At 38.5% G+C, this 576,716-nt stretch overlaps 1 protein-coding gene, 1 long non-coding RNA gene and 1 pseudogene across 23 annotated transcripts; 2 read left to right on the top strand and 1 right to left on the bottom strand.

The window, feature by feature from the left end:
• Positions 1-113,806: 113,806 nt before the first annotated feature.
• On the top strand, positions 113,807-126,986 carry LOC140844772 (uncharacterized). Of its 2 annotated transcripts, XR_012123263.1 has the most exons (5): positions 113,807-114,083; positions 115,018-115,115; positions 123,324-123,480; positions 125,828-125,941; positions 126,357-126,986. It is a non-coding gene; the product is annotated as an uncharacterized lncRNA (long non-coding RNA). The 2 variants fall into 2 exon arrangements; XR_012123262.1 differs by lacking the exons at positions 125,828-125,941; positions 126,357-126,986 and having other exon boundaries at positions 123,324-123,653.
• A 121,229-nt stretch (positions 126,987-248,215) lies between these two features.
• LOC140845109 (bifunctional 3'-5' exonuclease/ATP-dependent helicase WRN-like) lies at positions 248,216-538,278 on the bottom strand. 21 transcript variants are annotated; one of them, XR_012123806.1, is made up of 10 exons: positions 357,438-359,402; positions 357,025-357,104; positions 312,199-312,352; positions 277,969-278,097; positions 275,590-275,752; positions 270,084-270,158; positions 267,547-267,650; positions 258,830-262,618; positions 257,858-258,041; positions 248,216-252,407 (listed from the first exon to the last, which is right to left on the bottom strand). XR_012123806.1 is itself a non-coding variant. In XM_073218859.1 (7 exons), coding segments are annotated over exons 3-7 (552 nt in total). In that variant the 5' UTR covers positions 357,027-357,104; positions 490,757-490,860; positions 538,151-538,278; the 3' UTR covers positions 270,167-274,766. The 21 variants fall into 21 exon arrangements, 7 of the variants coding, with proteins under 7 accessions (XP_073074964.1, XP_073074965.1, XP_073074960.1 ...); XR_012123805.1 differs by having other exon boundaries at positions 270,088-270,158; positions 357,438-359,400; XR_012123811.1 differs by lacking the exon at positions 275,590-275,752 and having other exon boundaries at positions 357,438-361,808.
• On the top strand, positions 434,381-437,345 carry LOC140845288 (cytochrome c oxidase subunit 2-like; annotated as a pseudogene).
• Positions 538,279-576,716: the final 38,438 nt, after the last annotated feature.

Below are 576,716 nucleotides of genomic sequence, written 5' to 3'. Positions count from 1 at the left end.
TGTGAACAGTTATAAAGCCTCACAAATACAGGGGCAACTTCCAGTTTCAAATAATCAGCATTGTTAACAAATCTTAGTTGTTCCTTTTCTCAGGATGCATGAGGTAAATTCAGTGTCCTTGGCTGAGAATTTTAAAAGAAAAAGAGCTGCACAAATAGTACAACTATGTATAAATATTTAAATGTAATTTGATGTTATTAGCACATTTTAATTAATTTTCTTCTTAGAATACCAGTGTCATCTGCACTGAGAGATGGGAAAACACACAGCTAATCTGTCAGGTACCCATGAAGACATCACTAATAGATCACAGAAGTCTTTTCTTCAGAATTGATACAATGCTATATCACCCTTCTCTACAAAGTGCTCCAAGAAGCTGTTCAGGGGTTGTCATCAAGGATGGATTTATATGCTCAAAAAGATTTGCCCAGAATTGAGTGTATAGCCTCTAAAGCCTCCAAGATCATATAGTTCTAAAATACTAGGACAAGTTTAAAAGTGACCAAGTATAAACTCTTCTTGGGCCCCATTCTACTTGTGACAGTATTTTCTGATATGTATTATATTCTACCTTACCAAATATCCCTTGTCTTTTTTTTGTAAAATTATTAAGAAACAGAAGGAGCTGAGAGACAAAGTGATATAGATATAGATACATACATAGATAGATAGACAGATAGATAGAGAGATAGATGATACAAAGATCTGACATGTTTGAACACTACATTATGTGAGATACTTTGCATTCATCTAATATTAACAATGAAAAATAATTTTAATTCATGGAGCTGATTAGATAGTTTTATCTTAAAATGGTTCCACTTAGTTTAAATTTTAGAGAACATTTCCTAAGCAAATACTTCAGATTGTTACCAAAGCTTTTAAGGTCATTGACCACTGGTCATCCATTGAAGACTGACCATAGAGGGAGAATCTGTTATTTTTACTATCAAATCATCTTTCTGTTTGCATTGTTGTATACAGATGCACATTAATAAATATCAATTGAATATATAAATAGATCTATATCAGTATGTAAAATACAAAAAGTTTTGATATGTAAGTCTTTAAGTTAAAAATTACAATTATTTGGATTATTTCCCAGTATTTTATATAACAAACACATTTATATTGCTTACTATGTTCTAAGCACAGATTTTTTTTGTCTATTTTGCAGATATGTAGAAGTTGGTGATATCCACTCTACTTTCATAGACCCATCATGTATGAAAATAAATTGGCCATATGTCTTGTCAAATGCAGAACTCAGATGCAATAAAGAGCACAGTTTATATTTTGGGGTATCATTACTTTTGTCTCATATAGATAGATATTTTTATAGTATGTGTTCATTCTATTCAGCACTTTTAGCTTTAAGTCACCTTAATTCTTCTCCATATTATAGAAATAATAAATGTTCTAAAAACAAATGTACAATTGTATATGTATCATAATTATAGCAGTTATGATTGCAGCTCATCTGTGCTCTATATTTCCAGAACAGCTGTCAAGTTAGTGACTTCAAGTGAAGCTCAGTAAAAATGTGCTAGTAGCCCTTTGTGATTTAAGTATCCAGACTTGTCCTAAACACCAGGACAAAATTTCAACTTTTAAATTATACCAGCAACATGGAACATTACAAATTCTATACAACAGTTATGCCTGAAGTCAGATTCAGAACAATGTTACCAAACTGAGGGTAATAGGTCCAGGGGCTATGCATTCCCCTTTAAAAGTATTTAATTTTAATTTAGCTTTCCCATTTCAGTGATAATTTTATATTATAATGATTATACCTAATACTGTCCCTCAATTTGAGCACCATTTTACAATTTTGTGTTGTGGGTTATATTTGTAGTTATTATATTGGCATTAATCTATACTGATAAGAAATTATTTTTAGCTTGATTTCATATCTCACTGCCAGAAAGTTTGCATATTCTGATGTTAAAATGACAAAGAAATATCCATCTCCTCTATGGAAAGCAGTATGGAGTTTTCTCAAAAAAATAAAAATAGAAATAATGTATGACCCAGTAATTACACTTCTGGGAATTTACCCAAAGAAAACAAAACCACTAATTAAAAAGATTTATGCCCTTCTATGTTTATTGCAGCATTCTATACAACAGCCAATATATGGAAGCAACCTAAAGATCCATCCATAGATGACAAAAGATGCAGTATATATATATATATACACACACACAACATGCACACACACACTAGAATATTACTCAGTCATAAAAAGGAATGAAATCTTGCCATTTGTGATAAAACAGATGGACCAAATGGTATTATGCTAAGGGAAATCTGTCAGACAAAGACAAATACAATCTGATTTCCCCTACATGTGGAATCTAAAAAGCAAAACAAATGAGAAACCAAATTGAAATAGACTCAAACACAGAGAACAGACTGGTGGTTACTATAAGGGAGGTGGGTAGGGAAATGGGTAAAATAGTTGAAGAGACAAAATCAGTGAGAATGTGTTGGATATCTTGATCTGGGCAATAGCTGATTGAGAGTATATACATGTCAAAATTCATCAAGTTATATGCTAAGATTTATGCACTTTATTGCATGTACCTCAATAAAAATATCCATCTTCTCCAGAACAATTTGAATTCTTTTATAAAGGCAAATATATATATTTTTAGTAGAAATTTGAAATTGAAATTCTTTTTTTTTATTGAATATGACTTTAGTCATTTAGTAAATTGAAACTTTGATTTGGCTTCATGAAAACATCTTTATATGGTACATTCAGGATGTATTTACAAGGGAGCTGATATTTAAGCTGAAGTTTCAGGGTCCCTAAACTGCAAGGATCACTTCCAAGATCCTACCACTGGATATACGGTTTCATGTATTGCAATAAAATTTATATATACAAGGTGTGTTAACTCATTTCTTAATACCACTGTCTTTTCCTAGTGCTACTTTCTTCCTGTAACACCTCATTTCATGTTAGGTAGCAAACGGAGTGGCAGTGGGCCTTGTTAGGGTATAAATGTTGTGTGTTGCTAGGGCTGCAATAACATGCGATAACAAATAGCACAGATGGGGTGGCTTAAGCAAAGGAATTTATTTCTGCACAGTTCTGGGGGCTAGATTCAAGATCAAGATGTGGGCAGGTCTGAGTTCTTCTGAAGCCTCATTCCTTGTCCACCTTGTGGCATTCTCAAACAGTCCTTCCTCTATGTACATCCATGTCCCATGTTTCCATGTATCATAAGCTCTGTTCTTAGAATACCAGTTAGATTGGACTAGAACCCATCTGAAGGACCCATTTTAACATACTGTCCTCCTTAAAGACCCTGTCTCCAAATATAGTCAATTTCTGAGATACTGAAAGTTAAGGCTTAAGCATATGAATTTTGGGGGGATGGAATCAAACCAATCAATACATATATACATACGTACACATGTTTATAAGTATGACCAGCATAATAGAGTTATTGCTAGGCATCTTGTTGAAAGATTAGGACCATTTATCACCTTTCTCTACCTCTATTTGTAAGGCTTTATCTTAATACAAATATTATCTATACTGCTGAACATCAGAAGGATATTAGTAGTCAAAAAAACACAAGGTTTAAAAAACACAGAGCAAGAATCTAGTCTATAATAAATCTTGTCAATTTTCAGGTAATGAAAGTTACAAACTCAGTCCTTATTAACATCCTGTCAAAAGAAAATCTCTCTGCCAACAGGAATAATAATGCAATGTCTATAATTATCAATGTAAAAATACAAATTTTTCTTTTTTATGGCAATCAGTTAAAATTCATTATCATTATAGCTCCTTTTTAATTGGGCACCTACCTGACACACTGCTAAAAACAGAATCTGTGTGAAATCACATATGTCATGCATTTCAACATATCCGATCCCATCGCCAACAACCAACTCATTGCACTGCTACTATCTGGTAGCTCCAGACGAAAAGGCATGAAAAATCTCCAGCAATGCTGCAAATTGACCTGAAGGAACAGGAGTTCCTGTGACAAAAGCTCTCACACATGGCCATCAATATGCCAATAAGTGTAGTATCAGATTAATTCTATTACAAAATTATGTACCTTAAAACAATGCAGTGGCATTTTAAGCACATTTGAATTTCTATTTTGCATGCTTTGATGTTGAATTAATTTTATATATTCTTTAATCATCAAGAACTTAATGGTAAACATGTTGCATTATTTTCTCAACTTTTATATTAGAGGTATTTGTCAGCATTTTTTGAATATCTTGATATTTTGAATGGTTGTGACTTGTCATTGTAAGAGTAAATCCCTTTGTATGTAATTTTGTAATTAAGCTTTCCAATCTTTTAATTTGCTTAAATTGTGTAATCTTCAGGCCCCACAAAATGTGATCCTGTGCCAAATTTTGTGGTGTAATAGACTACTTAGTTATTGCAGGCAAATGGAAATGAATTTAGGGACACTGAATATATAAATGATTTCTTTGTACCAACTGAAGCCCATGTATGCCAATGCAAGTTTCATGAATAAAGCTGTTAATGTAGTTTGTATAGACCAAAGTAGAAATAGAATTGAGTTAATCTGGTACATCACATTAAAGAAAAGCAAAATGCCAATTGAATGTAGTAGTACATTCAATTGATGAGGGCTGATCTGTCAGAAAAAAAAAATTATGGTAAACTAATACTCTTATCTGAAATTTCAGTATTGTTTGTATTTAATTAATACATGTGGCTTTTATAATCATATTAGAACCATAAAATAAGGGTTAAGCCTAATTTTATCAAATATATGATTAAGCATTATTATTATAAACCTATTGTAAATGCAGTTTTAGGCCTAATTTGGGGTATTTGCTAGGATTTTGTTCTTTATGCAAGTGGAAGTATGGAAACAAAATCTATGCACTCAGATTATAGGTGTTAAACTGAAGGAGTTGGAAGGCTTGTGTGGTTTTGGTCCTGCAAGTAGCTAACACTGAGACATTAGATAATTTTGTTGTGACATAATTGCCTCATCATTTGTGAAGTTAAAATTGGGTGTTCTCTAAAGATCTTTCTTTTAGTTATGAACTTCTTTGTGTCAATAATCAATACATTGCAGATCTAATGATGTGAACTGGTCTATCAGGCGCAGAGATTCTGTGGCTTGGCTTCTTTTCCTATGTCCATCTTGATGAATATTTAAGGGGTGTAAGTTCTGGGATGTGCTTTATAAATTCAGGAAGAAAATACAGAAAATGCAAAAACATCTATTTTCAAAGCATACTGTGTTCTGATATTCGTTCATAGGTCACAGAAAATTCATGTAAATGTAAGTCCCATTAAAGATGTTCTGTTTAAAGTTGAACATGTATTTTGCATAAGTCTGTTCACTCTCTTCTTAACAATTAAAGGACTAAATATATGTATGATTTTATTTCATTCAATCTAATAATGTAGAATTACCCCTGTATTTTATATAACAAATGATTAGAAATAATTTCCACTTTCTTATTTAATATAAATAAATTATATAAGTATCTATCAGAATTCTCTAGTTTAACTAAATATACCTTAGTACATTATTTTGTTATAGTTAATAAATAATATATGCATATATATATGTTAATATAGTCTTTTGCTGCCCAGTCTGCTAAATTCCATGAATTATCAAACTAGGTAACACTTAAAGAGTCTAAAGTCTGAATATGACTACATACAACACAGTAAAACTTTCTTCAGGGACTGTCCTCCAATGTCATTTCCAAGGAAAATCTCCTAAATACATGAACCTCTGAAATAAATTCAGAGAAGGAAGTCCTGAAAATCTTATATTTCTATCTTTATTAAAAGACAAGACTGATTTTTAAAAAATCTGAATACAACTTTAAACTGTTCTGTGATTTGTTCATTGCAGTCTGATATTTGAATATTGGAGAAGACAGACTAAGGATTATTTCAAGTGATGGTAATGTAAAATCTTGTGTGTTTTTAAACTGGCATCACAAAATGAAACACGATATTAAGGGAGAGGAAGGGGTATAACCTATCATGATGCTGCTATCCTCGTTAAAATCAACAATATTTAAAATAACGTAACACAAAATGTAAACACACATCAATGGAAAGCCATCAATAGATCCAATGACATATAAAAGCTCAATATGTATGAAAAGTATGCTTTAAAATCAAAGGAATAAGAAAAGATTGTGTGATAAGTGATGTTAATATAACTGAATAGCAATTTTCACTAAAAATTATAAAGGACAAAATTTAATCCATTCACTGCACCATTTCTAAGTAAATTTAAAATGGATTGAAGAGTTTTACACTATAAAAGTATTCGGGAGAACAAAACTAGCTAAAACAGGGTAGGATATGTTCAAATTGGGGAGAAATGAAATGTTCTCTGCTCTGTAGTAATGGAGATATCGCCAAAGAAAATGTGGAGAGATTTAATATATGCGAATTCAAATTTCTTATTCTTAAAACTTTAAAATGCTAAACAGTTTCTATCAATTCAGTATAAGAACTTTACTCAATCTATAACATCAGTCTACTAAAAACGCATGGGTACAGTACATGAAGGGACAAGTCACACCTGATTTTATAACTCGTAAGATAGAAGCAACCAAAAAAACCCTTTAGATTTATTAAGTAAACATATTACTGAAAATTAAAAGGCTTTGCTGTGAGTAGGTGAAGCTGATATGTTCCATTCTTCCTGGCATAGTGACTTTAAGGAAAACTTTAAATAATAATATTCAGGGCAATACGAGCGTCCTAATGATGGGCATGTCTTATGATTAAGGAATTCTACTCCTGGACTTTATCCTGAGCAGACCAAATGTAAAATATTAAGAAGTTTATTGCAGAATTATGTAATATGGCTTCAAATTGGATGCAGCAGTTTCCATAGGATATATAAATCAAGTTACATGAATGCAATTAAAACTGATTCAGTAATTTTAAAAAAACCAGAAAAAAAGGTATAACAATTAAAATAATTATTATATACTGAATGTTCTATTATGTAAACAAGCATTCATGTTTTAGATAATATGCAATAATAAAAATAGCTTTGTTATTATGGTGATTAGATCATGGATAATTATGGTTATATTTTTAAATTAATGCTACTGCTTTGAAAAGACTCCCTTTACAATTAGTTTTCATTTCCATGCCCCACTGACTACAGATCAAATTGAAATGAATTCAGATATTATTACCTTGTTAAGGTAGAACGTTTAAATTTATTTTTAGTCTTATTGCAGAGGACTTTCAATCTCTTTTTCTGTCTTTGCTCACTGTGTGTGTGTGTGTGTGTGTGTGTGTGTGCGTGTGTGTGTGTGTGCGCGCATTTATTTTCCATGCAGCCCACTCATCTTCAGAGAAACGTGCATTGTTTCTGGCCGTGGGAGAGCCTCAAGGAAGCAATGTGAACTGTGCACTTTCAACCCTCCTGCTTCCTGCTGCTCCGTTCTCACTGTGAATGATGTAAGTGGCATTATCTTCTTCCTATCTGGACAGATACCAGGTTGAAAGAGCACTATTTGGCCGCTAGGCAATCGATCATACCCTTTGTTCTATTTCACCTACATCACCAAATGACAGCCTCAAGTGGCTGGAATGGGCTCAGCTCAGAGCCTCCCTGGGGAAACTGCCTCTGCCAAAATTCACGTACCAAGCATTTAGTCATGATTGTTGGTGATGTATTTTTGTTTTGTTGTGCTTGGTTTATGCCTTTAATGACACAACACTATGTTTTAGCTTTTTAAAAGAGGTATTTAAAGAACTTACCAGAATGTGTTTGAATCTAATATTTAGATAGCAGCACTTCCACCCCCACTCCAAATGTATACATTCTAGAAACACTGAAATTCCATCAAAGGAGGCTGACAAGGAGACCCCATGGGCTCAAGTGCCAAGGATCCTTCATTTCATTTCACTTCATGTATTTCCCTTTCCCGATATGTGTTCTGCCAAACTCTGAGACAGGCTTTGGCGGTGCTTCCACGATCAGAGAGAAAATCCTGCTCTCACGTTGCTCCTGCCTGGGTGCCACAAAACAGTGGAGTGAGTGCCCCCTGTTTGGTGCCTGCAGGGTCCTGGAGCATGGCGAGAAGCCATCCTAACGGGTTCTGAGGCCTTCAGGGGCTGCAGACTGTAGGGGGGGGACACTCAGAAAGACTTGTGAAGGCCATTTGACTTCTTTGGGAAATACAAAGAAAAAGAAGCAACATCAGGAATGTCTAAAGCTTAGCATGGGTGGTAGCTGCAAATCATCTTGAAAGCACAGCCAGGGTACAGGGTGGCCAGAGGTGGGGGCTGTTGTCTGGACTTGACTGTGAGACTCTTGGGTCCAGTTGCTGGTATTTTCAGGATCAAACATAAGGCCTGGCAGGCAGGCCCTCTTAGCAGACCCTGGATGATTGGCTGATTGAAGAAATGAATGAAAGCCCCTTCCTAAATACATATGTTTATAAAAATAAAATATCCACAAATTATAATTATGTTGAAAGGAATTTAATTTCTTAAAGTACTAATATTTTTCCCAAAGAGTCAAGCTTCATAACAGTTGCTTAGTCATAGTCTAGCCATAATTTAAATTATGAAATGATAAAAAATCAGTATGCTTGATTTCTAATATCTAGAGTATGTGTTGTATAAGGAGATTAACACACACATGCACATATATATAAAATAAATATTTTTAATAAAATATTACATAAAAAATATAAAATTACCTAAACTTCAGGGCTACAATGATTATATACACTTTAGGAAAAATGGTTTGTCTTCATACAAATGGTTGAAATTAATCTTAGTAAATATAACCTGCATATATCTCTTAAATATCATGTCAAACCAATATCTTTTATAACCTTCTTTATAAAATCAATATACTAGAATCATAATGTCACAGTCATTATAACTAATAGCACTTCTATATTGTAACTTTGCTAATCAGACTCTATAAAATAATATAATTTAATAGAATTACCAACACTTCACAGATGATTATTTGGGTGATTGATTTGCATTAAGGAACTCAAACAAGGCTTAAAAAATCACCTATTTTACTAATGTAAATTACAATAGTTTAGTCCGGGGTTTTGGGAACCTGGTATCAAGGAGTAAAAATGGCCTCAAACTAACATTTTCCCTTTTCTATTATTAGCCTCCATTGTACAAATTCAGCTGTCTGGACCACTATCAAGCTTTAAGAAGTAATCTAATTATTGTGCTTTTTGTCGCTTTAAAACAAAGTCTTGGAGAGAGAGATAAAACAGAATGGGAGAATAACTTTTTTCTTTTTGTCAAGTTTGAAGCTCAGAGAATCTCACAGAAACAGAAATCACAAGCTTATTTAAGTTTATAAGTAGGAAATAAACCATTAACCAAGACCAATTCTAATACTTGGCATTTTTGTGTAAATGTTCACATATGTATTAAATTTCATCAAAGGCAACTGGACTTTCAGAATCTTAATTTATCCACAATTCAGGAAGAAGTGGTGTGTTGAAATAAATATCTCTCCTGCTTCACCAAATATTATCTGTCAGACTGTGTGCCTATTCCTTACTTCTGGTGTGTAAAGATGTGACTACATCTAATCTGCGTAAATATCTGTGAAGGTGAGAAAAGAAATTCCAAGAAACCATGAATATTTACAATTACTAAGAAATAAAAAGATTTACTCTATTTAAAGTTTATTTCTGAATCTGTATTTATTTTAGGAACATTAAGTGCATTAATGATAAGCCAGAGGGAACAAGGGGAATCAACATACACTCAGAGACTCACTGTGTTGAGCAAGGGGAGGAGATATAAAATGGGGCTACTCTTTATTTGCACAGCTATCCTTACAGGACTCAAATGGCAGTGTTTGTTAAAACCACTGTTTCGTTTGTTTTAAAACCAATTCAGTGCGGGAACCAGATGTTTATCTTGAAAGAATCACGAATCACAGTGATATCATTGATCTTGACCATTTTGCTGGAGTGAGAACTTCATTTCACATTTCAAATAAGAATTCTTCTAGTGTGATTAAAAAAATATTCCAGAAAACTGGACAGTTTTGCACTTGAAAACAAAGAAAATAAGCAAGCAAAGGCTACTTTTATTGGACATCTCACAATAAAAGCACTCAAGTAGAAATAGTCTCTCTTTTCTTCCCAAATGTGAATGGATTGCTCAGAAGAGGAGTGCTCAGGGTAACCATATTTCTGCTACAATCAACAGCCCACTGAAATCTGACAAGGAAAAATTCACACCATAATTATCATGTGTCACGTTCATAGTTGTGGTAACCCATCTTGGGAAAGAACGTGTTTTCTTAACGTCAGAGAGAGGCAGGAAAAGGATGAATCGATCTAAGGGATTTGGCACTTTTTACACTAAGTATATTATATGCTTTTTTTTCCTCTTAGTTTCACATTGTTTGAGACAAGCTAATTAAGGCTGGTTTAGAAGACTCGAGATTCTGAAAGATGGAAAGATATTACTGAAAAGGTTAAGAGAAATCAGATATGAAGGGATTCACATCTTTGGAATCACTTTTAGAAAAGCTATAAATTCCTGTTAGATCATCTATCCAGGTGGAACAAACCCTTCCTTTCATCATCCCAGTGAAACGTTCTGTTCACCTGCTGAAAGGGTCATTATTGGGTCTTACATTTTAAGCTTTGGCAAGATGCCAACAGAGAAAAGAAAGAAAGACAAACAAAACGTCAACATCTACTCTCTTTTTGCTATCTAAAACAAGTAACCACGTGCTCCAATACTGTATCTATCTGCTATCGCTCCAATACAAATTTAAAAGTCTTTTCTCTTCAGAGCTTAATCATTGAACTTCTGCCCAGAATGCTTTCCAGTATACATGTATGTATATTATTAAAAATACACAGTAGAACTAAATGAAGTTCACAAAACTAATCTTTGACTGAAAACAAAATGATTTCTAATTTATTAGTTTTATTCCGTTGTAAGTAACTGAGATCGTTTTGCATTCCCTTTCCTTTCCTAGGGAGACTACCCCACAGCTGGTATTAAGTTCTCTTGGTTTATAATTTCCTATCTTCAGTCTAACTGTTCTTTTTTTAGGCTTCTTTGTAGTGCAGTGTTAAACTTTAACAAACCTATCAATTTCTCTTTCTCTGTGATGTAATTCACTATCTTGCACTTAGTGGCAACAGTTATCTTTCTTAACAGTTTCCCTTCAGGATTACAATTTCTTTATCCCTAAAATATGTGCTCTGTAATTGTGTTAATCTGACCTCGTAAATCAAGTCTGTCAGGCCTTTACACGTTTTTTGCTCTTTTCAAATTGCCTTAAATTCCCCTTAAATCTGTATCTGAGAGTCCCAAAAAGGGACTGAATGATTTCAGGCTAATTTGATTTCACAAATAGTCCAATATTCAGTGGCCTATTAGAAGTGAAAATAACCGAATTCACTTACTATTTGCTTTCATAAGAGAATTGAGAGTCAAAATGTATACATAAAATTGATGAAACATGTAACAACAACAATAACAGTAATAATAAAAAAAGCATTCTGGGCAGAAGCTCAATGATTATTAAGGTGTGAAGAGAAAAGGTATTTAAATTTGTATTTGAGTGATAGTAGATAGATTCAATATTGCAGCATGTGGTTGATTCTTCTAGATAGCAAAGAGACAGTAGATGCCAACTTTCTGTTTTTCTTTTCCCTGTTGGCATCTTGCCAAAGCTTAAAATATAAGACCCAATAATGATCCTTTCAGCAGGTGAGCAGAACGTTTCACTGGGACGATGAAAGGAAGGTTTTGCTTGACCTGGATAGATGATCTAACAGGAATTTATAGCTTTACTAAAAGTGATTCTAAAGATGTGAATAATAAAAAATAAATAAATACATAAATAAATAAAAATAAATGATAATAAAATAATAAATATTGTCCATAACAGTAATAATAATAGTAAAAATAAAAATAGGAGGATCAAGCAAATGATGGTTTTAAACTTTATGAGACCTGATTTTTGTCTCATAGGTTAAATGACATTTTGTCATTCCAAAAATTAAATTCAACAAACATCTCTGAAGGCCCTACTATGTATAAGTTCTTTCCTCAAGGAGGAATGGTGAGTTAAGAGAGAGGAGGTGAGGATTAATAATCATGAATTACATATTCTAAACCACATAGTGTTCTGTGTTCGGAGTTTTATCTGAATCTGCATACAGTCCTGGAAGGCAGCGATCTTAGATGATGACAAGTTGGGTAAACCGGCTTCAGGAATAGTTCATTGTTTCTCATCTAAGTTACCATCAGAGAGAAGATTTTGTTTGAAGATAAACTGATGCACATTTAAACTTTAAGTTTATTGAGCAAAATTTGGTTTGAATTAGACAGCATTCAATCAAGCTTACAAGAGCTCTGAAGAGCTGTACAGAATGAAGACTTTTTAGGCATTGGGAAGTGGAAACGAAGAGTTTGTTCTGCCAGGAAAGCCGTTTGGTTACTGCAAGATCACTTTCCTTTGAGGGATGACAGGTGTCTGTCAGGCAGATTAGCTAACTGAGTGCTGAGCAGATGATTCCTGATTGGTTTGAGATTCCATCTCTGGAAGAGCCAAAATGTATTTAAGTCTCAGTCTGGTAAGGTAGAGTTTAAGATAAGTGAACTCCATTTTAGGCCTTTTGTCTTTTTGAACACAAAGAAATTTCAATAAGAGAGATGCACATATTTTTTAACAATTATGTAACAAATAACATGTACCATTGTACATTTTTGAAGAGAAAAATTATATTTTTCTAGAAAGTTAATTCCTCTAATGGCCAAAGTAATACACAATTATCATTTTTCTAATAATGATTTTTATTTAACTTTGTTTAGAACCAAAATAAATTGGTATAAATAACAAAAACATTGTGACTTCTACTAAACACTGTTCCTATTCATTCCTTTCAAATTTCCAATCAATTATCGTTGCACATTTGAAAGCCAATGAAGCAACATTGACCATGATATACAATTACCTGTATGCAAACAAAAATTCCATATGATTGTCCATTGAGTCATGACTTGAGCATGGATACCTGATGAGGCTATTGAAGCACTATAATCTCTCGAACTAATAGTCATTCAATAGGGTAAGGCTAAGCAAAATATTTTTAAGAAAATACAGAACTGTTCAGGTAGTACTTCTGGCTTAGAAATGACCTGGGTTCTGAGAGAAAGATAGACTTTTTCATAAAAGAAATTACCATTTCACAGTGAGAAAAGGAAAGCTGTTATTTTGGTTTTGAAAATAAATTCCAGAATAGTCTTTTTATTTATTGATCAAGACATAGTTATTAATGCAATGAGTACTTATGGAGTTATTACTATTTGTCAAGTGGTATATATTAAGGGTGATTTAGCACATTTCTGTAGTTTTATCTGTAAGTATATTATTTTTACCTATTCCATATTTATCTATTATTTTTGAATATTTAAAATGCCTTGCTTTTCATTTTATCTTGTGTTTTTTTTTTTTTTTTTTTTTTTTTTACATTTTCTCCTTTTATTCAATTTTCCTCATTGGCATAGTATATAACGAAATAGTGGGAATAGTAATATATGGTTTATATGTGGTAATTGTTTAACAGCAAATTTTATTTAGTCTCTTTTCATCAAATAGAATATACTTATCAACTGCTAGCTGTAGTTCACTAGGTTACAAATAAATTTGCAACATAGAAATTTAATAAGAAAGCATGGAACAGTGAGACTATATTGTTTTTGTATTTTTCCTCCTTCTCGGCCCCCTCTTGGTCCTTTACTCTCTTATATGGACTGCTCTGGTTCATTGTGTATTATTGTAGCTTGGGGTTTGGGGCTGAAGGGGCTTCCCTGCTCTGGGCAGGTTCATTTTGTATTTGTTGAGACAACAGAATGTTCTGACAACAGAATGTTGGGGCTTAAAAGGGCTAATACCAAGCTTCATTCTCACTGTGGTAGGTCAAGTGGTAGGACTCCATCTGCCTCACTCTCTGCCTCTGGCTCAACCTCTGCTTAGTTCAGCCTCTGCTGCAGCTTTCCTCTCACTTTCAGCCTCTGCTTTGCTCCTCCCTTAGTACCAGGCGGAGCTCTTATTATAGCAACACAGGCAGTAATGGCTTATCACCAATGGGTATGCAAGCATGCGCCTGTGCAGTAGGCTAAGTATTACATCACCACAACTACGCAGTGGGCAAGTAGATTAGGATCAGTTGAGGATCCTGGCCATGGAAATTCCATTTTCCCTACAATTATGAATTCAAAAGTGGAGGTAAATTGGTGGTTTGTGAATCCTAAAAATCCCAGAGAAAACACTTAAGCCTAATTTATATAGGGTATGAAGTAATACAGTGTGGCTCTGTGCTGTTATTAATATTAATACAAAGTAATGTAGAGCAGAGTTGAAATTCTTAATGAAGTGCAAAGGCCTTTTATCAGTCTTCTGCTGATACACAAAAATCTCAGAAAATTTTTAGTGAAGTCTTTTGGTACAGGAAACAATTTATAAAATCTACGATGGCAGAAATAATATTTTGAGATGTTAAACTATTTCTCTTCCTTACTTTCTTCCTATATTTTTTCTTGCCATTATGCCCTTCAAACAGCAAGTAGACATAGTGTTCATTTTGAGCCTGTGTTTTAATGCTACTTTGTATATTCTGCATCTATTTCATTGTTATTACATCATTATGTAAACTGTGAATGAATTAGAATAAATGAATAGAGTCCCAAAGTGATTTTTTTAAACATGCACCCTCATTTAGATATAAGTAATGGTATTACACAAGGTACCTGCCATCTTATTTTACAGGCCCACTAAAACACATTGCATATTTATTCATCCTCTCTCCTTATTCATCAGGCCTGCTGCTGATGTCAGCCAGCTTACGCCACAGATCACCAACTTGCCTCTGTTGGTGCTATTCGGGAAAATATGCCATAAAGTCAGAAATGCCACAGCTCTGAGAGGGGATTACAAAATGCTTTGAATCGTGGGAGCATTATTTGAATACCCATTGGCCCTTCCTTATAGCTACTTTACAGAGTTTCTGGTGATTTGAAAACATTACTATCTTTCCTTTAACCTTACGCAAAGCAAAAAAATAAAATTTTAATATTTGGACCACATGTGCCCCTTGGAATTCTATACCCATTAATGTGCAGTTTTGTTCCATTTGTGCACTGTTAGAAGATACAATGGTTACAGTTATCTCTGGGTGGTTCATGATATGTATTTTCATTTATTGGTTAATTTATTTGTACACATATCCATTCATCCCACACACATATATTGGGCACCACTATGTTTCAGGCACCACTCTAGGCACTGAGGACATATCATGCGAGTGAAATAGACTTTCTGTTGTTACATAACTTTTTTGGAGAGGATAAGATAAAAGACTGGCTATAAACTTACTAAATAAGTGTATGACTTAGTATGAAAGAAAGTCATAAGTATTATGAAAATAATAGAAACCTGACAAAGGGAATCATCGGTGTTAGGGATGGCAATTGCAATTCAAATAGAGTTATCAGGATAGGATTCAGCAAGGTGACATTTGAAAAAATGATTTGAAGAAGGTGAGAAATTTCATGATGCTGATATCAAAAAGGCAAGAATTCCCAGCAAAGCAAGTAGTGAGTTTGGAGCATGACTGGTCCAGTCAAGGAAAGAGGAGGATGCTTTAAGGGCTAGAGCAGGATAAACAGACATGAGTTAGTGTCTTGACTTTTACTCTAAGGGCAAGGTTTCTCCACCTTGGCACTATTAACATTTTAGTCCTGGTAATTCTTTGTTTCGGGTGTGGTTCTGCATACTGTAGGATATTTAACAGCACCTCAGGCCCTTAGTAATCTATAGGTGCCCACAGCAACTCCAGTTGTTAACACCAAAAATGTCTCTCAGTATTCACAGATATTCTCTAAGCAACAACATTGCCCCAATAAAGTACCACTGCTCTAAGTGGAATGGAAGTGTGGATGGACTAAATAGGATCTCCCCAAAGCTCATGTCTACCTAGAACCTATAAAGGACCACATGTGTCCTTATGTGGAAATAGGGTCTTCATAGAATAATCAAGTTAAGATGGGGTTTTCCTGGATTAGGGTGGGCCCTAAATCCAATGGTTACTGTGTTTATAAAAGAAATGAGAACTTCTGTATGCAAGATCTTGGAGGAGTCATGGGGATGGACGAAGGCCAGTGAAGATGGAGACAGAGAATGGAGTGATGCAGTTACAAGCCAGTGAGTGCTATGGATGACTAGCAACCCCTAAGCAAGGAGAGAGGCAATGAAGGGTTGTTTTCTGGAGTATTCAGAGAGAATACAGCCCTGCTGACAACTTATTTCTGTTTTTAGTTCCACAGATGGGAGACAATAAGTTTCTGTTGTTTTAAGCCCCCTGCTTTGGGGTACCTTGTGTAGGCAGCCCTAGGAAGTGAATACTGAGGGCTGTCTTTGGATACTTTTAAACACAGGGACAGCATCTGATCTCAGTTTTAGCTCTGCCACTCTGGATGCAGTTCAGATAACAGACAGTGTTGGAGTGGGGTGGGGGGATGCAGAAGCAGGAAACCAGTGAGAAGCCCAGTGCTACACTTCAAGAGAGAGGTGATGGCAGGTTGGACCAATGGAGATAACGAAGGAAATGGTGAGGAGTTTTAATGTAAATTAATAGGATTTGTGGATGGATTGGATGTAGGGTATGAAGGAGAGCAGTTAAGAATAACTCCAACTTTAGACTGAGTATTTCAAGCCTGGAGTAGACTGTGAGGGGGATATTTGATGCTCTGATGATCAGCAGTTTGGCTTGGGAAGTGTTTGTTTACAGTGATATGTTTATGATTATCCAAGGGGGGTTACTAAGTAGGTAGTTTGATATGTAAGTGAGCAGTTCAGGCAGATTCATGCTGGAGATAAACTGAAGAGTCATTGGCATATAAAAGCTATTTAAATTAATAAGTCTGGGTCAGAAAACTAAGGGAGTGTGTATAGATGGATAAAGAAGGTTGCCTCAAAGTAAGAGGCCAATAATAAGAGGAGTCAGCAAATGATGAAAAAAAGCAACCAGTGAGAAACTAGCAAAATTAAGAGAGGTGACTTTGGAAACTAGGCATTTATGCTTATTTCTATTATAAATGTATTTTAATAAAAGCTATAGAAATTTTTTTATAAGTTGTACACTATAAAGATCAATAGTTATTTTTTAACTTCATATGCAGCATGTCAAAATATATCTGATGATTACTCATAAAATAATTGGAAGTGCAAGAAACTTGAGTATATCTTGTTGGATTAGGAGTAGAAGGCTTCCTCTCAATTCAATTAGTTTAGAAAGGGGTCTTCTATCTTTGACATCCTAGAAAGGATGTCTCTGAATGAGAATAATAATATAGATGATGACACAGAAACTTCCTATGGCTGGATTTTCCCATCTTTAGTAGTAAGCACAGACTTTTGCTATGGGATGCCCCCAAAAATCCATCAAAAAAGAAAAAAGAAAAACAGTGAACTATTTTGATGGATATTCTGGGTCTTTGTCTCTAGATCTAGATAAGGTTTTCACTCTACGTAGAGACTGCAGAGAAAAAGCTGGTCTCCATTTGATCCCTATGGGATCAGTCAGATCCCAACAGGAAACAGATGAACTACCAGAAATAGAATAAAACAATCTGATTTATAAAGATGTGGTTATAGGGAAACCAGAAGGAATAGCGCAGTAATCCAGAATTTAGTGTAACCAGTGTGTTAACACTCCCAGGGCTAAAGGGATGGAGAAGAGGGATTGGCTAGCTGCACCCAAAAGGAGATAACTATATAATCAACTCTTTTGAGGGGCATAGTCACCATTGGTAGAGGAACATGGCCATATTTGAGGCAATCTCCAAAGGGAAGTGGGGATCAGGGATTAAATAGTCTGTCCTCATGTGCCTACCTCCCCGTTATGCTTTTTGGAAGGTGCTCAACCCATGTTAGAGGCCATAGAAACTTTTAATATAATCCCTGCAGGTCAGCCTTTCTGAGGAAGAGAGCATGGTGGAGAAGGAAGGTAAGTGACTAGAAAGAGGCAAAAAGGAGCTGACACACTCTACTTCACTTGATTTGGCCCACTTTCAGTTAGCTTCACATCTCTGCTGAAGAAATCATTCATATTAGGTGAACAGGCATTTTTCTGCCCATGAAAGGCCACTATTAAATCAATAAACTCTTCTTTGACCATTCAAAAATTGTCCCAATTGAGACAATTTTTAAAATTAATATGACATAAGACCTATTTTCTCTATCAGTCTATGGCATAAATAACATGACTAGTATCTTACATGTGAATGAGAGGAAACCACCAATATTAAGTAATGAAGCAATCTTATTAATACTTATGCTAATTCAACTTCAAGGTGAAGTGCCTCTAGTATTTTTCTTTTCAAGGGGCAAATGTATCTTCTTTACAAATGCAGCAAACACAAAGATGATAGAATTCTGGGAGGACACAAATAATTGTATGGAAGCGGCAGCTACACAAGTGATGGGCAGAGTTGACATTTCTAAGAAGCATTAGTTACACTGACATTCCACTGTTGCATCTCCAGCTCAAGGTCCAATATCCTAAGAGCAGCCAGTACTGGAGCTGCCATTTTTATAGGATTCTCACACTATCAACAACCTCCATCGATTTTGGTTTTCCTTTTAGAAAAATGGAAAAGTCAACTTCCAAGGACCATGAAGTTTATTGATATATTCCTGTAATAAGTTTGTCATCCTTAGAGTGTTCAAAATCACTGTCATGGCTTATCAAACTAGTTCTCTTCAGTGCTTTGGATGTCCAGGACATTCCATTCAAAAATGCCTGTGTGAACAAGGATGACCATGTCAGAAACCCTTCTTTCTGAGGTTCATCTACACCAGTGTGGTAATGCATTATTCAGGCTGATGGCATTCCAATAACACGCTGCATGATTCTATACTGAGTGAGCAATCCAGAATCCTGGGCTAAGGGAGAGAAAGGAATTACATATAAAGGTTAATGTTACTTTTAATAGTAGGTTGGTTCTTTTAAAGCAGATGTACAAAATGGTGGCCTCTAAGGTCTAGTATATTTATTAGGCATGGAGACATAAAAAATGCACCATGTCAATGTGGTGTCATTCCTCTCAGGAAAAGAAGTTACATAGGGTCTCCTTGGCAGCTGACCTTTCTCATCTAAGTTGTCAGCCTGCATGATTCTAATGACTTGTACTTTAACTGCAATTTCATCTTAGCTATGAAGTCAAATATCAAAACTGTGATCAAAATATCACAGTAAAATAAAAATATAGTTCCGTTGGTGAACAATGCACATTCCTAGTCAAATATATGGTCAGTCACCTATTTGAAAACTCCCCAAACTGGTTTTAAGGAAAAATGTGAACTTCTATTATTGTTGTAAGAACAAAAACAATTTATCACCCCTCATTAATAACCTGGTGACATAAAACAGTAATTACTGCCTTTTCACAAGCTGTTCTTGTATAAACCTGGAATTGATTTCTGTACTGGTCCACCAAGTTGCTGGCTTTCTTCTGATAGTAAAATACCTATACTCTATACTCTAGGGTTAAAAAGGAGTTTGCCTACCTACCAAACTAGTGATGGAGCCATTAGATCTTGTAAAACTCAGTGTACAATTTTGGCCCAATAAAGGGTAGAAACCCTAAATTGTAATGTTGATTCCCAAATTTAATGCTATTTGGGGAAAAGTCAGCATTAATATATGTAAGAGTCTGACAAAATTAGATTGCCACAAGTAGGAAAAAAATAGTTGCATGCAAAAATTTTATTGAACTGTAAGTTTAATATATTGGTTGGGTGCACCTTCCATTGATTTGTTTGAGCTTTGTATTTTTTCTGGGATAATGAATGGTTTCCATATGAAATGAAAAACTCTGGGTAAAACATATTGGTTTGCTAGTGAATCAATACTTAGAAAAATATGTTGGCCATGGCTATACTTCTATATTGGTTTAATACATTAGCTTGGGGAGAAGATTAAAGATGGCAGCATGAAAGCTGAGACAGAGGCTTCCTCCTAAAACCACATATAATAAGAAAATATACTAAAACAACTAATCCTGAAAGAGCAACAGGAGAGAGGACTGCACCAGACTGCATACACCTGGAGAAAAGAGCAGAGCTCACAGAACAGGGCACCAGCACCACTCCCCTGCAACCCCAGACATTGCTTCAGGGGCTGAGCAGCTCCAGAGAGTACAGCTTCAGGACACTAGAGGGCGCCATATGCAAATACGAAATGCCAAAGGAACCTGGTTCAGAGTAAAATTAATATAACTCCTGAGAAAGATGACATGGACCTCATGAGTATTCTTGAAAGGGAGTTCAAAATAAAAATCATTAACATGCTAATAAAGGTACAGAAAGATATTCAAGACATCAGGAATGAATTCCGGTCAGAGATCCAATCAATGAAGAGCACAATGGAGGGTTTTAAAAGCAGATTGGATATGGAGGAGACGATAAATGAAATAGAAACTACAGAAGAGGAATACAAAGAAGCTGAGGCACAGAGAGAAAAAAGGATCTCTAAGAATGAAAGAATACTGAGAGAACTGTATGACCAATCCAAACGGAACAATATTCACATTATAGGGGTACCAGAAGAAGAAGAAGAAGAGAGAGAAAGGGATAAAAAGTGTTTTTGAGGAGGTAATTGCTGAGAAATTCTCCAATCTGGGGAAGGACATAGTCTCTCAGGCCATGGAGATGCACAGATCTCCCAACACAAGGGAACCAAAGAAGACAACACCAAGACATACAGTAATTAAAATGGCAAAGATCAAGGATAAGGACAAACTGTTTAAAGCAGCCAGAGAGAGAAATAAGATCACATACAAAGGAAAGCCCATCAGGCTAATATCAGACTTCTCAGCACAAACCTTACAGGACAGAAGGAAGTGGTATGATGTATTTAATGCAATGAAGTAGAAGGGCCTGGAACCAAGACTACTTTATCCAGCAAGATTATCATTTAAATTTGAAAGAGGGATTAAACAATTTCCAGATAAGCAAAAACAGAGAATTTACTTCCCACAAACCATCTCTACAGTCTATTTTGGAGGCACTGCTATAAATGAAGGGTTCCTGTTTTAATAGCTGTCACCAGAGATAATAAAACCACAGTAAACAAAGTAGAACAGCTAATTACTAAGCAAATGCAAAATTAAATTAACTATGCCCAAAGTCTATCAAGGGATAGACAAAGAGTACAGAATATGATACCCAATATATAAAGAATGGAGGAGGAAGAAAAAGGAGGAGAAAAAGAACCTTTACACTGTGTTTGTGATAGCATATTAAGTGAGTTAAGTTGGACTCTTAGATACTAAGGAAGTTAACCATGAACCTTTGGTAACCAAGAATCTAAAGTCTGCAATGGCAATAAGTACATACCTATCGATAATCACCCTAAATGTACATAGACTGAATGCATCAATCAAAAGACATAGAGTCACTGAATAGATAAAAAAACAAGACACATCTGTATGCTGCCTAAAAGAGACTCAATTTAAACCCTAAGACATACACAGACTAAAAGTGAAGGGATGGAAAAGATATTTCATGCAACTAATAGAGAGAAAAAAAGAGGAGTTGCAGTACTTCTATGACAAAATAGCCTTCAAAACAAAGAAGAGACAAAGAAGAGACAAGAGACAAAGAAGGACATTACATAATGATAAAGGAGTCAATCCAACAAGAAGATAACCATTATACATATCTATGCTCCCAACACAGGAGTGCCTACATATGTGAAAGAAATACTAAATGAATTAAAAGGGGAAATAGGATGCAATGCATTCATTCTAGGAGAATTCAACACTCCACTCACTCTGAAGGACAGATCCACGTGACAGAAAATAAGTAAGGACACAGAGGCACTGAACCACACATTAGAACAGATGGACCTGACAGACATCTACAGAACTCTACACCCAAAAGCAGCAGAATACACATTCTTCTCAAGTGCACATGGAACATTTTCAAGAATAGATCATATACTAGGCCACAAAAAGAGCCTCAGTAAATTCAAAAAGAATGAAATTGTACCAACCAGTTTCTCAGACCACAAAGGTATGAAACTAGAAATAAATTCACAAAGAAAATGAAAAATCCCACAAACACATGGAGGCTTCACAACATGCTCCTAAATAACCAATGGCTCAATGACCAAATAAAAACAGAGATCAAGCAATATATGGAGACAAATGACAACAATAATTCAACACTGCAAAATCTGTGGGACACAGCCAAGGCTGTGCTGAGAGGAAAATATACTGCAATACAGGCCTACCTAAGGAAGGAAGAACTATCCCATATAATCAGTCTAAACTCACAATTAATGAAATTAGAAAAAGAAAAACAAATGAGGCCCAAAGTCAGTAGGAAGAGGGACATAATAAAGATTAGAACAAAAATAAATAAAATTGAGAAGAATAAAACAATAGAAAGAATCAATGAAAGCAAGAGCTGGTTCTTCAAGAAAATAAACAAAATAGATAAACCCCTAGCCAGACTTATCAAGAAAAAAGAGAGTCTACACACATAAACAGAATCAGAAATGATAAAGGAAAAATCACTATGGATACCCCATAAATACAAAAAATTATTAGAGAATACTATGAAAAATTATATGCTAACAAACTGGATAACCTAGAAGAAATGGGCAACTTTCTAGAAAAATACAACCTTCTAAGGTTGACCAAGGAAGAAACAGAAAATCTGAACAGACCAATTACCAGCAATGGAATTGAACTGGTAATCAAAAAACTACCTAAGAAAAAAATGCCTGAACCAGATGATTTCACCACTGAATTTTATCAAACATTTAGTGAAGACCTAATACCCATTCTCCTTAAAGTTTTCCAAAAAATAGAAGAGGGGAGAATACTTCCAAAATCTTCTATGAGGCCAGCATCACTCTAATACCAAAACCAGGTAAAGACACCACAAAAAAAGAAAATTACAGATGAATATCCCTGATGAACATAGATGCAAAAATACTCAACAAAATATTAGCAAACCAAATTAAAAAATACATCAAAAACATCATCCATCATGATCAAGTAGGATTTAATCCAGGGATGCAAGGATGGTACAACATTCGAAAATCCATCAACATCATCCACCACATCAACAAAAAGAAGGACAGAAACCACATGATCATCTCCATAGATACTGAAAAAGCATTTGACAAAATTCAACATCCATTCATGATAAAAACTCTCAACAAAATGGGTATAGAGGGCAAGTACCTCAGAATAATAAAGGCCATATTTGACAAACCCACAGACAACATTACACTTAACAGTGAGAAGCTGAAAGCTTTTCCTTTAAAATCGGGAAGAAGACAAGGATGCCCACTATCCCTACTTCTATTCAACATAGTACTGGAGGTCCTAACCATGGCAATCAGACAACACAAAGAAATAAAAGGCATCCAGATTGGCAAGGAAGAAGTTAAACTGTCCCTGTTTGCAGATGACATGATATTGTACATAAAAAAACCCTAAAGAAACCACTCCAAAACTACTAGATCTAATATCTGAATTCAGCAATACAGATATAAATATTCAGGATACAAAATTAATACACAGAAATCTGTTGCATTCCTATACACTAACAATGAACTAGCAGAGAGAGAAATCAGGAAAACAATTCCATTCACAATTGTATCAGAAAGAATAAAATACCTAGGAATAAACCAAACCAAGTATGTGAAAGACTTATACTCTGAAACTACAAGATACTCACAAAAGAAATGGATAGGAAGAATTAATATTGTCAAAATGGCCATCCTGCCTAAAGCAATCTATAGATTCAATGCAATTCCTATCAAAATATGAACAGCATTCTTCAATGAACTAGAGAAAATAATCCTAATATTCATATGAAACCACAGAAGACCTCGAAGAGCCAAAGCAATCCTGAGAAGGAAGATTAAAGCAGGGGAAATTACACTCCCCAACCTCAAGCTCTACTACAAAGCCACAGTAATCAAGACAATTTGGTACTGGCACAAGAACAGAACTGTAGGCCAATGGAACAGACTAGAGAGCCCTGATACAAACCCAACCATATATGGTCAATGAATATATGATAAAGGTGCCATGGACATACAATGGGGAAATGATTGCCCCTTCAACAGCTGGTGTTGGCAAAACTGGACAGTTACATGCAAGACAATGAAACTGGATTATTGTTTTACCCCATACACAAAAGTAAACTTGAAATGGATTAAAGACTTGAATGTAAGTCATGAAATCATAAAACACTTAGAAGACAACATTGGCAAACATCTCCTGAATATAGGCATGAGCAACTTCTTCCTGAATGCATCTCCTCGAGCAAGGGAAACAAAAGTAAAAATGAACTCATGGGACTACATCAAACTAAAAAGTTTCTGTACGGAAAAGGACACCATCAACAGAACAAAAAGGCATCCTATTGTATGGGAGAATATATTTGTAAATGACATATCTGACAAGGGGTTAACATCCAAAATATATAAATAACTTAACACATCTCAACACCCAAAAAGCAAATAACCCGAATAACAAATGGGCAGAGGATATGAAGAGACAGTTCTCCAAAGAAGAAATTCAGATGGCCAGCAGGCACATAAAAAGATGCTCCACATCACTAATCATCAGGGAAATGCAAATTAAAACTACAATGATATATCACCTCACACCAGTTAGCATGGTCAGCATCGAAAAGACTAAGAACAACAAATGCTGGCAAGGATGCAGAGAAAAGGTTACCCTCCTACACTGCTGGTGGGAATGTAAGCTAGTTCAATCATTGTGGAAAGCAATATGGAGGTTTCTCAAAAAACTAAAAATAGAAATTCCTTTTGACCCAGGAACCCCACTCCTTGGAATTTACCCAAAGAATACAACTTCTCAGATTTAAAAAGACATATGCACCCCTATGTTTATTGCAGCACTTTTTACAATAGCCAAGATATGGAAGCAACCTGTGTCTCCATCAGTAGATGAATGGATAAAGAAGAAGTGGTGCATATACACAATGGAATACTATTCAGCCATAAGAAAGAAACAAATCCTACCATTTGCAACAACATGGATGGAGCTGAAGGACATTTTGCTCCATGAAATAAGCCAGGCAGAGAAAGACAAATGCCAAATGATTTCCCTCATTTGTGGAGTATAACAATGAAACAAAACTGAAGGAACAAAATGGCAGCAGACTCAAAGACTCCAAGAATGAACTAGTGGTTACCAAAGGGGAGGGGTGTGAGGAGGGGGTGGGGAGGGAGGGAGAAGGGGATTGAGGGGGTATTATGTTTAGTACACATGGTGTAGGGGATCACGGGGAGAACAGTGTAGCACAGAGTAGGCACATAGTGGATCTGTGGCATCTTGCTGCACTGATGGACAGTGACTGCATTGGGTATGGGTGGGGACTTGATAATATGGGTAAATGTAGTAACCACATTGTTTTTCATGTGTAACCTCCATAAGAGTATATATGAATCATACTTTGATAAAAGTAAAAAAAATACATTAGCTTGTGACATACTTTGTGTGTGCAGGCAACATGCTTATATTTTTATTAACCCCATGTTTCTTAATTGTTAGAAACCTTCTTTTTCAAAGGACTGAGACTTGAACTTGAGTTGAGTTAGGAGGTTAAATTGCTGTCATCATCAGAACATCTGTAAGTTTTATTTCAATGCTCAGAATTTACGTAGATTTTAAAAGGCAAAAGAAAATTCATCATTTATTGAAACAAATGCCAGGAAGAAAGATTATTAACATATGAAGAAAAACGACTATTGAAGGTATAATCAGTACTAAGTCTACTTGATAGCAGAATGATGTAGTGAGATGAAGAAACCATCTCAGACCTAGAAAACAAACACTTGGTTTGCAGTCCTATCACCAACACATGCATGAGTTCTGTTGTCTTTATTGTTATTTCCTTAAAGCTATTTCACATCATCCTCAGTATCAAGATAGTCACTGATATCTGGCTACCCAGGGAGTCACTGAAAGAATCAAAACGTACAGAGAAAGTCTGTAAAACTAACATTCCATATGAAGAGTAAAGATTGGTTGGTGTACGCAGTTCTGAGACCAGCTTGCATGGTGCCATTGTTCAGATTTGTAACTTCCTAGGTGTTTCATTATTTTAGTTTTATGCAGCTTTATTAAGATACAATTCACATACCATCAGAGTCATCTTTTACAATGTGCAACTTAGTTTTTTCTTTTACTATATTCATAGAGTTTGCAACCATCATTATCATCTAATTTCAGAATATTCTATAATCTAAAAAGAAACCCTGTACCCATTAGCAGTCATTCTCCATTCCTCCCTGCTCTAAGACCCTGTAAAAAATGAATCTGCTTTTAATGTCTATGGATTTGCCTATTTTGGATATTTCTTGCAAATGGAACCTTTTGCGACTGGCTTTTATCACTTAGCATGATGTTTACAAAATTCATCTATGTTGTAGCATATAACAATAACTCATTCCTTTTTTATTTCTGAGTAGTACCCCATTACATGGATATATCACATTCTGGTTATCCATTTACAGTTGATAGATATTTGAATTGTTTGCACTTTTTGGCTAATTTTAGAATAATACTGCTATAAACATTCATGTACACATTTTTCATGCTTCATTTCTGTAAGCTATATACATAGGAATGGAGTTTCTTGGTCACATGGAAATTCTATGCATTACATTACAAGGTATTGCAAATTGTTCCAAGTTGCTGGGCCATTTTGACATCTTACTATCAATGTCTGTGCATTCAAATTTCTTCACAGCCTTTCAACACCTGTTATTGTCTTCCTTTTCGGTTTTAGCCATTCTAATGGGTATGAAGTGATTTTGATTTGCATTTCCATAGTGACTGATGGTACTGAGTGTATTCTTGAAGGCCTTTGCAAAAATGGCTGTTCAAATCATTTGTCCAATTTTTAATTGGGTCATCTTTTCATTATTTAGTTGTAAGAGCACTTCACATATTTTGTAGACAAATTCCTTATCAGATATATGATTTGAAAACATGTTCTCCTATTCTCTAGGTTGAATTTTCAGTTTCTTGAGGGTGTGCTTTGAAGCACAAAATAATTTAATTTTGAGAAATCTGATTTCTTTATTTTTTCTTATTTCACTGTGCTTTTGGTTTAATATTCAAGAAACCACTGCTTAATCTATGGGCATGAAAAATGATCCAATTTTTTTTTCTGAGAGTTTTGTGATTTTAGCTCTTACATTAGGTCATTTTGAGCTGATTTTTGTATATGGTGTGAGGTAAGGGTCCAACTTAACCTTTACATCCCCCATTTGTTGAAAAGACTATTCTTACCCCATTCTAATACCATGGCACATTTGTCCAAAATCAATTAACTATAAGGCCATGATTTATTTCTAGACTCTCAGTTCTTTCTATTCCATTGATCTATATATCTGTCCTTATAACTATATTAGATTATCTTATTATCTGTAGCATTGAATAAGTTATGAAATTGGGAAGTGTGAACGCTCTCACTTTGCTCTTCTTTTTCAACATTGTGTTGGCGAATCTGAGACTTTTCATTTCTATGCAAATTTTTGGATCAACTTATCAGAAAAGAAGGCTGGGATTTTGGAATGTTTTCTCATTTTTATATAGTCAATGCCTTTCATTGGTGTGTGGCTGATACTAAGCATTCTCAATTTAATAACTAAATTAATTAATGTACAAGTACACCAAACTCTGATATAATATAAACCCAAATGATAAGTAATATTCTTAAAAACAATATCACAGTTTTTGAGAATAAAATTCATCCTCCCTACGAATCGTTTCTTTGGTTTTATGAATTATGCCAGTTTGCCAGCACAACATGGACTTCTGTGTCCACAAAGAAAGTATGATGATATATGAGATTCCAAAAGTATGTGATTTATTTTGATTGCAAAAAAAAAAGAATTGTACTAAAATCACTTAGACAAAGAGTATTTATTGGACATGTTCACAGATCTCTTACGGAGGTGAGGAACACAGGTGCAGTGGCACCCATGTTCTTACTCTCTCCATCTGTCTGAATCTATGGTTTCTTTTCTCTGCTTCTCCTAAACCAAATATCCTTTAGTGTTGTCTCTCTCTCTGAAGAACAGTTTTCTCTATTTTGATGGGGGCATGGCCACTTGACTTTTCATGACTTTTCAGCTCAAACTTTTAAAGGTTAATGAGAACCCCAGTGTCCAAATTCCAAATTTTTGTGTATAAAATAAAAGTGGCCCACCTTTGGGTAGCTACTTCAGTCAATCTCCTCTTGCCCATTCAACTGTGCCCCCAGGTCGTCTGGGGTTATGTAACATAAACCTAGTTGAAATGTTCAGAGAATGAGATCTATGTGACTTGAATTGCACCCTAGAATAAATTGCAGCGTTGAGACCTGGGACTTTATCAAGGGGAAGGCAAAAGACAAACATCTAAGAAACGGTAAAAGAAGGGCTATTTTAGAAAGATGGTTTTTTGATGATTGAGGTAGTAGATTCATAGGCAGGAAAAAGATGTGTATATAGGCTAAATTGTGGGTGGGGGTCATCATTTGTTCTCCCAAACTTGCAGATAAATATTTCTACTTGATGAGTTTAAGTTGAAGGTCATGGGTTTTAGAATTTTAGAATTCAATTTTGAATTCTTGTACTTATTCATTGTGTGCCATGTTTGATGTTAATTTCTATGAGTATCAGTTTCATTATTTGTAAAGTTGGCACAACATTGATATCAAGTGCTAGTTGATAAAGATGAAATGAGAATATGTAAATAATACCTAAATAAGTTTATGACAAATAGTAATATATCAAGGTACTATTGAAGTAATCATAATGGTTTTAGGATTAGTGCTTCTCTGAGTTCTTGGATGTTTGGATATTTAGATAACCAGTGATGAATTGAGATAATCTAATGGTTGGAGCCTCAGGATTTATGTTGCATTTCTTAAAATAAGTAGCTCTGTTGTTTTGACAAGTCATACCATCTTCCCTTAAGTTGACCCATCTGGCAAGATAGCTTGATTTCAATTTCTTGAACAAGCTACAGTTTGAATTCATCTTTTTTGGCATAAACCCTTGAGTTCTTGATGATGGGAATGATAACAGCAAAAAAACAGTTGGTCTGACTATGACACCAGCAAATAGAAACTTTGCTTCTTTAACACAGAGATGATACGGGGAATTTACGGGAGAAAGACCATCATTTAACAGAACATATACTTTAAGCAAATAAAATCATTCCTGTAGCACAAAGGCAGCTCTCAAGCAACTACAGACAGGAGAACTGAGCGCTGCATTTGCAAATGGCATCATGTCCACCCAGTTCCACTGTCACCTGAAGTGATTTTCAGTGCATGTAACCAAAGTGTGCAGCTTACTTATTACAAAGCTAAAATCCATAAAAGTCTTTCAAATGTCTCAATAAATTTATGAAAAAGTATTTCTCAAAAGGAAAGCCAGCTAGCAATTTATTTTTCTCATGGTTTAAAATATGTTTATATCACAAATTTGATGCCATGATCTTCTTAGACTCTACAGATACTGTAGGTTCTCCTTGACACTTTGATTACTTTAGGGAAATATATTCACTTGCCTGGATACATAACTAGCGTTTGGGAGAAGTAATTCTAATTTAAAAAAGAATATAAATTTAGAGGTATCACCCCACTCTCCCTAAATTCAAATCAAGTTAATTTAACGCACATGTCTTCTGTCATGTTCAGAAGTTATATTATAATTAGTAAAATGTGCATTCTCCTGGGAAGCCAGTTTCGTTACTCAAAGGACAGGCCTTTGGGTTTATCTAAAGTAACAGAAATGCTCAGAGTTAATTAAGTTTGTCTTATGCTAACAAGAAATTGTGTCATGTTATAGAAAGATTTTAGAATACTAAAAGGTCAATCCATAGTAAAAAAAATTTCACATAAATGTTTTATGAGGGATTGGCATAGAAAAACATATGAACAAAACCATAATCTGTACTGAGTCTTCTAATTGGATTTTTTTTAAGTTCTGTATTTTAATTAGGCTAATTTCAGCTGCAGGTAACCAAAAACCAGATACAAGCCTTACAAGCACAGGATAATTTAGTGATGCATATATAGGAAGCTCTGAGGTGGCTCAAGCCTGGTGTTTGGCTTAACCTAGTGGCTTTTGATCTTCTATGTAATTGCAAAAGGCCTCTGACTTATTAATTACATGCTTGGTTATTCAGAAAAAGAGAGCTTCATTTTATGATGTTTTTGTCTTAAAGGCAAGTCAATGTCTCTCCCCATATTCCATAAAACTAATTTCTTCTCCATCCTTGCTTGAATTATGTCACATTATATTTTTAACCAATCTCTGCCATCAAGTAAAAAAATAATAATAATAAAGAGGAGGTTACAGTAGCCCTTAATTCCTAAAAAAAAAATCATTATTACATAAGGTTAGGTGAGTGAGGTACCTTCAAGGTATTCTGGACCCCTGCAGACATTGGGGTCAATATCCCCTAAGCAAACAGTCTGTGTGTGTGTGTGTGTGTGTGTGTGTGTGTGTGTGTGTAGAAGGTAAAAAGGATAACTTATGTGCCTGAATAAAATTAGGAAAAGTTTAGGAAGGGGAAAAAGTAGGAATTGTATTGGATAGGAGACCAACAATATTGACCATACTCTATAAACAAATGGTGCTCACATACTTGATAAGGTAAAGGAATACATTAAAGATTTGCTTTGTTTTGCAGAACACCAAGAAGATAAATATCTATCCTGTTAAAAAGTTCCAAATACTAAATTCCATATTTTCTGTATACCACTTAATCACCATCTGCCAAGAGTCCATTTCACTGCACTGAAACTACTGATCTTTTCAGAGTCAAGCCAAATCTAGCCCCTGCCCCATGTGACCTTATATGGCCCTGTATAGGGTCTGCAAACTAAATTTACCCTTCTAGTCAAGCCCTTGCACACCCTTCCCGTCACACATATCATGGTTATTATACTCTTACATCTTTGTTCATGTCATTCGATATTGTCCATAAATCTCTCTACTTATGTACCAATTCTAACCGTGTGTCAAACTGATCTTTGTGGTGAAGACTCTCCTATCATTAGTGCACACTGACAGGTGTATTTTCTGATCTTCAAAGGCAATTACAGTCTAAACTGTTTTATTTTTCATTTATTAAAACATATTTTTGGTAACATATTAACTGGTAAGACACTATTCTAGGTGCTCAGGATAGAGTTAGAATATGAGATTCTGATAATTATGTGTATGTGTCTTTGTATGCATACATCCCCCTCCTATTTGTCAAGTAAGTTTCAATTTTCTCAAGTGTTAGAGCTATTTCATAGATTTGTTTCCATTCCCACAATCTACTATTGATTTTGCCTTAAGAGAAAAGAGATTAAGTAAGAAGGTAGGAAACACTAAAAATTGTTGTGGTTGATTTTCATGTTTCCATGTACTGGTAGGCCAAAAGAAAATATTCTATTGAATTTTTATGGCCAACGTGGGACAGCTTCAAGTAATTCTGAGATTTTAGTATGCATTCTAGGAAGCTGAAAGCCCTGGTCTTTGGAAAATGTTGTCTTTAATTTACCAATTGTAGCTAAATTATAAAATATCTTTTGCTTGATATTCTTTTGTCATCACAATAGATTTGAGTTTCATTTCATACTTTTATTTGTTAAAGTTGCATTTTGCCCTTGACCTAACCCTGTCTAATTAACTTCCCTCTTTCCCTATTACACTGAGGTTACCTGTATCAGGAAATTCTGAATGTTGCATATAAATAATGACAATATGCCTATCTGCCACCCAAATATGTGCATATATGTGCACACACACACAGCCTCTGGACAAAATGTAGATTGCCTACCAACCTGCATGGGATATCCCAATTCTTCAGAGTCTCAAGATGTGAAAATTATGACTTTTTTCCTTAGTCCTGGAAACACATGTTTACTGACTTCAGTGTTGATCCCATATTTAATTGACATACCAATTCAAAGACAATCTGTTAAATCACGCTTTTCTACTACTTAATTACTATCCATGAAGAAATAAATATTTCCTCTCATATATACTCCCTAAGAGAGAGGCTTTCTAAATACACTCAAGATTTACATTCCTGCATATTCTATGTCAAACCTATCCTTACTTTCACCATCTACATCTTATTCCATGTGATCTCAGGCAGGAATAAAGGGGTAAGATTAGGGACATCCTCCTTTGCATGCTGGTGACATGCATGGTTTATAGGATGTGGGCCTGAGGGATGAGTTCACCATTAATTAATCTGATTGACTAAGTAATGTGGGCACCTTTTCCCTTGATTCTGACAATTATAAAATGTCATTTCTGGATGAGGGGGAAATCGAGTTCCATTCATCACTCCTGTACACCTAGTGTTGAACCAGGAACACTAAGATCTTTGTAGGATATATGGGGAGGGAAGAAAAAGTGCAGGGTACGAAGGAGGAGAAAAAGTAACTGAGTATTTTTATCTTGGTGATTTGAATATATTGGCTTTTAAATTAATAAAATATGACTCTTTTGTGCTCTCATTCCTTGATCGAAGCAAAGGGTTATGCCATTTTCTGTTGTTGTTCATATGTCTTTGTTCTTATCGCCTTAGTGTACAAGTAGGCTTGAGCATATTTTGTGGTTGAATATAGGAGCTTTGGGACACTGAAATGGCACTTTGGGTACCCGAGTGATATAATATTTATATATATCTGTGCCTCTTATTGAAAAATGATTTGGAGTATTATAATTGAAACTTTTTCAGATGCACCTTGAAGCTGAAATATTTAGGAAAAATGGTTTCACTATAAGGGAAGTTCGACATTTTTAATCATTTCCAAAATATGTGGTGAGCTGGTGTTATATTGGAAATGAATTTAATATAAACATAGTATGGTTTATGAACACTGTCAAAGCCAAACACGACATAATGAAACTTCATTTTCATGTGCTCCCATTTAATATTTTCTAACATTTACTGTTTGTTTATTACATTTATATGGCACCTATTATCCAAAGAGCTCAAGACATTGTTCAAAGAATATTAAATCAAGGCCCTTCACATAAAATCTCCTGAAAGAATTGGTACAATGAGAAAGAACTCAAGAAATCATGTGCACAGAAATTAAATCTCAGAAATTAAACCCATGAGGCAATTTGTCCCTATAAAATGGTTTTGGGTACTATATTCATGGGCAATGATATTTCACTCTAACTAGATTATAAACTCAAAATTTAAGTAGTTCTGATCCACTTTAGGTTTTCAGATAAATTCCATTAATCTCATGTGCATTTGTTAAAAAAAAAATCAAGTTTGTGACATTAAAAATGAAATGTGATGTTTAAAATCTGGAAATTCCTATTGTTTCTAAAAATAATCCTACATTAAAATCACTTTGTTTATTGCAATTATAGATGAGTTTTTATATTTGGAACCAGTTCGTAAGCTAGAATATTGTATACTAGTTATCTTAAATTTATGTGGGAAATGTTTTAATTCTTTGAAGATACAAAGCTTCCAAACAGCAGCTAGGTATTCCTAATGGCATTCAACCCACTTTCCTGTATTCTCCCCTATATTGGCATTCTCCTATTGATGTAAGATCAAGTAATTTTAGAATTGGAAAGACTTTAGAGTTTATCTACTGTAACTTCTTCATTTTGAAAATGAAGATATTTGAGATCCAGAGATAAAGGTAACTTACCCAAGATTGCTGTCTGTTTCACACAGAACTGAAGTTATAGATGGATTCCTACTTGGTCATCTTTCTTCTGTAGAACAGTGCTTTTCATAAACTGCTCTGAGTTTTATAACATTTTCAAGCAACTGGATGTACAAATATTTCTTGGGCTCACATTGTCTATAGAACCTTGAGCATTTTGTGTTTCAGGGTTTTGCTCATTGTGATAAACTTTCATTCCAGTTTGGGGCATGATGTGACCAACCTTATTTGTCATTCTTTACTGATGCTACTAGGCAGAGGGCTGGATGAGGGATTGAAGTTTCATGTGGGTTATAGTCTTGTCACTGAACACAAATTCACTTAACACATCTTAGAGCAAAAACAGCATATGTCAATGCCTGTTGCTCACTTGTAGAAGATATCTTTCACATTTTTGTGCTCTCATGGACCTTGCCAATTAAATATCCAATCCAACCATTTCATTTTTACTTTTATTTTATGACATAGGATCAAAGATGTTTTAAGTGTGCTACTAGAAGTCCTTGTTAGCAAACACTTTAACTCTGTAATGTTTGTTGCATTTTACACCTGGGCAATAATTTTGAGGTTAGATATGAAAATGGACTTGAAATCTGGTTTAACACCACAGTTTATCTTTATGGCTTACTCATTGTTTGATCTTGGTCTGGTTAATTAAGTACATTAAGGTCAGTTAACATTTGCAAAATTAGGATTATAGTAGTGCTAATCTCATTGAGTATGGTGAGGATTTATTGATAGTATTTTTATTAGGCTAACTTTTATAATTCTGCAGCAGTTACATCAATTCAAATACACACACACACACACACACACACACACACACACACACACACTATTTTAATTAACACCATTATATCGTTCTTCACCATCCTAGCCATGGGAATATGTTCAGGGAGTTATTACTAAAACTTTGGGTAAATCGTTTGTAAGAATAAATTCTAGTGTTATTGATGAGTCCTGCCCAAATTTTTCAAATCCATTATCTTTAATTCTTTTTGGGTTTATGTTTTCAAATTCTTCTCATCCAGCCACATTATCACCTTAAAGACAAAATTGATCTAGGTAGGAAACACCTTGAGATATCAAGTGCAATTACTAATTTTGCAGGATTGAAATTAAAATAGAACTGCTGTACCTGCTTTGGTAAAAGAGTAACACATGGAGAACACCAGGTATAATGAATCTCAAATGAAGAGTGATAGTCTCAAAGCCTCTCCTAGTCTTTATGATGCAGTATAAAATAATTCCACATGATTGAGACTATATTTTCTTTGGTTCATTTCTCTTGGGCATACATTATAAATTGGCTTTCCTGATGTTGTTTTATCTTTATCTTGAGATGGGACATTTTGTTGTTATTTCAGCCCTCAGTTCTTAAACATTTAACCCTGAACAACCAAAGTGTTTAGGCTAATTAAGTTCCTCCCGGACCCCAGTGTATTTTCAGAAAATACGTAATGGCCGTTATTACTAAATTGGTACAGGAATCCAAAGAGACTGTAGGTATTCCCCTGCACATGCTTGTTTTACACTTCATCTAGATCTTAGTGAAGTGTTAAAAAGGATCCTTCGACCTGAGTCTATGAAGTCTATGATACCAAGCCCTACCAAGGTAGGAGTAGCATGCCCTTAATTGATGGTGCTTTGATTTCACTTGCTTAGCAGCTTGAATTTTGACTTGCCTTTTGGTTCCCAGAATCTCATAATCATTTGCTCCTCTACTCAGACATCAGCTTTTTGAATATGGAATAGACAGCCTCTGTATACCTGATATGATGTTATATGATGATGTGGACCAGTGTCTCCTCTGACTCTTAGGAATCAGGTCTTATGATTATATTCCTCCTGGAACCTTGCCCTTTTCCCTTTACAGTAAATTAAAATTTTTACCATTTTATGTAACCAAGACTGTTTATCTCTGAGTAAAGTGACATGTTTAAACTGTCTACTCTTCATGGCAGTCTTGCCATAATTTTACTAATGAGCAAGTGACAGAAAAGAAAATGGTTTATGCTCCACCCTGGCTGTGGGGACATTGAGCAGCTACCTTTTCTCTCTTCATCCTTCTGTTGCTCCAACTAGCATCCACGAAGTGCCTCTGCTCGGTACATCAACAGTGTTACACCATTTTTAAATGCCCACTTAAAGACTAGGGTGGCCAGCAGTAGGCACTGAGGCAAACACAAAAGTAGGGTAATCAATCCTCAAATTACCAGTTTCATGCCAATCAAATTAAACATTCCAACGTGGCATGCCCCATGACTTCACTAATGAAGTATAGGCATATATAAGTGTGGTTTGAACTGATGACTAAAATTTTGAAGTGAAACAGACCAGCCATCTTGCAATTGTGTAAAAAGGCAACTGATTTATTTCCTATTTCCTTTTCCTTCACTCTTTGAAAGGACTACTGTCCTTTCCTTCCTGTCTCACCCACTGACCCTCTTGCTTCCTCTGTACTTTGCTATCAAAGTATGGATGACTCCAATATTAGTCATTTCTGACATTTGTTGGAACATTCCCAGTATTAATCATTATTAATTGGTTAACTGATGGTCATTTTGGTATTAATTATATGCAGCCCATATTTCATATTCCAGTTGAATCATTAGAACTGCCTTGGAACTGTTTTGTTATTTTTTCCTCCAAGATGGCTGCGTAGAACAATCATTAATTTATCACCAAGCTCTGCAAGAAGCTTTTGAGAGCACTCTAGCCTCTTCCCCTATACCCTTGCCCAGATCCCTTTGCTGAAACAATGAAACTAAAAGCCCCAAAGAAAGGGTTCAGTGACAGCAACAAGGAGCATTGTAATTACATAGGTGAAGCATGAGAGTTGGAAAATCATTATCATTATTTGCAAACTAAATACAGGGTTAATTATTATAAATGCCAGTCACATACCACTAATACTTAGTTATTATGCAGATGAATTGCTGTCAGAATTGTAACATATTTTAAATATGTGTGTGTGTGTGTGTGTGTGTGTGTGTGTGTGTGTGTGTGTGTGTGTGTAAATGTGGAGTGTCTGACAGATTGGGAAAGAGAATGAAGAGAGAGAGTTTGCTTATACTGTTAAGCTTGGGTTATGGAGAGTGGACTTTTGTAGTTTTGTTGATTTTGAGTTTTACAGAATAATTAGGAACTCACATTAAAAAAACAGAGAAAATAGTTGTATTACTCTCCTGATATATGGACAATGTGTAAGGATTAAAAGTTTACTCAAGAGTGTTAAATAGAAGTTCTGATATGATAAATCCAAAAAATATGTAGATTTCTTAATTTATAATCATCATATTAAATACAAACATTCTGTTTTCAATAATGGTGTAGTGTGTGTTTTTAAATGTTACATAAGGAAGAAATTTAAAATAACCTCATCTTGAAGGAGAATCAACAAAAATATGCCTTACAGTATCTGGAAAATAATTCACTCAGTAAATTCAGAAAGAAAATAGGTTCCCGAATTCTAATATCTAGAATGAATCTCTCAGTGTGTCCTGTCCCTAAAAACTGAACATTATATTCATTTGTTTTAAATAAACCTTTTAAAATACATATATTTTAAAACTCTGTGAAAGAACAATTCACACTATTTGCCATAATTTCAATACTCCATTATACAATTAAGTACTACACATGACAGATTACAATATATAATTATTTGAGAAGTTAAAAATATTTTAAAGATTCAAACTCCACAATTTTAATGATTTATTTTTGGTTTGCTTTGATCCCTTGTAAATTGCAAAATCCTCTAAGGTCATGGAAAATAAGGATTGCATTTATGAACTACTTTCTCTATGGTGAACTTTTGGCATCTAACACAAGCCCAAACCCTACATGATTCCTTTCAATGCTACTCTCATTACCCAAAGACGTAACTAAACTCATCATTTTTAGGCAAGCACAAATTCTCCATAGTCATAAATTAGCTCTCACCCCTTATTCTTTACACAGAAATCTCAGAACACGTACTGTAGCCTGTTATTGTATTATGAGTTGTGTGTTGACTTCAGTAAATGCTTTCCCCACTAAACTCGAAGCTTTATGAAGGCAGATTCTGAACCACACTCTTAGCACAGGGCCTGACTCATAGAGGGTCCTCAGTATTTGCTGGGAGAATGACTGGGTGGGGGAGGAGCTCTAAATGAGAGTGCTGTAAGGTCTGAGGTCCTTGGAGCACTAAGACTTGGTGAGTGAGGTGTTTGGTGAGGACTTCTGAGAGGCTGTTTAGGGTAGAGATGTGTCTGAGGGGCCCTTTGGAGCAGACAGCTTTTCTTCTTAGCAACAAGAGTGCTCAGGCTAAGGGCCAGAGGATTTAAAGATCTAACCATCCAATGATTTTCCCAGACTCAAGACACACAAGGACTTAAGAGCAAGATATTTAAACGTCTTTCTCGTTTATACAATCCCGTTCACAGTATCCAAAAAGAGAAAAGGATTCAAGACAGAGGTTCAAGCTGGGAATAAAGAAAGTGTATTTGGTTGGAACATTCCTTGTATATTTTAAGATTCTGCCTTTTGAGCATGGAATATAGGAGACTTGACAATCCAAATAAATGTAAAGTTTCTTGAGGGCAAGAGCTCTGCTATTCTATATGGCCTTCCTTAAATCATGTATTTGCAAACTATTTATTTTGCCCATAAATATATATATACATATATGTATGTGTATATATATAAATATATATAAAACATCTGCAATATATATCATGTGTGCTTTGATTTTATATACACACACATTTCAATATAACTTAAGAATTTCAACTACTTATCTCTCAAGGTATCTCTGCAGGCCCAGAAGCCACTGTGACAAGTGGCCAAAGATACCGGAGGAGGAACTTGGACTTCACTCAGCCAGGAGCTCCCCCAGATTATTAGAAGTGGCTGACAACTCACGGGCTGCTGGCCACTGCCGTTCCCATGGAAACATCCAGAATGTGAGAGCTTAAACTAATCATTGTGGCAAAAAATAAAAAGTAACAGCCTATTTTCTTCTCACAGCATGAAAATGGTGGTTAGGTTAACGGACCCTGATCCCTTTTCCTTGGGGTATATTTTTATAGCAATAGGGCTAGAAGTCCACCCTCCTAAAACTTTCTCTGCACCTGTTCATTCCAAGCTGCAGCAAGACCATTTCCCCACCAATACTTCAAAACTCAATAGAACTCTAACCAAGAGTTATGTAGGAATTAGAATATTAAATGACATAGTCTGGATATGTATCTATTTTTATATTTTATCACTTTAAGCATTGCTCAAAGAGAAGTCTAGTATTTAATAAGCCTGCATCTTTATGTTGTTTGTGTTCATCGAATCAGAACTCTCTTGGATCATTTTATAAAGCACATATAATTTCTCAATATCTGTATGTGCCCCAACCGAGCCTTCAAGATCCTGATCCATTTATCAGGCTAAAAATTGAGACCTCCCAGTATTTAATGTATATGAAGAGTTTAACTGCATTTAGTAGTTTCTTACTCTGTGGTTCTAAATAAAATACACAGGAGTCTATGAATAAAATATGATTTACAGGCAATACTGCATAAAACAAAAGGCTAGGCACTTATTTCCATTAATGCCACATGTTTAAGGAGTAAAATGAGTCATGATGACCAGCGGATGACCCTAATTTCGTACACTGAACAAGGGGGAAATCATAAATGTGTGTCTCAATCAAGGGAACAGAATTCTCTGGAATAAGGATACTGCAGATATAAGGCTGAGGTTGCAGGCATTCTTCTTCAATTATTTGTGGAAAACAGACCAATGTCTGGTGTCTTACACACAACAAGAGGAGACTGAACACAAAGTTTCTTGCATTTAGATGAGAAGAAAATTCATATATTGACTGTTTCATTTACCCCATCTCCAGGTCACCCACCAACAGCCACCTGCTCACTCTCCAGCATCAACAGGGACTGTGGCCTTCACTGTCTCCCACTCAGCCTCATCCGGGCAGCTAGCTATTCAACTGACAATTAAACATCTTCTTAAAAAATTGTTTTTTCTTGTTGCTTTATTTCCTTGTATTGAATGTTATTTGCATTCCTATGCATCCTAAACATATTTGTTTGATTTGCAGTCCATGTTCTTTGTAATGTAGGAAAAATAAGTAATTTCTATCCAACACTTTAGAGCATTGTTTCACAACACATACAAATATTCCCACTTATGATTCTATCAAATGTTAAATAAATAGTGGGGACTTTAAAGACCTTAAAATTCTGGACTATTTCTCCATTGGTGTTTAAGAATATTTTAGTAATATTTAAGGAATTGTTTGGAGTTTTTGTATAGGCTGGAAATATATTTTATTAATTTTCCATTTAAAATAATGGGATATCAAAAATATACTACCTAAGCCATTTTGAAGAATGACAAATATTCCAAAATGTTCATATTGATAATATACAGGTAGTTGTATTATAATTAATTTGTTGTTCTTTGTGATTTTTCTATTTTTAACTCTTCCTTGTTAAACAAGCATTTCCTTTAGAATTAGAAACACATTATTTTTTAAATGTTTAGGGCCAAAACTTTTAAATAACTTCACATCTCTATTGATTCCAGCCATCCTAATGCATGTGAAGTGGCCTCTGATCGTGGTGTTGGTTTGTATTTCCCTGATGACAGATGATGTTGATCATCTTTTTATATGTTTACTGGCCATTTGTATATTTTCTTTGGAGAAATATCTATTTAGATCTTTGGCCTATTTTTCAATTGAGCTATTTTTTCATTTTATTATCAAGTTGTAAAAGTTCTTTATATACTACAGATACAAGTCCCTTATCAGATATATGATTTTCAGATACTGTCTCTTCTTTCGTGCGTTGTCTTTTTACTTTCTTGATGGTGTCTTCTGAAGTACAAAAGTTTTGATGAGGTCCAGTGCATCTAATTTTCTTTTTTGCTCATGATTTTTGGTCATTTTCAAGAATCCTTTGCTAAATCCAAGGTTATGAATATTTAATTCTATGTTTTCTTCTAAGTTTTATAGCTTCAGCACTTACATTTAGATGTTTGATCCAATTTGAGTTAATTCTTGTATATGAGGTGAAGTAAGGGCCTAACTTCATCCACTTTGGATATGTGGATATCCAGTTGCTCCGGCACCATTTGCTGAAAAGACTCTTCTTTCCCCCACTGAATAATCTTGGCACCCTTGTCCTAAATGAGATGACCACAGATATGTGGGTTTATTTGGGGACTTTAAATTGAATTCCATTGATCTATATATCTATTCTTGTGCCAATACCAATTCTATTCCTATGATCTGTATTTCTGTCCTTAACTCAGTACCACACTGTATTGATTACCATTGCTTTGTACTAAGTTTGAAATTGGGAAGTGTGAATCCTCCTACTTTTTCACAATTGTTTCAGCTTTTCTGAATCCCTTGCAATTCATATGAATTTTAGAATCAGCTTGTCAATTTTCTACAAAAATGCCAGCGAGGATTCTGATAGGGATTGTGTGGAATCTGTACATCAGTTTGGAGAGTATTCCCATCTAACTATTGTTAAGTCCTCTGACCCAAGAACATGAGATGTTTTCCATTAACTTAGATCCACTTTAACTTCTTCCAACAATGTTTTGTAATTTTCAGAGTATAAATTTTGCATTTTTTGTTAAATTTACTTGCAAGTATTTTATTATTTTTGATGCTGTTGGGAATCAAAATTCTTTTATTTTCAGTTTGTTCATTCCAAGTGTATAAAAATACAATTTTTTATATTAATCCTCTATCCTACAACCTTGCTGAATTTGCTTGTAGTTTAAGTGGTTTTTTAGTGGATGCCTTAGGATATATGTCACATCATGTCATCTGTATATTGGGAAAAAAGCAGTTCATGACACACACACCTATATCATGAGAACCCTAACTCACAGGTCCCAGTGTCTAGCCATTATAGCATTTAACCAGGCTAAAATCAGCATGCAGACTAATGCTTAAGAGCAAGGCTTAACAATTGCAACTGTTGTTCTGGGAGATGATTGTTACACAGAACTTTTCATTGCTGGGGTGAATGTAACAGGAACTCATTGGAAATGAAGCAATATATTAATGTGTTTTGTTTTCAGAAAGGGGTCAGGGTTCCCTATTATTGACACACAGGTCTCTTCTCCTCAGGCCTCTTTCTGTAGGCTTAATGCTGACAAGCCTTTTTTTCTATTGATTAAATAATATTGCCAGACTCTTCATATAGAGATTGTTTAAGTGATAAACCATTATTGCAATTTGCCATTTGCACCAGCGGGCTTGACTCTGAGTCTCTCCTGTACTGATGGGTAAGTGGATTTCTGCATTCTATATCCAGAGAACTCCTCTTTGGGTTGCAGTTGAAGTCTCGGAGGGAGGTGGCACCAATAAACAGCATGCTCTTCCCAAACAAGGTTCTGAACAATTTGAAAAATAGTGACTAAAACTGGAGGTTCAAGTACCAACCATTATAGAGAGCCAGCTGGGTAGTCAGACATGCTCCCCGAATCCCAGCATCAGGCACATATCTGACCTGGTCCAAGGCGGTGGTAGACAACAGGGTAGCCGGAGCCTTGTGGATAGAAAGAGCAGAAGGGAACATTTACTCCTTCCAGGACAGCCTCCCTCCCAAGAGGAAGATGAACTAAAAAGAATACACACAATTAATCTAATTACTAACTACAATTCATCTAAATTTCTGAGAAGAGGTTGTTCTATCTATCACCGGGACAGTTGGAGTAAGGGGCACAGTTAACCTAACTGAACTCTTTTTACATGAAAAAAAAAAATCAGAAAAGCGGCATTGGCCTCTCCCAGTTACTACTAAAGAACAAGAAAAAAACCCTGCTATAACAGCTCCAAGAAAACAGAAAAAGCTTGAATTTTCTCTGCCTATTAGCAAACATGATTGAATATCCCTAATGAGATGAGACCAAACTTAGGGTAACAAGCATAAATATGTTTTCTGTCTTATTAGTTGCCACTTGTTCTGACCCAAAATTGGGAGAGCCAGTCTTGCTGCTATCTACGGCCTCCTCCCTACACCTGCAGAGAACCTCCAGTCTGTTTTTTTCCATTTTTTTCTCATCAGTTTTAAATGCTCAGTAATAAAAAGGAGGCACTCTCCTAACCGCATTCAGCACACATCTGAAGGCTGGGGGTTTGGGCAATCTCTACACAGCTAAATGAAGCACTGAAGGGATTGCCATACATTTTCAAAAACAGTCACAAAGCGAATGTCCTACTTGCAGTTGAATTGTGACAAATAAATCCTTTCCTAAAAATCACAAGCCTAGATTTAATGGGGTGAAACATGTGCAAAATGGGTAGAGAAAACCACCAATTCTACTGCCCTCTGAACCAAAACTTTCTCTTCCACAGTTGAAACAAACATTTAGAAAATTGTGGTATAAATAAATGCTTTGCAAAGATTACTTAGAAAGCTCAAATGCAGACACATAAACTGTGGCTTGTCACGCAAAGTGCTTTGGGCTAACTTTCTGCCGGGCCACACAATGCAGCCAGCAGTTATTGCAGGGTTGAATGGTCAGTGATTCATCACCAAAAGACAGACCAAAAATTGCCCAGCCATGTAATATTCTAAATTTAACTCTTGAGGGAGCTGTCCAATTGCAAGTGTAGGAAGGTACTGAACAGACCTAAGGACACACTGAATCGACAGCTATGTGTCAAGGACACACTGAATCGACAGCCCTGTGTGGAACAGTTCCCTGTGGAGGAGACTGGAAACCAGCTGAACAGCTCCTCCCCAACAAAAGGTCAAAGGGCCACATAGAGATGGAAAGAAGAGACAAAGATGTGGGCTTGCCAAGACCCCCAACCCCCAGTGAGGCAACCCACAACTGGGAGGGAAGGAGCCCGTCCCTGAGGAGTGAGAGGTCCATGCCCCACAGCAGGCACCCCAACCCTTGGGGCCTGCACAGAGAGATGAACCCCAGAACATGCAGCTTGGCCAAACAATGGGGCTTACTTCCAGGGAATGCAAAGGGCTGTGGGGAACTCTTAAAGGGCAGGCACACAGACTCACCAACTGGTGTGTGTGTGTGTGTGTGTGTGTGTGTGTGTGTGTGTGTGTGTGTGTAAAGAACTCAATAGCAAGAAAACAGTCGTGTGTGTGTGTGTGTGTGTGTGTGTGTGTGTGTGTGTGTGTAAAGAACTCAATAGCAAGAAAACAGTCCAATAGACATTTTTCCAAAGAAGACATGCAGATGGCCAGTACACACATGAACAGATGCTCCATATCACTAACCATCAGGGAAATGCAAATCAAAACCACAGTGAGATATCACTTCATACCTGTTAGAAAGGCTATTATAAAAAAGACAAGAAGTAACGATTATTAGCAGAGATGTAAAGAAAAGGTAACCCTTGTGCACAGTTGGTGGGGATGTAAATTGGTACAGCCACTATAATGAACAGTATGGAGGTTCTTCAAAACATTAAAAATAGAACTACCATATGACCCAGCAATTCCAATACTAGGTATTTATCCAAAGAAAATGAAAACATTAATTTACAAAGAGGTAGGCACCCCTAATAGCCAAGATAGGGAAACAACCTAAGTGTCCATCAATAGAGGAATGGATAAAGAAGATGTGATATATATACACACACAATGGAAGCATATTCAGCCATAAAAAAAAGTACCTGAAATCTTGCCGTTTGTAACAACATGATGGACCTCGAGGGAATTATTCTAAGTGAAGTAAGTCAGAGAAAGACAAATACCATGATTTAATTTATACATGGAATATAAAAACAAAAAATAAACAAACAAAGCAAAACTCATGGAGAACAGGAGTGTTTGCTAGAGGGCAGTGAGCTGGGCCGGTGGGTGAAATGGCTGAAGGAAGTCAGTAGGTACAAACTTCCAGTTATGAAAGGAGTAAGTCATGGGGATGTCAATACAGAGCATGGTGACTACAGTCAGTATTATTGTAAAGCATACTTCAAATTTGCTGAGGGAATAAATTTTAACAGCCCTCATCACAAAACAGATACAGAGATAATAAATAAATAAAGTTAAACTCTCAAATAGGAAACAAAAGATCATAGCTTTTCAAGAAGATGGAAGGAAAGAAATAATGAAATGAGCTGTTTTCTCATCCCTACATGAGCCTGAGTGTACCCACCATTTTCAAAGTGAACAAGGTGTTGTTTATGTTTTTGTGACCAAGTAGTGTTTCATAGAAGCAGATTCAGCAAAAGATCCAATGATCAAGACCCACTCCTGTCTTGTCCATCTTGTATTCCCAGAACTAAGTACACCTGTGGTACAAAACAGTTGTTCAATAAATACCTTTCCCCATCTTTTCATTTTTAATGTAAAGCCCTGCATGGTTGGTCCCCTGCCACCGTCCCCCACATCTTGTCCTGTGCCTTCTCTGCCTCACCACACTTACCAGGCTGCTGTTCCTCCAGCAGGCCAGGCAGTCCCACCTCACTGACTCGGCCTACAGAAACCCACGTGGCTCATTTGTTCAGTCCATTCAGATCTCTTCTTCTCAGGGAGGCTTCCCTGAACGGCCCGCCTACACCAAACTGCTCTATAACCATTTACCTGGCTTCATCCTTAGGAGCACTTACCACTCTCTAACACATTATATGGCTTCTTTGTTGTTTATCAACACCCCCCACTATAATGAGAGCTTCATGAACACAGGACTTCGGTTTGCTCAATGAAAGTCTTTAGAAAGTATCTGGTACAAACATTAGTCGAATAGTTGAGTGAGTCGGTGGATAAACCTTTCTCTATAGCCCTAGTTCAAGGGTGGTTGTTAAACTGCCCATAGTTGGACTTTTTTTTTTTTAATCCAACCTAAGAATCTCTTCCTACTGATAGTAGGCTAAGTAATAAACATTTGTGGTGCTGCTGACAAATTTGGGGTTATTTCACCATCTTATTTTAGTTTTTAACCATTTAATTTATTGTTTCTCTTTCTTTTCCTAACTTTTTGGATGTACTGAACTTTAAAATTATCTTTTCTTTCCTCCACTTTTTTGGAAGTTTAAAGTCTCTGGTTATTTTTTCTGCTTTCTAAGTTTTATACAAAGTTTTTCTTCAGATTACAAAAGGAATACATGATTATTTTATGAAATAACATAATGCAATACGAAGATGTGGTAGGAAGCAGAATTCTAAGATGATCCCTGGATTTCCAACCCCTGATGTCATCCCCTCCTCTTGGGTGTGGGCAAGACCTGTCAGCATGAGGAAAGAGTCACTCCTTTGATTAGGTTGCATTAAATGATGAAAGTAATGGGATAGTCACACTAGAGATTATATGACAATTTATAAAAGTCCGTCTTAACAGACTGGAAAGAATCATCGAGATGGGCCAGAGAAGTAAGCAAACATGTTGTTAGCAGGCCACAGAAAAGCCTCTACGAGCTAAACGCAAACTCTGGGACTCTTAAGAATAAACAGCAAGAAAATAGGACTTCAGTTCTACAACCACCGCTAACTAAATTCTATTGATGACCTGAATGACATCAGAAGAACGACATTCCCTTTGCCCTTGGCTACTAGGGAAGCAAATTCTAAGCCTTGGAATGTCCTGTCTGATCAGAATACCTCTGTTTACCTGGGAGCTTGGGCTATGCTAGACAGTCCAGCACCGTGACTTAGGGTGGTGACTTTGTATCATAGGGCACCCATTCTATCTCCACAGATGCTGGAGACTGAGGCTGGCCAGGCTCAGTAAGAACCCTGGACACCAAGTCTCAATGTTACATAGCAACATCTAACAACATACACATAGTTGGAAACACTATGTGTATATTGTTACACATAATCCCAGGTGGAGTTAACGCCATTTATCGGGCAAGGACAACTAGAAGCTCCAGGTTATGAACTTCTCCGTCTTCTTCCCCATGCATCTTTTCCCTTGGCTGATTTTACCATGTTTCCATTTGCTGTAATAAATGGTAACCGTGAGTATGACAGCTTTCAGTAAGTTCTGTGAATCTTTCTACCAAATTATCAAACCAGAGGCTGGTGTTGGGGGTCTCTCAAACTTATAGTTGAAATCAGAATTAAAGGTAGTCTTTGGGCTACTTCCCTAATTTTGCAGGTATGAAAATTAAACCAGAAATTAGAAGCAGAGAAAACTTTTAGTCTTTTTAAAGAACCATAAATGAATAACATTATTACCTGTAAATATTCCCTTGTTTGGAGTGGTGGGGGCTTTTCCAAAACAGAACTCTTGCTTTTTTAACAGGGAACTAGTCTTGTAAAGATATCAGGCTTTGTCTAATTCTGAATCAATGTTTACAAGGAAAATGCTTATAACATTTTTTTGTTTCTATAAACAAAAAATATATACAACAAATATTTGAATTAACTGGGATGTAAACAACACATTCTGAAGCTAGATATTGTACTAGAGTGTCTCAATTTTTCAAGTCTATCAATTGAGGATACAGAGACCTATGTTTTAATGAGCTTACTTTTCACCCTTGAGGAGTAAATAACCAGAGAGACGAACTTATGGTTCAAAAAGACCATGTGACCAGATCTTTCTACTATTCATTTCCATTTCCCTATTATGATCAACATTCTTAGGCTTTATATACCCAGAAAAGTGTGTTTATTCAGAATGCTTTCAAGAAGGAGAATAAAATACCCTCAGAAAAAATGCTTTCTGCGATTTTCTGACTCCAAAGATGAATATAAGTCACTCAATAACCATCATCTACAATTCAAGCAGCTACGAAATGTTATGATCAGTACAGACAAATGAAAGGTATCACTGAACTAAACTCACAAGGCGGATACGATGCTGATCCCCTCAAAATTGCCAGTGTATTTCAAAATTCACATGTTGCAAGTCTTTGATGTTCCGTTTCATGTTTCAAAACAGCGAGAGGCCTAGAGCAAGAAGGATGGATGCCTTGCATAAACAGGGTGAAGAGACATGAGAAATCTAAAAGACAAGGAGAAGAAAAAGGCAAAATCAATATCAACTTTGTAGTTCCCTTCATTTATGTTGACTGTACTACACCCTAAAACTTGCTTGCTTTCTAACAGCTAATGATAAAAATGAAAATATCATTTAAGTAATCCATAAATAGTTTGTAGGAAAGATTGTTAGTATAAGAACCAATACTGTGGTCGCACGTATTTGTTTTTAAAACTGTTAACTGAGCCACTTTGTTCATGGTGTGAAAGAGAAATATTTACATGGCAATCTATCTGCGAAAACAAGGTATGTTAGTGAAAATCACTTAACTTAAAAAATCTCTTAAAATCTTAACTTAATAGCATATGATTATCCCTAATCATAATATAAACTATATTTGATTTGTTAAATTGCTTTTCTTTAGGAACATGAGCTTAAATGTCACTGTGATATCTTGGCCCAAGAAAAATAAGAAAGACAAAAATAACCAGGAAACTAGTTAATGAGATCCAAGTACATTTTCAAATTAAATTATTCCAGCCCAAAAACTTTTCTTTACTTTCTAATAGCATTTTCATCCACAATAAGTACCTCACTCATTAAAAGTTCTGTCAAGTGAAAAATCTTAGTGTGGCCTCAAGGTCTCAGAAAAAAAATAACAGCCCTAAACCCATGGCCAGTTCATCCTTTGAAACACAAAATACCTTGCAAAATAAAGTGATTAGAGACAGGAAAATCTGTACTAAAAATTAACTAAAGGAATAGTTTAAATGGTAATGTTTCCCAAATTCTGTACTAAAATACCAAGGAAGATACACTCCTGGGAGAAGTATAAATTAATCTTTTGGAGGGCAACTTTGTAACTTTCAACTTAATCTTAAAACATACCAGCCATTGGTTCCAGATTCTCTTTTTCTAACAATTTTTCTAGAGAAATAATTAGGGAGATTTTCTAAAAATAATGTGTAAGGGTATGATTGATATCATGATGACATGAACAATTCAGTACATGTACAGTGGTTAGAGAGCACCTGATACATATAAAGGTCTCAGTAAATTTTAGCTATCATTCTTACCAAACTAGTCAGATGCTGAAAAACCCTTTAAAAAAAGGAGCCAGGCAAGAATTTGATTAGAAGAGGAATGGGGAATTGGCAGCAGTGAACTGCAACATGATTGTGTATGATCTTGTATGTCAGGATGCCTTTGTTTCCAAGTGTCCAAGTTATTTGTGAATGAAAAAATTAAAAACAAATAAATGCCCAAAAGTGGGATGTTGATTAAATGCAGTATTATATTCAAATGACTGCATGTGTTGGAGCAATTGGTAATACTCCTGTTAAGAGAATATTTCAATGCACAAAAATACATCCACAATATAGTAAATGAATAAAAACCAGTGTTGAGTAGAACAATCCTGTATTTAAGAGCTCAGCCATTGGAACCGGACAGCCTACATTCAAATCCTGACTCCACAGTTATTAACGATATGTTTTTGGGAAAGTTCAGTTTCCTAATCTGTGAAAAGGGCATAATACTAGTGCTTATGTCACTGGATTGTTTTGAGTTCTGATCAATTCAGTGCATGGACAGTGGTTAGAGAACACCTGATACATATTAACGTCTCAGTAAATTTTAGCTGTCTTTCTTATCAAACTAGTCAGATGCTGAATAATCCTTTTTAAAAAAATTAACCAGGTAAGAATTTGATTAGAAGAGGAATGGGGAGCTGGCAGTGGTAAACTGCAACATGACTGTAACCCAACTAAATATTCTGTATGTCAGGATACCTTTGTTTCCAAGCGTCCAGTAGAACACCATGTGCTGGTCACCAAACCCAGGGGAGGACTCCAAACACTGTGCCCCTGCATCGGATCCAAGTTGCCAAGGAAAACGCCATGCAGCCAAGCGCTGGGAGGAACACTTCACTCTCATAGAGGGACAGAGCAACCACAGCTCTCATACAGGTCTCCCCCAGCACCTGCTGCGGGGCGATTCACCTGCATGCACCCCACTCCCTCTGTAGTGGAAGGACTCTACCATTCCCCATGGAATCAGAAATACAAAAAGCTGGGAGAAATTGCCGGAGCGCCGTTGAGATACTATGAGGCCGCTGTGAGCAAAAAGAAAGGAGTATGCATTGAACTTGAAACAGGGAAAGACAGTCCCACCCAAGGCAATAAACCCAACGGTCTGTGTGGGCTCTTTCTCTCTTGGTAAGGAAATGTCCCAGACCCAAGGCCCATTCTTATGTGGCCAAGTAGGAGTCAAAGACTGCACACAGGAGACTGCCTTTCCCAACAGCAAGTAACAGAAAACTTAACTCGAGTTGTTTAAACAATAAAGATAGAAAAAAATCTAAAGACAGCATGTATTTCAGGGTCAGTTTGATTCAGCACTGCGATGGTTTGCTTTAGTGGAATACAGGCTCATGGTATTTTTTTAAATCTCTAGCTCCTAAAAGAGTGCCTGATATATAATAGGTGCTAAATAAATATTTTCATATATATCAAACAAGGATCCCATTTCCTACTATCAATACCATCCTTCTACCTACTATCATGGTGCCAAATTTGTTAGGTCTGATACTGCAGCAGTATCAGACATAATGTCTGCAGACGACACTATCCAAAGAGAGAAAGGGAGGGCCTTACCTTCTTACTCCTTTCTCAGAGTTCTGGAGACTGAGAAGTCCAAGACCGAACACGAGCATGGCCAACTCCTTGGTGAGGGCCCTCTTCCCAACTCACAGACGGCCACCACCTTGCTGTGTCATCACAGTGGAGAGGGAGGGCTCTGATCCCTCCCTCTTCCTACAAGCCTACAAATACCATCACAGAGCCTCACCCATCTAAATCTAATTATCTCCCCAAAGGCTCCACCTCCTAGTACCACTATATTGAGGGTTAGAGCTTCAACATATGATTTTTGAGGGCAGGGGGCACAGAAACACAGTCCATAACAAGAATATATAAACATACTGTATCACTTTCATACAGTGGAACACTAAGTGATTAAAAAAGAACTACTAGTATGTTTAATAATATGAATTTTTTAAATGTTAGTCTGAGTGAAAGAGACTAGGAAGAAAAGTACATACTATATTATTCAATTTTCGTGAAATTCTTGAACAGGTAAAACTAATCTATAGTGATAGAAATCAGTGGTTGCATGAGACAAATGTTTACAGTATTGACAACAAAAGTGGATGGACCTTTTTTAGGGAAGTGGAAATATTCCATTTCTTGATTGTGGTGGTAGATAAAAGAATAGACACAAAAGACAAAATTCACTCAAGTGTTCATTCACAATTTCAATAAGTGTAAATAATACCTAAATAGAGCTTATGTTTAAAATATTGCAGTGAAAGTAAAGATCACCCTAAAAAAGTACAGGGATAACAAATCTCTGAAAGTGATTTGCTAAAGGAAAAAGAAGAAAATTCTCATTATCAGTTTGTTCATACATATTCGAATGCATGACTTCTACCAAACAGCAGCAGAAAGACAAAATCATGGAAAAAACTGAAAAGACTAATATAAGTGTAAAAGAGAGAATGAGACCCAAAGTAGGATAATTTTAAGGAGGATAAAAAGTCACAATATTATGATTTAAATGCAAATTCATTCAATGATATGTAAGATTAAACTTGGAAAAATCTAGCCAAACAAAAATAAAATAACTTAGTAAATTTAAATTTTTCAAAATACAGTGCAAACATCTAAAGTGACCAAAAAAAAAAAAAAGGTTGATGGAGAAGATAAGAATAAATGAAATAAGGGTCGAACGTAAGAGTTTCAGGAATTCTAAAGACACCAGCACAACTAGAGAGGAAGAAAAATCTAAAGCTTAACTGAAAAGCACCTTTCTAAACTATGAAGGGAGCTTAGTGTGATAGCTTAGGACTCACCACGAACTGTTCAAAATCACTGGAAAGAGACCTACATCCAGAGACATCCTAGAAAAGCGTATATTATTTTCATTAAGACAGATAAATAATGACCTTTCAGAAAACAGAGCTTTTTAAAAATAGATTTACCCCAAAAGGAATAAAAATCGGACTCTCATCAAACTCTAAATGCCAAAAAGGCAATGAAATGACATTATATTTATAGTTTCAAGAAAAAAAGAGTATGTCCTCCAAATTCTGAAATCAGCTGAGTTACAAATCATGAATGAATAAAGAGAAAGGTATTCTAAAATATGTGTATGCAAAGCCTCTTTCATTTCCAGGTAGGCTGTCATATTTGTCCAAAGACCAGTGGTCTCATCTAGAACTGGAAAAGCCAGATGGAATACAAAAATGATCTCTTTGAAAGCAGAAGAGAGGTGCTGAGGCAGCAAGAGTTAAATGAACCAAAACTACAGCAGGAAGGGAACAGGAGGTGAGCTGGCCTCTGCAGCTGCTTTTATGTTGGAGTCACTGATGAATCTGAATATGGGCAAGAAGAGGACAATCTAGGGCAAAGCCCAGCACAACACCTGGAGGAGGGCTGCTGCAGGGGAAGAAGAAATAAGAGATTTCGGGGGAGACTTGGAAAGTTTGAAGCACTTGCAGGTTTTTGCTCTGAAAGATTTATTGAATACTAAAGCAGTAGGCGGCAGGAGAGAAAACGTAAGTGGAGAGCCTCTGAAAAGCACAAGAGAACTCTGTCAGTCTCACAACACAAAGATTAGAATATAAGAACCACACACACACACACAAAAAAAAAACAAACAAACAGTGCAGCACCCCCAAAATAAAATTCTAGATGAATACATAGAAGCCCAGGCTTGAGTCAGAAGCAATCTGACCTTTCCACAGCCATGGTTCATCACAGCTCCTTATTGAATTAAGGCAACTGACCGCCGCTCGGACCAGAGGAGGGGAGATCGAGCCTCTCCAGGAAGGTGAAGTCTCCACACTTCTTTATAAACAGTGTCTGGCATTCATTCAAATATTCCTTCACATGCCAAAGAGTAAGAAGAGAAAAAGTGACCAATAGGAACAGACCCACAGATGATCCTGATTTGAAAGTGAGAGAAGAAGGATTTTAAAAGAATGATGATTACTATGTTCAAGGGATGCTTGGGAGGGAGCGAGCCCCAAGGGCTTGGCTAAGGCAGTCCTGGGGGGGCCGCTCCACCTCACGGAGCAGCGGGCTGGGAGCAAGGGACAGACCTTGGTTCAAATACTATAGATGCTCGCCTTTCTTACTGAATGTTTATATTTTTACTGAATAGATGTTTCTTCACTTGCTTTATGCCTGTGGACGATTTCTAAAAACTTTAAATGGCTGTTTGATCTCTTAATAATTTTCACGAGTTTTACTGGGAAGTAGGTCCACAGAGCTTTTCATGGTATTTGCCAGAAGGTGGTCTCCCTGATGAAACACTTTTTAACTGACATCTAAATCTATCAAACCACAAACAGAATAACGTCCAAGAGTTCAGAAAATACCCATCCAATGTGATTACTTTACGGTTGTGAAGGAGGATTTCTTTTCTTGGGAGATGCATGCTGATGTGTTTAGGAATGAACTAACATGATGACCCAAATTTACTTTCAAATGGTTCAGAAAAAATAAATGTGTGTATATGTACATTCCTGCATGGAAGGAAATAATGCAACTATGGGAATTTGGTGAATCTATATGAAATTTATTTAAGTATTCACTTGGAGTACTCTTCCAGCATTTCTGTAGGCCTGAAATTTTTGTTAAAAATAAATAGAAATTGGAAAGCTACCATTCTTGAAAATAATTGCCTGAAATTCTATTTGTATTAATGAAAGATTCATTAAATTTCTTTGGAAAAGAGAAGTTGTGTAGTGAAACGATTACTACATGCTTTAAAACTACTTAAACATCAGAAACTCTGAAATTTGTTTTTAAAACTAATGAAAATATTCAAGTATATCCTTTAAAAAGATTAATATTTTTCAAAAATAAATAATACTAGCAGTTTTTATTTTAAACCCAGATGTAGGAAAAGAAGAGACAAAGCAAAGAACAATAGTAATTCATTTTCTTCGTGCTTTACAGAGATTCCAGAAATACTATTTTGTCTCTAACATGAACAAATAAAAGTAGTTGAATATTTAGGGTTTCCTGGGTTCTGAGCCATTTTTCTATGCTTAAGAAATCCATAGGTTGGAAGAAGAGGGTCTGTGTTCCATTGTAGCAGATATTAAGGTGATATGGCTGCTCTCCCTAACATGGCGAAGGGGCCCAAAATGAGTCAATCATTTGCTCCTACTCAGAACCTTGTATCTGCAGTAACTCATGCAAAGAAGGGACCATTTAAAATGGCTTCTAAGGGCACCTAATGGGCTCAAGAAAGAAATGACCATCTTAACTTCTTGCATCATGACATTTATGAAACTTAGGGATATTTTGTGACTGTGTGTTAAAAGCATCTCTTATCTCCTATGGCTGTAAGATTGAGGTAGTAAAACACAAAACACAGTTTGTTCCCCAAATTTGTAAATACAGTTATCAGTTGAATTTTCAGTTTCATGAGTTCATTTATGTAAACATTAAAGCCTAGATCAAGAAATAGTACCATCGCAAGAACTGGAATGACGGTACATGAAACTGATCAGGGAGCTCTCAACTCCAGGAAGCCTTCTTTGCCGGTCAGAAGAGTCCAACTCTCTGGTATGAGACAGCTCTCTACATATTATTTGAAAACTGGCATCAATCCCTGGCCTCAGTTTCTCCAAACCTTTAATAAGAATCACATCTAAATATGCCCCAGAGATCCAATTACGAAGTCAAAACCAAGCCCAGGAGGAACCTGCTGTGCGCACACACACATATTCCACAGGACTTTGCCTATTTAAATTGATACTCTTAATGTGGGAATGGATGAGAGAGAATCTGGACAAGAGGAGAAAAGGCATTGGGTAAGGCTGTGTTTTTTAATATGGATATCATTACTGGCATTCTGTGTTCTTTGTCATCACTGAGGATCTGAAATGCTTCTGTAATTATTTGCCTAGTGTTGTCAACTGAAATCTAGACTTACAGGTGGGTGGCCCTCACCCAATGAATTTGAGAGTCCAAAAATTCTTTGGTATGATGAAGAAGGAATCCCAGGACCCTGAAGAGAGGGATCAGTGCCCTTTATATGGGCAAACGGCCCATCCACCGTGTCATTACATCTCCCAGAAGACAGGCTCCCTGCTGATACCCCACGCGAATCAGGAGCTGAGAGAATGGAGCGTCTCTGAGAAGCACGTTCGAGGCAGTTCTTGATGGGGCAGGAAGACTGGTAGGAGATGCTGCGGTAGAGGTTAGTTTCTTAGTTTTAAAGAAAACTGAATCTATGGTTGACAGAGGCCACCATCGGCACTCTGATGAGGCCTGAGAGTAATATTAGGAAGCAAGATCAGAGGTGAAGCTGTCTCGGACTCAGAGAATTAAGCAGGTTTGAACTCTAATTTCAGCTGCTATTCTAGAGCGCTCTCAGAAAAGGCCCAGAAAGAGAGAATATTTGTAGCCAAAATGAATGCCCACAGTCACGCATACTTTTAAATGATCAGGTAGACAGCCAGCCTCCTCCTCCCCGGCTAACACGTCTTAGTTTATGGTGGCATGTAGGGAACTATGTGTGGGTTTATCAACATGGACTTCCCATTACAAACGCTGACCAGCCTACCGCCATTCCTATTTGCTCACCTTTCCCACTAAAAGACGAAGCCTGAGCCCCAGTTAACACTATACCCATGGGCCAGCCAACGGCCTAGCAGAAGGTTAACTATATTGGAACCTGCCTTCCTGGTTAAGGTGGCAGTTTATGTGGATGTGGGTTTGTTTCCCCTCCTTCTCACACTTCTACAAGTGCCACCGTTGCTGAATGCCTTGTACACAGGCATGGTATCCCCCATGACATGAATAGATTCAATTTTATTTTCCAAAAACCGTAAGACAAAAATTTTAAGAGGGATGTTTATCTTCCAGAACACTGGAAAAGATAAAAACAAACAAAGCATCATGTATAAAACAGAAGTCATAAACCCAGAGAAAAACAAGGAGGCATAAAATCTAAAAACATGAAACAAGACAGTAGAGGGCAGGTCAAGTGCGCAAGTCATGACAATGAATTTAAATCATTTCAACTCCCATCAACAAAGATTTTAAAAATCTACTCATATGCTGTTTAAACTTAAAGAGACACACTATGTTGACAAGAAACATATTTAAAGGATAAGCAAAAGAGTTTACAGGTAAATGAAATAAAAAAGGAAGTAGGTACCTATTTGTTTCAAACAAAATTTAATATAAGGCAAAAAGGTTTCCATGGAAAAGAGGGTCATATTCTATTCATAAAAGGCAAAATCTGCATATAATTTCTAATAGCCATGAACCTTTATGCTTCTTACAAAAGCACTGAAGTATATATAAAACAAAAATGGAATCACTGGGAGGGATTGTAAAACATCCCTTTCCACATTTTATAGATCTATGAGGGTGGAGAGACAAATGGAGGACCGAAGTGGGGGATGGAATAAATTTGACAGAATGAGCACAGATCTGTCCCTCCAATCCTCTTCAAATCCGCTGACATAACAAGGAAATGAATAAATAATTAAAAGTAAATTTAGAACAGTGCTGAAAAACAAGTCGGAGTGTTCCTCAGTGGACCGGATATTTTGAGTGATCTTGGACTCCTTGGATTGCAGAGGGATGGAGAAAGGATGGGAAGAGAAACTTCAACACAAATCAACTAAGAACAAATAAAAACAACTACGAAGGTAAAAGCAATTGTGAATACTTCAAATTATGTTAAAGTCAACAGATACAAAGAAGAGGCTGAAGAGAATACAGTAAGATGATAATTAAAGAACTGCGTCAAAGTGCTGGTTACACAGCCTCCTTCCTATCTGCTTCTCAGCGGCAGGTAAAAATGGTTTCTGCCCCCGAGAACTTGTGCATTTATGTGGAAGAGGCGCCCGAGGCCATTTCCTATCGCCGTGGCTAGCAAGCTTGGCTGCAATTTAGAATCAGCTGGGGAACTTTAAAAAAATCCCGGTGCCCAGGCTACTCCCTAGGCCAAATAAATCAGGATCTCTGGGCGTAGGACAAAGGCTTCAGTAGTTTATAAAGTCACCGGGTGATTCTAATGTGCAAACAAGGTTGAGAACCACGGACTAAGTAGAAATGTTGGAGCTAAAAGGAGAAGCGCAGAGACCAAGGTGATGCTGAACTTCCACACGGGCAATTGGAAGAAAACATTGGAAGAAAGCAGACGTCTCTGGCGTTGGTCCCCAAGTAAAAGCAGTGAGCACCGCACTCTGAACTGGGAGACCCAACCCTCAGGATCCAGGATTGGATCAGTCGGTGAGTACGACCCCATTTCCTCCTCCGTGACCCACAACCCCTGAGGAACAGCACCCAGAAGATCACGGACTCACGCTGCCTACCTGGTCACACAGCCCGGCTTCCCCTGACTCGCCTGAGAGTCTCAAATAAAAACAGAAGCAGCCAAACAAGAATCACGGAACACTGAGGAAAATCAACACCATGAAAGGAGCCAGATGCAACCAACAGCCTGAGACACAAAGGGAAAGAGAGTTTTAAAATAAGGACAGTTTTAATATCCTCGGAGAAATGAGAAAAGCCTTCTATGAAAGGGTAACACATGGAGATCCTGGATATTTAAAATAATGATCATGTTTCAGAACTCAACAGATAGGTAGAAATGTGTAGTAGACTAAAACCTTTCATATTGAACTGAATAATTCTTCCACAAAACACTTAAAAAATCAACACAATCCAAAAAAGGTGGAAAACACGAAATAACCTTTAAGTTTCACAGAAAATAGATCAATACATTCTACAAGAACAGGGAGAAAATAAATAAATATATGTAATACACAATTTAGGCACATGTGGGTGGGTATATATTTTATTTACATATACACACACAAAATAGTATATTTGTGTGTATTATTATATGTATGTGTTATGTATTATATTTACAAAGAGTGAAATTGTATCTACGTATATATATTACATTATTACATGTGTGTATACATATGAAAAAACTTACAAAACTGAAAAAAGAACCAAATCTTCAGAATGAAATGCTTACAGAGGACCAATCAGGAGGAAAGAACAAGACTTCCATCTATTTAAAAAAAAGCCATGCAGTTCAAAACTCCATAGATAAAGACAACAGCCTAAGAGCTCCCAAGGAGAAAAGCCAGGCTACCTACAAAGGAATGAGAATCATCTTGACTTGTCAACAGCAATTCTGCAAGAGAAAAGACAATAAAGCAGTATCTTCAAGCTCAGAAGAAATAATATCCTAACAGAGGGTGACATCCAATAAACAATAAACCTAAATGAGTAAAGTGTATAATATGTTAAAAACTGATAAGGACTAGAGAAGAATAATAGAGCAAAATAAGGGAGATTTGGAAATGTGAGAAGGCGAGGCTGGGGGGCGTGTTGCAACAGCAGAAAGGTCATGGACGCACTCAGTGAGAAGGCAAGATTTGGACAGACACTTGAAGGAAGTGGGAGAGGAGGTATCCAGCATGCATACAAAAAAGAGAATTCCAAAGAATGCACTTTTAAAATTGAACACTCAAATAAAAATAATAGCAGAGAAATGTGGTGAGTTTGAGGATTTCAGGCTGAGGAAGGCAAACATAGGACCTCAAGATGGCAATTTCATACAACAAGGTTGTGTTTTATTCATTGGTTGGTGTTTGGACGGGATTGCCGGAGAGCGCGACAGTCTCCCACAGCAGGAGGCCTTCCAAAGAGTGTGGAGGCCACTTCCCAGTATGGAAGAAGGCAAGGGAAATCCCAAGAGCGAAGGGAACCCTTGAGAGGCACATGTGATGATGTGACCCCTCAGCAGCAGGGGGCAGGGCTCTGGGTCAGAGAGCTCACGAGGGCAACAGCGCTTGGGTCTCTTGTAACTACACGGTCTGTCTCATATACAGCTAGTAGATATTGTGCATAGTTTTGCAGGGTATGCAGAAATAGGCAATCTGTAAATGGCTGAAAATACGCTTACCTGAGCTACATTTAAAGCAGCTAGACATATAAGAATGGAGTTTGGTGCCAGCAGGCTTTAAGTTAACAGTCCAAATCTGCTGTGAAGCAAAGACTAGAGGGGCCAGTTTTCAGGAGCTGTCTTGGGCCCATTTCTATAACAAGAACAAATATTTCTTTCAAGGTCTTTACATTATGAAAATGAAGCGAATTATACTAACCAATAGCCTAGAACTGAAAGAAATCTATTACACTCATATAAAAATAGGTCATCATAGAATAGGAAAAATAAATAATTTATCATAAATTAGAAAAAATATACCTCAAAAGTAGTTTTTCCTCTTATATTCCTAAATTTTATATATATCCATATATTAGTTTATAGCACTCCGCATTTTGACCACAGAGTTTGTTTATGTCTACATCCCCTACGGTACTATAAACCATTGAAAGCAGCAACTGCTTCTGGCTCATCTTAGTATTCCAAGTATCCAGAACAAGTTTCTGGTGCATAATGTGTATCCTACTAATATTTTTGAATGGTGAATAAAGGAACATAAGGAACAGAATTATAATACATCCCCAAGTCCACAAAAGAACCACAAATAATTCTATTGCAACCCATATTTCCTTGAAGCTGTGCATTTGTTTTTCAGGCCGACAGTTCTAAAATACCAAAATATCAATCCTTTCCCATGCGTCAAATCTTTTAACCAGCGAATAAATAAGCTATCAACTCACATGCATTTTTTAAATACAACTTAAAGATTATTGAGGGATATTCATCCATTCCATCACAGTTATTTTTGTGGATGGCTGAATCCCTAAATTAGAAAATGGAATTATCTAGTTTATCATTTAGAATGTCTTGGACAGCAATTTTTAAAATAACTCACTGAAAATTGTTCCACATTAGCAATTTGTGATCTCACCTAAGTAAAAATGTAAAGGGAGATGGTTTCAGGGTCAGCTAATTCACCCCTAAACAAGGTCTCCATTCCAATTTAGCTTCTGCAGAATTTTTTATCTTTTCTTTCAGGGATGTTAAGTCAGAGGCCACAGTTGCAAATGTCATGTCCTTATACAACAGCATTCAACAGCCGGAAAGTAGAAGGGCATTTCTCCATTGAACTCTATTAGGGAAAAATATCTCTCCCAGAAGCCTCAGACAGATGCCCAAACAATCTCATTTACTAGAACTTGGTGCTGTTCCCACTTCAAACCAATCACCAGCAAAAGGAAATTGACTTCTTAGGTCAAAAAAAAAAAAAAAGTAAGTGGCTCCAGTTCCACTGAGATGGAATGAGCATGCTCTCTCCTCTCTTACCAAATTACAATAAAAATCCCTTGGGCAGGATGCATAAAGCAAGCAACTGGGGACTCTGACAAGTAAACCACAGCAAGCAAATTTGGGAGGGAAATCAAATCCTGAGGAATAACCCAGATGGCAGTGAATTTCCTGAATTTTTCCAGTCATATCTCCCAGCTCAGACTCTAGCGCAGCCTGAATCCAGGAATTGCAAAGCAAGTGTGCACAGGATAAGCTCTCGGAGAAACCCTCTCTTTCTAACCAGAAGGCTGGCAAGAGAAGCCCCTGTGGGATGGAGAACGTCAGAGGGAAACCCTGTTTTTTCCCCTTTATATTCTTCCTGCTGTGCACAAAGCAAGCCTGTTGGGAAATACAATTTCAGGTTAACCTGGCCATGGCAGCAATGGTGTCTGAATGAAAATACTTCCCTCTGACAAAGAGAACGTGACAAGGGGACTCTGTTTTCTTCTAAAAGTTTTACAGTTTAACATTTTACATTTACATTTATGATCCGGTTGGATTAATTTCTGGGTAAGGTGCAAAGTTGAGGTTGAGTTTCGTTGGCATGTGAATGAAAAATTGTTCCAGCACCATCTGGTGAAAAGACCATCCTTTCTGCCTTGAATTACCTTTACACTTTTGCCAAAAGTCAAACGGCCATATTTGTGTAGATCCATGTCTGAGGTCTCTCTTTTGTTCCATTGATCTACATGTCTATCCCTTACCTGTACCACATCGTCTTAATTAGTGTTGCTTTATAGGCAATATAAAATCTGATCAAGAGTTTTCTCTACCTTTATTCTTCTTTTCCAAAAGTGTTTCAGCTATTCTAGTTCCATTGCCTTTGCGTATAAACTTTAGAATCAGTTGTCTATATCTACAAAATATCTTGCTGGCATTCGATTGGTATTGCATTAAATCTAAAGATCATTTGGACAACTGACATCTTTACTAAGTCAAGCCTTCCAATCAGGGACACAGTATATCTCTCCATTTATTTAGGTTTTCCTTTATTTCTTTCATCAGTGCTTTGTAAGCTTCAACATATATTTTTTTTATATATATTTTTTGGATTTATACCTAAGTATTTCTTTTTTTTTTTTTGGAACTATAGTAAATGACATTTTTAAGTTATGGTTCCTGATTGTTGCTTGTGTACAGAAATAATTTTTGTGTATTGACTTTATACGCTGTAATCCTGATAAACTTATTAGTTCTAGGAGCTTTTTGTAAATTACTTGAGATTTTATAAACGATCATGTTATCTGTAAATAGCGACAGGTTTCTTTCCTCCTTCAATCTATGTGCCTTTTATTTCTTTGCACTGCTGTATTGCACTGGCTCCGACACCTAGTACTATGAGTCACAGGAATGACGAGAGGGACCCTCTTGCTTTGTTCTTGCTTTTACAGTTCAAGAATCCAGTCTTTTCCCATGAATAATAATGTCAGTATAGAGTTTTTACACATGCTTTTATCAGTCTAAGGAAATTCCTCCTAGTACTAGGTTGCTGAGTCTTTATCAGGAATATTTTTTCTGTACCTACTGATACAATCATGTGGTTTTTCTTCTTTAAGCCATTAATATGAATGACATAGATTGATTTTTTTAGTACAGAACCAACATCACAGTTGATTGTGCAGAATTATTTTTTTAATATTGCTAGATTCAATCTGATCATATTTTCTTGCAGGTAATGGTGTCCATATTTATGAGGGATATTGGCATAAAGTTTTCCTTTTACTGCAATATCTCTGCTCCTTTTTTTCATTTCAAGTATTTGTGCTATTCCTGTTGTAACCTCTACTTTAACATATGTTATAAACACACGATACGTCGTTGCTGGTTTGCTTTCCACAGTTCTCTTTCAGAACAGGATTTCTCAACCTCAGCAGTATCCACGTTTTGGGCTGGATGACTCCCTGTTGTGTGGCACTGTCCTATGTATGCAGGATGTTTAGCAGCATCCCAAACCTGTTCCCACCACACCCCAGTTTGATCACCAAAAATGTCTCCAGACATTCTCAGGGTTCCTGGGGAGGGGGATAAGAGGGGAAAGGGATTGAGCCCAGTTGGAAACCATTCTTTAAATAGAAATACCACTCAATCCAGTAATTCCAGTTCTAGGAATTTACTGAAAGAGAACAAAATACCTGATTTGAAATGAGAAATAAATGCACCCCTATGTTTATCACCACACTATTGGCAATGTCAAGATATGGAAGCAACCTAAGTGTCCATCAGTAGATGAATGAACAAAGAAGAGGTGGTACATGTACAGGATGGAATACTGGTCAGGCATAAAAAGAAAAGAAGTCCTGCCATTTGCAACAACATGGTTGGATCTAGAAGGTATTATGCTCAGTGAGATAAGCCAGGCAGAGAAAGACAAATACCATATGATTTCACTTATTTTCAGAGTATAAAAACAAAGCAGAACAGAAGGAACGAAAAAGCAGCAGACTCTCAGACATGAAGAAGGGACAAGTGGTAACCAAGAGGGAAGGTCTGGGGCAGGAAGGTGGGGAGGGAAAGGAGGATAAATGGGCACAATAATTCACAAGCACAATGTAAGTTGGTCACGGGGATGGTAGTACAGCATGGAGAATACAGTCAGTGATTCCGGAACATCTTTCCATGTTAATAGATAGTAACCGCACTAGAGGGGGTGAGGATTTAGTAATATGGGTAACTGTTGAACCACTGTTTCGTACATTTGAAACCAACATAAGACTGTATATCAACAATACTTTAATTTTAAAAAAGAAAGAAAACCATTGCTTTATAGCAATTAAAAATTTTAAGTAATAAATTTAACTTTACCTCCATTGCTTCCATTTTCAGTATTCTTTCTTTCCTTGTGTAGTCCAAGGTTCAGTCTGGTATCATATTCTCTTTTCATGAAGAATATCTTTCAAGAATTCTTATAGAGTGTGTCTTTTAGAAATGAATTCCCTCTTGACTGAGAAGAGGTTAATTTTTCCTTCACTTTTTGAAAGGCATTGTCAGGGAATAGAACTCTTGGTTAATAGATATTTTTCATTCAACACTTTAAAGATGTTTTTCCATTATCTTCTGGCTTACATAGTTTTTTACAGGAAGCTTCCTGCAATCCTTTGTTCCTCTGTGTGTAATGTTTCTTTTTCTCTGGCTAACTTGAAGATTTTCTTTGTCTTTTGTTTTCAATAGTTTCACTATGATATGCCTCGCTGTGTATATTTGGAGAGAGGTGTAGTATTGTATGTTTTTGGTGTGCGTGTGTGCAATTCTCTTAGACTCTTGGATCTGTGGTTTGTTTTCTGTCATTCATTTTGCAAGATTCTCAACTATTATTTCTTCAACTAGTTTTTCTGGACTAAATCCCTCTTTTCTCCTTTTTGGGTTCCAATTACTCATAAGTTAGAACATTTGATACTGTCCAACACTCTTAGGTACACACAAAAGAAGTTATGATGTTCGGGATATAATTTATATATCACACACACACATTTCTGTAGGCAAATTCTTCCATACTGTAACAAATATTAATTATTTAGAGATTCAGAGTAAGAGAAGCAAAAAAAGAATAACATGAGGAACTGAGAGCATGGTCTTTCAGGAAGGACTCCTTTCTTTATGTCACTGGATCAGAACCACAAAATATAACAAGGGAAGAGTTCAGGTTAGGAGCTCTGGAGGAGTAAGCTTTGGGGCAGTCAATATCTTAATCCTAATCCTTTAGAAAACAGAGCCTGAAAAAATAATTGAAAGTCTGACCCTTTCATTGGAAAATGAAAAATCACAACAGTGAAAATGAGAGGATAAAAAGTAGCCTACTGGCCAGGCAGCAGTCATGTTCGCCCAGCACATATGACTTCTCAAGAAAATATGCAGAGAAATCTCATCTCGGAACATTCCTTGGAGGGAAGAAGGCAGGGAGGACTCCTGTCTCCCATTTCCCTTTGGTCAAGGTTTGCATGCAGGGAGCTGACCACTCTCTTTACACACACTTCTGGTTTGTGTCCTTCAACCTCCAGGGGCCACTTAAAAACCAGGTCCCAAACTCCAGAATGTATCCTTCCATCCACATCTGAACTATTAAGGCTGCTCAGTACTTGGTGTGACACTAACCCGTAAAGAGAAAGAAGGACAGGAGGCAAACTGAAAGATGGACAACGTTTGTGTCTAACACAGCCTATCTGCTTGACATTTGCTTTGGCTCCAGCCAGGATGACCCCTGGCATGGCTGACCAGTTTGGTTACTATTGCATTCTCTTAACCCACCATCAGTTCAAGCTGACCCTCCCAAATAATAATATCAGCCCCCAGCACTACAATGAGGTTGTTTTGTGCCAGCCTCCAGTTTTAAGCAACATATCACCAGTTACTTTTTTCCTCAGGACACTAAAATTTTGTTCCTCTAGCCAAAGAAATTTTCCAGGAGTAAAGATCCTGTGTTCAAGCAAAACAGAAGTATCCAAATTCTTATTCGGAATATTCAGGTTATATATTTATTTTGACAAATGTTTATTAGGCATCTACTCTTAAGGAACTCAGAGCAACTACTCTGCATTTTTTAAAAAATGCAAAAGAAACAGATTTGTTTTGTCTCCTAATCCACTTCTTTCTCTTTTCTGATGTTTATATTTGGTCTATTTTTCTGCTCCTTAGCAGATTCAAAAGGGGAAATGGAAGAAAGATTTGCTTTAAAGCAACAGACAGCTTTTAAGATGGTTCTGAAAGGGGTTGCAACTTTTGGTTAACATGGGCATGTAAATTATTGCTGTTTCATCGACCCTACCTCCCTTTATGAATGGATAACTGAAAGTAGACTGCTGTACTTTCATGAGAAATTACTCATGCTAATGATCTGAATAGACTTCATCTTCACTTTAGTGTAGAAATTATTTCAGATCCAGGACTGAAGGAGAGTGTAGTCTCTGGAGTTATCTTCAAAGAAAGTAGGATTTAATGTGCAGCTGATTATGATTTGTTCATTCTCATTACTTGCCCTAATGGACTAGTTATCACACTACCTAGAAGAGAGAGTTATACAGTAATTTTCTAGATTTCCTAGCTTTGGAAAACACAATCTGGTGCTGAAAATATTTGTTCCATTTGATTTTGGACCAAGTCACGTGTATTAAGGATGTCTTGGTTGTTTAAAACCTGTTTGTCTCAATGCCTTTCAGTCAAAGACCCTCTTAACACCCGTGATTCCCTTGTAAGAGTGCTTTGAAGTGGAGGCACTAGGAAGCCATTGGACCAGATAACAGATTAAGATGGCAAGTGGCTCATAGTTCCTGACTTTCCTGCTCACAAGTTGCCTAAGTAAAAAAAAAACAATTAAAGACACTAAATCACAACAGCAATAGAAACAATGAATATCAAACAATAATTTTCCATACCCTGAGAAAGATTATGTGCAGACTTTTCAGTGAGCAAAGAGACCAGCAAAACAACTAGTTCCATATAATTATACATTCATAATGTAAAGAGTTAAGAATAAAGAGACCACAAATCTTGCACTGGATGAAATATGATTACTTTTACTCCCCGCAAACCAAAATTCTGTGCAGACTCATTAGGGCCAAGGAAGTCTCAGTTGATATTCAAAAATTACAGAATCAAAGAAGATTTTTTTTTTTTTACTAGGTTTCTTACCAATGGAAATAATTGAGAAGCATGATCTATAGATTACCTGTCCCATGCCAGCAAAAGCCAAGGAAGCCAGTTACAGGGCCTGTGGGCAACCTCTTTGTGGGATCGGTAGTGGGAACTGGTCTTAGAGAACTAGTTAGCTTGTATATCTGGGCCCAGAGTTCTGGTGGACAAGCTTTTTACCTGACAGCATCTGGCATTGATTGGTGGTGGATATTCTAGATCCTCTCCTCTTTAACCATATGTTTCTCTGATGGAGCTAAGAGAAAGGCATGTTATTCAAAGGTAACAAGAACTAGAACCTTCTGTGAATAGGAAGGGGATGGTTCTGCTCCATCAAAGCAGATTAGCAACCTCATGCAGGGTCTGTGGCTTTAGGGGGAAAGGCAAGGTTTTGGAAATGATGGCAGAAGATAGAGTATCTCCTACAGTCCTCTGGGGCATACTCTCTGAGACACGTGGAGAGCAAGACCAGTAATAAGACCTTGAAAGGTTACTAGTCTGGAGACATACAGAAATATGAAGAAAGTTTGCAGCTAGGAAATGCAAGATCTTGAAAAATGTGGGGGCACTTTGCCACTCATGAGGGGGTGAAATTGGTCCCTGGGAAGAGTCCCCAGTTACTTGAAGCATGCACTGTTCCCACATGCTTCAATACTCTGTAAATTTCTTACATAACCCTCTTTACAGCCAGTACCACACTGTCAGAAGGCAAAGTCTTCACTGGTCCCATTAAATGCCTGTTTTTCTTTTGGGCACCCACATGACAAAGTGTTACCATTCATGCCCCTAACTTCCAGCATGGAGCCCTGCTCGGAAGCCTATTATATGACCTGCTTAGCTCAGGGACTCACCCAAGGGACAGCAGCCTTTCGAGATGTATCTACACTTGTAGCAAAAATAAATCAAAGGTTCATAATGCAACAATGTCAGGCAACACTTGGTTTGAGAATCTCTCTTATAAATTCATGTGTCGTGGTCAGATAGAAACAAGCATATGGCCAAGCAGAAAAGAAAGAGGCTTGAGATCGTTGGCAGAGAACAAGAATCCTAGGCTTTAGGGAGGAGTGTTCTTCTTTGACGTCCTTCCCAGAGGACTCATCTTTTCTATGTTGTTGGCCTGGAGACAGAACCAAGTAGGCTGGCTGTTCCAGACATGGTCGTGGGGCAGAGGACAAAATAGGGACCAAGCTCTGTGTGCGCTAGCCCAGGGCCAAGGTTCTCCACAGGTACTGGCATCTGAGGCTTTAGAGTAATAGCAGGAAGAGCTCCCTTGGGAACTTTCAGGAACATTAGGGGCTGATTGAGGATGCTGGGATCCAGGATCCAAGCCAATCCTCTGTATTTTCCACCTTGTGGAAATAATTAGCATAATGTCAAAAAATCGACAACTTAAATCTTTTGTGACAAAATGCATGGTGTACATGCATAATAATTTCCTATGTCCATATGTCTACTTTTTAAAAAATAACAATAATCACAGCATCTAAAACCCCTCAAAACCAAGGCTTTGTCATGAGGACAGCTTAATGAAGGAAAGATGTACTAAATTCACCTAACATATGTAGACTGAAACACAGTATTTCTTCCAAAAATAGTTTTTAAAATGCATGTGAAAAATTAGAAGTTAAAAACTGAGAAGAATAAAAGCAAATACGTATCATCCAAATAATACAACATATAAAGGCAGAATACACATGATCCATATAGCCAAAAACACTTTAAAGTGAGGAAGTAAAAAATATTATTTTAAATAGAAAGGGAAAATCTCACTATTTAAAGAGGAAAAGTAGGATTTTTTTTTAACCCCTGTAGTATGAATCACATTTTGCTTTGAAAAGGTTATTTATGGATGTGTACCTGTGTATAATTATACATACATATGCATTCAGAAGAAAATAAGTTTTAGTCTCTAGTTGGTGGGGTTGTGGGTAAGTTTTATTTTCTTTTTTCCATGTTGTCTACTATAAGTATGTATTGCATTTACAATTCAAAAAAATACTGTGGAACTTTTAAAATTATTAAGTCTCTGGTTAGAAGTTAGTTCTAATTCAAAGGACACTGGGCGGTGAGGGTGTGTTCAGCTATGAGGGAGACTAGAATAAAGACTGACTTAGTGTTATCGATTGAATGTATTCCCAGCCCCAAAATACTCTTACGTCGAAGCCGAAACCCCTGGGGTGATCATATATCAAGGTGGGGCCTTTGGGAGGTAATGGGGTTTAGATGAGGTCTGAGGAAGGAGCCCCCATGAGGGGACTGGTGCCCTTACAGGAAGAGGACAAGACCAGAGCCCTCTCCCTCCCATGTGAGGGCCCAGCGAGAAAGCAGGTGGCTGTCTGCAAACCAGGGACTGGGCCCTCAGCAGGTCCCAGCTGTGCTGGCATCCTAACCTCAGGCTCCCCAGCCCCCAGACCTGTGAGAAATAAATGTCTCTCGTTTAAGCCACCCTATCTGCCTAAGACACCTGGCATTGGACAGTCTGATACAGAAATCAAATTGCCACCGATGAGCTGGGTGGCCATCGGGTTTCACTTACTTCATTGGGAAGATGCTGTGGTAGACCCAGGGGTCTGAACAGCGCCATCTGAACTTTAAGTCATTCTGAGGCAGACACAGCAAACACTGGCCCAGGGCTGTGCTGAGAAGCAGGTGCAACAGGCCTACCAGGTTGGCGTTTGCCAGGACAGCGGTTGGACGGCCCACCCATCGCTGGAGGGGCTGCTCTCTCTCCTCTTTGCTGCTTTGCCTGCCATCCAGCCAGGCTACTGGCCGGCAGCACTTGGGGGGCACCAGCTACGGTCCAGAAGTAGCTTAAGGGGGTTGGTATGTTTCCCTCAGAGGAAGACATGGCACCGTTGTCACAGGAATAAAGCTGTGTATCCGAAAACTAACTTTAGACAGAGTTTACCAGAAAAAAACCATAAGTGGAACAAAATGTCCTGCAGTGTGATTACAAAGTAATGAGACTGTTTTTGAGTAATTCAGCCTTGGACCTGAAGAGGGCTGAGGAGGCCCCTCCCCAAGGCCTCTGCTTCAGAGAGCGGCGCATAACGGAAACTCCCAAACCCCAGGTCAGCTTATATGCTCGGGAAGGTTTGGTTTGGTTTGGTTTTCTAAGCAAATGTTTTCAAAGTTCAGTAATGTACTGAGCAAAATAGCTTACGGAAGAGGGACCTGGGACAAGCTGAACTGGGTCCCTCAGGGTGGAGGCTTAGGGGGCAACACAGGAAAGGCAGCCCCTGCCCGGGGAAGCCTGAGAAGGAGTGGCCGCTGCAAGTCACTCTGCAGTGGGTGTCCAGGCCAGTCTGCTTCCAACATCACCAAGTTTCCTCCCATTTACGCCAGAGCTGTGTTGTCTGAAAGCTGCTTAGAATTCTGTGGAAGGCCTTAATCAGAAAAGTGACACGTGGAGGTAGACACTGCACCCTGGCTCCTTGAGGTGACTGAATGGGTCCATCTAAGACTGGAAAGTGTCCGGCCACCACCCAGGACCCTGGGCTCAGGCCCAGCTCCCACAGGCCCAGACCCAGCAGATCTGTGGACCACTGGGACTCCCAGGCAGTGGGGCTGCTGGTGGAAGGGCAGGCCGCTTTCACTGCAGGCCTCTGCAGAGCTCTCAGGAGCCCCCACCGGCCCCCCCTCTGGGATCATGCTTCAGGTCACAGCCTATCACAGCCTACCTTGATTTGTACCTTTGAGACCTTTCAACCAATGGGGAATGAGACTCCACTTACAGTCTTGCTCTAGGTCCCACAAATCAGTGGGCCTGATTCTGTATAGCTTATAGAAACAAGTCTAATGTCCCTGTAATTGGATTAAAAGTCTCTGCAGTGTGGTGATAAGAGCTTGGGCTTTATAAGCCTCTAGACTCCACGAGAAATCACACCCCTGGGAAACGGACCGCTCCTAACACTCACAGGACCCGAGTCTCAGGGGGACATACCTTCGTGCACACTCTGGGACAGCATATTTCCAAGATCCATGTCACTTTGGAAGAGCAGTGGGAGTGCCTTTCTTTCCCCCCATTTTTTCTCTAGTTTGTGGTAAAATATTTCCCGTCAATCCAGCCTCTTATGTATGTCAAGGGCATGCAGTTCCCTTTGGCAAAGGAGTCTGTAAAACACCCCAAAAAGGCAACTTGCTGGAGGTGCATGGGTATTTCCTTGATGGGGAGATTTAAAAGGACTCAAATCGCAACCCCAAAATGGCTGTTCCTGTGTGGTAATAGCCTGAGAAGCAGCTTTTACATTAAATCATGCATTATCTGGGTTTCTAAGTTAGGACTGGTTTGAGGGACCCTGAGCTGGGAGGCAGGAAGCCCCAGTCCTGGTACGGCTGTGTGGCCTCATCCTGGCTGGATGACCTCATCCTGGCTGTGTGACCTTGTCCTGGCTGGGTGATCTGTATTGCCAGCTGCTCAACATTCTTGACCTCAGTTACCTCAGTGATAAAATGGAAATAATAATATACTATGTCTACATCACCAAGCAGTAATGGGAGTTAAATAATGTAATGAAAGCAAGAGCTTGTTAAAAAGTATATAAAGTACTTGGGCAATTAAAGATTTATGCAGATCAGCAGCATTGTCCAAAAGGGACTTTCTGTGGCAATAGGAATGTGCTCTCCACGTGCTGTCCAATGCAGAAGCCGCTAGCCACACGTGGCTGCTGAACATTTCAAATGCATCTAGGACAACTGAGGAAATGAATTTATTTCATTTTATTGTACTTAATTTTAATTCTAATGTAGGTAGCCCCAGGTGGCTAGCGGCTGCGGCGTGAGATAATGAGGACACAGCACGTAGAGGTGTCTGTCGTTTGGGCCTGCCCCGTGTCTGTTTCATTCTCCTCCCGCAGCCGAGCTGTGCCGGCTCAGTTTCTGTGTCCATCTCACTGCACTCAGCGATGTCCACACAGCTGATGAGATGTTATTGCTCTGCGTGTCTCTGGAGGATGTTTCCAGACAAGAGCAGCATTTGAACTGGGGAGCTGAGTAAAGCAGATGGCCCCCGCCAATGTAGGTGGGCATCATCCAGTCTGCTGGGGGCCTAACTGGAACAAAAAGGTGGAGGAAAGGGGAATTTGGTCTCTGCTTGTGCTGAGACATCCGTCTTCGGCCCTCAGACACGGTCACTCGTGGTTCTCCAGCTTCCAGACCAAGGCCAGGACTCACACCTTCACCCCTCTGATCCTCAGGCCTTCAGACCTGGGCTGAAGTTCAGGGCCAGTTTTCCTGGTTCTTCTGGCAGACAGCAGACAGCCGGCCTTCTCGGCCTCTTAACCAATGACCAGTTCCCACACTAAATCTCCTATCTGTGTATTTCCCTCTCACTATCAGTGTCTATGTCTACCTGTCCTGTTAGTTCTGTTTTCCTCTTTTCTCTATGCTTTTCTGTTTCTTCTCTTCAACAACTTCTGCCCAACCAGTCTGACCACCTAGTTTTAAATTGCTTTAATCTATATTATAATAAAATATTTTATATTGTTTAATTTACTCAGTGTTTCTTATCTGTTATTTAGGGAATAGTACTGGGCCCTATTCTAGGTGCAAGGGTGTAGCAGCCATGGTGAATGCCTCAACCCAAACCCTTTGACTCAGGTGAGTTCCACTGCTTATGAGTAGATAATTCCTGACCTCCTGACAGTGTCCCACCTCTATCAGGCACTGGGTCAGACCAAGGACTTTCTCTTCAACCTAGAGGACTTGCCCTGCTCTGCTCATGTATAACTAGAAGTGTGGGGTTAACACCACTAAACCCAATGGGAGGCAGAAGTTAGGGAACCAATGCCCCAGCCTCCAGTTCCTGGGGCACACAATTTTCAGGGGGCCCTGGGGGGCTGAATGCCAACTGCATGCAGTAGTAACCCACCTGCTGATATGCCCTTATTGGACCGCCGCAAATCGCCCTTTCCTCGCTTGTGTTTCCTGGGTTCATCGCCCAGCTCAGCCACCTGTCCCCAATTCCTGGTCCCAGGCACTCACTCAGGAGGAGGGAGGTGGGACCTGGTAGTTTGCTGGCACAACCTAAGGAGTGCCCGGGGTCCTGCTGCACGTGGACATCACACCTTTCCTGCCCTGGCAGCAGCTGTGACCTGGGGAGATGAAGGCCAGCATGTCGGGACCTTCCTGGGTAACACTGCACCAGCTCTGCCAGATACTCCCCGCAGCTCGACTGGGAGCCGAGCAGGAGAGCCTGCACCACAACGGGGATCTTAAATCCATACTGGCAGCCATGCTTCCCAGGTGTGGGGCTTCAGAGACATGTGCCATCTCCCCAGAGCCTCGTGCCCCGGCGTCACATGCTCAACCTCTCCTCCCCTCTTCCACCCCCTCACTTCCACTCTTCTTCTGGAGAAGTGCGATCAGGAGGGATGCAGAGCCTGAGACCGTCTCCTTAACCTGTTGGGGCAGCAGAGGGTGAGGATTCCAGAATGGGCCAGAAACTGGATCCTGAGGTGGAGAGCACGCCAGCTCAGCAGCGAGAACAGCCCCCTTACGCAGAGCGCCTCCGAGTGGAGCCCGCCAGCAACGACCTCGTGGCCGGGCGCTGTCAAGGCTGCACACCTGCGGCGGCTGCTATCGCCCGCATGCAGGTAGGCCGGGCAGCCGCGCGGCACACACCGTGAGCCCCGCCTGCAGGCAGCACGCTCAAGAAAAGCAGCTGTCTTCCTTGTAACCCCAAAGCTGCTTTTACTGAGGGTCTATTCTTCTATCTCCCTTGTTGCACTGCCATTCTGAATGATGAGAATGCAGATTTGAGTTTTATATTTTTGTTTGTTTGGGGTTTTTTGACATTTGCTTTTTTCTCTTCATTGTTTAGTTTCATCCAACACAACTGAGGTCAAGAGGGGGAGAGTTAAAAGGCTCAATCAGTCAGAAATCCAAGACCCGATTCAAAACAGCCATCCTGATGAGTAGTTTTCAAACAACGGTTGAGGAGTCCTGGAGGAAGGAAAGAATTCTGGACCCCAATACCTTCCTCACTAAGTCCATGTGATGCATCAGAGTTCTGTAAAGGATTTTGTTTGAGGGGGGAAAAACCCCACTGCTAATGTTAAATTTGGAAAACAGCTTTCTAGCATGTTAATACACCTTTGCATACTCCTTGGGTGATACTACGTTAAGGAGGAATTGTTCCTCCATTTGCTCTGCTACAAAGTCTGTGCTTTTCCCTTGTATTCTGGTTTGCTAAGAAAAGTGGGCATTTGTTGGCAGTTCGTTTGTTAGCAGGTTAGTTAGCTTTCCTTGAAGGCATCACCTTCTCCCATTTTCAGGAAATTCTCCCACTCCGTCATGCACAGAACTAGTAGGACACGGTGTCCTCTTTCCCTCTCTGAAATATCAAGGAAGGAATTTCCTCCTTTTCCCGCCCCTGGTGGCCACATGACACGGGTTCATCCAATTGCAGAGAGAGTTCCTGTTGCTCACAGTCAAGAATTAAGATGGAAGCACTATGAATATGAAAAACTAACATACCCACGTTTCATTCTCCCTACTATAAAAAGCTTAACTTAGATAACAATGCTTTATAGCATTTATAATGCATAACAATGTACAAGCTTTTGTTTTATACTCGCTACATCTTGTATGTGTATGTTTCATATTTGTTAAATTTAATTAAATTACAAATAATAAATCTCTAAGTCATGCTTCATGACCAGTCAGCCTTGTTTCTGAAATGCAAGGGAGAGATGAGGTATTTCTTATATAGAATTTATAGGAAAAACCTTTGGATGAGAGCTGGGCAGCTGTTTCATTTTTTTCACTGCAACAACCTTCCATTTGGAATTTAGGATTTGTGTGATTCTCCTGAGGCTTCTAACAGTTACTTTATGACTGCAAGTGTAAAGAAGTGTACATCAAAAGCTGGATCAATAAACAAAATTTCATCAGGCCCCTGAAAAAAAACAATTACTCCAAACACACCTATCTTCACAAAAGCACAATGAATGACAAATGTTTTTGGCTAGAGTTAACTTGGCCATGGCAATCCAAGTACTTAGCTTATGAGCAAAATTCACAGCAGAGATGTGAATGCTATATATTAGTCAGGATAGGTTATATCACACTAATGTAACAAACAAAACCCAAAATCTTCAAGGAATACCCTGCTCATTGCCACTTGTCAAATCCCTGTGGCCAAGTGACAGCACGTCATCCAAAATTCTTTCAAGTGTCCTTAGAAATGTGTTAAATTATTTAAATAAGAGTCTGAGCAGCATGAATACTAGCTGCTGCAATGCTCTTGTTTTGTATTATTTATGATTGCTACTATTATTATCAACATTTACAGCGATCCTTAGCCAGCAGCCACTGTGACACTCCATAGGCAGCAATCTGAGGGATAGAGTTCACAAGAGTTACTTTCTATGTTCAAGATTCAAATACTGAGTCTAAAACAGGTCAGGGGGGATGCATAGGGGACAGGATGTTTCCTGCCTGGAGGCGTTTCCCCTTTTCTCTATCTCTGTCTGTCTTTGCTGTCACCTCTACTGAGCATCTTTATGGTGGCCCTTCAGTGTTCTTTCATCCGTTTTTGTCTTTAATTGCTTGATAGATCCCTGTTTGAGCAGGATGAGGTTAGGGACGAGGGTTTGGGAGCAGCAGCATAGGCGCTCAGCAAGGAAATAACCATCCGAGGGCATCTGCACATCAAAGGCACAGTACAGACCACGGGTCGGTGTGAGGTCAGCGGGCTGAGGTGGCTAAGGAGCTCTTCATGGGCTATGACGTTTCTTCTTCATCAGCGTCATGCTCTGAGCCAGGTCTGCCAGACCGGAGCCTTCTAGCTGCACTCCTTCCTTCTCACGTGGAGGGCAAATACGGTGCGGAGGGTGGCCTGGCTGCAGGTCACCAGGAGCTCATCTGACGATCACTGGCAGGTGCGTGGCGCTGTAACACCCTCCATCACATTGCACCGTGGTAGGTCAGTGCGTGTGCTGCCTGAGAGAATGAGCTCAGCCTGGGAAATAGCCAGGGCTTCTTCACTTGTCCAGACTGATGAACAGTTCATGCTGGGTGCTAGGAATTAATTTTGACTTCATTCACTTTATTGCTTGTGAAATCATGGCAGTGACTGTGGACTTTTTGTTTAAACATTGATAGGTATTTTTATGTTTTCCCAAAGCTGCATTAAACAAACAGGCACACTTCAAATACTAACATACAGTTGTTAATGAATTAATAATTCTATATCTCTAAAAGCCATATTTCTGTTAGAATTAGCTATGAAAGGCACATAACTACTGATTCCGTGTATTTAATATTATAGCTTGGGAAACTGGCATTTTCCCCAGGCTGGGGATTAGAGTCGGGAACAAGTTTTCCTTTCTCCCTTCTACACATTTATTTATTCAGTGTCATGTGCTCTACTATGTGCCAGGACTCCTGAAGGACTTTGAGGTATCCTGGCATATAATATTACACATATAATTATTTATCTGTCTACCTATCTACAATATATAACCATATAACATATATTAGAAATAATGTTATATATAGAGATCCATATTGTATATGGATTGATCAGTCTCTCTATCCATCTATCTATTCAGAGACACCAGTGCTAACCAGCTCATAGGCAACAGGAATTCGGTGTGGGGGGTGTCATGCACTGTGGGACACACAAAGGCAGGCCCCCCTGAGAATGTGACATTGAAGCTGAGTGCGAAGGAGTAGTTGTTAGCCAGTGAGCTCTGTGTAAGAGGAGGTGGGAAAGGGGAAGCAGAGGTATTTTGGGTGGAGGGAGATTAATACCAAGTTTCAAAGGCAAAGGAAAGTATATCTTCTTCTTTAACAGTTTATCTGGGTTTAGTTAGGAAACAGGCTATATGGAGTATTTTAAACAGAGGGTACTTAGTTTCACAGGTGTTGGAGCTCGAAAAGAGCAAAAAAGGTGACAGTGAGACATTGTACCCAGTTAGCCACTGCAGCCACCACGGTGGGTATGAAAGAGTGTAGACTGCAGCCGGAGAGGGGCATGTGCTCCTGATGTTATCGTCCATTTTATATATTGGATTCACTTTGCTAGTAATTTATAGAGGATTTTTCATTGATATTCATGAGGGGTATTAGCTTGTAATTTTCATTTCTTGTCAGATTTTTTTCTTTAAATCATGGTAAGAGCTGGCTTCATAAAATGAGTTGGAAACTGTTTCCTCCTCTGTTTTTGGAAAGAGTGTGTAGGAATTGTATTATTCCTTAAAGGGTGATGGAATCCATCAGTGAAGTCATCTGGGCCTGGAGTTTTCTTTGTGGGAATGCTTTCAATTATTAACTCAATTTTGTTAATAGATATTGAACTAATATATTTCCTGTTACTCCTTGGGTAAGTTTTGGTAAATACTGTTTTTCAAAGAATGTGGCTACTTAATCTATATTGTCAAATTTATTAGCTTGAGTTTACTCCCAATATTCCCTTTTATACTTATTATCTAAGATTTGTAGGGAAGTTCTTTATTTTATTCCTAATATTGGTCTTTTGTTATCTTTCTTTTTCTATTTTTTCCCAAATTGCTCTTGTATTTATCACTTTCATTCATCTTTTCAAAGAAACAGCTTTGGCTCTGTTGATTTTTCTCTATTTTATGTCTACTTTCTATTTATTGATTTTTCTCTTATTTTTACTGTTTGCTTCTCTTTACTTACTTTAGATCTAAAATTGTTACTCTTTAGCTAGATCCTTGAGTTAGAAGCTTGGGTGGCTCATTCTCAATCCTTGTTCCCTAAAATTTCCATTGAAAGATAAAAATTTTCCCCTAAGCACTGCATTAGCTGCGTGGCATACACTATTATTACTCTTACTTCATTTTAATTCAGTTTAATTCCTATGTGATCAGAGAATGTATTTTGTTTGATTTCAGTTCTTTGAAATTTGTTGAGACTTACTTTATGATTTAGTATCTACTTTAGTAAATGCTCATGTGCATTTGAAAAGTATCCATTCTTTTTCAGTTTTACTGAGATGTAATTCACAAAATGTATTATGTAAATTTAAGGTATACATCTTGTTGATTTGATACCCTTATATTGCAAAAATGATTACCACCATAGTGTTAGCTAACACCTCCATCTGGTTGTACAATTACTGTTTCCTTTTGTTGGTGAGAACATTCAAGATCTAGACCCTTAGCAACTTTCAAGTATGTAATACAATATTAGATTCCCAGAATTTACTCATCGCATCATTTAAAGTTTCTATCCTTTTACCAGTCTTTTGATCTCCCCACTTCCACCAGCCTGCAGCTCCTGGTAACTATCATTCTACTGCCTGTTTCTATGAATTCAGCCTTTTGATATCCACATATAACTTATATCATACAGAATTTGTCTTTCTTTGTCTAGCTTATTTCACTTAGGAAAATGCTTTCAAGGTTCATGCATGTTGTCACAAATTGAAGGATTTCCTAATTTCTCATGGCTGAATAATAGTTTTACTGTGTGTATACCACATCTTCTTTATCCATTCAACTGTTGGCAGACACAGGTTGTTTCCGCATCTTGGCTATTGTGAATGATGCTACAATGACATGGAGTGCAGGTATCTCTCTGAAATTTTGTTTTCATTTCCTTTGGATATATTCCCAGAATTGGGATTGCCAGATCTTAAGGTAGTTCTATTTTTAATTTTTGAGGAACCTCCCCATTGTTTTCCACAGTGGCTGGGCTGCACCAGTTTACATTCCCACCAACAGTGCACAAGGGTTCCCTTTTCTCCATATTCCACCAGCACTTGTTATTTCTTACTTTTTGATGTTAACCATCCTAACAGGTGTGAGGTGATAGCTCATTGTGGATTTTGATTCGCATTTCCCTGATGATTAAGGATGTCAAATCCATTTTCAGTCTGGGGAAGTTCTCAAGCCATTATTTCTTTAAATACACTTTCTGTCCCCTTCTCTCTGTTCTTCTCAAAGTCCAATAATTTGTGCATGGTTCTTTTGCTGGTATCCTATGGATCATATAGGTGCCTTCACTCTATTTCACTCTTTTCTTTTTGTTCTTCTGATTAGATAATTTCAGTTATCTGTCTTTGAGCCCACTTGTTCTTTCCTTCTGCTTGGCCAAGTCTGTTGTTGAATTCTTCTGTTCAGTCCTTATATTCTTTAGCTCTAACATTTCTCAGTTTAAAAAAACAAGCGTTTTCAAGATCCTTGTTGGACTTCTCTTTTTGCTCTTGCATTGCTTTCCTGATCTCTTTAAGTTGTTTATCTGTGTTCTTGTAGCTCTCTGAGCATCTTTGGAATAGTTAGTTGGAATTCTTTGTTGGGCAATTCATTGATTTCCATTTCTTTGGGGTCAGCTACTGGAAGTTAACTGTATTCCTTTGGTAGAGTCAAGCTTCCCTAATTGCACGTGATCCCTGTAACCCCGCATAGGCATTTTGCACATTTGAAGAAGCAGTCCCCTCATCCAGAGTTTACGGACTTACTCTGGCAAGGGAAGATTTCACCTGTGGGTGGGGTGCACTGGGTCATGCTGTGATCCTGGGTCTGGTGGTATAGGGCACCCAGTGAGGGGGAAGTGGAGGCACTGGGAGGCATGAAGTCTCTTTAGCTCAGGCCACTGGGGTCCACAGCCCTGACAACTGTGTGGTCCTCTGTGGGTGCTCTGTGGTGTCCGCCATAGCTGCAGATGCCAGGGTTCCTCAGGGGTGCCTTCAGTGCTTAGGGACCAGGACAGACCCTGTTGTGAGCACATCCTCAGCTGTGCATCAACCATACATCTTAACATCAACCATACATTTCTTCATCTTGACAACATGAGGAGCATGAAAAACTCTGTCATACAGAAAATTGAGGCTGAGCTGCTAGCTACCAATTAAAAGGTTTCAAACAACTTTTATAAATCTGGCGTGGTTCTAAATAGTAAAATGAGAACAAGTGTCCAAAGATTCAGAAACCCTAATGCTGTTTATATGGAGAGATTTAAGTACAAACACATTTCTGTTGGAAAGGGGAATGAAGAGCAAGTGCAGGGGGAGGAAGGCATAGAGGAGGTGTTAGGGGGCTTCTGAGGAGAGCCCTGGCCAGGCGGGGTCAGTGTGGGGACCCCTGTGAGGGGCGGGAAAGGGTGAAGGGGTCATTATAGAAGGAATCGCAGATGGAAGGCAGGGGGCCCAATCTGGTGGCTTTACACTTTTGTTTGGAGTAATCTGGCAATAACTAGCCCCGAAAATCCAACCACCCACACAAGAATGCTGGAGGTGTGGCTTAATGACAAATGAAGCCTGTGCTACTTTACTTTGTTCAGTAGGATTGAACTCGCCTCAGTGTCCAAACAGTGACTTGGTCCTTTTCCTCCGCATCCTGCAGAGCACAGAGGGGCTCCCACACTGTCCCCTCATGCAGCCGGTGGCATGAATGGATTCCCAGCATGCCAGGCGCCAAGGTTCTAATTAGAATCCTTCTCCTAGCAGTTAGTGAGCGGCCATCATTCACTTCCTAGTTTCCTTGGAGAAGAACGTTCCATATTCTGGAAGAAATCGCCCTCTTTTGTATGTAGGAAATGTTACTGTAATTTGAAGCAAGTGGTGTTGAGAGCTCACGATAAGTATATCTCGTCCTATCAGGGCCTCATGGGCTCTTAAAAAATGCTGTCTAAAATGAAACTTTGCCTTAAGTAACAATGCTAGAGAAAGTAGTTTAAGAATTTAAAGCAGAATTGAAAAACTGAAATTTAGATGTTTTCCCAGTTTATATATTATATACATTTTTATGATCAAGGAGGACTGGAGGAGTTGGTAGGAGAGAAAGTGAAGGGGTTCCTCAGAGGTGCAGGGGAGCTGAGACGGACGGAAGGCGGCGGCGTGGGAGAAGGCTCCTTTGTTCTCGGACATGGACAGAGGTCTTTTTCCCTTTAAAGAAAATTGAAAGCTTCTGTTGATTAGCCTGTACTGCCTTCTCCTGGTTGGTCTTGGATTGGCAGCTAAGATATGACAAAAGTAAACCTTGCATGAATGACTCGGAGTGTAACACTGATGTTTTGTGCCGGATCATGCTGTGTTTTGTGCCAGATCATGCTGCGTGCCCACTGCCTTTCACCGCAATGCTGAGAGTTATCCAGGTACTGAGGGGCTGGCCTAGAACGGTGACGGTCCTGTTTGGTGACCCTTGCTGTTATGATCCTATGCATATATTGATACAATGTCTGAGCAGAACGCTTGAGCTATTCCCAAACTGGGGAAGGCACGTGTGTGCAGACTGAGATGTCCGTGAGTTGCTTGCTTCTCAGTGAGGGAGGTGATATGAAACCTTAGCTCTAGTGATATTGTTAAGGTTGTGAGGGGATATTTCTTGCAGGCCTCTGGAGTTGACTTTAACCTTTCTTCTGGGACCTGGCAGGACTGTAGCAGTGAGATTACAACTGTAGCCTCCAGAATCACACACAAACCTCAGTTCAGAGAAAAGGTAATTGGTTCTCACTCAGAGAGTTTTCCTGTTTAAAAGTCAAACAGATTTTGATATCCTGAGAATTATACCTATAAAGTGAAAGAAAAAGAACAGAGTAAGAAAAAGGAAGCAGAAATACAAAATTAGAGACATTTTTATTAAAGTATCATTGATATACATATAATCTTATGATGGTTTCACATAAACAACACGTGGTCTCAACACTCACCCATATTATCAAGTCCCCCAGTCATTGTCCATCAGTGCAGTAAGATGCTAGAGAGTCATTACTTGTCTTCTCTGTTTGGTACTGCCTTCCCTGTGACCTACTTATGTTATGTGTGCTGATCATAATGTCCCTTAATCCCCTTGTCCCTCCTTCCCCATCTGCCCTCCCCCACTTCTTCCCTTTGGTAACGGCTAGTGCCTTCTAGGAGTCTGTGAGTCTGCTGCTATTTTGTTCCTTCAGTTTTGCTTTGCTGTTATACTCCACAAGTGAGTGAAATCATTTGGTACTTGTCCTTCTCTGCCTGGCTTATTTCACTGAGCATAATACCCTCTAGCTCTATCCATGTTGTTGCAAATGGTAGGATTTGTTTTCTTCTTATGGCTGAATAATATTCCATTGTGTATATGTACCACATCTTCTCTGTTCTACTGATGGACACTTAGGTTGCTTCCATGTCTTGGCTATTGTAAATAGTGCTGTGATAAACATAGGGGTGCATATGTCTTTTTGAAATTGGGCTCCTGCATTCTTAGGGTAAATTCTTAGTGGTAGAATTCCTGGGTCAAATGGTATTTCTAATTTTAGTTTTTTGAGGAACCTCCAACAAAATTAGAGACTTTTAAGAAGGTAAAACCAAAGCTTTATACACACACACACACACACACACACAGGCTACATGTGTATGTGTAGTCATGAACATGTATATGTATGCATATCATATTATGCCTGGAAATTGTTCAATGTAGGGAATTTGTCAGCAAGAAGCTAAAGTGATGGAAAAGGATCAGGAAATGCTGATACAAAAAACATTGAGGATGAGGAGCAGGACTGAGGTTCTGTCTCTAGCCTTCTGTTAGAGGATTCATGCGTTAGAAGGTTCTGGAGAGGAAAGAGATTCATGGATGTGGCTAGTTCATAAATAAAAGTCTTCATCCAAATGGTGGAAGTTTGGGAGGTTAAATCAAGCCAAGAATTAAAATCAGACTGTGGCCAACTACACAAAATGAGACAAAATCAGAGCTAACTTAAAAGTAGGAAAAACAGACGTGAGGTCAGAAAGGCAACATGCTGTCATCTAGTGCTGTCTGTACGGTGGAAGAGCAGAGAAATCGATATGGGTTAGACCCCAAGGAACACAAAAAGTCACAATGGTAGAAAAAAGTGCATACACTGGGCTGAGACAGAATCTAGCTTCATAGTTTCTTTTGTATTGTCAAATGACTTAATTCTTGGTCCTTCCATGCACACAGGTTCTATTCCCAGAGAGGTTCTATTCTAAGGCAGCAAATAACTTCTAAGGAATGTTGCCGGAAAGGCGTTAGCTATCCTACTGAAGATACCTTAAGGACACATGTCAATTAGATTAATGTGTATATTGTGTGTATGTAAAATTATTATATCCAAGTAAAAGACATTGGATCACCATTGTTTATTTTGGTTCCTCTTAACTAATTATTTTGTCTTTAAAGTCTCAGAAAGTAACTCCATTCATGTACTTTTAAACCAGAAATAAAGGTTGACTGAGGTAAACTTGGAGTGAACAATACAGGCATAATCAAATGGACCCCAGCATCAAGCCTGCTGGTCCACCAATTAGGTATCTTTGCTAATGGACTGATTTAGGATGGGGGACTGTTTCCACTGGTAAATGATATGGACAAAGGATTATAAAGACACTATAGAAGAATTTGATTATCTATTGTTCTTTAGAATATAAAGATAAGGAAGACTCTTATCTGTTGTTTGCTCTAGCAGAGTGTAGAATTGAATAGATATTAACTGACAATAACATGAAAATATTGGTCACTCCAGAGAAAAACCAAACCTTTCCCAGAAACCCAATGAAAGCTAAAATAACTAATTAAGAAAATGAATGAAAGCCAAGCTAAACCATGAGCAGATGATCCAACTTAAAGTACATGACCAGGCAGGTGGCTTCAGTTCTAGAAGGAATTTTGATAGCTAGAAGTAAAATGAAAATGAAACATTAGTAATTGCTATTTTCCTTCATAGTTAAGATATCAGAAACCAATGAGATACTCCATAGCCTGAGAAAGTACAGCCTCTAATTCTAAGGGACAGTTTATTTTACTCTAATTGGAGCGGCTGGAAAGACTTGAGATTGTTATTTTAAATGCCTTTTGCTATTAAACTGTGGTTAGGAAATCTGCCCAGCCAAAATGATCCTAAAAGAGCATTATGTTTATGAGTCACAAAAGCCAGAGTGATGCCAGTTAGTTTCCTGTACTTTAGCACAATAGAAGTCTTTAATATGCAGTAGGACACTGCTTTCAAATCGATGCAAAACAGGAGATCAGAATCTCGGCTTCTCTCTCTATTTTGATTATTGACTAAGTAAAGTTTAGGTGAGCTATTGTGTTGATTCATTTGAAAGATTCCTCTTCTGTAGAATAGGTTAATGACAGGCACATTTGGGTGTTGGGCGCAGCATAGGTTGTTGTGTCTCTTCGGAGTGATGTCTTTTATACACATGTAAGCCAGAGTGCAAGGCACTACAGTCCTGATTTCCCCACAGAGCTTAGATTCAACTTTATCTCTTCTCTTCCTCTCCCCTTTTCTTGACTATCTTTCAGTCAGTGAGAGGTTGCAGAATTTATGAGGGCTTCAATTTTTTTCTGTGAATTTAATGATGAGCTGAAAGAGACCAATTTGGACACTGCTACTGAGACACCATTTTAGATGGTCTCTCTACTGATTCAGGATGCCATTTCTATGTTATCAATCTTAAAATTTTACTTCTTATTCTTTTATTGTTCTGGAATATATCTTCAAGGAGTTCATTTAGGAATGATACACAGTGTAGGAATCGTCTTAGTGTTCTTGCATTTTTAAGAACACCTTTTTTCTGCTTTTGTGTATGAATGACCACTGAAATAGGTATAGAATTTTTAGATTACTATGTTTTTTTTCCTATAGGAATCTATAAATGTTACTCCCGCATCTATTGGTGTTTGAAGAAAATGAATGTGTAGCCAACCTGATTTTTATTCCTTTGTTAACTATCTAATATTTTTCAGCATGCCCGTGGGAGCCTTTCATCTCTGAAACTTGACATTTCTACATGATTAAGTTGGTTTCAGTGTAGTTTATTTAGTCTCTGTTCATGAAATTTCCTGAGCAGCAAGAAACACTTGTATCAGTATAAATTTCAGATGGGGAACAACATTTATATTTCTCTATTGATTCTGTTTATATTTATTTTGTTTTTCTGATGCTTTCTTTTATAGAAGGTAGCATATTCTAGAATTATTTATGACCCTCATCATTTACCTTCTTGTATTTATCTCTTCATCTTCTTCCTATACTTCTAGGGGAATTTCTTGATTTATCTTCTCCATCACTAATTGATTTTCTGTAGAATTCCATATTGTATTTACTGCCATTGTCCAGTTTTTAGTTTGTCACTATGTTTCTCGGTTCCATTCAGTGCTTCCAGATTTCAGTCTATTCTTTCTTTGTGATTGTTTCCCCAACTATGTGGAGATTATGGCTCTTGAATTTTATTGAGAAGAGAACCAGATATTTTCTAAAATGTCTTCAGACTTTTGGGGTAACTCTCTTTCACATGTAGTACAATGGTACAAGGTTTTTATAGTGATTCACTTATTTTGAACACTAGTGTTTTATTCATGGACATTGAATTAGCTTTTCCTTAGAGAAGGAAGTTCAGTCCTGGCTATTAATCAAGTAGGAATTGAGTTGGGCTAATGTTTGCATGTGTCCCTGCCTCAAATATTTATAGAAGGCTCCAGAGTTGCCAGTAAAGTACAAAGTGGGAATTCAAAAGGTTCTAAGATCCTAAATAGCCATCACATAAGGTTTTAACAATATGCCACAGTTACGGATCCATTACTTAGGAAGCTCTTACCCCTCTGTATACCATCTCTTAGGCCTCTATTCTATGTTCTCCTCTACTTATCTTGACCTCTATTCCAGGGGACAATCTCAAGCAAAGTTTCTGATTTTTAAATTTCTCTTTGCCTTGGAGCCGTCAATATCAAGAAGTGTTCCCAGAACCTTTCAATGTTGCTAGTAGAATGAAAACCTCAAAGGACACTGCCTGGCTCTCTCCCCAGTGGCCTAAGCCTAGTCCCGATGCTGTTCCTTACTCTTCTGAATTCTCTCTTCGGTTGAAAGCCTCCCCTCCCACAGACTTCCATGATAAGCTGCTCTGTTTAATGCTAAGAAATGAACACATATACCCTTCCTCCAATCTCATCCCACCTGTACTATATCCAGCAGAAATTCCTGAAATCTGGTTTATTGATGGCACCCATCTCTGGTTTCATCCAATAATGTGGGTTTTACTAATTTTTAAATTTAATTGTTCATTATAAAGAATTTGAAGGAGAATACAGAGGAACAGGTATTTGTAATAAATAAAAGCATGGATTTTAGATATATTACAACTACACAGAAACAATGGAAGGATAGAGATGATTCTTAAGTGAGTCAAATCCTCTCACTGTGTCCCATTTCCTTATTTTGAAGTGAGGGTCTTCTGTTCAATGTCTACAGTAGGTCCCAAATATAAGATTTGACGATGAGGGTGATGAAAACCATGGTAATGACGATAAGCACAGAGATGATGGCAAGAGTAAGGATGGCGGTGAGCATACTCTCCGAGTGCTTAATCTATGATAACGATAATTGCCAACATTTGTTCGGCCTTGGTGTGTATCAGGCAACACCATGCTAACTGCTCCCAGTACATCCTTATAACAGGCGTATGAGAAAGATATATAAATTATTCTCATCCTATAGATGAGGAAACTAGGAAGCAGACTAGTTAAGTGAAATGCCCTAAGTCACTCAGACAGTAGCTGAGCTGGATGCGAATTCAGAGCAGTCTGACTACAGAGCCCTTGTCTCATCCACTGTGTGACTTTACTTCTGTTGTTAAAAATATTATGACTTGTGTTAAGGTACATGAAGATTCCTCTTATGTGTGAATGTGTGGTTCTTTGAAGATAGAAGGGGGTAAAGGCAGGTCTATTAAAGATTTTAAGTTTTGAACATAATATGATCAAATGTATAATGTGTCCAGAGCAGAAAGGTGCAAGTTGACAGAATATTCAAGATAGGAAAATGCCAGAGTAAAGACTCAGAAGTCTTTGAAGCAAAACTTTTAGCTTTAATTTGCCTGGTGGGTCTCTGTTTTTTTACATACAAGATTTTTATGTCTCTCTAGCCCAAGAGATAGGGTAGAGAATTCAGCCCAAGGCTGGGTATGGGAGGGTCCCATATGATGCTTCAGGAAGAACTAGTCTATCTAGAGAGACTATTAAGACTTTGGCTACTGTATGAATGAAAACAGACTTGAGTAAAAATATATGCCTAGTGTATTTCATTTGTACTTCAAGATTCCAGTGCTCTCTGGTAAAAATAATATGTCTGTACTGAAGGGGCAGGTCGGCCGGAGAAGTCAAATGACAAAAAAGTCATGAATGCCTCTGGAGTGTGTGTGTGTGTGTGTGTGTGTGTGTGTGTGTGTGTGTGTGTGTGTGTGTTGCTATGAAGCAGTGGTGGGAACCCAGGAAAAATGCTTTACGTTTGTGAAAAGTGTCTTATTTCATCCTATTCTATGTAATACAAAATTCAGAGCAGACTGCAGGTGTATTTTATCCTGTAGGTAATAACTGTAATGCCTGTAGAGTGATTTTGGTGTGATGAGCACTTTTTTACATAAATAGACATTGTCAATCTCTTTGAACCTGTAATCTGATTGGGACTCACTATACGATCCATGTAAATATTTAATCATGCTCCATGCTGATGCAGTGATTTCTGTTAGATCTGACTTCCAGCTCTAGGACTATTTTGCCAAATCCAGAGACAGAAATTAGTGTCAATTCCAGGCAAGTCGGTAGCTTTTATTTTGGGGGGGCCCTGGGTAAATTCACCAGTACAATTTCTCCTTGAACTGGGGACTATGGACTTGACCTTTCTCTGCTATGTATTTTATACCATCCCACTCAAAACTTGGACAATTGCACACTCAAATTAAGTCATTCATGGCTAATCACTGAAGGGAAATGACAATAAAAAATAAAGGTATTGATTTGGGGTTTTTTGTTAGTATGGAAATTATATTTTTCTTTAAAATCTTCATAAGGGCTGACTAAAAGAAACCCTTTGCAGACCGCAACAATTCCCTTCACCATTTCACTAAGATAAAACACAGGGTCAAGATATTCCTTAGGAATCACACACAAAAATAAGAGAGGCACCGAATATCCTGATAACTTGCTGGCAAGCTCCTTGTTGCCGTGCTGCCCTCTTCCAGACCTCTTTCGTCTCACTTGCCTTCAGTGGTTTATTTCCTAAAAGAAAGTCTTACAAAGCAGGTCCCCCCACATCTTACTTGGGAGACCGGATGTATAGAATCATTTATTCCTCAGCAAATGAATTGTCCAATAGTGCAAGAAGCAATGGGAAGAGCTCATTTCTATGTCTTTGGGAAAGTTGAAGGCTAGCAGCCAATGCTTGTAGAGAGAAAACAAATAATGTGTAGGAAGTCCACTTTGGAAGACTACTTTCCCCCATCTTCCTGGTCTACTTATTTTAGTGCTTCCACACTGACCAAAATGAGCCTTTGTAGGAGCCAGGCTGGTCAAGACATTCTTTGTTCCCAGGTTTGAGGTTTGATAGGTTCAAAGAAGACTCCCCACGAATCTCCCGTAACAAGACCAATTTGGACGACATCCAGGATGGACGTGTATCCTGAATTCCGATTTATAACAGGTAATGCTATAGCAAAACTCCAGAGTATTTCTTTGTCCTAGAACATTAGATATTTTTGTCTGGCAGGCATGTAGACAAGACCCTGTCTCATTCCAGTCTGATAAAGCTATTTTTGCAGTTGATTAGCATGCCAAATGTTTCCATTTATACACGCTCAGTTCCCTGTCTTTTCCACTGTTTGTAAATTGCTGGGGAGGTGTGTTAACATTTGCTGTCAGTGTCACAGGGAGTGGAAGTTGTGATGGTGGGTGGCAGGATTGGGGGATGTTGCTTTCTGGATACACTTTCTAAACTCTGCTTTTTTCCTTTTTAAGAATTCTTTTTAAAGACATGGGTAAGTGGATGAGTATTAGCTCTAATTTAAATATAGGTCTAATTATTCACAATTCTAGGATTGTGTTTTATCAGGTAAATGGTCAATTAGTTTCCTTGGGTGGCTGTAATGTGGTACTATCTGCTAGGTGACTTAAAACAACAGGCTTATTCTCTCATAGTTCTAGAGGTCAGGAGTCTGCTGTCAAGGTCGGCAGGGCCACGCTCTGCCTGAGATTCTGGCAGCATCCCTCCTTGCCGCTTTCTAGATTCTGGTGGTTGCCTGGCATTCCTTGACTTGTAGCCGCACCACTCAGTTTCAGCCTCCATCTTCACATGACCAAACTCCCAGTGTCTCTGTGCCCAAATTTTCTTTTTATAAGCACACAAGTCATTAGATTGGGGCCCACCTTAATCCAGTATGACCCTATCTTAACTTGATGACATCTGCAGGGAGCCTGTTTCCAAATAAGGTCACGTACTGGGATGGTGAGGGTCAGGCCTCCAACATACCTTTTTTAGGGGATACAGTTCAACCTGTAACAAATGGCAAAAGGAAATGCAAAATTTTTGTGTTGGTTCAGAGAAGGATCTCTCAGTGCTGTGGGATAGTTGCCCCACAAAATTTAGCGATTTTCCCTGGAAGCCTCATAAGAGAGGTCAGGATGAATGGGCCTGTTTACATAGAAGGTAGTGTAACTCTGGAGTGAGGGGGTGGGGTAAAGGAATATTTTCCTGGCCTGGAGCAAAATACCTTTGAAACCGAAATCAGTCTAAAGGAGAAATAAAGTGGGAGAAACTCATTTATTGCCGACAAGCAGTCGTCCACTTCTGCTCGCCCAGCAGTGTCCCTTGTGACCTGGCTGCAAAAAGGGGCCCCACCCAACCTCTTGGGGCCAGATATGCCCTCACTCTATTGATATGGAGATGGACTACTTCTCTCCACCCACTGGAAACACCTGTTGATATGGAGAAGCACTAAGGCTGGGCTAGAGATTCTGGAAATACTGCAGTTTTACCCACAGTAGGCAGCCATCCTCCACGATTGTCAGATCCAACACTTTTGGTTGAACAAATGTGTTAGCCCAGAGCCTAACTAAGTTGCGCAATTCACACAGCCCGTGATGAAGGGCCGAGAGCGTCACCTACTGTTGCTTGACCCCCTAGGGCTCCTCTCCTGAAGCCCAGCAGTGCGCATTGTGCAGACCAAGGATCCGTGGTTCCCGCGAGCAGTGGCAGACTCTCAGGATGCTCCTCATCACGCGGAAGCATTAGGTTTCCCTTAGTCTGGTGAGTAAGCACCTCAAATGCTTCTCTCCAAGAGGAGAGGTATAAACAAATCAAAAGCTTAAGCTGTCATCTCTCCTTTGGAACATTTGCATTTTAATAGAGCAGCTGAGGCCCACCCCAGACCCACGGAATCATGATCTCTGAGGGAAAGTCCTGGGAGAATCTGTATCTTCCAGAGCAAGGCAGGTGACTTGCACAATAGGGTGAGTTTAGGAAACCCCGAAAGAGAGGAATCCTGATTTCTGAAACAGTGAGGAATATTTAATGGAGGTATTTTAGGTAAGAACCAAGAGGGGACAGTGGGGGGAAAATGAAAATTAACTACCCAGTGCCCTCTGAGGGACACCAGAATCAGATGCATAATTCTTTACTTTCTTTGCCACATTTGAGGATGGTGTCTGGCCCAGGAGGGATCCAAAGGAAGCAGTCTTCCTGGGCTCAGCAGGCCCCTCTCAGAGAAACACAGTAGATTTAGGACTGCTTATTAAGTGCAGAGCCTGGGACTTCAGGGAGGTTGGAGGTCCAGTTCCACAGTGAGCGAGGCTATAAGAGAAAATCCCAGCCTGATTCTCCTGCTTCCTTTTCAGTTTGAATGCAGTCAGTGGCTATGCACAAAAAGTTATAAGTTATAAGTTATAATCTAGTGCCTGTGACAGCACATTTTTTTTTTAATGAAGGTGATAGGAAAGGCAAAGAAATGACCAGGGAAAAAATCTCCCTGGAGAACAGATGACAAGATAACAGTGTTTTTGATTCTCTCAAAATAAACATGGTATTGAAAAATGATCCAAAATTGTTTCCTTGAAAAGCACACTTCCAAGTTAGATTTTTGTGAGAGAATTTACAATTCATTTTTCTTTGAAGGCTGGTGCTCTGAAATTGAACTTGAAGGTTGCTTAATACCAAAGTATGACATGTTTCCTTTTGCCAGGCTCTCCTGTCTTCTCCATTTAGTTTTTACTAATTTAATTTTCATTATTTCTGCATCTTAAGGATGGAAATTCCCTGTGGTTTCTATCTGAATGGGATCCCTAGTAAATGGTGACACCTTATATTTTATTATTTCCTATTTCTTTATATCTGCTGCCTTTCTTTAGTTTCAATTTACTTTATAACATTTACGGAAGGTCCCCCAGGTGCTACCACTGTGCTGGGTTGAGGCACTGGGGGCTCTGTCTAGGAGCACCAGGTCATGAGTAAGAAGGACCTGGGGAGGGATCATTTCAGTATGTCATGAAAAGTGACATAGCACTTTGTCAGAGGGTTGGGGACACAGAGAAGGTCAGTTGGGCATGCATAAGGTTGGTGGGGGGGGGGTGTCCAGGCATACTTACTGGATGAAATTACATTTGAGCTGAAACTTAATATGTGGGTGTAGGTTAGGTAGACAAGAGGGGCATTTCACTTGTATCCACTGTTGGGGAAAAAACTTCTTCCACCTTCTTAGGTTCAGTGACTGGGTCTGAGAAATAAACTAATGAAAGATTAACAAGAGGAAAGTGGAGTCATTAATAACAACTGCATTGTGTATACATGTGGGAGAACCAATGATGAGTAACTCAAAGGCATGCTTAGAACTCAGGCTTATTGTGGGTGAAATTGCAATGCTTCCAGAATCTCTCATCTAGCAGTAGTGCATCTCAGTAGGTGTTTCCAAGGGGAGGAGAGAAGTAACCCATCTCCATATTAATAGGTGATTACAAGAGGTAGAGAGCGAACGTGCACCAGGAGAGGTTTGGTGGGGTCTCTTTTGCAGCCAGGTCACAAGAGACAAGGGCGAGCAGAAGTAGACTACTGCTTGTAGGCAGTAAATGGGTTTCTCCCACTTTATTTCTCCCTTTTACTGATTTCAGCTTCAAAGGTTATTTGCCCCAGGCTGGGAACATATTTTCCCCCAGAGTTATACTTACATAGAATCTTGACAACAATAAATTTGTGAAGTGATCAGGCAAAGGAAAAGGTTACTGTGGGGCAAACTGTGGGAAGGTTACTCTAAGGGAAAACAAAGTGAGATTTGTTTGTGTCTGTCTGTCTTTCTGTCTTCTGTGAAGCCCACGATGCCATGGAACTTCCCTTGGAGAGGGGAGTTACACCAGTCCTCATTTCTCATGTTTCTGTTTTTAGTCAGGTAAGGGAAACCCCACGACAACTTCTTTCTGCATCTATTCTCATTTACCCCTAGTTCAAAATAATTCTTATGCCAAAGTAGCATATTTTGGGGTGGCATATTCTTATTTCCTATATCATATAATCCACCTTGTAATGGATGGTCTATTTCTGCCCCTGTATAAGCCAAAACCTCCACTTATTGCACTCAGTCTCATCCTCCAACTTTTTCAAGGACCTTGCCCCTGCTGTTGGCGCTTCTCAATCCTGAAGTAGCAGTTTCTGCTACCTGGGTGGTTTTTTGCCTAAGTGTGCAAATATGGTGCATTATCTCCTTTCTTTGAGAAGAGAGCCTCCTTGACCTACATCTGCCTCTAGCTGCTGGCAGTATACTTAATCTCTCCACCTTTTTTGCATTTCATACTTCCTGCAAGTTACTGCAATTAGGTTTTCATCTTCACAGTTTCACTGAATCTCAGTGGTCAAAGTCATCAACCACCTCCCTCAAGGCCAAAGTGAGTGAACCATTCTCAGTATCAACTTTATTCTAAGCTTTATTTCGCTTTGTGTACATGCACAGGAAATGACCTAAGGATTCATATATCCTGTTATTTTACTCAGAATTAGAAAATCAGGTTTTGAGGTCACTAATAGTACACATTTCAATCTCTCTTTCAGTTTTTATTATGATTTTTTAATTAAGAGCTTTAATTCATCCTACTTATATTTTATTAGCTTTGGTTTTAATTTCTATAGAAATATATTATTGTGTAATATTTTTCAAATGCTAGTTGTATTACGTATGTTTGTTAGCAGATTTACTGCATTACTCCAGAGAAACCTGGCAGCAAATTCCTCAATGTAAATTTGCCTGAGCAAAAACAATAATTGTTTACCTGATCTTAAGTCCTGGCCCCAATTATAAGATATCTGTAGTCCAACCAGCTCAGATCTGTTCAAGTATAGGCAAGAGGCCAACTTACGAAGACATTGCAATAATGAATAAGAAAGAAAAAGTAGTCTGAAAAACAGGACACTCTAAGAGAACGGTGTATGATATATTCATGGTGGTGGAGTGGGGAGAGCAATAGTAGCTTTTGGACATATCACAAAGCATTGATTGTATGTGAAACAGTGTATCATTTAGCATAGGGAAGTACGGATATTGTAAATAGCATGTTACTAGCTTGAATTTATTCGAGGGATTTAATGGAAGAATTTAACTAGGTAGTTAGTATGTATCAAATACAATTTATGACATCATGCTGCTCAAGTATTTCACATAATCTTTATCAAATCATTATATAATCACATAATTATCAAAATGTAATTCATTATCAAGGACTGGAAATAATCAGTAGTTGAAGAACTTAGTTTAATGAATTAATAATTCATCGATAGTTTAATGAAAAGGCTAGAAGGACTCAGACAAATTCCATATATTGTACAATTTTCAGGTATAATGTGACTCAAATTCACTACATTGTACAATTTCCAGGTATAACAAATTCCTCAGACAAATTTCCTTTTTGTACAAATTCCCTACATTGTACAATTTCTAGGAATAACATGATATATATAATACATAGAAAATCCCCAATAACATACACATTATTAGAATTAATAAGCAGGTTTAGCAACAGTATTGCAACATTGGATATAAGAATCATATCTAAGCCCAATGCACATCTATACACAAGAACAAAGAGTTAGAAGATATGTATGAAAAAAGAAACCATTTACAAGAGCAATTAAAATGATTAAAGGCCTAGTAATACATTAAATAAAGATATGCAAGACCTCAATGAAGAAAATCTAGAGAACTTAATTAGAAGATTTTAAAGAAGACCTAACTAAATGAAGAGATAGATCATGTTTTTAGGTAGGAAGACCAAATAACATAAAGGTCTCAATTCTTTCCAAATATAAACATAAATCAATGCAATTCCAAATAATCCCAAACAGTAATTATCATACAGCTAGATAAGCTGATTCTAAAATTTACAAGGAAGAATAAAGGATTAAGAGTAGTCAAAACACACCTAAGAAACAAAATACAAAGGCCTACTATAACATTCTAATAATTAAGAAAGCATGGGAATATCGATCAGTGGAACAAAAAAGAAAGTGTAGAAACTGATGCATTAGTTTAGGGAAATGCAACGTTTGGGGGAGGTGGCATTACAGATGAGTGAGAAAAAAACTTTTATTAAGTCACCAGGGACAATTAATTATTTATTTGGAATATATATAATTGGATCTCCACCCCTTGCCATGTGTGAAATTCAATTCTAGGCATAGTTAGGACTTAAATGTGAAAAACAAAACTTTTAACATTTTAGGGGAGAATTTCTTCAGCAGTCACATGTAAGATTATCTCAAAATGAAAACATTGATTAGACTCAATAAAATCATGAGCTTCTGTTCATCAAAATAGACATTAAATAATGTAAATAATATGAGCACCAAATCACAACAAGACATTTGCAACACTTAATTAACAAATGGTTAATATCCAGAATATGTAAATAACTCCTACATTTCAAAAGAAAAAGACAAAGGACATACAGAGGGCATGGCAGAAATGTTAGGTTTCTGAAACTAGATGTGTGGACCATATGTACATTCTTTTTTATTCTTTTTTTAAAAAAGCATTCATTGAGATATAATTCACATACCATTCAATTCACCCATTTGAAATAGACAATTCAATGGTTTTTAGTATATTTACAGCTGTGTAACTATCTCCACAATATAGTTAGAGCATTTTTATCACCTCCAAAAAGAAACCAGATATTTATTAACAACTAGTCCCATTTTCCTTCACTCCCAATGCTCCCAAGCCCTGTACAACCACTATTCTACTTGCTGTCTCTATAAACTTGCCTATTCAGGACATTTCCTATAAATGGAATATTTGTCTTTGTGTCTGGTTCCCCTAATTTAGCATAATGTTTTCAAGGTTTATCCATGTTCTGGTATATATCAGTATGTTATATTTTTGAATTTTTTATTAAGGGATTATTGATATACACTCTTATGAAGGTTTCACATGAAAAAACAATGTGGTTACTACATTTACGCATATTATTGAGTCCCCACCCATACCCCAATGCAGTCACTGTCCATCAGTGTAGTAAGATGCCACAGATTCATTATTTGCCTTCTCTGTGCTACACTGTTCTCCCCGTGATCCCCCAACACCATGTGTACTAAACATATTACCCTTCAATCCCCTTCTCTCTCCATCCCCACCCACCCTCCCACACCCCTCCCCTTTGGTAACCACTAGTCCCTTCTTGGAGTCTCTGAGCCTGCTGCTATTTTTTTCCATTAGTTTTACTTCGTTGTTATACTCCACAAATGAGGGAAATCATTTGGCACTTGTCTTTCTCTGCCTGGCTTATTTCACTGAGCATAATATCCTCCAGCTCCATCCATGTTGTTGCAAATGGTAGGATTTGTTTATTTCTTATGGCTGTATTTCATTGTGTATACTTACCACTTCTTCTTTATCCAGTCATCTACTGATGGACTTAGGTTGCTTCCATATCTTGGCTATTGTAAATAGTGCTGCGATAAACATAGGAGTGCATACGTCTTTTTGAATCTGAGAAGTTGTATTCTCTGGGTAAATTCCAAGGAGTGGGATTCCCAGGTCAAATGGTATTTCTATTTTTAGTTTTTTTAGGAACCTGCATATTGCTTTCCACAATGGTTGAACTAGCTTACATTTCCACCAGCAGTGTAGGAGGGTTCCCCTTTCTCTGCATCCTCGCCAGCATTTGTTGTTCTTAGTCTTTTCGATGCTGGCCATCCTTAGTGGTGTGAAGTGGTATCTCATTGTGGTTTTAATTTGCATTTCCCTGATAATTAGTAACGTGGAGTATCTTTACATATGTCTGTTGCCAATCTGGATTTCTTCTTTGGAGAACTGTCTCTTCATATCCTCTGCCCATTTGTTAATTGGGTTATTTGCTTTTTGGGTGTTGAAGCATCCAAGTTCTTTATATATTTTGGATGTTACCCCCTTATCAGATATGTCATTTACAAATATATTCTACCATACTGTAGGATGTCTTTTTGTTCTGTTGATGGTATCCTTTGCCGTACAGAAACTTTTTAGTTTGATGTAGTCCCATGAGTTCATTTTGCTTCTGCTTCCCTTTCTCGAGGAGATAGGTTCAGGAAGAAGTTGCTCATGCTTATATTCAGGAGATTTTTGCCTATGTTGTCTTCTAAGAGTTTTATGGTTTCATGACTTCCATTCAGGTTGTTGATCCATTTTGAGTTAACTTTTGTGTATGGGGTTAAACAATAATCCAATCTCGTTCTCTTATGTAGCTGTCCAGTTTTGCCAACACCAGCTGTTGAAGAGGCTGTCATTTCCCCATTGTATATCCATGGCTCCTTTATCATATATTAATTGACCATATATGGTTGGGTTTATATCAAGGCTCTCTAGTCTGTTCCACTGGTCTGTGGGTCTGTTCTTGTGCCAGTACCAAATTGTCTTGATTACTGTGGCTTTGTAGTAGAGCTTGAAATTGGGGAGCATAATCCCCCCAGCTTTGTTCTCCCTTCTCAGGATTGCTTTGGCTTTTTGGGGTCTTTTGTGGTTCCATATGAATTTTAGAATGATTTTCTCTAGTTTGTTGAAGAATGCTGTTGGTATTTTGATAGGGATTGCATTAAATATGTAGATTGCTTTAGGCAGGACAGCCATTTGACAATATTAATTCTTCCTATCCATGAGCATGGGATGTGTTTCCATTTATTGGTATCTTCTTTAATGTTTCTTACGAGTGTCTTGTAGTTTTCAGAGTATAGGTCTTTCACTTCCTTGGTTAGGTTTATTCCTAGGTATTTTATTCTTTTTGATGCAACTGTGAATGGAATTGTTTTCCTGATTTCTCTTTCTGCTAGTTCCTTGTTAGTGTATAGGAATGCCACATATTTCTGTGTATTTATTTTGTATCCTGGAACTTTGCTGAATTCAGATATTAGATCTGGTAGTTTTGGAGTGGATTATTTAGAGTTTTTTATGTACAATATCATATCATCTGCAAACAGTGACAGTTTAACTTCTTCTTTACCAATCTGGATGCCTTTTATTTCTTTGTGTTGTCTGATTGCCATGGCGAGGACCTCCAGTACTATGTTGAATAGCAGTGGGGACAGTGGGCATCCTTGTCTTCTTCCTGATCTTAAAGGAAAAGCTTTTAGCTTCTCGCTGTTAAGTATAATGCTGGCTGTGGGTTTGTCATATATGGCCTTTATTATGTTGAGGTACTTGCCCTCTACACCCATTTTGTTGAGAGTTTTTATCATGAATGGATGTTGAATTTTGTCAAATGCTTTTTCAGCATCTATAGAGATGATCATGTGGTTTTTGTCTTTCTTTTTGTTGATGTGGTGGATGATGTTGATGGATTTTTGAATGTTGTACCATCCTTGCATCCCTGGGATGTATTCCACTTGATCATGATGGATGATCTTTTGGATGTATTTTTTAATTTGGTTTGCTGATATTTTGTTGAGTAGTTTTGCATCTATGTTCATCAGGGATATTTGTCTATAATTTTCTTTTTTTCTGGTGTCTTTGCCTGGTTTTGGTATTAGAGTGATGCTGACCTCATAGAATGATTTTGGAATTATTCCCTCTTCTTCTACTCTTTGGAAAACTTTAAGGAAAATGGTGTTAGGTCTTCACTAAATATTTGATAAAATTCAGCGGTGAAGCTATCTGGTCCAGGAGTTTTGTTCTTAGGGAGTTTTTTGATTACCAGTTCAATTTTGTTGCTGGTAATTGGCCAATTCAGATTTTCTGTTTCTTTCTTTGTCAGCCTTGGAAGGTTGTATTTTCTAAAAAGTTGTTCATTTCTTCTAGGTTATCCAGTTTGTTTGCATATAATTTTTCATAGTATTTTCTAATATTTCTTTGTATTTCTGTGGTGTCTGTAGTGATTTTTCCTTTCTCATTTCTGATTCTGTTTGTGTGAGTAGACTCTTTCTTTATAAGTTTGGCTAGGGGTTTTTTCTATTTTGTTTATTTTCTCGAAGAACTAGCTCTTGCTTTCATTGATTCTATTGTTTTATTCTTTTCAATTTTATTTATTTCTGCTCTAATCTTTATTATGTCTCTTCTTCTACTGACTTTGGGCCTCATTTGTTCTTTTTTTTCTAGTTTCATTAATTGTGAGTTTAGACTGCTCATATAGGATTCTTCTTCTTTCCTGAGGTAGGCCTGTATTGCAATATGCTTTCCTCTTAGCACAGCCTTTGGTGCATCCCACAGATTTTGCATTGTTGGGGGGTGAATTATTATTGTTATTTGTTTCCATATATTGCTTGATCTTTCTTTTTATTTGGTCAGTGATCTATTGGTTATTTAGGAGCATGTTGTGAAGCATCCATGTGTTTGTGAGATTTTTCATTTACTTTGTGTAATTTATTTCTAGTTTCATACCTTTTTAGTTTGAGAACTGGTTGGTACAATTTCAATCTTTTTTAATTCTCCAAGGCTCTTTTTGTGGCCTAGTATATGATCTATTCTTGAAAATGTTCCATGTACACTCAAGAAGAATGTGTATTCTGCTGCTTTTGGGTGTAGAGTTCTGTAGGTGACTGTTGGGTCCATCTGTTCTATTATGTTGTTCAGTGCCTCTGTCTCCTTACTTATTTTCTGTCTGGTTGATCTGTCCTTTGGACTGAGTGGAGTGTTGAAGTCTCCTAGAATGAATGCATTGCATTCTATTTCCCCTTTTAATTCTGTTAGTATTTGTTTCACATGTGTAGGTGCTCCTGTATTGTTATAATGGTTATATCTTCTTGTTGGATTGATCCTTTTATCATCATGTAATGTCCTTCTTTGTCTCTTGTGACTTCCTTTGTTTTGAAATCAATTTTTTCTGATACAAGTACTGCCACTCCTGCTTTTTTCTCCGTATTAGTTGCATTAAATATCTTTTTCCATCCCTTCATTTTTAGTCTGTCGTTATTCTTTTTTACTGCTGAAAAATATTCCATTGAATGGATGTACCATGTTTGATTTTTCCATTCATCACTTGGTGAACATTTGATTGCTTCCACTTTTTGGCTACTATATACATTCATTTACAGGTTGTTTCATGGACATATATTTCATTTCTGTTGTGTCCATACCTAGGAGTAGAATTGCTGTATAGTATGGTAACTCTACAATTAATCTGAGGAACTGCTAGATTATTTTCCAAAGTAGCTGTACCACCTTATGTTCCCACTAGCAAGATTCCAGTTTCTCCACATCCTCATGGGCACTTGTTATCATGTTTTGTTTTGTTTTGTTGTGTTGTTATGCCCATCCTAGCAGACGTACAGTGGCATTTCCCAGTGGTCTCGATTTGCATTTCCCTGGTGGCTAAGGATGTCGCGCATCATTTTCATGACTTTATTGGCCATTTGTATATCTTCTTTGGTGAAATACACATTCTTTTCAAATACAAACTGTTTCATAATCATACAGATGTCAAGGTAAAATAGATATAAGAAAAATCAAAAGAAGTTCATGCAGACAATTTTGTAAATAAACTTTGCTATGAGTAGCAGCAGAGAAAGGTAGTAACTCAGAGGAGGTGACAGCTGAAGAAAGACTACAAATGGTTTTGCTCAATGTTTCTGTTTTTTTTTTTAAGTGTCACAGGGTTAATTGTAGTGTATGGTCACAGTGTTGGTGGGCATAGAGTGAGAGGGCAATGTGAGCAACAGGAATGGGCAGTATGAACATGGGATGGGATACAGTTTTTTACAAAATGGAGAAGAATTATCAAATGATAGATGGCTGATTGTCTGGCCCAGTGTATGTTGGAACTGGATCCTGGTCGGTGCAGTAGGAAAGCACATAGACCATTGGATAAGCAGACTTATTGCTTGTGAATCCATGACTCCAGTGAATCAATGCTTTTTCCCAACCCAGAGACCTGCTCCCAAGGAACTAGGTAAAGAGAAAAAAAAAAAAGCACCCCAGCTAGTTAAACATCCAATGCACTAAAAGCCCATCAGGAGTATGTTAATTGAAACTACAGTTTGTACTAAACCACTTGCCTTATTTAAACACACAAAAAAAACCTTATTAAAAAACAAGTTTTACTTCAAGAAACCCATCTGTGAATTATTTGAATAACTGAACCAATGAAGGGTGAAATTAAAATAAGTGTATTCAAATAAAGATAAGCAGTATAAGTGAAGAGAAATATGGTTCAGATTCGGAGTTTTACAAAAATTCTCTTTATGTATAATGCAACTATCAAAATTATCTCCACCGGGCTATTTTCGTTTCTTCATGTTTTCATGTGCAATGATGAAGAGCAATAAAACAAATAAAAACTCCTTGATTTGCATGTATAGAGGAAATCCAAGCTCTGGCAAGTACAGTGTGGCCTCAGTTTATGCACATGTACATATGCTGGTATTCAGCCAGTACTGAATTTCATGCCCACTCTTGTGCCCTCTGTCAGATATGCTGGGTCTGGGACTCTGTAAATCACGTTTCTTCTGCCAGCTGGCTTCCTGGTACGCTCTGCCAATTAAGGGACACTGGAGGCCACCTGAAAGGCAGGAGGAGGAAGAAAGGACCCAGTTCCTTTTTGCGTCTTGTTTCTTTCAGGGACAACCCAGCAGTGATAGTTTTTTACACTAGCAGCAGTTGGTTCCTATTTGTAGTTCCTGCAACATTCCTGGAACTGGTGGGACTGTGCTCCTTGAGACCCACCAGCACCAGGCAGCGAGCACCCTGTCTTGGACAATCTCAGCTCCAGCTGAGAAGTCCTCAGCTTTTGTACTGTAACAATTCTAACCTCTACCCTTTGCTCTTCACACCCTATGGGTGGCAGCTGCTTTCTACAGCTGCCTTGTCCATGATATTTTAGTGTTCCCTTCTGCCTGTTTGCTTCTTCAATATCTGCCTAGTTAACAATTCTCTATATTAAATTATCTCTAAAAATCACCTTGTGATTTCTGTTTTGTATCTTATGAGGACCCTTATGAATGACTATATATATTCATTTTCCCAGAACATAGTGAGACACCCTCCCCAGTAAGTCTATTATTTTAATGTGCTTCAGTATTGCATTAGCTAAGTTAGAAATTTCTTTATGTTTATCTGTAAAAATGACCCATAATTGCCTTTCCTAGTACTCACTTTTTCTGGTTTTGCTGGTAGTGTTATGTCAGCTTTCAACAATGGGATAGGAAGCTTATTACATTTTTTAAAAAAAATTAATTAATATTAAGACATTACTTTTTTAGAGCAGCTTAAGGTTCACAGCAAAATTAAGTGGCATGTACAGAGATTTCTCTTATACCCCTATTTGCACTACCCCCACTTCCAACATCCCTACCACAGTGGTACGTTGTTACAGTTGATGAACCTCCATTGACACATCATTATCATGCAAAATCCGTAGTCTACGTTACAGTTCACTCTTGGTGTTCTGCATTCCATGGGTGGACCAATGTGTACTGACACGTATCCATCATTATGGCATCATACACACTATTTTCACTGCCTGAAAAATTTTCTGTGCTCCTCATCCTTTTCTTCGCCATCCAAATGCTGGCAATCCTGATTGTTTCAGCCTTCATCATTTTGCCTTTTCCATTTATGCCATATAGTTGGAATCATGCAATATGTAGCCTTTTGAAATTGGCTTCTTTGGTTTATTAATTGTTTTGAAATAATTTGTGTAAATTAGAATCATTTGTTCCTGAAAGGTTTACGGCATTCATCTGTAAATCCATCCTGATACTGCACAATTTCTAAGTTAGTTCATTGAAATTTCAATTTCTTCTATATCTATTTACATCTTCTATTTTTTCATGAGCCAGTTTTGAGAATTATTTTCATCAAAGTATCTATTTTCATCTGATTTATAAGTAACATAGTATTTTTAAATAGAATTTTGAACTCATTCTCTTTATTTCCAGTTTTCATTCACAACGTGGTTAGTTTACATTTTATCTCTTTGTTGAAATTATACTTTCCAAAGTTTCAAAAATGGCTGATCTTTTTAAAAAAAATCAAGTTTTGGTTTTACTGAGAAACTTTTCTTGTTACCTAATTTCATTAACTTGCTTTTTTTCCTCTAATAATTCTGCTCTAATTTTATGAGCATTTTCTTAGCTAATTGAAAGCTTAGTTCAGCATTTTTCAGTCTGCTTTGGTCTAATTGGCTGTATCCTCATTTTCTCATTCTCTCACTCTCAATAGTTCCAGAGAGTTTGTGTTTTCATTTTGTTTCCCCTTTGACCAAAGAGTAGTTCGAATGTGATTAACGATTTTCAGTTACATACTTCTTTTTGTTTTGGCATGACGGCTGGACTCACTTTTCTGTTGTGACCACTAATTTCTAACTTTTTTGCACTGTCCTTGGTAGTTGCTATGATTTTTACTTTTGAAGATTTGTTGACATTTCCTTTATGGTTTAATAGTGTATGGTTAATTTTTTATCAATGTGTGTTGTTAGAAAAAAACATACTTTGTTGTGTATAATCTTTTAAGTGTTCTAATTTTTTGAATTCTTGTTTTGTCAGTTTTTGTGAGAGCTTTTTGTTAGCATCTTTCTTTAAGATTTCTTACTATTTACTTCTCTTTTTATTTATAGTTTTTCTCTATATAAACTTCAAAGCTATTTTATTAGATACTTACAGATTTATTACTGTGTGTCCTTACTGTAGACCTCCTTTTATTAAGGAAGCATTTAAGATGTTCACATTAAATTTTCCCATCTTATATTCTTGTTATAGTGCATAATGTATATTTTTCCATATTGTTATTTTAAGTTATCCCTATGCTTTCATTTTAAGGATGTTGATGATAAACCATTCATAGAGAGTTTTTTTTTGTTAACCTAATCTGTGAATTGCTGTCTTTTAATAGATGAGTTTAACCCTGGCATATATAACTAATGATTCATTTAACTTTTTCCTGAAATTTTATTTGGTTCCTATTTTCCTCACTTGCTGTATATTTCTCTTTACCTCCTTTACAACCTTTTGTTAGACTGTTTTTTTTCTGTGTCCCTCTAATGATTTGGGAGATAATTCTGAATAATTATACCTAAATTGCTATCATACAAACTTACATAGTTTTCAGCTAAAGTTTAATTATTCAGAATCTCAGTGTTCCCCACTAGGAAAGCAGGTACCTCTGTGCATTTCTCATTTTCATATAGTTTGGAATTTTAGTTTGACTCTTGTGGTTTTGTGCTCTATCCTATCAACATGTTTCGAAAACTCTAAATTGTCATTCATCGTTACTCTTGAATCCCACTGTTTCTTCTGATATTTGTAAATATTTTTCTTTTTTCCTTTTCTTTCTGTCCCCTCCCTTCCCATCCCCCATCACCGCATCGTCTAGAAATTTTTTCATACAGCATGTATGAGTACTAAATTAGATCAGTCTTTCTCCTACTATAACTTCTGTGAATTGCAAATTATGTATTTATTCATCTGGTTGGTTTTTATTTCTATAGTCAAAATTTCAGTCTCCTCCACTCTTGTTGATATTATTTGAGAATGAAATATTCTCTTGTATCTTTTGGGGAATATTATATACAATGATCAAAAGTCCTGTCCTACTCAGACTATATATTTTCTTTCCTGGTGTACATTTTTTTCTCTCTGTTAAATTTCATATTGCTCTCTCATGGTGTTGGCTTTCTTTAAATATTTGATGATCCTTTGCCCATCTTTGTAACTGAAATTCTCTATTAAACTCAGACAAGCCTGCTTCTGTTATTGCAGCCTGCTTGAGGGGACGAAAGGACCACTTTTTGAGTGAGATAAGACGTAGAAAGAATTCTGTGCCCCGAGCTCCCCAGTCCCCTGGCTGTTGACCATTGCCTGAGACACCACCCTGTCTCCCCACCCAGTGTCTGCCCCTCCCATTGACCTGATGGAGGATTTCCTTGTTTCTGTTGCCTGGCCCGTAGGCAGGTTGGGGACAGCAGGGTGGCACAGGTGGATGTGAATGTTCTGGACCCTTCTCTGCTTCTGGTATCTGCCACCTTCCGACATGGGGGCACCATTCCTTCTCCTGTTATTTTCAGCTTCCTTCCCTTTCTTAGTTGCATCTTGGGTTGTGGCTTCCTTGTTCAGCCCGGTTTTCCATCGAGTCCTCTTGGTGTCTCCCTTCTTTATTTTCTGTTTTCGAGATGGATTCATTTCTCTCTTTTGCTGTGTTTTCTGTTTGGTAAAGGAATTTTGGTTGGAAAGGGAGGCAGCACTGTACACTCAGCCAACTATCCTGAGCTGGGACCACCTTTCACTTCTTAAGATAGTTTTCCTCCTGAAAAAATAGCAAATGCAGTCATCTTACATGTATTGGTATTGTATTTGGCCTGTGTAACTCTGGGGAAAGGAAATTCCTGGGACAAAATACCCCCAAAACCGAAATCAGTCAAAAGGAGAAATAAAGTTTAAAACCCGTTTATTGCTTACAAACTGCGGTCTGGAGCCGTTTCTCTTTCCTGCTCCGGCAGAAGCAAGCCATCCCTACCCCTGAGCTCTCAGGTTCAGAATAAGCCCTGGTTACCCAGGTAATTACCCATTGATATGGAGATGAACTACTTTTCTCCATCCCTGAGGAACATCTGTTGATATGCAGATGCACTAAAGCCAGGCTAGATAGTCTGGAAATATTACAATTTTACCCACACTTCGCTCTTGTTTTTTAACTACAACTCACAAAGCATAAGGGTCATAGCCAGAATTAACATTAATCATCTAGCAGCTACTTGGGGCTATAGTGTTTAGTTCTGTTTAGACATTATGTATTTTCATCCTCTGGTCTCACATTCTAGAACATTTAAGATAAATCTAGGGCTATACTATGTATTTTTAGTCTGAGAGAATGTTGAAATGGAGAATAGGTGTTGGACAGTTGTCTCGTTTGTTTGCCAACTGGAATGTTTTTTCTTTTCTGCCACTTATCCCAATGAAGATGTAAACCAACAAAGTATTTTTGCAGATAAGGTAGACATATCTAAGAATTGTTTTTAAAATATGAGATCTAATTTGTGTGCATTTTATTCTCTTCTGAATATACTCCCGGAGGTAAATTTGAAATATTTCCAGAATCTCTTGCTTGGCTTTAGTGCATCTCTGTATCAACAGGTGTTTCCAAGGGGTGGAGAGAAGTAGGCCATCTCCATATCAGCAGGTGATTACAAGGGTGAGGGAGGGCTTATCTGGACCAGAGAGGCTGGGTTTCTTCTGCAGCTGAGTTGCGAGAGACATGGGAGAGCAGAAGTGGATGACTGCCTGTAAGAAATAAATGGGTTTCTCCCACTTTATTTCTCCTTTTGACTGATTTCAGTTTCAAATGTATTTTGCCCCAGGATTTTCCCCTGGAGTTACAACCCCTAAGTTATATTGAAATTCACGAGAGTCATTTACTAATGACCCCAAAGGCACTTTGCTGTTTAGGCTCAAATACAAAGGCTCTGTGTGATGATTCGGAAGGCTGGTTGAAGAGAGCTGCAATAGTGGCTGTTTTGTTGGTGTGGACTTTACAAAAAGCATCCCTGGATTTGATGTGACTTTTAATATATTCAATGGTCTAGGAAGAAAAATCCACAAAACTTTTTCTGGGCTGATCTCTGACATATCAACATTGAGATAATCTATGAAATGTCAGTAGGTGTGTGCTTTTATTCTAGGAACCTTAATAGATTGTTAAGTGGGTGTTTGCCTCCACACCCACCCACTGCAGGTCCTCATTGTTACATGTGACTCCTTTCTTTTCAGTTTTAAAAATCCTTCAGAAAAAGAAATTAGATATATTCATTTCAAAGCCTCATATTCCATGTGACTGGCATTATTTTCCAATGCCTCCTATTGATATTTTATTTTACAAGGTAAACATAGTTCTCCTATTCTGTCCTTTGTGTCCATAATAATAATTACTACTACTTTTGGGGTATAACTTCTCTACTTGTAAATATGATAATGCACATAAAAGTTATTTGTAAACCATAAAGCACTATTAAAAAATATTAGTAGGAGGCGGAGCCAGGATGGCGGCGTGAGTAGAGCAGTGGAAATCTCCTCCCAAAAACACATAGAGCTATGAAAATATACCAAAGAAAAATCTTCCTAAAATAGAGACCACAGGACACAGGACAACATCCAGACCACATCCACACCTGCAAGAACCCAGCGCCTTGCGAAGGGGGGCTCCACCATTTTGGAGGAACAGCCCCAGCCAGGCCAAGCCCACAGCAACAGCGGAGATAAACCCCAAAGCAACTGGGCAGGAAGCAGAAGCCCTGTCTGCACACAGCTGCCCAGCACAAGCCACTAGAGGTCGCTATTCTCCCAGGAGAGGAAGGCCACAAACCAACAAGAAGGGAAGCTCTTCCAGGGGTCACTTGTACCAGATCTGCAAACTATCTCTATCACCATGAAAAGGCAAAACTACAGGCAGACAAAGATCACAGAGACAACACCTGAGAGGGAGACAGGCCTAACCAGTCCTCCTGAAAAAGAATTCAAAATAAAAGTCATGAACATGCTGACGGAGATGCAGAGAAAAATGCAAGAGCAGTGGGATGAAGTCGGGAAGGAGATCACAGATGTCAGGAAAGAGATCACAGAAGTGAAACAATCCCTGGAAGGATTTATAAGCAGAATGGATAAGATGCAAGAGGCCATTGAAGGAATAGAAGCCAGAGAACAGGAACGTATAGAAGCTGACATAGAGAGAGATAAAAGGATCTCCAGGAATGAAACAACACTAAGAGAAATATGTGACCAATACAAAAGGAATAATATTCGTATTATAGGGATACCAGAAGAGGAAGAAAGAGGAAAAGGGATAGAAAGTCTCTTTGAAGAAATAATTGCTGAAAACTTCCCCAAACTGGGGGAGGAAATAATCGAACAGACCATGGAATTACACAGAACTCCCAACAGAAAGGATCCAAGGAGGACAACACCAAGACACATAGTAATTAAAATGGCAAGGATCAAGGACAAGGAAAGAGTTTTAAAGGCAGCTAGAGAGAAAAAGGTCACCTATAAAGGAAAACCCATCAGGCTAACATCAGACTTCTCGACAGAAACCCTACAGGCCAGAAGAGAATGGCATGATATACTTAATGCAATGAAACAGAAGGGCCTTGAACCAAGGATACTGTATCCACCACGACTATCATTTAAATATGATGGCGGGATTAAAAAATTCCCAGACAAGCAAAAGCTGAGGGAATTTGCTTCCCACAAACCACCTCTACAGGGCATCCTACAGGGACTGCTCTAGATGGGAGCACCCCTAAAAAGAGCACAGAACAAAACACACAACATATGAAGAATGGAGGAGGAGGAATAAGAAGGGAGAGAAGAAAAGAATCTCCAGACAGTGTATATAACAGCTCAATAAGCGAGCTAAGTTAGGCAGTAAGATACTAAAGAAGCTAACCTTGAACCTTTGGTAACCACGAATCTAAAGCCTGCAATGGCAATAAGTACATATCTCTCAATAGTCACCCTAAATGTAAATGGACTTAATGCACCAATCGAAAGACATAGAGTAATAGAATGGATAAAAAAGCAAGACCCATCTATATGCTGCTTACAAGAAACTCACCTTAAACCCAAAGATAAGCATAGACTAAAAGTCAAGGGATGGAAAAACATATTTCAGGCAAACAACAGTGAGAAGAAAGCAGGGGTTGCAGTACTAATATCAGACAAAACAGACTTCAAAACAAGGAAAGTAACAAGAGATAAAGAAGGATACTACATAATGATAAAGGGCTCAGTCCAACAAGAGGATATAACCATTCTAAATATATATGCACCCAATACAGGAGCACCAGCATATGTGAAGCAAATACTAACAGAACTAAAGACGGAAATAGACTGCAATGCATTCATTGTAGGAGACTTCAACACACCACTCACCCCAAAGGATAGATCCACCGGGCAGAAAATAAGTAAAGACACACAGGCACTGAACAACACACTAGAACAGATGGACCTAATAGACATCTATAGAACTCTACATCCAAAAGCAACAGGATATACATTCTTCTCAAGTGCACATGGAACATTCTCCAGAATAGACCACATACTAGCTCACAAAAAGAGCCTCAGTAAATTCCAAAATATTGAAATTCTACCAACCAATTTTTCAGACCACAAAGGTATGAAAGTAGAAATAAATTCTACAAAGAAAACAAAAAGGCTCACAAACACATGGAGGCTTAACAACATGCTACTAAATAATCAATGGATCAATGAACAAATCAAAATAGAGATCAAGGAATATATAGAAACAAATGAAAACAACAATACTAAGCCCCAACTTCTGTGGGATGCAGCGAAAGCAGTCTTAAGAGGAAAGTATATAGCAATCCAGGCACACTTGAAGAGGGAAGAACAATCCCAAATGAATAGTCTAACATCACAATTATCAAAACTGGAAAAAGAAGAACAAATGAGGCCTAAAGTCAGCAGAAGGAGGGACATAATAAAGATCAGAGAAGAAATAAACAAAATTGAGAAGAATAAAACAATAGCAAAAATCAATGAAACCAAGAGCTGGTTCTTCGAGAAAATAAATAAAATAGATAAGCCTCTAGCCCAACTTATTAAGAGAAAAAGAGAGTCAACACAAATCAACATAATCAGAAATGAGAATGGAAAAATCATGACAGACTCCACAGAAATACAAAGAATTATTAAAGACTACTATGAAAACCTATATGCCAACACGCTGGAAAACCTAGAAGAAATGGACAACTTCCTAGAAAAATACAACCTCCCAAGACTGACCAAGGAAGAAACACAGAAGTTAAACAAACCAATTACGAGCAAAGAAATTGAAACAGTAATCAAAAAACTACCCAAGAACAAAACCCCGGGGCCGGACGGATTTACCTCGGAATTTTATCAGACACACAGAGAAGACATAATACCCATTCTCCTTAAAGTGTTCCACAAAATAGAAGAAGAGGGAATACTCCCAAACTCATTCTATGAGGCCAACATCACCCTAATACCAAAACCAGGCAAAGACCCCACCAAAAAAGAAAACTACAGACCAATATCCCTGATGAATGTAGATGCAAAAATACTCAATAAAATATTAGCAAACAGAATTCAACAGTATATCAAAAGGATCATACACCATGACCAAGTGGGTTTCATCCCAGGGATGCAAGGATGGTACAACATTCGAAAATCCATCAACATCATCCACCACATCAACAAAAAGAAAGACAAAAACCACATGATCATCTCCATAGATGCTGAAAAAGCATTTGACAAAATTCAACATCCATTCATGATAAAAACTCTCAGCAAAATGGGAATAGAGGGCAAGTACCTCAACATAATAAAGGCCATATATGATAAACCCACAGCCAGCATTATACTGAACAGCGAGAAGCTGAAAGCATTTCCTCTGAGATCGGGAACCAGACAGGGATGCCCACTCTCCCCACTGTTATTTAACATAGTACTGGAGGTCCTGGCCACGGCAATCAGACAAAACAAAGAAATACAAGGAATCCAGATTGGTAAAGAAGAAGTTAAACTGTCACTATTTGCAGATGATATGATACTGTACATAAAAAACCCTAAAGACTCCACTCCAAAACTACTAGAACTGATATCGGAATACAGCAAAGTTGCAGGATACAAAATTAACACACAGAAATCTGTAGCTTTCCTATACACTAACAACAAATCAATAGAAAGAGAAATCAGGAAAACAATTCCATTCACCATTACATCAAAAAGAATAAAATACCTAGGAATAAACCTAACCAAAGAAGTGAAAGACTTATACTCTGAAAACTACAAGTCACTCTTAAGAGAAATTAAAGGGGACACTAATAAATGGAAACTCATCCCATGCTCATGGCTAGGAAGAATTAATATCGTCAAAATGGCCATCCTGCCCAAAGCAATATACAGATTTGATGCAATCCCTCTCAAATTACCAGCAACATTCTTCAATGAATTGGAACAAATAATTCAAAAATTCATATGGAAACACCAAAGACCCCGAATAGCCAAAGCAATCCTGAAAAAGATGAATAAAGTAGGGGGGATCTCACTCCCCAACTTCAAGCTCTACTACAAAGCCATAGTAATCAAGACAATTTGGTACTGGCACAAGAACAGAGCCACAGACCAGTGGAACAGATTAGAGACTCCAGAAATTAACCCAAACATATATGGTCAATTAATATTTGATAAAGGAGCCATGGACATACAATGGCAAAATGACAGTCTCTTCAACAGATGGTGCTGGCAAAACTGGACAGCTACATGTAGGAGAATGAAACTGGACCATTGTCTAACCCCATATACAAAGGTAAACTCAAAATGGATCAAAGACCTGAATGTAAGTCATGAAACCTTTAAACTCTTGGAAAAAAACATAGGCAAAAACCTCTTAGACATAAACATGAGTGATCTCTTCTTGAACATATCTCCCCGGGCAAGGAAAACAACAGCAAAAATGAGCAAGTGGGACTCCATTAAGCTGAAAAGCTTCTGTACAGTGAAAGACACCATCAATAGAACAAAAAGGAACCCTACAGTATGGGAGAATATATTTGAAAATGACAGATCCGATAAAGGCTTGACGTCCAGAATATATAAAGAGCTCACATGCCTCAACAAACAAAAAACAAATAACCCAATTAAAAAATGGGCAGAGGAACTGAACAGACAGTTCTCTAAAAAAGAAATACAGATGGCCAAGAGACACATGAAAAGATGCTCCACATCACTAATTATCAGAGAAATGCAAATTAAAACTACAATGAGGTATCACCTCACACCAGTAAGGATAGTTGCCATCCAAAATACAAACAACAACAAATGTTGGCGAGGCTGTGGAGAAAGGGGAACCCTCCTACACTGCTGGTGGGAATGTAAATTAGTTCAACCATTGTGGAAAGCAGTATGGAGGTGCGTCAAAATGCTCAAAACAGACCTACCATTTGACCCAGGAATTCCACTCCTAGGAATTTACCCTAAGAACGCAGCAATCAAGTTTGAGAAAGACAGATGCACTCCTATGTTTATCGCAGCACTATTTACAATAGCCAAGAATTGGAAGCAACCTAAATGTCCATCGGTAGATGAATGGATAAAGAAGATGTGGTACATATACACAATGGAACACTACTCAGCCATAAGAAGTGGAAAAATCCAACCATTTGCAGCAACATGGATGGAGCTGGAGAGTATTATGCTCAGTGAAATAAGCCAAGCGGAGAAAGAGAAATACCAAATGATTTCACTCATCTGAGGAGTATAGGAACAAAGGAAAAACTGAAGGAACAAAACAGCAGCAGAATTACAGAACCCAAAAATGGACTAACAGGTACCAAAGGGAAAGGAACTGGAGAGGATGGGTGGGCAGGGAGGGATAAGAGGGGGGAAGAAGAAGAGGGGTATTAAGATTGGCATTCATGGAGGGGAGGGAGAAAGGGGAGGGTGGGCTGCACAACACAGAGAGGACAAGTAGTGACTCTACAACATTTTGCTAAGCTGATGGACAGTAACCGTAATGTGGTTGTTAGGGGGGACCTGATATAGGGGAGAGCATAGTAAACATAGTATTCTTCATGTAAGTGTAGATTAAAAATTAAAAAAAAAAAAAAAAAGAAAGAAAGAAAGAAAAGGGGGATTACTCCTTAACAGGATAAAACTATTGGTAAATCAAAGATCAACGCATGCTTTAAATATCCTTAATGTTGATCACTTAAAGGGTGTCAGATGATCAGCTATGGAGGTACTTTTTTCTGATAATATTCCTTTCTCTTAATTAAAAAAAAAAAAAAAAAGCAGTTATTGTGTGCTGACCTCCAATGAGTTCTGCACAGTGGTATAGAGGGCATGTCAAAGTGTGGGCAAAGGGTCTGTTCGTTTCTATGCAGAAGATCAAGGCCTCGCTTGGATACCCAGAAAATGAACTAAGATACGATATGAGGAGGAGCTTCTGGCATCAGCACTCTCTGGGGGACTTGTGCCGGGGGATGATCATCAAAAAGCCTCCACAGGGATCCGGACGATGCTGCAGTTGTGGCTGCACCCAGCCCACCGTCTCCTGGACTTGCCATAGGAATGAGGAGGGAGATGTCTAGGCTGGCATGTGCATACAGTGAGACAACGAATTTGACCGGATCTGTACTGTTGGAACTCAACCAGGAGTTGGGAGGGGTGCAAGTTGTAGCACTCCAAAATCTCATGACTATAGACTATCTATGGTTAAAAGAACATATGGGATGTGAACAGATCCCAGAAATGGGCTGCTTTAATTTGTCTGATGGTTCAAGTACAGTTGGACAATATCCATCATATCATAGATAAATTTTCACAAATGCCTAGGGTGCCTAAATGGTTTTCTTGGCTTCACTGGAGATGGCTGGTAATTATAGATTTGCTTTGTTTATGTCACCGTATTCCTATTATGTTAATATGTGTGTGCAAATTAGTTAGTAGTTTAAAACCTATACATACTTAAGGTACTATACAAGAACATATGTCAAAGAAATAATCAATCCTCCCATGTTTCCTTCATATGCTACATCTATAGCTTTTCTTCTTCCTTCCTAATTACAACCCTTAAATAGAATTCGTGCCTCATATCGAATTTACCGAGTATCATAATTCCTCCAGGTGGTAAAGATACCTCGAGACAAGTGCTGGGCATAGAAGCCACAGGGCATAAATCTGCAAAGAAGTAAAAAGCTAACCTTTGCAAACAATATGGCTTCTCTCTCACTTACCAACTTTACATTTCCCTGTATGGCCCCGGAAGATGACTGGTTAGCCAGAGACGGGTAAGATTCCTCAAGGGAGGAACAACCTAAGACAGGCACAGTCGCAGGGGGGCCATCAGGTGAGAATTTGGGGATCAACAGAGGTGAGGCTCAGAACCTCATCCCCCCTGCTTTGAGAGAAATCTTCTGCATCCGTGGATGTCTTGCTGCCCTTGTCTAGCCTGGATTAATACTTGGTCCATAGGCACACACCTGATCATCTGATCATCTACATTTGCCCTCTTACAGCACTAAACAATGTTTTCTACCTTTATCTTGCATCTACCTACCACTTCAGCATTTTATTAAAAATATAAATAATAATAATAATAGGAGAAATGTGGGATCAACATATATGTCAAGTACAAAAATCAAACGAATATTCATATTTGACCTGATTGTTTATAGTTCATAATGCATGATCAAAACCGAAAGTTTCTGTGATGAATGCCCTTGTACTGTTCACCATGTAAGAATTTATTCACTGTGCAAGAATTCGTTCACCATGTAAGAACTTGTTTGTTATGCTTCAGAAGATTGGAGACTGACGAGAATTAGGCTTGAGATGGATTAATGATTGTACATTGAGCATTGACCCCCCTATACTGAATTTTATTGTTGTTAACAACCATTTGATCAATAAGTATGAGAGATGCCCTCTCAAAAAAAAAAAAATATAACATTCCTGTAAAAGCTGAGTGAGATGGCGCAAATGAATGTAGCAGCCTCTACTGTTATTCATGTGGAGCAACTGTGAGATCAACTCCCCACCTGCCTTTTGGGAATAAAGCCAACTCTGGGACCAAGCACAGCAGGTCATAACCCAACAGATGGAGCAGGACTTCCACCCTCTTATGGCACCGGACACAGACTTCATCTCCTGAAACTGTGTGGAACCGCAGCCATGTGTGAAGAACAGTATTAAAGGAGCAAAACAGAAATGGTCATCAAATGCCTTCTAGGCAGTCTTCCAGGGGCCTGCCTGGTAGAGACATAGAGCAAACTGAACACTTTCCTTTTTTTTTTGGTTTCATTAAAGTACCTGCCTCTTCTATTATACTATGAGTAGCTCAATCGAATAATATGTGCTAAGCAAACTGGGTGTATGATGTCACATGTAGATGAGGTTTGCTTTCCTGTGTTAACTACTACTTGGGAGGAAATTAAGTGGCTTGAGCACAGGAGAATACAAATAACATGTGCAGTGAAGTAAATCTAAAATAGACACATACGCACCCACAACAGAAAAACTAAGTCCAAGTGACTGTATTTCACTCTCAAGCCAGAACGCCCAGTTATTCTTTTTTTCCTGCTCAGACATTGATTCTCAGAATGGCCTACAGCATGTAGTAACCTTTCTACTTTGTATCCTTATTCAGGAAATTAGAATCATATATTTTATTACCTTCAGTACATCACTAGAGAGGGGAGATAAATTTATTCACACATATTAAATATATTTTGTGAAAGTCCTTTTGAAATTCTCCCTGAGAACCAGTCTTCTCATCTTTGATAATCAGTTGTTGTTTTTCAAATGGTTGTAACATATTTTTTTTAATTTCTTTTATTTTTTCCATTGGTAAACTTCTGTAGAAAGATTTTCAATGCAGCTTGATGAAATCAGTGCTAATTTCTGCAAACAACAACAACAAAAAAATATTAGTATTGTCTAATACTAATAGTATCATTATATAATACCATGTTATCAGTATCATAGACTTAAGGACTTTAGAGAGAAAGTGTGTGTGTGTTTCCCTTTCTCTTTTGTTAAGTATATGGATCTTTTAGATATCAGGAACTAAAATAAAATACTTCTCATGAAGTTCCTGTTGAGCGCCAGAAAACTTTTCAGCAAGCAAGTTGATGGTTGCATGTACCAGCTGGCATGGCATTTTAAGGAAAACACATTGTGGGCAAGTTCGATGACTATCAGGAAGTCACTAAATGAGAATGAATTGTAATAGGCTGGTGACTGGCAAACACAAGTTTTAGAGGAGTTTGGATTTCCCCTAGGAAATCAGCAGTTTAGCAGAAAGTGGTCTGTATTCCCTTCTTGCTATAATAGCCATAGTCTAAATCTTTCAAATCCTCTTCATTGCCTGTGAAACTGGATTACACTGGCCCTGCCTTTGTAAGAAACTTGTTGCAACTATATATTTTAGACTGTAAAGCCATGGGACTTCAGTGTTCATCTAATACTCTTCTTTTCCTAAATAGGAAACAGACTCAAGTGAAGAAAGGATTTGTCCCAAGTCAAAAAATGAGTTGAGATATAACAAACAGTAGGCTTTTGGAATTGGAAGATACTCTTCAGTTACATATTTAAATCTTTTGTTAAATCAGGAATCTTCTGCAACATGTCTGGCAATCATTTCGAGATCTTTCCTTGCAAGAAATTGACCGCTTTTCAGAGCAGAGCATCCTGTTTTTGGACCACCCTAATTGTTTAGGCAGTCGTCCCTGGCAATGAACCCTGGGTTCCTGTGGCTCATATACCTTGACTCTATAACAGGTGAGTCCCCCGGGAAGCAGACTCTAAGATAGAAATGAGCACACAGAAAGTTTATTAGGGAATGCTGTGGGGCTAAACACTCGTAAAGGAAGCGAGAGAAACAGGATTTGTCAGAGAGATGTCACCTGCCATGCAGTTTCAAGAGTACCTCAACTGATGTGGCAAGGGATTTAGGAGATGGGTCACTTTTAAGCTGTCTGGAGTTGGACTGAGAGGCCAGGCCTCTAAGGCTTATGTCTCTCAAATACTGCATGCAGGCAGCCCTGGGAAGGGACATGACCTTGGGGAAGCAGTTTCTCCCCCTGAGGCAATCCCACATGGGACTGACATCTGAGGACTTTTTGGAGGTGACGCTACCAGTCTCTAAAGAATAGAATTTCTTTATTTCTAAAAGGAGGTCTGGGTGGTACATCACACGCACAAACGATAGCATTTTAGTTATTATCCTGTAAATGTCTACTAAAAATCCCTGCTGCCTTTGATTGGGATTCTGTGTATCTGTAGATCAGTATAGGGAGAATGGATATATCAACAATCTTGAATCCTCTAGTCCGTTAACATGTTACATATACCTCTATTTAGGACTCCTTTAATTTCAGGTAGCAATGTTTTGTAGCTTCAGTGTAGAAGCCTTAAGTACATTCCACATTCTTGTCTTAAGTACTTGACCTGTTTTGATGCTGTTTTAAGTGCTATATTTAAATTTTCATTTAAAATTATCTATTGCTAGGATATAGAAATACAATTACTGATTTTTGTATATTGGTCTTATAGTCTGACATTTTGCTAAACTCTCTTCCTTGTCATAGAGGATTTTTCAGTAAACTCCTTAGATTTTCTATGTTTACAATCATATTGTCTATGAATAAGGATACTATTACTTTTTAATTTCTAATTCACATGCCTTTTGTTCCCTTGTGTTGCCACATTGCAGTGGCTCAGAGCTGCAGTACCGTGGGGGAAGGAAGTGCTGAGGGCGGACGTGTTTCCTTCCATCCCAGGCTGGTTGAACAGTATTCAGTCTTTCGTTAGGTAAGATGCAAGTAAATTATAGCAGGCAGATTAAAGTTCTAGAATAGCAACATGGTAAATAAGCATTGGGTCGGTTGTTTAGTTGAAGACCTGTGCTAATTGCATCAATACCAGATACAACAGTAGTCGGAACAAGTTGTAAATAATTATCTACGTCCTAGCTTTGAAAAGGAGAATGTTTCACATCCTTATGGAGACTTTTTTCCAAAGTGATGATGGAATAAGTGATTCCTCAGTGCACAGAAGCAGCAAAACGTCCCACAAAACTAATTGTATAGAGGAAAGTTAAGTAGCTCTATCAGATATTCATCACTCATGATCACTGCTGTGCATGCTGAGAGGTTCATGCTTTGACTAGTCTTCAAACACACTTGTCTGTGATAAATCTTTTCGCCTGGCTCCCTTTGGAGGGGATATTGACATGTTAACATTAAGTTCATGAACACATCTCATATTTATGTAATATCCAGAAGCCAGCCACTGCTGCGAAAAGAGAGTGTGAGCATGCTCACGGACTGATTTCCTCCACCCCCTCCTCCCAGCCACCCCGTGCTCAGGTAGGAAGTCAACTTCCTCTTAAAAGCTCCCCCAGTTAACCCTGGAATTTTTGAGGATGGTTTTTCAGTTGTGCCCAGGAATAAAGCTGCTCACATTGCAGGCATACCTCACTTTTATTGCGCTTCGGTTTATTGTGCTTTGCAGACATTGTGTTTTTTACACATTGAAGGTTTGTTGCAACCCTTCCTCGAGCAAGTCTACCAACGCCGTTTTTCCATTTTGCTCACTTTGTGTCTCTGTGTCACATTTTAGTAATTCTCATAATATTTCAAACTTTTCCATTATCTTTGTATTTAGTCTGGTGATCTGTGAGAAGTGATCTTTGGTGTAACTATTCTAATTGTTTTGGGGAGCACAAACCATACCCCTGTACGGCAAGCAAAGTTCATCAAGGTTGTGTGTGTTCTGTCTGATCAATCATTCCCTCTCTCTCTCCCTCTCCTTGAGTCTCCCTTTCCCGGAGACACGATATTGAAATTAGGTCAGTTAAGGACCCTACAATGGCCTCTAAGTGTTCAAGTGAAAGGAGTTGCATTCCTTTCATTTTAAATCAAAAGCTAGAAATGATTAAGCTTGGTGAGGAAGGCATGTGGAAAGCCAGGACAGGCCAGAAGTGCAGCCTCTTGGACCAAACATTCCCTTTGTGAATGCAAAGGCAAGTTCTTGAAGGAAATTAAAAGTGCTTCTCCAGGGAGCAGACAAATGATAAGAAAGCAAAACAGCCTTGTAGCTGACATGGAGAAAGTTTTATTCTTCTGGATAGAAAATCAAACTAACTACAATATTTCCTTAAACTGAAACCTAATCCAGAGCAAGTCCCTTAATCTCTTTAATTTTATGAAGGCTGAGAGAGGCGAGGAAGCTGCACAAGAAAAGTCAGAAGCTAGCAGAGGTTGGGTCATGAGGTTTGAGGAAAGAGGCCGTCTCCATAACGTAAAGTGCAGGTAAAGCAAGTGGTGATGGAGAAGCTGCAGCAAGTTATCCAGAAGATCCACCTCAGATCATGGATGGAAGTGGCTCCAATAAGCAACAGATTTTCGGTGTAGAAGAAACAGCCTTCTAATGGAAGACAATGCCATCTAAGGCTTCTGTAGCTAGAGAGGAGAAGTCAGTGCCTGGCTTCAAAGGACAGGCTGCCTGTCTTGTTAGGGGCTGATGCAGCTGGTGACTTTAAGTTGAAGCCAATGCTCATTGACTATTCTGAAAACCCTAGGGCCCTTAAGAATTATGCTAAATCTATTCTGTGCTCTTATCAGTGGAACAACAAAGCCTGGATGACAGCTTATTTGTTTATAATGTGGTTTACGGAATATTTTAAGCTCACTTTTGAGACCTACTGCTGAGATAAAAGGATTGCTTTAAAAATATGACTGTTCTTTGACGACGCATCTGGTCACCCAAGAGCTCTCGTGAAGATGTACAACGAGATTAATGTTGTTTTCATGCCTGCTAACACAGCATCCATTATGCAGCCCGTGCATTAAGGAGTCATTTTGACTTTCAAGTCTTATCATTTCAGAAATACATTTTGTAGGCTATAATTGCCATAGGCAGTGATTCCTCTGGTAGATCTGGGCAAAATCAATTGAAAATCTTCTGGAAAGGTTTCACATTCTGGATGCCATTCAGAACATTCACGATTCATGGAAAGAGGTCAAAATATCCACATGAACAGAGTTTGGAAGAAGTGGATTTCAGCCGTCGTGGATGACTCTGAGGGGTTCAAGACTTCAGTGGAAGAAGTCACTGCGGACATGGTGAGAACAGCAGGAGAACTACAACTAGAAGGGGAGCCTGAGGCTGTGATTGAATTGCTGCATCTCAGGATAAAACTTGACCTAAGAAAGTAGTTTTTGAAATGCAATCTGGTCTCAGTGAAGATGTTGTGAGTCATTGAAATGACAGCAAAGGATTTAGAATTATTGTATGAACTTAGTTGATAAAGCAGTGGCAGGGTTTGAGAGGACTGTCTCCAGTTCTGGAAGAAGTTCTACTGTGGATAAAGGCTATCAAACAGCCCCCACATGCTGCAGAGAAATCAGCTGTGAAAGGAAGAGTCGATCAGTGTGGCAAACTTCATTTTTGTCTCATTTTAAGACATTGCCACAGCCACCCCCACTTCAGTAGCCACCACCTGGATCAGCCAGCAGCCCTCAACATCGAGGTGAGTCCCTCCACCAGCAAAAAGTTAACAAGTTGCTGAAGGCTCTAGTGATGGTGAGCAGTTTCTAACGATAAAGTATTTTTAATTATGTACATTGATTTTTTTAGACATAATGCTATGGCACACTTAATGGAGTATCATGTAACATAACTTATATGTACTGGGAAACCAAAAAATTCACTTGACTCACTTTATTGTGATATTTACTGTATTGTGGGGTCTTGGAACTTAACCTGCAATATCTGCCAGGTATGCCTGTATCTAGTCCTGCCTTCTCATTTGGATCTCACTTGCTTTTGCTAGCAGTACCCTCCCTGAAAATGTCAGTGTTTCTGCTGTGGATGCACTGCACAGTGTCCCTGAAACACAGTTCTTCCGGTGCCGCACCCCATGACGGGCTTTGTTGTTTAGGCCTTGTGGCATCAGTAGTTGGGGTCAGGGTCTGACTTGGCCTTCGTGAAGTCAGGCTCTTCAGCATGTCACCATCATCCTTCCCTCCACACAGGCCACACAAAGAGGAGAGTGGGAAGTTCCTTACTCTCCTCTGTCAGCTATGCTATTTCTCTGATCTTCTCCAACCAGTCATACCACAAACAAGCAGACAAAAGAAACAAACATGTTCTTACTTTTGTCAAAACATTAAAACATCTATGCATGTGATTCTACCCAAACAGATACCTGCAAGCGTCTCCTGTAAACCTGTGACAGAGAAACAAATCTGGCCATGGTTGGAAACCTGGCTACACAGCAATGCCTTGATTGACAAGAGTCATCCAGTTTAGTGTTTCCATTGCAAAAACAATCCAACAGTCACTTACTAAAGCCTCATGGTGTTCTGTGGAAGACATTGACATGAATATGGATTCAAAGCAAAAACACAATCTTTTCAATGCCATATATTTAGAACAACTTCTACTCCACATGGCCTTTCTGTTCTGTCTTTTTTTCCCCCAAAATGAACTAAAATCCAGCCCATTATTTTCCAGGCACAAAATTTGTTCACTGTGTTTAAACACATAAGTATTCGATACCTGGCAAATAACAGTGGACGTTTGACTGTAAATGGAGGAGAGCTTATTGTGACATTATATGCAGGTGATGATTGCTGAATCTAACTAATCATGCACTGAGATTCCCAGATAGTCAAAAATCACACCCTCTTTAAAAACCCAAAGCTGTACATTCAAAGGTCTGTACAACACTGAAGGTAGTGCTGGGTGTTCTTACATGTGGTCATTAACTTAATCACCAACACGGAGAATGGGATTGAGAGGATGATTGAGAACATAAGCATCTTGTAAATATCAAACAGGATCATTCCCTGCATTGTTTCTGAATTCTTTGCTCTCAAGTTTAGTCAGATATTTTCCTGTGCCTCATTTTCACTAAACTGGGAAAACGAAAACTGAAACAAAGATACCACCTCATTATTTAATCATCATTTCTTAAATAAATACAGTAGTTATTACTCTTATGTATAATAACCAGGAGTATAATAATGCCTCCCTCCAAAGAGAGAGAGTTTCATTTATAAGACAATATTCTGAAATCCTCTGTTCATTTATCAAAGTGGGGGTTTTGATGAATTAATCAGTTAAAATTTTTTAAAAAATGGTCTTTTAGTTTGCTTCAACTCCCTGAAAATCTAATGAGCTGATCTGGCTCATAACATATATAAATACAACTACCTGCATTTCATTCTTCCATAAAATTGGAAGCAATACAGATACAAAAGGATTAATTCACTATTTTTTTGCTGCCTCAATTAGAGGTTTCGAGCCTATTCAAGCTGCCACCGCATGAGTCATATCAGGAAATATGAGAAATCAACATCCTGAAATAACTTGAATTGGGGTTTGTGTAATGGTAGGATGGGGCGGCATCCCACAAAAATGAAAGCCGTTTATTAACTCTGAAGAAAATAAAACCATCGTGGGGTGGGAAGTCCTTCACGGAGCCTGAGAAGGATAAACTCCCCACTTTGGGGATAGGTGTTCCCCGTGCTAAGAAAAGCTGGCTCTGCCCGGATCAGATAGCAGTGACTTGCTCATTTCCTGTGTTTGCCGTCACTAACATTTCAGTCCCGATTTCATATCTGCTGATTGGTTTCATATCCTCCTCCCTTCCTGTTAAAATTGGAGCCATTTTTCAAGGTCTAGCCTAGGTCTTCCTCTGAAGCATTTTCTAATCCTCCCAAACTTGATTGAATCTGTTCTTCCTTTTACTTTCCTAACAGCATTTCTAATCTGTACTAGTCATTTGACCCCTAATCATATGCCTACTTTATATAGCTTATTGCATTTTCAAATCTCTTGGTTTGATACCTTAGCTAGATTTAAAAGTCTTGAGGGCAAGGCTCTTTGTTTTATGCTTCAATGGCCCATTGGCTTGTAAGGGGGGGGGCGACTATTACATGGTGATGATCTGGAACCACAGGCCGTAATCCTTTCGCTCCAAGAGGCCTGGTTTTCGTGGAAGATAAATGCATCCATGTGGTCTGTTCTGCTTCATGGTATCATAGGTGTGGCCCCGGAGTGAGAGAAACCTAAATTCAAACCCTGGACCCACCACTTATTAAATGTGAATATAGGCAAGTTTCTTAATTTCTTTTTAGCATCAATTTGCTCATTTGGAAATGAAAGGGATAACAAAACAGTTGGGAGAATGAAATCAGATAATGTCTATGAAGCACTTAGCATGGTTTCTGGCATCTAATTAGCACTACATCATGATACTCTTGTTACTGTAAGTGGTTCCGAGGCATGGGGCGGCTCTGTGGCCAGTGAGGACCGAGGGCTGCATGGGCAAGGGGGCGTCATGGAGCTCCTCAGCTAGTTGGACTCACGGGCTCAGCTGTGGTGGGATGAGCTCCCAGCTGGTGTCGGTGGGAGGTGGGCAGCGTGTAAATGAGACCCGCACAGAAAGGAGTTGCTCACAGTGACAAGACTAGAAGTTGGGCATCTGACCAGTACTAGCTTTGGGTGGTCTTTTTGGTTTGGTGAGGACACTGGACAGCATCTGGAATTTCTGAAAACAAGACCTGTTTTTCTGAAAAGTAGGTTAGGGAGAGGGTAGGCAAGGATTCAGGTGCCTAGGCAAGCAGATGAGGGTTTAAGGTTCTGTTTAAGGTTAATGGTTTTCTTCCAGCAGCTGCCCCAGGTCCTTCAGCGTCTTCTCCTTCCTGCTGGTCGAGTCATCCATGTTCCTTGTGGCCATATTCTCTTCTCCATTCTCTCACCAGCCTAGTGCAAAGGACTTCCTTTCCCACACATCCACCAAATCCCTCTCACCAAGATCACTAATGACCTTCTCTGACCCCGTGGACTCGTCATCCCCCTGCAGACGTCAATCACCTACACTCTTTCCTAAATTTTACTCCACTTTGGCTGCTGTCAGGCCGGTCGTCCTCCGCTGGTATCCCTTTTCTCTTTCTGACTCCTCCCACTCCCACTCTTTCTTTTTTCAGGTTCCCCTTTCATCCTTGAAATGTTGTTATCCCTCCACATTCTGCCGTAGCCTCTCTCTTCGGACTCTGCCCGCTCTCCTTGCTCTTGCCCGCCTCTCAAGTACCCAGGCTCCCGAGCCACCCTCGTGCGGAAGGTTCTTAAGCTCTGGTGTCCTTAAGCTCTGGTGTCCGTCACGCTCTTTCTCCTGAGCTCTGACCCTAACTCCGCTTAGCCACCGACACCTCAGACCGTGTTCAAAAGAGGACTTTCCGCTTCCCCTCAAACTTGTTCTTTCTCCCCTGTTCCTTCTCTCAGGGAAGGACATCACCACCCTCTCTGTTGTTATTCAGGTAAAACAAAAGCGTTCCTCCTTGACGTCGCATTTCCTATATCCAATTAATCACCAGATTCCAATTCAAACTTCCTGAACCCATGCTCTTCTTCTGAGTATATATATCTTGTTTTGTATCCCATCTGAAAACATATGCACAAAGAGTGCTTATTTAAAAACTGTCTTGTGTTTTACTTTTTACCCACCTGTTACCAGCTAAATCAGTTTTGCCACGTTCTTTTATGGATGGATTTGGAAAATGTGCCCACAAAAAAGCTTTAATGTGTTGAAACTGCATAATCAGAAATCCTGCTTTTCTCCATTGTAAGCCAAATACGTTGTTGGTTAACAATGGTAAACAAACTGGGCATCATTTGCGTTATGGAAACTAATGTGCATGCTGATTGTAATTTCAACATCAGAAGAGTTTATACCAGTACTATTTAGAGTGCTACTACTTGAAATAATACAATCAATTTTTATGTGTATTAAAATAGTAATTGTATTTAATTTAGAAAGTCAAACTTATAATACAAATGCTGTGTGGAGCCCTGTGTGATGGTCACCAGTCCTAAAGCAGTGGAGTCCTGGGGTGCAGTTACTGATCCCAGGACCCCAAACACCTCTGCCCACGTGTTATCAGCTGTCAAGGAAAGCAGGGTACAGTCAAGCACTGGGTGGAACAATGCTTCACTCACACAGAGAAGAGTCAGAGCAACGTCAGCCACAGTAGGGGGCTGTGTGGGCTCTGTACCTCTTGGTGAGGAAGTGCCCCAGACCCAAGGCCCTTTTTAACTAGGCTGATTGGGGGTCAGAAGATGGCACACAGGAGATGCTGGCCTTTCCCAGCGACAGCCAGCATCCCCTCAGCCCACCCTCCCAAACGCAGTTTTTCACCTCTGAGAGGCAGGCAGCCACTTCCAACTTGTTAGTCGTTTCTTCTAGTGGTGCCTCTACATATCCAAGTAAGATACTTATACTGTGAATTCTTGATTTTCAACTTTAGGTATTATTCGTTGAGTTCTTATGCTGATTTTGTTTTCTAATGTCATCTGTGCCCTCCTTCCTCCCTGCCCTCCTCCCTCCCCCACATTATCATTCTCTCCATCCTCCTAGTACATTTATGTCATCATTTCTATTTCAATTAATGTTTAGGATTTTTATTATCATGACTGTTGGTTATAGCAGAGCCCTGTACTGTGGTATATTACATTTCCTTTTTACCACAAGTATTTTTGTTTTTTCCTGGAGTTAAATGTTCTTATTTTAATGAGTTTTCATATGTTTCTTTTTACCTATGACTACATCAGCCACATGCTTTGCAGAAGAACTATAAAAGTCTTCTCCACATGGTCAGGTTCATATAAAATGCCTCCTAGAACCCTGCATCCAGCTGCACTAATCTTAACTGGTTACAGTCTAAGCCTGCTGCACACCCGTTGTCCTGGACACCTCCCTTCATTGTTCCTGGGAATTCTGTCCTTCTCCTTGTTTCTTTTAGGATTACTGAATTTCTTGATTACTCTTTCTTAGATTACGTGGCGTTTTGGTGAAGCATTTTGCCCAATAGCTCCCTGAGAAAGGAGTCAAAAGAAATTATATTTTGGGGGAAACTGAATGTCTGAAATTACGTATTGTCACATTTGATTAACAGTTTTGCACGATACTGAATTTTGAATTGAAAATCATTTTCTCTCTGAAATTCACAGGTACTTGTCCACGGTCTTCTGTTTCCAGTGGTGCTGCTGAGAAGTCTCATCATTCTTGGATCCTAATTTTCATATGTGATTCTTCTTTTTCTCTGAAGCTCCTGGGATCTGCTCTTTCTCTGTGATACTCTGAGGTTTCGCAGTGATGCACTGTGGCGTGAGTCCTTCACATTTATTTTTGTGGGCCCTAAGTGGGTCATTTAAATCTGGGAATGTACATCCTCATTCTGAAAAACACTCTTGTATTATGTCTTCCATATTTTTTCTCCTTTTTTTTTTTTTTTTTTTTTTTACTACTCTTGGTCAGTGTATTCTATTTTCTGGGTAAATTCCTCAATTTTATTTTTCAACCTATTCAATCTTTATATTTGCCATTATATTTTTATTTTCAAAGGGCTTTTTCCTCATTCACTCATTCTCTCACCAACACTTACTGAGTTACTATGCTATGCCAGGGATTGTTTTAGGTGCTGGAATATGGCACAAATCCCTTCTCTTGAGGACTGTATTATCTAATGGCTGAAGGCAGATGGGGATTGTAAGTACCAAGAGAGGTAGGTAGCACTACATTCAAAAACAAAACAAACCTCAGGGCAGGCCTCACTGAGAATGTTACATTTGAAGAGAAATTTGAAGGAGATAGATATTTTTATTTTCTGAAAAAAATTTTTACTATAGCAATCTCTTCTAATTCATGGGTGTGAATTTTTTCCTCCTTGCTTTCAGGTTACTTACTGTAAACTTTTTGAAGTTTTCCTTTGACCTCTATATATACTCATCTCTCTTTCCTCAGATTTCCCTCTGCCCTGCCATTTTTTTTCTCTTTTAATTTTGTCCTTCATTTTAAAGCCTTACCACCATGTTTGATGATCCTTGCTGGTCTTTCTATTTATGAATGAAATTTGAAAAAGCAAACTGGAAGCACCACACGTGTCTGTGTGTGTCAGCTGTTGAGCCTCCCCGGGTGATTATGTGGACATTTAGCGATTCCTGGGTTCCTTTCCCTTGGAATGGCTGGTTGCTCCAAAAGCAGCTTGCTTGTGCTGTCTGAGACGTAGGTGCCTGACTGCCAACACCCCGGGGCCACGTCAGTATGTAGGTTATAGCTCGGTCACCCTGCGTGCAGTCGAGACTCTGCCCAACCTCAGCGTCCCTGTGTCCCTGAGCCCAGAGCCTCTTTGATTCTGTTTCTTCTGAGGTGAATCTCCTGTTTTCTGCCTGTGCACAGGAGGGACAGCTAGCTTGCCATGTGGGCTTGGGAAGAAGATAACACATGTGGGACTGATTGTTAACTTCCCCTGTCCTCTGTTGTCAGCCCACCCCACAGCCCTGTTCTGAGAAGTACTTGGTGGCCCCGCTTCCTGAACTGCCCCAGTCCTCTAAACCAAGACAGGCCTTGCTCCCCTTTAGCAGCCACCTCTGCCCCTCGAGCTGGTCGAAGGATGCAGCGTCCCTTCTCTGCTAAGTTAATCACCACTCATCCATCCATACTTCATCTTCCAAAATCACGTCACTATCATTCATCTACTCTTATCTCAGGACCAATGTCATTTGTATTCATATGTTGATCCTTTACTTTTATTTTATTGGACTTTGTGTAGGGAGAAGAGATAAATCTGCCTGGTTGAACAAGTCTATAATAAATGATTCAATCCAAATTACTTGTGAATCTGCTTGAATATGTGAAATAAAGTTTTCTCTTTTGGAATGATAAGAGTGTTTCATTCTCTATAAATCCTCCAAAGTAATTTAGAGACTAAGAAAATAGACATATTTCCTTAACGTATTTCACAAACCTTTTGCTTAGATGACAAAGTTACATATTAATAGTTTTCTTGGATAATCATTTAAATTCGTTCATTAGGTTTTATTTTTAAATTTAATTTGAATATTCTGAGTAATCTGGTTTCCTCTTGTTAGAAAGCCTTTTGAATTTTAAGATGTAGAAGTATTTTTAAGATATATCTCCTAGATCTAACATTTAAAAAAAAAACCAAACATACTGTCTTAATAAATATTACCGAAATTAGTCAAATGCCAAAAATTTATAAGCATCTACTCTGAGCCTTAGCAACATGCTCGGTTCCTTGGACCATAAAATGTTGGACAGATCCCTGGATATGCGTCAACTTGGAATTTGATCCCAGTTTTACCACTGGCTATATGACCTTGGACAAAATAAAGAAGCTTCCTGATCTCAAGCTCTTAATCTGTAAAATAGGGCTTACACTAGTTGTCCTAACACTGTAAACTGAGTGATTCTTTGATAGTTATCAATATGTAGAAGTAGACTAGATAGAGATTTGAATGGCGGAGTCCTTATTCACAAAGACCTGGGAAACTCCAAAGGCAGCATGAATATCAGACAAAAAGAAGTAATTCTCTTAGGTTGTCTCCTGCTCTTTAATATCTCTTTTCTCCCAATTTCTCCTTTTTGATAATCTTACTAAAGTGAGGCTGGGTCATGTCATATTCTAGCTCAGAAATCTCTCCCCGGGCTGCAGGATGAAGACCAGCGCTCCTGTTCTTATTGTCTTCCACTCATGCCATGTGCACCAGCCACTGGAATAGGAAAGAGACCAAGATGGCATGACTGTCTTTTCATGTCCATCACTCACGTTAGTACTGAAACCTTATTCTCCTACTCTACTTTTATCTTCAGTGCCAGCAGTAATATCGCTTGGATTTCGAAGAAAACATTTTTTTCTGGTCCAAGAAGATGCCTTTTGGTGGGCCAGGGTATGGATATCAGTGGGAGGGAAGATTTTACTCATAAAGTGACTCTTAAATAGTTGAAATCTGAGGTTGTCTACAGCTAAACACTAAGTCTTTCCAAATCCTAAAAGGAAAAAGGTCAATAATAGATTTTGCTGAATTCAAAATGTTTCTCTCATATATTTTTATATCCTTTCCATGTTTGCTTGTCTATACCAGGATTAAAGTAAGGGATGATTCCTAACTTACTACAAAGTCACGTTTTCATTATGTTAAATTTGTCATTATTTCATGCTGTTCTCCTTGGGATTATTCTAGGAAGAAACGAGGACTAGAAACAAGGGAGATGTGGAAGGAAAAGCATCCTGGCAGAAAAATGAAGAAGGGTCTGAGCAGAGGAGAGAGGAAACAAAACCGAGAATTGTGGCCATCCAAGAAGGACAGGGATGGACGCGAAAGGGGCTCCTCAACTGGAAAAGACGGGTTACCGCATGAGGAGATCTGGCTCCAGAGAACAATTTCTTTTAATATGCTTCCTTTTCCTCTTTCATTAACTCAGGAGTACTTGGCTTTTCACTGTTACTATAGAGACATAATATGAAATTGAAACTTCCTGGTACAAAACCAGAAATAGCTTATTTAAATGGCAGAAAGACTACAAAAACCACCTTCATTTTGTTCTTACTATAAGCCCTGATTCTCCATGATACTTCCTTGAGCACAGACTATGTATTAAGAAAAAACTTTGGTGATGATATGGCAGTTGTCCCATCAACCTTTGAAATTAAATGATCAATGGGTAGTATAAAAAAGGCCAGTACAGAGTAAATTTTGTAATATTTTAAGTCATATTGATGAGACACTTGATAGGAATACAATTTGCTTTTTATTCTGGCATCACTGTTTGTTTTGAGTAAGGCGAGAAAACAAATAACATAATTTGCATAATGAAACCATTGAGAGTAAATAGCCGTCTTTCTTCAGAGGTATCTGTGCCGTTTTGACTTACAGTTTAGATTTGTTCAAGTTTATTTACCTCCCTCCCCCAACTGAACAATGCTTCTGATTTATTCCTGCCATTTAGTGTCATATAAATTCAAGTGTTCCACTAGGAAGAGAAACAGTTCATCAAGTTGCAACTATATTAAGTGAAACATTCTCTCTGATACGTTTTTAATTTGTTTTATTCCCATTTTGCTATTGTAATTTTCCCACCTACCAGTGGAGATAAGGGACTGTTTCATTCTTATTCCTGTGGCTTGCTGAGACCACATGCTCATTCTGTTAAGGAGAGTCCGCTGATCTGCAGGAGGAAAAAGGGAAATCCACTAGGCAGGGAGGCCCTGAGACGGGACTGACCATCCATGAGTCAGTCAACAGGCGCTCCTGACATCTGACTGCTATTTATTGTTGCTCTAGGAGCTGTGGGGATCTAGAAAACATGCACAAAACAGTGTTATTATCTGGGCTGATGAACCCACTGCTAATTCAGGCTACTCTGAGTATTTGATGTACATCCTTAATGTTCCTATCCTTTCCTTCCTCCACTGGCGGGAGGTTTAAATGTAGGGTCCATGGGCCATAAAAAGCCCTTGGATGGAATTCAGATGGTCCATAAAAATTCCATCTTTTTAATAATTAATCACTAACTGAAATTTAACAGTTCCTTCAATTATATATGTAACACAGTGGTATTTAAGAGTGTCTGTGACCTTATCAACAACAGAAATCACAGATATTTTCATAACACATTATAGCTGTTGGAGATCTCTGGAAATTCCATTTATGCTTTATCACTATTTTTTTTTTTGAGAGGGCATCTCTCATATTTATTGATCAAATGGTTGTTAACAACAATAAAATTCAGTATAGGGGGGTCAATGCTCAATGTACAATCATTAATCCATCTCAAGCCTAATTCTCATCAGTCTCCAATCTTCTGAAGCATAACGAACAAGTTCTTACATGGTGAACTAATTCTTACATAGTGAATAAATTCTTACATGGTGAACAGCACAAGGGCATTCATCACAGAAACTTTCGGTTTTGATCACGCATTATGAACTATAAACAATCAGATCAAATATGAATATTCGTTTGATTTTTATACTTGATTTATATGTTGATCCCACATTTCTCCCTTTATTATTATTATTATTTTTATTTTTAATAAAATGCTGAAGTGGTAGGTAGATGCAAGATAAAGGTAGAAAACATAGTTTAGTGCTGTAAGAGGGCAAATGTAGATGATTAAGTGTGTGCCTGTGGACTAAGTATTAATCCAAGCTAGACAAGGGCAGCAAAACATCCATGGATGCAGATTTCTCTCAAAGCAGGGGGGATGAGGTTCTGAGCCTCACCTCTGTTGATCCCCAATTTCTCACCTGATGGCCCCCCTGCGACTGTGCCTGTCTTAGGTTGTTCCTCCCTTGAGGAATCTTACCCGTCTCTGGCTAACCAGTCATCTTCCGGGCCATACAGGGAAATGTAAAGATGGTGAGAGAGATGCCATATTGTTTGAAAAGGTTAGCTTTTTACTTCTTTGCAGATTTATGCCCTGTGGCTTCTATGCCCAGCACTTGTCTCGAGGTATCTTTACCACCTGGAGGAATTATGATACTCGGTAAATTCTATATGAGGCACGAATTCTATTTAAGCGTTGTAATTAGGAAGGAAGAAGAAAAGCTATAGAGGTAGCATATGGAAGAAAACATGGGAGGATTGATTATTTCTTTGACATATCTTCTTGTAGAGTACCTTAAGTATGTATAGGTTTTAAACTACTAACTAATTTGCACACACATATTAACATAATAGGAATACGGTGACATAAACAAAGCAAATCTATAATTACCATCCATCTCCAGTGAAGCCAAGAAAACCATTTAGGCACCCTAGGCATTTGTGAAAATTTGTCTATGATATGATGGATATTGTCCAACTGTACTTGAACAGTCTGAGAAAAATCAGACAAATTAAGGTAGCCCATTTCTGGGATCTGTTCACATCCCATATGTTCTTTTAACCGTAGATAGTCTATAGTCATAAGATTTTGGAGTGCTACAACTTGCACCCCTCCCAACTCCTGGTTGAGTTCCAACAGTACAGATCCGGTCAAATTCGTTGTCTCACTGTATGCACATGCCAGCCTAGACATCTCCCTCCTCATTCCAATGGCAAGTCCAGGAAACGGTGGGGTGGACGCAGCCACAACCGCAGCATCACCCAGATCCCTGTGGAGGCTTTTTGATGTTTATCACTATTTTTAAATTAGAATAGTTATTAGACATGCAGCTAGTGTCTCTTAATGCATTACATAAGTACTATCCTTAAATTGCAGTTGTTTTGATAGTTTTATAATTGTATTTCAACTTGATTATTATCTTTTGAATCCTACATATTTTATTTTATTCATTGAAAACAGTAGTCTAAGATGGAATTCTTTGACTTCACTAGCTCATCAAAGAGGTCAGTGATGCAAAAAAGGGTAAGAATTCCTGTTGATGATAACCAGATTTGGTGATATCTTTATTCATTCACACACTTCCGACAGAAAAAGGAGGAGGAAAAACAGAAAGAAGTTAAATTTAGAGGTTTAATTTCAATGTTAAATTTGAAGCAGTTAAGTGCATAGAAGCTTCTGAGTTATCAGAGGCTTTACCTTTTTCCTTTACATATTCATTGTGCTGGTAATTGAGAGTAATCTGGTAACAGACCTTTACTACCTTGGCAAATCGTTCTGTCTGTATTGCTTGCCAACCTTTTCTCTAAACTGCCATGTTGTGACCTTGGGATATTACTTTACATCCCCGCCTTCCATTTCTTCTTTGCTGGATGGAGCTAATAATACCTAATTTGCTGTTGTATGTTTATGTGTGAGGGTTATTTTCCTGGCTTATTGTAAGGTCTTAAACAATATTGAATGAATTTAATCAAGAATATATCTGCAGGCAGTTTGAAAACTGTATTTGTATTATACAAATATGCAAATGCCATGAAATGCTGTTATGGATGATAGAGAGTGTTGGGTGGTTGACAGATTCTTAAAACTCTAAAAAGTGTTACATCATTGCTGGGTAAGGCTCATGCCTAACTAGTAGCAGAAAGTGGCACCCTGTGGTGATTCCTTACGGTGCTTGGCCACATTACAGCTCGTGATTTTTCAGGATATAATGTGCTGCTGTCAGTGTCCTGTTAGACATGGCTCTCTCATGGCGAAAAGCACAGGGCATTTCCCCAGGGAGGGGGGATGGCAGAGTGAGGGGGTTATGGTATCATCTGCTCTGCCCAGGATGGTACTCCCATGACCACAGTTTCTTGTCAGTAGTTAAAGGAATTGCTGTCATTTCCCTTCACTGTCACATGAGAGCATGTGAGCCTGGTAGGGTGAAGGAACACACTCGGTCCATTCATCATCTTTGTTCTTGCAGACATTATATTCTCCATAGGACTGAGAGACCCAATTTTTCAGTTAGCACCAAATGTAAACCTTTCTAACACCTGCATCCTGGGGCCACAATCCATGGAAGAAGTTGGGTGTGAATTTCAAAGAGATGGTTGGAACGCAACACCTCTCTGGTCTCTCAAATCGACATTGCAGCCAGTATATTTTAAACTGTAGGTTGATGGTGATTAACCCAGCATCCTCTGTGTGTAAGGCATTGTGTACTGGTTTTTATTAGTTGCTGCTCTCTCTGTCCCTTGGTGGCACTGCTGTCCCATTTTGTGCTGTTTTGAGAGCTTTGGAGACATTCCCAACCTTCTTCCCCTCACTGTGCAAGGTTGACAGGAGGGGAGCGGCAGTTCGAGACACAAGGCTTTGAGGCACACAGGTGCACATTTTCTCATCCTCAAGGAATTTCATAGCCAGCATTCCTATTTGTTTGCTGGCACATACTATGGCATGAATGTTACCTTCCCACCTTCATGTCTGTGTTCAGTGCTCTGACAACAGAGTAGGTGAACCCGTTGTGATGTGACGTGTCAATAAGCAAAGAAGGTAAACAATTCTGTATTAGTAAATTGACCTTCTGAGAGGAAAAGGAGAGGAAAATGCTTTCATCTTAAAACTAAGAACCAGGCATTGAGAACATTTGGCAGTTAACAAGGTTAGGAAAAAGAATACTCCAAATCATGGTATTTTGGTTTAAAGGAGTTGGGGTTTATTCTCTTACAGATTCAGTATGATTTAATGGGAGGATCTGAAAAACAACCCCAAAACTATCTTTGACATTCATTCATTGACTGACAAGGAATAAACACATTTCCAGAAGCAGACAAGCAACCAGGAGCATGTGGGAGACACTAATGTAGGAACCTACCAACTCTCACTTTCTCCCTCTGCCACGATGTCTCTGTTTCACATAGCTTGGAGTCCACCATACATGGCAATACGTATTTATTGTTAACATCCCTCATTTAAAAGTACATTACTGGTTTGGAGGGATGGCCTGAGAAGAGGAGATATACATGTATTGTACAGTGTGGAAGGTTGTCACTGTAGCTTTGATGCAGGTGAGCCGTATGCTCTTCCTTTCAGCGGCTCTGTGGCCTGGCAGTCAGGACATGAGTCAAGATCTCCTTTAGAGAGTAACCCCTTTCTGACATTAACTGTGTCTTGATGGAGAGCACAGCACATGAGTTATGAGTTCTGGCCTGGGAGCTGTGACAGATGACTCTGAAAATACAGCCTGGGAGAACTAACTGAGGGAACTCCTCTGGCAGAGTGAGCCCTGAACACACTCAGCTCATGTCTATTTGGGGCTCCTCTTCAGACGTCCAGAATGGCTCATTCCTAATTGCTCCTGTGCAATGTGTGGGCATGTCTTTTCTTCTTCATGCAAATGTGTGGGCCTGTTGGATGCTAGCAGGGAGGGATAGGAAAGGGAACAGGGGTCGTTTTAGGCAACCTCTACAAGAATGCTGAGAAAGGCATGCCGGCTGAATGGAATGGGGCAGGAAGGTGGTAGAGCATGCGCGTTAGGGAAGGAAAAGCATTTGGTGAGAACATGCATGTATTTCTGAGGAGCTCTAGTCATAAACTGAATTATGAATACTGAATAAGGAGAACAAGACAGAAAGTCTGTCTGATGCAACAGAGATCGCAAAGAAGCGGAACAGGGAGGAGAAACATGAAATGTTTGAAATCATTCATTACAAGAGTCGTGTGTCGGTGCTGAGTACCGTCATTTGTTCAAAGCCTCCTAGGGGCGGGAGAAAAAGGTACATGCCAGAAAAGGATTTTTAAAAAACGGTGAAATAGGTGAAGGGGGAAAAATTAGTGAGAATGTTTGATATCTTGATCTGGGTGATGGTTATATAACTGTATACACACACAAAAAAAATTTTTAAAGGTCAATAAGGAAGGAACAAAGAGGCGAGAAACAATGAACTAATAGGACTTAAAAAACATTTTTGGGGGGGCAAGGACCTGAGATTTTTTTCATACGGACTTAACATTTTTTTTTCTTGGTAACAAAATTAACAATAAAACAGAGATGTCCCTCTTAAATGCCATGTCACAGAAATAATGATTTTGGGATTTATATATTTAGATGTCAGGCTTTTAGAGCTCTAAAGGACATTAAAGATCATTTAGTCTACCTCATTTTAGAGATGGGACCAGAGACTCCGAGTGATATTCCCAAGGCCATAAAATCAATTAACCTCCACTCTGGAAGTCAACCTCTGCTTAGTGCAGGACTAAGGACCAGAGCCGTTCCCCGTGTGCCCCGCCAGTCTCGGCGGCCTGACCCTGCGCACCCTGAGCCTCCCTTGCCCTCCTCCATTTGCCATCAAGCTCAGGCAAGTGGATCACATCTTGTGTCCCCATTGTGTAGAAAAAAGAAGGCCTACCTTCTCCCAATGATCAGGGTTCATTACCATGGCCAAGATGCGGCTCTTTCTTTTATAAGCTTCTCTCTTGGCTCAAAGAGCCTAAAATGACTAAGATGTCAGCCAAAGCTTATACTACAACTAGAATCTTTTTGCTTCCATAGTGAAACCATTTTTCCTTTGGAAAACAGGGCCTCAAGTATAATGCAGGTCCCAGAGATGCAGGAATGGGAAGCATGAAGCATCCACACTGACCACTGGGAGTGGTGAGCGGCGGCTCCACTCTTGCTTCTGTATATCTGGTCCTGAGCCCATGTACTCGAACAGCAGAAACGTAGCACAACCTAAGTATCATTGAATTGGAGTGCGCAATATCTTTTTGAGGCTGGAACCCCACATTGACAGTATCACATTTAAGCTGCCCCTTCAGCTGTGCCTTCAACAGGCCACCCCATTACTCCGTGGGGCCTGCAGCTTTTTATTGGTGTGCTAGGTCATATGACAAATGGTCTCATGCTCAGGTCCAGGTGCCCGTTCTTGCACCTGCTGTCTTTGACATGGTCCCCTTGGTCTGACGCTGTGTCATGTAGGATGACACTGATAAATCGAATGCTTTAAGTGCTCAGACTGATGACTGGTGTGCTCCAGGCAGAAAACCCAAACCCAGAACATGTGTCCGTTCCTGTCAAATGCATTACAGCTTCTTCTCAGGTGAAAGGGCCCATATATTCAACAAGCAGCCAGGTGGCTGTTTGGCTCCTGCAGGGACGGTGCTTTTCTGGGCAGTTAACATTGGTTTCGGCTTCTAGCAGATTGAACGTTCAGTCAGATCACTAGCTTGATCAGCCTTGGTAAATGGAGATAAAGTGTTGAGCCCGTGCATAGCTTCTATCCCTGCCAATATAGCTATTTCTTTCCAGTGTCCATTGTGCTAGTGCCAGGGAGGTTGATTACAGAAATTGGCTGACATCAACGGGCTTGATTGCATTGTCTACCTGATTATTTCGTGTATCTTCCATGATGGATGCTCTTTTACAGGTATTAACATTTGACACAAAGATCTTCACACTTCATGTCCATCCAAATCCTGCTAAACCAGGGCTCCTTTTCCTGCCCTCCCAGCTTTTATTCTTCTTGACTACTGAGCTTCTAAGTCAAGCCATTTGCTACTGCTCAGCGGTCCCTGCACATTGGGATACTTCTCTTTTCAAACAAAGAACATGACCAAACGCATTGCCTTAAGCTCTGCTTATTGGAAGGATTTTCCTCTGTCACTCTTAAGAGCCTCATCTAAGTCAGGCTATAATATAACCTCCCTCTGTTTTCAGCTTTCATCCACACATAGGGCAAACCCATTTATAACCAAATGTGGATATTTTTCCAAGAAAAAGCCGAATCCAAACCCAGAACATGTGTCTGTTGTCTTCCTTTGCATCAACCCTGTGATGGATCCCCAGTATGGTGATGGGTATGATAGGCCAAATGCTACAACGGTAGATTACTTCAGGATTTAAGCTACCTGCTCATGTAGCTGTCTTGTGTCTCCTGGTCCTGTTAATGCTTGGTCTTGGGTCTGCTGTGTCCATCTCATGATGTGTGAGTCCTAGAACTATCTGACCTGATGACTTTGTAGTCTGACAGTACCCAGCTTATGAGAAGTTCAGGCCTCCTGGCTACTTGGTGTCCATGGTCAGGCACTGCATTTCACCCTGGACCCAATAAAATAACAGGATCTACTTCTTGAAAGATGTATAAATATCTGCTGTAGATGGCATGGCCTTACTCCAAAACCCTGAACATCTATCTGTGTTGTGACTCTTCATTTGGGCTTGCTATAAATACCATACGGCACCTTTCCCATTGCAGATAACCCTAATGCGATGCATACTGGTGGGTTATGTTACTCAAGTGACAGGGGTACTTGTACCAGTCTGCATTGTATACATTCTTTTCCTGCTTTGGTTTTTACTCAAAGCTGGAAATCTTTAATGCTGCCTGGCACACGATTTGGTGCAGTATTCCTGGCTATGGAAATTCCCAGACATGGAAACACCTTCTGTGTGTACTTCTTTCTTCCTTCTTTGTGGTAGGATGTTCAAGTTGCAACAATCTGTCCTTTCTTTGGAATGAATGTCCCAACATGCTTACGACCATGAAACTCCTAAAAATGTTACTGATATGGCTGGACCTGAATGCTCATAGGGTTTATCTCCCACCCTCTGGCATCCATGTATTTCACCTAGGCCTGCAGTGTGTTTGTCACTTTTTTTTTCATCTGATCCAGTCTGCATGCTCTCTCAGGGATAATGGACCAGTAAGATTTTCTGTGATGTGCCTAGTCAGTCAATGTCTCTTAAAACTATATTATGGCATGGAAGAAGAATTAATGTAACTCCTGGGCAGGACTGCATATGTCTTCTCTTATCTATTTCCAGAACTCTTTCTGATCTTCTTTTCTTTTATGGCTAGAAAGTAATGTATTTTTTATTGAACTACAGTTGACATGCAATATTATATTGGTTTCAGGTGTACAGCATAGTGATTTGACAATTATATACATTACTAAATGCTCACCATGTTAAGTATCGTTACCGTCTGTCAACATTCAAAGATACTGCAATATTATCGACTATATTCTCTATGCTGTAATTTTATCCCTGTGGTTAATGTGTTTTATAATTGGAAGTTTGTACCTCTTTATCCCCTTCACCTATTTCATCCATCCCCCACACCCCCACCCCTTTGGCAACCACCAGTCTGTTCTCTGTGTTTATGAGGCTAAGAAAAAAATGTGTTTGACAAGTCATGTGCCTGAGTTGTCATAATTTGTATGAGCAAAGATGATGTATTTGGTAGGCAGCTGCAATTGGGCTACTACTGCCTAGTTGAGTTTGAGGTAATCCATTGTTATTCTTCACAGTCCATCTAAGGTGAGTGACTGGTGAATTATGGAGATATGATGGGGATCAACACCTTTGCATCCCTTAGGTCTTTAATGGAAGCATTGAATTTATGCTAGTCTCCCTGGAATGTGATAGCGCATTAGAGAGTGCTCTGGAGGAAGGATCCATGGAAGATAAGAGAAAGAAGTGAGACTGGGCAGCAGGAATGGTTGGGCTGGGATGTGAGCTCAGTGAATGCCACAGTGGCCCACGGGGAGATCTTGGTGTGGACAGGCCTTGTAGAGTGGTCCTGAGTTGAGGAGAGGGGACTGGGCCTTTATATGCCTATGTCTGACCAGTCATTAGATGCAGGATGTCCAGGGAAGTAACCTTGGGCAACATAGCTCTCTTCAACCAAGGCTCTTCCAGAATAGGGCTGAGGGCGAGACTAGGTCCTTCATTCTTAAAGGTGAGTCTGGGCAGCGTATCACAGAATCATTGACCACATGAAATGGAGGGGATTCCTTATAGAATATGATGTGACCCTCAAAAATAGAATAATTGATATTATGTATTTTTGGAAAAAGGTAGAGACTTTTAATGATTTGCAGTATACTTGAAGTGAGGGTTAACCAAGAAAGGTGGGGTGGGGAAGAAAAAGAAATGTCACAGCCACACTCTAATCACAGAAGAGAACCACTAACCATTAGCATCCTGAACAGACACAGAACTCAGAATACAATGGTTTTTGTAGACTGATAAATGAGTCTGGAGTAAACTATGTCCCATAAATTGCCTAAATGTAGCTCAGGCTAGCATAAACTAGTCACCCGAAGCTGACATCTCTGTTTCACTGGGAGCTAAGTGGTGCTTCCCAGGCTAGAACTAATTGAAGTTGGTGTGTGTGCTCAACAGCTGCAGGTATGCTATGGATGGGAATTAATCCATAACTAGCCAAGAATGTTCCTCTGTTTAAAAATCTGGACACAGTGATCTTGGGCAAGATTTTACACAATGAAGGATATGAGTTTGTTGTATATTGGCAGACTTAATATCTATATTATTCAAAACATAAGAAGATGAAATTAATCAGGAATTTCCAAAGTGATAACTCCTGGGGGAGGCCTTCTCTGACTTACCAATTTAAGTAGCACCTTCCTCATTATTCTCTGTCTCTTTCTGACCCTTTTGGCCTTTGCATTTATCACTATGTGATGTATAACATACAGAATTTATTTTTGCATTGAATGACTGTATGTTCCACCTCTGGAATGTGAGTTTCATGGAAGCACGGAATTTGTCTACTCTGTTTATTGCAATGTCACCAAGACTCAGAAGAGTACCTGATAGATGGTAGATGCCCCATGAATGCCAGCTAAAGAATGGACCCATGAATATATGAGTCATACTTTTATTTGGTTAATAGATTTCTCTGCTTTTGGAACATATTATTGTGAAAGTTAATGTCATTAATTAGGTTAAGAATTAAGGGTTGCTTTTTGTGAACTCAGGACTAAAATTACTGTGACTTTCCCTCTATGAGACTCTCTGAAACTTTGGTCATAAGAGTTAACTATGGTACATACCTCATTAAACACACCTTAATGTCAGCGACTAGAAACATTTACATTTCATTAGTTCTGATTTTCTGTCTCTGGACAGCTGCTGATTGCGCTGCTGTAGCATTGATGGTGATGACAGCAGGTAACATTCATTTTACATTTTTTTGCTAGTCAGGGTGCTAAGAGTTTGACATTTGTTAACTTATGTGATGCTGACTACAACTATGTGAAGGACAGTTTACAGTTTTACTGATGAGAAGACTGAGAGGTAGAGCCGTAAACATCCACAGCCACCCACCTGGCTGGTGGGAGCACCGGGTCTGAACTGGGGTGAGATGCCGCAGCCGGTTGTCTTGTCTGGATATTCTGAGGCAGTGGTGAGGTGAGAGAAGTCAGCAGGGAGGAGATATAATCTGAAGGAAAATAAATCCCCTACTCCTGTTTCCAAATTATGGGTCGGGAAAAGGAATGTTGGATGGTAGTTCAGAAACACCATCACAGATAGGCACATGTAGGCAGAAGGAGAAACAGCAGTGTCAGAATATTATTTGAAGGTTCGTGGGAGCACACGAAGTCTTTTGGAGGAGACAGGGTAGGATCGCAGAGGAGCTTCTATTTCAGCTAAAACTGAAAATGGAGGAAGAACATACCACAAAGAAGTGCCAACAGTGCTGACATATTGTCAGGAGAAAAGTCTGTAAAGTAACGTATCCAATCAATGTAGCAAAAAGTGATGCTTAATTAAACTTCGTTCTCTAAGTGGGATATTGCAACATATCCTATATACAGTATATAGTATGTATATAGTATGACATGATACTATATGTCATGTGTGTATATATATAAATACAGTATATATATATTGTACATACATATGTATATGTGTATATGTTACTGTATAGTACTATATATTACTCTCTAAGTAGTATACTGCAGTAAATTGGAAAAATGAGTAAAACACATGAATCCAAAGAGAAATGTATTTCAGGTGTTTTGTCAAATTAAAAGTGGTGGACAATACTAGCCCTTTATTCTTCCAAGAACTCACATTCCTCATTCCTATACACCCTTTACCTATATTCACCAGGTGTTTACAATTTCCACATTAGTTTTCCTTCTCTCATATATAAGTGTTCCTATAAAATCATTAATATTATTATCTAAATCATGAAATCATTTTAGATTAAATTTCAGGCTTAATGACCCTACCACAAAGTATTTCAGCATGTGTTTTCTAAGAACAGGGACATTATTTTACCTTTTTACCTAATCACAAATATCACATTCATAAATCTTAGCATTACTACATTATTAGTATCTAATGTATATGGTCTATAATAAAATATTTCCAAATAATAGGAATAACATTCTTAATAACCTTTTGTTTCCAATTGAGGATCTGATGCCAGTATCACACATTGCATTTAATTGTCAAATCTCTTTGTCTTCTTTATTTAGGAGATTTCCTCACTTCACTTCTGCTTTCATAGCATCACCATTTTTGAAGTGGGTCCTCATGTAGATTCAGGCTGTGCATTTTTGGCAGGAGTTGTGTATGTGATGTTGCGCTCTGCTCCGTGCATCATCTGGGCCATGTCAGTTTCTACTGCTGTTAGTGCTGTTGACTTTGATCCCTTGGTTAAGGGGTTATCTGTCAGCCTTCTTCATTGTAAATACCATTTTCCCTTTGGAATTGAACAAATACTTGGAAAGATATTTCACTAGGGAGACACTTTGAAAGTGTGTGAATATCCCAACAAATTTTCTCATGATAATCACCCATTAATGATTCTTGTATGAATCAATTATTACTATATGGTTGAAAAATTTTCTAATTCCCCTTTCATTCCTTTCACACTTATTAGTTGCCATATTGCCCACTGCATTTTGAGCATCTTACTTTCTGGCACACTAAGCTCTTCCAGCTCATCTTACACTTTCTCTCTCCAGTACCTTGAATCAGTTATTTCTCCAAGTAGCACTTGTGCTTTTCTTAGTGGTAGCTTGAAACCAAAATTTGGTACTAGTTGTGCTCATTGTTATAGGAGTGTAATTGCACATATATAAATTTAGTGCTGCTATAATGGGGATGGTTATTGAATGCCATCCAAGTACCTTAAGGATTCATCATATGAGGAGTAACTTCCAGTTACAAAGAACCAACATTTTGTTGAACCTCATGGTTAGAAAAATTCGTATTGGTTTAATAAATAGTTATAACTATAAGGGACTATATAATCTTTAAAACATCATCTTTTTTAAAAAAATTAAAGTATTATTCATATACAATCTTATGGATGTTTCACATGAGCAACATTGTGATTTCAACATTCACCCTATTATCGAGTCCTCACCAGCCCCCACCCATTGCAATGACTGTCCATGCTATAGAGTCACTACTTGTCTTTGAATGCTATGCCGCCTTCCCCGTTACCTACCTGTATTGTGTGTGCTAATCATAATGCTCCTTAATCCCTTTCTCCTTCCCTCCCCACCCACCCTCCCCAACTCCTTCCCTTTGGTAACAGTTAGTCCCTTCTTGGAGTCTGCCACTGTTTTGTTCCTTCAGTTTTGCTTTGTTATTTTACTCCACCAATGTGTGAAATCATTTGGTACCTGTCTTTCCCATCTGGCTTATTTCACTGAGCTTAATACCTTCTAGATCTATCCATGTTGTTGCAAATGGTAGGATTTGTTTTCTTCTCATGGCCGAATAACACTACATTGTGTATATGTACCATGTCTTTATCCATTCATCTACTGTTGGACACTTAAGTTGCTTCCATGTCTTGGCTATTGTGAATAGTGCTGCTATAAACACAGGGGTGCGTATGTCTTTTAGAATCAGGGATCTTGTTGTCTTCAGGTAAATCCCTAGGAGTGGAGTTCCTGGGTCAAATGGCATTTCTATTTTTAGGTTTATGAGGAACCTCCATACTGCTTTCCACAATGGTTGAACCAATTCACATTCCCATCAACAGTGTAGAGGGTTCCCCTTTCTCTGCGTCCTCACCACCATTTGTTGTTCCTTGTCTTTTGGATATTGGGCATCCTAACTGGTGTAAGGAGATACCTCATTGTGGTTTTAATTTGCATTTCCCTGTTGATTAGCGATGTGGAGCATCTTTTCATGTGCCTGTTTGGCCATGTGAATTTCTTATTAGGAGAAGTGTCTGTGCAGATCCTCTGCCCATTTTTTATTTAAAAAAATTTTTTTATTAAGGTATGATTGATATACACTCTTATGGAGGTTTCACATGAAAAAACAATGTGGTTACTACATTTACCCATATTATCAAGTCCCCACCCATACCCCAATGCAGTCACTGTCCATCAGTGTAGTAAGATGCCACAGATCCACTATGTGCCTTCTCTGTCCTACACTGTTCTCCCCGTGATCCCCCGTAACATGTGTACTAAACATAATACCCCTCAGTCCCCTTCTCCCTCCCTCCCCACCCACCCTCCTGCACCTCTTCCCTTTGGTAACCACTAGTCCCTTCTTGGAGTCTCTGAGTCTGCTGCCATTTTGTTCCTTTAGTTTTGCTTCATTGTTATACTCCACAAATGACGGAAATCATTTGGCATTTGTCTTTCTCTACCTCCTCTGCCCATTTTTTAATAGGGTTATTTGTTTTGGGGTTGTTGAGGCACTCTGTCCTCCCTAACAGTTTGGTAATGAGCTCTTTATATATTTTGGATGTGAACCCCTTATTAGACAAGTCGTTTACAAATATATTCTCCCATAATGTAGGATGCCTTCTTGTTCTGCTGATGGTGTCCTTTGCTGTACAGAATCTTTTTAGTTGATATAGTCCCACTTGTTCACTTTTGATTTTGTTTCCCTTGCCTGAGGAGATGTGTTCAGGAAAAAGTTGCTCATGTTTATATTCAAGAGATTTTTTCCTATGTTTTCTCTTTTGTGAGTTTTATGCTGTCATGATGTATGTTCAGGCCTTTGTTCCATTTCCAGTTTACTTCTGTGTAGGAGTTAGACAGTGATCCAGTTTCATTCTCTTGCATGTAGCTGTCCACTTTTGCCAATACCAGTTGTTGAAGAGGCTGTCATTTCCCCATTGTATGTCCATGGCTCCTTTATCATATATTAATTGGCCATATATGTGTTTATTTATTATCTGGGCTCTCTGTTCTGTTCCATTGATCTATGGGTCTGTTCTTGTGCCAGTACCAAATTCTTTTGATTACTGTGGCTTTGTAGTAGAGCTTGAAGTTGGGAAGCAAGATCCCCCCTGTTTTATTCTTCCTTCTCAGGATATCTTTGGCTATTTGGGATCTTTTGTGGTTTCATATGAATTTTAGAACTATTTGTTCCAGGCAAATAGAGAAATAAAAAAGAAATAGATCAAGCCCATGTTGATGTTCTAAATGTGATTAAGTCTAAATTAGTACTACATTTGGAAACACTGTATTTCAGGTTGGTTTGTCTACTGATTGAGGTGTTTGTAGGTTCAAAAGAATCCACCAGGCTAAATTGTTAAATCTATTGTAAATCATTTAAGAAGATTTAATTTCATTTATAATAAAGGGGGAAATATTTAAGGAAAATCAATTTATAAATTTTATTGGCAATGATTTAATACATTGAACATTCAAAACATGTAAAAGGATTGTTTATTATCTAAGGACACAACCTGCTTGATATTAAAAAGTTAGGGAGGATCATTGGGCTCTGACGTGGTTGAGCTTCACAGTGTCCACTACAGTTGATATTTTGGTTTTCCATTGTAGGGTCAAAAAAAGTTGAGGATGCATACAGATTCAGAGACTATGATTCCTGAGAGGGAGTTTGAATGTACAGTTTGTAATTTGGACCCTTAGTGCAAACAAAGAAATTCAATCCAAATGTCTCTTCATCAAAATACTAACAAATTCAGTTAAGATGCTTTCCTATACTTCAGGTCCTCACACTCTGTCCTCCCTAACAGTTTGGTAGTGATGATTAAGGGGGTATGCCCTGGGTAGTCCATGTCTCACCAAATTCCATATCAGATATTGCCTCTGAGAAGCTCTAGGTGAAACAATGGATTATAAATAGATGCTGGTTCTATTGTTTCCTTCTGCCAAGGTAAAAAAATGAATTAGGTTAATTGGCAAAAATAAAGTTGCACAGAAACCAGGAAATATGGGTGGGAACATCACAGTTACTATCCAGGATAGTTGAAATCAAGTATATCCTTGAGGCAGGGAATTGAAGCAAGTGACCCAGCAAGATCCCAGCAGCCCTTTAGCTGTGGAACTGAATTGAGAAAATATTGTTTTTAATTGATTCCTGTTCAACCTTATTAAAAGTTTAAATGAGCTTTTACTCTAACCTTTTATTCTCCTGACATTTATTTCCTTGCATTTTATAGGTCCCTTTGTCTTCCTTCATCATAATTTTCCCTTTATATTGTGCTTTGTTTCTTTCTGGAAAAAAAGTGGCCTGCCTCCTTGCCATTTGTTAAAGGCAAAATATTCCTGAGGATGGAAATTTCCTTTATTAGGGGAGTTGCAGAAAGAATTATATGAGGCAATTATTTCCCACTTCTTTGAGACCTCAGCCGTGTATTTCAACGATAATTGCTTATAAATATGTTTGCCTTTATATTGCCATCTGTTTAAGAACAACAATGTTTCTTTTCATTCTTGTTTTCTCAACAGCCTGACACAGATTAAGTTATCAATAAATGTTTGCTGAATGAATTAATAATTAGATATGTATTATAATTTTCATTTAAGTAGCCATCTCTTTTGCTAGACTAAATTTAAAGATGGCGATCAAATCTTATTCATTTCTGTGCTACTAGTTTCTGTATATACTGTTCATATAGTAGGTGAATGAAGGCTTGAAAAAAGGAATGAGGTGGCGAGGAGGGACTCTGTGCCACTTCCTAAGGGAAGGTAGGAGGGACTCAGCACTGCTACCTACCGGTTATGGAGCTCCCTCCAAAGTTGCCTTTCTTCCATGCCTGTCAATGATGTGGGCAATTCCACCATATGTTTATGCACTGTCTACTGCTAAGAGGGCCTCTTGATGAAATAAGTCTAGAATTTAGTAAGAACTCAAGGTCATTTTTAGAAATGCAATTACTTTTTCACAGGAGGAGAGCACTGGCTACCTGAAGGGAAAGAAAATGATTAAGGTAGTCAAAGGACACTGAAGGAGGAAAGCTTTGCTACTTTGTTATGTTGCCCCAGGTCAGCGCAGGGATAAAATGGAAAGACACTGAAACAGACTAGTGCGTAAATATTAAAACCAGAAATGGAATTCGTATGCAGCAGCATCTCACAGTACTAAAAAGGGGAGGAGGTAAAACAAGAGCTTCATTTATTCACCAAAGAAACAAACAAAAATATTTTTGGGTGCCTACTGTGTCCTAGGAGCTGTCCTAGGGGCTGTGGATATAGCAATAAACAGCAAACATTTCATTATGCTGAAGAGATTGCGAACTTGTAGGGGAGATAGATATTGAGTAAATATCATCAAAAAACTATATATTTACAGTTGAAAAGGCCATATAAGGGAAAAATGGCTGGTGTTGTGATGTATAGAACAATAGGACTAACCTGATGTGAAAGGTAAAGGACAAGCTTTCTGAGAAGGGTCTCATGAGATAATACTTGAGAGAACAAAATTGGCATTAGCAATGCAGAGAGGGAAGGAAAGGTGTTCTAGATAAAAGCGAGAGCATGTGAAAAGACCTCAAGGCAGGAAGAATTTAAGCATTCCTGGGACTAAAATTTTATTTTGGTTGGAGCTTAGTGAGAAGTGGAAAGAATAGAGCAAATTATAGTTGGACAGGAAAGGCTTTGGACAAATTATGCAATGCCTGAAGGCCAAGGAGTTTGAATTTTATTTTAATAGGAAGACATTGAATAACTTAATCTAATTTATGGTAGTGATACCACCAATTTAGGTTTTAAAAAAAGATGACTGTAAAAAATGGCAAACTAGGAAACTCCTTCATTTATCCACAGAAACATCAAGTAAATAATGACATAGTAATCAAAGTAATTTTGTGGGAACTCTAAAAACCAGGTATCTACAGCAGCCTAATGAATTCCAAACCAAGGAAAAGTCACACTCAGAATAATAGGACAGTTTGTGGTGTTTTTGCTCACCTTTGCCCCACTCCTTATTTGGCTGGATGAAGCTGAACAATACTGTTCCTCATTTAGAGTGGAAAAGATGTAGAACTTATTTGCAACATTCTGGCTTTTAGGGAGGCTGCCTGACTGGTTTCTGTCTCACCTGACTTGGAGCATTGATGGGAATATGGTATACTTTGGCTATCAGATTGGAGGTTGCTAAAACACTGACAGGCAACATGTTGCGAGTGAGCTTCAGGTGGACTGCAGACCCATGGATAACTTGGGGCAAAAGATGACAGGCAGGTGAATACAATAAAATTGGTAAGTCCCTGGGAGAGAATAGAGGTGAGACACTCAGGCATTTAAGACATTTAAAAGAAGCCACACACGGGTCCAGGGAAGATTATGCCCAGAAAAGGCCTGAGAAAATCTTAAACCTTCATACTAGGCTTTTTAGTGAGGGTCTTCCCCTGTACAGAACAGTCTCCAAAGAGTGGGTGAGGTGGATGTTTTTTCAAATACCCACTTTCAACAGAAGATCATAAAGGCATACAAAGAAATAGCGAAACACAATCTATTTGATAAGACAAAATAAGTGTCCAGAAGCTGACCCTAAAGAAACACAAGCTTCAGACATACTCAACAAAGAGTTTAAAACAAATTTTGTAAGTATAAAGATAAAAGGAGAACACAAGAATTAGAGGAAGTCAGGAAAATGATATATGAACAAAATGAGACCATCAGCAGAGAGAAATTATAAAAAAGAGCCAAACAGAAATTCTTGAGCTGAAAAAAACAACCAAATTAAAGAAATCTCTAGAGGGTTTCAACAGCAGACTTAACAGGCAGAAGAAAGAATTGGCAATTTGAAGATAGGTCATTTGGAATTATTAAATCTGAGGGCCAAAAAGAGAAAAGAATGAAGAAAAGTGAACAGAGCTTAAGGACTTCTGTGACATTAAGTAGATCGATATATTCATTGTGGGAGTCCCCAAAGGATAACACAGAGAGAAAGAGATACAAAGCTTATTTGAAGAAATAAAGGTGGCTGAAAACTACTCAAATTTGAGGAAAGACATGCACGTATAAGAACCTCAATGAAATCCCAGTAAAATAAAACCATGAGGGACCCACACTGAGACACAATATAACCAAATGGTGAAAAGTCAAAAACAAAGAGACTATCTTGAATGCAGCAGAGAAAAGGAATTCGTCACATACAGGGATCCTCACTCAGATTCTCAGTATATTTCTCAGCAGAAACTCTGCAGGCCAGAAAGTCATGGGATGATACATGTAAAGAGGTAAAAAAAAAAAAAAGCTAAACCCTGTCAACTGAAAATTCTGGTTCTGGAAAAACTGTCTTTCAAAATGAGGGAAAATGTATGATATTCCCAGAAAAACAAAAGCTGGGGGAGTTAATTACCACTAGACTTGTCCTGCAAGAAATGCTAGAGGGGTTCCTTCAAGTTGAAACAAAAGAATGCCAAATAACAATTGAAAACCATTAAAAATATAAAATTCTCAAGTTAAGGTGAATACATGGGCAAATATAAAAATCTGCATTAGTTTGGTTTTGGTTCAAACTCTACCTTTATTGCTTTATTGGATTTATAAAACAGAAACCTAAAATAATTATAAATCTATGATAAAGTATGCACAATGTATAAACATGTGATTTGTGACATCAATAACATAGCAGGGGGAAAACAGTGAAGGAGTAGTTTTTGGTTGCAATTGAAGTCAGTTGTTACCAGTTTAAAATAGATTGTTATAACTTTAGGATATTGTATGCAATTCCCATGGTAACCACAAAGGAAATACCTGTAGAATATACAGAACAGGAAATGAGGAGGGAATCAAAATATGTCATCACGCATCATCAACTAAATACAAAAGAAGATAGTGAGGTAGAAAAAGAGGGACAAAATAGTTATAAGGTATACAGAAAACAACCAGATGGCAACAGTAACTACTTCCCTATCAGTCATTATGTTGAAGGGATTAAACTACTCAACCAAAAGACACAGACTGGTAGATTGACAGATGGGCTTTTTAAGAGAGGATCTAATAATCTGTTGTGTACAAGAGAATCATTTTAAGGAGACATAGATTGAAAGTGAAAAGATGGAAAGAGGTATTCTAAGAAACTAGTAACCAAAAGAGAGCAGGGATGGCTATAGTAATATCAAACAGACTTTAAATCAAAAGCTCTTAAAAGACACAAAGGATGATATTATCTATTGATAAAATTCACAAAGAAGATACAACAGTTCTAAACATATGCACCAAACATTAGAGGTCCTAAATATATGTAGGAAAAATAGACAAAATTGGGGGGAGAAATAGACTGTTCTATAATTATAGCAGCAGACTTCAATGCCCCACTTTCAACAATGGATAGAATAATCAGACAGAAAATCAGTAAGGAAGCAGATGACTTGAACAGCAGTATAGACCAATTGGACCTAACAGACATGTACAGAACTCCCCACCCAACCACAAGAGAATGCACTTTCTTAACTATAGGTGGAACATTCTCTAGAATAGACCTATGTTATGCCACAAAACAAGTCTTAATAGGGTTTAAAAGATTAAAATTATTGAAAGTATCTTTTCTGATCACAACGGAATGAAACGAAGTAAACAGCAGGAAGGAAACTAGAAAATCCACAAATATGTGGAAAGCAAATAATACACTCTCAAGCAACCAATAGGTCAAAGAAATTCCAGGAGAAATTAGAAATACTTGAGACAACTGAAAATGAAAACATATCAAAACTAATAAAGGTGATGTTAAGAGGGAATTTTATAGATCTACATGCTTAGATTTAGAAATGATCTCAAATCAGTAACCTAAATTTATATCTTAAGAAAATAAAAAATAAAACTAAACACAGGTTAGCAGAAGAAGGGAAATAAAGTTTAGAGCAGAGATGAATAAAATCAAGAATAAGAAAACAATAGAGAAAAATCAATGAAACCAGGAGTTGTTTGTTCCAAAAGATCAACAAAACTGACAAAACTTTAGCTGAATTTACTTAGAATAAAAGACAAAAGATTCAACTAAAATCATAAATGAAAGAAGGAACATTGCAACCAATTTTACAAAAATAAAAAAAGTACTATGAGTAATTGTACATCAACAAATTGAATATCTTAGATGAAATGGATGAATTCCTAGAAACATATGATCTACCGAGATTGAACTGTGAAGAAAGAAAAAACTTAAACAGTTCTGCAACTAGTAAGATAATTTAATCAGTAATCAGAAACATTCCAACAGGGAAAAGTCCAGAGCCTATGGTTTCACTGGTAAATTCTATCAAACATTTAAAGAAGAATTAATACCAATCCTCCTCAAACTCATCCAAACACTAGAGAGGAGAGGACACTTCCAAACTCATTTATGAAATCAACATTATCCTGATACCAAAACCAGACAAAGACTTACAACAAAGGAAAACTATAGACCAATATTCTTGATGAATATTGATGCAAAAAACCTTAAAAAAATACAAGCAAACAGTATTGAACAGCACATTAAAGGGATTATACACCATGATGTAATGGGATTTATTCCTGGAATGCAAGGATATGTGAAACATATGTGAAATAAAAATCCATCAGTGTAATACACTACATTAACAAAAAGAAGGGGAAAAAGCCACACAATCATCTCAATTGATGCAGAAAATACATTTGACAAAATTCTTCATACTTTTTCACATTAAAACAGTAAAATGATGAGGAATAGAAGGAAATTACCTCAGTATAATAAAAGCCATATTTGAAAAGCCCACAACTAACATCATACTAAATGCTGAAAGACTGAAACTATCACCGTTACAATTAATAAATAGTACTAGAAGTCCTAGACAAAGTACTAGGTAAGAAAAAGAAATAAAAGGCATCCAAATTGGAAAGGAAGAAGTAAACATATCTCTCTTTATAGATAACGTGATCTTATATGTAGAAAAACCTAAAGATTCCACAAAAAAATGTTGGTACTAATAAATTCAGCAAACTTGCAGGATATAAAATAAGCAAAAGTTACTTGGGTTTCTATACAGTTACAATGAACAATCTGAAAGGGAAATTAAGAAAAACCATTCCATATAGAATAGCATCAAGAAGAATAAAATACTAATTAATTATCCCATAAAATAGGATCAAATATCTGTAAATTATGCATCTGATAAAGGGTTAATATCTAGAATATATAAAGAAGTTCTACAACTCAACAAGAAAGAAACCCAATATGATTACAAAATGGTCGAAGGACTTGAACAGACATTTCTTCAAAAAAGATATATGAAGGGACAAAAAGCACATGAAAAGATGCTCAAGATGACTTATCAATCATTAGTGAAATGCAAATCAAGACCACAGTGAGATACCATCCATACTCATTACGATGACTATTAGTAAAAAACCAGAGCATAAGCATTGGGAAGAATATGGAGAGACTGGAACAGTTTCACAGTTGGCAGGCATGTAAAATAGTGCAGCCCCTATGGAAATTAAAAATACAATTATTGTATGATTCATCAATTTTACTTCTGGCTATATATCCAAAAGAATTGAAAGTAGTGTCTTGAAGACGCAATGGAATATTATTCACCTTTAGAAATGAAGGAAATTCTGACACATGCTACACCATGGATGAACCTTGAGGACATTACGCTCAGTGAAATAAGCCAGTCACAAAAGCACTAAATGAGTCTGCTTATTCTGGAGTTCCACTTAAACAGTATTATGCTGTTTGTATATACAGTATAATAGAGTCATATACTGTATGATTCCAATTTGAGTAATCAGATTCATAGATACAGAAATCAGAATGGTGATAGGTAGCGGTTGTGGGGGCTGGAGTTTGTGGAGGGAAGGAAGTTAGTATTTAGTGGTTATGGGGTTTCAGTTTTGCAAGACGAAGAGCGCTCTGGAGATGGATGGCAGTGATGACTGCACCACAATGTAAATACACTTAAGTATCACTGAACTGTACACTTAAAAATGGTTAAGATGGTAAATTATATGTGCATTTTACCAGAATTAAAAATAATAATAAAAATAGCTTCCAGTTCACTTTACGTTCTTCCCTCCCCAAATTCATACTTTTATTGTAAAAAAAAGTACAAAAAACATTTCAAGTGCCAAGAACTAGGGTGAAGTGTAGATACACTGGTCCATGTAATTGATGCACACCTTGCAAAAGTAACATCGTTCAGAGTTTCAAAGAGCAGTTGAGGGGAAGAGGTGGATGATGGTTAGTGTCATGCAGCTGATTATTTTGTCTTTTATAGAAGTATGTTCATAGATTTCGCTTAAAATTAATAAAACTAGGACTAATGGTATATGTTTGAGATTTATTAAGGTAATCCTGAAAGAACTACAATGTAGTTGATCAAAGTGATACTTTTGGTAAATGGGCCTGGGATGGTAGAGACACACATTAGGAAGCTCTAAATTTTCTTATTGTACCCCTTTATTCTATAAAGGGTTTTATATCATGTGTTTGCATTGTTTTAATTATAGTAATTTAAATCATCATTATGTAATACAGCAAAGCATAGGTAGTAGTATAATAAACATCTTTGGTCCTAATACATAGGTTTGTCAAACCTGAATATTTTAACATCTGTGCTTCAGTTATTTGTTAAGAAACAATATATTACAGATACATTTGAAGCCTCTCTAGTTCTATTCCTGTCGCTCCCCAGAGGAGATTGTATATCTTGCTTGTTTAATATGTATCTACACACACACACACATATATATGTATGTTTACATATTATTACATTTTATAAATGTACATGTTTAAATACATATTGTATAAAAATATATTTATATTATATAAATATACAATATGTATTTATATCTATTATACATTATATATGCATATATTATATATATAATACGAAAGGTAACACAGTAGTATCTTTTTATATTTTAAACATTTATGTAAATGGCATTCTATTCTCTATATCATTTGATAATTTGCTTTTTCTGCTGAGCATTCTATTTTTGAGAGGAAGGGTTTTGAGTCCCTGACGTAAAAATAATTGCCATCAGTATTTATTCATACAACATATATCATTCTATACAAATATAAATATAATACTTGGAATCCCTACTGTGTACCTTGTATGAATAACTCTTTATGACCAAGCGTTTTTAAACTCTACCAGAAGGATCACTGAGGTCCTGTTCAGAGCACAGTCTAAGCGACCCCTTTGACAGAAATGAGGAACCTCTCCCTTTAAAGATGAATTGTTTTTCTGCTTTCATTTGAATAAGATTTTCTGAATCGCATCCAATGTGAATTTTCGTAACAATATACTCGTTGCATAACCCATTTGCCAGTTGTCTTTGCTGGAGAAGCTCCTGAACTTGAATCAAACTGTTAAGTTTTTTCATTGCTCAGGAGCAGCTTCTGAACCACTGGGAGAAAAGGCTCCCAAGGGACCCTAAGGATTCGGCCCTGGTGACCCTGCACAGTGTCATAGTGGCTGAGTTTTCATTAGAAATAAAATTTGTCCCAGAATGTTTTATTTATCACTTACCTTTGTCTCTTCTACAGTCCTGGGAAAAGACATTATTTCCTTGTTATTCAAATGAGGTAATTAGAGTCCAGAAGCTCGTGAATCACCCAAGGTCACGCAGGAACATGCGAGCTGGGACTCCAGGCCATGTCTGTGTTCCTCAGGAGCCTGCGTGCTCTCGGTCCTCTGCCCATGCAGTTCACGCTCTGAACTAATGTAGAAGTCTGAATTGGGGAAAATAAATGTAGCCCATTTTCTTTTCCTGTTTCTCCATCCGATTTTCACAGAGAGGGTTTGTTGTTAGTGAAGAGGCTTCCACACAGTTTTGATGGCTGTGGTTCCTGGACTCTCTTCAAGGTTTAAAATACTGAATGTGTTTTCAAACTGATATTGGTAACATCTGAGATTATCCACTTGGTCAGAATATGTCCTTCATCTTCTCTCTGTCATCCACGTGCGTGTTTATTTTCCTTCCACGGCTATTGCTTTTCTTCTCCCCCACCCCCCACCCCACCTGCCTTGTGTCCCCATTCAGCATAGCCCATGGCATTAATAATGTCTGCCATGCCTCGTTATGATGTAAGTATTTGTACCAAATAAGAAAACAAGTCTGAAAAGTCTTTGTAAACTATGATAAACTACGCATGTCAAAGAGAACTAGAAATACATACTTCAGACTGAAGGGTAAGTTCACTCTCACGTTACAAGAGGATTACCGGTGATGTCAACAAACAGGGAAAAGGGCTGCATTTCCCCCCAGTTTTGTTGATGCCTTGAAAACTTACGGCCATTATTTTGTTCTTTGTAAATAAAGGGGAAAGAATGTGTGTATATACAATGCTTTCATTTATGTATGGAATAGTAGAAATCCAGGAACTGTTACAACCCAATGCACTTTTTCTTATGATTTAAAATTGGTAGTTTTGATTGTATGTAAATTATACCTCGGTAAAGCTGACTTCAAAACGTTTTAAAGTTAAAATAATACAAATAATGCTGCACTGTGCAACCTTTAAGATCTAGGTATTGAGCATCCAAAGCTGCTAACATCTCCAAAAGAGAGACAACTAGACCCGATGTGCTTTCTGGTGGAAGGAGGCTTCACTACCTAGAGTCGTATTAAGAGCAGGATCCTACATCTGAGCAAGTATCTGGATCCCAGCATTCAATTTACAGCTAATCCAGCAGCCAGAAGATATGTTGAACTACTCTGCAAATTTTAGTATGGAATAAATAAGATGGGAGGGAAACCTGTAAGTTAAGGCACATAACAGATTGCAAGGAAATGATAATGTCTTTCTTTTTTGTATTCGTGTCACCAACCTTTCCACTGTAGGGAGGGTTACCCATACCACCCTTTGACACTGAGCTCAGACAGACTTAGTTTTCCCCATTCTTAACATCTTATGTTAGGATGGTACATTTGTTGTGAATAATTAGCCAGTATTTATACATTATTACTAACTCCATAACTGACTTAGATTTCCTTAGTTTTTACCTACTGTAGTTGTTCTCTTCTAGGATTCCATTCTGGAAACCACATTACATGTAGTGTTATGTCTCTTAGGCTCCTCTTGATTATGGCAGTTTCTCAGGTTTTCTTTGTTTTTGATAAGCTTGATAGTTTTGAGGAGTACTGGTCAGGTCTGTTGTAGAAGGTGACTCCATTGGGATTTGTCTCTTTTTCTCATGATTGGATTGGGATTTGGGGTTCTGGAAGGATGACCACATGGGCCAAGGGTGCCTATTATCAAGATGACTTCTCAGTATTGATGTTGACCTGGATCACCCAGCAGAGTGGCTGATCAGGCTTCCCCACTACTGAATTACTCCCCTTTCATACTATACTTTTTGGAAGGAGTCACATAGGAAGCCAATACTAGAGGACTGGGAAGTGATGCTTCCCCCTATATGGGCAGAATGTCTATCTAAATGATTTGGAGTTCTTCTACGTGGGAGACTTGTCTTTTCTTCCCTACTTATTTATTCAGTCATTTATTTGTATCATTACAGATTCATAAGTGTACTTGGGGTTATAATTCAGCACTGCTTCATTTTGCCACTCAGATTATTCTGGATCTAGCCATGGGTGCTCTTTCAGTTGGCTGCTGTGTCCGTTGACCTGTCTCCATCATTGTTTGTGGGCCCTCGTGTGTTTGTTTTAGCACCTCCTTACTTTCTGGCCCTATAAGGTACTCTTGGCTCATCTTATGTATTTCCTGTACTAGCCCTAGATCCAAGAAACCCTGGTTCCTTTTATTGGAGAACGACATGAACAAAAACCAAGATCTTGGTGCTAAATATTGTCATTGTCACTGGGATAGTTTGCTTCTAAGCCTTCTGAGCCTACAGATCAAGGAAATGTGTGTGTATATAATAACTTTCTACATGGACACATCTACAAATATTTCTAAATGTAACTCTGTATCTAATGTAAGCTAAAACACAAGTTTTGTCTACAACTCCAGTCCATCACTCCAGGGATTATAGCCTTTTTCTCTTGCTTGTCTGTAACCTCCTACTCATATCAGTGAGAAACCTGGCTCCTACCATTTGCCGTCCATTCACTAACTTGCTCAGTTCTAGTACACATGAACAGTGGTTTCAGACTGCTAACCCATACTCCCATGGGAAATAACTTTATCAACTAGAATACAGTTTATGCACATTCTGTGGACTGCCTTCTTGCACTGGCAATATGCATTTAAGGTTCATTCATGTCTTTGTGGCTTTACAGAGCTTTTCTTTTTATCCCTGAATAGTATTCCATTGTATGGGTGTTCCATGGTTTATTTATCCATCTATCTGCTGAAGAATATTGAAGTATGTCTTGGTTGCTTCCAGTTTTGGGAAATTACAAACAACCTTCTACACACATTTGTGTGGACATAAGTTTTCAGATCAGTTGAGATAGTAATATAGTTGCTGGATTATATGGTTAGACTAGGTTCAGCTTTGTAAGAATGTCAAAATGTCTTCCAAAGTGCCTGTACCACTTTGCATTCCCACCAACAAAGAATAAGAGCTCCCATTCGCATTCTCTTCTAGCAATTGATACTGTCATTTTTTAAAATTTTAGCCACACAGTCTAATAGGTTTGTTGTGGTATCTAGTTGTTTTAATTTGCATTTCCTTGATGACACATGATGCTGGACATCTTTTTATAGTCTTCTGGTGTATCGTCTTTGGTGAGGTATATATTCATACTTCTGCCCATTTTTAAATTGGGTTCTATAGTTTTTTTATTTTTGAATTTTCAGCATTCTTATATATTTTAGGTACAACTCTTTAATAGATATGTGTTTTACAAATATTTTCTCCCAATCTTTTCATTCTTTTAACCATGCCTTTCATGGAGTAGAAGTTTTAAATTTTAATAGGTTAAACCTATTGGCTTTTTCTCTCAAGGATCTTCTTTTGGTGTCGTACTTAAAAACTCATCACTGGACTCAAGGTCACACAGATTTTCTCCTATGTACTATTCTAAAAGTTTTGTAATTGTGTATTTTAAATTTGGGTCTATGATTAATTTTGAGTTCATTTTTGTTGAAAAATTGATGGTAGAAATTCTGTCATTTCAATTTGTATTTTCCCTTTCACAAGAGTGTTTTCCATACACCTGTTGTGCATTTTTATGTCTCCTTTGGAGGAAAGTCTATTCAGGTCTTTTACCCATTTTTTAATTAGGTTATTTGTCTTTTGCTTTTGAATTGTAGGAATTTGATATGTATTTTAGATACTAAACTTTCATCAGATACATGTTTTGTAAATATTGTCTCCCATTTTGTAGGTTGCCTTTCATTTTGTTGATTGTTTATTCTGCTGTGCAGAAGCTTTTATTTTGATAAAATCACATTTGTCTATTTTTGCTTTTGTTGTCTATGTACTTGGTGTCATAGTCAAGAAATCATTGCCAAGGCCAATGTCAAGAAGATTTTTCTCCATGTTTTCTTCTAGGATATCTATAGTTTAAGGCCTCACATTTAAGTCATTAATCCATCTTGAGTTGCTTATTGTATACGACAGAAGACTAGGGTCCAGTTTCATTCTTTTGCATGTGGATATCTAGTTTCCCAAGTAGCATATATGCTCAATATCAGTAATCATCAGGGAAATGCAAATCAAAGCCACAAAGAGATATCACTTCAGACCTGTTAGTATGGCTAGCATCAAAAAAACAAACGACAAGGGTGGTGGGGATGTGAAGAAAAGGGAACCCTTGTATACTACTGACAGGAATGTAAATTGTTGCAACTACTATGGAAAACAAACAAATTACAAATAGAACTGTCCTATGATCCAATAATCCAACTTCTGGGTATATATCCAAAGGAACTGAAATCAGGATATGAAAAGATAACTAAATGGCCATGTTCAACATTATTCACAACAGCTGGGTCATAGAATCAACTTAAATGTCCACCAGTGGATGACTGGATAAAGACAATGGAGTACTTACATACAATTCAGCCTTTAAAAAGAAGGAAGTCCTGCCATTTGCAACAACATAGATGAACCTAGAGAACATTGTGCTAAGTGAATTTAGCTAGACACAGAAGAACAAACACTCCATGCTCTGTTATATGAGGAACCTAAACTAATCAAACTCATAGAGACAGAACAGTGATGGTCACCAGAGGTTGTCAGGGTGGGAAAATGGGAGAGCTGGTCAAGGGTATGAAGTTTCACTTAGGCATGATTTAGTCATACTAGAGGCTAATGTACAAACATAATGCCTGTAGTTACCAATATTGCACTGTGTACTTAATATTTTGTAAAGAATGTAGATCTCAGGTTAAGTGCTTTTAATCACTAAATAAATAAATAAATAAACAGGGTGGAAGAAGACTTCTGGAGTCGATGGATATGTATATGGCATTACTGTGCGCCAATTACACCTCAGTAAAGTGTTTTTTAAGAGCTCTTCAATGGAAGCTTTTTTAAATTTGCAATTGGAAGGGAGTTTTTGGTTTTTGATCTTATTAACAATTTCCAGTTTTCATTTCATTGTGATCATTATTTTTTTAATTGCTATACAATATTATAGTAGTTTCAAGTATACAACAAAATAGTTCAACAGTCACCCATATTATTAAATCCTCACCCTCACCAGTGCAGTTACTGTCTATCTGTCAACATAGAAATCTGCAGCAGGATCAGTGGCTGTATTCTCCACATTGTACTACTGTCCTCATGACTAACCTACATTATAATGGAGAGTTTTTGTGCCTCTTTATCCCCCTCACCCTCCTCACATACCCACCCTAACTCCTCCACACGGTAACCATCAGTTCCTTCTCAGTGTCTGTGAGTCTACTGCTGTTTTATTCACTCTGTTTTGCTTTGTATTTCTATTCCACCAATAAGTGAAATCGTATGTATTTGTCTTTCTCTGCCTGAATTATTTCACTTAACATAATACCCTCCAGGTCTACCCATGTTATTGCAAATGGCACGATTTCTTTCTTTTTTTATGGCCAAATAATATTCCATTGTGTATATGTACTACATCTTCTTTATCCATCATTATTTGTTATAGTATTTCTATTATACTAAATTTACTGATATTTTCTTTGTGACTTAGTGTATTTTTTATTAAGGTATCATTGATATACAGTCTTATGAAGGTTTCCATGAGCAACATTGTGTGACTTACTATTTGAATAAGTTTTGTAAATGTTCTATTGCACTTAAGAAGAAAGTATATTATTTATTATCAGGCTGTAAAGTTTGCTATACATCCATAGAATCTGCCTTATCACTTATCTAGGTCTCATTCCTCTTTAGTAATTTTATATTCATTTTACCTGTCTTGTACTGAAAATGATGTGTTAGACATCTCCTCTTGTTACTGTGTTTTGATCTGTTTCCTTGCATCTGAGATAGGTTTTGCATCTTGAAAGTGTTTGCTATCCTTGCATCTGAGATAGGTTTTGCATCTTGAAAGTGTTTGCTATGTTATTTTGTGCATAAATATTCACAAATATTGAATCTTCTATGTTAATTGTGGCTTTTAGTATTTTTGTCACATGCAGTGCTTTCAAGCTTGAATCTTAGTTTGCTGATAGCACATCACCTCTCCTGTTTTTTACTGTTTCCAGTGCCTTTTTTGTTTGTCCCTTAATTTTAGACTTTCTTATTCATCTTTTTTATGTCTCTCCCTTATATATGCCATATAGTTGTGTCTTGCTCTAGATGCCAAATTGGAAATCTTTCCTTTTAATGGATGAGTTTAGCCCATTCATATTCCTTGATATGACTGTGATTTTGTTTTCATCTCTGTTGTAATACCTTATAATTATGTATATTATATTTTTTTGCTCTATTCCCTCTCTACATGATGTGTCATCTTTGCCCTTTAATTTTTAAAGTTTTTCTAGGCCTGCCTTTGCTTGCCACAAAATTGACCATTGGGTTAGGACTGTGAAAGTTCCCACATGGAGACTTTTTTCTTACAGTTTTAATGACGTGTCGGCATTCTGTATGTTCAGGTTATGTGGAGGGCATAATTTTTGTGTGGTTTTGTTTTTCTGCTTGTGTGAAGGAAAAGGAAGAATTCAAAAAATGTGGAGCCAAGCATTGTGGAAAAGAATTGATGGAGGAGCCATTCTTAGGGAGCAAAACTGGGGCCTAATAAAAACAAATAGGATCCATCCTAAAAATAGGGGGATTTCTTGGCCCCGCAGGATTACAGAATTGCCAGGGACTAGTGAGTACAGCGTCTCTCATCCTGTCTCTTCATGAATGACAGTGTTTGTTTATGGCTGTTTTGTCTGTATTTCACTACTGAATGATAAATTGTCATTTTAGTTTATAGGTCTCTGAACAAGATGAGCCACATCTATATCTGGGGTGGATACAGTGATAGTCTTAAAAGATATTGTTTAGAGAATGAAGCACTTATTGTCTCTGCCACTGGGAGTGCTGGTGGAAGGCAGTCGTCAGTCACCGCCTTGCTTTGGGCATTTCTAATGGCTGCAGAAAACTTCGTTGTCTGAGGTTAGCCTTGTAGGGGCAACTCTGAATAGGGTGGGGTGTTGGGTCCCAGTCCCTTTGCCCTAACTTGGGACAATGTGAAGGGCCACCCCAAACTCTACAGTTTCTTTTAGGGTTAGCTGGGGCTCTTCTTGGAGTTCAGTCACAGCTCACTTTCTCCTTTTTCTCAGTCCTTTTTTCTGTTTCTTTCTACACATGTTCATCCTAAGAACACTTCCTGATCTATTCATGTCATATGCTAATTTCCTTCTCAGAATCCAACTTAGAGAGAATCCAGTCTGCCTTAGGCCCTGATATATACGGCAAGATCCTGAATTTCAGGCCTGATGTTATGATAGGATGAGACCTTTTCGGGAGTTTTGGGAGGGGCAAGTATATTTTAACACGTGGAGGGAATGTGAGTAACAGTGGCTGTGAGTCCAGGCTCTGGTAGATTGCAAAGTGGCCCCAGTTCTTCCCTGCTCTCCATGTTCACATCCTCTGCCCTGTTAGTGTTCAGTGTTCATCCATGATGGCTCTGTGCTGGGCCATGTGACCTGCTTTGTCCTAAAATGAGACAGAAGTGACAGTGTGCCAACATGCATTTAGGTCTCAGGATGTTTTGTGTATTTCCTTTTGTGCTCTTCTGTCTGTACTTTACCCTTTCTGGGAGCTGAGAAACGTGTGGAGCAAAGCCAGGTCATTGGAACCATCCGAGCTGAGGCTAACATGAATCAGGTGGAAGCTGGTGAATGCAGAAATGTCAGCAAACCCCACCAAGATCACAGCCACCTAGCTGACCACTCCAGATACCATGAGTACTTACTGTTGCATGCCACTGTAGTTCGGTTTGTGCTTGTTGATTATGCAGTAAATAATAGATAGCTGATACAAGGAAGATAAAACTATGATGTGTGTAGATGCACACCTGGATTTGCAAAGCTGTGAAGATACACAGGTGAGTACTATAAAGACCAGAGATGGATGAAATCTGAAGAGTAGAGAGGGTTGGGGCACAGGGAGAGCTGCTCTAGTGGCTGGAATGTTCTGTTTTTGGACCTACATGGTGGTTACAAAAGGGGAGATTTTACAATAATTCCCTATACTACACATCTTCTGATGTGGATTTTTCTCTACTCCTTTTACTTTACAATGAAAAAGGTTAAAAATGATTGTAAAATTATATAATCCAAAGCCCTAACTTTATATGGAGAAAAACATGTAGTTTAGAGAGGTTAAGAGGTTTGCAGAGGAGCATGTCTAGTTAGCAACAGAACCAGGAATAGCAGCCAAACCAAACATTGTCTTAATAAATGAGAAAAAGAATCTCAGTAAGAGGAAATGATAGTCTCAAAGGGAAGGACACAGAAATAGTGACTTGTGGAGAATTTCACCGTAAAGGTGCTAAAGAAGCTCTGTTAGGGGAGGACATGGACCATATTTCTGAAATATATCCCTGCCAAGAGGTAAGGGTTTACATTAGGAAGTACATTTAAGCCTCAAAATTCCATATATTTTTATACTTTGTAGGTATAAGGGTTGAATGATACCAGTCGGGAGTATTCACTGAAATTATTAGTCTTCCTGGGTGTTACTTCATATATTAATTCATAGAGCTCAGCTGTTATTTTCACAGTTTGCCATCATCTGAGGTTAAACTTGTGAAAATGAGTAAAGAACACGTTGAAAACTCACTTAAAATGGAGTTGGGATGCCCTCAAAGGGGTTCTCTCACGCAGGTGCCACTCTCTGCAGCCTGCATACCCAGCAGGAGGAAAGAAGAAAAATGCTTCCCTTCACCCGGGAGGTCACTTTCCACACTGCAGTTTTACCTCCTGCTTTTAAGAAAAGGCAGGAACAACAGACACATGGAAAGAGGCTCCACATCACTGATCATCAGGGAAATGCAAATTAAAGCCACAATGGGGTACCACCTCACACCAGTCAGGATGGCCAGCATCGAAAAGACTAAGAACAACAAATGCTGGCGAGGACGCAGAGAAAAGGGAACCTTCCTACACTGCTGGTGGGAATGTAAGCTAGTTCAACCATTGTGGAAAGCAATATGGAGGTTCCTCAAAAAACTAAAAATAGAAATACCATTTGACCCGGGAACCCCACTCCTTGGAATTTACCCAAAGAATACAATTTCTCAGATTCAAAAAGACATATGCACCCCTATGTTTACTGCAGCACTATTTACAACAGCCAAGATATAGAAGCAACCTAAGTGTCCATCAGTAGATGAATGGATAAGGAAGATGTGGTACATGTACAGAATGGAATACTATTCAGCCATAAGGAAGAAACAGATCCCACCATTTGCAACAACATGGATGGAGCTGGAGGACATTATGCTCAGTGAAATAAGCCAGGCAGAGAAAGACAAATGCCAAATGATTTCCCTCATTTGTGGAGTATAACAATGAAGTAAAACTGAAGGAACAAAATGGCAGCAGACTCAGAGACTCCAGGAATGAACTAGTGGCTACCAAAGGGGAGGGGTGTGGGAGGGCAGGTGGGGAGGGAGGGAGAAGGGGACTGAGGGGTACTATGTTTAGTACACATAGTGTGGGGGATCCCGGGGAGAACAGTGTAGCACAGAGAAGGCAGACAGTGAATCTGTGGCATCTTGCTGCACTGATGGACAGTGACCTCATTGGGGTATGGGTGGGGACTTGATAATATGGGTAAATGTAGTAATCACATTGTGTTTTCATGTGAAACCTTTATAAGAGTGTATATCAATCACACTGTAATAAAAAATTTATAAACAAACAAATAAATAAAAGTAAAGGCAGGAAGATCTCTCACTGTTCCTCAACAAGCACTAACCCCTGCCTGCCCCCAGGGAGAAACGGCCATGACCTCAACTTCTCCTCCTTCTCCAATGAACTTTTGTTCAAAACAGCCCTCCTCAATTTTCCTCCTGAAACCTGGAAAGCTGAGCTTGCCTGTGTCTCTTCAGACTTGCCTGTGCTTTGCTGTAGTTTGCTTGTCCCAACTTGCAATTCCTCTCCTATTTCTGAATAAATTCATTTTGCTAGTAAAAGAACTATTTTGTTTTTCAGGTTGACAAAACATTGGTGGGTATGGACTTAGAGCCTACCTACCCATTCTAACTAACCTCCCTTAAAATGAGGGCACAGCTAATAACCCAAACAACCGTCCCAAGCTTGCTAGGGGCCCAGCCACCCTGGAAGGAAACCTCCTTCCGGCAGGCTGGTCTTTTCGATTTACTAGACTGGCTTTCCTGTACTTTGAAAGAGAACATGAGCTGGTTTTAGATTTTCAATTCCTATGGGGGTCCTCCTAAAAACGGTGATGTTGCTCTTAGGGGTGGCTTGAGAGAGGCAGTATGTCTGGGGAATGTGACAGGGAGGTGGCTTAGGGTCTTTTGTGAAGGTGCTTTTGCATAGCAGGAATATGATTTTTTACTTAGATTTGGGGAGAGGGGAGAAGTAGCAAAAAACGTCTATGAAACAGCTATTGGCCTCCCTATTCACTGAGCCTCCAGGTATTGTTGCAACCTGTTTTAGAATATTTCAGCATTCTTATTTAATATTTAGAATCATTCTACAGAGTCTAGGTAAAGAATAAAAGTTTTTTTAAAAGTCTTATTTTTAACCAGTTTGCATTCAAGTACTTTAGAAATAGCCGTTTCTTCAGAGATAATGTTAGGTATGTTTACCTTACTATATCCATGGCTGTATGTGTTGTCTACTCTTTCCTAGTAACACAGAATGAGAGCGTGGCTCTTAAGTAGGCAGTTTGGAGAAAGAAAAAAATCCTAGTGCTACTTTTTAGGGATAAACTGATAATCATACCTAAGTATTAAAGAAACCCAAACAATCTACTTAGACACCTGTTTTAGATCAATGTCTTCCTTTAAGCTATGGGTAGAAAGTCAGTGTGTATTCTCTGTGAGGCTCATAAAAGAACAATTCTACTATTTAAAGGACCTAATGGCCTTAAAGCCCCCTGAGGAATCCAGATTAATGGACGTCACTCAGAGAATTGCAGAACATAGGAAATCCAGCTAGAGCAGGTGTAACCCTTGAATCTAAAACGAAAATGCTGTCTCACGAGGCAAAAGCAAACAGAGAAATGTCCGCAGATGTAATAAAATACTGATGATGTAAGTTTTCCTGTTGTGTTTTCGGCTTTTCAGATCTAGTGTGGGTTGATACGTAAATACATCGATTATCTTAGTTTTAAGCATAGATTATGGAGAAACCTATGTTAATTGTCATGGTTCAATTGTTTCCCTGTTCCCTTAGAATCCTGCTACCTATAATCTCCAAAATACTAAGCTGGCTTCCACCCATGGAAAATCATCACAGAGTATTTTCCTTTTTAGCATTTAAGTTGCACGCACTGACCTAAAACTTGGAATTGAAATAGTATCAAAACAATCGCTGCAATTTTATAAGAGAAACCTCAGTCCACAACCTCTTAGGAGGGTCAGGCTTATTCATGCAGTCTCCATTTAAAGGAGGAGGAAGTGGAGGTGCAGGTAGGTGATGCCCAGTGTCACCCATTAAAAGTCAAAGGACTGCCACAGGGACAGTGATTCCTGGAGTAGACAGAGGCCGCTGCCTGGACCAAGCTTGGCCAGCCCGAAGGAGCTCCTTTCTCCTAACTCCGCTGCTACATAATGGCTTAGGAGTACCAGAGGTAAAATTTATGTTTGCGGTATGCTTGTAATATTTATTATTTAAAGCTTGATGCGTAGAGACCAATAGTAAACACAAGATTTTGGAGAAAGCAATTATGGGGGATTATTTTGAGCTACTTGAGCAAAGTTTGAAGGGAGGAAAACTAATTGGCATGAAATACTGAATTGAGTGTTGTCAATTCAAGCGATTCCTCCCTGCAGTCTGATGTGGAAGCTTCCCTACGTGTCCGCAGCGGGCAGCTGACACCACTTAATTGGTGCTCCGCTACCGACATCCCAGAGAGTCAAGGGACTGCTTGTTTTAGGTTAGTTCAGATTTTTAAATTTGCTGTAGCAGCAGAAGTTCACAGAACTTGAAAATTTATATAGCATTTTTATGGTGCCAAGTAAGGCCCTTAAAAACAATGACTATTTACAATCACCTTCATTTCAAGAACTAGAGAGAATTTTAACCGTAAGAAAATTGAAAGACGTGCTCTCAGAATCTAGGACAGGTCTTTCCGTGGGTTAGTTCATCGTTTCCATCATTATAAAAACCTGTGTTTCCCCAGCTTGTTTCTAGTTTTTTGTTTTCCAGTTTGCAAAAAAGCAGAGTCAGTTTTTTTATGGGCTGGCGTTGGCGTGAGCACCGGGACGTGGGGCTGAAGTCTGTGACAGACTTTTAAGCGTTATGATCAGGGTATTTGTGTGTAGCTTCCATGAAGTGTCATCAGCGTCACGTATATCGTTTCTTAAAGATAACCTAGAGGGAGCGGAAGAGCTTCTCTAATTGGCCAACATCAGAACACATGGAGAAACAAATATATTTATGGGGAGAAACTGGCTGAGAATAAAATTCCAGCGCTTTGTGAACACAGTTATGGAGGTGAGCACATTTCAACTTTAAATGAGACCAAAAAATAAATAAAAATGTAAAGATAGCAAGCACATCAGTTGTTTAATTAGGAATGACACTTCTCAGTGAGAAGGCAAGGGGTTAATTTTTAAAAACAAATGGTTCAATGTGTGATCGGCCCTACGGAGTTTATGCTAACAGCGAATTATTTTTGAAAAGGCACCTGTTTGGAAGGACAGTTTACTTCATAGTCGCCTCTGCGTGGGCTGTTTCGCTCATGAGAGCTCTACTTGCGGCCTAGTTGTAGCTGCTTGAAATAAGGTTTTGTTGTCAGTTGTAGGAACACTAATATAAAAAGAAGAATTCGTGTGATTTGTTGGTGCACACACCATAGCTGAGGGCCTGGAGAAATGTGCGGCTGGTCCTCTGTTGCACCCCGAAAGCTGTGTTGCAAGTCTGTATGCTTACACCTCCCTAACCTGCTCCATTCAGAATAATTTCCCCAGAGTCAAATTCCAGCCAAGTACAGCCTTTAGGTACCTAGATGGGCATAAATGCTAGCTCAAGGCTTTTTCTGAAGTTGTAAAAGGTTGACAGGTACTTTATTGGTTGGCTCAAGTGTGAAATTGGGGAGGTTTTCGTATCCAAACAGCTGCATTTACATTTTCCATCCAAAACACCTCCCCATTTAGGCAGAATCAGGGGATAATTGCAAAAACAGTTTTATAAGATTCTGGCTTTTTAAAAGAAAATAAAGTTGTTTAAAAACATGCACAGATATTGTTTATTACTGCCTTTTCTTTCCTTCATAGTGTAGCTGTGCATTCTTCACGCTCCACTCCGCTTGGCTGTTTATGCTTGGAATCTGCATCTGTTTTGTTTCAGTTCTAAGATAGTCCCTTACTCCGGGAAGAATAAATTCTTCCCTTATTTATTGTACTGGAGGTGACATGGGGAACCCTCATTGTTTATGCAGTTGGGTGAAATCACAGCAAAAGAAAATGGATTTTCATGGGTAAAATTTACATAGTTGAAAACAGCACATTTTATCTCTAAGATAAATGTTATCATCTCTTGCTGATTGTTGCTGGGCAAATCTTACGAAAAACAAAATCAAAATGGATCAAAGAGAAAAATCAATGCTCTCTCCTTCCAAAATGGTAAATATATATGTCAAACTCCTCAAGGACTGTAAATGGATTTTATTAGTATTTTTTTACCCTAGATGTAATTATATTAAGTAATTTGAATTTCCAGAGGAGTTTGAATAATTAAAAAGCACCTGCTGATTTTCTCCACCAGAGTAAAAAAGTATGTTAATAATACACAGCAGAAACTGAAAAAGGAAAGATTGAAGTAGAAGAATCGATTTAACTAACCCATTTATTAATTTTCAATTTGCGAGTTTATTATCGCATTTATACCAAGACATGCTACTCATTAGCTATAGATGGATGACATTAGCAAGAAACAGCTATATTGTTGTTTTTTATGTATCTTAATGGCAAATGCTCCCTCTGCCCCCTTGATCTGGCTGTTCACTATCCATATGGGAGATATGAACTCCACTGACTCTCTCGATTACCTATGGAACTGGGGTGAGGGCTAGCATGGACAAATGAGATGCACAGATAATCTCAGGACATTTTAGCTTTCATCTCTCCAATCTCCCCTACTTCCAAATTATTTCAGAGTCACTGAGATGCAGCAAAATATGCTGGGTGGGGTTTGTTCCACTTCCTACTCTGGTTGATTACCTTACCAGAAGTCTAGGGAAAATGGATTGGTCAATGTGTGGGCATGAGGAAAGAGGTATTGAATTTAGCTTCTCATCAATTAAGTAAGCGTGGCTGAATTTGCATGTTCTTTTCCTTGCCAATCATTTTTTAAGCCTTAACAAATTATAACCTTCCTCCTGGCAAACTGGTCCTGACCCTTCTCCATGCCTAATGACTGCTCAGAACCTGGCTGAGATCAAGGGTCCTGCTGCTGCAGGAGCCAGCTTGCATGGCACATGCAGGGTGAGCATCTACTGTCACTGGCTGATTATCTAAGCATGGGCACAGCTGTCCCATCCATCATCCTAACCTCTTTTGGACCCAAGGGTTATTGTCACTCCATTCTGTGGTAGAGCTAAGGCTATAGGAGGCTCAAATGGTGTTTCATCAAAAACAGCACAACTGAAAACTTGTTACCTGGCTACAAAATGACTAATGAAACAGGTCCTCATCTCTGTTTGGTGCTGTAGTGATGACAAGACCATATTTGTTAGTTTTCAATGCAATGCTCAATTCTTTCAATGAAAAGCATTTTATGTGGAGTTAGGAGTGGCTGGATGGCTAAAGTACTCTGTTGAAAAACAGTTTCAATGTATATCCTGCTGTTTTTGAAGTCAGGACTATTCTGTAAGGAGGCATTATTTTGATTTCTTTTGAAAAACAAGTGGCAGATTCAAACCAAAAACCCCTAAGTTTATTTCTTTATAAATAAATTTGTTAATTTATGGATTCATTTATTGCATATTATTTTCATAACAGAGAATCATTCTAATTTTTCCAGTCTTAATGAAAAAGAAAGACTTGGCCATCCAAGATTTTAAACCTTCAGTATCTAAACACCAGGAGGTGCTATAAGATAACATTAGGAAGACATGCCCCCCACTCCCCATTCGCAGCCCTGCTCCTAGATTTACAGATTTGAAATAGTAATTACACAGAGTTCATTAACAAAACTGTTTCCTCTGAGAGGTCCTCCATGTCCATATTCTAATGGATGCAGGAAGCAGACCATGCCTTGGATCTGAAGGCCCTTTTAAGGGAGAACAGTAGCTTTGTGAAGACTTCAGGGACATTAGTAAAGATTTGCAGATTCATTTTCTACATGCCTGTATCCAGGAACTATTTGTGGAAGGATACTAATAAAAAGATATTGACACTTTGTGCGTGTGACACAGTTTAAAATGCAACCAGAAAACCAGGTGAGACTGCCAAATGAAATTCTGGTGCCGGTGTATTACTTTTTGTCCGGATGAGTATTTGCTGTTTTCCAACCAGGTATCAGGTAAGGCTATAAAGACAAACTTTTCAGGTACATAGTTAAAGAGAACTTTACTGTATTTTTTCTAGTGAATCAATAGCATCATCTCTTGGGGAAGGCATTCTAAGAAGCAATTAAAAAAAATTATCAGCTTCATTAAGATATAATTGACAGAGAATGAAACTAGCGAATTTGAAATGCACAGTATTATGAATTTCAATGAACCTGGATAGTCATCTAGCCACCAACGAAATCATATTATAGAACTTTTCCATCAAAGAAAACTTCCTTCATGCCCCCTTTAGATTAATATCGTTGTACCATGCATGTCCTGGGACCTGGTAATCAGTAACTTGTTTTCTGTCACTATACTTACTTTTGGCTTCTCTAGAATTTTTATATTAGTCTTTTGTAGCCAACTTCTTTTACTTCTCATGATGCTTTTGAGATTCATCCGTGTTGCATGTATTAGTAGTTTATTCCTTTTTATTACAGACTGGTATTCTATTATATGGAGACATCTCAATTTGGTTTATATTCACAACTTAATGAACATTTCCAGTTTGGGAATATGGTGAATAAAGCCCTAGTGGAGAATCACGGGCAGGTCTTGTATGGACATATGTTTTTCCTTTGCTCTTGAGTAAATACCTGGGAATGGAATGGCTAGAATACATAGCAGGTATATGTTTAGTTTTTACAGAAACTGCTGCAGTATTTTTCAAAGTGGTCATGCCATTTTGCATTACCACCAACAGGGTATGGAAGTTCCAAGTCCTCCACATTTCACAACAGTTGGTATAGTCAGTCTTTTTAGTTATAGCCATGCATAGTAATTCTGATTTGCATTTCCCTATGCAATGACTAATGATACCCTATACCTTTTCATGTGTTTACTTGATATCCATACAGCTTATTTGGAGTTTTCATTCAAATATTTTGCCAATTTTTAATTGCATTGTGTTTTCTTAATACTGAATTTTGGGAATTCAATTATATGCATGTTAGGCCACTGGGGGTTGTCCCACAGCTCACTGCTACCTTTTCATTTGAAAAATTTATTTTCTTTGTGCCTTTGATTTTGGATAATTTCTACTGTAATGTATTTAAGTTCACTAATCTTTTCTTCTGCAATGTCTAATTTCTAATATATCCCATCTACTGTTTATTTCATATTAGATACTTCATTTTCATCTAGAAGATTAATTTGTATTATTTTTTCTATCTTTTGTGTCTCTACTTGGCTTTTTGTATGTGTCAAAAACAGCTATAATGCCATTTTCAAAAGTTCTTGTCTGCTAATTCTAATATCTGGGCCAGTTCTGGGTTGCCTTGGAATGAGATTTTTATCATCATAATTCATATTTTCTTCTTTCTTTGCCTAGCTGATTATCTTTGCTTGGATGTTAGACATTGTGATTTTATATTGTTGTGTGCTGGATACTCTTGAGCTTTGTTGTGAGATGCAGTTAAATTCCTTGGAAACAGTCTGATCTTTTTGTATCCTGCTTTTAAGATTTGTAATGCAGGACCAGCATAGCACTTCACCGAGGGCTATTTATTTCACCCCAGTGAGGCAAAATCCCGTGAACTCTATGCTCCATGAATTAGGAGTTTTCAAGTCTGGCTGGTGGTGATGACACTGTTCCCAGCATTGTGTACATCCTGGGCCCCATTTCCTCTAATGCTTTTGGACGGCTCTTTCTCTGAGCTCAGGTAGTGTCCTCCTATGCAAGTGCTGATCAGTACAAGGAGGACCCTCTGCAGGCCTCCAGGCTTCACTCTCTGTTCACACTTTCTTCTCTAGTACTCCCCTGCAAACTCTAGCCGCCTTAATATCCCTGCATCCTCAGCTCCATCTCCACCAGGCTCTGCTTGGGTTCCTCCTCTCTCTTCTGTGCCGTGGAAATTCTCTCAAGGAAATAAATATACCTGGAACAATCATATGGATTATCTAGTTTGTTTTTGTCTCTCTGGGATCACTGTCCTTCACTGTCTGATGTCCAGCATCTGGAAAAACTGTTGTTACATATATTTTGTCTGTATTTTGTTGTTGTTGTTTCAAATTGGAGGTTGGAAGATAAGTATGATCCCTTCTTGACTATAAGTAGATGCAATTCACTTACATTTTTAATTTTTTTGTTTTCTTAATTGAGATGTTATTATTGACATAAAACATATTAGTGTTAGGTATACAGCATAATGATTTAATATTTGTATATATTGTGTTCTATTTAAATTTTTTGATATCACTTCTCAGTCTTTGGCTTTAGTTTAGATATATGTTTATTTTCTCTCTTACTGGAAGTGGGATATTCTATTTTGCCCACTTTTTTTTTTTGAGAGGGCATCTCTCATATTTATTGATCAAATGGTTGTTAACAACAATAAAATTCTGTATAGGGGACTCAATGCACAATCATTAATCAACCCCAAGCCTAGTTCTCAACAGTCTCCAATCTTCTGAAGCATAATGAACAAGTTCTTACATGGTGAACAAATTCTTACATAGTAAATAAGTTCTTACATGGTGAACAGTGCAAGGGCAGTCATCACAGAAACTTTCAGTTTTGATCACACATTATGAACTATAAACAATCAGGTTAAATATGAATTTTGGTTTGATTTTTATACTTGATTTATATGTGAATCCCACATTTCTCCCTTATTATTATTGTTATTATTATTATTATTTTTTTTAATAAAATGCTGAAGTGGTAGGTAGATGCAAGATAAAGGTAGAAAACATAGTTTAGTGCTGTAAGAGGTATTTTGCCCACTTTTTATTGAATGTGAGTGAATGAATAAATAAAAGAAGGGTATGATCTAAAGGAGGTGATGACAGTGAACATGCAAATCTTGAAACTTTCTATAATCAACTATTATCTTGATTTATAATTGCTCCATGTTAATCATCAGTAGCTCTTTTCTCAAGATCTTGAAGAGTTTTTTTTACCAATAATTGTCCACTGTTTCTAGTGGTACAGGAAGGGTCCTTCCTCCTCGGTGTGCAGAAAAGAAAATATTATTATCAGCTACACTTATTTTCTGATTGCTATTAAATGTCTATGAACCCTTTAGAGTTTGCTGAAAATTTTGTTTACTGAATTTTGTGGGATTTTTAGATAGACCCTTCCATTTGGCACATCGGATTGTAATGTTGGTCAAGGTGAAGTGTGAAGGCTTTACAAAGTCCACAAAAGCAGCCTCTACAGCAGCTTCTCTTGGCAAAGAACAGGCCAGAACGAAACCAACAGGTCTTTTTAGCTTCACTGCTCTGCCTGAGAGGCCGAGATGATAGCATCCTTTCTGTAAATGTTTTGAAAGAATGCCTCAATTCAGATTGTTGGTGGGATATAGTAGTGTGACATAAATGCATGTAACAAATTGGTTCTAGTTTCTTGACCATACTTTAAAAACATTTTTTGGGTTCATATTTCTCTGTATTTGTGAAATTCAGGTGTTTAGAAATTGATATCCATCCTGTGAAATGAGGCATAATATTTTCTAAAGCAAGGTTTGGGATTACTAAGAAATTTCTGGTACTGTTTTGCAATGGGCTTGATTAAAGAAAGTTTTTGAAAAAAAATAAGAAAGGAATATCACCTTGGAAATGATACAGATGTGCCACACACTTAACACCTTTTCTCCTAAAAACTGAAGGTGATTCCCTAGATATAATCAGATTAAATGTCACTACTGCTATGGAAGAAAGATTAGTGAAGGAATCACAGGCATTTTCCTCCCGGAGAAAAGGAGGGACAGCTAATATTTATTGCTCAAATCTCTTAGGAAAATCATTTATTTTCCTCAAGAAAAAATTCTCAAGACAACAGGGGAGGGAAATGTTATTAGTGTGAAATTCAATGGTATTAGGAAAACAAGGGCTTATTGCCAGTAAGTAATGAAGTCAGGGTTTGAATCCAGATCCATCTTTTCCCAAATCCTGTGCATTTTTCCTCCAGAAGGAAGATTTTTTCCACTATAGAAAAATGTATGTGTGTGAATATGGAAAGTTATTCCACATTCTCAAACATAAAGAAAGATCTCCCACCTAACCTGCATTTGTTTTTGAAAGGAAAGAAAATACATTTTAACGTGAGTGTGAGCCCCTACTTTATACTCTCCACTGTTGTACTTGCAAACGTTGATGAGGGATGGAGGCCTCAGGAAGAATTTGACCTTTGACAATTTAGAGAAAACCACATTTAAAGAATGTGAGGTCTTTCTTTGGTTGTCACTGGAAGTGGAAAAAGGAGAGCAAGGTTCTATTGAGAGGAGGGTTCTTCATGGAACGGAAGCAAAGTCTAAGGATGGGTTTGTTAGGAAGAGATTTTCTGGGGTCAGGCCTGGAGGAAAATTTTTTTGGCACAGTGAAGTCTGCCATAAAATTCAGAGTTGTCTCCTATGTTATAATTCATTCTTTTTTATCATTCCATCTGCTGCTAATCTTTGTGCACATAATATCCTTGCGTTGGTTTCAGTTCAGATAATGAGGGAGGAGATTATGTCCAAGGTGGGACAAAAATAGTGAGGAAAACTCATGGCAGCTCAGAAGGCTAGACAGTGAGAGGCAACCACAAGCTAAGCAGGGGCAGTAATTTAAAGGGAGAGGAGGGGAGATTGTACTTCTCCAGATTCCCATTCTGCTCTGCTCTGCTCTGCTCTCAGCAATATTAGGACCCTGGACTTACCACAGTGGGTGGCATGGGGACTAGAACCTACGGAATTAGGGATTCTAGAAGGAGGCTGGAAGACTTAGGGGCATGTGATTTGAATGACTTTCATACTCTGTTGGTTTTTTGTTTCACCATTTGGGGTAGTTAGAAGATGCCTCACAAAAATGTTACCTGCAGAATCTCTGAAGTGACAGCATTACCTTGTCAAGTTGACAGTTGGTCCCCTTATGAGAAATAGAAATTGTTGGATTGCTTTCCTTATTTCTTCCTTTCTTTCTTGTTTTATACCTTTTTTATTTCATATTTGAGGGGGTCACGTGTGCAGATGGTAGAATTCTTTATACATAGCAAGTGGCCTTCTTAGAAGGTGTTAAAATTCATATTGGGCATGTTGTGGGTTTTCGAAACAATCTCATTGATATAGGAAGACTGAGATATTGAGTGGAAGGAGAATAACTCACTGTAGCAGAACACGGATACAGCCACAACAGCATAAGGTAAGTGACCTGTGGTATTTGTTAGATTCTAGAAGCCATCGCCATGGCCTCCATGTAATCTTGTGTTTGTCTTTCTGTTAAAGTTATTGATGGAAAATCAACATAAAAAGAATAGAGAAAATTTCCATTGTACTCTAAGTTAATATTAAGTAATAAAACCCCATTTTAAGAAATGTAATTTAAAATGTCTGCTTTTTAAATGTAATGCTTTAGTTATCTATTTCTTTGAACCTCCCTAAATTAAGTCTTGGTATCAAAAATTCTTAGCTAGATAATTTTCTTTCTATTTGCATGGTAGGATTGTCTCCTCTTCCCAAGAGCAAACTTGTCTTAGTCATTATTTTTTCCTTAATGAAGTTTCCTCTAAGAACTGCCTCTGGGACGCTCAATTTAAGCAACCTTTCCTCAGTGCCTGCAATTGAAGTGCACAATACTTTATATTGTTTTTCTGGCTTATCTAAGTAAATACTGCAGTTGTTCCCTGGTCCACCCATTCATTAAAAACTGAATTGATAACACGAAACTATTTGACTATTTAAAGCACTATTTATCTTCTAACATAAATCAAAGACTAATAAATCTCAGCACAACCCCCACTAAGAGAGAGAGACATGCCATGGTCAAGAGCATGGACTTTTAAATGAGATGCCTGGGTTTAGGTCTAGTTCTACCACTTACTAGCTGTGTGAAACTGAGCAGCTTCATTAATTTTTCTGTATATGGTTACCTGATTAGGAAAATGGCAATTAAAGAGCATGTCCCTTATCTAATTGTTATGAGGATTAAATGAGCTGATACATGTAAAGCAACTAGAAAAGTGCCTGGGATACAGTTATTATTTTAGGTGGGCAAATAACGTTTAAAACCAATTCAAGCAAAATTTTTGCCTTAGTATTTAATGTTTTTAACACTAAAAAGGATACTAAGAGAGCAATTTAGTTTAATAGTTAACAGCAAAATACCATGCTAAAGTTCTCTCTATTTAATGCAGTGGTGTGTAGATTTAAATCATCCTTGATGTTATCTGCATATCTCAATTGTTATAGGAAGTTGTTTAATTAAACCATTTTTCCTCAGGCTGCACTGCAAGACATGAATAATAAAATACTGAAAGTACAAATGCACATGCACCATTATAGCATCTATTTTGCTATTTTTATTTTACTAATACTACACATATTTTTTAAAACACAGTGATAATCACATAAAATATCTTTATGCTTACTGTCAATCTTACGTATTTTTCTCTCCAGTTAAATTAATCTTAAAGTAAGGCAAACCAATAGGACATTTTTACCTACCGATGTCCTTAGCACATTTTTTTATACCTTCTTCATTCTGGTGAGTTTCTTCCCATTTTGGGGGGGGTATATGTGTGGGGGCTCAAATCTCTGAAAAATATTCAGATTTTTTTTGCAATTTTTAATTTCCAAAATAGCCTGGCATTTTTCTACTCCTTTTAGCACCCTCTTTGATGTATCTGTGAGGTAAAAGTGGGGAGAAGAGTTACTTCACAAACCCGGAAACTGATCTGCGGGACCTTAAATACCACGCTAAGCCCCTAGCATGAGGGTTGACCAGCAGTGGAGAGCAGATTCTGGGTAAGGTCCCATCGATTCATACAGAGCAACCTTGTTCTGGGAGGTGGAGGGGAGACTCTAGGTCATCCCAAGGTCCCCAGCTCCTGATACCCACCAAGAATACCAAGTCTGCTCCTGAGGGTGGGCACGAACTGTGACTTGTTTGGAAGTCATCGAATATGGCAAAGGGGTCTATGGGCTCTGGGCCTGTACTTGCCCTATAGGATTGCAGTGCCTGCCTTGCAAAAATGCTCTGTCTTGTTAACTTGGAAAAGCAAGCTGCTGTGCCGCAAGAAGCCCGCACAGTGAGAAACTTAGGCCCTCAGTCTGGCTCCCTCTAAGCTGCTGGATCCCATTAATAATAGCCTTGTGGGTAAGAAAGTGGATCTTTCCCTATTCAGACTTCAGATGAGACTCTAAGGCTGATGCCTTGGTTGTAGCCTTGTAGAAGACCCAGCTAAGCTGGGCTCAGACTCCTGGCTCACAGAAATGGTGAGCTAATAAATGTGTTTTTTTCAGGTCCTAAGTTTGTGGTAATAGGTGGGTAGGCAATTAATACTGAGTTTGGTACCAGGAGTGGGGCAATGCCGTAACAAATACCTGAAAATACAGCAGTAGCTTTGGAACTGGGCAGTGGGTGGAGGCTGAAGAAATGTTGGGAAGCATGGTATAGAATGCCTGAATTGCCTGCATCAGATCGTTCATAGAAATGTAGACTTAGACGGTGCTGCTAATAAGGGTTCAAAAGTAAGTGAGGAATATATTATAGCAACTGAAGAAAGAGGAATCCTTGTTATGCAATGGCAGAAATCTTAGCAAAACTGTCTTTTGCAATTATGTGGAAGAAAGAAATAGTAAGTGCAAGGTGCAGTGATATGCAGCCAAGGAGATTTTCAAGGGATGTGTTGACTCTACTACCTGGTTTCTTCTTGCTGCTTATAGGACAAGGCAAGAGGAGGGAGCTACTGACTGCAGAACTGCTGAACAAAAAGGAAGCAGGCTGGATGACTCGGGGAATGCTCAGCCTCTTCAGGAGCAAAAGTCCCCAAAGCCCTGTCAGCAGTGCAGAGGTCTAGAGGAAAAGACGAGGGTGTGACAGTACAACCTTTCATCAAAATCTCAGGAAGACCAAAGGACTAGAGTAGTAGTCACTTACATAAAGAGCCTTTCCAAGAGATTAAGGTTGTGCTTCATGGAACCTTTAATCAAGTTGTGGGCCTCCTGGAAGCTCACCTGCATTGTTCCTTTGTCTAATGGAGTGAACTTCAGTGCAATTCACAGAATACCCACAGAATATTTGGGAAGATTATTTTAGCCAAAACAATGCTAACTTGGCCTGAGAGGGCAAAGAGGGTGAAAAAAGAAAGAGGTTGATGGACCCTTAAATTCTACAGGCAGGAAGCAAGCTGTTTAAATATTTAGCGGTAAGTATGCCACTTTTCACACACACACACACACACACACACACACAAACACACACAAGATTATTTTTGCTTGATTTGTTCATTTGAAGAAAAAAATGAAGAAGATGGACTGCTTACTTGGTTTTGTATAGGAAGGAATATCACAAATAGAAAAAAACACACTTTTAAACCTCAGGCATATTAGTACCACCTCTAGTCCATTCCTGACATTAAGTGCAACTGTAGGTACTGAACACTTAATATCAACCAACATTATTTACTTACAAGAATATTTGAACCTATGTCAAACCTAATTTTTAAAAATTTATACTTGTGGATCTAATTATTATATACCTTAAGAAAACAAAAATAAGCCATTTTATATAGTTACCTAACATTTCTCAAGTGAAGAAATGTAAAGCTAATTAGTGTATTGATGTACAAATGGAGAATTTAGAGCCAATAAAGTAAGAAATTATGCTCAGGCAAGATCCACTGCTTCTGTTATACTGAACTGCAACTGTCTTAACATTCTCATTGGCCAAGTGAAGAGTTCATCAATTCAATAAGGAGAATCATGACTGTAAATGGGTTTTTAGAAACAAGCATTCCTATGAGTTTTATCAGATTAATAAAGTTCTCTAGGAATTAAGTTCAAAATATCCAGAATGTCTTTCAGTTCATATGCTATGTATATGACTCTTGTCACTTTAATGTTAATTTCCTCACTTGTGGAATTCTAGAACAAAAAGTCACTTAGTGAAGATTGAAAATGTAGTTTACAGAATAAAGAGGAAAAGAAAGTGTACGTATATTTAGCTTGTTATCCTCACAGAATGGAATAGATTAAAAATGGAACATGATTTAAGAAGATTGGCATAAATTAATGAATAGTGGGAGCTTGATATGTCCAAGGGAGGGTGGACAAGGTTGTTGGTACATATTCCTGAATGTTTTAGTTTGGTTATGTGGAGGGCAGCCATGTTGCATGTGGAGCCGCCTTCTCCGTACAATTGTCAAAGAGAGACTGATGAGCTACAGATGCCACGGGGTGCAACTCGGTGTGGTATTTCTTGTGTTTTAAACTTCAGGTAGGAAAGGCAGGGCTATTCACAGAGCAAAAGCTATGGTCATGGTTCTTTACAATACCAAACTTTCAAAAACCTTATCTGATTTTTTTTGATGTCCAGATGTTATATACACATTTTTCAATCGTAGGAAGCTTAAAAAAAATTACACATACACATAATAGATTACATGACTATCTAAACAAGGACACACAATTTGGGGAGTTTATAAATCAGCTTCGGCATGGAAAGAAAAATTAACTGACAAAACTGGGTAGCTAATGCTTTTTGAGTAATTACCATCTGCTAAGCACCAGTCTAATTACTTTAGAAGTATTAATACATTTAATTTTTATAACAGTCCTGTGAGGTAGGTCTTATTATAATAATCTAAATTTATTAGATGATAAATCTGTGACAAGGGAGTTCAGTGAATGACCCAAAGCCATGTGGCGAGGAAGTGGTGAAGTCAACATTTGAATTTCATTATGAACCAATATGCCCTTACCATTCTCTTTAATAATTAACTCTCATAGGAAGTAAAATATACCTATCTGATTGTTGCTATATTCTCTAAATTATATAGTGCAATAAAGTCTTTAGATTTGCCCTTTTGAAAATTTATGATAGGATCACGTCTGATCCTCATTACGTATGAGGAATTATTAGTCCCTTTTTTTTTGATGAAGAAAATGACTTGTCAGAAGTCATTTATTCCAAAATATAGGACTTTCAACGCCCAATTTGATGCCTTTCATGCAACACCACATTTCTATGCCAAAGTAATACAAATGAAATTTTGTAATTTTAAGAAAATTAGGTATGTCATATTATATTAGGCCTATGGCTGATCTATAAGAAGTCCTTTATGTTTTGAAAGAAATCCGGACAGTGATATATTTATTTTTCAGAGTTTATTTCCTTTTCAAGTTTCTAATTCTGACTACAATATGCAATATTTTGTTTCCTGGTAAAAGAATTACAGCCGTCGGACTGTAGGTGGGTAAGGCTTGTGGCGGAAGCCAGAGTGGGGGGAGTTGCTAAACATGGCAACATTCACTGTCATTAAATTCATGCTCTTCTCAAAGCTGACTTGAGTAAAGAGTTTTTGAGGTCCCAAAAAGGACTCTGCCCACACAGGGAGCAAAAGGCCCGCGAGTATTTCCATCTGATTTTAGCTTGATCTCAGTTATTGGATGCTTTTTCTCTTTTTTCCTTAATTTTTTTTCTTTCCCTTAATTCCATGCCAGCTTACTTTACCAAGATTTTCTTTCCCAGAGGCCACTGTTACTATGTTCTCTCTTTCTTCCTCTGTTTTACCACCTGGGTGGCTTAGACCATTTTGTATAGGACAGTGGTTCTCCCTTTGAGCATCAACATCAGCTTGTTACAAATAAAAATTTGGGACCCACGAAATCCACTTAATCAGAAAGTGGGGATTGGGCCCTGCACTCTGTGTTTGACACACCTTCCAGGGAATTCTCATACATGCTCGAATTTGAGACCCATGGGTGCAGTAGTTGAAAGGATTCCAGGATCAGCTGCCAAATTTTTACTCTATTGATTAGTCGCTATGCTTCTGCCACCTACTTACCTAAATGATCCCTGGGAAGTTACTTTCTTCTCTAAGCTTTAATTGTCTAGTCTGCAAACCTGTGGAATAAAATGGGAATTACTTCTGTAGGAAGTTGTGGAGTGAAACGCAGTAACACAGAATACATACAAAGTGCCTTATGTGGTGTCTGGCCCGTGGAAAGCATCCCTGAGTGGGGGCTGGCTTGGTGGGTACCGGCTCTGACCCTTGTCATCACTGGGGCTGTGCTACATCACCTTCCATTGCTTATCCCTGGCAGCTTGACATTTCACTGCTCATTTCTAATCCTGGACGTTTGCTCCATTCTCTGTACTAGGACAATGAAACTCGTTTCCACACTCTTATCCCTAGATGAATCATATTTGAAATTTTGCTTATGCCTTTTTTTTGTTTTCTGCCACCAACCCAGTTTCCTATTTGGAGCAGAATGTCTCTTTTGATACTAATTTAACATTTAAACCCTTTGTTTTAGAACACTGCCCAAGACATGTTGAAAATCTAAGTAAACATGATTTCCTACTTTATTTGCCATTTGAAAAAATTTCAGGTGTTTTTATCTATACCTATAGATATAGAATCTACCTATAGGTATGGCATCTATCAGTATAGACGTAGATTCTCTATCTATAGTTATGGATTTTCTTCTATTATTCTTACTCAATGTCATCATTGGTCAGAGTTTCCATCAATTTGACCTGTACTTCAAGCAAATCTGTGCTGAATTTCAGTTCACTGGATCTTGTCAGAGCCTTTATTGGGGCTAGTTTCTGAGCTATTTGTGACTCTTACCTAATTTGCCTACAAATTCGTAGTTGTGTTCAAGATAATCTGGAGCTCTGGTTGGTTACCCATCCGTCCTGATGACTTATTTTACTTTCATTTGTCAGTGGGCCTAGGACGTCCCTTGCATGTATCTTTCTTGGATTTAGCATATTTGGACTGCTTAGTTCAGAAGTGATTTTTGTGTCCAAATATCCTCTTTAGGAATATATATCAGAATTTTGATTTATTCTCTTTCATATCTTTTATTCATCCATGCACTCACGTTTGTAAGTCCAACTGATTGTTTGACTGGCTTTCTTTCAATAATAAATTAAAAGGAAAAAAAAAAGCAACCAACAACCAGAAACATCTTTTTAACCTTTTTTAAAAAAAGCATTCCTTAAACTCTTGAAGGTATTTTATATGAATTTCATCTGACCTGCCTCCCTCTAGGGCAGCATTTGGCTAACAGAGCTTTTGTTTGTCCCCACAAGAAAGGTTCCATGGTCAGGCTGGCATGGAAATGGATACACACATGTGTATACTTAGGCTGTGCCCCCACACCCTGACCCTGGAGTGGTTTGCAGTGGCATTTAAAAAGACTCTGAGATGTCCCGTGTATAGAAACCAGATGAACTCTGACCTATTTGCTCCGCCCGACCCCCCATCACATAAGCACCAATTAACATCCCATGAACTCATGTTCCGCTGAACACCTTGGTGACGTTGGAATTTAGGAGTTCCCTTATCTTACCCTCTTTTGGCCAACCTTGTTTTTAGATGTTCTCCTTGCTTCTACCTCACCTATTTCTTTTTAGTTGGGTCTTCTTTCTTCTGCATGCTTAACATTAATTAGAACATTCTGAGCTCATATTTAGCTTGAACTTCCTGTAACACGTATTTGAAACTATGCCCTTTTTTTTCCTGTAACATGGTCATTGTGTGATTGCCTTTTTGTTTTCGTGTTTCTTTAGAGTTAGTCCTGGATTGGGAAGAAAACCGAGAAGGGATGAGTTAGGTCTTAGAGTTAGGAATATCTTTTATGAGTTCTGAATCTTTTTCCATGTATCCTTTTCCCATATGCACTTCTTTGACAGGTTTGTGTGACCAAGTTGAACTTTCTAATGACATTTACTTTGAACAGAAGCACAATTTTGTTAATTATCTTTCTATGTTCTATATGGAAATAGTTATTTTAACACTTTTTAACAAGAATATTACTTTCATAATAGTGGTGGTTAGAATGATTTTCCCTGTTTTTGTTATTTACCTAATAGTTCATGTGAGATTTTAAAGGCTCATTACCTGTGGCAGGGACTAGATAACCAAAATAATATATTAACATTTATATTTCCCAATGAACCTACTTAGACATTAACTTTTCCTTTTTAAAATTTGTACCAGAACTTTATATTGCCTCACCATACTGACTTCTTACTATCTTTTGTACTTGTTCGTTCTTCTGCTTGTAGGCTCTTGTCAAATGTCATATTCTCAGTGAGACTCACTCTTTGTAGTAGATTTAAAATTGCAGTCTCCTTCCCCAAGACCACTTACTCCCCTTCTGTGCTTCGTTTGTGTCTTTTGTACCGATCAATAGGTAACATACTACTAAGTATTTACTCATTGTATTTGCTCTCCCAGATAGAAGGGAAACTCCCTGAGGGCAACTGTTTCATGTTTGTTACAGTTTTATCTCCACAGTGTGGCACATTAGAAATGCTTAATAAATTTTTGATGAAATAAATATTATCTCAGTAGATGTAGAGAATGTATTCCATAAAGTTCTATCTATTCAGGATACAAAATCAACACACTCTGATTAGAAAGTATACACATTCAGCAAACATGATATTTAATAGTGAAACATTGAAAGCATTCCTCCTAAATATTGGGAACAAGCTAGGACGCCCTTAGTCAACAAGGCAAGACTATATTTCTATGCCTCGTTACACAGGGAATTCGACTAAAATACAGGATGAAAAAGTAAGAATTCTTAGCTTTGGAGAGGAAGAAACAAAGCTATTACTAGTCATTGAGAATATTTTGTCCATGTAGAATAACCAAAAGAATCTACAGATAAAGTATTAGAATGAATAACAAAGGTTAGTAAGTATGTTGCAAACAAAATCAATATAAAAATCAATTGCATTTCTTTACTCTGCTATAACTGTCTAGGAAAAGGCAATGAAATGCCATTTATAGTATTATAAATATAAAATATGAATAACTAACAAAAATGGGCCACACCTATATGGAGAAAGTCATAAAACAAAGGTGCAAATAAATAAATAAATAAATGAGGAATAAATCAAATTTGCGAGCAGAAAATTTCAATCTGATTCTCTCCAAATCATTTTAGAAATTTTACAAAACTAAAATCAAAATCCCTCCACTTCTGTCCCCACTGGAACGTGCAAAGCTGGTTTTTAATTGCAAATAGGAGAGTGTATGGGGAGTCTTGAACAACCAGATATTAAAAGTTACTATTATAGAATTATAACAAGATAGCATGATACTGAGCAGAAATAGAAAAATGGGTGATTGAAGAAGAATAGAGAACTCAGGAGCACACCCATACATTTATGGAAACTTTAAAAAGACCTGTTCCTGAGATAAGTGGAAAAAAGAAAGAATTGTTAATAAATGGTACTATGACAATTGTTTCTGTGGGGAGAAAAGGATACCATCTCATATCATGGATAAAAAAGTCAATTCATGTTGAGTTGGGCAAAACTAAAATTGTTAAGAAAAATATATAGGAAGATACTGTTTGTGACATACAGGTAAAGAAAAAATTTTAAAACAAAATGCAATAAGCATAAAGCCATAGGGGGAAAGAGTTAATTTTGCTTGATAAACATATTATTCATCAAAGGACTCAAGTGAAAAAGAGTACCACCACCTGGGAGGGGATGTATTTGTAACATACATTACTGAAAAAACATAAGTATTCAGAATAAATAAGAAGTTCATGTTAAAAAGACCAACAATCCTCAACACAATGGGCGAAAGACCTGAGCCAGCGCCTCACAGAAGTGAGAACATAAATGGTCAGGAAACATGAGAAGATGCACAGCTTCATTAGTAATCAAGAAAACTTAAATTTAGACTGCTATGACATACAATTTCTCAGTCAGCATATTGGAAAAACCAATGTCGGCAAAGACAAAAGCTGCAGAGACCAGAATCTCATAGATTTCTGGAGGGAAAGTAACTTGTTGAAACCAGTTTGGAAAACAGTGTGGCCTTATCTTGTCATGACTCATTCTTTGGTTCACCAGTTTCATTCCTACGTACATGCTCTGAAGAAACTTGGGTCACCAGATGACCATAATATTCACAGAATAATTGTTTAAAAAATTTCCAATAGACTTTATTGATCATTAACCTTTTATTTGTTTCAGCTTTATTTAGGTGTAACTGATAAATAGAACTAAGAAGTTTAAAATGTACATGGTGGTGACTATATATAAATTGTGAAAGGATTCCTCCCATCTAGCTAATTAACACAGCCATTGAAGTGGTTCAAAATGATGGTGCAGGAAGATCCTGAACTTACCTCCTCCCATGGACACAGCAAATCTATAGCTTATGAAAGAATTTCCTCTGTAAAAGTCATAAAGCTACACAAACAGCACCTCCATGACAAAGGATAAAAAGGTTGCATCGAGAGGGTAGGAGAGGCAGAGACACACTCTAGCCAACAATCCTACCCAGCAGCACACAATTGGGAAGAACCTCAAAAATTTGGAACTCTTCTCTGAAAAGTGAGGGGTTTGTGCCCCACATCGGGTACCAACCATTGGATTCTGACCAGAGAAATGAACCCCCAAAATGTAAAACTGGCAGGGATTACCTTCAAGAGAACTGTAGAACTGTGGAAAATCAAGAACATGCCCTTAAAGGGCTTGTCTGCAGTTTGACTTACCCTGGGACCCAGTGCGAACACAGCAGTTTGAAAAGCACCTAGACCATGTGGAAACAGACACACTCACTTATCTTAAAGTGGCGGCTGGAGAGGCAGAGACCTGCTGGGACTTTCTCCAGGGGTGGGAGCACAGTCAGGTGCCATATCTGCAATCTCACCCTACCTTACTAATACTGGTGCTGGTTGGCACCACTGTGGCGATCGCCCTCTAACCTGCAAGTGTCTGCAAGCATTCTCTGCTCTGGCCCTTCCATAGCCATGCCTCAGCTACTGGGTGAGCATGCCACCCCACATCCCCAGTGCTGCAGCCACACCAAGTCAGCAGGGTGGGTGCCCGACCCCACCCAAACCACCACCAGTGTCTGCCCTCCCTGTGCTACAGCTGTAGTCCTGCCACAGCTGGCAGGCGTGTGCAGCCCACATAGGGGACACCTTTGGAGCACCGGGCTCTGATGGCAGGGGGATTGTGCTTCTGGGCCCCATGGTTCATATCCTACTCAGCACCACTCCTTCAAGATGGGAGTAGTAGCGGTTTTGCCTAATGCACAGAAACAAAGAGAATCAGGCAAAATGAGGATGTAGAGGAAAGTGTTCTAAACAAAAGAATAAGACAAAACCTAAAAAGGAGACTTTAGTGAAATGGAGATAAGTAATCTACCTGACAAAGAGTTCAAAGTAATGGTCATAAAGATGCTCCTGGAGGAAGGAAGTTCCCTGAACTAGGAAGAAGAATGGACAAATACAGTGAGAAACTCCACAGAAAGATGGACAATAGATGACAGTTTCAAACAGATGTCATAGAACTGCAGAATATAATAACTGATCTGAAAAGTATGGTAGAGGGGTTTCAGTAGATTGGATGAAACATAAGAATGGATCAGTAAGCTGGAAGACAGAGCAATGGAATTCACACAGAGAAGCAGAAAGTAAAAGGAAAGTGAAGATACCAAGGGACTAATAGGACAACATCAAGCGGAATAATATCCACATCACAGGAGGCCCAGAAGGAGAGGAAAGAGAAAGGGGCGGAAAGTTTATTTGAAGGAAGGAATAATGTCTGAATACTTCCCTAGTCTGTGGGAAGAAACAGACATCCAGGCCCAGGAAACACAGAGAATTCCAAAGAAGAGGAACTCAAAGACATCTATACCAAGAAACATTATATTTAAGATGTCAAAACTTAAAGAGAGGATCTTCAAAGCAGTGAGAGAAAAACAGCTTATTATGTACAAGGGAACCCCATACATGCAGATTTTTCAGCAGAAATCTTGTAGGCCACATGGGAATGGCATGCCATATTCAAAGTACTGACAGGATAAAACTTCCAACCAAGATCTTTGAGAAAATAAACAAAATAGATAAGCCTCTAGCCCAACTTATTAAGAGAAAAAGAGAGTCAACACAAATCAACATAATCAGAAATGAGAATGGAAAAATCACGACAGACTCCACAGAAATACAAAGAATTATTAAAGACTACTATGAAAACCTATATGCCAACAAGCTGGAAAACCTAGAAGAAATGGACAACTTCCTAGAAAAATACAACCTCCCAAGACTGACCAAGGAAGAAACACAAAAGTTAAACAAACCAATTACAAGCAAAGAAATTGAAATAGTAATCAAAAAACTACCCAAGAACAAAACCCCGGGGCCGGACGGATTTACCTCGGAATTTTATCAGACACACAGAGAAGACATAATACCCATTCTCCTTAAAGTGTTCCACAAAATAGAAGAAGAGGGAATACTCCCAAACTCATTCTATGAGGCCAACATCACCCTAATACCAAAACCAGGCAAAGACCCCACCAAAAAAGAAAATTACAGACCAATATCCCTGATGAATGTAGATGCAAAAATACTCAATAAAATATTAGCAAACAGAATTCAACAGTATATCAAAAGGATCATACACCATGACCAAGTGGGTTTCATCCCAGGGATGCAAGGATGGTACAACATTCGAAAATCCACAACATCATCCACCACATCAACAAAAAGAAAGACAAAAACCACATGATCATCTCCATAGATGCTGAAAAAGCATTTGACAAAATTCAACATCCATTCATGATAAAAACTCTCAGCAAAATGGGAATAGAGGGCAAGTACCTCAACATAATAAAGGCCATATATGATAAACCCACAGCCAGCATTATACTGAACAGCGAGAAGCTGAAAGCATTTCCACTGAGATCGGGAACCAGACAGGGATGCCCACTCTCCCCACTGTTATTTAACATAGTACTGGAGGTCCTAGCCACGGCAATCAGACAAAACAAAGAAATACAAGGAATCCAGATTGGTAAAGAAGAAGTTAAACTGTCACTATTTGCATATGATATGATACTGTACATAAAAAACCCTAAAGACTCCACTCCAAAACTACTAGAACTGATATCGGAATACAGCAAAGTTGCAGGATACAAAATTAACACACAGAAATCTGTAGCTTTCCTATACACTAACAACGAATCAATAGAAAGAGAAATCAGGAAAACAATTCCATTCACCATTGCATCAAAAAGAATAAAATACCTAGGAATAAACCTAACCAAAGAAGTGAAAGACTTATACTCTGAAAACTACAAGTCACTCTTAAGAGAAATTAAAGGGGACACTAATAAATGGAAACTCATCCCATGCTCATGGCTAGGAAGAATTAATATCGTCAAAATGGCCATCCTGCCCAAAGCAATATACAGATTTGATGCAATCCCTCTCAAATTACCAGCAACATTCTTCAATGAATTGGAACAAATAATTCAAAAATTCATATGGAAACACCAAAGACCCCAAATAGCCAAAGCAATCCTGAAAAAGAAGAATAAAGTAGGGGGGATCTCACTCCCCAACTTCAAGCTCTACTACAAAGCCATAGTAATCAAGACAATTTGGTACTGGCACAAGAACAGAGCCACAGACCAGTGGAACAGATTAGAGACCCCAGAAATTAACCCAAACATATATGGTCAATTAATATTTGATAAAGGAGCCATGGACATACAATGGCAAAATGACAGTCTCTTCAACAGATGGTGCTGGCAAAACTGGACAGCTACATGTAGGAGAATGAAACTGGACCATTGTCTAACCCCATATACAAAGGTAAACTCAAAATGGATCAAAGACCTGAATGTAAGTCATGAAACCATTAAACTCTTGGAAAAAAACATAGGCAAAAACCTCTTAGACATAAACATGAGTGATCTCTTCTTGAACATATCTCCCTGGGCAAGGAAAACAACAGCAAAAATGAGCAAGTGGGACTACATTAAGCTGAAAAGCTTCTGTACAGTGAAAGATACCATCAATAGAACAAAAAGAAACCCTACAGTATGGGAGAATATATTTGAAAATGACACATCCGATAAATGCTTGACGTCCAGAATATATAAAGAGCTCACACGCCTCAACAAACAAAAATCAAATAACCCAATTAAAAAATGGGCAGAGGAACTGAACAGACAGTTCTCCAAAAAAGAAATACAGATGGCCAAGAGACACATGAAAAGATGCTCCACATCGCTAATTATCAGAGAAATGCAAATTAAAACTACAATGAGGTATCACCTCACACCAGTAAGGATAGCTGCCATCCAAAAGACAAACAACAACAAATGTTGGCGAGGCTGTGGAGAAAGGGGAACCCTCCTACACTGCTGGTGGGAATGTAAATTAGTTCAACCATTGTGGAAAGCAGTATGGAGGTGCATCAAAATGCTCAAAACAGACCTACCATTTGACCCAGGAATTCCACTCCTAGGAATTTACCCTAAGAACGCAGCAATCAAGTTTGAGAAAGACAGATGCACTCCTATGTTTATCGCAGCACTATTTACAATAGCCAAGAATTGGAAGCAACCTAAATGTCCATCGGTAGATGAATGGATAAAGAAGATGTGGTACATATACACAATGGAATACTACTCAGCCATAAGAAGTGGAAAAATCCAACCATTTGCAGCAACATGGATGGAGCTGGAGAGTATTATGCTCAGTGAAATAAGCCAAGCGGAGAAAGAGAAATACCAAATGATTTCACTCATCTGAGGAGTATAGGAACAAAGGAAAAACTGAAGGAACAAAACAGCAGCAGAATTACAGAACCCAAAAATGGACTAACAGGTACCAAAGGGAAAGGAACTGGGGAGGATGGGTGGGCAGGGAGGGATAAGGGGGGGGAAGAATAAGGGGGGTATTAAGATTAGCATGCATGGGGGGAGGGAGAAAGGGGAGGGTGGGCTGCACAACACAGAGAGGACAAGTAATGACTCTACAACATTTTGCTAAGCTGATGGACAGTAACCGTAATGTGGTTGTTAGGGGGGACCTGATATAGGGGAGAGCAGAGTAAACATAGTATTCTTCATGTAAGTGTAGATTAAAAATTAAAAATTAAGAAAAAAAAAAAGAAAGAAAGAAAGAAAAGGGGGATTACTCCTTAACAGGATAAAACTATTGGTAAATCAAAGATCAACGCATGCTTTAAATATCCTTAATGTTGATCACTTAAAGGGTGTCAGATGATCAGCTATGGAGGTACTCTTTTCTGATAATATTCCTTTCTCTTAATTAAAAAAAAAAAAAAAAAAGCAGTTACTGTGTGCTGACCTCCAATGAGTTCTGCACAGTGGTATAGAGGGCATGTCAAAGTGTGGGCAAAGGGTCTGTTCGTTTCTATGCAGAAGATCAAGGCCTAGCTTGGATACCCAGAAAATGAACTAAGATACGATATGAGGAGGAGCTTCCGGCATCAGCACTCTCTGGAGGACTTGTGCCGGGGGATGATCATCAAAAAGCCTCTACAGGGATCCGGACGATGCTGCGGTTGTGGCTGCATCCAGCCCACCGTCTCCTGGACTTGCGATAGGAATGAGGAGGGAGATGTCTAGGCTGGCATGTGCATACAGTGAGACAACGAATTTGACCGGATCTGTACTGTTGGAACTCAACCAGGAGTTGGGAGGGGTGCAAGTTGTAGCACTCCAAAATCTCATGACTATAGACTATCTATGGTTAAAAGAACATATGGGATGTGAACAGATCCCAGAAATGGGCTGCTTTAATTTGTCTGATGGTTCAAGTACAGTTGGACAATATCCATCATATCATAGACAAATTTTCACAAATGCCTAGGGTGCCTAAATGGTTTTCTTGGCTTCACTGGAGATGGATGGTAATTATAGATTTGCTTTGTTTATGTCACCGTATTCCTATTATGTTAATATGTGTGTGCAAATTAGTTAGTAGTTTAAAACCTATACATACTTAAGGTACTATACAAGAAGATATGTCAAAGAAATAATCAATCCTCCCATGTTTCCTTCATATGCTACATCTATAGCTTTTCTTCTTCCTTCCTAATTACAACCCTTAAATAGAATTCGTGCCTCATATCGAATTTACCGAGTATCATAATTCCTCCAGGTGGTAAAGATACCTCAAGACAAGTGCTGGGCATAGAAGCCACAAGGCATAAATCTGCAAAGAAGTAAAAAAGCTAACCTTTTCAAACAATATGGCTTCTCTCTCACTTACCAACTTTACATTTCCCTGTATGGCCCCGGAAGATGACTGGTTAGCCAGAGACGGGTAAGATTCCTCAAGGGAGGAACAACCTAAGACAGGCACAGTCGCAGGGGGGCCATCGGGTGAGAATTTGGGGATCAACAGAGGTGAGGCTCAGAACCTCACCCCCCCTGCTTTGAGAGAAATCTTCTGCATCCGTGGATGTCTTGCTGCCCTTGTCTAGCCTGGATTAATACTTGGTCCATAGGCACACACCTGATCATCTGATCATCTACATTTGCCTTCTTACAGCACTAAACTATGTTTTCTACCTTTATCTTGCATCTACCTACCACTTCAGCATTTTATTAAAAATAAAAATAATAATAACAATAGGAGAAATGTGGGATCAACATATTAATCAAGTACAAAAATCAAACGAATATTCATATTTGACCTGATTGTTTATAGGTCATATTGCATGATCAAAACCGAAAGTTTCTGGGATGAATGCCCTTGTACTGTTCACCATGTAAGAATTTATTCACTATGTAAGAATTCGTTCACCATGTAAGAACTTGTTCGTTATGCTTCAGAAGATTGGAGACTGACAAGAATTAGGCTTGAGATGGATTAATGATTGTACATTGAGCGTTGACCCCCCTATACTGAATTTTATTGTTGTTAACAACCATTTGATCAATAAATATGAGAGATGCCCTCTTAAAAAAAAAAAAAAACTTCCAACCAAGAATGTCCTACCCAGCAAGGTTATCCTTCAGAATAAAAGGAGAGAATTTTCCAGTAAGCAGAAAGCTAAAGGAGTTCAATTGTTACCAAACTGGCCTTACAAGAAATGTTGTTTAAGCTGAAAAGAAATGGCACTAATTCATGACAGCAGAACCCGTGAGAGTAAAAATCTCACTGTAAAAAATAAACATGTAATAAAGGTGATATATTTATCACAAGGCTATTATGAAAGTCAAAAGTCGTAAGTAGTAAAATTAATGAAAAGTATAATAATTAAAGGATACATAAAAGATGTAAAATGGGACATCATGTATGCAAAAGAAGGAAAGTAGAGATCACTATTTTGTACCATATACAAAAATAAACGTGAAAAGTATTAATGACCTAAATATAAGACCTGACACTGTAAAACTCCTGGAAGAAAGCATAGGCAGTAAAATCTTGGACATCAGCCTTAGTGATTTCTGTGTTATTTTTGGACATATCTCTCAACCTCAAGAAATAAAAGCAACAGTAAACAAGTGGGACTACATCAAATTAAAAAGCTTCTGCACAATGAAGGAAATTATCAACAAAATGAAAAGACAATACAATGAATGGTAAAAGATACTTACAAATGATACATCTAATAAGGGGTTAATATCTATATGAAGAACTTTCACAGTTCAACACCAAAAAACAAATATTCTGATTAAAAAATAGGCAGAACACCTGAATAGACATTTTTTCCAAAGAAGACATATGTATATGGCCAACACATGGAAAAATGTTCAACATCACTAATCATCAGGTAAATGCAAATCAAAACCACAATGAGATATTACCTTACACCAGTCATAATAGTATCACAAAGACAACTGTTGGCAAGGATGTGGAGAAAAGGGAACCCTCCCACACTGCTGGTCGGAATGTAAAATGGCGTAGCCACTATGGAAAACAGCATGGAGGTTCCTCAAAAAATTAAAAATAGAGATATCATACAACACAGTAATATCTCTTTCAGATATTTACCCAGAGGAAGCAAAACACTAATTCAAAAAGATATATGGACCTCTGTTTATTACAGCATTATTTCTAGTAGCCAAAATGCAGAAGTAACCTAAGTTCTATTGATGGGTGAATAAAGATACACACACATGCAATGGGATATTACTCAGCCACAAAAAGTAATGAAATCTTGCCACTTGTGATAACATGCATGGACCTAGATGATATTATGCCAAGTGAAATAAGTCAGATAAAGACAAAGTACCATATGATTTCACTTATATGTGGAAGCCATAAAACAACAAAAAACAACAAAAATTTGTAAATACAGAGAACAAAGTGGTGGTTGCAATAGGGGAGGGAGGTTAAACAGGTTAAGGGCAAAACAGGTTAAGGGATAAAGAGCTGCGAACTTTCAACTAGAAAATGTTATGGGGATGAAAGAAAATATGACATAAAAACACAAAATGGGGGGAAGTAAAAATGTAGAGTCTTTGAATATGTTTGTATTTAAATCATCAACCTAAAATAGATTTATATACATAGGATGAGATACGTGATTGTCACAGTAACCACAAGCAAAAACTTAAATAAACAAAAGATGATGGAAACTAATTGCAGCCTAACACTGAAAGTCATCATACCACAAGGGAAGAGAGAAAGAAAAGAAAGGCACAGTGAAGAACTACAAAAACCACCAGAAAACAGTTAATGAAATAGCAACAGGTAAGTCCTGTGAATAATTACTTGAAATGTAAATGAACTGATTCTTCAGTCAAAAGACATTGAGTGGCTGAATGGACAAAAAAGGACCCATTATATGTTGCCTACCAGATACTCATTTCAGAAGTAAAGGTACATACAGACAGAGCAAAAAGATGGAAAAAGGTATTTCATGCAAATGACAACACAAAGGCTGGTGTAGCTGTATCACACAAAATATACTTTCAAACAAAGCCTGTAATAAAAGACAAAGAAGAGAATTATGTAATGATAAGGGGTCAATCCAAGAAGACAATATAACATTTGTAAATATTTATGCACCCAACATAGCAACAAAATATATAAAGCAAATATTAACAGACTTAAAGGGAGAATTTGACAGCAATACAATAATAGCAGCAGGCTTTAACACCCCATTTGCATCAATGGATATATCATCCAGACAGAAAATCAATAAGGAAACATTGGCTTTAAATGACAGATTAGAACAGATAGACTTAATAGGTATATACAGAATGTTCCATCAAAAGCATTAGAATATTCTCTCAAGTGCACATGTCATATTCAGTATAAATTGCATGTTATGCTGCAAAACAAGTCTCAATACATTCAAGTACATTGAAATCATATCAAGGATCTTTTCTGACCGCATGGTATGAAACTAGAGGTCAATTACAAGAAGAAAACTGGAAAAAATACAAAATGTTGAGCTTAAACAACATGCTGTGAAACAACTAATGGGTCATCAAAGAAAAGAGATCAAAAGATACCTACAGAAAAAAGAGAACAGAAATAAAACATACCAAAATCTATGGTGTACAGCAAAAGTGCTTATGAGAGGGAAATTCATAGCACTATAGTCCTACCTTGTGAAAAAAAAGTCTTAAACAATCTAATTCTATACCAAAGGAACTAGAAAAAGAACAAACAGAACCCAAAGTTAGCAGAGGGAAGGAAATAATAAAAATCAGAGAAGAAATAAATGAAACAGAGATTAAAAGGACAATAGAAAAGATCAGTGAAATTAAAGGTAGGTTCTTTTAAAAGAAACAGAATGGACAAACCTTTAGATTCACAAAGAAAAAGGAACAGACTCAAATACATTAGAAATGAAAGAGAAGTTTATAACTGATACCACATAAATACAAACACAGAATCAGAGTAACAAAAGATTCCCTCATGCAAAGATTTAATATCTTCTCAAGCTCCTCCAGAAAGTTTAAAAGGAGGAAAGACTTCTAAACTCACTGTACAAGGCTGGAGTTAATCTAATAACAGAACCAGACAAGGATGCCACAAGAAAAATAAAATTGAATGCCAATATCCCTGATGAACATAGATGCAAAAATCCTGAACAAAATGTTAGCAAACCAATTTCAATAATACATTTAAAGGATCATGCACCATGATCACATGGGGTTTATTCCAGGGATGCAAGGATGGTTCAGTATTTGCAAATCAATGTGATGCAACATATTAACAAAATGAGAGATTGAAAGCATGATCATCTCAATATATGCAAAAGAAGCATTTGACAATATTCAACATCCATTCATGTTAGAAACTCCAACAAAGTGTGTATAGTAGGAACATGCCTCAACATAATAAAGGCCATATATGACAAACCCACATCAAACATATTCAGCAGTGAAAAGTTGAAAGCTTTTCCTCTAAGAACAGGAACAAGGCATGGATGCCCACCCTCTCCACTTTTATTCAACATAGTATTGGAAGTCCCAGCCAAAGCAAGTAGGCAAGAAAAAGAGAGAAAAAATCTCTATTTGCAAATAACATGATATAATAGAAAACCCAAAAGAATTGACCCTCAAAAGCTGTTTTAGCTAATAACTGAGTTGTAAAATTTGAGGACACAAAATTAATATAGAGTAATCTGTTTCATTTCTATACCATAATAACAAACTATCAGAAGGTGAAATCAAGAAAACAATCCCAGTTATATCTGTATCAAAAAGAATAAAATACCCCAGAATAAACTTAAGACGTAAAAGACTTATATACCAATATAAGACCCTGATGAGAGAAAATAAAGATGCAAACAAGTGGTCAGATATTTCATGTTCATAGATTGGAAGAATTAATATTGTTAAAATGTCCATACTACCCAAAGCCATCTATAGCTTCAATACAATCCCTGTCAAAATTCCAATGGCAAATTTCATTGAAATAGAAAAACACATACTAGAGTTTGTATGGAAATAGAAAACACCCTGAAGAGCCAAAGGACTTTAGAGAAGAACAGAGCTAGAGGTATCACGCTTCCTGATTTTAAACTATACAGCAAAGCTGTAGTAATCAAAACAGTATGATATTGGCATAAAAACCAGCACATAGATCAGTGAAACAAAAAAGAGATCCCTGAAATAAAAACCTTTGCATATATGGTTAATTAATTCATAACAAAGGAGGCAAAGAATATACAATGGGTAAAGGACAGTCATTTCAATGTGTTGGGAAAAGCTACATACTAAAGAGTGAAACTGGACTACTATTTTACACCATATACAGATTAACTCAAATGGATTGAGGACTTGAATGTAAGATCTGAAACAGTAAAACTTCGAAAGAAAACATAGGTGCCAAGCTCTTTGATATCAATTTCAGCATTTTTTTTCTTTATGGATTAGATTTCAAAACCAAGGGTAGCAAAAATAAAAGAGGAACCAATGAGAATACATTGAACTAAAAATCTCTGTACAGTGAAGGACAATATCAATGAAATGTAAAGGTATCCTACTGAATGGGAGAAGATATTTGCAAATCCAAAATATAAAGAACTCATACAAATTAATAACAATAACAAAAAAAAACTAAAAATAGGGCAAAGGATTTGAATAGACATTTCTCCAAAGAGGGCATGCAGATAGCCAGCAGGCACATGAAAAGATGCTCCACATTGTTAATCATCAGTGAAATACAGATCAAAACCATGATGAGATATCACCTTATATATGTTCAAATGGCAGTTTTCAAAAAGGCAAGAAGTGGCATGTTGGTGAGAATGTGCAGAAAAGGGAACCCTCATACACATTAGGGGGAATGGAAATTGGTGCAGTGACTATAGAGAAAGTATGGAGGTTCCTCAAGAAAATTAAAATAGAACTCCCAAATGATCCAGCAATTCCACTTCTGGGTGTCTGTCTGAGGAAATGAAAACACTAATTTGAAAATATATATGCATCCCTCTATTCATTGCAGTATTATTTACATTAGCCAAGATATGGAACAATTCAAGTGTCCATAGATGAATGGGTAAAGAAGATGTGGTGTACAAATGTAATATTACTGGACCATAAAAAGAATGAAATTATGCCACTTGTGATGACATGGATGGACTTTGAGGGTGTTTTGCTAAGTGAAATAAGTCAGAGAAATCCAAGTACCACAGAATTTCAATTGTAAGTGAAATCTAAACAAAACAAACAAAACAAAATCAAGGCTCACAGATACAGTTGCCGGGTGGAGGGGTGTTGTATGTGGGCAGGGAATGGGTGAAGGATCAAGATGTACAAACTTCCAGTTATGAAATAACTAAGTCATGGTGATGTAGTGTACGGTGTGGGATGTACAGACAATAATATTAACTTTCGTGACAGATAGTAATGACATGGTGATTGGTTCACAGTATATACAAATATCAAATCACTGTGATGTACACATGAAAAACAATATGTTGATTATATTTTAGTTACATCCATCACCACACATATTATATATATATATATTTATATAAATATAAATATGTTTTGGTGGCAATGTTTATATTCTGTTCTTAGTAACACTGTGTATTTGAAATATGCTAATGATAGTCATATTATACATTGTAGCCTCAGACCTATTCATCTTATAACTGAAAGTTCACCAACTTTATTTCTTAGAGTAGTTTTAGGTTCACAACAAAACTGATAACCATATATCCCCTGTCCCCACAAATGTATAGCCTCTCCCACTGCCAATATACCTCACCAGAGTAGTGTATTTGTTACAATTGATGAACCTGCATGGACACATTGTTATCACCCCAAGTCTATAGTTTACATAAGGGTTCACTCTTGGTTTTCTACATTCAATGGATTTGAACTAATGTATAATAATATGATCCACCATTAGAGTATCACACGGAAAAGTTTCACTGCCCTTAAAATTCAATATGCTCTGCCTGTTCATCTCGTTCTCCCTTGGCAACCACTGATCTTCTTATTTTCTCCATAGTTTTGCCTTTTCTAGATGGTCGCACAGTTGGGATCAACAACATGTAGCCTTTTCAGATTGGCTGCTTTTACGTAGTAATATGCATTTCAGGTCCCATTGTGGCTTGTTTCTTTTCATTGCTGCATAGTATGTCCTTGTCTGGGTGTACCACAGTTTATCCACTCACCTGCTGAAGGACATATCGGTTGTTTCCAAGTTTGGGCAATAATGAATAAAGCTTCTATTAGCCCCCATGTGCAGGTTTGTATGTGGACACAATTTTTCAGCTTCTTTAGGTAAATACCAAGGAGAGTGATTGTTGGATCACACAGTGAAAGTACGTGTAGTGTGTGAGAAACTGCCAGACTGTCTTCCAGAATGGCTGTACCATTTTGCATTCCCACCAGCAGTGAAGTTCTTGTTACTTCACATTCTTAGCAGCATTTGGTGTTATGAGTGTTAGGATTTTCATTTTTCTAGCAGATAGAATTGTTGTTTCTAATTTGAAGGAAAAAACAAACTAAAAAAAAAACCCCTCAGATGTTAACTAATAGATGACTTTAAAAATGAGAATTGCCATATAATAAAATGGCATAAAGCTATACACACACATTGTACCAAAGCCAGTTTGCTGGTTTTGATATTGGACTGTAATTAGGTAAGATGTAACCACTGGAGGAATAAAAAATGCAGGACCTCTCTGTACTCTTTCTGCAACTTCCTGTATACCTATAAAATAAAATAATTTTTTTACTTATCACAAAATAAAAAGTTAAGCAGTCTGAATAGTTTTCTTGTAGATGAAATACCCTCCAGCCACAAAAGCAACAAACTTTTGATAAAAACCAAAGGGCCACACCTCAAAAATGACATATTGAATAAAAAAGCAATTTGCCTGAAAAGATGTAGTGTAAAGAAGTTTAAAACACAAAACCTAAACAATGAATTAGTTTATCACAGTTGCATCTCAAAATATCAGAAAAAGCAAATGAATGATGATAAACAAATTTGAAGATGTTGATCTCAGAGGGGTAAGTGAGCAGGGAAAGGGTCTCAGGGGTCCTCAGAGGTGACTGTAATGTTACTTTCCTTAAATGTTTATTAATCACTATTTTATAACAACCATTAAGTCTTAAAAATGTATTAATCTGAGCTTTAACACTTAATAATCATCTTTATTAAGGAGAATAAAATTAACTGAAAGTTAAACTCAAAATTAAACATTTTTGAATGAGCATATAGTTAAAGAACATCTAAGAAGATCAGGTTCTCGTTGAAGTTCTGTTCTGACTCCAATTTTGGGTAAGTTGGCTTCGATAAGAGGTTCTTGGAGGGTGGTCCCTGGGCTCATGGCATCAGCATCACTTGGGTATTTCTTAGAAATGTAAGTTTACAGACCTCACCCCAGACTTATCCTCTGGGAGAGGGGTCCAGTAATCTGTATTTCAACACAAGCCATGCAGGTGATTCTGATGTGCACAGAGTTTGAGAGCCACTAGTAAGTTTATCATCTGCAAAATTAGAAGATAAAACTAGATCAGTTTTTCCCAAAGTGTGGTATATATATCACTGATCATGTGCAAGATGTTTTTAGGTGGTATATGTATCAGCATTTTAAATTTCACTGTGTATTAATTTTAACTTTTGTTAGAATAAAAGCAATAGCTTACCGAAACAAAAGTTCACTGATATTATTACTTCATATGTGGCTAAGGAAAACAACATGAAGAAAGGAAAGGAATCAGCTTAAAATTAAAGGGAAATAGTAACCACAATACTAAGATGATAGGAGAATGTCATATCTAATTCGAGTCAGTTTTCAAACGTTGAAGTTTTAGCGATCCTTAGATGGATGAATCTTTAAAATACTCTCCATTCTCAAATTGAAACTTCATATGCTTGTTTTTCTTATAGATTTGCCTCCTTAATATTACTTTTTTAAATGCAAGCTAATATACTGAAAATTTAGTCCCATGTGCTGGGAGAGGAACGGTCTCTTAACGTGCTTTTGAATTGGGGATGCTTGTCTGAGATACAGAATTTAACTGTGGCTAATGGACAGTGTGGATAATTCACATGCAAATTATCAAAAATAAGTAGATGAGGAGAAATCTATTTTGAAAATACCATTCAATTCTAGAAGCACTTTCTTCCTTTCTCTAATTCTAATTACATTGAGATAGATGTTTTTAGAAGGAAATAAAACTTCCTTCTAAATTTCAGGACAGTAAAACGTGTTGATAATTGAGGATTTATGCTTCCTATAAGTTTATACAAGTTATTAATAGCTACTAGTAACTGGCCTTTTTAGCTGGTATTTTTTAAAAGCTTCGTTGAGCTCTAATTCACATATCATGTAGTTCACCCATTTAAAGTATACAGTTTAGTGGTAATTTTATAATCACAGAGTTGTGCAACTATCACCAATGCAATCTTAGTACATTTTCATCATTCCCCACAGAAACCCCATGCATGAGCAGTTAACTGCCAATGTTTCGAAACTCCCAACCTAGACAACCATTTACTTACTTTTTGTCTTCATGGATTTGCTTCTCTTAGACATTTCATATGAATGGAATCATACAGTATGTGGTCTTTTGTGACTGGCTTCCTTGCCATAATATTTTCAAGGTTCATCCACGGGTGTAGCATGTTTCAATACTTTATTCCTTTTTATTTCTGAATATTACTCCATGATATTGATATGCTGTGTTTTGGATATCCATTTATCAGTTGATGGACATGTGAGTTGTTTCTCCTTTTTGGCTATTATGAATAATGCTGCTATGAACATTCATGTGTAAGTTAAGTTTCTGTGTGAATGCATGTTTTTATTTCTCTTGGGTTTATACCTGAGAGTGGAATTGCTTAGATGATAACTATATTTAACATTTTAAGGAACTGACTGGATCTAAAGAGCATTGTCTTTTAAAGTATAATTCTGATTTTATTTAAAACTAAATACATGCCTTTTAATTAGGTACCAATTTTGTCTGTCAATAGTTTTACAATAAAAACCTCTCCAAAATGATGTTTGGCAAAAATCATCATTAAAATTCATATTTCCAAAAACAGCAGCTTACAAACTGCTATTCTACATCATAATTTATCATCATTTATCAAAATTGTCACATCCTTCTGTGATGTGTTTTTTTCGTCTGTATATTTTATTGCTGCTTGTGTCTAGCATTTAGGGGTAAAAATGGCATAGAATCTTCTTCCTGAGCTGATGAAGAAATTCTTGTTTTTTGGGGGGCTCTGGGGGTTGTTTTCCAAATAAATTAAAGATGGTTAAGAAACCTTTTCTTTTAAAATTCTCATTTCAATAATAATTAAAAAAAACACATCTCTAAAAAAACATTTCAGGGTCAAGCTGTGTGTGACCTATTTTATTGTACTGTCCTGTTAGGCTCATTAAATTGTTAACTTCTGACTTTGTTTTACTTTGTCACAATGCGTTCTAAAAGACTCTTGTGTCAAATTAGCTGCCCTCAGGTGCCTTTATAGGAAAGGTTTTCAGCATGTTTTCTTTTTTATGTACTTATGAAATTAGATTTTACTACTTGTAAGAAAGGAGGATTTCTGGAAAAACATACAACTAAGTGCAGTGAGTAGCTGGAGTAATAGAGCAGTGACAGCGTGGAGAGAAGGTATTCCTCAGGAAAGAGAAAGAAGGAAGTTCCCATTAGCCTTGAATGGATAAGGTTTGTTGATGGACAAAGCAAAGCCTTTCATTTCTGCACCAAAGGAAAACAAAAAGAAGAATAAGGCAGCAAGAGGCATTCAGTGTCCTTGCAAACAAGGCAAGACATACCCTCAAGCTCGGAATATAGATCTGTGTGATTCTGCACATGCGCTGACTCTAACCATCCTTGATTGTATTTCTGCTGGGGATAACCTATCCTGTGCATAACACAGTAGAGTAAAATCTTACAATGAAGACTTGAAGCTTCAAAGTTTGGGTCGCCTAGGAAGTGAACTCTGAGGCAGGGTCGAGTGTGTAGGATAGTAGTGGGTGCCTTCGGGAACACCACAGTGGAAGGGAGGCGGAGGTGTTAGGATTGCAGAGGGAAAATCAAGGTGCCCCCTTAGCCTACCACATAGGGAGCTGTAATAGTTTATTAGTCTGTTGTGCCAAAATGGCCTAATCTTTGTACCCTACCTCGCATCAGCCAGTGGATGAGGATGTCCTCCGTGTGACCTTGGGTAAAGCACTCTCGGAAGCTCAGGCAATCCCACCTGATCTACTGAATTTCAGAAGATGGACCCAGGAACCGTTGTAGCAGGCTCACCAAGTGACTGTCACCTATCTGAAGTTGACAATTACTGCTAGAGAGGATATTCTTTAGGGATTTCCCCTGGACTCTGGGATTGGCTATTCCCTGATTGGGCCTAGTTGATTTTTAGCAACTGAAACATGTGGGCAGAGATGTTACTTTTGGCCTGACTGGCTGTGAATGTCCAGCATGTTAACTGGCACTATTAAAGAATATATATATGGTCCTTCACCACTCTCTCTCTCTCATGGAATCATGAACATCAGCAGCACAGTTAGACGTTATTATACGGCAATTCTGTAATCTAGAAAAGAGAGACTGTAGAGGAAACTAAATTATAACAATTCACAAGAAAACATTCTTGCAGATTTTTAGTAGATTACAATTACCTGGGCTTCTCATCTTTATATCAGCTGAGTCCCAATTCATAGATATATTCGGTTGTATTAATAGCCATTGTTGCCTAGATTCTACAATTACATGGTTCCGATGGACACAAACATGCCTAGCACTGCCATGACTATTGCGGAAAGAAAAAAATTTTATACTGGGGATCAGATTTTCTCAGAATTTGATTTTCCTACGGCATTTGCAAAAGATGAATGTTACCTCTTATCATGTATGAACGGGTATAACTTTTAATCTCTGAAAGTTTTGTTGACTTTCTCCAAATGATATAGCTAAGAAATGCACATTGTACATTGCTGTTATTTGTCAAGTTGTGTACAAGGCCTCTAATTCAGATTTTCCACTGTGAGGTTTTCATCTTGTAGAAAGGATCCATTTGTTTTGTGAATCTCTATAAAGCGCCGAGGAGAGTTCAAATTTATAAGCACATTCAGCACATGCTCCAAAGAGGGATATTTGGGTATGATTTAGATGTGAATACATTATGTTTTTTCCAGCAAACATACGTTAAATATAAATAAAAACTCCAGTTAAAATGTAAGGATAATGCATATCATACAGAATTCACATAAAATGCTGCAATTTCATAACCTTTCCAGAAGCAATGCAGTGTGCCTTCAACTCTTATTTACTTTTTAAATTTTGGAAATTTACCCATTTTATGCAGAAAATTGGAAAGAAACAGATGTTTATTTCTAAGCTAGAATTTTGGAGGCCAACAATTAAAATATGTCTCTGCCAAATCTTGAACTAAATTAAAAAATTTGGCATGTTAATTAAAGTGTACTTAAAACTAAATTTGTCAAGGAAATACATTTGCTTTGCATTACTGGTTTTAATTACTCTGAAAAGGCTTTTATTTTAATGGAACACTGAAGATTTTTGAAAGTTTCAAACAATTCATTGGAGAATTGCAGCATTTAGAATGAGTTATGAATGCCTTGCTTAAATGTATAGACTATTAGCACACAGTTGATGAGCTTATAGGGAGATGTTAAAGCAACCATTATCTTACAGTTTAAAGCAACCATTATCTTATAGTTTAACGTCCATATTCCCAGGGGTCTACAAGAAATTGGTCTGTGGACTTAAAATAGATAAACCTTCATGAGGATATATGTAGCATTGTCTTCTTTCCTGTTCATTTGTTCTCTTTTTTAGGCATCTGTGTTTTGAGGCATCTTCAATGAATTATTCTCAAATGTTTGTCTTCTTGCCTTATTGCCGCAGAAGAAAAGACAAAGATTAACTCCTTGTTTTAGTAGCTCTATGCTCTTGTTCTGTTTCTCCATTGTTGCCTAATTAATACGTTTAAACACCTCTCCGATAATTCTTTTTTTACATTTAATGTTTCTTTTTTCTTCAGCTTTCTTGAGGTCTAATTGACAAAATTGTATGTATTTAAAGTGATGATTTGATAGAGATATATGTTGTGAAACAGCTACCACAATCAATTTAAATAACACAAGCATCACCTCACAGTTTCCTTTTTTTCTTTTATTGCGGTGAGAACGCTTAAGACCTGTCAGCATGTTTCAAGCATATAATACAATTTATTAACTGATATCACCATGCTATACATGAGATCCTTAGAACTTAATCACATTCCTCTCATCACTGAAAGTTGGTACCCTGACCAACGTTTCCCCATTTCTGCCAACCCCAGACCCTGCAACCACCAGTCTACTGTTTCTACAAGTTCAGCCTTTTTTTCTCTTCTAAGATTCCACATACAAGTGATAGCATACAGTATTTTTCTTTAACTTTCTGGCTTATTTCATGTAGCATTAAGCCCTTCAGGTTCATCCATGTTGTTACAAATGGCAAGTTTTCCTTCTTTTTTATGGGTGAGTAATGTTCCATTGTGCCTGCATATGTATGTACACATGCACACACACACACACACACACACACACACACACACACACACACACACGCACGTGTGCTCTTTAGTCATTCACCTGGACACTTAGGTTGTTTCCATGGCTGGGCTATTGTGAATAATGTTGCATTGAACATGGGGGTACAGCTACCTCTTCAAGATGCTTATTTCTTTTCTTTTGGATATACATCCAAAAGTTGGATTTCTGGATCACATGGCAATTTTTATTTTTAATTTTTTGAGGAACCTCCATGCATTTTTCCATAGGGGCTGCAATAATTTTTATTCCCACCAACAGTGCACACAGGTTCCCTTTACTCCACATCCTCACCAACATTTGTTCCTTAGCTCTTTGATAAGAAACATCCTAATAAGCATGAGATGATATCTCATTGTGGTTTTTATTTACATTTTGCTTGATGACCAGTGATGTTGAGCACCTGCTCATGTATTGTTGGCTATGTGTATGTCATCTTTGGAAAAATACCTATCCACTTCATCTGTTCATTTTTTAATCTGGTGGTTTTTCTGACACTGAGTTGTATGAGTTGCTAGTATATTTTGGATATACCCCCTTATCTGATGAGTGGTTTGCAAATATTTTCTCCCATTCTGTAGGTTGCTGTTTCATTTTTTTTTTAAATTTTATTTTGGTATCATTAATCTACAATTACATGAAGGACATTATGTTCACTAGGCTCCCCACCTCACCAAGTCTCCCCCACATACCCGTTCACAGTCACTGTCCATCAACATAGTAAGATGCTGTAAAATCACTACTTGTCTTCTCTGTGTTGCACAGCCCTCCCCATGCCCCCCCCAACTATACATGTTAATTGTAATGCCCCCTTTCTTTTTTCCCGCCCTTATCCCTCCCTTCCCACCTGTCCTCCCCAGTCCCTTTCCCTTTGGTCATAACTGTTAGTCCATTCTTGGGTTCTGTGCTTCTGCTGCTGTTTTGTTCCTTCAGTTTTCTTTTGTTCTTATACTCTACATATGAGTGAAATCATTTGGTACTTGTCTTTCTCTGCCTGGCTTATTTCACTAAGCATAATACCCTCTAGCTCCATCCATGTTGTTGCAAATGGTAGGATCTGTTTTTTTCTTACAGATGAGTCATATTCCATCGTGTATATGTACCACATCTTCTTTATCCATTCATCTATTGATGGATGTTTAGGTTGCTTCCATATCTTGGCTATTGTAAATAGTGCAGCGATAGACATAGGGGTACATCTGTCTTTTTCAAACTGGAGTGCTGCATTCTTAGGATAAATTCCTAGAAGTGGAATTCCTGGGTCAAATGGTATTTCTATTTTGAGCATTTTGAGGAACCTCCATACTGCTTTCCACAATGGTTGAACTAATTTACATTCCCACCAGCAGTGTAGGAGGGTTCCCCTTTCTCCACAGCCTTGCCAACATTTGTTGTTGTTTGTCTTTTGGATGGTAGCCATCCTTACTGGTGTGAGATGATATCTCATTGTGGTTTTAATTTGCATTTCTCTGATGACAAGCGATGTGGAGCATCTTTTCATGTGTCTGTTGGCCATCTGAATTTCTTCTTTAGAGAACTGTCTGTTCAGCTCCTCTGCCCATTTTTTAATTGGATTATTTGCTTTTTGTTTGTTGAGGTGTGTGAGCTCTTTATATATTTTGGATGTCAACCCTTTGTCGGATCTGTCATTTATGAATATATTCTCCCATACTGTAGGATACCTTTTTTGTTCTATTGATGGTGTCCCTTTGCTGTACAGAAGCTTTTCAGCTTGATATAGTCCCATTTGTTCATTTTTGCTTTTGTTTCCCTTGCCTGGGGAGATATGTTCAAGAAGCAGTCACTCATGTTTATGGCTAAGAGATTTTTGCCTATGTTTTTTTTCTAAGAGTTTTATGGTTTCATGACTTACATTCAAGTCTGTGATCCATTTCGAATTTACTTTTGTGTATGGGGGTTAGACAGTGATCCAGTTTCCTTTCCCTTACATTTAGCTGTCCAGGTTTTGCCAGCACCATCTGTTGAGGAGACTGTCATTTCCCCATTGTATGTCCATGGCCCCCTTTATTGAATATTAATTGACCATATATGTTTGGGTTAATGTTTGGAGTCTCTATTCTGTTCCATTGGTCTGTGGCTCTGTTCTTGTGCTTAGTACCAAATTGTCTTGATTACTATGGCTTTATAGTAGAGCTTGAAGTTGGGGAGTGAGGTCCCCCCTACTTTATTCTTCTTTCTCAGGATTGCTTTGGTTATTCAGGGGTCTTTGGTGTTTCCATATGAATTTTTGAACTATTTGTTCCAGTTCATTGAAGAATGCTGTTGGTAATTTGATAGGGATTACATCGAATCTGTATATTGCTTTGGGCAGGATGGCCATTTTGATGATATTAATTCTTCCTAGGCAGGAGCATGGGATGAGTTTCCATTTGTTAGTGACCTCTTTAATTTCTCTTAAGAGTGTCTTATAGTTTTCAGAGTATAGGTCTTTCACTTCCTTGGTTAGGTTTATTCCTAGGTATTTTATTCTTTTTGATGCTGTTGTGAATGGAATTGTCTTCCTGATTTCTCTTTCTATTAGTTTATTGTTAGTGTATAGGAAAGCCACAGATTTCTGTGTGTTAATTTGGTATCCTGCAACTTTGCTGAATTCCAATATTAGCTCTAGTAGTTTTGGAGTGGAGTCTTTAGGGTTTTTTATGTACAGTATCATGTCATCTGCAAATAGTGACAGTTTAACTTCTTCTTTACCAGTTTGGATTGGTTGTATTTCTTTGTTTTGTCTAATTGCCGTGGCTAGGACCTCCAGTACTATGTTGAATAACAGTGGGGAGAGTGAGCATCCCTGTAGTGTTCCCGATCTCAGAGGAAAAGCTTTCAGCTTCTCGCTGTTTAGTATGATGTTGGCTGTGGGTTTATCATATATGGCCTTTATTATATTGAGGTACTTGCTCTCTATACCCATTTTGTTGAGAGTTTTTATCATGAATGGATGTTGAATTTTGTGGAATGCTTTTTCAGCATCTATGGAGATGATCATGTGGTTTTTGTCTTTCTTTTTGTTGATGTGGTGGATGATGCTGATGGATTTTTGAATGTTGTGCCATCCTTGCATCCCTGGGATGAATCCTACTTGGTCATGGTGTATGATCCTTTTGATGTATTTTTGAATTCGATTTGCTAATATTTTGTTGAGTATTTTTGCATCTACGTTCATCAGGGATATTAGTCTGTAGTTTTCTTTTTTGGTGGGGTCTTTGCCTGGTTTTGGTATTAGGGTGATGTTGGCTTCATAGAATGAGTTTGGGAGTATCCCTTCCTCTTCTATTTTTTGGAAAACTTTAAGGAGAATGGGTATTATGTCTTCTCTGTATGTCTGATAAAATTCCCAGGTAAATCCATCTGGTCCGGGGGTTTTGTTCTTTGGTAGTTTTTTGATTACTGCTTCAATTTCGTTGCTGGTAATTGGTCTGTTTAGATTTTCTGTTTCTTTCTGGGTCAGTCTTGGAAGGTTGTATTTTTCTAGGAAGTTGTCCATTTCTCCTAGGTTTCCCAGCTTGTTAGCATATAGGTTTTCTTAGTACTCTCTAATAATTCTTTGTATTTCTTTGGGGTCCGTCGTGATTTTTCCTTTCTCGTTTCTGATTCTGTTGATGTGTGTTGATTCTCTTTTCGTCTTAATAAGTCTGGCTAGAGGCTTATCTATGTGTCCCGGCCCGCGGGACGAACTTGGAGTGTGCCGGAGACGCCTGCAGAAATGAGACAAGCAAGAGACACAAAGAATGACCAGCAAGACAGGATGTCTGATCAAGCTGGCGAAGTTTATTGTTTACAGGCTCAATTTATACAAGTAGCAAGTAAGGGGTGGGTCAGGAGATAATTGGACCTTAGGTGGCGCTGGCGGGGAGGTGTTTTCACACATCCTCAAGGTCTCCCTATTTTCAGAGTGAGGAGTCTTGGCCCATCTTCAAGGACAAGATATGTTTTTGTGAGCAGATAACTTCCAAGGACTGCACCGGTTGCTCTCAAGCTTGTGCTTTCCATGCTGTGTTCAGACGTGGGGGAAGGGACATAGCCCCGGCTCCCAACATCTATGTTGTTGATTTTCTTAAGAACCGGTTGCTGTTTCACTTTATGATTGTTACCTTTGCTGTGCAATTGAGTTTTAGTTTGATATAGTGTATTTGTCTCTTTTTGCTTTTGTTGCCTATGCTTTTGATGTCAAATCCAAGAAGTCATTGCCAAGACTGATGTCAACGAGCTTTTTCCCTTATGTTTTCTTCTAGGAGTTTTATGGTTTCAGGTTTTACATTGAAGCCCCTAATACATCAAGTTAATTTTTGTGTATGGTGTAAGATAGGGATTCAGTTTCATACTATTGCATGCGGATATCGATTTTCCCAGCACCAGTTACATAATAGACTGTCCTTTTCCCTTGTGTTTCCTTAGGACCTCAGTTGAAGATTTGATGACACTATATATATCCCACAGTATTCTTTTATTTACACTTTCATTGATCCATACTTGCTCTGCTGGGATTCAAGGGCCTCGGTTTACTATGTCCACCTTACTTTAATGAATCTGCAACTCTTCCTAATTATCATTCTTCTGCTTCAACCAGTCTGATGACGACTTTCTTTCCAACAACACATGTTAGGTTCCTGCAAAGTAGCTTCTGGGATTAGTTGACCTTTCTTCCTAGAGGGGAGGTCACCAAATATGACTGTTGCTACATAGAGAGGAAAGCAACCCTATCTGAAAGCTGTTTTAGGAATTCTACCATGTAAATGTTTTAACTAGAAAACTTTTCAATTTAACCAATTTATTGGATTTTCTTCCAGTAATATTATGTCCTTTTTAAACAAAAATTGCTAAACACAATTCTGTCCTTTCCTGATAATTTAGGGTGGTGACATTTTACACAAAATATATAATTTGTCATATAGTGATTTCTACTAGACAGGTAACGTATTAAGGACTGTATTAAATGGATGTGGACGGTGTCTTTTTTTAAATATATTCTGTTTTAATTTTTAAAAATTATTTTCTCTGTTATTCTCAGTTATGTCCTTATTGCTGAGTCTGTCTCTAACTAGAAATACTTTCATTTCTAATATAATTTTTCAGTTTTTGGTAAGGTGATAAAATTTCCAAAGATTTTTAAATCTACAACTCAGAGTTTGAATAAGGTCCAGGGAACTAGCTTATGAATAAAGTACAAGAGTTGATGGTGCTATTTATTTTGTCTACCTGCATGCCTTTATTATTTACTTGCTTCTGAATTCTTGTCTCTGGTGTGGATAATACAGAATAGTATTAAATAACTTCCAAGTAAGTGGAACATTTTTGTTATTTGAATGGCAAGGGTATGGTGGTGTAAGCTGTGTGCATAACTGACATTTTCAGGTGAAACCTCAAATGTTGATTTATTTATTGGCCTTGTAATCGAAATTCCCATCACATTTGAAAGCTCACTATTGACATTCATGACTCTTTTGACTGATTAGAAAAACTAATATGATTCCTTCTCTCAACTAAGGTTCTGATTACTTTTCACTGTATCCTAAGTAGATACATATTTCTGATTCACTGTTTTATGATAAAGCCTTAAGGTATTTTAAACCAAAATTGCGCATGTATTTCACAGAACACAAAGCTAGCTACCTGAGGAGGGCAGTTTTCAAAAGAATGTGTCGACTCTGAAAATGTCTCTTTGCTCTTTCTGGCTTTGTCTTCTCCCTGCCCCTCGCCCCCCTCTTTTCCCCATCTTGCCACTGTAGGACAAGAAGTGTGAGGAAAGTTGGAAAATAGTAATTTATGGAGAAAGCCTGTGTTCCATGCTTTATGAAAGTAAATTGTAGAAAATTAATGTTGTGACAAGATGATTTTATTTTGATGAATAAAATCATTGAAAAGCTACACAGCCCCACTGTTTCTCGGCTGAGAGAATTTTTTTTCTCTCTATTCTGCATTTGTATTCTTGGCTTCCTGCCCAATTAGTCTTTACCAAAGAGGGATAATTAGGGAGATAGGATTTAGACCTACCTCTTGAACAATACAAATACCACCCATTTTTCCACTTGTTAATTCTATGTATACTAATATTCTGTGCTTTCGGAAAGAAAACCACATGCTTTTGTGATTCCTACTTAATAAGGGGGATAACCAAATGCTAAAAGAAAACTGTATTTAAACAGCTTATGGGCTCCAAATAACAACGTCCAGAAGAAGAGCAATTGGTTGCTCCATGTTTGATGATTGAGTTCATGTACCTCTTCTGGGCTAAATTAGGTTTACAAACTTTTATGTCTTTTCAAATTAGCACGAAAACAGTAAATTAAAATAAAAAATTCACCTTTAAATATAGTGAGCATCTTATATGGGGCATATTGTCACATGGTTATGGATATTTAGTAAAAGATCTCCTTCCTCATTTTCCAGTTTCCTTTACTCCCTCCGCACAAAAACAGAGAAAGACAAATGCAATATGGTCTCACTTCTATGTGAAATCTAAGCCCCCACCTCAACCACAAAAAAATCCCACAGAAAAGCCTGAATCATAGATAGAAGAGACTGGTGGTTGCAAGAGGTGGGGAATGTGGGGTGGGTGAAATGGGTGAAGGTGGTCAAAAGGTACAAACTTCCAGTTAGAAGATGTAAGGTCCAGGGATGTAATGCACAGTGCAGTGACTTTGGTTAATAATACTGTATTGCATATTTGAAAGTTGCTAAGAGAGATCTTAAAAGTTTTCATCAGAAGAAAGAAAAATTTACTATGCAAAGTGATAGATATTACCTGGACTTTGGTGATCATCTTGCAGTATTTGCAAATACCCAGTCATGATGTTGTACATCTGACTCTAATATAATGTTATGTAGCCATTATATCTCAACAATAAAAAATCGATTGTTACAAGTTTCTTAGGTGTGCTTCCACAGTTTCTTTATGCATGTACAAGTTCAAACATAGACTCTTACTTTGTTCTTTTTTAAAAAGTGTAGCACATTTTACAAATATTTTCCCCCTTGACACAGTATACCATGAAGTTATTTCTACATACATACAGAGAAGATCATCATGTTTTATAGCTGTATGATGTTCTGTTGCCCTGAAGTGTACTGTAATATATACTGAATAATTAATTACCTTATTTATGGATATTTGATTGTTCATAATCTTTTGCTATTTTAAACTATATTGCAAAGAATAATGTTATACATATACAATTTTATAATGTAGGATAAATTCCCCAAATCAGAATTATTTGATCAGACTATATAACTTTTCATGAGTATTGCCAAATTGCTGTCTGTAGGGTTTGAGCTAAGTTTGTTTTATCAGGCGTATATGAGATTGTACGTCCTCTCTCAGCCTTGCCAACAGTGTGCGCTATTAACCTTTGAAATTTTGCCAACATTATAAATTAATAAATAATATACTGGTGAACTTTTAGTTTAAATTATGAGTGATGAACATATTTACACATATTTAAGCAGTAAATTTCCAGTAAACTTTCTATTTTCCCTTGTATTTTTTTCTCAGTCTTTTTATTATTGATTTCCATAAGTTTTCTATACATGATACCTTCTTCTGTGATGTAAAGTGAAAATGTGTTGAATTATATCACTTCTGTTTTGACTTTAATAGTAACCTTTTCTTTGTTATTTCTATGAATAAGTGGTTGATCTTTAATATATCTGTCCTTTATGGCTTCTGGAGTTTTAGTCATAGTTACAAAGGGCTTCCTCACTCCTTGATTGTAAAGGAATTCTATTTTGGGGGTACTTTTATTTTTAATATTTAAATCTGTGAATCATTTGGGGTTCTGTCATAATGCAGTTTTTTCCTTTAAATGGCTTCTTACTCATTGAGCAATCTAAACTTTTCTCACTGAAGTAAGATGCTACTTTCCTTACGCACTGAATTCCTCTGTACGTGCTGTCTTAATTTTGGGTTTTCCATTCTACGTCATTGGTTAGTCTGTTAATTTATATGCCAGTACTCACTCATACTTGGGCTTTGTGATATGTTTAAGACCTAGAATTCCTAAACTGCCTTTAATACGTGAAATTGCTAAACTGTCTGCTTTTCTACTTAAGAGTTTTTCTGGATATTTTTTATTTCTTTATTTTTTCCTTTGTAAATTTCCAGACGGACTTGTTTCATTCCAACTGTTGGTATTTTTATTAGGATTGTGTTATATTTTCAAAATAAAGAAAATTGCCATATTTGTGCTGAAATGTTTTCTCATGATCATGATATTACTTTGCCATTTATCCAAGTTTTTAAGCTATCCTCTGATAGTGCTTTGAATGATCGTATAAGTCTCCCACATTTCTTATCCACTTTATCCCTTGGTATTTTATCTTTTTTTGGTATCTGTGTTACTGATTTTATATGTTGCTTTCTAATCTTACTATCTTACTTGGGATTTTCATTGTTTGTAGTGGTTTTTCAGTGAACTATTGAGTATTATCCAGGAATATTACCATGGCTTCTCCAAAAATGATTCTTTTATTTTTCCTTTCCAATTTGTATAGCTCTAATTTGGCTATCGCTCGCTTATCTAATTGCTTTGGGTTGTACCTAGATATCAGCTTTAAATAATATCAGTGACGATGGGCATCTTTGTCTTATTTCTGACTTATGGGGACGTTTCTAGTATTTGCCCTAAAACACAATGATGGCTTTTAGTCTGTGTTGGATATATGGTTCATTTTGTTAAGGATGTACCCTCTGTGGAGTAAGAGAGGTGTAGCTGGACATGTGAGTACCTCCTTAAGACATGCATTTCTCAGCCCAGCTTGCACGTACGTGTGGTCATGTGATAATTAGTGGCTACGTTCTTGCCAATGTAATGTAAGTGAAAGTGATACGTGCCGTCTCTTCCACGCCCATTCTTTCCCCTTGTTGCTGGGAGGAAACCAGAAATGGTAGCAAACCTGGACTCCATCAGGCTACTTTTCTACTTCTCTGCTTCAAACTGTACCCAGGGGGGTTTCTGCACCATCCCTGAGCACTGCCATATTCCCTCTCACTTTCATACACGGTGAGGTGTTGGGGTGGTGATATCTTCTACTTTTACTGTGGGTTCCTTTCTCTCCATGATCCTGTATTTTTGCTGGTATTTTCCAAGAATTGTCACTCTATTTATTGAACTGCATTCTTCAGTTTATTTTCTCTTTATGTGTTTCTTCTCACTTGTGCTGAACCTCTATGCTATTGGCAATGAAGTTTAGCATAAACATAGTTTTAGCACTTCAGGATACCACATGAGTGAGAAAATATTGTCACCACTATCTTTGGAACTTTGCCATGGAAGGGCCAACTTACTATTCTGTGAATTTCTTACAACTATTCTATATAAAATGTCCAATCTCAGGTGCTTTGGCAGCTTATACAAGTTTGTGAGATATGTACGTTTATCTTTCCAAGTTTGCTGAAAACATATGGTTAAAATATTTTTTCTTTTTATCTTGTTGATTTTGTGTAATATCCAGGAAGTGGAGAATTTTCTTCTGATGCCATATTCATGCTAGAAGATGAAGATTCATACTTGATTTTGTTCATTACATTCGTTTTTTTATTGCACTGATGACCCTGTGTGTAGTTAAAAATGAGACAGGCATCATTAACAGGTGTTAAATTAGCCACGGTTTAGAATGGTAGGGGGAGAAGCATATTCAAACTTTTCTCCTCTTGTGATCTTGAATCCTGCTGACTATTGTCTTTCTCATTTTTGGTAAGTTTTCTGCATTCACGGACTGTTTTGTTATTGTGTGACCATATAATGCTTGAATGCAGGGTTCTGTGTGAGAAAAGTGCTCCTTGGTCTGTCTTCATTATGACTAAGCATTTCATGTATCCTGGTTAGGAAATAACGTATCTCAGGATGCAAAGTGCTTTTTATCTGTATCTCTGGGTGGACCCGTCACTCTCTTTCTCTAATCACTTTGCCTAGAGCTAGTCCCCCAAATTAAGGAAGTCTTGAGCTCTTTCTTGTCAGTTGCTAACTTTCCAATAGAGCTAAGAGATTCAAGTTTGCAAAAGTAGTAACTGCAGATATGTGATGTTAATTGCAGATATGATAATCCAGAGACGAAACTGCTGGTTCCACCATGAACAGAATAATTGTGACCTTGGTCTCTGTGTGTGTGTGTGTGTGTGTGTGTGTGTGTGTGTGTGTGTGTGTGTGTTTCCCTCTAAATATGTGTCAGGTCCTTTTGTTAAGGATCCTTGTAAATGTTTAAATTCTGTAAATAAAAGTATTTTATTTGGGCATGTTTTTGTCTCTGCATTTTCCTTTTACATGTTACATGTCATTTATGATGATAAAAAAACAAAGTGTTCCTACTAAGTTTATGTAAGGATGAATATATGCAAATTAATTAAGGAGTCATTTAATATAAAATTTAAGATTTAAGACCATGGTAAAGTCTGGAATTGTAAATAGTTGTATTATTAAGTATGATAAAGTTACAGAATAAAGACCTATAAAATATGTAATAATAGATATAGAAACAAGGTGATACAAAGGTGCATGCACACAGATCTAGGCCAGAGATTGACTAGTGCTAATTAAAAAAAAAAGTGACAAATATAATTGAGATAAAACATCCATGATTGGAAAAAGAGAAGGTCTACCTATTCAATTCAGAGTTCACTTAGTTACTTGGACTACTGTCAAATTGTTTGTAAAAGTACAGAGCAGCCTTCTAACAGGTGTGGGAATGATAATCTTACATAAATCTCTGAAACAATTTTAATACACTTGAATCAAGAAAATAATAAGTGCACGATAGCCTTCTATTTGAATTCATTTTTAACAGTGCAATTTCTTGTTAACTTTTGTGTTCTGAATTTAATTGTTTTTGGTAAGATTTAAAAAATTCATTATTGAACCAAATGGCACCATAATTACCTTTAGGGAAGGAGCTGTATTTGGAGGGAAAATACTGGATAAGCCATTTGGGATGAGATGAGAGAGATTTTTAAAATAGCCTCTGCAAAAGATGAAGTTGTTCAGTATGACAAGATGGGAAGTGTTTATTTTGAACTACTATCAGGCATGAGATTAGAGGTTCAAGGTAACACTTGAATCCTTGCTGGATTCCTAAGGATAGGGATATTTTAGCTGACATCTGAGTTACCATTTTATGTAAATAATGTCTCAAAGCTATAGATATTTAGAATTTTACTTTTTAAAAATATAGAGGAATAATTGACAAATACATATAGACGGTGATTTTGATTTTCTTAGTAAATACGTAAAATTAATTGTTCTCAAAACCAGGGGAAATTGTGATCTGGTGACAGCGGTGTGGCTGAAATCTGCATGAATACCCCCAGGCGGATGTTTGAATGTTCAGATGCTTGGAACCTGACAGATAATTTTGTAAATCCCCAATGCCCAGTAATAGAGGGGAAGTTTGAGTCGAGTTTGCGCTCTCAGGAGATTCTCTTCAAGTGTGTCTACCAATGGTTGCTACTATTGAACACCATTCACTAATCCCCTTGGGCCGCCGTTTGGATTTTGTATTTTAGTTTTTAGTGAACTTTTATTTTCTTGCTTTTTTGCTTCATTTTTAGTTGCAGAATGCTAGCCAAGTCATAGTCACACATCACACATGTTAATTTCTAGTTTACTCTCATTTCTTTCCCAATTGAATAGAGACACAATGTGGTCAGTTACCCTCGGATGTGCAACTGGATTTTATGTTAGCTAGGTCTTAGCAATATGTGCTTACTCACAGTTACCTTATTTCTAAGGATCTCAAAGTTGTTTTTTCATGTTGTTTCAGTATCCAAACATTCCTTTTCAGAGAAGAGTGTGTGAACAATAATTTTTACACTGTAGAATTTGCCTCTACTTACAAATTCTTTACCAAGTAGTCCTTAGTAACATATATTACCCTTTGTTAAAATACAGTGTCCCTTATGTCTAGGTTTTCCTCTAAGTTTAGAGAGTTTCACTGAAATACTTAGGAGACTTTTGTGTAACCATGTACAGTACAAAAAATGTGTAGTCTTTAGGGGGGAGTCTTAAAAGTAGCAACCTTTATCAAAGAGTAGTGCTATAAGCTGAAGATCATACATCAAGGCACTATCAAGTCTATCATTTAAGGTGTGTCCTACTTAATGTATTTAGAAAGTGGTAGAGCTGGAACAAAATAAAGAGTCTTTTCATTTTGTGGATCAAAGTAAATAAAGCTCTGAGCAGCAAAATTACTTGCTCAAGGTAATACTGATAGTTGGTGGCTGAACTAGTAATAGAAATCGCAACGTTGCTTTCTCTATTTTCTTTCTGTTCTGTCATTATGAGGTTCTTAAAGGAAAGGTGTGGATAAAAAAAAGTAAGTGTTGATGGTATAAAACATATGGGATTGGGTTAACATTGGGTGACCGGGAGGGGAGAAAAAGGTTAACGGAGGACACGTAGGGAGGGCAGCGATGGTGAGGGTCTGTCACTTCAAATGTCCCTGCTCTAATCTTACAAAGTGGTAACACCCACTGAGTGGCTTGGGGCACACACAATTTCCATGAAAACAAACTACATCCTCCAGTGCTATTCGAAAAGGATCTACAGCTTCATATTTATTACCCTAAAAGATGGGATTTATTTTTAGAGAGTAAAGAAAATTCAAAACAAGTAATTCGATTTTTTACTGATAACTGTCATTTTTATGCCCCAAAGTGACACAACACAGCATAAGGGAAATACAACGATGTCTTTGTTGTTACTGTTCATGATAATATTTTTATAACAATCCCTGAGATACCCAAGAATATCCTAAATTGGTGAAAAACTGTAGTTGGGAATTAGTGCTTTGGAAACAGACTGCCATGGTTACCATACTTAATACTTCTTTAAGTCATGAGTGTGTATGTGTAGAGTTAGACATCTTTTTATATTCTGGTTTGGTTAACATGTTAGATTTCTTTTCTGTCACTCAGAGAAATAAAAATTTCTCCAGTGTCCTAAAAACAAGATTGTTTACATTTCTTTCATCTAGTGGATATTTGCTGCAAGGAATCATTTTTTGTTAAGGAGTGAGAGTCAGAAAACAATGTATGTATTATGAATGAGAGTCTACATCCTGTCTTTTCCTTAGCATATGCTTCAAATCATGTGCAACCAGACTAGGGGACGATATATGGTGTGTGGAATGTGGTTTCCTCTGTGTCAGGCATGCTTCTTACAGTAATCCTTTAATGCACTCATAGCCACCCAGGGCAGTTAAAGACCTAAGCTTCTGCATGCTTTACAGCGGAAAACATTCATTCCCACAAATACCGCGCACTCTGGGTAAACCCTGAATGTTTGCAGCAGGATTTTTGTGCTGTCCCCAACTCGCCTTTTTCTGTGATAAAGTCTTTGTGCACAATGGCTTTTTTTTTTTCTCTTGACACTCACAAATAATTACAGTGGAGAAACAAACTTAAGAAATATCCAGCTGGAATTGTTTATTAGAGAGCCATAGAAGTTTAAGAATTGAAACCTTTCCTATTGAGGTAACATTCATTCAGAATATTCCAGAATGGTTAGTCTAAATCAAGAAAAAAACGAGTCAGTGAAGTGACAAGTAACAAAAGTGAAACCATCTCTAACATGGAAAAATATTTGTATAGTGAGATTTTTTCATGTATTTATATGTAAGGGTTGAGAGTATTTGTTTTTAATGTAGATTCTCGTTACATCTATTGGGTCATTTAGAAAGCTCTGGTTGTGAATATCACTTGGATATTCCTACCAGTGGTCCCTAAAGCCCTTGGTTAATGTACAGTTGTCATTTATGTGAATGTGATCTGGGTAAAACATTCATCACACCAGTGGATGACCTGATTTGATACATTGTCCCTGACTGGTAGGGGGTTCTTTTTCCCATGGCCCTATATTCCCTTCTAAACCTGAAACTTGGGCAAACTTATGTCTACTGTGACCTGTCCTTCAGATCATTTCAGAAAAATATCCTTCTTTTAATATCACATTAATATGCCAGGTTTTTTCCTATCAGAGAAATAATAATGTCTCTAGTATCTTAAAATCATATTATTTACATTCTTTAATTTTACTGTCATTTGCTGTGAAGGATCATTTTAAGCGATGAGAGAAATACTCAGAAAATTAAACCAGGTACAGAAGGTAATTTCTAGTTCTACATTTCTTGTCTGCAACTGTGTTTCTATTCATTTTATTTTATCATTTGGAAGCTACATGATCTTCACAGAAGATTTCAAGATTGAGATCTGGAAAAGAAAGAGTTAAGTCCTGAATTGAGAAGGAAGAGAGGGGTGTTTTGTTGGTCAACCCTATTATCTTAGAATTCCTAAATATAGATTTTTGAAAGCACAAAATTGCCTCAGTTACTTTTCAGGAAGGTCCTCTTTATAGTACTTTCACTACTTTTTTCCTTTTTGAAATTGCATTCAAGTGTCTTGTAAGTAAGTAGTGACATAAAGGAGGACGTGCCCTCTTCCAGGGCATTAACACTGGAAGATGAACCACAGTCCTGCATAATGCGTGTCCAAAAAGAAGAAAAGGAAATTTATCTGAAGAGGTGACCATATGGTGAGTGTATGTGTGAATGTCCAGTCTCTGGGCTGTGATTTTTAAGTGAATACAATTTTTTTTTTGTTAGTTAGGTTTAGGTCCTGATTTTTGGCATGATATAGGAAGAGAATGAGGGTCTTAGCATACGCTTGGCTTTCTTCAATCCTGTGCAATGTTATAACTTGTGGGGAGCATAGACATTGTGTTCTGTGGGGGCCCAAGGTTCTGTGTGAGTGTGATGGCAGAAAGGGCTTTCAAAAATGCATGCTTAATCAAAGACCAACATTTCTACCTTCTCCCTTCTGGATTTTCCTTCAATGTTTTGTCTACATGTCTATTGAGGCATCTATCAAATTAAATTTTCTACATATAACTGTCTTTCCATATCAGATGCTCCTCCTAGCTTTAAAACTTGTTTATTTTCCTACTGCTAGTGATGGCGGAGCGCCTGACACATAGTAGGGACATGGTATAAATGTTTGAGTGGGTATGTGAATAATTAATTGATGACCTCGTTAAACCTTTAGTTTTTCTCTCATTGAAGAGAAAGTCAATGCTATGAAAATGGCCATTCAGGACATGAAAGAAGGTGGAGATAAAGGAAGGAAGGAAAGATGTAGTGCTTACAGAAGTTAGACGCAGGCCTGATGCATTGGAATACTTTTCTCATCACCCTTATTTAGCTTATGGCTTGCTTGACAATTTGTCAATTAAATTTATTCCTTTAACCTCACAGAGGAGAGGGGTGCCTCATGGGTAAATAGAGGCAGTGCCCGTGGCTCATCTTTACGGGCAGATTTCCTTATTTTGATGGATGGAGCTATGGATGCAGAATTGATGAAGGAAAGCCAGGGGTTCTGTCTGCTCCACCAATCACATACGACTAGAAATGGCACCCAGACAGCAATCTGTGAAGCAAGCAACAAGAGTGCCGCCGTCTGTGCCTGCTGCGGACGTCTGGCACCCAGGGGTACCAGGTTTGGTGTAAGTGGGGCTTCTGTTCAGGAAACCTCACCAGTTTTTTTTTTTTCCTGAAAAGTAGATTCTGGCTTTGTTTCTGCATACTTGTGCGGGAATGAAAATGTCTCATGATTGCAAATTTGTTTATTGTACCAGAAGTTGTAATGCTGTGTGTGAACACTGGCTCCCGCTTTTGACAAAGTCATGTGAGCCTTTTTCTTTTTGACAGTTTTTAGGTCTAAATATAGGAGTAACTCCTAAATCATCTTCCCTCCTTTAACATGCATGCATTTAAGTAGTCAAGTATTGGTAGTGTCTATAAAATAAATATTAAACATGACCATCTTCTCTTTTATTCTTTGTGGTATTCTCCTGTGTGAGAGTACCACCTCTTATCAAATCACCCTGTTCCCTTGTCTCTCTCCTTCTGACAAATGTCATATTTTTCTTTCCAGGAAGAAATATATACTCATATATATATATTTATATGAATATATATTTAATACAACTATATTTATACCTTTCTTCTCTCCTCTTCATTTTCATTTTAATATTGAAACTCAAGCAGTGAATTTCCCTTCCAATTTTTTCTCACTTTTCCCACTACCTGTGATGTTCTTTATTCTGCCTGGGCATATGTGGACATTTGTATTTTGCCCTTTATTCCTTCTAAACCAGGGAGTCAGTCCTCTTGTTTCTCTGCCAACACATCTAATATTTCTATTATTGCTTTTCAAGTTATAGTGGAAAAGTGACTTAGAACAAATCCCTTAAAATCATTTTAAAAAACTGTTAATTTTGAAATAATTTTAGATTTATGGAAATGTTATAGTGCAACATTCCTGTATACCTTTTGCCCAAAATCCCCTAAAACTAGTATCTTATAAATCTTATAAAATCACAGTACATCTATCAAAACTAAGAAATCAACATTGGAACAAAGCTACTAAACTACAGACTTACCCATAGTTCATCAGGTTACCCTCTAATCTTAGTATCAGTGTTTACATCCTTAAAATGGGTGTAATATCATCTACCTTGTAAAGTGTATGTGTGGAGCAGAGAGAACGTAGGTGAAATTCCTGTAGCATGCGCGCGCAGACCCGTAACTCCGGCGGGTGCGCAGTAGCGGCAGGCACCGCCCCCGCCGTATTCAGGAGTCAGTAGCGTCGCGAGCGCCGTCGGGAGGAGCTGCTCCCGCGGCTGTGTCCGTGCTGAGGTCTGCGGTCCCTGTCCGGGCGCATCCTGCCCGCCGTCCCGTCCAGTTCCGCCACCTCCAGCCTGGCGCCGTCGGGCGGCGCGACCTGGACCCCCGCCGCCGTCGCCGCGGGGCAGAGGCGCAGGAGCAGCTCGTCCGCCGCCGCGCGTGGGGCCGCCTGTCCCCTGCCGACCGTCTCGCCAAGGGCGTGGAGAGCTGGCCGGGAGGCGGTTTTTGCCGCCACGGACCTGCAGCGGAGCGTCCAGAGCGGGCCCCGCTTCAGGGGTGAAGACGACAGCGACAACTCTACGGGCCAGAAGGTACGTGGCTGCGGGGTGCAGCACGGCCCGGACGGGGCGCGGGGACCCCTGCCTCCCCCTGCGAGCGCGGCGGACCCGTGAGGGAGTCGGCTGTGCGAGTGGCTCGGCGGGCGGCTGACGCGGGTGGGGTCCTCGCGGGGCCCGGCCGAGGCCGCAGGCGGAGGGGCCTGGCCGGGCCGCGCACACGGGGAGGCCGGCGGGCGTCTTGTCGCGTGTGCAGTGTTTCGGCGGCGGCCTCGAGGGCGAGGGCCGTGCGAGCTGACGGGCGGGTGGGACCCGTGGCGCGGCGGCGGGGGAGAGGCCGGCGGAGGCAGCAGCTTCAGAATGAACAATTTATTTCATGAGCCACCTGTCGTACTTTTGATTTGGGGTTACCGTTTCAATTTCCTTGCTGGTCATTGGTCCGTTCAGATTTTCTGTTTCTTCCTGGGTCAGCCTTGGAAGGTTGTATTTTTCTAAAAAGTTGAGCATTTCTTCTAGGTTGTCCAGTTTGTTACCATATAATTTTTCATAGTATTCTCCAATAAATCTTCATATTTCTGTGGTATCAGTAGTGATTTTTCCTTTCTCATTTCTGATTCTGTTTATGTGTGTAGACTCTCTGGATAGGGGTTTATCTATTTTGTTTATTTTCTTGAAGAACCAGCTCCTGCTTTCATTGATTCTCTCTATTGTTTTATTCTTCTCGATTTTATTTATTTCTGCTCTAATCTTTATTATGTCCCTCTTTCTGCTGACTTTGAGCCTCATTTGTTCTTCTTTTTGTAGTTTAGATAATTGTGAGGTTAGACTGTTCATACGGGATTGTTGTTCTTTCCTGAGGTAGGGCCCGTATTGCAATATACTTCCCTCTTAGCACCGCCTTTGCTGCGTCCCACAGATTTTGCGTTGTCGAATTATTGTTGTCATTTGTTTGCATATATTACTTGATCTCTTTTTATTTGGTCATTGATCTATTGGTTATTTAGGAGAATGTTGTTAAGCCTCCATGTGATTGTAGACTTTTTCGTCATCTTTGTGTAATGTATTTCTAGTTCCATAGCCTTGTGGTCTGAGAAGCTGGTTGGTACAATTTCAATGTTTTTGAATTTACTGAGGCTCTTTTTGTGGCCTAGTATATGATCTGTTCTTGAAAATGTTCCATGTGCACTTGAGAAGAATGTGTATCCTGCTGCTTTTGAGTGGAGAGTTCTGTAGATGTCTGTAAGGTCCATCTGTTCTAACGTGTTGTTCAATGCCTCTGTCTCCTTACTTATTTTCTGTCTGGTTCATCTGTTCTTTGCAGTCAGTGGAGTGTTGAAGTTTCCTAAAAGAATGCATTGCAGTCTATTTCACCTTTTAATTCTCTTAGTATTTGTTTCACATATGTAGGTACTCCTGTGTTTGGTGCATAGATATTTATAATGGTTATATCCTGTTGTCAGGTTGACCCCTTTATCATTATATCATGTCCGTCTTTGTCTCTTGTGACTTTCTTTGCTTTAAAGTCTATTTTGTCCAAGACAAGTACTGCAACACCTGCTTTTTTCTCCCTATTAGTTGCGTGAAATATCTTTTTCCATCCCTTCAGTTTTAGTCTGTGTATGTGTTTGGGTTTGAAGTGAGTCTCTTGTAGGCAGCATACAGATGGGTCTTGTTCTTTTATCCATTCAGTGACTCTATTTCTATTCATTGGTGCATTCAGACCATTTACATTTAGGGTGATTATCGATAGGTATGTACTTATTGCCATTGCAGGCTTTAGATGCGTGGTTACGAAAGGTTCAGGGGTACCTTCCTTACTAAGAATCTAACTTAACTCACTTATGTGTGCTATTACAAACACAATCTAAAGGTTGTTCTTTTCCTCCTCATTCTTTATATATTAAGTATGATATTCTCTACTCTTTGTCTATCCCTTTTTGTTACCTCTGGTGACAGCTGTTTAACCTTAGAAACACTTCCATCTATAGCAGTCCCTCCAAAATACACTGTAGAGATGGTTGGTGGGAGCTAAATTCTCTCAGCTTTTGCTTATCTGGAAATTGTTTAATCCCTCCTTCAAATTTAAATGATAATCTTTTTCTTTAAAGGTTTTATTAAGTTATTACAATTATTATTTTTTTGTATGATTAATCTACAATTACATGAGCGACATTATGTTTACTAGACTCCCCCATCAACAAGTCCCCCCCCACATACCCTATTACAGTCAGTGTCCATCAGCGTAATAAATGCTATAGAGTCACTACTTGTCTTGTGTTGTACAGCCTTCCCCATATTCCCCCTACATTATGTCTGTTAATAGTAATGCCCCCTTTTTTCCCCTTATCCCTCCCTTGCCACCAATCCTCCCCAGTCCCTATCCCTTTGGTAACTGTTAGCCCATTCTTGGGTTCTGTGAGTGTGCTGCTGTTTTGCTCCTTCAGTTTTCTTTTTCTTTGTTCTTATACTCCACAGATGAGTGAAATCATTTGGTACTTGTTTTTGTCTGCCTGGCTCATTTCACTGAGCATAATACCCTCTAATTCCATCTATGTTGTTACAAATGGTAGGATTTGTTTTCTTCTTATGGCTGAAAAATATTGCATTGTGTCTATGTACCACATCTTCTTTGTCCATTCATCTACGGATGAACACTTAGGTTGCTTCCATTTCTTGGCTATTGTAAATAGTGCTGCAATAAACAATGGGGTGCATATGTCTTTTTCAAACTCGGCTGCTGCATTCCTAGGGTAAATTCCTAGGAGTGGAATTCCTGGTTCAAATGGTATTTCTATTTTGAGCTTTTTGAGGAACCTCCATACTGCTTTCCACAATGGTTGAACTAGTTTACATTCTCGCCAGGCTCACTTGTTCATTTTTCCTTTTGTTTCCCTTGCTTGGGGAGATATGTTCATGAAGAAGTTGCTCTTGTTTATGTCCAAGAGAGTTTTTCCTATGTTTTGTTCTAAGAGTTTTATGGTTTCATGACTTACATTCAGGTCTTTCTTTAATCCATTTTGAGTTTACTTTTGTATATGGGTTAGACAATAATCCAGTTTCATTCTCTTACATGTAGGTGTCCAGTTTGCCAACAACAGCTGTTGAAGAGGCTGTCATTTCCCCATTGTGTATCCATGGCTCCTTTCTCATATATAGATTGACTGTATATGCTTCAGTTAATATCTGGAATCTCAATTCTGTTCCTCTGGTCTATGGGTCTGTTCCTGGGCCAGTACAAAATTGTCTTGATTACTGTGGTTTGTAGTAGAGCTTGAAGTTGGGAAGGGAGATCCCCCCTGCTTTATTCTTCCTTCTCAGGATTGCTTTGGCTAGTCTGGGTCTTTTGGTGGTTCCATATGAATTTTTGAACTATTTGTTCCAGTTTGTTGAGTAATGGTGTTGGTATTTTGAAAGTGATTTCATTGAATCTGTAGATTATTTTAGGCAGGATGGCCATTATGACAATATTAATTCTTCCTACCCAAGAGTATGGGATGAGTTTCCATTTATTAGGGTCCTCGTTAATTTCTTGTAAGAGTGTCTTGTAGTTTTCAGGGTACAGGTCTTTCACTTCCTTGGTTAGGTTTATTCCTATGTAGTTTATTATTTGTCATGCAATTGTGTATGGAATTGTTTTCCTGATTTCTCTTTCTCCTAGTTCATCGTTAGTGTACAGGAATGCAACAGATTTCTGTGTATTAATATTGTTTCCTGCAACTTTGCTGAATTCAGATATTAGTTCTAGTAGTTTTGGAGTGGATCCTTTTGGGTTTTTTATGTACAATATCATGTCATCTGTAAACAGGGAGAGTTTGACTTCTTCCTTGCCCATCTGGATGCCTTTTATTTCTTTGTGTTCTCTGATTGCTGTGGCTAGGACCTCCCGAACTATGTTGAATAAAAGTGGGGAGAGTGGCCATCCTTGTCTTGTTACTGATCTTGGAGGAAATGCTTTCAGCTTCTCACTGTCAAGTATGATGTTGGCTGTGGGTTTGTCATAAATGGTCTGTATTATGTTGAGGTACTTGCCCTCTATACCCATTTTGTTGAGAGTTTTTATCATGAATGAATGTTGAATTTTGTTGAATGTTTTTTCAGCATTTGTGGAGATGATCATGTGGTTTTTGTCCTCCTTTTTGTTGTAGTGGTGGGTGATATTTATGGATTTTCTAATACTGTACCATCCTTGCATCCCTTGAATAAATCCTAGTTGTTCATGATGAATGACCTTTTTGATGTATTTTTGAATTCTGTTTGCTAATATTTTGTTGAGTATTTTTGCATGTATGTTCGTCAGGGATATTGGTCGTTAATTTTCTTTTTTTGTGGTATATTAGGGTGATGCCAGCATTATCGAATGAGTTTGGAAGTATTCCTTCCTCTTCTACTTTTTGGAAAAGTTTAAGGGGGATGGGAATTAGATCTTCACTAAATGTTTGATAAAATTCAGCGGTGAAGCCATCTGGTTCAGGGATTTTGTTCTTAGGTAGTTTTTTGATTACCAGTTCAATTTGGTTTCTAGTAATTGGTCTGTTCAGATTTTCTGTTCTTTCTGGGATAGCCTTGGATGGTTGTATTTTTCTAGAAAGTTGTTCATTTCTTCTAGGTTATCCAGTTTGTTAGCATATAATTTTTCAAAGTATTCTCTAATAATTCTTTGTATTTCTGTGATGTCCATAGTGATTTTTTCTTTTCATTTCTGCTTCTGTTTTCTGTGTGCAGACTCTCTTTTTTTCTTGATTAGTTTGGCTAGGGGTTTATCTACTTTGTTTATTTTCTCAAAGAACCAGCTCCTGCTTTCATTGATTCTTTGTATTGTTTTATTCTTCTCGATTGTATTTATTCCTGCTCTCATCTTTCTTATGTTCCTCCTTCTGCTGACTTTGGGCCTCATTTGTTCTTCTTTTTCTAGATTTGTTAACTGTGAGTTTAGACTGCTCATATGGGATTGTTGTTCTTTCCTCAGGTAGGCCTGTATTGCGATATACCTCCCTCTTAGCACCGGCTTGTCTGTGTCCCACAGATTTTGCGTTGTTGAATTATTGTTGTTATTTGTCTCCATATATTGCTTGATCTCTGTTTTTATTTGCACATTGATCCATTGGTTATTAGGAGCATGTTGTTAAGCCTCCATGTGATGGTAGGCTTTTTCATGTTATTTGCATAATGTATTTCTAGTTTCATACCCTTGTGGTGTGAGAAGCTGCATCATTTTTGGGAGCTCGTCCGGGATAACTTTGGAGGTGAGTATCACCATCCAAGCGTACCTTTTCTTTCACTGTCCTTATAGAAGGAAGCCGTCTAAGGCACACAACATCGGGCACTCGTCAGCCACTTAAATGGGACTAGCCCGGCTGCCGATCTCAAAGTCTCGAGTGACAGGTTCCCCTGCGTCTCCCTCAGTGGATCCCCCATCTCCCTTGGGAGCCGGGAAAGTCACCTGAGTTGAGGCCAGGATTCCCCTTCAGAGGCATCTCCTTGGATGCGAGGGACTGAGGAAGGCTGTGGGCAAATGAGAGAGCCTAGGCTCAGGCTACACTTCAGCGGCTTCACAAAGGTCCGCGTGCCTGGAATCAGACCCCGACAGCCCGACTGGGTATCCATGAGGAGTGTCTTTCTTTCTGTCTCTCTCTGACTTCCAGCCTGCTATTTCAGGGTGCCCTGCCTCTGAGTGAGGCAGGGGGCATTCCTGACTCTCTTCTAACTTCATCAATTTTACAGAACCCGATGCCGACCACCACAAGGTAGGAGATGTATTCTTCACTTTTATTCTTGTCTAAATGCTGTTCTTTTTCTCTCAGAAAAATGTATCTGGGCACCCGTTAGCCACCTAAAAGACAATTATTGTCGGCTACCAGTCTTAAGTCTCATGTGAAAGGTTTCCTGGTGTCTGCTGCTCCTTGATCCCCCGCCTCTGGATGGATGGGAATGTTGGGGAGTGGCTGAGCTGATCTCCTACTTTCCTGTCCTAATCTGCAGACTGCGAGGGCAGACTGCACTGGTAGATAGTGGTCCTTGGATCTTGGCTCTGACTCATCGATCCAGTGAGCTAGGCTAGGCTGCTGTCTATGTGAGAGTCGCAGATGACTCCTGAAGTCTTTTTTCACAGATCAGATTTCTTACAGTGGTTGACTAGCATGATGATTCCCAGGCAGTGGCAGAAACTGGTGTTTGAAGAGGATAGACCCCCCCCCCCCCATAAATGTCTGTGGCAGCCTGTGAATTTTATCTCTGGCTTTGGAGAAAGTTTCCCTGCCCCTCATTCAAAGCAGTCCTCTTAGGACTAAGCCACTTTCTCCTGTATAATGTAAATGAAGTTTGTGAAATAGTCAAGCTGAAGTCTGAGTCCAACTAGTAAATGGCTCTATTCTATTGATCTCCCTTCCTTAGAGACAGCCATCCTAGGGCTATGGCATTTCCTTACCTGCAGCCCCAGGGAAGCGAAACAGGCTTGTGACTCCGACCAAGGCTCTGGCAGCGAGAGGTCACAGGATCCCTGCACTTTTCGGACCGGCAGGGGGCTCTCAAGGAATGATCCCGAGTGTACTTGCTAAAGCTTGTGCAGAGAAAACTAGAGTCTAGGTTAAAACTCCCAAAAGGCGTAAAGTAGGAGCACACTGGTAAGGTCCCACTAAAAGTCCAGAGCTCTGTGGCGACTCTTACTTAGTGGGAAGGCAAGAGGGAAATCAAGGCAAGGTGCAGGCCACGGTGGTAAGGAGTGGTGAAATCCATTAGGCCTGGCAGAGGAGGTGATTGACTACTGTTACCCAGGCTCCAAGGTGAGGGGACCCCCTTCACAGAGAGAGAGGCTGACCAGGTGCTAGATGTGGGGCCCCACACAGGGAGCACCCTGGCTGGCCTGAGGGGGCCGAGGCAGGTGCAGGCCCAATAGGTCTTTGTGCCTGTGCGCTGATGTCACCCCCGTGGCCCTGCCTGGTTGCCCATCTCCCATGGGTAGTCACAGGTAAGGGAGCCACCTTTTGGGGACACCAGTTGCTGGTGTCGTTTAGTGGCCCTTGGACTTGCTGAGGTGGCAGCCAGTTAGCTTGCTGGGAAACTGCTCCCCTCTCTGCTGTCAAGGTGGAGGTGGTGCTTCACTGAATTTAGGCATTTAGAGGTGAGTGAGGTGTATTTGAAATGGAATAGTAGCTTTTAGTGCTCTGTTTATTTCTGTTCGTATGAAAAAGGTGCTGAGCCTAAAGACTTGAGTGAAGATGGCAGGAATTCTAAGAATATTTATATCCTTCCATTTATGTTCAGGGAAGTGATTCTGAAGTAATTTTTTACTCATGTATGAAGTTGTTGAGTAAGTCACATCAGTCATGTCGAGATGAAGTGATGTAGTAGAAATAAAGACCCTGCACCTTGGCCTGATACATAGGAGACACACCATTGGTGCTCTTTGCTCTCCTGTCCTAGTTTATTACCTTAACTACCTCTGTGGTTCAGAGTGGTCCCAACCACATTTCAAGCAAAATCTTTCTAAAACTGCATAGAAACACTTGGCAGGATATCCCCAGAGGCTAGTGGAAAAATTATTCTTTCTGATCACTGCTTGCCAGTTGTCTTCTCTATGCCATGTTCCTTTCCTATTTTTGCATTGCCTGTGATTGTAGACCGAGAGGGGTGATGGTGTGCGTCTCTGCTAGACGAGCCTCTGGGGCTGTTCGGGGGCTGTGCTGCTGTGGTGATGGCAGTGTTTTTACCTTAGACATAGCTTGTCCTCTGACGTATTCACATGGGGTTACTTCTCTTACGCAGTCAAAATTGTAGGAAACCCCTTAGGGTTTTATGTTCTCGGTTTTACTTGAGATCTAACCCTATTTCTTAGGCATGTTATATATTCCTTTTGCATTGTAAGCATAAAGCGGCAGATCGCTTTTCATGTTGACCTACATCATTAGCTATAAAGAATTACATCACCATGTAAGTTTTATCAAATTGTGGAGCATACCAGTGTTGTAGCTTTGAATGATTCTGTGTAATCGCTTAAGAATCACTTACGTCTGGCACACAGTGTACCAACACCTACCATCATTTGCAGGAATGTTTGTCAGTTCTAATTTGATTTTTTTTTCACTGTTTGCTCACTTTCACCTACGAGCTGATGTTTGAATATATTTTAGACACTTTGTGATTAGAAAATATCGAGATGAAACATAGAATCTCTTCATGGTCACACATTCTGTTCTCGTTATTGTAATCTGAGTATTTGAGTTACAGACACTCGATTTTGTTTCAATACTGCTGAAATATAGAAGTATTCTTGGAGTTTGTGAGCCTTCACACTAGACCATTTTATTTTATGTTCTTATAAGCAGTCTTTTGAATATGTTCAGCCATGAAGTGAAATACACACCATAGTACCTGAATCTCTACATATATTTATGAAGACATTTTTTCAGAGGGACCCCAGGGCACAGCCATACCAGTGAAACAATGACTTAAAAAAGACCCTGCCAAATAAAATTATGTATAATAAGTAAATATGTACATGCATTCTCCATTAAACGTGAAAACTGTAACATAGTTTGGAAATTATGTATCTTCCGGGGTTAAATATTTCTCTGTGACATAAAAAGTATCTTTAAAAAACAAAGCAGTAGAACTAGTTGACAATCAAAATTAATAGTAATTTCTAGCAGATAGTTTGATGATAATAAGTGTTAAGCTATAAAAAGTGTTTTAGTACGTTTTTATTTTAAGATAGTTTTAGATTTACAGAAAATTTGAGTTACACAGTTGGGTTTTGCAGTTTGCTCAGATCACTTCCCCTCTTACTACCGTCATTATAGTTCGTTGTTACAGTTACAAGCAGTGATGGTGTACTGTCACCATCCACCATCCATTCTCTCCCTCAGATTTCCATAGTTGGACCCTTTCTCGAAGATCCAGTTCAGGATACCTCATTATATCCAGTGATCTCGTCTCCTTAGCGTTTTGTTGTTGTTTGTTTCTGAGACATTCTTTGCTTTGGATGATCTTTTCCATTTTCAAGATTCTTTGCCATTAATATTGTAGAGTTTTCCCCAGTCGCATTTAACGTGACATTTTCTTGTAATTACTTGGAGTTGTGTTTTATGGGGAGGAAGATCACAGAGCGCAAGAACAGTGCACAGCACCTCATGTCAAGGGCAAGTGCTCTGAAGGAGACTTGATATTGTTGATGTTGTCCCAGATGGCAGGATTTTTTTTTCGTTCTTAAAGCTGAGTGATGTGCCACTGTGTGTGTGTGTATTTGTGTGTGTGTGTGTTTCACTGTTTATCCATTCATGTATCTACGGACATTTAGGCTGCTTCTGTATCTTGTCTGTTGTAAATAATGCTGCAGTGAACATAGAGATGCATATGTCTTTTCAAATTAGTGTTTTCACTTTCTTGGGATAGATACATAAAGCCAAATTGCTGGGATATATGGGAGTTTTATTTTGAATTGTTTGAGGAGCCTCCATAGTGTTCTTCACATTGGATATGCCATTCCCCATTCCCAACACTGAGGGGCTTCTTTTTCTCCACATCCCTGTCTAGTTACTTTTTGTCTCCAATTTGAGCTTCCATTCTAACAGATTTGAATTGAGATCTCATTGTGGTTTTGATTTGCAATTCAAACGGTTAGTGATACTGAGATTTTTTCCATGTGTCAGTTGGCCATCTATATTTCTTCCTTGGAAAAATGCCTATTTACGTCCTCTGCCCATTTTTTTAATTGGATTGTCTTTTCAATAGTAGTTGGAGGAGTACTTTATATGTTTTGTATGTTAACCCCAAATTGAATATTTCATGGGCGAACATCTTCTACCATCCAGTACATTATTCTTCTGTATGGTTGATGGTGTCCTTCACAGTACAGAGCATTTTAGTTGGATGTAGTCCCATTTGTTTATTTTAGCTTTTATTGTCATCGACTCGGGAGAGAGATTAAAAAAAAATGTTGCTGAGAGCAGAGTCAAAGAGTTTGCTTCCCCTATATTCTTCTTGGAGTTTTGTGGGATCAGGTGTTACATTTAAGTCTTAAATTCATTTTGAGTTTCTTTTTGGATGTGTTTTAGGAAAGTGGTCCTCCTTTTATGTAGCTGTCCAACATAACCACACCATTTATTGAAGAGACTTTTTCAAAACCATTATATATTCTTACCTCCTTTGTCGTAGACTAACTGACCATGTAAGTGTGAATTTAATTCTGTGCTCTATATTTTGTTCCATTGATGTAAGGATCTGTTTTTGTGCCAGTACCATAATGTTTAGGGATTTTTTTTCTTCAGGATTATTACCTTCTTTATATTCTCTTTTTGTTGGTGAAGGGGATAACTTGGTACATTCTTCAAATTATAAAATAATTTAGTCACAAGAATGGAAATATAGCATAGGTAATGTAGCTCATAGCATTGTAATATCTTCTTGTGCTATGAGTACTTTGACAGAGATTGCATTGAATCTGTAGTTTGTTTTCTATAGTGTGGACGTTTTCACAATACTAATTCTTCCAATCCATGAGCATGGTTTATCTTTCCACTTATTTTTGTACTTCTGTTTCTTTCATCGGTGCTTTATGGTTTTGAGCATATAGTTATTTTACTTCTGTGGTTAAATAGATTCCTAGGTATTTTATTCTTTCTGCTGCATTTGTAAGTAGGAATGATTTTATAATTTCTTTTTCTTGCATTCATTCTTAGTGTATAGAAACACAACAGACTTTTGAATATTGATTTTGTATCCTGCACCTTGATTGAATTCATCTATTACTTCTAATAGATTTTTGATGAATGCTTTGGAGTTTTCTACATATAGCATGAAGCCATCTGCAGACAGTGACAGATTTACTACTTCCTTTCCAATTTGGATATCTTTTATTTTTCTTGGCTAATTGCTATGGGTAGGACTTTGAGTATAATGCTGAACAAAAGTGGCAAGAGAGGGCATCCTTGACTTGTTCCTGTTCTCAGAGAAAAGCCTTCAATTTTGCACTGTCGAGTATGATAGCTCTGGGTTTGTCATATATGTCTGTTTTTATGTTTAGGTGTGTTCTCTTTATACCCACTTTGTTTCAAATTTTTATCATAAATGGATGTTGAATTTTGTCAAAAGTTTTTCTGCATCTGTTGAGGTGATCATATTTTCATCCTTCATTTTGTTACTGTGATGTGTCAAATTCATTAGTTGTGGATATTGAACTATCCTTGCATCCCCAGAGTAAATCCTACTTGATCATGATGCATGACCTTTTTATTGTATTGTTGAAATTCCCCTTTCTGGTCCCAGCCTATATGTGACCTCCTGGAAATGACTTCCTTTTGCCTGGTCCTCCTTCCCATCAGGAACTGCTACCTCAGTGCCCTGTTTAGTGACTTAATGAAACTGGTTACAATTGGATCTTTTCTTGTTTGTTTATCTTTTTTCTCACTTTGTTAACTTTGGTCTTCCTTGCATGCTGAAGACTGGTCTTGCGTGATTGTACTCCCAGGGCCTGGCACAGCAGTGAGCATAGCACAAGTAATGAACATTATTTTGAATTTTGTGATATAGTGAACTATACAACATACATACTTGGACATTCAGTAACCCAAATATATAATTGCTGGGTATATTTCTTCCTCTTACACAATTCCTGAAAACACTGCAGAGCCTTAAAGGAGAAGTGGGTGTCTTGTCATGTTAATGAGAGAGTTTTGGACCCCATCTGATGGCAGAGGCCGGAGGTTGAATCAGCCAATGATAGAGTCAAACATGACTATACAGTGAAGTCCTCAGCAACATCAGGGAGATGAGTATGTCTCTCTGTCGGAGAGAGCTTCCACTCTGTGGAGCCAACAGGATTCTATGTGTAACAGAGCTCGTCCCGAAGCCACACCCCAGCCTGTCCCTGAGACCATTCGGGTATGTGTGAGAAAAGTGGCCAGGGGGAGGAGTAAAATGGCCCTGGGAGTCCTTGGTTCAGTAGCCCAATGTACTGTAAATCCAAAACCTCTTGGTGAAGTCTTAGCAGGGGCTAAGGTTAGATTGGGAGTATATAGAGATGCAGTGGCTGATGGTATTGAGGTGGAAGTTTGGATGAAAATTGGGTGTTTGAGCAGGTGTTGCTTGAGGTGGCTGCATCCCCTTTACGTGAAAATATTATTGGGGTGGATATTATGTGTGACTGGGGTTGGCTTCCCCTGCCAAATACAGTAAAACAGAAGGTATGTAAGCCCGTCCTCAGGCCTGTTTAGTTGGACATTCTAAATGGGGAATGGCTGGAACTGTGCGAACCCACAGAGGCAGATAACTTGACAAACATATCACTGTTCTTAGGAGTGACATGCTGGAAGCTGGAGTGCTGGTGTCCACAGATTTGCTGTACAGTAGTCCTGTGTGGCCTGTGCAAAGGTGGATGGGACATAGAGACTCTTCAAGCTTAGGTAATGTGGGTACTACCCATAGTCCCAGCAGTTCCAGGCATGATATCAGCCATATAGAACGTATAGCAGGTTGAAGGAGGCTGGTACTCCTGGATGGACCTTGCAAATGCTCTCTTCTCTGTCTCAATTCCTGAAAAGAGCCAAGCCCAGTTTGCCTTCAGGTGGGAAGGACCCCACTTTGCATCTGCTGGGCTAGGCGGGGATCTGAGCTCCCCGGCTTATTGTCACTATGTGGTCAGGAAGGATTTGGACTCGGTGCAATGCTCGAGTGTAATAATACACGATGTTGGTGACATTATTAATACCAGAAACAGAGGAGCTGGCCAGGAATGATTTGAATGCAACAAGGACATATGTGACCAACCAGGGCTGGTTAATAAATCTAGTGAAGGTCCAAGGTCCTGTTCAGTGAAATTTGTAGGAATAATGCGGGCAGAAACCACCCGGGGTATTCCACAAGTGTGACTATCAGTAAACTGCTGTCACTCTCCCACCAGGTCCAAACAAGAAGCCCAGCACTTTTTTGGTTTATTTGGATTTTGGAGGACTCATATTCCACACCAGGAACCATTTGTAGCTCCTGTCTGTAAGACTGCATGAAAGAAAGCTGCATCTGAGTGGGGTCCTGAACAGAAGCGGGCCACATCAGAATTACACACGGCAGCTGTGCGCTTGACAGCATCTGGCCATTGTGACCCCCACTCAGACATGATTTTGGAAGTGTCTGTCCCCCACACCCATGCAGACTGGAGCTTGTGGCAAAAAAAAGAAAATGAGCACCTCCCAGCTGTGACCCTTGGGATTTTGGACCAGAAAATTCCCCCATGCTGCTGCCTGGTACACACCACTTGAAAGACAATTATTAACATACTGTTGGGAATTAATCAAGACTGCCTCAGTGACCGAAGTACATAAAATAATTTTGAAACCTGAGATACCCATAATGTGTTGGGTGATGTCAGAGAAACACCGTAATAGGGAAGGCAGAACCCCGAAGAGTCCCCTAATCAAATGGATATGGTTCATACAGGGGCAGGCTGCCGGGGGGATGCAAGGAGGCCTACACGAATCCGTGAGCAGGCAGCCTCATTTCCTCTGGGACCGATGCTGGAGCCCCTGGGGAGCTGCATGGACAGTGTCCTAGGAACAGCTCTCAGCTAACGACAAAGAGCTGCTTGGTTACAGTTGGCAGTTCCAGGAGGCATGGACAGTATCCTGGTTGGGGAGCTGCTGCAGTAATACCAGAGGATGGCAAGACTGGCCTGGAGGAAGGAGAAACAAATGATTTCAGTGGGCTGAATTCCATGCCCTTTTCTGGGCAGTGACGGCAGAATGGAGCAGTGAGGAAAGCCCCTCGTGCTGGGGTTCTTATGACCTGGGACTGCGGCCACTGGCCTGGCTGTGTGGTCAGGAAGATGGGAAATGGGAAACTGGACTATGAAAAGAATGCCCGTGTGGGCGACGGCCTTATGGATTTTGATTGCCCTGGGAATTTGAGGGGCACGTTAATGCAGGCCATGTTGGTTTGCATCAGAAGAAGCCTGTCGAGGAATGGGAGGTGATTCAAGCCACCAGGTGGGCCTGCTGGTGCTGCCCTTGGAGATGGCTTCCGGGGTCCATGGGAAACTGCAGCAGCGCACACACAGGCTGAGTCTACACATGCTCCTCTTGCACCCTGTGAGGCACAGAATGCCAGCAAAACCTGTTCTGTCAGCTAAAGAACAGAGACTGCATTTGGCTGTGGGGAAAGTTCTCCAGTGGCCACGCCCTCCACATAGCTGGCCAGTGGGTTACATTGGATCAACACTAGTACCTCTTGGAGGCTGTACGTGGGTCGTTAGCAGAATAGACACTTCTTCTGGACTCCGCTTCGCATACCCAGTGGTACATGCAAATGCTGAAGATACCATTTAAGGTTTGGAACTGAAGACTCTGTACCAGTTAGGACAACCAAGTTACATCTCTGACCAGCGGACACCCTTTACAGACCATGGTGTTCCACGGAAGGCCAAGAAACATCCCATCAGACGGATGTACACGGTTACATGTCACTCTCAGAGCAATGGTTTAATAGAAAATTGGAGTGGGCTGTGGAAACATTGGCTGCCTAAAATGGGAGGTAAAGGTGCGAGGGGCTGGCTTACATGCCTTCGAGAGTGGGTGCTCACACTCAACATGAGGCGGGCAAGGGAGGGTAGATTCCTCTGCTTCTCCAGGGGATCTGGGAAAGGGGGTTTGGGAGAGGTTGCTAGGGCACTATTCCTTTCTTCCCCACATTATCACAACTGTGTTTTTTCCTAACCGATTCACTGGTTCCAGGAACACAGCTGCTTCTGAGGGTGCCAGAAGCAGTGAACTTTACCAAGCAAGAGAATGTAACCACACCCTTAAATCTTTATGCCATAATTCCTAAGCGCCTGCTGAGGTGAATGGTGCCTTGACCCCAGGTATCGAGGTCAGAGCTGACAGCACAGCTGTGCTTCCCAGTGGCCGGAAAAGCCCCCCAGCTCTGCTTGTGGGTAACCCTAACTTCCGTGGGTGGGTGGGGCTGAGGGGAGGCACTTGTGAGACTGGTATTGCTGCCAGCCATCTGGACCAGCACAGAAGCCAGACCTGATGTCCCCTCCACAGGCGGAAAAATCTGGGTAAAGATAAACGGCAAATGAAGAGAGGAAGAAATTACAGTTGTGGGTACAGGGATGAATAAGTCTGTTATGCCTTGAGAGAAATCCAACATTTTACTAATACCTCAATAGAACATCAGACCAAGAAAACTGTACCTGTCAGTCAAAACACACCAGATGTCCCGAAGGGTGAAGCTCTGTGTTTGCCAAGGCCACCACTGTGTTTGCAGCCTGGCAAGGTTGAATGGCAGCCTGCACACGGAGTTGCATCACTCTGGGAGAAACTCTTGTCATGAGATAACATTGACAAACTGAACCAATATAAAATGCTTATAAGGAGTTTATAGGTCATGTGAGTTATCACTGTAAATCTGCCCCAAACCCACACTGGCGTCTCCAAATGTCTGGCCTATTTGCACTGGTACTATTGTTCTATCTGTTGTATGAATGCTGTGCCACATGTAAGGGTTGCGACAGGCATGATGGCTTTGCTGTGAGGAATCCGTGTTTGAGACCAAGGAGCGCGCTGCACAAAAATGCCCTCCTATTACTCTGCTGTGTTCTGCACGTACTGCCATCTGCCCTGAATTCTTGCTTCCCTGGAATCATCCTCACCACTGCAACAACAGCGCAGAAGGTGTTTAGCTCCATCCTGCACCTGAGCTGAGAAGCAGGCGAGGAGGCAGAGGGAGCTGGCATTGCTGTGGGGCTGGGTAGCTGAGGACTGGTCCGGGGAGGGGGTGGCTCATCCTCTGAGGCCAGAAGGTGGGTCAGATTGAAAAGGAACAGCAGGGGCAGGGCCAGAGCCTGGAGGAGTCCCGTGTGACTGCTGCAGAGGGGGCTCGGGCAGTGACCACCTTCACCTGCACCTGTGCCTGCCAGCACACCTCTGGGCCCCATCATGTGGCCTGTCTGACAAGTTGTTTTCAGAGGCTTTAAAAGAAGGAAAGAAAATGCTGTTGTAATTCTCTTCCTGGTTTACTAAATAACCTGCATGTAAACCACAGAGCGTAATAACAAAGCAAACCCATTTCTCCCTCTCCCTGAATTGGGTGGGGACTTGGCCCAGCCCCACTGCTGTGTAGTTACTGCTTGTCTTACGGCTCCCCCGATGCTCCGTGGGAGAGATGGACTTCAGTCTAGGCTGTTCCCTCTCTCCTGCCTGGCTTCTGGGAGGGTGTGTGGCTGCCCTCCTGATCACAGCTGGGTTGGGCTGGGGCTTCTGGATACAGGGACAGGGATGTCTGTCCCCAGTCCTGGCCAGGACCCAGGCACAGCTCTCTTAACTTCACCTGCCAGGCCTGCACAGCCCTGAGGTGACCCAGCTTCCAGTTCCACTGACCAGCTTGAGGTTTCCGTATCATATATTCTTTTGCCCTCTACTTGCCTCCTGGAATAGCTCCACTTAAAACTTGAGGGTATCTGAAAATGCAGCGTTTAATCCATCCAGGTTATAGCAAAGGATCACTGGTATTTTGTGATTTTGTGTGTGTGTGTGTGTGTGTGTGTGTGTGTGAGAGAGAGAGAGAGAGAGAGAGAGAGAGAGAGGCGGGGGTGGCAGGGAGAGGGAGAGGAGAGCATAAGCTAGCAGGAGAGCTCTTTAACGGGTTTATCCAGTTTTCCAGGCATAATTTGTCAAAGATCCTATCCTTTCCCCATTCCTATTTACACTTGGTTCCTTAGTAGTTGATTGTATATGTTTATTTCTGGGCTCTCTCTCTTCTGTTCCGTTGAGTTACATGTACATCATTATGCCAGTACCATACTGATTTAATTACTGTAACTTGTAATATAGTTTGCAGTCAGGAAGTGTGATTCCCACCATTTTGTTCTTTCTCAAGATTGGTTAGCTTTTTGTTGTTCCATATGAATCTAAGGTTTGTAAAAAATATTTTTGTAAAATAATCATTGTGGTATTTATGGGGACAACATTACATCTGCTGATCACTGTAGGTCAGATGCCCCAAAGCACAAGTCACAAACATAATCAAACAAGAGGGGCTGCATAAAACTTAAAAGCTCTGTACTGCAAAAGAATTAATCAAATGGAAAGGCAACCTACAGATTGGGGGAAATTCTTGAAAATCGTGTATCTGATAAGGGGTTAATATTCAGAATATGTAGGTAATTTCTACAACTCAGGAGGGAAAAGAATTGGAACTTACGTAGATACTTCTTTAAAGACAGAGAAATAGGAAAGATTCACATGAAGAGGTGTTCAACATTACTAATAGAGAAATGTAAATCAAAATCAAAATATAATTACTCCTCATTTAGAATGGCTATTATAAAAAGAAGTGTTGGCAAGGATGTAGAAAAATCGGAATCCTTATACATCCTTGGGCTATGTCTGCATCTGTCTGTGTCTCAACAATTGATGTGGGAGATTCTTCCTCTGTCAGTAATTATTTGTAAATCCTGATTGCTGTGTGGGGTTCCATGGGGTGCAGAGAGCACTGTGTATAACCATTCCCTGTGCATGAGCATTTGGTTAGTTTCTCGAACAGTGATTTTGACTCAGGTTGTTGGGACCAAACAGGTGCACAATATTGGGGATATTTGTATGCAGGGACCACCGTAGGTGTGTATACAGCCTTAGTAGATCCTGGCTGTTTTCCAAAGAGGTTCTACCAATTTAAATTCTCACTAGCCCTACATGAATGATCTGATTGTTCTAGAACCTGGGGAGAATGTATTCCTGGTATTTTTTAATTCATCTCATCTGATATCTGTCCTAAAACAGCTGATTGCAACTTTTATTAGCGTTTCCCTGAAATTAAACAGGGTAAAGCTTTTAAAAAAAAATTTAGTTATTTGCTTATCCTCTTTTATCTAATGTCTTTTCTACCTTTGGCCGTATTTTTCTAGTGGGCTTTCAGTACTTTGTTTTATTGGATGGTATATTTACATAATTTGGCTTGATGTCCTTTACCAGATGCAGGTAATCTGAGTCTCTCCCACCCAGGCTTTCCACTGCTCTATCTCACTGGTGAATTTTGATAAAAGCCAGCTCATAATATATCTTAATATGATCCAGGTTGTCATTTTCTTCTCTCTGTGTTTCTCTGAATGAGAAGGAAAATTTTTTTCTCCTCATTGTGAAATGAAAGAGCTCTGCTGTGTTCCAAATTAAGGCTATGGTTTGTGTTTATGTTAGAACTTAAGTTAAGAAATTAAATTAAGAAGTGATTGATTCCAGCAAAGGCTGGATTCCTGAATGGCAAGACAGTTGAAGAACAAGTATCTCAACAAAAGTGCAGTGTGAACAATATTGGAGATGTCAGGACAGAGTGGAAGGAGAAGTGGGATATGATTGAAAGAGGAGCAGAGGGAATGAGGGGTAAGGAATTGATACCACAGGTGAAAATACACAGCACACTCCCCACTGATGAAGGACAGCAATCCACAGATGCAGTTTACATTCAATAAGCACAATATTTACACTCTAAACCATAGGGGGTTACAGTATGATCGAAAAACCAGAAATACATACAGACTGTAGGGAAATCAGAGTTGAAATAAGCAAGAAAAAGGCTGATAGGTGATGTCTAAACATATATACACACGCCAAATAGATATTAACACAGCACCATTTTTAAAATGCTAAAAGAAATTTTCATGTCAAACCAGAATTCTACACCCATCAGCAGTATCAACCACAAAGATGTTCTAAGAAAAAGTTAAAGTGAGACACTTCATAGTTGGCAGCCTTGAATTAGAAGAACTACTAGAGGGAGTTCTCAAGTTCAAAGGAAAGTAATCCCAAGTTGAAAACCGACAATGCAGGGATAAATGAAGAAGAAAGGACCAGGCAATTTATGAACAGAGGTGAATTTTCATCTATGAGTTCTAGAATGAACTCTTGTGGAGATTAAACTATGTAGAATTAAAATGCATGATAACAGTAATAAAATTCAGGAAGGTTAGGAGAATTGAAAGTGTTCTAAGGTATTAGTTAGCATTTGGGAAAATGGTAAAGTAATTTTATTAGACTGTCTTCATTTTTTTAAGTTTATTATTTTTATTTTGGTATCATTAATGTACAATATTTGAACAACAACATGGTTACTAGACTCCCCCTGTCACCAAGTCCCCACCACATACCCCATGACAGTCACTGTCAATCCGCGTAGTAAGATGCCATAGAATCATTACTTGTCTTCTCTGTGTTATACTGCCTTTCCCATGTACCCACCTTCCAACCCGCTACATTATCTGTGCTAATCATAATGCCCTTTTCCCCCTTATCTCTTCCCACCCATCCTCCCCTCCCACCCATCCTCCCCACTCCCTTTCCCTTTGGTAACTGTTAGTCCATTCTTGGGTTCTGTGAGTCTGCTGCTGTTTTGGTCCTTCAGTTTTAGCTTTGTTCTTATATTCCACAGATGAGTGAAATCATTTCACACTGTCTTTCTCCGCCTGGCTTATTTCACTGCCCATAATACCCTCTAGCTCCATCCATGTGGTTGCAAATGTTTGGATTTGTATGATATAATTTTTCATAGTATTTTATAAGAATTATTTGTATCTCTGTGTTGTCTGTAGTGATTTTTCCGTTCTTATTTTTGATTCTATTTATGTGTGTGTACTCCTTTTCCTGATAAGTCTGACTAGGGGCTTATCTATTTTGTTCATTTTCTCAAAGAACCAGCTCCTGCTTTCACTGATTCTATTATTTTATTCTTGTCCGTTTCATTTACTTCTGCTCCAATTTTTATTATGTCCCTCCTTCTGCTGACTTTGGGCCTCACTTGTTTTTCTTTTTCTCTTTTTTTAGTTTCATTAATATGGGTTTAGACTGTTCATATGGGATTGTTGTTCTTTCCTAAGGTAGGCCTGTATTGCAATATACTTCCCTGTTAGCATCGCCTTCGCTGCGTCCCACAAATATTGCAGTGTTGAATTATTGTTGTCATTTGTCTCCCTATATTGCTTGATCTCTCTTTTTATTTTGTGTTTGATCCCTTGGTTATTTAGGAGCATGTTATTAAGTCTCCATGTGATGATAGGCTTTTTCATTTTCTTTGTGTATTTTATTTCTAGTTTCATAGCTTTGTGGTCTGAGAAGCTGGTTGGTACAATTTCCATCTTTTTAAATTTACTGAGGCTCTTTTTGTGGCCTAGTGTATGATCTATTCTTGAAAATGTTCCATGTGCAGTTGAGAAGAATGTGTGTCCTGCTGCTTTAGGGTAGAGAGCTCTGTAGGTGTCTGTAGGCCCATCTGTTCTAATGTGTTGTTCAGTGCCTCTGTGTCCTTATTTTCTGTCTGGTTGATCTGTCCTTTTCGAGTGGGTGGAGTGTTGACATCTACTAGGATGAATGCATTGCATTCTATTTCCCCTTTTAATTCTGTTAGTATTTGTTTCACATATATGTAGGTGCTCCTGTGTTGGGTGCATAGATATTCATAATGGTTATATCCTCTTGTTGGATTGACCCCTTTATCATTATGTAATGTCCGTCTTTGTCTCTTGTGACTTTCTTTGCTTTAAAATCTATATTGTTTGATACAAGTACTGCAACACCTCCTTTTTTTCTCCCTATTAGTTGCGTGAAATATCTTTTTCCATCCCTTAACTTTTAGTCTGTGTATGTCTTTGGGTTTGAAGTGAATCTCTTGTAGGCAGCATATAATTGGGTCTTGTTTTTTTATCCATTCAGTGACTCCCATGTCTTTTGATTGTGCATTCAGACCATTTACATTAAGGTTGATTTATTGGTATGTATGTACTTATTGCCATTGCAGTCTTTAGATGTGTGGTTACCAAAGGTTCAAGGGTAATAACTTCCTTATTAACTAAGAGTCTAACTTAACTCACTTAGTATGCTATTCCCAACAGAATCTAAAGGGTTTTTTTTCCTCTTCTCCATTCTTTATATATTAGGTATTATATTCTGAACTCTTTGTCTGTCTCTTTTTATTACCTCTGGTGACAGTTATTTAATCTTGGGAACACTTCCATCTATAGCAATCCCTCCATAATATACTGTACAGATGTTTTGTGAGAGGTAAATTCTCTCAGCTTTTGCTTATCTGGAAAGTGTTTAATCCTGCCTTCAAATTTAAATGATAATCTTGGCAGTTAACGTATTCTTGGTTCGAGGCCCTTCTGCTGAGAAGTCTGATGGTAGCCTTTGGTTTTTCCTTTGTATGTGATCCAATTTCTCTCTCTGGCTGCTTTTAATATTCTGTCTTTATCCTTAGTCTTTGCCATTTTAATTATTATATGTCTTGGTGTTGTCCTCTTTGGGTCCCTTGTGTTGGGAGATCTGTGAACTACCATTGCCTGAGAAACCATCCTCTCCATATTGAGGATGTTTTCAGCAATTACTTCTTCAAAGACACTTTCTGTCCCTTATTCTCTCTCCTTCCTCTTCTGGTACCCCTATAACACGAATATTGTTGTGTTTGGATTGGTCCCATATTTCTCTCAGTATTCTTTCATTCCTAGAGATCCATTTTCCTCTCTGTTCCTCACCTTCTTTGTATTCCTCTTCCCTAACTCCTATTTCATTTATCATCTCTTCCACTGTAGGTAACCTGATTTTAATACCTTCTGATGTTATGTTCAGCAATTGGATCTCTGTCCTAAATTTGTTCCTGAGTTCTTGAATATTTTTCTGTACCTACATGAGCATGTTTATGATTTTTATTTTGTAATCTCTTTCAGGAAGACTTATTAATTCAGTGTCACTTGATCCTTTCTCTGGCATTGACATTTGGCTTTGTTCCAGGTTCCTTTGACATTTCATATTAGTATGTGGCGTCCTCTAATGGCCTGCAGCTGCTCATCTGCTGGAGTGATGTCGAGCATCAAAGGGGAGTGGTGCTGGTGCCTGGGGGGAGGAAAGGGCAGGTTCCACTTTCCTGGCTGCTGTGCCTTGCTCAACTACCAGAATCAGTGGCCGAACACACAGGTGTGAAGCCTCTATGCTTTGTGTTTGTAGATACTGTAGGTGGGGCTTCCCTCTGACTGGCCTGCTGGTTTGCAAGACAGGTGCAGGCTAGCTGGGAGGAAGACACAGCAGGCTGCATGTCACAGTGGGGGGCCTTGGAGCTGCATCCAGTAGGATGTAGCAGTGAAGATCGTTTAAGTTCCCAACCTGCTGGGCAGAGTGCACCTGCACAATTTTGTCTACCTGTCCTTTGTCCTGAGCAGGAAGCTCTGTGCAATCCTTGCCGCTTTAGCAGCCCTCTCGCTTTTAGGAAATCTTTCAGACTGCCCATCCAGATCAGCCGGATATGAATCCCTGTTTTCCACAAGCAGCTGGACTCTCCATCTCTCCATATATTCCACCTGTCTTAGCTTTCCAACCCCGCTAATCACCAGAGCACCATGCAATGTAGGTTCGTGCTCCCAGACCAGATCTCCAGGGTGATCTCCAGCAGTCCCAGGCCTCCACTCCATCCCTGGTCTGTGTCTCTTCCTCCTGCTGATGGGCTGGGGTGGGGGAAGGGTTGCGTCCCGCCGCATCATAGCTTTGGTACATTACTCTGTTCCGTGAGGGCTGCTCTTATTCTCCAGATGTATTCAGTCTGGTGTGGCCATCTTTCCTGGTACTCTTTCATAATGAGTTATATTAATTATATTTTTGTATCAGATGTGGTTTTAGGAGGAGGTCTCTGTCTTGCCTGTCACACCGCCATGTTTAATCCCTAGCTAGGCAATTTTTCAGGGATGAGGGGAGGAAGTTGCCCAGGGGGCTCCCCTGGGAGCATGCACTGGAAACCTGCAGTGGCCAGCCACCCCTGCATCCTCAGATGCCTCCGCTGGGCACCTAGGTGGCGGTGGTTCCATGCAGCACTGTACTGTGTCCGTATCCGTCCCCGTCCCGAGAAAGGCTGGGCCCGGTGAGGATAGCCCCGCCTCTTCCTGGAACCCTGTGGCTACAACTCTGTGGCCGACAACACCCAGGCAGCAGGTGGCATCAACAGAGCGGGAGGCCACCTGCAGAAAGGGGAACATCCTCCACATGGAGGGGCAGCTTGCCTCTGTCCAGCAGGCCCCAAGCAGAGGGGTTGACACATTACGAAGGTGGCCACATTGGCTGCAGCTACGTACTGGTCCTTGAGGATGCAGCGCAGCGTGGGGAGCTGCCCATGTCTGCCGACAGATTAGGTGCCACAGCACCTATCCCAACAGAGGCTCAGGATGAGCAGGGGAGGAAGGGGAGCAGGAAGCACACTAGGGTCCTGGGGCGCAGGGTGCCGCCTGCCCGAAGGGGAAGGTCTTGTCCACATGCAGCCAGGATACCAGCAGGGCCACGGGCCCGATGACAGCAGCTACAGGGCCACACAGGTGAACAGAAGAGGCAGGTTATCCCGGGTTCCCCCCATTATCCTGCTTCCACCCCGTCCGCATTGTCCTCTGTCCTCTGGTCCCTGTGCGGAGGGTCCTGTCAGTCACCGGTACCTGGGGTGTCCCTGTCATGGGAAAGCTCATGGGCATCACCTACTCACAAAGGAGGTGGCTGGGTCCCAGAGGGGGAGGGGAACCACCCTTCAGTCTGACACAACTTGTGGGCAGTGAACCTGGGGTCCCATTCCCACCCATCTTTAGTACACCCCCACACCCAACACAGCCCGCAGCTTCCCTGAGGCTGAGCAGCTGCCCACCCCTTGGTGATCATGCCAGCCCAGAAACTCACCTGGCCCTGGTCAGTAAGTTTAAACGTGCGACCTGAAGAACTACAGTCCCTTTCCCCCGGGCTCCTGGCCTGGGGGCTCCAGCTGGCAGGACAGGGCGTAGCTGCAGGACAGAGGGCCACCTGTGAGCCCCTGGAGCCACACGTCAGGGGGCCCTTCTCCCAGAGCCTGCTGGCAGCTGCAGCCCACACCTGACTCCTGCCGGCCTCACCTCTGCTCCTCATGCAGGGGCTCCCCAGCGTGGAGAAAGGATATGAAGCTCTCCTCAGGCTCCAGGTCATACAGCACAGCCAGCTCCCTCTGCATCATGATCTCACTTTGGATGATAGCGACCTGGGGCAGAGCAAGGACAGGGTACAGAGAAGGAGGGGTGTGAGGAGTGGGGCCCTAGGATGGTCCCTGATCTTTGCTCACGGGAACCCGCCTTCCTTCCGATATCATCCAGCCCTGCCAGTTCCCACTGTTGTGTCTCCAGCTCCTCCTCCAGGAAGGGGGCCTTGATGCCACACCCCATCCCCCACCTGACAAAGCCTTGAGTGTCCTCAGCTCTGCATGTCTTAACTCTCTCAAGACACGTTTGACGCAGGGGATGGGCTGGACAGAGTCCTGCCCAGGGGGTCTTGACGGTAGGAAGAAACCTACTTTTCAGAAAAGTGCATCAAAACAGCCCCCTGATCCCAGAACAAGGCCAGAACATCCCCACCCTTTCTTAAGTTGAAGGACCGCCAGGGCCCTCCAAGGGGCAGGCCAGCCCAGAAACACCACCCGGATGTGGCTCACGCTCAGGCTTACCAAGAATCGGGGACTGGACTGGGGAGCTGAGGCCTCAGGTGGAAAGGCACTGCCAGCACCCTGATGTGCTTTCTGCCCTGAAGGAGTAACATCCCTCCCCCTGGGCAGGTCCTGAGGGGGAGGCCAGTCCTGCTCAGAAGCTGGCCCCTGTAGCCCTCAGCCCCACCTGCCCTGGGACCAGGACCGGGGCTTAAGTGGGTCCTTCTGGCACTCCTCTCCAAGAAGCGCAGCTACTGGGGTGGAGGGGAGACTCTCAGGAATTGGGGGCCAGCCTGGTGCTGGAAGGTCCGGGCTCACTGGGGGCTCTCTCCTCTGTAAAGCTCACCATCCTGCCCCCCTGTGCCCCTCTGGGCTCACTCACGTCCTCATGGTGTTCCAGGAGTTTGTCTACAGGCACATCGTCCGGAAACATTCCGAGGAAGGGGACCATGTCCTGTGCCACCAGGGTGGGGAAGTGATGAGTCCCCGCCTGCCTCAGGATCGCCCACAGCACCTCCCCTGAACCCCACACCTGCTGCCCCCAGCTCCCTTGGACCACCCTGTGCTGTGTTCCTCTCCTCCCTTCGCTCTGCGCTCCTCTTTCCAGGGCTTGCTTTTGGCCAGTCTCAGGACCTGTGGTCCCTGCACCTGTCCTCCAACTTCTCCCTGTACCCAGCTGCTCTCGCCCTCCTCCTGGTCACCCCAGTGCTGGCAGCTCAGGGCTGGTGGCACCAGGAGCAGGTGGAGCGTCACCCCCACTGCCCCGACCCTATCCGCGCCACTCTCAACTTCCTCTTCCTCTCCTGGGGTCCCATCCCACGTGGCCTCCCACAACCAGACCTTGGTTGATGGATGCCTTGCTTGAGTCCCCTGGCCCCTGTGCTGTCCCCACCTCCACCAGGTTCTCAGCCTAGAGTGACCCCAGCTCCAGCACACACAAACCCATTGGTGTCCTTGGGCCGTGGCCCACCGCCCTGAGAGGGTCAGGGGAGATCCCTCTACCTCCCAGGGTGCCGTGAGGTCTCACTGTCATCTGGCTATCAACACGGCTCCCCTCACATGACCAGGTGGGGTGGGCAGAAAGTTGAAGCCCATCTTGTGCTGCCTTGACCCTGCTCACCAGGGAGGCCCACACCCCAGGGTGAGAACAACCCTCCACGTCCAGATGAGGAGCCCGAGGCCACAGAGGGGACAGTGACAGGCTGAGGGTATCCAGGGGAGAGGCTGAGCTTGCTCAGTGACAGGCCCCACCCCTGCTGCCGACCCCATGCCAGCGCCAGTCCCGTCTGGGGTCTGTCCTCTGGGTCCTCACTAGATGCCAGGCCCCCAGTCAAGTGGAGCCAGGGAGGGAGACAGAAAAGGCCCTCGGGGGCCTGGGCAAATCTACTTCCCCCATCAGCTTCCCCCTCTCACCCCGCAAACCTCGAGTCTGCCCCAAGGCTGGGCCACAGCGCGTCAGAGGTCTTGCCCCATGGACTGCCTCCCTTGCAGACCTCTAGCCTCCACTTACCTCGAAGAGCTGCTTCCTATGAACCCACTTGTCCTCCGTTTGCAGGTTTTCATATAAAATCAAGCTGGTGCTAAGGGGAGGGGACAGGAGGAGGGAGACATGTGGCCAGCAGGTGGAGAGTTTGGAGGCAGACCCCTTTTCCTGGAGATCCTAGAAGGTCCACTAGCCTGCATGAGGCTTTCCACCACGGCCCTGAGCCCTTGGGAATCTGTAGCCTGTGGAGGGCACTCCCATGTTTCCGCCCTGGGCCTCCATTTCCCAGTTCTCCCAGGGCCAAATCTGCTTTGGGCCAGGTCGCTGTCCCTGGGGCAGAGACCACCTGCTGCAGAGCACATGCTCAAAATCTCCAATTAGCTTCAACCCACACCTGACATTGTAGGGAACTGATTCCTGCATGGGAACCCGTGGCCTAACCCACAGGGGCTCAAGAGCCCCCCATCCCTGTCCTTAGGCTCTGCAGCCTCCCAGGGAAATCCCAGCGGACTGAAGGGACACTGCCAGATGTAGGTGTGTCCCTGTCCACTCAGGTGCCCTGGTCCCAAGGACAGGACTACCCACCAGGCAATATGTCCCCAGGTGCTTTCCAGGCAACATACAGCAGGACTCTGCAGGGCCGAGAGAATGGCATGGAGGGCAGCATAGTTCTTGAGGGGCCGACACTCCTGGGAGGGAAGACAGAGCTGAGAGTGTGGCCTGCTTCTCTGCTGTGTCCCCTCATGAACTCCTGTTCTTGACACAGAAACCCAGAGAGCCCAGCACACCTGGTACCTGGTGAGCATCCCTCCTGCGTAGAGGACTGTAGCTCAACACAAGGAAGGTGCCGGGGGTGGCTGCCTACCCCTGGGGCCTGCGAGTCCAGGTGCGCACTCCCCTGGCAGGAGGGGCCCAGGGACCGTGCAGGGCAGACCGCAGCACCCATCCTGAGAGCTGGCCAAGGAGAGGAGCAGGTCCCAAGATGGCAGGATGGACCCAGGGGGCCGTCCCATGACATACCATGGCCACCTGGATCCAGAACTCCATGACTCGGGCCCTGTCCTGGGCCATCATGCTCGGAGTCCCGAGGCAGGTGGTGGTGACCAACTTAAGCAAGGTGTCAAATTCCCCGAGGAACCCATGCATGGTGGGAGCCAGGCGCTCAGTGTCCATCCTGACATACAGCCCCTGGGGATTACAAGGGAGGGTCATGCAGCCTTGCCCCTGGTGCCTCTTTGCCCAGGCAGAGTCACCGGTCAGAGCTGGAGCCCAGGCAGCTGAGGATGTGCTGTGAGCCTTGTGGCCATCCAGGATTCAGACCCCGTCCACTGAGGTGCCCAGGACCGAATGCACAGGACCCCACACTGGTGGGGAACAGAGGGGCTCTGCTCATAGGTAACCTCACCTCCTCCCTGCCACACAAGGCAGCTCACTCTACCCATCCTGGGGCATCTGCCTCCCATTCTGCTACCACGTGGATCCCACTACCCACTCAATCACAGTTTCCCCTGAAACAAGTCCACCCAGGGCCTTTGTTGGTGTCTGTGTCTCCCACACCGTCAGGTACATGGCAGGGGCTTCTGACGTGTGGAGGCTGTGGAGGCCTGTCGGGCCAATGATGGCCCAAGAACCTAAGGCTCTGGCATCATCTCCCTGAGGACCTCTCCCCTCCTCCCCTTCCCCTCCAAGCCAGGCCAGGCCCTGCCCACTTTCCCTCCGCTCCACCTCATTGATCTGCAAGGATCCCTAAGTGCCAGCCCTACTGTCCTGTGCGTCAGTGAAGGTTTCGGGTGAGGAGAATCTCTCAGGGCACATGGTGAGTCCATGGGGAAGCTGGGACGTGGGCCCAGATCACAGGAGTCCACGTCAGGGATGGCAGATCTGGGGCAGCCCATGACACAGGGAAGGCCCACCCCTGACCCCCAGAGCCCGCTCTGCTCACCGCAAAGACAAGGGTCAGCTGCTCGGCCACCAGGCAGGGGCAAAATGCCAGGATGGCTGGCTCCTCCTTGCTCGTCACATTCTGTGTGCTCACAACACAAGGGTGGGCAGGCTCCAGTCCTGGCTCTGGCTCTGCTAGGCCTGGTGCCATTCCTGCAGGTGTCACAGGCCTTGGGCCCAAGGGCTCATGGGGCTTCAGCTCAGGGCCTGGCACCAGGGCTGAGGCCACTGCTGGGACATCCCCTGGGTCTGCAGGGACTGAAGCAGGTGACGCTGGCTGTAGCTCCAACACAGGGGGCTCAGGGAGCTCCTGAATTGGCTCTAGATGTAGCTGGTATGAGAGATACCGGTTGTGCCATTTCTGCTTCTTGCGACCTAGTGCTGGAGGGGGACACAGAGACAGGGTCACCCCGGGGCTGATTCCCCATGCCTTACCAAGGACAGAAAAGACCTCACGTCCTTGAAGTGAACCCCAGTCCAGGAAGCCTACCCTAGACGGTCCCCTGGCTGCAGCCCCTCACCTTCCAGCTTTGCCTCCAATTGCCTCAGATTCTCCTTCTGGGCCAAGTGGTGGAGGATTTGGCCCCTCAGGGTGGATGAAGTCTGGCTTCCATAGAGAACACTGGGCACACGCTCGGGCTCCCAGGCGTGGTGCCTAGCCCGTTCCATCCTTGGGCTGGGGGATGACCTTGGGGTGGCAGAGTGAGAAGCCTGTTCTTTCCAGCCACACTGCCCTCCCCGCACACCCTTGTGTGGGCCTGGCCGCTCTGCATTCCCTCCTGTCCAGGTGTCTGCCCCTCGCCCTTCCTGACCCTGTTTGTCTGTCCTGGGACCCCATCCTCTCCCTTACTCCCAGATAGGATGTCACCAGTCGTCAGCCCTCCCATTGGACCCCATCCACCACCAAACATGGGTTACCTGCTGGGTTCTGCTGTGCGCTCCCTGCCCCAAGCCCCAAACTCCGCCTCCCCCCATTCTGTGAGATAAGCAGCACACCCTCTGGGCCCAGTGAGAACTCATATTATCTGATCCTCCTCAGGCCCCTCGTCATGACCCCTGTTCCTTGAAGAGGCCGTGAGGGCATACCCCGTGATGCTCCCTGGCCGTGTCCTGCGGATGACGCCTGAAGTGACTGCCCGACTCCACCCGGACGGGGTCTTAGTATTGTGTCTCCTTCCTTCACTCACTTATGCTTAGTGTCCCCAAAATGCCTGCACAAATTCTCTGTTGCCCCCAGAGGTCCACCATGTGACCTCAGTGAGTAAAAGGACCGGGCCCAGCCCCAGGAATCGCATGCCTCCGTTGCAAAGGCTGCTTTCCATGTGCTTTTCCAAATTGAGGCCCCTGACACATTTTTCATTGGGTACAGAGAAGTAATATCCCCAAAGTGACCCAGCATGGACGGCAGGCCTTTCTCTAGCACCCAGTGCCAGGGGAGCCCCTGTAAGCCTCCTCCCGTATTCCCCATGGGCACCCTAACGGGCTGATCCCCAGCCACCCTGCGTATCAGAGGAGCACACTATGGCTCCCACACATGTGGGGACACTCAAGACACACAGCGGGCTGTGGGCAGAGACCCGACTGTGTCAAGGTGGGGGTGGATGCTCACCTGGGGAGCCGCTGGCTCTTGGCCGGCTGGTCAGCGTCCGTTGCAGGGAGTAGGGACGAAGAAGCGTTCAGGCTGAGAGATGCACCTGAAGACGACCTTCTTGCCCTGAACCGTCCCTGCTTCTCCTTCGCACCTGCCAACTGGTGAGCATCCTCAGGAGGGAGTGTGGACTCAGGAGTGCTCCGGCTGATGTTTCTAGCTGCCTCCACTCGTGAGGTGCACTTTCTCCCCTTCCTCATCACGCCTGTCCTGGGAGCCCTGCGCTGGGGGACCTTAGTCCCATGGGTAGTTGATTCATGTTCAGGCTGAGGGGGCAGCGAGGATATAGTCAGTGGGAAAACCAGGAACCACCAGGACGAGGGAGGTTTGCAACTCCCCCGAGCACCTCCAGCCCCCTGGGGTACGAGCAAGGAGATGGACAAGGTGCCCCCAGGGAATGAGGATCCAGGCCCCCTGGAGTGGGACTGTCGGCCACTCTCGTGGGGAAGCCCTGGGAAGGCCCTGGCAGGTTGCCAGGTTTGGAATGGGTGAGTCCTGGGTGTAGACAACCTGTCCCAGGTCCAGGAGCTGATGAATCTATCCACCAGGTCCTGCACGCTCTCCAGAGTGGAGCTGTGCAAAGCCAGATCCTAGTAGCTGGGTAGGAGGCACCCAAGGCTTCCTGGACCTCCCCGCAGGGGGCAATGTGGACCCCAAACCCTGCCCCTGAGATCAGGCACACAGGGCCATCTGCATAGACGTCCAGTCCCTCGGGGAAGGAGAGGACACCCCCCGGGCTCAGGATCACCATGTGGGTGGAAGTACCTGGTCCCAATACTCACCTCCACATCCTGAATGATGAGACCAGAGCTGTAACACTCATCGTGCCAGGGGACCACCACCTCACAACATGCTACCACACAGGAACGGACCCCCTCCTCCCCAGCCTTCAGTCCCACCCATGACCCACACCCACCGCGCACACACAGCAGGGTCCAGCGGGAAGGTCAGCCCGAGATGGGTCACCCTTGTGGTCTGGCCCTGCTGTGGCCCGCTCTGGGCCACCGTGTGTTACCTCGGGCCTCCTCAGGCAACACAGACAGAGGCGTTGGAGGTGGTCTCTGAGCCAACGCCCACATCGAGCAGGAAGACTGTCCCTCTCCGCTTCCATGACTCTCACGCCCTCAGAAGGCTCCACACAACAAGACCACATGTTGCTCTGTCGAGCGTCTCTGGTCAAGTGAGCAGGACTGGGGTCTGTGACCAGAAACTGGGCGCCGGGTCACAATTCAGGTTCTACTGGGCGTGTCGTCAGTGACATCACTTCCTGAAGGGTCCATTTCTTGGGCCCCTCCCTGCATTCAGACACACTCCCAGGCCCCTCTGGGCTGCTGACTGCCCACCCTCCTGTCCCTTCCCATGCGTCACTACACACATCCCGCAAGAGCCCTCCCCTCCACTCTTAGCCATGTCACCAAAGTCCCAGCTCTGAGGAGACAAGAGCTAAGCTCAGGCATCTTTTTCTCACCAGTTCCCTGTCCTGCTGAGGCCATGGCACCTCCCAGGAGCTGCCCAACGTCCCAACCTGCACAGGCAGGGTCATGTTATACATTCCTCCCTAGGGACGTCCTCAGGGATATATGGATGACACCTCCAGCTTCTGGGGGCTGGTGTCATGTGTGTCTGATGCAGAGACTCAGAGATGGAAGAGTGCCAACCAGGCTTGGCACGGAGCATGGAAGAGCACGCAACTCAGGCCCAGGTTTGGGCCTTGTGATCTTGGGCAAGTCACACCCCCTCTAGGCCATTTTCAGGTGTGCAGCTTGAAGGAGCAGCAATGAGATTCGATCCAGGTGGTGTCATCTACTGGCATCCACCTTCCAAAGGTCCAGGCTGCTCTCAGACTAGGTGCTTTTCAGACCAGTCAGTGAATGGATCAGAGTAGCACACTAGAAATGAAGTCTATGCTGCCTCTGAAATCCGAGGTGGTCCACCAGGCTGCTGAACTCTTGTGTGTGTGTGAGGAGGGGTCAGATACAGTGCCTATTCTTCACCTTGGAAGGTAGAGCTTGGCGTGGCCACACGATAGACTTGTAGAAACTTCTCTAAGGCGAAAGGCCCCTGAATTTTTGTTGGGTTTATTTCCCGCCTCTGACATGTGTCTGTGCTATCAGTATGCCTACATGAGTTGTACTTCTCGATCACTGGGTCCAATCAGCATAATACCATCAATGGGATGGGCCAGTGTGACGTCTTCTGGAAGAAAAAGGAGATGAAGGTACCTTCTGACTAAACGACAACCTGAGTCTGGAGATTTGATATACCTCTGAGATAGTTTTCTCTCCTTTCCGGCTGAAAGCTCACTGCTCTGCTGGTCTTTACTCACAGGAAGAGAACAAAGAGCATTTTCCTGATGAGTAGTTACACACTGGGTGCTTGGGGATCAAGTGATGAAGCCCCATGTGCAGCAGTAACTGCAATTTGAGACACTGATTACATTGACAATCATGCCACTGTCATCTCCAAGATTCAAGCGTTTTCTGAATAGGCCAAATGAGTGACTTCAATAAGGGTATATGGAAATGACCACCCCTACATCTTTCAAATCCTTGGTGGTGACACCGGTTTCTGTAACCTCTCTTGGAAGGCATTAGTGCTTTCAATGTATACTTTAGAGGGAGTTCTAGAGGCTTGTACTTGACCTGCCACACAGCATGACTTCCTTGCCGGTACAGGTACAGCCCCCTGTGGCTACCAAGGAGGAAGCCGGGAGCTCTGTGTCCCTGACAGCTTAGCCCTGTGGGCTGTGACACTAGACACCGCGGGAACTTTCTCGGGTTGGGGGCATGCTGCTTCTGATACCAAACCAGGTCCTGTCCTTGAGGTCAAATCACAAAACACAATGACAAGGTTTTGGGGGAAGGAAAGAATAGTTTATTGACTTGCTAGCAAATGAGGGAGTGAAAGGCTCCTGCCTTAAAGAACCACCATCCTCCTGACACGAGCGGTCAGGGCTTTTCGAGGGGAAATGGTGGGAGAGAGGCTTGGGTGTAGACATGATTTAAAATGGCAGTGACAGTTAAAACCACTACTTCATTTAAAATGTGATAATCCACTTCTATTTTCCAAGACGTCTTTCAAAACAGGCATGTTTTAAGTGCACATTACATACATAGGCGTGTTCGTCACTCCACCCAGAAAATAAATGCCACATTTTTTGAAACTTGAAGCCCTTTTATTCTGTTACACATTTCCATATTTATTAGAAGCTTAGACATGGAAAAGTATTTCTTCATTGCAAAGAAAATCCATTACATTTTAGCAAACGTCCGGACTGAATGATGGAAATGCAGGTGACCTCGAAATACAAGGACATCTCAAGGGGACAGAAGCTCCTTAGTGCCAGCTGATGCTGGCCATGAGAAATACCCTCCCACAATCCCCAGATTTAATTCTATCATGTGAAATCTCCCAGTTTTTAAATACATCTCAATTTTCAGAAAGTATTGAATCAAATCATTTACTTCTTCTGGCTAGGTAGGCAAAGGCTGACAATTTGCATTTTCTGATTTGTAAAATCAAGTTATGCCCATTCCATTCAGTGAAGGCATGGCATTGACCCTGAAGCACAGGGTGGTTGAGTTATAGTAGAAGCAGCAGGTTCCAGGAGACATCCTGCTCTCCCAGCTTTTATTTTCCAGGAGCTGCAGCTCTTTGAGAAGGCTATGCCAAGGGGAAGGTGGGGGTATTAGGAGAGGCATGTGGCCTTTGATGATCAGAAGGGATTTCTAAACTCTCAAAGAGGAAGAGAGGTCTGGCATTCCATGAATAGTAAGGACCAGCAGCCTATGAACCCACGGCATCCTGGCAAAGTGGCCAGCATCTCACTGGGAGGGAGGATGGGTGCAGTAGACTTTGCATAGGGCTTTTTGTGAGGCTGGACATTAGGTTTATGGTTCCAACTCCAAAATACAGAACTTAGTACTTTAAGGGGCTCTGTATGCATAGAAAACAGAACCCTGTGATTCTCAGGTGAACTGAACACTGGCAAAGATCTTATACAGTCTGCACAACAGTTCTAGGCCTTTTCATGACCCATTGCAGGAAAGCATTTTCCACGACCTTTCATGAGTCAGCCCTTCATATCCAAAAGGAGTCCTGGGCACACAGTTTCACAGAAGTAAAAACAGATATGGATTTGATTTCATTTAATGAACACAAAGAAATGCACCCGCATTTGCAGAATAAATTTTATACAAATTCTAATGCATGCATAAAGTAAAATTGAGTTTCTGAGCACTGAGGTTTGGGCATCCAGCAGATCTATATTTAAATCCAAATTAAATCCAAATGATTACATGTACCTTCATCTCTCTGAGCTTCATTTATAAAAGATGGATGAAAATGGTACCTACCTCATAAATAGTATTGAGAATTAAATGAGATAACATATTAACACACTTAGTGTGGTGTCTGGAACACAGTGATTATTAAATAAATACCAGATGGATGAAAATGGTACCTACCTCATCAATAATATTGAGAATTAAATGAGATAACATATTAACACACTTAATGTGGTGTCTGGAACACAGTGATTATTAAATAAATACCAATCATAATTAGGATTCCAGATACCTTCGCAGATATCTTTGCAACAGAGCCAGGCGAGCCTCTGGTCTGGGGCAAGGTAGGCATTTGAGCAGGCCTTGAACGGAGCAGGATGTAGACAGAGGAGGTAGGAAGAGAGATGCGCTTCAAAGGAACCATGGGTTGTTTTGCTGGGGCTGCTGAGCGCTCTGGCTCTCACATGGCGCTGAGGACACCCACACCCCGAACTATGGTTCATAAGACACTTGGAGCCCTAATTTGTATTCTAGTCATATAATTTAAGACTGGGAAGACCACAAATGTTTTAGGGCATGAGCTGAACGCCTATAGTGGGTACCTGGGAAGGATGGGGGCCGTTTAAGCAGCAGAAAACTGGAATTTAGGAAAGGGAACTGCAAGGGAATCTAAGAGTGTAGTCTTTGAATAGTGGTGAATTTTTACCAGTTGTTTTATAAGGAAGATGCTTTCCTCTTGAAAATTCTGAAACATGTTTGCTGTACTTGGTAATGCTGGAGTCACTGGCTAGCTTTGCTGATAAACCTCCTGGAAGCTCTAACTCAATAACATTCATGATTCAGTCCTTCATACTCCAGAAGAGTCCCATGCGCACAAACCTAGAGAAGTGAAAAACAGGTAGCAGTGTAGCTGGGCAGCAGGACTGGGAACTGAGGTACAGTATTTATGACAACAATTCCTGGCAAACCATAATAAATCCATGTAGTTTTCTCCCCCGGACCCCAGTCTCGCCACCTTCCTTTTATGACAACAATTCCTGGCAAACCATAATAAATCCATGTAGTTTTCTCCCCCGGACCCCAGTCTCGCCACCTTCCTTTTCTGTGCTAGCAACTCATGCTCTGCAACAATGTTAATAAATTAATATTTCGGTGCTAATGACTTGAGGAAATTACATAACATACTGTGCTCTGATTTCTCTATCTTTACAGAAAAGATAAAAGATATGGCATGACATAGGTCTTTATGAGGATTAAATGTAAAAATGCATACAAATGCCTAGTATAAAGTTGGCTTATAATAGTAGACCAATTTTATTCTGTTAGCATTCTATTTTACTCCAAAAGTGTCTGATTATTTTTTTCTAGGACCAAGACTGAAGCATTTCCTTTGGAAAGCTCTGCTCATTCCAAAGATAATGTTTTCTTCAGCTACACGTAATCTGACTGGCCGTAGGACTACTATTCATGCAACAGCCTGTGCTTCGTTTATTTGTGCATTTTCCAGTCCAGATTTTAGGACAGTGTGATGACCATTTCTGGATCCCTTTGAGTTTGCATTTATTAAATTTCTAGAAAGGGGCAGATGCAGGGTTTAAGACTTGGTTGCTGCATTATACAAAGTTATCAAAAAGTAATCTTAATCTCTCACAGTGTTTCTGTTCTGTTTGGTAGCAAGAATGGGATTTCAAATCATGTTGGCAAGGATGTGGAAATCACATGAAAATTTGATATCCCCAAATGTGCGCATTTTCCTTAATAATACTCAACTTAATCCTCAGCGATCCATTTATTCATTCATTCATTCATTCCCTCTGTGTTTATTTTCTAAGAAATATTTATTCAGCATCTACTCTGTGCTATGCAGGGGCTAGGCAGGGGTGCAGGTGTGCAAGGTAAATATGGTCAGCTGCACCCTGTACTTTCAGAGCACCTAGTCTAGCAAGGAAGACAGGGACAAAAATACAGATTCTTATAAATGTTATGGAGGGAAAATACTTGATTCATTTTCTGGCTAAAAGGAAGGCATATCAGGCAAGTTTCCTAAAGAAAGTGGTATTTAATTTGAGACTAGCATGACACACTGGAGCTCGACAAGGAAGAGGGGATTGAGTGTTCCCTGCAGCTCACTTATTGAGGTGTGGATGAAAAAAGATTTATTTTTGTTGGTGTTAAATGTTTTAATATGCTACATGATTCCTGACTTATTTCCTCTTCTCTTTCCTCCATTTCTTCATGTGGCCTGGCAGTTTTGGGATCCTATGTGGCAGTAACTGTCCCAGTTAGTGCCCTCTCCCCATACTCACCCCCTTTGCAATGTGCTTTTTGTAGCTCGTTATCAAGAGAAAGGCCTATTTCCTGCCCCTTGAACCTAGGTTGGCTTTGTGTCTTGCACTGACCAATAGAATGAGATGCAAGTGACTTTGGGCCAATTCTGAGCCCCAGACTCAAGAGGCCGTGAGGGCTGGCTCTTTTCCAACCCTTGGGAGGCTGTGCATCATGTAAACTAACTTGAGCTAGCCAGTTGGCGAATGAGATGTGGAAGAAAGCCAACAGCCCTCAGCCAGCCAACCCCCAAACATATAAGAAAGCTAGTTAGCCCACAGCTGACTACAGATAGACGAGTGAGCTCAGCCCAAGACCAGAAGCACCACCAGCTGATCAATAGATTCGTGAACAAAACTAAAATGAGCGTCATTTTAAGTCACTGAGTTGGGGTGTCGTGTGAAATAAGTAACTGAGAAGTACCCTGGTCTGTTTGAATTTTGCTGGCTTTCCCTCAAATAGAAATGCCTTGTTATTATGACCTTATGAGTAGAGCATGCTCAGTCAGAAACGAACAGTCAAAACAAAACCGGAACATCCACCCTCCCATCTTTTGCCTCACCATCTCACTTTTCAAAGCATCGCTTCAACTGTCATGGTTGCGTCATTTAGGGCCTGTGTATTGCTAAGCACCTCGAGGTCTCTTATATTTATTTTTACTATGCAACAGGAGCAAGAAGTCACTCTGGAAGAGTTCAGGCCTCTACTGTAGTTGGGGCTTCGCTGTAGAAGACTGACTAACTTCCTGCTCGGCTCCACATCAGCCCCAGGCAGCTGGGGGCTTCAGTGTCTGTGACCCTCCAGGCTGTCATTCTGTACCGTCAGCTCAGGCAGCAGAAGAGTTTTCCACATCTGCTCTCCTTCCCAGTCATAATTGGGTGCTTGCTTATTTCCTCAGGGAACACTGGCCAGATCCCAGATGCTAGGTTCTGCTTAGCATTTTGCACACTAGAGTTTGACTCTCCCTTTCTGAATTCTAGTAGTGAACACATAACTTGCATAGAGTGATGCAAGCCATATCCCCAGTAGCCCCACTTTTATGTCTCTGTGGAAAACTAACTTGTGCCTGCTAGAATTTGCATTCATCAGAGAAATAGTTTTTTTTTGTATTCCTCCTGATACTGGTGATACAGCTTTGAGAAACAACCAGAAAAGGAGAACTTGGAATGAGTTAACCATTTTAAATAACCAAAGTGTATCTTTATAGGGTTTGAATGTAAATAAATAGGGTATAAAATGTGGAAGGCTAATTTAAAAAATGATAGTAGGCCATGACTGTCACGTTCCAAGGCAAAAAACTGGACTATGGAAGCAGAATTTGCAAAAAGGAAGTGATCAAAATGAATTTCTCAGTCCTTAACTGAACTCTCATCTCTAGTCTCAGAAAATGGTTACAAGCTAAGAGGTTAGACACCAGGTATTAGACTTTGTGATAGAGTTTGTACATGTGTGTGTGTGTACATGTTTGTTTGATGAACCTCCATCTATGACAGAGGAGGGATGAGAAGTGAGAAGCGTCTCCCCCAGTGGAAAATAGAGTGAGAGACGTTAGTAGGACCTGGAAATCTTATTATTTTAATCATCGGAGGCATATAGTAAAAAAACGTATCAGCAGTTAAGTAAATGACCTATGACCACAGAGCAGAAAGTTGCTTGGCAAGTTACTCCAGCCACTGATGATGGGTTAAAGAAGTGGGCCAAGTGTGCCTCCTATGGGCCCAATTAGGCCATGGAGAGCAACCCTGGAGGCGGCTACGTCATGTGACTGTCCAGAGTGACAAAGACTCATGGTGCAAGGTCAGGGTGCACTACGGGATGCCCAGTAGACAAACAGTAAGGAGATCTGCAGGTGGAGATCACGGGAGGCCTTCAGGGTCACGTGAAAGCAGCCCCAGAGTGAGAGGTGTTCACCTCTCTTTCTGTCTCTGCTAAATACCTGCTATAGCCAGAGAGCGAGATGCGAGTACATGCTAGTGCCAGTCAAGACCTTTCCCATTCCCTCTCCCCTGCCCTTCATCCTACCTCTGCCCCGTGGGGGCAAACACAGGAGGGACCTAACGGGCAGCCATCTCCTCTGTGTGCTAATTAGTAGGGCTAAATAGGCCAGGAGAGAAGTCTTTTCTTGAAATAAAGTTCCAATTGCAGTTAATGCAAGGAGCCAGGCATTTAAATTACTTCCAAAAGACATTCTGGGACTTCAAGAAACTGAAGGATTTTTAATTATCAAAATGCAAAGGAAAAGCTCTGGGGCATGGCATAGGGTTCATCCAAAGGGCAAGAAAGAACTGCCCACCCCACCACCAGGTAGTTGAAACTGTTTGTGGGGAGCAAAGAATGACTGTTTTCTGGTTGTTTCTAAGGTGTTCCATGTTCAGACTGTGTAAGGTCTTCCATGTTCAAATTAACAGCTAAATGAACAAGTTTAAGGAAAATAGGACCTTATATAATTACAATATTTGCTGTAATATTATTGCAAATTATATTTACCCTGAATTATGAAATTTAAGTTTATCCCCTTTGTGGATCATCTTTGAGCCATTGAAAATTATGTGACCAAATTGAAGCTCATGAGAAATCAAATATATTACATAGACTTTTGATAAATAGCAGATTCTAGTGGATTTCATGTTCCTGATCCATACTGCTGCATTTTCCCCATGATTTCATTAGGTTGGGGTTCCCTATTCCCACCTCCATGATCATGAATTCATTCATTTATTCAGCCATTCATTTATCCACTTCTTTTATTTTTTTCAATATAAAGTACTAAACATTGAGCACGTGTCAATGGGGGTGGCAGCTACTAATCACAAAGGTTAAAAATGTATTTACAATCTGTGACAAAAGCTCTGAACTAAGAAAAGTGACACCATACTATAGTCCCTGTGGACTCTGTTACATGACTTCCTGACAGCATGGGAACTGAGATGCCACGTGAATTAGGAGAAAGAGCGATTAAAGGAGAGGAGCAGGAGGTGCAGTGACCCTGTGACGCTAGGATGTGTGTGGAAGAGGGGCTGGGAAGAGGAGAGCAGGGTAGCATGGCTAGTGGGGAATGCTAGTGCCTGGCAAGGGCTGGCCGAGCTGGCCACATTGGTGATGCAGATCTGACCTAAAAAATGACAGGAAACCATTTATGGATTTTAAACTCAGGGTTTGTGTGAAGTGATTTACAAAGTCAAGTAATGTATTGTCATCTTAAACCAAGGGAAGCAGAATTACAAAGATAAATATGTGGCCCCAAATAACCCACCTCATAAATCCAACGTAGAAATGTTTTCTCTGTTCTCCATCCCATGAAATGTCTGTTTCTGTAACTAATGGAGATATACTTATAACTGATCGTTTTGATATAGCTAAAAATTAATTCTAGGGAATCTGAGTGCTCATTTGTCTTTTCCCCTAAAAAATAGCACTGATGGTGTCTGCCTTCAAGGAGCTTCTGTACCTCTGATGGGGATGGTTTTTTACACCAAGAAGGCATTTTTGCCCCCTGATTCAGTAAGACAGAACACTAGACTGTGTTTCCGTAGTACATGGGACTTTTTTTGAAACCGCTTATTTTTTTCTTCCTATTTTGTTTTTCCTAGCAAGATTGTTAAAGTTACAGGAGCAGTTGAGAATCAAGGGATTTGGTGACATTAACTGATATATATGTGTGTTTAAAGCCATGTATGGGTTTTAAGTTTGGGTCTTATTTGGTTTAGTTTGCAAAGTCTGATAACTTATTTCATATGCTATATATAACTATATGTGTGACACATGTACACTCACACACACACACACAGTCCCTTAAACTTAATTTCTTCTAAACATGGGCATAGCACCTGAGATTATATCCTATACTACACCATAAAACTGTTGGAAAGAATACAACTGGTTAGTAATTTCATTCTTGTTGAAGAAATTCTAAATATCCAACTACTCTCTGAGTCTCTTGGGGAAAAATTATTAACCAGGAATAAGCAGTTCTGAAATGTAGAAGGTGACTTCATCTTACTTACCCCTCAGTAGATTAATCCTGGTTAAGAACCATGATCAGAATGCGCAGGCTCAAAATCTGACAGTAGTGTCAGCTCCTTGTGTCTTTCACGGCAGGGAACCTGGCCCCACCATGTGCCCTCTGTGCCAGGAGTCCTCCCTGACATTGGTCCTAGTTGGCAGCTGTTGGCTTTCTTTGGAAAGGCCCTGCAGGTACGATGCACCAACAGTATTCACAAAGAATGCCTGTCTCGGTGAAAAGCCATAAAAGACATTATAAAGAAGAACGATCAGACTTCATGCTGGATATTTACAGGGACACGTTCTGGAATCTTTGTAAACCGACGAGGATCTATGTCAAATAATATTTGCACTGCCATCTACTGTCCCAGACAGGCACTGCAATTTCCTCTTTTTTTAAACATTAAAATCAACAGAAGTCTTCTGTATTTTGGAAACTTGGGAGGAAATTTTTTTTTTAAGAGAAATGTGTAAATACCTCATCTTACGCTGGCTTCATTCTTTAAAATATGGTTTAAAACAATTCATTCAATAAGCACTTCGTGAATCCTTGCCAGGGATCAATTAATTATGTTACTCAGGAGAAATACAGTGTGGAATGAGATAGACAGGAAGCTTGTCCTCACCGAGCATACAGGTTAGTATAGGAGGAAAGGGAAGGAAGGGGGAAGGAATAAGTACACCAGAGAGAGTGGAGTGGCATGATTAAGCTCCTAGAATGAAAGAAGAGGTGTGGAACTTTCAGAGAACTCAATGCGCTATGGTGGGGGCAAGACTGGAGATGACCTGATTATGTCAGCTGAGCCATGTGTCCCACTGTGAGGAAGCAGTTTAGATTCTATGATATTATAAGAAGAGGAGATGAAAGATCAGATTCACCTTTTAATAGTAAAACCAACTAACATTTCTTGAGCTCTTATTACATGCACATCACTGAGGTGAAATCTACATTTATTATCTTATTTTATTCTTACAATAATTTTATGAGTGAGGTCAAAGGGTTAGAATGATGGACTGGATGGACCTGAGTCACATGGCCACTTCTGCAGCTGGAGTTCAGGCAGCCCCTGCATCAGAACCATAAAAACTGAGATTATTGATGATATTATCTCAAAAGAAAATTCAAACTACTCTGTCAGAAAAAAAAAAAGAGTCAATGGATTCTGGACAGGTGAAAATGACAGATGACCATTATCCCCCGGCCCAATAAATTTAATTTTTTAAAATATAGTTTTGCTGTGTTTAACCATTTATTACCAAAACTTTTGCCAGCAATTTCATAAAATTGTAGCAAATAGCAAACTTGAGTTGTGCATAATCCTACCAACATTGTTACAGAAAATGCACACAAAGCAGGCCAGAAAGGAGTTTTAAAAGTAGTGTGACCTTTTTCAACTAGTTCATGATCAATCAAAAATATTTTTGAATTCATGGCAATTATCCCAACAGATTTCATTTGTGAATATTAAAAAATCAATGAATGAATCCTGGCGTTTGCTTCTAATTATAAGTGTTGAAAAAATGGCCTTAGAATGTGGATGTCTTCTCTCAGGTCTCATGGACAGGCAATAGCTTTTCTTGAACATCGCTATGGAGATTTTTCTAGGGCAGCAATTTAAAATTGGTGGTTCCCAAATTTCCTGGCGTTTCAAAGTTTTTCCCACATTTCGTGGTATTTTCTTTGGTTTCAAGTTTTGTGTTTTAAATCACACTGGCAAATCGTGGCAACATAGTCTGGCAAACATAGTCTGAAAGAACTAATATATACAAATTCTTAGATCAGAAATATGCTGTGAAACAGCTAGTTAAAAATGGACAATTTTACTGGGAACATCAATCCACCATTATCAAAATCTAGAAAACGTTTTCAAATGTCATTCAAGAAGATCCAGGCAAATCTATTACTTTAACATGTTTGCAAACACCAGTATTAAACCACTCATCCACATGGAAAGATTTTTCTCTCCAAAGGGTGGGACTGCCAATATTTTTAAAAGTTATTTCTATTTTTAAACATACCCCAAGTGAAGTTGTGTCAGTTAGTGATGTTATAACTGTTATCACTTAGGCACTTAAAAACAAAATAATTTCTATGGCTGATATCAGGTAAGATTTTCAGATAACAATGGCTTAGACTCTACAATTTTAAATTCACCATCATGGAGATTGCAGGGTTTTTGTTTCGCCCAAAATGAAAACAATTAATTGAAATATAAGCAACCATATTTTATTAAGCCCATGGCATTTTTGTATGTAAAATGGTTCAGTACCAACATCCCAGGTGACAGCACATGAGCAACATGCAGATACATACCAAGGTTCTTGGCTGTTCACTCTAGTAATAAATGTTTGCTTCAGGTGACAGTATGAAACCACAGTAAGTTTGTATATTAACAATATTTTAATTTAAATATATATAAAACCTTTTGCAAAATCTGAGTGCCCATTACTATTGTTGGTCTAAAGTCATAGAGTTTATTTTGCATTTAACTTTATTTCTGTATCTTGTGTAGAAGGAGGAGTGAAAGAGAAACCAGGCCTGCTTTTAAAAACATTGTATTGTTGAAAATATCAAATACATACAAAAGTAAAGAAAAAAGTGTTATGATCTTTTAGGGACTCCATCAACCAAGTCCAAAAGTTTTCAAGTCATAGCTACCTACCCCTGCACTAGGATGTTTTAAAGCAAACTATACATTATATAACTGCATCCATAAGTTTTAAACATATATCTGTATATATATATATGTATGTATATGTATATATGTAAATATAAACTACAATGCTATTATTACATCTGAAATTTAATAGTAATTTCTTAATATCATTAAATACATAGTCTCAACTTAAATTTTCTTGATAATGTTACAGATGCTTTCTGTGGTTCATTGTTTGATTTAGGATCTAAATAAAGTTCACCCATTACATTTCTTTGAATTCCCTCTTAAATACATTTTATTCTGTAGTTTATCCCCTTGATTTTTTTTCAGTTTATTTGCTGAAAATACTAATTTTTCCTAAAAATCTTACCTGGAGTTTGCTTTTCTGCATTCATGTAGTGTCATTTAACATTCTTTTTGCCATTTCTATGTTTTATAACCTGACACTTAAATGATAAAGTATTGATAAGACTCAGATTCAATTGTTCTTAACTAAGATTTTTATGGAATATTCACTGCTGCTAGTTTGAACATGGTTTCTTCAACATTTCATTGGATAGAATTTAAACATGAATTTTTAAGAAAAAACATATCACATATTCATATTGATATTTCCAGTTCAAATTTAGGATAGCGGAGTTTGTAACTTAGTATCTTTGACTTTATATTTGTATCCAATGATGCTAAAAAGCTAGGTTTCTTATGACTTTAGCATATTTATCTCCATTATCTGAACCAAAAAGAGTTAAAGATTTTTCAGTAGCTCTTTTATCCTTAGTATATATCACTCTAAATCTGTACAATCCAAGCATTGCCTTTCAAGGCATCCTGAAAGAATTCCTCTGTGTGATTATGCCACCAGCGTGGTATGTAGTAGGTTCATTTGTTTCATTTCATTTTGAGGTTTTAGGGAATGTTTTTGCTTTTACATAAATATGTAAAATGTTGACAATTTTCCTGTTACGGGTTGAATTTTGTCCCCTCCAAAAGAAGAACTAACCCCTAGTGCCTTAGAATGTGACCTTACTTGGAAACAGAGTTGTTGCAGACGTAATTAGTTAAGTAGGATGATGTTATACTGGGGCAGGATGGGCCCTTAATCCAAAAGGACTCCTGTCCTTAGAAGGAGAGGAGAGAGACACACAGGGAAATGATGGCCAGGTGACATCAGAGGCTGAAATTGCTGGTGAGCACCAGAAGCTAGAAGAGGCAGAGGATTCTCCCCTAGTTTTCAGAGAAGTCTGGTTTCTATCGCTATGCCCTTCTTCCTTTCATCTTCCTCTACTTAAAAGTTACTATTCTAAAAATACCTTTAAGTTTATTCTTGATTTTTACTATGGAAGGTAATACTTTTATACCTCTTCCTCTATTGGATAAATGGTCATACACTATATATAATTTCTCCCTCTTCCTTTTTGTTAACAACATATCCTTGAGATCATTTCACACAGTCTATTAATATATGGCTTCAGTTTTCTTTACACACAGTACTCCATTGTCTGTATGTACCACAGTTTCAGTCAGCTATGGATGGGCATTAGGGTTGTTTCCAGTTTTTGTTATTACAAATAGTGCTGCAAGAAAACCTCGTGTATATATTGATTTTTGTTTTTTGTTTGTGCCAACACATATTTTTAGCCCAGGACATACTGGGGTAACATCTGAGATGGCAGATTGCTGTGGCATGTGAGAAATAAATACATAATTTTTCTAGGTTGCTAAATTGCCTCCAAAGAATAACAACATTTTTCATTCCCCCAAAAATGTGTGAGAGAGACTATTTCCTACAGTCATTCCACCAGCATATGTGGTCAAAATTTTATCCTTGACTCAATTTGTTTGAGAAAAAATGGCCTCACTGTATAGTTTTAATTTATAAACTTATAAGTGTAAGCAATATTAGGCATCTTTTTATATCTTTAATCACTCCTGCAACTTTGACTTCATGAAAGCTACACTTATTAGAAATACATGCACTTACCTTACTACCCTGATGGACAGTGACTGCATTGGGGTATGGGTGGGGACTTGATAATATGGTTAATGTAGTAACCACGTCATTTTTTCATGTGAAACCTTCATAAGAGTGTATATCAATAATACCTTAATAAAAAATAAAAAAGAAATACATGCAATTAGAAAATGGGAATTTCAAAAAAATGTAAATTTAATATTGTATTATAGTGATTTAAGTAATTTTCACAAATTACTTACTTATTTTTTTGGTTTGGGAAAAGAGCTGGTTCTACCTACTGTGCGTTATTACATTGGGCTTATGGAAATAACTTTCTACTTGATAAAGTACAAGCATGACTTTATTTTCCTCTGATTCTTTTTGTATTTGTTGTAAGCCTACAAACTTGTAACTACAATGCAGAAAACAGGTTAAAACAACATAAGATGACCTTACCAGAGATGTTTAAAGCAGCCAGCCCCATTTGTGCTTAGTAAATAAAAATTAATTTATGGAAACCTTAATAAAAATGTAGAAAATCAATTTTAAAAAGATGACTTTTTCACAATAATCATGAAATGATTGTTTTCCTGAAAATGGATGCAATCAGTAACAAATGAATCACAGATGTGCTGTAAAAGAAGATACTACAATTTTAAAATTTATCTTTGCTTATAAAATAGAATTTGTGTCAAGGTTTGTGTTTCACTGTCTAAATATCCATGGAGAATGACTAGCCAGCAGACGTCAGTGTACTAAAGTTCATGTAACTTATATACTTCATAAACTTGAAATATCTAAATTAGTATGCATTCTTTAAGAAGCTTCATTAAAGTTTTAAATTAATTTTCTTTTTGCTTACTTCCTTCAAACTTTTGGCTTTTATGAAATTGGTGTTAAAGTCAGTGTTTTAAGAATGCCCAGAAAGTTTAAAATAAGATATTATTTTCCTTAACACAAAGTAGAACTCATTAAAATTATCCCAGAGGACATACCCTTAAAATAATCTATCAAAACATCTAAATAATTAAAAACATAACTAGGTAGTTTAATTCTAAGTGTATGTGGAGCATACAGGCAAATTATTTATTGCCTTTCTCTTCCCCACTCCTCAACTATATGAGCTGGTTTTAGGGAAAAGTTTTGAGACAACCATATTCCTTTCCGTAAGTGCTGGGGTGGGTCTTCACTGCATGATTTTAGCCCACATAATGTCGGATGATCTTATCTGGCATCCCTCTGCTTCTCCCACTCTTTCTGGTTCTCTTCTCCAACCTGCAAATGTAAAATCCTGCTCCTGAAATTATCACCAAGGTGTTAAAATCATAAGGGGTGAAGCATTAGGCATCATTTTACATTGTTAAAAGGACAGAGAAGTGAAAAATAATCCCTTAATGTTTTTTAATTACTTGGGTTTTTTTTTTCATTTAGGGAATAAAAATCTCACTTATTATATATTATACGTAATCTGATTTCACTTATATTTGGAGTCTAAGAAAACAAACAGAGATAGACCCACAAATATGGCCAACAGATTACTGGTTACCATAGGGAAATGTGTGACATAGATGAAGGGGAGAAAGAGGTACAAACTGCGAATTGTAAAGTCAGTCAGTCATAGGAATGCAAGTACGACACAGAGAATATAACCAGTAATATTGTAGTATCTTGGTAGGGTAATAGAGTAATTACACTTACTGTGGCAAGCATCTAGTAATGTATATAATTATCAAGTCACTATGTTGCATATCTGAAACAATATGATATTGTATGTCATCTTTATTCCAGTACAAATATTATAAATACTCAAATAAACCCAAGCCACCTGCTTTAAACTGTAGTATTAGTTCACCATAGGTTAAATAAAAGAAACATAGTCTGCTATTCCATATTGAATGTCTAACCAATTCATTGTAGCCCAAATTCTATTGATAATGGGAACATTTTTAGCAGTTGATTTTGACAGACTTGATAATGTAAAAGTTTTTTCTAAAATACACATTACAAAATGTTTAAATGGGTTAAAGAGGAAAGGTATGCAAAAATAAGGGTTCTATCTTACCCAAATATTCCTAAAAAATTATTCTTCTGGAAGCCAAAAAAGCTGTAGAGACCCCCAAGGCATATTCAGCATGGAGTTAATGAAACTGAAGAAGTGTCCATGTGGTCATACATTTCTGTAAGAATTTTTCACAGTTTTTTTGTGTGTGTGCAATTAGTTAGAACCTTATGTTAAGGGGATGAAGTTGTCATGCCTGCTAAAGGGAAAGAAGTCATGTGATTACATTTGATTTGGATTAGGCGGAATATTGTGTGTTTGTTCCTTTCATATATTAGTGGAGTTAATGCTGGCAGTCCACAAACAGAAAAGGCTTCTGGGAAAATCCCTACAGCATCTGTGCTAGCTCATCTGGGGACATGAAGGTGAGAGCCACACATCATCTTACAACACGAGTATGTCCTATGGTACCCAGCCCTGGAAGTATGTGAGTGATGGAGAAGAAGCAAGGTTGGTCGGGAATGAGTGAGTCAGAGCCGCTACATTAAAGGTACAAGTCTCTTCCTCCTTCTCCACTGGAAAACAATAATGTGAAATCATTGGCATATTAAGAAACTAGTTCATCTTGTATCTGATTCTGTACTTGTGATTTTAGATTCTTTATCTTAAAGAAGTTTCCCCAAAAGTGGATAATCTTCTAAACCCACAAAACCTGGATCTATCCCTCAACAGAGTGCATGAACTTTCCCTTTTAGGGAACTACATGGCCAGCTGACACGGGAGAGGATGTGTGAGTCAGAGAACAAATCCACTGTTTCCTGACACCACATATTAGAGTACTGCTAGAGTCTGGACACATCACCACCTTCCCACAGACCTCTTGGTGTTGCTAAGGCATTTCATTAGCAGAATTCCCTCTTTCCAGGTGGTAGATTTCTAACCTGTGCAGGATCTCTGTCGCAGTGGAAATTTGCTGTGGGCAAACAATACGTTCTCATTCAAACGTGAGAGAATGATAACTTGGGGAATTTTCCAGAACGTACTGAACTACTAAGAACTAAAATCTATTCACAATATACTAGTGAAGTGCTTTCCTGTCTTTAGATCAGTCTTTTGGGATAATGCTGCCTTTTCTTTGCTAGAAGGCAAAGTTCTGACATAACTAAGAATATGCTCTTTCTTAAGCTAGAAAGCCCTCTGAATCCTGAGGTCAGAACTCTGGTACCTAAACAGATGGTCTGCCATTTTCCTTATTCATTTCAAAATGTTAACATCTCAGGAGAGCAAATATAGTAGCTGGTCTTGGTTGAAGAATTAAAGGAGTATGCATGCTTAGCATATCTTTACATGGTTGTTAGACATATTTTCATAGACACTAGTCAGAGTAAATTAACATGGATTGACTTTATAAGAGATCATTTCTGACTGGCATTCTGGAACTGGGAAGAGTTTGTTCATCTCAAATGGATTATTATTTCCTCATAGAAGAAAAAATAAATTTATCGATATTTGGTCTGACCCTTTGGGTGACTAATTTCTTGCTTGTACACTAAGGGCAGTAGCAAACATTTTCTGAAATCAAGTTTGTTAAGAGTTTATTTAGACTGTTGTATAATAAAATGAGTATCTATCTGATTTTCCTTTAAAAAAAAAAGGCAGTAACCAATTAGCAAGAAAAAATAGCTTGTGCCTCCATCACCATACTGAATGCAGACAGCATCTGATCATGTCACCATTTCCGTATACGGTTATCTTTCCAGCTGATGGGAGGTCTCACTTCCCTAATAAGCCGTCTCCCACAACAGAGGCCATTAGTCTAGCCATAAGCAAAGTGAAAAAAAGAAACAAGGAAATCCTTTCTGAGTTCAGCTGAACATTGCCATTTTCTATTTTGTTTTTGCTACTCTTTGAATGCCCTCTTCAAGTTTGAATATCCTCTTGTCATTATTGGAAATTCAGATATTGCCTGAGTCCTTTCTTGCCGACACCAGGCAAGCAGTGGATCTGATGAAGGCAAGGCTCTAGGTTGCAGAGAAAACAAGAACAAATAAGCCTGCCTTGGCTTAGTGTGAGTGAGTGAAACCTACAACCCTCTGTGTTAGCACTATGTCAGAGATCAGAGTACCACCCAGGAAACGTCATGTGTGGCACTAATGGAGTTATTTAGAAATTTGGAGTCTTTTCTTTGCCATAGCATTGCACGTAGGGGCATAGCACTCATGGTTCCAAAGAAATAAGAGTGTCTGATTTCTTGAATCCATAAGAGACTGCCTAGCAGTCTGTACATTTTCCATGAAATGTGTTAGGCCTGAGAGTGTTACAGCCTAATCTCAATCCAGCTCTGGATTCCTTACTAACGTGGCATCTGAACTAAAATATCAAATATAAAAATAGCATTTGCTAAAAATACCACAGAATGTGATATATTTGAGAAGAATTTGACTTTTGTGACTTGTTATACTTTATGTAACAGATAAGTGTACACTTTTCAGATCCATCACAGGTAATTTAGTTCAGGCTGAAATAGACAAGTCTCTTCTTGCAGTTTGAATATGAACTGCTATTGAAACTGAGACTACCAAAAAAAATGTTGAATTCCTAAAACAAATTGAATAGCCATTTTAAGTACTGTACAACCCGGAAGGTTGTTTCTAAAAATAAGGTCTCACTGAATTCCCTGGAATACTGATTATCAAAGATCCCACTCTTAAGAAACTGCGAAGCTGTTACCCAAAAGCTGCACGATTTTATATTCCCACCGACAGTGCACAAGAGTTTCGATTACTCTATATCTTCATCAACACTTATTATTTTGTTTTGTTGATATAGCCATCTTCATGGGTGTGATGTCGTATGTCACTGTAGTTTTGATTTCTGTTTTCCTAATGACCAGTGATGTAGAGCATCTTTTTAGGTGTTTATTGGTCATTTGCATATCTTCTTTGGAGAAACATCTATGCACGTCCTTTGCCCATTTTTTACTGCTTGTTTTGACTGAGAAACTTAAGTTTCTAAAATCCATTTAAAGTGGGGGCAAATCCACCTGAATGGAAGTTGGGTGTTTTATCCTTGCCTCACCTTGAATAAGTTACTTAACTTCTGTCATCATCTTCTTCTCTTTTCTCAGAAGCTTGGTTTTCCAATGTGCAATTAGTAGGCAGTTACACCAAACTTTATGAAATCTAAAACAACATGCATGAAAGGCTTAATTTTTTTGTATATGGCTTCAAAATTTAGACCTTATAACAGGAAGAAAGTATTTAAAAGCCTATGCCTCATTTTCAGCGAATGTAGTTGTGACTTTCACTCTATTTGAGCATTGGTTCCCAAAGTAGTTTTTTGCTTAGACGAACCTTTCTTCTCCAGGGCAGAGTCATTTAATAACTTTTTTTAGCATCTGCCTCCTCATTTCCAACAGTGACTCCACACTTTTATTATTTTATCCCATTTATTATGGATAGTAATTTTCTGAAGTGTGCCCTTTCCCCGTGTTCAGTTTGAAATTGTGCAAACCTGCCACATCTATGTCCCATTGTTAATATTACAAAACAAAGCCCTAAAATTAACAACAGAATACTTTGTATATGGGATTGAAATCACTTTCTGTATGTCACTTTCTGCTTAAAACTGACACAAATAAAAGTATTCACAAATGAAATGAAAGATTTTAGCGGCTTTATGATGGCTCATGAATATGAATTCTGCCCTTTCATTGTTATCACAGATACTGGTGTTTTGGGTCAAATAGACAACTTGTTCTTGCATAATCATCCCATATTTGAAGCTTATGTTTTGCATAAAGGAGTTGATTAAGTTTTACGGAATTTTGTAAAGTTTAGTTCTGCATCAGCTGAGCATGACTTAAAGAGGCAAATCTGTCAACAGCACTAAAGGAGGTTAAAACACTGCAATTTACATTAAAAAGCCACAAAGGGAACTTATGTGTCAAAGGGTCTATAATGGGTGGCAAAAAGAAATAAAGATAATCTAATATATACATTTCTGTGCCTCATTTCCCTCAGCAGTAAACGGGAATAAAAATGTTAACTAACCATTGCTAGTGCTTTCTTTACACCAGGCATGACTCTCAGTGTTTTACATGCATTACTCCATATAACCCTCCCCGAAGCCAGTGACTATTTTATAATTTACCCAAGTTCACAGCCTTGTCTCTCTCTACTGCCTCTTCTTAAATGTACAACATCCTGTCTGCTCCTGGAGTTTAGTTCACACAGGCCACATCCTGGGGACTGTTTCTGTCAAAAGGCCTGTTTGGATCAAGTTATTCTCATTGCTACATCTAGGCACATGGAATCATATACCCTCTGGCCTGAGACCTTGAAACGTAGTGAGGGTGTCTCAGTCCCATGTGCTACTAAGGACAATAAGGACGGTTAAGAGGATAGTCCTGAAAGCAGTGCCATGGACTTTAACTTATTTGAGAAGGAGAATGGATTGCAGGAGAATATCAGAGGGGCCAAAGTAGGGAGCCCAGCATAGCTGAATTATTTCAGATATAAAGAGATTATTGTGAGATTAAGGGAAAAAAAGGTTAAGTCTGTATTATTACCAACAAAGAATCATGACATACCAACAAACCTGAAGCAAAAGAAAGGGTTCAAGAAAAAGAAAAATCAAAGTTAAGTACAAGTTCTTGAGTCTAGGGTCCCAGAAAAGCAGTTTTGGAGAAGGGAGACAGTTTGGAAGAGCCAAGTGTGCTATTGGCAGATATGGTATACATACACCATAAATGAAATGAAAGTGGTCACTTCATATAAACCACAATATTTGATTAATCAAAATATCACATTCCCCAATATACTGAATAGCAAGCCAAAACAAAACAAACATGATTCTGTTTTCAGGGACAAATTCTTGATACTGCCAGTTTTCTGATAAAATATATATACTGCTTCCAAGATAAGAAATTATTTTAACTTTGTAAAATGTAAATACACCACGGCGGTGTATTTTTAAACTAGTTTGAATTAGTTTCTATTAAATTCCACCATACCATTTCCAACATGATACAAAATATGGGGTTTCTGAGATTGGAGCCTCTGAATTGCCATTTTCTTAATACCTTCCCCAGCAAAGATATTTCACAACAAGGCACTCAAAAAATGCTTTTGAATTGTATCATCCTTTTATGTTTTGTTTCAAATTCTTAAACCACTTCACCGTGTCCAATTTTTACTACCTATTCCATTACAATTGTCTTTTCGTATTTTCAAGCGCTTTTATTATTTCTCGCCTGTATCTCATTTCTCATTTCCTCCCAAACTTTGTTCCCTTGTGGATAAAGTATCTTTTTATTCCTTTGGCTCTTACTCCAGGCATTTCACTTTCTACTTCTAAAAGAAGTTTTTGTGCTTTTTTCAACTGGATTATAGAATCTAACTGCCAACACCCTTCTATATTGAGTTACAACACAAAAGCAGCTGATGTAAAACAACCAAACTAATAAGCCATTCATTCATCATTCTATTGCAGCTTGGTAATCCCTACTTTCTTCAATTATAAATTATCTCATTACACTATTATGTCATTACAATATGTCTAGCTTGATCTTCATCAATCAGTATTTTAGAAGAAAAAAGCAATCTTGGACTCACCTACCTGAAATGAAGCTTCACAATCATACCATTAGAAAAATTAGAATGACAGGTTTCAGGGCAAGTCAAAAATATCTGTTGAAACAAAAAAGTTTCATATCCATTGATTGAGATATTTATTTTATCAAATTGAAATGCCTGCATTATTTATAATAGCAAAAACATGAAAAAATATTACTGACATGTCTTTCAAAAGGACAATGGCGTAACATATTATATGAAACACTGAATATATAAATGAACAATGGCCAGACCGTATGTGATGATAGAACTCTGACCCAACAACCAGTCCAGGAAGCCAAGCAGAAATCTCTGAAGCGGGCAGCCCAGAATGAGCAGGACTTTGTGACTGCCAGCTTCCCTATTTTTTTGTGCCAGCTTCCAACTCAGGATCAACCAGAGAAAGCCAAATAAGCTCCCAAACCAAACACATAATGCTTCCAGTTAGCCTGCTTCCAGCTTCTCACTGTCCCCAGTCTCTAACCAGTACACCCCAGGTCTTTCTTTCTTTTCACTATAAAGCTTTTGCACTCTGTGCCTGTCTTTGAGCATCTACCAAATGCAAGCGATGGTAGTTAACTCCCTTGTCCTAGCAAGCTCAGAGTAAATAAATTGTTCTCATTTGGGTGGTCTTTGTTTGGTCCCACATATGGGCGATCTCCATTTAACAGAATAGCCTACATCTTTTAAAAAGAATCAGAAGACATATTTTTAGAGGACAAAGCAAGATGCACTCAATAGGAACTCTGATACACTTTAGAACACAAGTTAGATCAGTATCTAGTAAAACTGAAGATGCACCTACTTACTCTATGACTAGATTAGTTCAGTCTTAGGCAAAATACTAGAGATTTTTCTTGCACATAAACACTAGGTATAAAAATATCAATAGCCTATTTCTTTGTAATGCAAAGAAAGAAACAATTCAAATGATCATAATTGGATGATTAGATCAATAAACTGTATTACAGTCACACAAAGGGAGCCTATGGAGCTTCAAAAATTGATAAACAAGAGCTGTATGCATTAACATCAGTGAATCTTGAGGAAACAAGGTAACTTAGAATACATGTAGAATTATACCATTTATATGCACATCAAGCCAGACAAAATTTTAAAACCTATGGTTTTAGTATACTATAAAAATAGTAAAAATATAAGGAAATATAAAGAAAAGCAAAGAAATACTTGAATTTAAGACAGTGAGGAAAGAGAAGTATAATTTGGAAGAACATACATACAGCTTCAAGAATATTGATGATGTTCTATTTCTTAAGATTTTTTTTACCACTCTTTAAAATGGACATTTATGCATTACCTATATTTTTGTATGCATGCTTTCTATCCTGCTAAAATATTTTTATTAAAAGCAAGTTACATATTCTGAAATTCCTAAGAAAAGGCACAGAACTTAGAATAGCTAAAATAATTTTGAAAAACAACAAAGTAGGAGAAATCACTCCCCAGATGTTAACATTTACTTAAGTATGTAATAAGGAGAGTGGGGTATTGGACATCTGTAGGCCAAAGAAAATGAGCCTTAGTCTAAATTCCACATCATACAAAATATTAACTCAAAATGAATCATGCACTTCAATGTAAAACATAAAATATAAAACTTAAAAAAAGCATAGGAGAAAATATTCCTTATCTAATTGCTAGACAGAATCCTATGACACCAAAAACATGTATGACCCATAAAAACAAGAACTGAAAAACTGTATTTCATCAAAATTTAAAACTTTTGCTCTGTAAGAGTCCCTGTAAAAAGGATAAAAAGACAAATTTCAGACTGGGAATCATTTTGCAGTTCACATATCCAACACCAACAAGGGACTTGTATCTAGAATATATGAAGAACTCGCAAAACTCAACAGTTAAAACAAAAAAATCTAATTAGAAAATGGGTAAGACATAAAGAGACATTCCCACTGCATTAGTACCACTGCATCAGTACCACTGCCATAAAGAAATATTGCAGATGGGGTATGACTTGAACAACAGAAAGTTATTTCCTCAGAGCTCCGGGGCCGAGCAGTCCCAGATCACAAAGTTAGCAGGCTTGGTTTCTTCTGAAGCCTCTCTCTTTGGCTCGCAGATGGCGGCTTTCTCACTGTCCTCACGTGATCTTTCCATTGTGTGCTCGCATCTCTGTGCGTGCCCAAATTTCCCTTCTTATAAGGACACCAGTCTGAGTGGATTAGGGCCCACCCTAGAGGCTTTGTTTTCCCTTAATCATGTCTGTAAAGGCCCTATACAACAGTCACATTCTGAGGTGCTGGGGGCTAGGACTCAATATGTGAATTAGGAGGGGACATACTTCAGTCCATAAATAACGTATACAGATGGCAAATAAGCACATGAACAGAATTTCAACATCATTAGTTATTGGGTAAGTGCAAATGGAAATCATGATATACCACTGCACACGTATCAGAATGGCTAAAGTGAAAAGTAATAACACTAAATGATGGACAGTATCCAGAGAAACTGAGTCTCTCATACATTGTTGATGGGTTTGTAAAATAACATGGCAGCTCCTGAAAACAGTATATTAGTCACTTACAAAGTTAAACACAAACTTGCCAAGTGACATGTCAAAACCACACCTAGTTGCTTATTCAGGAGAAATGAAATCTTAGTCAATGCAAAGATTTGTACGTGAAAGTTCACTGCAGTCTTATTCACAATAGCCAAAACCTTGAAGCAATCCAAATGCCCATTTATTGGTGAATGGATAAATAAATAATGGTATAACTATAATAGAGAATACAAATTATCAATGGAAAAGAATATTAACAGCAATGTAAGGACATGGATGATCCTCAAAAACTGTGCAAAGTGAAAGTCAAACACAAAAGACTATATAATATATAATTGCATTCATATGAAGTTTTAAAAAGACAAAACTATAGGGACAGAAAGACCAGTGATTGCCTGGGCCAGTAATCAGGGAGGAAGGGCACAAAAAAGATTCTAGGGTATTAGAACTGTTTAATGATGGTAGTGGTAATTTTTACGTGACTGAATATATTCTAGGCTGAATTGCGTCCCCCTACAAGTGCATTGGTTGAAGTCCTAACCTTCAGTTATCTCCAAATATGACCACATTTGGACCCTGCATCTTCAAAAGAGGTAACAATTTACATGAGGCCATTGGGATCTGCCGTAAATCCAATATAACTGGTGTCCTTAGAAGAGGAAATTTGGACCTAGACACAACAGAGCAAAGACAACATGAAGACACAATGGGAAGATGGCCATGTACAAACCAAGGAGATGAACAGAATCTTCCCTTGGGGCCTTAGAAGGACCCAGCTCTGCCAACACCCGGGTCTTGGGCTTCCAGCCTCCAGAGCTGCGAGACAATAAGTTTCTGTTGTTTAAGTCACCCAGTCTGTGGTGCTTTGTATGACAGCCCTAAAAAACTAACAAGCATACAATTACTAAAATTCATTAAACTGCAACTTTAAAGTGGGTAGTCTATTATATGTAAAGTATACCAAATAAAGCTCGGGGTCGGGGGGAAAGTCCCACAAACATTAAAAATTATAATAAGCAAATTGTATTTCTGAAGGCTTTGGTTTTATTTGTTCCTTCATGCATATATGACTCAACTCCTCACACTGAACTACCCTGAAAGCAGTGACCACTGTTTTCTATCTGTCTCAAGGAGGAAATAAATAATGTGAAGAAATAATGCTGAAGAACAAGGTGAGAGCCAGATTTGGCTGGGAATCACTCAGCAAGGCCTTCTGTTCTGTAGGCTCCAAGTACTGTCAATTTCATGACCCAAATCAATGTAAGGGAACTGATAAACATTGACTTCATTGTGATAAGTGAGGTAGTTTGTTTGCTAAAACTGAAAAAACAGGAGATATAATGAGCAAGCTCTTTATGATAAGCCTTTCCATAGCCTGGAACTTTAAAATGAACCAATTTCTAATACATGTTAGGCAATGTCATTTTAAATTAAATTGTTAGTCTTTGTGCCTACTTTTCAGTGAAAAAAGACACTGACTCCTAATGCATAGTTTTTATGAGAGAAGCAAAGCAATTCCAAGAAAGTCCTCGGGAGCTTTCTCCAAACAACACACTAAATGCACAAAACAAAACACTAATCAAGCAACTTCTATAAGGATTTGCTATTTTATTTGCTCTTCTTAGAGATTTACTGGTAATTGCACTCTTTCTTTTAGGAAAAAAAAGTTCATGTCATTTTTATTTCATGGTGGATAGAGAGTTGAAAAACAGATCATTGATTTTGTACAATATATCCTAGCAATGCCCTACATTTAAACAATGAGATGGCCCAACAGCACATGACCTTTGTAGCTGGAAGTTCAGATGAGGGTAAATGTAGGCAATTCTCCTTCTAGACTTATAAAGATGCAATGAGCAGCACTGCAGGCAGGATGGGGGATCACAATAACTGGGTTGCATTCCTTTCTTTTATTATTTTACTCTTTTTAAAACAACAAAAGACCTTTCGGGGATTCTAACCCATCTAGCATCCATCAAACCAATGGGGACAAATCACCCCAGTAAACGGAAGAAGGATAACATTTTGTGTAAATCACAATGAGAAATTTCTTAAGTGCCTACAGCATTACATAGATATTGATGAGAAATAACCAAGAAACTGGGAGAAACCTAGAAAACCTCGCTCCGAAAATCACAGAATCAGAAGCCTGGGAAGTTTATCTTGGCCTCGAAGTTCAGTGGATCAGAGAGAGACTGGACTGCCCATATCCTCTTGGCACCATTGGAATCAACAGGTCCTCGACCTATGGTTACAGGGAACCTTCATTGATTTCCAACCTGAAGAAGTCCACATCTACTCGTCCTTACTGTGGGGAGTCCTATCAACCCTTTCCTCCCAGTCCTCAAGCCCTCACTCCCTTCTCAGCCCCCGTTCAGCAGGAAGCAGACAGAGAGAAAGCAACGTCCACAACCCCATAGAGGAGAAAGGGGGGAATGAAGGGCCCCCGCCAGTAAGATGGCGAACTTCCGGCTTCTCTTCGGGTTCCTCGGCACCACCTGAAGCCCAAACACCTCTTGCCCCCCTCCCAATCCCAGCACCTAGCCAACAGCCACCAGCCCCGTAGAAGTGACACCTCAATCACCCCATGCCCCTTCCTATATAACCCAGCACCTTTTCCTAATAAAGCAGAATTCTCCGGTGAATTGCTGCTGTGTGTCGCTCCTTTCCTTTCAATGAGGTTGAAGTTAGAAAAGGACGAAAGTGCATTATTTGGGGATGAGTGTGAAATTTGTAATTGGAATCTAAAAAGGAATATAATAGTTTCTCAGACTCAGAATTTCCTGAGTGATAGTGGGAGGACTGTTTTCTAAAACAATAAAAGCATTACAAAAGCAAAGTTTTCATAATAGCATAAAGGGTTAATGCTGTTAAAGTAAAAAATATTTGTGCCCTGCTTGTTTACTCCCTCTGGGTTCAATCACTCCAGCCATTAAGGCTGCAGACGAGGGTCCTGGTCATCACCTGAGTTGATGGGAGGGTTTCGGATAACATCAGCAATAATCTTCTGAACCTCTGCAGTCAGGCCTGCTCGCTCGGTATCAAGTGGGTAGCCAGCTTTCACCGCCTGGGATAAGTGCATGCCAACCGCTGAGATGGGCAAAACCCTGTTCTCAGCCACACTCCTCTAGAGAAACAGCAGCAAAACAAACTGAGTGAGTTTTTTTTAAGTGCCCACTGAGTTGCAGGGAAACAAAATGTCCAAACCCTTCCAGGAGTAAATGGTCACTAAGAAATAAACAATGGATTAAACCTTCACTTAAAATTTTCACTTTAACTATTTCTTTAAAATACCCACATTAAGAACTCCACAGGTTCTACTTTTCACTTACTGTACTGAACAAAACAAAATCTAGCTTTAGCTAAAACATCAATCCTTGCCCCTCTAATTATTCACTTTAAAAATCTATCATTGGCAAAGAATAGTCATTCAGTTAATTGTATGTTTAATACTGCCACAACCTTTTGAAAATACAGTAAACTGTAATCCAATATTCTACTTGAAATAACACATGGTACTTTAGTTACACGAATTTCCAAGAAGGCAAATCTGAAAATGCTTAGTGATAACATAAGGCCCCATAAGCACTCTATAAACTATTTTTGAGATCTTAATAGGTGTTTTATATTGACTCTGTTCATAAAATAATAACAACCCCAATTTAACAAGGGCTGTCATCATTTACCTAGTATTGAACTTAACAAGAATTGTATTAAATTTAGGTCAATACTATATATTCATGCAGCTTTTTAAACAAACATAGCTCCAAACCCATTAAGATGCTTATTAGGTAAAATAGTCATCTAAACATTCAGGAAGTTAAAACACTCAGCTTTAAATTATTTAATGATACTCCCTTTTAATACATCTCGAAAGTCTGAATTTGGACAGTATTTGCATGAATGTTGATACTTTCATAGAATAGATCGTTTCAAACTATTATTTTCATCCTTCAAAGGTAGGTTTTAAGTTACTTTCATTAACTGTCTACCCTTTTCTATTACACAGTGTGCACCATGTGTGTATAATATCAGCGTTATTTGATATGAGGCATCAAATTACCTAACACTAATTGTATTATTGCTCCTGATTAATTAGTCTTAGGCATGTTTAATTTTGTGGTTAACTGGCAAGACCCTCAGACTCCTGGGAGGAACAGATAATTACACCATGATATTACACAATAGTTAACAATCAAATAAGAGCAAAAGATATAAATGAAGATATACCACTCTTCACATTTTTAACCACATGTATGTGTAATGTTATACAAGAAACCTCATATCATGGCTAAGTAGTAGAATGCACTACATTCAGAAAATTTAGAGGCTATCCCAAATTTCCTTAGTAACTGTATCTAGTTATACCATACACATAGGGATAAAGGGAAGTTACTGTATAAGTAAGAGACTGAACTTAACATTCCTGTTTATCATGTAATTTGTTTCAAAATTAGTACAGTGGAATTATTCGGCTTCTTCTGTAATGGCTTTTGTATTTTTGATTAAGCAATTTGATTTTCTAATTAGGATATCGATTAAGTGATTAAGACAAGCTAAGGACTGTTTATCCTTATTTATACTGGAACGTAACCTGAATAAAAACCTGTAATGTCGCCTAGCAGATAGAGACAAAGAGAACAGGAAAAGCAGGCATTAGACCACATCGCCTTGTCCAAATCAATTTAATGTCAGAGAGGACCGGAATTCAAATTAGTTAAACTGAGCTGGAAGCCTTATTCTGTCCCATTTTATATATTAAAAAATCCTCAACAGCCTTAAGGATTCATGCCAGAACAATGAAATATTAAGTGTGGTCACTTTTCACAGTAATTACATGTTTTTCAAAGAGCATCCAGCATGGCTGAAAAACAGAGCAGTACTAGAGATGCAGAGTGAAAAGCAAGTTTACTGCTGTTTCTAACTGATTTCTATCTTCTTGGACATCCTTCCAGAGATATGCTAAGCAGGAATTAAAAAAAAAAACCAGTCTTAAAATATGGCTGCTCTATTCAAACAGTTAGTGTTTGAATATCACATGATATTGTACATAAAAATCCCTAAAGAATCTCTAAACAATAAATGTATGTTTCACTACCTCTGCTGCACTCTCTGCATAGAATCATGGCCAAACTACACTTGCTGTTTTTACTTGACAGAGAGAGTCCCAACAGAGAAAGAAAATGGCATTCCGTCCTAAAATTAAATAGAAAATGGAACAATATCAAATATTGTAGGACTAGAAGAAATTTATCCCAATTCACAACATTAATACTAAAAAGTTGTTAAGACACATATTTAGAAAACCTTTTTAATTCCCTCTAACTTGAAAATAACGCTTACCAAAGACATCTTCTTTTCTTGGAACAACGAATATGTGACGGCCACAGACTGTGAAAGTGTGCAGAGTTCATTTTTTGCCACCAAACTTTTCTTCTGTTCTTGAAGTTTTGTACTTGAAAAGAAGTTTGTCTACAAAATATAAAATGCAGCATAAGTGATCAGTAGTAATATCAATATAACAATAGATATCAATATGATCATTAGGCATTAGGGAAAAAGAACACAAATAAAACCTCTAAGTAACAGTCAAAAGTTCTCTTTTTATGAGGAGCACAAAAAGCAGCTTAATTTTGTTTTGTTTCTACATACTGATTTTAAAAAGTAAAGTAAGGCTAAAGGGAAAAAGTTTTTAATAAAATATTTATAATAACAAACATAGTTGTAGAACAAGAAATTTCTCATCTTCCCTTAGCCAATGAGGGAATAAAAAATAAACAATACTGTAGACCATTCTGCCTGTAAATGAGTCCCCTATCTCCTCTAGGTGAATACTGGACAAATGAATAAACAATTAATATTCAAATTTTGGTACTATAGCCACAAATTCTGCTACTATATCATATTATCATAACTATATATATATATATATATATATATATATATATATATAAAATTTTAAAACATACATACAAACTATTGCTGTAAACTTGAACGATCGTGTAAAATCTTAAATATAGGTTCCTTAAGAACATTTAAAAGAAGAAAGGGAGGAAAGGATTGAAAAATAAGATTAACAAAGAAATACCGGAATTTTTTTACAGCCTGCAAGAAAGGTAAAGACCAAGTGATAGTTATGAAAAAATTATATGATAACAATTCACAGAGATGCATGTTCCCTCCAAAGTGCCAACTTTACCTTCCAAAACATAACAGCAATACTAAATTAAAAGAATTAAATCCCACTGAACTTGACTTATTATAAGCACACTAGTGCATTCCTACCCTGAACAAAAAGTGAGCCTATAGATTAAGTCAGACACTAGGGATAACCGCAGGCTGGCACAAAGACAAGCCAGACAACACCACAAAGACTTAAGGCCTTCAGATGGTTTCTAGCCCCCCTCGATTTTCAAGGAAGAACATTTTTTATTAAATGAAAATGAAGTGTTTCCCTCTGAGGCCTTAACACTGTCAATTTTGGCCTTAAATTTCTAGTAATGCCAAAAATGAAACTCCATCGGCCAGATTCCTCACAATTACTGAGCAGTCATTCCTGGAGGCTACGACAGGACACCCCTATTCCAAGGTCTTAGAAATGTGACCACTGTTATTCTGGCAAATCCATGAAGATTTTAGGATAGATACATGGGACAAAATCATGTTATCATCTGTAAGTGTGTGACTAAACATTCAAGGACACCCAAAACTCTGAGCAATGTAATATGAGAGTAATAATCTCAAGAAGGTCAGGCCAGAATGTGATTCTAATAAGTAAAAACCTAATCAAATCATGCTCTGTGTAGATAAAAGACTGAGTGAACAGAGTGTCATCAATTATGGAAATACACAGATAGGGCAGACAGGAGGCGAAAAGCAGGCAGAGCCTATGTAAGCATTGTTCAGATGGGAAGACATCCTAGTAACTAGGTTTGAATATTAGAGCTGCCTGGGCGAACGGTGTATGAGAATGCCGCCCCCAGCCTTTGTGGCTGGCAGACTGCTGAAAACTACCAGAATTTGCCTTTTTACATTCCAGGCTTTGCCAACACTCAAATAAGCTAGCTCCGCATACATCTTCTTCTACAGGAGAGAACACACTGGTTGGGTCAAGTGAACCTTTCCAGTCGTATTTCTCACTATAAATTAATGAATATGCATTCCAATATATACACTTATATTTATATAGACACACATATATACATAAAGCCAAGTTCACAGAGAAGGATCATGCAAATCTACTTCCCCAAAACACAACAATTCTGAGACAAAACATTAGAATTTTAAGATTTACAAGGATGTGGACTGAGCCCCTCGCCTAGACCATGGCAAATGCCACGTGAGAGTAACCAGCTAAGTATCCCCAGAAAATATGCAATACCCAGCTATTCTGAAGCTTTAAAATAGAAACAGAAATAACACCTGGCTCTGTTTTATTTAGGTGTATAACATGCTCAGAACACCAAATTCCCTTCCCTAGAGTTATGTGATTACAATTATCTTCGTCTTAATGTGAGAGTACAGCTCTGACAGTCTTCCATTGGCGAAGTGAAATGCCAGAAAGGTGTGGAAAAAAACACTTCATTGCCTTGGCTCAGATAACTTGAATTCTAAAATCTGACATCATACATGTGACATAGAAGAAGACAAACAGAAACATTTATATCAAGGAACTACACTCTTCTTTAACTTTTTAAGTTATTTGTTAGAGGTTACATTATCACCACAGAATGCTGTTTTAAGCTACCTCTATGTGTATTTAAAAAAAAATAGTTGTCCGTCTCTTTTTATAAGTAGCTGCCAACTATGAGTTCATCTATGGTGGGGGCTGGGTATTTTAAAAACATTGTATATTCCATGTAAATTTATTTTTAATTTTTAACTTTTTTTCCTAAATGGTCATCTTAATGGATTTAAGACCTATATCCTCATATTTATAACCTTTGATTTATATGAGTGCTCGCTTTGTTTGCCTCATAGTTGTCCATCTATCTATTCAACGGAGCTGCTGATTTGGTTGTTCAAGTCTCCTATATTCTTATAAATACATAATCTTTTGTCTTAAGAATTATCAAAAAAAACTGTTTAGCTCTCTCACACCAATGTTGGATTTAGTAATTTCTACATTCTAAAATTTTGTTTGTGTATTTGAGGTTATTTCATGGGTTAATTTAAGTGTGTATTTATTATAACTTCTCACTGACTTGAAATTTTTTACTTCCAGTTGTTGTCGGGAAGTCCTGTCTGGGGAGGTCCTTCCCTGAGAACTAGGGGAAACCTCAAGCGGGATGGGGGAGGGAGGACTCTTGAGTCTGATCCGAAAGAATCTGAGAACAGATGGCCCAAGTGCAAGCAAAAAAGGAATTCATTAAAGCAGAAGTCATAGCGAGTGCCAGAATTGCATAGTGCCAGGACAGTGATCCTTTTATTTGTGCAAACATGCAGCCGTGCAGGTGGTGGAGAACAAGGAAGGAAAAAGGGAGAAAAGCAGAGAGACACTCAGTCAGGCTCCTAAAGAACGGGATCGTAGAGCTGTGTTTGCGACTCGAAAGCTGAATGAAATAGCAAAGTGACAGAGACACTTACCACCAGCGGTGGATGTCCAGGAATTCTTTATTTTGTTGAAGAAAAGAATTCAGAGACAAAGCACCACAGGCTTAAGCAGCAAGAAAGTTTTACTTAGAAGCAAAGTATGCACTCATAGGGGGAAGTGTGGGCAGCCTCAGAGAAGAGGTGCCTCTAAGCAAGTTTTATTTAAAGGAACAGTACGCAGCAGGAGGGCGGATGACCTCAGAGAGGAGGCACCCTTAAGGACTTAGGGTTTGGGTTTTATAAGGTCTTTTGGATAGGGATCCATGTAAGGCATGATGTGTACAGGTGATTAATAATTCCTTTGAAGTTTTTTCTAAAGAATAGAGTTATTTAGGGAACTCTGTGTCCTGATCTTGGCATTTTTTATCCATGTAGGTTCATTTACACTCCTGAGGTCTGTCTTCTGTCCGGGTTACATGTTACATAATTGATTAAAGTGACTGGAAGAAGGGAGGAACAGCATAAAGATTAAGTCAAACAATAAGCTAGGCCTTTGTGGGCTCTGTAGACTTTATAGTGGCATTACTCTTGTCCCATGTCTCTGCTCTATATCACAATAATGTATCTATCTTAAAGTTCTTTTCATTTGACTTTAGCACAGTACATCAGCTTTCTTTCCATAGCATGTGGCTGGTTTATCTTTTGCCATCTTTTGTTGTTGCTATTGGTCACATTAGATTTTGTTCCTTAATTGATGAAAGTAAATTTCACATCTGTGTGCCAGTCCCCAAACTGAATGGCATACTCTTGATTGTGAAGGACATGTAGTAAAAAAATGGAAAATGAAAGAGGCAAAAGCTATTGACTATACCCTTCAGCCCTGCACCAGCGATTTAATCCCATCCTCACCCCCGTTAACAATCTGATTCTCTTTCCGTGGTAACTTCAGGCTCTTACCCAGCAGGACTTCCCAGAGCTCACTTGATCAAATAATTTTCTCTTTGCCCAAGAACAAATTTAGCCTTAACTCTGGCAAACAGGCGGATATTGAAATGCTTGTGCTCTGTGTCCCAGGGCACTCCACTGCATTATATAAGCCCATCCACATTAACAGCCATCTGCTCAGTAAATGAAACTCTGTATAAAAGTTGTGGCATCAAATTGGTGAGCCCTATGATGCCACATTGTTCTGAGTTTTGAAGGCTACAGGATTGTTTTCAAGGTGCTGTGGTTCTGCAGATGAGACCAAACAGCAGACTCTCTCTTGAAATTCAGAAAATAGGCTATGCTTGAGCTTTATTATTTGGCAGAAGAGAGAAGATGAACTGTACAAAAATGGATGAAGCTAAACAACTCTGGGGATATACAGATGACCCTTGAACAATGTGGAGAAGAGGGGCCTCACGCAGTCCAAAATCGGCATAACTTTTGTCTCCCTAAAAACTTTACTAATAGCCTACTACTCTTGACTGGAAGCTTTACCAATAACACAGTCAATTAACATTTCTATATATGTTATATATATATAATATACGCAGTATTCTTACAGTAAAGTAAGCTCAAGAAAATAAACTCTTAAGGAAGAGAAAATACATTTATAGTTCTGTGCCACATTTATTGAATAAAACCTATGTAATAATAGACCTGTGCAGTTTAAACCCATATTGTTCAAGGGTCAACTGTATTTGGAAATACTGAAAAAGTCATTGCCTACTCTTCCTAAATGATGTATATGGATTTGTCAGTAGAAGCAGTTTCAGAGTAGGAGATACTGTGGCAGGCTGGTCATGGCAAGACGCATATGGGTGCCACATTGCAGGATGTGCTAATCACATAGCAGATTTCTTTATTACTTTGGAAATTATTTCTGTTGTTTTATGATTTTGCTAAAGCCAGAGATGGATAATTTTCATATTTATTATAAAAATATTCTGAAAGATGTGTTTATTCTAATGAATCAGTACAGATTCTTTTTGGCAGAAGAAAATAAAATGCCCTGTTCTATTGGGCTAGTATGTTTAGTTTTGCTTCTATTTACAAAAGAGGAATAAGTTGGGTAATATAAATACCTTGCAAATCTACTGTATTTTAAAAAAATATTTAAAATAGTTTAAAATTTAAAACCATTCTCTGACTGCAGTGGTTATTGATGAATATCTAAAACTTTAAGTTTTAGTACTACTTTTGTTATATATGATGTTTCAAATTTTAGTCCTATGGTCTACTATTTGTTTAATGTGCTAGAATGATATTTATTAAGCTCCTAACTTAAAAGTAGAATTACCTTTTTTGTAATAGGAATTGGTAAGTAGTAACTAATTTTCATTTATAGCTAATAAGTTACAAAGTAGAGTGTAGTAATAAATTAGAAATAACTGCATAATGATTCACTAGTTAAATTATAACAAGTATTTATTTGATCAAATAGAAATTTCATGAGTACAGATATAATTCCGATAACAAATTTTTAGTGAGGTACATAATATTTTAGGTTTTACAAATTACATGTTACAGTACTAAGCTATTATATCATTTCTCCATTGTTTAGAGAAATACATTCTCAAAGAATTATCACGAAAAAATAGAAAGCTATTAAAGGTGAAAATAAAGTACAGTTATCTGAGTAACTGAATAAAGTTTTTGAGAAAATAGAAAAAAATGCCAGAAAATTAAAAAAGGTTTCCAGCTACTAATTTGACCATTATGTAGCAGAAGATCCCTCACCAATAGAGCTGGATGTAAATGCACTCTACCTTTATGTCAGTCATAACAGATACACTCCAGGATAAACATAAGAGAGACTATCTCAAAGATTCCATTAAAACAAATACGTTTTTTCTGATTCAGATAAAATAACATAATATCTGAAATTTGGATATTAAATTATTGGTCACTTTTATTGAAAATTATCTGCATCAATTACAGTCAAATTGTCTAAAAGATGGTATATATAGGAACTTTTTAGAAATATTAACCCATCTTTCTTGCATATGTTGAAAAAAATGATGATATACTAATTACTTTGTTCTGCCTGAAATGACTATTACTAAATTTTGTTAAATTGCAAAGTTTTAGGAATGGAAAATAGTTAATTAAAGAATTAGAGTACATACAAAGATAAGCAGTTTTATCACATATTCATTTTAATAGTAATATAGAACACACACATCACCAATAGATTTAAGTGTTCTAAATTGATATATGATTTTTAAAAATATTAACAACTGCCTTTCTGTATAACTAAACTTATATCAGAAGTGAGACAAAAATGCTGTTTTTGAAGGCATAATCTACATGATTCTATTCTTGGCAAGGCCGTGTCTAGAGTTGACATTATCATTCTAGAAGTAATGTGAACACAGAAATTTTCATTTGGCAGAAATCACAACTGACTTTGATAACGTTCTGGCAGAACTTTATCCAGAATGCAAATATTGATACAAGACAATATTTTATATTATTATAAATAAACAAAATCAAATGATCAGAATAAAAATAGATGTAATGAAATAAATCATATTGAATTAAATGCTATATTTCACTCAGTTCTTACAATCTCTGATGTAAGTCACACAGAAGAGATAATTATTTTGCACATTATAATATAAATATATTGGGGGGAGTTTTGTGCATTACCTATTTGGAGTGAACACATAGAAATTGTTAGTATGCTCATTTGGACAAATTAATACAATATAAAAAAAACAAATTTAAATGAGGGAATGGTCCCCATCTCACAAGGCTCACAAAATCTTGTCTGAACACTCCATGAGAGCAGGTAAGGGGTAGGCCAACACATTCATGAGAACACAGATATCCTAAACAAAATATTGGCAAAACAAATCCAGAAGCATATGTATGATATAATGTATTGCAAACAAGTTAGTTTTGTGGTTTTTCTCCATTGTACTTATGAGTAACATGTTACTTATATACATTTAAAATATTTATTTGTAGTCTTTTCCTCTAATTATGTGAGCTCCCTTAAGGTTTGTCTGTTTTGTTCATAGGTAAACTCCCATACTAGACCAGGACATTATATAGTAAGGTGTCAGTAAATTCATATTGACTCCATTAATCCCAGAAATGATTGTAAATTAACTTCAAAAAAATTATAATTTACCAAATTAAATGATTAAAAGAGAAAACCATGTAAGAGTCTCAATAGATGCAAATACACCAATCATAAAATTCTACACTAGTGTTTTAAAAAAAATGGGGAGCTTTCTTAACCAGATTAAGGCTATCTGCCAAAACTCAAAACATTATACATGGTGGTGAAATAATAGTCTTTTCTCTTAAAATTAGAAATAAGAGAAGCATGCTTGCCATTCCTATTCAAAAACTTTACATTCTAAATATTGCAGAAAGTATAACTGCCTACACAAAAAACAAGGACGTAAATATAATTTTATTCAGAATGAATAACAAACTTTAAATTTGGCAACAGCCAGGGAACATAATTTCAGAAATTACCTTTAGCTAATTAAATAATTAAAACCATGAAAAGATCCTTCTGAGAAAATATACAAAAAATATTGAAAGTTATAGAAAATACATGTGTATATATATATATGTGTTTATGAATATATGTGTATACACATATATATGCAACATTTAGGTAAGTAAATAGAAAACAACGTCATGCTTATATATGGCAAGAATGAAAATGCAAAAGACAGCAGTTTTATCAAATTGATTTCTAGAGTCTATGAATTTTCAATACATATTTTAATGGGATTCTTCACAGAATCTAACACAAGTAGATTCTAACATATATGTGAAGAAAGTAACCAAGCCCACAAGAGCCAATACACTCTTTAGAACAAACAAAATAAGAGGACTTGGAAAATTAGCTTTCAAAGTATCTTATAAAACCATTATAACATGGTATTAATGACACAGGCACAAAGACGGGTTGACCAGTTAAATAGAAAAGAGAATTCAGAAGCAGACCATTCATATGTACGGAGTTTCATAATGAATCGGTAGCACTGTAAAGTAGTGGTGATAAACACTTCAATTTATAGAAGATGGCTAATGGGTGCTTAATGAGAGGAAATTGCTCTATATGCTATTCCTACAAAAAAAAAATCACACAGAAAGCGATCATAGCAAAGCTTCACAGAGCATTTGCCACAGGCCAGGAGTTGTGCTGGGCCTCTTATCTCCTTTCATTTCCAGACTTACTCTGACTGAGCTTCAGTTTTAGCTCCCCTCTCAAAAATAAGAACAGTACCCACAATTGGAAAGCTCAGGACTGTCAAAGCCAGGATCTAAATATTGCTCTCCTCTCTCCAATCCATCCACTAAACCTCCTGCCAGGCTTCATAGTTTTCTCTTTAGGGAATATTAATGATAAAGAATAAAACCAACCAAACAAACAATAATGTGAAGCCATTTCAACAAGCTATAATGTGAATATGTTCAGAATTTTGATTAAATACAAACACTAAAGAATCATATTGTAAGTTGAAGTAATATGGGAAACCAATGAGATAAAGGATATTTCATAAAAATGTTAATTTTTAAAAGAAACTTGTAAACAGTTAACTTGCATTAAAAGGAAATTTAATAATATCTCATTAAAAGCCCTCAGTTTATTGCTGCCTGCAGGGTCTCTTTTAAACAAAGGCCTAATACCCAAAAGTACATATTGTAATAATGTAAAACTTGCAAAGAGAAATTAACAATATGAAAACGACCAAAAAGGAATCATATTTTATTGCAATGGAAAATTGGCTGAATTTTGATTTTTTTTGTCTTATAAGTAAACTTTTCTTGGAGAAACTTTATAAAGCTTGTTTGTCATGAGGGACCTTTAATAGCCAAACCTGGAAAACGTTACCTATTATTAGTTCAAACTATTGTATTTACCTGTTATCCTTACAAACACTGCCAGTATAAAGAGTCTGTCAGTGTTTCCATTTAATTTAGGGATCAGCCACGACACTTTGCTCTGGGCTAAAACCTGGCATGGGCGTCTAAAGTCAGTTTTATTTTTCCTTAAATTTTGAAATACTTTTCAGCCAAGCCATTTTAGTCAGAATAGAACATAAATACATGTAACTGGCTCCAGATGCCTTTGGTGCCCACTGTAAAACAACAGAAAAGATAGATTTTTTTTAAAAAAGTAAAAAATAAATTTGAAAGAAGCAATGGCCAATAAGCACCCTTACTCCATATGAACTGTGTGTCTTTTTAAACTTGTGCTTTCTTTCCAATTATTGTAAGACTGCATAAAGTTCAGTTGCCTCAATTCATTCATTTTTTATAGTAACTCACAAACTTCAGATTTTGTTATTTTGTTACATTTATTTCATTCTAGATTTGTAAACAAAATGCATACATCAATAATTTTTGAATTAGACGCAGGATTATATGCATAATAATGGAAGACTCTAACGCTATCCTTGCCTAATAAATCGGGTGAAGATCACTCCATTCTCCATTCTTTCAAATGTGTTATATAACCATTGCTGTGTGTTGACTCAGCCTTAGAGAAAGGCTCGCAGCATGTTGTCAGGATAAAAGCTTTCCTGTTTGTTCAACAGTGTGCCTCCCTGGGGTACACAGTGTCAGTCAGGCTGGCAGACCTCACGTGGTGCATATATTTCATTTTACAAAGCCATCAAACATGCTTGGCAAAATGGAAAAAGCAAGATGGACCACCAGCAGACCTCAGATTCACCTTGAATGGTGATATAACTACATCATCACTACACATAACTAGACGGCCTGCTTAGGTGTCACCCAGCAACCCTTCTTTGTACATTTTGCTGGCTCTACTGCAGCCCACATTACTCTGCTTCCCATGTAAGCATTGGCATGTGTCACAGCATTTAGCAGTTGGATATGCAGGGATGAGCTCCCTCACAGTTCATCAGTTCTGGGGTCCAGGGTTGGCAGAAGGTCCAAGCTTGCTAGACACAGCTATCGTTAATCCCCTGCCCAGAATTTCACAGGAGTCACAGACTTAACCAACACTGGTTCCTCAGAGCATTGTCCCAGCTTCCTAAACAGATTATTTTCAGGTGCAGAAAGAGAGCTTCACTGGGAAAAGAGGAAAAGGAGACAAAATAGAGTTCATGGCAGAACTCGGCCTATAGAGGCACTGAATTAGAGGTTATTTGACATAAACATGTTCTCCCTCCTTTCCTTTCTTGAGCAGGTCTGTCATCTTCTAAACTCAACTTGTGAAGCTGTAAAATGTGGATAACACAAATTATCCTATTTCCATTAGACTTGTGAACTTCAAGTATGCTATTGTAGCTAAAATAGACTATATAATTGTAAGACCTGCACAAGTAAAGATTGCTTTTTTTAACAGCAAAAACACTTGTTAGCTAAGAGATATTGAGGAAACCTTTAATATTAATGATATTGAATTGATATGGTGGTAGAGTGGAGCAAATTAAGTGCAAATTCTGTGCATACCAGGGAGTGCCTGTGTGTGATCCTAGGACAGACACATCCGTGAATCTCCAAGTTGCCAACATTCCTTATCTGTATCTGAAAAAGTAGACACTGCCACTTATTCCAATAGGGGCTGTTGTAAGAAATAAATGAGATGAGATAGTGCTCAGAGAACTTGAAGTATTTGTTAGGAGCAGTGACATGCATGACTCACATGTTAACTCTAGTAACATATCCATCAGTTAGGATTGGATTCAGCTGCCTGAAGTTTACCCGAATAGTTGTATTTCCTCTCACTGTAAGTCCAAGGGTAGGCACAGCATAGCTGTGATGGTGGTTCCATCATACCACCGGCATAGCAGATTTCTTATGTTTTTGCCATGCTTCTCTCTGGACCTGTGGCTTTTGTTCTTCTTGTCACAGGATGGTTATTCCATTTGCAGGTATGGAATCCACAATTCAGGCAAGAAGAAGATAAAAAGCAAATGGCAAAAACTGCCGCCAACTGAATCTATTCATTTTCATCATTGAAACAATGACTTTCTTGGATGCTCATCCAGGTGCTTTTGTTTACATCCCAATAGCTAGAAATGGGCCAAGTGGGGACTCCCAGTTTCTAGATAGTCTGAGAAGGCAGATATTTCATCAGGGCACATGACTGCCCAGAATAAAATTTTATTTTATTTTCTTAAAAAGGAATTAGGAGAGGTTGGTTATGGAGTAAACATCCGCTAGTCATCCACATGCTCAGAAGTTAGGGAAACGTCTGTGTTATTTAAATTTTTCAGCTTTATGTATTCCAGGCTCCCTAAATAAGTCATAGACTCTCTGAAAAGAGGCTTCAGTTTTATTGCCTCTCTCCAAAGTTGCCAACATAGGTTGGTGTATGCTGTAGAAATAAAGTATGGCATTTAATGGTCTCAGTTAAAATGACAGAGTATGCGTAAATGCAACACTTGGCGAGTCATCCAAATTGACCACTTTATTTTTCTTTCTGTCTCCTCAACTCCATGAATATCTTCCCTAGGTTTTTAAACTATTCTCAGGGATATCTCTCAAAGATAAGACATGGCACTCGTGTCTTATCAGGGACTTCTATGTGGAAAGATTTTGTGACCGAATAATTCTCCAAACAGGAAATGGTATTTCAGTGGCACTTCAATAACTATAGACCTTATATGCACCAAAGTGTTTTTTACAGCTCCCCAAAGTATAATTATTGTGGATTTATTCTTGGCCTTTATGAATGTCTAAGAGAACATAGTGCTATTAAACTTCTTTCCTTCCCTCCAAACTTCAGCCCAGTGGACTAGAAAAATACATGACCTAGAGTATTATTTATTAGGTATGCCCTCGCTTCTAGGTTGCTCTTATGACTTGTGACATTTATGTGATAAACAGGTAAGAGGATCATAACAGTGTCTATAATGGACCTTCCAATAATTAAGAGCCTGGTAAATAAGAAGTTATTGGAGCAAGACTTTTTAATTGGATTGTTTACCAATGAGATTCTTAAGTAGTAATTTGCGTAGTGTATGTAGGACAAGCTCATATAGTTTATGTCTAATTAATGAATATTTTATGTCTGATAATTTTTCCTTCCTTTGTCAAGTGACTCTCATATAAACTTAGCTTTTTAGAAAGGGTTTAAGGATTTAGTCTCTCCTCTTGAAGATTTTTAAAAAATAATCTACTTTAGGATTTTACATTTTCAGGCTTTTGCAATAAAAGAAAATTATTAGAGCTAGCATTTTCAGCATGTTGTTTTTTGGATGAAGCAGAGAATAGCCTCTGTTATTGTTCGCACATGCATACATGCGCGCGCGCACACACACACACACACACATACACAGAGATAGAGGAGGGATTCTGTAATTCAGGCCCTGGTGGTTTTACCTCAGCTAAGGCCAATTTTAAATCTTTAACACAATTCTTTTAATTTAGGGATTAGCTGCCACTCCTCCCATTACCAGTTCAGGTTTCAAACTCATTTAGCACTGATTTTCACCCTTAGTAAAATGTATTTACAGGGCATATGTAACATGGTGGCTTATTATACACCCAGACTGATTAAATAGGTTCACAGAAGGAGATGATTGAAGAAAACAGCCATTGTAATTACAGATCATCATGCTTTTAAACCCAACTCCAAGATTGTTTGCAGATTAATTCATTTCATCTCCTATCAACCCCCAAAATAGCATGTGTTTGCTTTCTCACAATAATTTAGCAATGTAATACCACGCAAATTTTATATAATCACATCCAGCTCAGGTCTGTTTCATTTGTGTGTCAGGCAGCTCCAAAGTTTACATATCCGCCTGTGACATCACATTTGAATTACATTCATGAATGCCCTGAACTATGCTCTCAGACTCTCCAAATGGTCTCCATCTCTTCCTTGTAAAGCCTAGCTTGAAGCCATCCTCATCTCCATCTCACTGCTACTCTTTGAACCAGGCCTCCATCATCAGCTCTTAGACCAGGGTGATAATCTCCAAACTAGGCTCTTGACTCTGTTCTTATTCTCCTCTAATCCATTCCCTACACAAAAGTCAGAGTCATCTTTTAAAAACATCAATCATAAATCTCAGAAATCTCTAACTCTCAATTGATTTTTTTGATACAGAGTGATAAGCTGATTCCAAAATCAATATGAAATATTCAAAGCTATCTTCAAAAAGAAGAGAGTTAGATGATTTATAGACCTGAATTGAAGACTTATTAGGAAGCAAAAATAATCAAGATTAACAGGTAGATTAATGGAATAGAAAAATGGCCCAGAGGTAAATTCACTCTTACATAGTCATTAAAGTTTTTTGACATTTTTCAAGATAATTTTATTCTCCTCTAGCTGTATTTAAAAATCTTTACTTATTCTCAAGGGGTTTAGTTTCCCTTTGCATTTAAGTGTGGCTTCTGTCTTATTTATTTATCTTCTTTAGAGGTTGACTTTCAGCTTTTCTGTCCTCATTTATGTTAACTAATATCTTTGTGGGTTTAGTGATCTTCAGTTATGAGCTCTTATTTGTAGGATCTCAATCTTTGACACTCCTGATGGTCCAAATTGTGGATAAAATATTTTCTTCATGTGACCCTCATTGCAGCCAAAATGCTGCATTCATTTCTTCTAATTTTCACACAACAATTCTTAACTGACTCTACTTACCTGACTCATAAGTAGAAATGGAAAATATCAGTTAGATTAGGGGATATTACTTCCTTCACAGATTGAATTCAAAGTCAATTTGGCATCCACATTATAAATACTGATGAAATGCACAGAGATTACTACATAACCTCAATTGAAAACATCACACTATATAAATACAATTTATTTACAGTAATACAAAAAACAACATAATAATTCTAACATAACTACTAACTAAGTAGGAAAGTCTAATTCAACAAACATTTATTGAGTACCCATTCTGTGCCAAGTGGTACACTAAGCTATGGGAACCCAGGTATTGAACAAGAACAGTTCTGCCATGGCAGAGGTCATAATATGTTTACTAAAAACTCTGTTACATTTCATATCCAATATTGGGTATTGACTAAAATAGAAGGCTTAATGAATAGGGTGTTAAAAAAACAACTCAAAGAGAATCAATCCATTTTTTGAAGAGGATGGGATGTCATGATTCTTTATTCCCACAAATCTTATTTCAAATTTTCTGATTTCCTTCTTTCAGGGGTCAGTAGCAAAACTCTTATGTTGGTGAAGCTTACTTATGTCAAACACATATGGGCAGGTTTGCATTGGAGAATTGAATCTTGGGTTTCAGTATTTGTGTCTTTATCATACTAACTTCATTCATATTTGAAATAGTCTCCCCTAATTCCTTTAAACTCTTTGGCAGAAAAATTTATCAGTCCTGATAAATCTTATATGATTGTGGTCTACATTATTATGATAAATGTAGATATAACCACACACATACAGACACCAACATACTCATATTAAGCAGTAGTATCTTTGCATATCTTCCTACTTCACTTCATTAATCATTTCCAAGTAATATCACTTTTTCAAAAGTGTTAGTATGTTCTGAATGTCTAAAGAACATTCTAGATGGTTTCTTATGGCTGATATAAATTGAGAAATGAGAGTACATACAAACTGAATATAATTTTTATATTGACCAAAGTCAGGAGAATCTTGGACTTCTATACCATAGTTAAAATATCTGTGTGTTGTGAACTTGTCTAGGTCCATATGTCAGTACATTAGATATTAGTGGGATTTTGTTTCTTTTTTGTCTTTGGGTTTTTCTTTTGTTACCTTCTTTCTTCTTCCCTATCTTCCTCCTTTCTTTTTTCCTTCCTATTTTTCTTTCTTCAGAACAGTTACTGACAGTAGCTAGTTTCTGTTAGCCCTTTCTACAACTTCAGTACAGAGGATTGTGGCCAAATTCTCCATCACATGCCATCTGTTATTAGGAAACAGACATTGACACAATCATGCAAGTTTTCTGGAAGTTTAAGTGATCTCTCGGTCTATACTATTTGAGTTGTTCCTTCCACCTTGCTCGAAAGGTTCTTCTGATATGAACCAACTATTTCTAAAGAGAAGACATGGTCAACTTTATAATCTGTATTAGAATCCCTTAAATTCTTCACTGAATACATGACTCTTTAAGAGATCCCCTCTCAGGCACCACTCTGAAAGGTGAAGAGGGAGGACTCAGTAGATTCCAATTTCTTGCTTCTGAAGATTTTTCCTAAAACACAGGCCAAACCTATTTTGTAAACTCCAGTATCTCAAGTAAATAAGTCAGAAAAATACAGGGATTCTTAAATATACTATCAAGCACCAAGATTTTCATAACAGTTAATGTATATAATAGAAAACTTTAGTGCTGATTAGCTACCTTTAGAAACACACTGAAAATTTAATCTGTTCAAGGAAAAGCATTTGAGAGAATATGCAAATGATATGATAAAAAATTAGACATCCGAGAAAGGGTGTATTAGAGTATAGCAAACAGAAACTACTTGAGTATTTAACAAAGGCTTAGAGCACAAGGAATTGTTTAACTAGGTGATAAAAGAGCCTTCAAGCCTGCAGAGATGATAAGGTAACAGCAGGAAGTTACCACCATCCCTCCACTGGAGAGACGGAGGGAGGAAAAAGAATCGCCAGAACTGAAAGTTGAGGCCGCATCCTGTCCTGTCCACTGGGAGCTAGAACCTGGGAAGAGACATAGCCATTGCCAGAGGAGGACCAGAAGGAGAGAGATGTTCCAGTGCATCCTCCCCTCACTCACCTGCCATCACTACCCATCTAGTCTCCTGCCTCTGCCTTCCCTTGGTTGTTGTGGAACAGCGGCCTTCAGGAAAGGATGAGAGAACTTGGTCCAGAAATTCTGATTCCCTCACAGTGCATTTATGTTGCAGTAGATGGCCTCCTTCATGACCTTTCCCCTCCTACTCTGAAAAAGGAATGAAGAGCTATTTTTGCTGGAGATGAGTTTTAGGATTCAGAGTGGTTTTTATCCTGTTCTTGTTTCTTTTTTTGTTGTTGTCCTGAAAAGAGTAGGAATTATAACATGCAATAATTTGGAAACTTCTTTAGTCTCTAATCTGCATTCTGATTTGTTCTCCTATCAGTTTTAGCACTAATGTGATAAACACAGATTCTAGACCTTTCTGGTTGGTGAGATATAGTACAACTTGTTCACCTTCACCGAAAAATTTTAACAATAACAGAACAGACTTGATCATTCTTTGAAAAATGTGAAATCTCCTTTAAAACATTCATCTTTGTATTACATTTTCCCTAAGACGAAATTCACATTGGTTAAGTTGAGAGTCTGAGATGATTTAACTCTCTCCTAATTAAAAAAAAAAAGAGTATTTCAGTTGATAAAAATGTGAAGTTTTCTAAATTGGAATTTGCTTATGTTAATTAGGGTGTTCAAGAGCAACATTTGGTACTTAAGAAATGCTTAACTCTGAAAAAAACTTGGAATAACACCTAAATACATTAAAGACATATTTTTAAGACTCTCAAATCACTTTATTAACATTGAAATCATGTATCTGCCATCACATGGAAATCAGTGGAAATGCATAAATAAACTGAGTCTCAAATTAAGCTTTAAAGGTTGTCTTTCTCTCAAATGGCATAGCTTTGGCTTAAAAAATCAGACATTTAGTATAGTAAAATAATTGAAAATAGGAGAAAATTATTGGCTGGTTTTATCTACAGTTACAGTAATCCTGACAAGCATTATTAAATACTTTCAATGAGTCTCTTTGAATGGATTTTCCATATCAAAACAAGAGGAATTTATAACTAAGGACACAAACAATCCTTAGACACTGCAAAAGTTTCATCTGCTGATATATGTGATAAATTAAGATAGATTCAAACTCTTTATACTGGAGTCCTAAAGTACCTATAGAAACAATATAACTGGGCTAATTGGAAGTTTTAAATTAAGGAACTCTTATGTCTTAGTGATACTTTTATTGCTAAACAATTCACTAGATTTTGGACAGTAAATGACTCAGTCTAGAAAATATCTTGGCAATTTTGCCACTCATGATAATTGCCAAACATTTTTACTTTGTGTTTAGGAAGTTAAGAAAGTGTATTATCCTTAATTAATTTACCTCTGAAATGACCAATGTGTCCCTTTCAATGGTGGCCAAATTGATCTTACCATTGGTTGTTATAATTATTTAAACTGCTTGAAAGCTTTTATGCAAGAGATAAAATAAATCTTGCACCACTTATGTGTAGATGATACTGCATGGCTTGCTCTATAATCATTTATGTAATACGTGTAAAGTTTGATTCTTGTAGAATTAGCTTTATTGTGTACACCTCTGCTATATTATTCAAGAAGTCCCAATTTCTGAGGATGTTTAAAATTCATAAGGAGCCCAGATTTAAAAAAAAGCAGAAAAAATAATGGAGAAAAAGTAAACATTATTATGGAAGCAGGCAAGAAAGTAAGAATTAGAACTCTGGGTGGTCTCTTAAAATACATCAAATATTTTTAATACAGAGGATGAGAAAAACAATTTTATTATATTGTTAACAATCCTTTTCAACAGAATTTTTCCAGTTGTTAAAATATAATTGCCTTTTGTGTGTGTATATATCTTAGAACTTCTGTGTCAGGAAGTTACTGGAATACTTATCAAAAGAAAATGTAAAACCATAAAAAAAAGGTATACTTTTTTGGGAAATTTAAGGTTAAAAGTGATGATCTCATCTATAATAAATGTTCTTCCCAGTTTTCTAGGTTTTTTTAGGTACTCTGGTTTAGGCAAAAAGCTAATTTTACCCTTTGGTCTCCCTCTACATTGCGACACTGTACTCTGGGGCTGTCTTCTTTACAATTTCTGTTCCACTTACCTTTTCCTTTCCACTTCTGTGCCTTCCTTCCTAAATCAGTTCACGGCTACTTGAAATTGAATTCAATAAAGTCTATTTTGCTAATGATCACTAGTTTATTTCCCTTTAACACGATTCAAAAATCATCAGAGATTGATATTCAAGGCTTTCAATAATATCCATAATATGAGCTGAATGTACATTTCTAAATATTTTTCCACTCTTTTCTTGGTCATCTCACGTTTGTGAACACAACTGGTTTCCATTTACTGCTCTGCTTTCCCACTGGGGAATTTCTTTCTCTGAAATAACCAATATGGTTTTGTACTTGTACAACTGAACAACATTTTACAACCTAAAGTATGATTTTTCACATAAATTAGCTAATTTAATTCAGTGAGTCTGTATACATTAATAATAATAATAATAATACGGTTGTAATTATTTTCCATTTTGAACATGAATGAAACTTGGATTCAGTAAGAACGAGTAGGTTGCCAAACGTTTATCTATTGATAGCAAAATAGATATTTGAAATTTTCCTTAGGAACCTGGAAACTTTGTGATCCGAGTCAGATGCATGCACATGCCAGAGCAAACAGTATACAACACATACCTTCTACTTACAGAAGAGCTCAAAGGTCATAAATGTCCTTTCATTACTGCCTCTCCCCAAATGTTTAATATAAGTATTTATATTTTATAGGCAACTTAATAAGTGATTATGAATTAAAAAAGAAACCACAAAAACTCTTAACTAGAATGGTTCAGTCTATTGATACCTAAAAACAAATAAACAAAAAGTCAAGCATTTTGTTAGTGTACTAACTCATTATATACTATATTATATTCTAGTTTTATCTCCTCACATACACTATAGAAGTCAGAAAACTGTGATTGAGGGTTTTTTTTTCTTTTTCTTTCTGACCACCTGTTTTGGTCTTCATTGCATTATATGACATAAATGTTTTTCCTTAAGTATTACCCTGTGATCAGAAAGGTTGCTAATGAAATACGGCAGAAGCAGCCTAGGGCCTGCTTCTCATCTGGAACATGCTGGATTGCAGACTCATTTATCCTGATGAATTGACAGTGGAACTCTAGAGATTTAGTTTAATTTCCTGCCCTAGACAGACACTGGGTACATTAACCCCCATGAAATTATTTCCCTGAAAGATGGTACACATCATGGCTTTAACAAGGAAAACACAGTGATTGTTCCTCTTTTTCAGATGGTTTTATTTTATTTTATTTTGGATTCTACAATGAGGAAAATGATATTTTAATCTTTCTCTTTGCACTCACAAACAGGCCATGCTTTAAGAATGAAGGGCTATTCCAAGAAGTAGTTCTTGTCATCAGACATGATTCCAGTTCACACAGAATTGCAGGATGTCCTAAGTTGCAGACTGACTATGGCCATCTGTTATCATAGGCTTTGTAAATTATGAGCAGGGAAAATTCCTTGACAAAATAGCTGCAATTACAGTTTTAATGTGCTGCTTGAAGGTCTCCCAATGACCCCAAAGCACATGATGACTCCATGTTGATAGCAAATGAAGACACTAACTCAAGCCAGGGGAGGGCCACAGTCAGCACTCCCGGATGATGCACCCCGAGCAGCCATTGGATGAAATTGATTCCCAGCACATAGTTTGTACAGTAGAAACATTATGCATTGCAGAGAAGATTATAACAAAGCAATACGTGCAGACTGTATTTTCTTTACAGGTCCCCAGACTTTAATCTTGTTGAGTTAGAATGCCATCATAGAAAAGGACACAGACCTAAATAGATGAAAAGGATAAGCTGATTGCTCATGAGAAGTTATCCAGAAGCCAGGATCCTGTGTTATCCAGCCCTTTCAGAACATTCATTGTTCCTGTACTGTGTTCCTTTATAGAGGAAGAAAAAAAAAATGCAAGCTTTCCTGCCCCCAAATTCATGGTAATCTGGGGTAACCTGAGATAAGGACACACTGAGCAAGTTCATCATTTGTGCTATGGAAAAGCTAAAAATGTATCCATGTATCAAAATTATATTAACTATTTGGTTAACATTTGTCTGTAAGACCACATGAGTGTTGTGTGGGGAAATTTACTCAAGGTAATGTGGCAGAATTTACTATATTTTGTCAGGGTCAGTTCTGAAACTCAAATTATCTGTCCATGACCCAGATCTATCCTCCCTGGCCCTTCTCTGGAATAAACTTTGGGAATCTTGTCTCCCTTTCAAGTGATTTATCAGTGTTTTCTTCTCACATGCATGTAATTCTCTCTATAGGACTTCTAAGAAATAGAGTTTTCTCATTCTTATGTATCATTTTTTTTCAATGATCTTTTGTACTAAAATATTAGTTTCCTTACATAGAGGGATCTGGAGAGTGAGATGATAGCACCACCACCTCCTCCAAAGCCACTATTATTTCCAGCATTTCCACTAGGATAATACCACTCTCACTACCATCACAGTCACCTCACTGCCATCCTAGTACCATATGTATCTAATAAAACTCACAAAAATTGTTTTGACCAGGGCAGTGCTTCTCAAACTTAAATGATCATATGATCAATGTTACTGATGTTATTAACATACTAATTCTAATTTATTGGGTCTCGGGGTGAGCTGAGATTTTGCATTTCTAACAAGCTTCCAGGAAATGCTAATGCTGCTGCCTTTATGGATCAGTCATCAAGAGACAAGGCTTGTGCTGACTCCGTACAAGGTAATTACATGAAGCTGGAACCCTACCTATGAAAAACCTACAACCACATTAGAAATCTTTCTTAAACAAACCCAGTCTGTGTAACTCTGAACTTACATACAAGATAAATTTGAAGTAACTAATGCTATGAAAGGATTTACTGCAGTATCCCATTAAAAAATAACTCAATGTTTTAAATATGAGCCTCATAAAAATGTGATTAGCATAAAACCATTCATTTGCAAAGCTTTTAATTTAAGGTGGTATACTTAAATAAAACAAGCAAAGATCCCAATAAAGATAGCCATGTCTAAGGAATACTGGCATAAGAATAGTATTAAAAATATTATAGATGTAGGAATCCATCATAAAACAAATACATTAAAGAAATAGGTAGAAAGAAAGCATACATGGTTCAGAAAGACCTTAGGAAGAATAGCTTGAGATTTCCTCTGGCTGATTGGTAGTTCTATTGCCTATGAATTTCAGATTCCTAATCAGTGTGTATTATCTTATCCTTAAAGCAGATAGTTTTTTACCTAGAAATTAGTTTAGGAGAGAGCCTAGACTGTACAATTGAGGTTTGTCCTTCTGTATCTCTAAAATGCAGCGTTATTCAACCCCATGTTTTTCCTCCTACCCCTCTGACATGCAGAACTCAGGAATATTTGTCACTGAGTGTAGGAGTTAGAAGTCAAGGGCTCTGTATATCCTATTGATAGAACTGCGTTGTAGACAAGGGCAGACAAATGTGTGTAACTCTCCCCACATAGAGCAGGACATCTTATTTGGCCTCTATTCATTGTCCTCCCCATGTCATGGCTGTCTGGAATTTCCTTTTACCTCATTTTTTCCTTTGCTGCACTTACTTTGAAAGGCCATTTATGTAAATATGGCAATACATAATCCATCCTGTTTCTACCTACTGTTTCTTAATGGACATCTCTCAGATTTAGTGACTAAGCCTTAGAATTCTGTGCTTTGCACATTCCTTTGTATCTGCAACATGAACTTGAATCCCAATTCTGAATGGTGTGTAGCCTTCACTCCCTAGCTGCAGATAGAACAAATCTGCCAGTTTCCCAAAGGGGTAATCAGAAGTTCTCCTTCTCTTGGGACAAAAGAAAATCAAGCAAGCTTATTCAGTTCTGTTTTAAGTGCCAGTGAGCTGGTTTAGACAAGAGAAGAATGCTGTAAGGACCATCTAACTCTTCTAACAGATGTATTCAATCCAAGCACATTTCAGCACATTGAGATATAAAAATAGGAACTGTTTTTTTAAATAAACAATGCCTTGTATTCCATGAATAACCATTTGAATACAATTGTACATTTCAAGTGTATTGTGTGTTTTTAATAAAGAAAGAACACACAGATTGCATCATTCAAATGGAAATTATTTTTTTGTCTAATCTTATCTATGTGTTAGTGACAATCCTAACAGCAGAAGAATACTTGTCAAAGCTAATAAGCAAGGTTGTGATCATTTTTGTATCTTCCCCAGCATCTTTGTAAATATGACAGCTGCCTCAATTATTAAATGAGGGAATACTAAGGCATCAGTAATTACAGCCATGTCTCAGGTGGAAGAATAATAAAAGTGAGTTTATCATAATTGCACAGCAATAATAAGATACTCCTTTTATATTCTGTTGATATACACTATTATCTTATTATCAGGGTTGACCCCTTATATGTTAGTTATATAAGTGAAAAAATTTGATTCCTGATATTACAGTATTATTTTGATTAAACTGTTTTGCTGTGTTTTCAAGTAGATTGCACTGTATTTGTATTTCTGTAGTTTGGAAATTCTCCATCCCCTTGAATACTTTAAGTCTGATGTAATTTCGATGTAATTGTTATCACTTTGCTGATTAATTGTAAAAAAGCACTGAGTTTCTTGTGCTCCTTAAGGAGCAAGAAGAAAAATGTGAACACATAGGGCAAATTCTAAAACAAAAAAGCAAACAATAAAACCGTTATTTCAGCTCTGTTCTGAACTGTGCATTTATCCATGCTACTGCAACCAGACGTTTCATGGTATTTCAGTGGCAAAGATTATGTCGTGATTGGGAATGGAAAAGTCGTACATCCAAGATACAAATCCAAACTAATATCCCACTTGTCATTTATTCACTTACTTAGTTTTTGCTGTAATTGAAGCCAAGCATGTTGCCTCTCCACTGATTTGACGGCTCTCCTCTCTCTAGTTATGCTTAGGCCTAATTGATAAGATGTCCAAATCTAAGTGTTAATCCCTTTTTGCTACTTACTACCCATTAGTGACTTGGAATTTTTTTTTTCTACTCTTTCACACAGTAGCAGAATCAGGTTGTGCAGCCCAGACTAAACACCTTGGACCTTCTACTTCTTTTTCCTTGGTACTACTCATATTTTTAAGAGTATCAGTCTAGTCTCTAATTGCAACTAATCTCTGTAGTACCCACACTTTTCACCATCTCCAAAGTGTGCCAAGTATATGTAAGTTTTTTAAGTAAGAGAAGAAGAAACATACATTTTTCAAATTCAACTGAACCCCTATATGTACTTAGGGCAGTATGGAATGCAAAAGTGGACAACAGTTAGTACTCAATATCTGATTGGAGTATACTCATATAAAACCATGCATTTTATTAGTACAGTGGGGAATTGTTAAAATATGTGGTGCTGTATTCTTCAGAGCTAGGTGAGTTTAACAGAAGCGTTTAGAATGAAACACTGTTCTGCAGGTGTCTATAAAATGATTAGCGCCACAGCAATCAGACAACACAAAGAAATGAAAGGCATCCAGACTGGCAAGGAAGAAGTCAAACTGCCCCTGATTATAGATGACATAATATTGTACATAAAAAAACCTAAAGAATCCACTCCAAAACTACTAGATCTAATATCTGAATACAGCAAAGTTGCAGGATACAAAATTAATACACAGAAATCTGTTGCATTCCTATACACTAACGATGAACTAGCAGAAAGAGAAATCAGGAAAACAATTCCATTGACAATTGCGTCAAAAAAGAATAAAATACCCAGGAATAAACCTAACCAAGGAAGTGAAAGATCTATAACCTGAAAACTACGGGACACACTCTTAAAAGAAATTAAAGAGGACACCAATAAAGGGAAATTCATCCCATGCTCTTGGCTAGAAAGAATTAATATTGTCAAAATGGCCATCCTGCCTAAAGCAATCTACAGATTCAATGCAATCCCTATCAAAATACCTACAGCATTCTTCAATGAACTAGAGCAAATAGTTCTAAAATTCATATGGAACCACAAAAGACCCCAAATAGCCAAAGCAATCCTAAGAAGGAAGAATAAAACAGGAGAAATTATGCTCCCTGACTTTAAGCTCTATTACAAAGCCAGAGTAATCAAGACAATTTGGTACTGGCACAAGAGCAGACCCATAGACCAGTGGAACAGAATAGAGAGTCCAGATATTAACCCAAGTATATATGGTCAATTAATATGCAATAAAGAAGCCATGGATATACAATGTGGAAATGACAGCCTCTTCAACAGCTGGTGTTGGCAATACTGGACACCTACATATCAGAGAATGAAACTGGATTACTATCTAACTCCATACACAAAAGTAAACTCAAAATGGATCAAAGACCTGAATATAAGTCATGAAACAATAAAACCTTTAGAAGAAAATTCTCTTGCATATAAACATGAACAACTTCTTCATGAACATATCTCCACAGGCAAGGGAAACAAAAGCAAAAATGAACAAGTGGGACTATATCAAACTAAAAAGCTTCTGTACAGCAAATGATACCATCAGTAGAACAAAAAGGTACCCTACAGTATGGGAGAATATATTCATAAATGACAGATCCGATAAAGGGTTGACATCCAAAATATATAAAGAGCTCACACACCTCAACAAACAAAAACAAATAATCCAATAAAAAAAATGGGCACAGGATCTGAACAGTTCTCCAAAGAATAAATTCAGATGGCCAACAGACACATGAAAAGATGCTCCACATCTATAATTATCAGAGAAATGCAAATTAAAACCACAATGAGATATCACCTCACACCAGTTAGGATGGCCAACATCCAAAAAACAAACAACAACAAATGTTGATGAGGTTCTGGAGAAAGGGGAACCCTCCTACACTGTTGGTGGGAATGTAAACTGGTTCAACCATTGTGGAAAGCAGTATGGAAGTTCCTCAAAAAACTCAAAATAGACATACCATTTGACCCAGGAATTCCACTCTTAAGAATTTACCCTAAGAATGCAGCAGCCCAGTTTTAAAAAGACAGATGCACCCCTATGTTTATTGCTGCACTATTTACAGTAGCCAAGAAATGGAAGCAACCTAAGTGTCCATCAGTTGATGAATTGAAAAGGAAGATGTGGTACATATACACAATGGAATATTATTCAGCCATAAGAAGGAAACAAATCCGACCATTTACAACAACATAGATGGAGCTAGAGGGTATTATGCTCAGTGAAATAAGCCAGGCAGAGAAAGACAAATACCAAATGATTTCACTCATATGTGGAGCATAAGAACAAAGAAAAAATTAAAGGAACAAAACAACAGCAGGAACACAGAACCCAAGAATGGAGTAACAGTTACCAAGGGGAAAGGGACTGGGGAGGATGGGAGGGAAGGGAGGGATAAAAGGGAAAACAGGGCATTACGATTAGCACACATAATGTAGGGGGTGGGGACATGGGGAAGACAGTATATACAGAGAAGACAAGTAATGATTCTATAGCATCTTACTACGCTGATGGACAGTGACTGCCATGGGGTATGTTGGGGGGGCTTGATAATAAAAGGAGTCTAGTAACCATAATGTTGTTAAAGTAATTGTGCATTAAAGATATCAAAAATAAAATGATTAGCCTGTGATTACCAATTGGGAATGGTGAACATTCCAAGTAGCTGCAAATTATAGCAGTTAAGGTCTCTAATATACTTAAGTTTCTATAATAGAACCTTGATTTCCTTGAATTGATATTAAATCATTATATAATTTCAACATTTACTTGAAAGTCTTAATTGATATCTACACTGTTTCTGTATGAATATTTATATCTATGTCCATCCATATATTCTAAGTGTTGCTTATCTTCTCTCCTTCAGGATCACAGATAGTCCCTAAGTAATATAAACAAAACACTACTGTTGGCCACTGTATTGACAGACAAAAATCTGGTAACTTTAGTATCTTTAATAAGAGCAAAGTCTTTGACATTTCTGAATAAGAAAATGTAAAATGTATGTAGTTGAAATTTTAAAAAAGATTGCTTTGAAGTTTACAACAATGATTTTTATACTACACTGTTCTAAATTCTAAGCCAGGAAACACAGAAAATATTCCTTGTTCACGTATCAACTGGAGGTGGATGTTCTTGACTGAGAGGCAGATTTTAATTCCCCAATGACTTGGAGGCCCAGGTCCTTTCTGTACTGTGTTTCCATGGTCCTACAACACCTCAGTATAGTGTGCATCCAGCCAACAGAAGCAGAAAGACTGAAAGAGACACTCTCACCCCTATTTATATTCCATGAACAAGACATAGTGACACAGCCACCTCCAGCTATAGGAGAGGCTAGAAAATTAGCCTAACAGTATGTCCAAGATGAAGAGGGAATGCATTTTGGGGATCAGATAGCATGTTTTTATTCCCTTGAAATTAACCCACTTTATTCATTTTTAACATCATACTCCTTTTGTTCCTCTGATCAAATACATGGCTTCTCTTGACTTGAAATTTGCCTGTTTTACTGTTTTATTTTGTATTTTCCTGTTTTTTTTCTTTTTTATCCATAACTCTATTCTCTATAAACCAGAACCTGCTCACCTCTTAATATTACATTCTCTCTTATAGACCATTTTTTTTCTTGTAAGCATTTACAAACAGTTCTCACAATATTAACATTTGTTTGTGAACGTGTTTTTTTCTCTTCCATCTGGATGTAAGTTCCACAAATTTCAGTCTTTGCCCATCATGTTCATTACTTTTTAACTAGTACACATATAGGCACTCATTCTAAAAGAATACATGTCTACATGGTTTAATTTGTTCTTTGAGCAAATAATTTTAAGGAATTCCTATCCAACAGATAATGCCTTTGACATAACACATAAAGAGGTATATAAAAAAAGAAAAGATCGCCAATGCGAATCCTCCTTCAAGTCTAATGGGTGGAGCAGATGAGAACACAGGCAGTTTGGAATGCAGTGTGGTTCATGGTATACTGAAGGAAGAGCAGAGAATGCTTTTGAAATTCATGGGGGGGACACCTTACTTATTAAAGGGAGGTCAATATGGAATCTCTGGTGGAAGCTTAATCTAACAAGACCTGAAGAATGAGGAGGCAGGATGGTCTTAGAAATGGGGTGTTTCAGACAGAGGAAACAGCATTTCTAGATATATGGAGATGAGATAAAAACTAGCTCACCTAGGACACTGGAAGAAATTCAGTAGAGCCCGGACATAGATAGTGAGGGGGGGATATGGAGAGATGACTCTGTGAGCTATGAAGTGCCTCATCAGCCATGTAAGAAATCTGGACTTTGTATTAGGGCAAAATGGAAACAGTAGAAGGTGTAAATGAGAGAGGGGCTTGATACTGATATAAGCAAGTGCCCAGTGCACTGGGGGAGGGGCATCTTTCCAGACGGACAGGTCCACCATGCTGTGTGGCTCTGCAGGGATGCTCAGTGCTCTTCCCAAGAGCTGAATGGATGTAGTGAACAGCCTCTAGTGTTCCCTATGCAGATGGTTTCCAGATCATGGGAACAGGATGACTTTAGATGTAATGAAAGGCCACTAAGTGTACAACAAACAGTAAGAAAGATTGTTTCAGATCAAGTTTAACCTACCTCTTCAAATTTCCGGCATTAGAAGGTCACAGAATCAAATCTGATGCCTGGATAATTTAAAGGACTGAGTAGTTTATTCCATTAATCACTAATAATGTTTGTGCATTTGTCCTAAGTTAAGGATAATCATTTATCATATTCCAGTGGAATAAACTAATTGCAACTAAAACTAGGAAAGAATGTCCTCCCTTCAATCCATGAGGCCATTGTTGTTAAAGGGAAGCAAATAACTGAGGCAATGTTCTAGTCCATAGAAAAATCTACTCACCTCCAGCTCCCACTCTCAATTAAAAGTAATATTCTGGTAAAAGTATGTTTCTGTTTTGAATTTTATTCTGAGAAAATCAATCTTCTTTCCCTGCTCCAGTTTTGGGTTGCAAAAATAGGACATTTCCTAACTGTGCTGTTTGCTTGTCTGAGTGCCTTTTCTGTCTTTCTCCCTGGATTTCATTCCCTTAATTCAAATTACAGTGACTGAGGACCTACTAGATGCCAGACAAAGAATGAAGCGGTGGGGGTTGGCCAAATTAATCATTCCACCAGAAAAATTTTAAAAACCATTGCATACTGTTTGCCCTTTCCAAAGGTTCATAATGCACATTATTTTATTAATATTTCTGAGAAGGTTTAAAGCAATGTGTTTACCTTTGTTGAACCCTGCATCCCACATATTTTCCTCAATCACAGAGTTGTTTTCAATGTGACACCTATTTAACACCTGTGTAATGCCAGTATTTGGAAACACAGTTTGTGAAAAACTGGTCTGCTGGGATAGTAAGTACACCAGTCTTCGTCTATTCTGAGAGAATTTACTAGTATCTTGAGGATGGTGACCAGAGACCCCTATACATTGTTCTTTCCAATTTGAAGAGGAGGAAAACATTTTGAAACACTAATTCTTCACATTATCTTGATATTATTCCCAGTTGTATATGACTTGTGTACAATTGGGAAACATTAAAAAAATGTTTATTTAAATCCATTTAAATGAGTGTAGTATGACTAAAATGATTGTTATCTTGTTTTCACAGCAGTATTACTGTAGTTCCTTAGAATCATGTAACCTCTGAATGTCTGTGGAATGACCTTGTTCATAGGCAGCTCATTTCCTAGTAAGTAAGCTACAGTAGGTATGACGACTCCTTAATGAAACTCCTATTACTGCCCCATCGAAAGCTGGTTGCTTCAGGGCTTGGTGGTCACATGGCTCATCATTCATAACTTAGCAAGACCATTCAGATTTCAGTATTTTTATTTTTGTCTCTCTGTATGTCATATTTTGGGGGAAAACATGAATTCAACAACAAAAGTCAAACAAGCTGATCATTAAACGAGCAAATTACTTGAATCAACATTTCTCTAAAGAAAATATACAAATGGCCAAAAAGTATTTGATATGATGCTCAACATCACTATTAGGAAAATGAACCTCAAAACTATAATGAGATACCACTTCACACCCATTAAGATGACTATTATTTAAAAAATACAGAAAGTAGCCCTTACTGGAGAGGCTGGGGAAGCCTCTTTGCATTACTGGTGGGAATGCCAAATAGTGCGGTGTATAAGTGTTGTAGAATGTAAAATGGGAAACAATATGGTGATTCCTCAAAAAATTAACACAGACTTACCATACAACCCAGCAATTCTACTTGTGGGTATGTATACCCAAAAGAATTAGAAACAGGAACTTGAGCAGATATTTGTGTATCAGTGTTAATAGCAGCTTATTCATAGTAGCCAAAAGGTGGAAGCAATCAAGTGTTGATCACTGGATGAATGGATAAACAAATGGATAAACATAATGTGGCATATACATGTAGTGGAGTGTATTCAGCCTTAAAAAGGAAGGCAATTCTGTTATATGTTGCAACATAGATAAGCCTTAAAGACCTTATGATGTGAAATAAGCTGGTCACAAGGGGACAGGTGGTGTATGATTGACTTACCTGTGTTATCTAAAGGTGTCAAATTCATACAGACAGAAAGCAGAATGATTGTGACTAAGGGCTGAGAGGCAGGGAAAATAATCATTGCTTAATGGACATGGAGTTTTAATTTGGGAACATGGAAAAAGCTCAGGAGATGGAGGATGGTGAAGGGTGCACAACCATGTGACTATACTTAATCCCCTGAACTATACTCTTAAAGGTGGTGAAGGTGATACATTTGTAGGTACTTTCTACCACAATACAAAAGCGGAATGAATGAATGAATTTGGCATTATGCTGCCCATTCTACTTTTAAGAGATATAAAATTGAACTCAAAAAAGAAGTGAAGAAATACTCTACCATAATCTTGTTACCAGGCAGCAGGAAAAAGAGCAGCATAAAATGGACTCTCAGAAGTTATTAAGTGATGATGTACAATCTAAAAAATAATGGAAATCATGAAAATAATTGCAATAAATTAAAAAGTATTATTCAATCATATTTAGATACTTTTCTCTAATATGACTCTGGACTTGAGTCTACTCAGAAATTTGCTTTCCCTTTCAGAATATCCAATATCTGCCTGAGACATTTTGTGAGTCATTATCAAAATATTAAGGAAATGCCCCTAACATTTTGTGATCCAGAATTTTTATGGGACTCCATGCATATCCATGTACCATGTACACTTATCACTCTTATTCCAGTGATAATCTACATAGCAAAAAAATGTCTGTCCAGTTCTCCTCTTTTAAAATACATGTTGTATAAATTAAGAAATCAGGAAATTGAGGCCAAGAGACTTCAGTAAATAATGAAAGGTTGGCCACTAAGTGGCAAAACTGGGTGTTTTAAACTTGTTTTTCCAAATTCTAATACAGTTTTTCTTCAACAGCACCAGACTGAGGCCCAAGGTAAGCCACTGTTCTTGGCTATAGAAATGTCATATTGTGGAATCACATAAATACTTGCCCTGTAGTTTCTGTGATTCCAAGTACACACTGGAGGAATATTAACTAATTGCACTTTAGGGAGATAGCATGTGTTTCAACTGCTTGCTTTTAAAATAGTTAATATGTTCAGATGACAGATGCAATTGGAACATTTTTTAGTGTTAAAAGCAAATTGGTTTCCATAGGCTTGCATATTGGGAGACAATACTGCCAACACATTGTCTTTTTGTTCCTACTAGATTTCACAATGGGTCTATTCCGCTAGTTACAACGACTCATATGTGGTTCAGAGTAACTACAAATGAAGACACCAAAAGACATTTAGGAGGCATTTATTAAATCTATTGAAAACATTGTCACTTTTCATGACAAAATTGAGATCACAATATCTGAAGTACAATACCAGACTTTTACCATTGGAAATATCAAGTGAGTCATGAAGGAAGGCACTGATGTATCTCAGGAGATGAGTGTGTGATATCTGAAGCCGGTTCAGCAGAATAATGCTTTTGAGATATCCTCTCAGATTGGGCTACCCTCTCTTCTTCTGCCCCCACTCTTTTTTTGTTTTTTTGTTTTTCACTAGATTGCATTTCCTTTTTTTTTCAGGTTTTACCCAGAATTTTAATCTAATCAATAGACCATAAACTGCTCTTCCTGTCAGTTTAGAATAGAGCACCATGCCTCGCTCACCATAAGCATTGGCTTCCTGTTTCTTGAAAAGTTAAGTCATTACCTTCCAGAGCAATATAGGGGCTAACTTCTCAAGTTCAATGGTTATTGTCAAAGAGTAAGAACAGTGGTATTCTGGTATTTAACAAGAATTTCAGGATCAGAAAAAAAGTTGTAATTTGTAGTGTTTGTCATTTTCCTTGAGTAACTACAATTCACCTTGGTAGATTTCAGGGAATTACAGTTTTTCAGCCAGCTCATTAAACTCCTGGAAATTTAGTAATTGGCAACCTGATATGTACCAGCCCCATAAAAGCTGGCTCCGGTGCACCATAGACAAAAGTGATGATATTAAAGAAACCCCAAAATCTAGAGAAGTGAGATGTAAAAGCATTTGTCTGTGATGGTGAGGCTCCAAATTATGGCCATTTATCACCATTACTGGAAATCTGATATTCCTTGAATTCAAACAGCTTTAACTTAATCTTTCTTTCTATCTATTATCTATCTATCTATCTATCTATCTATCTATCTATCTATCTATCATCTATTTATCTATCTATCATCTCCTTTTGTTAGAACAATCTCTGAAAAATGGCCACATGTAGAAATTAGTACACTTCAATCTTCTCTTACTGCTTTTCTCTAAATTTTTATACCACCCATTTGCATGCCTTACAAAGGCAGGATGTACAAAAAATAATCACATTCATTGAATGCTTATCACGTACAATGCCTTGTGATATGAGCTAGGCATATATTATCTCATTCAGGTCTCACAACAATCTCATAAGGTAGGCACCTGTGTCCCTGCTTTCCAAGTAGGCCCCAGACTCAGTGGCATTGAAGAGATAAAGATTCAAACTGAATAAGACTTTCAAGGCCACACACTTTAACTCCTAATTCTACCTTGTGGCAGTTTGTGTCATGGAGAGTAGATCTACCATCACGATTCATAAAGTGTGACTGGCCCATCAAGTGCTTCCATATGTTGCATTTTCACAGAAACTACCTGAGGTAGGGCAGATACAATATCCTTTTTGCAGGTGAGTAAGTTAAGCTGAGAAACTAGACCACACTAGGTTGAAGAATGGTGCCCCTAACTCCAAAAGAAACATCAACAAAATCAACAGAACGCCTAACAATCATCATAGATCTCAAAAACCTGGACAGAAATTCAAAAATCATCTAGTCCAGTGCTCCTATTTCATAGAGACGTTCTTGGAAAAAGCAACTATGTTTCCATACTTGGCTTCCACAGAACCTTTATTTCTTTTAACTATATCATTTTATCTAGTTAGCAGTCTCTGACATACAAATTCATAAAGCAAACATTTCATAATCTGAAGGTTGTTATTTTGGAAGTTGTGTATGTAGATAAGAAAATATTGACATGGCACAAGACAGTGACACTGATATTTATTGATCTTTATTGACTGTACAATCAGTCACATTTTGCCTCTATCTTTTACACTTAGCTTTAGAATTTGATAACAAAATGAATGTGTTTTAGGATTATCAAATCAATCTTTTGTGGGTGCTTTTTGGATGAAGAACTGTGAAAAGAATATGTTTAAAATGTTTATAAGTGCTAAGAAATTTAGAAATAACTAAAGAATAATTTGTACTACAGTTACTAGAATGAACAGGAAGAAAGACTTCAAATTGTCCTTGGGCTTAGATAATCAAAATGTCTTTGGATGACAAGACCAGTGGCCTCATGAGTATTATTGGCTGCTGAAGTTTAAAAAGCTCAATCTGAATGGCTTTTAAAAAGTCTATCCCGATTAGCCAGAGACGAGTACGATTCCTCAAGGGAAGAACAACCTAAGACAGGCACAGTCGCAGGGGGGACATCAGGTGAGAAACTGGGGATCAACAGAGGTGAGGCTTAGAACCTCACCCCCCCTGTTTTGAGAGAAATCTCATCTGTGGATGCTTTGTTGCCCTTGTCTAGCTTGGATTAATACTTAGTCTATAGGCACACACCTGATCATCTACATTTGCCCTCTTACAGCACTAAACTATGTTTTCTACCTTTATCTTGCATCTACCTACCACTTCAGCATTTTATTAAAAATAATAATAATAATAATAATAATAATAAGGGAGAAATGTGGGATTCACATATAAATCAAGTATAAAAATCAAACGAAAATCATATTTGACCTGATTGTTTATAGTTCATGATGCGTGATCAAAACTGAAAGTTTCTGTGATGACTGCCCTTGCACTGTTCACCATGTAAGAACTTATTCACTACGTAAGAACTTGTTCACCATGTAAGAACTTGTTCGTTATGCTTTAGAACATTGGAGACTGTTGAGAATTAGGCTTGCCCTTGATTAATGGTTGTGCATTGAGTCCCCTATACAGAATTTTATTGTTATTAACAACCATCTGATCAATAAATATGAGAGATGCCCTCTCACAAAAAAAAAAAAAAGTCTACCCAGTCCTGAGTTTGTCCAGACAGATACAGCAGGATGTGAAAACTCAATTTTTAAAATGTTGTTAAAAGCCAGTTAGCTTTTGGTCATTTGCTTGCTTCTCTGCTGCATTAGGGGTCATCTGTTTGCGCTTACAGGGAGGACAATTTTGCTCAGAATGAAATGTGAATGAACATCTCTGTTCTTGGAAGAAACACCAGAACAAGTTATTCTAAAGTCTGAGACCCCTTGTTCTGTGGAAAGAATAATTTATATTGCTATTGTCCTTGTATGGTTTTGTTGTGTTGTTATGAGTGAACAGGCTCTTCCTACTATGCCATTTATGTGTATAGTGGTAGGAAAAATTATAATAGTTCAGTAGAGAGAAATAAAGGGATGTGAGACATTCATTGAGTGAGACGGGAAGCCAGAGAAGCACGGGGGGGTCTGAGCTGAGAGAACCGTGCAGGCGTGCAAATGCCGGGTTTGAGCTGATCGCAGAACGAGGGCGATGTCTGAGTGCCCAGAGTACCGACCAGCTTTCTTTCTGGTTTTCTTGACCATGATGCTTTTCCTGCTTGTGCCATTCCCCATTCAGGCTTCCTGTTCGAATGCGAACCTGATGAAGCCAACAACGTGCCAGCACCTTACCCAGTTATCTCCTAACCGTTTCGCAGAACTCTTCCTGCCATGCCTTCCAACCCAGGATACCTGTGAAACCGGGGAGAAGCCTGCACATCCAGCAACGTGATGGGCGGGTTCCAGTGGTGAGGGATGATGATGAGTGCAGAGGGGACCCCTCGATTCTACTGCTAAGCATGTCCGTTCCCTTTGAGACCAGTATGATCTATTTTCATTCTTCATCCTTGGAGAAAGAGAAAGTGTGTTTGGTTGAAAATAAAATGGCACAGCTGTCAAAATTACAGGTGCTTCCTCCCTTTGTACAGGATTATGGAAGATGCTGGGGGCCTAAGGGGAGACAAGAGCAGAGAGGGCAGGATGGGTCAGTTTTACTTCAAGAAGTGTTGCTGCCTGGCTGGAGGTGCTGTGCCCTGAAGGGCTTGCAGAGGGCTTTGGGGCCCTCCTACGGAAGAAAATGCCTGGGACTCTTGCTGCTGAAGGCAGAGCGAGGATCTCCCCAGACGGAGTGTAGAAGATGGATAACTTCAGCCTTTAAACACTGACTTTATGGCTGATCGCTGATTCCTAAAACAAATGGATAAGAAATTCTCTAGAAACTTCCCTAATATTCTTTAATCATAGTTTAAATGGAAGTTCCATCTATTGCGATTTTACAGTTCATTATAGTTAGAAGATTCTGAAATTTCCTGTTGCTAATTACTTACCTCACCTCTCTTGGGTTTATTTGTTCTTTGCTTTTAAAATAAATTTACATTCTTGTAAGTCTTTACTATAGTTTTCCTAAGACTAATCTCTAGATACTTGAAAGTTAATTTCCCTCCTATTTGGAATTTAGAGATTTCAAGGTATGGACATACAATTCACTCAAAGGAGATGTGTTATGAACGTTTCTTTATTAATCAAAAGTGATCAGTAATACTGTTGATAGTGTGTGTTATTTTGGCAGGCTGTTTGTGGAGAACTAAGAGTTTATTGAGAAAGGTAATATATTTCAGTGTTATGATACTGTCAGCATAAAATATAGACCATTTCACAAACTAAAGAAAGAATATTCTGTATCAACTGCTAAGCACATCTTTTATACGTATCTTACTTTTGACATGATCAAAGGACAATTGCTATCATATGCTAGAGACTGCTTCTTTTCTCTCTTTCTGTAAGCACAAACTATAATCTTAATCTTCACATGAGACTTCATCTGTATAACTTCAAAAAGTATATTGATCAGGTAATTAAATGAAATCTGATGTTTGACATCATGTACAAGAATCATTTCTTGACAGAGTATTCTGTTTTCAGCTCATTGCATCTCTATTTGTCTTATCTCATATAATTCATTTACTTTAAAAGAACCTGGGCCAGGTAGTGGACAAATGGGAAGAAAAGACTATATAGGCAATAATACTTTTTTGTAAAAAAAAAAAAAAAAGCACAAAACTTCCTATAAAAGTGTTAAATAAGCATTAGGCCAAATCTGCACATTTCTAGGTCTTCCATTCAGACTGCAACAGCAGAAGACAGAGTAAGATGAGAAAAGGACAAGCAGATCTTATATTGGTAATTAGCTTTGATCCTTTCTGAGCAGACAGACTAGGAGAAAGACCCTTAGAGTGGTTCCAAAGGGACAGAGACATATGGCAGAAACTGTTGACAGGAGCTGGGACTTCCTGGAACAGGAGCAAATGTTTAGAAAGTGTCACAGGGTGAAGACATGGAGCAGTCAGTTGCCTGGCCTGTTCCAGCAGTATCTTTAAAAGGGTAAGCCTGGGGATGCCACAGTGGTGCCGGCAGGAGCTGTGAAAGCTATCGTGTAACCAGAGCGTGCCCAAAGCAGAAGATAGACAAGAGTATCTTCAGGGAGCGACATGGTCAGGAGGCCTGCAAGTAGCACCATGAGAATCTCCACGCATTGGAGAATGGAAGAGGCACATGGAAGTTACAGAAGTGGCCACCATGGTAACCTGAAACCGGAGCCCTGCAGAAAGGGGAGATGGCACTTCTTGAAAGGCAGGGTCCTCGTTACCTTTGAGCTGTAGTTTTCAAACTTCTGGCGTGAAGTGAGGCAATGCAATACTGTCTTAGTGCCTTTCTGTGTGTCCCTGTTATAATGCAGACTGATGATGTATATATTCTAATTGTATATTAGAATTTGTGGGTTTTTCATTAAGTGGGTGTTGTTAATGAACTGTCTTATTTTTGCATTCCATTCTTTCAACAGATATTTATTGAGAAACTATTACATACTGAATACTGACATAGGCCTTGGAGGAAATGAAAAGACAGACAGGACTTCCTGCTCTCATGAAGCTTACATTTTAGTGAGGGGTGATGGACAGTGTGCAAAGGATTGCACAAAGAATTGTAATCGGCTGTTGTAGTAGAGAGAGACCAGTTAACTTCTTAAGATTAGGATATAAGTGGTGAAAATAAATGGCCAAGTGAATATGGAGGAAATAACATTTCAGTCAGAAAATCTAAAGCCCATTGCAAAGGCTGTAAGGTAAGAGTAAGCTTGATTTATTTGAAAATCTAAAGTCGAGTTAGTGTGTTAGAACATAATGAGCAATGGAGAAAGTGTTAGGGAATGGATCCTAGACACAGGCTTCATGAGATGAGGTAAGACTTTGGAGTTTTATTTCAAATGCAGTTGTTATGGAATGGATGTGTGTGTCCCTTCAAAATTCATATGTTGAAATCTAACACTAATGTGATGGCATTTGGAGGTGAGGACTTTGGGTGTTAATTAAGTAGTGAAGGCAGAGCCCTCCTGAATGGGATTCGTACCCTTATAAGAAGAGATCAAAACTAATTTATTTTCTTTCCACCATGTGAGGAGTCAGCAAGACAGCTGTCTGAAACCAAGAAGTAGACTCTTACCAGACACTGAATTGGCTAACACCTTGTTTTTGAACTTCCCAACCTCCAAAACTGTAACAAGTAAATTTATGTTGATAAGCCACCTGGTTTATGGAATTTTGTTATGACAGTGTAAGCTGACTAAGATGGCAGTGGTAAGATACTAGAGTATTTATAGGTAGAAGACCAACTTTTACCAAAGAATGATTTTTTTCCTTTTATAAAAGAATACTCTGGGAAATGAATGCAGAATAAATTATAGGGATTAGGGATAAGAGTAGGTACATGGAAACTAGTTAAGAGATCACTGTAGTAGGCATGAAAGTGGGTGATTGTGGTCACAAGGGAGATTAATGAATGAGTATAGGATGTGATTTTAGGTAGGGACAAGAAACTTTTTGAAATGGGTTGGACATGGAGAGTAACGAAAGAGAAAAAAAGATTTCTGGTTTGTACAGTTTGTCTAGCAAGGGGCAATTTAGAGAGTAGAAATGTGACATCCCAAAATACACCTGGAGTGAATGCATCAAGAGCTTTGTCCCAGCCATTTTGAGACTGAGGCACTGCTTTGAATTACAGGTAGAAAAGTCAGATATGCTTTTGGATATTCAATCCGGAAATCAGGAATTCCTGAGTTCAGAGAAAGCTTACATTTAGATATATGAAAATAAAACATCAATAAATTCAGCCTTTAAAATCATTACAATGACATCTCCAAGCCACTAGTATAACACCTTGCACATAGTAGGAATTCAGTAAGCATTTCTTAAATGTATTTCCATATGGAAGGTATAATGCTAAAGATAGAGCATATAAAAAAAGAATAAGTGGTTTGAGTGGTATGAGAGATGGCATGTTAGTTTTCTATGGCCACTGTAATAATACACCATAAACTGCATGGCTTTCAACAACGGAAACTTAGTCTCTTGTAGTTTCAGAGGCCAGAAGTCTGAAAGCAGTGTCACTGGGCTGAAATCTAAGTATCAGCAGAGACAAGCTCCCCCACAGACTCTCGGGGAGAATCCTCTGCTTGCCTCTTCAAGTTTCTGATGGCTGCTGTCATGCCTTGGCTTGTGGCTCCTTCATTCCAATCTTCAAGATCAGCATCTACAAATACCTGCTCTATGTATCACCTACTACTTTTCGTCTGTTTCATCGCCTCCCAGAAGCCCTGTTCTGAGGTTAGATGTGACTGCCGTTAGAACTCACCCGGGTAATCTTGTCCTCTCAAGATCCTTAATCACATCACATCTGCAAAGACACTTGCTTTTTTTTTTTTAATTTTTTAATTTTTTAATTTTTTGCCATATAAGGTAACATTCAGAGCTTACAGGGTTTAGGAGGTGATATCTTTTGAATGCCATTTTCCCCATTCCACTACAGATGGAGTTTATATACTGATAAACATTAAAATTATAAGGATATATAATTATAGCTAAAACGCAGTGCTGTGTGAAGTATCATAGGAGCATGAAAGTGAAACAAATTAATTCTGGGGATGACCCAGGAGGAGTACTGCAATACCCTGGGTCTTAAAGGAAAAGTAGGAATTTGTAAGGTTGATGGCATAGGAAAGGAACCCCAGGCATGAAGAGCTATATGAATAAAGGCAGGGGGCTGTGAACATATGGTGTAAGCAAAGGAACAATGAATGAATACACTGTAATCTCAGCTCCTAAGCAAGAAGTATTATTGAGTCCCTGCCATTGTTTAGCTCAGGTGGATACAAAATAATTGAAGACATGATACTTGTACAAGTCTGTAAACTTAGATCAGCTTTGGGGAAATAAGATGTGCATACATGGAACAAATAAAGAATAATAAAAATCAATATGTAATTATATGCTAACCTTTGTAATATTTACTAGGACTTCAGGAATAAAAGGTATCACCAGGAAACAGTTATTTTGGGGGATGGGGAATGCCATCATACTAGATGAGCATAATGTGAATATGTGGAGAAGGTAGAGTGAGTGCACAAAGTAGTTTAAGCAAAAGAAAGCATGAAATAAAGCAGGATAGAAACTGAGAGGAAATGAGGCTAATAGCATGGTTAGAGTCCCTAGAAGAGCAAAGAATGAGATTAGATAAACCAAGATGTGGTCCTGCTATTGAAGAATTTAAGAGCCCAGGGAAGCTGGCTCCCTGAAGCCTTTCTCAAATAGTATGGACCATGTCGGCACGTGCATGCCTGCAATAGAGTTTGGACTGTGTTATTTACTACCATGTATAAGCATTTACGATTAAAATAGAGAAAAAATTTTGCATCCATCAAATTGTGAATTCTCTGAGAGAAGAACACATGTCCATGCTTTTTCACTTTCCCTGTAATTTGAAACAGGAAGTGTTACAGAAAGCCATTACTGAGAAAGAGAGAAATTGACACAGAGATTGTAAGGGAGAGAGAGAGAGTTATGTTGTTGACTAGTTCCCTAGCATTATACAGAATGAACACTGTGTAAAACCTGGTAGGAGAGTCATTTAAATGATTGCCCCAGATCACTGCCCGATCATCTGGTTAATGGTGATCTTCATTTAGACTAGCAATGAGCTGAGAGAGACAGACTGTAAAGGAGTTAGCATAGGAAGGACTGATTTTTACCCACACACACACACACACACACAGGCATGCACTCCCCTGGACTCTCTCATCTGGGGCATAAGTATAATGTTTTCAGCCTGTCTGCCTTAGTAGAATTGATAAGATAAGATAATATTTACAAATTATGCTGGGAACCACAAAAGTTGTTCTACTAATAAAAAATATTTTGCTAACATGGCATTTGATTTGAAAGTTTTAAAAAGTCCCTACATACTTGTAGAGTTATTATAAGCAAGGGAGACAATTTCAGTGGTCAGGACCTAAGAGGTAGAGCTGTCTGTCTTCTTTAAGTATTCTTTTTGTTGATCTTACAAATATTTCAGCACTGATTAAGGAACAAGCAATGTCCAAGGATATGACATTTAATTTTTGTTCTGTTTTTAATTATGGATGGAAGCAGATTATGACCTGGGTGCATTCATTCATTTCATTTATTAAAATATACACAATTTTTCCTGCCTGATGTTCCAAATACATTTTTCCAACTGCTCACTATGCTTCAGACACTATATTAGACTCTGGGAATACACAATTTGAAAGGCAGGATCTTTTCTCCTGAGAGCACAGTATAATGTAAAAATAGATGCAAAAACACATAAATATGTAATCACAAAAATATAGGGTAAGAAAATAGTTAATGGAAGTCTTTACTGGGAATTTCAAGTTAGTCCTCAGGAAGTGAGGGAAGACCTCACCAAGAAAATAGGAGCAATTGAATGAAAAAGAGACTCATCTGAGAGAATGGAATCATATGTAGATTTCAGATGGGAGAAAGTGTGGTAAAGCGCTCAGATGCATGGAGGAATAAGGCATCCTTCTTTGATACTGTAGGTGAGTAGGATCCACGGTGGAAGGGCTGTGGTAACTGAAGGGACTTGTAGGAAATTGTACTCTGAGTACACTGTTTAGGGGGGATCTGTCAAAGCACGATAAACACTGGAGAATGATACTGTCAGACGTGCATTTAAAGGTAATTTAACAGAGATGAACAAGCACCAATGAGATAAGCCTCTATAAATATTAATTAAGGACTAATAGTTAATATCATAATTAATAGTTAATGACTATTAGTTACTATTTCTGGCAGGCATATTATAGCCGTGGTGTGGTTATTATTTTTTCTTAAATGCCTGTATTGTTCTAATGCTGATCACTGCAGTGTCCAAGAATAATGACTTTGAGATCCTTCTTTTCTGTTTCCTGAGTTTGGAGGTTTGGTGTCTCCGGGTCTCTATTCATTGCCATTTTGTGTGGCTGCGCTATTACTGCTAATAGGGAACTCAGGAACCAGCAGTCTTAGGTGGGCAGGTCAGAACTCACTGGGGTCTGAGAACAGTACGTAAAGGAGGATAAACCAAGAGAAAGTAATTACTATAATAATAACATGTCCAGAGAGGGATCTTGACCTTTCACAATCCTGAGCCATCGAGGATGCTCCACTGGCTGTCTGGAATAGTGAGGAGATACATCTCCCCTACCAGGCTAAATATCCTTTTTGAGAGAACCTCACTGAGGAAGAAAGTGACGTCTGCTGAGTTAATGCACGGGGCATAGTTGTTTGGAAGTCCAGGATTAGATGTCAAGGAGGAGAAAAAAAATGTGCACACCTAAGAGGATCTAACATGTATTCAGAAGTACAAGACTGGTTAACACACAAGCTGTTCAAACTGAAATGTAGTGGGAAAGAAGAAATAATGGTTGTGTGTGGGGGGGGTCTCTGAACAAGGTAAGGACAGTCATACAGCTTCTGTGACACCCCTGTCCACGTGCATTTCTTTGTGATCATAAAGCTTCTTTCAGTGCCATCAGGGCATTCATCTTAATGTACAAGTAGGTTTTCATTTATAAGATTTAAGTCTGTTTCTCCTACTCTGGAAGCAAAGGCCGCTGCTAGTTTCTGATTTCTGTGTATCCACCAAGCCTACCTCAGCACTGGGGAAATAGTAAGTGCTTAATCAATAAAATTACCATTTATAAAAGATTTAATTAGTGTATGGTATTCCTTGTGACTGTCAAATTTTAACATGCACACAATCAGAATTTTGTTGTAAGGCAGGTTTTGATTCAGTGGTTTTGGGGTGTCACTACCGCTGGCCACACTTTGAGAAGCAAGGAATTAGACATTTAAGGATGAACATAACATCTAAGATCCAGGAAGCTTAGTAACTCGTCCAGTTCACCCAGCAGATAGAGGAGTTTTGGATTCCAACCCTGCCATGCTGACCTCTGTTCTCAAGCATGCTCTTTGCTTTCCTAAACTCCAGCCCTTCTTAAATGTGACCACACAACTCCCCTGTCTCCCTTCCAAAACTGTGCCTGCCTTTCTAGGGTCCTGAAAATCCTGCATGAGTAGTGGAGGGTTGCTGCCTTTTTACATGGTACACTACCAGAAAGCTTTCATTTCTCTAGACCCAAACTAAATAGCTTCACCAGTCAAAAATTATGTCCTCACACAGTGACTAAAGGTGGATTCTCTTCCTCTGCCTGTCTTAGCTGAAGTTACCTCAGTTACAGCACCCAGAGGTGGGATCAAAGAGAAACGGTGAGACCAGAGGTAAAAGTTCAGAAATGAGGGTGAAATAATGCCCATGGCTGATTACCTTCAAATACCTAGCTTTTAACAGATGCCAATTATGTGCTGATCTCTGAGAGATTAGTAAAGAACACTAGAAGAAAATACGGCAGTCTGACCTCATCAGAAGTATGTCTACTCTTCCTGAAGAAGTCTGTGTGACTGGACGTGCATGTGTCTGAGTGTGCCCCATCTTAGAACATGGCTATGGAAATGCACCATATGGCTTTTGGCTTCTACCGGGTGGGGTTTTACAAGAAAGAACGGGCAGGGTTTCATTTCTCCCAGCTGCAAAGATGCAGAAATGTTAAATTAAAAATAACCTTTCAGCTGATTCCTTGTATAATTGCTATCTTGTTTTGCTAATACTGTGGCTGAATTATAACTTGCTGAAGCCTTGGGGATTTGCATGCTGGTTTATCCTCTGAATTTGCATTGACATGGTTTTCAGTCAAGTGAGTAACTAAATCCTGTGGCCATGAGTGAGGCTGGAAGCATTTGCATTGAAAATCAGTAGGAGATTGGAGGAAAAATGACGCTGTGCAGTCTCCCTAAATAGGTTCGATGATGAAAATTTGGGGTGTCTAAAAATGCTGTTCACTTCCATTAAGTGGCTGTGGCTGCTGAACCCTTACTTGTACTTCCATCAAAAGACCAAAGCAACATCAGTATAAATGGAAAATAAACAGACAGCTGGCACAGCGTGACACATTTGAGAAAGAACTATTTGCCAGAATCCTTCTAAATGCATTTTGGAAAGTTTGGGGACATTCTTGCTGAAAATGAATTTTCTGATTAAAAAAAAACAAAAACCCAAAACAAAATCCAAAACATTTGTTTTCTCCTCAGGGGCAAAATGTGTAAAGCCAGTGATGGGCTTAGAGTATCTCTTGATGTTATCAAACTGGCTTATGAATATTTTAATGGCAGTCAGTAAGATGTTGCATAAATTAAAACTTGAGTGAATGCCTGTATAGCCTGTGATTTTTTCCTTTCTATCCATAGTTTATAAAATGAGATTTGCATCTAGCACAGTTAGGAGTATAGTACAAGGAAGACAAAAAACTTTGATCTCAAACCACGTTATCTGTTAGACTCTGATTGTGACTATAATTGCTTTAATTTGGTACAACAGACTCTTCCCATTTAAAGCTGTTAATCATTTGAGAGTATACTCAGACCCACCCACTGAAGAAAATGAAGTCCCTGAGATGTTAAGGGACATTCCCAGAGCTACCCATTAGCCACTAGTGAGTGTATATAAATCAACTTTTTGCCAAACAAAGGGGAGGTGGATATGGAAGAGATGATAGTTTTTTAATAAAGGGTTGATATAAAAATACCACAACATTGATGAGATTCACATCTCCTTGTGTTTAGTGTCCTGGTGAGTTTCCACATTGTGAGAAATGGGATAGTAGCTCAGGATTCTAGAATATCACCCTATTGTTGTAATGAGGCTTTAGAATATTCCAGAATCATCTGAAGGGCTTTATAGAAAATTGATGCAGATATAGAAATTTGGATGCAGTTTGAGAGTAAACACAAAGGAAGTGGTAGTTCTTGCTTTCTTTTGGAGGAAGAGGCTTAAATTGGTTCCTGGACTAGGTATGAAAGCACATCCTTATTATCCAAACATGATGCCTGGCTTTGATGTTCCCGGTAATGAAACAGCAACAATGGCTAAGCCAACAGGGGAAAGCCTGTTGTGGGCTATTCCAGGATATCCCAGCTGTGAAGAGGAAAAGCCACAACCCTTGAGGTCCATGTGAATTTGTAATAAAAATAGTTTAGAGAGCTAGGAATAGCCCACCAAGTCTCAACAAATAAGGTTTGCATGAATAAAGAAAGCAGAGCTTTTGCAAGAGGTTATATCATCATCATGTCAGACTTGTTCTGTTATGGAGTGATGACACAAAAGATAAAAGATTATCAAGGATAAAACCAGGTTAACTGTATAAAATTACCATAACACCTTAGTAAGCTGTAGAAAAGGAAAAGGATGCCTCATGACGTCAGAAGGATTTGGAAAACTGTTCTACAGTAAGGTCAAACTGCTATGACTTATGATGTAACTCAATGGCCTATTCATGTTGCTTCCTCTTATTTCCTGGTTCTTGTTTGGTTTTCTGGGCAAGCAAAAAGAAGAGAGAGAAACCAAAAAAAGTTGCTATTTCTACAAACAGAAGAACATTGGCCTTCTTTGTGGTTAACTTACCTCTTTATTTCATATTTCATTCTTTTTCCCACTGTGGGTTTGCATGTAGTGATTAAACTGGTACTATAAACTGGAGGTTCTCCAAGTGTAGACCTCAGATGAGCCACAGCTGCATCACCTGGGCACTTATAAAAAAGGCATATGATTGGCCAGACCAACCAAATAAGAAACTCTGGGGGTGGAGCGCAGCAATGTTCTATAAAGCCCTTCAGATGATTCTGGAATATTCTAAAGTTTACAAACCATTGGTATACACATGAAGGTCTCTAAAGGTTTTATAACATGTTCCCACTAAGCCTGCCTTAGTATAGACATTCTCTGTTTAATTAAGCAAGTTATATGCATTAAAGTAGATGAGAGTTCATGTTCTAAAACTGATGCTATGAGTTGTTTCTTCATAAAATAGAATAAACATGACATTTAATAGTTAAAAATATTGTCCCTTGCTGTGAATTAAATAAATACTAGGGTAGCTTCCTAGTTGTTCTTCATAGATTTGAAAAATGCCCTGATTTTGGAAGAACTAGACAATTGAAACACTTTCATCTTATGAAGAATGTCTTCAATAAAAATAAATTTAATGAAATTGAAATTATTTTAAGGGCTAGTTCCCCAAATTTCAATTCACTTACAATATATCAGCCCATTATATTTTTCTCTACTAATATTAGTTTCCTGGTAACATGATACATTGTTTTTAAGTATTTAAGAAATGTTATTGAAGGGAAAGTTTGAGTTCCTATGGCCAGAATCCTCACCTAAAACTGAACTTCTTGATGATGTAACTGGCCTGCTGCTAGGCTACTGCTTCCACACCCGTAGGCAATAAGCTATTATTGACTGAGTCACTATATAAAGAGCTTAGCCCAGTGCTCTGGGCGGAGGCAGAGACGAGGATTACAGACCTGCAGACGTAATTCTAGTGCTCAACCTATTGCCGGGAGAACAAGCCGGGTAATAAACCCTTTCAACCCAAGAATGATCCATCCTCATTCCTCAGTCTTCCTGAATAGATAGTGAACTTGCTTGGGGCTGAAACCCATTTCCAAGACAGTTGTAAAGTATCAAAATTTCAATATAAAAATATTCAACAGAGTTAATGCTTTATTCTTTTTTTAATTTCACCCGTATTTCTGTGCATGTTTTATTCTTTCTTTAGCAGACACTTATGCAAGATATATATTTATTCATATTTTTCAATGTACTAAATATTGGACATGTGTGAAAATGAACTGAATTTTGATATAAACCTGATTGAAACAAAAATATATATCATATGGAATGAGAGAGTGTCTAAATAAGTGTAGAATAAAATCTCTTTGGAGTATCATCTATTATTTGTGAAGCAAATAGGTTGAAATAACCATTTCACCCCTTCTTTTTTAGTGCTCAGCTGCTTCAGTGAGTCCTGTGTGTGGCGGGTGATAGAGGGAATAGTCAGTGTGATTTCAAGACTTCATGTAGTCAGTACATTCAGGTATTTTCAACAAACTATCTTTCACTATAAAATTCCCTATGCTATTTAGCAAACCTAACAGGTTAAAATGGTTTGGATTTACACTGGTTCAGTTTCCTCTATGTTCAATCAACATAACCATCTAGTGATATCAAAGCTGGGTAGTCAGGGGCCCATGTTGATGTGGATTCATCAATGTTTACCTGTTCCTCTGGGAATGCAGGCAAGGAAGGTTTTATCCTTGGAATAAATAAATCAATGTTTTGCTATGTGTGCATGTGTATGGGATTGTGTGTATAAAGATATATACATATATATAATTTTTAAAACTCAATTCACTTTGTTTTTAAGAGCTTCTGAAGAACTTTTCCATTAACAGCTAAAGCAGATGGGTTTCATTAAACTGCCCAGACCATTTTTTCCCTAATCATCTGCCTTGCCCAATCTGGGGGGGAAAGGGCAGACACGTGAGGAATCTATTCTTCTCTAACCCTCTCTGCAAGGCATCTGCTAAGACCTCATTCATCACTGGGAAAGCTGTGAATGGATAGCTCACAATACCCCAAGGTCTCATTGCGAGTGGTGGTATAACGCCTAACCTCTCCTCTGGTAAAGAAAAGCAACATGTACTTTTGTCAAACTGTCAGCAAACACTTCCCTCTTGATACAGTTTGCTGAACCCAACCTTCTGCAATGTCAGCTGGCCACAAATGTTTCATTTTTGAAGAAAACCCCCAACCGTTGCCTTGATGTGGTTCTCACTAATGAGTACTTTTGCCTCTGTGGTGGCTGAAAGTGTGTGGGGCTTTGTTTGCCTCCAGAGGGTTCCAAACTATTTAGGAAACAAAATGGCTTTCAAATTTGATTGTTAAATTATACTATTAGGCTATGTGGGCTACATAACTATGTAATAAAGTCAGCCCAAAATATCTCCTTTATCAACTATGTTCAGAATGATAGGAGAGCGTTCAATCATTCATACTATCATAGAACTGCCCTCCTGGCCGACTTGAAGAGTAATGGATGATTGCAATATAAGCAGCAGACGCCTGTCTCACTCCACCCCAGGCATCAACTGGACTGAATGCCAATGTAGTGTTCACTATGTGGCCCACACTTACTTTCAATCGTGAATGCCATACCTTTTCAATCAAATGAGATTAAGGCTGGAGTCATCATCTACTTGTTAATTATAGTGTAAAATAACTCAATCACTTTGTGTTTTGAGGTGGCATGAAAGTTAGGACAGAGATGATGGCATTCATTATGCAAGATGTGAAGTGGTCCGTTCAGCCATGGAAACTTCTTCCATGTAATAATATTTACCCTGATTCCCCTCATAATTTCAGTTCCTGGTTGTCTAGAGGCTAAGACATGTTGAAAATTCAACCTTTCCTTACTTTCCATGGAGTGTCTTCTGTCACATGGTAGCTTTTTATTTATTTTTTGTTTTAGTACAACTACCTCTCCTGTCTGAATAGTTGCATTATTGCTAAGTAACACAAAAGTATTTCAATTTATAGTGAATTCATCTATTTAATGTCAAAGTGAGTTTTTATGTCCTCAGAGATGATTTTCTGTTCACAAATACTTTGATTTAACATTCACTATTAAATATATTGAAATTACATTCCTTAAATTGTAGGAGTTTTTTTGTTCTTTTTACTTTAATATTTATTGGTAAGCCTAGCAAATGCTAATCACTCTTAAGAGGCTTTTGTAAGTAAGTGCTTTTTCCATTTATAAACTTATTTAAATACACTTCCCAACCATTTTAAACTATTTGAGGAATGATTATATCTTCTTTTATGCTTACATAATTAAATTATCCAGTTGACAATAAACTATCCAAAGTACTTAAGTGAATCTTATGAACCAAGTAAGTAAAATATGTGTGGCATTCTCATAAATCATTCCTTAGTATGTATAAGCTTTACCAGACCTCAATATAAAAGTGTAAGACTAGATTAATTACTCAGTACATTTAAAAGCCTAATTATATCAACCCTGATTGGCTAAATTCTCAATTTTTTATTGAGAAATTGAAATATTGATATTCTGGGTTAAATTCTTTTAGATATTTCTCTACTTAATTTTAATGTCCTTATGGTTACTATATGTAAGTCAATTAGATATTATAATACATCGTAAAATCCTTGACTCTTCCTGTTCTGATGGCTATCGTTGTGTAATGACCAGAAACATAAATTGGGATTCCAGTGATACACCCTGAACTCTTTTTCATCTGTAAACAAAACTTTGTAGCTTAAATAATGGGGTAGTCAGGTAGAATTATCCATGCCACATCATTGCTTACTCCTGACAACTTGTAGAAGTCTGCACATTTCACCAATATGCCATGTCATTTAATGAGACTTTGTGTTATTTTGTCTTCTTATACATTTAGGTGGATTCTCATGCTAAGTTTACAGTTCTTTAAGACAATCAAATGAAATAGGGCTGAATTTTTAATTTTTCTAGTTGTTTGAGAGTTCTGCCAATATCACGTATCTTTGAAGTCATGAAAAACCTTGAAGTGTGGTAAATAGGGAACAAAATTTCATGTATGTTAAGCCTATTTTGAGGACTCATCAGCTTCATGCCTTTGATTTACCTGTTTTTAGCCACTATCATTTCTTACAAAATAGTCTATAAGGCATGACATCACAGTCAAACATTTCGTAAGCTTACACCATCTTTGTTGCCATCACCTCTCAATGTAAATTCACTGATTCTGTTAAATAGCTTTACTTCCACCCCCACCGAATAAAATGACTTCCTAAGTACAATCAGTGAAACCTTACATATGCCTTGAGGCCAACATCAAATCCCACTGTACCAGGAGGGATCTTCATTATTTCACTTAGATGTGACCATAGATACCAAGGCCCTCAAATTTGCACTAATGGTTCTCCAGCCATGCCGGTCAGAATTCTAGGTGGGCTCTTGCCCTGGGCGATAAGAGGAATGGGGTGTCAAGTAGCTGGAGTTCTAAATCTTGCTCACCTGCTTCAACCAGAGTGGAAACACTCTATTATTTTTCCTTGTTCAAATGCAGTTTACATCTCTATAAGAATACCGCAGCTTGAAAAGTAATAAAGGGATCCAAAATAAAACAAAACAAATCTTTCCTCTCCCAGCTTGATTATAAATGCCAAGAAAGTGATCATTTCCAAAATTCCTTTGATTTCTCCCATACCTCTTTGTCTATCATAATGAATAAAATGCTACTATACAGGCTAACATTATGCTAGGTAGGTATAAGAAAAGTAAACTATTATTTTAGAGATACTGTGGTATAATGGAAAAATTAGGCTGACGGTTAGGAAAGCTAGTTCAAGCCTGTAGCACTTGCTGTGTTAGCTCTAAGAGTGAGATGATTGGCCCCCAATTAAATTGAGTAATAATTGCCCTAATGCCAAATCAAGCACTACTGCTGAGGCAGGTAATAATTCTGGTTAAGAACTTGAGCTCTGAACCTAGACTGCTCAAGTTCAAATCCTGGCTATACCTTACACTTTTGACCTCTGATAAGTTACTCAACCTTCCTAGGCCTCAATGTTTTGATCTGTAGGATGAAGAGTACCATACCTCTATGTCCTACAAGGTTTTGCATTAAATAAAATAAGGCCAAAATCGTGACTATCATCAGTATTAACAAAATTACTATAACAGCATCTTTTCTGGCCAATTACCCAGAAATAATATGTACCTATTTGTATTGGTGGGCCATCTTATGAAAGGTGATATGATGGCATCTATTCTTTATTCATTAACCTCTTCTCCTTGAGGTAAGCTTCCTAAGAACAGGACATCAGGGTGAAAAACCTGTCCTGGTTTGCCTGGGACTTTTCCAGTTTTAACACTCAAAGTTAAAACCCAGGTACCCCTTGTTTCTGGGCAGATAGTTTTACTCTCCAGCCTCTTTCTCTGTCCCCTAAAATATTCAACATAGTTTCTTACATGTAAACAGCATTCAATTAACACCTATGAAGTAAAATAAATTCAGTTGATCACTGTCAAAATCCATCTATTGGTTCACTATACACCAGACACATTTCTTAACTGCAAAACCAAGGAAAATGTCTGTACCTTATGTGATTGAAAAGTTGCCAGGTGAATTGCACAGGTCCAGGAAAGTCAAAGAAGATTAAAAGAGAAAATCTAATAGTGCAATAAAAATAAACTACCCTGAAAATTTTAATATACAGTAATTAAATATTTTATTCATCCATTGGCAAGTAGAGGAGAGGTTGATATTAACTAGCTAAAGTAGTAATCTATTAAAATAAATGGGTCCAATAGGCATTAACTTTTAATAAGATAGCAATTGTATGTTTAATAAATACCAATAGTTACGAAATGTAATGATGGGGCATTATGGTAAGGGTTTATAAAATATATTTCCTTTAAGGATTCAAAAATGTTTTAATAAATGATATTTGTTAAAAATCATATACAGTGAAATAAGAACATCTCTGCTTTAAGGAAAGCATGGGTAATGCTCTCTACTAATTATTAGTGCTAATGCACGCTGAAGGAGGCTGCTTGGTTATCCATCTTTTGAAATCCCCATCAACGAGTCCTTGATCTTGGCCGTCCCTTGAGAGCTAATGCAAGCCTGATACGTTCATGCTTTGCACGCCCAGCTTCAGTGATAGTGCATCAGAAGGGTAGAGGTTCATAAGTCATACTTTCTGCTCTAGTCTCTGTTAGAAATATCAACACAGCATACTTTCTGAAGAGTTTTAAGTACTTCCAACCCCTGTTGGAAACAGGAAGGGCAAAGGTAAAAGCAAAATTTTTTTTAAAAGTGAAGGAAACATTGCTGAATTTCAAGAAAGAAAAAGAAAAATGCTTGCTTTGCATTTGGACTAAGGTTAGGATATTTATATGTATTTTTTTCTTTCTGGTTACTAATTCATTCACCCCATGATCCTTGGGAGGGCAGAAAGTCAAATAGCCTTGTCCTTTTGGCGGTCTGTACTCTGAGTGACTTTTCTAGGTTCAGAGCTCCCACTGACTTCAAAGAGGGGAAAGGCCATGGAAGAAATCCACAGGGTGCTAGGGAGAAAAGGGCCAGGGACAAAGCTGTAGTTAAGTCATCTGAAGTGTAACATTGTTTCTTTATCATCATCTGGTGGGTTCAATTAAGTTTTATCTTTGATATTATATAGCAGATTTTTTTTCTCTAGGTGAAATGGAAACATCTGTATGTTGTCATAAATCTAAGTCCCCATGAAAAAAATCATAATTCTGAATGGTTTTATGTATAAATGTCCAGCCAGAAAGACATCAGAAATACTGTTCCCTTCCTGCTTTATGAGTCCATATAACTCAGAGCTACCCAGACAATATGCTAAATTTTGGTGGTGGCCAATTAAGTTTAACAAGAAGTCTATTAGGTGTTCACAATCATTTGAGTAACACTTAATTGGCATGGATATACACATATTCAGGTTCAGATTATTGTATAATTTTCTCTTTATGATGTGATACTATTTTTTGTTTGATTTTGGCTCCTTGGTTCTCTAATGGAACTAGAGAAATGTCTTCCAGTCATAGGTTTTATATTTCTCTCCACACTTTTAACATGTTTACACACATTTAATTCTTGCCCATTTTCATTAACTTGAGATGAAAAAAGAAGATTGTTCAAACAGGTACAGCATATTAAGATAAGCACCATTTATATTATTTACTCATTTGTGCACAAGTATCTCTGTTGGGATTTAAATTAGCCAAGAAGGAAAGCAGATTGGGTATGTTGATCAGTCCTTGTCAGAGCTGAAAATGAAGGGAGTAACTGTCAGTGAGGAGGCTTGGCTTCAGTTTAGTTCACAGCAGGAGTGCCATTTCTGACTGAAATAGTGTGGATGTGGATTTTATATATTCTAGATTCATCTTTGTGCCATAGACCAGGAGTACTGTAATTTCCTAGACATTTTCTAGTTAAAATTTCAAAAACTCATTTTCATTACACCTTGGAGGTGATGCAAACATTAACACATCGTGAATGCATATATGCTACTCACTGAATTATTAAAGATACTAATAATGTAAAAGGTCAAGACCAAAAAGACAGCAAGAGGTAAACTGCTCACTATCTCGGGAGGTAATGTCACATTGTTAATTTGTTGTTCCCCAGCCTATACTCCTATCCCTCTCTTTTCCTATTGACAACTTACTGTTTCTAAGATGACATTATAGCTGTTAGGCAGAAAAACAGGTATGAGTGGGTGGAGGGAGAATAGGTCAGTAAAGCCCACTAAAAGGGACTCAAAGAGTTAACCAGATAAAACCAGGGAGCCAGAAAAGACAGAGTTAATAAGTTAATCAGTTGAAGCTCCAAAGGCCACGAGTAACTTGGAATGTCTGGATATTCCCCAGATAAAGTATCCCAATGCAGCCCATGTCTTCACTGTACCAATCAGATCATGTCGTTGTAAGATGTACTTCAGCATGCTAAAGGGCCCAGCTTATTCTTTAGCTTAACCTATATGCTGTTTTTCCTCTTCCTCCAGCTCCTAATCAAGTAACTTTGTAACGAGTGCAGGTAACAGACCTCAGAAGTGTAAATAAACCTATGTGAACAAAGAATGCTGAAGTACCAAACCAACACAGTCACCCAAATAACCCTATTTTTAGATAAAACTCCAAAGGAATTATAAATCACCTATATACATCATGCCTTATGCTGACCCTTACCCAAAAAAGCCCTCTAAAATGCCAGACCCTATACCCTTAAATGTATGTCTTCTCGGAGGTTGCCCACACTCACCTTTCTTTGAGTGGGTCACTCTCTCTGTCCTACTCCAGGTGAGTAGGGAGGGGCTGCTGAGAGCTCTGATCTGGGCTTGCAAGTTCCCATCGCCCCGGTGGCCTGGACAGGACTGCAGCTGTATGACTGTGCTCTTTAGTAGCCTGCCTGAAAATATCCTTTCTTTGCTTCTGGAAAGTTCTCAGAACATACTCTCACTCCATCAAGTGTTCTGGGGCATCCCCAGATCCTGGGATGGTAGGGACATAGTTCCTGTGAGAAACGTGCTCACTGGTCCAAACTTAGTAAGTGGACAGGGAGACAAAGAGAACAGCAGAGCGATGCTTTAATGACAGTGTTGCAAGATCGGGTGTCTGGTGAGCAGGCTCACTCAGGGCGGTTGCAACAAGCAACTTATTCCTTAGCCTGCGAGTCCCTCCCTGGTTCCCCTGGCTGAGTATTACAGCGTTCATATTCTTCCCCAGATGTCGCCTAAGCAAGTTATATCCACATTAGGCTTACTTTACATTTGTCTTAATTTTATTGGCTTAAAACTTTTTTTAAAGTTTTTTTAAATTAAAACTTAACATTTTGGTTTAAAACTTTTTCTGCATCTTTTTTTGTTTGTTTGTTTGAAGTGATGCAGAGCCATTTTTCTTAATTTCTCTCCCCATCCCAGCCAGAGTGACTCCCTGGTACATGTTCTGACATGTAGGATTCTTGTTAATAGCATTTTATTTAAATGTTAATACCTCTGGGACTAAGTCACATTTAGTTTTATGCCATTTCTAACAGTTTCCACACCATGCAGTTCAAGTGGACACTGGATGCCATGTGACACTGGCTCTAGGAGTTGCAAGGGATTATGCCCTAAAGCCAAGCAGCAGTTCAGTAAGCTGCCCTTCCCTCCATTTTTCATTCCTCTCTGCTTTATTCAAGTAAACCTGCCTTTATCTACCTTCGCTCTAGCCCATTCCTCTGGAATGGATTCAAATAAAACTTTTACTTCTGTGTCTCTGCCCTTCAGTTCTTGGTTGCAGCACAGACAAGAACTGAGGAAAATAAACTCAACCTCTCCTATCATAGCTAGTCTTGTAGTTCTCTACTGGTAAACTATGAACTCACTGACAGCTATAATCAAGTATTGGCTTCATTATTTCACATTTTTTTCTTTCTCTACACATCTGTATGCCTTAGAACAGGTTGAGTGTCCTATAGTACAGGATGCTGATACATGTGTGTTTTCTGAATGGATGTGTGAATCATAGATTGAATGAATGAATCTGATCACTTGTTCTCCAGAATATCCTGGTCATTTGGAATACGGTGCGATGTGTTGAGAACAGCACCACTAAAAATTCAAGCTACATTCTTGAGATAAAGTGATTATAACCAAAAATTGCCTTTGGCTTATGTGTTATGGTCTCCTTAGTTTGAAAAGTCAAACATGGATGGTGAATTTAGAAAGTAGTAAAGACTAAACAGACAGGTTAGGAGTTTGAGATAAGTTATAGATATTTCTTGATTTTTCTGTTATTGGATACATCCATTCATCATTAGCATTGCATAGGTATATCTATCTTCTCCTTAGAACTTTTTGATAACTATTATCTCCAAATTGCTCTCTGGAGCACAGTATTTTAATTCTAAAATACATTTTAGTTCTTATATGGTATTAATGAACCCAGTATGATAAGAATATATAAAACTGCATCAACAGTTTTAAATGGCAAAATTGATATTAGAAAATTAAAACCACAGTGTGTAATCATGACAATTTCCTAGAATGCAGATAAAAGTAACACAAAATGATAGTTACAATATAAAATAAAATCATTTCTAGATTAGCAATTATATGTGCACAGAAAAATCAGAACATGTGGCAAAGAAGTAATAATCATGTAGCTAAAGGTAACTATAAAAATAAAATAACAGAGAAGCAAATTTTAAAACTTCACTATATTTCAGCCTAATAAACTAAAAAGAGACTCAGCCATGACCCACTTTGGAAAACATGATTTAACAGGGTAAAGAAAAATTTGCATGAGAATTCATGTAGATTAAAAACTCTAATAACTTGTATAACATAGCCAGACTGATCACAGCCTTGACTCTACAGTACTGGATGGCAAAATACAAGGGAAAGCCCTAGGGTGTTTATTAGGTGACCCATTATTATTGTCCAGTACCTTCTTGAACTGCAAGATTCCACAAAAATCTTCATGTAAAACTGATGAAGCTGCACCTTTCCAAACTTGATATCTACCCAGAAATAAGACAACCGTGTATTTAATTCTCCTGGATTCAAATTGGCCTTTTTTTCTTCTTCTGGACCAGTTTCCATGTCACAGTTGTTGTTTTTATTTTTCAATGACTTTGGAGTGAATGTCACTTGGCTTTGCCATGGTCTGATGCCTACACCTGCTTTTACATGACCTTTCATGGCAGCTAACCTGATAGCTGCCCACAGCCTTTGTGTCTTCAGGTCTTAAGAGAAAATGTGATTGGTCACTGGCCAGCTGACAGCTAATATTCCCCTTGGTCCAATCATCTAGGCAAAGTGAAAGGCAGAATTACATGAGCCCTTAGGTTCCACCTCCATAGAGTTGGGGTGTAGATAGTTTAAAAATATATACTTAGTATGTAAATATTACCTTGTTTAGTTTACATTCCATAGCACTATAAACAGAAATATATGCTCAATAATAAAATATTTGCTTCAGAAAATATATCCACATCCCTTTAAAAATGTTAAGGTCACTCAGTAAGGGCTACACATAATAACACAAAAGTGGTGAAATTGTGAAATAAAGGACTATTGGTGGGCATTTAAATCAGTTAAACATTGGAATAAGTAATAAAAAAGATAAGATTACAAATCACATTGGAAATGCTTATGATGATTCTGTATAAGGTGATACATAATAAAATGATTAATAATACAAATAAAATAATACCCAAGTTCTCATACCATAAGTTTTAATAAAGACAAGAAGGGTTTCTGCTTACCCCTTCTTCTAGTGAGGGCACAGTGATTTTCCTGAAGGATTCATTCCTTCTAATGTATCTTCAGTCTCTCTGAGACCTTCTGTGTTTAAGGAAGGACAGGGGACCTTCCTTCTGTGAAAAATTCAGTGAAAACTCAGTATTTAACCTTTATTTTTTCTAAGACTGTTAGTTAATAGAAACTCTCTTTGGAACTTGAAGCTGATAAGATGAATGACTGGAATTTGGTAAAATAAACATATAGTGACACTGCCTAGAAATTAACTTCAAATGTTGAAATACTGCCTCCTGGTGATGTAACTTAAGTACCTGTGTTTAGCCATATTTATCAATAAATTCGGATTTTTTAACACCAATTTGATTTGTATTTCACTTGCAGCCATATCAATTGTAAATATTACAAAAATGCTTCTCAAAACCTTAAACAAATTCTTATGAATGTTTTTTCACTTTTTCTTTCATTAGTTCTGCCAAAATAAGACATCCTTGTTCTCATTATTTAGCTTAGTTTAAATCCCTTAAATCCTGTTAAGTGGATTGTGAGATTCTTTCCTGATAGGTTTTTCCTTGATATGGTAATTTTTCCTAAGCTATTGTTTTCAGAAACCGTATGTAGTTCAGGTTGCTGGGGTTTCTGTAGTAGTGATATAGCGGTGGGTTGTGATGAAGATCTGACACTTTCATGCTAATAGGCTAACCGGAAACACGCTAGAGAACTGAAATTCCACGGAGGAAGCCTATGAGGTTGCTTTCCTTTGTCTTCCATCCTTTCCTGGTGTAAACAAATGAGCACATGGCTCGTCTTCCCAAACACACTGGGAGCAGTTTGCCCGTCAGTGCTGCCTTCTTCCATGAGCTCTGTGTCAGCAAGTCGGGATGCTCTTAGAGGAGAGTTTACAGCAGATGGACAGGAAAAGTTCTATCCTGCATTTATCTGGTAGGACTTTCAGATAAATGTCACATTTGCTGCAGTCTGCGCTGGGGATTGCCTGCCAGCAATGCAGAATGAAGACTCGATTTCTGTAGATGCTTCAAAGCCTCAGAAGCACATGGAATCCCCCCCAGTCCATGCCTGTTAACTTGATACACGGTTGGTTCTCATGAGGATGTGGGAGGACCGTCAGCATGTTGCTTTGGAGCCTTACTTTTCCTATTCTTATTTATAAAATTGAGTTTGGATTGGATTCTTTCTGAGTCAGCTGAGAATTTAACATCAAAGAGAACATAGAACATACAAAGAGAATATAGCATATAAGCTTTAGAAACAAAGAAAACAAAAGATAGAAATGACACAATTCAAAACACATGGTGATGAAGGGAAAAACAAATGTCCCTGTCATGATGAAAAAGGATAAGGACTAGCATTTCCTTTAATACACAAATTCTGTTTGTATTGAAAATCAAAAGTCAACTATGTGTTCCTTAGAAAAAAATACACCTAAGAAAGTATCACAGAAAATAAAAGGGTTGGTGCAGATCGTATCAGGCAAAAGCACGTAAAGTGGGGGGAAGGAAGAGTGGTGAGAGTAATAATTCCATACAAAGTAGAAATCAAGGAGAAAAGCATTAAATGAACAAACACAAAACAGAGCCTATTTTCTAGGGCCTTTATGAGTCAAATATAGCTTCAGCAGGCGATTAGTTTTAAGGCAATAAATGAAATAAAATAAACATAGAGAAACAATAGGAAGCTCAAGTATATAACTCACTCCTGACACATCAGCTTGGTGAAAAGCATGCATAGCAAGCTGTTTTTTGACACACAAGTAATGTATGGATTAATTTAAAAGAAAAAAGTACAGATGCACAATATTTGCTCACATTATTTTTATTACATTATTTAAATATGCAGAGACACAAAACCAGATATAAATATTTCTTATGCCTTTAAAAAACAATGAAACAAAACAAAAATACAGATAAAATATAAACAAAATTTTAAGAACTAATAAAATTCAAATTAGAACCACATTTGGATTTAATAGTAGCTACATGCTGTTGTATCTTTTAAGTTTCATTTGTTATCAGTTCCTTTGATTCTGAGTATAATGGCCCATTATTTCTGACATTATTTTTATACCAGAGAGTAAGTACAGCACAGTGATTAAATGCATGAACTGTGAAACCAGACAGGTATAAAGGGCTGCTTTATGACTATCTAGGGAATCTTGGAATGTTACAACTTAACTTCCCTGGCCTTGGTATTTTTGTCTGTAAAACCGGTATAATGACAGTATCTATCTCAGAGGGCTGTTGTAAACATTGTACTTCTAACAGTACCTGGAACATAAATAGGGCTATACATAATAACACAAAATAGCATGCATGTTCATTTTAAAGTAACTTTATTTTTATTTTCTTGTGAGCCAATTATCTTTCACCAAATACAATGTTGTATATAAAATGACATTTTTTTCTGCAAAACCTACACTTATTTCCTATTATACTTTCAGCTAAAGAACTTTTACAAATTTATGAGTGCATTAAATTATAAATCATAAGTTTTCAAAAGACTGCTTCCTTGCTGCAGAATTTAGAGTATATTACTCAAACACGGGATGCATATTTTTAAATTTTCTTTTCTCTTAAGGGTGCCTCTGAAGAAGTGTTTGAGATAAAGGAGTTTAATAGTAATGTTAGAGAATCTACAACAAAATTTTTTTCTAATTAATTTCACGTTCTGCTAAAATAGATCTTCATTAAAGTACAAAATATTAAGGTTCATTTATTTACACAACATTCACACATTGTAGGTTTTATTTAAGTACTATAGTAGGAACTACTGGAAAAAGATGTAAAGAAAAATGTCTTAAAATAAGGTCTCAAACTTTAAATGATCAAAGGAAGAGATATCCTTTGGAAAACAAAACCAGAAAGGTAGGGAAAAAAATGAGAGCTGGCATTTCATGCTTTAGAGTGTGATAATCTGACTGATGTAACAGAGGTAAGCTTTATAAACAGTTGGTTGTGACAATCAAAAATATGGCATCATGATAGAAGATAACCAATATCTCCTATTAAGTAAAAAATAATCATTCAACTAATTTTGAATATATATAAAACTAAAAAAATAATACATTCCTCAACCTAAGGAAGGTCATCAAATAAACACTCTGGATGGGTTTTTGAAAGGCTAAATTTATAGTCAGTAATGATATTAGTATCTATGAAAGCAAAAATGATCATATGGGACATCGAACCTCATCTATCATGGCACCAGCTGATATCCTTTGGGGACCAATCCAAATATTTTCCTTGGATAAAATTATCCAGTTTGAGGTGCTGTATTTCCTTTTTTCCTCTAATTTACTTTGCACCCATCTTCTGCAGATCGTGGGTAATAGAAAGATCACCAGGATTTCTGACGGAGTCTCCCCATCTTCTCATGGGAGGGAGCATGTGGTTTATGTAAGAAGCAGCACAAGACGCTAGCTAGCAATGTAGGCTGTGAAAGAAGCTAGAGAGCAATGAGTGGCCCACGGGAGGAACGCTCCACCACATCGCTATAATCCATAATTCACTAATACTTAGGCAGAACCCAAAGTGGAAGCGCAGTGCGCCTCGTTTATGGCCATGTAGTGCTCAAACAATGGCACCAAAAGACCAGAACTTGTTCTGCACAGTTTAAATCACATCGTGCTGTGGTTTCTCTGCCTTTTTCTCCTGCCACTTTATTTGCAACCACACTTAGATACTAATGTTATCACATCCTTGTTTGAGGACTTAGCCGTATACGGCAGTCAGGGTAAAGAATTATGTCTTTGTTCATTTTTCTGAATCTCAAAGGAAAACACATCTTTTCCCAAAATGTGTTCTTGAAATATTTACTTTGTGAAAATAAAACAAATCATTTGGGGAAGCAGATCCCCATCTTGTGCTAACCGTAAACGCAATCCTGTATTTTGTCACAATTAGATTCTTTGTGTTTTGCTCTCCTTAAGAATGTTTTACATGAAATGACTATTTTCATTAAAATGCTATTTTGATATCTTGCTTCACACACTAAATTGAAAGGGGCAGAGGGCAAACTGAAATATAGTTTTTCTTAAACACAAAATTGACATGTGAGGTTATGAATTTTAACAGGAATTCTGGGATCAATATTAAAAATGAAGTTTATTTTTCTAAAGAAGTTTTAGAATCATGATATATAATTTATACCATATCTAAATGATCAAGGGGAAGGAAACAATTGGTAAATTCACAGTATATATTCTGTAATCACATTAAAACTTATTTTTGCTACTATTCAAATGTATGTTTTCAATTATATTTACTATTAAAACCAATACCATGGGATGGTAATTGTGCTTGTCTTCTCACATTTTCACAAATAAGAAAAAAGAAATTCCTAGAATTTCATTGATTAGTCTATGTTATAGCAGTTCATAATTCATAGGTCTGAGACTTGAGTCCTTTTTCTTGTACTTTCTAAACCATATTCTTTCAACTACATGAATTATCTCACTTTTTTCTTCATTTTTATCATATGTATGATTCACACATATATATAATAAGGTAAATTAATACCTGCTTAGGAAGAAAAAAAGGTGCTTTCAACTTTAATTAAAGTGTTTCCTTATTTGCCTTCTTAAATATCTATTACTAGTTTATTATTATTTTCAAAAGTCAGGTTTTGACTTTTATAATTTACTACTGTGCTTTTATAAAAATTTTTTTTTAAAGTTCTGCTTTTTATAACCCTCTGTTTTGGGTTGGATTGCATCCCCTATAATGATAGGCTCACATCCCAATCTCTTGGACTAGTGAATGTGGCTTTATTTAGATATAGGATCTTTGCAGGTATAATTAACATGTAAGTTAAGATGGCACATACTGGAGTACTGTGGTCCTTTAATCCAATATGACAGGTGTCCTTATAAGAAAAGGAGAAGAGACAGAGTGACAAACACAGAGGGAAGTTGGCCGTGTGACCACAGAGGCAGAGACCGGAGTTATGCAGCTGCCAGGCAAGGAGCACCAAGGATTGCCTGCAATCATGGGCATCTAGGAGACAGTATGGAGCAGATTTTCCCTCTGAGCCCCAAAGAAGGAACCTATCCTGCTGATAGTCTGATTTGTGGACTTACAGCCTCCTGAACTCTGAGAAAATTAACGTCTGTTGTTTCAAGCTACCCAATTTGTTTTTATTTATTAGCAACAGTAGGAAACTCATGCATCTGCCACCTTCTTTCTTTGTGGTTTAATTTTCTCTCACTTTTTGAGATGGATCCTTAGATCATTGACTTATAGATTTTCTTTTTTAAATATGCCTTTAAAGTTATACATTTGTTGATAAACACAGAGTTAGTTATGGTATATGTGATATGTTGCATTTTCTGTGTTATTTAGTTTACTATTTCCCAATTTCCTTTTGCCCAATGAGTATGTGGACAAGTATTATTTAATTGCAAAATGTGCAGTTATATTCCATTTACCATGTTTTACTGAATTGTGGTGAAATTCTTTTGCAGTCAGGGAGAATATTCTAAGTTATTTTTAATTCTTTGAACAATTTCTTGAGAATTTTTTTATGGCTTATCATATGATCAACATTAATATATTGATTGTGTTAGTATATTGATTAGTATATTGGCATAGTAGGTTTAGGTAAGGTATATTAATTACATTATTCATCCTTTCTTTATTCTTACTGTTTTAGTTCTGTCAGTTCATGCATTATGTTTTATGAAACTATTTTATTAGATGGTTGCCATAGGTGGTTGGCCCTTTAACAATGAGATGTCCCTCTTTCTCTATTATGTTGCTTTAAAGCCTACTTTCTCTGAAACTAGTATAGCTATACAGCTTCCTTTTAGTTAATATTTGAATGGTAGTGTGTACATTTTTCATCCTTTACTTTCAGCATTACTGGATCATATTTAAAGCATGTTACTATATGGTATGGTTTAGTCGGGCTTTCTTTTCTGTTTTTTAAATCCAGCATAACAATCTTTGCTTTTTATTTTATGTATCTGTGAATGGTGATTATTCCATACTTATGATTTTCTTCTTCAAAAATTAATAGATGGAAAACATAAAACCTTTTCAAAATTTATAAATCTCAGGTACCTTTTAGGTATTATTGGTAATTTTCTGGGCAATGAGTAATATGGCAGAGATTTTGACTTGTTAAATATTTGCAGGATTAGAATGAATGGTCTCCTTACCATTTCCCTGCAGAGAGTCAGCATACTATATATTTTATATAAGGCTATGGAGATATTGAGACTTGAACCAGCGGTGTCAGCATACTCATCTATATTGTAAGGTCAGCCATAAAGAATGGCATATTCTGTCTAGTTTGTTTCCCTGAAAAGTACTGTTGGATTCTCCTCGTTTAACTCATTTCACATATTGTATGCCCAACAAGCTCAGTGTTGTAGAGTATAATTTTATTCTTTAATCCCTTTAAATTCAACTGAGATACAAAAGTATTTATTCCAACTACCTCTCTCATGTGGCAATAGAAGGAAATCCCAAGGTAGAAATTCAGCAAGTAGTGAACATAACATTTAAAGAATTCTACTGGAGGTAGAGGATATATTATGATTAAGAAAAGCAGGGTTAGAGTATGTGTCAACATATATGGGTTCATTTTAGGGGTCTCAAAAAAACCATTTGACAGAAGGTAGAAGCCTTAGTCATATATTCAGTTACTTAATTTTGGAATGATATAATACTCTGTATTAGTTAATATACAAAGTATACAAAATATATAAATATTGTATATAATACCTATAAATAAAATAAATTTATAGATAATTTTAATTTAATACTCTCTTCTAGGTGATGATAGTGTTAATACTAATAAAAACAATAACTTTTTTTAGCAGTCATCTATATATGAATGAATTGGTCTAGATACTTCACATGCACTGTTCATTTAATATTCACCTCAGGTTTTGTGTAATTATTCCTATTTTTTAGATGTAGAAAAGGTTTATAGAGGTTAAGTAGTCAAAGGCCCAGAATTGGGAAATAAAGAAGCCATTATTTGAAATAAATTTTTTAGTTGATGCTGTTCAAAGTCTTTACTCTCTTCTCAATGCCTAGTAGCCACTCACCAGGTCTTATATGAAATTATCAGTGTTCTACCAGCACAAAAATGGCCATTATAATCAGTGGAACAAGTGATTTGATGGGGATTTCAAGGTATTCCAATCCTGGTTGCCAGCAAAGACCTTATGAACACAGTAATAATACATAGAGCATCTGGAAGAAAAGTGAGAAGGTGCCTGACCCAGGACAGAAAAGAGGATGGTTGATCAGTTTTTTGGGTGAAAGGCAGTGACTTTGAGGACTAAAAGGGAGAGAAGTGGAACATACTCACTGATCTGAATGTCCTTCCCAATGATCAAGAGGATTGGTGCTCACCAAAATATTTAAGAAGCAAAAAATTCAAGAAGGAAAGATTTCAAGAAGGGTGTTTATCTGAGTTCAAGTCAAATGTAAATTATTTTTTCCCTGAATTTTCAGACCTCTGTATATGCAATCACCCCCCCAAAGAAGTTTTGTTTCTTCTAAATGGAAAATGTGCTTAAGGAGCTTTTATGTATAACGTAAGAAGTTTTAGAACTTTGGTCCAAATTTAGGCTTTGCTAAAATGGGGAAGGAAGTTGGTTATAATAAAAACATAAAAGACATTTTATGACTATGCATAAACTAAAATGGGATGGTTTGGGGCGGTGGAATAAAAAAAAATCAATGAGAAGCACTAGCAAAATTGATCCTTTCAATTTTTATTGTCCATGATAAATCAATTAGAAATGACCAAAGTAACCACTATGAGCAGAATATAAAAGTGCTTTTCATTAGCTGGTTTATTTCTAATTGTGAGAATACTGTGATGAAAAAGTGTGTAAGTAGAGGCATACTTTTTTGATACAACTGGCCTGGGATTGCCCATTTAATTTCATAATATTTTTTCCTACATTGAAGCTAATTAGTCCATATATAGTTTTTACCCTGACTTTGGCAACACTCATAGCCTATGTAAATCTTGAATGAGCAAGGATTAAAAGTACTGAATAAAGAAAGACTACAAGAGAATTGGTTTTGCTTTCTTTGTGTATTATATATCTAAATGGCCATTTTATTATTTTGTAACTTTGAAGTGTCTATTTATGCTTCATATACAGGTGGTAAAAAAAATAGGAAAGGTCTGCTAAATGTTTTATTTTAATAAAGAAAGTTTATGTCAGGAAATGCATGTCTAATAAAGAAAATACAAATCCCTTGGGGTTTAGTGGCTGAGTACACATTTAACAGATGCCAACTCACTGACATCAGGGACCATGTCTTAGTCATCCGGGGGCAGTGCTTAGGGATTTTAGTAAAGTAGAAACTGCAGGAACATGAGAATAGATTTGCGGGATCACTTGTGAAGTATCTTCTCATACTCCTTTTCACAAAGATGACAGATTAAGTAGGGCAGATAAGGTCCATGAAGAGTTATAAAAGCACAGGAAAGGAAGTGAGGCTACAAAATACCACATTCCAACTCCTACATGTCTATCCTTAACTCCATCCGTTTTGATTATCCACCAGGGAGAAAGGGGGTGATAGTCAATGACCTCGGTGTTCTGGAGGTGAGTCTCTGATAAGACACATTCACAAGGCAACAGCAGAGGCTACTGGGTTGTCTTGGAATAAATATTGGCTAATAAGGAGTCACACCTATTCCCTGGGCTCAGCCAGTAGGGACTGATCAATAATCCTTAGAAGACATGTCTGAGAAAAGAGAGGGGACCAGACAAAAACCCAAACCAAATGACCCAAACACCAACAAACTACAAAGTAGATAAAACATTAACAGGAATGCATTATCTCTAATTACCAGGAAAGAAAAGAAAAAAGTAAAAACAAACAATCTTTGGCAATGACTATTCAAAAGTAGAATTCAAATAGAAATAGCTCCTACCCCGGTCAGTGGGAAGCTGCCAAAATTTTATCTGAAGGTCATCATCTGTGTGTAAACATAAGAATGAGATGAACCTGAATGCCAAGTCAGAGAAGTTTCCTTTCCAGGGAGTCATAAGAGAAGCAAATCTTGGAGTTTCTTTAAGGGGTAGCCAGGTAGAGCTGTAAGGGATGCAGTTCCAGGAGAGGAACATCAGCAAAGCCACATAAATGTGGGGTCACAGAAGACAGGAATGTAATGTTGTGGAGTAAGTGAGAGAGAGGAATAGTGGATGGTAGGGGGTAACAAGGATTTCTAGAATCTTCTTCACAATGTTAAGGGGTAGTAGTCCTCCTCTATATTCCTTTCATGCTCTTACAAACCCAGATGATGCTGTCTTTTCTAAAAGTTGTTTTTCCATTCTAAACATTTCTCGTGTTTAATTTGTCCTTTCAGTCCTCAGGACATTGCCTTTGATGGAAGCACACTACTGTAACAGGTCACACTATCATGTACTCTCTTGGCACCTTCCTTTTGCTTGACCCGTATCTATCACACCTGAGGATCACTGGTCAGCTGCAGCAAGCCCAGCCTGAGTCTGTCTTGCTTGTTTCAGTATCAAGGTAGATGATGAATAAATATGGATTGAATCAAGTAAAAATTGAGCTAGACCATTACAGTAATCTCCTAACTGCTCCCCTGACTTTAATTTCTCCCATTTCTTCCACCCACCATTTTTCAACAGCAATGCATAGAAGGAAGATACTTGCCTTATAGGTAGACTATTTTCATACAGAAATCCGAGTGTTTATTCATAAATGTTTACTTAAAACAAGACTTCTGAGCAGGCTCCCACAATAACAAGATAGCCTGAAATGTGTGCTAAATGTTTAAGTCCTTTTCATAGACTTACATTTATTTCTATATTTCTCCTTGCTAAGAAACCTGAAATATGCCCCCAAATTTTTTAATTGAGTTTGCCCTTAAGTGTACTTCTTTTTTTCTTTTTATGAAATTTACAGTAATTTGAATTAAGAAAATTTCACCCAGGTGTTAACTTCCCTTTTTCAAGTGCACTTAATTTTCAAAGACTTCCAGTGATGAGAATTTATGTTTCTTCTGCTTTAAGGAATAGAAAACACCCACGTATTCTTTCTGTCTTTGAAAAGACAGATGTCAACAAATGCATTCCCCATTGAAAACAAGAGGATTTATTTCTCCTCTAACATATTTATCCAAGGGTAATTTGTTGGAATGAGTGTGACTCAGAGGATTCTGTATCAAATACATTTTAGATTCTAATCCTGACCATGTCACTGACTTAAATATGGGTCTTATTTCTCCTGTGTCTTAATCTCCCCTGGTTGTGAAATGAGAATAACAATTTCTCTCTCAAATCTACTGCTTTGAAAATCCAGTGAAGCATTACAAAAAGATGCTTCCAACTACACAAAATATCATGACTGTAAAAGTCTACAAAAATGAATGAAGTGGAGGGGTACCTGAAATGGATTTCATTGATCTGATGGAAGACATACCAAACATGAGTCATCGTGTGCTGTGTGTATTGACTGTGCTGGATGCAGGGCTGAGAAGTAAACAAGTCATCATCTCTCTGTGTCCCTCTGAAAGGAGCTCATTACTTAGTGGAGGAAGCAGACATATAGACAGATCATCCCTTCATTATATGAATGTTTGTAGGTATGTGTTATTTACTATACACTGTTCTAGCCAGTGAGGATGCAACAGTGAGGAAAAACAGACACAGGAATTTCTGCTCTCATTAGAGTTTGAATTCTAATGGATGAAACAGACAGAAATCAAGGGAAGTATATACATTATACATATATATATGATTAGTGCCTAGTAGATAAAAACAAAAAGCATGGTAAATAAATATGTACTACTGAGGGTATGGAGATTTTAGACAGGTAGTTGGGAAAAGCTTCATTTAAGTACTTTTTAAACAAACACCTGAAGGAATTGAGGAAGCTAGTGATAGAGCTCTTTGAGAGGAAGAGAATTCAAGGCAGAAGTGGCAGCAAGTGAAAAGGTCCTAAGGTATAATGGCGATTTGTCTGACAACAGCGAAAAGGCTAGAGTATCTAGACTCTAGGACTTAAATGGCATGTAGAAAGTTATTTCACAGGGACAGAAGATGGAGACAGAAAAGATTCCAACAAAGGCTTTGGTAAGGACATGGCCCTTGCACTGAGTGTCTTTATTTTCTAAATGCCTTGGCCTCACTAGTCTATAATGATCAAATATGTAACTATTTTTACTTTTTGCTTTGTAAGCTGCCCTTATCTCCATCAATTTGATTAATACTTGTTCACTTCAGGCTATACCTTGGTCATTTCTGGTTGTTCCCAGAGACACGAGTCACATGTCCCCTCACACTACTGTGACTATACAGTCACAATGAAGCATGTGCCCTATTCTTAACTTCTTTTTCCATCCTTTCCCCAACTCTCCATCTGTGAGGTGACTTGGTGAATGTTCACTGCCGGACCTGACCCTGGAGAGTAAGGATGTCCATGCTGAGCTATCTGTGGTCATAGGAAGCTCTGGCTACTTGCCAGGTGAAGATGGCGGTCTCCTCCCTAGTTACTATTGTCTCTGGCACAAAGGACCCAAGGATGTGCTTATACCAAGTACCTTACTAATTTTCTCAGGGATAGTTCAATTAGATATGATCCTAATCTCCCTTCACTTCAGGAGTTCAGAAGCAGGATCTGGAGAGGGGTGGTGGGTTGTCATTCTGTAGCATTCCCTTCCTGGCCCATTCAACCCACCTTTACCAGTTATAAAAAAAGAAAAAAAAACATGTATATCATAATAAATGTTATAAGATGAAATCATGAGCAGATGGAAGGAGGAAGGGTGGGCTTTTTATTGTATAAACAGTATCAGTCAACTCCAAAGAGCCTGCAAGACCAAGACAGTTATGAGCTGACTACTTCCCAGCAGACAGAACAGTACGTGTAAAGATATTTTGGTATGAAGAGTAGACACTTTGAAAGAAATGTTGTTTGTTCTATGACTAGAATATGAGGGATGTAGAATGAATCACTAGAGAGAAAGCCATAAAAAGAGTCTGGGACCATTTTATAGAGACATTTAAGGGATTTGGATTCCTCCTGTAGGTGGTAATACATGGTTGTTAGCAAGCAAGAGAATTGAACACATTTTATTTTTTAGAAGAATGCTGCCTCTGCAGAATGTTGAGTGGAAGAAACAGAGGAGCAACTGAAGTCGAAGGGAGTAGATCGGAGACTACTGCAAAGGTTTCAGTAAGAGTTTCATTCTTTAGTTAGTATTTGTTTGTCACTTACTCTGTGTGAAGAACTTTACTTGCCCACAGGGACAACATGGTGAACAAAACAGCCTAGTGTGGCCTTTAGGGGACTTGGTGAATTTACCAGTGATCCCAAAACCGTAGAATGGTTATAGCTCAAGGAACCAAAAGGTGTTATGAAGACATACGATGGCACAATGTAACATAGTCTAAGAGTAACTTGACCAAGGGCATTGACCTGGGAATTGAGAGGAAATAATTGAGCAGATATAATTTCAAGCGATGTTTAAAATGTAGAAAAAACACAACTTCTAAAAAAGACAGAAATGATGGAAGAAAGTCAAACAATTCTGCTGCATCTCTCTTCATTTAATTACAAAATTCTCATCTCTATTTTTTAGGTACTTTATAGCACAGAATACCTGCTAAAATTAGAAAGCTCTGTTCTGGGAGTTAAGATGTTAAGATGCAAGATGTGTTCAGACTTCTTTTCCAACACTCTCCACACTAAGACCAAGTTCTACACAGAAGTCTAAGACGTGGGATGAATTTATATAAGCAGAAAGTATAATCTGAGCACTTAGTATGTAGGAATGGACATACAGGGAACTAAAAAGATATAAACCTGTGTTCTCATGAAGATTATGTTTTAATAGGCAGACATGGGTAAGAACAATAAGAATTAATTTGTTCATTTTTATGACTATAAGTAGTAGGGAAAAAACAGGAGAATATTGGAAAATCAAGGATATGAGGGATTACTTTTATACAGAAAGGTAGTTTCATTGAGAAGCTGGCATTAAAGCAAAAACTTGAAGAGAAGGAGTGATATATGTGGATGTCTGAGGGCCTGCTGTCCAGATTCATGGCAGAGCCTTTGGGGTTGTACCTTCTGGGTTCAGAAGATGGTGAGGAGGGCAGTCATCCTGGAGCCGCATGACTGAGAAAAGACCAGTAGGAGATAAAGGCTGAAGGGCAGTGGCGGGGTACTGATTGTGGAGGACCTTGTGCAAGTCTACGGCTGACTTTGGGTTTAAATTTGAAATTGGGAGCCACTTGAAAATTTTTGGAAGAGAAATGACATGATGGGATTCAGCTCTAAAAGCATTGCTGTGGCTGCTGTGTTGAGTATAAACTACAAGGGCAAGAGTGGAAACAAGCAGGTTAATCAGGGAGAACTGTATTGTTTTCTTAGATTTCCCCATGCCTGGGATTCAGAAGTTTGAGCATTATGGACTTTTCAGATAGGTCACAATTTGTTATTCACAGCAACCTGGAAGCCTCAGATAAATGCTGTAATGGATATGGAGAAACTAGTACCCTTGAAGGTGCTAAGCACCAAGGAAAACAGGTAAGACTAGTAAGTCAACTAGAGATCACTAAGACTATGCAAATATACCAAAAGTTAATTCCAAGTAACCTAGATGCTTGCAACTCTAAACACTTTGTATAATAGTGAGAGGAAATGTAATACTAACTTGGAGTCAACAGTTCTGAACTTTTTAATCTTGTGTTTATTACTTAATCAGTTAGAAATCATGCAAGCCAAATCTTCCAGCATCACATGCTTAGTAAAAGATCGAGCTGTGATAACTGGTGGTCTGGCTCCTGGGCTTTACGTGACTCAGCTATATTGCCTGTGCCCAGAGTGTTCCTTGACATTAGAATGCTGAAGGACCCACCCCGGTGCTGACACTGATATTATGACATGTTGTAGAAATTATTTAATTTACTAATTAATAATTTCTTTGAACATTTACCAATGCTAGCCATTTGCAGGCATGAAGATGAATGTCACGCTTCTTGGTGAGGAAAAATGAGTAAGTCAGTAGTTAAAATTCACTCAGTGCTCAGTGCCCTGGGGTAAGTCAGGGAATGGTGGTGGAAAGTGCATGCCCACATCAGATTTGGGGCTCTGGGAGTGACGGGGAGAGGATATCACTGAGGAAGGCAATTCCTAAAGAATGAGCATCAGCTAGGCAGGCATGGGATCAAGAAAACATGGGGTAGGGGGCACAGATATGCAGTAGAATGGCAGAGCGTGGGACATATCTGGCACCAAGTTTGGTGGGGCTGTACTCAGAGTTGGGGCAAAGATATGAAGCCATGAAGCACTTTGTTTTTTTGTGTTAAGGCATCTGGACTTTGTCTTTAAAGCTATGGAGAGAATTTTAGGACAGATTCAGCATGTAGAAAGTTCAGTCTGACAGCTGGGTGAAGTCTGGGAGGAGTAGGCTGTGACCAATATATGGTAAAGTGAAGGATAATAGTTGATGTTCCTCAGCAGAAACCAAGTAAAGGATGGTGGAGGTTTGAGTTAGAGTTAGATTTGGAGATAGAGTTAACAAGGGGATAGGCTAACACTGTTGCCCAAAACATTGCAGTGATATGCTTCTTTGAAAAAACAAATAGTGTTTCCATCATACATTCTTAGTTTGATGCATTCTAAGAAAATTAATTAAGATTTTAAAAAATGGTTCAAGTTAAAGCTAATTTAGAGTGGTTATTATTCTGTGTATTAATTCTTTAAAGTTTCCATCTAAGTCTGAAGTTAAGAACTATGTTTATTTTGCTTGATACTGTGTTCTCCGAATATAATTACTCCAAAAAGCTTTCTTTTTCTCCCCTTCCTCCTCCTCTTCCTTTTCTTTTTTTTTATTAAGCAACGCCTATTAACATCCCACAAAACTTACACTCCATGGAATACAATTGGATGAAAATCTAACTGTGAAGGTTTTTTAGGAATTACAATATTTGGGACTTGACTTTCCATGTGTTGGGGGAAATGTCATGAATAATGGCAATGCTGTTCATGAAAACAGAATACAAGAAGTAAATTTGGATGCGATATGGCAAAGGGAAGACTCAATTTTTAACTTACTGAATTTAAGAAGCTTAAGCAACATCTAACTGGATACTCTTGAGTCTATTATGTGTGCAGAATATTTTATTGCAATATCAGAAACTCACTGAATCAAATCTATGTTTATACACATGATTATATACATATTATCTGAGGTACATAGTATATGTGAGAATAAGAAATTATGCAGCATGCATATATAAAGGTCCAGCTCCATCAACAAATTGTTTCTTTTCTTGATACTGTCTAGGTACACACATATACACACAATCTTGATGAAAGTAATGTTTTAAATTTTTAAAATTGAATAAATTAAAGGATTTCATATCTTCATCAAGTTAAATTTTGGAAAATTCACATAACCTTTTTCTCCAAAATGAAATATTATGGTAGCATTTTGCAGTGGTAAAAATAAGAAACACTATTTATCCGCATTCCTATCACTCAGAAGGCGCACACACAGTAGTTTGTCAGGGTGATGGCAACCGTGAGACATTCCAATTCAGAACAGTATTCTTCTCAGAGAGATAAAAGTAGTGAAATATTGGCTCAAAATTGAAATGCCCCTAAATTCTGTAGCATTAATGAGATATATATCATAGAAGAGGGTTTTACCTGAGTAATCCCAAGTGGGCAGATCAAATTGCTTATGCAGATTCAATGCTATCTTAGAGCTTTTCTTGAAACAAAAATTATATATATTCACTTAGGAAGATATCTAACTCAGTAATATAACTTGATCCAGAATCACATGCATTTTAAAGTAATAAAGATAAGGAAGAATAAACTCATGCACTTAGAATAAACTCACTTGGTTATCAAGAACAGAGAAACCCTTACAGATTTTAGGCTTCGTAGCTGAAGTTACATGTATTTAGTGCTGTTTAGAACCCCGCCTTCCTGCCTTCCTGCCTCTCTTTGCTAACTACGGGGTCAATGCCTATGCTCAGGTTGGAGGAAGAGTTGAATAACTGTGAAAGAAAATATTTAAATAAATTTTGTATGTCTAAGTATAGCACAAAATGAAGCTTTCTCTGATATATTCAGAAGAATTGAAAGGAAAATTTTAAATAAGGGCTCTTTGGAGAGAAAAGGGGGCAGTTATGTGAAATATTTTATATTTGGAAAAAGTTCTGAAATATTTCACTTTATTTTCCACTAGCAGGGAAGCTATCCTTATTACAAAGCCTAAAAGTGTTAGGCTAAGTACTATTTTGTTGGATAGTAAAGCAGTGTTAGTTATTTTGGCAAATTTTGTATGTCTAAGTATAATTGAATTTGTAAAATAGTAGCTTTTCTTTGTATCATTGTAATAAAAATACCTATTTTTTGGATAAATGCTGCATAGACCTAATCGTAGATAGAGTGAAATACCGGAAAGCACACAACAGCTGCAGACAGGGACATGGTTTCTAATCACAGCCCTTGTCAGTCACTTGCATCTGCCATACGGTCAAACAATGAATTACCCTGGGCTGTTTTTCTCATCTCCAAAATTGGGAATGTGGGGTAGAGCAGAGGTGGTCCTGCCTGACTGAACTAGAGACATCTAAGGGGGTTTAGGAAAACGCAGATTACCAGACACCTCCTTTAGTGATTTAGGTGACCTTGGAAATCTGTCTTTTAATAATTATCCCATGTGGCTTAATGAATAACCAAATTATAGGAACCCTAGGTTAGAAGAAGTGCCAAATTTCTACTTTCAAAATTCCATAGTGAATATTTAATGTATTAACATTTTGAGAACAGATTAAACAAGGAATCTTTTCTGTAACTTACATATTTGATATTTTCTACAAAACGAGTTGAAAGCTTTAGAATTCATCCTCCAATTTTTAATGCTAGTTACAGAGGTTAAAACGTAGAGCTGATGTGAAGATGGAGGTTCCTGCTCATCGCCTGCTCTAGAAGCACAATGCCCCGAAAGGCGAGCACATACAAATATCTTGCTTCCAATTACCTTTGATTCTGGCAACCAGCATTCTACCAGGAATAGCCTGATTAAGAACGTTTTGGCAATATATGCTGAAATATTTTAAATGTGCATTCTGTGTGAGCAAGGAATTCTACTTCTTTGTGTTTAAGAAAAAAAAAAAGAAAGTCAGGCGAGACCATGGTAAATAGATATAATATTGGAGAGTTGTTTTTTTTTAGTGGGAATTCAACAAAACATACAAAACACAACTTGAATTAGGGCTTGTTAAAAATAGATATTCTTAAAACCCTTTCCTGGAGATTCTAATGCAGAAGCATCCAGCATAGGGCTATAACTGCATATTTTTAAGCAAGCTTCTAGGTGATTTTTTATGATACAGTAAATTCAAGGATCATTACATTTAGTAAATGACATTAAGAAAATATAATGCCATATAAAGCTCAGAACAATGGCACATATATTATCATGAAAACTTGTAAGGATATATACTAGGTCTTAAAAAATGTTAATTTATACAGATATAATGAGAACATGTTTTTATTAAATAAGATACCTATTTATGGAAAAGATCCAGAAGAATTTAGCAGTGTTAGGGATGAGTGAGATTTTTGCTTTTCTTTCCTGCCTATTCACCTCTCTAAATTTAATTTGTTCAACACTTAACATGCATTGCTGATGTAATTTTTTGAAATAGAAAGGAAGAAAGGAACTAAAGAAAAGAGGTGCTGGGCTGGCACTTGTATCACTGTGCAGTTTGGAGGAGAGGCGTTCACTTGGACTCTCAATGAAATGTAGCATAATAAGACAGAGATCAGGTGTAGCAGGCACTTCACCTACTTCCCCAGAGTGGCTGAAGGCAGTCCCTGCTTGAATTCTCCCACTCAGTGTTTGTGTGTTCTCCTGTAAGGTCAGGAGACCTATCTGAAAATGCTTTTCGATCATGCAGCTGGAAAGGATTTGACTTCATCATTATAATAAGGTCCAACTCAGTTTCTACTAAATTACTACTTTTAGTGAAGATTTTTATTTGAAGTGAATTTAATTCTTGCACAGTATAGTAAGTTACTAAAAATATGTCTGCTTAGCCCTTTGCCATTTAAGCCTATTTCCATTTGTTTGGACCTGAGTGGAGACACAGAATAGCTAAACCTCAGTCCTCAACAAAATGACCCTTATTATACAGATTCAACAGAATTGGGCTAATGGTTAGTTTCAACAGAACATTTCTTTCCTCTAGAAAGAGTATAAAGAAGCTTATTTGCATTAAAAAGAAAGGCTTTGATGGATTTTCTACAGCCTATTTTATTTTTTAAACATACACACTTATGCCTAAGAAAATGCATCTGTTGTAAAACATAATATTTTGGCAAGATGCTTTTAGGGTGCAGAGATTGAGTATGTACAGTTCTGTGAAATGCTTTGAAGATAAAAAGCATTTCTTAAAAGCTTAGTATTGTTATTATAATTATTATTTTTCCTTTTAAGCATTCATTTTTTTAAAAAAACACCATACATATTCCACAGCTTAGTGGCAAGCATTTATTTCCATCTTTTTTAACACAAGAAAACAGGTAACTGTCTTGAAATATGTCCTTGCTTTCTATATGGAATTCTGCAGTTGCTCAGAATTTTATATAATGTGCAGGCATTACATCAGAGCTTGAGAACTGAAATGAGCCCAGCTTCTGTTGTGATCTTACAGTTCGTGATTCATCAAATTTGTTGAAGTATCTCAATATTCTTTGGAAGTTTAGTACTTTTAAACCTGATTGTCCAGGTAAAATGGGAGTCAATATTCACTTCATAAAGTTTCTCCCTTTGACCTCTTTTCGATTGTGTAATCAAGCCAAAAAAACAAAAAACAAAAAAAAGCAATTCATCACGTGACAGATTAACTTGTAGAAGCATAGAAATCAAAGGTTTAAGGACACTAATTTTGACAGAAATAAGTATAATCTTTTCTTCCTCTCTTGTAGTCATCATTAAATAATCATTTTAGGGGGTTGACAAGTAGAAAATTGAACATGGTCTGTAGTGTCTAAAATTAATATGGCTGATATGATCATTGTTCCTAGAATCACCAAATAAATACAATAACTATTATAGAGATTAATCATGGCCTTGAGTCAATGGCGGGTTGGCAAGTTAAATCCATACCACGATGTTTCAATAGAATATCGCAGCAACACCAACTATAGTAATCCCACCAAAGAACTAGGCTAGGTTTTTTTAAATTCACAGTGGTTTTGTCATCCTGGTAAGATAATGAATTCTTTTCCTCAGGGTCCACACTTAAAGGGCAAAAAATAAATAAAATAAAGGGAAAAAAGAGCGGATCATGCAGCATCCAATACCTCCAAGCCAGGAAATTATAGCCAGTGCCGAGATGCCAGGAAAAATAAACTAAGTTCTGCTTGGACCATTACTAGATGTAATAGTTCTACATACTTTCTTATTCAGTATTGGTTCAATGCTTGATTGTTGGTGCCAGCCTTGTGATTGCAGAACACCAAGGATTGGAAGATCAAACACTCTCTTTCCAGGTAGAACAGTGAGGGAGATATACACATACACATGAGTATATAGACATAGGTGCACACACATGCACACACATACATACACACATGCATGAATAATTATATGAAATATGACTAGGTTTACAACTGAGGCATGACCATATTGGTATGGGTGCATGAAAGTACGAGTGGCAGAAGCCAGGAGTTTGGAGAAAGCTTCAGAGGACTTAAGATTTTAAGTGGGTTTTATATGCTACATAGGAGTTTGTTGGTTTTATTATATTTTTCAAATTTGCATTTCAAATATTTTTTTATGGACCTAGGAATTAGATTACCTGATGAATCTAGAAAAAATGTACCCTTCCATATAAATGCCTCTAGTAAAGATATTAAACCATGACGCTCAAGAATTCTCTTACAACTTTCCCTTTCCTCCAAAAGACACCTCCTAATCTGACTTCAGCATTTGTCATGTTGAGAATAAAAGGAAGTAGGCAAAAAATTGCCTTTTTCTAATATAAGGAGATAAAAATGAAGATAACACATGGACATATACCACATGTATATATGGGTGAGATAATCCATGTACTTGAGAGCAATTTGGGGAAAGTCTGGATGCAGTGCTTACATTTTATTTTATTATTTTAAATTTATCATAGAGTGAAACTGACTTTTTTTGGGGTGTTGGTTCTATGAATTTTAGTATGTGATTAGTTATAATCACCATCACAATTTATGCAATCACCATCACAATTAGGATTCAAAATACTTCACTTCCCCAAACTTGCCTTCTGCTATCACTTTATAATCATATCTTCTAACTCCAAACCCTGCAAATCAATGATGAATTTCTCATTACTCATATTTTGATCTTTTCAAGAATGACATAGAAGCAGAATCATGCATTATGTCACATTTTGAGCATAATGATTTTGAGATCCATCTAAGGTGTTGTGTGTATTAGCAGTTCACTCTTTTTTATTGTTGCTTGTTATTTCACTTTATGAATGTGCCACAGTTTATGCATCTGTTTGCTTGTTGAATGAATATTGGGGTTATTTCCAATTTTTTGGCAGTTATGAATAGAACTGATATAGACATTTTTGTAGAGGTTTGCATGTGAACATAAGTTTCCACATTTCTAAGATAAATACTCAAGAGTGCAATTGGTGGGTCATGAGGTGTTTGTTTAACTTTAGGAGAAGCTCAAACTTTTGCACAGTGGTTTTGTCAAATATGTATTTTGAACTTCTGTTATCATATATATTTTTTTATTGTCATGTCTTTTATGTGAACTGACCATTTTATTGTTACACAGTAATCCCTCTCTGTCACTAATAATACTCCTCGCTCTTGAGTCTAATTTGTCTAATGTCATTATAGCCACTCAATATAGAAATCAGTATCTGCATAGTATTTCCTTCTTTATTCTTCTATTTTTATCCTACTATATAATTATATCTGAAATGAGTTTCTTGTATACAACATATAATGAGCCATTTTAATACATTCTGTCATGCTCTGTCTTTTAATGCTGTTTACATTATTTACATGTAATGTGATTTTTGATATGTTTGAATTAAGGTCTACATTGCATTATCTGTTTACTGCTTGCATTCGGTTTTTCCTTCTCATGCCTCCTTGGGTGTTATTTGAAGATTTTTGTATTGCATTTGAATTTTCTAGTACTTTTTTACTGCATCTTTTTGAAGAGTTACTTTGTGGTTAGTCTAGGGATTATAATATTAAAAAAATCACACTTTTCTCATCCCTCTTAAATCAATGTTTTACCATTTCAAGTGGAATGGAAAAGTCCTACCGTAGTATGAATGTTTTTACCCTCTCTCCATTATGTTGTAGTCACCACACGTAAGTTAGATGTTTGTGTATTAAAAAACCCTCAAGGGAATGTTTAACTTTGGCTTTTGACTATCAAATATATTTTAAGGAACTCAAGAAGAAAAATAGTCTGTTAGATTTACCCAGATAATTGCTGTTTCTGTTGCTCTTCCTTCATTTCTAAGTTTTCAAGTTTCATTTTGGAATCACTACCCTTCTATTTGCAGAACTTCCAATAGCATTTTTTTACGGCAGTTCTGTTGGCAATGAATTCTCATTTCTTTATTTCACCTTTATTTCTAAAGGATATTTTTGTGTATTATTGAGTTCTAGGTTGATGGTTCTTTTGCCTCATTCCAGTATGTTGTATACATGTCTTGCTATTTCCTTCTGTCTCATAGGTTCTGAGAAGAAACCCACAGACATTCAAATCTTTGTCCACCTTAGATAATGTCTTTTTCCCTCTAGTTGTTTTCAAGGTTTTCTTCCTTTGTTTTTAATTTTCAACCATTTGAGTGCGATGTGATGAAAAGGTTTCCTTGTAATACTTGTTAACTGTTTCACACATTTTACCTCTTGATTACTTACTTTTATTGTTCTGCAGTTGTTTCTTAAGCAGAAATTCTGTCCTTTTAGCCTCATTTCAAATATTTGAGAATGGGACCAGGATTTCCTTTCTTTTTTATTTCTCAGAGCATACAGTAGGCTCTTGGTAAAGGTGTCTCCCTTGGAAATGCATTAATAGAAAGAATTTTGGCCAAAAAGCTATCCTAACAGAATGTAGTGTATTGGAATGTATTAGGTCAAGGGAGGAGCAAGGCTACGCCTTTAACTGAGGCCAAGGTGGACTGGAGAAAATACCCAGATTAAGTGAGGCAGCCAGGCTGCGATGGCAGAGATAACAAACTTTAAGTGTGAACCATGCTGAAATAGATGTAGAACATTCCCTTTGGAATAGAGCTTTTCCCTGGCTATTAAAGGATAATTAGTCATCACTGCAAAGACCAAAAGAACCCCAGACTGTGACTATAGATAGTAAACAGACAACACACTGACCATTTAGGTTTCAATTTGTAAAGCATATCAGTACAAATCTATCTCTCTGTAGTTATCCTCAGACAGTATACTGTTACCATTAGCAGGGTCACCTTGAAGAGGAAAGACAAAAATGAATGCGTGTGTAAATTAAAACTCTGCTATTTGGTTTTTAAAATCTTTGCATCTTTAAATGTCATAGAGGCACAAAAATGCATCAGCCTTTTATCTTCACTAATGTTCTGAATTACCCATCTTAGCATTTACTGAATTGCACTATTAACTTTTCATATATCTATGTCACATGGTCAAGAACCACATCTCATTTTATCTTTTTAACCTTAGCATATAGCATAGTGCCCATTACTCATTAACTAATATGGTTATTCAACAAATATTTATCAGGCAGAAAAAAATGTTCCAGGAATTATGCTGAACATTGAGAATTCAATAGTTAACAATATATGCAATGAGATTTAGTTGAACTAGATTTTATATCAGAATATACCTGTACATAAAGAAGAAACAAATAATGTAAAACTACAAAAATATTGTAAACAAAAATCATAATGTAAATCAGAGTGTTTACTACACAACTATGAAATATCCTACACTGATTAGGCATTGAAAAAAATAAAATTAGTTATACCAAAAGAATTATACCATCATCACTGATATTAAAAAAGAAGTAACTAAGAGTGAACTAAGTTATGTAGTTGAAGGTCAGATTTTACCTATCCTTTGCCAAGCACCTATTTTTTTTTTATAGTTGGTCATATTTTAAGCTTTTACTTCCTTGAACACAAATGTATTATTACATTAACCATATTCAACCAAACCAAAAATAATCATAAAATGTCAGCTAAATATAAACTGTATTTCTATTTTCCTAAATATTTATATACAAGTTTGTGATATAGTAATCAGGATCCTGAATCTTACACCACATTTTCATTTTAAATAGCAAAGCAAACCTTATGAATTTCCCATGTGATACATTAAAAGGCACCCATGATAGATTTTTCTCAAAACTCACATAAATGAGAAACTTCTTGTGATCTATGGCATATATCCCACAACATGAGGACACAGGAACTGTCACACTGGGTTCTGCACCTGTGAAGACAACAAACTGGTACATCAGAGGCAGGGCTTCCAGGGCCAAGCACCTATTTTTAATGTAGTTAACAGTGTTTAGAAGTATAGACCCTTTAGTTTGCATGGTTCAATTTCTGACTCTGTCACATACAAATAGTGTGACTTCGAATGGTATTATACTGGAAGAAAAACACTCACATTATTTTTCTCTCTGCACTCTTTCCATATTCTACTTTCAACACTTCTGGCCAGGAAATGTGTATGTTTTTTTAGCCACAACAAGCAATTTTCCAATTCTCTTCAGCCACCAGCTGAGTGTCATACATTCAATTCAATTTGAACACTACATACCTGAGTTAGTGTCAGATACCACAAGTTAAGGGTTAAATCCCACAAGACATCTCCACACCCAACCTCAGGTGCCAATCACAAATAGTGGGTCCACTGGTTACTCACAGCTTCTGACTAATGTGGTGACAAATTGAAGGTTCTTACAACCCTCTTCTCAGGTTCTGTAATATTTTAGAATGGCTCACTGAACTCAGGAAAACAATTTACTTACTAGATTACTCATTTATGATAAAAGGATACAACCAGGAACAGCCAAATGGATGATATGCACAGGGCAGGGAAGGTATGGGAGAAGGAACACAGAACTTCCAGGCCCTCTCCAGATAAGCCACATCCCAACACCCCCACCTGTTCACCAACCCAGTTGCTCTCTGACCTCTGCCACTTAGGAGTTTTATGTAGGCTTCATTACTTAGTCATGATTGATTAAAACATTGACCATTGGTGATTAGGTCAAACTCCAGACCAACTCCCTCTTGGAGGTTGGACACTAGGGCTTAAAGTTCCAATCTTCCAGCCCTGTAATTACAGGGGTACTATCCTGAGCAACCGACTGCCACCCTGAGGCTATCCAGGAGCCCCCAGCCTCCAGCCATTTCATTAGCATACATAAAGACACTTGCCTTTTCAGAGATACCCAGGTTTTCAGGAAATGTGGCAAAGACCAAATATAATCAAGAATCAGGGCCAGAGACCTAATACGCATTTCTTAGTATGTCACACATACACTCTTTGTGCCTTACCCTTTCCATCTGTAAAATGGGGATGATGATAGTAGTACCTAGCTTATAAATTATAGTGTTGTGGTGAGGGTTCAAATGGTAATTTATGTAAAGCATTTAAAATAATTTCAGCATGTAGTAAACTCCAAGATTTAGCTCCTTTTTAATCCTTAGTCTTTACTTCCAAGTAGAAGGAAAAAGAGATAAAAGATGGAAAAGATTAGAAATTCACTGTTGATGATTTCAGTCTCAGAAAGAATTCAGGCTTTAATGAAGAGAAACATAAATATGAAGTTTGAAAAAAAATTTCCTGATTGAAGGAACAGGGATTGGATATATGATTCAGAGTTTTCTCAACCCCAGGTGTCTATTTGTATTAACTAGTTTATGTATAAGATAAGAAGCCTTCCAGTGAAGGAATCTGAAGAGGACAAATGATTGAGTCTTATTATTCAGATACTCCTGAGGACTTGAAGCTTAATTGATAAGGGGGAAATTTCAAGAGGGGACTTTAGAAACCTCTGAAAAGAATTCTCTTTTAGAAAAGAATCCAATACAAGTTGGGATCAGAGCTTGAGGATCAGAGTAGAATAATGGCTTTGAGAACTGTGTGTTCATTGTTACTTGAACCAAACTCAGTCTAGCCACTGAACATAAGGGGCACAATCTAGGGAGAAAAAACAAGCGCATAAAGTAAGAGTTTTAGACCTCAGTATCTAGGTATTTGATATTTAAAGCCTTTATACAAGGAGAAGGGCACTGTTTCCCTCATTACTTAAAGGAAGTTGGAGGAGGGAGAGTGAGTAGTGGTCACCAATGGGCGATCAATTAAATGGAGCAAAGAGAGATTAGCTGGGAGCCAGATATTCCAGAGCAACAGCCAGAGGGAGCTGTAAGTGGGGGCTCCAAAGCCGGGAGTCTAGAAGTGCAGGCGGCAGCCTGAGTGTAGCTGTTGGAGTCTGTCCCCAACATGACAGATGGTGGCCCTGCGGATGGTGACCACAGGAATGGGGACTGACGATTTAAAGGTGGTTCTGGCAAAATGAACAAGCCTATCTGGGAACAGCCTAGTAACAAAAATGGTGACACTAAGGGATTATGAATCATCAGCACAGAAGGGAGCTAAGGTAATTAAGTAACTACTTGCAGGGGAAGGTAACATTGCTCATGAATATAATGATTCCCTGGGAAGATCTCCAGTTACTATGAAAGGGGAGGAACCTGGAAGAGTGCATGTGTGTGTGTGTGTGTGTGTGCATGCGTGTGTGTGTGTGTGTGTGTGTTTGTGTGAGGTGCTGGAGTTCTACCCCCAGAACTATCAAAACTTGGGCATAATACTAATATTTAATTATTTGCACCCATAGTCTGCAAAGTAAATGATGGGTATATTTGCATTTTAGTAAGCCAATGACTAGAAAGGTCAAGAGAGCCAATCACAGGGATGGTATAATGCACATTTACTGACTTTCCAGATCAGCATTTGGATAGTCTACTGATTTGGGAAGACATCCTGTGACATATTCAGCCCCTCCCTACAGACAATGGTGGAAGTGGTGGTGATGCCCATACATACTCCTTCCCTGCACTCCTGGTGACCAAACTATTGTGTTTGCCAAATACAAATATTCACATGCTCTGCCTGCGCCTCAAATCTTGAGATTTGGTTAGAGACATTCTCTCTTTCTGTATGGATTATGGAAAGAAGCACAGAGGTCATCTGTGGGGCTTCACTGGAATAGTCAAGAGAGGACGACGTGACTAGGAGACCTGTATGCAAGAGTCCTGCGGCCAGGGCTCAGCACAGCTCTCCGCTTCGGTTCCTACAGAGCCTTGTTCTCCAGTCTTTCTTTTGATTAAGCAGCTATTACCCATCCAAAATCACTTTTTTACATAAGTTCATCAAAGTTGTTTTATTTTGTTTGTAACAAAAAATCCAAAGAAGCAGGAATGGATAAATCTTATTTTTCAGGCGTTTGACCCATTTTAACAGGAACACAAGCTTGTACATTCTTTCTTTGTCCTTACTGATTATCTTAAAGAAAAGTCCGGCCATATCCTTGTTTGTTGAAAACAGCCCAAGCGGGAAGCAGGCAGCCTAGTTTAGTTAGTTTAGGGCAGGAGTCAGCAAACTTTTCTGTGCAGGGTCAGGGAGTAAATAGTTGAGACTTCGCCAGCCACATGGTCTATGTTGCAGCTACCAGATTCTGCCGTTGTAGTGTGAAAGTGGTCATAAACCATATGTAAATGAAGATGGCTGTGCTCCAATAAAATGTTATTTACAAAAACAGGTAGCAAGCCAGATTTGGCTTGAATTTGTCTGACCCTTGGTTTAATGGGATGAACATGGGGCCTGGAAGTAGATAGAACTGTGGGATCCTGTAAAAGTCACTGCTCAGTTGACACTGAGTTTCCTCATTTATACTTAGGAAAACCAGCACCCCATGGATTTCACTGAGGATTAAATTTAAAGAGAACACATATTTTAAAAGCAGCTTGCATTTTGGTTTACACACACTGTGTCATGGAATGTAAGTGTATCACATGTTAGAAGCTCAATAAGTGGATATCATAATATTTTCTGAAAAAAGTCAACTTTAATGTGTGCATAGCACATGTGCACACACCTACTTACTCAAGAATTCATACAACTTCTCAAAGATTAGTGTAATATATTTTATCTGAACAGTAAGTGAGTAGGGCTATTATATTTTTGTTGACATACCCATAAAAAGTCTTCACAGCCTGGAAATACTCCCAGAGACAGTATTGCAAAATGTTGGCAGGGCAGTCTGCTGCAAGTTGTAGCTATTCTAATAATGATCTCTGAAATATATTTTAATTTGAGGGATAAGGGAAGTTGCTAGCTATTAATTTACAATGCCAATGTGATAAGGGGGAAAGATGTAAAACAGGTTCGCAAAAACTGTTGTGCAAAGAGAAACTAATTAAAAGACTAGAGCAGTTTTACCTCCAGAATTCAGCAGAGGTTTGACTGGCTATGATGGTGCCTACCATTCCAGTGGTCTGGGCAAGGCTACCTTTTGCTGATCTGAATAGCTTTCCAAAGACCTTGGGACATTAGCTCCTGCCACAGTAAAGGTGACCCTTACTGGCAGTAGTGGAAACTGAGCAGCAGCCCTGGGAAGGAGACTATCTGCCCAGTCAACACCTGTGCTGATGTTCCCTAGCAATGTGCTCTAGCATCAGGGCACTTGTCCTTCTGTATTGGCAGCTGGGTGTCAACTCTCAGTTGGGTAGGTGGTCTCTCCCAAGTATCAACCTCTGAAAAGGTCTGCCTCAACTAAATATGGACTTTATTTCTTTCATCTCCCCTTAGCTGAAACAATTAATCTGTCATTGGTTGTAAGCATCTTATTTCTTTGTTGGCTTAATAAGAGACTATCCTGTATGCTATTGGCTTATGAAAATTCCACAGTGAACCTGTGTTAAATAAATTGCTGGTGAGGATAAATTCAGTCTCTGAGCTTTAATTTGCTACAAAATAAAACATACACTATAATTTCTGCCTCCTCAAGGTCTCTGTAAATGAGTTTCTTAGATTCTTCCCAGCAAGCAAGATTCCCTCTTAGCTACTTCTATTCCTATTCTACAATCTCAAATCTAGGTGCTCTTTTCTGATTTTTTTTTTTTTTTTTGTGTGTGTGTGTGTGTATGTTTTATTCAAATCTTGGTGTCCACACCTTACCTTTCTTCATTTTCCTCATGACTTTTACTTTTCAAGGAAAATTCTGAGCCCTCAGCACCTTCCTCCTTCTGGCCAGGCATTAACCTCCCTACAGGACAGTGACTTGAAAGAATGTCCTATGTTTGTTGAGATGGTTCATGTCATGTCTGTGGAGGGTGTTTTGGAATGGGATTAACATTTACACTGTGAAATACGAGTTAAGCGGATTGCCCTCCATAATGTGGGTGGGCCTCAACCAGTAAGTTAAAGGTCTGACCAAAACAAAAAGTTTGGCTTCCCCAGGCAAGACGGAAATATCCAGCATACTGCCCTTACACCTCACCTGTGACATCCACTCCCCTGCGTCTCCAGCCTAACAGCCCACACCTTTTCTTTTTGCAGGTTTGGGAGTTTAATACACATTTGGGTTCACATAGTGCAAGAGGGGAGGAGCACACACCGGCTCCCAGGCCCCCACCTCCGCCACCAAAGAGGGCTGTGTCACTAGCTGCTGTGGCTGCCATGTGCTCCTGGTGTGGGTGACAGCTCCTTGACAGGCCTGCTCAGTATCCAGACCCACCTTGAGCTGACCTTGGAGAGCCATCATCAGCACCTCCCACCTCACAGGTCCTGGCTGCTCTTGTGTTGCCCCATGGCAGAGTTCCAACCCAGCCCCCAGCCCCAGGAACAGCTGAGCACCCAGGATGCCATTCAGTGCTCTGAGGGCCCTTACAGAACAAGTGAAGGAGGGCTGTGTCCCCAGGAGCAGGAAGGAAGTCACATGCCACAGGCAGATGCCACTGGGCATACTATAAGTCACTGGGAAGGAGTCCCCAAGGACCTGCTCCCCAGGCTGTGCCCCAAATGTGTCCCAAGAGCAGGCCTATCAGATCCCGAAAGGCCAGCAGACCTGCACACCTGCATTCACCAGCCTCCACTATTGCTTTATAATAAAATCCTATTATATATACTCACATCCTATTGGATCTGTTTCTCTGAAGAATCCTGACACAGTAGCTACATGTAGATTTTAATTTGTATGACAAACACGTACAATAAATACAACTGTCATCTCCTTTTTTTTGTGTGTGTGTGTGTGTGTGTGTGTGTGTGTGTGTGTGTGTGTGTGTGTGTGTGTGTCTTTTTGGAGATGGGTACATGGAGGAACACATTGAATAAATCTTTAGTAAGTACAGCTAGTAAGCTTTGAAGTTAGGAGTTGGAAATAGTCATTCTTACTCCAAATATATCATTCCCATGAGGTAGATATCATTTTTCCCATTTTAAAAATTGGAAAGTTGCAGATGAAGAGGAATAAGTAATGTGTCCCACCATCAAACAATAGCTAGAAAACTAATGCTTCTCTGATTTCTGATTTCATATTAGCTACTAGAACAGATTACTCACTGCAAAATTAAAAATGTAGTACCTGAGCAAAATACAGTAACTTTTATATGATATTAAGTAAAACACATTAGGTTCTGTGCTAATGACATGTACATGCAACACAATATGTTCATAAAGAGCATAAAAACAAAAATAAAATCTCTGTTACAAAGAGGTTTTAACTACTCTTTATTGCTCCAGTCAGGTGAACTTCAGAAGCAATTGATTCCATGGGGATGTCAGCATTGTACCCATTTCTAATCTGTTGAGATGACCTAAGTATATGTTAGGAAACAAGTCAATACTTATCAGCAAAGTTGAGGTGAAGGCAAATAATTTTCAGAAAACATTTTGCTTACAGCTTCTTAATATCCTTAGTGGAAAGATTTCCTGCCTTTTGGGTTGATCTCATTTGTGTTTGGAAACTTCATTATCTGACTTAGTGACAGGGACTGCTCAGAGAGAATAGATTTCCAAAGATCTTCCAAACGATCCAGAGGCAAGATGTGAGTGCCCTGTGTCTATACCCTGGTATGGGATGATACAATGCATTGGGTGGGTGTTACATGTCAGTTGTGTCTCGTGAGAAAAGGTAAGTTGAAGCCCTACCCCTAGTAGCTCAGAATGTGAGTTCATTCTTTACAGGTTCTTTACAGAGGCAACCAATTTAAAATGAGGCTGTTAGGGTAGGCTCCAAACCAGTGTGACTGGTATCCTTATAAAAAGTGGGAAATTTGGACACACATAGAGGCAGATCAAGTCACAAGAAGAATGCCATGTCAACGTGATGGATCTGCAGGAGAAGAAACCACAGTGATTGCCAGTAAACCACCTGAAGCCAGGATGGGATCACTTACAGGCCCCTGAGGGGGCATGTCCTGCTGACATGTTGATTTCAGATTTCTATCCCCCAGAAGAGTGAGATGATAAATGTCTGCTTTTAGGTCACCCAGTTTGTGGTACTTTCTTTTAGGTCACCCAGTTTGTGGTACTTTGTTCCTGCAGCCCTGGGAAACTGATACAGTGGGCAAATATTTATTTTTGAGGACAGAGTATCAAACCATTAGTTAGACTCTCCAAGTGGTACTTGATCCAAAAAGAATGAGGAACTCTTCTCAAATGAGCAGCCTAGGAAAACACCTGTGCACATATTTAATCAGAACATTTTTATTTTTGAAAGTCTGAAGCTTCACTCAGAGTATCTGTCTGGAAGGACTAAGTTCTCTGTTTTTACAAATTACGAATAATTAGTCTTGCAGTAAATCCTTTCACTAGTTATAGAAAACTGCAGGCTTCTGTAGAGAATTGCAAACATTTAACAATTAAGCCAGTTGTTTTATTTAGATTATAAAGTCAACAAATATACTCATTTTAGAAAATTAGTAAAGTACAGAAGAAATAGCAGAATTTAAAACCACTGTCAAAGCTCTTAACCACTGTTTGCATGTTTATATTTTCGATTATTTCCTTTAATGTAGAACTGGTCATTTTATTCAACAGGATTGTCCCTGCTGGGGTTGATTCTGTGCAGGGAAATTGTCAGACAAGAAAAGCCTGACTCTGCATGGGGCTCCGGGCTGGGAAAGCACCAACCTTTCTGCCGGGGGAAAGATGGAGTGAACAACATGGTTCTCAAGAGATTGTGTGGATAAGAGGAAGGAAGGGGATTTTTAGATGCAGGAATGAAGGAGATGGAGAGAGAAATACAAGAAAGCATTTTTGGATTTTTTTCATGGTGTGAACGGTGTTGTCCCCCCTGAAAGGGGATCCACTGAGGTAATTAGATTAACATCTTTATTTGCTCAATAATTATTTTCACGCTGATTTCCAAAAATATTGTTCCAAACTACATACTACGGTTGTGTAGAAACACTGTTCTCATGCTGCCTTGTTCAACACTGTCAATTACCTTATCTTTAATGTGTTACAATTTAAGATTTTTATAAAAAGGATTTTGTTGCTTGATTTGCATTTTTAATTATTGGTACTGCAGAGTCTTTTATTCTTGTTAGCCATTTTTATTTTATTTTATTTTATTTTATTTTTTTCAGGCAATTCACCTTTTTTTAATCCAGGTATAATTTTTTTTTTTTTTGAGAGGGCATCTCTCATATTTATTGATCAAATGGTTGTTAACAACAATAAAATTCAGTATAGGGGGGTCAACGCTCAATGTACAGTCATTAATCCATCTCAAGCCTAATTCTCGTCAGTCTCCAATCTTCTGAAGCATAACGAACAAGTACTTACATGGTGAACGAATTCTTGCACAGTGAATAAATTCTTACATGGTGAACAGTACAAGGGCAGTCATCACAGAAACTTTCGGTTTTGATCATGCAATATGACCTATAAACCATCAGGTCAAATATGAATATTCGTTTGATTTTTGTACTTGATTTATATGTTGATCCCACATTTCTCCTATTATTATTATTATTTTTATTTTTAATAAAATGCTGAAGTGGTAGGTAGATGCAAGATAAAGGTAGAAAACATAGTTTAGTGCTGTAAGAAGGCAAATGTAGACGATCAGATGATCAGGTGTGTGCCTATGGACTAAGTATTAATCCAGGCTAGACAAGGGGCAGCAAGACATCCACGGATGCAGAAGATTTCTCTCAAAGCAGGGGGGGTGAGGTTCTGAGCCTCACCTCTGTTGATCCCCAAATTCTCACCTGATGGCCCCCCTGCGACTGTGCCTGCTTAGGTTGTTCCTCCCTTGAGGAATCTTACCCGTCTCTGGCTAACCAGTCATCTTCCGGGGCCATACAGGGAAATTTAAAGTTGGTAAGTGAGAGAGAAGCCATATTGTTTGCAAAGGTTAGCTTTTTACTTCTTTGCAGATTTATGCCCTGTGGCTTCTATGCCCAGCACTTGTCTCGAGGTATCTTTACCACCTGGAGGAATTATGATACTCGGTAAATTCGATATGAGGCACGAATTCTATTTAAGGTTTGTAATTAGGAAGGAAGAAGAAAAGCTATAGATGTAGCATATGAAGGAAACTTGGGAGGATTGATTATTTCTTTGACATATCTTCTTGTATAGTACCTTAAGTATGTATAGGTTTTAAACTACTAACTAATTTGCACACACATATTAACATAATAGGAATACGGTGACATAAACAAAGCAAATCTATAATTACCAGCCATCTCCAGTGAAGCCAAGAAAACCATTTAGGCACCCTAGGCATTTGTGAAAATTTATCTATGATATGATGGATATTGTCCAACTGTACTTGAACCATCAGACAAATTAAAGCAGCCCATTTCTGGGATCTGTTCACATCCCATATGTTCTTTTAACCATAGATAGTCTATAGTCATGAGATTTTGGGGTGCTACAACTTGCACCCCTCCCAACTCCTGGTTGAGTTCCAACAGTAGAGATCCGGTCAAATTCGTTGTCTCACTGTATGCACATGCCAGCCTAGACATCTCCCTCCTCCTTCTTATGGCAAGTCCAGGAGACGGTGGGCTGGATGCAGCCACAACCGCAGCATCGTCCGGATCCCTGTGGAGGCTTTTTGATGATCATCCCCAGGCACGAGTCCCCCAGAGAGTGCTGATGCCGGAAGCTCCTCCTCATATCGTATCTTAGTTCATTTTCTGGGTATCCAAGCTAGGCCTTGATCTTCTGCGTAGAAACAAACAGACCCTTTGCCCACACTTTGACATGCCCTCTATACCACTGTGCAGAACTCATTGGAGGTCAGCACACAATAACTGCTTTTTTTTTTTTTTTTTAATTAAGAGAAAGGAATATTATCAGAAAAAAGTACCTCCATAGCTGATCATCTGACACCCTTTAAGTGATCAACATTAAGGATATTTAAAGCATGCGTTGATCTTTTTTTTTTTTTTTTGTTGTTTTTTTTTGTTTTTTTTTTTTTTTTTTTTTTTTTTTGTTTTTTTTTTTCCTTTTGTCTTCTTTTTTCTTTTTTTTTTTTTTTTTATTTTTTCTTTTTTTTTTCTTTTTTTTTTCTTATTTTTTTCCTTTTTTCTTTCCTTTTTTTTTTTTTTTTTTTTACTTTTTTTTGTGTTTTTTTTCTTTTTTTTTTTTTGTTTATGTTGTTTTTTGTTTTTTTTTTTTTTTTTTTTTTTTTTTAATTTTTTTTTTTTTTTCTTTTGTTTTTTTTTTTTTTTTTTTTTGTTTTTTTTTTTTTTTTTCTTTGTTTTTTTGTTTTTTTTTTTTTTTTTTTTTTTTTTTTTTTTTTTTTTTCTATTTCTTTTTTTTGTTTTTTTTTTTTGTTTTTTTTTTTTGTGTTTGTTTTCTTTTTTTTTTTTTTTTTCTTTGTTTTTTTTTTTTTCTTTTGTTTTTTTTATTTTTTTGTTTTTTTTTTATTCTGTTTTGTTGTTTTTTTTTTGTTTTTTTTTTTTTCTTTTTTTTTTTTGTTTTTTTTTTGTTTGTTTTTTTTTTTATTTTGTTTTTTTTGTTTTTTTTTTCTTTTTTATTGTTTTTTTTGTTTTTTTTGATTTTTTTTTTTTGGTTTTTGTTTTTTTGTTCTTTTTGTTTTTTGTTTTTTTTTTTTTTGTTTTGTTTTTTTTTTTTTTCTGTTTTTTTTTTTTTTTTTCTTTTGTTTTTTTTTTTTTTTTGTTTTTTGTTTTTTGTTTTTTTGTTTTTGTTTTTTTTTTTTTTTGTTTTGTTTTTTTCTGTTTATTTTTTTTGTTTTTTTTTTTGATTTTTTTGTTTAATTTTTTTTTTTTTTTGTTTTTTTTTTTTTCTTTTTGTTTTTTGTTTTTTTTTTTTTCCGTCTTTTTTCTTTTTTTTTTTTTTTTTTGTTTTCTTTTTTTTTTTTTTTTTTTTTTTTCTTTGTTGTTTTTTTTAATTTTTTCTGATTAATCCCCCTTTTCTTTCTTTCTTTCTTTTTTTTTTTTTTAAATTTTTAATCTACACTTACCTGAAGAATACTATGATTACTATGCTCTCCCCTATATCAGGTCCCCCCTAACAACCACATTACGGTTACTGTCCATCAGCTTAGCAAAATGTGGTAGAGTCACTACTTGTCCTCTCTTTGTTGTGGAGCCCACCCTCCCCTTTCTTCCTCCCCCCCATGCATCCCAATCTTTATACCCCCCCTCTTCTTCCCCCCCCCTTATCCCTCCCTGCCCACCCATCCTCCCCAGTTCCTTTCCCTTTGGTACCTGTTAGTCCATTTTTGGGTTCTGTAATTCTGCTGCTGTTTTGTTCCTTCAGTTTTTCCTTTGTTCCTATACTCCTCAGATGAGTGAAATCATTTGGTATTTCTCTTTCTCTGCTTGGCTTATTTCACTGAGCATAATACTCTCCAGCTCCATCCATGTTGCTGCAAATGGTTGGATTTTTCCACTTCTTATGGCTGAGTAGTATTCCATTGTGTATATGTACCACATCTTCTTTATCCATTCATCTACAGATGGACATTTAGGTTGCTTCCAATTCTTGGCTATTGTAAATAGTGCTGCGATAAACATAGGAGTGCATCTGTCTTTCTCAAACTTGATTGCTGCGTTCTTAGGGTAAATTCCTAGGAGTGGAATTCCTGGGTCAAATGGTAGGTCTGTTTTGAGCAATTTTGATGGACCTCCATACTGCTTTCCACAATGGTTGAACTAATTTACATTCCCACCAGCAGTGTAGGAGGGTTCCCCGTTCTCCACAGCCTCGCCAACATTTGTTGTTGTTTGTCTTTTGGATGGCAGCTATCCTTACTGGTGTGAGGTGATACCTCATTGTAGTTTTAATTTGCATTTCTCTGATAATTAGCGATGTGGAGCATCTTTTCATGTGTCCTCTTGGCCATCTGTATTTCTTTTTTGGAGAACTGTCTGTTCAGTTCCTCTGCCCATTTTTTAATTGGGTTATTTGTTTTTTGTTTGTTGAGGAGTGTGAGCTCTTTATATATTCTGGACGTCAAGCCTTTATCGGATCTGTCATTTTCAAATATATTCTCCCATACTGTAGGGTTCCTTTTTGTTCTATTGATGGTGTCTTTCTCGTCTGTACAGAAGCTTTTCAGCTTAATGTAGTCCCACTTGCTCATTTTTGCTGTTTGTTTTCCTTGCCCGGGGAGATATGTTCAAGAAGAGATCACTCATGTTTATATCTAAGAGGGTTTTTTGCCCTATGTTTTTTTTCCAAGAGTTTAATGGTTTCGTGACTTACATTCAGGTCTTTGATCCATTTTGAGTTTACCTTTGTATATGGGGTTAGACAATGGTCCAGTTTCATTCTCCTACATGTAGCTGTCCAGTTTTGCCAGCACCATCTGTTGAAGAGACTGTCATTTTGCCATTGTATGTCCATGGATCCTTTATCAAATATTAATTGACCATATATGTTTGGGTTAATTTCTGGGGTCTCTAATCTGTTCCACTGGTCTGTGGCTCTGTTCTTGTGCCAGTACCAAATTGTCTTGATTACTATGGCTTTGTAGTAGAGCTTGAAGTTGGGGAGTGAGATCCCCCCTACTTTATTCTTCTTTTTCAGGATTGCTTTGGCTATTCGGGGTCTTTGGTGTTTCCATATGAATTTTTGAATTATTTGTTCCAATTCATTGAAGAATGTTGCTGGTAATTTGAGAGGGATTGCATCAAATCTGTATATTGCTTTGGGCAGGATGGCCTTTTTGACGATATTAATTCTTCCTAGCCATGAGCATGGGATGAGTTTCCATTTATTAGTGTCCCCTTTAATTTCTCTTAAGAGTGACTTGTAGTTTTCAGAGTATAAGTCTTTCACTTCTTTGGTTAGGTTTATTCCTAGGTATTTTATTCTTTTTGATGCAATGGTGAATGGAATTGTTTTCCTGATTTCTCTTTCTATTGATTCATTGTTAGTGTATAGAGAAAGCTACAGATTTCTGTGTGTTGATTTTGTATCCCTGCAACTTTGCTGTATTTCCAATATCAGTTCTAGTAGTTTTTGGAGAGTGGAGTCTTCAGGGTTTTTTATGTACAGTATCATATCATCTGCAAATAGTGACAGTTTAGCTTCTTCTTTACCAATCTGGATTCCTTGTATTTCTTTGTTTTGTCTGATTGCCGTGGGCTAGGACCTCCAGTACTATGTTAAATAACAGTGGGGAGAGTGGGCATCCCTGTCTGGTTCCCGATCTCAGTGGAAATGCTTTCAGCTTCTCGCTGTTCAGTATAATGCTGGCTGTGGGTTTATCATATATGGCCTTTATTATGTTGAGGTACTTGCCCTCTATTCCCATTTTTGCTGAGAAGTTTTTATCATGAATGGATGTTGAATTTTGTCAAATGCTTTTTCAGCATCTATGGAGATGATCATGTGGTTTTTGTCTTTCTTTTTGTTGATGTGGTGGATGATGTTGATGGATTTTCGAATGTTGTACCATCCTTGCATCCCTGGGATGAACCCCACTTGGTCATGGTGTATGATCCTTTTGATATACTGTTGACTTCTGTTTGCTAATATTTTATTGAGTATTTTTTGCATCTACATTCATCAGGGATATTGGTCTGTAATTTTCTTTTTTGGTGGGGTCTTTTCCTGGTTTTGGTATTAGCGTGATGTTGGCTTCATAGAATGAGTTTGGGAGTATTCCCTCTTCTTCTATTTTGTGGAACACTTTAAGGAGAATGGGTATTATGTCTTCTCTGTGTGTCTGATAAAATTCCGAGGTAAATCTCGTCCGGCCCCGGGGTTTTGTTCTTGGGTAGTTTTTTGATTACTGTTTCAATTTCTTTGCTCGTAATTGGTTTGTTTAACTTTTGTGTTTCTTCCTTGGTCAGTCTTGGGAGGTTGTATTTTTCTAGGAAGTTGTCCATTTCTTCTAGGTTTTCCAGCTTGTTGGCATATAGGTTTTTCATAGTAGTCTTTAATAGTTCTTTGTATTTCTGTGGAGTCTGTCGTGATTTTTCCATTCTCATTTCTGATTATGTTGATTTGTGTTGACTCTCTTTTTTCTCTTAATAAGTTGGGCTAGAGGCTTATCTATTTTGTTTATTTTCTCAAAGAACCAGCTCTTGGTTTCCGTTGATTTTTGCTATTGTTTTATTCTTCTCAATTTTGTTTATTTCTTCTCTGATCTTTATTATGTCCCCCCTTCTGCTGACTTTAGGCCTCATTTGTTCTTCTTTTTCCAGTTTTAATAGTTGTGATGTTAGACTATTCATTTGGGATTGTTCTTCCTTCTTCAAGTGTGCCTGGATTGCTATATTCTTTCCTCTTAAGACTGCTTTCGCTGCATCCCACAGAAGTTGGGGCTTAGTGTTGTTGTTGTCATTTGTTTCTATATATTCCTTGATCTCTATTTTGATTTGTTCATTGATCCATTGATTATTTAGTAGCATGTTGTTAAGCCTCCATGTGTTTGTGAGCCTTTTTGTTTTCTTTGTAGAATTTATTTCTACTTTCATACCTTTGTGGTCTGAAAAAATTGGTTGGTAGAGTTTCAATATTGTGGAATTTACTGAGGCTCTTTTTTGTGAGCTAGTATGTGGTCTATTCTGGAGAATGTTCCATGCTGCACTTGAGAAGAATGTATATCCTGTTGCTTTTGGATGTAGAGTTCTATAGATGTCTATTAGGTCCATCTGTTCTAGTGTGTTGTTCAGTGCCTGTGTGTCTTTACTTATTTTCTGCCCGGTGGATCTATCCTTTGGGGTGAGTGGTGTGTTGAAGTCTCCTACAATGAATGCATTGCAGTCTATTTCCCTCTTTAGTTCTGTTAGTATTTGCTTCACATATGCTGGTGCTCCTGTGTTGGGTGCATATATATTTAGAATGGTTATATCCTCTTGTTGGACTGAGCCCTTTATCATTATGTAGTGGCCTTCTTTATCTCTTGTTACTTTCTTTGTTTTGAAGTCTATTTTGTCTGATATTAGTACTGCAACTCCTGCTTTCTTCTCACTGTTGTTTGCCCTGAAATATGTTTTTTCCCATCCCTTGACTTTTAGGTCTATGCTTATATTTGGGTTTAAGGTGAGTTTCTTGTAAGCAGCATATAGATGGGTCTTGCTTTTTTATCCATTCTATTACTCTATGTCTTTTGATTGGTGCATTAAGTCCATTTACATTTAGGGTGACTATTGAAAGATATGTACTTATTGCCATTGCAGGCTTTAGATTCGTGGTTACCAAAGGTTCAAGGTTAGCTTCTTTAGTATCTTACTGCCTAACTTAGCTCGCTTATTGAGCTGTTATATACACTGTCTGGAGAGTCTTTTCTTCTCTCCCTTCTTATTCCTCCTCCTCCTCATTCTTCATATGTTGTGTGTTTTGTTCTGTGCTCTTTTTAGTGGTGCTCCCATCTAGAGCAGTCCCTGTAGGATGCCCTGTAGAGGTGGTTTGTGGGAAGCAAATTCCCTCAGCTTTTGCTTGTCTGGGAATTGTTTGGATCCCACCATCATATTTAAATGATAGTCGTGCTGGATACAGTATCCTTGGTTCAAGGCCCCTTCTGTTTCATGTGCATTAAGTATATCATGCCATTCTCTTCTGGCCTGTAGGGTTTCTGTTGAGAAGTCTGATGTTAGCCTGATTGGTTTTCCTTTATAGGTGACCTTTTTTCTCTCTAGCTGCCTTTTAAAACTCTTTCCTTGTCCTTGATCCTTGCCATTTTAATTATTATGTGTCTTTGGTGTTGTCCTCCTTGGATCCTTTCTGTTGGGGGTTCTGTATAATTCCATGGTCTGTTCGATTATTTCCTCCCCCAGTTTGGGGAAGTTTTCAGCAATTATTTCTTCAAAGACACTTTCTATCCCTTTTCCTCTTTCTTCCTCTTCTGGTATCCCTATAATACGAATGTTTTTCCTTTTGTAGTGGTCACATATTTCTCTTAGTGTTGTTTCATTCCTGGAGATCCTTTTATCTCTCTCTATGTCAGCTTCTATACGTTCCTGTTCTCTGGCTTCTATTCCTTCAATGGCCTCTTGCATCTTATCCATTCTGCTTATAAATCCTTCCAGGGATTGTTTCACTTCTGTGATCTCTTTCCTGACATCTGTGATCTCCTTCCGGACTTCATCCCACTGCTCTTGCATTTTTCTCTGCATCTCATCCCACTGCTCTTGCATTTTTCTCTGCATCTCATCCCATTGCTCTTGCATTTTTTTTCTGCATCTCTGTCAGCATGTTCATGATTTTTATTTTGAATTCTTTTTCAGGAGGACTAGTTAGGTCTGTCTCCTTCTCAGGTGTTGTCTCTGTGATCTTTGTCTGCCTGTAGTTTTGCCTTTTCATGGGTGATAGAGATAGTTTGCAGAGCTGGTACAGAGTGACCGCTGGAAGAGCTTCCCTTCTTGTTGGTTTGTAGCCTTTTCCTGGGAGGAACAGCGACCTCTAGTGGCTTGTGCTGGGCAGCTGTGCGCAGACAGGGCTTCTGCTTCCTGCCCAGTTGCTTTGGGGTTTATCTCCGCTGTTGCTGTGGTGCTTGGCCTGGCTGGGGCTGTTCCTCCAAAATGGTGGAGCCCCGTTGGAGGGGGAGCAGCCAGGAGACTATTTATCTCCGTAAGGGGCCTCTGTGCTCCCTGCTGCCCAGAGGGTTAGAGTGCCCCAGAGATCCCCAGATTCCCTGCTTCTGGTCTAAGTGACCTGTCCTGCCCCTTTAAGATTTCCAAAAAGCACTCTCCCAAACCCAAAACAACAGCAGCAACAATGAGAGAGGGAACAGAAACAAAGAGAAAAAAAAAAAGGAAAAAAAAAAGGAAAAAACACAGCGATTTTTTTTTTTTTTTTTTTTTTTTTTTTGTCCTCAGGTGCCGGGTCCCAGGCACCCGCTCACTGGTCCTGCTGCCCTGTCTCCCTAGCACCAGGGTCCCTGTCCTTTCAAGGCTTCCAAAAAGCACCCACCCACCGGTCCCGCAGGGAAGGAACGCTCGATATTCTTTGTCCTCAGGCACTGGTCCCAGGCACCCGCTCACCAGTCCTGCCGCCCTGCCTCCCTAGCACCGGGGTCCCTGTCCCTTCAAGGCTTCCAAAAAGCACTCGCCAAAAAGAGAGATAAAAAGGGGAAAAACGCGTGATTTCTTCCGTCCTCAGGTGCTGGTCTCAGGCACCCACCCACCGGTCCCACAGGGAAAAAGTCGGGATATTCTTTGTCCTCAGGTGCCGGTCCCAGGCACCTGCCCACCGGTCCCGCAGGGAAAAACGGGGGGATATTCTTTGTCCTCAGGCGCCCGGTCCCAGCCACCCGCTCACCAGTCCCGCCACCCTGCCTCTCCCTAGCACTGGGGTCCCCGTCCCTTCAAGGCTTCCAAAATGCGCTCGCCAAAAAGAGAAAAAAATAAAAGGGGAAAAATCGCGCGACCTCCTCCCGTTCCTCAGGCACCGGTCTCAGGGCACCCGCCCGCCGGTCTTGCAGGGAGAAACGCGGGGATATTCTTTGTCCTCCGGCGCCGTTCCCAGGCACCTCCTCACCGGGTCCCGCCACTCTGCCTCCCCAGCAACGGGGGCCCGTCCCTCTAAGGCTTCCAAAAAGCGCTCGCCAAAAAAAAAAAAAAAAAAAACCGCTCGGGTTTCTCTCCACCCCCCCGGGAGCCGGGGGGGAGGGGCGCTCGGGTCCCGCGGGGCTGGGGCTTGTATCTTACCCCCTTCACAAGGCGCTGGCTTCTTGCAGGTGTGGATGTGGTCTGGATGTTGTCCTGTGTCCTGTGGTCTCTATTTTAGGAAGATTTTTTCTTTTGTTATATTTTTCATAGCTCTATGTGTTTTTGGGAGGAGATTTCCACTGCTCTACTCACGCCGCCATCCTGGCTCCCCATTATTTATTTTTATAACGAATGTTTATTCATCTTCGTTTTTCAATTTGCTCTCATGGTCTACCAATTTTTTATTTTTTCTGTGTCACACTTTTGGAAGTACAACATATAACATGTCCATGCATCAGTCTAACCCTATAGAAACACATAAAGACAATATTAATTTCTCCCAATCCTACTCCTTGAAGTATCATTTAAATATGTATATTTTTGCTCACATCTAATATGCACACCTAAATAAACATATACAGGCTTATCTATATTTTGTCCTTTGTTATTTTGGTTACTGATTTTATTCCATGTGTTACTCTGTAGCTTGCTTTTTTATACTTAATATTTTTAGGTTGAACCTACTTCTTAAGTCAATGACTACAAACATTTCTTTTCAGAGCTACATGTTATTTAATGAAATTAATATACTAAAATGTTCAAGTAACTTCTCTTTTCATAGATTGTCAAAGTATGTCTAGCTTATTTGTTCATTTTTCTGTTTGGTTTGGTCATAATGAAAAATTCTGGAAAAGGCAATTTACACCTCCTCTTGTACATATAACCTTCACTCACACATACATGCAGTCAATACATACATACATATCTATATATCCACAATGCACTGTTGCCTTAAATTCTGGGAGCAGGGATTCCTTCAAAGATCAATTCTAAATAAATGATGGGGGACTCATCTCATGGAAAAGCCAATGAGTTGATGTGACAATAAAAAGCCCCAGAGGGTATACTTATTTCTGCACACAAATGGCAATGTACAAATTTGCAGAAATTTGGGGAAATTTTATGCCCACTAAAATGCATCGCTAATGTCCTACAAGAAACTGTTAAAAGGTTAAATTGTCCTATAAAAAAGTGGTGTAGAGTTTGATTTCTTGTTCTGATCTTGGTATCTCATATAAAGAAGACCTTGTTTGTCTTTTGAGATAATAAGTTCTAAAAGGCAAGTGGCAGGAAATAGCATAGATGGAGTATGATTTTCTTTTAGTATGAAGATGTCTAGATTTTTGGCCTTCCTTAGAACTTTGATATACTGCAAAGTCAAATAAATAAATGAAGAGTTTATCTCTTAAAGTCAATTGCATCTCCAGTTATTTACTATTTAAATTACATTTATGGGCAAGTTTCCAAATTAGAAAAATCCACTTCTGATCAAAGGATAAAGGAAGGGCAGTATTTTGATCATGGATTTTTAATAGGTGAGTAGTTTAGACTTAAACAATCTTAAACATTGAAAGTGTCGATTGAAAGAAAATATTTTTGTGTCGCAGAGCAAAGCTAAACGGAAGGAGGCCACCTACATGGCACAGCAGAATCAATCAACCTTGAGTGCCTCAAATCCACTGTTCTTAACTAGAAGTGTGCTTTACTGTCACTGGGGATCTTATGCAAATACAAGTTGGCCAAAATTCTGATTCAGCAGGTCTGAGGTGGTACTTGACATGTATATTTTGAAAAAGCTTCTCAGATTGTTGTTATGAGCAGCTCTGGGTTTAGAACTACAGCCTAGCATATGTTTCTAAAAGTAAGTTCCTTGGATTTTCTGAATCAGAACCATGTCTGGAGCTTGTTATAAATATACAGTCTCTTATTTTTGATTCACTAAGAAAGGAATGAGGCTTGAGAACCTGAATGTTTTCCAAAGCCCCACAGGTTGTTATTCACGCTGAAGTTTTTGAAACACAGGGCCTTTTACAAGCCAAGAATGGCCCTAAAAGAACTTAGTTTCATTGTTCTTGACCAAGTGCGAATGAGTTGAGATGTAGCCATAACGGCACTACCAAGTGTAAACACTGGTTGTTAAGATTTTACAACCTGATATAGTCAGTCAAGAGGCAGTAGCAGATAAATTTTTAAAGAAGGTTGCTTGAACATTATTGAGCATAGGTACCAGCTTCCTAATGGGTGGCTTTTCCACTAGTGGTCCAGCTGTCCTAATGTCAAGATCATATCGGCATAGGCACTGGGCATCTTGATTAATATTCTTTTTGTTCTAAGTGAAATCAAAGCTACTGGAAACTAATCTAAGGAATTAATTTACAGTGTAGAGGAGGAATTTATCATGAGATATATTTCTCATATTGAATCTACAAGCATAGAGTAAAGTCAAACTTGAAGAAAAAATAGAAGCAGAGTTAGAAAGGTCACATGAACTACAATGTCTGCACAGCTTTACTTTAGTCTCTCTGAAGACTGGTCTTTTCTGTAAGTACATGATAGAAGACAGCCACCCCTACAGTTTCCAAGTTCTGGCTGCTTGTGAAGCTGCCTCTAATTTCCAGAGTCAAATATCTGGGAGCGAGAACCAGTTTGAGTAAAAATTCCACCATTGGTCAGATGTAAATATGGGAGAAGACTAGATCAGAAATATGGTGCCTGGAGCCATTCTTGGCACTTCCCGAAGCTTGGGGTTGCTTTTGTTTTTTTTCTTAATTAGGATTTAGGAAACGACAGGAAAAAATGTTTGACAAGATTCAAAATGGTGTGATCCAACTGAATACTTGCTTACAAATGCATACACACATAATTACAACTTATTATAATAGAGGTGTTCTTTCAAAAGTGTCTGGCCATAAAGGATTTTCAAACCCTTCTTTGCCATGTGCCTAGCAGCCTAGATAATGATATCAGGCCCTTTGTTTCTATTCCTTGTTGTGATTTTAATCATGATTGTTTTTTTGATCTAAACAAAAAAGAAGACAAATCTTTTAAATGCCCTGAAGATAGAGATTTTTGTCTTGCTCAACAAGTACAACTACTGTAATTGACCAGCATATAGTATGGACTTATAGTGATTTATTGAATAATATGGTTACAGGAGATCCCAAATTTTATCTAACTCTTCATGTCTGGTTAAGGTTTTTCAAGAAAGAATCTGTAGCTGGCAGTATTGATATTATCATCATCCCTTCTTGAGGTCTGATTGGTAGTAGGTTGAATTATTCTGTGGAATGAAACCTTGAAGCTTGAATCCCTTCCCTTCTTACTTGTTGAAAATGGTAGCTCCCGTGAGCCACATCGGAGTGTTCCAGCATGTTCTCTTGGACAGTCCTGGCTATTCTACAGAATTTTCAGACCTCTTCTTTCTCTTTCTTGAGGATTTCTGTTCACATTAACCTTCTACCCTATAACCACACTTCTTAGCTCTCCTAGTCTTCTAAGACAGTTATTTTTAAACTTTATGATAACCTGGGGAATTTTATGAAGATGCAGACTCTCTGGGGAAGGTACCTGGCCATCCACATTTGAACAAGGTCCCAGCTAGTGCTGTTATTGCTGATCTGTGGAGTACTCTCTGAATAGCAAAGTTCTAAAGACCTTTCCCCATGATTTAGCAGTCCTTTATCAGATTATAGAACTCTCATAATCTGTACATTTTTTATGATGATTGTCTAACAGGCTATTTTGCTAGCCCAGTGTCAATCCAAGTCACTGAATTCTCATGCCTCCATCCCTCTGATTCTCTAGTGAATCGACAAAATTTCTTAGTACACTGAAATACTACCCTCCCTCCCCGCCAAAAAACACATTCTTTTTCTTACTTGGTGAGAAGAAACAGCTTCTGTCAAAATGTATTACTAGGAAGTCTTTGCCCTTTACTTAAAGAGCTTTCTCAATTTTCTTCGGATCTCCCCTTTTAGTTACTTGGGACTTAAGGGGTTGAATGTATAGTTGTGTATAGTGTGCAGACCGTCTGACTGGCAAAGGAGCAACTCAGCAATGATGTTTGCACTCTAACCACATCACGAACTTCACAGCTGCACAAACGGGGTGACCTGTCGGCATGAAGCACAGAGGAGTGGTTCTCAGCTGCACTGTTGAGGCACAGTGCATGTCAAAGAGAGGTGCTCTGATTGATCTGTTAATAACAGTAGTAAATGACACCGCTCTCTGCAAATAGTTTATTTTTAAATCTATTACAGTGGATTCTCTTTTAGGATTCTGACTATATGACGATATCATGATAATTCATTTACTCATTTGCTTTCTTTTTTTTATTGTTGAGAATTTTAAACAGTAGAATTTTGACTTGGACTCTGGGATCATGCACATATGATTATCATGTGTTTACCTTTCTGTTGCAGAAGATTAAATGTAAATGTTGTTCTATGTGTGCCAAGCACATTTATTTTCCTCAACTAAAATTTCTGAATATTTATGCTCTGTTTGGAAAATCCAGCCTACATTTGCTTATGCATCTCAAAAGGGAAAGTCTCTTATTTGTCTCTGCAAATATACCCTTCAAACTTCTGGGGGATTATCAGAGGAAAAATTCCTATAATTTGAGCATGCTCTATCTAAACAATCATAATCTTTCTGCAGCATGCTTCCTTCTCTACTCGGTCGGATCCACATCTGACCCTGTACTTCATGTCAGGCTCTTCTCAGAGCCCAGCTCCTCCCAACACCACCTCTCTCCTTTTTCACTTTTTTTTACGCACTTTGATCTCTTTATAACTGAATTCATAAAGTCCTTTTAAACTAATATTGCCCAGCAGGTGCTCAAGTGTTCTCCACTTGTCGGTGTGTTTGTTAATCTTATTTTTCCAAATAGATTATATAAGTACACTGAGCATCTAATCAGATAATAGATTTATCTTTATTGTTCTCTATTGTGCTTGGCTCAGAACTATACCATTCTACAAACCTGATAGCTTGGAATCTACCTTATGAATAGCAAATGACTAGAATCTCATCTTTGGAAATAATGGAACATATAGCTTAAGTTTCAATTCAGAGATGGTGATCTAATTAAAAATGAAATTAATGCATATGTGGTACTTTACTCAGTACCTTGTTCACAGTCTACTCAATTCAAATTAATTCCATTCTTCCCTAGTTTTTTCATTGCCTTTGGTAGGAAGTGAGATCATTCAAATCCACTGATTTTAAGAATTTCTAAAGTCATTTGTCTGACTCAAGGCAGGGCAAGGAATTCAATGTAAAAATATGACTGCAACTTCTAGCCATTTTTTTCTGCCTACCATGAAGGTTATAGATAAGATAAAAGAGGTGTGTATTTTTTTTTTTTTTGACAGAAACTAAAGGTCCTTTAGTCCTCCATCCCTCTTCACTGGTTTTAAATAATGCATAAAGAAGGAAATTGAAAATGAAATTTCTCAATATGTGGAAGAGTAGGTATAACTTCAATTTTAAAACTCACAATCTCAGCTGACCCCCAAGAAATAGTTTCATGATGTTACAACCCCTGAAATCTCTTTCAAAAGAAACATGATGGATGTAAATCTGGGGAGAGGAAATCTCGGGGCAAAATGCCTCCAAAACTGAAATCAGTCAAAGGGAGAAATAAAGTTTAAAACCCGTGCATTGCTTACAAACTGCAGTCCGGGGCTGTCTTTCTCCTGCTATAGTAGATGAAAGCAAAGCCTCCCCCAAACCTCTCAGGTTCAGATAAGCCCTCGGTTTCCCGGGTAATTACCCGTAGATACGGAGATGAACTACTTTCCTCCACCCCTTAGGAACCCCTGTTGATATGGAGATGCACTAAAGCCAGGTGAGAGATTCTGGAAATACTGCAAATTTACCCACAGAGGGTCAAGCAAAGGGGAGAAGTCCAGTTGCTCTTAATGAAAAATGTCATACACATGACTTCTAGGATTGTCAATTACTACACCAGAGAACAATTTTGTTGGTATGTTTTATTTTGCCTTCCTCCTCCTATCTCTTCTCCCCGTCTTCCTTCCCCTCATCCTTCTCCTCCTCATTTTTAGGTTTGTTCCTATTCCTAGGTGAAAGTGACAATGGAACTCTCATGGAAGGTGATAATTGGCCCAGGGTAAAAGACCATGTGCCACCCTGTCTCTATAATGAAATGGAGCGCGGTTTACCAGAGCAGAGTTGAAGTAACTTTCGGTCATGTTCTTAGCACATAACACACTATCAGCAGAACAAAGTAGAAGTACATCTGAAATGTTTATGCAAACAACAGTCAGCAGGGTGTGTCTTTTAATTTAAGATTTAAATGTAAGTAGGGTGTACCTTTTGAGTTGGACTTGAAGTAAACCAGGCTGTCCACCAAGTGTTGCTATGGGACAATCAACTCAATTGTTTGGAAAGCTCAGGCAATCAAAATATGCACTTTCAACAAAGCCTACATTTTGGTCACTGCAGAGTTTGTTTTCTAGAAGGCAGAATATTTCTGTTAAGTTGAAGTTTGTGTGTCTGTATAAAGGGATTTTCATTCTTAAACTAACACTATTTAAGTTCACAAAAGTCGTCTTAGTGGGTAGGGATGGCTAGAGTTGAGATGGACTCCCAGGGACAGCAGATTGAGTGTACTTTCTTTTACAAAAGGATCCTTTACTTCTAACGTATCTGCCAAAAATATACAAATGTCTTACTTTGTGATTAAGTCTTTAGCACAATGAATTTTTAGATGGCTCTTCTTTTGTTTGTTTTCTAAAAATTTATGTGTGAGCAGAATGTTGAACCTTGTATGAATGGAAGGTTAATTTTATATTAATTTTGTGGCTTAGATATCCTTAATAGAATGTGTGAAATTGTGTGTATTTGTGTATGTGTGTGTTCACACATGCATACCCTTCTATTTAACTCAATATAACAAAAATGCTCTGGGAGTTGTAATGGAGTCATCCCTCTCCAAACACTGGATCTCCTTGTACACAGTCCTTATATATGAATTCAGGTTTTTATATCTGGATTCACTTGGTATGATCATCAGAAAACCTAAGAATTTTGGTTGTAACATAGAAATCATTCTTACTGAAAGTATTTAGAAAAGAAGAAAAACAGAAAGTACAAAGTAGTATGAACAGTAAGTGGACGCAAATTTTGAGGCAGGTTGAGAGTGTTTTCCAAAGTTACTGTGGGAGGAATTCAAAGTTGAGTGTGGCCTAAAACCTAACTCCAGTGTTTGTGAGGGAAGAGGATGGGACGATTTTAATAAGGTTTTGGAGATCACAGTGGACTAAGCTACTCAGTTTCCAAGTCAACAAACCAAAAGGAATGAACAGCTGGAGGGAAGTAGGTGAGGAAGGTTGTCAAATATTCCCAAGCCAATCTCTGTTCAATTTGCTTACTATACATTATGCCCTTCAGTTCTTTCCTTAGTTTAAAAAGTAGGCATTAACTCTGTCTTACAGATGAAAAAAGAAACATTGGGTTTAATAAAAATTAAATGCAAACTTTAAATGATGTATTTGTATATTTAGGTATGACAAGAAAGAAAAAAAATATAGAAATGAAATACCAAGTTTCAGTCTTGAGAACAGGAGAATATTGAGCAGCACACACACACACACACACACACACACACACACACACACACACACACATTGAGAACTTCCTTGTATTTTAAGATCAATTTGCTCTTTGACTCAGGGCTTACCAAATTGAGTTGACCATCAGACATTGATTGGTTATAATTATCTCTTTATTATGGTATTAAAGAGCCACTTTGGGTCTTAGGGAATAAGATAAATTATTTTAATATGTGATAACTGAAAAAAAATTCTTAAATCACTAGCCCTCACTAATCACTAAGATACTAGCTTACATCTTTTTTCTTATAAAGAGTTTTGTTTACTCTATTTTCCTAACCTATAGTGAAAGATTTTATGAGGTAGGAAGATGAATGTACCTTGGCATACATTTTCCCTTTCATCTACACACAAAATTGGAGAAATGGAGATATAAGTCAAAATGATATATATAATAATACATGGAGTTCTTATATCTGTACATTCAAAGCTCTTTATATATATTAACTTATTTACTACTTATAACATCTTATGAGGTAGGTATTATTAATACCCTAGTTTTTCAGATGAGAGATTAAGGCAAATGAGTTTGAGCGTTTTGCCAAAGGTCATAGAGCTGGTAAGTAGCAGAGTTGTTTCAAACCTCAGTAATGTGACGCCAGAATCTGGGCTTTTGTAATGTTACATCATGCGACCCCTCTAAATACATAATGATCCTTGCCTCACCAAATCCTCAATGGCCAAGGATGTTTTTTTATATTAACATATCTTTTTTTATTCATATAAAAATGAAAATGAGAGAATTCTCAACAGATGAGAGATAGTAAAGTACTGTAGTTTGTAGTCATATAGTCTGGAAGGGAAAAAATATATTTCCTACCCTTCACTCTATTATGCTACCACTCAAAATGACCAAATTCTTCTTCAGTCTGTTATTTCATCACTTATAATGTTTAATCATTTATATGGCTTTAGAAAATAGCAATCAACTGATCTGTAAGAATTTTTTTTAACACTTCCTATTTTGAAGTTATAACTTTATATATGGATATAAAGACAAATTAGGACAGAAAACAGCCTAATGGTTTTGTTGCCCTAATTTTATATTAGCATTACTACATAAAAGTGTATTAATAATAATAAATCTAGACCTGGAATTAATGTTACTGTAAGTTGGTTACAGACAAGACCAAAGTGTAAAAAATAAAATTCAAAACCATAAAACATTGAAAATAATTGTATGCTTTACTGTAGAAGTCAAAGGCAATGTATTTTCCCAGGGTTAAAAAACAAGGAAATAAAAATATGGACTTCTTAGAAGCAAAATAAACTACATGGTAAATAAATTGGGCAAAGACTAGGCTTCAATGAGAGGATAGAAAAAAGTGATTACATGATTATCTCATCTCTTATGTATAGTTCATTCAAGGAGATGGTCAAAATTAAACAAATAGAACATTTTTTAGTTGATCAATAGGAAATACCTCATGAGATCAAGAAAGGTTGAGTGATGCAAGGATCACAATTTTCAACAAACCAGCCAAACACAACCACCCAACTATGCAATTTTAAATTAGAAACTCATCAATCATATGTCAGTATAATACTAAGTTTCATGTTAGAATTGCCAGTTACTGTAGAAGCCTTTTTATTTTTAAAAAGTATTATTTTTAACATCACTGTATTCACCCAGTTTTACTCTCCAGCAAACATTTTATTCGTGTTATTTATCAGATAGTTGTATCTTTATTTATCTCACCGATTACTAAGAACCATTGCTAGTAAAATACCTTATACAGTTAACCCTATTCTGGGAGACAGAAACCTGACCCATCTGAATTAGAAGGAGCCAACACTGAAACCAAGGGCCCTTTTCATGGAACATAAAACCAGCAATCTTGGCAAAATGTGATGGCTTTCTATCCTGTACACATTGGAGGCCCCAGTAAAATTCCTTTGAAAATTATTGAATAGATCAGGTTCAGAACTAGAGTGAACAGCCATCTCCATTTGCTTGATACTGAGAAGTTTCCCAGGGCAGGGTACTTCAGTACTAAAACTGAGAAAATCTCATGCTAATAGGGATGGGTAGTCACCCTATGAACAGTACACTTAAGTTTGTCCACCAACCTTGTGTCTTGTCAAAGCACTAATGTTATCTGCCCCTGTAATGGGTCCTGGCATACAGCTTATATTCTTCTGTACTCAAGATCCACAATTCCTTTCTAATTCCTTCAGGATTGTTCAGACAGTAGGGTTTGCCATCATAAGGAGTTAAGGAGCAAGGAAGGGATTCTATGTGTTCATGGACTTGATCAGGTAGAAGTGGGGACAGAAGAAAGAGGGGGATGTAAATGATCAACATTTGGCAGAAAAGCAGCATCAACTGATCGGTGTTTTCACACCTGCTGGATCCTTGAAAGCATCTTTTAGGATGTGAGAACTGACAACAAGGTAGTAGAGTCAGAGCACGTATTATCACAGCCTCTAATATTGTTAAAAGCTCATCTCCATGATTAACAGAATTTTAGAAATGCCCAAGGATCAAGACCTGAATCAAAGTAAGGCCAATTATCTGATGTGTCACATGGTGTAAATGTGGTTTGGTGACCCCTCTGAGGAAGGAATACAATCAAGTATTTCATCTCAGCTGAGTAACTGCTCATACTCTTGAGTCGCAATTATTGAATGGCAATAAATGTCAGATTAAGAATCTGGTTTCTCAAACTTTATAAATTTATCTTTCTCAAGGTAAATGATTCTGTTATCACCATGGAGTCCAATAAATTGAATTCCATGATGTGCTAATATTTTCTGTTGATATCCATCCATTAGCATAAAATGAAATACAATTATCCAAAAGTCATCATGTTCGATTCCCAAACCAAGACCTAGACACCACTACAAACGGGAGGTGGGCACATTCCCCAAAATGGCCGTTTGCTCATTGTGAGTGACCACATTAAGATGCTTCATATTTATTTCAAAGTTAATGCTTGTACCTCAAAGAAAGTGAAAACAGAGCTAAATACTCCCATAGCAGCTTAGGGAAAGCTGATCCTTACAGAGTTTCATAGGCAAGCTTAATAAAAATTACTCTATTACTTCCATGTCCCTGTAATAGCAGAAAATATTTCTTCCATGGGATGGTTGTAAAATGGTACTATGAGCATTTTTGAGGTTGGGATTCTGATGTTCTAGGAAATGAAGTTACATTCAAGATTACTTGTTTCTGCAGAGTGACTAAAAATCATGTCACTTGAATACATAAATGGTGTCACTTATTATGTAGTATATATTTACATTTGGTCTTCTCTGTTACCAACTTACAGTAACCTCAGTTCCACATACAGATTTGTTATTATTAATGTACTATGTGAAAGTACTGACTATAAAATTAAATGGGTCATTACTAGGAGTATTTGGCAGCCTTTTGCTAAATTCAAAAAGACCACATGGCAATACACTTCCTGCTAGACAGCTGTCCCCATAAAAAAAATCTGCTCTCACAAGAGGCATCCTTGTTGACCAGCTGAATGACCCACTTGTATCTGGGCAGAAACCCATTCATTCTGGACTGGTACATTGTTAGAATGCAAGAGACAAAATGTTCTTTCTACCCATACTTTACAAATAATAAGACAATAAATATAAAAATTGGACTGCATTTGTTCATATTTGACACTCTTCATCATTGATACAATAAAAACACAAATAAAAAACCAGTTGCCAATATTCCTTCGAATATTTTACATCATAGCTTGTATTGTTCTAATTTATTTCTCCATGAAAATGATGTGGCAAGAGGTTTGCTCTTGCCAGTTTCTTTGTGAAAATACCAAAGATGTAGGGAATCAGCTTCTATTACTGTGGATTAGTTCTCTTTCCTACAGAATCTACGAGTTTTTTTTTTGCTCACAAAGTAAATTAACATGTATTAGAACTGATAAAAAACAAATGGTTAAAAAGTAGAACTGTCATCTTCATTTTCTGTGGAAACAGGAAATGGACACTTCAGAAAAGAGAGAGGAGGCTAAAAGAGTCACTGTCAGAATCCCTCACTCTCCTGGAGCACCTGTGCAGCCTGCCCTTGCAGATCGAGCAAAGTGTTCTTGATTCAGAGAGTTGCAGCAGTCCTGCTCAATAATGTCTCTTAACAGTAAAGTCAAATGTGAAAAATATCTATATTATTTTTCAGGAACAATCCATTAGTCTATTGCCTTTTATAAATTTTTATTTTACACACCGGGTCCTTTTCCTAAGCATACGATGTTACCTCAGTTCAAAGTCCTAGATGAGGAAAAATAAATATCACAATGCAGTTTAGTTAAAAGATAGTAAATGACATTGACCTAATATCAAACAACAATTCCATTAGTCATTAGAAATTGACACTTATATGTTATTTTTCCTGGTTGCCTAGTCTTCACATGCATTAAATGAATTTATGCTTCTACATAGAGTTAATAATGGTAATCAGAATATGTGCCAAATGCCTAGCATAGTGCTTAGCTCAATAAATACTTTTTTCTCCATTTTGGCACCTCACAGTTCTAATAATACAGGAAGTTTCTTTTCCTTCTTAACTTAATGAACATGTTGAATATACCTACTTCTTAAGTATGTTTTATCTGATTATCCAAGCAAGTAAATTGTTTTTGTTTTTATAAATGCCTATACACATCTATCCAGACAGATTCAAAATATGTTTCTCATAGCCTGTCCTATATTGCAGTTTTGGAGATCTCCTCTCAACATAGTGACCTCTAAAATAGAGCACAAGAACAGTGGTTTATATTTTTGCATTAAAAAATACTCAGTCAGTTGGCAAAACTGGACAGCTACATGTAAGAGAATGAAACTGGATCACTGTCTAACTCCATACACAAAAGTAAATTCGAAATGGATCAAAGACCTGAATGTAAGCCATAAAACCATAAAACTCTTAGCAAAAAACATAGGCAAAAATCTCTTGGACATAAACATGAGTGACTTCTTCATGAACATATCTTCCCGGGCAAGGGAGACAAAAGCAAAAATAAACAAGTGGGACTATATTAAGCTAAAAAGCTTCTGTACAGCAAAGGACACCATCAATAGAACAAAAAGACATCCTACAGTATGGGAGAATATATTCATAAATGAAAGATCTGATAAAGGGTTGACATACAAAATATATAAAGAGCTCATGCACCTTAACAAACAAAAACCAAACAATCCAATTAAAAAATGGGCAGAGTTGCTGAACAGACAGTTCTCCAAAGAAGAAATTCAGATGGCAACAGACTCATGAAAAAATGCTCCACATCGCTAGTCATCAGAGAAATGCAAATCAAAACCACAATGAGGTATCACCTCACACCAGTAAGGATCACCACCATCCAAAAGACAAACAACAACAAATGTTGATGAGGCTGTGGAGAAAGGGGAACCCTCCTACGCTGCTGTTGGGAATGTAAATTAGTTCAACCATTGTGGGAAGGAGAATGGAGGTTCCTCAAAAAGCTCAAAATAGAAATACCATTTGCCCCAGGAATCCCACTTCTAGGAATTTACCCTAAGAATGCAGCAGCCCAGTTTGAAAAAGACAGATGCACACCTACGGTTATTGCAGCACTATTTACAATAGCCAAGAAATGTAAGCAACCTAAGTGTCCATCAGTAGATGAATGGATAAAGAAGATGTGGTACATATACACAATGGAATATTATTCAGCCATAAGAAGAAAACAAATCCTACCATTTGCTACAACATGAATGGAGCTAGAGGGTATTATGCTCAGTGAAATAAGCCAGGCAGAGAAAGACAAGTACCAAATGATTTCACTCATCTGTGGAGTATAAAAACAGAAAAAACTGAAGGAACAAAACAGCAGCAGACTCACATAACCCAAGAAAGGACTAACAGTTATCAAAGGGAAAGGGACTGGGGAGGATGGGTTGGAAGGGAGGGAGAAGGGGGAGGAAGAAGAAAGGGGGCCTTAGGATTAGCATGTATAATCTGGGGGGGGGGGCATGGGGATGGCTGTGCAACACAGAGAAGACAAGTAGTGATTTTACAGCATCTCACTACACTGATGGACAGTGACTAATGGGGTATGTGGGGGGGACTTGGTGAAGGGGGAAGTCTAGTAAACATAATGTTCCTCATGTAATTGTAGATTCATGATACTAAAATAAAAAAAAAAGTTAAAAAAAATCCTCACTCAGCCTTTATCTCACATGAAGTTGGTTGTCTTTAGTTGTAAAACGTTTGTTGAATGAGTAGCAGACCACCATCAATGGATGGCTCTTAGCTTTGGAACAAGGCATAGGAAGGAATAGATGTGGATGTTTTCACATGCTGTTTTATACCTCCAAAATAATATAATAATGATGCTTTATGAAATGTAAACTTTAAAAAATCTAAAAGTAATTATAAGAAAACACCCACATATTTAAACAAAGGATTGTAGGGGATCCTAGAACACTGCTTAAATTGAATGGGTGGCAAAGAAAAGATTAAAGGTGACCCAAATGAAATGCTAAAGGAAAAGAGTTCAGAGAAAAGATAAATGAATACCTTTGGAGTGGGAAAGGTGTTGTAGAATGGGGTTTTACTTTTCTCCCTTTTTTGGTATATACAAATATGCCAAATAGAGGAAGAAGCAATCACGAACACACTTTTCCAAGTGAAAAGGAGGCAAGATAAAGGGAAAGGGAGAAATCGCCCAGATCTGAGTAGAGATGGCTTGTTTTTTAATGTTCTTGCAGCCATGTCTCAGAAGAACACTTTCTCAACAGGAGCTCAGCTTTGTGTGTTTTTTGAGCAAGTTTTTTAGCAAGTTGCATTTTGTCAGGCCCTAAGGATCACTGTAATGAAGTAACTTTCTTAGTCTGGTGTGAGGTTTCTTGAGGTCTTCATGGAAAACTCAATACATTTAAATAAGTAAATAGAGCTTAGAGTGAGAATCACAAATGTTAGCTGCTTTCCTGGGACTGCATCCTAACTGGAATGCATCCTTCCACGTGTATCTGGAGTTCATGTTTCAGTAGTTCTCCTTAGAGCCTTTCCAGGGCACTGTGGTTCTGATACCAGCAAGGGTGGAATGTGCAGTAAATCTGATTGTCTCTATAAACCACCTTTACCTTGCACAAATCGTTGCACTGGACTGGGAGACTGCCATGTAAATAAAGGGACGAAAAGAACCAGTTACCCAGAGAGTCCCTGCAGTCCCACCAGCCTTATAGAAGAGCTCCTGTTTCCCTCTCTACAGGACATTTTGCGATGGCCTTAAACACATTGACTAAAATTTTGCCTTTCTTTTGGGAGAATTTGCAAAACCATCAACAGAAACCAAAATGTGACTACAATTTATCTGAATTTTTCTTTTCATTCTTTCTCCATCCTTTACTCCCATCCTCCTAGCTCCCTGTGATTTTTCTATGTGCTTTTGTTTTGAATCAGGTAACTTAAACATTTTACCAGATTTTACAAAAAGCAGCACGTTACTTCTTCATTTGGTGGACTTTGCCAACTATTAGAACAGCATAGAATTTAAGCCTCTTTACTTAAAATTGATCTTTAGATACATTGTCCTTTTCTGTTTGTATCTAGGCACACATTTTGCAATATCAGTGTTTTTACTCTGAATATGTCCTTGTATATTAATCACATCTACTCCCTAACAGGCTCAGGTATCTAATACAAATATAAGTTGCAAGTGTTTACCCAGGTGCTGAAGATATCTGTCATTCTGTTTTCCATCTCTATAACACAGTATTTGGGGAAGACAGCTCTATTTCCAATGTTAAAACTGTTATACAGTTTTCTGCGTAATATTGGGGTCCTTGAATAAATATACAATATACAGACCTAGAGTTTTCTTTTTTCAATTCAATAAGATATTTGATAGTTACTGAATAGACTTTTTGAAAGGTTATTTTTAATCTCAATTACTTTTTTAAAGTGTGTCGTGTGTGTGTGTATGTGTGGTGGAATAAAAAACTGAGTTCAAATATTATCTCTACAAATTAATGGCCATGATTTGAAAAATATATTTGCTAAAAATTTTAAATCCTAAATATAAATATGAAAAAACAGCTCATCCTCCCTTTTAAAATTGACATGAGCATATGAGATTTTATATATATAAATATATACACTAATTTTGTAAATCTCTTCTAAGGCTTTCAGTAGTAATCTATAACTGTAGTTAGATACCTACTTAACTTACATTCATATTCACTTTTTTCTAGGAGAGGGTATTTGTCAAGGTTTGTCATACTTGTCCACAAATGGCCAAATCTATCTTTTGCAATTGCTGAAAGCATCATTACCTAAAAGGAATCACTCTTTACCCCTCATAAATAATACAAGACAGTTGGTAGAGCGTATTTTTAATTATCCTTCCTCACTGTCCATGTTACTGTTCTCTAATATCTTAGCTCTATCTTCTTTAAATACCTCTGGAATTAATCATTGTTGGCATTTTCACATTACTTTAGTGTTAATGCCTATTTTGATTTATGTACATTTATCAGTTCACTTGATTATATCAAACTCCTTCATTGTGCCTCAAATTTCTTCTATTGAAGAATCTCCTTTAGTATTGATTCACTGTCTATGAGTTATAAATTTTGATTTTTGTTTGTCCAATAATGTCTTTATTTTACTTTCATTCCTTATTTCTATTGGAGGACTTCTGGTGACAATTTAATGTATTTCATGGTAGATCCAAGATTGAAGCAAAGGTGGGGGACAAGGCTAAAGACCAGGATGTAGGTATTATATATTCTGGCAGATAAATAGGAAGTAACATGATTAAAAAAGAGTGGTCAAAGAGAAAGGGCAAAATAAAAGAAGAAATTCATCAGTTGCTGTGTAGGTAATAGATGCTGTTAGTGGAAATTTTATTTAAATAACAAATCCAAATACTAGAAGTCTAAGGAAGGCAAGGGAGATATAACACATTATAAAATGCATTATTAAAACATCTGATAATATATTCTTAAACAATGAAATTTCTTCCAGTAACAATTTTGTAAAGCACAAGTAGAGTGTGCTCTTTGGTCAATAGACAATTATGTTTTAATTTCTTTTCCCTGAAATATTTATCAGGTCAGTCTTTCAAACACACATTCTTCAACAAGGTTGTATGCTGCTGATGGGACACTATGTGCTTTTTACTTTCCCCAACGTCATTAGCAACTAGCATAAAACTGAATCTTTGGAAAGTGCTTGATACAAAATATAAAACTGGTAAGTATTGATCAGAGTCTGGTGAATTCATAAGACTGAGAACAACGCAGAATGTGACTGTCCTGTGCAGCAATAGTAATTAATCATGTGGACTTTTTCTTTTAGGCTCTTGATATTAGCTATGACCTTCAATTACCTTGACTTACATAATCTAATTAGCCCAATGCTAATGTCTATAAAAGAGACCATCAGCAACTAACAGACACAGGATATATAGCCACAGTTCCTGGCTCAATACCAGACTATCTTGGACTTTTGTATACCCATACTTGTTGCAAAGATTGAAATGATCATGTGACAGAACATCCACTTAGGGCAGGTCTAAGGTCAGGTTGGTTCAAATCATTGAATTGTTGGTTCATTGGTTCTGTCTACTTCTATTTTCTGAAGGAGTATACCATAGTGTTCATTGCTTGTCTCAGAGTTTATGGAAAGTGTAGACACTGGACAGCAAAATGAAACTCATCCCTTACCTGGGATATATATTTCCTAACTTAAAAATGTAAGTAATTCAACATAAATAACAGTAATCGACATAAACAGTGCAAACAAATAAACAACATTAACACTAGAAAATTCAACATAAACAGCACTAAACATAACAGTTAATGCTGACTGAGCACCTTGTACGGGCAGATGCTACTTTAAATGTGCTACATGAAGTGACTCATTTAATTCTTTCAATTATAGGATCTGTGTGCCATTGTTTTGCATAATTCTACATTTTCTCAAAGTTTCCTGATTTTCAAGTGGCCATATAATTTGGGAGTTGGTCAATCTAAGGTCAGTTCATGCTTTTAAGCATACTTTACTGCTTACTCCTACTCCATGATCTTCCTGTGTAAACATTTATTTTTAGTGAGAGAGAACCATAAAGAGGAGTTACTCATTCTTCCACATCACTAATTGGTGTGAATTTTTACACTTTTTACTTTCTTTTCACTAAGGAATATTCAGCACCTTGATGGGGGTGGGGAACAGCATGAGAGAGAATTGAACTGTTGAATGTGTCATTGTACTTGGAAATGAACTTCTGCTGTCATTCCTGTGATCAAATCAAATGAGAAAATTTCACTTTAAACTTCCTGAGACAAACTGCACTTTTCAACCTGCTTGCTGTGCTGTTATGGGTTCCTGGAAGAAATCACAGAATTACAGTAGCAATTGTTAAGAGGAGCTCCTTACAAAGTATCACAGATGATTTATACTTTCCACATTTGGAAGAATAACTCCATTCTTCATTGAAACTTTTGAGGAAGTCCTTGAGCAATTTTGAACTCAATCCTGCAGACATGAGAGGCTAATTAAACATTCAAAATGTGGGTCCTTCTTCTGAACACCCTTGTGGGCCATCTGTGATAAACAGTATCTGTGGCTGCCACAAGGGCATAGCCACGTGGCAGTGATGCGTTTATTCACAATTCCTCTCCCCTCTCTGCTAGATGCACCTGAGGCCTAATTTTTAATTTTTCATTTCTGGGCCTTCTTGGAGCAGACACTGGCAGTTGAGCCAGAATGTATAGGGTTTAATGATGCTCAGAATTGCTTCATGGCCAACAGCCAGAGAAAATAATCCTTGACCTGGATACACTGATCATACTGGACTTCTGAATGGGAAAAAAAGAGAATATTGATTTTTAACATATCCTTCTACTTTACACCCAAATCTCATATATTATCAGTTTGAAAATAACAGCTGTTAGTTGATATTTATACATCCCACTATGAGGTATATAATAACATGTGTTTGGGAGATATTGGAAGTTTTAAGCACTTTTTTTTTTTTACACACTTAAGAACTAATGTGAATGTACAGCCTGAGGCTAACAGGGGAACAATGGTATTTGAAGATGGATCTAATTATTAATAAAAAGGAATGTTCAAGGAAGATTATTATTACTTGATCTGTGGTTTGTATTAAAATTAAATTAATTAGTAAAGGTTTTTTGTTTAATTTTAGAAAGAGTGTTATAACTACTTGAGGCTAGAGGCTATATTCTGACACTTCTAAAAGTATGTATGGATTGCATAGATATAGACCACAGATTTGATGTTATAAGGAATTGGTAATAAATAAGATTGTATATGAGAACACTAGATTTCAAACCTATTTTAGATGCTGCAGCACATAAAAGTCCTAGTCTTCCTTCTTGAAAACAGTACAACGCGGATATTTCACACCTAATTTTATCTTGTGAATAAGGAAATATTTTGCTTACAGATAATTCTAAATGCATGATAAATGCATAGCCATAAACTCACATCTTAACAAAAATATACATTGTTAAAGAAGGCATGATAGGCAATAAAGTATTTTTTACTTTAGAAAGTGAATAAGGACCAAATGGTGGGAGGACAAAAAAGTAAAAGTGGTAATTAGATTTTCAATTACTATAAGAAAAACTCCCAAATGTACAATGGGCATCATTCAGATGTACATTCCGGGCCCTTACATGTGTTAAAGTAACTGAAAGGTAAGGTCTGTCAGTAAAAAAATTTCCCCACCTAGACAATTGCCCTGGCAGAATCTGTCTGATGTAACTATTTTGGAAGTCTGGAGTCAGCTGAAGGCTTGCAACTTCCAAGGAAAGGCTTATATGGTAAACTGAAGTTAATTTCAATTTCAGCTTTTGGTTTTAAGTGGCTTCCCATGGCAGAAAGCCATGTATGTGGCTTTCACACAGCTTGCTGTAGCCAGAGTGTGCAAAAAGGACCTGTTCTCTAAAGATAGAGGATCTGTGCCCTGATTGCTGATTATTGCTTCTGATCATAGAGGTGCGGATAGAGGTGGACAGCTCCGCTGTCACAAGTTCCTTCCCCTCAGGATGAAGTGACTTCCAGGGGAATTTAAAAGCAAGTGACTTTCTCCCTCCTACATTCCTTTCCTTCTCCCCTATTTGGGAGCCAGACATTAAAAAGTTGGACATTCAAATCAAATACATATACAGGGGAAATTATAAGTCACTGTGATGAAGCAGGGAAAGGCACAGGCTCAGAAAAGATTTAAGATGTTAAGTTTAAATCTCAGGCCTCTCCTTGGCATGGATACAAACTACAACAATCAAAAGCAAAGCAAAACAAAACTAAAAACAAACAAACCAACAGCAAATCCTGACAAAGGGAGAGAATCTAATTATCAGAGTTACCACATTATGATTCAAATGTTTAGTTATCAACCAAAAAAATACAGAAAGTAAAACCCACAAGGCATACAAAGAAACAGAAGAGTATGGCCTATTCAAACAAACAAAAAAAACCCAGCAGAAGCAGAAACTACCCCTGAGAAAGACGAGGCGGCAGATTCTTTCAGGAGTCTCTGGACCCGTTTGCAGTGTGGTAGTGATGGTGGAGTTCCCCAACACTCAACACCAAGCACTGCTTGGACACCAGCAGGCTATTTCAGAATTCAACTCAGTTCTGATACCATCTACCTGGAGACAGCATCAGATTCCACAGGTTAACTGTACAAGACTATCTCTTCCCCTGCCCTTCAACAATTTAGGTGCCAGTTTCCTACACCCAGGCTATTTTCTACACTTCTGACTGGTTGGGACGAGTTTGGTCTGACCTGGATAGGCAAGAAGTTCTCTCCCTGCAAAGCCTTTGTTGTCTTCACATGGGACCCCTACCTGGGCAGAGTCTGAGCAGTTTTTCCTTGAACTTTATCTTCCCCTTCCCCTGCTACCCCTCTTATCTTTCTACCTAACATAAATAAAGATGTAATTTTGTGACATCAAGAACTGAAAGCAGTGGAGACAGAGCTGTAAAGAGCAGAATTTTTGTATGCTATTGAAATTAAACTGATACAATTCAAATTAGAATGTTATAACTTTAGAAGATTCAATGTAGTCCCCATGGAAACAACAAATAAAATAACTATAAAATATACACAAAAGACAACAAGAAGGAAATTAAAAAGATCAAATAAATATAAAAGAAAACAGTAATACTGGAAATGAGAGACAAAAAACCCATAAGGCACATAGAAAACAGAGCAAAATGACAGATGTGAGTCCTCCTTATCAATAATTACTTTAAATGCAAATGAATAAAATCAATCAGTATAGAAATGGACATAATGGATAAAAAAACACATGATCCAATCATGTGCTCTCTAAAAGTGACTCACTTTAGATACAAAGATACAAACAGATTGAAAGTGAATGGATGGGTAAAAAACATTCCATGCAAATAGCAACCAAAAGAGAGCAGTCTAAACTAATAGACAAAATAGACTTTAAATAAAAAAATGTTTACAAGAGACAAAGGACATTATGTGTTAATAAAAGGTAAAACAAAATAAGAAGATATAACAATTACAAACATTTATGCATCTAGTAACAGACCACCAAAACATATGAAGTAAAAATTGACAGAATTGAAGGGAGAAATAGTTCTATCTACAATAACAGTCAGAGACTTCAATAATCCAGTCTCAATAATGGATAGAACAACTTGATGGAAGATAAGTAAGCAAAGAGAGGACCTGAGTAACACAATAAACCAAGCAGATCTAACAGACAGATACAGAACACTCTACCCAACAACACTATATTCTCCTCAGGTGCACACAGGACATTTTCCAGGATAGACCATACATTAGGCCACAAAATAAGTTTCAACTTAAAAAAAAATTAAGATATCATACAAAGCGTCTTCTTTGACCACACAGGGTGTGTCCTCCTCTGAGCTCCTTTGGGGTGAGGGCCACTTCATAATCATTGGACTTACGTCATATGGCACTCAGCATCTCAGTAAAACATGTTGTTTTGAAAATGATAAGGCCTAGGAAAAAAGAAATTTAAGCGAAGGAAATCTGTTGGCCAGCTTTTTACCTACATTCTGGACCAAATTCCACTGGTGTCTCAGCAAGGACTGTTGAGCTCATTTGTGCCACAAGTGTGTGGCAAAGCACTCTCTGTGGGTCCCATGCAGAAGATGTTGAACAAAGCCAAAATTCTGACTATGAGGTCACTTAGGAGGAAGGATACACTCTCAAGTATCTGTGATACAAGTCACTGAATGAAAACTTCCTGAGTGGTCCCAAAGGCAATAGGCCTATAAACAGAATGTCATTACTAACATGTTACCAATCTGCTGGGAATGGTGCTACACGATGTACTTGAAATTCAAACAGGAGACATTTTTCATCCTGCAGAAAAAGCACCAGAGAATTTTGCACACACTGTTTTCACTTGAAATTTCTTTAGGTTTTCAGATAGCTCTAGGCCATGTTAGTCAAAATTAAAAAATGCACTGAAGTTTTGCATACATGAGAACCACAGGCTGTTAAGGACATTTGTGTCTTGCAGACTTTACTTATCCAGGAAATGAACTACCAGAATATGTAATGAGACTAGAAGTTATATTTTGGAACTCATTATATGTGTGACTGTCCCTTTTGGAAACCACATTCCCTTTTAGTACAGGCAGAAAAATATGCAAGTTCATATATATTTCATGAATATTTCAATTCAATTAGCCCAAATACTTGGTAAATACAAGTAACTCAAAACTCTCTCTTATAGGAAACAGAGTCAAATCTAACCATAGGCATAAGGCAAGAATGTCAAGGCATTCTGTTGGCTAAGAATGTCAAGTTAAAGTATATAATGACTGTTAACACTAGTCAGACATCATCTAACATTTGATGGGCACCTGTTAGGTGCCAGCCACAGTAAGCAAGTTTTGAAGAATCAGTTTTGCCCTCAGCCCAAAATCTGCAGTAGGAGATCACCATAATCTATTTACATGTGTTCAAAATAAATGGTGCATTTTCTGTTATTTTATATTAATTTTTGTAAATTTTAATTCAAATGATATCTCTTGTGGTAATTCAAAACTTCTTACATCTAATCAAATCATCAATCTTATAAATTACACCTACCAAAAACTTATGCAAAATATACTTAATAATACAACTTTAGAAATCCTACCACTGAAGTAAGATTTGATACTTATGGTAACCACTACCTTTCAACATTGTACTGGAATCCTACCAATGCACTGAGACTAGAAAAAAAGAAACAAGTGATATAAATATTGGGAATAAAGAGGTATCTTTAAGAAAAACGTTTTTGCAGACAACTGCTGGGTGCCACATCAATACTGGCACAAGAAAAAGAATTCTACCACATTGTTTATAAATAGTATATAAAATAGAAATGTTGATGATAATGCTAAATGATGACTAACACTATGTGATTACTATATATCAGGCACTAAGGTAAATGCTTTTCTGGGTTGTTCAATGTAATCCTCACAACACATTCCAAAGAAGTTTTTTCTTGCCATTGTCACTTTACAGAAGAACTGAGTTTTTGAGATGTTAAATACATACTGATTCACTGCTAGTCTGTAGCATAAACACACTCAAATTCAATTGTGTGACATTAATAGTCCATAAACTTGGTCCTTGTGTTTGCTGTATTTCTTCCCCTGAAAGCTTTGATTTTCTTTATCTGTAAAACCCCATCAACCAACAGTGCAATTGGTAAGCCCAGCACTTATCCTGCTCTGATTGTCAGTTAAAATACAAGAGCAGCATTTTTGCATGTTTTAGAGAGATTCTTTACCAGAAACACAACTATCGCTCTCGTGTCTGTCCATGCAAGTATTTGGCTTTAGACACCCCTTTTCCTTGGAACAGAATTACCTGTTTAAAATCAAGACTGAAAACAAATAGACTTAAATTTCAAATATGATTAAAAGGAAAACTTTCTTCTAAACAGATGAAGTACAGAGTTTCTCCTCTAATAATTTATTGAACATCTACCGCCACTCAAAATTGTTTTCTAATGGCCACAGGCTATACAAAACCATTTCTAATGGACCATTAACTTTATAAAATTTTAGTCTGCATGCTTTCCCAAAAGAAATAATTTAATTAACCATCCTTTACTTGTTCCATGAAACTCTTCTTAGATAATCGTATTCACACATATTGTTTTAGCTTCTCGCATTGAAGTTAAACCTTAGATCCATACCTCAAATCCAGTCCTCTTTCTAAAACTCTGTATCAGTATATCCAACTACTCGGGGACTTCTTCAACCTAGGCTACTTAAACATTGTATCTAAAATTAAACACAACCTCTTCCTCTTCACTCATCTCACCTCACTCTTTACTAATTTATTGTATCTACATTGTGATAATATTCAGTATTTATTATTTATTAACCATCTGTTCTTCACAAGAGGACAAATTGGATGACTTGCTTTTAGAACTTTAAAACTGCATATTCGATCAATTTTGAGGCTATTTAATTAGCAGCAGCAACTATGTACTGTAATAAATTGAATTATTTTTTCAAAATACTCTCATACTTGTGCTAATAAAACAGAAACTAAGTCTTTAAGGAATATCCCTGTGCTATTCAAATATTATAACTCAAATAAATGAGATTTTAGAATAACCATAACTTTAAATTGTAACCTGAGAATTACAGAGTTGAAGATAGAGCAGTCAAATAACAATGTTTTAAAGCAAAGACACTAAAGATTAGAACAGGTGTCAATATGTAAATATCAACAACTTAGCTTTTCGATTTTTTTGAAGTACCACTTGATCACATTTCATGTATCATCATAAATTATCATTTTACATTCACAACGTACAACCACAAACACACATCAGTTTGAAATTAATTTTGGAAAAATAATCATTTTCCACTATAGTTTTGTTATTTAAAGCTAGAAGCAAATTGTGATTATAAATAGAAAATATATAACCCTGTAGTGATTTCTCTCTGCTCCAAAACATAAGCAAGTTTTATTACCTTAGAAAATAGTTAAGTTGGAACACTTTGGATGGAGAACATACAAGATTATAGATTTGTATCACTTATAGGAAGAAATGTTTCTAAGCATTTTATCTAAGTATCCCATAAGGAACAAAGAAAGGCTTTAAAAAGGACCATTGTTTTCTACTAATATCATGTAACTTTAGTACCAAAATATTGATAGGTAGATTTTCCTGCACTGAGACTCACCCTACTAACTAAACTCTGTGGCAAAATTCAGGCTAAATTAATTATAAGATTAATTTTCATTCAAGAGTCCTTCACTCACAGAGTTAGTCAATACATGAAACACAAGTGACGGCCTCAGAGTCGGCCTAGTTTACACCTCTGACCATATTGGTTAAAGCCAAAGACCTTCAAGATGTTTTTATTTCGCAGAAGTAACTTAATTTGACAGGTAGTTTAAGGGAGAACCATTTACTGGAATAACTGAACTTTTGTCTAATCACCTGAAAGCCAAGTACAAGGTATATTCAAATTATACCAGGATATGAATCAATGACTTAACAAGAGCCTAAGACTTTCAATGGATGGTCTGAGCGCGCCCCCTTATGGTACTGAGGTTAAAATACAAAGTAACTAAAATCAAACACTACAGAGCTAACTTTCTTTAGCATCCCTTACTATGCAAACTTCTTTTCACTAACCGAAAAAGTTGAGTGCAAACCTAACATTGTTTTGATTCCATGGATCTACGGATAAACAGTTATTTTCAAATTGGAGGGCTCCAGTGTGAAATAATCCCCCACACACTGTCTAAACTGATTTAACACTGAAGCCAACCATCGCCACTCCCATCACTAATGATTTTCTCCCTCTTTCTCTTCTTCCCACCTCCCTGTGTGTTAGTGTGTTAGCGTGCGTGTTAGTGTGGGGGCGTTTGTGTGTGTTAGTGTGGGGGGGTTAGTGTGTGTGTGTGTGGGTGTTTGGGTGTGGATATATTGCTGTGTTAGTGTATATTTGTGTTAGGGTGTGGATATGTTGGGGTGTTTGTGTGTGTTAGTGTGTTTGCTGGTGTGTGGATGTGTTAGTGGGGGTGTTAGCGTGTGAGGGTGTTAGTTGGGGGGTGTTAAGAGTGTGGGGCTGTTAATGGGGGTGTTAATGCGGGTGTTAGTGGGGTTGTGTCAGCATGTGGGGGTGTTAATGCGGGTGTCAGTGGGGTGTTAGTGTGTGAGGGTGTTAGTGGGGGGGTGTTAAAGAGGGGGGGTGTTAATGCGGGTGTTAGTGTGTGGGGGTGTTAGGGGTGCTAGCGTGTGGGGGTGTTAGCGTGTAGGGATGTTAGTGGGGGGGTATTAGTGTGTTGGGGTGTTAATGGGGGTGTTAGTGTGTGGGGTGTTAGTGCGGGTGTGTTAGAGTGTGGGGGTGTTAGTGTGTGGGATGTTAGTGGGGGTGTGTTAGTGTGTGGGGTGTTGGGGGTGTGTCAGCATGTGGGCGTGTTAGCGGGGATGTGTTAGCATGTGGGGATTTAATGGGGGTGTTAGTGTGTGGATGTCAGTGGGGGTGTGTCAGCGTGTGGGGGTGTTAGTGGGGTGTTAACGGGGGTGTTAGCGTGTGGGGGTGTTAGTGGGGGTGTTAGTGAGGGTGTGTGGGGGGTGTTGGGGCGTCAGCGTGTGGGGTGTCAGTGGGAGGGTGTCAGCGTGTGGGGGTGTTAGCGTGTGGGTGTTAGTGGGAGTGTGTCAGCGTGTAGGGGTGTTAATAGGGGTGTCAGTGGGGGAGGTGTCAGCGTGTGGGGGTGTTAATGGGGGTGTTAGCGTGTGGGTGTGTTAGCATGGGGGTGTTAGTGGGGGAGTGTCAGCGTGTGGGGCTGTTAGTGGGGGGGGTGTCAGCGTGTGGGGGTGTTAATGGGGGTGTCAGTGGGGGGTGTCAGCGTGGGGGGGTGGCGTGAGGGCCCCGCGCCCTCCTCTCCTCTCCAGCTCCCCGGATCCCGGCCCGCCCGGAGGCTCCGGGAAGCAGGGGCGCGGGGCGCGGGCTCTTACCTGGGCTCCGGCGAGGACGCAGCCGCCGAGTAGCAGCCACCCCCAGACGCGGGCCGACGCCCCCGGCGCGGCAATGCCCGGCCCGGCCGCAGCGCGGAGCGGGGGAAGCTCCGCACGCGCACGTCGGCGGGCGCGGGGCGAACTCGCGGCGGGGCCGCGGCGCTGCTAGGGCGGCGGGAGCGGGGCCGGCGGCCGAGGAAGCCGGGGCCGGGCTGCCAGCACCCGCGCGCCTCGGCCCCGCGTCCTGCGCGCCGCGGCTCGGGCGGGGCTCCGGGGCCAGAGGCTCGGCCGGCCCTCGAGGCGGACCCGAGGGCGACGGACTCGGGGCGCCGCTGCCGCCGCTGCCAGCCTGCACGTCTCTGCTTCCCGGCGCTCTGTCCCGGGTTACAATGCCCTGGCTCTGGGGGCTTCCTGGGTCCTCGGGGAGTGGTCTGAAAGTTCCTTGCCCTCCAGAAGCCCAATGACCACCAGCCACCGAGATCTGGACAGTGTGGTTCAAGGCCAGGCGCGTTCTGCATCTCTGGCTGTGTACTGAACGGTCTCTGCGGCGCTCTAAAGTTCTCTGCCTGTTTCAAAACAGATCTGGGCTTCAATATTTATGGAGTAATGTCAGTTTGCAGCCTAAAAGACTGATCTCGGGTTGTAGACAGTTTTGAATCTCTCACATCTATTAAAGAAGAATTTTAGCTAGATACAGAAAGATGAATTTTATCACTTTGGATGATGCTCCAGATATTTAACGGAATTTAAAAACAAGACTGCTGTTCCCTTACTGCAACATTTCACTGTGATCCATATGCTAAATACCTATTGTGTTTTCTGAAGCTATGCAACATGCCTTATACATGTAAATGGTATGAATCATCTCCAGTTTATGAAGTGATTGAAAGAAATAGAAGATGACTTGTTTAATAATCTTGTATTCTTTGCCAGTCTTCATTGGTTAAATATTAGAAGAGTTTTACAAAATTTGTTTGAAACAGAAGGAATGTTTGACAAATACTAAATATTCAAAAGCTGAAAACATAGGGGTGTAATTTACGTTCTGTCATTACTACTACACTGCATATGAACAAGTTAAATTCAAAGCTCCAGGGAAAGGAAAAGTTTATTTTTGACTTGGGTTGAGGAATTTATATTGAAATTACAACTTGCATAATGGAAATCAGTAAAAATAATTTTAAACATTTTCTAATACTGATATACAGAAGATTTTAATATTAATCAACAGCATTACATAAATTTGCTACAACTTCTACAAGATAAATTTGAAGAACCCTTTGTTATTTGTAACTTATAGTTGCTTTTCAATTTATACACTACTGCTTTGAATCAAATATTAATAATCCTACATTGGCCCAAGAATTAGGAAACTTAATATGCACAGATGAGAATGTATTTTTGATGCCAATGTAATACCTAAATTGAGATGTGGTGTAAGAATAAATTACACACCGACTCTCAAAGACTGCATGAAAATAAAAAGAATATACAGTATATCACTAATATATTTTATATCACTATTGTTTAGATACATTAGATAATTTAAATACATTTTTAAAATTAACTTCACTTGTTCTTTTTTACTTTTTAAAATTACATATTTGAATCATATTATATTTCTTTTAGGCAGAACTGTTCTAGTGACAAACTTAAGTTACCCTATATCCTTCCCAAAGAATATCCCTCTCACCACTCCTTTTAAATATTGTACTGGAAGATCCAGTTAATATAGTGAGAAAAGAAAAGGAAATAAAAAGAATAAAGATTGGCAAGGAAAAAATACAGCTGCCTTTGTTTGCAGATGACATGATTGTCTGTTTTTAAAAATTAATACACACAAAAAACCCTCCTGGAAATGATTATAGTAAGGTTGCAGGATGTAAGGTTGACACACAGAAGTCAATCACTTTCCTGTATATCAGGATGAACATGTGGAATTTTAAATTAAAAACACAATACCACTTACAGCAGCATAAAAAAAGAAATGCTTATGTATAAATCTCACAAGTTATTTACAAGATCTATATGAGGAAAGCAATAAAACATTAATGAAAGAAATCAAAGAACTAAATAAATGGAGAGAGATTGCATGTTCAAGGATAGAAAGACTTGATATTATCAAGATATCAGTTCTTCCACTTGGTCTATAGATTCAGTGCAGTCCTACTTAAAATCTCATCAAGTTATTTTGTGGATATTGACAAACCGATTCTCAAATTTTTGTGGAGAGGCGAAAGACCCATAAAATCAATACAATATTTAAAAGGAATAAAATTGGAGGACTGACACTACCTGACTTCAAAACATGCTGAAAAGCTATAGTAATCAAGACAGTATGGAATGTGGTATTGGAGAAAAAAATAGATAAATAGATCAGTGGGATAGCATAGAGAGATCATAAATAGATTTCCACATATATATATATAATCACTGATAGCTGATAAAGAAGAAAAGGCAATACAATGGAGAGAAGATAGTCTTTTCAACAAATGGTGCTGGACCAATGGGATGGATGTGTAGAGCAAAAAAAAAAAAAGGAATCTAGACACAGACCTTACACCCCTCATAAGAATTCACTCAAAATAGATCATCAACTTAAATGTAAACTTAAAACTATAAAAGTAGAAGATAATGTGGGAGAAAATCTAGATGACACTGGCAATGACTTTAAGGTGTAACATCAAAGTCACACTCCATGAAATAAAGAATCTATAAGTTGGACTTAATTAAAATTAAAAATTCTATTCTGTGAGAGACAATATCAAGAGAATGAAAAGATAAGCCACTAACTTAGAGAAAACTTTTGAAAAACACATCTGATAAAGGACTGTTATCCAAAATATACAAAGAACTCTTAAAACTCAACACCAAGAAAGCAAACAACCCAACTAAACAAAATGAGTTTTGGTAAGGATCTTAACATACTCTCACCAAAGAAGATCTACAGATGGCAAGTGTACATATGAGAGGATGCGCCACATCAGGTATCAGCAAGGAAATGCAAATAAAAACAATGAACTACAACTGCACACCTACTAGAATGGCCAAAATCCAAAATGCCAAATACCAAGTGCTGGTGACAATGCAGAAACAAAAATTTTCATTCATTGCTAGTGGGGTGCAATATGGTGCAACCACTTGGAAGACAATTTCGTGGTTTCTTACAAAACTAAACATTTTTTACCATATGATACAGCAATTGCACTCCTTTCAACCCAAAGGAGTGGAAAATTTATATCCACACAAAAACTTGCACACAAATGTTTATAGTATCTTTATTCAGAATGTCAGACCTTGGAAGCCACTAAGATGTCCTTGAGTAGGTGAATGGATAAACTGTGATACATTCAGACAATGGAATATTATGCAGTACTAAAGGAATGAGACATCCAGGCTTGAAAAGACAAGGAGGAAACTTACATGCATATTCTTAAATGAAAGAAGTCTGTCTGAAAAGGTTACATACCGTATGATTCTAACATACAAAATGCCGGAAAAGGCAAATCTGTGGAGACAGTAAAAATATCAGTGGTGCCAGGGGCTAGGGAGGTGGGAGGGATGAATAGGTGGAGCACAGAGGATTTTAAGGACAATGAAACCATTGTCCTTACAGTTTTGAGTTTTACATTTAAGTTGATATATGGTATGATACTATAGTGGTAGATGTATGTCATTATAAATTTGTCCAAACCCATCAAATGTACAACACCAAGAATGAAACCTAATGTAAACTACAGGCTTTGGGGATAATGATTTGTGAATGTAGGTTTATTAATCATAAAAATGTAGCACTCTGGTGGGGGATATTGATAATGGGGAAATTTATGCATGTGTGGGGAAGAGAGTATGTGGGAGATCTCTGGACCTTCCACTCAGTTTTACTGTGAACCTAAAGTGCTTTAAAAAATAAAGTCTATTTTTTAAAAATTACATCAAGAACCCAGTATAGCTCCAGGATTAGGATACCCTTTTATTTTACTTTGAGAAATATGTTTATTCTCCATTTAGAAAATATTTTTGAAAATATTGCTATGTGAAAAGATGACTGCTTCCCCAGTGTCACTAAAAATAAAGGTTTAATGGATAAACTGAATTTTCCATTACCATAGTCCAAATGTATAATCCATTTATTTTGTAAAAGACAATGTCAAGAGGATGAAAAGATAAGCCATAGGGACTGATTGTTGATGCAGACTGCTCACAACTCTTTACTTGGAGTCCTAGGTAATTTGTACAGGTTCCTAGAAAAAAATCAGTGAAGCACTTTGGGACAGTGCTCCTGGTGGGTTAAGAATGACTTAGAAGGTAAAAGAATCAGAACTGAGAGACAGGTACACTTGTCTACATGGGAGAGTCAGATAGTATAAACTGTAATCAGTCTCCTGTGAGTCTATGTGCATTGATTTTCAAAAAGTTATATCTCCCAGTTACTGGCTAACTTTGAAGTACATACTCTCAAAATAAAATATTATTTGACTCTAAGGATTACTGCAACCCTCTTTTAAGAAAAAGAATAAAAAATTCCCACTATATCATTATAGGAACTATCAAGAGTCATTCTGCCTAGCAGATTATCAATAAAAAATTCTCAGCATTTACCTGACATGCAATTTATTTCTGATGAATAAAGTTCACCCCGCTTTAGATTTGTATGAGTAATACAGGAAACAACATATGTTCTCTCTTCCGATATTCTACTTTATTGAAAGTGTGATACTCCAGAACTGCAAAGAGCTGTGTGTCTTGGAAAGTGGAAGTACACTGATTCACCACTGAAAGGTATTTTACTGTTCTTGTCACTGAGAAAGCATTTTTATTCCTTTAGCAGTTATTAGTTCCAGCATCACAATTCATTAAGGATTCAAAGCAATTATTTCATGGAAGGATATGTAAGTATCACAGAAAAGAGGCCACAAGGCTAAACATATTTCCAATGTCAAAAAGACTCATTAAACAGTTCATATATCAGCACAACTACTTCAAATGGTAAAATTTCATCCTGTGTAATCCTTTTGCCAATTTCTTTTGATGGATTTTCCTACTGAGCACCGTTCTATAAATCCAAACATGCCTAGATAAAAGAGTGTTTATCTTAAGAAGGAAGCAATAAATACTAATAAAAAAGGAATTCTGGACATGGATCCTGAATCATGACACCATTTCAATAAAACTTAATACTTATTGTTTTCATTTACCTAGTTATTTTTGTTTGAAGTAAAAAAAAAAAGTGACATGAGGAATTAAATCCTTACAAGAATGATAGGCAATTTTTTCAAATTTATTCAGTATTTCAGCTGCTACATTTAATGTCTGAAATACATTGAAAAAACTGTTTATATGATGTATATTGTGCTTCTGAATCCCCATGAATTCACTTTAGAGGGCAAATCTGTGTCGTTCTGTGACTTTGTCATCTCAAGATGTTGAGGGTTCTTACGGTTTCCTCTGCTCCGACCCCAGGGTGGACATCTCTACAATCATGTAAGGCAATGACACAGTTATTTATACTTCACATTTTAAAAAGGAACTGAGGTAGCTTATCTGATGGTAGGAGGTAAAATTGAGACTCTGACCAAAGAACGGTCACTTTTCTCAGTCAGATGACTCTAAAGTTTAAACTATTAAGTACATGCTCATTGTAAACTGTAGAGTATGTGCTCAGCTAAGCATTGTGGGACATATTCTCCTAAAAGAAAAGCTAATGAAAAAATGCTATTTATATAAATGGAGATGATTTTTAAAGATTGCTGTTACTATCGATGAATGATGTGAAGTTAATGTTAATAATTAACTACAAGGCAGTCTGAATTATGTAACATTTAGAATTGCATAAAATATTTTGTACTCCTATGATATTAATATAATCAACATCATACCACTTATTTTTTTTAATTTTAATCATTCCAGTTTAAATTCAACAATGTTTTTATTTCAATTTATTATTTTCCCCTGTATTTATGTTTTGTTTATAGTGGCTTAACATATGAAAATAATGCTCTGGCTAACAACAAATCATTCAACTATTATAGATATCTTACCTGCGTAATTTTTTCCAAAGATTTTTAACCTACACCACCATGTGGTGATTACAGATGTAAAAATCATGAGCTCCAGCCTTCAAAACCACATGAAATTCTTAATCAAAATGAGTACATAAACATGAATCCAAGTGGGCAACATGCCCAGAAAATAGGTCAGATGGCAACCATGACTAAACAGAAACAAATTCACTGAATAAATAGCCAGGAAAAGCTAAGGTTTGAAATGCTCTGACTTGAATGCCATGCCTTCTGACCCAATGCTGCACCTCATTTAACAATTAACAGTGTTTGAGAGATGACTGGCTTAAACTTAGTCCTATGCCCCTGGTTTTGCAAGTGCAGTTCAGCTCAAAATGAAAAAAAATTACATTTAAGAAAAGGATATCCCCCAAAAACCATTCTGTTAAAATCTTTTGAATAATTTTTGTTTTTTTATAATGGTGATCTTCAGTCCTGGAAATGACTCCACAGTATACCCATTTCTGGCAGTATTTTGATAAAATAAGTGGCTGTTTGGTTTTTCTAGTCTTATGATTTCTTCTTAAATCGTAGTATCTTATTCTCTAAACTAAGTTCATGTATACAAACACTAAAAGTATGTTATATAGATTATAAGCATCATGTAGCCAGGGAAAATGGCTTTTTAAGTTTATTGTGTATATATATATATACAGATATATATATATGTAAGTGTATATATAATTTTTATATATATATATTGTATATATAAAATAATACAGTGTGATAAGGCCCAACAAAGTTCCAGTAAACATTTATCAGCTGAGGAGTCTCTCAGTGTACACACTGCACATATCTATATATTGAACAAGTCAAGGCCTCTGCTGCTCAAGCAACTGTCCTATGGCAGGAAGTCTACCAACTTGCATATTTTCAGTAAACAAAATATGAGTAATGAATAAGGACATGAGGAGGAAACATGAAAGAAATTTCTTTCAAATTTAACCCAAAACCCAACATTAACTCCTGATTCCTGTCGCTAAACTATTATGCGGCTCATTCTCAATTAGCCAGCCTCCACTCCCCACAATCCCCAGTATTAATTCTCTAATCAGAAATTTTCAGAAAAAGGAGACAATTTGATTTAATTCTGATACAAAGGCCATTGTTTTATGTCTGATTGAAAGCAGAATATGTTTCACACCTTGAGAGCTGACACCATCTCAGAATAAAACATTCTTTTGAATGTTTTAAAGGAATTTTTTCCAATTTCAGTAGACAAAACAGTGATTTATTAGAGCAATAAGGCAATACTTTGTGTTTGATATAAAGGTCTAACTTTCAATACCTCCTGGACAGAATCCAAAATGAATAACTGGGAACATATATCTCAAGAATACACCACAGTGTCTGTAAGTATTTGAAAGAAAGTAGCAACATTTCAGAAAATATTTGTGGAGCAAATATAAATTTACCTTGGTGAATAATCTTTATACGTAAGACATTAATTTTTATTGGGCAAATACTTGAAAACTACTTGGGTCAATAAAAAGAAATCTACAAATAATCAAATAGTCAGGATTCAGGGTATTTGAATTAAATATATTTGAAATAAATATATACCATTTAGCCTTCTGGTGTTCTGAGGTTGACATCAATGAGTGTATGTTTTTGTCAAAATTACATGAGTAGTGTTTATTGTTATTGGTTGAAATATCAGGCTTTACGATGTGATTTCCATGATTTTAACCTAGCTAAATATTCTAGTCCATACAGTCAGGACTTAAAGATGAACTAAAAGTAAACTCTGGCAGTAATACTTCATTAGCTGCTTTCTCACTTTCCTTCCTTCTAAAATTTTCTCAGTGCTTGTATGAAATTCTTGAACTTACAGTGAAAATATTTCTAACCTTTATATATTTGTAGAGTTTTTAGTGTCTGTTTGTCTTTCCCCAATATAACATCTGTGTAAGAGGTCTGGATTTCTGAATTAAAATCATATTTGCAAAATGCTTTGAAATCCACAGAGTGGAAGAAAACAGGAAAAGTAAACATATTTTCATGTGACCTGACATTGACCAATTCTATCTAAAAACAGTAAAGTGCTTATATCCCCTAAGTTGGATTTGTAAACAACATAAAACACCTGTCATATTAAACATAGATCTAGATTCCACTAGAGATCAAGTCACTCTTAGGTAAAGAAAGTTACCAGTTTTATCCAGAAGACCAAATGCATCTGCACAATTAAGTGGTTCTTTATTTCATTCTGAATTTCTGCTTCTATGCAAACAAAGATAGTGATGATCTCAAGTCCCTGGGTGCCACTGGGACAATGAAACCAACAGGAGATCATATTCTACATTTGATATAAAAGGTATTTTCCAGGAAAGGGTAGAGGGATGAGAGCAAATGGTTTGGGGAAGATGGGAGAGGGACTAAAAGTGCAGACAAGGGAGTTCACATTTATTAAACCTGACTATGGTGAGGCATTCTAAGTACTATTAGCTACACAAACTGCACACAGGATCACTGAAGACAGCCATAATATGTAGGTGATTCAGATGAGGATTTTCTTTCATTACTGCTGTTTTTTAATTGCCTGTGTGGCTTGGAGTATCAGTTCTAAAACAATAGCTAAAACCTGTATGTACTTTCAAAATCACTGCATATTCTATGTGTTTCTGTTCGCCAATTCCTGTGGGGACATAAAGGTGTAACTGCAAACATGTTGAAAGTTTGTAAAAGTATTTCATCTTCCAGTAGCCAGAGCCCCTGTAGAAAATGTCATATTTGTCTACTTTGAGTTTAAATTTCCAAAAGAGAGTTTTAAATAAGGTACATATTTTAATTCAGATAATAACTATTCTAATATAGTGTAGATAATAAAATCCCTTAAGATGTTTTAATTAGTTTTCTTTGTAATACTTTCTGCTTTCATCAAAACTATCTGCTGTCATAAAGAAAGCTGATATTTCAACCAACAGTATTTAACACATATATTTTTGGCAAAAAACATATACTCATTGCTTACGGCACAACCTTAGAAACACCATAAGGCTAAATGGTAAGAGTAAGTCCAGTGAGATTGGCCGGCTGTTAGAATGTATGCTATCACAATAGGGCATTCACTTACTTCCTTCATTTTTATCCTTATATAAACATTGTGCTAAAATCTTTCACTTTACAAAGAACAGGACATACTGAGGTCACCAAATGAAGATTTATTACCTGTATGCCAGAAAATAAGGAAATACAGGAAATTTCGAGCCTCTGGAGGACTGGAAGACCAGCTGTAACGTTCAAGATGCAATGAAAACTCAGACGAACCAAAAGACAGTGCTGGAGACCTAGGCGTCTCATCATCTCCTGGGAAGCCAGCTCTCTCTTCCTCCCCATCCTGGTGACTCCACCGTACTTACCAGTCAGTTCCCTTGTCAGTTTCTCCCTAAATAACTCATGCTTACACTTACAGTTTTTACTTTTAATGTCCTCTCTTGAAATCAAATGTCCCAAGAAAGAGGATCAAAATATATTTTTTAGCAACCCTCTGAGACAGAACATTCTTACTGGGTTAAGAGTTCTCTCACCATGTCACCTCCTAGGTTGCTAGGCTTTGGTATATCCAGCCATGCAGCCAGCAACTGAGGAGTCACTCTCGAACAACACTGAGATGACAGGCACATACTCATGAGCACATTCTTCAAGTTGAGAGGCTAGTAGGCAAAGATGGTACAACCCCAGGTTTGTGGTTCAAGGTGGCTCCCAGGAATGTGCTCTGTCCTGATGGTGTTGCACGTTAATATATGTGTCACTACAACTGGTGGCCCCACAAAACATGGATCCTCATCACCTATTCCTGCATGCTGAACTAACGAACATAAACTAGAAGGTCTGTCCTAGTCATAGTATCTATTCTAATTTGTTGCAAATAGTGTAACTTCAGTTTTAAGGAGGAAGTTGTGGATGGATTTTTTTCAAACTCATTTGAATAACAGATTAAGAGCTACATTTTATTTCCATAGAGAAATCTTGTTTCAAAAATCCAAGTACCTGACATGTTTATAATAGCAACCCATCTAGCTTGCTTATTATCTAACATTCATTAATAGAAATACCATTTGCTACCACAGTGCAAAAGAGTGAAATTATAGTTTTATTGGAAACTCTTATCTACTAGTATTCTGTTCATTTTTTAATAGACTTTATGTTGGGGGGCAGTTTTAGGTTCACAGCAAAATTGAGCAATAGGTACAGTTTTCCCTATATCCCCTTCTCCCTCAAATGTATAACCTCCCCAATATTAATATCCCCCACTAGAGTGGTACATGTTTACATCTGACAAATCTACATTGAAACATCATTATCTCCCACAGTTCATAGTTTACATTGGGGTCACCCTTAGTATTATACATTCTATAGGTTTGGATAAATGTATAGTGTTATATATGCACAATTACAGCATCATATAAGGTATTTTCTCTGTGCTCCTGTCTATTCATCTTTATCTTCTCCCCACTGCAGCTAAACTGATGTTTTCACCATCCCCACAGTTTTGCCTTTTCTGGAATGTCACGTAGTTGGAACCATACAGTATGTAACTTTTTCAAGTTGACTTCTTTCATTAGTGTTATGCATTTAAGTTTATTCCATTCATTTTTCTTTGATGATGTGGATGAAGATGAATGGCAATTCAACAGCAGGATATTATGCAGCATTATATAATTAATACCAAAACATAGAATTTCTTAAGGTGTTCACATAAAATTTTTATTACAAGCCTTAAATAATAAATGTCATAAGTGATATCCAAGCATGACATAAAGTGTACCCAATGGGTATCTTACTGTCTTCTAGACACAGAAAAAATTTGTTCAATTCTTTCAGAAATATAGAAAGCCTATCATGAAACCAAACATTATGTCACAAAATGGTTTTGATATCTGAATGCTAGAAATATTCCTAGTGATATTTATGCAAAATAATCAACTTTAGTTTTTTTAAATCAAAACATCATTATTGTTTTGCAATTTCAAAAGGAAAAATGAATAACTCCATGCTGTCTGAAATGAAAATCACCAGGACAAGGGTATTTAAATTACATGAGCTTTGTTCTAACATTTGTTATGTTGTTGCAAGAAGAAACCAAGATTAATAAAAAGGTTGTACTATTAAAAAAATAAAGAGAAATAAAATTAAACACCAATCACCAGAATACTTCCCTGCAAATGATGTAGACTGCTTCAAGCTTGTGCTACAATCTTGTTTGCATTTTCTCCTTTTTTCCTATAATAATGATTTCTTTTTATAAAGGAATAAGACATATCTCTTACTTACAGAAATCCTATGTGGAAAACTTAAGTAATATATGTGAAGTGCCTTAGAAAGAAGCCCAGTTGTTTTGTAGAGAGCAAAGTGCACTTTCAATGTAATAGAGCTTTGAGTATGAGGTGAACAGATGGTCAAGTGCTATTATTCATGACAAGTTAGTTCTATGAAGCTGGAAGTCACACTTTTTATCATGAGAAGTCATAAGAACATTATCTAAATGTCTGTTCCTCAGCTGCTGTAAAAAGATTTGACAAGATAAAACTCAAAACTCTAAAATCTCAAATCCCTTCCCTTTGCCTATCTCATATATAGTTCATACAGTTCAAAGTTCCTACCATGCCATTCATCAAACAGCTCCATGTAGAGAGATCTTGACAACACCAAGGACTTAGGAAAAGGAGATACTTTAACAGACATAGTTTATTATGGAGATGGGAATTTGATGCTGAAATTAGGTTGAAGTTGAGAATTCTTAATTTTTACTGACAACAGAAATGGCTGTAAAAATGTGGGACCTTTTGACCTTCTGTTTCGAGCACTGGAATAATTGCAGCAGAAGCCAGAATGACACATACAGTGAGTCACTGTGTGACAGATGAGAAGCAATGAGAAAGCTTCAACATTCCTTTAAACCATGCAGGCTTGATGTGATTTCCATAGGCACAAAGTGAATCCTGATCCCTGTTTCACACAAATTTTTCAGGTTGACTTCTATCATTAGTATTATGCAGAGATTCTCAAATCTGACTGGGAAGTTTTCATAAAATAAAGATTCCTGGACCTCCATCGCAAACTAAACTCAAAATTTGAGAAGTGAGGTACAGAAATATCTACCTATTTTTTAAATGTCCATGTCATTTTTTGATGAGGTTGGTACATTAGTAAGAAGAATGAATGGACTTTAAAGAAAATTCCATTTTAGCACCTAGAATTAAATCTCCCTCTTCCTGGATACATACATTCACTAGAAGTAGCTACATATCACCTCACTCATTTCTTTTCTCTTCTGAGCTTTCTCTTAATTATTTCTTTGTGACCATTATATTAATCTGTAGCTAATTAAACTAAACAGTAATAATTTTAAGCTTCATGGAACAAGGTTTTATTAGCTTTGCCTTTATCATAAAAGGTAACTGCTTTTATTTATTGATTGTTTGGAATTTATTTAATTTTATGATATTAGTGGTTAGAAGTAATAATAGGAGAACATGAATATAAATATATAGGAATGAGTCTGCAATTAATTAGTTCTAAGATTTATAGCATTGAGTAACAAATTTGGAGACCAAGACTTTCCTAGTTTTAATTGTGTAAACTTGTTTCATGTATAGATATAAAATCTTGCTAGAATATAAAGATCACTTTAATGATTAATTAAAAATATATTAAAAGTACAAGTACATGTTCCCACATAACATTTATAACTTAAGCTACTGACAATAGATCTCTCAAACAAGTGTTAAGGAGAATTCTTTTTTCCAGAAATTTTAAATTGGCAGGAAATATGGCTTAATGTGTCATACTCTTATTTAATAAAATGCCTCAAAAGACAGGACTATAGTGCAAAAGCAAAGAGTAGATTTCAAGTGAATTTTGAAAAAAAGGGGAAATTTAATTAGATATCTTAGATGATCACACATTCAAACCCAAGCTGCTGTGTTGCTTAGAATAACTTTAAAAGAGAAAGGCTAAAAATGTTGATGTTTCACTTCTTGTTACATGTCATTGTAATATAAAGATTAATAATATAGAAACTGGAGCCCAACTGTCTGGATTTAAATTCTGCCTCACCAATTCCTAGCTGTATGACTTTGGACAAGTTATTTAACCCTTATGCCTCAGTTTCTTCATCTGTAGAAAGGGAACTTGAGAGCACCTACTTCATATGCTTGTTGTAAGAATTAAATGAATGAATACACATAGCACAATTAATTAGCATCCAGTCTTTACATAGTTAGCATCCAAGAATATTATCTACAATTACTGTTTGCTACTATTATTATTTTCTCTAGAATAAAAAATGGTTGGGAGGAGTTAGTTTGTTGTTGAAAACAAATTTTATTAGTTGCTATTTAATGGGCTGAGGGGGATTTTTTCAAATTTAGATATTATATATTGCTCATACCACTTTTCTTTGTCATCCAATGGTATTCTATGAACACAGTCATATATATTTATCACCTAACTTCCACTTTAAAATAATTGGAGAAATTAATTCCTCAAAGTACCTTTAATTTCTCAAAGTACTTTGTAACTCTCTTAAAGGTCTTTAAAATAGGCTAATATATATATATAATATATATAAGGGCAGACTAAACTCAAACATTTCAGAGTTATGGACACATGAAAATTTCACTGCATATGTGTATCAGTGGTTTTAAGCTAGGGCATATAGAGTCCACACTATGAGTACACCCACTATGTATGGCATTCGTGTTGGTGTCACAGTGAAGGCAATATCTCTGCCCTCAGCCAGGAATTTCACCAGGATATTCCATTAGTCATAAAATATAAGCAAAGGCAGGACATTTCAGAACAGTTTTTAAGCCCACCATAAGCCTACGTAACTAATCATATGAAGAGCATTAACTCCTTTCTACTCCTTTATGAAAGTACAAAAGTGGAATTGAATTTTAAGTCAATAGCTAAATAATCATTTTTTAAATTTTAAAATATTTTTGTGATTTACAGTTATGTTTATTATTAAGAACATTTTAAAATGCATAGAGGGATGGAAGAAGAGCAAAAATCACCTGCACTCGCAACCAGCGATAAAGTTTTTTACACTGCCAGCCTACCAATATTGCCCCCACCTTCCACCCTCCATCCATTTTCATACAATATGACCCAATTCTCCGGCGACCATTAACCAAGTCCAGAGGAGGTTTCTGATCAGTCAGTCACAGCCCCTTCAGCAGGAACTTATTTGAAGATGAGAAATTTCAGAGCATATACTATATCCATCTTATTTCTCTGTAAAGACTTTAGTGAAATAATTTTCTAGATTTGACAAGGCTATCTTTTGCTAAAAGTATTTTTGAAAATTTCTAGCTTTAATATATGTGTTGTTATAAATGTGTTGTTGATATATGTTGTTAAAGAACAAAAAATAAATATTTAAAAATTGCCTCACCAGTTTCAAAATCTGCCTGTTGTAATAAAACAATTTAAATTCATTAAGAGGACAGTCATCTGGAGTCTACTGGGACTGCCTGACTCCAAAGTCACACATTTTACTTGTACACAATCTTGCCTAAAGAGATGGCAGAGCTGGTATCAGGCCCAAAGTATCTAAATATATCAGGACCCAAGTCTTTCTTTATCGGGCAAATTCATTTTATAGCAATTACAATAAATAAATACATGGTGCTGCAGGAAAATTAATGGAAGATATTAGTTTATATTCTTTACATGAAATCACAGTTACAGATTTTTCCAGATATGAAACAGTACAGTCATTGACATAAAATATAAAAACTCAAAACTATAGTCATTTATTACAATCAAAGCACATTCTCATTTTATAATAGTCCTTTTCCTTAAATACAAAAGGGATCAATTTCAGCTGTCCAATCAAAATTTGAACTTTCTAAAGAAAAGCTAGCAATGTTTTCAAAAATAGAAAAATAATAATTCTTACATAATACATAAGAAATGCTTATTTATGAATTGGCTAAAATGCATTTATCATCCATAGATATTTATGTGCTCTATATTGTCATATTTCTGTAGTTATGACTTTAGCTACATCTATGAATTTGAGGTCATGATAGTTACTTTCTATAAACAACTTGCTGTGCAAATGTTTCATGTGTTATTCATTAGTTTAACTATAGTAAAACATTTGTAAACCAATGTGAAACATAACTTCAGCTTCTAAGTCACAGATTTTAAGTATTTGAGGGTCCCTCACTGCATTTGTTAAATAGCCTTAGTCAAAATGCCTCCCTATTCAATTTCTTCCATGAAAAGATCATGTTATATTCATTAATTTCCAAAATTACAGGTGCATATCTGTTTGTTTACATGACACTAAAAATTTAGATATTTAGAAATATTTGAAAAAATACAGAAATTTTCAAAATGTTATAGGAAAGTATCTTCTGCTCTTTCCCATCACCCTACCTATTCTCCTTCAGAGGTTTAAATATTTTCTTGTCTGACTGAGGCTGAAGATAGAAAGTGAGTTTTGCCTGGTTCAGCGCCATCTGCCCCACCCATCTTTTACCAGCAGTTACAGCTAGAGAGAACCCAAGTGTTTCTTCATTAGGCAGATCCCAAGGTCTGTCATTCTCTGTTTGGACTAACGGGTCTAGGAGGTCCGAGGCAATTCCCTTCACGGTGTTCTAGCAAATCTGCTCGATGATTTACTTTTGGATGGAATTTCTCAAGGACAAATGTGAGGGAGGTATTAGGGCCCAGAGGGTGGCCACAGACCCAAGCCAAATTCCATCTGTCTGAATAACTCTCATTTGATTTCAAACACAAAGAGGAAATAATATAATATTCACATCTACAAACTCCAAAATCAGTATTTGTTGTTAATCAGTCTTTTCTCATGTAACTACTTTTTTAAAGAATGCACTGCTCTGCTCAATACTTACCTTAAAATCTTTTCAATACTTCTTATATAATGTCATTACATTTTACAGTAGGAGAGACTGTCAAGACACAGTTCAGTACTTTCATGTTATTTAATGTTAACTAAAATCTCCAAGGAAATGTGCTTCATGGGTTTTTCTGTCCTAGTGAAAATTGTGTCGATTTAAAATGCACAAAAATAAAAAATTTGCATTAGCAATATGGAACATCTTAAGAATTTGAGAGATGCCTATTCTAAGGCACTTTTGATGAAAGGTCAGTGATGAAGGGTACAGAAATAGATACAGATATGGTTTCCCCACTCTAGGATTTAAAATATAGCTGAATGACTTCATGTAATTCATCCTTTCCTAAACTTACTTGACGATTAAACATATTACCCTTCAATTTTTAAAAAACAAAAATTGGCAGCCCTGTGAATTTTTATTTCAGTGACTATTCTCTGGAAACTATTTGGTGAATAAGATGTTTTACTTGTTTATGGGATTTTTGTATAGAGTGAAAGATATAAAGTAGCTTTGTAGAAGAAATAGAACTATTGAGGTTCTATTAGGAGTAATAGAACCCTATTTTTAAGACAAACTAGACAAAGCTACAAGGTCTTTGGCTTCCTGCGTTTACTTTGATGAGGCTTCAAGAACTGTTACACAACTGAGTCGAATTTTCCCTGCAAAAATGTTATGTTCACTTTTTCTAACAATAATTGTTTACTTTCCTAGGGAGGCGTGAAGCAAGCTAGCAAGAAAAGCCTGGCACCTTGAGTCATGTCTTGGCTAAATGGGTTTTTTGGGGGAGATTTTTGGTCTTTTATTCAGATCACATGTCATTCTTTCTAAACAAGATGTTGTATTCAATTGTAGGACAGGACCAAACACAGTACTAAGAAACAGGGAAAATGCTCACCTTTTGTGAAATCAATGTATTTTAGAAGCTATTGGCTGAAGAAGAAATTGCAGATTATTTTCTGAATGATTTTTTTTAGTGAGCTCTTTTGCACCTACAAAATGGAATTATTTTCAACTTTTTATCATAGTTTTGACCCAGAATGTATTCAAAAAACACTTAATGATTAAGTAATATCAATTGCAAAAATGACATAATAGGGGGAAATATTATATTTAAGGAAAATAAAATGAAAAACATTGGTACATATTATGGTGTTAGGGCAATATTAGTATACCATGAATCTAAAATTACATATAAATGTAAAACTCTTACATTTGATGAGTTACATATATCTTTCAGACTATTTCAGGTTGCAGACTTCATAGTTGTGTCTAAAATATAGTATAACCATTAAGGGAAATCATAAATAATTTTTATTTTATTTAAATTTACTCATTTATTCTTTATATTAGATAAAAAGTAGTGAGATATATCTGCAGGGAAATGGGACAACGGTTATGCTATTGTAAAACGTACTTAGCCTGTGAAAACAGCCCATCTTATTCCTTAACTTAATCTATATGCTCTTCTTCCTCTTCTAGCCACTTAATCAATTAAGTAACCTTGTAACCAGGACGTGAGATAGAAGTCCAGGGTGTAAATAAATCTACCTGGGTAAAGAATACTGAGATCCCTAACAGATAGTCACTTAAATAACCCTATTCTTAAGACAAAAATTCAAAGGAATTATGAATCTGATGTATAAAACATGCCTTATGCTGACCCCTACCCTAAAAGCCCTATTAAACGCCTAACTCTAAACCCTTAAGTGAGCCTCCTCTCTGAGGTCACCCGCACTCCCTTCGGAGTGTACTGTCTTGTATCAAATAAACTTTCTTGTTAATAAGCCAGCTGTACTTGTCTCTGAACTCTTTTCCATGATAAAGACAAGAACTCTCCAACCTCCACCTCTAGTGGTAAATGTCTTTTGTCACTTTGCTATTTCATTCAGCTTCCTAGTCTTAACACAATTTTTTTTCTCTCCCTGTTTTATTTCAGGCCAGTAGGTAAGCGGAAGTTCTCAGAACATAATCTTACTCCATCCAGGGTTCTGTGGCTCCCCCAAATTCTGAGGTGGTTGGGATATAATTTCTTTGCCATGCAAATCAAACTGACACTGGATGCCAGGTGACCTTGGCTTTAGGAGTTGGCAAGGGATTTGCCCTCTGCCAAGCAGGAGTTTAGTGGACTTTCCCTTTTCTCCCTCTGTTCTTCCTTTCTCTCTACTGCCTGCATAGCTGCTGACCTTTGCTCCTACTCTTGCTTTAATGAATTCCTTTCTTGCTGGGACTTGTTTGATCTGATCAAGAATTCTTTCCTGATCAAGAGCCCTTCCCCATCTGCATTGAGATTTTGCCTATTGCACTAGAAGAGACCTCCCCAGACACAGAGCTAGTGCAACCATTTCATTAAACTTTTATTTAAAAAAAGTAGAAAACTTGGCATGTCATCAAGATAGGTTCAAATACTGTAAAACCTGCATGGACAGTGACATGAACTTAAGGAGCATTTTATGTGCATTTGTTTTGTTTACACAGGATAAAAGTACCATGTCATAGTCTTTCACATTTAGGACACAATGACTTCCATCTGCTGGCCAGATTCTTTAAAATAAAGTGATAATATTTAGGCTCATTAAGTGCTCTGAATTTTAAAAATCCTGACTAAATTACTCAGACTCTAAAAAATGTGTCATCACTTGATAAAAATAGTATAATAAACTGAAGCAAAAACACTATCCTGCCCAGTTCTGCATTAGCTTTAGCTACAGACTCGCTGAATAATGGGAAGGTACTCCTTTATGACCATTTGCCATGCGCCTCATCTCAGTTTGACAATTTAAGGACTTTTTTCAGAGTGAAGTGGTGGACATAAAGTACCACTAAGTAAACTTTTAGTAATAAAATTATGGGGCCTTCTTTTTTGGAAATTCTCTTGGTAAAGATAGTTTCTCCTGTTAAGTTGAAAAATAAGAAGCTTAAAAGCTAGAAATTTAGCATACCAAAAATTATAAAAGTTACTGTGTTTCCAAATATGCTGGATGGGAAGACTGTGAAAAAGAGCAATAAAATATTGCTAACAATTACACTGAAGCTTTATGAAAACATTTCCTTTGGTATTTCAGATAAATTTCCCTTGTGTGTCCTCAAAATCGATTAATGATCTGGAGCTGACAATGTTCCAGCAAAAGTAAAAGAAACAAAAATAAGGTTACATCATGCCCAGAACTAATGGCATCCACATTTTTTCAAGTCTGGATTACTATAATCCATCTTAGTACTGTCATCATAGAAATAGAATATGTAACAATCAAAGCCCAGTCAGGATACAGAAAAACATGTCTGTCGTTTTAACAATGAGAGAATTTAATATAAAGAATTGTTTACTGGGTATTAGTGGAAAACAGAAAAGGAAAAAGGGAAACACAGTGGTGTCACTGATGTAGTCAGTGAAAGAAGAAAGTACACCCTGAAGTCTGGGTACGAAAGGGAGAGTTTGCAATTTTATAACATAGACGCTTGGACAAAGGGCAGCATAGAGCTGAGACTAAGATCTCCGAGGAAGGGGTGCTGTTCAGCTCCTGTAGTGCCTCAGAAACTCAGAGGTCAGGCCCCTGGAGCTAGAACCAGACATCTGAGGAGAAGGCACCAAGATTGGTGCTGATGTCCTTGGGCATAATGAAGCTGGTGCAGGGGCTGGGAACACTGCAAAGTGGAATTAGCTGCTGCTGGAATGAAATGTCACTCCAGGTTCAGGACACAGTGCTAAGTGAAATTAGCCAGTCACAGAAGGAAAACCAACTGCATGACTCCACTTATACGACAGATCTAACATAGCCAGTCACAGAAACAGAGACTACAATAGTGGTTGCAAGAGAATTGGGAGAAATGAAGAGCTGTTCAATGGGAATAAAGTTTCAATTTTGCTAGATGAATAAGACTGGAGATCTGCTGTACAGCACAGCACCTATAGTTACAATGTGATATTCAGCACTTCAAAATTGTTAAGAGGGTAGAGCTCATGTTAAGCATTCTTACCTCATAAAGAAGGCACGCGAGGAAACTACTGTCAGACTCAAATATACAAAATACAAAACTTAAAACATTGAAAAATGTCAACAATTGCAAATAAGGCACGTTGTTTGACTTTACATCAGCAAAATTCCTTTTACCACATCAAGTAACATACTCACAGGTCTGGAGAATTAGGACATGGACAGACAAAATTATATTGTGTGTGGAGGGCATCATTATTCCACCTACCACACTTCTATACAAAGGTAAGAATTGCTTTGAGCACTTTAATCGTGGGGACAGTTTTAGGCTGTGCCAAGATCCTATTCCTCCAGCTTCTGGCTCACTCCTTTGAGCATCCGTCAGTGATCTTGACTACACGAGGACTGCTGCGGTGGTGTTAACGGTGCCTCTCTGTTTTCCCTCTATGTTTGCTTGTGCTGCCAAAACAAAATACCATGGACTGGGTGACTTAAACAATATTAATTTATTTTCTAACAGTTCTGGATGGTAGAAATCCAAAATCAAGGTGCCAGCAGGATTTGGTTTTGGTCTTTTCCTGGCTTGCAGATGACCACCTTCTCAGTGCCCTTTCATGCTCTTTTCTCTGGGTGGGCATGGAAAGAGAGGCATGTCTGGTGAATCTCTGTCTTCCAATAAGAATATCAGCCCGATCAGAATAGGACCCACCTTTAAGGTCTCAATTCACCTTAATTACCCCTCCAAGTCCTACCTCCAAGCACAGTCATATTGGGGGTTAGGACGTGAATATGTGAATTTTACCAGGATACAATTCCTTCCATAGCGCTCTGGCTCCCTGTACGTGGATTAGTTGTAATCTTCAGTAAGGAAGAGTTGTCCCTTCTCCTTCTTATATTTATCTATTTAAACATTTATTTATATCAGTGTGGAATCAAGATATTTATTTTATTCTTTTTTATATTCTTATATATTATTCTTGGGGTTACAACACTAACGTTATTTTGTGGCCCACATTTTTCCAGCTTTGGCAGTCAGAAGCTCTAACTCTCCCTATTTTTTAATTATAGATATAAGTATGTTCTATATATATATATATACATAAGTATACATATAGCTATAAATTCAAAATTTTTAGCAGACTAACTCTCTGCATGAGCATGTATTCAATTTAATTAAATTTCTTTATACTTTTATAAATTATTTATTCAATGTTCATCTTTAGAAAGCTTTTCACTGTTATACTAATGTTAATGTTTTGTCCCTGTTGAGTAGTTTATTTCTATAGAAAAATATGTAATGAGATAGCTCTTCTTTGATTTCTAAATCTATCCATCTTCTCTATCAAATTTTTCACTTCTTTTCCTTTTTCCTCTGATTTCAGGGTGAGTGCCTGGAATTTCTCCTCCACATAAATGATTTGATTGTATCAAATCAATTCTATTTTTAATGGGGATTATAAATATAACATCCTGTTTGGTTTTTTTCTTATTTTTCATTTGAGGCCTCTAATTCTGAGTATAAAACTGTTATTTTAGGCACTGCATTTATATCTTAATTTAATGAATATTTTCCCCAACCCTTCCCAACTGAAAGAAACAACTTGAAATGATCTTAACATGATTAAAGTGCTCAAAGCAATTCTACCTTTGTATAAAAGTGTGGTAGGTGGAATAGTGATGCCCCCCACACAAAGAATAGTTTTGTCCACGCCCTAATTCTCCAGACCCTTGAGTATGTTACAAATGGCAAAAGGAATTTTGTTGATGCAAACTTAAACAATTTGCTTTATTTGCAGTTGATGACATTTTTCAATGTTTTAACTTGTGTATTTTTCATCTTTGAGTCTGACAGTAGTACTTTTACTGTATAATAATGTTCTAGTTACAATCACACAGAGTATAAATAAATATGGTAGTATGTGAGGAAAAATTCAGTTCAAATTTAGACACATTTCTTGAGTAACAAGATTATCAAAACTATACCAACCTTAAAGTCCTATTTTGACTAAAAATTAGAAGCAAATAAATAAATGAGGTTTATCTCATATGTAGAAGACACTCTTTCAATTGCTATAGTTGTGGGGAAAAAAAGAATCTTTTTCCTGCATAAATTAATCAATACCTGCCCCTGTGTGTTTCCAATAACCCAAAGTAACTTCTAATCCTGAAGTTAGAAACATGGATATATCTGTTTCAGGAAAAACTAGAATTCTATGTTCATGTGTATATGTATGTAAGTGTGTGTGTGTTTTAGATCTGTAACAGTGGTAAAAAGATTTCTCTTTTTTTTCAAAAGGCAAACATCATAGTTAAAGGTTTAAATATTATTCTAAATACTACCATGTTACTACCATGGTCAGAAATGTTGAACAACTTACTATACCTTGCTGGGCTTGAGGTCCCCAAGGTGAGAGGAAAAAATAAATATATAAAGCAATTTATCTAATAGGACTGTTGTTAACTCCAGTTGGAATAATTTTTTCCTAAATTCTTTATGTAATATAAATTCTAGATGTGCTCAAGCAGCATCAGTAGGGAATCTATAAAATTTAAAAAGAAATGTATAAGGATAACCTAAAGGTCACATTCATAAAATTCAGCATATCCAGTTTTTCATTTTAAATAAAAATAAGATGGGAAGGTGAAAGGCAGAAGGACTTCAGATGAGTTATTTTGTGTTTTGTTTGCCTTGCAGTTTTGAGAGAGGGGTAAGTCACTGAAAGAGAAGAAAACTTGCCCTTTAACCAAAATCTACATAATCTCTTTGGTAGAGGCTATAGTTTCACTAAGTATGAGAAAATATGATGTTCAATGGTACTAAATAAGGTCATAAACTTGGATTATCATTTGCACTAAGATAAGATTGATGTTGTTCCCTTATATTTGTTGAAGGGACTATTGCAATATTTAAATGGGAAAAAATGAAATGAAAGGTGCAGTACAGCCTTAGAAAGAAATGGTTTGGGAAGACAAAAATATAGCTGTATTTTTGGAGGATAAGGAGAAATACTTTCTCATTTTGATTCAAGAAAAGCGAGATGTGAGGTGAAGTTCATGTTTTATAACAGCAATAACATCTGAATGGTACTTTGCAGTTTACAGATTGCTTTGTATTTAGTGCTTCTAATTCACTTTAATATTTGGAGTTGCATATTAATATAATTATTTTACACATGAGGAAACAGACACAGTGCAAAGATGTCCAAACTTACTTTGAAGTATTTCAGGTTAGATGGTGTGAAACATGGCTATTATTTAAGCTATGCACTAGGAAGAGGCTGTTGCTTCAATCAGAATCCACACTTCATGGATGTTAGACTAGGATTTACCCAAAATCTCTTTTTATCTCCAATGTTTTGTTAGCTATTTTGCTAATCAGCATAAAAAATGTTAGGAATGTGTTTAGACTGGTGAAGCTAGTGACTTGTTAATCAGCATTATGAATGTTAAAATGGGATTGCATCACTGGCATTATATATTAAAAATATGAAGACTGATTAAAATATTTTAAAGAGTCCTCTCACCTTTGGATTAAATGAGTCCTTTGTAGTTATATTCTTAATATGGTGTCTGTGACTTGATCCCTAAGTGGAATTCTATTTAGATTTTTTGCAAGAGCATTCTAGTTGCCCAAGGCAAATTATTTGAGTAACATAACGGAGTGTCTAGAATAACGCTGTCCAATACAGTAGCCATTAGCCACCTGTGAGTACTGTGCACTTGAAGTGGCCAATTCAAATCAAGATGTGCTGTAAGTGGAAAATACACACTGGGCTTCAAGGACATAGTATGACAAAAGAAGAATGTGAAATACTTCATTAATAATTCATTTACATGTTGAAATAGTATTTTAAATATTGGTGTTAATAAAATATATAATTAAGATTAATTTGACTTCTCATTTTACTTTTTCAATGCTACTAGAAATATTAAAATTATATATGCTACTTGTATTACATTTCTAATAGGCAATACTGCTCTATTATATTGGCATGTCTGGCTCAGATGAACTTTTCAATTTTATGTTTTCAGATCACCTAAAATGACAGAGAATGAGTTATTTGGCTTGCAGAATTAAGTCATATATACCATACGACTCCTTGCTAATAAGTATTTACTGCATTAATGCTTGTAGGTACAGCACAACGTAGACTGAATTTCATTATCACTTCTTAAGAGAGTTGGCAGGGGTGGGGAGGGTTGAAACTTTTTGGCGGTGTTTTTTTTCTGACACAATGGGAAAAATGATTGAATATAAACAAACAACAGACAAATAAGGCAACAGACAAAGTACTGAGCATGACCAAACTGGTCTAGGTTAAGGCAAAATGCAGAGAACTTCTAAGACTGACATAGAAGAACACACAGTGAGAGGCACAGCTGGGATCCAAAGCAAGGACTAACCCTATATCCAACTGGATATATCACACCCTTTCCAAGCTTCTGTTGATGTAGGCTATGTCCATTCTTATTCCTTTCAATTGAATCATTGGTATATGGTAGAAAGATACTGCATATGAATGTGAAGTTGTGTTTGGAATTTCAGTTCTTTCATCTCAGTGTAATTTTGGGAAATTCGATTATGCTTTTTGAGCCTCAGTTTGCTCATCAATAGCCCCCCTCTGTCTTTTTCTCTGTCCTCCATCTCTTTCCTCTACATCTCCCTTGCTCGCTCCCTCAATCCCTCTCTTCTTCCCTTACATCTTTTTCATTTTATTAAATTGAAAGTGTTACCCTGAAAACATAAAAGGGACCAATTTCATGTATCAAATCTACATTTTTCATGTTTCACATCATATTATAAAATAAGAATTTAGCTAAGCATTTATAACTGCTTTGCACTATTTCATACTGTGGATGGATCATAGTATATTCATCAGTTTCCCTAACCATAGCATTTATGATCTTTTCCCAATTTTTTTCTACTTGTTAGGCTATTCACTCCCTAACTTATTTTTTTAGGAAAGACACAAAGAAGCTGAATGCTGGCTCAAAAATTATGAACATTTTTAATTTCAAGAGCCAAGAGCAAATATGACTGTATTGATTTGTAACCCATGAACAGTGTATGAGGTATCTTTCCCCACAATATCGTAATAAGATATTTGTCAGCATTTAAAAATATTTAATCCCTGAGGAAAATAATTATTTTATTATTGACTTTTAGTATTAATTTAATTTATGCCTTATTGGCAGTGAAGATCTTTGTAAGCTTATTTGCCATTTATGTTTCTTCTATTTAGAAGAACCTTTATTCAAATGTGATTTTGTGTTTATTTTAATAGTTAGCATATATTCAGGATATTAATCTTTTGTCTATTGTATACTATGTAACTAATTTTATCTACTCTAATAGTCTTTTAACTTTGAGCATGGACTCTTATCTAACCCAAGATTTTAATTATTTTTCCTTTATTTTATCATCTATAAATATATAAATCCATCTAACTTCCGACTCTAAGAAATTTATTTTCATATATTCATTTCTAATAAACATTTCTACATTCAATGTTTAAATCCCTCTGAGATTTGTTTGTTGAATAGTCTGAGCTGTTACAACTGATTGTTATGTATTAGCATATGTGTATTGATTAGTCACTTCTTTTACTTTTTAATTCTTTGTTGTTTTCTCATTTTTTCTTCAGTCATAATACAATGTTGCATTTGAAAAGGTCTATGGAATGTTTCAGATATATGATAAGTATCTATAAATTAAAACAAAACTTGTATGGCTATTATTCCCTATCTTTTTCACACTTGATGCATTTTAGAATAAACTAAGTATAAAATTTTATAAAAAATGTCTAAATGTCATATGTTTCATAAAAACCCTGTTAAGATATTCATTAGGATTGCATTATATTATAGACTAGTGTGAGGAAAAGCAGCATATCTATACTCCAGGAAGATGTAATGACTCTCCCTCCATTCATTTTCTTTTGTGCCTTTGAATTAATGCTCTCCCACATTTTTGGTTATACATCTTACTAAGTATTTTATAGCTTTGGGCTTTTTTGGGTTTTCATTTCTTTTCTTTTTTGCTATGGTTAGTAGGATCTTTTTCTCCTTATATTTCTAGAGTGGATTTTGCTAGTGTTATAAAAGAAATCTGTCAATTTCTATTTTATCATGTTGCTGAATTTTCAAATCAATTTCAATTTTTAGTTTTTTTTCCCCTAGAGAAATGGTCTTATGGTCTGCATATTATGATAGTCTAATCTATTCTTTTCCAATCTTCATTTCTCTTAATTTTCTTTGCTTATTGCATTAGTTAGGACCTCCAGCTAAATAATGTTGTCAGAATCTCTGACATATTTATCAATTTAATTAAACTACTTCTAAATGTTAATGTGCTTTGTTCATAGATTTCTCTTCAATGCCATGGTGGATTGAAGAGTGACTCATTTTCCTACATACTCTTCCCATAAAGAGATGGGTTCTATATCCCTGCCTGCTGAATTTGGATGAATGTGAAACTCTGAATGGTAAAAAACATCAAGATCCTTGGCCCAGGCCCCTAAAGATGAACAACTTCTACCTCTTGTCTTGGAATATTCCTTTATTCTTGGACCACTGAACAGCCCTCTAAAAATTGCAACGACACTGAGATCACCATACTGTGATAAACTCAAGCAAGATGAAGAGGCCACGTGCAGGCTCTTGAGGTAAACACTTCACCTAATTCTTGATTAACACCATTGTCAACTGCCTGCCTAGAAGGAGCCATCTCAGATAACTGTGCATTTGAGCTTTCTCATGATTCCTACCACTTTGAGACTCCAAGTGAGAACTCTCCCAAGGCTCAGTCAACTCAGTAAACATGAGAGATAATAGTTTTTAAAATGACTAAATTTTGAGCGTTTTTTTAAACACAGAAATTGATTATAGGAACAGATACCTTTATCAATTTCTGGAAGTCTTCCTTCCATTTCTAGTTTGCTAAGAAGTTTTAGAGCACGGTATCTCTTTAATAATATAAATCACATGGACTACAGCAATGAACCTAATGGGTAGAGCTCAATGATCTTTGACAAATCATTGCACCCATATAACTATCACTTGGATTAAGAGTATTTCCATTACCCAAGAAAGTTTCCTCATGCCTCTTCTAGTCAATGTCCCACCACCCACACAGAGACCTCCACTGTTCTCATTTTTATTATCATGGATTCAATTTCCTTATTCTTGAAATCCACTTAAATGATATAAAGTTTGTAACTTCATATACTGCTTTCTTTCACTGAGCATAATGCTTTTGAGATTTATTTATATTGTTGTATGTGTCCTTATCTAGTTCTCTTTCATGCTGAGCAGTATTTTATTATAAGAATAAAATCCAATATGTTTATCCATTCTCCTATAATGGTTGCTTCCATGTTTTGGCTATTATGAATAAGGCTACCATGAACACATAAACCTATATGCCACTACTAAAGATTTTCTATTGTTAGAAAATGAACAGCTAATTCAATAAAATACATAACACTTGGAAATAATATTTCAAAATTGCTATGAGAGTATTAAACTAGTAGAGGAATTGTATTGGAACACATCTGTACAGATTTTTCAAATATGCACCCATTTCTCTTGGCTCTATACCTAGGGAGGCATTACTAGGACATGGGAGAGGGGAGTTTTGAACTCTTTTAGAAACTGCCATGTAATTTCCTAAATTGTTTATAAAATCTTACACTTTCACCAGCAATCCCATCAATTTACTGGTGATGCCATGTTGTCTTAATTATTGTTTTCTTTTTCTTCAAAACTGGATCTACCATCCTAAGTTCTTTGCATTTCCATACAAATATGAATCATATTTCATTAGAATCTGAAACAGTTCATTGAAACATGGACTTACTTTTGAATTCCTAGCTTAGGAAACCATTTCAACTACACTGCAAATAGGAAATCAAAGAGGAATGTGGGTGCATCTACCCAACTCTATCATTTCTAGTGGAAAAATTGAAACCTCATTTCCTACATAGAAGGCCAAGAGTAGTGTGGTTCTGATGAAAAATGCATGGTCCATTGCACGAATCTGACTTCATAGTAATTCAAGTCCATTTCTGCTCTCTCCTCAATTCCATGTGGTCTACCCATAAATCCGAACAGGACGACCTAAAGTCCTTCCTTTTCCCCTCTCACATTCACTATGCCCCCCAAACCTGAACTACACTCCTGGAAATACCATTTCTACCAAATATGTTTTATGTGTTTCTGAAAGGAAATAGGAAGTTACATAATTCATTTTAGTGAAGGAATAAACTTAAATAAGTTAAAATGGCTTAATAAATGCCTAATGGAGACATAGGAAAAGAACTAATGAATTTCTCAAGAATTTGTTATGACTAATAAGATCAAACTATTTTCTATTAATTTTTATTTATTTGTAATTATTTTTATTCACTTTAGGCAAAAATACGAATTTAAAATGATTGACACAAATAGAGCTTTTTCAAAGTAGCTTCCTGTGGTTAAACATGTAAAAAGATTTTTGTTTTCTCCTTAAAGGAGCAATTAGGTGAGAGAATTGATATACAGAATCTATACGTGGAAAGAAAGTACATGTGGTTATTGGAACAAGTCCATTTAAATATGAATGATCTAATGGTTCTTATAAATCTATATACTGCTACTAAAAATTTTATATTGTTAGAAAATGAACAGCTAATCCAATTCAATACATAAAACTTGGAAATAATATTTCAAAATTGCTATGAAAGTACTAAACTAGTAGAGGAATTATACTGGAAGACATGTTGAAGAACTGGTTTCTTCCATTGCCTCATAAAAAAGCCTGCAAAAATATCCTGATTCTTTTGTCATAGGCTAGATAATTGAGTAAAGATAAGCATTCTTATTTGGACAGAAGCTGTATCCAGGACAGGAAGACAATGAACACAACACCATAAAAGCAGAGTGGAGGTTTTAATAATGAGATAGCGCATGTTGTTGGAAGAATGGAGTCTACATCAAACTCAATGCCATTTCAAAAACTGTCTTTTCTATTTGATGTCAGTCTTCAATATCTCTTCATTTAAACAAAACAAAATAAAACAAAACAAAATAAAACAAAACTATGTAGAGCTTGTGCATTGACACCCAGGCAGAATTTCATTTGATTTAATATTTTGCTCAACAATCCAGTAATCACATCTTTGACACAGATGAAAAATATCCTCCTGGCTTTAATATAATCTTTCTATTGTGGTTAAGGGAGACTTCAAGCTTGAAGTTTTATTTTAGATTTTTTCTTTGCATACAACTGGAATGGAGGGATAATAAATTGACCTCAGTCAAAATACTTCATTTTTTTTAAATCTTTTTTTTGGGGTATCAATAAAGTACAATTACATGAGCAACATATGGTTACTAGACTCCCCCCATTATCAGGTCCCCACCACATATCACATTAGAGTCATGTCTATCACCATAGTAAGATGCTATAGAATCACTACTTGTCTTCTCTGTTTTCTACTGCCTTCCCCATGCCCCCCCTACATTATGTGTGCTCATCTTAATGCCCCTTTTTCCTCCTTATCCCTCCCTTCCCACCCATCCTCCCCAGTCCCTTTCCCTTTGGTAACTGTTAGTCCATTCTTGGGTTCTGTGAGTCTGCTGCTGTTTTGTTCCTCAGTTTTTTCTTTGTTCTTATACTCCACAGATGAGTGAAATCATTTGATACTTGTCTTTTGTGAAATTGTCCTATTAAGCTTATTAAAGGTAACACAAGGACAACTTTGGAAGAGTAAGTTTTTTGCTCAATAAATATAGATGTGGACAATGGTGGTTTTCACTGCTGTGTATTTTGTGTTTGTGTTTTTCTTACTTAGTATGTCCTTTGGAACTATCATCTCACCGAAAGCTCAGGAAGTCAAGAGAATATGAATGCTGTTTTATTGCATAAAACACCCTTTATTCCTAATGAAATATATAAGCTTATTTATTGATCTTCAGGCTTTGATCACAGGGCTCAAAGCTCCTGGTTCAAATTCATTGACTTTAATCAACAAAACAGAGTTACACAGAACAGTCTCTGGACTACCGCATTCACATCATTCTTACCCTCAGCGTGGTTTAAATAGTAACATTCAGCACTTGTGCAAAAAAGAAAACAGTGAGAAGCTGCATGAGGGTTGCATGGAGAAGGAGATCATACAAGTGGCACCAGGTGCTTTAAGCCCTTTCCTCTAATTTCACTTGCCTGGCTCAGGCATCTCAAGAAGAATATGGCTGCTGACATTTGTGTTACTTCTGATCCTTCTTCGATTATGGCATAACTGTTTCAGCGGGTTTCATAGGGTTTTATTTAGCCTCATTTATAATCTTCATAAGAAAGATTTGCACCAAAGCATCCTCATTCCCAGGTCAGGACTGGGTCCTCGCTCTGCTCTCTTGTGCCTGCACTGCAGGCTGGTCTACCAATCACAGGCTTCTGAACGCTCCTACTCCCCAAGGCTGCTACATCAAAAGTGGGAGCTTTTTACATGTCCTTGTCTCTTAACATCCAGTCAGAAGAGGACTAATGACTCAATCGCTTCATGTAACATGGAAAATCGTATTCTTCTAGCTTGTCCTTATTTGACATAAGCACACTCAATCCCTAACTCTGAATATATTCAGTACTGGGTTTTAACATATTTTCCAAGGGTATATAACCATAGAAATATTCTGCCAAGAACTCCCAACATCTTTAGGCTGCCCGTTTCCCTTTTCTTCATTCTACCAAGAGGAGATAATCAGTTAGAACTTTAGGTTAGAAATACATCTTCAGAAATAATGGATGTGAAAACACTGCACTCAAGATTAGATTTCCTATGCTCTGCAAGCTCTTCTTTTAAGATTTTGCTGGCTTCATTTTGTGGAAGGAAGAGTCAGTCTCCTGTGAGTTTTTAAATATTCAGCTATTTCATAAAATGGCGACTAGCTTATAGATACAAGATATATATATATATATATATATATATAAAACATATAACATATGTATATAATTCTTGCACATTTCTTCTGTGACCACTTGGTTCTCATCTCTAGAGTCAGCGCTTTCCTTTTAATTATTAATTTAAATTAAATTAAGTTCACTTTAAAATCTTTAGCTTGAAGGGGAACAAGCTTGAAATACCCTGCTCTAGCAGGCTCAGGTAACATTAGCATCCTCTGATCACAACAGGAAGTATATTACCTCCTTTACACACATGGGCTCACTTAATTCTTGCAGCATCATGAGGTAGACATTATTATACATTCACATTTCATAGAAGAGAACAATTTGCTGTTAATTAACCTGCCCAAAGCTGCACAGTTCTTCAAGAACTGAGACAGGATTCAAATAAAATCTGATTTCAAAAGAATATTTATAAAAAATACTTAACATGACACCTTCTAACGTTTATTTCTTAGAGCTTCAAGGCTGATCTTACAAAACCAGCCACCTTGGTAGAATGTTCTAAGACCCCCCCCCCAGTCAAAACTATCTCTATCAAGTATCTGTGTGGAGATGTAAAATTCATCTTTTAAAAATGTATTACTTGGTTTAAAGGACTGGCTCTTATTTTATATGCTTTTTATGTATTATGTATATTTTTTACATATTTTTTTATGTATTAAATTTTACCTGCTAATTAGCTTTTTATTCTCACATACCCCTCTTCCTTTCCTCTTTTCTAAGAACATAGATATCCTTTCTTTTGCCCAGCCATTCTTTTCTGCTTCCTCTAGGGCAGCGAACCTTGAATAGTGCTCCAGGCCCTCACAGTGGGCCTCTGGCTTCTGAGGATCCCTTTACCCAGAGTAACTTGGCCTCCACCTGCTTCTCATATTATGTCTATTTAAGTTACAGGTCCCAAGGCTAAAAAAAGTAAGTGACAACGCTTCTCTAGGTTTTCTTCTTTCAAATAATCACCCTCTTTCTTGCACTGCTACAATTTCTACTCAGGAACATCAAACTTACACAACCTTTACGAAGTTAAAAATTAAAGGACGATTTAGTAGTAAAGTAAGAATAGAGCACTTCATTGAATCAGGCCATGAAAGACACACACACTACCTGTCACCTTCTTCAAATATCAAAACTCACATGTAACCTATTAATAGTTACTAAACATAGAAGAGGAGATCAAGTCAGAATAAGGTAAGCATACTGCAAAGTGTGTGTGGATAAGTGAGAGCGCTCTTTGAACAAAGCACCTACTTTACATCCAGGAAATTTTATATTAAATGACCACTTTGAACTAATGCTAGCTCCCCAAAACCCCCACCAAACTCAGTTAACATAAACAAATTAAAAATATTTCCTCAAATTTAAAAATACAGGAGATAGAATTTTTAATTGGCACAGAAAGTACTGTAAGGAAATGATGAAGTACTGAAGCTACTAAATAGCAAAGTTTACCCCATTTGTCTTTTGCATAATGAGTTAACTAGAATAGCTTAACGAAGAGAAATTAAGTACACCAAAACTAGACGAGGTAGTTCTGAACAGTTTTGACAGAATAAACTCATCCACATGATGAAACAGTGAGGAGATCGGTAGGCAGAAGTGAAAAACCAAAGGAGTTTGGTGGGAGCTGGTTGTCCAGAAATATTCTTTCAACTTTAAATTTACCTAAAGAAAACCCCAATATTTCTAATGTGAGATTAAATTATATTCTAAAAAGTTCAGCTTTAGAGCCCCAAGTTACAGCCTTCCTTATAGAGTGAGTATAAACAAGACCATGTTTCTCCTAAGAGCAGCCACTGATTAAGAGATCAAGTTCAACAATACATTCATTTTACTGCCAACAATATAACTCCTATTATAACACTGGACTAGTGATCAAATAATAGAAGCAATATTGTTAATATGAGTAATGAGAAATATTTCTCCTTGCATAAGCTTGTATCAGAATGGGTGTCCACTGATGGTTAACAATGTAAACCTAACTACTATGTATCATTTATCAAGTCAACTGTTAACCCAGCGCAGTTGGAGTATGCAATTAGGGAAAGATTAAAATAAAAGGAACTTAGCAAACACAAACCCTGTGAGGATGCACAATATATTATCTCTGTATTCCCTATGCTGTACTTTTCATCCCCAGGACTTATTTATTTTATAATTAGAAGTTTGTAACTCTTTATCCCCTTCACCTGTTTCACCCTGCCTCTCGGCCCCCATCACTGTGGCAAACAGAAGTCTGTTCTCCATGTTTATGAAAACATTTCCATCGTGTTTACTTGTTTGTTTAGTTTTTTGATCCCAGATATAAGTGAAATCATAGGGTATTTGACAAATAATAGTTAAAATTAAACAATGAAGAAGTTCAGAGAAATACTACAGAGAAAAGGACAAACCAAACTAAATCCTTCCATTCCAACATGTCCAGTACTGTACCTAAGAAGACATAAAAAAGTTGGGGAGCTGGCTGGATGGAGACCTGGGGCATTTATAGATTTATGGGATTATGTTTACTGGTTCCACTACTAGTCCTCTAGAACAGTGTCCAGCACATAGTGGATATAGTCATGCAACTTCAAAGAATGGACAGACCCACATTCAAAGAATGGACAGACCAAGGAGTTTTCTAAATATGGGTTGGTTGATGGTTCTGGAGAAATACATTTGGGGCCTGTGTTTGGGGTCATACTAGATATATATCATAATAACTTAAAACAAATCATATTTTTTTTGGAATTAAGGCCACTTTCTTCCCAGAGTACTTTCTTGGCTTTCACAGATACACCCACATCATCCAGATGCATACACAACATCAAACACTGTTAACACTACTTTGTTAACAGCAGTAACATTAATAATTTTCATAATTTGTGAAGACTTCTCAATTAAATGAAAAGTGATAATAGTAGAAATAAGTAACATTGATCTCAAATGAGTATGCGGATACCCCACACACACACACACACACACACACACACACACACACACACACACACAATACATTTGAAGAACCAACGTAAGCAAACTTCAAATGATAGAGAGAACTGAATCCCCTAAAACTGGTTTCAAGCCAACATCCTAACCAAGGTACTACTAAAATTTGCATAAATCTACCAACAATTAAATTGTAGGTTCAAGCCCTTTATAGCTCCATGGCATATACATTCCAACTAGGTTTTCAAGATCCAGTATCCCTCATTATAGAAGAACTACATTTCCATGATCATACACTAACAGTTGTTTTCCTATAGCTCACTAGTTCTTTATATTTCATTAATGTTAATATCCAAGCAGACTCCCACAAGCACTACAGACTAACAAGAAATAGAAACAGTTGACCATCATATCAACCATCTTAACCCTAATTGTCCTCCCAAGATGACAATTTTTTTATATAATAAATGAAATCAATAATCCTTCCTTGACTATAAAAACCACAGGCCACCAGTGATATTGAAGCTACAAGTATACTGACTATAAAGACTTAAGCTTCAACTACTCTATCACTCCTACACAAGACCTAAAACCAGGGGAATTACAACCAGAAATTGACCAGAGAGTAGTCCTGCTTATAGAGATAACAATCCCTATGTTAATCTCATCAGAAGACATCTTATATTCATAAGCTGTTCCTTTCTTAGGTCTAAACACAGATGCTATTCTCAGAGAACTATATCAAACAACCCTGATGTCCTCATGACCAGGCTTATATTATGGACAATGTCCAGAAATTTGTGGGTCAAAACATGTTTCAGACCAACTGCCTTTGAATTAGTTCCACTAAAATATTTTTTTAAATGATCAGCACCTATACTGTCCTATCATTTAGAAGCTAATAGCATTAACCTTTTAGGTTAATTGAGAGTTTAGAACTCTCCTTCATGACATGTCAGCTGGATACATCAACATCAAGCCAAAAATGAAAGTCTAAGTTATATGAATTAAGGCTGATAAATTTTGTGCCAGCCACCAAGATCATTATGATGACTCCAAATTAATGTGTATATCAAACAGCCACAAAACTCAGTTATATATGACAGGAAGGATTTATTTCTCATTCACATGGCTTAAGATCTGCTGGGACTCAGGTAATTTCAGATCAAATCAAGAGGGCTTGTACTCAGACTTCGGGATCAGTTCAGCTGCTCCATGTGCCTCTAATTCCTCTGAGACCCACAGGCTACCCAGAATATGTTCTCTTGGCAGTGACAGAAATGCAAGAGACCAAACCAAGCAAAAAGGCTCTTTTCCTGCTATGGTGGTATCATACCCACTAACACCCCACTGGCCAAAACATGTCACATGACCAAGTTCTACAATAATGAGATGCAAAAATTTAACACATACTGAAATTAAAAGAGACAACCAAAAGAGACCAAAGAGAGATTGAGCTGTTGGAGTCATTACACATGGATTCTATACTAGTATGTTCATGAATCTAAGTGACAAAATGGTGGATTTGAGCAGAGCCAGAAACCATAAAACCAACTGAAATGGAATGTCTAGAGCTGAAAGCTACAATTATTAAAATGAGGAACTTAATAGATGGATTTAACAGTAAATGTCTGAACTGGAAGAGGAAAAAAACAGACTGAAGCATGGAAAATAAAAGGCATAGAAAATACACCAAAGATCCTAAGAGCATTATGAGGCATGTTGAATAGTACTGACATATATGTAAGTAGAGTCACTGATAGGGAGGAGAGGTAAAATGAGGCAGAAGCAATAATTCAATAATTCATTTTTCCATTGTTGAAAGCCACAGATTGAAAAAGCACTCTGAACTCCAAGCAGGATAAACGCAAAGCAAACCACGTCTGAGAACATAGTAGTATAACTGCTATAAATCAAATGCGAAAAGAAAATCTTTTGCAATACTTTCAGAGATGCAACAATAAGACCACAAGTTAATTTCTCACTAGAATAAACCAGAAAACAAGACAATGACATCTCTTATTTGCCATTTCCAAACAGTCATCCTAATTTCCAATCCAAGCTCGTGTGACAAAATAGGCTCTACTTGGCATCAATTCAATTTACTTTTAAAAGTGGTCACAGAACTAACATCAACACAATCTGCATGGAAACAACAGCAGAAACCTCATGACTCCAAGGCGCAGCTTTCAGAAGATGACCCTCCATATACTAGTGTGGTCATGAGAGAGGGGGCCAAATGGGTGCTGATGTCTCAGGGAAGCCAAACGGCTGTGGGATCCCTCCAGCTTCTTTCTATTTGGACTTCCCCAACATAGCCACTTATTTATCATACCAGCAGGTTGTCTCCAAAGCAATTCTGCTAGCAAGGTGGAGTCTTATATAATAAAAGCATAGTTACAGGAGTGACATCCCATCACCTTTGCAATATTCTACGAATTAATTCGAAGTCTCAGATCCTGCCCATACTCAGAGTGAAGGGATCACAGAAAAGCATGAACACTGGGAGGCAAGAATCAGAGAGGAGCCACAGTGCAGTCTGGGCATCTCACAGGAGGACCAACTGCGGCTCGGTAAACATGTTCACTACTAAATCACTGCTGAGGTCATGGAGAGGATGTGACGGCTGGTTGACCTGAGAGCAGGACCAGGGCAACCAGAGGCTCCTACCTACTCTCCCATCCTTGGAAAGTACATTCCACTCACCATTCCCACAGCAGAAAATATTCCAAGGTCACAGCCTTGAGAGAGTAGGTGTTGAGACCATCTGGACTGAATACGTGACTGAACCCAGTTAAAGCCTCTATACAAACTTTAAAGATTCCTGTGGGTGTTTGTGGAGGTCTACGCATCTTATGGCCATGTAAGACAAGCCTCATATATAAGTTCCCTTGCTTATTAAAACTTGCCACCTATCAATCTGGAGTGTTCTGCATCTTTTTGCAATTTGCAAACCAACATCAATGGTGGCTTAATTTCATCTGTGATTTATATCAGGAGTCTTTAAACTACAGGCCATGAACCAGCTACTTGACTTTGTAAATAAAGTTTTATTGGCACACAGCCACATCGTTCAGTCATTAAATGTCTATGGCTGTTTTTGTGCTACAAAGGCATATTTGAGTAGTCACAATAGATACTGTAATATGGCCTGCAAATCCTAATATGTTTATTATCTGGTCTTTTGCCAATCTCTGACTTAAATAATAGATTTTAGCATAAGTTAATTTCTTTGTTAGCTTGATCAAGTGTATTTTTTTCTCCAATAGTTTTTGAAAAAATAGATGCAACTAACAGATGAAACATGGGGATGATTAACATCAAGCTTTATGAAATTGGAGATTTATGTATTTTATTATAGTAATATAGCACCATCTCATGGAATATTATAGAAACTGCCAGAAAAGTTTATTGAAGTATTACTAAGTTACTGAGCATTTGGAAGCCTCTGATATAACTTCTAAATTCTACTGAAAATAATGTGTTAAAAAGTAAGTATAACTTTTTAAATTAAAATTTATAAAAGTTAGAGAACATCTAAGTAAAGTCTATTATTTTTTGGATAAGAAACTTGTCATCTCTAATTAAATGACTTACTAAATTTACACAGCAATTTTAATAACGGTGGGATTTCAAAATTTTCCATTAAAAAACTGGTGTATTTATGTATGAGTGTACGTGTTTAATATGTTAAAATAAATATTGCAGTACTAATATTTTTTTGAAAATCAATTCACCCATTTAATTAAACTTTTTATTTAGAACAGTTTTAGATTTACAGATTTGCAATAATGGTAAGCAGAGCTAGTTTTCATACACGGATAAACTAAATTGTTATATCGATACCAAAACTGTAGAGATGAAATTATTGGGGGTATCATGTTCAGTTCTGCACATGAAGGTCAAGAAGAACATTAAAAATGGGAATATTAAGATAAGCAAGTTATGATCTGGTAGGTGAGATAACATAATTCAGAAATCCATTTCATCTAGTGAGCTGTGGAAGGGACTGGGCTGTGTACTGGGAAGATGTGAGTAAGCAGAGAAGGGAGTGCTGCTTTAAGTATCTGAATGGCCATCACTGGAAAGGTGGGTTACCCTCCATTTCCTGTGATCCCAATATACAGAATGAGTTCTGATGTTTAAGGCAAAAACATAACTTCAACTGCAAACAGAATGGGCAATCTGGTGAGTAATGAGGTTTCTGTCATCAAAGACATCTAAGCAGAAACTTAAATTCTCCTCGAGAGTTTGGTAGAGTAAGGAATGCTGCTCATAGTTGGATGAAAGAAAAGAATTGGTCCTGAGACCAACAAAGGTGGAATGTAGGGGATTCCCAGACCATGCATAGCTAAGTGTGCTCATTCAAAGGTTGGCATAAGTCCATTTCAATGTATCCTGTTAGGAAGACAAATGCCAATTGTGCCTCCCTTACTGGGCAGGGCAAGCAGAAGGAAATGGGACATTCCAGAATTTTTAGACATGCTCAGACCTGATGAGGATATCTCAGACTGCTGGTGGAAAATGCTGGCCAGTGTTTCTCTATGAAACCAAGAGACCAGGATAGTTAAGAGCATCCCTTGCTCTCTCATTGATACATCCTGACTAAAGAGGATTGTAGTTGTAACCATAAGAACAAGTATTTCATCCTAGGATGCAAATTTGATTTTTAATACATTCTGTCTACAGTTTTGAATCCAAATGTGCTGAGACCCATTTTAATGCCCACCACCCCTCACAGGGCTGCTTCAGATGCTCAGAAATGTGCTTTCAGGCTGATTCACACACCATGCCCTCTCCACTGATGGGCGCATCCTCTCCTTGGCCTCTGCTGCTCAAGATCACACTCTTCCACTGCCAGGACACCATTCCCCACAGTACTCAGGCTCAGGTACTCCACACTGGGTGTGCAAGGCCACCCACCTCAGCCCTCTCAGACTTCCACACCCATGCCTCTTTCCCACCACATGTATTCCCTCCTTAGCCGGTATGGACTCTTGACTCCCCCTCAGATCTCAGCTCCCTGCAGAGTGTCCTCCTTGCCCCTGACACCACCCCCTGAGCTCCCTCTCTGACGGGCTTCCTTACCTCCTTGCTCAGCCTCTGAACCAAGCAGCTCTTCCAGGCAGATGTCCTCCTTCCTAGGCCCTGACTTTCCTCTCTCCTCTCTCTGCCCCCATCTTACATTTCCTGCCCTACTAAGGCTTGAAGATTACATTGTCCTGAAGATATTTAGGAATGAAAAGACAGAAAAGGGAAAGGGAAGAGAAAGAGAAGAAAGAGAAGGCACAAAATTGAGAAAGATTTGGTTATTGTTTCTGAAAACAAATATCCCTTGTTTCCTCGCTGATAAATGTTAATGTTAAAATGTTAGAATTATGGGTTATTCTTAGGATCCATGTTTAAATATATTGCCTAACTTTAAACATGTGGTCTCTAATTTTATTCTATTTCTCTTATTTAAAAATCTTAAAGGTCAGGTTATGACGTTGGAGGTGACAAATCTGTGATAAAAAAGCACACCCATGATCATTATACTTGCACTGATTAAAGTACATGAGAGTACAGTGACTTTTGGGTATATTTCAGAAGTACATTTTAGCATTTTGAAAGGTTCATTTCTTCATCTACTCTTCTATTACTCTCTTAATTTTATATTAATTGACATTAGAGAAATTATAGAAACTTCTATAACTTAAACATTGCTATAACAAAGGAAAAATGGAATTGACAGCTCATAGCAGAAAATAAAGATACAAACTAATCCAGAGATATGGGAAGATGAAGTGATCTTCTTTGGGAATGACAAGTGAATTTCATTTAAAACCATCTTCAAAACTTAAAAAAGAATTTACAAAAGTAATTAAGGTTTTAAAAATCAGCATTGTATTATAAAGAAACCACTTCAGAGGTCACTTTCTTTAAAATATGATGGCTTGATATTGGGGTTAGAGAACCCACACATATAACTATGACCCTCAAAATTTAAATTATTGCTCAAAAAATTATTTGTAAGTCAACTGTCTAGAACACAGAAATTTTCCTTGTACTAACCCTGTTGTAATGGCTGTTGGTTTCCATCCACCGCAAACTATTTTTTTAAACAAACATGTGCATATGTAAATTTGGCAAATATGGTTCTGATTGAATGTGATTATGTTATTATGTTAATTTGGGTTTATCTTTTCCTTCCTTTTTAGAAGATTATGGGCCATACAGGAGAATACATGTTTCTATGGACTTAGAAATGGAGAAAGAAAAGGTGTGAGAGAATGCAGTGACAGCTCAAGGGACATTTTTGTGGGAAGGATTCCCACTTTCTACCTTTAGAAGTCTTCATTTTTAAGAAGCACACGTATTTCTGTCGATACAAGTGTGAAATAAAATAAAAATTCTGTGGTCCCCCCCAGCACCCCACCCACACCTCCTGGTCCCAAGTCAGCCAGATCAGCTCTTGCTGTGCTGTGAAGATGCCCTGCAGTCATTCTTGCCTGTGTCACGAGACTGTCATAGTTCCTCATCCCTCGCTTGTGACCAGAGAAACCCAGACTAAAATGCTCAAAAGAGGGTGAATTGGTCTGGTTCCTGCATCTCTAGGAGAATCCTTTAGGAGGATAATCAGCAATCCTAATTTTTGCCTCCTCTCACACACAGATGGCATCAGACTACCCATTGTTTGTTCTTTTAGACAATGTCCTAATGTACTGATTGGCATAACCTCTTTCCTGCACCCACCCTTTGTTGTAAAAAAAATATTTCAGATGTTCCCAAATAAAGGGGCTTTGGAGCAGTTTATCAGAACACACGGATGGTCTGCTCTCAGGCCATGGTCCTCAGTAAGATGCTGCATGACCTTTTCTTAAATGCAACGGCAGTGTTGATTTCAGTCCACACAGGTCACGCCAAAAAAGCAGGTCTAAAACTTTGGTTTGATTTCACAGTGCTCACAGGAAAAATAACAGAGACCCAAGGGGAAGTGAACTGTTATAGAGGCACATGTTTATGTGTAGAGGTTATTTACGTACAAACTGTGCCGTTGTAAACTGGAGGACAAACACTATGAAATATATTATACTGACAATCCTCACAAAGTAACTGGAACAGTGTTGTCAGAAAGAGTAATACATAGCAGTATTCTGAAGTCACTAGGTTTCTGCCAAAACATAAATCTTGAACTCAACTTTTAGCATATAAATGGTATGTATTCTTCAAAGCAAAGCAATATTCCTTTTTCTAATATAAGAAACTGTATTTTGTGTGAAATGGAAGAATCATATCCAATAAAGCATTTATCATTGACATTTTTAAGCTTAAAAGTTTAAAGATGATGTATTCCTCTCTCCCAATCTTATTCTAATGGTAAAACATTCCCATCTTTGACATATGTCCAAATCTCATCTTTGGCACAACATGCCATCCATTTCCTCTTTGGAAAAATGAATGCTATACCTGAAGTCACTCAATTGAAAATCAGTTCAGCAAATGTATAGTCTGTGGTTTTTAGTGTTGTCCATCAAATTTACTTCATTTCTTATACAAACTGAAGTACTTTGAGAACTGACTTACCAGACAGATGGCAGATTGTCTACTGCACTGAAAGCTGTTTGCATTTTTTAGTGTTCTGTGTCCAGTTTGTCAAATATGACTTAAATGTTAAGTAATATAAATTGATAAGTTAACTTTTTAAAGGTATATCACAGCCATATAAAGAGAAATCAAATTATTAAGACCTTGGGAAAAAAACCCTAAAATATAAAGCATATAATAGCTCCATCTACTGATGAATCCATTTATTTGTAAGACAGCTTAATTTTACTTCATTGATAGTTAAAAATGAAAATTACAGGACTTATACAATTCTACTTACTTTGTGGATACTCCAGGGATTTTAATTCCTAGGCCCATTGTTACTGATGATGATTGTTACTGATATAATGCAATATAGAGAATACAATATATTTTTATGAAGGTGTAAGACCCAACGGCCTTATTCCAGTCTGCGCTTCCCCCCAGTGAGGAGACGAAGGCCACGGCAGATCGATGCAACAAGCAAGAGGTTTATTATTATTCCAGCTAGCTGGGGTCCAAGTGTCTGCCTCACACAGCAGGTTTCAACAAGGACCCCGAGCACTCAGAGCCAAGGGTTTATATAGCATTTTCAAAGCACAACTCATAGTAATTTTCCACCGCTATACATTATTCTTGCAAGACATACATCCTGGGGTTAAACAAGGGCAGGATAAGACTACTCCTCAATGGCTAGGGAGGTTCTGCACGATAAGCTTGGTATGTAAGATTAACTGACCAAGGTTAGCTGACCAAGGGTCACAGCTGCCCACCACCCGGTGCTCATGATTAACTTGTTTTTCAAGGCCTTACCCAGGCCCAGTTTTTTCTTTCTAAATAAAATGGCTTCTAGGCCCCTAAGATGGCTACTCTTATGCTAACCTATTCCCATTCTTACAAAGGTTAGCAAGAATTATGTAATCATAATTCTTATCAACTTATTGTCTCTTAGCTTGATATCTACTCTTTATTGTCTTACTTATGATAGTGGAGCTGAATCATATAAACACTTCTTTCCAGCTGGCAAGACAGTAAGGTTTGCCAGTAGAGGGACGCTGAGGGACACAGCAGCAGAAGGCCCTTGCTTTTCTATGGTTCATGTGTGCTTTATTTCCTTCCTCCTACAGTGTTAAGCTGCTGCATGGGGTACCCAGCTGAGCTCACTTGTTTCCATGACACATCCATGGACAGCTTCCCCAAAAGTTCTGCAGGCAGCCCTAAGGGCCAAGGGCAGGCTGTCCCCAAATGTGCCACTTTGACATGCAGATTATTTGGAGCTGAAAATCAAGGCCCAAAAGACTGAAAAGGAAACTTTGACCTTCCCTCTAATTGCCTAAAAGAAATTAGACAGAGGACCTGCTCCACGAACGGAGCTGTCACCATAGATAACAACTTAAAATATGAACTATGGGTGGTAGACAAGGAAGAATTTAGCGAATTCCTGCCTATGCCATTGTTTCTGTGTGACCCAACAAACATTTGTTTACAAAACATTTACTCTTTTTCATCTTGCTTGTGAACTGCTTTCCCTCCCTTTGTAATCCCAGACCCCCACCCTGCTTCACTTTAGTTCAGGATGCCATATATGCATCATTTTCCCTGACTGTCTTTGGAATCTCACGTCTGTGTGCATTCCCCTTATGAATGTAATTAAATTTGACTTTCTCCTGTTAATCTGCCTCATGCCAATTTGATTCTTACACCAGCTAAAAGAACTTTGAAGGGTAGAGGAAATTTTTCCCTCCCCAACACAGCATAGCAGTTTCCCAGCAAGTTCAGCAACACCCTCAATGGGGGACTTCCAATAAGGGCAAAAAATGTATTTTTAAGAACTGCACACAGAGCTCTTACTAAAAGAGATTCTAATCTGTGCCATAAAGTAAGTCTCAATGAGACAGGGACGGTGGATGTAGTCACAGTAGGATGAGGGCCTCTGGGAAAAGCAGGGCAGAATGTTTACAATCAGAGAAATGTAACAATGGGCAAAGAAGTCCCCATTGAAACTGTTAAGCATTATGCAAAGTCAAGGTCACACTAATTCTCTAGGGTAAAGATATAGACATCTTCAGTGAGATCAGTTAAAGGTCAAAAAGCCAGGAGCAACTAGGCCTGGAATGTTTGAGTATTCTGCAAGGGTATCAGCATAACCCGTGACTCCGCTGTCAGCCCTGGCAATCAGACTATGACCCAGCCCACCTTGAGGACAGGGAAGGTGATGCAAGTCCACACCCCTAAGTTTTTTTAATGTTCTCGAAAAATCCTCAACTGCCTGTAAAACCCTCTAGACAATACACCACTACAGGCTCTCTTGTCCCCTCCTGGCGTGAGCCAGGGGCTCTATTCTCTCACGTTATTTCTAAATAGAAGCCTGTACTTTGCTCACCTACCTTGAGTATTTGTGAAGCTCATTCTTCGGCTTCATGAACAAGAACCCCGGCATCATCAATATATTGGAAAGGAATGCAATCATGTTGTGGGTAAAATTGCAATATTTTCACAATCTCTCCCCTGGTTTTAGGGCATCTGCATATCAGTAGGTGTTTCCAAGGGGTGGAGATAATTAGTCTATCTACATATCAATAGGAAGGGCGAGGGTTTATCTGCACCGGAGAATTTGGGTAGAGCTCTCTCCCTCTTCCGCTGCAGCCTGCTCAAGAGAGAGATGGGGTCACTGCTTGTAAGAAATAAACAGGTTTCTTAAACTTTATTTCTCCCTTTGACTGATTTTGGTTTCAAAGGCATTTTGCCTTGGGATTTTCCCTAGGAGTTACACATGTCAAGTACATTCTCAGACTACACTGGACTTAAATCACAAATTAACAGAGGAAAGTTATCTGCAAAATTCCCAAATAACGTTTCTTATAATGTCAGAGAAGTTATAAGAAAAAATTTCAAATATTTTAAACTGAATGAAAATGAAACTACAACTTTTCAAAAATTTGTTGGGTATCACCATTAGTTGTAGACATATTTTGCAAGCCATTTAAACTCTCATGTCTCTGTCTATCTGATTGTAAAGTTAGTTGGTTGAGTTTGGTTCTCTTCTAGTTTTTAGTCTATATGAATTTTTAATGATAGAACATGAACCCTGCAAATACAATCTCAACAAGACCTTATTGGTAATAATATTGGAGAAAAATTATGACAGAAATGGAATTTTAATTTCCTAATGAAGTATAGAAAAGAAATATTAGTCTATATTTGTAGTGTTTACTTTATTCTTCAAAATCTAAACCCCATAGTGTTGGCAGACTAACAAAAAACTCAATGTCATACAAATAACCTCAGGGACAGTAGTGAAGTAATTTATTTATATAATGTCCTTTGCAAATTCAACAGCTAGAAAAAAAAGTGTCTAAATACACATATTGTCAGGAATAGGAAATTAAAATTTCATGTGTTAGAATTACTTTGTGTTTTCTCGGGTAAATTAGTTCAAATTATATTTTAAGTTTTAAAAAATAAAAATGAAAATGACAACTGTTGGTGAGTCAACATTTTCATCTAGCCCTTAAGGTTCTTCTAGCTGATCAAAGAATTAAATTGACATGAGACACATTAACAGGAGAAAATAAAATTTAATTATATATGTGTGGGCAATCCACACTGACATGAGATGTGAAAGACAGGGAAAATGATGTATATATGCCATCCTGAACTAAGGAGAAGGAGGTGTAGGGATCAGGAACTTAAAAGGAAAGGAAGAAAATTCATAGGAAGATGAAAAAGAGTAAATGTTTGGTAAACAAATGCTTGCTGGTCCATACAGAAACAGTGGAACATAGAGATTTTAACTAACAGACTTTGCTAAATTCCTGTATGTCTATCACCCCTAGTTCTTATCTTATATAGTAACAGCTTCCTTCCTGGAGCAGGTCCTCTATCTAAATGCTTTTAGGCAGTTAGAGGGAAGGTCAAAGTTTCTAAGTATTTTGAGCTTTGATTGTTTTCAGCTCCAAATAATCTGCATGTCAAAGTGGCACATTTTGGAGTGGCCTGCCCTTGGCCCTAAAACTTTAGAATTATTTTTGGGGGCTTAGAATTTAACTGAAATATGATCAAATAAAATGTTGCTAAATAAATCACTCATTAAAAGGGATTTTAAAAGAGAACTTTTTTTTTTCTGACAGGAACTGAGATTAGAACTGAGAAACTACATCAGCTACAAGATTACTCTAATATATTGAGATTTGCATAGTAAAGTGCCTCCAGCTTCTCTCTGCTTTAAGAAGAGTATGAGAGGCTTAAAGTATAGCAAATATAGACCAAAAGTCAGGTCAACGAAAAATAAAATACATTATTAAGTATTGATTTATCTAAAGATGCCAGGTGCACCAAGTTCTAATTTTTTAAGCAAAAACATTCATTAGGTGCTCTTAAAATCAGCTGTCATCAGGTAAACAGCTATTACCTCAGAATTGCCATTCATTCTAGACTGATACTAACTAGTTGTGTGAAATTAGAAAATGAACTTATTCTACCCTGTTTTCCTGATCTGTAAATTAGAGGAGAGTCGTCTAATGTTCAGTGTTTCTGTGGTGACAGGCATTCTTTCTTTTAAAAGTTTCTCCTTACATCATCTCTTGCTTAAGCATCATGTAGCTTATATGACTATTTAACAAAAACCATTTTATTTATTGCTCCTCCCATCTGGGATTCCATTAAATGATTCATTTTTCAAGGTTTAGATTAATGTAAAAATGACAACTAGTGGAAGACATCAGCACACCAATCAACCACATTAGTAAATCTTATAATGATAGGATTGGAAATTGTTTCGGCATAATGCAGGACCATCCATCTGTACCTGTTAGGGTCCGGGCTTCCGAGGCTTCTCCAGAGAACAAACTACACAGGCATAGAGATGTAAATTCAAGCAACGTCTTTATTCAGCCAGCTAGCTGGGGTCCAATGTCAGCCCGGCGCAGCGGGTCTCAACAAGGACCCCGAGCACTCAAAGCCAAGGGTTTATATAGCATTTTCAAAACACTTAACTCATAGTAATTTTCCACAGCTGCACATTATTCTTGCAAGACATACATCCTGGGGTTAGGCAGGAGCAAGATAAGACCACTCCTCAATTGTCAGGGAGGTTCTGCACGATAAGCTTGGTATGTAGGATTAGCTGACCAAGGTTAGCTGACTAAAGGCCACAGCTGCCCACCATCTGGTGTTCATGATTAGCTTGTTTTTCAAGGCCTTACCCAGTTCCAGTTTTTCTTTCTAAGTCACATACTCAGAAAATGGCTTCTAGGCCTTTAAGATGGCTATGCTTATGCTAACCTATTTCTATTCTTACATACCTAACACTGGAAACATTTTCCATGTAATGGCCCAGCTTTGTTGAGGAGGTAATGTAAGTATTTCTATAGCCATAGTAATATAAATGCACTTTTTTTTTTAGGTGAAAAACTATAGGCAAGTCATATGACCTTCACTATTTTCATAAAACAAAATCTTTTCAACTTCAACAAAACTGACAGAAATTGGGGGCAGAGTGAGGGTAAGAAGAGGTGAGAAGAAGAACTGGGAGGATTAATATGCTCTTAGGTCAAATGGGAAGTGAAGAATGAGAGGCCTCATGCTGTTGCTTCACTTTGCAGAAGTGATGAGTAAGGAACAAAGAATAGTGATAAACAGAGCAGATGATGCCGGAGTTCTTGTTTGTGGAGTAGAAGAATGAACTTAGCTAACACCAAGATAGGAGAGCCAGGGTGAGGCTTTTATTGAGAGGTACAGTGAGAGGACAGAGATCCTGGCTCGCGCCAGGAGGGGACAAGAGAGCCCAGGGCCCTGGGTGGTGCATCGTCTAGGGGATTTATAGGCAGTTGAGGATTTTGGGGAACTGATAAAGGGCTTAGGGTGTGGACTTGTTAAAAGTGGTCTGAGGATGTTTGTCCTTGATGAGACATTAAGTCCCTTTTAGCATGCTAAAGTGAATCTTACACATGATTACAAATGATTAGCATAATAAAAATGGGTTGCTTTCCTTTATCTGGGGAGTATCAACTGATCTCACTGAAGAATGACTCTAGAGCTTAATGTTTAACACAGAGTTTCGATAGGGACTTCTTTGCACATTGTTACATTGCTCTGACTGTAAATATCCTGCCTTGCTTTTTCTGGAGGCCCTCACCCTTCTCTAACTACACTCATAGTCCCTGTCTCACGAAGATGAGAAGGCTGAAATTAAGATAAGTTTAAGGTTTATATGTTGCTGTAGACATATGCTTTAGAGCTGTCAGAACAAAACAAGAACCATAAAAGTAGTTTTTTTGTTGGTTTGGTTTGATTTCATTTGATTTTTTAAAATAATGAGTCTGGTGTGGGAATGGGTTAGGCAGGACACAGTTGCTTATATATATATATATATATATATATAGTCAGTGCTATAGATTGAATGTTTGTGCCTCCCCCAAATTCATATGCTGATACCTGATCCCCAATCTGATGGATTTGGAGGTGGGGCCTTTGGGAGACTCTTAAATCATGAGATGGACCCTCATGCATAGGATTAGTGCCTTTATCAGATAGACCTCAGAGAGCTCCCTTCTACGGGTGGTAGGAGGGCACTGGGTGGGGGGTGGACAAAGAATGAACCAGGAAGTGGGCCCAGACCAGACAACAAATCTGCTGGCACATTGATCTTGGTCTTCCCTCCTTGGGAACAGTGAGCAATACATTTCTGCTGTTTATAAACTATTAGGTCTATGGTATACTTATGCAGGTCATGTTTGTATGTACTGTATCTTAGATAGAAGTTTGTAATCAGAGTTCAACTTCCAAAAAAATCACTTCAGTTGAATCTCATCTCCTACCTAAATATCATAACTCAAGTTACCCCTAACATCAGGAGGTGCATTAGTGGCATAAAGTTGCAAAAAAAACTTAACTAAGAAAAGAAAATCAAATCTATTTAAGTGAAAAGAAACATTACACCCTCCAGTTTTATGGGGTGTCAAAATCCCAGCATCCAGAACTCTACAAATAATGCTTTATTTTGATCATCCTATATGGTCCCGTGTTGTTCACATTAACTTTTGTCAAATAATGAAGAGTTTCGCTGAGTGTGAGAAATAACAATCTGAGTAATATTAATCCTACTAGTAATGCCTTCATTTAAATAGCACCCTTAAGAAAGTCTTCAAAGTTGAGTATAGAGTTAAGCCTATGGATACTAGAACCAGATTCCCCAAGTTGGATTTGAGTATAACACAAACTGTGTCATCTTTGGCAATTTATTAATATTCTATCTCAGTTTCCCCTTTTGAAAAATGGGGAAAGTAACAGTTTCTAAGTTGAAGAATTGTTGTGAGAGTCCAGTTAATAAATGGGAAGAACTTAGAACTATACCCAGAATAATAAGTCTTAGGAGTTTTTATATGAATTTCTTATTTAGTCTAAATAAAACAAAACCATTTTTGAAGCTAGGATACTATTATTCTCCATATAACAGATGAAAAAACAAAACTAGGTTTAGGTTCTCTTCACCAAAGTTAGGAGTTCCAAACTAATCTTTGTTAGAAACTTGTTAAGAAAACAGTTATAAATAAACCTAATCAATGAAGTATGACCTTTAAAAAAGACTAAGTTTAGATTTCTAATTTAGAAAAAGTATGTATAACACCTACCTTACATGGCTTTTCTTTATTATACTTGAAACGTGTTTATATTTTGTGTTCCATTTTCTGTTTTCTTATACATTATCTATTTCCCAAGATATTTCAAATGAGGACTATGTAGAACCTTCCTCCACGCTGCCTACTTTCTCCTGCAACTCTTCCATCCTTACCCAAGCTGCTCTGTTCTCACATAAAATCTTACAACTTAATTGATCAAGTAACAATAACTGCTTTCAAAGGTCCTGTGTACCATGTTTTCATATAGCTTATTTTATTTAATTCTTATAATAAGCCATAAGGAAGATACTAACTGCCTAACACTGAGGCTCAGAGATGTTCAGTGACACGTCCAAAGTTATGAGCTACTCAGTGAGAAAGTCAGAATCCGGCCACTGTGCTTTCATTTCAGATCATATTCTTTGCAATATGCCACACAGCCTCTCGCAGACTTTGTTATAAAGAAAAATCTGTATCTGCCATCTCCACCTCTGTGTTCTACTCCCATTTTTTAAAATCATTTTGATTTAAACAACTTAAACTGTTGAAATATGAGTGTTGCCTTATAGTTACAGAACAACAATATACAGAAGATTTTTCAAAAGCAATTAAGGAACATAGGAAAACGTATTCTTTAAAATTTTCAACTTCCTGTGACCACTACCATGTGAACAGCCCAGGTTATCCTGCTGAAGGATGAGTCACATCTTTGCCATCAACCAAGCTAATACCTAGTCAACTGCCATACATCCAAAAGACAATACCATAGACAATTTAACTCAGTGTTTCCACTGGTAACAGAACTTTTAAACAGAAACTCAAGATTGTGAAGCATGGGAACAGAACTTTTAAACAGAAACTCAAGATTGTGAAGCATTCATCTGACCTGCAGAGGGCACCAGTGTCCCAGGCAGCAGAATTCAGTACCTCTCATTAAGTTCAGTAGTGGAAGGAAAAAGCTCTCCTTGGGCGCATTCGCTGTGGATTGTGGGAGCCACGGAAAGCCAGCGCTCTCACTTCCCACCCTAGGGATTTGAGTATGCCATCTAACACTTTCATGGCTGGGTTTCAGACTGGGCCTCAAATTGTATTTTTGCATATTTTTTACACTGAAAATTGCAAATTGTCCAGATAGTTATTTTTTATCGGTAAAGAAAATAAATGTTTTTAGAAGTCCAAGTTCTAAAATCATTCAACTCTCAATAATGTCATAATATGAAAGTACTAATAGTGAAACTCATTAATTCACCTTAGCTAAAAGACCTGTCTGCCTGACACAGCAAAAAACCCAAATCATATACGTTAACACATCTATATTATTTTCTGTAAATATTTTTCTTTCTTATTAAGCTAACATCCCTTTATCCACTCAAGTTATTCCCTAGAAAGAGTATATTAAATTTAGGGGCAAAGCTGATGAAATGCATGCCTTTTGGCATCAAACTGACTTGGGCCAAATCCTATTTCTGCCATATATTAGTTGGGTAACCTTGGGAAGTCACTTTAATTCACCGAGTCTCAATGTTTTCATCAGTAAGTACAAAATATATATAAAAATACTTGCTTCACATCTCATTGTGAGAATTAAATTACATATAATGTGTAGAAATACTTAGGTTAGCACAATGTAGGCACACAGGAAAAGGGCTCAGCAAATAACTGTTATATTACTAAATAGACAGTTATTTGTAATTAGCATATTAATAGTTTTTGTTTGGTGCTTGTTGCAGGGGGGATAAAATCTCTGATATGTGTCACTATCCTAAAATTTGATTATAATGTATGGTTTCTTTGCAAATCTTTGGCCACTTTTATTTCTGTCTTGGAAGATTCACTTTTATTCAAAGAAGAAATTATTTTTAGGGCAAGTGAAGAGTATAAATGTTTAAACATTCATTTGTAAATATTACTTTTAAGATTTTAGAGAGAAATTTATTCTACTGAAACTTTGGAGCATTAATCCTTATATTTTGATAAATAACTTAAGTGGCCTATATATAAATAACTCATTAACCAGTATAAATCTAGCATAATTTTTATCTGAAGAATGAAAAAGTATGAATTGCCAAACTTTCATCAAGTTTGGAGAAACTGTTACTACAATAAGAATGTGGAAGAAGTTATCTATAAGCTCAAAAATAATAATCCTGAAATCCTGAAATGAGAAAAAGATATTTTATAATAGAGCAAATCTCATAACTACCTTTCAATATTTATGCATCAAATTATAAATCATTAAGCTAATAAAACTGCAAGAAATCTAAGTAGGAATAGAAACACAATAGTGACATCATCTCTGTGAGCTCAACATAGAGTATATTGAAAATAGAATTTAAAACAATAAATAAGCAGGTTATAGATATATCAGATTCAATAAATTGAAAACTGATTGATTTATTTTTCATAATCATACAAGTTTCCAAATATTGCCTCTCTACTCCAAAATAATTGCTAATAAATATCAAAAAATAATGCTAACATTATTATTATGTTGTCATTGATAATAACATTGACAAAAATATAAATAACCAAGGAATAAAATTTGCAACTAATATACAACACCTATATGAAGACAGATTTAAAAAGTAATTGAGGGGAGTAAGGGAAACTTATTCTTTGAAATTTTCAATTCTCCCATGACCACAACCACCTGAACAGTGCAGGCTAGCCTGCAGGAGGGTGAGACACGTGTCATCACCCTCACCTCAGTTAACATCTAGCTAAAGAGCAAACATATGAATGAAGCTCTCCTAGACCATCTTGAAGCTGCCAGCTGGCCACAGAATAATCACACAACTGATCCATGAAAATAATACATATTTGCTGTTTTAAGCCACTGAATTGTTGGTTGCCTTGTTATTATGCAAAGTCTAACTGATACACACCTCTTAGGCGAGAAACAAGACAAGCTCACACTGTCTTTCACCTGACATGGCCCAGAGAGGCATGGGAGAAAATGTCACTTTGCATTGTTGAACTTCAGAGTGTAGGATGATTCTGAAGCAGCAGCAAGCTCCTTCCCATCATCACCAGAAAGCCAGCCCAGGACTTGCCATTTGAGTTTCTTAGGCATGAGTCAGACATTGTGACCATGAAAGAAATATATTAAGTTCTCCTAATTATTTCCTTTCCTTGCCTGAAAGAAAGGGAAAGCACCTTGTCTTCTGTGATTAAGAAGAATCACAGAGCACCAAAGTCTATCCAAAAATTCTCTTTGAATTTCCAACCATCTTTTTTCTTAGTTTATCCAAGATCTGTTAGAGGTAAGTGGCCATGAACTTTCTGCTACTACCTTTTTAGCCCACGGAGTCAAAAGTAATTCCATTATATTGTCCTCTCTCATGAATTTATGGAACCTTTGCATAGGGAAGCCCTTTTGAAGTCTGATTTGAAATGCTGATGCTTTAAAGAGAATGTGTTATTTCTTCTTCCCATTGTAATCTGGCTACTATCCCTAATGCATCTCTTTTCAAGGCCCTGTAACCTTCATATTGCTAAATCCACTGTTCCATTTTCAATCCCATATTATGCAAACCTGCAGGGACATTATACACAGTAGAAATATTTTCCATATTTGGTTTCCAGGACAAAATATGATCCCAGTTTTCTTCCTACTTTGTAAGTTGATTTTGCTCATCTTTCATTGCTAAATTTCCCTCCTCTTCCAGATTTTTAAATGTTGGAATTCCCTACATTGTTATCTCCTCACCATCATTTACCCCTCAATCATCTCATCCAGTAACATGACTTTAAATACTATCCATGTACTAGTAATTCTAACATTTATATGCCTTGCCCTGCCCACTTTCCCTGACTTTCATATTCGGCTGCCTACTTGACATCTCTGTATCATTTCAGATATAATCTCAAAGTCAACTTGATCCCCTTTCATAAAACTATTCTTCACTTTTCTTCTCTATCTTTGTAAATAATACTGCCATTCACCAATTACTCATCAAAACTTTTAACATCATCTGTGAGTCTTCCTTTTCTCTCTACTCCATCATTTTCTTAATAAATTTCTAATTTCAAACTAACCAAATATAACTATTTTACCAATTTTCTACATATTACCTTAGTCCAGGTCACTATATCTCACGTCCAGATGATTACAATAACCTCCTATCTGGTTGGCCTACTACTACTCTTGAAGTCAGACATGTCACTTCCTTGCTAAAAATTTTCTGATAACTTCCTTTAATCCACTGAGAAAAACACAAATCTATCTGCAGCCTTTAAGACTGTACATGATCTGATTCAATTTCATTTGCTTCTTCTTCCCCTTTGGTTATTCTGTGCAGGCCACACTGGCCTTTTCTAATTTCAGAACTTACCAAACCTGTGTCTGACTCAGGACATTTGCATTTGCTGCTCCTGCTGTCTAGCACTCTGTGAACACTGGCATTTCCTTATTTCTATGGCGCATTCTTTCACTTGGTTATGATCTTGATTCGAATATCACCATTTTAGGAAGCTTCCACTTCTCTTCTCCTCCCTATATCTTTGCTCTGCATGTCCTTAATGTACTTGGCATTTCCCAGACACTTAACGACATGAAATTATATGTCTATTTCTAAAATTTCCATCTCTTGAATGTAAGCTTTATGAGAACAATAATATTTATATTAATATGCTACACCTACACATCTTAGATGAAAGAATACATTTTGCCCATAGTCAAAAATCCATATGCTGTAAACAAAGTCAAAAGAAAATATGCAAGATGTGAAAAAAAAGTGTTTGCATACATGTGATCACATAAGACTAATTAATCAATGACAGAGAGAAAATGTGTAAGTCAATAAGAAAAATGTATAGGTCAATAAGAAAAATAATCAAGTAGAAGGATCAAATCAGGACACGAATAGGCACTTTATAGTTAGAGAAATACACATAAGCATTTGAAGGGGTGGAAGTGTTACTTGCATTTCATAAGCATTACCTCATGCAATGCTCACAATATTTCAATGGGGGGAGGTCTTATTACTATTGCCATTATATAGATTTTAAAAAAAAGCTAAGGTAAAAAAAGTTAAGCAAATTAACCAAAGTCAGAATAATAGATAGGATCTATCTGTTATGATATTTACAAAATTCAAATTTTCTCTCTACATGGGAAAAGCAGACAGAACATTTTGTGGAGTATGACTCCATTCATGAAAATTAGCACCTATATTCAGGCAAAAACAAAGCTATTATGTCTATAGATGCATAAATGTACATAAGTATACTGGAAAAATGTGTGAAAGAGTAAAGGTGAAACTGCATGCAGGGGCTTCCTTTAGGGATGGAGTCTGTAGGGGCTGAAAAGTCACCAAGTTGTAACTTAGCTTTTTATGTATCATTGATTTTTCTAACAATGAGGATGTACTAATGCATTACTTTTTATACCTGCAATTATAATTAAAATTCCTAGTTAAAAAATAAAAATTATTTTGGAGAGAGATTATAAAGAATATTTCTCTTTCTTAAAAATTAATGTTTGCTTCTCCATTCTCTGTAGGTTTCAAAGACAAAGCCTATGGGACTGTGCATACAAGACTTTCTGTTTCCCTATCATAGGCATTTGCCTGTCTCACTTTTGCTTAGAGAAAATAGTTTATCTAATATACTGAGTACACTCAAGGTCTTAATAATTGATACCGCAAAATACACAGTGAAAACTGACATGTGGAATTGAACAGGTCAGTGTTAGATGTCAGAAAGTGAAAACTTTACATGCTCATTCATAGAATCCATCTTAATTTATTACCATCAAAGTAAAATGGAAAGCTAATATTCAATATGTGTCCCTGAGAAAATTTAAAAGATCCCCATACACCTGTGTTGATAGTATTACAAGAGGAATTTGACCGGGAAGACGAAGCTGAGGTCCAAAGAATTCTCAGCATCCTACTTGCCCTCATGGAAGAGCCATCTCTATACTCCATAGCGGCAACTATTCACAGGTTGCCTCCCAGCTGAACTGTTCTAGACCTGGGCATCAGCACGCTGGAAGGGATACCAATCAGGCCTATATCTGCTTATATTTACACAAAGAAACTCTAGAAGAATACATAAAATACTAATAATAGTGGTCTTCTGTGAGGGTGGGAACCTAGCCAACTGTAACAGAAATGTGAGACCTTTTATGGCCCATGTAAATAAATCTGTACAAAAGTATTTTAATAAACAATGTGCTAGAGAAAACTAAATGGGATATAATGAAGTTTGATGACAGTTTCTGAGGTCAATAAAAAGCAGATCTGGAAATATTTTTGCCTCTGGCAATGTTTTGGTAAGAGAAACCACAAGCAAACTGGGTCAGTTCAGAAGAGTTCACATCTTTATGATGATATAATTGTTTTCCTAGGTGGAACCTAGGATCAGCATCTACTTTAAAACATTCCATTACTTATCTGAAAGGTCTAATGTTCTAAGAAAAAGTCTCTTGCACTGCGTCATTATCAATATCATATCCATTTCTCCCAATCAGCTTTTAGCTCCTTGGTCATGTTTCTAGTGGGATGAATTTAAAAAGGAAACTATGCCACCTTCAGGATTTTCAAAAAACAAATCACAAATGAGTTTGCTACCTTCCTTAAAATTCTTTAAAATTTCTAAACGTGCTTTCTTTTTAACAGTGGAGGATGGGGTTCCTCAACCCAAAGTGCAGGTAGAATTGAGGTATAACTGAGTGTTCTTTTCCTCTTTCAGCCTCAAGAAGGAGGCTTAAGTCTTGTTAGAGTTCATCAATTACTGTACTAGTACGCAAGTAAGTGGGAGCCATATGAGAGAGGAAGGTGTGGTCTCTGGCAGAAGTCTCACTGAGTGTAGCTCCAACTTGATCCTGCAGCGGAACTCTGGAACATGAAGTACACCTTAGTTGTCCCCACCAGAGATGAGGAAACTGAAATTTAATATTCCCACATGAGATTGGTGGAGCACATAAGGCAGGCATAGGGCAGCTGGCTGTGGAAGAGCCCCAGATCTGGCCACTGAAAACACACTGAACGTCAAGGAGTAGGAGTTTGGGGGAGGGGACAGGGAAGGAGGGCACAGAAATGTGCGAAGGGATTAGGGGATGTAGCACCAATGTGACCTGACGCAGTTGTTCATCAGATCCTAGGTATAAAACCTAAAAACATAAACCTGTAGAGGAAAATATTGCAGAATACAGTCATGAATCATGTGTAAGCAAATATTTCTTAGGTCACAAAAAGCAAAAACAATAAAAGTCAATATATTACGTTTTACAAAATGATAAATTACTCATATTAACAAAAACGCTTAAGAAGATGAAAAAGCAAGTGACAGAGTAGAATATTTTCAAGACAAATATTTGACAATAAATTGGTGTCCAGCATATATGAACTCCTGCAATTCAATAACAAGAACAACAAAAGAACTCAGTGAACAATGGGGGGGAAATGTGAACATACACTTAACAAAAAGAAATATACAAATGGCAAATATGCATATGGAAATGTGTTCAACATCATTACTCATCTGGGAAATGCAAAGTAAAAACCCCATGACATAATACTTCACACTCATCTTAATGGGTAAATTTTAAAAGACTGACAACACCACTGTTAGAGAGTATGAGAAGTATTTGAAACACTCATCCATTATTGGAAGGAGTGAAAAATTGTGCAGCTTTTTGGGGAAAATCTGGCAATTTCTTACATAGACAATTCACTTGAACAAATACAGTTAATATCACTTAACGTCTGAACCAGCAATTACAGTTCTCGATCATGACACAATGGAGATGAAGATGTGTTTACAAGATTTTTAAATGAATGTTCATGAAGGCTTTATTCATAATGACCCAAAACTGGAAATAACTCAGGTATCATTAGAAGAATAAACTGTAAAAAATTCATATAATGGAATATGACTCATGAATAGATAGAAATAGGCGACTGATTCATAGAAAGATATGGATTGATCCAAAATCATTACAAAACAATATAAATTGCGTATGGTACTTATAGGGTGCTTTAGCATAGGCATAATTAATTTATTGTTGGAAAACAGACCATCAGTTGCCTCTGCAGAGAATATAGGAGGGTTTTGACCATCCCAGATGAAGAAACTTTCTGGGGTGTTGAAAGTATTCTCCAACTCACAGATTTTGGTTACACAGAAGAATGTTTTTAATAAATATCAGAAAATGTTGATTTAAGATTTTTGTTCCTAATTATGCATAAGTAATCAAAAGAAGAAGGACTAAATCTAAGTTGAAATACACATCTGCATCATCTGAATTGGGGGGAGATTGAAATTTAGTACTTAACAGTGCATAAATCCTTTCCTAAAATAATTCCCATGCATTCAATATTAAATGATATTTTAATAGTTCGATTATTGGCTTAATTTGATTCATGACTACTCCATAAATGTACACATTTTAAAAGCCTTTTAAAGTAATTCATCATTCTACACTTAGGATAATAACTTCTTTCCAAACAGAGAATTTTATACACAGACACTTCACTTGAACAAATACAACTAATATCACACAGCTTTCAACTTCATGTTCAAAGGTATGTACAAAAATTATTAAAGCTTTTGAAATAATGAAAGAACTGAGTGGAAATTACTTCTTGTTAAGGGGAAGAAAAGGAGGTCAAAATATTTCGGTTACGTCTTTGACAAAAATGAAGGAACTGGAGAGAAGGGGAAAGAGAAGTATAAAAGAGATGAAGAAAGAAAAAAATGCAGTCTGTTTGGGCGTCCTCTGCTCCAGGTAATAAGCAGAGGCCTCCCCAGTGTGGAGCTCCCCCAGGAGGTCAGTTCCCTGCTGTGAATGAATGCCCTAACTCTGCTCTCCCCTGAAAGCATTTTTACTTACTTGACCATTTCTCAGTAGTCAAATAAACATAGTCAATAATTGATTGGTAGTCCTGGTGACAGAATGCAAAGAAAAAGACTATGTGGAACAAACACATAAGGCACTGGACTTTGAAACCAGAAAACATGTAAAGCTGCAATCAAGTTTTTGGAGAAATTAAAACCAAATTTCAGCATTCCAGCTACATGTGGGATAGTATTTAGGTCAAATGTTTTTGAATTACAAAACCAGTTAGCACAATATTTATTAGGTATTCCTGTTTTTTTAGTGATGAAAAGTTGAAAACAAAAAGAAAAACCTCTCATGGAACCACGCTGATTCACCGTAACTCCTTAAAGTATGAAAGTCATACTTTCATTTTGTGTGATTTACATTGAAATCAAGCAATTTCATATTTTTAAATATTTTCTGCTATAGGTTTCAAATTTTTGTCTAATTTTGATTACCCCATTTTTTTCTGTATGATATATTGCTACTAAGAAGACATTCAAACAAAAGATCCCATGTTTTGTAGCCATTTTTCTAAAATGGGCACATTCCTCATATTAGAGTTCCTAAAGTTTAGCCATGGTAAAAACAAGTAAACAACTTTTGGAAAAATGGAAATACTTACTTAATCAATTCAATGGCATAAAAAATGGTGTTTTTTTCTGTTTGTCAGAAAGCTGTATTTTCTTTTGAAAAAAGAATAACATTAAAGTGGAAAGTTCACTTTTGGAGAAAACATAGGCATTCAGAAAAATCAAAAGCATTAGTGCTGTTGCCATGATATTTAAATAGATGCTGATTATGAATAATTACTATTCTGGGGAAAAACTGTCATTTAAAAGCAAATTAAAAATATTGTTCAACTTCTTTTTTTGTTTTAAGAGGAAAAGTAACCAATTTTTAGAAGATTCACTTAGAGATCCAAACACCAAACGATGAGCTGCATATATGTAATTAATATTTACTTTTTCATGCCATAATGTTATAAATAATCAAAAATTTTTTTCTTTTTGGTTTTAGAACTTCTTTATTCTCAAAAATTACTGAGGGCCCCAAGGAATATTAATTAATTAATTGATTGATTGATTGATTGATTGATTTTTATTAAGGTATTATTGATATATGCTCTTATGAAGGTCTCACATGAAAAAACAATGTGGTTACTACATTTACCCATATTATCAAGTCGCCACCCATGCAGTCACTGTCCATCAGTGTAGTAAGATGCCACAGATTCACTGTTTGCCTTCCCTGTGCTACACTGTTTTCCCATGATCCCCAACACCATGTGTACTAAACATAATACCCCTCAATCCCCTTCTCCCTCCCTCCCCACCCACCCTCCCATACTCCTCCCCTTTGGTAACCTCTAGTCCCTTCTTGGAGTCTGTGAGTCGGCTTCTATTTTGTTGCTTCAGTTTGCTTCGTTGTTACACTCCACAAATGAGGGAAATCATTTGGCACTTGTCTTTCTCCACCTGGCTTATTTCACTGAGCATAATATCCTCCAGCTCCATCCATGTTTTTGCAAATGGTAGGATTTGTTTCTTTCTTATGGCTGAATAGTATTCCATCGTGTATATGTATCACCTCTTCTTTATCCATTGATCTGCTGATGGCCACTTAGGTTGCTTTCGTATCTTGGCTATTGTAAATAGTGCTGCAATAAACATAGGGGTGCATATGTCTTTTTGGATCTCAGAAGTTGTATTCTTTGGGAAAATTCCAAGGAGTGGGATTCCCGGGTCAAATGGTATTTCTGTTTTTAGTTTCTTGAGGAACCTCCATGTTGCTTTCCACAATGGTTGAACTAGCTTACATTCCCACCAGCAGTGTAGGAGGGCTCCCCTTTCTCCTCATCCTCACCAGCATTTGTTTTTCTTAGTCTTTTCAATGCTGGCCATCCTTATTGGTGTGAGGTGATATCCATTCTGGTTTTAATTTGCATTTCCCTGATGATTAGTGATGTGGAGCATCTTTTCATGTATCTGTTGGCCATCTGAATTTCTTCTTTGGAGAATTGTCTCTTCATATCCTCTGCCCATTTGTTAATTGGGTTATTTGCTTTTTGGGTGTTGAGGTGTGTAAGTTCTTTATATATTTTGGATGTTTACCCCTTGTCAGATATGTCATTTACAAATACACTCTCCCATACTGTAGGATGCCTTTTTGTTCTGTTGATGGTGTCCTTTGCCATACAGAAACTTTTTTGTTTGATGTAGTCCTATGTGTTCATTTTTGCTTTTGTTTCCCTTGCTCGAGGAGATGCATTCAGGAAGAATTGGTTCATGCTTATATTCAGGAGATGTTTGCCTATGTTGTCTTCTTCTAAGAGTTTTATGGTTTCATGACTTACATTCAGGTTTTTTATCCATTTTGAGTTTACTTTTGTGTACAGGGTTAAACAATAATCCAGTTTCATTCTCTTGCATGTAGCTGTCCAGTTTTGTCAACACCAGCTGTTGAAGAGGCTGTCATTTCCCCATTGTAGGCCCATGGCTCCTTTACCATATATTAATTGACCATATATGGTTGAGTTTATATCAGGGCTCTCTAGTCTGTTCCATTAGTCTATAGGTCTGTTCTTGTGCCAGTACCAAATTGTCCTGATTACTATGGTTTTGTAGTAGAGCTTGAAGTTGGGGAGCATAATCCCCCCATCTTTATTCTTCCTTCTCAGGATTGCTTTGGATATTCGGGGTCTTTTGTGGTTTCAAATGAATTTTAGAACAATTTTCTCTAGTTCATTGAAGAATGCTGTTGGTATTCTGACAGGAATTGCACTGAATCTATAGATTGCTTTAGGCAGGATGTCCATTTTGACAATATTAATTCTCCCTATCCATGAGCATGGGATGTGTTTTCCATTTATTGGTATCTTCTATTTCTCTCATGAGTGTCTTGTAGTTTTCAGAGTATAGGACTTTCACTTCCTTGTTAGGCTTCCCCATCTCCCGCAAAAACCACACACTCTTGTGTAAGCATTTGTGAAGTTAGATCTGTATTTGGGAAAAGTGAGGGAGAACTGAATGTTGCCTAAATATTGGAAGAGAATGAAAACCTCGGCTACCGATGGGATGTCTGCAATATGTGAACTGCAATACAGGATGTTTGCAAGCAAGAGTTTGCGAATGACTCATGAGCACAAAATGTAGAATGGAGTCTATGATACGATTTTCTTTTCAGCAGTGGTATACGATATCACAAAAACACAAGCACATTCAGGCTGTCTGGACTCACTGAATTTATCACAGGACCATTTTAAACTCTTTTCATTATCCACTCATCTTTTACCTGCCATCTTTCTCTTTGCCTTCTTGGGCATGATCTGATATTCTAAGAAGAAGTTAAAAGAAAAATTAGTATATCTCAGTATCCTTTTTTTTCTTTCCTTTGTATTAGTTTTCTATAGCTGAATAACAATTTAACACAAATTTAACAGATTAAAGCACTAAAATTTATTATCTCAATTTCTGTGGATCAAGAGTCCATGTAGGACTCAGTCATTTGCCCAGGGTCTCACAAGGCTTCAGTTAAGGTGTCGACTGGGGCTGAATCATCTGAAACTCAAACTCTCTTCCAAACTCATTGGTTGTTTCTTGACAGAATTAAGGTTTCTTTCCCTGTTACAGGACTGAGGTCCCTGCCTGTTTGAATCCATCTACCATTCCTTGCCATATGCCCAATTCCATAACATGGCACGTTTCTTCTTTAAGATCAACAGAAGGGTGTCTCTGTAGCTTCTTTTTGCTTCTAGACCTCCTTTTAAAGGACTCACCTAATTACATCAAACCCACCCAGGAAAATTTCTCTTTGCTTTAATGCAAAATCAACTGATGGGGTACCTTAATTACATCTGTGAAATTCTTTCATCTTTGCCATAATTCAACCCCATCATAAGAGTAATGCCCCTTCCTATTCACAGGTCACACCCACACTCAGGGGGAGGGGATTGTACAAGAGCATGGATCATTGGGACACACCCTTCCATTAAAATTCTTCCTACCACATCCTTCCTCTCTAATGGTCAGAATTTGTCAATCTGTTTCCAGACCTTCTCTGCTGTCTCCAAGGGCCCTTTGCCCCTCCTGCTTATTATGTTCTCCCTTGTGCTTTTCTTCTTGATTACCTTCCCATACTCTTCCACAGTCAGTCTTCATCAGTGAAGGGTCTGGGATTTTACCCTTGTTGTTGCAAATCAACAGCTTAGCCTGATATCCCATACAGAAATGAGATTATCCAAAGAAAAAGGAGCAACTGTCTCTTTCCATATCATTCTAAGCATGAGGGAACATTCCCTGGATTACTCAGACTTTCTTTACACTTCATCCATCATAATTGGGATTTAAGGCCAAAAGGAATGGGATTATGTGACTGCAATGGATATTGGAGAGTGAACAGTCAGGAGCTCATGATATTTCTTTCTAATAAAATTTTAAAAATCATTTTTGATGAAAAGGAATCTAAGAAAGTCACAATAATTTACTAGTTCTGGTTATACAGGGCTATTGCAAGAAACTTACTAAATGTGAAATAAGATTAAAAATGCTAAAATACCAAGGAGCCGTCACAGAGACTTATACAGTTTCTTGCATATATAAATGATATAGTTTCAAATAATAAATATTTAAGTTTCCAGTTATAATAACATAGGAGCCAGAATGCTAATTTAAATTATTCTACATTGTGGCATTAAGAAATGCAGTGTCCACCTTTCTTCTTAGTATATTCTGAGGAATTAGTGCTTTCTCAGAACACCCTATGGGAAACATCTGTCCTACATGAATGGGTCACCTTCAATGTCTTGGGCTTGCCACACAAGTGGTAGAAATGTGTAAAGAGCTTTGAGCCTCTTGAGCTCTCTCAGAAACCTTTACATGAGCAATTCCTCTTTCCAGTCCTCCCATTCAATTCTGGTTCTTCTACGTACCTTCCAATTGGTCTATGACTTGAATCTTTCATTCAGATCTTTGGGGGATGGACTGGCTCTGGCATTAGCACGTTCTTGCAGAAAGAATTCTAAAACCAACCCTTTGGCAAAATACTGAAACTGGTCACGGATAAAATCCTAACAGGACTGTCTAACCAATCATTAGCACCTGGAGGAAATGATCTGACCCATTCTTCATTCCAGTTCCCCAGCAGGCAGAGGAGAAAATGAAATATGTATTTACTATCTATAATTCCTTATTTTTTCTTGTTCCTTCTTTTTCTTCATGTCAACTACTTTGCATTAGACTAAAAGATACTTTTTTCCTGAGCATATTTTTTTTTTCAGCACAAAGACATGTTTTCAGCAAATAAGTTGCATTGTGTTTAGATCAAGAATTTTCTGTAAGAATCAGTAATGTTTCAGGAGGGCAAGGCACCTACCAATTAGTAAGAACACATTTATGGAGTAGAAGAAAGATGCGTAGTTTATTTCCTCCTGTTTATTTCTGATAAACATCCAGTATAGTTAGAAAATTATTGATTCAGTTTGAAGCAATCAATTTTTTTTTGAGAGGGCATCTCTCATATTTATTGATCTAATGGTTGTTAACAACAATAAAATTCTGTATAGGGGAGTCAATGCTCAATGCACAATCATTAATCCATCTCAAGCCTAATTCTCGTCAGTCTCCAATCTTCTGAAGCATAACGAACAAGTTCTTATACGGTGAACAAATTCTTACATAGTGAATAAGTTCTTACATGGTGAACAGTACAAGGGCAGTCATCACAGAAACTTTCGGTTTTGATCACGCATTATGAACTATAAACAATCAGGTCAAATATGAATATTCGTTTGAGTTTTATACTTAATTTATATGTGATCCCACATTTCTCCCTTATTATTATTATTATTATTATTTTTTAATAAAATGCTGAAGTGGTAGGTAGATGCAAGATAAAGGTAGAAAACAGTTTAGTGCTGTAAGAGGGCAAATATATATGATCAGGTGTGTGCCTATAGACTAAGTATTAATTCAAGCTAGACAAGGGCAACAAAACATCCAAGGATGCAGAAGATTTCTCTCAAAACAGGGGGGGGGTGAGGTTCTAAGCCTCACCTCTGTTGATCCCCAATTTGTCACCTGATGGCCCCCCTGCGACTGTGCCTGTCTTAGGTTGTTCCTCCTTTGAGGAATCTTACCCGTCTATGGCTAACCAGTCATCTTCCGGGGCCATACAGGGAAATGTAAAGTTGGTAAGTGAGAGAGAAGCAATATTGTTTGAAAAGGTTAGCTTTTTACTTCTTTGCGGATTTACACCCTGTGGCTTTTATGCCCAGCATTTGTCTTGAGGTATCTTTACCACTTGGAAGAATGATGATACCTGGTAATTTCGATATGAGGTACGAATTCTACTTAAGGGTTGTAATTAGGAAGGAAGAAGAAAGGCTATAGAAGTAGCAGACAGAAGAAAACATGGGAAGATTGATTATTGCATGTACAGGTTTTAAACTGCTAATTAAATTACGCACACACATAACATAATAGGAATACAGCTACATAACCAAAGCAGACATACAATTACCAGCCATCTCCAGTGAAACCAAGAAAACCAGTTAGGCACCCTAGGCATTTGTGAAAACTTATCAATGATATGATGGATATTGTCTAACTGAATTTGAATAGTTTGAGAAAAATCAGACAAATTAAAACAACACATTCCTGGGAACTGTTCACATCCCATATGTTCTTTTAACAGTAGATAGTCTGTAGTCACAAGATTTTGGAGCACCGCAACTTGCACTTCTCCTAATTCTTGGTTGAGTTCCGACAGTATAGATCCAGTCAAATTTGTTGTTTTACTGTATGCACAGGCCAGCTTAGATATCTCCTTCTTCATTCCAATGGCAAGTCCAGGAACCGGTGGGATGAATGCAGCTACAACTGCAACAGCGCCAGGATCTTTGTTGAAGTTTTTTGATGATCATCTAGAGGAATGACTCTTCCAGAGAATGTTGATGTTGGAAGTTCTTCTTCATATCATATCTTAATTCGTTTTCTGGGTAGCCAAATTAGGCTTTGATCCTCTGTATAAACAAAAACAAACCTGTTGCCCACACTTTGATATGCCCTTTATATTATTGTGAAGAATTTATTGGAGATCACCACACAGGAACTGCTTTTTTTTTTTAAGAGAAAGGAATATTATCAGAAAAATGTACTTCCATAGCTGATCATCTGACACCCTTTAAATGATCAAAATTAAGGATATTTAAAGCATGCATTAATCATTGATTTATAGTTAGTTTTATCCTATCAGGGAGAAATCCCCCTTTTCTTTCTTTTTTTTTGTTATCATTAATCTACAATTACATGAAGAATATTATGTTTACTAGGCTCTCCCCTATACAAGGTACCCCCCACAAACCCCTTTACAGTCACTGCCCATCAGCATAGCAAAATGTTGTAGAATCACAACTTGTCTTCTCTGTGTTGTACAGCCCTCCCCTTTCTCCCCCCCTACCCCCCATTATGGATGCTAATCATACCCCCATTCTTCTTCCCCCACCTAATCCCTCCCTACCCACCCATCCTCCCCACTCCCTTTCCCTTTGGTACCTGTTAGTCCATTCTTGGGTTCTAAACAGCATTTTAGGTGTGCACATTTGCAAATGCGGTCTGTCCTGTTTTCATTAGTGATATTGTGGTAAAGTTCAATGAGCTCATGCTCATAACACAGTAGGTTATTGTTATACTACGCATGATGCATTTAGCAAAGACATATGTTAGCTGATGGTAATAATAACAAAAATAATCTTATAGTATATACTGTATGTTCATGTTACTTAAGGTTAATGAGCATGACAAAATTAGATTCATTTTAACTAATTTTAACTAGATTCATTTTGACTAATATAAATATGATGAAATAGATGGCTTAGTAATTGGCTGTAACACGCAAAGCAATAGACTATCAAGTGAGCTTCTCAGTAACTTACTATTGCTGTTGTAATATAAAAAAAAAGAAGCTCTGTATAATAATCAGCTCAGGGAGAATGATGTTTTAAAATATTAATAAATCTGGAAGACTTTCACAACATCTCAGTGTGGTTTAATAGAGACAAAAGTATATCTTCCAGGTGGCAATTAAGAATTATCTGTGAGACATACTGGAACTTAAATTGACAGGTAATTGAGATAGATTGAACAACAAACCCTAGAAATGAAAGAAAAAATGTCACTGGGACAAATTGGGTAATTATGACTGAAGTAATGGGTTCCTAGTGAATCCACATACCACCGATATTCTACTAACTGGGAATTGAACAGAATTAACTAAATAATATGTGTGACATTTCAAAATTATCTTTTAAAATTGCTTCAGAAATGTGTCTAGAAGAAACATTTATGATCAATACAAAAGATGAAGACAGAGGGCTGGAGTTTTAAGCTGGGGTCTGTAGAGTCCCATATTTGCTTTATTGGGGTTGAACCACCTAAATAATGAACAAATGCCAGTGTGTATACCTCAATGTCTGAGAATTTAAAGAAGAGAAAAATATCCTGAACATTTACAAGATTTTTAAAGTGTCTATACAGCCAATATGCTACAACTTTCTAATTTAGAGTTTACATATTAAATGAATCAGATATTAAGACAAAAGGTAATCTGCAGAAATGCTAAAAACTGAAGAAAATGTTCAAGGAAAATAATTAGATTGATCATGAGAAAAATAAAAGTCACACTTAAAGGGAGACATATGGTAAATACAAAGTAGACTTCATTAAGAATTCTTCTGTCCCACTCTGAAATGGGGCAAAAATCTTCTAAGTGGCATTTTATTACAGTTACAGAAAATTCCACTTGACAGTTTCCAAATCTTGAAGAAAAAGTAGCATTTTAAAAATTACATGTCTTATAATAAGCATGGAAAGAAATTGCTTAGGTTTCTTTTCTTTATGAAAATGTGAAATAAATAGCATATTTTAAAAATAGATGTAAAAATAGTTAATATGAAATTCTGAAAAGGATTTTTGATAACTAAGTATTTTATCATTAAATGATAGACTGGTTCTGAATAAAAGGTGAAAGCAAATATCGAGTAATATTGTGGAGTTAGAGAAGTTTTAAATAACAAATTTCATCATCAATCTTCTAGTGTTTTGAAAACTTACTTTAAAATCAATCACACAAGTACTATTGTCATCCAAAAATAGGTTTACCAATTGTCCTTTAAGAATATTCTCAGACTAGATTCTAAAGACCCCCAGTTTCTCTCTCTCTAGAGAAATAGGAACACTGATGCTATGATGTTTATATTTTGGTAAGTGAGACCACCTTTCACATAACCAGGGCAAATAGTTAAGCTTATATTCATATGTGATTTCTGAAAGCACATATGGATTCATCCACCATATTTCAATTTTCTAGATAAAAGCTTTCTAAGGAATTCCATAATTCACAACAGATCTGATGACACGACTTCTGTTTCCTTTTGCAGCAAAATTTGGTTGTAAGCAAAAGAAATTGCCTTCTGTTTTCTTAAGAAAGAAAAAAATATATATTGGAAAGGTATAAAATTAATAATAGAGTAGAACACAAGACTTGTAAAGTTGGCCAAAACTTAAGTAGTTATACAAAGTTTAAAAAGTGCAATGCCTTTTATTTAGGAAAACCATCAGTAATTGTTTAGCCTGGGTACCACATCACCTGCTGGCTCCTGCTCCTTCATCTCTGCTTCCCAGGAAGGAGCACTGGACAAAGCTAGTTCACGTACTGAAGCCCTGTCCGCAAGGGCATAGAGGTAATTAGGACTTGTGTACACTACTTCTGTAATACAAAGTGGACAATTCCTTTGTATTGGTCAGTATATAGTAAGGAAAAAGTATAGGAATTCAGGTTCTTAGAAAACCCTACAGAGCCTGAGATGAGAAAATGAGGGTAACTGCCTCCAGCTTTCACATTTCTATCCTCCAGACACTCAAGATGTGCCAAATACTTCATTCAGGAATGGCAACAGCCTCCACCATTTGGGCAGAGAATTTGTGGTGGAATTCTTAGCTCATGTTCCTAAAACCATGTCAATGGAAGCTCATTGCAGACGTCCTGCTGCTGGACCAGGAGGAGCTTCTGGTTCCTCTCAACTTTCTAAACTTTGTGTCATGCATCTTGGGAAGTATGTAGTGAGACCTCTACCAGAAAGGAATTCTCAAAAATGTGGTTCTCTGATGTCCTGCCCTTGTGATAAATGGGAGAGCCTGGAAAAGGGAAAAGATGTATTTGAGCGCAAATAGCAGTTCAGCACTCTCACAGGGTCAAAACCCGTAACTGGGGATTTCTTGAGCTTAGAAGTGGAGGGTATCTATTGGAAAACCAAAAAAAAAAGAAGAAAAAAGACAAAACAGCTTACTACCAATTAAATTAAGAATTCTGAGATATGATTTATGAAATCATTCTCAAAGCAAATATTATAAAAAATAAAGTTATATGATAGGATGTGGGAGACACAACCTGACCTTCACGTAACATGTGGAAAATTCACGATGTTGGCTATGCAATCTAGTCAATCACAGGGACAGACAGGAGCTGGGCGTTTTTACTTACTCATTCTGTGCTGAACCGAAGAGAAGAGTCTCTCAAAGTGCTGTGCACTCAAGTAGAACCACTTCTTTATTTTGTGTGGTCCCAGAGGGCTTGTGAATGCCAAGCCCCATCAGCGACTGGAGCTAGGTAATTTGGGAGTCAGTAGGGTGGCAGCTGTAACAGTTGGGGTGCAAGATGTGTGGGCAATCTGCTTCCAGGGAGAAGCTGGAGACCTGGCTTTACTGCGGGTGGGGGAAAGACAGCAGGGGGTGTGCCCACCAGCTCTACCAGGCTCCTAAGGAAATCGCAGTCTGCTCCCACATGCAGGCTGATTAGAAGCCGGAATCTCAGGCAGCAGCTGGGAAAGTATGCAGTCAAATCCCTTCCAGTGAGAATGGACCCCTTAGCCTGCTCCCTCTGCATTGGGCCCGGGGGCCATAGCTGCAGGAAGTGCTTGTGGTTCATTAGAAAAGTACTTTTTTGTTGTTTAATATGGTCCTGTGGGACTTGTGGATGCTTAAACCCACTGGCTGTCAGTTAAGAAACTGGAGGACTCACCCTCAGACAGCAGCCAAAAGAGGGCCGCCAGGTGTACGCACAAGTTTCTTTCAGGGAGAAACTGGAGACGTGGTTTTACTCTTGGAGGGAGCCCTAGAAGGCGGTGGAGGAGGTGCCCCCTCACTCCTGTAGGCTCACAGGAGATTCTCAGTCAGCACCTAGAAGTAGGCTACTTACAGGCTCTTCCCACTGGCAGCAGCTGGAAAAGGATGCAAACTCCTAGGGAGAAACTGGAAGACGAGTGTTTTTCCTCCTTCTGTACTGAGCCCAGGTATATAGCTGCATGGCGTACTTGCACGTCTGTTTGAAAACTGTTCCTTTGATTGCCATAGCGCTGTGGGGCTCAGGAGTACAAGCCCCATTGGCTCTCAGAGCTGGGTGATTGGGGCCCATCTCTCTAGTGGTAGATGTTAAAGTAGGTATGCTAGATGTGTGAGCAAGTTCTTCCCAGGGGACGCTGGTGACAGAGTTGTTGCTGGAGGGGGCCGCAGGGAGAAGGAGGGGCAGTTGTCTACCAGTTGGGCCAGGCTCACAGGCGCCTCCCAGGCGGCTCCCAAGCGTGCGTGGATTAGAAGCTAGACCCTCAGGAAAAAAACTGGGAGAACGTTCAGTTAAACTCCCTCTAGGAAAGAAACTGGGAGATTGGAGTTTTGCACCGAGGGTGACGGTGGCGGGTGAGGGGGATAGGTGTGGGTAGTGCACATGTGCCCATTTCAGAGACACTGCTTCTTTTGTTACAGTGCCTTGGGAATCGTGATCACAAGCCCTCATAGCTCTCACTGCTGGTGATTTGGAGCCTGTCCCTAGCGTGGCAGCTTTAAAAGCTGGAGTACTGTATGTGTGGTCCACACCTGCCACACCTCAGGGAGAAGCTGGGAGCTGGGGCTCCCTCCCCCCTAACTTCAGGGTGCCATGCCTTGGGGGTGGGTGATGGTGAGCATGTGTCTCAGCCTTCCCTACCAGGTTTGATGTGGGTATTTTCTTGGTTGCCCGATGTGTAGGAGTCACTCTTGTAATTTCTGGATTTCTCCCAGAAGAAACTGTTGTGTGTGTAGCTCTGTATTTGGTGCATCTGTGGGAGGAGGGAAATTCAGGAACATCCTGTGTCCCCATCTTCATGATGTTCCCTGGTTTTTTATCCATTTCACAGAAACAGAATATAGGATCACAGATTAAAAGACAAGACTTTCTTTTTCCTTGAGAAACTGCCAAGTTATTTATTTATATTTACAAGAGCAGATGGCCTGTTTCTCCTTCACTGAGTTAATGAAAATTTAATCAGTTACTAAATGATACAAAGGCAAATTACTTTGAGATAATTTCATTTCCGATCTTGTTGGTATTTAATAAAACTTTTAAAATAAAGCACTAACAAAAAAATTACTGTATTTCATAGATCCTTTGTATCAAACTTGTTATCTTATATTTTCTCTCAAATTAAACAGTCATGAATATAATAAACTATTGTCAGCAGATAAAATCCAATTGCAACAAATTACAAATCCCCAAAACAAGATGACCAGGGTTATCTGATTAACCTCTGCGGAAGGATACTATTCATATATCATGGTTAAATTTAAGTGAATTATTGGTTAATTAAATGAACTGTGCATTTATTCTCTGAAATCAAATCTTCAATTACTTGTGCTTAAATTTTGTAATTCTAATTTCTTCCAGAAATAGCAATTTCTTATGACAGGTTTATGACAAACTGTGACAAATTTAATCTGATAAGAATAAGTTTGTTTTCCTAAGAGAATTAACCCCAACAGTTAAAAATAAAAACAGCTTTCAATTTGCCTTTTTGGCTGATAAAGAAATTAGGTGATACAAAATGGTCATTCTTCAAGTAAAAAGATGTAAGGAAGAATTCATTATAAAAAATAAATTACTAAGATTCTCTTCCTTAAATCAGATTATTTTCTTCTAAATAGGTTTTCTTAGATACTTACCAATTTATTCTTACTTTTTCTCTGAAGGCTAATCATCCAGATTTTATCTTTTACTCACAGACTTAGAAATTCAGTTCCCCCCCAAATTCACGTTAATTAACAAGCGTTAGCATATTTTTCAAAGACATGTTCACAGGTGTGCATAATGTATCTTATTAACATAAGTCACCCGTTTATGACATTTGGCAGCTCAGTAGCAAGTGATAAAATCTATTTAGGTTTAAAATAAATTCATGGTCCATAAGCAATACCTCAAAAGCATTTGAATCTGTGTATCAGGCTCTTTTCACATGTTTAGTCTTGATGGTTAACTTATTCTCAGATTTCTGGAACATACATCACTACCTAGAAATGTGTAAACACATGTATTACCTGGCAACACTTCTCATTCTTTGGCATATTAACCTGCTGTGTCTTAACACCATCCTTCACACATACCTGCTGCCAGTGTTGCCACAGATAGAAACGCCACCTGGGAGTGCAGAAATTGTTCCCACCCAGAGACCTCTGTTCCCACCATACTAGAAGTGATTTGGTTTTTAACAAGATCCTCAATCCCTAATCATAGTCTGTGAGCAATTTATTGAATACAAGGGGATGAACATGTTTTCCGATAACTTCATAAATATGGAGTTTTTCTCAAAAACCCTCTAATTAGAAAACAACTAATCTTCCCCTTTTACAGTTTTCAGTAATAAAATACTGAGCACATTAATTGACCTAAATATGAGGACTTCCAACGAGTCTCACTAAATCCTTCTCTCCTACGTGTTTCCACCTGATATTTACTTCTGTCAGTGAGTGGTCAAGATAGGGTCCAGTTTCATTTGTCCTCATGGGTTAATCAGTTTTCCCATCACCATTTGTTGAAGAGGCTATCCTCACTTGAGTGTTCTTGGTTCCTTTGTCAAATATATATGTGGGGGGTTATTTACGGGCTCTCTATCCCATTCCATTGGTCTGTGTGTCTATCTAAATGTCAGTACCATCCTGTTTTACTTACTGTAGCTTCTTTTTGTTATAGTTTGAAATTAGGAAGTGTGATGTCTCTGTTTTTGTTCTTTTTTCTCAGGATTGCTTGGCTATTCAAGGCCTTTTGCGGTTCCATATGAATTTTAGGATTGTTTTTCCATTTCTGTGAATAATGCCATTGGAATTTTAATACGGATTGCATTGACTATATAGATGGCTTTGGGTAGTATGAACGTTTTTAAATATTCATTCTTGCAATCCATGAACACAGTCTCTTTAGATTTGCTTACGGATTCTTAACACTTCTTTCATCAAAATCTTGTAGTTTCCTTGTACGTATCTTTCATTTCTTTCTTTGGTTAAACTTATTCCTAGGTATTTTGTTCTTTTTGATGCTATTATAATGGGATAGTTTTATTTCATTTTCATATATTTTACTAGTATAGAGAAATGCAACTGATTTCTATATTTTGATTTTGTATGCTTCAACTTTACTCAATTCTTTGATTGGTTGTAACAGGTTTTTAAGTCTAGGATTTTCTGTGTATGAGATCATGTCATCTGCAAATGAATAAATGTGCTATACCACATTCATGCAATGAAAAATGAAAATCATATAATCGTATCAATAGAGAAAAACCATTTGACAAAATATATCCTTTCTTGATAAAAGAAAAAAACCCTCAGTAAATTGGGTATAGAAAGAACATACCTCAGCATAATAAAGTTCATATGTAACAAACGCACAGCTAACATCATACTCAATGTTAAAAAAAAGAAAAGAACTTTTCTTCTAAGATCAGAAAAAGACAAGGGTACCTACTCTCACCACTCTTATAAAGAAATAAAAGGCATCCAAATAAAAAATGAAGAAGTAAAATTGTCATTTTTTGCAGATGGTATGTTTCTTGGTCTTAATTCACCCAATAGATAAAGCAAGAACAATAAAAATGTATTATAATAACATTATTAGAAATAATGTTTTTTATAATAAAAATGTATTATAAAAAATTTATATAATAATGTATTATATAATAATGTAATATAATGTATATAATGTATTAGCAAACAGAAACACATCTGGAGTGTAAGATAAATTTTAGCCGAAATAAGCAGACGAAGAGAGGCAACAAAGGGCCACAACTATTTATTTAGTGCAACTCCCAGGTGATGTTCCGCGGTTCTGGGTATTACAGGTCGGGAGGAAGTCACACCTGGTCGGGGAGGGGGGGGCTTATAGGGCATTAGAAGGGGGAGAGGGGGGCAAGTTATCCTAGGGGGCAAGGAGAGGTATGATTGGCTAAAGGTGACATAATAGACAACTAGAAACTTTTTTCCTTCCAAGAAGGAGGAGGCTGACATTCGGGTCTTAGCTGGCACATCAGAAGGATGGAATTCAGGAAGAGATGTCTCCTTTCCATATAAGGCACGGACCTTGGGGTCTGGTCTGTTCTCCCCCTATGGCATCTCTCTGTTCTGTTTGCATGTCCTTGTTTTTCCTTCCTCCAGCCTAACATGGACAATCCCAAATATTTGGAAATTAAACCACACACTTCTAAATAGCACTGGCTCAAAAAAAAAGGTCTTGAGAGACATTTAAAAAAATTTTTTATTGAAGGAAAATGAAAATATTACATCAAAATTTAGAGGACGCAATGAAAATAGTGTTTACATGGAAATTTATAGCATTAAATGTCTTTGTTAGAAAAGAAGAAATCTAAAGCCAGTAGCCGAAGCTTCCACTTTAGGCAACTAGGGAAAAGGAGTAAAGCAAGCAAAAATAACATAATAAGACAGGAATAAAGAAAGTAAAACACAAATTATGAATACAATAAATGAAAAAGGGATAATCATTATTGATTCCATGGCCATTAAACAAATAAGTAGTATGAACAACTATAGTCCAAATTTAACAATTTAGATTAAATGGACCAGTTCTATGAAAGATGCAAACTACCAAAACCTCAGCCTGTTGGGCTGAGGGTGGGCTGGGAGATTATGTCCACCTAACCTTTTTCCTAAGCAGAGAGCACTGTGCAATCATTGCCCCTCTGTCACCCCTCTCACTGCCTGGAAGTCTTTCAAACTGCCCACTCTGCCTTCTTTCTCAGGAAGGCCAGTAGAGCATGCCTGTTCTGCACAGGAGGCTGGTATCTCAGCCTCCCCAAGTGTTCCTCCCCAAGTGTTTCCAGCCCCACCAATCACCAGGGCATCATGCAATGTGGGCTCATGTTCCCAGAGCAGATCTCCAGGGCCAGCTATTCAGCGATCCTGGGCTTCCACTCCCTACCCTCTCCTTTCCTCTGCCTTCTGCCCATTGGCCAGAGTGGGGGAAGGGCTTGGGTCCCAGCAGATCATGGCTTTGCCACCTTACCTTCTTCTGTAGGGTCTTCTTCCCCAGATGTAGGAAGTCAGTAGTCTTCAGGTTGTTTTCAGGGCTAGTTGTATTTGCTGTATTTTCATGTTCTATGTGATTTTGGGAGAAGGTTTTTGCCTTGCCTTCGTACACTGCCATCTTTTACCCTAAATCCTGTTATTAACTTCTATGGGAAGAAAAAGTGTAAACTTTTTAAATTGATTTTATGCATGTAATAAGAACAAAACATGAGGGATTTTTATCTTGTAGTTTCTTTCTGTGAAACTTGTATCTGTGTCCATGCTAATAATGAATTATCTGACATGAAGTCATTAACTCCATTATTCTTCTTGCTGGAAAGTTCCTGGGGAAAGTCTTGCTTCTGCCAGAAGGCATTTTGTACCAGGAGGAAACACCAGCACTGGTTAATTCAGACTAGTGTAAGTTTAAGGAAATCTGCCTTGCTACAATACTCGCCAATGATTAATTTCTGTGTTCCTTAAACAACTATTTATTTAGTGCCACTTTGTGTCAGTCACTCTCTTATGTAATGAAAATTCATGGAACTTACATATTTATTGGGGAACATAGAATTTATCAAAAAAACTAAAAGAATAAGTTTATTTTACTTGATATTAGTGTAAAGGAGACCAGCCATTTTCTGACAGTTTATTACAGAAGACTCTGATCCAGACTGGGATGTCACAGAGGCAATGTCACATTGCTTCCCAGAGAAACAGTTATCAGTTGGAATAAAAAGAATAAACAGAGGACTGATGGAGAATGGGTTGGTGGGGTAATGTTCTGTAGAGAATGCCAGAGGCCTCCACAGATGCATGTGCAATAATAGCCTTGCAGTAAGAGGGCCGTGAGATCAAAACGCTAAAAGAAAGCATATGACTGAACCTAGAAAGCAAAGGATTGAGAACGCTGCAGAGAGCCAAAAAGAGAAAGCCCGACCTGCAGAATCCTAGTGAGTCTTAGGAACGAACTTCTTATTTGTCCTAAAGAAAATGAGAAGCTACTGCAGTTCTGAGCTAGGCAGAGCTGCTTAACAGCTTTGCCTTTTCACTAGCTCCTCCTAGTGGCCAAGATGGGAACAGCTGTGAGGGGAGCCAAAGACAAAGAACTTTCTGACCTCTGCTCTCCCCCAGGCTGGACATTATGCAGCCCAGCAGCGTGAGCCCTTGTCGTTGTGGCTGTTGTCTGTTCACTTAACTGACAGCGTTTCTCAGCTGATTCTCAGCTTGACTGAATTTTGAGCTGACTCAAAATCAGTATTCACTTTTTTTCTATTTCAGGAAAAACATGTATGCAGAGCAATAAAAGTGATGTGCAAGAGGAGTAGGCTCTTGGCTGTGAGTAGCTGTCCAATACTCGAGTCATGATAATCCCCAACAATGGTAATTTTAATAAGAAAAATCATTGCTTTTCCTTAAGGGAATTTGTAAACATTTGTTTTATTCTAACACAAGAGATATTTGACTCTCCAGCACTGAAATAGAGTCAAGAGAAACAGTTCTTTAGAACTGCCTTTTCCTCACTGAAAAATGACCTACACATAGCCTAGGCAAGGGCTTTGTAATTAAATTGTTGACCTTTGTTCCTACCTTCAGAAGAGAAAGCCCTAATTCTTAATACATAATCTATTCTGTGAACATCACTGCAGATGCATTTTTAAAATAGCTTAACAAATACATAAATGAAAGCAATAGCTGCATAACTATTAAGTGTCTGTGATTTGTTTCTTCTGAGGTCTGGTATGATTTGGATCACTTAAAAAGGATGTCATGTCATGTTTATTTCATATTGGATGGAGGATTTGGAAACAAGATCACTTGGGAAAATACTTAATTTTGCATTAACATTTAATAGGCTGTGACCTATGCTGCTGACAGTTAAGAATGTGAGAGACCTTGTAGAGTTCCTTGCTCATGTTCACATTGGGGTGAAAGTTGGACTTTCCTTTTCTTTCTAATACAGAAGACACAATGATAGTCGCTGCATGCAGAGAGATGATCTGACCCTCTTGGTTACAATAAGAGCAGAAGTCCTTAACATTGTTTGTTGTCAATCCATATTTTCTTGAAATAAAAAAAAACATCTAAAGCATTTACTACATCATATGCTTCTCAGACTCAAGAAGACTTTTTTTCCCACCAATCAGGAAGATGGGTTAGAAGTTGCAAAAATAAAACTGAATGACTTTTTAAATAAGGGTTGACTAGTGTATTAGCACAGAATAACTAAGAGGCTGAAAGGACAAAAGAGACTGAAACTCACAGAACCACTGGCAAAGGCGCCATGATGGACCTATGAGTTCAGCGAGCTAGAAAGAGGGCCGGATGGACAGAGCTGAATAAAAAGGCCTTCAGGCCTCACTTCCAGGTCAGGGCTTTTTTTTGAAAGCACCATTCATAGAACAACCCTAGAAGTAAACAGGGACCAGTGTTTTTCTCTCCACATCATTTTATTTTCTGCTTGTTATGCTTTATTTGGAAGCAAAGTAGAATCAATAAAATATATTTTCAGGCAATCCTGGAGTTTCAGAAAACTTGTTGTATCCACCCAGTTTAAAGTTTCTTTTAGGCATGGTAGCAAGACTGGGATTTCATAATCACACTGATATCCAAGAGGATGATGTGCGTATCAATAACCTCAAATCAACTCTGTATTGAGCCCACGTGCTCCAGTAACAGGTGTTTTCACGTCCTTTGCTTAGTCTCCTTCTTTACCCATCACTGATGAGGTGGTCTTGACTTGATATGAAAAAATATTCTTTGGGGAGTGCTGTCATGTCCACGGATGTTTAAGAAGTTCTAAGAGGGCTTCTGAACAGGAAACATGGTCAAGGGAAGTAGGGTTAATTTTTTTCTTTGCTCCACGTTTCCTGATATGGTCGTAAATGCACCTAAGATATTGAGTTAAGGGCATGTAAAGTAACTATGGAGCATTGCAGTCCCTCAAAATTGTCTGGAAACTTGGTTTTCTATTAATTAGGCTTTTATTAAACAAAAGTGTGAAATGGTTTTTAGAAGACTGATTTTACTATGGCTGTGTCGTTCAAGTGAGTGTGAGAGAACAAAAAATAGTGATGGAGCCCACTGGAAAAGTGTGTGTGTGTGTGTGTGTGTGTGTGTGTGTGTGTGTGTGTGTGAGAGAGAGAGAGAGAGAGAGAGAGAGAGAGAGAGAGAGAGAGAGAGAGAGAGGGAGGGAGAAAGGAGGAGGGAGGCAGGGAGGGAGGGATAGGGAGCGATATGTAGATGTTTTGGTGGGTAAAGTGATGGAAGTTGCCTTAGATTTTCAGATGCACTGCTTTTTCCTCCTGTCCCTTTTTTATCTTACTCTCTTCTATTTACTGAATGTGTGTTCAAGAAACAATAAAAGTCTTTTTTAAATTAAACTTCCAATGCTAAAATTTTATTAAAATATTTTAAAGCTGTAATAGTACATGTGGAAACATATCAGAAGTGATTGGGTCCATCTACATGTGGAGATAAGTTCCATTGGGTGAGGAACCAAGGATCAGTAGATCAATAGTGGCCACTATGGCAGCAAGTGGCCTCATATGAAAACAGGCTAGATGCAAAAATCAAACACTCTAAGAGCAGTTCTTTCTTCCATTGTGGGGTGAGAGCAAATTAGGTCAACAAATATTTACTGGAACACCTCTTGTTTTTACTGGCTGTTAGTGCCAAGCGAAAATATCCTGTGACTGTGGATCATTTGCACAGAACTACTAAAGTGCAAGTATGAAAAGTGGGCTGAATTTATATCTAATTTGCACAAAAGTATTATTTGCTTATTTCTATTGAAGCACTCCCTTCAATGTAAGAGCAGTTTTCTAATTGGATTAAAAAACCATTATCCTTCATCAGACCGTGAGATGATCTGTGAAACACACTGGTGGCGTGGGCCATGCTGCTCGTGCTGTTTGACAAGGTCCAGGCACGAGGAGGAATCCTGGACACAGGAAACCTCATAGCTGGCCCCTGCTAATTCCTGCACCTAGTTTTTCAGTTACGATGTTGGTGGTTGGGCTCATATATGGGAAATCTTTTGTATTTAAGATTTATTGATCTTTAGTAAATAACATAACCCAAAATATTGATCAAAGCAGCAATTCTGGAAACAAAAACTATGTTATGGGACCAACTGTTCCAGGCATACTGCCACATATAAGTGAGGCAGGACAACCCAGGCCTCTCTTAAAAGTAGATAGATGCAGTTTGTCCTCCCCTTTGTAAGAACTGAAACATGACTAACCAGGATTTCTTTAGAATATTGCCAGAGAAGAAGTTATGGGAACCTGGGCCATAGAAAAACCCATTTTCCCAATAAACTTATATGAAACAGCAAAGTAATAAAGATAGTCCCCACTGCCCAGGGCCCCCCTTATTTTGCTTTATAATATTAGAACACACCTTTGGTATACCCCTCATAGAAAGAATTTATGAGCAACATAGGAAGATTTACATTTATAATTATCCCATATATAGAAGTTTATAATAAATTTATAAAATATTATTATATTAATGGTAAGGTAGTAAGAGCAGATTTAGTGTTATTATATAAAAGATAAAGAGGACTGCAAGGCCCTAGTGCCTGTAGATGCAGGAGGAAAGGTGTAAACATCTGAAATTGGGTAATGAATATTATGAAAGAATAAGGCGTTTTTATTGTATTCATAGGAATGTTGAGGAATGTTAAAACTTATGTGATAAGAGGACCATCCCTAGATTTTAGAGGTAAGCTTTAACCCACATGTGTAAGATAGAATTTAATTAATAATATAGCATTACACTTAATAACCAAAAGACATACAGCTTGCATTTATATAACCTGCTTAAACTTTATAGAGCCTTAGACACATATCTTAAACTCTATATAATTTTACATGCTTATAAGTAAAAATCATAGCCCACACACTTAGCCCAAACACTGTCTCATGCCATTTTCTGTTTAGTACTTAGCATGTAGCTTACATGAATTAGTAATCACAATAAGACTAGGGGAAAGTTAAAAATTACATGTTAAATGGCTACTATTAGAAGAAATGATGATACTTACTTAAGGGTAATAAGCTGGAATTATGTAAACTGACAGAAAAAGGATTGTATTATTTACGATTAAAGAAAAATGTTTTAACATTATGGAAACCTTAAAAAGATATAAAAATAAAGACCCTGCTGCTTGATGTCAGGAGATGCTACAACCTTAATTGGGTGTTTCGTCTCCTCATTTATCTCCTTACTCACCAACACTGTCCTTTCCTTCGTGACCCACACCTCAGCTAGAGCTGGACTCCGGCACAATAGTGATAAGATTTTACACTAGAAAAGCTCCTCAGCCTCTGGATATTGAAGGGCACATGTGTTTCTCTGTGATGAGGACAATGAGTTCTAGAAATCTCAATTCCCAGCCTAGATAACAGGCATACCACGAGGCTGGAGGTGTCTGAATACAGTGCTGGGAAACCCTACACATGGGAAAATGTCTATTCGCCATCTTTAGCTTTTAAGATTCTTTTGATGGATGTGAGTTTTTAGAAAAGATAATTATCCACCTTCAATCCTCTGTTTACATTTTTCTCAAGGAAGAGAACCCTGAAATTGGCTGGGGGAAGAAAACAAAAAATCTTTGGGTAACACAGTAATAGGAATTTTCTAAAGACTGATTGCCAGGCATCTATTAGCATCTATTTCAGAGCTGAAACAAGCTTTTCTTACCATGTTCCAGCAAAAAACCTTCCTTAGGACTTCTAAAAATTGAAGCAGAGTTAATATGTAATATTTTATTGGTTTCAGGTGTGCAACATAGTGATTTGATAATTATATACATCACTAAACGCTCACCACAATGTGTAGTTACCTAGTTACCACAACTTCTGTTTTGTCTATACTTTAGGGAATGTTGCCAGTCAACACAACTTCGATGAAACTCTCCCACTTGTTCCTCAATCCTCAGAGTTTGTGCTAAAGCTTATATTGCATCATAGACTCTTTTTCCTCTCCTAACATATTTCTTTTTAAAATATATCTCCATAGACTATACTTTTTAAAGTTCTATGCTGAAATACGTATTTTTAAAGAAGTTTTCTTGCTCAAATTATTATTAATATCTTACAGAGAAGTTAAGTAACTTGTACAAGATTCCACCACTAGAAAGAGGGGGAGCTGGAATTTGAACACAGACTCTTTTTAAGAAGAAAAGAATTTAAAAAGGAGAAAATGAAGATTTTATAGACTGGCTACACAGTACCAAGCATGGTGTCTCTTGCAATGAGGTCCAATAAATCTTTGTTGAATGGGTGAATGGATAGATGCACGAATGAAAGAAAATGAAGGTGAGATCTAAGTCAAAAATGAAAGGAGATTACATGAAGTAATGGGAAAGGAAGTTGGTATAAGAGGTCAGGGAGTATTTATGAATTCTGATCAGTCTATTGGAAGTATTTTGTAATAATTTTGAAACAGCTGAATGGCAGGTGACAGAAGAGACTAGAATGTTTTCTGTACTCATGCCTTTTCTGGTTATAAAATGTATATATAATATAATTTACATATATGATATATATAAAAATGCATATTTATAAAATATTATTTATATAATTTGTGATTTATATATAACATACAATAAAATATTTAGTAGATAAGTGAACTTTATCTTCTAAGTAATACAGCATACAAATCCATACTTCTTTACCTAGAGATAAACATTGTTATTAACATTTTTTTATACCCATCCATAAAAGCAAATCTCTCAGGAAAAATTGCTATTTTAAACCAAATTTTATTGTGACTCCTTTTATATCCTACAGCACATCACATGATTTATATCAATGGACAATATAAGTGTATTTCCTGTAGGCACAGGTGGGAGAATATGAAAATGTCTAAGCCTTTCCATTTCATTTTTTTTCCTTCTGGTTTTTGGGGTTTTTTTTTTTGTTTGACTAAAAGATGGAAAGCTAGATGGCAGAGCATAGTGGAATCCTTTGGTTTGCAAAGTCAGGCTTGTAGTTGTGAAGAGGCTTCAGAGCTAAACTGCCCAGGAAAATAAAATGGGAAGGATGGTATTTGGAGGAAGCCAAAGGAAGGAGGTTCCCAGAAGAAATAAAAGAAAAGTCTTTAGAGAACAGTGAGACATGATTCTAGGGTGGGCTGAAGATATTTTATGAGATGTTTTACATAACATTATCTTTGTAATTGTTCCTGTTGGGCATTACAAACCATAGGCATCTCCCCTAATTTTTAGGAAAGCATACATTCGGAGAGTCTGTCTATGGAAATCAAGTAAACAGATGATTTTCTCTGTCTCTGATAACATGATATACAAGAGGGACACCGTTCGTCAGATGGTGAGATAATTCATTTCCTGAAATGCTGCAACTTAAATAACAAATGCTGTGGCTCACAGCTGGGGAGGACCATGGAAAGCAGGAGCTGCCCCTCCCACAGAAACTTGTTCTACCTATGTTCTACTAGTAGCTAGGTTAGTACTAGTAGAATAGTTAATACTAGTACTTGACTATAACAGTAGCTACACTATAAATTGTGCAATTACTTTTCTCTTAATAAAATTCACTTAAATGTCAATACATAGACCTTTGCCACTGTTATTCTACCCTGCCAGGGCATTATAAACACCTGAGTAGCTTTAATAATACATGACGTTCAGGCCTTACCTGAAGATTCAGATTTGGCTGCTTTGTAACTGATTTAGTTACATCTTGTGGAGATGTAGATTTTGGGAAGATCTAGTGAGGAGACCATGCAGAGAAAGTGAAACTACAGAGAGAAATGCACAGCGCAGAGGAGAGAGCATATATCACCACATACCTAGAGTGAGGGAATGGAAAAGGAAACAGACAAACTAAAATTAGGAAGAAGAAAAATCTAGGAGAGATGGTATAACCTCTGGGAAAAGGGATCAAGAGTGACCAGGAGGACGTAATGGCAGATACTGCTCGCAGTTAACTCAAGGACATAGCCTCTGAATTTAGTGAGTAGAAGAGCGCAGGTCGTCTTTCACAGAGGCAGCTACTTAGGTATTGGTGGGAGAGTCAAGAGGGAGAAAGAGATGGGGTTGGGGAGGAGGAAAGGTTGGACATAGCAGGTCAAGTGGGAAAACTGAAGGAATGAGGGCAATATGGGGGGCAGCCCACATATAGGTGGTGGATTCAAATGAACAGCTTTTTAGGACTGGGGAGAGCAGAGAGTATTTATTTGAGAGCAGATGAGAAGCAGTACTTGGAAAGAGACCTTGAAAAGTATTTTAGATAAAGGGGATATTTTGAGAAGTGATAATGATGGAAAGCATGGATTCCAGAGTCCTGGAGCAAAGAGTGCAAAATCCAGAATCAGATTCCTAAGGTTGACTCCTGGCCATGCCACCGCTCAAGTGGGATTCTGTGAACAACACATAAGATGTGATTTTGTGTGGACAAAATGGGTGATTCTGGTGTAAATTCTTAACCTTATGTGTCAATTTTCACTTCTATTAAGTGGACATAATGACAATATCTTAATGGTTATTGTGAAGAACATATAAGTACAAAAAAAGACTTTCAAGCACTGTGTATTAGTAGTGTCAATTTGTCGTTATTATTGGTTATATCTTTGACCCATAGTACCGGCTTTCAGGTTCATACAAAATCACACACACAAAATCCCTACTATTCCTAAAAGGATTTTTCTGAAGACAAAGCTGGAGCTCCCATAAATTAAACCTGGTCACTGAAGGAATGGGGAGGAAAGCCAGACCAGCAGAGAACCCAAGTGCCTATGAAAAGTGAGGAATGTTTGGAATTGATGACGACAGGGACTCCTTCCTTCAATAACTACTTTGCGTCTTTTAATTTGGATTTAATTGCTACCCTGTGGGTATAGTGATCTTCAAAATCTAGAGCACCTCTCCGGCCGGGACCGGAATGGCCTCAGCAGTCAGCGTGGCGGCCGCAGCCGCGCCTCGGAAAGCAGCCCAGCCGCTCGTGCTCGAGAGCCTTCCTCCGCGCCACGGGGCACCCGCTTCGCTTCGGCCGCTCCTCGCGCCCCTACAGGGGCGACAAGCCATGGCCTCGCCTCCTGGACAGGGAGAGGGAGGAGAGCCTGCGGCAAGAGTTTGTGACATGGGCGCACCTTCGCTGTGAGGAGTCCACCTGCCTTCGGAGTCGGCTTCATCTTTCGTCCCACTTGGGAACGGTCCCATTTAAGCCTTTCCTGCCGTGCTCGCGCGCATTGGCAGCCTTGTGTCCAATCCATGCGCGGAGAGCCCCTGTAAATGCTAGGTGCTGACATTCTCACTTGAACACAGGTCCCTGTGTCCCGCTCACCTTCCACCTCCCGACTGGAGCAAGCACGGCCAATCCCCTACCTACTGGAATTTGATTGTCTTAGCTTCTCATTCTAGAGCACGTTTTTCTTCCCCATTAGACTGATCTCATGGAAGGAAGAGCCCTAGTTTATTGATCACAATCCCTACTGCCTGACACTAGGTAGGCGCCCAACCACTGCTTCTTGGATGACACACAGACATCTGTGGTTTGAGGTAGTAACCGAAAACTGAAAATTCGTTCTTCGGAGTTGGGAAGGGTGAGGAATAAGACTTAAAGTAGCAGAGAAGGCAAAAAAAAAAAAAGGACTAAGGGCTCTCTCTAATGATTAGCTATTGTTCCAAATATTATCATCATCATCAGTGTTGTTCTTTTAAATGTCCTTACCAGGTCCTATATATCAGTTTCTTCTTCCCTATGTATCTGCTATGCTATTTCTGTGTCTCTTTAATTTTATCTCAATTTTCTTTCAGTTTTGATGTGTAACTGACTAAAAATGTAAGTATATTTGAGGTGTAGAACTTGCTCTTCTGGTATATGTAAAGCACTGTGAGATGATTGCCACAATCAAGTTAAATAACATTTCAGTCACCTCACATACGTGCCTTTTGTGTGTGTGAAGTGACAATACTTAAAAACCCACTCACAGCAAATTTCAAGGATGAATACAGCAATAATAAGAGTCACCAGGCTCTACATTAGATGTCCTGAACTTATCCATCTTGCATAGTTGAAGCTTTCCACCCTCAATTCCCCAAAACCCCAACTACTGGCAACCACCATTCGAGTTTATGCTTCTACGAGTTGAACTCTTTTAGATTTCACATATAAGTGAGATTGTTCCATATTTGTCTTTGTCTCTGGCTTATTTCACTTAGCATGTATCCTTCAATTTCATCCAAATAGTTGCAAATAACATTTCCTAATTCTGTGTTTTCTAATTACATAATTTCCAATACAGATAATGGAAATAAATATACCGTATATGCTTCAATACATAGAGCCATGAGCTATAGTGATTGTACAAGCCTGCTGGTCATAATGGTCTAACATAGCAGGCACAATTTAAAGAAAAATCATGGAATTTTACCTCTAACTCCTGCCTACAGCAAAGAACCCCACTGTCCCAGGGGCTTGACTGGGATTTAGTGTGCAAATGATTCATCTTCCTAGAACCACCTCAAGAGTCCATGGTGTCCTAAGATAGGGCAGTGAACACAAAACAGAATCACTTTTATGGCCACTTACACGCAGCACCAGTCATAGCTACCCAGGGGTTGTCCTTAATTTCCTTCCCCCTTTCCAATCTAGCATTAGCCATGCAAATGCCTCCATGAGCTCTCCTCTTACTAATCAGTGTAGACACAACAAAGCTTAAGTTGTAAAAATCCCAAGTGGAAAAAGTCATGTTTGAGGCAGTCAGGGAAATCTAAATCTGGGGGGCTAGGTGATGATATTACCAAGGGCTTATTGTTCCCATTCAAGTGCCCAGACAGCACCGGTTATGCAGGCAAAGGTCTCTGTTTTTTCAAAAGTGCATACAGACAAAGATGTAGAGATGAAAGGACCCATATGTCTGGAGTTTCACTTATCACAGCAAGAAGTGGAGGTGGAGTGAGGAAGAGAGGAGGAACGCAGGGAAGAAGGGAGGATGGGAGGGAGGAAAGAAGGTGGATGAAGCAAGTTTGGTCAAATCCTGGTAAATGATGAAGCTCGATGGTGGTTTTTATGGGGGTCTGTTAGAGTTCTCTGGCTATTGTTTAGTGTATTTGAGTATTTTCATGACAAACTTTTTTTGTAAAGGACAAGTGAAACCTCTTCACACAAATCGCAGCGATGTAAATCACCCCTTATGTGTGTAAATTCGTTAATAAAATGTCTTTCCAGAAAAAATATATATGGAAAGAGAGAGAGAGAGAGCACCTCACATAAAAGGCGATACAAAGGGACCTGATGCCATCTCTGCTTTCAGAATAAGGCGGAGAGCTGGGAATACAGAAGGCTGTTTTTCCGATGTTTTGATGGCAGGCTATTAACATTATGTACCTCCCTCAATCTCACAGGTAAGCCTTTTATTTTCTCTTTTTCCAAGTAATAACTTAGGGTATTATAAATGAGTGCCATTATTTTCCAACTGTGGTTGTTCTGATATTGCACAACCTACTCCCTACCGCTCAATTCTATTTTTTGCTGGAACCCAGTGATAGTATTTCCCCCTGACTCCTCTGGTGGCCATCTGTAGGTAGTCACCAGTCAGGCACTAATTGTAGCACATTCTTTCCTTCTCCCCGAAGCACTCTGCTTGAATTGTCTGACTTCAAAGATTTTTATTATAATTTCAAATACAAAATATCTACTATGAAGATGGGTCAGTTTAAGGAGCCTCTTTATCAAGTGTGGTTGCTTCTCCTAAATTATGACTGAAGAAAACTGCTAGGATGAAACAGCCTGAAAATACTTCCTGCTGCTTCCACTAACATCCTTCTAATCTTATCTTGGCAGCAGATGGACAGCCTAGCAAGGACGCCCCTGGGAAAACAGACGAGGGTAGCAACATTGAGATCTAATGACCTATGTACCGCAAAGCATGTTAGGAGTGGACAGGACGGACACCAGGCTGCAGGCCACTGGGATAGAAGTTGCTATCTAGTTAACAGAGGCAAAAAGAAGAAAGAACAACAAAGATGCTGAACAACAACAAGTGAGTTAAAAGGCCTTTTTCTGGCAACCTGGAGATGATTCTTAAAACTCTCCAGCTCAGAGTTACACATGCAAAGATTTTTATTAGAGGAAATTTCTAGGGGGAAGGAGCTGAGAAAGGACCAGAAGACCTGTTTGTGAAGCAAGGCTGACCCTGAAGGATGGAAATAGAGATGGAAGGATGGATGGAAGTGCCCTACACTAGTCCCAGGTCCCACCCACCCCACTGCCCTGTAGTCTAAGAAAAATTTAGCAAGATCACTGGAGAGCCCTGCAGCCAAATTCCATTGTCCCGAGAGTCCTGGGTCTCTGGGACTAGGTTGGCCTCAGGTTCCCTGGCGCACATCATCCTCAGTGGAAAGTCTGGTTTCCATAGGACACAGTGACATTGCTGAGTGCAGCCTTGGCCAGTGACTCTCAGCAGTTAGTGCTCTGCAAGGCATATTCGCACGGCAGCCACAGGATCCATATGAATGAAGTTCACACATTCGATTTTTAAGCTTTTATTTTTTTTTTGAGAACTACGCTGCATATGTATTTTATGGCAACAGCATATCTCCGGTGTTTCTGATGTTTTTCAGGAATAATGAAAACAAGGAATAAACCCCTGGCTATATTCCACTGGAGAAAAAAAATAAAAAGTTATGTGGGCATGGCACTATACACACTCATGTGTCTGCGGCCTCTCTGGGCTTCCCTTTCTCACATAGTGATCTGTAACAGGGAGGGTCCACGCCTGAGTCTGTGTGACTCATCAAAAACCAGACCAGAGAAGGAATAAGTAAATGCTGATGACTGACCCTGGTTCTGTCACACACTAATGGTGACACACTGGAAAAGCCACGTTACCCTCCTGAGATTTGGGTTCATCCTTGATGAAATGCTGGGCTGGATGAATTGTCTCTGAGATCTCTTTCAGCTTGAGAATGTTTAGTTTCAAATGCTCTCCATTTGAATGTCAAGCAACAGCTCAACTTAATGTACGCATCAAATGTACTTATAATTTGGAAAGGCAGAAAAAAAATTTTGTTCAAAGTGTGTGGAGGAAATGAAATACGTTGCCTTACTTATCCATGAAGCCCACAGGATTATGTAGGGTCGGGAGGGACAAATGGAAATGAAGACTACTGTGAATTGTTACAGGTGTCTCTGCTTGTTCAGGCTGCCCCAGCCCTGAGCAGCACAGCCAGAAACCACAGGTTTCTTGAGGTCCTTGCTGACAGAGTGCAGGCTGCACCGCCTTTCGGTCTTTGATTTTGCTAGTCGTATTCCTAAAAATTGTCTTTCTCAATACAGGAGGCCTGACCACTGGCCGGCCACATCATCAGTATAAGAGGATGTTTGTTGTTTTTAATGAAATGATTAAAAAAAATACATCTCACATTTGAGGATTTTTGCCTGATACATTTTTAATCTAATGCGGGTATTTGGTTCTGAAGCTGTTTTGGCTTCTTCCACTGATGGACTACTTGTGATAGGAGTTCACGTGTCAAGAAGTTTTCTTATTTAAAGAAATCACTACAAAATCAACCTGAATTGATATTTGAAGGTTTGTGCCCGTTTTAAATCATCAAATTTGATGAAAATTTAGTAAGTCTTAACTAAAGCAAAACACCCAATTCTAGTTTTAAGTATCCTAAATGTTCTTTAGAAATTTTCTTAGAAAATTAAATGCTTCAAAGGAGGAGAACTGAGTGAACAGTAGCAACTAGAAATAACAGACCTAACAAGGGCAAAACATAGATTAGCAAAGTTTGCTTTGCATACTTTGAGACAATAGTGAACAGAAGTTTTAGGCACAAATCTCATAACATAACTTACTGGTTCAGGAACATCTAAATCAATATTCCTCAATGCCACTAAAATACTCCTTTATTATGAATTGGAGAAAGAGATAACAGTGGGGAACAGTACAGTAAATCAAAAGTTTTTCTTTTTTGTTTATTTTTTATAGCTTACAGTTCTACAACTACTAATGGAAGTAAAGAAAGCAACATTTAATCAAATCAGTTTCTGTGATAAAACACATCATTTATTTAGGCAACAAAGATAATGGGGAACATACCTGAGATAAATACCACTGAAAATCTTACTAGGAATTAGACTCCGCATGGTATTTGACTAAGAGGCCACAGAAGTGTTTGGAAGGTAAGATTAAAGGCATTGCTGGAGGTCACTTGTCACTGGCTCAAATGTCAGTGGGTATATTTCTCTAATGCACCCAAAGCAATTAAGAACAAGTTAAAGCAAAAACAAAAGACACCTCCCTGTTTTCCAGCATTCACCGTAACAGTCACCTGGGTTCTTGCAGCCCGTCCTGGTCCCGTTGCTGACAGACCTCAGTACATTCTAGCTCCATGCAGCTGGCCAATAAGGCAGCTCCTACAGACTGACCAAAGGGGAAAGACCCCCAAGTTAATGAATGATTTTCATAGACACTCATCCAAAGCGAGTTTCTTCTTGGTAGAAACAAAACGGAGAGCAAATTTATATTCCAGTCTCTAATATCAAATAATAAGCTACTATAAGACATGTGATAATTGGGTTCTAGACCTGGTCCTTCTGCAAACTTACTGAGGTTCCTGGCACATATCACTGAGACTCACTCAGACTCTTTGGGTTCCAGCAGCATCTGTAAAAGTGATGACCTCGTGTATAGAGCTCTCTACCCTTCATGTCACCATATCCCTTCGGCTGTAACACTCTAAGACCATCACCATACACTAGAGTACATGATCAACAACCATTAGAACAGCTAACTGGAGAAAGCAATAGTAGCTCATTTAGCCTCTTGATTCTCAACTATTTTTATTCGGGATTTTTTGCTATTTCTCCACCTTTGTGAGCCTTAGTTATTTTTTCCTGCTAGGCAATTCCTCATTTTATCTCTGGGAAGAACTAAATATTAGGAACCATATAGTTGTAAACCAATGAGCCTTAGGTCAACCAGCCTTCAGAGATACTTCATTTGGTCCTGTAGGCCAGCAGAGAGTTTGAAAGACAAAGTCACTAGGCAGGTGCTTTGAAATGCCTTAGACCTGTGTTTGCATCCTTTACACTGATATAAATCTGCTTTTATATAAGCCAGGAATAGTATACTGATACACAGAACTATTAATACAAGTTTACTACATTTATATTACAGAATGATGGAAACCACAACAAAAAACGATTTGGTAACAGAAAGCAAAGAAAGGGTCACCAATCACAGGGAAGAAAGACTCCTTTTTGGATGAAAACACAGACTGCCACAACTCATCCCCTCAACCCATACACACAGAGAAGAAAAGCAAATGCGAAAGTTGCCTACAGCAACACATGACAGACAGAGGTGGGAAGCAATTGGCATGTCACATTACAGGCAGTCAATCACGACTGGCTAACGATGGTGGTACCTGACTCTGCTGCAGGTCACTGGCTTGCCTGAGAGGAGTAATTGACGGTGGGGGCACGCCAGATGTGGACGCCGACCAGCCCACCTTGCAGCTTACTTTCAGTTCTGTGAACACGAGCAGAGAAAAAGTATTAGTCTAGTAATGTCTGCAGCGATGGAACAGCTCTCAGAGCCTCTGCTTGTCTGCTGCCTGCTCTTTCAAATCACCAAATATTTCTGATGTTTGCTAATAGTTGGCAGGTGATGAAACAATTTCATAACAATGGACTCTAAAACAAGCTTTATTTGCAGATCAACTCCTGGGAATAAAGAACAAATTGTGGAAACAGAGGTCTTGTTCTCCTGTACACCTGACCCCCTTTGGGGTTAGTTTCTATATTACTAGAGGAACAATATCCCATGGGGAAGAGCGAGTGACATGGCCATTTGGGGAATGTTTTGCTTCCGCTTTGGTTCATAGGTCTCCCAAGTCCTAAAATGTCTTTTCCACACCCTGCAATTTTTTCTTTTCTTTTCTTTACCCTTCCCGTTTTCTTCCTCCCTTCTTCCCTTCTTTCTTTCATCATCATTGTGCTGAGCTGGCTGCTTTCATGTTTTCATTGCAACATTTCTCTAAATTTATCTTCATTCCCTATAAATTTTATAACCATTTCTAAGACCTTCATTTTTTTCAAAATTAAAAATCACTCCCTACCTCTTTCTCTACTTAAGGATCCCCAAAGAGCTGCATAGGTCATTGGCAGGATACTATGGAGATGAGAATTTGGGGATGGAAATTTTCTTCAACCAAGATGCATAGAATTTTTGGTGTACCGATTTTCAGATATATTTGAAGATATTTGATAAAGGAGAGGGGAGGTCATAAAAAGAAAAATTGGCATCTGTGCTTTTATCCCAAACTATTATATTAGCTGTTTGTTTCTGAGTGCTTGGTTAGTCTGGCTATATTTAAATTACTTACACCATCTGTAATCCTAAAGACACACTTCGGTTTCAGAGAGCTCCCCATGTACAAATTACAAGGCTGAGGCTCAGCAAGGTTAATAATCGCATTGCAAATACACAAGTGCATTTCAGAAAGCCTTTCTTTATACATTTGACTTGACAATTAAACTCACTGAACAACTGGCTTCACATGATGTTACATCACTAAGTTACTGATGTGACACACTGATGCCAGAGCAGGAATGTGCCCAGTTCTGTTGGGAGAAAAAAATGGGCTGTGCCACTATATAGGAACACTATCTTCCTGCCATTTCTATATAAACACACTTCAGAAAAGAGCTTTGTTATGTCCATGTCACATGATTTCTTAACTGCCAACTTCAGACTCTGCCAGCTGTCTTCCAAGAGGTCCTCCCCACTCCTCACAGCCACCAGATACAGATACAGAATAAGACAAGCTGATGCCCGTTCACACACACACATCCCTTTCCTCTCCTACCTCTGCTTCCACCTACTAAACAACTGTCTCACCTCCATATTGTAATTATTAAAGAGCACTAAGAGCCTCTTTCTTGGTAAAGCAGATAGTCTTTTACCTGTGCTTCTGGTTTAAGTGGTGAAAAAAAATTTGATAAATGGGCTTTAGACTTAGATATGACTTTCAGTCTTTTCAACTAGCTGTATAAACTTAGTTTTTTTTTTCTTGAAGTGTTCTTACCATCCTTCCCTAGGAAAATAATATTGAATGTTCCTCACATTCAACTGAATTGAACTCAAAAGAATTATCTGAAGAAGTCCCCCAAATCCAAGAAAATCCTATCATAGGCCTCTCTAGGGCTGTGGCATCATAATTTGTCCTGCTCACTTACCTTTGGGAATAATACTGCATTGAGCCTTAAACAGTGAGGCTTAGGAGCCTGAAACTAAAAATAGTAAGTTGCCATCCTCAATTTTGCTAATCTGAAAATTGCTAAGGCTTTGGGGGATCAAAAACAATGGACATATCCCTCAAAAGAGATCTAGGATACAGCTTTCCTCCCCCAAGAGAACATCATTCCATTAAGAGATTAATTATAAACTAGAAGGCATCTGTCCTTCCTACACCCAAGGAAAATCCCCTTCCTTTGTAAACTCTTGTCTGTAACAATCCCATGTTGTTTGTGAAATTTCAGGGAAGATCAAGTGTAAAGAGAACAAGGAAGGGTTAGTAGATTAAGAAAGAAAGAGAGGGAGATGGGAAAAGAAAGAATGAAAGAGGAAGAAAGAAGGCAGGGAGGGAGGAAGGAACTAATTTTAACTTATTTGAATAAACCAATATCAAGATATTATCATGAGATGTTTCTAGGATAACTCATCATTATAGTAAAGTTTCTACCAAGTAAGTACACATTGGAATGTGTTACTTAATAGTTCTTTCTTTTTATTCTTAGTGCATACAACCTATGATCACTTTGTTTTCTTTTGTTTTTTTTAAAGGTAGTCATTTCTCAATCATTTCTCATCTTTGCTTTAAGATGAACTGAATTTCTGTTCAGGATTATGTCCCTTGATATTGTTACCAGATAATCTCGAAGTGTCCAGCACTGTCATCAGGAGCATCGGAGTTCTCTCTGCTTTCAGAAAGCAAAGACAAATGGCTGTTCTCAGCCTCTGTATCTACCCAGCAACACGAGATTTGCGCCTTTTCACCAAAGAAATAACTTTCATCTAGCATCAAAGAAATAAAATCACACAAATTGAGGAGATATAATCTTTTCTCCATTTTTTTTTAAATACACAGTATTTTTCTTTACTAGCAGAGACATATCATGATTTTCCCAAGTCAGTCATACTGTTGAAAGTTTCCACTCAATGACTCTAGGCTGCAGAGAAGCCACAGAGAGAACTTTTCAGATATACCAAAGTATGCTTCTTGCAAACTCTACTTTCATTTCTGGAGCAGACCTTTTCTTTGAAATTGGTGTTTAAACAGTAAGAGGCAATTTTGTGAGGACTATGTTAAAATGTCATGGATTCCAAATACTTTCTTTTAAAGCTTCTATCATACATGACAACAAACATATACAATACCCTCCTGTCTCATAATAAATGCAACTTGTTCTGTATATAATTTGAATGAAATGTTATAATTTTGCTTTAAAATTGTCGGACTGTGAATAACCTAATTAATTCATGGTTGACTATGATTTCTAAACAGCAATCAAGCATACTCAGAAATTTTTGCTCTATTAGTCTAATCTAGAAATTGTTTTGAAGTGTAGTGAAATTGTTTTAATAACTAAATTTAATAATTAATTAGGTTGACCTAATGTAAAACTTGGTATTGATTTAATTATTCATTAATGTTGATTTGGTGGTCTCTTTTGGAATTTTGACGCTATTTTTTTAATATCAAATATTTTTATAGACCCCTAAGATACTCATAGGCCTAGGGGTTGTGATTTTGAATGCTGAAAAAATAAAACAAATCTGATCATTGCTGTGATCATTTTGCTGATGTGACCACAGAAAAAGAAAATCAGCAGGATGCAAAACTACCCTGAGAGTAGAAATTCTTTCTCTCCAGCTTTCCATGGAGCTTTCTTCTCAGGAGGCACCTAAGACTTACATAGCTTTCCATGAGTCCCACTCTCCTATAATCATGGAGCAAGATCCTAGCGTTTCTGGAAGGGTCAGATAGTAAAATTACTGATGCTTAAGTAATTGTTAATTCATTTCAGGAATACTAGAATTCTGGTGAAGACCTGAAAACCAGAGAGAAGCGAGGCAGCCATGTGATGGGTAGAATTTATGATCCAGTGATGGACATAGAGAACTACAGGACCCACTGTTTAGAAGACAGAGAGAATCACATGCATATGGAGTTAGGAGTGCCCTCTGTATGCTTTCTCTATCTGACTAACTGGGATTTCCCTTGTCTTCCACTTTCTTATGCGGACAGAATATAAATAATGCTGTTCATCACATAGGGATGCCTGAGATGCTGCAAGATATGGTTGGTTCCTTACAACAACACAACATAGCACAGCAGAGCATTAACAGTTTTTATTTTATTTTATTTGACAGCCTCTTTTATTCTAATGTACAATTTCAGAAACACCCTTAGGATCTTCATCACTTCAGCTAAATATGAAAACGTACTTTTGTTTTAAAAAAATACTTTTTTTCACATTAGAAGAAAATTAAACTGTGTGTGTACAAAGCAACATATTTTACCTATCTAATAACTAATATGTGCTTCTTAATTATCTTTAAAATCATTGCATAAAGAAAATCCATCTGCCAAGATATAAATTTGAAAAGACATACCATGATTTGTATCAGGATCCAATGTATCTCACCATAGGGGGAGAAATTTCACTTTGTGTCATGATATCAAAAAAAGAATAAACAAACAAACAAAATAGAATAAAATCACTTCATCACTGGATATTAGAAATGAATACGTGACAAAAACTATTTCACCTATTTTTGAAACATGTTACACTTTGTTTCTAACTAACAAAATGAAGGAGAATCCTCGCTTAAATTTTCTGTATCGCCTACCTTATTAACGTGAAAATTCTATTCCTAATAAGTGAAAATGAAAACTGGACATGACACTAGTGACATGTCCTCTTTATACCATGGTTTTTGTGGTTTGTCAAAGAACAAACTATTCTGAGACAAAATATGACCAGATATTCTAATTTTTGTGGTCCTGATACCATGTTGTTTCAATAGTCATGGTATTTGTGCTTCTGCCTTAAGCCACTCATTGCCCATTATAGGCATAAATTAAGCAATATATGTATGTGTCTAGGAACAAGACTAATCAAAGACCATACATGGTCAAAACCACTGCGGCTGGAGATTTCAGTCTGATCTCCAGTAACAGTCATGTCTTTTCACCCTACAGCAGAACTTCTGGAGATCTCTAAGACCCATTGGGGAAGTGAGAACATGAAGTCAAAACTATTTTCATAAAAATACTAAGGTGTTATTTGTCTTTCCTCAGTGTATTGACAAATGCACTCAAAGTCCAAAAACGATGATGGATAAATGTGCTGCTGTTACCTTAGCACATCAAAGCTACAGCATCAAGCTGTACTAATAATCATGTATTTTTCACTGCTACATAGACTTGCCTATTTAGTAGACATTTTCTCAGAAATGAATGAAATGAGCTTATTGCTTTAATGAGACAACTGACAGAATTTGTTGACACTGATAAATTTGAGCTGTCAAGCAAAATTTTTGAAAAGCTTGTATCCACTACTGTGAGCTTGACAGCATCCTAATACTTCAAGGACTTTTCTTATGATATCAGTGGTGATATTAATTAATGCAATGTATTGATTTATATAGCAAAATGTGTCCACATGAGGAAGATTTGGATATTTTCTAAAGCATGATCTTATAAATCATGCATGGGAAAAAGATCCATTTGAAGTGCAAGTCAGACCAATGGATTTTAATGTAACAGAATATGATGAGTTATGGACATGCAACTAACCCTTATGAAACTGCTATTTGTTGAGTTTGGGAAGAGTATAAAAGAAGAATATCCACAATTATAAGAAAAGATTATTAAAATATCCTCCCTTTTCAATTATGAATCTATACAAAGCCAAATTTCCTTCACGTATTTTCACCAAAGCAATATATCCGATTGAATCCAGAACTGATTCAGTGCAAAGCAAATACAAGAATCTATGTTCTATTAAGCCAGACATTAAAGAGATTTGCAAACAAGTAAAACAATCTCAATCGGCTGACCACTTGTTACAGTTTTGGAAAATATAGTTATTTTTCATGAAAAAAACGTTCATTCTGTTAATATATAATGCGCTTACTATCTTAATGAATAAATAATTTTTTAATTCACAATTTTAATTTCTAATATGAGAAATATCGTTGAACTTAATCCACAAAAAAGAAAAGCTCTTCAGGATTCTCAATAATTTTTAAGAACACAAGGGGTCACGAGACTGAAGAGTTTGAGAACTGTTGCTTTCTCCAAACTCTGAATCCCCAAAGAGTTTTCTGAAAAAGGTAACTTTTTATACCACCGATTTGCCAGTGTGATTTAAAACACAAAACTTGAAACCAAAGAAAATACCATGAAATGTGGGAAAAACTTTGAAACGCCAGGAGATTTGGGAACCACCAATTTTAAATTGCTGCCCTAGAAAAATCTCCATAGCGATGTCCAAGAAAAGCTATCGCCTGCCCATGAGACCTGAGGGAAGACATCCACATTCTAAGGCCATTTTTTCAACACTTATAATTAGAAGCAAATGCCAAGATTCTTTCATTGATTTTTTAATATTCACAAATGAAATCTTTTGGGATAATTGCCATGACTTCAAAAATATTTTTGATTTATCATGAACTAGTTGAAAAAGGTCACACTACTTTTAAAACTCCTTTCTGGCCTGCTTTGTGTGCATTTTCTGTAACAATGTTGGTAGGATTATGCACAACTCAAGTTTGCTATTTGCTACAATTTTATGAAATTGTTGGCAAAAGTTTTGGTAATAAATGGTTAAACACAGCAAAACTATATTTTAAAAAATTTAATTTATTGGGCTGGGGAATAATGGTCATCTGTCATTTTCACCTGTACAGAATCTATTGACTCTTTTTTTTTTTTTCCTGACACAGTAGTTTGAATTTTCTTTCGAGACAATAACCTCAGATTTTATGGTTCTATTGCAGGGGCTGCCTGAACTCCAGCTGCAGAAGTGGCCCTGTGACTCAGGTCCATCCAGTCCATCATTCTAACCCTTGACTTCACTCATAAAATTATTGTAAGAATAAAATAAGATAATAAATGTAGATTTCACCTCAGTGATGTGCATGTAATAAGAGCTCAAGAAATGTTAGTTGGTTTTACTATTAAAAGGTGAATCTGATCTTTCATCTCCTCTTCTTATAATATCATAGAATCTAAACTGCTTCCTCACAGTGGGACACATGGCTCAGCTGACATAATCAGGTCATCTCCAGTCTTGCCCCCACCATAGCGCATTAAGTTCTCTGAAAGTTCCGCACGTCTTCTTTCATTCTAGGAGCTTAATCATGCTCTCCTTCCCCCTTCCTTCCCTTTCCTCCTATACTAACCTGAATGCTCAGTGAGGACAAGCTTCCTGTCTATCTCATTCCACACTGTATTTCTCCTGAGTAACATAATTAATTGATCCCTGGTAAGGATTCACGAAGTGCTTATTGAATGAATTGTTTTAAACCACATTTAATAGAATGAAGCCAGCATAAGATGAAGTATTTATACATTTCTCTTAAAAAAAAAAAACACGTTTCTGCCAACTTCCCAAAATACAGAAGAGACTTCTGTTGATTTTAATGTTTAAAAAAAGAGGAAATTGCAGTGCCTTTCTTGGACAGTAGACGGCAGTGCAAATATTATTTGACATAGATCCTCGTCGGTTTACAGATTCCAGAACGTGTCCCTGTAAATATCCAGCATGAAGTCTGATCCTTTTTCTTTATGATGTTTTTTATGGCTTTTCACCGAGACAGGCATTCTTTGTGAATACTGTTGGTGCATCGTACCTGCAGGGCCTTTCCAAAGAAAGCCAACAGCTGCCAACTAGGACCAATGTCAGGGAGGACTCCTGGCACAGAGGGCACATGGTGGGGCCAGGTTCCCTGCCGTGAAAGACACAAGGAGCTGGCATTACTGCCAGAATTTGAGCCTGCGCATTGTGATCATGGTTCTTAACCAGGATTAATCTATTGAGGGGTAAGTAAGATGAAGTCACCTTCTAGATTTTCTGAACTGCTTATTCCTGGTTAATAATTTTTCCCCAAGAGAATCAGAGAGTAGTTGGATATTTAGAATTTCTTCAACAAGAATGAAATTACTAACCAGTCGTATTCTTTCCAACAGTTTTATAGTTTTATGGTGTAGTATAGGGTATAATCTCAGGGGCTATGCCCATGTTTAGTAAAAATTAAGTTTAAGGGACTCTGTGTGTGTGTGTGTGTGTGTGTGTGTGTGTGTGTGTGTGTGTGTGTGTGTCTGCGCGTGTGTGTCACACATATAGTTATATATAGTATATGAAATAAGTTATCAGACTTTGCAAACTAAACCAAATAAGACCCAAGCTTAAAACCCATACATGGCTTTAAACACACATACATGTCAGTTAATGTCACCAAATCCCTTGATTTTCAACTGCTCCTGGAACTTTAACAATCTTGCTAGGAAAAGAAAAATAGGAAAAATAAAATGAGCGGTTTCAAAAAAAATTCCGTGAACTACGGAAAAACAAAGTCTAGTGTCCTGTCTTACTGAATGAGGGGGCAAAAATGCCTTCTTGCTTTAAAACACCATCCCCATCAGAGGTACAGAAGCTCCTTGAAGGCAGACACCATCAGTGCTATTTTTTAGGGGAAAAGACTGAGCACTCAGATTCCCTAGAATTAATTTTTAGCTATATCAAAACAATCAGTTATAAGTATCTCTCCATTAGTTACAGAAACAGAGAAATTTCATGGGCTGGAGAACAGAGAAATCATTTCTATGTTGGATTTCTGAGGAGGGTTATTTGGGGCAACATATTTATTTTTGTAATTCTGCTTCCCTTGGTTTAAGATGATAATACATTCCCTGACTTTGTAAATCACTTCACACAAACCCTGAGTTTAAAATCCATAAATGGTTTCCTGTCATTTTTTAGGTTAGACCAGCATCACCAATGTGGCCACCTCGGCCAGCCCTTGCCAGGCACTAGGATTCCCCACTAGCCATGCTACCCTGCTCTCCTCTTCCCAGCCACTCTCCCACATACATCCTAGCATCACAGGGTCACTGCAGCTCCTGGTCCTCTCCTTTGATCACTCTTTCTCCTAATTCACCTGGCATCTCAGTTCCCATGTTGTCAGGAAGTCATGTAACAGAGTCCACAGGGACTATATAGCATGATGTCACTTTTCTTGGTTCAGGGCTTTTCTCACAGAATGTAATTTACATTTTTAACCTTCGTGATTAGTAGCTGCCACCCCCATTGACACATGCTCAATGTTTAGTACTTGATATAGAAAAAAAAAAAGAAGTGGATAAATGAATGGCTGAATAAATGAATGGATTCATGATCATGGAGGTGGGAATAGGGAACCCCAACCTAATTAAATCATGGGGAAAATGCAGCAGTATGGATCAGGAACTTGAAATCCACTAGAATCCGCTATTTATCAAAAGTCTACATAATATATTTGATTTCTCATGAGCTTCAACTTGGTCACATAATTTTCAAAGGCTCAAAGATGATCCAGAAAGGTGATAAACTTAAATTTCATAATTCAGGGTAAATGTAATTTGCAATAATCTTACAGCAAATTTTGTAATTCTGTAAGGTCCTATTTTCCTTAAACTTGTTCATTTAGCTGTTAGTTTGAACATGGAAGACCTTACACACAGTCTGAAGGTGGAACACCTTAGAAACAACCAGAAAACAGTCATTCTTTGCTCCCCACAAACAGTTTCAACTACCTGGTGGTGGGGTGGGCAGTTCTTTCTTGCCCTTTGGATGAATCCTATGCCAAGTCCCAGAGCTTTTCCTTTGCATTTTGATAATTAAAAATCCTTCAGTTTCTTAAAGTTCCAGAATGTCTTTTGGAAGTAATTTAAATGCCTAGCTCCTTGCATTAACTGCAATTGGTACTTTATTATAAGAAAACACTACTCTCCTGGCCTATTTAGCCCTGCTAATTAGCACACAGAGGAGATGGCCGCCCGTTTGGTGCCTCCTGTGTTTGCCCCCACAGGGGCAGAGGTAGGATGAAGGGCAGGGGAGAGGGAACAGGAAAGTTCTTGACTGGCACTAGCATGTACTCGCATCTCGCACTCTGGCTATAGCAGGTATTTAGCAGAGACAGAAAGAGAGGTGAACACCTCTCACTCTGGGGCTGCTTTCACGTGACCCTGAAGGCCTCCCGTGATCTCCACCTGGAGATCTCCTTGCTGTTTGTCTACTGAGCATCCCGTAGTGCATCTTGACCTTGCACCAAGAGTCCTTGTCGCTCTGGACAGTCACATGACGTAGCCACCTCCAGGGTTGCTCTCCATGGCCTAATTGGGCCCATAGGAGGCACATTTGGCCCACATCTTTAACCCATCATCAGTGGCTGGAGTAACTTGCCAAGCAACTTCCTGCTCTGTGGTCATAGATCATTTACCTAACTGCTGATACGTTTTTTTACTATATGCCTCCAATGATTAAAATAATAAGATTTCCAGGTCCCACTAAAGTCTCTCACTCTATTTTCCACTGGGGGAGACGCTTCTCACTTCTCATCCCTCCTCTGTCATGGATGGAGATTCATCAAACACACACGTACACACACACACATGTACAAACTCTATCACAAAGTCTAATACCTGGTGTCTAGCCTCTTAGCTTGTAACCATTTTCTGAGACTAGAGATGAGAGTTCAATTAAGGACCGAAAAATTCATTTTGATCACTTCCTTTTTGCAAATTCTGCTTCCATAGTCCAGTTTTTTGCCTTGGAACGTGACAGTCATGGCCTACTATCAGTTTTTAAATTAGCCTTCCACATTTTATACCCTGTTTATTTACATTCAAACCCTATAAAGATATACTTTGGCTATTTAAAATGGTTAACTCATTCCAAGTTCTCCTTTTCTGGTTGTTTCTCAAAGCTGTATCACCAGTATCAGGAGGAATACAAAAAAAAACTATTTCTCTGATGAATGCAAATTCTAGCAGGCACAAGTTAGTTTTCCACAGACACATAAAAGTGGGGCTACTGGGGATATGGCTTGCATCACTCTCTAAGGACTGTCCAAATGAGAATTCTGTTATGTGTTCACTACTAGAATTCAGAAAGGGAGAGTCCACCTCTAGTGTGTAAAATGCAAAGCAGAACCTAGCATCTGGGATCTGGCCAGTGTTCCCTGAGGAAATAAGCAAGCACCCAATTATGACTGGGAAGGAGAGCAGATGTGGAAAACTCTTCTGCTGCCTGAGCTGACGGTACAGAATGACAGCCTGGAGGGTCACAGACACTGAAGCCCCCAGCTGCCTGGGGCTGATGTGGAGCCGAGCAGGAAGTTAGTCAGTCTTCTACAGCGAAGCCCCAACTACAGTAGAGGCCTGAACTCTTCCAGAGTGACTTCTTGTTCCTGTTGCATAGTAAAAATAAATATAAGAGACCTCGAGGTGCTTAGCAATACACAGGCCCTAAATGACGCAACCATGACTGTTAAAAGTGATGCTTTGAAAAGTGAGATGGTGAGGCAAAAGACGGGAGGGTGGATGTTCCGGTTTTGTTTTGACTGTTCGTTTCTGAGTGAGCATGCTCTACTCATAAGGTCATAATAACAAGGCATTTCTATTTGAGGGAAAGCCAGCAAAATTCAAATAGACCAGGGTACTTCTCAGTTACTTATTTCACACGACGCCCCAACTCAGTGACTTAAAATGACGCTCATTTTAGTTTTGTTCACGAATCTATGGATCAGCTGGTGGTGCTTCTGGTCTTGGGCTGAGCTCACTCGTCTATCTGTAGTCAGCTGTGGGCTAACTAGGTGTTCCTGCTATGTCATGCTGCGCTTTCTTACATGTTTGGGGGTTGGCTGGCTGAGGGCTGTTGGCTTTCTTCCACATATATCTCATTGGCCAACTGGCTAGCTCAAGTTGGTTTACATGATGCACAGCCTCCCAAGGGTTGGAAAAGAGCCAGCCCTCACGGCCTCTTGAGTCTGGGGCTCAGAATTGGCCCAAAGTCACTTGCATCTCATTCTATTGGTCAGTGCAAGACACAAGGCCAACCCAGGGTCAAGGGGCAGGAAATAGGCCTTTCTCCTGACAACGAGCTACAAAAAGCACATTGCAAAGGGGGTGAGTACAGGGAGAGCGGAGTAACTGGGACAGTTACTGCCACAATAGCATCCCAAAACTACCAGGTCACATGAAGAAATGGAGGAAAGAGAAGAGGAAATAAGTTGGGAATCATGTAGCATATTAAAACGTTAAACACCAATCAGGTTCCAAAAATAAATCTTTTTTCATCCACACCTCAATAAGTGAGCTGCAGGGAACACTCAATCCCCTCTTCCTTGTCGAGCTCCAGCATGTCATGCCAGTCTCAAATTAAACACCACTTTCCTTAGGAAACTTGCCTCAAATGCCTTCCTTTTAGCCAGAAAATAAATCAAGTATTTTCCCTCCATAACATTTATAAGAATCTATATTTTTGTCCCTGTCTTCCTTGCTAGACTAGGTGCTCTGAGAGTACAGGGTGCAGCTGACCATATTTACCTTGCACACCTGCACCCCTGCCTAGCCCCTGCATAGCACAGAGTAGATGCTGAATAAATATTTCTTAGAAAATAAACACAGAGGGAATGAATGAATGAATGAATAAATGGATCGCTGAGGATTAAGTTGAGTATTATTAAGGAAAATGCGCACATTTGGGGATATCAAATTTTCATGTGATTTCCACATCCTTGCCAACATGATTTGAAATCCCATTCTTGCTACCAAACAGATCAGAAACACTGTGAGAGATTAAGATTACTTTTTGATAACTTTGTATAATGCAGCAACCAAGTCTTAAACCCTGCATCTGCCCCTTTCTAGAAATTTAATAAATGCAAACTCAGAGGGATCCAGAAATGGTTATCACACTGTCCTAAAATCTTGACTGGAAAATGCACAAATAAACAAAGCATAGGCTGTTGCATGAATAGTAGTCCTATGGCCAGTCAGATTACGTGTAGCTGAAGAAAACATTATCTTTGGAATGAGCAGAGCTTTCCAAAGGAAATGCTTCAGTCTTGGTCCTAGAAAAAAATAATCAGAGACTTTTGGAGTAAAATAGAATGCTAACAGAATAAACTTTGGTCTACTATTATAAGCCAACTTTATACTAGGCATTTGTATGCATTTTTACATTTAATCCTCATAAAGACCTATGCCATGCCATGTCTTTTATCTTTTCTGTAAAGATAGAGAAATCAGAGCACAGTATGTTATGTAATTTCCTCAAGTCATTAGCTCCGAAATATTAATTTATTAACATTGTTGCAGAGCATGAGTTGCTAGCACAGAAAAGGAAGGTGGCGAGACTGGGGTCCGGGGGAGAAAACTACATGGATTTATTATGGTTTGCCAGGAATTGTTGTCATAAATACTGTACCTCAGTTCCCAGTTCTGCTGCCCAGCTACACTGCTACCTGTTTTTCACTTCTCTAGGTTTGTGCGCATGGGACTCTTCTGGAGTATGAAGGACTGAATCATGAATGTTATTGAGTTAGAGCTTCCAGGAGGTTTATCAGCAAAGCTAGCCAGTGACTCCAGCATTACCAAGTAAAGTACAGCAAACATGTTTCAGAATTTTCAAGAGCAAAGCATCTTCCTTATAAATCAACTGGTAAAAATTCACCACTATTCAAAGACTACACTCTTAGATTCCCTTGCAGTTCCCTTTCCTAAATTCCAGTTTTCTGCTGCTTAAACGGCCCCCATCCTTCCCAGGTATCCACTATAGGCGTTCAGCTCATGCCCTAAAACATTTGTGGTCTTCCCAGTCTTAAATTACATGACTAGAATACAAATTAGGGCTCCAAGTGTCTTATGAACCATAGTTTGGGGTGTGGGTGTCCTCAGCGCCATGTGAGAGCCAGAGCTCTCACCGGCCCCAGCAAAACAACCCATGGTTCCTTTGAAGCGCATCTCTCTTCCTACCTCCTCTGTCTACATCCTGCTCCGTTCAAGGCCTGCTCAAATGCCTACCTTGCCCCAGACCAGAGGCTCGCCTGGCTCTGTTGCAAAGATATCTGCAAAGGTATCTGGAATCCTAATTATGATTGGTATTTATTTAATAATCACTGTGTTCCAGATACCACATTAAGTGTGTTAATATGTTATCTCATTTAATTCTCAATATTATTGATGAGGTAGGTACCATTTTCATCCATCTGGTATTTATTTAATAATCACTGTGTTCCAGACACCACACTAAGTGTGTTAATATGTTATCTCATTTAATTCTCAATACTATTTATGAGGTAGGTACCATTTTCATCCATCTTTTATAAATGAAGCTCAGAGAGATGAACGTACATGTAATCATTTGGATTTAATTTGGATTTAAATATAGATCTGCTGGATGCCCAAACCTCAGTGTTCAGCCACGGAATTTTACTTAATGCATGCATTAGAATTTGTATAAAATTTATTCTGCAAATGTGGGTGCATTTCTTTGTGTTCATTAAATGAAATCAAATCCATATCTGTTTTTACTTCTGTGAAACTGTGTGCCCAGGACTTCTTTTGGATATGAAGGGCTGACTCATGAAAGGTCGTGGAAAACGCTTTCCTGCAATGGGTCATGAAAAGGCCTAGAACTGTTGTGCAGACTATAAAAGATCTTTGCCAGTGTTCAGTTCACCTGAGAATCACAGGGTTCTGTTTTCTATGCATACAGAGCCCCTTAAAGTACTAAGTTCTGTATTTTGGTGTTGGAACCATAAACCTAATGTCCAGCCTCACAAAAAGCCCTATGCAAAGTCTACTGCACCTGTCCTCCGTCCCAGTGAGATGCTGGCCACTTTGCCAGGATGCCGTGGGTTCATAGGCTGCTGGTCCTTACTATTCATGGAATGCCAGACCTCTCTTCCTCTTTGAGAGTTTAGGAATCCCTTCTGACCATCAAAGGCCACATGCCTCTCCTAATACCCCCACCTTACCCTTGGCATAGCCTACTCAAAGAGCTGCAGCTCCTGGAAAATAAAAGCTGGGAGAGCAGGATGTCTCCTGGCACCTGCTGCTTCTACTATAACTCAACCATCCTGTGCTTCAGGGTCAATGCCATGCCTTCACTGAATGGAATGGGCATAACTTGATTTTACAAATCAGAAAATGCAAATTGCCAGCCTTTGCATACCTAGCCAGAAGAAGTAAATCATTTGATTCAATACTTTCTGAAAATTGAGATGTATTTAAAAACTGGTAGATTTCACATGATAGAATTAAATCTGGGGATTGTGGGAGGGTATTTCTCATGGCCAGCATCAGCTGGCACTAAGGAGCTTCTGTCCCCTTGAGATGTCCTTGTATTTCCAGGTCACCTGCATTTCCATCATTCAGTCCGGATGTTTGCTAAAATGTAATAGATTTTCTTTGCAATGAAGAAATACTTTTCCATGTCTACGCTTCTAACAAATATGGAAATGTGTAACTTAGAATAAAAGGGCTTCAAGTTTCAAAAAATGGGGCAATTATTTTCTGGGTGGAGTGACGAACACGCCTATGTATGTAATGTGCACTTAAAACATGCCTGTTTTGAAAGACGTCTTGGAAAATAGAAGTGGATTATCACATTTTAAATGAAGTAGTGGTTTTAACTGTCACTGCCATTTTAAATCATGTCTACACCCAAGCCTCTCTCCCATTTCCCCTCGAAAAGCCCTGACCGCTCGTGTCAGGAGGATGGTGGTTCTTTAAGGCAGGAGCCTTTCACTCCCTCATTTGCTAGCAAGTCAATAAACTATTCTTTCCTTCCCCCAAAACCTTGTCATTGTGTTTTGTGATTTGACCTCAGGGACAGGACCTCGTTTGGTATCAGAAGCAGCATGCCCCCACCCCAAGCAAGTTCCCGCAGTGCTCAGTGGCACAGCCCACAGGGCTGAGCTGTCAGGGACACAGAGCTCCCGGCTTCCTCCTTGGTAGCCACAGGGGACTGTACCTGTACCGGCAAGGAAGTCATGCTGTGTGGCAGGTCAAGTACAAGCCTCTAGAACTCCCTCTAAAGTATACATTGAAAGCACTAATGCCTTCCAGGAGAGGTTACAGAAACCGGTGTCACCACCAAGGATTTGAAAGATGTAGGGGTGGTCATTTCCATATACCCTTATTGAAGTCACTCATTTGGCCTATTCAGAAAACGCTTGAATCTTGGAGATGACAGTGGCATGATTGTCAATGTAATCAGTGTCTCAAATTGCAGTTACTGCTGCACATGGGGCTTCATCACTTGATCCCCAAGCACCCAGTGTGTAACTACTCATCAGGAAAATGCTCTTTGTTCTCTTCCTGTGAGTAAAGACCAGCAGAGCAGTGAGCTTTCAGCCGGAAAGGAGAGAAAACTATCTCAGAGGTATATCAAATCTCCAGACTCAGGTTGTCGTTTAGTCAGAAGGTACCTTCATCTCCTTTTCCTTCCAGAAGACGTCACACTGGCCCATCCCATTAATGGTATTATGCTGATTGGACCCAGTGATCGAGAAGTACAACTCATGTAGGCATACTGATAGCACAGACACATGTCAGAGGCGGGAAATAAACCCAACAAAAATTCAGGGGCCTTTTGCCTTAGAGAAGTTTCTACAAGTCTATCGTGTGGCCACGCCAAGCTCTACCTTCCAAGGTGAAGAATAAGCACTGTATCTGGCCCCTCCTCACACACACACAAGAGTTCAGCAGCCTGGTGGACCACCTCGGATTTCAGAGGCAGCATAGACTTCATTTCCAGTGTGCTACTCTGATCCATTCACTGACTGGTCTGAAAAGCACCTAGTCTGAGAGCAGCCTGGACCTTTGGAAGGTGGATGCCAGTAGATGACACCACCTGGATCGAATCTCATTGCTGCTCCTTCAAGCTGCACACCTGAAAATGGCCTAGAGGGGGTGCGACTTGCCCAAGATCACAAGGCCCAAACCTGGGCCTGAGTTGCATGCTCTTCCATGCTCCGTGCCAAGCCTGGTTGGCACTCTTCCATCTCTGAGTCTCTGCATCAGACACACATGACACCAGCCCCCAGAAGCTGGAGGTGTCATCCATATATCCCTGAGGACGTCCCTAGGGAGGAATGTATAACATGACCCTGCCTGTGCAGGTTGGGACGTTGGGCAGCTCCTGGGAGGTGCCGTGGCCTCAGCAGGACAGGGAACTGGTGAGAAAAAGATGGCTGAGCTTAGCTCTTGTCTCCTCAGAGCTGGGACCTTGGTGACACGGCTAAGAGTGGAGGGGAGGGCTCTGGTGGGGATGTGTGTAGTGACGCATGGGAAGGGACAGGAGGGTGGGCAGTCAGCTGCCCAGAGGGGCCTGGGAGTGTGTCTGAATGCAGGGAGGGGCCCAAGAAATGGACCCTTCAGGAAGTGATGTCACTGACGACACGCCCAGTAGAACCTGAATTGTGACCCGGCGCCCAGTTTCTGGTCACAGACCCCAGTCCTGCTCACTTGACCAGAGACGCTCGACAGAGCAACATGTGGTCTTGTTGTGTGGAGCCTTCTGAGGGTGTGAGAGTCACGGAAGCGGAGAGGGACAGTCTTCCTGCTCGCTGTGGGCGTTGGCTCAGAGACCACCTCCAACGCCTCTGTCTGTGTTGTCTGAGGAGGCCCGAGGTAACACATGGCGGCCCAGAGCGGGCCACAGCAGGGCCAGACCACAAGGGTGACCCATCTCGGGCTGACCTTCCCGCTGGACCCTGCTGTGTGTGCGCGGTGGGTGTGCGTCATGGGTGGGACTGAAGGCTGGGGAGGAGGGGGACCATTTCTGGGTGGTAGCATGTTGTGAGGTGGTGGTCCCCTGGCACGATGAGTGTTACAGCTCTGGTCTCATCATTCAGGATGTGGAGGTGAGTATTGGGACCAGGTACTTCCACCCACATGGTGATCCTGAGCCCAGGGGGTGTCCTCTCCTTCCCCGAGGGACTGGATGTCTATGCAGATGGCCCTATGTGCCTGATCTTGGGGGCAGGGTTTGGGGTCCACATTGCCCCCTGCGGGGAGGTCCAGGAAGCCTTGGGTGCCTCCTACTCAGCTACTAGGATCTGGCTTTGCACAGCTCCACTCTGGAGAGCGTGCAGGACCTGGTGGATAGATTCACCAGCTCCTGGACCTGGGGCAGGTTGTCTACACCCAGGACCCACCCGTTCCATACCTGGCAACCTGCCAGGGCCTTCCCAGGGCTTCCCCACGAGAGTGGCCGACAGTCCCACTCCAGGGGGCCTGGAACCTCATTCCCTGGGGGCACCCCGTCCCTCTCCTTGCTCGCACCCCAGGGGGCTGGAGGTGCTCAGGGGAGTTGCAAACCTCCCTCGTCCTGGTGGTTCCTGGTTTTCCCACTGACTATATCCTCGCTGCCCCCTCAGCCTGAACATGAGTCAACTACCCATGGGACTAAGGTCCCCCAGCGCAGGGCTTCCCGGACAGGCGTGATGAGGAAGGGGAGAAAGTGCACCTCACGAGTGGAGGTAGCTAGAAACATCAGCCGGAGCACTCCTGAGTCCACACTCCCTCCTGAGGATGCTCACCAGTTGGCAGGTGCGAAGGAGAAGCAGGGATGGTTCAGGGCAAGAAGGTCGTCTTCAGGTGCATCTCTCAGCCTGAACGCTTCTTCGTCCCTACTCCCTGCAACGGACGCTGACCAGCCGGCCAAGAGCCAGCGGCTCCCCAGGTGAGCATCCACCCCCACCTTGACACAGTCGGGTCTCTGCCCACAGCCCGCTGTGTGTCTTGAGTGTCCCCACATGTGTAGGAGCCACAGTGTGCTACTCTGATAGGCAGGGTGGCTGGGGATCAGCCCGTTAGGGTGCCCATGGGGAATACGGGAGGAGCCTTATACGGGCTCCCCTGGCACTGGGTGCTAGAGAAAGGCCTGCCGTCCATGCTGGGTCACTTTGGGGATATTACTTCTCTGTACCCAATGAAAAACGTGTCAGGGGCCTCAATTTGGAAAAGCACATGGAAAGCAGCCTTTGCAACGGAGGCATGCGATTCCTGGGGCTGGGCCCGGTCCTTTTACTCACTGAGGTCACATGGTGGACCTCTGGGGGCAACAGAGAATTTGTACAGGCCCTTTGGGGACACTCAGCATAAGTGAGTGAAGGAAGCAGACACAATACTAAGACCCCATCCCGGGTGGAGTCGGGCAGTCACTTCAGGCGTCATCCGCAGGACATGGCCAGGGAGCATCACGGGCGATGCCCTCACAGCCTCTTCAAGGAACAGGGGGCATGACGAGGGGCCTGAGGAGGACCAGATAATATGAGTTCTCACTGGGCCCAGAGGGTGTGCTGCCCATCTTACAGAATGGGGGGAGGCGGAGTTTGGGGCTAGGGGCAGCGAGCGCACAGCAGAACCCAGCAGGTAACCCATGTTTGGTGGTGGGTGGGGTCCAACCGGAGGGCTGACGACTAGGGACATCCTATCTGGGAGTAAGGGAGAGGATGGGGTCCCAGGACAGACAAACAGGGTCAGGAAGGGCGAGGGGCAGATGCCTGGACAGGCAGGGGAATGCAGAGCGGCCAGACCCACACAAGGGGGTGCCGGGAGGGCAGTGTGGCTGGAAAGAACAGGCTTCTCACTCTGCCACCCCAAGGTCATCCCCCAGCCCAAGGACGGGACGGGCTAGGCACCATGCCTGGGAGCCCAAGCGTGTGCCCAGTATCCTCCATGGAAGCCAGGCTTCATCCACCCTGAGGGGCCAAATCCTCCACCACTTGGCCCAGAAGGAGAACCTGAGGCAATTGGAGGCAAAGCTGGAAGGTGAGGGGCTGCAGCCAGGGGACCGTCTAGGGTAGGCTTCCTGGACTGGGGTTCACTTCAAGGACATGAGGTCTTTTCTGTCCTTGGTAAGGCATGGGGAATCAGCCCCGGGGTGACCCTGTCTCTGTGTCCCCCTCCAGCACTAGGTCGCAAGAAGCAGAAATGGCACAACCGGTATCTCTCATACCAGCTACATCTAGAGCCAATTCAGGAGCTCCCTGAGCCCCCTGTGTTGGAGCTACAGCCGGCGTCACCTGCTTCAGTCCCTGCAGACCCAGGGGATGTCCCAGCAGTGGCCTCAGCCCTGGTGCCAGGCCCTGAGCTGAAGCCCCATGAGCCCTTGGGCCCGGGGCCCGTGACACCTGCAGGAATGGCACCAGGCCTAGCAGAGCCAGAGCCAAGACTGGAGCCTGCCCACCCCGGTGTTGTGAGCACACAGAACATGACGAGCAAGGAGGAGCCAGCCATCCTGGCATTTTGCCCCTGCCTGGTGGCCGAGCAGCTGACCCTTGTCTTTGTGGTGAGTGGAGCGGGCTCTGGGAGTCAGGGGTGGGCCTTCCCTGTGTCATGGGCTGCCCCAGATCTGCCATCCCTGATGTGGACTCCTGTGATCTGGGCCCACGTCCCAGCTTCCCCACGGACTCACCATGTGCCCTGATTCTCCTCACCCCAAACCTTCACTGACGCACAGGACAGTAGGGCTGGCACTTAGGGGTCCTTGCAGATCAATGAGGTGGAGCGGAGGTAAAGTGGGCAGGGCCTGGCCGGGCTTGGAGGGGAAGGGGAGGAGGGGAGAGGTGCTCAGGGAGATGATGCCAGGGCCTTAGGTTCTTGGGTCATCATTGGCCCGACAGGCCTCCACAGCCTCCACACGTCAGAAGCCCCTGCCATGTACCTGACTGTGTGGGAGACACAGACACCAACAAAGGCCCTGGGTGGACTTGTTTCAGGAGAAACTGTGACTGAGTGGGTAGTGGGATCCACGGGATAGCAGAATGGGAGGCAGATGCCCCAGGATGGGTAGAGTGAGCTGCCTTGTGTGGCAGGGAGGAGGTGAGTGAGGTTACCTACGAGCAGAGCCCCTCTGTTCCCCACCACTGTGGGGTCCTGTGCATTCGGTCCTGGGCACCTCAGTGGACGGGGTCTGAATCCCGGATGGCCACAAGGCTCACAGCACATCCTCAGCTGCCTGGGCTCCAGCTCTGACCGGTGACTCTGCCTGGGCACAGGGGCACCAGGGGCAAGGCTGCATGACCCTCCCTTGTGATCCCCAGGGGCTGTATGTCAGGATGGACACTGAGCACCTGGCTCCCACCATGCATGGGTTCCTCGGGGAATTTGACACCTTGCTTAAGTTGGTCACCACCACCTGCCTCGGGACCCCGAGCATGATGGCCCAGGACAGGGCCCGAGTCATGGAGTTCTGGATCCAGGTGGCCATGGTATGTCATGGGATGGCCCCCTGGGTCCATCCTGCCATCTTGGGACCTGCTCCTCTCCTTGGCCAGCTCTCAGGATGGGTGCTGCAGTCTGCCCTGCACGGTCCCTGGGCCCCTCCTGCCAGGGGAGTGCGCACCTGGACTCGCAGGCCCCAGGGGTGGGACAGCCACCCCCGGCCCCTTCCTTGTATTGAGCTACAATCCTCTACCAAGGAGGGATGCTCACCAGGTACCAGGTGTGCTGGGCTCTCTGGGTTTCTGTGTCAAGAACAGGAGTTCATAGGGGGACACAGCAGAGAAGCAGGCCACACTCTCAGCTCTGTCTTCCCTCCCAGGAGTGTCGGCCCCTCAAGAACTATGCTGCCCTCCATGCCATTCTCTCGGCCCTGCAGAGTCCTGCTGTATGTTGCCTGGAAAGCACCTGGGGACATATTGCCTGGTGGGTAGTCCTGTCCTTGGGACCAGGGCACCTGAGTGGACAGGGACACACCTACATCTGGCAGTGTCTCTTCAGTCCGCTGGGACTTCCCTGGGAGGCGGCAGAGCCTAAGGACAGGGATGGCGGGCTCTTGAGCCCCTGTGGGTTAGGCCACGGGTTCCCATGCAGGAATCAGTTCCCTACAATGTCAGGTGTGGGTTGAAGCTAATTGGAGATTTTGAGCATGTGCTCTGCAGCAGGTGGTCTCTGCCCCAGGGACAGCGACCTGGCCCAAAGCAGATTCGGCCCTGGGAGAACTGGGAAATGGAGGCCCAGGGCGGAAACATGGGAGTGCCCTCCGCAGGCCATGGATTCCCCAGGGCTCAGGGCCGTGGTGGAAAGCCTCATGCAGGCTAGTGGACCTTCTAGGATCTACAGGAAAAGGGGTCTACCCCCAAACTCTCCACCTGCTGGCCACATGTCTCCCTCCTCCTGTCCCCTCCCCCCTTAGCACCAGCTTGATTTTATATGAAAACCTGCAAATGGAGGACAAGTGGGTTCATAGGAAGCAGCTCTTCGAGGTAAGTGGAGGCTAGAGGTCTGCAAGGGAGGCAGTCCGTGGGGCAAGACCTCTGACGCGCTGTGGCCCAGCCTTGGGGCAGACTCGAGGTTTGCGGGGTGAAAGGGGGAAGCTGATGGGGGAAGTAGATTCGCCCAGGCCGCTGAGGGCCTTGTCTGTCTCCCTCCCTGGCTTCACTTGACTGGGGGCCGGGCATCCAGTGAGGACCCAGAGGACAGACCCCAGATGGGACTGGCGCTGGCATGGGGTCGGCAGCAGGGGTGAGGCCTGTCACTGAGCAAGCTCAGCCTCTCCCCTGAATACCCTCAGCCTGTCACTGTCCCCTCTGTGGCCTCGGGCTCCTCATCTGGACGTGGAGGGTTGTTCTCACCCTGGGGTGTGGGCCTCCCTGGTGAGCAAGGTCAAGGCAGCACAAGATGGGCTTCAACTTTCTGCCCACCCCACCTGGTCATGTGAGGGGAGCCGTGTTGATAGCCAGATGACAGTGAGACCTCACGGCACCCTGGGAGGTAGAGGGATCTCCCCTGACCCTCTCAGGGCGGTGGGCCACGGCCCAAGGACACCAATGGGTTTGTGTGTGCTGGAGCTGGGGTCACTCTAGGCTGAGAACCTGGTGGAGGTGGGGACAGCACAGGGGCCAGGGGACTCAAGCAAGGCATCCATCAACCAAGGTCTGGCTGTGGGAGGCCACGTGGGATGGGACCCCAGGAGAGGAAGAGGAAGTTGAGAGTGGCGCGGATAGGGTCGGGGCAGTGGGGGTGACGCTCCACCTGCTCCTGGTGCCACCAGCCCTGAGCTGCCAGCACTGGGGTGACCAGGAGGAGGGCGAGAGCAGCTGGGTACAGGGAGAAGTTGGAGGACAGGTGCAGGGACCACAGGTCCTGAGACTGGCCAAAAGCAAGCCCTGGAAAGAGGAGCGCAGAGCGAAGGGAGGAGAGGAACACAGCACAGGGTGGTCCAAGGGAGCTGGGGGCAGCAGGTGTGGGGTTCAGGGGAGGTGCTGTGGGCGATCCTGAGGCAGGCGGGGACTCATCACTTCCCCACCCTGGTGGCACAGGACATGGTCCCCTTCCTCGGAATGTTTCCGGACGATGTGCCTGTAGACAAACTCCTGGAACACCATGAGGACGTGAGTGAGCCCAGAGGGGCACAGGGGGGCAGGATGGTGAGCTTTACAGAGGAGAGAGCCCCCAGTGAGCCCGGACCTTCCAGCACCAGGCTGGCCCCCATTCCTGAGAGTCTCCCCTCCACCCCAGTAGCTGCGCTTCTTGGAGAGGAGTGCCAGAAGGACCCACTTAAGCCCCGGTCCTGGCCCCAGGGCAGGTGGGGCTGAGGGCTACAGGGGCCAGCTTCTGAGCAGGACTGGCCTCCCCCTCAGGACCTGCCCAGGGGGAGGGATGTTACTCCTTCAGGGCAGAAAGCACATCAGGGTGCTGGCAGTGCCTTTCCACCTGAGGCCTCAGCTCCCCAGTCCAGTCCCCGATTCTCAGTAAGCCTGAGCCTGAGCCACATCCGGGTGGTGTTTCTGGGCTGGCCTGCCCCTTGGAGGGCCCTGGCGGTCCTTCAACTTAAGAAAGGGTGGGGATGTTCTGGCCTTGTTCTGAGATCAGGGGGCTGTTTCTGATGCACTTTTCTGAAAAGTAGGTTTCTTCCTACCGTCAAGACCCCCTGGGCAGGACTCTGTCCAGCCCATCCCCTGCGTCAAACGTGTCTTGAGAGAGTTAAGACATGCAGAGCTGAGGACACTCAAGGCTTTGTCAGGTGGGGGATGGGGTGTGGCATCAAGGCCCCCTTCCTGGAGGAGGAGCTGGAGACACAACAGTGGGAACTGGCAGGGCTGGATGATATCGGAAGGAAGGCGGGTTCCCGTGAGCAAAGATCAGGGACCATCCTAGGGCCCCACTCCTCACACCCCTCCTTCTCTGTACCCTGTCCTTGCTCTGCCCCAGGTCGCTATCATCCAAAGTGAGATCATGATGCAGAGGGAGCTGGCTGTGCTGTATGACCTGGAGCCTGAGGAGCGCTTCATATCCTTTCTCCACGCTGGGGAGCCCCTGCATGAGGAGCAGAGGTAAGGCCGGCAGGAGTCAGGTGTGGGCTGCAGCTGCTAGCAGGCTCTGGGAGAAGGGCCCCCTGACGTGTGGCTCCAGGGGCTCACAGGTGGCCCTCTGTCCTGCAGCTACGCCCTGTCCTGCCAGCTGGAGCCCCCAGGCCAGGAGCCCGGGGGAAAGGGACTGTAGTTCTTCAGGTCGCACGTTTAAACTTACTGACCAGGGCCAGGTGAGTTTCTGGGCTGGCATGATCACCAAGGGGTGGGCAGCTGCTCAGCCTCAGGGAAGCTGCGGGCTGTGTTGGGTGTGGGGGTGTACTAAAGATGGGTGGGAATGGGACCCCAGGTTCACTGCCCACAAGTTGTGTCAGACTGAAGGGTGGTTCCCCTCCCCCTCTGGGACCCAGCCACCTCCTTTGTGAGTAGGTGATGCCCATGAGCTTTCCCATGACAGGGACACCCCAGGTACCGGTGACTGACAGGACCCTCCACACAGGGACCAGAGGACAGAGGACAATGCGGACGGGGTGGAAGCAGGATAATGGGGGGAACCCGGGATAACCTGCCTCTTCTGTTCACCTGTGTGGCCCTGTAGCTGCTGTCATCGGGCCCGTGGCCCTGCTGGTATCCTGGCTGCATGTGGACAAGACCTTCCCCTTCGGGCAGGCGGCACCCTGCGCCCCAGGACCCTAGTGTGCTTCCTGCTCCCCTTCCTCCCCTGCTCATCCTGAGCCTCTGTTGGGATAGGTGCTGTGGCACCTAATCTGTCGGCAGACATGGGCAGCTCCCCACGCTGCGCTGCATCCTCAAGGACCAGTACGTAGCTGCAGCCAATGTGGCCACCTTCGTAATGTGTCAACCCCTCTGCTTGGGGCCTGCTGGACAGAGGCAAGCTGCCCCTCCATGTGGAGGATGTTCCCCTTTCTGCAGGTGGCCTCCCGCTCTGTTGATGCCACCTGCTGCCTGGGTGTTGTCGGCCACAGAGTTGTAGCCACAGGGTTCCAGGAAGAGGCGGGGCTATCCTCACCGGGCCCAGCCTTTCTCGGGACGGGGACGGATACGGACACAGTACAGTGCTGCATGGAACCACCGCCACCTAGGTGCCCAGCGGAGGCATCTGAGGATGCAGGGGTGGCTGGCCACTGCAGGTTTCCAGTGCATGCTCCCAGGGGAGCCCCCTGGGCAACTTCCTCCCCTCATCCCTGAAAAATTGCCTAGCTAGGGATTAAACATGGCGGTGTGACAGGCAAGACAGAGACCTCCTCCTAAAACCACATCTGATACAAAAATATAATTAATATAACTCATTATGAAAGAGTACCAGGAAAGATGGCCACACCAGACTGAATACATCTGGAGAATAAGAGCAGCCCTCACGGAACAGAGTAATGTACCAAAGCTATGATGCGGCGGGACGCAACCCTTCCCCCACCCCAGCCCATCAGCAGGAGGAAGAGACACAGACCAGGGATGGAGTGGAGGCCTGGGACTGCTGGAGATCACCCTGGAGATCTGGTCTGGGAGCACGAACCTACATTGCATGGTGCTCTGGTGATTAGCGGGGTTGGAAAGCTAAGACAGGTGGAATATATGGAGAGATGGAGAGTCCAGCTGCTTGTGGAAAACAGGGATTCATATCCGGCTGATCTGGATGGGCAGTCTGAAAGATTTCCTAAAAGCGAGAGGGCTGCTAAAGCGGCAAGGATTGCACAGAGCTTCCTGCTCAGGACAAAGGACAGGTAGACAAAATTGTGCAGGTGCACTCTGCCCAGCAGGTTGGGAACTTAAACGATCTTCACTGCTACATCCTACTGGATGCAGCTCCAAGGCCCCCCACTGTGACATGCAGCCTGCTGTGTCTTCCTCCCAGCTAGCCTGCACCTGTCTTGCAAACCAGCAGGCCAGTCAGAGGGAAGCCCCACCTACAGTATCTACAAACACAAAGCATAGAGGCTTCACACCTGTGTGTTCGGCCACTGATTCTGGTAGTTGAGCAAGGCACAGCAGCCAGGAAAGTGGAACCTGCCCTTTCCTCCCCCCAGGCACCAGCACCACTCCCCTTTGATGCTCGACATCACTCCAGCAGATGAGCAGCTGCAGGGCATTAGAGGACGCCACATACTAATATGAAATGTCAAAGGAACCTGGAACAAAGCCAAATGTCAATGCCAGAGAAAGGATCAAGTGACACTGAATTAATAAGTCTTCCTGAAAGAGATTACAAAATAAAAATCATAAACATGCTCATGTAGGTACAGAAAAATATTCAAGAACTCAGGAACAAATTTAGGACAGAGATCCAATTGCTGAACATAACATCAGAAGGTATTAAAATCAGGTTACCTACAGTGGAAGAGATGATAAATGAAATAGGAGTTAGGGAAGAGGAATACAAAGAAGGTGAGGAACAGAGAGGAAAATGGATCTCTAGGAATGAAAGAATACTGAGAGAAATATGGGACCAATCCAAACACAACAATATTCGTGTTATAGGGGTACCAGAAGAGGAAGGAGAGAGAATAAGGGACAGAAAGTGTCTTTGAAGAAGTAATTGCTGAAAACATCCTCAATATGGAGAGGATGGTTTCTCAGGCAATGGTAGTTCACAGATCTCCCAACACAAGGGACCCAAAGAGGACAACACCAAGACATATAATAATTAAAATGGCAAAGACTAAGGATAAAGACAGAATATTAAAAGCAGCCAGAGAGAGAAATTGGATCACATACAAAGGAAAAACCAAAGGCTACCATCAGACTTCTCAGCAGAAGGGCCTCGAACCAAGAATACGTTAACTGCCAAGATTATCATTTAAATTTGAAGGCAGGATTAAACACTTTCCAGATAAGCAAAAGCTGAGAGAATTTACCTCTCACAAAACATCTGTACAGTATATTATGGAGGGATTGCTATAGATGGAAGTGTTCCCAAGATTAAATAACTGTCACCAGAGGTAATAAAAAGAGACAGACAAAGAGTTCAGAATATAATACCTAATATATAAAGAATGGAGAAGAGAAAAAAAAACCCTTTAGATTCTGTTGGGAATAGCATACTAAGTGAGTTAAGTTAGACTCTTAGTTAATAAGGAAGTTATTACCCTTGAACCTTTGGTAACCACACATCTAAAGACTGCAATGGCAATAAGTACATACATACCAATAAATCAACCTTAATGTAAATGGTCTGAATGCACCAATCAAAAGACATGGGAGTCACTGAATGGATAAAAAAACAAGACCCAATTATATGCTGCCTACAAGAGATTCACTTCAAACCCAAAGACATACACAGACTAAAAGTTAAGGGATGGAAAAAGATATTTCACGCAACTAATAGGGAGAAAAAAAGGAGGTGTTGCAGTACTTGTATCAAACAAAATAGATTTTAAAGCAAAGAAAGTCACAAGAGACAAAGACGGACATTACATAATGATAAAGGGGTCAATCCAACAAGAGGATATAACCATTATGAATATCTATGCACCCAACACAGGAGAACCTACATATATGTGAAACAAATACTAACAGAATTAAAAGGGGAAATAGAATGCAATGCATTCATTCTAGTAGATGTCAACACTCCACCCACTCGAAAAGGACAGATCAACCAGACAGAAAATAAGGACACAGAGGCACTGAACAACACATTAGAACAGATGGACCTACAGACACCTACAGAACTCTCTACCCTAAAGCAGCAGGACACACATTCTTTTCAACTGCACATGGAACATTTTCAAGAATAGATCATACACTAGGCCACAAAAAGAACCTCAGTAAATTTAAAAAGATGGAAATTGTACCAACCAGCTTCTCAGACCACAAAGCTATGAAACTAGAAATAAAATACACAAGGAAAATGAAAAAGCCTATCATCACATGGAGACTTAATAACATGCTCCTAAATAACCAAGGGATCAAACACCAAATAAAAAGAGAGATCAAGCAATATAGGGAGACAAATGACAACAATAATTCAACACTGCAATATTTGTGGGACGCAGCGAAGGCGATGCTAACAGGGAAGTATATTGCAATACAGGCCTACCTTAGGAAAGAACAATTCCATATGAACAGTCTAAACCCATATTAATGAAACTAAAAAAAGAGAAAAAGAAAAACAAATGAGGCCCAAAGTCAGCAGAAGGAGGGACATAATAAAAATTGGAGCAGAAGTAAATGAAACGGACAAGAATAAAATAATAGAATCAGTGAAAGCAGGAGCTGGTTCTTTGAGAAAATGAACAAAATAGATAAGCCCCTAGTCAGACTTATCAGAAAAAGGAGTATACACACATAAATAGAATCAAAAATAAGAACGGAAAAATCACTACAGACAACACAGAGATACAAATCATTCTTATAAAATACTATGAAAAATTATATCATACAAATCCAAACATTTGCAACCACATGGATGGAGCTAGAGGGTATTATGGGCAGTGAAATAAGCCAGGCGGAGAAAGACAGTGTGAAATGATTTCACTCATCTGTGGAATATAAAAACAAAGCTAAAACTGAAGGACCAAAACAGCAGCAGACTCACAGAACCCAAGAATGGACTAACAGTTACCAAAGGGAAAGGGAGTGGGGAGGATGGGTGGGAGGGGAGGATGGGTGGGAAGGGATAAGGGGGAAAAGGGCATTATGATTAGCAAAGATAATGTAGCGGGTTGGAAGGTGGGTACATGGGAAAGGCAGTATAACACAGAGAAGACAAGTAATGATTCTATGGCATCTTACTACGCGGATTGACAGTGACTGTCATGGGGTATGTGGTGGGGACTTGGTGACAGGGGGAGTCTAGTAACCATGTTGTTCAAATAATTGTACATTAACGACACCAAAATAAAAATAATAAACTTAAAAAAATGAAGACAGTCTATTACTTTACCACTTTCCCAAATGCTAACTAATACCTTAGAACACTTTCAATTCTCCTAACCTTCCTGACTTTTATTACTGTTATCAGGCATTTTAATTCTACATAGTTTAATCTCCACAAGAGTTCATTCTAGAACTCATAGATGAAAATTCACCTCTGTTCATAAATTGCCTGGTCCTTTCTTCTTCATTTATCCCTGCATTGTCGGTTTTCAACTTGGGATTACTTTCCTTTGAACTTGAGAACTCCCTCTAGTAGTTCTTCTAATTCAAGGCTGCCAACTATGAAGTGTCTCACTTTAACTTTTCCTTAGAACATCTTTGTGGTTGATACTGCTGATGGGTGTAGAATTCTGGTTTGACATGAAAATTTCTTTTAGCATTTTAAAAATGGTGCTGTGTTGATATCTATTTGCCGTGTGTATATATGTTTAGACATCACCTATCAGCCTTTTTCTTGCTTATTTTGCCTCTGATTTCCCTACAGTCTGTATGTAATTCTGGTTTTTCGATCATACTGTAACCCCCTATGGTTTAGAGCGTAAATATTGTGCTTAGGGAATGTAAACTGCATCTGTGGATTGCTGTCCTTCATCAGTGGGGAGTGTGCTGTGTATTTTCACTTGTGGTATCAATTCCTTACCCCTCATTCCCTCTGCTCCTCTTTCAATCATATCCCACTTCTCCTTCCACTCTGTCCTGACACTGCACTTTTGTTGAGATACTTGTTCTTCAACTGTCTTGCCATTCAGGAATCCAGCCTTTGCTGGAATCAATCACTTCTTAATTTAATTTCTTAACTTAAGTACTAACATAAACACAAAGCATAGCCTTAATTTGGAACACAGCAGAGCTCTTTCATTCAAAATGAGGAGAAAAAAATTTTCCTTCTCATTCAGAGAAACACAGAGAGAAGAAAATGACAGCCTGGATCATATTAAGATATATTATGAGCTGGCTTTTATCAAAATTCACCAGTGAGATAGAGCAGTGGAAAGCCTGGGTGGGAGAGACTCAGATTACCTGCATCTGGTAAAGGACATCAAGCCAAATTATGTAAATATACCATCCAATAATACAAAGTGCTGAAAGCCCACTAGAAAAATACGGCCAAAGGTAGAAAAGACATTAGATAAAAGAGGATAAGCAAATAACTAAAGTTTTTTTTAAAAGCTTTACCCTGTTTAATTTCAGGGAAACGCTAATAAAACTTGCAATCTGCTGTTTTAGGACAGAAATCAGATGAGATGAATTAAAAAATACCAGGAATACATTCTCCCCAGGTTCTAGAACAATCAGATCATTCATGTAGGGCTAGTGAGAATTTAAATTGGTAGAACCTCTTTGGAAAACAGCCAGGATCTACTAAGGCTGTATACACACCTACAGTGGTCCCTGCATACAAATATCCCCAATATTGTGCACCTGTTTGGTCCCAACAACCTGAGTCAAAATGACTGTTGGAGAAACTAACCAAATGCTCATGCATAGGGAATGGTTATACACAGTGCTCTCTGCACCCCATGGAACCCAACACAGCAATCAGGATTTACAAATAATTACTGACAGAGGAAGAATCTCCCACATCAATTGTTGAGACACAGACAGATGCAGACATAGCCCAAGGATGTACAAGGATTCCGATTTTTCTACATCCTTGCCAACACTTCTTTTTATAATAGCCATTCTAAATGAGGAGTAATTATATTTTGATTTTGATTTACATTTCTCTGATTATTAGCAATGTTGAACACCTCTTCATGTGAATCTTTCCCATTTCTCTGTCTTTAAAGAACTATCTATGCAAGTTCCAATTCTTTTCCCTCCTGAGTTGTAGAAATTACCTACATATTCTGAATATTAACCCCTTATCAGATACACGATTTTCAAGAATTTCCCCCAATCTGTAGGTTGCCTTTCCATTTGATTAATTCTTTTGCAGTACAGAGCTTTTAAGTTTTATGCAGCCCCTCTTGTTTGTATATGTTTGTGACTTGCGCTTTGGGGCATCTGACCTACAGTGATCAGCTGATGCAATGTTGTCCCCATAAATACCACAATGATTATTTTACAAAAATATTTTTTAAAAACCTAAGATTCATATGGAACAACAAAGAGCTAACCAATCTTGAGAAAGAACAAAATGGTAGGAATCACACTTCCTATATTCTGCAAACTATATTACAAGTAACGGTAATTAAATCAGTATGGTACTGGCATAATGATGCGCATGTAACTCAATGGAACAGAAGAGAGAGAGTCCAGAAATAAACATATACAATCAACTACTAAGGAACCAAGTGTAAATAGGAATGGGGAAAGGATAGGATCTTTGACAAATTATGCCTGGAAAACTGGATAAACCCGTTAAAGAGCTCTCCTGCTAGCTTATGCTCTCCTCTCCCTCTCTCTGCCACCCCCGCCTCTCTCTCTCTCTCTCTCTCTCACACACACACACACACACACACACACACAAAATCACAAAATACCAGTGATATTTTGCTATAACCTGGATGGATTAAACCCTGCATTTTCAGATACCCTCAAGTTTTAAGTGGAGCTGTTCCAGGAGGCAAGTAGAGGGCAAAAGAAAATACGATACGGAAACCTCAAGCTGGTCAGTGGAACTGGAAGCTGGGTCACCTCAGGGCTGTGCAGGCCTGGCAGGTGAAGTTAAGAGAGCTGTGCCTGGGTCCTGGCCAGGACTAGGGACAGACATCCCTGTCCCTGTATCCAGAAGCCCCAGCCCATCCCAGCTGTGATCAGGAGGGCAGCCACACACCCTCCCAGAAGCCAGGCAGGAGAGAGGGAAGAGCCTAGACTGAAGTCCATCTCTCCCACGGAGCATCGGGGGAGCCGTAAGACAAGCAGTAACTACACAGCAGTGGGGCTGGGCCAAGTCCCCACCCAATTCAGGGAGAGGGAAAAATGGGTTTGCTTTGTTATTACGCTCTGTGGTTTACATGCAGGTTATTTAGCAAACCAGGAAGAGAATTACAACAGCATTTTCTTTCCTTCTTTTAAAGCCTCTGAAAACAACTTGTCAGACAGGCCACATGATGGGGCCCAGAGGTGTGCTGGCAGGCACAGGTGCAGGTGAAGGTGGTTACTGCCCGAGCCCCCTCTGCAGCAGTCACACAGGATTCCTCCAGGCTCTGGCCCTGCCCCTGCTGTTCCTTTTCAATCTGACCCACCTTCTGGCCTCAGAGGATGAGCCACCCCCTCCCTGGACCAGTCCTCAGCTACCCAGCTCCACAGCAATGCCAGCTCCCTCTGCCTCCTCGCCTGCTTCTCAGCTCAGGTGCAGGATGGAGCTAAACACCTTCTGCGCTGTTGTTGCAGTGGTGAGGATGATTCCAGGGAAGCGAGAATTCAGGGCAGATGGCAGTACGTGCAGAACACAGCAGAGTAATAGGAGGGCATTTTCGTGCAGCGCGCTCCTTGGTCTAAAACACGGATTCCTCACAGCAAAGCCATCATGCCTGTCGCAGCCCTTACATGTGGCATAGCATTCATACAACAGATAGAACAATAGTACCAGTGCAAATAGGCCAGACATTTGGAGATGCCAGTGTGGGTTTGGGGCAGATTTACAGTGATAACTCACATGACCTATAAACTCCTTTTAAGCATTTTATATTGGTTCAGTTTGTCAATGTTATCTCATGACAAGAGTTTCTCCCAGAGTGATGCAACTCCGTGTGCAGGCTGCCATTCAACCTTGCCAGGCTGCAAACACAGTGGTGGCCTTGGCAAACACAGAGCTTCACCCTTTGGGACATCTGGTGTGTTTTGACTGACAGGTACATTTTTCTTGGTCTGACGTTCTATTGAGGTATTAGTAAAATGTTCGATTTCTCTCAAGGCATAACAGACTTATTCACTGCTTCTGGCACCCTCAGAAGCAGCTGTGTTCCTGGAACCACTGAATCGGTTAGGAAAAAACACAGTTGTGATAATGTGGGGAAGAAAGGAATAGTGCCCTAGCAACCTCTCCCAAACCCCCTTTCCCAGATCCCCTGGAGAAGCAGAGGAATCTACCCTCCCTTGCCCGCCTCATGTTGAGTGTGAGCACCCATTCTTGAAGGCATGTAAGCCAGCCCCTCGTGCCTTTACCTCCCATTTTAGGCAGCCAATGTTTCCACAGCCCACTCCAATTTTCTATTAAACCATTGCTCTGAGAGTGACATGCAACACTGTACATCCGTCTGATGGGATGTTTCTTGGCCTTCCGTGGAACACCATGGTCTGTAAAGGGTGTCCGCTGGTCAGAGATGTAACTTGGTTGTCCTAACTGGTACAGAGTCTTCAGTTCCAAACCTTAAATGGTATCTTCAGCATTTGCATCTACCACTGGGTATGCAAAGCGGAGTCCAGAAGAAGTGTCTATTCTGCTAACGACCCACGTACAGCCTCCAAGAGGTACTAGTGTTGATCCAATGTAACCCACTGGCCAGCTATGTGGAGGGCGTGGCCACTGGAGAACTTTCCCCACAGCCAAATGCAGTCTCTGTTCTTTAGCTGACAGTCAGAACAGGATTTGCTGGCATTCTGTGCCTCACAGGGTGCAAGAGGAGCACATGTGTAGACTCAGCCTGTGTGTGCGCTGCTGCAGTTTCCCATGGACCCCGGCAGCCATGTCCAAGGGCAGCACCAGCAGGCCCACCTGGTGGCTTGAATCACCTCCCATTCCTCGACAGGCTTCTTCTGATGCAAACCAACATGGCCTGCATTAACGTGCCCCTCACATTCCCAGGGCAATCAAAATCCATAAGGCTGTCGCCCACACGGGCATTCTTTTCATAGTCCAGTTTCCCATTTCCCATCTTCCTGACCACACAGCCAGGCCAGTGGCCGCAGTCCCAGGTCATAAGAACCCCAGCACGAGGGGCTTTCCTCACTGCTCCATTCTGCCGTCACTGCCCAGAAAAGGGCATGGAATTCAGCCCACTGAAATCATTTGTTTCTCCTTCCTCCAGGCCAGCCTTGCCATCCTCTGGTATTACTGCAGCAGCTCCCCAACCAGGATACTGTCCATGCCTCCTGGAACTGCCAACTGTAACCAAGCAGCTCTTTGTCGTTAGCTGAGAGCTGTTCCTAGGACACTGTCCATGCAGCTCCCCAGGGGCTCCAGCATCGGTCCCAGAGGAAATGAGGCTGCCTGCTCACGGATTCGTGTAGGCCTCCTTGCATCCCCCCAGCAGCCTGCCCCTGTATGAACCATATCCATTTGATTAGGGGACTCTTCGGGGTTCTGCCTTCCCTATTACGGTGTTTCTCTGACATCACCCAACACATTATGGGTATCTCAGGTTTCAAAATTATTTTATGTACTTCGGTCACTGAGGCAGTCTTGATTAATTCCCAACAGTATGTTAATAATTGTCTTTCAAGTGGTGTGTACCAGGCAGCAGCATGGGGGAATTTTCTGGTCCAAAATCCCAAGGGTCACAGCTGGGAGGTGCTCATTTTCTTTTTTTTGCCACAAGCTCCAGTCTGCATGGGTGTGGGGGACAGACACTTCCAAAATCATGTCTGAGTGGGGGTCACAATGGCCAGATGCTGTCAAGCGCACAGCTGCCGTGTGTAATTCTGATGTGGCCCGCTTCTGTTCAGGACCCCACTCAGATGCAGCTTTCTTTCATGCAGTCTTACAGACAGGAGCTACAAATGGTTCCTGGTGTGGAATATGAGTCCTCCAAAATCCAAATAAACCAAAAAAGTGCTGGGCTTCTTGTTTGGACCTGGTGGGAGAGTGACAGCAGTTTACTGATAGTCACACTTGTGGAATACCCCGGGTGGTTTCTGCCCGCATTATTCCTACAAATTTCACTGAACAGGACCTTGGACCTTCACTAGATTTATTAACCAGCCCTGGTTGGTCACATATGTCCTTGTTGCATTCAAATCATTCCTGGCCAGCTCCTCTGTTTCTGGTATTAATAATGTCACCAACATCGTGTATTATTACACTCGAGCATTGCACCGAGTCCAAATCCTTCCTGACCACATAGTGACAATAAGCCGGGGAGCTCAGATCCCCGCCTAGCCCAGCAGATGCAAAGTGGGGTCCTTCCCACCTGAAGGCAAACTGGGCTTGGCTCTTTTCAGGAATTGAGACAGAGAAGAGAGCATTTGCAAGGTCCATCCAGGAGTACCAGCCTCCTTCAACCTGCTATACGTTCTATATGGCTGATATCATGCCTGGAACTGCTGGGACTATGGGTAGTACCCACATTACCTAAGCTTGAAGAGTCTCTATGTCCCATCCACCTTTGCACAGGCCACACAGGACTACTGTACAGCAAATCTGTGGACACCAGCACTCCAGCTTCCAGCATGTCACTCCTAAGAACGGTGATATGTTTGTCAAGTTATCTGCCTCTGTGGGTTCGCACAGTTCCAGCCATTCCCCATTTAGAATGTCCAACTAAACAGGCCTGAGGACGGGCTTACATACCTTCTGTTTTACTGTATTAGGCAGGGGAAGCCAACCCCAGTCACACATAATATCCACCCCAATAATATTTTCACGTAAAAGGGATGCAGCCACCTCAAGCAACACCTGCTCAAACACCCAATTTTCATCCAAACTTCCACCTCAATACCATCAGCCACTGCATCTCCATATACTCCCAATCTAACCTTAGCCCCTGCTAAGACTTCACCAAGAGGTTTTGGATTTACAGTGCATTGGGCTCCTGAACCAAGGACTCCCAGGGCCATTTTACTCCTCCCCCTGGCCACTTTTCTCACACATACCCGAATGGTCTCAGGGACAGGCTGGGGTGTGGCTTCGGGACGAGCTCTGTTACACATAGAATCCTGTTGGCTCCACAGAGTGGAAGCTCTCTCCGACAGAGAGACATACTCATCTCCCTGATGTTGCTGAGGACTTCACTGTATAGTCATGTTTGACTCTATCATTGGCTGATTCAACCTCCGGCCTCTGCCATCAGATGGGGTCCAAAACTCTCTCATTAACATGACAAGACACCCACTTCTCCTTTAAGGCTCTGCAGTGTTTTCAGGAATTGTGTAAGAGGAAGAAATATACCCAGCAATTATATATTTGGGTTACTGAATGTCCAAGTATGTATGTTGTATAGTTCACTATATCACAAAATTCAAAATAATGTTCATTACTTGTGCTATGCTCACTGCTGTGCCAGGCCCTGGGAGTACAATCACGCAAGACCAGTCTTCAGCATGCAAGGAAGACCAAAGTTAACAAAGTGAGAAAAAAGATAAACAAACAAGAAAAGATCCAATTGTAACCAGTTTCATTAAGTCACTAAACAGGGCACTGAGGTAGCAGTTCCTGATGGGAAGGAGGACCAGGCAAAAGGAAGTCATTTCCAGGAGGTCACATATAGGCTGGGACCAGAAAGGGGAATTTCAACAATACAATAAAAAGGTCATGCGTCATGATCAAGTAGGATTTACTCTGGGGATGCAAGGATAGTTCAATATCCACAACTAATGAATTTGACACATCACAGTAACAAAATGAAGGATGAAAATATGATCACCTCAACAGATGCAGAAAAACTTTTGACAAAATTCAACATCCATTTATGATAAAAATTTGAAACAAAGTGGGTATAAAGAGAACACACCTAAACATAAAAACAGACATATATGACAAACCCAGAGCTATCATACTCGACAGTGCAAAATTGAAGGCTTTTCTCTGAGAACAGGAACAAGTCAAGGATGCCCTCTCTTGCCACTTTTGTTCAGCATTATACTCAAAGTCCTACCCATAGCAATTAGCCAAGAAAAATAAAAGATATCCAAATTGGAAAGGAAGTAGTAAATCTGTCACTGTCTGCAGATGGCTTCATGCTATATGTAGAAAACTCCAAAGCATTCATCAAAAATCTATTAGAAGTAATAGATGAATTCAATCAAGGTGCAGGATACAAAATCAATATTCAAAAGTCTGTTGTGTTTCTATACACTAAGAATGAATGCAAGAAAAAGAAATTATAAAATCATTCCTACTTACAAATGCAGCAGAAAGAATAAAATACCTAGGAATCTATTTAACCACAGAAGTAAAATAACTATATGCTCAAAACCATAAAGCACCGATGAAAGAAACAGAAGTACAAAAATAAGTGGAAAGATAAACCATGCTCATGGATTGGAAGAATTAGTATTGTGAAAACGTCCACACTATAGAAAACAAACTACAGATTCAATGCAATCTCTGTCAAAGTACTCATAGCACAAGAAGATATTACAATGCTATGAGCTACATTACCTATGCTATATTTCCATTCTTGTGACTAAATTATTTTATAATTTGAAGAATGTACCAAGTTATCCCCTTCACCAACAAAAAGAGAATATAAAGAAGGTAATAATCCTGAAGAAAAAAAATCCCTAAACATTATGGTACTGGCACAAAAACAGATCCTTACATCAATGGAACAAAATATAGAGCACAGAATTAAATTCACACTTACATGGTCAGTTAGTCTACGACAAAGGAGGTAAGAATATATAATGGTTTTGAAAAAGTCTCTTCAATAAATGGTGTGGTTATGTTGGACAGCTACATAAAAGGAGGACCACTTTCCTAAAACACATCCAAAAAGAAACTCAAAATGAATTTAAGACTTAAATGTAACACCTGATCCCACAAAACTCCAAGAAGAATATAGGGGAAGCAAACTCTTTGACTCTGCTCTCAGCAACATTTTTTTTTAATCTCTCTCCCGAGTCGATGACAATAAAAGCTAAAATAAACAAATGGGACTACATCCAACTAAAATGCTCTGTACTGTGAAGGACACCATCAACCATACAGAAGAATAATGTACTGGATGGTAGAAGATGTTCGCCCATGAAATATTCAATTTGGGGTTAACATACAAAACATATAAAGTACTCCTCCAACTACTATTGAAAAGACAATCCAATTAAAAAAATGGGCAGAGGACCTAAACAGGCATTTTTCCAAGGAAGAAATATAGATGGCCAACTGACACATGGAAAAAATCTCAGTATCACTAACCGTTTGAATTGCAAATCAAAACCACAATGAGATCTCAATTCAAATCTGTTAGAATGGAAGCTCAAATTGGAGACAAAAAGTAACTAGACAGGGATGTGAAGAAAAAGAAGCCCCTGATTGTTGGGAATGGGAATTGGCATATCCAATGTGAAGAACACTATGGAGGCTCCTCAAACAATTCAAAATAAAACTCCCATATATCCCAGCAATTTGGCTTTATGTATCTATCCCAAGAAAGTGAAAACACTAATTTGAAAAGACATATGCATCTCTATGTTCACTGCAGCATTATTTACAACAGACAAGATACAGAAGCAGCCTAAATGTCCGTAGATACATGAATGGATAAACAGTGAAACACACACACACACAAATACACACACACACAGTGGCACATCACTCAGCTTTAAGAACGAAAAAAAAATCCTGCCATCTGGGACAACATCAACAATATCAAGTCTCCTTCAGAGCACTTGCCCTTGACATGAGGTGCTGTGCACTGTTCTTGCGCTCTGTGATCTTCCTCCCCATAAAACACAACTCCAAGTAATTACAAGAAAATGTCACGTTAAATGCGACTGGGGAAAACTCTACAATATTAATGGCAAAGAATCTTGAAAATGGAAAAGATCATCCAAAGCAAAGAATGTCTCAGAAACAAACAACAACAAAACGCTAAGGAGACGAGATCACTGGATATAATGAGGTATCCTGAACTGGATCTTCGAGAAAGGGTCCAACTATGGAAATCTGAGGGAGAGAATGGATGGTGGATGGTGACAGTACACCATCACTGCTTGTAACTGTAACAACGAACTATAATGACGGTAGTAAGAGGGGAAGTGATCTGAGCAAACTGCAAAACCCAACTGTGTAACTCAAATTTTCTGTAAATCTAAAACTATCTTAAAATAAAAACGTACTAAAACACTTTTTATAGCTTAACACTTATTATCATCAAACTATCTGCTAGAAATTACTATTAATTTTGATTGTCAACTAGTTCTACTGCTTTGTTTTTTAAAGATACTTTTTATGTCACAGAGAAATATTTAACCCCGGAAGATACATAATTTCCAAACTATGTTACAGTTTTCACGTTTAATGGAGAATGCATGTACATATTTACTTATTATACATAATTTTATTTGGCAGGGTCTTTTTTAAGTCATTGTTTCACTGGTATGGCTGTGCCCTGGGGTCCCTCTGAAAAAATGTCTTCATAAATATATGTAGAGATTCAGGTACTATGGTGTGTATTTCACTTCATGGCTGAACATATTCAAAAGACTGCTTATAAGAACATAAAATAAAATGGTCTAGTGTGAAGGCTCACAAACTCCAAGAATACTTCTATATTTCAGCAGTATTGAAACAAAATCGAGTGTCTGTAACTCAAATACTCAGATTACAATAACGAGAACAGAATGTGTGACCATGAAGAGATTCTATGTTTCATCTCGATATTTTCTAATCACAAAGTGTCTAAAATATATTCAAACATCAGCTCGTAGGTGAAAGTGAGCAAACAGTGAAAAAAAAATCAAATTAGAACTGACAAACATTCCTGCAAATGATGGTAGGTGTTGGTACACTGTGTGCCAGACGTAAGTGATTCTTAAGCGATTACACAGAATCATTCAAAGCTACAACACTGGTATGCTCCACAATTTGATAAAACTTACATGGTGATGTAATTCTTTATAGCTAATGATGTAGGTCAACATGAAAAGCGATCTGCCGCTTTATGCTTACAATGCAAAAGGAATATATAACATGCCTAAGAAATAGGGTTAGATCTCAAGTAAAACCGAGAACATAAAACCCTAAGGGGTTTCCTACAATTTTGACTGCGTAAGAGAAGTAACCCCATGTGAATACGTCAGAGGACAAGCTATGTCTAAGGTAAAAACACTGCCATCACCACAGCAGCACAGCCCCCGAACAGCCCCAGAGGCTCGTCTAGCAGAGACGCACACCATCACCCCTCTCGGTCTACAATCACAGGCAATGCAAAAATAGGAAAGGAACATGGCATAGAGAAGACAACTGGCAAGCAGTGATCAGAAAGAATAATTTTTCCACTAGCCTCTGGGGATATCCTGCCAAGTGTTTCTATGCAGTTTTAGAAAGATTTTGCTTGAAATGTGGTTGGGACCACTCTGAACCACAGAGGTAGTTAAGGTAATAAACTAGGACAGGAGAGCAAAGAGCACCAATGGTGTGTCTCCTATGTATCAGGCCAAGGTGCAGGGTCTTTATTTCTACTACATCACTTCATCTCGACATGACTGATGTGACTTACTCAACAACTTCATACATGAGTAAAAAATTACTTCAGAATCACTTCCCTGAACATAAATGGAAGGATATAAATATTCTTAGAATTCCTGCCATCTTCACTCAAGTCTTTAGGCTCAGCACCTTTTTCATACGAACAGAAATAAACAGAGCACTAAAAGCTACTATTCCATTTCAAATACACCTCACTCACCTCTAAATGCCTAAATTCAGTGAAGCACCACCTCCACCTTGACAGCAGAGAGGGGAGCAGTTTCCCAGCAAGCTAACTGGCTGCCACCTCAGCAAGTCCAAGGGCCACTAAACGACACCAGCAACTGGTGTCCCCAAAAGGTGGCTCCCTTACCTGTGACTATCCATACTCTCTGGAGATGGGCAACCAGGCAGGGCCACGGGGGTGACATCAGCGCACAGGCACAAAGACCTATTGGGCCTGCACCTGCCTCGGCCCCCTCAGGCCAGCCAGGGTGCTCCCTGTGTGGGGCCCCACATCTAGCACCTGGTCAGCCTCTCTCTCTGTGAAGGGGGTCCCCTCACCTTGGAGCCTGGGTAACAGTAGTCAATCACCTCCTCTGCCAGGCCTAATGGATTTCACCACTCCTTACCACCGTGGCCTGCACCTTGCCTTGATTTCCCTCTTGCCTTCCCACTAAGTAAGAGTCGCCACAGAGCTCTGGACTTTTAGTGGGACCTTACCAGTGTGCTCCTACTTTACGCCTTTTGGGAGTTTTAACCTAGACTCTAGTTTTCTCTGCACAAGCTTTAGCAAGTACACTCGGGATCATTCCTTGAGAGCCCCCTGCCGGTCCGAAAAGTGCAGGGATCCTGTGACCTCTCGCTGCCAGAGCCTTGGTCGGAGTCACAAGCCTGTTTCGCTTCCCTGGGGCTGCAGGTAAGGAAATGCCATAGCCCTAGGATGGCTGTCTCTAAGGAAGGGAGATCAATAGAATAGAGCCATTTACTAGTTGGACTCAGACTTCAGCTTGACTATTTCACAAACTTCATTTACATTATACAGGAGAAAGTGGCTTAGTCCTAAGAGGACTGCTTTGAATGAGGGGCAGGGAAACTTTCTCCAAAGCCAGAGATAAAATTCACAGGCTGCCACAGACATTTATGGGGGGGGGGGGCGGTCTATCCTCTTCAAACACCAGTTTCTGCCACTGCCTGGGAATCATCATGCTAGTCAACCACTGTAAGAAATCTGATCTGTGAAAAAAGACTTCAGGAGTCATCTGCGACTCTCACATAGACAGCAGCCTAGCCTAGCTCACTGGATCGATGAGTCAGAGCCAAGATCCAAGGACCACTATCTACCAGTGCAGTCTGCCCTCGCAGTCTGCAGATTAGGACAGGAAAGTAGGAGATCAGCTCAGCCACTCCCCAACATTCCCATCCATCCAGAGGCGGGGGATCAAGGAGCAGCAGACACCAGGAAACCTTTCACATGAGACTTAAGACTGGTAGCCGACAATAATTGTCTTTTAGGTGGCTAACGGGTGCCCAGATACATTTTTCTGAGAGAAAAAGAACAGCATTTAGACAAGAATAAAAGTGAAGAATACATCTCCTACCTTGTGGTGGTCGGCATCGGGTTCTGTAAAATTGATGAAGTTAGAAGAGAGTCAGGAATGCCCCCTGCCTCACTCAGAGGCAGGGCACCCTGAAATAGCAGGCTGGAAGTCAGAGAGAGACAGAAAGAAAGACACTCCTCATGGATACCCAGTCGGGCTGTCGGGGTCTGATTCCAGGCACGCGGACCTTTGTGAAGCCGCTGAAGTGTAGCCTGAGCCTAGGCTCTCTCATTTGCCCACAGCCTTCCTCAGTCCCTCGCATCCAAGGAGATGCCTCTGAAGGGGAATCCTGGCCTCAACTCAGGTGACTTTCCCGGCTCCCAAGGGAGATGGGGGATCCACTGAGGGAGACGCAGGGGAACCTGTCACTCGAGACTTTGAGATCGGCAGCCGGGCTAGTCCCATTTAAGTGGCTGACGAGTGCCCGATGTTGTGTGCCTTAGACGGCTTCCTTCTATAAGGACAGTGAAAGAAAAGGTACGCTTGGATGGTGATACTCACCTCCAAAGTTATCCCGGACGAGCTCCCAAAAATGATGCAGCTTCTCACACCACAAGGGTATGAAACTAGAAATACATTATGCAAATAAGATGAAAAAGCCTACCATCACATGGAGGCTTAACAACATGCTCCTAATAACCAATGGATCAATGTGCAAATAAAAACAGAGATCAAGCAATATATGGAGACAAATAACAACAATAATTCAACAACGCAAACTCTGTGGGACACAGACAAGCCGGTGCTAAGAGGGAGGTATATCGCAATACAGGCCTACCTGAGGAAAGAACAACAATCCCATATGAGCAGTCTAAACTCACAGTTAACAAATCTAGAAAAAGAAGAACAAATGAGGCCCAAAGTCAGCAGAAGGAGGAACATAAGAAAGATGAGAGCAGGAATAAATACAATCGAGAAGAATAAAACAATACAAAGAATCAATGAAAGCAGGAGCTGGTTCTTTGAGAAAATAAACAAAGTAGATAAACCCCTAGCCAAACTAATCAAGAAAAAAAGAGAGTCTGCACACAGAAAACAGAAGCAGAAATGAAAAGAAAAAATCACTATGGACATCACAGAAATACAAAGAATTATTAGAGAATACTTTGAAAAATTATATGCTAACAAACTGGATAACCTAGAAGAAATGAACAACTTTCTAGAAAAATACAACCATCCAAGGCTATCCCAGAAAGAACAGAAAATCTGAAAAGACCAATTACTAGAAACAAAATTGAACTGGTAATCAAAAAACTACCTAAGAACAAAATCCCTGAACCAGATGGCTTCACCTCTGAATTTTATCAAACATTTAGTGAAGATCTAATTCCCATCCCCCTTAAACTTTTCCAAAAAGTAGAAGAGGAAGGAATACTTCCAAACTCATTCGATAATGCTGGCATCACCCTAATATACCACAAAAAAAGAAAATTAACGACCAATATCCCTGACGAACATACATGCAAAAATACTCAACAAAATATTAGCAAACAGAATTCAAAAATACATCAAAAAGGTCATTCATCATGAACAACTAGGATTTATTCAAGGGATGCAAGGATGGTACAGTATTAGAAAATCCATAAACATCACTCACCACATCAACAAAAAGGAGGACAAAAACCACATGATCATCTTCACAAATGCTGAAAAAACATTCAACAAAATTCAACATTCATTCATGATAAAAACTCTCAACAAAATGGGTATAGAGGGCAAGTACCTCAACATAATACAGGCCATTTATGACAAACCCACAGCCAACATCATACTTGACAGTGAGAAGCTGAAAGCATTTCCTCCAAGATCGGTAACAAGACAAGGTTGGCCACTCTCCCCACTTTTATTCAACACAGTTTGGGAGGTCCTAGCCACGGCAATCAGAGAACACAAAGAAATAAAAGGCATCCAGATGGGCAAGGAAGAAGTCAAACTCTTCCTGTTTACAGATGACATGATACTGTATATAAAAAACCCAAACGGATCCACTCCAAAACTACTAGAACTGATATCTGAATTCACCAAAGTTGCAGGAAACAATATTAATACACAGAAATCTGTTGCATTCCTGTACACTAACGATGAACTAGGAGAAAGAGAAATCAGGAAAACAATTCCATACACAATTGCATGACAAATAATAAACTACATAGGAATAAACCTAACCATGGAAGTGAAAGACCTGTACCCTGAAAACTACAAGACACTCTTGCAAGAAATTAAAGAGGACCCTAATAAATGGAAACTCATCCCATACTCTTGGGTAGGAAGAATTAATATTGTCATAATGGCCATCCTGCCTAAAATAATCTACAGATTCAATGAAATCACTTTCAAAATACCAACACCATTACTCAACAAACTGGAACAAATAGTTCAAAAATTCATATGGAACCACCAAAAGACCCAGACTAGCCAAAGCAATCCTGAGAAGGAAGAATAAAGCGGGGGATCTCCCTTCCCAACTTCAAGCTCTACTACAAACCACAGTAATCAAGACAATTTTGTACTGGCCCAGGAACAGACCCATAGACAGAATTGAGATTCCAGATATTAACTGAAGCATATACGGTCAATCTATATATGAGAAAGGAGCCATGGATACACAATGGGGAAATGACAGCCTCTTCAACAACTACTGTTGGCAAACTGGACACCTACATGTAAGAGAATGAAACTGGATTATTGTCTAACCCATATACAAAAAGTAAACTCAAATGGATTAAAGAAAGACCATAAAACTCTTAGAACAAAACATAGGAAAAAATCTCTTGGACATAAACAAGAGCAACTTTTTCATGAACATATCTCCCCAAGCAAGGGAAACAAAAGGAAAAATGAACAAGTGAGCCTGGGGAGAATGTAAATTAGTTCAACCATTGTGGAAAGCAGTATGGAGGTTCCTCAAAAAGCTCAAAATAGAAATACCATTTGAACCAGGAATTCCACTCCTAGGAATTTACCCTAGGAATGCAGCAGCCGAGTTTGAAAAAGACATATGCACCCCATTGTTTATTGCAGCACTATTTACAATAGCCAAGTGTCCATCCATAGATGAATGGACAAAGAAGATGTGGTACATATACACAATGCAATATTTTTCAGCCATAAGAAGAAAACAAATCCTACCATTTGCAACAACATAGATGGAACTAGAGGGTATTATGCTCAGTGAAATGAGCCAGGCAGACAAAGACAAGTACCAAATGATTTCACTCATCTGTGGAGTATAAGAACAAAGAAAAAGAAAACTGAAGGAGCAAAACAGCAGCACACTCACAGAACCCAAGAATGGGCTAACAGTTACCAAAGGGATGGGAACTGGGGAGGATTGGTGGGAAGGGAGGGATAGGGGGAAAAAAGGGGGCATTACTATTAACAGACATAATGTAGGGGGAATATGGGGAAGGCTGACAACACAAGACAAGTAGTGATTCTATAGCATTTATTACGCTGATGGACACTGACTGTAATAGGGTATGTGGGGGGGGACTTGCTGATGGGGGGAGTCTAGTAAACATAATGTTGCTCATGTAATTGTAGATTAATCATACAAAAAATAATAATAGTAATAACTTAATAAAACCTTTAAAGAAAAAGATTATCATTTAAATTTGAAGGAGGGATTAAACAATTTCCAGATAAGCAAAAGCTGAGAGAATTTAGCTCCCACCAACCATCTCTACAGTGTATTTTGAAGGGACTGCTATAGAAGGAAGTGTTTCTAAGGTTAAACAGCTGTCACCAGAGGTAACAAAAAGGGATAAAGAGTAGAGAATATCATACTTAATATATAAAGAATGAGGAGGAAAAGAACAACAACCTTTAGATTGTGTTTGTAATAGCACACATAAGTGAGTTAAGTTAGATTCTTAGTAAGGAAGGTACCCTTGAACCTTTCGTAACCACGCATCTAAACCTGCAATGGCAATAAGTACATACCTATCGATAATCACCCTAAATGTAAATGGTCTGAATGCACCAATGAATAGACATAGAGTCACTGAATGGATAAAAGAACAAGACCCATCTGTAGGCTGCCTACAAGAGACTCACTTCAAACCCAAACACATACACAGACTAAAACTGAAGGGATGGAAAAAGATATTTCACGCAACTAATAGGGAGAAAAAAGCAGGTGTGGCAGTACTTGTCTTGGACAAAATAGACTTTAAAGCAAAGAAAGTCACAAGAGACAAAGACAGACATGATATAATGATAAAGGGGTCAACCTGACAACAGGATATAACCATTATAAATATCTATGCACCCAACACCCGAGTACCTACATATGTGAAACAAATACTAACAGAATTAAAAGGTGAAATAGACTGCAATGCATTCGTTTAGGAGACTTAAACACTTCTCTCACTCCAAAGAACAGATGAACCAGACAGAAAATAAGTAAGGAGACAGAGGCATTGAACAACACGTTAGAACAGATGGACCTTACAGACATCTACAGAACTCTCCACTCAAAAGCAGCAGGATACACATTCTTCTCAAGTGCACATGGAACATTTTCAAGAACAGATCATATACTAGGGCACAAAAAGAGCCTCAGTAAATTCAAAAACATTGAAATTGTACCAACCAGCTTCTCAGACCACAAGGCTATGGAACTAGAAAGAAATTACACAAAGATGACAAAAAAGTCTACAATCACATGGAGGCTTAACAACATTCTCCTAAATAACCAATAGATCAATGATCAAATAAAAAGAGATCAAGCAATATATGGAAACAAATGACAACAATAATTCGACAACGCAAAATCTGTGGGACGCAGTAAAGGCGGTGCTAAGAGGGAAGTATATTGCAATACGGGCCCTACCTCAGGAAAGAACAACAATCCCATATGAACAGTCTAACCTCACAATTATCTAAACTACAAAAAGAAGAACAAATGAGGCCCAAAGTCAGCAGAAAGAGGGACATAATAAAGATTAGAGCAGAAATAAATAAAATCGAGAAGAATAAAACAATAGAGAGAATCAATGAAAGCAGGAGCTGGTTCTTCGAGAAAATAAACAAAAGAGATAAACCCCTATCCAGAGAGTCTACACACATAAACAGAATCAGAAATTAGAAAGGAAAAATCACTACTGACACCACAGAAATATGAAGATTTATTGGAGAATACTATGAAAAATTATATGGTAACAAACTGGACAACCTAGAAGAAATGGTCAACTTTTTAGAAAAATACAACCTTCCAAGGCTGACCCAGGAAGAAGCAGAACATCTGAACAGACCAATGACCAGCAAGGAAATTGAAGCGGTAACCCCAAATCAAAAGTACGACAGGTGGCTCACGAAACAAATTGTTCATTCTGAAGCTGCTGCCTCCGGCGGCCTCTCCCCCGCCGCCGCGCCACGGGTCCCACCCGCCCGTCAGCTCGCACGGCCCTCGAGGCCGCCGCCGAAACACTGCACACGCAAGACGCCCGCCGGCCTCCCCGTGTGCGCGGACCGGCCAGGCCCCTCCGCCTGCGGCCTCGGCCGGGCCCCGCGAGGACCGCACCCGCGTCGGCCGCCCGCCGAGCCACTCGCACAGCCGACTCCCTCACGGGTCCGCCGCGCTCGCAGGGGGAGGCAGGGGTCCCCACGCCCCGTCCGGGCCGCGCCGAGCCCCGCGGCCACTTACCTTCCGGCCCGTAGAGTTGTCGCTGTCGTCTTCACCCCTGAAGCGGGGCCCGCTCTGGACGCTCCGCTGCAGGTCCGCGGCGAAAACCGCCTCCCGGCCAGCTCTCCACGCCCTTGGCGAGACGGTCGGCGGGGGACAGGCGGCCCCACGCGCGGCGGCGGACGAGCTGCTCCTGCGCCTCTGCCCCGCGGCGGCGGCGGCGGCGGCGGCGGGGGCCAGGTCGCGCCGCCCGACGGCGCCAGGCTGGAGGTGGCGGAACTGGACGGGACGGCGGGCAGGATGCGCCAGGACAGGGACCGCAGACCTCAGCACGGACACAGCCGCGGGAGCAGCTACTCCAGACGACGCTCGCGACGCTACTGACTCCTGAATACGGCGGGGGCGGTGCCTGCAGCTACTGCGCACCCGCCGGAGTTACAGGTCTGCGCGCGCATGCTACAGGGATTTCACCTACATTCTCTCTGGTCCACACAAATACTTTACAAGGTAGATGATATTACACCCATTTTAAGGATGTAAACACTGATACTAAGATTAGAGGGTAACCTGATGAACTATATGAGTAAGTCTGTAGTTTAGTAGCTTTGTTCCAATGTTGATTTCTTAGTTTTGATAGATGTACTGTGATTTTATAAGATTTATAAGATACTAGTTTTAGGGGATTTTGGGCAAAAGGTATACAGGAATGTTGCACTATAACATTTCCATAAATCTAAAATTATTTCAAAATTAACAGTTTTTTAAATGATTTTAAGGGATTTGTTCAAAGTCACTTTTCCACTATAACTTGAAAAGCAATAATAGAAATATTAGATGTGTAGGCAGAGAAACAAGAGGACTGACTCCCTGGTTTAGAAGGAATAAAGGGCAAGTCAGTGCCGCAAACAGCAGAGGGAAGGTATGGAAAGTCGCTAGCTACAAAAGTAGACTCTGCTGTTCCAATTTGCTGAGGCATTGGGATGGAAGGCAGGAGAAGGGAGGGAGGGAACAGAAGGAAAGAAGGGGTGCTAGGAATACATTTGTTAGGAAAACTCACACTTGAATTCCTGCTGCTGTACCATTGTTCCTGCTGCAATTATTTCCCAAGGGGAGGCTGATTTGGAATTCTCACTGAAGGCAGTGGAAAATCAGTCAGCTAACGTGACCTGAAAAAACAAAACTTTGTATGTTCTTTTCCCCCCCAAATAGTTCCCCCTTACCAATTGGAAAAATAACATGCACATGCACGCACACACACACACAAGCATACAGATCCAATGAGATACAATTCATTCAAGGTCTTTCTATGAGGACATGTGAAATGCCGTAACTTTCAATCCTTATATCAGGCCAGAAACAGCAGAAGAGAGTTCTCACTATAGTTCTAAGGATTAAAAAATATTTAAGGTTTGGAAGAAGGAAATGTGAAACACATCCAGCCATGCCAGTGTGCACTAAAATAATATCAAAAAAGATATAAAGTAAAATTTCCTAAGCTTTGTAAGCTTGTCATAGTGCCAAACTGATGTTTTAAAAGATAAATGACATGTTTTAATGGGTTTTAGCCAAAAAACCAAAATGACATTACAGAATTTTAACCTGAATGCAATTTTAAGGCTGAGCCAGAATATGAAAATTGCTATGCTGTCTTTCCAAATATGAGTGTTCTAGCAAATTTTATTGTGATTAAAAAATGCATGACATAAAAATATCCTCATTGACAATTTTCAAGTATACACTCACTATTGCCAACTACATGCACATTGTTGTACAATCGATTTCTAGAACTCTTCCATCTTACGTGACTACAATTCTACATCCATTGAACAACTGTTAACGCTCTCCCCTAATCCTGACATCATGTTCGACCTAACCAACATTCAACTTTCTGTTTCATTACATCTCATTACTTCAGATCTATCATGTAAATATAATCATGCATTATTATTTGACTGCCTTGTTTCACTTAATGTAATGTTCTCAAGGTTCATTAATGCTGTAGCATGGGACAGAACTTTCTTCTTATTTTATGACCAAATAATATCCTCTGTGTTTATATACCACATTTCCATTTAACCATCGATAGACATTCAGATTGCTTCCACATCTGAGCTATGGTGAATAATGCTACAATGAATATGGGTGTGAAAGTATCTCCTGAAGATCCTGTTTTCAATTCTTTTGGATATATAGCCAAAAGTGGAATTGCTGGTTCAAATAGTGACTCTATCTTTAAATTTCTGAGGACCTTTTTAGTTTTTCATAGTGGCTGCACAATTTTATAATCCCACCAAAAGCACATAATGGTTCACTTTCTCCACACCTCACCATACTTTCTATTTTTTAATCGTAGCCAAAGGCCATCTCTGCTTTTTATTTGATTACTGTTTGGATGGAGTATCTTTTCCATCCTTTCACTTGTAACCTATGTGTACTTTACACCTAAGGTGGATCTCTTAGAGTTAGTATAGAGTTCAATCTTGTTTTTTAACCCATTCAGCCAGTCTATGTCTTTTGAATGAGGAGTTTAATCCAATTATATTTCAAGTAATTGCCAATAGTGTAGGATTTACTATTGGTGTTTTATTATTTTGTTTCTTGTTGCTATTTTCTCCATCTTTTCTTCTCTTGCTGCATTCCTTTGTTTCATCAAATTTTCCATTGACATGCTCTGACTTCTTTCTCATTTTCTTTTGTATATCTTCTGTTCTATTATTTGATTGTTAGTGATTCTAAAGAAATTAATCCAATTGGCTGTTGCCATTTATGAGCACACCCAGAGCTGAACTGTCAGGACGGGCGCCTTCCTTTAATCCTAACTCTCCATTACTGGAGCAATAGATGATAGGCACAAAGAAGCCCCGGAAAACAAGGAATCAGAATGTTCAGGCAATTAAGCTGTCTTCTGTTTAAAAGTATGCATTTCAAAATGCTACTTATGTCTTCAGAAAAGGATTATTCTCTCCCAATCTTTCTACATTCTACTTTGTTTTGCCTTCTCTTATATTTTAGTTCCATTATTAAAGAACAATTTACAAAACATATAAGAGAGTATATAACTCAAGATGCACATCTGTAATTTCAGGGGAAAGTCCGGGGCAATATTCCTTTGAAACCAAAGTCAGTCAAAAGGAGAAATAAAGTTTATTTCCTATAAGCAGTCATCCACTTCTGCTCCCCCATGTCTCTTGTGACCTGGCTACAGAAGAAGAGTCCTCACCCTACCTCTCTGGTCTAGAGAAGCCCTCGCTGGCCCCTGTAATTACCCATTGATATGGAGACGACTACTTCTCTCCACCCCCTAAAAATACCCATTGTATGGAGATGCACTAAAGCCAGGCAAGAGATCCTGGAAATATTTCAATTTTACCCAGAGCACACCCCTCCAGAAATCTCACCTTACTATCTACTTGTTTCCCATCTTCCACAATGGCCCCTCTCTGAGATAACTGGTGCATTGTAACCAGACTAATAACATACAATAAAAACAGCAATAAAATCATGATAATCCTCAAGCCACTGGATTCAATTAGGCTCAAACTTCTATGCAGATCAAGTCCATAGCTGGCCCTTCCCTCAGGCAGTCAGTAGCTGAAGAGGTAGGGAGTTCAGAGCAATCATCATGTGGCAGCTGCAGCCAGGGGGCGCATCCCCGCCATAGGGACTATATCTTGAGGGTGATAAGATACATGGTTTAAACCAGCATAAGCAAATCTTGTCCATCAGGTAGGATACCTGCAAGAGAGTGGCATTGTGATAAAACTGGCAGGAATGGGATCTCATCCTGGTCTAGTGTACCAGACTTACATCTCCCTGCTGTGGGAGTTACAGATGGGTGGATACATAGGGCTATGGGAGGTACATACACTGGCTGTAAACATAAAACAAAACTTCCCCATAAAATGCTCTTACCTCCTGGACGTTTTGGGTACACTACCTTGATTGTTGGGGGCCATTCTGCTGTTCCTCCAGGAATACAACTTCCAGGCCTTTTCCCAAAGGTGCCAGAAGGGCCATTCATCGCTAGTCCATGTGTGAAAATGTACAGGGCCACGTCCATTCAAGTGTTTCCAGGGTTTAATGCAGTATGGGATGGCAGCAGGATGTTGCTCTACTGTCCATATCCTGGCTTGAATAATTTCTCTTTGGCTTGCACATACAGTTTTAGAGGAGAGGCAGCATTGTGTGTTTGCATATCCGCAGGGCTCAAGGCTCCTTTTCGGTGCTTCTCACTCAAACACCATAGCAGTTTCCATGAGTGAACTGACCAGTCCCAAAGACTAATGGTGTCTGACTTCAGGCCAGATTTCAGCAAACCATTGTACCTCTCTATCATGCCTGCCCCAGTAGGATTATACGGTACATGAAACTTCCACTTTATTCCTAATTGCTGCACTCATTATTGTAATGCATGTCCAGTAAAGTGGGTGCCTTGATCACTCTCAATCACCTGCTGCTGGCCATAGGCTGCAAAGAGATGCTCTAGGTCCTCTTGGTGGTTTGCTGATTTGCACGATGTGCAGGAAAAGTAACCAACAGGCCAGTAGCTGTGTCCACAGAGTCATGGCATACCAGTAACCTTCTGATATGGGCAGAGACCCAATATAGTCTATCTGCCACCTGACAAGGGATTTCAGCCCCTTTACTGTTGTCCCATGTTTTTGAGGGACTCAGTATAACTCCCTCTTAGAGCACACAAGGCTGACTTCTTCAAAGGTCAACAGCAAGCCCCACCGACGGGCTACAGCCTGCATTGTCCTTTGCCACGTGTGCAACAAATGCTGATGTAACCATTGGGCTACATCAGAGGCAGGCTTTCCTTCTAGCCATATCCAACACACCTGGATCAATGCATCCGCTTCATCATTCCCTGGGGATGCCAAAGGCAAACAGCCAGTCACATGATATATGGTAACAGTCTTAGTCTGACCAGGGGCTCATATGTCTTGTCACAACTCTTGCCTCTAAAGGAGCTGGTGACCAACCATCCAGTTGGCATGGTACCATGTCAGTAGCCACAGGGTCAAGCCCCAATAGATGGCCCAGCTATCAGTGCAGACAACTATAGGGGAGGGCTCCTGGGTGATCACAAGCCATACTGCCCACAACTCAGCCCATTGGCTGCTCTTCCCCTCTCCATTCTCCATCCATATTGTCTCAGTCTTAGGACGGAAAGCCACAGCCCTCCACTTTAGGAGATGCCCACAACTGGAGCTGTCTGTATAACAAGCATCTTCAGGTATAGGGGTCTTTCCCTCCTGAAAAAGACTCTCAGCTACCAATGTCTCAAAAGCAAGTTCTTCCTGTTTTCCACTGGTATTGTCACTGGCCCTAATAAGCATTGGAGTTCTGCACTTAAGGAGCTCATAGAAAGGGTGCTACACTGCTGTAAATATGTGCCCCATTTGGTCAGTGTAGACATCTGCCACACCAGTCCATGGCCTTTGGAACCAGGCTTGCACCCACGCTGCAATGGAATAGGTGGTTATTTCCTTGTTCGGAGCTGTTCTGGTGATGGGCTCCGTAGCCAGCAAGGTGTGTTGCTTCTCTGTCAAGGTGTATCGAACCTTTGCTCCTTTCTATAGTTGTGACCAGAATCCAATAGGTTGGCGTGTCCGTTCAAGCTGCTGCCAAAGACCCCATCCATAACCACTTCGGTTACATGAACATGTAGTTCACAGGGCCTTGATGAGTCCATTACATTCAAGGCCTGTATGGCCTTGACTGCCCACTTGTCAGCAGTAAAAGCAGCTGCAGATGTTTCATCCTAGTTGCAACTGATGCCCTTTCATAACAACCGGTATAAGGGCTTCAGAATTTGTGCTAGGTGCAGGATAAACACTCTCCAGTAGCCCAAAGGACCCAGAAACTCTTGTAATTCTGTGACAGTGGTAGGGGTAGGGAAAGCCTGGACCTTGTCTATGACTTATTCAGGAATAACTAGTTTTATCTGACCAGACAACCCCCAAGAACGTTACAAACAAGGTCTCTGAAACTTTGTGCTGTTCACAGCCCATCCTTTTTCCTGTAGATGTTGCAGCAGTCTAGAAATTGCCCTTTCTAAATCTGCAATAGAATCATATGTGAGCATATCGTCAATGTAGTGTATACAGCCGCACCATTTGTGGTTTCCTCCACGTGGCCAAATTCTAGGCTACAAGTCCATGACAGATGGTGGGACTGTGAAGGTATCCCTGTGGAAGGACAGTGAAAGTCCACTGCCAGCCTCCCCACATTAAGGAAAACTGTTCCTGACTTTCCTGTGCTATGTCAATAGAGAAGAGAGCTTTAGCAAGGTCCACAACATAATGATATGTCCCTAATTCATGACTTAGTGTGTCCGTAAGGGCTGCTATAGAGGGGGCAGCAGCATGCAAAGGTGGTGTGACTTTATTAAGTTCCTTGTAGTTCATGGACATACTCCAGGACCCATCTGGCTTTTTCACTGGCCACACTAGGGAGTTAAAAGTACTGAGTGGGCTTTACGATGCCCATCTTCTCCAACTCCTGTAGAGTTTCTCCAATTTCCTTGTGCCCTCTGCCCAGTCAATTTATACTGCTTAGTATTTGTCATCTGCTGAGGTACAGGCAGAGCTACAGGTGGGTGCTTAACATGTCCCCTCAGAACTGCCTTCACCACACACACCCTCAGACTGAACTCACCTGCAGAGGTCTGTAACCACAGATTCTGCAGGATATCTATCCCCCAAATATATTCTGGGATGGAAGAAATGTACACGGTAAACTCCTTTGGGGGTAAGTGCACATCCCCAACGGGATTTGGGCTTTCTTCACTCTAATTGCCTTACCCCTAATCTATCACAGCACGGGTCCTGGAAAAATACTCAGGGTTGCCATACATGAGAGAACATTCAGCTCCCGTGTCTACCAGTGCCAGGACACATTGTATATTCAGAGGGGACCAATGAATTGCTAATTCTACATGTGGCTTCTGGTCCCCACCACATCCCCCAAGTTGGGGACCTTGAGACCCCACCTCAGTCAAACCACAATTCCCAGTTGTCCTCCTGTGGGGGTGAGGGCTCAGGCAGAGCCTGAATATTGTCCCCCATGAAGTCTTGCAGAGACATAGGCCAGGCATGGGGCTTTGACTATGGCTTCCGTGTCTTGGACCTCAGTGGCTGGAACTGATGCTCTGGCTTTAATTGGTGCCACAATTCTAACAGGATCCTATTGAGCTGCCGATCAAGTTTTTCTTTCATTACCCCAGCCTTTATCAAATCAACCCACAGCTGAGTCCTCAAGACCGTCACAGGGCCCTTTGCACCTCTCCTTTCAGTTGTAGCCCATACTTCCTTCTGTGCTCTTACTGTTTCAACCTCCCCCAGATCTGCTAAAGTACAAGTAGCCTCACTTATGGGTTTCCCTCTGTGGGGGCTAGAGTAGTCTCTAGGGACCCAAAGAGAGATGGGAGAGCTGTATGCAGCACCAGATTTCTCATTCCTACATTGAACAACTCCTTATCAGGGCCCTGGGGGTCCATATTATAGATGATATTTTTCACGCCCAATTCCCACAACACCTGTTGGAGCTCTGCATAGTTTTCCAGCTAGTGGGTAAGTAGGATAAATCACCCTGATTAGACCAAACTTCCCTGATGGCAGCTGTCAGCCAATCCCTGATTCCCTGAGGTGTGATGGGCACTTTGCAATCGCTGGTGGAGAGAAGGGTGAGTCGTCAGGGAAATGTCTACTCATTTCAGAACCCGACATAACAATATTTTCCTCCCCCATTTCCCAAAGACATAAATGCTACGTAGGCAGAGATTCTGATGGCTTCTTCCTATACTGGACGCTTATGTCCACCAGCTCATCCTGGGTATAGGGGTGGAGCATGGAGTGCTCCACAACCTGGGAAGTGGCGGCTCCTCCCCCCGGAGGAGCCCAAGGTTGTTTTTAAATTTTTTAATTACAACCAGGTGGGCCTTTAATATAGGAGAGGTGGTGCCTCAGGCGGTGTGGCCTCCGCAACAGATTGGCCCTCATCCTTTCCTGACACCTCCTCTACCATCTCTGGGGCTGATGGCACCGCTCTTTCCTCTCCCTCCCTCACGGCCTCCTGCAATGCAGCTTCTCCTGCTGCCTCCCCCCTCACTGCTGCTAAGGAATCTTCCAGGAGCATGACTGTCTTCTCAATAACTGTCTTTCTTCCTTAAGAGCATAGCATAGGTCATTGCTCAGCTCCTCCAAGCGATGCTGAAGTGTGTCTCTCTCCAGACCAAGTCTCTCTCTCTCCTCAGTAACATTTTCCAGTACCTTGAGGAAAAGAGATCCCACAATCCCAGCTGCTACATGGCCACTCAGGCCCTCTAAGCAGCCCTCTGTCTCATGGATGGCTAATTTTGCAGCTTCCAGAGTCCCCAAACTTCCCCAATTCTGGGGAAGGCTCCACCCCTCTAGGAGGTGCTTTAGCCTAGACTAATTCCCCATTAGGGACTCCCCAACTGGAAGCCCCACAGGCAGGGGGCTCCTAGGTGAAGCTGCACCCTCTAGTGCTGCAGGCAATGGGGCCTGCCCACCATCTCTAGAGGCAGCTCGCCCAAGCGTTTCACCCACATAGACAGATTTCAGGTTCAGAGGTCGTGCTGACTATGCCAGATGTAACTCTGGGGAAAGGAAATCTTGGGGCAAAATATCTCTAAAACCAAAATCAGTAAAAGGGAGAAATAAAGTGTAAAACCTGTTTATTGCTTACAAACTGCAGTCCAGGGCCATCTCTTTCCTGCTCCAGCAGAAGCAAACAAAGACCTCCCTCTAACCTCTCAGGTTCAGATAAGCCTTCTGTTGATATGGAGATGAGCAACTACAACTTTCCACCCCTGAGGAATGCCTGTTGATATGCAGATGCACTAAAGCCACAATCACTTCTGCCCATTTTTTAACCAACAATACTAATTTGTAATAAATCCCCAAAACTGGCAACTTATACATGTTATTCATTTTATACATCTTCCTGTGTTTTGGAGGACCATCCATTAACTTCCTCACCTCCTAAACCAGCACCTATATCCTGGTTAGTTCATTAGATTTACCTGTTTAATCAGGATCCTTCTTTCTTACTCCAGCTCTCAAATATCTCCCTTATCTCTGAACCACTGATGGTCCTGATAACCGAAGTTTCTAAATTGGGACTACCATATGCTTGTTTACAGCCTTCCCTCCAACAGTTTTTCATTTTCTTCCTTTTGAAACAAAAAATGTGTGGGAGTAGAAAGCATACTGATTGAAAATAAGAAATGGATTCAACTTCCTGTTTTATATTATCTGGCTGGCAAGTCTCAAGGAAATTAATTGACTTTGCTTATTAATTATCCCTAAAATAAGAAGAGAGCATGAAAAAAAAAGTCTATACATGATTGGCAAGTATTCAGTTAGGATGTTTGCTGTTGCACATATACTCACCCCATTCTCCTCTGCTTCTCTCATCTCTCCTCACTTCCTTGACAGCCATGTACTCCACCTCACACTCATAGATCCCCTCAGATCCCTATTGTGACTTCTGTTTTAATTGTCCTTGTCCTACCTCACACACTAGGTTACCCCCAATTCACTCAATTAGATAATTCAGTTTAAGGCTCTGTCAAAGCAAAAACTTCACAAAATTAAAAAAGCATGGAAAACTTTATTCAAGATTACTGCAATATGGGAAAGAGGCCAGAATTCAGTTTGCACTTAACTCTGCTAAAACAAAAGACAGAAATTTTTAAGAGCTTGGATGAGGGAGGCCATATGTGCCCACTAATTGGCTTCACCCAAAGAAAAAGAAAACTTTTGAATATCTTCAAGACAGCAGATAGTTTTATAACTTAGGCAAGGCACCCCACTAAAGCTAGGCTCCTACTGTATCAGAGATTGGAAGTTAGAGGTGCTATCTCCCTTGGTGATTACATTTCAAAGAGATTGTTCCGGGTCTTTGAGTAAGACAGTCCTGGGTTGTAAAACTGGCAAGAGGTTTAAAAAAGATATCTCAGAGGGGCAAAGAAGGAATTTTCTAAGGTAAATGCTCTATGGAAAGGGAGTTCAGTGGCTGGAGACAAAGAGGGCTGTCTAAAGATTAGTCAGCCTGAGGGGGATTTTAAGGCTGTTCTGTCGGTTCATTTTATTCATGGCAGTACATGAATAAATACCCATGAAGTTGAAGGCACTAGATATCCCAACAGATATGTCCTTAGTTTAAAGTGTACTATTCTGTCATATCAGGTGTTCAACTGTCATGTGTTCCCTGGAATGAACTCATCCTCCTTCTGAACCAGAACCACTTGGTTGCCTTTTGTATCACTGCCTGGGCTGGGCTGGGCACCAGGTGGATACTTACTATATTACAATTCAATTCAATCCAGTCAAAGGAAAACAGCACTAATTGCACTTGCAAAATAACTTTGAATCTTGTTCAACACTGTCCTACATAGAAAATTGCCTTTTGTCCTCTTTTATGAATTTCTAACTATTCCTTTTTGTTTTCCAGATAAAACTTGACTTTGCTCCTACCATATGATATTCATACCAGGAAATTAGTAAAGTGGAACATAGGGACATATAGTGTCAAAGTCTCACAGACGTACAAGTGTAGAGCCAGTTTGTTTCCATGTAATGAAATAGTAAATATAACAACTTTTTGTGCCAGGCTTTAAATATATGCATTGGTCATTGTCTGCCTATTCACTCACTAAGACAGACCTTTCTACTGGTGTCTTCATCCTGCTTTCTCAGGCACAGATTTGGTTGGCATATATCAGGTCACCCATCTACACTGCACCATCACACACATCTTTACAACCTGGCTCTCTGAAAAAGAGCAGCTGCCTAATGAGATGACTCAGGAGTGCACTGACTGAATGTGGCCTTCTGGCTCTAGAGGACACATGGAGGTGAATCTGTCCAAAGGCAAAGCCATGAAAGCAAAGAACGCAGTTTTATCCCCAGGTCTTGTGCAGAAAGGTGATACCTCAATACTTACCATTCCCTGACCATATGACGCTGTCTCCTGACTTCATGTCTTCCCACATTCACACCTGTTCGACCAGTACTATATATAATAGTAGTACTGTAAATCTCTGGTTGTGCTGTTCTGCTGAAATTTTTTCATCTGGTAAATGTCAAGTCCATTTTACTCAGAAATCATTACTCCAGAAATCCCCTCTGATTTCTCATGAGCCTGAATCAATGTACACTCTCATATCCTCACAAAGCTTTGCACACACATCCCTCCTGGCACTGACCTCTTTTACTCTAATGCTCTGATTTACGGCTAGATAGTGGCTTCTTTCAAAGCTGGAGACACATTTTTCACTTTTTTCCTCCCAAGCATCTAAACAGTATGTGTTACCTGGCAGGTTCTCACTAAATGAAACAACTACCCACTGGGCACAGGTGCCAGACATTCTGCTGTAGCATTTGCAGTCATCATCTCCCCCTCTGGATGCTATCCATGTGCAGTCTCACTGCAGATGAGCAAGAGGCTCAGGGGTGGTAAGTACTTACCCAAAGTCAAAAAGCAAGTGGTGGATTCAACCCTAAAACATACGATTGTTGTTATATTATGCAGTAAAGAATGGATTTATACAAAAGTACATAAACAAAAAAGTCATATATTTTCATTTAATGTTTATCACACATCTGAATAAACTTAAAAAATTCAGCGAGTTTTCTATCAAATTTTGAATTTTTCTTTTATATTTCATCCACCCCTACCAACTGCCATTGCCTTGCGTCACAAAGACACGGATTTGTGAGATTTAAGGGAGAAAATGTTAGGATGTTAAGTCTGATTCATTTCTTAATTTCCTACATATCAATCTCATTAAAAAATACCTGCTTGAATTAATTCATTCTATCAGGCTTGGTTTTACATTACTTTACTAATTAAGATAGTTACATTTGTTCAAAGTTCCTGCATGTCGGTGTATGTGTGTGTGTGTGTGTGTGTGTGTGTGTGTGTGTGTGTGTGTCTGCATGTTTATGTATTCAAATACAACTCAACTACATGCTTTTTTTATTTTCAACTTCACTCAAGAGACTAACTCCATCCGAAAGAATATTGTCAGTCTTCCAGAGGAAGGTAATATCCGTGCAAATCGGCTTAATTGCTTTACATGTCATGGTGTTCATTGTTTTATTTTAGTAAGCTTTTTGGGGTATGTTTTGATATATAGGTGATAAGAAAAGATATAAATTTAAATACTCATTACTCTGACAATAAAAATCACACTCCACAGACTTCCTTCAAGTCTCCGTTTATAAAGTAAAATCCAGCTTTTCACAACATGCCTAAAAGGCTTTCAACTGAACAACTGAATTCAGAAACCAAGGCAAAGCAGAGAAACATAAATCATTCGTGCTGTTCCCACTTGAAAATGGGCAGGTTATCATCCTGGAAAGGGAAAAAATATTATAACAAATAGAATGCATTAGTTTTCCATTGCTGCTATAACAAGTCACCACAAATTTAGCGATTTCCAATAATACAAATTGATTATTTCATAGTTCTGTAGGTCAGAAGGATGGGTGGGCTCAGCCAGTTCCTCTGCTTCAGATCTCGCATGGTCAAAATAAAGTGGCCTTTCATATATTCTTCTTTATATAGGATTGGGGCTTCATAAATTCACCTGGTGTCTCCAACACTGCATTCCCAGAATCTGTAAAATGAACTTTAATGAATAAACTGGCAAACCAGAAATAATGAGAATTAAGCGATGTTTGAAGTCTTCAAAAAATATTCTATGCAATTAGTTCTAGGCAGCAGATTAAAGAAAAAAGGAGGAGGAAAATAAGTTGAAACAACCAAAATAATGAATGTTTAATGGGTTCTGAGTCCCATAGCTGATGCATGGCAACAGGGAACCATTGTAATTATTCCAGAAATAATATTTTAAAAATAGAATTAGAAGCTCAGAGCAATTGAGCCAATCATAAGACTTTCCCAAACATAGTGCAATTAAAAAGTTACCTTTGTTAACCCCAAATAGCCAAAGAAACCCTGAAAAAGAAGAACAAAGCTGGGAGATTACATTCCCTACCTTCAAGCTCTACTACAAAGCCACAGTAGTCAAAACAATTTGGTACTGGCACAAGAACAGACCCATAGATCAGGGGAACAGAATAGAGTGCTCAGATATAGACACACACGTATATGGTCAATTAATATATGATAAAGGAGTTATGAATATACAATGGAGAAAAGACAGTCTTTTCAACGACTGGTATTGGGAAAACTGGACAGCCATATGTAAGAGAGTGAAACTGGATCATTGTCTAACTCCATACACAAAAGTACTCGAAATGGGTCATGTGACATGAATGTGACACATGAAACCATAAAACTCTTAGAAGATAACATAACCAAAAATCTTTTGAATGTAAGTATGAGCAATTTTTTCCTGAACACATCTCCTCAGGCAAAGGAAACAAAATAAAAAATCAACAAGTGGGACTACATCAAACTAAAAAGCTCTGTACAGCAAAGGACACCATCAGCAGAACAAAAAGGCATCCTACAGTATGGGAGAATATATTCATAAGTCACTCATCTAATAAGGGCTTAACATCCAAAACATAAAGAACTCATATGCCTCAACACCCAAAAACAAATAACCCTGTTAAAAAATGGGCTGAGGACCTGAACAGACACTTCTCCAAAGAAGAAATACGGATCACCAACAGGCACATGAATAGATGCTCCACATTGCTAATCATCAGGGAAATGCGAATTAAAACCACAGTGAGATATCACCTCACACCAGTTAGGATGGGCACTATTACATTAAAGTAATAGTTATTGCAACTACATTGCCACATTAAGTTGCCTTATTGAATGAATTTGACGATAACAACAAAGCATTCCAATCTAGTTTACTTTTCACTTTCCTCTTTTTTTCCCTTGATTCATTGTTACCAAAAACAAGAACAACATAAAAATGAGCATTTCTGTGTTCATTCACCATTTAGCCCCTATAGAGAAACACAGATAATTGGGAGACTCTGCTCGAAGTCCAGGTGAAGCCAATTAAAAACTTCATCTAGGCATCCTGTGGACAGTGGAAGAGGTGCGTGGGGTATCCACAGTACAGTCGGCCAGACTTTTACAATGCATAGTGGGAGACACGGCATCAAGGTTTCCTTTTCCATTTATACAGAATATATAATCTTACCAATTATTGATTCCCAGATCAACTCCTGATGTTTATCTAGAACTTGCGCTTTACAAAACGCTTTCAGAGATGGAATTTTACCTGGCACCACGCAGACTAACAGCCTTAGCTACAGGTAAGAACATTATTCTCATTCACTCTGAGAGTGACAAAATACCAAGGAAGAAATCAGGTCTCCTAATCATTCTCAGCTTGTATTAAGTCAGAGTTTAAAACTGCTTAATAAATAGTATTTCAGAGCCTACTTCTACTGAACACAGTGTTTTAGATACAAAAAGGGAGTTTTGTATTGAAACACATGATTTTACTGCTGTCTATACAGAACTACTGGTTTTTGTTCACAAGATGAAATATTTTCATATTCAGTGACTCAGGAGAGAGATTTTATATATAAAAATTGAATGGTACAATGTAGAGATTTGACCACGTAATATCGTTAGCTGTTTTATTTACTGGAATTTCCTGAAGTCATTTAACATAGCATTTTTGAAAGAAAAATACAGTCATACCTCAGAGATATTGTGGTTGCAGACCAGTACAGTAGAGCAAGTATCTGAATAAAACACATCAAATGAAATTTTTCTTTTCTCAATGCATATACAAGTTATGTTTACACTATGCTGAAGTTATTGTTCAATAACAGTATGTCTAAAAAGCAATGTACATACCTTAGTTTAAAATAGTGTATTGCTAAAAAATGCTCAGCATCACATGAGCCTTCAGCGAGTCATAATCTTTTTACTGTGGGAAGGTCTTGTGTTAACACTGATGCCTGCTGACTGATCAGGGTGGGGGCTGCAGGAGGGCTGGGGTGGCTGAGGAAATTTCTTCAGAAAGTCACTAGTGAAGTTGGGGCATCCACTGATTCTTTCCTCTATGAAAAATTTCTCTGTAGCATGCAGTGCTGTTTGATAGGATTTCACCCACAGTAGAGTTTCTTTCAAAATTGGAGTCAGTCCTCTCAAACCTGCTGTTGCTCTATCAGCTAAATTTATGTCATATTCTAAATCCTTCTTTGTCATTGCAGCAATCTCCATGGCATCTTCTCCAGGAGTAGATTCTTTTTCAAGATATCATGAGGTTTCAGCTAATTTTGTTTTTCAACATGCCTTCCTCATGAAACTTCATCATTTCTAGCTTTTGATTTAAAGGGAGAAGCAAGCAACTCTTATTTTCAGTTGAACACTGAACAGGTCATTGTAGGGGCTAATTTCAGTATTGCTGTGTTTTAGGGAATAAGGAGCCCAAGGACGGGGACAGAGACTGGGGAACAGCCAGTTGGAAGAGCAGTCACAACATACAGTCATGGTCAAGTTTGAAGTCTTATATGGACACAGTTTGTAGCACCCAAAACAATTACAATAGTAGCATCAATCACCAGTCACAGGTCACTCTAACATATTATAATAATAATGAAAACACTTGAAATAGTGTGAGAATTAGTGAAATGTGATACAGAGACATGAAGTGAGCACATGCTGTTGGAAAAATCTCACCAAAAGATTTTCTGACACAGGATGGCCCCAAACCTTCAATTTGTAAAAAAAAAACGCAGGATCTGTGAAGCATGGCAGAAAAAAGTCCAACAAAATGAAGTATGTCTGTAATGCCACTTAGTATCGCACCTCGGTAAAATTTTGGTAACTTTTCTTCGCCTAGAACACAAGAATGCCTGTGCTTCGGTTATCCGGAGAAGTTATTAATTTAATCATATTGGCAGCAATAAAACTTAAGTCAGCACTGCTTTGAAGAGCTCAAAAACAGGAGTAAGTGGAGGTTAGCAGGGTATTTTTTTTACAATATTGAAGCAGAGATCAAACCACTGTTTAATGGTTTTTGTGGTGTTTTTTGGTTTTTGACATGCCTTCCCCAGGAAAATGACCTTGTCTTTGCACAAAATGAACTGAATTGCTAGTTGTGTTACATGGTTACAAGTTACCACATAAATAAATATTTATATTATATTGATACTAATTATAGAAATGTAAATATGTTTAGAAAAAAATGTCTGGGAAATACCACAAAGTAATGGCAGTTACTTGTGGGTGAGGCCTTTTTTGAAGCCTTTCCCCAATGTTTCATATCACTCTCAGGTTCTATAATGACTGTATGTTACACTTATGATGGCCTTAATTTCAGATTTAAGGTGAATTAGAATAGAAGGCAATCTGTCATTTTGTTACTGTACTATAAAAAGAGATTCTTGGCCAACTTGAATATGTAAACATTTAAGAATGCAGAGGAAATAGTCCACATCTACTTGTAATATTTATTCTTCAGTAACATACACAAAAATCACATTTTACATGATACGATTTGGATCATTTTTTCTGTCATTTCGGATCATGGAACAATTTTTCAGCTTCTCAGGGTGAATCCTGGACATCAGTATCTTCATCAACATTAGGGCCATGTTCTGACTTCATTATCTCTCTAGCTCCAAGAACACTCATTCAATTCTAGTTTTTTTGAGAGACAGCACTTCTAAAACCGTATTGTTGCTACTGAGAATATTTGTCCAAGAATACAAATTCTCACTTGCAGGATATTCTGACATTTCCTGCAATTCACCCTGCAGGTATATGTTTGTGATCTGCATAATGTAAGCCCTTACTGTATTTTTTTCTAAAGCCTGTAAACATGGCATGATTAAATTATCATCTCATATGGAAGTCATTCCCACAAGAATTGTTACCAAACATGGAAGCAGCTCTACATCCTTCTCCACATTAATATATATCTGTGTGTGTAAATATCCATATTTATGTATGAATCGTACAGATGAACTGCATGAACTAACCAAACTCATGATAATTTGTATATTGTCTGGCATTATTTTTTTCCAAAGCACACTTAGTTGTCTAATAGAAAGTAGTTAAAAAAGAATTGGGCTTTAGAGACTACGATGACTTCCTTCTATTTTAAGGGCATTTTTAAGAAAAAGAAGACACCATGTCTTATATTTTTGACATAGAGCAATACGAATATTACTTGTCGTCTGTGATGTGTGGACGTTGTACTCATTGAGAATGTGCAAGTCGTTTTTGAGGGCAGAAGACAGATGGGTCTGACGAAACTAGCAAGATGAATTAGAATAGGTGAGTCACTGAGCAGCGCCCGTGTGCGTAGGAAGGGATGAAAGATTGAAATGACACCCGATATGCATGAAACACTAAAAACACTCCATATACATGAGATTTGAAAAGACACTAATGTTCATCAGGCATGAAATATACATGAAGTACCTAAGGCATTCAATATGTATGAGACACTACATATACATAAGATGCATGAGACACACAATAATCAGGAAGTCTTAATAATAATCAGGAAGTCTTAATTAAGTGTCCCATTGGTGACACCCTTTCTTTTGCCAAGTGTCCTGTCTCCAGGAAGCACATAAAATCCAGAGCGGCTCAGCCAGCTCGCTGAGCTGTGGCTGCGGCCAGGCTAACCCTCAGAGAGAACACGTGTGTGTCATCAAGCGCCCTCCACACCTTGAGAGAGGAAGGACAGCTGAAGAGTGTGTATCAGGATCTGTGTGGTCCTTCTCCTCTGTTCTGTATCCTATGTGAGCTAACTTACCCCATCTCTTTTTTCTTAGATTCTCGTCATCTGTGTTTCAAATGGATTGAATAAATCATTCAGTGCAAGCATTATTAATTCAGTCTGTTGATTGTTTCTGTCCCGGTTCCCTAGGACAACTCTCCTGATAGTGTACCTGGACACTGTGGTATCAAGGTAATTTTCTCCATGACAGAATTAATAGGCACTCCAGCTAAGGCTTTTGTGTCATACATAAAAAGCACTTACTGTAGATGAGAAATATCAAAGGTGGGGTTTCACTGCAATAGTTTTTATATGTTTGCAAATAAGAGGAGAGTTTGCTCTGCAATATTCATATTTTTCCCATTGAAATAGAGAAGTTAGAATTAAGAACATTTAGCTGTCTCAGATGCATACAATGTGTGTGTGTTTCTGACTGGAGATAAGTAAGATTCTTTGGTAATTACCTTATAAAAACATCCAGTTAAAAATAACTAACTCCAAGAGACAACTGTGCAATTTTGAGATGGGGGCTTGAAGACAGAGAGATTGTGATGGTCTTAAAACACTAGGAAACCCGGCCTCTCCAATCTGAAGGGCCTGTCAGTGGGATTTACATCTACAATTAGGGAATTCTTCTTTGACTTTTATTAGGGCTTTCTGAGAAGACTAATTGAGATCCCCTTGAGGAAATTTTATTCAGTGAGCATCTGCCCCTCAGTGACACCAATACTTCAAAGTATTAGAATTTGCAGTCTGGTTGGACTGAACAAGAGCCTCTATTGTCTGCAAGCTGAGGTAGTGAACTAAGAATAGTAACCTTTCAGGTAACACAGGAATGTAAAATTCTACTCCCAATTCTTCCTAAAATGTAAATAGCATATTCACCCAGGCTGAGCTAACATGTCAAGTACAGAATTTTTTTAAAAACCTCTGTAGACTGATGTCTTCCTATAGGATTCCAATAAATTTCCTAAAAGTCTTAGGAAAAACCTCAAAACCTTCTGCTACAAGAAATTGTCTATAGGCAGATTTCCAAATCTAGATACTCCTGTAAGTTCAGAAGAGAATATTTTATAAAAAGCTCTCCCACCCACATCCTTTTTTCCATTTGAAACTGATACTGTCCTAATCCCATACACAATTCTCTCTTATGTAAATAAGGAAAATAATTTAAATATTTAGATTGCTTTATCCTTTTCTTCAGGCTGTCCATTTTTAGTTTTCATAATTCAAAACATACATGAATTAAATATGCATTTGGAAAATGCAGAAGAACATAAAATGGAAACAAATATACTATTCATATGTTTTTAGAAGTTATTTGTGTCTGAAGACTTTTGTACTGGAAGTGTGTGTTCACTTTATGAGTATTTGTCTTTATTCTTATTCTTGAATAATGTATATATTATCTTCTAAGATGCTTTTTTCATTTAATATATATGCATATTTCCAGATAACATTTTCATCAATTTTAATGTATAAATATAATTCCTTTGTGTGTGTGTATATATACTTCAAAAATTTACATAAATAGTATCATGAATCAGAACCACCACTTTGCAAAATTCTAGGACTATCTGTTTGTATTACAGTTTTTGTGAATTGCTGTTCTCTGTAATCAAGTGTCTATTGTACTTTATGTCCTTGCCTCAAATCTATTTTCAATAATTCTGTTTTCATTATTAAATTACAATATAATGCACATCTTTAAGGATACGATCCTTCAGCACACTCATAATTATTGCTTAGAACAAAGTCCTGTATTGCTTGGATGAGGAGGAAATATTAAGTCATTTGGTAAATATTAATAAATTATTTTTTCAAAAAGGACAAATTTGTCTCACCTACCAGATATGTGTGACATTGCCTTTTTCTTGTAGCTTAACTTGTATATCATACATAATTAAAATAAATATTTATCAGCTTAAAAGGTAAAATAAATATATACTGTTTCAATTTCATTTGTTTATTGTTTGAAATTTTTCATGTGGTTATTTGAGATTTTTATGTCTTATTTGATGCACTTTTATTTATAAACTTTGTATATAGTCTTTTTTTTCACTTGTCTTTCATAGTATTAAAAAAAACAATCATTCTTATTGATTCCTAAAGGCTACTTATTCTGAAATGTGTCTATATATATGTTAAAATCTTTTTTCAAATCTCTATTTGCTTTTTAGTTTTCAAAAATTTTATACAGTTCTATTTACCTAATTTTTAATTTGTGTGTATCCATCCCTTTCTGCACATCAGTATATACACTTACTGTCATTTTTTTAAATCAAAAAATATCTTAAATCACTATTTATAAACTTCTATTAACCTTTACCTGGATAGGTCTCCAATGATAAAATCTGAATCAAGCTTGTTATCTTGTTCTTGTCTATTAAAAATAGTATTAAACATACTAAAGAATTTTGTAACTCCAGAATTAATTTCTCTTCATACTTGTCTCTCTAACTTGTAATAACAGTTCAACTACAGCTGTATAAATTCTAATCTGCCTTCAAGATCCTCAACAATATCCCTTAAGTGATCATCCCTTGTTAAAAATCTAATTCATAATCAATTCATCAATAACATCTACTTTTTGTTTTGTGATTCCCTTAAAAATAGGATATATTCCACTAAGTCTTCCATCATGTCTAATTGTGTCTAACTTTATATTTCCTATTTTCAAAAATGTTACTATTATATAAAACTATTATTTAGTTTTTTGTTATTAGTTTGTGAGCTGTGAAGCTAAGAGCGCTTTTTATACTTCCATGCCCTATGGTTCAAAACAGACCACTTTTTGCTAAGTATATGCACAATAATTTTTAGAAGAATGAATTCATTAAGTAGCTTTAACCCAGAAAATGATTATCAGAGAATCCAAATCAGGAAAACAGTTCCTGAATAATGTTTGAGTTTTTGATGAACTCTTTAAGAACAAATAAAATTACTTAGTTCATATGTTATTATTTTGTTTTTTTATCTCATGTTAGTTATTTTCCCCTGTTTACATTTATGTTTCTGTGATAATTTTGTCATAAACCATACAAAACTATGGTCATGTATCCACCAGGTACTTGCACCAAATCATTCTAAAATAGAGGAAATATGAATAACAGCGACATTAGCTGACTTTTATGGCATGTTTACATACCACATACCAAGCACGTTTTTGTAGGTATTTTCTTTGCCATCAAAATGAACATTTAAGATAAATGTTATTATCCCTGTTTTTCAGGTTAGAAAGTTGAGGCTTAGAGAAATGTAAATGACTTGATTTGCAGAGCCAGGAATCTAATTCCAGTGACCTTATTTTTCATGTACAAGGCTGCCTTCCTTGGTTTACCTTCATTTAAGGTCTTCTGGAAGGGTCTATTTGCATAAAATATTGTAACCAAAACTTTCCATTCATTTGAATGTATCTTGAGGGCCCTTACTGAGACCCTTACTCTAGAAATAATCTCAAACAACTAAAGTGAACTAGAGCTGTGTAAAGAACTCTATCTACAAGGACAATTTAGAAGCATCACAGAAAAATATCATGATAACGAACTCTGACTGACAGCAGCCCTTATTTTCTTCTCTGATGGAGTTTCAGCTCAATTTCAGTTTGCCCAGAATAGACACAGGCTTAGAGTAACTGAAAGTATGACTCACTTGGGCTTGAAGTCACTCTCATCGACATTCAATGATTAGTGGATGATAAGTGAAATCTGCCGGCAGCCAAACCCCTGAAAAAACCTGTGTTTGATAGGTGGGGATATTGCACTTTCCCAGTTGGAAATCCATTAAACTGAGACAGAGGTTAGGCACATGATGAGTGAAAATGATATGAATGCTAATAAGGTAATAAAGAAAATCAGTGAGTCCGGAGACCAGCTGGATGCCATCCGAAACTGCTGAATTTGTTGTTTGCATTAGAAGTCATCAGATATACTAGAAAGCATGGCATTCATTATTGACCATTCTTTTAGTTTTCAATTACTCTATTAGTGGCAACAACCTAGATCTTCCAGATACAATTTGTTATTGCTTCTCTATTTCCTATTCTTAAGCATTTTTCAAAACTGATCAATGATATACTTGCGATGATTCATCATAATAATTCAGATTTCCAACCCTGCTCACTAAACCCTGACACAAGATAAAGTAGGGCTTCAGCATCAACATTAAAAGTATACATATATGCCTAGTTAATTCTAAGCATTATCTTCTGCCCCTTATGAGTAATTAAGCTTGGGGAGGAAAAAGACTATGAAAAGATTTTTTATATATGGCTTTTCAGCTTCATTCAATAATTTCTGAGTATATTCCAAAAGAAAGCTACTTCAGTTATTAAAATACCAAGTAGCTTACAGACTAGTAAGAGAGATGAACAGATCTTGCACTTAACAAAAACACATGGTGAGTTGAGTTCTATAATCAAGACATGGTATGAGTCCAATGCTGAGCATCAGACCAGAGGTGAGGGGTTCTGTATTTTAGATCAATGTAGATTGAGTAGTTCTGTGTCACAGACATAGTTTTCTGAGAGAACAACCTCCACACTTGGTAGGGAAAGTTCTCCTTCATTATGCTTCATAAACATTTAAGTTTTTCACAGAGAGCTTTTCTACACAGACACTGAATATCTTAATTTTTGATCGATCTCTAAAGATTTGTCTTGGTGTCAACAATGATATTTTTGGTTTCAGTAAAAACAAAACAGTGCAAAACAACCCCCAAAAAACTACATAACAGAATATGCAAAAGCTTCCTTGGATTAGCTAATTCACCAGGTACATGATGTCAAGGCCAACTTTTCCCCATTTAGCATGGCTTTGATTCATGGTTGGAAGATGGCTGCAACAGCTTTGAAGCTTCCAGCAGAACAGCCAAGGAGGAAGATGCGAGAGGAAAAAGAAAGGAGGGGAAGTAGATAGTGACAGTCACTTCTTCCCATATTTCTCTCTCTGTCTTCTCATAATGCAGGGAAATCTTCTCAGAAGCCTCCAGGAAGCTTCCTCATTTTATTTGCACCAGTGGATCTTCTGCTCACAATTGCTGTAAATGTAGAATTGGATGGATACACTCATCAAATCAAGGTAGACCTTTGATGGTCAGGGAGGGGCAAGAAGGAGAAGGTGAGTAGCTATCTTCCTTGAATATATTGCTAGTTTAGTTTGAACAAGATCCAATTGCTCTTACGAAAGATGGGCAGAATTGCATTTGGATAGGCAAGCAAGGGTTTGGATTAATGAACACCGAGGTTTTGGCTTTTAACTGATCTTCCTAAAACAAAAGAAAAGGAATTGGCAAATCAAAATACCAGATTTAAGAATAAAGATATTATTTACAGCTAGGTACATCTATGGTATCTTTATATTTGTAATTCTAGGTTGACAAAACTTCCTTCCATAAGAGTATGTTAAGAGTTAGCAAAGAGATATGGCTTAAAAACCTGCTAAACAGGAAAGTGGACGAGAAAGAGTTGTGTAGATTACTAGCACATCTAATCCATGGCAGCTCTAAAGAAGTCATCTGCATTACAGTTGAAGTTTGTAGACGTAATGCTATTTAAAAAAAAAACTCAGGAAATATAGATACTCTCCTTTCCACATCAATATAAAATGAAATTTTAATGAGAAGACAGCTTCAGAATGAAATAACTCTGCTTTAAAATTTACAGATATGTGAAGGAGATAACTCCAAGGAATAAACAATTTTTTTTCTGAATTTGTTTATTGTTTAATTCTCCTCATGCAACATCTGCTCAAATTTGATTAATTTGACAGTCTGGGCTAATGCTTCAGAATCTGTTGACTAATTCTATTTAAGCATGAACCTGTACATTGAAATTAATGGGAGAGTTCTTAAAGTGGATCAGGCCGGAGAAAGACCTATTAAATCCTGAGCATCATGACAGCCAGGTTTAAAGAAGATTACAGGAGACTACTGAAAAGAGAATAGACAGAGGGTGCGGGTAGCCCAACTGTGATTTATTATTAATAATAAACCTGGCCAAGAGGCCAGCAAGCCCTAGAATTAATCTTACTCAAGAGATCACAGTGACAGTTCTCTCAGAGCTGTTTTCAGCAAAGCCAAAAACTTCCTGCAAGAGCCAATGAGAGGCATGTTCTATACATGGCTACAGAAAAGTAGGTCAGTAGATCACATGCTGGATTTCTATGGGTGAGATAACGCTAGGAAAGGAGAGCTGCGGCTTGGGAATGAGGAGCTGTTTCTGTGCATTATGAATAATTAACAGTGACATGGTTTAATATTTTTATGACAAATATCATATGAAAATATGTATCAGTGCTATGTACTCAAATGCAAAGACAGCATTTGCAAGTGTTTGCAGAGCACTTGCTCGGTGCCCTGTCACTGTGTTGGAAATAACAGAATCCATTTTGTCATACTTCAGAGTGAATTATCTTATTTTCAGCCTCAGGTTTAAAATCAACGTAACAAAGATAAGAAGAAGCTTATTTTTACATAAAATAAACATTGATACGTCTTGGTTCCTAAAATGACCATTTGTACCCTGTCAACACTTCACTGGCAACTTAAAGTTCCTTTATGTTTATCTTGGCAAGGGAGTGAGCCAACAAAAACTAAAACAATAGATTAGAAGGCGTAATCCTTCATTGTGTTACTGTATTTGCTTTTCCCTTGAAGTAGCCAAGGGCTGCTGGAAAGCCAGGGATGGTTGGGCACTTGTTAAGCCATCGCATGACACCCGAACAGTTGATGAAAAGTTAAAAAAAATTACGTATTCAATTAGTTTCTGCCTAAGGACAAATATTTAGATTGTCTTTACTATCATGTTATTCCCTTAGTAGAAACAAATCAATTATGAACAGTTTTAAGGATAATACACACATACTCCCAAACTTATTTAAAACAAAAATTATAATTGATTTGGAACTGTGCAGACATTAGTTTCATCCTGTACATTAAGCAAAGCTTCCCTAAAAAATACAAGAAGCAATTCAGAAATAAATTCTTTACCAGATTGAAAAGCCCCCAATACAATCATTTTTATTTTGAACATCGTTAGATACATGCTTACTATATAAGTAATTTCACAAATATAATTAAATATCTTAAATCCTTTAAAAACAAACTACTGAATGAATAAAATATTCAATATTTAAAATGTAACCATGTGTTTTTCTGTCTAAAAATGATCATTTTTGACATATTTTCTTCGGCATACAATTTATAAAAATTAAATTTATATTGCACTAAGTCCTTTATATTGTGAATGGATTTTAAAAGAAAAAATGATTATATAAATGCAGAAGCCCTGAACATTCCTTTTATTTGAAAAAAATATTTTTAATTAATCACAAATTGAGTCTTTAGGTACTTTCAGCATTAAAAGTCTCCATTGATTTCAATGAGGGATGAATTTATCCAGACTGTCAGCTATGTTAATAGCAAAATGTTAAAAAAAAATAATGTTGAATCAAAGTTAGGATTTAATAGTTATAGAAATCAGGAAAATGAAAAATGTTTAAATTTAGAAAAGCAAGATTTCCTAGCTTGGGGTGACTTACACGAAACACTAAGTTCAAAATTGTCTTTTTTTTATTTTCATAATTTATCATAATTAACTAAAAAGTCATAAGAAGTATTTTTGGCAGTGGTTTAAGCCTATTTTCACATATTCATCACACATAATGAGCTAGGGGATTTTTCTCAAATGTTGCGATTAACATTCACCTTTTCATGAACCTTATGCTTAGACAAGTATCAAAAAAGAAAAATTTCAGGAAATGACAAGAACACAACAATAGATGTTTAAAGTCCCTAGTTGTGGGGATCTTAACTGCATCAACAATGTGATCATCAGTGAGCATTACTCCTCAAGGGGCTCTAATGCTGCCTAATGGACTATAAGAGGGCTTTCAAGGAGCCAGACCAACTTATCAGCTTGGAGAAAACTCTTGCTGGGAATAATTGCTTAATAGACAGAGCTTTCTCCTTGCCAGGAACTCGATTTTCCAACACATCTTTCTAAAAGATCATGCCTTCGGATATGCATGTGGGTCCCGTTGCGGAGGGTCAGGAATAGTAACTTCAGAAGCCACTCTCGAGTGCCACTGCTTGAAATCTACCATTCGTGAAATGTTACTGACTTTCGGCTAAGCTTGGAAGGCATACTTGGAAGAGAAATAAATAGTAATTCACATACTGTATAGTGTGAATTTATTCAGAACCAGGGAAGAAGAGCAGGCGTTTGGGAAAAGGGAGTTTAAAATGGAGAAATAGGAAGGAGTGGATCTGCAAGTGCACTTCCTGTGTTTCACAGTTTTGCAAACAGCTAATTCATAGTGGAAAGACAAAACAGTGCACACCTGCACCATGACCCCATGTGAGAGGCAATGCCCAGCTGAGTATTCATGGGGATCATGTTGCTGAGCTTATGGAATAACAAGGTGACATAATATGAAAATATCTAAATGTTGACTCTTACTGACTTTTTTTCCGTCTGCAACGGGCCATACTTTAAAAAATTAAAACTACATGTGACCAATAATTGTTAGTATATTGCATGATGTAGTTTTCAAAAATGTTCTCTTTCTGTAGTTTTCCCTTTCTCTGGTCCTGTTTAAGTAGGTAAAGAAGTTTTGCTTCTGGTCTTTAAGAGAGGTGGGTGGTTTAATAGCAAGCACAAGTGTGTGTGCTAAAACAGTTTCACCTTGGCAACCTGTGTTATTTCTAATGCTTAAACCCATTCAGAAGATCATGCAAAGTTTCTTAGAACTAGAATACAGAAATATAAAGAGAGGGAAAGGGACTAAGAGAGACCCATCTGAGCTAGAGGAAGACAGCTTTGAAGATCTCATATATGGTGGAGACCCATCCCCCATTCCTGGGCATTTCTTCAGAAAATTGATAAGCTCACAAGCAAGGATAATGCATGAGCAGCTAATTTCTACTCCCTGTGTGTCTCACGGCTGCTAATTTTTTGACATCCCCAAGTTGCTCTGACTTGGTTGTTGACTACAGAAAAAAATATTAACTGGGTCCAATGCACAAATAGTACTGTGTGGCATGCTGACACTAAGTGCAGGCGACTGCTGAAGTATTCAGCTCTCTTTAAACTTGTTCCTAAGAGTGGAAAGACAGACTCTTCCAGTTGACAGATCAAGTAGATTGTTTCATTTTCCATTTGTTCCACATGGAGGTATAAACTGAGGTATGAATTTATGTACACAGATTAGCACCAGCTGATTGGCTGGATATGGAGGTCAAGACAGAATATATTAGAAAACTTGAGGAGAATGGGCTCAGAATATGAGTTTCAGAACTGTGTTTCATTTGAATGCTAAATGCATTCACATATGACATAGACCCTTACTGCAGACAGTACTTCCCATAAACCCATAGACAAGGTGAACCTCTATGGATATTAACTAATTTCCTTCAGCTACTCAACTGCTTGTTCAAAGGACTCATGAAAACAATATTTCTTATGGCAGCAATGGCAGTTAAGTGTTGGTTTAAAACCATGGATTCACTATGACTGACTTGAGAGGTCCCACTGCCCGGTGCTAAAAGTGCCATTAGCAACTCTGAGACCCCAAGGTAGTGTGCTATTTAGAAATGATCAACAAACCACCAGGTGGCAAACTGATTTCAACAGATTATGGGGAGTAATTTTCCTCACCAGGTTTTCTTTCCCCCCTTCTGTCTTACTTCTGCCAGCACCACTGTTGACAGAGTTGTGGAATACCTTATGCCATTGCCGAAATGTCACACACAGTATTACCAGAGATCAAGGAACTCGGGTTAGCAAATCCTGTTTTGCAAAGGACCAAGGCCAGTGACATTCATGGGTTTTATCATGTACCCATTTATCAGAAGCAGTTGACCTTATAGAATGGAATTGTTCCTTAGAAGATGTAGTTATAGCGTCACCTCTAAAATAACACTGTGTTTAGAGTTGAAGTGACTTCCCATCAGGAAGTGATATGTTACATTTGAACTAGTTCTTGCTGTAACCGGAATGTGAGTCTAGAACCCAGGAGATGAAGTCAGGATCGAGCTACACTGATACACCCAATGATGAACATATAAAATATTTGGTGTCTACTTCCATAATTATGGTGACTACAGTATTTAAGGTTTAATAATCTAAGAAGGAATGTTTCCATGAAAAGAATAAGATCATGCTCCACAAATTTAAAATGCCATCAGGCCACTCTTTACACTGGGTGCACAGAGACGCTTCCAGGGTTAACTAAGGTGATTCTGGATGTTAAGGGGAAGTAAAGTCAAGCAGTATTTCTCAGGTTCAATCATAGAACATACAAGATGATTTTGCTAATTTCATTTTTTGTCCATATCTCTTAATCTATTTATTTTCTTTTTTAATTTTTAAATTTTCACATATTTTTTAATGACCTGGTTTCGTATTGTGTTGTGGGACAAATTTGTGGTCTTTGAATATTCTAATAGTGAGAGCAGGAAAAAAAAAGAAATAAATGGCTGGAACAGGAGGATTATCATAAATGCACTGTATTTTTATATTGTGTATAAATTTCACATGACATTGTAAAACTTTCAGCTTTATCAACAAATAATTGGCAAATATAGTTGTAAGATATTTAAAGTGGTACATCGTGCTGATTTGATATGCATGTATACTGTACTGCAGCTATCACACCCAGAAGAGTGTTAAACTTTAGCACTGACAGTATTCATCCTGCAAATATATCCTTGTCTACTCTACAGGGGGTGGTTTTTGCCCTGTGATGTCAGTAGGACCCCCACAGTATATCAGAATAAGAGATAATAATAGCATTGAACATATAATAGTCCATGTTTAAAAAAAATTTTAAAGACTTTTCATTCTATGAAGGATATCAGTGGCATATCAGTCATATATGTTGCACATATTTTCTGACTTTATTTATCTTTTAATTTGTGGAATACTCTTTTCCTCAGTTCATCAAATCTACCCATTTTTTTCTCCATTTGGCCTTCTAACATGGAAGCTCTGTTTATAAGGTCTTTCACTACCATGAAATTGTTGAAGGATTTGCTAATATTTTCTCCTAGTTCCTTTTTAAACCATCACATTTTAATTTGTTTATTACCAGATAATGCATAAAGCAGACATCTTCATTCCACTAGCATGTCCCCTTCAGCTTCACTGAATGAAATAAACCTGAGAAACGTGAGAGGGTAAGAATTAATGGGAGACTATTTTGATTTAGGCTTGTAAAATGGAGGCATAAATAAAACCCTCATCAGAAAAACCCTCTAAGTTAAAATGCTGGATATCCATCTGGTTGTATGAAAACACCCTATTTTCTCAATTTCTACCACATGAAACATAAAGATTTACATTTTCTGCCCTGTTGGAGGTATGACATACAGAGTTCTTTCTACTTTGGTGAATGCAAATTGTAGGTGAAACACCGCACACAGGTGCAGTTACTGTGGATAAAGAAATGGGCAAAGGTTCAATGTGCAGAAATAAAGAAATGGACAAATAAATAACTGTAATGAAGATGCAAACACAAGACAGCACATGTGTGTGTCTATGTGTGTTTGTCTGTGTGCCTGTTAACTGCAATGCATTGTCATTACTCAGCTAGAAAGTGAAACCCTTAACCAGTAACATACCTTTTGTCCATCTTCTCAGATCATACCTCAGAATAAATGATGGAGCAACATCGTGTATACTTTTGTTGTTTAGGTTGCTGACTTTTCTTTTTCCTTTTTTTCTTGTGTTTAAGAAACAAGAAAATAAACATTTTTAAAAGCTTCCCTAAATCCCCCAAAAGGCCTTTTAGTCTGAGTTACTAGATATTTTTCTTTCACAAAGAAAGAAAAATAATTAGTTCTGCTCCTACCTATAACCTCCATCAATAAACACGGTAATACAAACTTCTTTACATCTTCATACTTGCCAGGCTAGATTAACAAGCTGCTAATGTTTTGATTTACAAATTGGAGGCCCATTTGGCTTACCCAGGCTTCAAGAAGATTGAGCTGTCTTCCTCTGTTCCCTGAAAGGAAGTAAGTGACTGTTTATTCATTCCCTTGATTAGAAGGCTGCCCTCCAGCCAGATAAAAGAGGTTCCATAATAAATGTGAGACTCCCAAGTTTTGGTTTGCTTTCTGGATTTAGTACGAAACATTAAAAGGAATTGGAGATTGATTTTTTTTGTTCAGGGACCAGTGCCAGATAAAACAAGGAGGGAGCAAGTGGACTAGTTTGTAGACACAAGCTCCTTTATAATGAGGAGAGGGTCTGGGTTTTAGTGTTGCAGCAACTGAGTTATTCCAGGTGTGTGTGATGGTGTGTGTGTGTGTGTGATGGTGTGTGTGTGTGTTTTCCTGCCTCAGCCAGATTTCTTCATTCATTTTGATATTCTGTTGGTAGCCATTGTTGACAAAGATCAAAACTAAATGCATCTCAGTACAGCACTGAGAAGACAAGTAGTGATTCATAGCATCTCACTACACTGATGGTTGACAGTGACTGTAATGGGGTATGTGGTGGGGACTTGATAATGCGGGGAATCTAGTAACCACAGTGTTGTTCATGTAAGTGTATATTAATGATACCAAAAACAATAAAAAATGAAAAAATAATTTTAAAAAACCTAAATGCATCTCACCTACTTCTTTAATCATTGAACCAGAAAAAGTTCTGTTGAATTTTCTTTTATTGAGACCAGTTCTACAGCAATACTGTGGGAATTAAAATATACACACACATGCACACACACAATGAAAGAAAAGAGGTTTCCGTATATGCATTATTTATGGACATGCACACACTTTCCTTTCCTTCCCCCACCTCCCCACCTTTTGGAGAGCTGTAAGGCTCCGTTTGCTCCAGGACTGTGTCAGTTGGCTTTGTGTCACAAATCAATTTCTTCAATTCATCTCCTCTCTTCTTGCCTTGGGAACAGTCCTGTGTCTCCTCTGACTTGCAATGGAGCTGCTCTGCTTTCTGGGTTGCTGACAAATTGGCCAATAATGGAAGTAATGGATGCAGCAGGCTCTTGCCTCCCTCTGAGCAACTTACATGTCAGGTTTAAAGTGTCTGCTTAGAATTCTGGGCTCAGAGGAGTACCCAGTTGCAGCTGCTAATGGAGCAGCTAGTCCGAGTGCCTCAAGTCAATGGATCAATAAATAAAATTATCTCAGTTGCTAAGTATATGCGCTGCACTTTGATCCATAGAGACAAGAGAGGAATGGATAGCCTAGGAAGGGGAAAAGGGAGGAGGAATAATGTTAACTGAGAATTGACATTTGGGTTCACATCCTCTTCTCTCTAACCCATAGTCGGCCACCTGGGTGCACTGTTACGAGTCATGACATTAAAAGCCGATGTAAACTTTCTGATATTATCAACATGAAAACAAAGAGCAAAGGGGTGCTCAGTGTTATGATATTGATTTGCTGGTACCTGTTTGATTGTTAAATCAGCTAATCTCCCAAAGAAGCTCTGTTCATTATTAGCACAAGGGAGATTAATGTCTATATTTTCTCTCCTTTCTTCAGGAATCCATCTCCAAGCCTCCAAAACCAGGTGCTTTTATCATGTTTTCTCTTGCCTCATATGAAAGCCATCTTTGTTGTACTCAGTTTCCCAGAGACATAGCAGTCACGATGTAGTTCTGGTGTAAGATGTCTGCAGAGAAGAAAACACTCAAATAAGGAATTCACTCTTTGCTTTACTCATTCACGTGCACACAGCATAATAGAGAACAGCGGTAGAGTGCTGGGCCACAGAGAAGGCTGATGGGACCAGTTCCCTTTGTCTCTCATTTCCATGTTTTTAAAATCAGCAGTGTCCACATTGCTGTGGAACAGTACCATCATGCATGCATCTCAAGTTATACAGTAAATTTTATGAGCCTTCATGTTTCATGTCTTATTAGTTTATTGCGGACATTTATGACCCTCTCCCCTGAAGGCCAGGATCCATTCATATCTTTACTCATTCCATAAATATTTATGGAATGTCTACTGTGTTGTTAATGCAATGAAGAGGACTAACGTTACAGTGAGTAACAAAAGGCAGACATCCTTGTTCAAAAAGAATAAATTGGAACCAGTATGATAATAGGTGGGAACATCTCTAATGATTTAGAACATTGCCAGGAATCAGAAATCCTAAGAAGAACAAATTTCATATCCTGCTTATGGTGGTTAACTAGAGATACACAGTTCTGTGGAGGAGTAATTACTTAAAAATAAATGCCATGAGCCAGTCATAAGATATACTAAGAACATTTAACTCAGATTATCCCATTTTTCACGTAAGCCTAAATCCAACTTTTATATTTATCTTCCTTAAATTTTCCTTCCCCTTTCCTTTCCAATTTCCTGTCTTATGAAAACACATAGATCAACCCAAATGATCCTATTTTACTAGTTCTTTGCAAATTGTCACTTTAATCCTTTTGCATAAACTTACCATTGTTAAACTTGTAATTCAAGTTTCTTAATAAATTACAAGGACAGGTTTATTAGTAAATTATTCTTGAACATTAGTAAGGTTCTTTTTTATATGATGAATCTAAGTTTTTTTCCTAACATTTCTATATTGTTCTATTCTGTCCCTCCTCATTCCAGCAGTTGGTGGTCTACTGGGGGATGATTATACAGATTGTTATTTTCTAACAACCTGTAAATTTCCTGAGGGCTAGAAATACTACAACTCTCATGAAGTCATCCTTTTTAAAAAATATTAGCTAAAATGCCTTCTCCTGGAAATCACTACCTAGGTTTCCATGTTACATTCTGTTCAATATTTTTCTTAAAAAATTAAAAAATATATAAACACTTTTACTGAATCAAATTTTTTTAAATTTTTGAGGACTGGATCTTATATCTTTTGGGAAGCAGTGCTATATTAGAAAGTTTTGGCAAAATGAGATTTACATACCTTTTCTCATACTCTGTCCCCATAAGGAAAATTGTCACTCTATTAAATCTCCTCTACGAGATGGTAAATCAAATTCTCTGGGGACAAACATATACATGTGAGTTGCCATCAATAAATAAGGCATAATTCACATTCTCTAATGGAAATTGTCTAAGGCAAGTAAAAATCTTTTGTTAACAAATGTATCACAGAAACTTTAAAAAAGGTCTACTTCTCAGTAGTCTCAAGTGATACAAAATTTTGAAAGAAAGAAAAGAGTAATGGACGAAGAGGAAGAAAGGAGAGCAGATGCTGGAATAACCAGGTGTTTCAGCCAAGTTTAAATGGTGACACACTGTTTACAGAATGGCAGGGTGGTGGCCCTTTTGTGTCATTCCTAGACGGTTTCTGTAAAAATAACACTTTCAACTTTCAGCTAAAGAAAAGCAGACATGTCTGATGCCCTGGCCCCCAGGAAGACACACTGGAATTTTTCCCTATGGCAGAAGGAGTTAGTAGCAACCCTTAGTGTGGTTCTGCTGATAGGTCAGCACTGCTCTGTAACGACAGCAGAGGCAGCCAGCAGGGGTCTTGTCAAAGACAGGAGACAACACGAGCAGATTCGTATCTCATCCCTAAGAAACTTAGAGATGTCTCCCACGGCAAAGCCGGGGCATGCGTGCCAGGGTGCTGAGATCAGCTGGTGTCACAGTTAGTGACTATAAAGACATTCTGATCTGACTGTTCACTTGATCTGAACCATTTGTTCTCACAGGTTGCAAGTCTCAGGAATATACGTATGTATGAGGAAATAGGAAGACTGTGTGCTGCCAAGTGCTGCATCCAAACGAGACAAGTGGAGAAAAAATGGAGAGGACAGTCCGACCCCACATACCCAAGTCCTGATAAAATGCCTCGTGACTCGGACCGCTGGCTGTGCGAGGCTCCAGTACAGCTTGTTTTTCATGTCGACCTGTTGTGTTTTAACACGTTTCATAGCCACCACGTCTTAGGTTTAGAGAACCCCTTGGTCAGAAAATCAGTGGATCGAGATATAAACAACCTGTGACAGGAGCGTAAGGCAGATTTGGTGTCTGATAGTTGCCTTTTCCTCATTATAATACTGCGTTAACCACCCCCGGTGAAGATTTTCTATGCTAAGGCAACATGAGATAACACTGCCACATACGAGTCTGTATGTAATCCAGGTGTGCGTGTCCCCGTAGAAACTCTCCCTACTCAGGTTAGTGACCTGATAACTACTGAATAAACATTTTTGCTTCCATAATAGGAGCTACTCTGATTGTTCTCTTCGCGGACTCTCTCTTCAACAGCTCACCCTGGTCTGTCAAGGCATTTCTGTTTGCTCGCTTCTCTAATAAAGTTCATGGCATTGCTTGTGTACTCCTAAGTCTCAGGGTTAAATAATTTTAATATGTGAAAACAAAGACTGAGGACCCTGTCCTAGTGTCTGCCGGTGACACAATGCTGCAGATATAATTACTGGTTTAATGAGATGACCAGCTGGCATTTTGACATTGTACTTCCTGGGTGGATGCCACATCAGCTTGCCACCCTCTCTTCCCTTTGTCTCTTAGCCTTCCCTCCAAAGACTTGAAGTTTCCTTCTCAGATAAAGGACAAGAGCCATGGTGTGAATCCTTGTCTATGTTATTCTTGGAATAATAGGCTAACAACACTTAATGTTCTACACATTGTAGAAAATATTTTTTTTATTTTTATTTATTTTTTTTATTTTTAAATGCACTATCGTTTTTTTTATTAAGGTATCATTGATATATACTCTTATGAAGGTTTCACATGAAAAACAATGTGGTTACTATATTCACCCATATTATTGAGCACCCCCATACCCCACAGCAGTCACTGTCCATCAGTGTAGTAAGATGCCACAGAGTCACTACTTGTCTTCTCTGTGCTACGCTGTCTTCCCCCATGACCCCACACACCATGTGTACTAATCATAATACCCCTCAGTCGTCTTCTCCCTCCCTTCCCACCCGCCCTCCCCTACTCCTTTCCCTTGGTAACCGCTAGACCCCTCCTGGAGTCTGTGAGTCTGCCGCTGTTTTGCTCCTTCAGTTTTGCTTCATTGTTATACACCACAAATGAGGGAAATCATTTGGTACTTGTCTTTCTCTGCCTGACTTATTTCACTGAGCATAATACCCTCCAGCTCCATCCATGTTGTACACCACCATCACTTTTTAAGTACATCTCGCTTACAGGGATCTAGTTTATTGAAATTCACTGGCCAAAGCTCTACTTGTGAAGCTACTGTTCATTACTGCATCATTGATTTAAATTAGATACAAATTACATGCTCATAGGTAGGGTAATGGATAATAAAAAATATGGTACATTTGTCCATTCACATACTGTAAAATACTTCAAAAATGAATTAGACCCATAAGTACTGAAAGGAAAAAAAATGTCCATTATATTTAAATTACAAATTTGTGTTAAATTACAAAATGGTTTGCTGAATAGTACGTAAAGTATGTTCCCATTTCTCTGGAAGTTATGATTTTAGAACATCCTTATATGTTTAGACTTTCATTTTTATGACATTTGAATCTCTTACCAAAATAAACATATTTTTTTTTACAAATGAGAAGTTATTTTATAAAGCTTCAGTATTTTTAAAAACTCAATTAAGACTTTTCCTTAACTATTTTTTTTTGAGAGGGCATCTCTCATATTTATTCATCAAATGGTTGTTAACAACAATAAAATTCAGTATAGGGGGGTCAATACTCAATGTACAATCATTAATCCATCTCAAGTCTAATTCTCGTCAGTCTCCAATCTTCTGGAGCATAACGAACAAGTTCTTACATGGTGAATGAATTCTTACATAGTGAATAAATTCTTACATGGTGAACAGTACAAGGGCATTCATCACAGAAACTTTCAGTTTTGATCACGCATTATGACCTATAAACAATCAGCTCAAATATGAATATTCGTTTGATTTTTGTACTTGATTTATATGTTGATCCCACATTTCTCCCTCTATTATTATTATTATTTTTATTTTTAATAAAATGCTGATGTGGTAGGTAGATGCAAGATAAAGGTAGAAAACATAGTTTAGTGTTGTAAGAGGGCAAATGTAGATGATCAGATGATCAGGTGTGTGCCTATGGACTAAGTATTAATCCAGGCTAGACAAGGGCAGCAAGACATCCACAGATGCAGAAGATTTCTCTCAAAGCAGGGGGGGTGAGGTTCTGAGCGTCACCTCTGTTGATCCCCAAATTCTCACCTGATGGCCCCCCTGCAACTGTGCCTGTCTTAGGTTGTTCCTCCCTTGAGGAATCTTACCCGTCTCTGGCTAACCAGTCATCTTCCGGGGCCATACAGGGAAATGTAAAGTTGGTAAGTGAGAGAGAAGTCATATTGTTTGAAAAGGTTAGCTTTTTACTTCTTTGCAGATTTATGCCCTGTGGCTTCTATGCCCAGCACTTGTCTCGAGGTATCTTTACCACCTGGAGGAATTATGATACTGAGTAAATTCTATATGAGGCACGAATTCTATTTAAGGGTTGTAATTAGGAAGGAAGAAGAAAAGCTATAGAGGTAGCATATGGAAGGAAACATGGGAGGATTGATTATTTCTTTGACATATCTTCTTGTAGAGTACCTTAAGCATGTATAGGTTTTAAACTACTAACCATTTGCACACGCATATTAACATAATAGGAATACGGTGACATAAACAAAGCAAATCTATAATTACCAGCCATCTCCAGTGAAGCCAAGAAAACCATTTAGGCACCCTAGGCATTTGTGAAAATTTGTCTATGATATGATGGATATTGTCCAACTGTACTTGAACAATCAGACAAATTAAAGCAGCCCATTTCTGGATCTGTTTACATCCCATATGTTCTTTTAACCGTAGATAGTCTATAGTCATGAGATTTTGGAGTGCTACAACTTGCACCCCTCCCAACTCCTGGTTGAGTTCCAAAGGTACAGATCCGGTCAAATTCGTTGTCTCACTGTATGCACATGCCAGCCTAGACATCTCCCTCCTCCTTCTTATGGCAAGTCCAGGAGACGGTGGGCTGGATGCAGCCACAACCGCAGCATCGTCCGGATCCCTGTGGAGGCTTTTTGATGATCATCCCCCGGCACGAGTCCTCCAGAGAGTGCTGATGCCGGAAGCTCCTCCTCATATCGTATCTTAGTTCATTTTCTGGGTATCCAAGCTAGGCCTTGATCTTCTGCATAGAAACAAACAGACCCTTTACCCGCACTTTGACATGCCCTCTATACCACTGTGCAGAACTCATTGGAGGTCAGCACACAGTAACGGCATTTTTTTTTTTTATTAAGATAAAGGAATATTATCAGAAAAGAGTACCTCCATAGCTGATCATCTGACACCCTTTAAGTGATCAACATTAAGGATATTTAAAGCATGCGTTGATCTTTGATTTACCAATAGTTTTATCCTATCAAGGAGTAATCCCCCTTTTCTTTCTTTCTTTTTTATTTTTTTAAATTTTTAATCTACACTTACATGAAGAATACTATGTTTACTATGCTCTCCCCTATATCACGTCCCCCCTAACAACCACATTACAGATACTGTCCATCAGCTTAGCAAAATGTTGTAGAGTCACTACTTGTCCTCTCTGTGTTGTGCAGCCCACCCTTCCCTTTCTCCCTCCCCACCATGCATGCTAATCTTAATACCACCCTTCTTCTCCCCCCTCCTCATCCCTCCCTGCCCACCCATCCTCCCCAGTTCCTTTCCCTTTGGTACCTGTTAGTCCATTTTTGGGTTCTGTAATTCCGCTGCTGTTTTGTTCCTTCAGTTTTTCCTTTGTTCCTATACTCCTCAGATGAGTGAAATCATTTGGTATTTCTCTTTCTCCGCTTGGCTTATTTCACTGAGCATAATACTCTCCAGCTCCATCCATGTTGCTGCAAATGGTTGGAATTTTCCACTTCTTATGGCTGAGTAGTATTCCATTGTGTATATGTGCCACATCTTCTTTATCCATTCATCTACCGATGGACATTTAGGTTGCTTCCAATTCTTGGCTATTGTAAATAGTGCTGCGATAAACATAGGGGTGCATCTGTCTTTCTCAAACTTGATTGCTGTGTTCTTAGGGTAAATTCCTAGGAGTGGAATTCCTGGGTCAAATGGTAGGTCTGTTTTGAGCATTTTGATGCACCTCCATACTGCTTTCCACAATGGTTGAACTAATTTACATTCCCACCAGCAGTGTAGGAGGGTTCCCCTTTCTCCACAGCCTTGCCAACATTTGTTGTTGTTTCTCTTTTGGATGGCAGCTATCCTTACTGGTGTGAGGTGATACCTCATTGTAGTTTTAATTTGCATTTCTCTGATAATTAGCGATGTGGAGCATCTTTTCATGTGTCTGTTGGCCATCTGTATTTCTTTTTTAGAGAACTGTCTGTTCAGTTCCTCTGCCCATTTTTTAATTGGGTTATTTGTTTTTTGTTTGTTGAGGCGTGTGAGCTCTTTATATATTCTGGACGTCAAGCCTTTATCGGATCTGTCATTTTCAAATATATTCTCCCATACTGTAGGGTTCCTTTTTGTTCTATTGATGGTGTCTTTCACTGTACAGAAGCTTTTCAGCTTAATGTAGTCCCACTTGCTCATTTTTGCTGTTGTTTTCCTTGCCCGGGGAGATATGTTCAAGAAGAGGTCACTCATGTTTATGTCTAAGAGGTTTTTGCCTATGTTTTTTTCCATGAGTTTAATGGTTTCATGACTTACATTCAGGTCTTTGATCCATTTTGAGTTTACCTTTGTATATGGGGTTAGACAATGGTCCAGTTTCATTCTCCTACATGTAGCTGTCCAGTTTTGCCAGCACCATCTGTTGAAGAGACTGTCATTTTGCCATTGTATGTCCATGGCTCCTTTATCAAATATTAATTGACCATATATGTTTGGGTTAATGTATGGAGTCTCTAATC

The sequence above is a fragment of the Manis javanica genome, chromosome 12 (genome assembly GCF_040802235.1).
Source record: "Manis javanica isolate MJ-LG chromosome 12, MJ_LKY, whole genome shotgun sequence".
In the NCBI taxonomy this organism is placed as follows: Eukaryota; Metazoa; Chordata; class Mammalia; order Pholidota; family Manidae; genus Manis; species Manis javanica.
The sequence above is the reverse complement of the archived record's forward strand: the minus strand, read 5'-3'. Positions and strand labels throughout refer to the sequence as shown.

Coding starts and splice junctions, on each gene's coding strand:
- LOC140845109 (XM_073218859.1), bottom strand. Junction 278,098..312,198: donor GCTTCTCCCCGGTTTCACAG/GTATCCTGGGTT, acceptor TATATTTTGTAG/ACAAACTTCTTTTCAAGTAC. Junction 274,871..275,589: donor AAACCCTCCCATCAACTCAG/GTGATGACCAGG, acceptor CTGTAACCATAG/GTCGAGGACCTGTTGATTCC.